The following is a 527,726-nucleotide window of genomic DNA, read 5'->3' as shown; positions in this document are numbered from 1 at the left end:
GATGTAGACCATTTCCAGATGTGGCCCATTAATCCTCCCAAGAGCTCCTCCATACTCTCTTTCCTTCCCCTCTACAGCCCTGAAGCCTGCATGTTGGAAATGACAGACATACAAGGTGGGAAGCACCAATATTTCCAAATGACTAGGTGGAGCAAGGGCTTCCCTGGTAGCTCAGCTGGTAAAGAATCTGCCGGCAATGCAGGAGATCCCAGTTCAATTCCTGGGTCAGGAAGATCCCCTGGAGAAAAGATAGGCTACCCACTCAGTATTCTTGAGCTTCCCTGGTGGCTCAGATGGTAAAATATCTGCCTGTAATGCAGGAGACCTCGGTTCAATCCTGGGGTTGGGAAGATCCTCTGGAGGAGGGCATGGCACCCACTCCAGGATTCTTGCCTGGAGAATCCCCATGGACAGAGGAGCCTGATAGCCTACAGTCCACAGGTCACAAAGAGTAGGACATGACTAAGCACAGAACAGGTGGAGAAACCCCCACCACCCCATATTCTGGCACTAATTGGTTTACATATTCAGTTCAGTCACTCAGTCATGTCCGACTCTGCGACCCCATGGACTGCAGCACACCAGGTTTCCCTGTCCATCATCAATTCCCAGAGCTTGCTCAAACTCATGTCCATTGAGCCCTTGATGCCATCCAACCATTTCGTCCTCTGTTGTTCCCTTCTCCTCCCGCCTTCAATCTTTACCAGCATCAGGGTTTTTTCAAATGAGTCAGCTCTTCACATCAGGTGGCCAAAGTATTGGAGCTTCAGCTCCAACATCAGTCCTTCCAATGAATATTCTGGACTGATTTCCTTTAGGATGGACTGGTTGGATCTGTGCAGGTGAAAAATAAACTGGTATTGTTTGAAGACCCTTATTTTGAGACTAATCTCAAAATAATACTCTAAGCTATCCAGTGCAATACCCACAGCCAAATATGACTATTTAAATTTAAGTTTTAATTATTATGGCTATTGTGCAATTGATATGTGACTAGTGTAACTGAGAAGCTGATTTTAATTTTATTTAACTTTTAATAAATTTAAAGAGCCACATGTGGCTAGTGGCTACCATATTGGACATTGTAGGTACAGAATATGTCCATCAACACAGAAAATTCTGTTGGATAGGGCTGCTCTAGTTAATAGTTATTGAGAAAACTTATTTTTAAAATAAAGTCCCCTCATGATCAAAACAAAAACAAACAGAAAACCTCTCTACCTCTTTAATAGCTAATTTCCCTCTGTCTAAAAGAAGACTCAGGGAATTCCCTAGTGGTCCATATGGTTAGGACTGTGAACTCTTATTGCCAAGGGCCTGGGTTCAATCCCTGGTTGGGGAACTAAAAATCCCAGAAAAAGCAGACTTGAAACACTTCTTTCTTGCATTGTTACCTCTACCTGCCATTGCAGGGACAAGCTTCCCGTCCTGCTCCTTCCTGCCTTTGCCTCACTTGAGTTCAATTAATTAGGATGAACCAGTGAACTTGAACTCCTTGCAGTCTGACTTTCTTCCCCACTACTTGCCTGTAATCATGGTGTGCTTGGCAAGAGGTCCAGCCACATCTCTCTTCCTAGTGTCTACTAAATAGTTCTCTCTGGATCCACCTTTCTCCTGAGCTTGTTTTCACTCTTTAGCAACTCAAGGTTGCCACACGTTTCAGCGACATCTCACCAGACAGACCAGGTCACCTCTGAACTATTTATGCTGAACCTGAGATCAGTCATGTTACCATTGTTGTCCCATCAAAATAACCACAGGCTTTTTCATGTGACAGAAGGCATTCCTATGTAGGCAAATATTGAAGGTAACATGAATCTTTGTGCTCAAGCTCCAAATTAAAGAAAAATAAATTCATTAGGAGGCAGTCCCAGTACTGAGCAGAAGGGCTCTAACCACAAGCTAATTTGTATGCAAGTCAGAGTCCTCTGAGAGAACTCTCTGCCAGCTTGCTAAACTGAGCAGAAGAATTTGGAGACAGTCCAGAGGAGAGCCACAGAAACAGCCAAAGCATGACAAGAATAATTGCAGTCCTATTAGAAAGAGGCCATCTATATCAGGCTTTTACTGAGTACCATGTGGAATGTTACAAGGCAAAGCATGGGGGAAAGCTGCTGTGGATCCTAACAAGAGACGGCAGAAGAAATTAGAACAGGTGGGAGATCAAGAATTAGTTCTGAGTTAGGGGGGAAGTCAGGGAGGTTAAAGATAGGCTTACCTGCATCTCAGCTGAGGAGGGGGCAGCCTCCCCCCACAGGTAGCACAGGGCTCCTGCCTGCCCGCATTCCCAGGGAGCCATCTGACAGGGTTAAACTTGCAGTAAACTATGTAACTTGAAGTTTGCTGCAAGAAGCTTCTAAATATGTGGTGCCAAGTGCAAGTTGCTCAGTCATGTACAACTCTTTCTCACCCCCTGGACTGTACAGTTGCTCAGTCGTGTCTGACTCTGCGAATCCATACAGTCCATGGGATTCTCTAGGCCAGAATGCTGGAGTGGGTAACCTTTCCCTTCTCCAAGGGATCCTCCCAACCCCAGGATCAAACTGCATTGCAGGCGGATTCTTTACCAGCTGAGCCACAAGGGAAGCCCAAAATATGTAGATAGTTCTAAAAACATGGTACGAATGGAAAGTAAAAAACAAAAGTTATAAGCCAGTACAGAAGTCTAGTCATCTGGAACAACCTAGCAATTTAATTTCCTTGAAAAATGCAACCAGAGTTCAGACTGCAGTAACCAAGGCAGATTAACTAGGTTGATGGCAGGTATAATTAAGTAATTGGAAACTGCAGGCATGAATATACATTTGAACATGACTGACAATTTGAAACATAATAAATGTTCAAATGTGACAGAGAGGAGTCCACAGGCTAAGCCATCACACCAACAACTCTGCAAACCAGTGCCTCACAAATTGCACCAGAACCTGGCCTTAGTCCTATTTTGTTTCTGGCATAAGATGAGAAGGGCCTTGGTTCAAGCGTTCTGTGGACAGAGCAGGACAAACTGTCAGAGAGTTGGTGTAATGTTTTAAAACGACCACTGTCACTGACTGCACTTCCTCAAATAAGTTTGTGGATATTAAAAATATTGATATATAAATGCAATGCTTTCCAATTTCTTTTTTTTTAACTTGTTTTTTTTTTTTTTTTTTGCCTTTCTTTCTTTTTCAAGTCCAGTTGCCCTGAATGAATACAAATATATAGATATACATATACCCTTTTCCTAGGTTTGATTCCTCCCCCAAGAATAAAATAGAATATTTACAAAACAAAACCCCGAAAACCTCTTAAAAACCCTAGAGAGTTTGAATTTCACTATTTCTTTTAAAAAAACAACAACAAAGTTCCCGAAAGCAACAATAACAAAAAAATTCAACTGATCTTGGCTCAGGGGTTTCATTCAACACAAGGAGCTGGGTGTGGTGAGTGTGTGACAAATGGACCCCCCCCCAAAAAAAAGGCAAAGAAAAAAACCAGATAAAAATGAAAAAACACAGTGCAGGGATGTATGAGGTAAACAGGACTGGCCTGTTGAAACCAGACACCAGTCCACATGGGTCCACCAGGGCTGCAGGCCCTAGTAGACATTTGCCTCTCTCATTTCTAATTTCCTTTGATATTCTCACAATTCATCTCTGAATGTCCGAAACCTGAGTAATTCAAGTGTTCCTTGGTTTTCCCATTTTATTAAATTTTCTTTATATATGTATACATATTTTTCTTCTCCTTTTGGTGTTAAGCTGTTGCTCCTCTGTGGATACCTCCCCTCCCCACCAGTATCTTCCTCCATCCCAGCCCCTGCTTGGCCCACCTGGACCCCCCTGCCCAGTCTGGTAGGTTCCCAGGATGGAGAGTGTTTGAGGTGGCTGTCGGGAGTGCAGACATCCCTGCTGGCCCTGCCTGGCTGCCTGCACGGCTGCTGCTGCTGTGGGTCCCGCTGTTTCCTCCCCGGCTGCTGCCGCCTCCACCTTTGCTAGGAGCGGAGCGTGGCGTGGAGGCCGGCGGCTGGTCGAACAGCAGTCCTGTGTACATGATTCCGTTAATCTCTCCTGACATGTCAATACTCTTGCTGTCATTGGTGCTGGTCAGGTTCGTAGCTGAGTCCTGGTGGCTCTCGGAGGCTTGGCTGTTGATCTCATGGACGCTCATGGGCAGCTGTGCCGTCATGGCCAGGAAGTTCTGCTGAAGTGCCTGCTGCATCAGCTGCTGCTGCTCCTCTGCCACTAGGGCCATTTTCTTCTCAGGAGGTTCCCCATACTCCAGTTTCTCCTGAAGCTGCTCCAAGGCAGCCACCTGTGCTGCTACGGCCGCTTGGGCTGCTACTGCCTGGGCCACCACCACTGGGTGACCAGGGAGACTGGTAGGCAGCTGGGGACTGTGATGGGGATGGCCACATCCTCCTCTTTCTTGACCTTGGGGGCTGGGGTGATGGAGCTGCCATTGGTGCTGGTGGCCAGGCCCAGGGAGGACACAGGCAGCTTGGGCGAGGACAGCATGCTGTGGGCCCCGGCCGGCAAGTAGGCAAAGAGGGAGCCCCCAAAGCTCTGGTGCCGGCCCTCCCTCCGATTGCTGCCGATGGCTGCCTGGAGCTGGTTGGGGTTGCTGAGGCCACTCTTCTCACACTCCTAGGGGTACAGGTACTTCATATACTGGGTTCGCAGCATGAAGGCAGCACTGGTGATGGATGTGGGCAGGTTCAGTCCTTTGGTAATCTCCCGCCACGGCTTCTTGTTGATGACCTCCACCAGGCTGCCCTTCTCCATCGCCGGCACATACGACACGAACAGGTGGAGCACCTGCTTTGCCACGATGGGATGCGGTTCACAGGTGTCCCTCGCTTCTGCATGAAACTGAACAAGTCATCCAGGAACTCCTTCCTCTTGTGGTCTGCGTCCAGTTTATACAGCTGCTTGAACTGCTCCTCATATGTCCAGTCCCCGTGGTCTGGTGGCTGCAGCTGAGGTGCAGGACGGGCAACCCCTCCGGGGACAGCCGGGCCAGTTCCCGGGTGCTCCTGGCCACCCAGTGCCGGGATCCACTGTCGGGGCGGAAGGCTTGGAGCGGCTGAGCCTTGTGGGGGAACAGGGCTGAGGGGCCCAGGCTGGCGGTGCCCCGGGGCCCAAGCCCCTCCTCATCCTCATAGTCCTCATCCTCCTCGTCCTCTTTGTCATCCCTCAGGTCTTCCTCCAGCTCCTCCTCCTTCCATTTTGGCTTCAGGTCATCGTCGAAGCCTGCATCCTCAAAGCGGCCATTGCCCCTGGGGAGGCTGGCTGCCTCCCTGCCTCGGCTGGGTGGGGTGGGTGAGCCCATTGCCCCCTCCAGGGCCGCATCCTCATCCTTTGAGCTGGGGAGCGGGGGGCGGGGGGGGGTAGCGGGGGGGGCAGGGGGGGTGCGTCCTCCGAGCTGGGACTGGGCGCATGGCAGCCAGGGCGGCCATCTGCACCCGCTGCATCCAGGCGCTTTCAGGCTCCCTGTCCTCTTCCGGAGTGACCCTGGTGCGGGCTGGGGGTTCAGGGGGCGGCGGTGGCTGCCGGGCCTCCAGTTCTTGGTGTGCCTGCTGCTACCACAGCGGTAGCATTTCCATCACAGCCTGCAGCTTCATGGCCCTGCAGGCCGGGCCGCCCTGGGCACCAGGAGGGGGCCATGGGGGCGGCCCCTGTGGGGAGAGGGCCTGGCTGCACTGCAGTGTGGGGGCCGCGGGGGAGCCAAGGCAGTACAGAGTGGCAGGGGACAGGGGCAGGCGCCTCTGGGCTCAGGCTGAGGGCTGGCTGGGCATGCCAGTGGCCGGTGGGCGACACCTCCTTTCTCACACTGGGCACCAGGGAGGCGGGTGGGAAGGCGGGTGGCGGCAGCTGGCAGGTGGCTCAATCACGTGTGTACAGAAACCAACTGCCCCAGCCTCACCGCGCGGGGCCGCTGGGCGGGGCTCAGGGCCTGCTCTGGGGCACATGCCCCACGCCTGGCCTCCAGCCCAGGCCAGGAGCTGCACGCTGCTGGCTCCCGGCCACTGCCGGGTTTGTGCCTGCTTTCCAATTTCAATAAAATGCTGTTATTTCCATAAGATGTTTCTTTTCAGTTTGTAATACTTTCTTAATACAACAAAAATTCTCATAGCTCCCATCTATGAGCTGTTAAATGTTCTGCGAAGTATTTGTGGACATATGAAAAAATCATTTTCGTGGTTGCTTATTGAAATGTATACCAAGTTTCAAAAGTTGGATCAATATCCTAGAAACAAAGTATTATGTAATTCATATAAAATTATCCAGTAAAAGTTTAACATTTCTATAGAAATAAAGAGTAGTGCATAAAAATAAAAGCAGAAGGAACATATCTTTTCAGTATTATGAGGTTAAAAATACCTTAACATAGGAAACTAGTGTAATTTGGGGGTCAATATTTGGCAGATATGGAAGGGCTATTGTTTTTTCTCTTTTTTTGTTTCTTTGAAAAAAGACTATAATAGTTTTTATTCTCTGTTCATCTGATGTTAGGTTTAAATTGCCCAAGGAAGTTGAATAATATTGATTATTACTGCTTAGGCTCTATATTTCATATGAGAATTATCCTTGCATAAGAAAGATAGTTTAAGGGAAAGACCTTGGCAAACCACTTCATCCATAAGAGAAATTATGTTTTGTTCACTTGTATTTTGTTTGCTGAATAACATATTGTTTATAGAGACTCACAGCATAGTTAACACAAATGAGGATTAAATCATTTCCATGACTTTCTAATTTTTGACCCATTTCCAGTTCAGTTCAGTGACTCAGTCACATCCAATACTTTGCAACCCCATGGACTGCAGCACGCCAGGCCTCCTGTTCATCACCAACTCCCAGAGATTGCTCAAATTCATGTCCATTGAGTCGGTGATGTCATCCAACTATCTCATCCTCTGTCATCCCCTTCTCCTCCTGCCTTCAATCTTTTCAAGCATCAGGGTCTTTTCTATTGAGTCAGTTCTTCACATCAGGTGACCAAAATGTTGGCGTTTCAGCTTCAGCATCAGTCTTCCAATGACTATTCAGGACTGGTCTCCTTTAGGATGGACTGGTTGGATCTCCTTGCAGTCCAAAGGACTCTCAAGAGTCTTCTCCAACACAATAGTTCAAAAGCATCAGTTCTTCAGTGCTCAGTTTTCTTTATAGTCCAACTCTCACATCTATACATGACTGCTGGAAAAACCATAGCTTTAACTAGATGGACCTTTGTTGGCAAAGTAATGTCTCTGGTTTTTAATATGCTATCTAGGTTGGTCCTAGCTTTTCTTCCATGGAGCAAGCATCTTTTAATTTCATGGCTGCAGTTACCATCTACAATGATTTTGGAGCCCCAGAAATAAAGTCTCTCACTGTTTCCATAATAAATTATTTTCACATAATATTTTCTTGTGTCTCCACTATTGATTGACTTAGGGAAATGATGTGTTTGTGTTTGTATGTGTATATCTATCAAAAATGACAGCCAGCACAAAAATCCAAAGTCACAAGTACATTTTAAGTATGTGCATGTGTGCTCAGTCCCTAAGTCATGTCCAACCCTTCACAACCCTATGGACTCAGACCTCGAGGCTTCTCTATCCATGGAATTCTCCAGGCAAGAATACTGGTGTGCGTTGCCATTTCCTCCTCCAGGGGATCTTCCCAACCCGGGGACTGAACCGCATCACCTGTGTCTCCTGGATTGGCAGGCCAGTTCTTTACAACTAAGCCACCTACATTTTAAGTACATTCCTGGTTAAATACATTAACTTTTTATTATAAAACACATATTTAATAATAGGAGGAAAAGGGAATAATTAAAATTTTTAATGAAATTTTAATAAAATTTTAATAAAATTTTAATTAAAATTTTTAATTTTAATTTTTAACCTCATTATTAATGATTGCAACTCTGTAGAGTCATGTGGCAGAAGTCATGTGAGACTGACCGGAATCTAGGAGCTCAAGCTCCAGAGGAGAGACGTTTGGTGCCTGATAAATTTCCTACCATCTCCTCAGGAAATAGCTCTGTTTTGTTAAACAAAGTGAAATGAGTTAGCATGTAGTTATAACTTTCTAATATAGGTATCAAAATGTGGAGAAGAGATGACTCCTTAATATTTGGCAAGTATGTGATCTGTTATCTAGGACTTTGTGTACACATATACACACACATTCACCCAGCCTTTTTTAACCTGGAACATTTCCACATTAAAGAATACCAGTGTTGGACTTCCTTGGTGGTCCAGAAGTTAAGACTTCATGCGTCCAACGTAGGAGGCATGGGTTTGATCCTTGGGCAGGGAAGTTCCATATTCCATGTGGTGCAGCCAAAAAAAAAATTTTATATATATATATATATATATATATATATATATATATATCAGTATTTTTGAAAGTTCTAGAGCTGAACAAAAAGCTTTAAAAGTATTCTTGTTTGTCTTTCAAATATTTGAAGTGCAATTATAGAGTCTTCAAATTCTATCTTTGTAAGACAGAATACTTAGCATTGTAAAATTATTGATCTGATCAATGAGAGCAAGTCTGATATATTTATTTTTCTCAGTCCTCTAGAGTTATATTTTGTTTCTTCTTCAAAGCCCTAAATACTGACAAATTGCTAGTTTACTTGTTTTATTAAAGTCATAAAAAGTGATATAGTCCAAAATCCCTAGATAATATACTTATTTTTTTTCCATTTTTCCCTGTTTCATTATTTTTTCTTGTTCTTATTTGAAAGAATGGGTCACACATGAAATATATGCTTGTATGCTGGTGGTTCAGACGGTAGAGAATCCGCCTGCAATGCAGGAGACCTGATTCGATCCATGGGTTGGGAAGATCCAGAGGAGGGCATGGCAACCCACTCCTTTATTCTTGCCTTGAGAATCCCCATGGACAGAGGATCTTGGAAGGCTACAGTCCATGGGATAAAGAGAGTCAAACACGACTGAGCGACTAAGGACAGCATAGCACATGCTTGGAGAAGGCAATGGCAACCCACTCCAGTACTCTCGCCTGGAAAATCCCATGGAAGGAGGAGCCTGGTAGGCTGCAGTCCATGGGGTCGCACAGAGTCGGACACGACTGAAACGACTTAGCAGCAGCAGCAGCGGCACATGCTTGATATGACTACTTACAGTACTGTAGTCTTGTCAGAATTTGTGGAAAGAAATTTGACTAATGACTGTTAATCCTTTTGTTTTATTACAATTTTTTAAAGGAAAACACTCTAGGTTTCATAAAACCAACTTAAGAAAAACAAGGTAATAGCTATTTTAGTGTTTTATGTTTAAAAACATTATAGTCTTTCTGTAAATTTCTACCTATTTATTAACACAGGTTATGATGGCGTAGAGTGGAAAATAATGGAGCTATGTATCATGAACTATTCTCAGCCCCCTTGTTGCTTTTACATTTATTTGTTCCCCCATCTTCATTTTCACTGCCTTTCAATAGACAAATTAAGCAGTAATTAAAACGTTGTTTTGATGTTATGGGTATCTACCTACCAACACAATTCTGTGTAACTTCCATAAACTTGTCTTTAAAAGGAAGTAGAATAGCCCCATGGTCAAAGTTTAGGGGCCGGATCCATTTGAGTTGGAATTTAGCTCAGCTGTTCTCCAGCTTTGTCTTTGACAAGTCCTTTACTCTCTTTAATCTTGGTTTCTTTGTACATACAATAAGGATGCCTACTCTGATGGCTAATTTATGTTTTAACTTGGCTCAGCCAAAGGATGCCCAGACACTTGTCAAACATTATTCCGGGTATATCTGTGAGGGTGTTTCTGATGATGTTAACATTTGAATCTGTAGACAGAGTAAAGCAGATTGTAATTCTTAGTGTGGTGGACCTCATCTAATCAGGTGAAGAACTGAATTGAACAAAACGTCTGTAACTGTTTCTTTCTTGTAACTAGTATCATGAACATTTCCTCATATTATTAATTACCTTTCTACTTTCTGTTTTTGTTATTTTGACTACTTTAGATACTTCATGGGAGTAGAATGATAGATGATTTGTTCTTTTGTGACTTTGTTTTTTCATTTAGTATCATGTTTTCAAGTTTCATCCATGTTGTAGTATGTGATATTCTGTTGTAGGCATAGACCACGATTTCTTCATCCAGTCATCTGTCAATGGATACTTGGGTTGCTTCTACCTCTGGATATTATGAATAATGCTATGATGAACATGGGGTGTATGAATATCTCTTCATGATCTTGCTTTGAGTTCTTTTGGATGATGCTATATTTTTGAGTTCAGTTCAGACGCTCAGTCATGTCCAACTCTTTGTTACCCCAAGGACTGCAGCACACCAGGCCTCCCTGTCCATCACCAACTCCTGGAACCTACCCAAACTCATGTCCATTGAATCAGAGATGCCATCCGACCATCTCATCCTCTGTCGTTCCCTTCTCCTCCTGCCCTCAATCTTTCCCAGCATCAGGGTCTTTTCAAATGAGTCAGTTCTTTGCATCAGGTGGCCAAAGTATTGGAGTTTCAGCTTCAACATCAGTCCTTCCATTGAACACCCAGGACTGATCTCCTTTAGGATGGACTGGTTGGATCTCCTTGCAGTCCAAGGGACTCTCAAGAGTCTTCTCTAACACCACAGTTCAAAGGCATCAATTCTTCAGTGCTCAGCTTTCTTTAGAGTCCAACTCTCACATCCATACATGACTACTGGAAAAACCATAGCCTTGATTAGACAGACCTTTGTTGGCAAAGTAATGTCTCTGCTTTTTAATATGCTGTCTAGGTTTGTCATAACTTTCCTTCCGAGGAGCTGTATTTTTATTGTGTTTTATTCCCTCTCTCAACTGGCCATCCCACTTGTCCCTCTTCTAGATGGTCTTTTTTCTAAACACAAGCATCACAGTTGAACACAATCAGGGCCATGGATCCTAATGAAACGTATCCCTGAGGGACCTCAGAATGCAAACCTGGGTAACAAGCAGCTGGAAACACACAATGAGAGGAGAGGATAGACCAATGTGTTTAACATTAAAATGAGATACTAACTTTGTGTGAAGAGTGGAGCCATTTAGCTATTAAGCACAGCTCAGTCGTGTCTGACTTTACGACCCCATGGACTGTAACCCACCTAGCTCCTCTGTCCATGGGGATTCTCCAGGCCAGAATCCTGGAGTGGGTTGCCATGCCCTCCTCCAGGGGATCTTCCCAACCCAAGGATTGAACCCAGGTCTCCCACAATGCAGGCAGATCCTTTACCATCTGAGCCACCAAGAATACTGGAGTGGGTAGCCTATCCCTTCTCCAGGGATCTTCGTGACCCAGGAATTGAACTGGGGTCTCCTGTCTTGCAGGTGTATTCTTTACCAGCTAAGCTAGATGAGCTCATTTATCTCCCCTCCACTGTGAAGCTGTCTTCTTAATTTTATCTCAGTTTAGGGTTTCCCTGGTGGTCCACTGGCTAAGACTTCACCTTCCAATGCAGGGGGTGCAGGTTTAATTCCTAGTTGAGAAACTAAGATCCCACATGCTGTGCCACCAAAAACCAAAGCAATGTTATAACAAATTCAATCAAGGCTTTAAAAAAATTGTTTTATCTCAGACTCAGAGGAAAATTCTTTTAAACTTAGACAGTCTTCAGCACTGACATCCACACCCAGCTCTTCCATTGGCTCCACTGTTGGAGGGTGGAAAAAATAACAAACCCTCATTGAAGACTTATTATCTTCAGGCATTGTCCAAGCTCTTTCATCAGAGAAGGCGATGGCACCCCACTCCAGTACTCTTGCCTGGAATATCCCATGGATGGAGGAGCCTGGTAGGCTGCAGTCCATGGGGTCGCTAAGAGTCGGACACGACTGAGCGACTTCCCTTTCACTTTTCACTTTCATGCATTGGAGAAGGAAATGGCAACCCACTCCAGTGTTCTTGCCTGGAGAATCCCAGGGATAGGGAGCCTGGTGGCTGCTGTCTATGCGGTCGCACAGAGTCGGACACAACTGAAGTGACTTAGCAGTAGCAAGCTCTTTCATATCTTAACTCACTTAATCCTCATGAAAACCCATGAGCAGCTCTTATTTTTATCTACATTTTACCAATAAGGAGCTGAGGCACAGGGAGATTAAGTAACTTGTCTGAGCTACATACAGTGGGAATTGGGACATTCAAGTGTATAAAGATATGGTAAACATACACAGGAAATTTAAAAAGTTTAAAAAGTACACTTAACTCCAGAAAACACAGAAAGTACCAAAACAAAGAAATGTAATCATATCTACTATTTAGTTCATCTATGAATAATATTTTCATAATAATAATGATCACTACTGATTTAACAAAAATTATAGTAGAACTAGGAGAGGACAGGAGAAGGGGAACTGTAGGATAATGATGGGTGGTTTAAGACAACAGAATACTCATCTTTGATGGTACAAAGTCAATAGGTGATTCTGAAATTGGTAGATGAATAAATAGCAGAATAAGAATATTTTTGGAAATCTAACAAGACATAGTTACAATACTTGTGTCAGTTTTTCAAATGCAGATAACAAAATTCTCCCAAGCAGATTTAAGGAAGCGATGTTAGTTCACAAAACAACTCCTGGAACTACATTACGGAACTGGCCTGGTGAGGGGGCTGTTGAGGCTGTCCCCAGAACCAGCTTCATCTACTGTGTTCTAGAAACTCTTGCTGCCCAAACTAACTCTTGAATATATTTTCTCTGCTGTACCCACACCAGCAAAAATGGACTCTGGTCACTCAGCCTGTGTCTTCACCTACTTTGCCTCTAAATCAAAGTAGATGATTAGCAAAATCTTAGTCACATCCCTAATCCAGTAGCAAGGGAGATTGGGATATTTCCCCCTAATTCTATCTTGGTAGAGTAAATTCACAATGGGGGGCGGGGGGGGAAGGGTTATCAAGCTATGGAGAGGGTGTTTGGAAGATATGGGCAGCCATGAATGACAGATAGTCACTATACATGCCTTATCTCTTCTTTCTAATCCCTTGTGTGCATGCTTGGTTGCTCAGTCGTGTCTGACTCTTTGCGACCCCATGGACTGTAGTCTGCCAAGCTCCTCTGTCCATGGGATTCTCCAGGCAAGAATATGGAGTGGGTTGCTATGCCACCTCCAGGGGATCTTCCCAACCGAGGGATCAAACCCAGGTTTCCTGTATTGCAGGCAGATTCTTTACAGTCTGAGCCACAAGGGGAGCCCCAGCGTTTCCCTTCACCAGGGGATTTTCCCAACCAGGAATTGAACTGGGGTCTCCTGCATTGCAGGCAGATTCTTTACCAGCTGAGCTACCAGAGAAACCCTTTCGAATCCCTTATTGTCTTCAAATAACCAAAATTGTCTAATCTCCTCATAAATAGCTCATAAATCTGTTCATTTTCCCCACTCTCCCTGCCATTTCTCTAGTGTAGGTCAGTTTAACAACTTCTCAACTTGTCTCACTCCCTGCCCTGTTGCCTCTTGGATCTGCATTATGGAAAATAAGAGGCTAGATAAGAGAAGAGAAACTTTGAAATTTGTGGATTTTCTATAAATACGGTCAAATTAAAATTTAATTGTAGACAGTGCCAAACGCAGAAATAAATCTAAATTGTTTCCAAGGGGACAATTTAGTCTTCTTTTTAATGGAAAAAAAGCTCCTCCCTGAACTTCGGTGTTGACTTATGAATGTATTCAAGGCAGCTGTGTGTGGAATGGTGCCAGCTCTCTGGACAGGGAGATTATAGAGTTTAGGTTCTGTGATCTCCTTTACTGTTTCTGTGATCTTGAGAAACCCCACAACTCTCTGAACTTATTCACTATAGAGGCATTAGAGAATTTCTGTGAAATAATTGGGGCTTCCCAGATGTTGCTAGTGATAAAGAATCTGCCAACCAATGCAGGAGACGCAGGAGATATGTGTTCAATCCCTGGGTCAAGAAGATCCTCTGGAGTAGGAAATGGCAACTCACTCAAGTATTTTTGTCTGGAAAATTCCATGGACAGAGGAGCCTGGTGGGCTACAGTCCATAGGCTCACAAAGAGCCGGACATGACTGAAGCAACTTAGCATGCATGCTGGAGATAGTTTTATAATACCTGCAGCACCGCATTTTGCAGTACACGGAATGCACTCACATGTGTTATCAGTTGGTCCTTTGCACAGAAGCTCCATGTGATTTTTGCTATTCTCAGCTTTGTCCATGAACTAAAATTAGAATTAGGCTGACATTAAATTTCACCCAGCTACAGTCTGAGGATTTTCATCACTGGGAGTCACATTGAAAACAATTCTGCCTTCAGTCCACTCCTAGTTGATACACTAACTTTGGACATGTCAGCTCCTGTATGCACTGACCGCGGTACGTATTTTTCAAAAACATTTTTTTTCCTACTCTTGACTTATAAATAGATAGCTGTTGATGTTTTTACTGCGTCTGTGTTTGCTGGAAGGTACAACTAAAGTTGGAATTGAATTTAAAAGTCTCTTTGGAGGTTCATAGTCATTCATCTAGTTGTCCTCCTCTGGAAAACTGACTTCCCCAGAAATCAAGAAGTGTTTCTTCAGAGATTATAGTTCTTTTGTTTTCTTTTGACTCTGGGGAGTTGACTCCTCAGTCATGTCACAACCATGCTTACTTTACTGCCATGGTTTCTGTTTTTCTGTTGTAATAACCAAGGTAGAGAATACAATCCCACGTGGGAGGCAGAAATACATATATCACTACTGACTTGTTTTCCTCAAAGGGACATTGGTTACTGTTATAGGAAAATTGATGGTTGATCAAAGTTTCATGGGAAATGGGGAAATGAATTGGCACATGAAGTTATACATGTCTAGTAAAATACACATTTACATGTAGGTACTTGAGATTTTAATTCTTTATTATCTGATAAAATGCATGCTTCAAACCTGCTTACATCTGAGACAATAAATTATAACTGGACAGTGATATTAATACCCAGAGGACTGGATTATCAGCATAAATACTCCTAGTTTCTTGATGGGAGAAAGATCTTGCAAGTCTGTTCCCATTTAAATGCTGCATTTATTGCTTTAAGTAAGGACCTCCTCCTAATAATTTCCTGCATATCAGTAATTATATATTCATCCTCAAATGTTAAACTTTTCCCTTTTTTAATACATTTTTCTTCCTCTCTCTGTCTCTGCCTTTCTATCTCTCACACACAAATCACAGTTTTAGTTTAAAGAAATCAGTAATTTAGAGGAGATTAATAGTGAAAAAGCAATATTTTGTACCCTTTTTATCACCCTAAAAGTAACCATTTTAACTATTTCAGTATTTAGTTTTCAGTGGTTACCTCCTTAATACTTTTTTTCTTTTTCAAGGCAGTATGCTGTGTCTTCTCAGCTTTAGACATTATCTATTGTCTCATTATGAAAGATGATGCTTAAATTCACCTGCACTCCCATAGAGTTATATCTCTTTTAATTTCTTTTTTGTTGCCTTATAGTTTCAATACTTAAATCTCTCTCATTCCATAAAGTATAGACTATATCTCTTATCTCCCTCACCCTCTATTATCTCATATCCTTCTACACCCTATTAAAAGGACTTTTATTTTTATATTTTGAAGATGTATTACATTCTGTTTTTTTTAGCCACAAATAATCTTTGCTTTTTCATAGGTCGATTTATTTCAAAAGTTGATTTTCATCACTCAGAAAAGAAACTTTGTACCCTTAGCAAAGCCCTGTGGTTATCATTGATCTACATTCTTTCTTCATGGATTTGCCTATTCTGGACATTTCCTATAAATGGGATAATACAATTTTTGGTGTTTTGTGTCTTCTGTCAACATCATTTTACTCAAAGTTTCCCCATGACGTTGCAGTGCTTAGGTTCCTTTTCATGCCAGAATAACATTCCATTGTATGGATATGTCACATTTTGTTCATTAATAGCCATTTGTTAGTTAACGGCCATTTGTTTACACTTGTCAGCTACTTGTTTTCCACTTTGGGGCCATTGTGAATAATACTATTATCAACATTCATGTACAAGTTTTTGTGTGAACATATATTTTAATTTCTCTTGGGTATAAACCTAGATTGATCTTTTTCTATTTTGTGCCTTCCATTTTTTCTATTTTCATGTTTTAGGTATGACCTTGTAAATAATACACAGGATTTTGTCTTTCATTTAGTCGGGCAATCTTTATTAGCCTGGAGCAGTTAATAATCCAAAAACCATAAATTATGATCATGATATCATTTTATGCAGTAATATGGGGTGAGGATATACATCAATGGGGAAACAATTTCCAATGGAAACTGTTCCTATAATTAAGGTAGAGGCCACTTGTTTTCCATTGGAAATTACTTACTACAACTACAAGGAAAACAATCGGCCTCTATCTTATCAATTTGGAAAACAATTGGCCTCTATCTTATCAATTTGAACATAGTGATCTAACAATTCTAATTCTGGGTATACTCAATAGAAATAATACCACTTGAGCAGCAAGAAGATAAGAACAGGAATTTCAGAAACAGTTTTGCTCATTAGAGCAAAAATTTGGGATCTAAATATCCACATTAATTAGAATGGATAAATTGTGTCATTTTGGATATCATGCTTTGTCAGTTTATAACATGCTTTTCCTTCTTTATGGAGCTATATAATTTCTCATAATATGCATCTACTGTAATTTACTGGTAGAAAGTTATTGTTGTTTCCAACCTTTTGCTGTCATGAAAAACCCTACAGTGAATAATTTTGTATGTGTCATTTTCAAATCGAAAATATTTTCAGTGTAAATTCCTACAAGTGTTGGTGTGACTTTTAAGTTTGATAGACATTACCAAAATTCTCTCCATAGAGACTGTAACAATGTGCGCTGTCACATGTGGTGTATGAGAGCACCTTTTTTTCCATGCTGTTGCAAATTTTACTTCTCCTTTCCAAACTGTATATCTGTCTATTTTATTCACGATATTGCTTTATTGCATTTCAATACAATGTTGAATAGAAGTGGTAGTTGTGGACATCTTTTACTCCTTGAATTTTGAAGACATAATTAAATTAATTGTGAATCAAACTCCTTCATTATTGCTAGTTAATTTGGTGAAAAATCAATACCACTACATGAGAGGCAGAGAACATCTCATCAAATAGATCTACCGTGACTTACATAACCATTCCCCTATTATTGTTTGCCTCTCTTTTCCAAGATTCAGGTCACAATCCTCAATGTTAGATGAGTCCATTTGCAATTTATTTTCCACAAGGGCAAACAATCCCACTATATTACCACTTAACTGAATTCCAGCTTGTGTATATAGGGTCTAGATTAAGTAGCTCTGTCAAGATGCCTGCTCATCTTGTATATCCATTACTCATATTTCCCTATAATTGGACATGTAAAGCGGTTGCAGTGTTTCATTACTGTGAATTAATAGTAGCAAAGGAAGTAGACTTGGCATCAGTTCCACCCTCTGTCACTTATTAGAAACAGGATGTAAACCACTTAGCCACCTTTTCTAGGGCTTGATTTTCTCCTCTTTATACAAAGACAATAAAAGTACCCATGTCATGACATTTTTATGAGAATTATTAAGTGAAATATGGCATGTAAAGTACATTAAATAGTCTTGGAAACAGAATGTGTTCAATAAATATAAGCTATTATGTTCATTATGGCACTCAATAAACATTCTGAAACACATTTCCCCCCACCTTCTCTGGTTCAATCAGGTCCTTTTTGAGATGGCATCTGTGATTCAGTTACTCAAAATTTAATGAAGTTGGTGACCCTGTGACAATGTGGAGAAATCATGTCAGAAAATGTGGTTAGTACTGGGGCTGTCAATGCTGTAAAGGAAGTTTGGGAAAAAAGAATAAAGAAACTCAATGAAGACCTGAAGCGAGAGAAGGAATTCCAACAAAAGTATGCTAAAACATGTTTATTATTTTGAATTAACAAAAATTTATAACATCTTCATTATTAAAGTAGTATTTATTAGTTGCCTTATTATTGAATTTTATAGAAGTTTTTATTTACAGAAAACTGAAAATATAACTAAAGGAAGCACCTGACAATGAAGTGTGGCCATATGATTCTAGCCACAAAAAATACAAATGAATTTAGTAATTATCCTAGGAGTCTGTTCAACATTCATCAAAGTTCGATTAGTATCATTTAGTCTACTTTTCACTGGAGAAGGAAATGGCAACCCACTCCAGTCTTGCCTGGAGAATCCCAGGGATGGGGGAGCCTGGTGGGCTGCCGTCTATGGGGTCGCACAGAGTCGGACACAACTGAAGCGACTTAGCAGCAGCAGCAGCAGCAGTCTACTTTTCAGAGATTGTTTGTTCAACATTATATTCCCTAGGAGTTAAAACAACATCTTGCATTAGAAAGTTCAGTTGATTCTCACCTAACTAAATAGCTGTGAGTTCCAGCCAGGGCCACTGTGGATCACCTGAGTCCTCCCTTTGGATTATAGTTTGACTCTCATTTCCTCTGCCTTATTGATACCTACCTACTTTCCTCACTGGATGTTTCCAAAGTATCGCATTACTTTTACAAGGATAGCCCCTGTCCTCATAGATCCCATATAGCTCCCTACAGTTATCATTCATTAGATCTCTTTCTAAACATTGAATGGCAATGTTTAGTGTTTTGCAACATGTACACATATCAAGCCATTATGTTGTACTAGACTTGAATTGTCGTACCACTGAACATTAGACTTGTTGTACCATTAGACTTGCACCATTATGTTGTATTAGACTTAATATAATGTTATATGCCAATTATATCTCATTTTAAAAAATGGTCTTGTGTCAGCTAATAAAAGAAAACATGACTAAAAATGGCTTAAACAATAGGGAAGTCCTGAGTTTAGGCGATTCCAAAGCTTCCACAATTTTTTGGACTCTGTTTCTTCCACCTTCACAGCTAATTTTGGTATGCCAGTTTGGTCCTCAGGTTAGCTTCTCTCAGTGTTGCAGGGTGGCTGGTACACTTTCAGGCATCGCAGCCAGACATCATTATGTTATTGGAAGAGTGGGAACAATTATATTTATTTCTGTTTCTTATTTAAGAATGAAAATACCTTTCTGAGGTCCCCTAGCTAACCTCTCCTTCACCTCTCATGGGCCAGAATCAGGTCATTTTTATACCCTTAATCCAGTAACCTTTTAGGGGAATGAGATTGTATGACTGGTTTAGACAAATGAAGATTTATACTTGGGTAACTTGGAGGGAGTGTAAAAACTTGGAAATAACTGGTATTCTCCCAGAAAAGAAGAGGACTGGCATAGCACTCCACTGCGTCAGACATTCAGGCTTTTTATCATGTTGCTCAACTGGGCATGGTTTCCATTCCTTTAGGAACAGACTTTAGTTACTTCATGGCCCGAAATACAGATAGACCAATTGTGGCCAACGTACTTGATTCCAGCCAGCCGGAAGTTGCACACATTACTATTTCTGCTAACATCTCACTAGCCAAAGCTTCACATGACCCATTCCTAACTGCAGGGGAGGATGGCTAAATGAAGTCTTGTGCCCAGTTATATTTAGAGGATCTATTATGAGGAAGAAGAGGAATAACATATTGGAGAATGATAAGCAATCTCTGTGACACATGGGTGATGTTATTTTCTCCATTTTAAAGTTGGAAAACCTGAAGGATAGGCCTAGGTAACTTGTCAAAGATCATACTGCTAATAAATGTGGAACTGGTATTTACTAGTATTCATACCTAAGCAATCTGACTCAGTAAGCATTATATTAACCTCAGGTCTTAAATTTCCCTAGATTGACCCTTTACAGTAAAACTACTCTTACAAAACCTATTATGTTTATATTATACAATTATGACAAACTTGAGCACTCTTTTTTAAAAATTTTACTGAAATATAGTTGATTTACAATGTCATATTAATTACTGCTGTATAGCAAAGTGACTCAGTTACACACACACACACACATATATATATATCCTTTTTCATATTCTTTTCCATTATGGTTTATCACAGGCTATTGAATATAGTTCCTTGTTGTTTATCCATCCTATATATACTACTTTATATCTCCTAATCCCAAACTCCCAAGCCTCCCCCCTCCAACACTCCCATCCTTGGCAACCATAAGACTGTTCTCTTTTAACTCAAGTAACGCTTAATAAATAAATCCTATCCAACTTTTTAAAAAACAGTGGTCAGAAATCATGAGTTATTTCTTTACTCCTGACTTTCACCTATTAATATTAAACATGTCTGGCTAAGAATCATTTAATTTCAGCAGCTTCAATTTTCTCTGCACAAAACAGGCAAGGGCCAAAAAAAGATAAGAATGTAATCTAATGCTCTTTTCTCAGCTAAAAGTGGCTAAAGATTTAACTAAAAACCCTTAAGTTTAACTTTTTTTTTTTGGTTGCACCATGGGATCTTAAGTTCCCCCACCAGGAATCTGACCCATGCTTCCTGCAGTGGAAGCATGAAGTCTTAACCATGTACCACCAGGGAAGTCCCCCAAGCCTTACATGTAAACAGAAATTGTTCTGTCTTTTGATACAAGGTGGCCTGGAACAAAATTAAGCACTTGGGTAAGAGTTGATATAACGACATTTGACAAAGGCTTTCAGTTCAGTTCAGTTCAGTCGCTCAGTCGTGTCCAACTCTTTGCCACCCCATGAATCGCAGCCCGCCAGGCCTCCCTGTCCATCACCATCTCCTGGAGTTCACTCAAATTTACGTTCATCGAGTCGGTGATGCCATCCAGCCATCTCATCCTCTGTCATCCCCTTTTCCTCCTGCCTCCAATCCCTCCCAGCATCGGAGTCTTTTCTAATCAGTCAACTCTTCGCATGAGGTGGCTAAAGTACTGGACTTTCAGCTTTAGCATCATTCCTTCCAAAGAACACCCAGGGCTGATCTCCTTCAGAATGGACTGTTTAGATCTCCTTGCAGTCCAAGGGACTCTCAAGAGTCTTCTCCAACACCACAGTTTCAAAAGCATCAAACGCTTTAGAGTATAATAAAAGGGTTTTAGAGGAGGTAGAAAATTTCTATTCAAAACTTGAAAGAGCCTCAAGCTTAAAATAAGCAGTGTAGGAATTACAGAATATTAGAGCTAGAAGAAACACTAGATATTATTTAATCCAAACCCCATATATTATTGGCAAAATCCTTGGAAGTGAGATGTCTTGTCTGTGATCTCTGAATTAAGTGATACATTCTGGATTTAGATCACACAGAGCCAGAAAGAATAAGTGAATCATTAAAGAAATGGAAATAAACTTATCTGGTAATAGTTACCCTCACTATAAACTCATTAAGGACAGAGGTTTTTGTATCCACAAAGTCTAACATAATATTTGGCATATAATAGGTGCTTGATGGAGATCTTTAATTGAAGTTAGAGTATAGGGAGTAAGACACCTCATTGCTCAACATTATATCTTACTCTGGAATGTGTATATCTCAGTGAGTAGTATGGTAATTAATAATCATTATGTCTACCATTTGAATAATTCTATTTTTATAAAACATGGTATAATTGAATATAAGGCATCATATATTTTGTCTCAGTTAATCACATTTATTGGAAGCTTCCCTACTAGGGCTTTCCTCGTAGCTCAGGCGGTAAAGCATCCGCCTGCAATGCAGGAGACCTGGGTTCAGTCCCTGGGTTGGGAAGAGCCCCTGGAGGAGGGCATGGCAACCCACTCCAGTATTCTTGCCTGGAAAATTCCATGGACAGAGGATTCTGGTGGGCTACAGTCCATGGGGCCGCGAAGAGTTGGGCGTGAGTGAGCGACTGTTGAGTCTGGAAGGCCACACACGGTCATGGCCGCAGTGCAATTGTTAGCAAATCAGTTAATTTTCAGAAAAGTAGTGGATGAAAATATGCAGGCTCCATAGAAATATTTTGCAAACACAAACATACAGAGATAGCAAATATTACACTTTTAGAGATGTTTGGTTTTCTGTTCGTTAAAATAAAACCCTCCCTGAAGATCAGTTAGTATGTAAAATTGCTAAGAATATATATTAACTCTCAGATTGTCAAGAGAATTTTGGTAAATAAATATTCAAATTGATTAAACCTTTTTTCTTTGATGATTGCTTATATTTTGTTTATTCTATATCATTCTAATAGGCTAAAAGTGTAAATTTTTCAATTCTAAACTCATTATTTTTCATATGTGAAAAATTTCTAGTATAGGAATAGGTAACCTTCTGCAACCTTTGTTAGTCATTTTTATAGCTTGACATTATGTATTTTTGTTATGAACCAAAATTCAATAGGATGTATTCCAGAATTTTGTGCATTTTTATATCTGGAAAACTAAATCTGGATAAAATGGAATATAGTAATATATAATTTAACTCTGAAGTTGAACTATATCATTTGCAAGCCTTTTAAAAACTTTTAAACTAGATATCTATAGATTAGATATTTAATAAATGCCAATCAAAACAACGAGGTACCACTTCACACCCACTAGGATAGCTATGATCAAGAAGATGGACACTAAGAACTGTTCGCAAAGCTATGGAGCAACTAGAGCCCTCATACATTGCTGGTGGGAAGGGAAAATGATGCAAGCAATTTGGGCACAGTTTGGCTTAAAAAAGTTAAATGTAGATTTATGAAATGATCCAGCAATTCCACTCCTAGGAATATACACACACTCAAGAGAAATGAAAACATAGATCTACCTGAAAGTTTTACATGAATATTCATAGAAGCATTATTTATAATAGTCAAAAATGTCCATCAACTGATGAATGGGTCAACAACTTTGGTATATCCATGCAGTAGAATTTAAGGGACTAGATCTGATAGACAGAGTGTCTGATGAACTATGGACAGAGGTTTGTGACATTGTACAGGAGACAGGGATCAAAACCATCCCCATGGAAATGAAATGCAAAAAAGCAAAATGGCTGTCTGAGGAAGCCTTACAAATAGCTGTGAAAAGAAGAGAAGTGAAAAGCAAAGGAGAAAAGGAAAAATATTCCCATTTGAATGCAGAGTTTCAAAGAATAGCAAGGAGAGATAAGAAAGCCTTCCTCAGCGATCAATGCAAAGAAATAGAGGAAAACAACAGAATGGGAAAGACTAGAGATCTCTTCAAGAAAATTAGAGATACCAAGGGAACATTTCATGCAAAGATGGGCACAATAAAGGACAGAAATGGTATGGACCTAACAGAAGCAGAAGATATTAAGAAGAGGTGGCAAGAATACACAGAAGAACTGTACAAAAAAGATCTTCACAACCCAGATAATCACAATGGTGTGATCACCAACCTAGAGTAGACATCCTGGAATGCGAGGTCAAGTGGGTCTTAGGAAGCATCACTATGAACAAAGCTAGTGGAGGTGATGGAATTCCAGTTGAGCTATTTCAATCCTAAAAGATGATGCTGTGAAAGTGCTGCACTCAATACACCAGCAAATTTGGGAAACTCAGCAGTGGCCACAGGACTGGAAAAGGTCAGTTTTCATTCCAATCCCAAAGAAAGGCAATGCCAAAGAATGCTCAAATTACTGCACAATTGCACTCATCTCACATACTAGTAAAGTAATACTCAAAATTCTCCAAGCCAGGCTTCAGCAATACATGAACTGTGAAATTCCAGATGTTCAAGCTAAATTTAGAAAAGGCAGAGGAACCAGAGATCAAATTGCCAACATCGTTGGATCATTGAAAAAACAAGAGAGTTTCAGTAAAACATCGATTTCTGCTTTATTGACTATGCTAAAGCCTTTGACCGTGTGGATCACAATAAACTGTGGAAAATTCTAAAAGAGATAGGAATACCAGACCACTGATCTGCCTCTTGAGAAATCTGTATGCAGGTCAGGAAGCAACAGTTAGAACTGGACATGAAACATCAGACTGGTTCCAGACTGGGAAAGGAGTACATCAAGGCTGTATATTGTCACTCTGCTTATTTAACTTATTATGCAGAGTACATCATGAGAAACGCTGGGATAGATGAACCACAAGCTGGAATCAAGATTGCTGGAAGAAATACCAATAACCTCAGATATGCAGATGACACCACCCTTATGGCAGAAAGCGAAGAAGAACTAAAGAGTTTCTTGATGAAGGTGAAAGAGGAGAGTGAAAAAGTTGGCTTAAAGCTCAACATTCAGAAAACTAAGATCATAGCATCTGGTCCCGTCACTTAATGGCAAATAGATGGGGAAACAGTGGAAACAGTGTCAGACTTTATTTTTTTGGGCTCCAAAATCACTGCAGATGATGACTGCAGCCATGAAATTAAAAGATGCTCACTCCTTGGAAGGAAAGTTATGACCAACGTAGACAGCATATTAAAAAGCAGAGACATTACTTTGTCAACAAAGGTCCATCTAATCAAGGCTATGGTTTTTCCAGTAGTCATGTATGGATGTGAGAGTTGGACTATAAAGAAAGCTGAGCACCAAAGAATTGATGCTTTTGAACTGTGGTGTTGGAGAAGACTCTTGAGACTCCCTTGGACTTCAAGGAGATCCAACCAGTCCATCCTAAAGGAGATCAGTCCTGAGTGTTCATTGGAAGGACTGATGTTGAACCTGAAACTCTAGTACTGATGTGAAGAGCTGACTCATTTGAAAAGACCCTGATGCTGGGAAAGATTGAAGGCAGGAGGAGAAGGGGACAACAGAGGATGAGATGGTTGGATGGCATCACTGACTCAGTGGACTTGAGTTTGGGTAGGCTCTGGGAGCTGATGATGGACAGGGGGGCCTGGCATGCTGCAGTCCTTGGGGTTGCAAAGAGTTGGAACAACTGAGTGACTGAACTGAACTTAACTGATGCAGTAGAATATTCTTCTTCTATAAAAAGGAAATCCGTACTGATACACACATGCACAAATTTTGGATAAAACTCTGCTACACAAAAGACCACATATTATAGAATACCTTTTATATGAAATATCTAGTATAGGCAAATACATAGATATAGAAAGGAGGTTATTGGCTGCCACGGGCTGAAGGAGGGAGGAATAGGGAGTGACTGCTCAGGCATGGGTTCTTTCTTGAGTGCTAAAAATGTTTGGATCAGACAGTGGTTATGGTTGCACAGCTCTGCAGATATACCAGAAAACACCAAATTGTGTCAGATTTTTACGGTATATGAATTATATCTTAACAAATCTGTACAAAAAATCTAAGGAGAGGTATAATACTTTTCAGAAACTTAAAAAGAGGGCATTTATCATATTAATCAAATTAAATGTCTTACAAAATAATTCTTGTCTGATTTCCAGATACTGTCAATCAAATGTTTGTTTTTAATGGGTTACTTTTTCATACAAAAGTGAATGCTACCTATTTTACTACCTGCGACCTAAAATGATTTCTTGGTCTCCTAGGCTAGTGCGAATCTGGGAAGAACGAGTATGCTTAACCAAGCTAAGAGAAAAGGTCACCAAGGAAGATGGAAGAGTCATTTTAAAGATAGAAAAAGAGGAATGGAAGGTAAGCTTTATAGAAGCAATATTTTTAATATTTTGCATTGTGTGGGAGAGTTGAGAGAATGATTCTTAGACTGTGTGCTTAAGTCTGAAATAGTTAGGAATTCTGATTTTAATAGTGTTTAATACCAAATGAATTTGGGCAACAGGAACTGAAAATGAACATAACTTCCCAACTTTTTTGTGCAAAAATTCAACCAGTGTGCTTTAATGCTGCCTAAATTTCAGTCCTTTGTAATATTTTCTCCACTAATCCTTCTAATAAGCATTTTCTCATTTTTCATAAAGACTGTCTGTTTAATGAAAATCATATTGCTTTCCAAAGCTAATGCTCAGTTAAAAGTTCATAAAATGGAAATGTATATTAATTTTTCTTAGGTCCACAATCGGATTCATATTATCTTCTCTTTCTCTCCTTTCCTCCCTCTCTCTTTCTCTTTCACACATACACATATACAAACAGATATCTGTTTAATTATTGTATGTTAGGCCTAGTATAATTTTAACAAGGGCCAACTTTATCCCTTAACTCAGTGTTTGTCTTCATACACATTGGTATATTTAGCTAGGTGGTTACCACCTTTATTTTGTCTTTTGGCTACTTTAGGCTGATAGAGAAAAGGCAAAAAGTTCAGAACAGTTGAAACTTTAAAACTCTTAATTTAAAAGTAAATCGTCTTTAAAACACTATACTATTTCGAAACAGAAAGGAAAGGGACTTTCCTGGTGGTCCAGTGGTTAAGAATCCACATGCCAATGTAGGGGACATGTGTTCTATCCCTTGTCCTGGAAGATGCCATATGCCATGGGGCACCTGACTCTGTGTGCTGCGACTATTGAAGCTTGCCTGCTTAGAGCCTGTGCTTCTCAACAAGAGAGGCCACAGCAACTAGAGACTAGCCCCCACTCACTGCAACTAGAGAAAGCCTTCATGCAGCAATAAAGACCCAGAGCAGCCAAAAATAAATAAATAATTTTAAAAAAAGAAAGGGAAGAGAAGTTTGAATTACTGATTAAAATGATCTTTTCTTCTATAATTTCAATTAATCACCATATTCTCATTTTCAATAACATATGTACTCTCATTAAGCCTAATGAAGAATCTTTAGAACACAGCTCTATGTGTGAGCAATATTGACTAAAATACCTTATTTTTGTTTATGTTATTCTGACTGGGGTTTGAAGGTTTAGCATCCCCCCTGGAAAGTAAAGTTCTTAAAACTTAGAAGTAGCACAAAGCACTTGGAAATGTAACTCATTAAAGAAAAAATATTCCTAATTTCTTTTACAAATCAAGTAATATCTCTACAATCACATTTCAATGTGGCATGATACTGAAATAATTTAAGTAATATAGTAACCCTGTCATTTCTTTTTCTTGAGTTTAGACTCTCCCTTCTTCTCTACTAAAACTGAATCAGCTACAGGAATGGCAACTTCATAGAATTGGCTTGCTGAAAATTCCTGAATTCATTGGGAGGTTCCAGAACCTTATTGTGTTAGATTTATCTCGAAACACAATTACTGAGATACCTCGAGGAATTGGTAAGGAAGATTGCTTCTATTCCTGTGTTTTTTATTGAGAATTTTTTTTTGATACATGGAATAAAGATCTCATCTTTATATAGCCCTACATCTTGAGAAAACTCTAAACATCTGAGTTGAAGCTTCCAGGGGGTCCAAGCTTCTGGGTTTACTGAGGTGATTCAAGATGAGGTTTTAATGCAAGAAAAGTCTCTTTGGAAATAATATTGTATTGATTCTGGAAACAATATTGTTAGTTCAGTTATTCCTTCTACAAGGGAACTGATTGAAGACAAGAAAGAAAAATTAGATAAAATTCTTTAAAAGAGGGGGAAAAAAATCCCCAAATGGAAAACTGGTCAGGATATAGTACAGATAAACCAGAACAAAAAAAATTTTTTGCATGGACTGATAAATCATCTGCTGCTTTTCTGAAGAAGGGGCAGGACACATACCAGGAAAAGGGAAGAGCCCAAATGTGAATTTCCCAATTTGAACCTGGAAAGTAAGTTATGCTGTAATACTTAATAACTGGAAACAGTATTTTATATCCCTCTGCTATTTATTGTGTATTATTTTTCCATAGGACTGCTCACTAGACTTCAGGAACTGATTCTTAGTTACAATAGAATCAAAACTGTCCCCATGGAACTAAGTTACTGTGCCAGCTTGGAGAAACTTGAACTTGCTGTTAACAGAGACATAAGTGATCTTCCACAAGAGGTCAGAATGATGTAAATGCCTATGATTATATTTTCCATCTAATAGTGATTTATTTCTCCCCTGTATGATCACTAAAAATAACACTAATGAAAAAATGCTATAAATTTTATTTCAGAAAATATGTAGAGAAAACAATTTATTATTTTAAAGCATGTTTTTAATTAGAGAAAGACCTATTTAGCATAAAAGATATTTCTATTATTGGCACAGTACCGACATTATTTGTTGACTAGACTGTGATCTCCTTGAAGGCCAGGGTGAGAATCGTGTTTCTATTCCCAGAATTGAAGGCTCAGCTCAGTATGAAGTCATTACGTAATACTGAATGAATGTCCTTACCATAAAGCACAGGCAGTGTGGTGACAGAAAAACTCTTTTTATCTGTTGGTTTTATAGGTGATCAGCTTTTGAGATACAGGTGAAGTGAAAAGACATGAATTCTTCCGATTAGGAAGTATATTTGCTAGCTTCCCAGGCTCTACCAAGGAAAAGCCAAGGCAATGAGCTTGTGAAGCCTTCAAACTTTCATCGGTATATCTTATTGGTAAACTGATCATAGAGATACAGATTCTTGTATTATTTTCAAGCATATTTAAGGCTCTTATGAATTAGCAAAGGAAATTTCCATGGTGCTTTGCCTAGAAAACAATGATTTTGCAGGATAAGAGTTATATAAAAGAATAAAATTCACTTCATCTTGGTTATCATACTTGATTATGATGAAAATCATGATCATAGGGACAATTTCTTTTTATCTAAGAGAAGGCCAATAAATATTTCATTTCTAATTCCTAATTATTGTGATTTTGTTTTTAGCTTTGGTTCTGTCAGTAAAAAGTGAATTTGGGCATGTCTAATAACCTATCTTAACCTTAATGTCTTTACTTAAAGGTTTTATAGGAACAAATACTGAACTGAGATCATGAGCCTGGAATTATTTTTCTTTTTTTTTTTTAATTTAATTTTATTTTTAAACTTTACAATATTGTATTAGTTTTGCCAAACATCGAAATGAATCTGCCACAGGTATACCCGTGCTCCCCATCCTGAACCCTCCTCCCTCCTCCCTCCCCTTAAGTGTGGCCTTTAAGTAGCTGTGTGGCCTTGAACATGCCATTTTACCTAAGTTAGGTCTAAGTTTTCACATATGCAAAATGAAGATTTAGATTATAATGGTTGTAATATCTTTCTTCATTCTTCTAGAACCAAAGGATCTTAGTACCATTGAGAAATCCTGTTACAGGAAATGTATCTCTAAGCCATTAAGATGCAACACTGTAACACACAAACATAATTATGCTAATGCAAAAGTAATCTTTTTATATGCAATTCTGAACCATCTGAAAAATTTAAAATCTGATGACAGGTTTTGAAAAAGTTTTTTTTTCATCACTTGAATTCTAAAGTTGGAGGAATATCACTACTAAATGGAAAACTGCCTTTTTGCATTACCCATAATCACTGTATCTCTGCATTTTTTGAAGTTTTAGTTAAAGTTGTGGAATGAATCTGAATGTGCCTTGAGACAGAAAGAAAACATAGAGTTGCCTAACTAAATGGAGAATCTTTTATAAAACTTAACTAAATTCTTACATTTTGAAATTTTCACTACAGAAGAAAGAGAAATAAAGAAATTTTGTGACTTTAGGTCCATGAAAACTTGAATGCACATCATAGCTCCATGATTTCTAGTCCCATGGTCTCTCTAAACCATTTTGTCCGTAAAAGGGAAAAAAGGTACTGACTTTGTAAAGTTAATGACTAAACTAGAGCTGTATGCATCAATAGGATTCATATAAAGACTGACACTGAGAGATAAAATCAAGTTAAAGAAAGATTAGTATCATCTTTAAAACATATAAAAAGATAATTTTGTTTCTGAAAAAATACACATAATAGTAATATATATAGAGAAAAACATAGAAAACATACATTTATGTATAGTAATAAAAACATTTGAAAATGCATGGGAATAATAGATACCAGATTCAGGATAGAGTTATCGTTCAAGAGGAAGAAGGGAGATGTATATAGAGGGCAGTGATATCAATATATTTGCTTTCTTAAGCTGAGCACACTGGTGCTGTTAGTCTCAATCAATTTTTTATTAATATTTTAATTTAAAAAACAGAATTTACCAAACAGTAAATTCTATGACTGAGATAACATGTGTAAAGCATCAGGCACAAAAAAGAGGGTTTAACAAAGATAAATATTATTCTGAACTTTGGGTTTTCCCAGGAAAATCTCGACTACTAGATAAAAGGAAAACATATTTACTCACAGAAAGAAAAACAAAAGCTTCTGCCAGGTGGGTGCTCTAAACCCTGGAGCTTGGTGATTTTGGAAGATATTTTCTTTGAATAGATGAACTTTCTGTGAGAACTTTTCATTTATCTGGAGGTTATTTAGCTTTATTGTTCTCTCAAATTTGCTATGGATTTCTATGAGTAAATAAAGCCCAAGCATAACGCAAACACTCCTTGACATGAAATATCTCCTTTACCAATGTGAGTGTTGTAGTAGTTACATTGTGGACAGTTTGAAAAACTTTGCCTTCCTCTTCAGCTCAGCAATTTGTTAAAGCTTACTCACCTTGATTTGAGTATGAACCTCTTTACTACAATCCCTCCTGCTGTGTTGAACATGCCTGCCCTTGAGTGGCTTGATATGGGAAGCAACAGACTTGAACAACTTCCTGACACTATAGAAAGGTAAAAAAACTTTTTTTTTTGCTACCAAGAGATGTGTTGAAGCCATCTATGACAAATAAGAAAAGCAAACAAAACAAAGGAGACCCCAGAGATAATCACTCACAATAGATTTGTTTAGTGCTACTTCGGATTCCATCTCTGGTCCAGGGAACTAAAATCCCACAAGCCATGTGGTGCAGACAAAAAAAAAGGAGGGGGCATGAGGTTTGGAACAGAAAAATGGACTTTCTGACATGAACAAATTGACAAGAATATGCCACAATAACAACATTGCTTAGGGCTTGCTCTGTGCAGTTTAAAAACTGATTGAGGAAAGTGATGTAGAGATGTTAGTGAATTGCTGAAGATCACAGTAAGTGTGACAGCTACGATTTGAACCCAGGCACCCACAACCTCCAGTGGCTCAGCTGTAAAAAATCCACTTGCAATGCAAGTGATGTGGGGATCGATCCCTGGGTCTGGAGGGAAATGGCAACTGACCCCAGGATTCTTGCCTGGGAAATCTCATGGACAGAGGAGCCTGGTGGGCTATAGTCCCCTGGGGTCTCAAAAGCATCAGATATGACTTAGTGACTAATCAACACCTGCACCCTGGCCTGAGCCCACACTGTTAAACAATATGCATACTTGCCTTGCTCTAAATGGGCAAATTAATAATTTCTGAGTTTGCTTTTAAGATTCTAACTAAGGTTAGATAACATTTTAGCAGTTCTTCTGCAAGAAATCCTATGAAATAGTGAAGAATTGTAGAATACCTTGACTTCATTTCTACTACTACATGGGAGTTGTACTGTCGATGGAGATTAGCTCCCTGATGCAGTTTCCCTAAAATCAGGTAATGTTAAGTCGGTTAACTCAGATAGACTGGTTAAACAAGATATTATATAGTATGACATTAAATTTTTTTAAGTTAATAAGAACCAGGGTTTTCATATTATATGTGATTAATCACAGAAACCTCTTAATTCTTTAGAATGCAAAATCTACATACATTATGGCTGCAACGGAATGAAATAACATGCTTGCCAGAAACAATCAGCAGTATGAAAAATCTGAGTACTCTTGTTCTCAGCAACAATAAACTGCAAGATATTCCAGTGTGTATGGAAAAGATGACCAATCTAAGGTAAAACTTATAGACACGGAACTCACATGTTCCTTTCTGGCTGCAGAACAAAGTAATATGAAGAAACTGTTATGAATAGATTTGAGTTCTCATTTACATACATTTAAAAATCTCTTCCAACTTTGAAGTGCTATAATTTATAAATAGGATTCATATAATACTGGCCTAAATTACTCAAGAATCCTTGAAACTAAAACAGTAGTGGGATTTATCAGCTTTAAGGAATGCCATCTGTTAGTGACATCTTCCTAAAAATCGTCTTTATAATTGCTAACTTTATCCATGATATAAACACCAAAACTGTAAGAACAGTGATTATTTTCCTTCTAAATAACTACAAATGGACACAGGTAATGTTAAATATAACTTTTTACTAAGTTAATTACTAACAGATCTTCCTCAAGTATCTTCCAAAACTTAATTTCCTGACAGTGAGCAGAAGACATTAGAATTCACAACAAATCCCGCAACTTTCAACAGAATCATTTATTTAGCAACTATTGCCCTGTACCCGGTGGTGAAAATACGATAGATAAGACATACTTTTAAAAATATGCAGAAAATTTAAGTTCATAGCATTAATTGTACTTTTGAGATGCATTGGGATTGCTCTTGCAAGTTAACTTATACCACATTAAACATATGCTATGGACTAATAATTGCTTTTACAAGCTTGAAAAATTTGTCTAAAGCTAATATTTTTTTCTTCTAGGAAAGAAACTTAAAGATTCTTGGGATATATCACATCTCACCAAGATGTTCAGTTATTGAAACCAGTTAAAAAAGAGTAATTTAGTATATTATCATTTGATCTTTCTCCAGGAAAATAAATGTACACTTCTATGGCACCTATAAAAATACTGTTTTTTGGTGAACTGCTAGGTTTGTCAACTTCCGAGACAACCCATTGAAACTGGAAGTAACACTTCCTCCCAGTGAAAACATAGAAGAGGAAGAGGAACGGGAATTATTCGGCCTTCAGTTTATGCACACATATATACAGGAGTCACGGAGAGCAGGTATGAGATCTGTATATAACACAGGTTAAAAATTCTTTTTAGTAATGTGTGTATGTGTGTGTGTATATATATATATATATATATATATATATGAATTCCTTTATAGACTTTTCATTCCATCTTACCTTTTCTGTCAAATCCTAGTCTCTTAGTAAATATTGTTGAAGGAAAAAAAAAGTGAAATTCAAATGTGTTCACAATTTTGATAAAGCCTTGGAGAGAAAGGTTGTAAAAATGTTAAGAAGTCTTTCAAGTAGAGTCAGGAAATAAATTTCTTTGGTCAAGAACTTGAAGCACAACCAAGTGAATGAAGATGTAATTCTTAAAGCTTCACTGCCTCATTCTGTTTGTTATGTCAGTTTACTCATTAAACACTACTTTCCCTACTGTTTCCCTTTTCTGCAATAATCCACAAATAGAAAAAATTGACTAAAGAAAAAACATTTTGCTACTGTCCCTAGGAGTGAAATGTATCAAAAGAACATAGATTTTAGCCAAGAGTTACAATGTGAGTTTTTGATGTACAGATTTTGATCACTGATAATTTAGAATTAAAACCTTTTTGTTGCTTTTTTTAACTATGAATAGAATGACTTAACCCAAGGGGAAGAGGACAAAGGGCATAATTATCTATTAATAAAAAATAAGCGATAGTAATAGAAAACATTGTTTTATAATTCACTAAAATGTGAAGAATTTTTTAGTTAAAAGACAGAATTTAGTTACATCTTCAGTTACTTTGAAGAGCAGGTATAATCCAAGCAAAAGGTAAAGAGTATTTTCAGCTGGAAAAAATATTTTTACCAACATCCAAGGAAGGTCATTAGATCTGTTGTAGCAAGGTTGCATAAACAGTAACATGGAGGACAGACTGGAGGAAGATATGTAAAAAATTTGTAATACTTTGGGGCCTAGGTTTGGATAGCAGAGTATAAATATATAAAAGACAGGTAGGAGACAGAATTGATGACTGAATGAAAATGAGAAAAAGGAGGAGTCCAGGATGAATCTGGTTTTGGCTGGAACTAGATGACTGGTGATGCTGAGATGGGGAAATGAAGCTGGTTTGGTGGTAGAAGTGGAACATGAACTTAAGTTTCAACACAGTGTATGTGATGTACCTGTGGGACATGCAGGAAGAGGTAGTTGTGTAGATCAATCTAAAGTTTAAGGAGTTTACTGAACCTGCAAATTTTGCCGGTCAAGAAATAGCTCCTTTGTATATCCCACATATTCACTGTCTCATGTTATCTTAAGGGAAATAAGCAAGGTTGGGGAAAACAATAATCTTTACCTACAGCTGGCATGTTGATCTACAGCAAGTACTCTATGGCTTATCTTCCCACAGAGTACCTGGTATTATTGTCAGAAACATTCATTAAGCTAAATGGTCCACAGGACTTCATCAGTGTAATTCTTGTGTGCGTATGTATGTTTTATGAAATATAACAGAGATAATGTCTGTTGTAGAATATCTTTTTATTTCCAGGCATAAATTGTTGAATAAAGTAAAACAGACTGTATGACACAAATTAGCATTGCCTAACTCAGCAAAATTGGGGTTAATTATTACGATGTATTATCATCTTCCTTTATGGTCTCAATTTGCAGGCATGAATAGCTAATTTTAAAAATAATCCAACTACTTTAATATTTGACATAGAACTTACAACAAGAGAAAAAAGGTTACAACTTAAACAGAGATAATAAAACCAAGTCTGTCATTAAAAATATTTCTATGAATTAGTACTATTAAAAACATAATATTTATTAAGTACTTACTCTGTACTTAGAACTGTTCTAAGCATTTTAATATGCTATATCACTTAATGCTCATATGACAACCCTGTGAGGTATTATTATCTTCGTCATCCCCATTTCAAGAGGGGAATTGAGGCACAAAGAGATCAAGTAGTAAGGATCTGAACCTAGGCAGTCTCATGAGATATATGTAAGACCTAAGTAGAAAGGTCAGAAAGTAAAAATGTGCTAGACTTTATAATTAACATACTCACAGACCTACAAATACTAGTTATTTAAGAATATCATTATAATATCTAAATTAGTAATTCTGGATCTTTATCTTGGCAAATGTACAATGATTAAGACAATTTTTACAAATAAAGCAGAAAAAAACCAAGGATGAGATGAGGAAAAGACTAACAGTCCTACCATATGTTTGGTTTAATGTTTACTTGTGCATAGAAACTGCTTATGAGCTGAGGCCCAAAAGTGAGGTTTTTGGTATCACTATCTAATTTCTACTTTATTCCAAATTATCTTCCCAAACAGGAGAGAATATACATGCAATTGTCCTTATATATGTAAAAATGATCCATTAAAAGATACTGATGCCTAATTAACTTCAGAAGTTATTTACAAATTTCAATTTAATTTGTGAATTAGGCTTATAAGTATCCTTTTTGAAGTTTTAACTAGATAATTATCCAATTAGTTATTATCCAAGAGGTAATTATCCAATTACCTCTTTAGTTTTAGTGTCTGTCATGGATAAATTTTGATAATATATAAATACAGGTATGGCTCTTGCAATCTGAAGATAAATTCATTAATTGATTGAGAACATTTCTGTATTTATTTGTAATAGAAACAAATAATCACAATTAATTATTCTTTCCAGATCTGCCTGGACAAAAAATCCATACATAAACCAAATTCTCAGATTGGTCCTTGTTGTAAACTGATAATTGATCATTACATCTTGAACTTGAAAAATAAAAAGTATTAAATAAAACCAAAGGAAAATAAGTTTCTAAAATTAATGCAAATAGAAAGTGAATGTACTAGTTACATGTTGGCATGGTATGTGTTTCAGGTAACCAAGTCAACTGCTCGACTACTTCCCCAAACTCCACAGATGCTGATGGATAGTATAATTCAAGATGCCCTGTTGAAGAGGATTGCTTTGGGAATTTGGTGAATTCTCTACTGTTTGGATTTCTAAAGTAAAAAACAAAGCCATTACCTAGGTTCAACGAGGCCAAAACATTTTTAAAGTTCACATTATCTGCTATTTAAATGGTATTTCCATGAATATAAAAATACAATTAAAAAAATTTTTTTTTGGTGGAAGACAGATGTTGTTCAAAATTTCTTTCCTGTTAAGCACTTGTTTCTGGTGATGAAGAATGATTTGGTAAAGCAGTTAACAATACATTTTCCAAAGACACCAGAGGGTCTGTATAGTACTGTAAAGTAGGACTGAAGCCTTTCTGCTGTAAATACTTGATTCGGCCTTGGTCAATCAGCAGTTTACAAAGATGCCCTATTTTCTTCTTTTCTTCAACAGTAAGAAACCTAAATTGAATAAACACATATAACACATTATTAAAATTCTGTAAAACCTTATAAAATTATTTTAGCTATTCCTATTTATTTACAAACTGCTAAATAACCCACAGTATGTTCTAAGTATGCTTCAAAGATACGTTTTGTTAATGCCATAATAAAAGTGTGTGTGTTTTAACTTATTCTAAAATTACATGGTAAAATATATTTTCATGAATGAATTTTTGGCAGTATTCATCTAAAAATAAAGTACAGTAATAATAAAGTATTTCTGCCTTAGTGCTGTGCGCTTCAAAGTAGTCACTCACCCAGGCAAACTCTCAGGGCTGTCATCAGTGATTCTGCATCCTCCATCATCATGCTCTTCACTGCCATCATTCTGTTTATCTCTTCTTTTTGTGGAACTATTTGAAGCTTCCAAAGTCGTTTTTCGCATCCCACAAGTCGCCCAACTACTCATTCGCTGGAAATAGTGGAAATCCACTGCTCCAAGGCCCAGAGCCCTGAAATATTCTTTGCCCACATAATGTCTCCAATCACACCTGTGGTGACAACAGAGTGCAATAACAATGCCAGCCACAGGGGTCCACTTCTCTGGGATATTTTTTTCATTTCCTTCCTTGGCCAAAGTGTTAATTTCTTTTTCTGTTTTATCATTCTTTATGCGTTTGGCTAAAGGTTCTTCATTCCTTTCCTCACAACTGGCAGCATAGGTTTCAACCAAACATCGTAATGCAAGATCTGCAAACACAATTATGTGGCCCCCCCAAACCACATCATCTTTAAAAATAAGTAATTTTTACATTTATTAGGCAGTATGGTTTTTAAAAGCCCAACAACAAAAACTTACTTAGCTTTATACTTGTGCTAATATCAACTTTGTTCATATTTGCTCTTTTCTCATTACTGAATAATTTTCTCTAATGATTTATTCTGCAACAAGTCAACTCCCCCCACCCCCAAAAAACTATGTGAAGCTTAAGATCTAAAATTTGAAAAACTGTAGTCCAGCTACTCAAACTGGCTCTCATGTTTCCTACCCTTTTGAGGAAATGACTTGCAAAGAAAAAAATTATGTTTTCTACATATATATTCCAGGGAAGTTTTGAGCTTAAAAACCCAAAAAAAGAAAGAAGAAAGGCATCAGCTAAGCATCTGCTGAAGGTGACATTCAGAGTCAGTCTTGAAATGTAAGATATTCACAGAAACAGTGAAGAGTTAAGAAGAAGAGGGTCAGAATGTGGAAAGTAGGCCTCACGGAGGCTCAAAGTTTAATCTGCCAGAGTTACACAACAAAGCTGAACCCTGTACTGTTTGATTTCAAAGCCCATGTTCTGTCTACTTTATCATACTACATCTGATGGATCCAAGTTTAAGACAACACATCTTAACATTTCTTTTTTTGTTTCCCCTAGAATTTTGATAAATAATCATCTTCTAGTGGGAGAGTCCTTCCTAAGCAATTCTAAAAAAATGAGTAGCTTCAGGAAAAGAACCATAATAGCTTCTGTAAATGACTGATTTCCTTTTTGGATGAAATATAACCCAAAGAACTTTAAGGTTCCCCCCACCCCCACCCTTTTTTAACATCACTCAGTTGTGTCTGACTCTTAGCGACCCCATGGTCTGAAGCCTACCAGGCTCCTCTGTCCATGGGATTTTCCAGGCAAGAGTACTTGAGTGGGTTGCCATTTCCTTCCCCAGGGCATCTTTCCGACCCAGGGATCAAAGCCAGGTCTCCTGCATTTCAGACAGACACTTCACCGTCTGAGCCACCAGGGAAGCCCTTATGATACAGCATTTACAAAAACTCCTAATTTATCCTGCAAAGTGGCCAAAATGAGCAACTAAATAGGAAAGCTCTAAAACTGGATATAATACAGGGCGAATGCTACTAACAAGATAATGAGTTACAAACAAGGGATTAAAGCTACTGAAAAGAGACGCTTTCATGCTAAAACTTAATGTGTTCATCTCAACATTACTCATATGTTTACATACCTGTTGCCACACCACACAGATGCTTTCCAATTCCTACAACAGGTAGTTTTTCTTTGCTTAGCAAAGGAATCTTGTCTGAAATGAAATAAGAACTGTTAGTTCTCTTGTGAGATAAGGCATTAAGTGGGCTTCCAAAGAGAACTAACTAGAATCTTTGAATTTTAGGGCCAAAAGAGGCACAAACAAAAAAATTCTCACTTTATAGCTTAGAAATAAGGGGCTCAAAGATGTAGTGACTTGATAAGTAACAGATGACTACTGATATGGAGAGAAGTAGTTAAAAAGTTCTTTGTTTTCCTTTTCTTCCCACCTTATCCCCAGCAGGTCCTTTACTCCTAATTTAAAGCTTCTTGATTTTTTAGGCCAGTGCTATTCCATACTGACTCAGAACTTTACCCTGTTGAAGCCTTATTTAGCTAAATATTACTACCGAGTGATAAAAGGACTAAACAATTTCCCTACAAGGTTTATTTTTCATAACTAATATATGTGACAAATACACATGAATAATACAACCAACATTTTACATTACACAATATTATATACTCAAAATTATCAAACTAAAAATATAGCCTTTATTGTATCTTGAATAAGATATAATCTTATATAAGAATAAGACATTATTTTAGTTTTTCACACTGTTCTGAATAAAAGAGTCATAATATTAGTATATATATAAAAAAAAGACATCTACAAGGTAATGTAGCAAAATGCAGAACATCACACACAGTTATGGCTTCCGTTCCCAACACCCCCACCCCCCACCATCCAATTCATTTTCCTTTTTCTAAGTTTCTGAAATGAAAAGTATGTTTCCCCCTACAAATTCAGCTATAGCACCCAGCACAGTTATTTGTCCAATGGAGGTCCTTAGTAAATATTTCAAATTTTCTGTTGCTTGCTTTCAGATGGTATCACATGCTAGAAGAAATTGCTAACAAGTGGAACAGTTTGCCCATGTAAAGTGACTTAAGAAACTTATATATCAGAGTGAAGAAAAAGGTTGTCTAAGCAAGCTCTTATGGAATTGGGGGCATCAGGAATTTTGGAAGAAGAGCTGAGACCGTTATGTTATGAATAACAGTGCACTGGCAGAAAGTCTGTTTAAGAAGTAGTCAGATCCACATCTCATAGCCACTTGATGATTACCTCTTTACCAACTGGTGGACAACTAGATAATCCTCTGAAGCAATTAAGACAGGAGGTCACTGGACTGATGGACGCTAAGAAGTGGAAAGTCGTGTGTGTGTGTGTGTGTGTGTGTGTTAGTCGCTCAGTCGTGTCTGACTCTGTGACCCTGTGGATTGTAGCCTGACAAGCTCATCTGTCCATGGAATTCTCCAGGCAAGAATACTGGAGTGAGTTGCCATTCCCGTTTCCAGGGGATCTTCCCAACCCAGGGATCGAACCTGGGCCTCCCACATTGCAGGCAGATTCTTTACTGTCTGAGCCATGAGGGAAGCCCGAAGCAGAAAGTTGATGTGTGGTAAAATAGCAGGATTGAGTGAGTATGCATATGGATGAAGCTTTTACTTCTCACTGGGTCCCACAACATTAGTAACTAGACTCTGACCCTCTAGGCAGGTGATCAAAAAGTGTTATTTGGGGAACCCGATCAGCCCAAGAGGAAAGGTCATGTTTTAAACAAGTTACTTCAAACTGGAAATTGAAGTCAACAATTCCACTTAAAGACTCAAGAGTTCATAGTCCCTCGATCCTTACTATGAACACACCATCAAAAAGCACAGATGTTTGAGCAGAGCCTCTAAGTTGAAAAAGACAGACCAAAACAAATGGAAAAGAGCAACCGAGTGCAAACAGACTCTAAAGGGAGAATACTTCTTAAAAAACGTACTGTTAATATCCTCACAAAGATACTGCATTATGAAAAAAAGAACAGTTAAAATAACAAAGATAAATTCAGAGAAAAAGATCTTAGAAATTAAAACTATCATAGAAGAAATTAAGTTGAAGAAATCTGTGAAAGTATAAAAAAAAAAAAGATAAAAGATATAGAACAGAGAAGTAAAGTCAAGAAAAGTAGAGAACTATTCCAGAAGGTCTAATAACTAAATCATAAAAGTTCTCCCATTAAGGGAGAAAATAAAAATTGAAGTAGAGAAAATTAAGAAAGAAAGAACGCAAAGAAATTACTCAGAATGCAAGAAAATTTCCCAGAAAGCTGAGAATACTGGAATCTCTAAATCAGGATTTCTCACCCTTGGCATTATTAACTGTTGGCTCCAATAATTCATTGTTGTGGAGAACTGTACTGTACCTTATAGGATATTTAGCAGGGCTCGGGCCTGTATCCATCTAGCCAGCAACATGTCTAATCTTTTGACAACAAAAAATATCTCAGACATTGTCAATTTTCCCTGAGGGCCAAAACTGTCTTTAGTTGAGAACCACTGGTATAAACAGAACAGCATACCAAGTGCCCAACACAATAGGTAAAAATATGACTACAAGACACATTACTGTGAAAATTTAAAACTCTGAGGACAAAGAAAAGAGCCTATAAATTTCTAGAAAGAAAAAAGGAGATGATATACAAGGGGTCAGGACTCAGAACAGCACTGAACTTTTGAACAACAATACTAATGGAGTAATAGTTTCAAAATTCTTAGAAATAGAAAGTCACTCAGTCGTGTCCAACTCTGTGAACCCATGGACTATACAGTCCATGGAATTCTCCAGGCCAGAATAATGGAGTAGGTAACCTTTCCGTTCTCCGGGGGATGTTTCCAACCCAGAGATCAAACCCAGGTTTCTTGCATTGCAGGCAGATTCTTTACCAGATGAGCCACAAAGGAAGCCCCAGAAACAGAAAAGACCCAGCCAAATCAAGTGTAAGGGTAAAGTTAAAGATATTTTCAGACAATGCAAGGCATCACATTTCTCTCTAATTCAAGTGTTTCTCAGGAAGCTACAGAGGAGGTCTTTGCCCAAGAAGAGTAAATCAACAGAGGAAGATGTGGGATAAGATGTAGATAAATAGGGAATTCCCTGAAGGTCCAGTGGTTAGGACTTCGCACTTTCACTGCTGAGGGTTCGATCCCTGGTTGGGCAACTAAGATCCCAAAAGCCGCCCAGGATGGCCAAAAGAGAAAAAGAAAATGTGGAAAAATAAATTTCAACCTACAAGAGTGAAGGGAATCCCCAGTATGAGAATGATGAGTTTTAAGGTTGACAGTTGTGCCCCAGGAACAGAAGACAGCATGCCCAGTCTAGACTGGAACAGGTCTGAAGGATCCAGGAGAGAATTTTTCAGGAAGATGGCAACTAACAGAATACTTGATAAATGTATTAGAACAATTTAAGATAATTAAAGTGCAATTTTTAAAGTTATACCTCTTTTAAAAAATTGAAGTATAATCCATTTACAATGATGTGTTAATTTCTACTGTACAGCAAAGTGATCAGTTATATAAACATATATATATATATATATTCTTCTTCATATTCTTTTCCAATATGGTTTGTCAGGGGACATTGAATATAGTTCCCTGTGCTATACATAGGACCTTAAATACATTTTTAAAAGACCAAGTAAAAAAAATTATGAATTATCTACTAACTCAATGAACAAATTTTATTTACTATATGGGCCAATGGTGGGTTGCATTACAGGGTTGAATTAAAATTAGCAGAAGAGGTTGCTGGCATATGTTTGTATTATTTTCATTGTAAATAATGTGAAAAACTAAAAAAGGTACAAAAAGGGCATTAAAAAGTATGATTCATGGGTATGTGTGTGTGTATGAAATAAGTTCCATAGAGATGGGTTATTTTCTTTGGTACAATTTAAAATTGTGGGAGTATCTTTCACAAGTTAGTTAGGCAGAGAACTAGCTCATTTCCATAACAGTTTTGGTAAAGTCATGTTAACAATGGGCAGAAGGCTAATGTACGGCATGAACAAACTCAGTAATAACAGCACAAATAAGCAAGATAAGGGCATATTATCAAAATTTTTAAACTATTCTCTAGTATGACATTTCATGTCTAGCTGATCCTGAAAAACAATTTCTTAGAGTGTCAACCCTCATCCCATTTATATGTATCTAAATGTTAGATATAAAATTCTACATTAAAAATGGATTAATCTTTGTTTTTCCTGAAGCACTGTTCTGCCTGATTGGATTTCTAAGCAACCCTCAAGAGTTTGAAAGTTCTTTGATTTATGGAAGAGCAACTGAAAGTTATGCAACTTACTCAAACACAAATGTTGAATATCGATTTGAAGTCTTTCAAACACTGAATTTTTCTTTCTGTGTTTGCCATCTACCTGTACAAATAGAACATTATTATAACAATGGGTTTCACGTAAGGGAAAAAAAAGCTTTATGAAAATAAAAAGATTTCTATTTATTTTCAAAAGTCAGAGCTAATAATTTTCCATCTTATTTTTTAGTATTTAAAAAGTAGAATTGTTAATTGTATATTCTGTGACAGAAAATAACAAGTCCATTGGATTCTCCAGGCCAGAATACTATAGTGGGTAGCCTTTCCCTTTTCCAAGGGATCCTCCCAACCCAGGGATCGAACCCAGGTCTCCTGCATTGCAGGTTATTCTTCACCAACAGAGCCACCAAGGAAGCCAAAGAATACTGGAGTGGGTATGCTATCCCTTCTCCAGCGGATCTTCCCAACCCAGGAATTGAACCGGGGTCTCCTGCATTGCAGGTGAATTCTTTACCAGCTGAGCTACCAGGGAAGCCCTCACATTTTTATAAGCCTTGAACATTTCACAAATTATAATGTACACATTATTTCCTTTAATTCTAAAAACTCCCAATTCACTGATGAAGGCATTAATGTTCATAGATGTTAACTGACTTACCTAAGATTATTTGCCAGTTCCTTTATCTTTATCAGGCCCTAATACACTATTTGTGGCTTGCTTCTCTTCTTACCCTCCCTGAAAGATCACAACCATTCTCACCTATATCCATATACCTATGATTGATAAATCTACATGGTGGCCCGGACCGTTTCGATGAGCACACACAAACCCAATTGTCAAACAGAAAGTTCTACTTCAACAGCAAACTCACCTAAAACTGAACTCATTATTTCTCCCTCTGAACTATTCTTCCCCTTCATCCTGGCACATTCCCTGTCTGAGGGAAGAACACCACTTAAGTCATTTAAGGCACAAAAGGTCACCAGAATTAACTCCTCCGTCTTACTTAACCAAGTCTCATGGCTCCCACTATCATTACATTTCTCATACTCTTTCCCTCCTCTCTGTCTCACTGCAACATCCTTAGCTCTGGCCCATTTCTTACCTGGATCATAGGATGCTGCTGCTGCTGCTGCTAAGTCACTTCAGTTGTGTCCGACTCTGTGCGATCCCATAGACGGCAGCCCACCAGGCTCCACCGTCCCTGGGATTCTCCAGGTAAGAACACTGGAGTGGGTTGCCATTTCCTTCTCCAATGCATGAAAGTGAAAAGTGAAAGCGAAGTCGCTCAGTCGTATCCCACTCCCAGCGATCCCATGGACTGCAGCCTACCAGGCTCCTCCGTCCATGGGATTTTCCAGGCAAGAGTACTGGAGTGGGGTGCCAGGGCCTTCTCCAGGATCATAGGATAGTATCTTATTATTAATCTCCCTAGTTCAAGTTTCATACTCTTCTGATACAGCTTTAATGGTACTGCTAAGAGGAACTTTTAAAACCCTATTTACTTTACCAATCCTTATATACTCCTTAAATCTCTTCTTTGCTGCTTCCTTCTCCTCAGGAAACCTGAGGCTGGTGTTTTATCTTCTGGTAGAACTCTTACATATCTGGTACTTATCACTTAGCGTACTAAACCAATACTGTCCCATTAGATGTAAGCTTCTTGAAGACAAGAATTAAATCTTGTTTCCACTGTATCCCCAGCATGTAACAGGATAAAGTCAAACTCCTTCCATAGCATAAAATATGACCCCTTCCAGAATCTGTCCCACCTCTCCCATCTCACTGTTGAACTCTACTTCACATCATTACTTCCATCACACAGAAATGTTTCTGTGTTCCCCTGTCTTTTCAGGCATTTGGTTACACTGTTCTTGCTTCCTAGAATGCTTCTCAAACCCTGTACCTAGCAAATACTCACTTTTCAAGACAGACCTCAAACATCACTTTTTCTATGTAGCCATTTATCATCCCTTCCCTGCAGTAAAACTTGTCACTCCCTCCTTTGAACCCACACTGTATTCTGTGCAGCATCTTTTTTTTTCCTTCATATTTTAACACCATTAAAAAAATAATCATTTATCTATTTGTCTCTTCTTTCTAAATATAAGTGGGCTTCCCTTATGGCTCAGCTGGTAGACTCTGCCTGCAATGCTGGAGACTTGGGTTTGATTCTCGGGTTGAGAAGATCCCCTAGAGAAGGGAAAGGCTACTCACTCCAGTATTCTGGCCCAGAGAATTCCATGGACTGTATAGTCCATGGGGTCGCAAAGAGTCGGACACGACTGACTTTCACTTTCACTCTGAACATAATAGAACATAGGGACTCTTGTATTATTTGACTTTATCTACTTAGTATCTGTCATGGTTCTGGTGGTATGCTCAATAAATGTTTACTGAACAAACAGTAAGTTTCAGAGGTAGTAAGGACTCAAGACTTTTAACTGCTAGCTTGAGCTTGGCTCTTTTCACATATCTCCTTGTTTTTGTTATTATTTTAAGAACTCAGAAATTTAGATTAAAAAATTACCTTTAAGTCATCAATATAATTAGAATAAAAAACTATAATCAAATAAACACAAAAAACTCATTTTCTTTTAGAGGCTTTTTAAGTGCAAACAAAATCTGGCTACAAATACACCACAGTGTGGATTTCACTTACCTTGAATCTTGTGGTCACCTTTTCTACTAGGATGAAGTGAACTTTTTCAGCATCTTTTAAGGCAATATCAACCCAATGAGATAATTTTCCCTTTCCTGCTCCAAATTCAACAAAGCATCTTCTTGGACCAAGTAACTTTAAATTTTCAATGTTACCTAAAATAGAAGCCTGCAAACTTCACGAGATTATTTTATAAACTAGAACAAAAAACATGTGGCTCAAATGGAAAAACAGCAAGACAATTTCTGTATAGGGCACCATGTTCACAATGGTAATTTTTGTTTGGCTTTAAAGTTTTTCTCCTGCTTTTAAATAGTTAACATGCAGTACTCAGAACCCTATCTATGCCAAAGACTTTCTATATATGTTTGAACAACCTTATTTGAAATGGAGATTCTGTACCATGAAAGATAATCTAAACAAAATTTCATTAATACTATTTTAGAAAAAATAGAATGTTAGCTTCTGACAAACGAACAAAAAGGCCATTTTTAGTAGAGTTACTATGGCTTAAACATACCTGCTGTTTCAGATGTTTGGCTGCAGAATCACCATTTTTAGGGTCATTAAGGGCATCATGCAATGCTGGATGGGACATAATTTGATCTTTAAGTGTGCAGTTCAAACCTGTGCCAAATAAAAGCACACAAGCCTAAACAACCAAGTGTGAAACTGTAGTGTTCTAAGCAATGGTAGTAATATTAAACCACAGAGAAATTTCCCTTCTCCAGGGGATCTTCCCAACCCAGGGATCGAATCTGGGTCTCTTGCATTGCAGGCAGACTCTTGACTGACTGAGCTACCACGCAAGTTCAACTCATACACTACCTCATTGTTCTAATAAAATTTAACTTGTAAATTTAGGCAGACTTACCTTCACTTGCTTTTCTCAATTTCTTAATTAAGTTTTCCAGCTGCTCTTCAGAGAGAGACGAAATTGGAACCTATATACAAAAATGGGAAATGAGCTGGTCTGGGAACTGATAACATTGATTCTATAAGAAAATGCACTTTACGTCAAAATAGTTAATTTATTTCAAAAATTGGAACAATAATTGTAAGCTTATTTACAGTGTGGAGATACTCTAGAACACCTCATAAAATTAAAAAGTCAAGTACTTACCAATTGATCTGGTATTTCGGTTTCATCTTTTAAACCTGCGTTAATATCTTGAATAAAGAAGTCCTTAACAAAAACAAAATGATAACAAAAGTTATTAATGTGAAGAGTTCACAAAAATTAAGGTGAAAAACTGATTCATTCCTTCTAATACTCTGCATCGGCCATCTTCTCTTTCTTCCATTCATTTATTCATGAAAAAATTATTCATAAATAATTACTGAGTGACTAGTCTGGTCCTTAACTTGCTTTAGTTGCTGAGGATTCACCAGAGTGAACAGAACAGACAAAAACCTCTGTGTTGCTGGATCTTACATTCTAGTGAGGTGGCTATCTGAATAGACATTTACAGTCTAAAGAAATTCATTCGTAATTTCTATTAACATTTTTACCTATCTCTAGCATAGACTGAGGATGTTACTTTTGCTAACTGTTAAAGCAAAAACAAAGGCCCAACTACAAATGGCTGTTTATCAGATAGGTAGCATGGCCACAAACACATATGAAAAAATATTACAATGGTTTAGGTCTGATTCCTTCTATTTTAAAATACTAATTAAAACAGAATATAGAAATGTCCTGTGATACTATGTTGTGTAAATTAACATAGTGAGATATTTCTAGTCCATTTTCAGAGACAGAAAGACTCTAAGTAAGGATCTAATTCAACATGTTCAATAATGAAAATGTTCTATATCTGCCCTAGCTAACATGGTAGCTACAGCCTTGAAATATGGCTAGTGTGACTGAGGAACCGGACTTTCATTTTGCTTAATTTTAATTAACTCAAATTTAAATAGTTACACATGGCTAGTGGCTACATTGGAGAAGCCAATGGCAACCCACTCCAGTACTCTTGCCTGGAAAATCCCATGGATGGAGGAGCCTGGTAGGCTACAATCCATGGAATCGTGAAGAGTTGGACACGACTGAGTGACTTCACTTTCACTTTTCACTTTCATGCATTGGAGAAGGAAATGGCAACCCACTCCAGTGTTCTTGCCTGGAGAATCCCAGAGATGGTGGAGCCTGGTGGGCTGCTGTCTATGGGGTTGCACAGAGTCGGACACAACTGACACGACTTAGCAGCAGCAACAGCAGTGGCTACATATTAGACCATGTAGACATAAATGAATCAAATAGTGTAATTTTTTACAAATTCTCTTTTGAAGGTGAAAACAACTCCTGAGACATTATGTAAAGTAATTTAGTTATGCATTAGACATTAGACATTAATGCACAGGCTTTAGTTATACAAATGGCAGAAAAGTAATGTACGAATTGTGGGTTGCTACTTTTACTTATATGGGTAATAAGAGAAACTACTGATTAAGTGGAACAGGTTAGAAAGTGAGTATTAGAGTGTTTTGTTGGATAACTGACAAAACTATAACAGAAAATTATTAACGGCTACAACTATTAGTAAAGCAAAACCTGGGTTTCATGTTATACATAGTGTACTAGACAAAAACTGTTCTATATTTCTTTTCTCTATCTCGTCACCCCACTGCTTTTCTCCCTTTCCTTTTCACTGTGTCCCTAGCATGCAATGAAATCTGTGCATGGGTATTCCATTTTTTGGGGGGCCCAGTGCCACTCAGCCTGTGGGATCTTAGTTCCCCAACCAGGAACTGAACCTGGTTCTTCAGCAGTGAAATCATGGAGTCCCAATCACTGGATCACCAGGAAATTCACAGGGGTATTCCAGTTTTAATAAATTCACTTTTTCTCTCAAACTGTTCTCAGAACACATATTCAATCTGCTTGCTTTAACTAAAGCCTAACAGTTAGGTAAGGAAGAGAACCTCCATGCCTGTGAAAGTGAAAATGTTAGTTGCTCAGTTGTGTCCGACTCTTTGCAACCCCATGGAATGTAGCCTGCCAGGCTCTGTCCATTGAATTCTCTAGGATAGAATGCTGGAGTGGGTAGCCATTCCCTTCTCCAGGTGATCTTCCCAATCCAGGGACTGAACCCAGGTTCTTTTGTGGCTCAGATGGTAAAGAATCTGCCTGTAAGGCAGGAGACCCAGGTTCAATCCCTGGGTTGGGAAGATCCCTTGGAGAAGGAAATGGCAACCCATTCAAGTATGCTTGCCTGGAGAATTCCATGGACAGAGGAGCCTGATGGCTACATGTAGTCCATAGGGTTGCAAAGAGTCAGACACTACTGAGTGACTAACACTAACACTCCTGCATTGCAGGCAGGTTCTAAAGAACGCGTCTGAGCCACCAGGGAAGCCAGATAATCTCCATGCATATTGAAAATAAAGGCAACATTCTTTTTACTAAGAGACTAACTAGGGATAGTCATCACTTTTCTACTACACATCTTAATGTAAAATTTTTTCCTTTTTAAACTTACGCCATTTGGCTTACTGGTTTTCAATTAGGAGGCATTTGGAAATGTATGGGGATAATTTGTTGTCAAATGACAGTGCTGTTGGGACTTCCCTGGTCGTCCAGTGGTTGAGAATCTGTCTGCTAATGCAGGAGACAGATTTGATCCCTGATCCAGGAAGATTATTATCTAGGTGCACTTATGCCCATAACTACTGGACCTGTGCTCTAGAGCCTAGGAGCAGCAACTACTAAGCCTATGTGCCACAACTACCGAAGCCTGCGCACCCTAAAGCCCGTGCTCTGCAACGAGAAGCCACCGGAATGAGAAGCTGGCATATTGCAACTGGAGAGTAGACCCTGCTCTCCACAATTAGAAAAAACCCCACACAGCAACGAAGACCCAGCAGAGCCAGAAAAGAAAAAAAAAAGAAGTATATATTTAAAAAAAGGACTCAGTTCAACTGTTACTCTCTCTGGAAAGTCTTTCTTGATCCCTTAGATTTAATTTTAATGCAAGTATGTGCTCTTATCACATGTACACTTACTTCATTGAACTTAAGAGTTCACTGAAGACTGGGATCATATTTTATTGAAATAAACTTGTATGCTAATGTGCTAAGTTGCTTCAGTTGTGTCTGAGTCTTTTTTACCCTATGGACTATAGCCCCTAGACTCCTCTGTCCATGGGATTCTCCAGGCAAGAATGCTGGAGTGGGTTGCCGTGCCCTCCTCCAGGGGATCTTCCTGACCCAGGGAATGAACCTGTGTCTCTTAGGTCTCCTGCACTGGCAGGTGGTTTCTTTACCACTAGCGTTGGCACTAAGTAAGTATTTTTGAATAAGTAAACTGTGGAATTACTCTCTGAATACTATTTTTGTTGCAAAATCATCTGTTACCTAAATTAGGACTCTTAGTGGATTCACAGTCTAATGTCCTATATACACTCAGATGTATTTACCGTATTTCAGTCTCTTGAAGCAAGAGCTTTGTTAAAAGCTCATATTTGTAATCTACTAAGTACATATAAATATTACATAGCACCTATTTTACTATTCCATTTTACTGACCAAACACTTACAGGTTTCGGCTTCTCTCTTGAGTTACACTTTTTCAGATGCTTTGCTAGTCGATCTTCATATACTGTGCTAAATTTAAAGAGAAAATTATTTAAAATAAGACTGTGATAATCACTGTTTCTAGCACAGAAAAACCCTTCTCCAACCCATACTTACTGTTTTGGATCTAAAGGACACAGAATTCTTTTCCGAGCATTTTCTTCCTAAAAACAACAACGAAAAAAGAACATATTTATTCTAACAATATATCAAGTTTATTGCTTACAGATACTAGATACAGCTTCAGTATAATCATAAGCTTATGCTATCCTAAAACAAGATTAAGGAAACCTTAAAGGCACATTAACAAAACACTCCCAAAATCAGATCATCGAGTTTAAAACACAAATCTCTAGTGTAATGAGATATCACCTCATACCTGTCAGAATGGCTATCATTAAAAAGAACATAAATAACAAATACTGACAGTCATGTGGAAAAAAGGAAATCCTCATTCACTGTTGGTAGGAATGTAAATTGGTACAGTCACTGTGGAAAACAGTAAGGAAGGTTTTCAAAAAACAAAAAATACAACTACTGTATGACCCAGCAATTCCACCTCTGGGTACATATCCATAAAAACACTAATTCAAAAAGATGTGTACCCCAATGTTCACAATAGCATTATTTATAATTGCCAAGATATAGAAGCAACGTAAATATTCATCAACAGATGAATGGATTAAGATGATGTGGTAAACACACACACATACCCCCTATGGAATAGTATTCAGCCTTTAAAAAGACTGGAATTCTGCCATTTGCAACAAAATGGATAGACTTGGAGGACATGGTCAGAGAAATAAGTCAGACAGGGAAAGACAAATACTATATGATATCACTTATATGTGGACTCTAAAAAAACAATACTCCTAGCGAAAATAAGGAAAAAAAGCAACAGACTCACAAATATACAGAACAAACTAGTGAAGAGAGGAAAGGGGAGAGGAGCATTATAGGGGCAGAGGATTAAGAGGTACAAACCATTATGTATAAAATAAACTACAAAGATATATTGTACAACACATGGAATATAGCCAGTATTTTGTAACCATTGTAAATGGAGTATAACCTTTAAAATTGTGAATCACTGTATTGTACATCTGTACCCTGGTGGCTCAGATGGTAAAACGTCTGCCTACAATGTGGGACACCCAGGTTTGATCCATGTGTCGGGAAGTTCCTCTGGAGAAGGAAATGGCAACCCACTCCAGTACTCTTGCCTGGAAAATCCCATGGACGGAGAAGCCTGGTAGGCTACAGTCCATGGGGTTGCAAAAAGTCAGACATGACTGAGCGACTAAATTTTCACTTCATCTATACTTCAATTAAAAAAAAAACCTTTAGTGTAGCTCGTTTAGGTATATATGAGCAAATATTGCTTTGGATAACATTGATCTACAGCTTCAAACAGGTTATAGAGAAAGCCTACATATGTAATTTTCAATCTATGACAGCACTGACTAGATATACGCTCTTATTCTAGGGACACCAAGGAAAAAAATGCTGCCGGTTTAAATTACGACATATCGATTATATTACGTAATCATAATATCATTGATATTAAAAAATATTCTGATTTTAGAGATGTTAAAATGTGTGGGAAAATTGTGTCTCAGACACAACTAAAGATAGATCTTCCTCAACTTATGATGGAATTACATTCTGATAAACCCATTGTATGGAGAAGGCAATGGCACCCCACTCCAGTACTCTTGCCTGGAAAATCCCATGGACGGAGGAACCTGGTAGGCTGCAGTCCATGGGGTGGCTAAGAGTTGGACACGACTGAGCGACTTCACTTTCACTTTTCACTGTCATGCATTGGAGAAGGAAATGGAAACCCGCTCCAGTGTTCTTCCCTGGAGAATCCCAGGGATGGTGGAGCTTGCTGGGCTGCCATCTATGGGGTCTCACAGAGTTGGACACGACTGACGTGACTTAGCAGCAGCAGCAGCAAACCCATCCTAAGCTGACATATTCTCAAAAATGCATTTAATACATCTAACCTACCGAGCATTATAGCATAACCTAGTCTATCTCAAATGTGATCAGAACATTTATCAAAAGTCTACAGTTGGGCAAAATCATCTAAAAGCCTATTTCATAATAAAGTGTTGAATATCTTATGTATTTTATTGACTACTGTACTGAAAGTGAAAAACAGATGGTTGTGTGGGTACAGAATGACAGTTAGCATATTAGTTGTTTACCCTTGTGATATTGTGGCTGACTTGGAGCCCTTACTCCTGACACTGCCCAGTACTGCATATCACTAGCCCCAGAAAAGATGAAAAATTCAAAATTCAAAGTATGCTCTCTACTGAACACTCACTGCTTTTGCAGTATCATAAAGCCAAAGAATCATAAGTTGAACCACAGTCAGTTAGGGACGTCTATACGGTCTTTTAACCACTTGGTACGTGATCATACTCTGTTGGCTTTGCAGCTTTTGGTACAGAATAATAACATCCTATTCATTTCTAAGTTACATTGATTTAACTACAAGTACTCAGAAAAAATAAAGGAGTTAATAGTTAATAGTGTTGGCAAGTCTGTATAGTGTAACAGTCAAAACCAAAGGTCAGACTGCTTAGATTCCTAATTTTTCTATTAGTTCCTAGCTATCGGCTCCTAACTTTATGATCTGAAGTCTTACTGCCTCATATGAAAGACAAGAATAAGGTATCTTCTCAAGGGTTGTAAAAATTGAGCTAATAGGTTTCAAAAGAAATGTTAGCACAGTGCTGTTCATACAGCAAATGCTGTGTTCATTACTAGTGTTAACAATTTCTTTTTCAGTCTATTTCAGTTCTGTTCTGCCTCCTAGTGTATCCACAAAACGATGTTCACTGAACTTCTTGAACAAGTTAAGAGACTTTTCAATATCTTTTGAAGATATAGCACATATTCTTCCCTATTTGCTGACTTTAAAGTCTAAACTCCATGAAGGAGAAGACTCTATGTTAACGTCCCAAAGTATAATGAATGATGAGTACAGGAAGAAAGTACTTTTAGGATTTGTTATTTGTTAGAAACAAGGCTTCTCAACCTTGGCAGTACTGATATTTGGGGCTGGATAATTCTTTTTTGTGGGGGCTGTCCTGCCCACTGTAGGATGTTTAGCAGCATCTCTGGCCTCTAGCCACTAGATGCAAGAAACAGTCTTCAGCTGCGACGACCAAAATGTCTTCAAACATTGTTTGGGGGTGCTAAATCATCCCCACATTAGAAACACTGGGTAAAAATAAGTACAAGTTATACTTGTACTTATAACTCAGCCATATATGACACTTCAAAAAAGAGATGGGAACAATATACTCAATCATAACAAAAATTAAAGATTCAGTGAAAGTGTTAGTTGCTCAGTGTGTCCCACTGTGTAACCCACCAAGCTCCTCTGTCCATGGAATTTTTCAGGCAAGAATACTGGAGTCGGTGACCATGCCTTTCTCCAAGGGAACTTTCCAACCCATGGATTGAACCTGGGTCTCCAGCATTGCAAGCAAACTCTTTACTGTCTCAGCAACCAGGCAAGCCCAGGATACCCCAAACTGAAAACCAAACTAGTCATTGAAAGTGTTTCCACTTGGAGCTTTTCAGTCTTTTTTCAAGAGATTAATAACATGATGTCATTCCTCTCCAGGAATATGGATTACCCTGTAAGGATCTAGTCATACTCTACTACTGTTTCCATCTGCTGTCATCTTCTGGACGTCTGGTTAAGGTGAAATACCAGGCCTTATAACAGGGAGAACAAAATCCTTCTGCAATCATAAAATTCATTTTTCAGTCAGGGGATGTTTGCTGGTCCTCTCAAAATACAACATAAAGTGTACTTCAGAGTTCCTGTAAGTCACAGGTCAAAAAAAGAATAAGCTTGTTTCAGTACACTTCATTCCAGCCAAGTATCAGTTAAATCAAAATATGAGTTAGAGCTATAGCTATGAGGCATCAGTAGCAGATGAAAGGGTTCTACAGCGGTATTGGTACTGGATATTGCCTAGGAGGATAAACCATCTAACAAAGAAAAATAATGTAAATAATACTGGATATTCAGAAGGCAGGAAATCAAATGGTTTTCTCTATGGCTTAACCTTCCTAAAACCTATGAAACATGATCTTTTTCTATAAGCATTATGCTGATCTTGTTTTTAAATGCCCTGTCATATATACCCTAAAGAAATACACATACATAAAAATATAGGCTGCTTGACAATACAATCATATGTACAACCGAGCAAAACTGTACACTTTCTGTTCTCAATTTTAAAAGAATTCATTCTTACGTGTTTTTTAAATCTTTCCTTCCCCTTTTCAGCAAAGTAGTTACTAGTTGCTTTCAAAAGATTGTACGTCTAAATAAAAAATTTTTGGAAGTTTCTCTCAACCGCATTCACAAGACGTGATTATCGTTCACGAAACAATGAAAACACAATTAGTGAAACCTTGGATTCTTTCATTGATCACTCTTCTTTCTAAACCACCATTTCCCATCAGGAAGGCGGAGAGTGAGCCGAGCGCAAGAAGCGGTAGTCTGCAGTAAAACTAAAATCTAGCATTACCATGAGCTGGTATCAAGATAAACGGGTCACTGCTGGCGCTTTACTTAAATAAAACAATGCACTTCACTACGGCTCATCATCTCTCCCTAGGGAGGCCAGTATTTCGTTTATCACAGGAAAAGCTGCAAAATCCAGGGGGCTGAAGCAGAAATCTGTCAGAGGGGAGGTGCCGGACCAGGAAACTTATTTCCGACCCTCGAGAGGGTAAGGCGATACCAGACCTCCGAGGCTCCAGCGTGTTCACCACAGAACCTTTTTCCGGCTGCCACCACCATCCTGCAGAACCGCTTCTTCTTTTCCACAAAATAACCGCATCGCCCCTCTTCTGGAAAGACAGTTCCATGCGGCGTCAGCGCAGCGGCCGCCATAATTCAGGGCTCACTCCGGGTGGCAAGCATTGATCAGCTGAAGAGACGAAAAGTTCTCAGATTCACTCCTGTCCCGTTCCCGTAACAAATATGGCTGCGTCAAGTCCTTCCACGCAGGAGAATGCCATACCCGGAACTTTACCATCCCAGCTTCGTAAAACCGGAAGAAGTTGATGGTGGCCGGCGAGGTCCAAACCTCTTTTGTATTTCCTCTGTTTCTCTTTCTCCGCTTTCTCCGCCTCCTCCGCGGAAGCAGAGCGGCAAACTCAAACTTTACAGGACCCGGAAGTCTTTCAGCCTAATATCGCGGGCCGGGCCTGTTGTGTTTTATTTTTTCGCACACCGGCCAGGGCAGCCGTTCAGCATGAGCCAGATTTTGTTCCAGCAACTCGTCCCGTTGCAGGTGAAATGCAGAGACTGCGAGGAGAGGTGAGGTTCGCGTTACCCCGTGCCCGTGGGTGGCGGTTGGGGTTGGGCCAAGGGGAAAGATGGCGGCCCCCGCCAGTGCGCAGCGGCCTGCGGGAGGGTATCCAGCCGGAGTCCCCGGGAAGACACCTATCTGGGACCTGGCTCTCTCTCACTAAGTAAGTTTTCCGTCGCCGAGAAGGGAAGTGTGTGAGGAATGGGACGCTGACCTGCATCAAATTAATTTAAAGAAAAACTTATCTCTGAACGTTATCGTGGACATTATAGCCCTTTGCTCTTTGACAGATAAGAACTCCTGCTGAGAAAATTAATTTACTCGAGGGCTTACGAGTTCAACGCAGGGCGGGCACTAGAACTCAGGCCTTGGTTCCCAGCCATTTTTCCACTCTTTTTTGCGTTATATTGGAAGTAAGTTAAGCTTCGATTTAATGAACTATGTGGTATATTGCTTCTTTTTCACATTAGTTACTAGAGATAAGATAAATTACTTTTAATAGACTAAAGACGATTGGGGAACACCGTAAATTCATTTATCCTTTAAACAAATATTGCATATTTGCAAAACACCTGCTAGGCACTGGGGATGCAATGGTCAGGAAAAAGTCCTTGCGTTCGCGGAGTTCACATTCTATTGGGGTAGGAAATAGTCGCACAGAAAAATGCAGAATTACAACTTTGACAAATGAGGTGGTGCTGTTGAGGCTTAAGTAGAGAGATCTTGGCGAGAAGTCAGATCAGACCAGATCAGTCGCTCAGTCGTGTCCGACTCTTTGCGACCCCGTGAATCGCAGCACGCCAGGCCTCCCTGTCCATCACCAACTCCTGGAGTTCACTCAGACTCATGTCCAGCGAGTCAGTGATGCCATCCAGCCATCTCAAGCTCTGTCGTCCCCTTCTCCTCTTCTTCTGGCGAGAAGTCAGGAGACTTCAATTTTGTCTCAATTCCACCAGAGTGGCAGCTGTCTCATTTGTAAAACTGATATAACATGCCTACCTACATGGTTGTTTGTTAGGAGGATCAGGTGTGGAAATGTGACTAAAAATGAAGACATTGGTATATTGAGCTACCAATAATGTGAAACTGGTTGTATAGTTCAGAATTAGGTTCAAAATCAACTGGCAGGCCAGGCAAGTAGATGGTACCAAGAACAGCAGCTGGTAAGTGGAGATTTATAGGTTAGTTGGTGGTTCTTTTGTGTTGCCCAATATGGGAGCAACTATAGTTGACATTTGAAATGGATGTAAAGTGAGCTAAGGTACATAAGAGTAAAATGCACACTAGACTGAAGACTTACTATGAGAAACAAAGGAATGGAAAACCTTTCAATTTTTATATTGATTATGTGTTAAGATGACAATATTTTGATATGTAGGGTTAATTAAATATATAACAAATTTATCTGTTTCTTTTATGTTTTTTTAATGTGACTTCCAGAAAATTAAAAATTATATATGTGCCTTATATTTGTGGCTCCATTGTATCTCTATTGGATAGCCCTGTTCTAGAATGATTATAGAAAGAAGAAAGAAAGGTGGGGGGCATAATTTCTAATTCCAGTATCGAGGCTCCTTAGCCCATTGCCTTTTTTTGTAGACAAAGTTTTATTAAAGTCAGCCATTCTCATTCGTTTAAGAATTGTCTATTGCTGCTTCTGTGGTATAGGAGGAGAAATGAATAAATGTGACAGAGACCTTATGGCTGGCAAAGCCGAAAATATTTACTATCTGACCCTTTACAGATAAAGTTTGCCAACCTCTTATGGGAAAAATAGTCCAGACTTAAGTAGTCAAGGCCAGTTCAGCTCAAGTATTTCTGAAAGCCTGCTGTGTACCAGGCACTGTCCTAGGTGCTGAGAATATAAAGCTCTTCTCCTTAGCATCTTCCTCCAATGACAGCAACAGCAACAAAACTATTTTCATTCTAGCTCTCAAGGAACTCACTTTAATAGAGGAAACAAAAAGTTCTTCCATTTAGAGGTAGTATAGCATAGGTTAGGAGTTCAGGCTCTGATAAACAACAAGGTCTGGGACTATATTTAATATCCTGTGATAAACCATAATGGAAAAATATGCAAAAGAAAATGTATGTATGACTGAGTCACTTTGCTGTAGAGTAGAAATTAATACAACATTGTAAATCAACTGTACTTAAAAAAAAAAGGGGTTTATAATCCCTCTGTTTTCTACATTAAAAAAAATAGGCTATGGAGCTACACTGTTGAGGTTCTACTTTACCAGTTACTGCTTGATTCTGTACAGTTTTTCTTACTTCTCTGTGCCTCATCCTTATAATTGATAAAAATAAAGTACCTGTTTGTGGGATTATTATAAGCATAAAATAATACATATGAAGTACTTAGAACAGTGCCTGGAACTTAAGAGCATTCACTAACCATTAGCTATTATTGAAGAGTGATTAATGCATGAAGTAAAGTAAAGGAACTAAAGTCATAGAGAAAAAGGAACTTCAGTTGAAGACAGTGGTAGGGCTCAGAGAACTATGTCTGGAGAAAAGTGGTACAAAATTTTGAAGCCCATGGTTTGACACCAGCCTACTTTTTCATTTTATTTTTCCCCTAAGCTCCTCTTCCCAATATAGCAGTCATGCAGGGCTACGTGCTCTCCTCTGAGTGCACCTGATACTCTCTTAATACTCTACCTTTACTCCAGCTCTCCCTTCTACCTCAGATGCTTTTTTTTCCACGACTTCTATGTCTGTCTTAAATTCTTTCTTTATAAGGACGTTTTCAAAGTTGCCTAAGTTGAAATTAATTGTCCTTATTTGTTTGTTAGATAGCATGGTAAAAGAGAAAGATTTGAGTTCAGATTTGGGCTCTGTAGTGTGACCTTACCCAAATTTGCAACTCTGTGCATCTCAGGTTCTTTCTTTGAATGATGGAGATAATATTTACTTAACAACATTGTTGTTAAATAAGTTGATATAAGCAGGGTGCCTGGCAGACACTTAATAGTGTATGTATTAAAGCCTTAGAATACCATCAGAAGCAAATCTAGGATAAAGTCATTTAATATCATCTCAATATGAGGTCATGAACCATGTTTATTTCTGTTTGTATCCCTGGCACCCAGCATAGTACCTGGCGTAGAGCAGCTTTTGTTTGAATTGAGAGTTTAAGGTCAGAACTATTAGGTGGCAGAGGTGGCTAGGATCCAGTTCTGCTAATGCCAAATCTAACTGACAGGAAGGATGTTAAGCAGATTTATGACATTTATTTTGAGAAACAGCACTTTAAAAATTGTTTTTTAAACTTGTTTTATACTGTTCCTATGATGTTCACCATTACAGTGGAGAAAGATTTCTGATTTCAGATCCTCTGAAAGCTCACATTTTCCTATAAGTTATTGCTCTGGAGGTTTTTGAACTGAATATGGGAAATAGTTTTAACTTATGGGGTTCTCCTTTTTTTCTTCCCGTCATCTAATGCATATAGGCTTTTGAAATGTGTGTGTTACTCGCTCAGTCATATCCTACTTTTTGTGACCCCATGGACTGTAGCCTGCCAGGCTCCTCTGTCCATGGAATTCTGTAGGCAAGAATACTGGAGTGGGTTGCCATTTCCTACTCCAGGGGATCTTCCTGCATCTCTTGCATTGGCAGGCGGATTCTTTACCACCGAGCTACCTGAGAAACCCACACATTTTAAAAAGTGTAAAGTTATCAACCACAGTGTCATATCATTATGGCAGTATGTACTAGGAAAAACTTCAGAAGATGAAAACCAAACATAATGACATTGTAGAGCTGAATGGCCCTCACAAACCTGACTCGATTCACTTTTCTTATAAGTTAGGAAATTGAAAGTTGTTGTGTTCCTCCCCTCCGCCCCCCTGCCCACCACTGCCTAAGAATACGTAAATGGAATTGGAGTAGGAATTCAATATTTTCACATATATTGCTTTAGATACTAGAAAAATAGAAATGAAACATTTTCTTACTTAAAGATAATTCTTCCTGTCTTTGTGCTGTTTACCGGTACTGTTCTTTTTTAGATATTAATATACAAATTATGGTAATTGCATCATGTGAACTAAAATTTAACATCCAGTCATATGTTCAATAAGAAATTTAACTAAAATGACATGGATTGAACCAATGTAAACTGCAAGTCAGAGCATAAAAGACTAAACTATTGAATCTAGCCTGAGTCAGCTATTACCAGGTTTTTCCATCAACACTCAGTTGTTATGTCTGTACTTCTGTGGTAGAATGTGAAAAAAGTTTAAAATACATCTTTAAAAAAATAACTTAATATTGAACAAATTCAGTTTATTTTCCCTGCACATCAGGAAAAGACCATTATTATTTAATTCTAGCAGAATAGTTTGAGAACCACTTGTGCAGAGATGTATTTTCACCATTACCCCTTTATTTCCTGAGGTTTTTTTTTTAACATTTTTGCTCAGTTTGATTAATGTTTATGAACACCTTTATTTATATGCCTCTGTTTGATACTGAATTTTCTAAGATGCAGTATAGAATGAGCAAAAAGCTGTGTTTTTTCTTTTTTTTCTTTTAGGGTTTAGAGTTACTCTAGGATTAGATAGATAATTGTTGATAGTACTTATATTGTATGGAGAGTCCGTTGAGCAATGTAGTTTGTGGATCTGAAAAATGTGTGTGTGTGTGTACATAAGGAAAGTGAATATGTTATCTTATTTCCTTGGTTGTAGACATTCAGAGTATTCTAATTCTCAAATTAATTTGGTCATTTCAGTTTTTTATTTTTTATTTATTTTCAGTTCATATTTTTATGTGAAAAATCATTGTAAACCTGATGGTTTGCTTTTCAGTAGATGCTATTTGAAAATCAGTACAGTGAGGTTGTATACCAAGCTAATAATAGGCATTCCACATCATTTATCTCATTTAATCCGCACAACATCCTCTTTTTACAGGAGAGAAAAAATTTAGCATCAGGTTAAAAACCTGATTACTTGTGGAAAAACAGGAAGTTAAATTTCAAATCCATCGAGTTTTCCAAACATGTATTCATAAGTTAGGGACAACCTGTGGAGGATCTTGTGGCTTAAAATGGAAAATGTTAGCTATACAAATGGTGGTAATAATTTACTGCATGTGAATGTTTCTGATAGTTGGGCATATCTTTTCATACAGGAGAGTGAGTATTAGACTGAGCATTGAACTACAATCAGTTTCTAACCCCGTTCACAGAAAGGTTGGTATTATATATTTTGAAATAAATATTTTTCTTCTTCTGAAAAATGGTAATTTAGTACATTATAGTTGTTTTAATTCTTTAAGAATGTGAGATCTTTTGTTAATATCATCTTGCTTTTTAATTTTGGGCCATTTAATAACTTGCAGATCTGGGATGGTAAAATCTAAGACAACAACTGAGAGATGATATACCATATATTTCTAAAGCATGCGAGAGTTGGAGATTGGGACAACAGTCTCCTTAGGTTTTGCCCGTTGCAGTTTTTTGGCTGCATCACATAGCTTGAGGGATCTTAGTTCCCAGTCCAGGGATCACACCCATATCCCTTCCGTGGAAGCTTGGAGTCCCTAACTGCTTGGGAATTCCCTCATTGCACTTTTTAAAGTTACTCAAATATATATTGCTATCCTGTAGAACTGGTATTTCATATAAATGTGAGTATAGAATGAATTGAAGCACTGCAGGGAGATATTCTTGAATCTTTTTGCCTTTTGACAATAGTTGTTAAGAGCATCAGTCTTATCTGATTTGAAAGTGTGAGTCATTAACAGAGATGTGATATAGAAAGGAGGGTGAAGAAATACATCTGTTTTCTCTGTGTTATAGCTTTCCCTTAACATATTCAAGGATCTAATAGTAACAGCTTCAGTTTTTTTTTATAGCATCTTGGGGTGGGTTTAAAAAAATATTTAAATAAAGCTGCTTTAAGAACAGGGCCTTCTGAGACAGAGCAGATACCTAGATTGCTAATCTTCCAGGGTGAAAAAGAGAGAGTGAAAGTCGATCAGTCGTGTCCGACTCTTTGAGACCCCATGGACTGACCCCCGTGGATTATACAGTCCATGGAATTCTCCAGGCCAGAATACTGAAATGGGTAGCCTTTCCCTTTTCCAGGGGCTCTTCCCAACCCAGGGATCGAACCCAGGTCTCCTGCATTGCAGATGGATTCTTTACCAGCTGAGCCACAAATTTTCTGGGAAAGAGAGTATATATTCTTACATTTTTCCTTATGCCTGCTGTACCTCTTTATTTTCTAGCTCTACTCATAAGTGGTTTAGATTTTTCTAGGACCTTAGCAATTCCTCAGTAGCCACAAGTAGATTTTATTTCAAGGCAGAAACTTATTCTTAACCTGAATGCTTATGCTTTATTAGTGCTCTGACATCTTGCTAGTCCTGTTTTCCTTCTGCCAGTGTTTTCTGAAGTATAGGACTTTCCTGTTGGCTTTAGATGCTGTGATGATCTGCCATACAGTAAATTTAACTACTTGAAAAGTGGTCTTTGTGAAAGGTATTCACTTCGTTTGAAACTTGAAAACAGATGGGGGTTCCACATCAGTGGCCACCTGGAGTGGTAGAGAATATGCTTCTGGGAAGAAACCCTGGCAACCTGTCACGTGATACCCCTGTCCTCTGCCTGAGAAACAAACGCTCCTTTCTTACCTGGGTAGATGACTATCATTTCTGCTGATGTATTTGCCATTTTGGAAATACCAGACAATTAACTTGAGGGAAACTGAAAATATACTTGAATGTGACATCAGTGGTAAAAAATATTTTTGTCATATTATCTTAGTAGAGCAAGAGGTAGGTCTGAACTTTCCTAAGCCTCTGATAGAATGATACTCGTCAGCTTTCAACTCCTAGCATTTAATTAACTACTATAGACCCCGTCACTTCTCACCTTGCACCCCATGTGGCTCTCAAGGAGCAGAGTATCCATTGCTGTTTAAGATGCTAAAATCCCCAAAGACATTAAAACCCAGCAGCACCAGAAAGCAGAGCCCTCTGAGCTATAACAGAGATACATTGATGCTATTATGATTTCACTTCCATGGAGGAAGAAACTACTCTGAAAGCCAGATCTACTGAAAACATCAAAAATAACAGTCTTTTCTTTTAGGATTTAGTTATCCGTCTGACTGATGATGCGGATCCATTTTTTCTGTATAACCTTGTTATTTCAGAGGAAGATTTTCAGAGGTAACTAAATTTATTTTTCTGATCTTATATTTAATCTAAGAATAAGTAAGTTTTTAAGTTTTATGTATGTATCAGTGCTATTCCTTTGAAACACGTACTCATTAGGAACAATTAAGTATTTGGGGATCACTGGACTATTTATACTGTAATGTTTCAGGCTGTTTTTGAAAATACGTATTTCATAGATTATTAGCATTCTGTTTAAAACAGCTCAGAAATTTGGAGCTTTATCTAGATTTATTGACCTTTTCCCTCCCACTGAATAAGCTCTATAAAAATCAAAGTTTCCTAGCTTAGTTCTTGACTATGATGGGTGTTCAGTAAATAAAAAAATAACCTTTCAGGATGTTATTTATAACTACATACAGTAATTAAAATTCTAAAAAAAAAAATTTCTTTTCCTGTCTTCTGTGTAGTTTAAAATTCCAGCAAGGTCTTCTGGTAGACTTCTTAGCTTTCCCACAAAAATTCATAGATCTCCTCCAGCAGTGTACTCAAGAATATGCGAAAGAAATTCCAAGGTAAGTCTCAGGAGAGCACTATTATCATTAAACTTTTCTCAAGAAAGACTCTTCTTTGTAAGAAGAGTCTTTGTAAGAAGACGGCAAAATATTTATGTATTTTGAGTATCTGTGTCTCTTTTCAAAGCTGTGCAAAGAGCTTCATAAATCTCAAATTTATAAAACCAGAAATATTTACCCCCTAATTTTCATATCTTGACAGAGCCATTAAAGTTACCTGAAGTATTTAATAGCATCAAGTATGTGTTTTTTCCCAAGGTTATATTCTATTTATAGTTATTATAAAATATTGGCCATGTTCCCTGTGTTTTACAATATATCCTAATAGCTTATTTATTTTATACATTGCAGTTTATACCTCTTAATTCTCAATCCCTGAATTGCCTCCTCATTCCCTCTGCCTGCTAGTAACCACTAGTTCTCTATCTCTGTTTCTTTTTGTTATATTTACTAGTTTATTGTATTTTTTAGATTTCTCATATAAGCGATATGTAGTATTTGTCTTTCCTGACTTATTTCACTTTAGCATAATATCCTCTAGGTCTATTCATGTTGTTGTAAATGGCAAAATTTCATTCTTTTTTAATAGCTGAGTAGTATTCTACTGTGTGTATCTATATATATACGCATACATATCAAGAATATGTGTATTCCACATCTTCTTGATTCATTCATCTGTTGATGGACACTTGGGTTGCCTTCATATCTTCAGTTCAGTTCAGTCGCTCAGTTGTGTCCTACTTTTGCGACCTCATGGACTGCAGCACGCCAGGCCTCCCTGTCCATCACCAACTCCTGGAGTTTACCCAAAGTCATGTCCATTGAGTCGGCAATGCCATCCAACCATCTCATCCTCTGTTGTCCCCTTCTCCTCCTGCCTTCAATCTTTCCCAGCATCAGGGTCTTTTCCAATGAGTCAGCTCTTTGCATCAGGTGGCCAAAGTATTAGAGTTTCAGCTTCAGCATCAGTCCTTCCAATGAATATTCAGGACTGCTTTGCTTTAAGATGGACTGGTTGGATCTCCTTGCAGTCCAAGGGACTCTCAGGAGTCTTCTTCAACACCACAGTTCAAAAGCATCAATTCTTCAGCTCTCAGCTTTCTTTATAGTCCAACTCTCACATCCATACATGACTACTGGAAAAACCATCGCTTTGACTAGACGGACCTTTGTTGGCAAAGTATCTCTGCTTTTTAATTTGCTGTCTTGGTTGGTCATAATTTTTCTTCCAAGGAGTAAGCATCTTTTAATTTCATGGCTGCAGTCACCATCTGCAGTGATTTTGGAACCCCCCAAAATAAAGTCTGTCTTTGTTTCCTTTGTTTCCCCATGAATTTGCCATGAAGTGATGGGACTGGATGCCATGATCTTAGTTTTCTGATTGTTGAGTTTTAAGCCAAGCTTCGTAATACTGCTATGAATATTGGGGTTCATGTATCTTTTTGAATTAGTGTTTTTATTTCAAATATGAACCCAGGAATGGAATTGCTAGGTCATATGACAGTTCTATTTTTAGTTTTTTGAGAAACCTCCCTACTGTTTTTCACAGTCCATCGGTGTTGGAAAGTTCCCTTTTTTCCACATGCTTGTCAGCATTCATTATTTGTGTTCTTTTTGATGATAGCCATTCTGACAGATGTAATATCTCATTGTGGTTTTGATTTGCATTTCCTTGATGATTAGCCATGTTGAGTATCTTTTCATGTACCTGTTGGCTATCTGTATGTCTTTGAAAAATGTCTTTTCAGGTCTTCTGACCATTTTTTAGTCAGTTTGTTTATTTTTTTCACATTGAGTTGTGTAAGCTGTTTATATAGTTTGGATATTAACCCCTTATTGGTCATATCATTTGCAAGTATCTTCTCCTGTTCAGTAGATTGTCTCTTTTGTTGGTGTTTTCCTTTGCTGTGCAGAAGCTTTTTAAGTTTGATTAGGTCCCATTTGTTTATTTTTACTTTTATTTACTTCTGTTTTAGGAGACAAATTTAAAAAAATGCTACAATTTATGTTAGAGAGTGTTCCACCTATGTTCTCTTCTAGGAGTTTTATGATTTCTGGTCTTTTGGTCTTTAATCCATTTTGAGTTTATTTTTAAAAGCTCTATTTATTTATTTATATTTGGCTGCGCTGGGTCTTCGTTGCTGCACTTCCTCTGGTTGTGTGGGCTTCTCATTGAGGTGCCTTCTCTTACTGAGCATGGCTCTAGGGCGCAGTCTTCGTAGTTGCAGTGTGTGAGCTCTAGAGCAGAATCAGTGGTTGTGGTGCAGGGCCTTAGTCGCCCACAGCATGTGCAGTCTTCCCAGAGCAGAGATTGAACCCATGTCCGCATTGGCAAGGAGATTCTTAATCATTGGTGGGTGTGTGTTAGTTGCTCAGTTGTGTCCAACTTTTTGCAACCCCACGTACTGTAGCCCCCCAGGCTTCTCTGTCCATGGTGTTCTCCAGGCAAGAATACTGGAGTGGATTGCCATTCACTTCTCCAGAGGAAGTTCCCAACCCAGGGATTAAACCCTGGTCTCCTGCATCGCAGGCAAATTCTTTACTGTTTGAGCTCCAGGGACCACTGGGGAAATCCGAGTTTTATTTTTATGTATGATGTTAGAGAATGTTCTATATTGTTCTTTTACATGTAGCTGTCCAGTTTTCCAGCACTACTTACTGAAGAGACTGTCTTTCCCCATTGTGTATTCTTGCCTTCTCTGTGGTATGTTAGTTAATAATAAGTGTGTGGGTTTATTTCTGGGCTCTGTTCTGTTCTATTGATCAGTGACTGTTTATGTGCCAGTATGCCAAACCAGACTGTTCTGACTTCAAAGCTTTTAGTAAGGTCTGAAGATAGGAAGCATGATTCGTCTAAGTAGTCTGTTCTTCTTTCTCAAGATTGTTTTGCCTATTCGAGGTCTTTTGTGTTTCCATGCCACTGCTGCTGCTAAGTCGCTTCAGTCGTGTCTGACTCTGTGCGACCCCATAGACTGCAGCCCACCAGGCTCCTCCGTCCCTGGGATTCTCTAGGCAAGAACACTGGAGTGGGTTGCCATTTCCTTCTCCAAAGCATGCATGCATGCTAAGGAGCTTCAGTCGTGTCTGACTCTGTGTGACCCCATAGATGGCAGCCCACCAGGCTCCTCTGTCCACAGGATTCTCTAGGCAAGAATACTGGAGTGGGTTGCTATTTCCTTCTCCATACAAATTAAAAAATTTTTTGGTCTAGTTTTATGAAAAATGCCCTTGGAGAATGGATGGGGATTGCCCTGAATCTGTCAGTTGCCTTGGGTAGTGTGGTCATTTTAACAATATTCTTTCAATCCATTTCACTATTTACACTAATTAATCCATGGTATATCTTTCCATCTCTATTGTCTTTGATTTCTTTCATCAGTGTCTTGTGTTACAGTTCGCAGATTACAGGTCTGCCTTCTCCTTTAGGTAGGTTTATTCCTAGACATTTTATCCTTTTTGCTGCAGTTGTAAGTGGAATTGTTCCCGTAGTTTCTCTTTTTGATAGTTTGTTGTTAGTGTTCAAGTATATGTTTTTCTGATGAACTTGGACAAAGAAGATTTTGGGTCCAAGTGTATCCATATTTGTTTAGTGCTAACACCTGATCCTTTCTTTGTAAAGCTTTCCAACCTTTTATCTATAAGTTTCATCAGTTGGTGATTCTTGTTTGAATGAATTATTTCATTAGTAAGTACAAAATTATGTTTTTCCAGTTCCATCTTTCTGTATTTATTAGGTATAATTCTTCTATGAAAAATAACTTCCTTCATCAGTAAGAGCTATTTGATTACTATGAAAACTCTTAGAGAAAGGGATAAATGCTCAGTTCTTATTTTTAAATTGTCAGTTTTCAGAGTGAGGATTGTTACTCTAGTTAGTTTTCTGGTTTCAGTGGGTTTTGATTTGTTTTTGTGTTTAGTCTTTTGCTTTCTCTCCTTATCTGTTTCTCATTATGAACTCATGGAGATTTATATATTCACTGTTTTCAATCAGTAGATAAGTATCCATTTTGCTATTTATACTAATCCAGTTTTACTGTTGGGAGTCCTTTCATGTTGGCCCCTATGATTCCAGCATGCTCCCTTTGCTGATCCTTTTAATCACTGATAATCCAGTGGGGCTCATTATTCAATGGGAGAGTTGTCACTGTCTCATAAATGTGTTATGTGATACTTTCTCTTCAAAGGTTTTTGCTGCAGTTAGTTTCTACAGAAGCTATTTTGGATAACTCACCTGCTCTTTTAAATGTGGTAGAGACAAATCCTTTTAAGCATCTGACACACCTCTCACTAAAACTTTTACCTGGAAATGATGTGGAAATAAAGAAGTTTCTAGCAGACTGTTTGAAATGTAGTAAGGTAAGATTTAAATTTAAATTGTTTTCTTAAAATAAGTCCCAAAGCTCTCTGGTAATCCACTGAAAAGCTATATTGCTACTAAATTTTATTTTCTGAATAAAGTCTTTTTAAAGGTATCCAAGAAATTTTTATAACACACAGTGACTTTATTTTATTGTTTTAGTTAGGCACAGTACTAGAAGATAAAACAGATCAGGAATTAAGAAACTTAGGTCCCAGGGTTTTTACTAATTTTCTGTGACCTTGAGCAGGTCACTTAAGCTCATGGTGTCTTGGTTTCATTAGCTTGTGGATATGTATGGAAATATTTACCCTCTGAGCTATCTTAAATGAGATAAAATATATGAAAGTATCTTGAAGATTACAAAGTGCTCTATAACTATATAAAATACACGCTCAAGAAAACAACATTGGGATGCCTCTTGAGAATTTTTAGAAAGTCAAATACTAGGAATCAGGACATCTCTGGATTTAAGGTTAGGCAAATCCAGAGGTCTTGCCAGTGCAGATTCTAACTCAGAAGGTCTGAGGTGGAGCCTGAGATTCTGTCTTTCTAACAAACGCCCAGGCTGGTGCTGATGCTGTATACTTCATTGTACTTTGTGTAGCCTAGCTACAGATGATTAAATTGTAAGCTGCATAATTTTATTATTTTTATAAATAGGAAGAAAAATTATCATTAACACAATCGCTGGATGATGTTACCAGGCAACTGAATTTCACCCAAAAGGTAATTCAAGTTTGATTTTTTCTTTGTAAGTCATCCAAACATGGGCTCTGAATTGCTTCTTAAATCAAGTCTAGGCTTTTATGTATTTTTATTTTCAAAGCATGCTACTGTTGAATTCATCCTTTTTGTCACCCTTCGCCTACCAGTTAATTGTCTTAATCTGTGCTTTTTCTTATTCTCTCCAAACATTTCTGTTATCCCCAGTATATGACACATTCTCTCCAAGTCTTCATTAAATAATGTATAGTATTTGTCACATGTTCTGCTCCTCTTTTTTTCACCTCATTCTTCTTGTCTAAATGGCATTTTAGTTCCTGTCTTCTAAATCTTTCCTTCCTTCTGTTTAGAATTAATTCTGATAGATTAATCATCATTTCAATAATAGCTTCTCCTTGAAATTGAGGATAAAAGTATCTGATAAGCTGCATGGCTTCAGGTAGAAAATTTTTCTGCACCATATGGACCATCTTGGGAACCTGTGTTACTGGTTTTTAGGTGTATAAGTAAACTACAGTTGACCTTTGAACAACGCAGGGGTTAGGGACATCAGCCCTTTGCACAGTTGAAAGTCCTTGTAAAAGTCTGTAGTCACTTCTCCATACCTGTGTTTCCACGTCCTCAGGTTCAGCCAACCATGGATTGTGTAGTACTGTAGTACGTATTTATTGGAAAAAAAACTGAGTATAAATGTATCTATACATTTCAAACCTGTGTGTTGTTTAAGGGTCATCTGTACTACTTATGACTGACTTGCTCTACCCTGGGTTGCTTTATTTCTTAATGCCAGAGGAGAGGATTGAGTGGTGAAGAGCCAGATTTAACTAAAAGGTTAGTGATAGTATGCTGTGGGCTGTGTTAACTCTAAAATTGCTTTTATTCTAATCTTAATTTCTTTAAATACAGAGAAATCTATGTAAGAAAAGACTTTGAATGTAAGAAAAGGTGTGATTTCATTTTCTTTTATATGCTTTGCAAATATGATCATGTTCCAATCTAATAACATATTCAAGAATTTTAATATTTTGTACTGAACTCTACTATAGACATTATCAGAAAAGATCCAAGAATTAGATAAGTTACGGAATGAATGGGCGTCGCACACAGCAACATTGTCAAATAAGCATTCTCAGGAACTAACGAATGAGAAGGAAAAAGCTTTGCAGGTATGAATATTAAAAAATGGAAAAATATTTTGTTATTGTTGTTAGTCATTTTGTTAATAATTTTCAAACAGTACAAAAGTATGTAAAAATTGTCTCTCCTTAAAAATCTTAACTACCCAGAGATAACTTCTAAACATTCTGATGTTTGTTTTCCCAAATTTTTATCTCTATATGTGAATAGTATATAATTTATAAATACTTGTTTATATTTATAAATTTAGAAATATATAAATTGGGAGATTTGTCCCTGGTGGCTCAGATGGTAAAGTGTCTGTCTACAATGTGGGAGACCCGGGTTCGATCCCTGGGTTGGGAAGATCCCCTGGAGAAGGAAATGGCAATCCACTCCAGGACTATTGCCTGGAAAATCCCATGGACAGAGGAGCCTGGTAGGCTACAGTCCATGGGGTCGCAAAGAGTCAGACATGACTGAGCGACTTCACTCACTAAGCTAACGAGGTTCCCATCACTTCATGGCAAATAGATGGGGGAAAAGTGGAAACAGTGTCAGATATCATTTTCTTGGGCTCCAAAATAACTGCAGACAGTGACTGCAGCCACGAAATTAAAAGATGCTTGCTCCTTGGAAGAAAAGCTATGACAAACCTAGATAGTGTATTAAAAAGCAGAGACATCACTTTACAGACAAAGGTCCATATAGTCGAAAGTGAAAGCCACTCAGTCATGTCCAACTCTTTGCAATGCCATGGACTACATATAATACAGTCTATGAAATTCTCCAGGCCAGAATACTGGAGTGGGTTCCCTTTTCCAGGGGATCTTCCCAACCCAGGTCTCCCACATTGCAGGCAGATTCTTTACCAGCTGAGCCAAGAGAGAAGCCCAAGAATACTGGAGTGGGGTAGCCTATCCCTTCTCCAGGGGATCTTCCTGACCCAAGAATTGAAACAGGGTCTCCTGCATTGCAGGCAGATTCTTTACCAGCTGAGCTACCAGGGAAGCCCATGTATGTGAGAGTTTAACCATAAAGAAGGCTAAGCACTGAAGAATTTTCGCTTTTGTACTGTGGTGCTGGAGAAGACTCTTGAGAGTCCCTTGGACAGCAGGGAGAGCAAACCAGTCAATCCTAAAGGAAATCAACCCTGAATATTCATTGGAAGGACTGGTGCTGAAGCTGAAGCTCCAATACTTTGGCCACCTGAAGTGAAGAGCCAACTCATTGAAAAAGACCCTGAACCTGGGAAAGATTGAGGGCAAGAGGAGAAGGGGGGAACAGAGGATGAGATGGTTGGATGGCATCCCTTACTCAATGGAGATGAGTTTGAGCAAACTCAGGGAGATGGTGAAGGATGGGAAAACCTGGCTTGCTGCAGTTCATGGGGTCGCAGGGTCAGGTAGACTTAGCGACTGAACAGCAACAATGAGGTCAACTGGATACAGTGATTGTAATTTTTTTTATCCTTACAATATCATAGATACCATTTTTTATCAGTTTGGAAATGGCTCAAGAAGAGGAAATTATTTAAGAACTTATCTAACTGGTGGAGATTGAAATGCTTTAAATTTTGGTTATTGCAAATAGTACTGCAGTGAACATTTTTATTACTAGAAGTGAGTACAATATATCCATATAAAATATTAATGGATATTGCAAATTTGCCACCCAAAAAGGCTGTACCAAATAGAACCCCAAAGATAGCGTATGGCCATACTTTCATGTATTCCTGATGCTGTCAGCCTTCTCAGTATCTGCTACATGATAGGTATTGTAGTAGTGTTAGTTTTAATTTACATTTCTTAGATTTTTTTAGTGAAGATAAGTATCTTTTAATATGACTTTAGCCCCTTGTATTTCTTCTGTGGATTATATTTTAAATCTTTTGCTTTTTCTGTGTGACTTTTTTTTTTACTGCTTTGTAGTGTGGATTTATTTTATACCTTTTATATCATTAATTTCTTTAATGTTAAATTGTTATTTAACATTAAATTTTATTTTTATTTTTACGCACTTTACTTAAGGTTTGCTTTTAAGGGTACAACTTGGTAACAGTTTATGTCTACTTTTCACCTAAATTAAGATTCAGAAAATTGTATCACCCCTCTCTGGTCCCTTGTGCCTTCCCAATCCATTTTACTCTCACAGAAGGCGTATCACTTTGGTTATCATTGATTAGTTTTGCTTGTTCTTTAACTTTAGATAAATGGACACATGCTGTATATTCTAATTTGTGTGTGGCTTACTTTACTCAGTAACATAGTGTCTCTGAGATTATGTTCTTGTGTTCTTTTTGTTGTTGTGTAGGATTCTATTCTATGAATATCCCATAATTTATCTGTTTTCCTCTTGGTAGACATTTGAATTGTTTCTGACATTCTGCTATTATTAATTAAACTGTTACGAACTTTCTTGTAGTGTCTTTGTGAACATATGTACTCATTTTACTTGGGTATATACAATATTTAGGACTAGAATGGCTAGGTTCTAGCGTAGGCGTATGTTTAGCTTTAGTAGAAACTGTCACAGTTTTCCAAAGTGGATATTCAGGTCACACTGCCATTCAGTGGGTGTATAGTGGTACCTCATAATAATGAACATTTTTTTTTGTATGCATATTGATCTTTTGGCTCTTTTCTTGAGAAGTGCCCATTCGTGTCTTTAGCCCATTTTTTTAAAGTTTTATTTATTTATTTTTAGCTGTGCTGGGTTATTGCTCTGTGCCGGCTTTCTTTAGTTGTGGCGAGCAGGGGCTACCCTGGTTGCAGTGCTGGTCTTCTCACTGTGGTTGACGGCATCTCTTGTTGCGGAGCACGGGCTCTAGGGTGTGTGGGCTTCAGTGGTTGGAGCCCGTGGGCTGAGTGGAGACTCAGTAGCTGTGGTTCATGTGCTCAGTTGCCCTGTGGCGTGTGCAGTCTTCCTGTCCTAGTGATCGTACCCGTGTCCTCTGCATTGGCAGATGGATTAACCACTGGACCACCAGGGAAGTCCTTCAGCCCATTTTTAATTGGGCAGTTAATGGTTTTCCTTATTGATTTATAAGAGTTCTTTGTATATTCTGAACATGAATCCTTTGTCAGATATATGCATTGTGAATATTTTTTGTCTATGGCTTGCCTTTTCATTTCTGGTGCAAAGTAAGGATATTATGTGCTTAGTTGCTCAGTCATGTCCAATTCTTTGTGACCCTGTGGACTGTAGACCACTAGGCTCCTCCGTCCATGGGGATTCTCCAGGCAAGAATACTGGAGTGGGTTGCCATGCCCTCATTCAGGCTCCACTTGAAATTTATAGCAATCAAATCAAGATCAAGACATTATTTGAGATCAGTCAGCACTATACCACGAGGAGACAGCTGACATATTCAAAATATTCAAATCAAGTGTTGAAAATCATTTGCATCAGCTTGGTTATGTTAATCACTTTGTTTGGGTTAAGTGAAAAAAAAACCTTTTTGACCATATTTCCACATGCAATTCCCTACTTAAGCATGAGAAAGTTCTTTTTAAAGCCAGTTGTGACAGGCAGTGAAAAGTGGATATTGTGCAATAATGTGGAATGGAAGAGATCGCGGGGCAATGTAAAGGAACCACCACCAACCACATGAAGGCTGATCTTCATCCAAAGAAGGTGATGTTATGAATATGATGGAATTGGAAGGGAATTATCTATTATGAGCTCCTTCCCGGAAACCACACTTGTTGGATTAATTCCAACAAGTACTGTTCTCAGTTAGACCAACTGAAAGCAGCACTCGACAAAACTGTCCAGAATCAGTCAATGGAAAACACACAATCTACCATCAGGATACCACAAGACTGCATGTTTCTTTGATTACCAGGCAAAAACTTGCAGTTTGGCTGGAAAATTCTGACTCATTTGCTGTATTCACCAGACATTGTAACTTCAGATTTCTGTTTATTTGGTCTTTATTTATGTTTAATTGGAGGATAATTGCTTTACAGTATTGCATTAGTTTCTACCAAACATCAACATGATATTTTGGTCTTTATAAAATTATCTTAATGGAAGAAATTTTCCATTCCCTGGGAGATTGTAAAAGATACCTTGATCAGTTCTTTACTCAAAAAGATAAAAGGTTTTGGGAAGATGGAATTACGAAGTTGCTTGAAAAATGGCAGAAGATAGTGCAACAAAATGGTGAATACATTGTTCTATAACATTCTTGGTGAAAACAAAAAATGTGTCTTTTATTGTTACTTAAAAATCAAAGGAACTTTTTGGCCAACCTAGTAGTTTTGGAGTTAATTGGCTTAGATTTTTCAAATAGATAAACTATAAAAAATGGTAATTTGTTTCTTCTGAAGGTTTGCCTTTTTCCCTTATACAGAAAGTGGTAATGGTGGAATCCTTATCTTGATCTAGTCTTTTAAAAAATTTTTTATTTTGTATTGGAGTATAGTCGATTTAATGTTAGTGTTAGTTTCAGGTGTATAGCAAGGTGATTTCAGTTATGAAAAAAATGAAAGTGTTAGTTGCTCAGTCATGTCCATCTCTTTGCGACCCCTAGGACTGCAGCCCACCAGGCTCCTCTGTCCATGGATTTCCCAGGCAAGAATATTGGAGTGGGTTGCCATTCCCTTCTCCAGGGAATCCTCCCAACCCAGGGATAGAACCCCGGTCTCCTGTGTTGCAGGCAGATTCTTTACCATCTGAGCCACTAAGGATTTCAGCTAAACATTTGTGTATATCCATTATTTTTCAGAGTCTTTTCCCACATAGGTTATTACACAACATTAAGTACAGGTCTCTGAGCTATACAGTAGATCCTTGTTTATTATCTGTTTATATGTAATAGTGTATATTTGTTAATCCCAAACTCCTAATTTATCTCTCCTCCAGCTTTCCTCTTTAGTAACCATAAGTTTGTTTTCAGAATCGTTTCTGTTTCTGTTTTGTAAGTTCATTTGTATCATTTTTTTAGATTCTACATATAGGTGATATATGCTATTTGTCTTTGACTTATTTCATTTAGTATGATAATTTCTAGATCCATCCATGTTGTTGCAAATGACATTCATTCTTTTTAATGGTTAACTAAGATTCCGTTAAAGTTCAACATTCAGAAAACGAAGATCATGGTATCTGGTCCCATCACTTCATGGGAAATAGATGGGGAAACAGTGGAAACAGTGTCAGACTTTATTTTTTGGGGCTCCAAAATCACTGCAGATGGTGACTGCAGCCGTGAAATTAAAAGACGCTTACTCCTTGGAAGGAAAATTATGACCAACCTAGATAGCATTATTGAAAAGCAGAGACATTACTTTGCCAACAAAGGTCCGTCTAGTCAAGGCTGTGGTTTTTCCTGTGGTCACGTATAGATGTGAGAGTTGGACTGTGAAGAAGGCTGAGCACTGAAGAGTTGATTCTTTTGAACTGTGGTGTTGGAGAAGACTCTTGAGAGTCCCTTAGACTGCAAGGAGATCCAACCAGTCCATTCTGAAGGAGATCAGCCCTGGGATTTCTTTGGAAGGAATGATGCTAAAGCTGAAACTCCAGTACTTTGGCCACTTCATGCGAAGAGTTGACTCATTGGAAAAGACTCTGATGCTGGGAGGGATTGGGGGCAAGAGGAGAAGGGGACGACAGAGGATGAGATGGCTGGATGGCATCACTGACTCGATGGACGTGAGTCTGAGTGAACTCTGGGAGTTGGTGATGGACAAGGAGGCCTGGCCTGCTCCTTCATGGGGTCGCGAAGAGTTGGACACGACTGAGCAACTGAACTGAACTGAAGAATCCGTTGTATATGTGTAACACATCTTCTTTATCCATTTCTCTGTGATGGACATTTAGGTTGCTTCCATGTCCTGGCTATTGTAAATAGTGTTACAGTGAATATTGGGGTACATGTATGTTTTCAAATTATGGTTTTCCTTGGATATACGTCTAGGAGGGGGATTGCTGAGTCATATGGTAGTTCTGTATTTTTAGTTTTTTAAAGAAACTCATACTGTTCTCTGTAGCAGTTATACCAGTTTACATTCTTAGCAACAGTGTTCCCTTTTCTCCATACCTCTCCAGCATTTATTGTTTGTAGACTTTTTGATGATGGCCATTCTTACTGGTGTAAGTGATACCTCATTATAGTTTTGATTTGCATTTCTCTAATAATTAGCAATGTTGAACATCTTTTTATGTGCTTTTTGGCCATTTGTGTGTCTTCTTTGAAGAAATATCTACTTAGATCTTCTGTCATTTTTTGATTTTTTTTGTTTTTAATATGTTGAGCTGTATAAACTGTTCGTGTCATTTGGAGATAAATTCCGTAACAGTCTGCTTCATTTGCAAATATTTTCTCTCACTTGGGTTATTTTTTAATTTTGTTTATGGTTTTCTTTGCTATGCAGAATCTTTAATTAGGTCCCATTTGTTTACCTTGCATTTTGCTTTCATTAATTTGGGAGGTGGATCCAAAAAGATATTGCTTCAATTTATGTCAGTGAGTGCTCTGCTTATGTTTACCGCTAAGAGCTTTATAGTATCTGGTCTTACATTTAGGTCTAATCCATTGTAAGTTCATTTTTGTGTATGGTGTTAGAGAATGTTCTGGTTTCATTCTATTTGTATATTCTTGCCTCCTTTGCTGTAGTTTAATTGACCATAGGTGCATGGGTGTATTTTGGGGCTTTCTATCTTGTTCCATCGATAGATATTTCTGTTTTTGTGCCAGTACCATATGGTTTTGATGACTGTAGCTTTGCTGTATTGTCTGAAGTTAGAAAGCCTGATTCCTCCATCTCTGTTTTTCTTTTTTAGGATTGCTTAGGCTACTCAGGGTCTTTTGTGTTTCCATACAAACTAAAAAAAATTTTGTTCTAGTTCTGTGAAAGATGATATTTGTGATTTTATAGGTATTGTATTGAAACTGTAGATTGCCTTGGCTAGTCATTTTTGCCAGTACTGATTCTTCAAATCCAAGAACATGGTATATCTTTTCATCTGTTTGTGTCATCTTTGATTCTTTCATCAGCATCTTATAGTTTTCAGAGTATAGATCTTTTTCCTCCTTGTGTAGAATAATTATTTTTCTTGATGAGATAGTAAATGAGATTGTTTCTTTAATTTCTCTTTCTGATCTTTCATTGTTACTGTATAGAAATGCAAGAGATTTATGTATATTAACTTTGGTAATTAATGTTTTTTGATAAATAACTAAATTATCTTTCCATTATATGTGATATTTACTCTGTGTTTGAGAAAATTTTCTTCTGTCTGGCATCCAAAGAATGCTAGCTAGGTCAGACGGAGTGACTTTTGTAGACTGAACCAAATAATATCATTTTTTTCACTTTTCTAATATATTAATGATAATGATAGATTTCTAAAAGTGGAACCATCTTTGAATTCATTGAATAATATGTATTCAGAGATTTTTAATATCCTGTTGAATGAATTTGCTAATATCTAATTTAGAACATTTGTGTATATATTCATAGGTGAGATTGGTTTGAGATTACTCTTTTCCTATCTTAGTCTGCTAATTACAGTGATAGGTTTTGCACTGTGGTATTAGAATTATGCTAGTGTCATGAAAGGTATGAAAACATTTTCTGGTTTTCTTTATGCTTTGAAACAGTCAAATGAAGAATTATCTGTTCCTTGAAGGCCTGATAGAATTAGCCTTTTACCATTTGGGTATGATGCCTTCTTAAGGCATTTTTCTTTAGATTCTTTCCCGTTTCCTTCATGATTTTTTATTCTTTTTTGTTTTGTTTTTTTTGTGTGTGTATTTTTGGGGGCTTTGGCGGGTTTTTGTTGTAGGTGCAGGTCTCTGCTTACAGCACGTTGGCTCTGGAACGTGTGGGCTCAGTAGTTTTGACATGAGGGATCATAGTTCTCCAGTCAGGCATTGAACTCGAGCTTGCTGCTTTGGGAGCTTGGAGTCTTATAACAGCTGGATCACCAGGGAAGTCCCTATCGGTCCTGTTGGATTTTCTGTTTTTCCTTGAGTTATGTTAGTTTATATTTCATTAAAAATCCATTTATTTCATGTTTGTATTTAATTAGTAAAATATCTTATAAGCAGTCTTACAGTTTTTAAAATCTCCATACCATTTCTCCTATGTTCTTAATTGTCTTTTTTTAATGAGAGTTGATAGTTTGTTTTCTTTAGTATTTTTAAAGAAGCAGTTCTTTGTTTCATTAATTAGTTCTGCACTGTCTCTACGCTCCCATCTGATTTCATTAATTTCTATTGTTTGCTAAGTATTTTTTGCCTCTATTTTCAAACAGGTTAGGTTCTGAAAGTCTCATCATTAAGTATATTTGTGTATAACACAAAAACGACTGAAGGATTTGTTTGCATTCCTTACTGCATTTTTCTAATAGGCTTGTGAATCAGTGCTTTGAGACTTTAAAACCAAGCAAGCTGCTCCTCTCTTCCTGCTTATAGATACTCTATAGGGCAGTGATTGTAAGGCTTTAGTGTGCATCAGAATCACCTGAAATAAACAGAGCAGAAAATGTAAATGTTGAAATTCTATCCATTACACTTTTTTTTTTAAACAAAAGTTCTGAAATTCTGATCATCACAGGGATAAAGCCAGTTCTTTATTTTTGCAGCCTTTGGCCTCTTGTTGCCTTCAGTGTGTTTGGTTACCCTCTTAGACAGTTACAGTTAGCATCATAAACCAGTTTGTTCATTGTTGCTTTTCTCCCTTGATTGCTCCTTCAGTGTTTTCTTCCATGGTTGCATTTTCAGTTTTATATGGACTCTTTCCTATTTTATTTCTTGTGCTTCTTTCTTCTCTCCATTTCAGTTTTCCAAAAATGAGGAAAGTCCTAAAATAATCATGGAAAATATCCTAAGTATTTTATGAGAGACACTCCCCTGCTTTTGTGTTAGGAATTTTTGAATGAATACAACTTTTCTGGAATGTGGTATTTGTAACTAGTACCAAGCTTTATACTTATTTACATATAATCTGAATTTGGATTTATGCTTATGAAGAAAAATTTTAACCATGGTTTTATTTGTAATAGTGAAAAATTGGAAACTCAGTATCCATAGTAGGGCAGGGGTTAATTGCATTATGGTATAGCCATGGATTGGGGTACTGTGTGGATATTGAAAGTATTTACAAAGAGTTTTTATCGATATGAGGAAGTGCAAGTGCTGAAGGATTAAAAAGCATAATTGTGTAAAGTGCTTGGTCTCAATTTGTTAAATTTAGCTATGTGTTATGTGTATTTGTATGATGTCAGTTTTAAGTATATGAATAGCTGGAAAGGAATATTCCTAAATATTTATAATGACTCCCTGGATGGAGGTTATCAGTTATTTGTGATTCTTTCTTTATGCCTTTTAAAAGAATGTATAGCTTGCATAATTAGAAAAATATTTTTTATTTTTAAAATGTATTTAGGTTTGTTAGTGTTCATCATGGAGAAGGCAATGGCACCCCACTCCAGTACTCTTGCCTGGAAAATCCCATGGACGGAGGAGCCTGGTGGGCTGCAGTCCATGGGGTCGCTAAGAGTCGGACACGACTGAGCAACTTCACTTTGACTTTTCACTTTCATGCATTGGAGAAGGAAATGGCAACCCACTCCAGTGTTCTTGCCTGGGGACGGGGGAGCCTGGTGGGCTGCCGTCTAAGGGGTCGCACAGAGTCGGACACGACTGAGGTAGCTTAGCAGCAGCAGCAGTGTTCATCAACAGAAATTATTTAAAATTTTTTTTATTGAATGAAAGTCTTTAAATTCTATTGCGCTTTATAATTTTGAAACGTTTCACACACACAATTTTATATAATCCCATAATAATCCTGTTTTTAATCCTCTAATGCTGTGTAGCCCCTAGACTTTCCCTCTCTCCGAACTGATAGCCACTAGTTTGTTCTGTTTGTGAGTCTGCTTCTTTTTTGTTTTATTCGCTAGTTCTTTGTAGTTTTTTAGATTACACGTATAAGTGATATCATACAGTATTTGTCTTACTGTAACTTATTTCACTTAACATAATGCCGTCTATGTCTCATGACAGAAATTATTAAGATAGATTTTTGGTATGATACAAACAGGTAAACAAAGATTTCAGAGTTACAACCATGTTCTTGTTGTATTGTTTTTATTTTTGATAGTGAAATTTATTGTTGATAGTGAAATTTAACAACTAAATGTAAGACTGAGCAGTACCTTGTCAATTTTACTGTAAGTTTAGATTTTTTTTTAATTAGAAAACATTTATACTAGTTGTAAAAAACGGAAACAGAATAGTGTGGTTTAAAGCAAATACTGAAAGTTCCTTATGTACCTGCTCATTTTTTCTTTTCATGGGGGTAGTTTGACACTATACATAGTGTTTTGCAATTTGCTTTTTTCCCCCCTTAACACATACCATTCTTCCCTTAAATTGAAGGCCATTACTTCTAAACAGGTGGGTTTAGGAGAAGAAGAAATTATGAACAAGATCACAGTGGTAAATTTGCCTTTGTTTTGTTAACCTTTCTTTTTCATAAAATCCATAATTGAAAATAGAATCTCTTAAAAGCAGGGAAATCTTACAAAGAAGAATAATTAAGATTTTTTTTACTCAAATCTTCTCATATTTGTATTTTTTTCTTTGAATTTTGGTACTGTATTTTATTATGTAATAGGCCCAGGTTCAATACCAACAGCAACATGAACAACAGAAGAAAGATTTAGAAATCCTTCATCAACGGAACATCCAGCAGCTACAGAACAGATTGTCTGAGTTAGAAACGGCTAATAAAGACCTCACTGAAAGGAAATACAAAGGAGACTCCACCATCAGAGAACTTAAAGCAAAGCTGTCTGGTGTTGAAGAGGTATCAAATCTTGGAGTTGGTTCCCCTCCCTGCCCAGTTTAAAAGCAAGGTCTAATTTGGTAACTTGATTTGAATTTGGTTACTTTATTACTTCTATGGGTAGTATTCTTCTGGATGCTTTGCAAGGATCTCTTTAGATAATCAGCTCAGAGAATACCCAAAATAATTGAGAAACCAAAATCTAATAAAATGGGCTGATTCAAAACAGAGCTAAAGTAAACTTGGTTACTTTTAGTTAGGGTCTTGAGTAGCCCTTTGGCATAGCCCTCAGATTTGCCAGTGTACTTTTAATATCAGCCCAGTGTTGTGGCTCAGGGTATTGGCAGGCTGATCTTCCAGTCTACTCAACATGGCAAACAACTGTGTGAAGTTTCGTGTCTAGTAATAATAATAAAAGTAATGATGATAACTATAACACTGTTTTAAGTGCTTTGCCTATATTAACTCATTTAATTCTTATAGCAGTTATTTTAAAGAAGGTATTATTATTACCCCATTTAAAGATGATGAAACTAAGGCACTGAGAGCTTAAGTAATTTACCCAAGTAAGCCTGGCCATTGAAATTCTCTATTATTGGCCTGTCTCTAATACTGTCTTGTTCTTTCAGGCAACAGAGACATTTAAAAAATATTGCTGTAGTAGTACTTTTGTTGATACTTTGGCAGTGATGATAAACTCCTTCCTATGATAACTATTATACATTATTGTCATATGAGTTATTAGAAAACGTATGTAGATTTTGTTAAACCTATCATGTTCAAATAAACAGTGTTATTCTAGCTCACAAGACCTCCAATTCTGAATAAAGCCTGACTGATTTTATGTTCAGATCCTCATCGCATTCTGCCCTATTAGATGCTTCAGTCCTTCTCGATACCCTCTTCACCTTTCACACCAGTTGGTGAAACATTTCACCCTGCACATTGGATGAGTACTTCATTATAATCCTATGTGGTTTCTTCTGTTTTAGCCCTGACACTGGCCAGTGTATAAACTGTGCTTTGTTATGTTGATTTTCATGTGTGTGTGTATGATCAGTCACTCAGTTGTGTCCAACTCTTTGTGACTAAATAGCCTCCTTTGTCCCTAGGATTTCTCAGGCGAGACTACTGCAGTGGGGTGCTATATAATGTAATCAAAATATTTCTTGCAAGGTTTGCATAGGACTTGGAAATTTTGAGTCCTGAAAACTTTTTTTAAACTTCAGTATTGTTACGTAATTATGTTAAATTATACCTTTTAGAGATTAGTATCCTAAAATTAATAGTTACTACCATTTATTAAGCATTTGAACTTCCCTGGTGGTTCAGACAGTAAAGAATTTGCCTGCACTGCAGGAGACCTGGGTTCCATCCCTGGGTCAGGAAGGACCCCTGGAGAAGGGAATGACAACCTGCTCTAGTATTCTTGCTTGGAGAATCCCATGGACAGAGGAGCCTGGCAGGCTACAGTCCATGGGGTCACAGAGAGAGATGACTGAGCATCTAACACGTAAAACAGAGTTTGTATAAGGGTTTTTGCAGAGGTGAAATAGTTTATGGTATGGTTTCTCTTTTACAAATGAGAGAACTGAAATTACTGAGGTTAAGTAATACTCGAGGTGGCACAGTAGACTTCCCAGGTGGCTGTGGTGGTAAAGAACCTGCCTGCCAATGCAGGAGACATAAGAGACAGCAGGTTTGAGCCCTGGGTTGGGAAGATACCCTGGAGGAGGGTCTGGCAAGGCATTCCAGTATTCTTGCCTGGAGACTCCCATGGACAGAAGAGTCTGGCTGGCTAAAGTCCGTAGGGTCGTAAAAAGTCAGACATGACTGAAGCAAGTTAGCATGCACTCATGCAGTGCTTGATAGCAGAGTCTGTGCTTCTAAAACCACTAGGGTATATACTAGAAAATTATTTTATATAGTTATTGTTAAAATTGAAAACTAGGAATACTATTACGTACTGTACTTTAGTGTACTGGCAACATTTGGACTGATACTAGATGATTGAGGTGTTATTTAGTATGTGTGTGTGCTCAGTCATGTCTGACTCTCTGCGACCCCCGTGGACTGTAGTCCACAAGACTCCTCTGTTGATGGGATTTCCCAGCCAAGAATACTGGAGTGATTGCCATTTCCTACTCCAGAAGATTTTCCTGACCAGGGATCAAACCTGTATCTCTTGGTGTCTCCTGCATTGGAAGGCAGATCTATTAAAAAAATTATTTAAAATATTTTTTCGTGTTTTCACTGTGGTTTGTATTATTGAATATAGTTCTCTGTACTCTGCAGTAGGACCTTGTTATTTATTTTATATAGTGGTTTGTATCTGCTAATCTCAAACTCCTCATTTATATCCCCCTTCTTCCCCTTTGGTAGCTATAAGTTTGTTTTCTATATGAGTCTGTTTCTGTTTTGTAAATATGTTCATTTTTGTCATATTTTGGATTTCACATCTAAGTGATATTATGTAGTATTTGTCTTTCTGACTTATTATTAATTAACAATATCTCATGATTTCTTGGCTACCCTGAGAAACAGGTTGAAGAGCTCAGGTCATACCTCATATGAATGAAATAAAAATCTCTTGGGCAGGATACCAGGCATCAGTAGTAGTTAAAGCTTTCCAGGTGATTTCATTATGCAGACTAGATAGAGGATCACTGCTTTAGTGGTAGAATGATAGGACTTTCTTTTTATTTATGTATTGTATATATTTTGAAATTCTGTTATACCTGAGCGTTTATTACCTAAGTAATTTTTTGAATTTGTAAATTTGAAGACAGCAGAAAATTCTTGTTACTAGGTTTTAAAAGTTTCAGTAATTCATAAGGATTGTTTAATTTTCCCTTACTGTGATTGAATTAGATATTAGTGTATTTTACAGTTATGTTTCAAATCTGAGTTACATATACCTTTAGAGAGACCGTCATTTCTTTAAAAGAGCATTGGTACTGGAACTTCAAAGTTATGAAAGACTTTTTCCTGTTTTAAATATCTTAATTATAAATTATCAGACCAGCCAACTTTCCTTTTTTTTCCCCCTTGTCTAGGAGCTCCAGCGGGCTAAGCAAGAAGTCCTCTCTTTGAGAAGAGAAAATTCTACACTCGATGCTGAATGCCATGAAAAAGAAAAGCATATTAATCAGCTACAAACAAAAGTGGCTGTTTTAGAACAGGAAATCAAGGATAAGGACCAGCTTGTTTTAAGAACAAAAGAAGCGTTTGATACAATCCAGGAACAAAAGGTCTATTTTAAAATTTTCTAAACAAATTGATGATCACATACATATATGATGTTTTTCCTAAATAAACACAGACTTCCTAATTGTTCACATTTTTAAAAATATATATCAGGTGGCTCTGGAAGAAAATGGTGAGAAAAATCAGGTACAACTAGGAAAACTTGAAGCTACAATAAAATCATTATCAGCTGAACTTCTTAAGGTTTGTTTTTTTAAAACAATAGAATATTTCATTGGATTATGTAGAGATGTTTCATTGGACTATGTAGAGACATTCATGTGAAACTCTTCTATAGGCAAATGAAATTATCAAAAAACTGCAAGGGGATCTGAAGACTTTAATGGGTAAGTTGAAATTGAAGAATACAGTAACTATTCAGCAAGAGAAACTCTTGGCTGAAAAGGAAGAAAAATTACAAAAGGAACAAAAAGAATTACAAGATGTTGGACAGTCTCTCCGAATTAAAGAACAAGAGGTAGTTAATATTTTATATTTAGTATGTGTTGACTATTTGCAAAGCTTAATGTATTTCCTCATTTATTTTAAACATTTCTACTTTGTTACATTAGAGAAAGTTTTGGCTTTTTCCCCCAAGAAAACATGACTACAATCAACAGAACTTAATAAACTATTTCAGTTTGAAAAATTAGTTATTATGACTCAAATACGTTGAGTGTTCATATATGTGTGTGTATATATAATTATGTGCACATATATTTTATTACACAGCTGAGCTAATTCCTTTCATATTTAATAGTAATTATTTAATGAATAGTAATATATCTCTTCAGTTTTTATTTTAGCCTTTATTATACTTACTTTAAGGATTAATGTATTTTAGGTATGCAAATTACAAGAACAATTAGAAGCTACAGTTCAAAAACTTGAAGAAAGCAAACAACTTCTAAAAAATAATGAAAAGTGTAAGTATTTTACCTTTTCATTTAAATGAGGTTTTTAGTTTTATTCTTAACCTGCAATTTTTACTGAATTTATAAGTCTAGCTAAATCAAGGTATTGCTGTATACATATAATCTGCTTTAAACATACCATCTTAATGTCTTTGCTGTAGTAAATTAAAATCAACTATCCTGTAAAACAGTTACCATCATTAAAAGAAACCCTATCACATGTGTCAGTACCCAGAAGTAAATGTTGAAAATATTGACTGTAATTTACATTCTTTCCTACTACTTGCTATAATTGCTGTATTTACCTACTGATAATAATACAAATATTTAAAACAAAAATATGAGATTAAGTCTTCTACATTTTTCTCAGTTTGTAATACTGATTTTGAGAACTAAGAGTTTGAATTTAAATAAACTGGAAGATATTCTAGAAATGAAATCAAAGAGATTTCAAAGAGATCCTTGACTTGCAGAAATACGTGCTTCTGATAGACAGTAAAAGGATAAAGAGTCCTTGTGGCAGTTGTAAAATAAAAATATTTAGTGACAAATATTTAGATGAACTTATGTTGTTTTCCTATGATATAACAGTTTTAAAAATGTAAAATTTTAAAAATTAATATAATTTTAAAATACTTAAAATTAGTAGAAAAATTGAAGTATTAAGTTTCTTCTTGTTCTTTTATTTAAGTAATCACATGGTTAAATAAAGAATTAAATGAAAATCAGCTAGTGAGAAAGCAAGATGTATTGGGACCTTCTACCACTCCACCTGTACATTCCAGTAGCAACACCATCAGAAGTGGAATTTCTCCTACCTCAAATGTGGTAAGATTTAAATTAAGATGTTGTGAATGGTCTTGGTAAATTTTCTAAAACAAAAATATTCTCAGATTGTTAGGTGCTGGTACCTAATATGACTAGAGTCCTGTTACAATTTTTAGCACTGAAGTAGTTTTACCTTTGGAAGAGGGACATAAAGGTATACTTACTCTTAACAAAGAGGCTCTATTTTAAGGGTGCACTACTTTGTAACATTTTAATGGATACAGAAATCACTCAGTATTGACTGAAGTAAGGCCAAATATGCTGAAAACTGTTAACAAACACAGAAAGTATTTAGGAGGCCTCAGTAAGGGCGAGCAGGATATGGGCTCAGCTCTGGCACTATACTGGAGGAGCCTAATCTGAATTCTATTGGGAAAAAAAGAGAGAAAGAGAAACCCTATTACCAAGCTTGTCAGCTCTAGATTCTGGAAGAAACGATTTACAAGTGTTAAGCTTTTTAGCTTTGAGTACCTGGATCTGGCTTGGTACTATCAGCTAGGCCTGGGCCTGGCTAGGAATTGGCCTTGCACTCACAGCTAGGTTTTGAGGCTCTCCTGTTGAACATAATCAAATTCACAGAATATCAATACCAGGTAAGGCCATTCTCTGACTGTGATGGATCAAGACAAAAACAAGACCACTTCATAGTCATGTTTGAACACAGACAAAAATAGGACATTGCCAAACCATAAAAATGGGCAAGTATCCTCCGATCCGGCTAAAGTGAGTGACTGCTGCTCATTACCAGTTATAACTTTGGTCTTAGTGCATTCATCCTACCTTACTGGATAAAATCTATTCATATACCTAGTCATATAGTTATCCCCATTTCTTGATAGCATCCAGTCCACAGTATAGCCCCACATTCTTAAACTGTTCCTTGATTCATCTAACACATGACAAAGTCCAATAAATAGTCCTTTTTAACATTATCTTACAGAGACACGTCTCTTTCTAGGTTCCACCTGGTCTTCAGTCTTCCTTGTTGCAAAGAGTGTGTACACCTATAGATGTATTTCTGGTCCAAGTCTTTGACTGGAGGGCATTGGCAGAGGATTTAAAGTGCAAATCCATAGTAGAATTTTTAATCTACTCTAGTAAATGAGATAGTACTTGATGTTTAAAGAAGGGTAAGGATTTCTGCTAACTTGGGAAAAAGTACAGAGTTAAGTGGTACTTACATTTTTAAGTGGTCCTTACTGGTACTGAATTAAAAACATGAAAAGACGACAGGCTTAATCTTACCGACTAATGATAAATAGCTGTGTAAAAGGTATTGCTCGATTATTTTTATTTTATCCCTTATTGGCTTTTTGGTCTAGGACTACCCCCGAACTCCATTTTCAGGAATTCAGGGCCTAGAGGGAACCAAGATGATTCAGAGGTCTTTGTTTTACTTCAGTTCAAAATCAGGTCCAGTGGGTTTTTGTTTTGTTTTGTTTGTTTTGGTCTAAGCTTACACAGCCACTCTGAAAAGCCGTCTGGGCCAAAGATATTCCAGTTTCATAACATGTAATGAAACAGAGTTTGGTGTCATGGTAGACAAGTTTGGCCTCTGAGAGAGTGTTCTTAACTCTTAGTTATTATGGCAGATGCTAATGCCTCCTGCATCGCCAAATACTATTGAGAACAAATTTCTCATCCTCAGCCTTTTTTATGCTTTTATTTTTAGGTTGAGGGTAGACTGACTTACCCAGCTTGTGGGATTGGTTATCCTGTCTCCTCTGCGTTTGCATTCCAGAATACCTTTTCTCATCCTATATCTGCCAAAAATAGCATCCACACAGTTTCAGGACCAAAGGTAGGCAAAATAACTAACACTTTAAAAAAAAAAAAAGAAAATAGCAATTTATTTACTTTATTTAAAACATCTATTTTTTGATCAGTTGCTTAGTATTAAATGAATATAATTCTGAATATATTTATGAATGTCTAGTGTGTTATGCTTACAGGAAATATTAAATGCGCTATATGATTTTTTTGAGTCACTATAATTTATAATAACCTAGATACCAGTATGTTTAAACTTATTTTTATTCCTCTTTATCTCTCCATTTTTTAATTCATTCTTCTACCTGTATCTCCTACAACTCTCAAACCTAACCTAGGATTACCAGTTTCATGCTGCTGGTATATTCGTGGTAGTGAAATTTTTAGATTCCATTGTTAGGATTTAACGGTCTGATTGGCAGGATTATAATAAATTATAAAATGTAGTTCTGACAACATTATCTCGAATAGCATATACTTAGCAATCTCTCAAAACCTTGATTCATTTGCTTTTTTCTGCCTGCTTGAGTTTTTCATCATCATCATTATTACTAATATTTTAGATTTATACATTGTTTTCACATGTATTATAATTGTTTTCACAGTAATTTTCCACCCAGATGAGCCACTGATTCTGTTTTCATTTTTGAGAAGACTGTTTTATGAAAGGTAGAATTCAGGACTTTGAAACTGCTATTATAAACTCTTTATCAAATTAGTTTGGGGCTGACCTAAAAATAAGTTGGCTATGTTGTTTAGGCATATACTTCTTTTTTTACAATCAGATCAGATCAGTCGCTCAGTCGTGTCCGACTCTTTGCGACCCCATGAATTGCAGCACGCCAGGCCTCCCTGTCCATCACCAACTCCCGGAGTTCACTCAGACTCACATCCATCGAGTCAGTGATGCCATCCAGCCATCTCATCCTCTGTCGTCCCCTTCTCCTCTTGCCCCCAATCCCTCCCAGCATCAGAGTCTTTTCCAATCAGTCAACTCTTCACATGAGGTGGCCAAAGTACTGGAGTTTCAGCTTTAGCATCATTCCTTCCAAAGAAATCCCAGGGCTGATCTCCTTCAGAATGGACTGGTTGGATCTCCTTGCAGTCCAAGGGACTCTCAAGAGTCTTCTCCAACACCACAGTTCAGAAGCATCAATTCTTCGGCGCTCAGCCTTCTTGACAGTCCAGTTCTCACATCCATACACGACCACAGGAAAAACCATAGCCTTGACTAGACGAACCTTTGTTGGCAAAGTGATGTCTCTGCTTTTGATTGTACTGTCTAGGTTGGTCATAACTTTTCTTCCAAGGAGTAAGCCTCTTTTAATTTCATGGCTGCAGTCACCATCTGCAGTGATTTTGGAGCCCCCCAAAATAAAGTCTGACACTGTTTGCACTGTTTCCCCATCTATTTTCCATGAAGTGATGGGACTGGATGCCATGATCTTCGTTTTCTGAATGTTGAGCTTTAAGCCAACTTTTTCACTCTCCACTTTTACTTTCATCAAGAGGCTTTTGAGTTCCTCTTCACTCTCTGCCATAAGGGTGGTGTCATCTGCATATCTGAGGTTATTGATATTTTTTTACAATAGTCTTATTAAATAGCCTTATTATTATTTGGAACTATTGAGAATTCTCAGTGAATCGAGAATTAAGCCTGAGTTTTTATATGTAGAATATTATTATGTAAAGAGTATTTAGATGCATTTAATTGGCTTTTCTTGTATTGCTTATTGAAAATTAGATACATGTAATCAAATGAATACTGTTGTTTTTTCATAAATATCAGTATGCTCAAGTGCGCTTACATATTGGTATCAGTTTTTTCTTGAGGATTATAATTAAATTCAAAATTGCTTTTAAACAGCTTTCCAGCAATATATATATAATGTTCAAAATGAAGACGAGAACTACTGCAGATAATTGTTTAGTTGGTAGGACTAAATATGACTTATAATAAGATTACCTTTCTTATAGCTCTTCTGGAATCGGAGGAATTATGATAACAATCCTGTTCTTAAATATCAAAGCCAGACTTCTAGTGTTTCCTGTATTATTGGCCTCCATAGTCTTTTGGTATGCATCCCTCACGAAAGCAACCAAACAGCCCTAATACTAACAGTACACTTTGAACTTGAATCTCTAATTGAATATTTATTTGTAAATTGAATGCATATACTGCTCAATTATAATGGTTAAAATATGGAATCAGATTTTGGAGTTTAAATCCTGCCTTTTATCAGTATGAAGTTGGGCAAGCCAGTAACAAACAAAAATATCTAGTTGTCCTGCTTCAGTTTCTCCATTTGTAAAGTGGAGCAATAATTTTATCTTACTGAATTTCTGTGAACCTTGAGTTGATGCATTTGCTTAGAATTGTGCCTCGGATGCATTTGCAGTAGCTTTTACTCAAGGGATAGTTCAGCCCTCTTACAAATGCTCCCTACTGAATGTCCTAAATGATCACCAAGAGTGTCCACTTTACCTTCATGATTTTGAATCTTGGAAGATGTTCAGCTAAAAGCTCTGCTGTGTTTATTTGCGCAGCATTGTGGAGTTTTACTCTATCATGTACCTGTGCTGTGCGTATGTGCTCAGTCATGTTCGACTCCTTGTGACCCCCATGGACTGTAGCCCACTAGGCTCCTCTGTCCATGGGATTTTCCACACAAGAATCCTGGAGTGAGTTGCCATTTACTCCTCCAGGGGATCTTCCTGACCCAGGGATTGAACCCGGGGCTCTTCCATTTCCCACATTGGCAGGCAAACCGCCTTTACCACTTCACTGTCTTTACCACTGAACCACATGGGCAGCCCCATGCATGTGCCTAGTATTCAGAAAAGACTCAAGGGGATTCACGTGTTGATTTCTGGCGCTTGTTCTCTTTATACCTCACTTTTCATCGGAATTCTGCCTTGCAGCTTCCAGGTACCTACCTCATCCTCCCTAAACTGATGATCTTCTCCATTTAGCAGTACCTTCTTTGTCTGTACTGTAGTGAGGCAGGAAGTGCCTCTGATTAGAAAGCTGGGTCAGTCGTATGGATCACAGCTTCTCTCAGAGATCACAGTCCTGTACTACCTGTTGGCTAGTTTTGGGGACCATTCTTTTGTTTATTTTGTCCAGTTTTCTAATTATTTATCATTGGTGTCTGGAAACTGTATTATGTATAAAGATGTTAGGCTCTTTTAAAATTTTCTTCCCTCTTGCATGTTTTCTATAAGGACTATGCGAATCACCTTACTTCACTTTTTAAAAGTCCTGTACTTGTATTTTTTGTGATCTTGTTAAATGTGTAGATTAATATAGGGAGAATTGTTATCTTTAGAATGTTAAGCCTTGATAGCTGAGGAAAGCAGCATATACCTTTCTGATTTATAATTTTTTCCTATTAAGCTAGTATCTATATTTTATTATGATTTTTAACAAAAAATAGGTGTTTATCTCCTTATGCCTTTTTTTTGGATTCAAGTCATCATAACTTTTTTTTTTGATTTATTAGTATGGTGACTTACGTTTATGGATTTCCATAACATAAAGCCCATATGTATATTTTTGGTATGAAACCCCCTCAGTCATAGTCATTATTATTTTAAATAAGCTACTACATCCCATATGCTTGATATTTTATTTTGGACTTTTGTATAGATTCTTGGATTGTTTTTGATTATTTCAAAGTTTAGATTCCTAGCACTCATTTAGAATTCTTCAATATGATAAGAGTTTAAATTCTTGAAAGGGAATTTTCAGAATGCATGTGGTAAATAAATGCATCATTGTGGTTCTTGGTTACTTTTAACATTAAAGCAGTGTATAATGTATTATACTTAAATGTATAATGTTCATGTTTTCATTTCAAAATAAATAATTTGTGCTATTACTCTTGCTTATATGATGGGAACTTTTGGGTAAGGAGAAATAGGATTTTAAAATTAAACCTTCTCAATAAAATGTGCTTGTGTTATAAAATATAGGTTGAACTTCTGTGGTCTAGATTTATTAGAGAAAAAATTTAGCCACCTATCTGTATATAGAACTGTCTCGGTTACTCCTGTTTAGTCTCAGTTCTTACTAATCAGTTATATGATGTTTTCCCTCTTCACAGGTTCAGTTTAACTTGCAGTTTACAAAACCAAATCCATCACTAGGAGATGTTCAGTCAGGAACAACTATTAGTATGCCCTGCTCAACTGATAAGGAAAAGTAAGTTCTTGACATAAAATTTAATGTTTGTAATTCTGAGAGTCATCTTAAGGAGTTTTTAACAGTGTTTGAAAGCTGTGATGACCACTTATTTATGTGATGTGTTAAGTTGCTGAGCAGTGGGATTAAGTTAGTCACTTTAATCTGTAAGAAAGTGGTTTCTCATTTTTTTAAAACTATGGACGGAGGAGCCTGGTAGGCTGCAGTCCATGGGGTCGCTAAGAGTCGGACACGACTGAGCGACTTCACTTTCACTTTTCACTTTCATGCATTGGAGAAGGAAATGGCAACCCACTCCAGTGTTCTTGCCTGGAGAATCCCAGGGACAGGGGAGCCTGATGGGCTACCGTCTGTGGGGTCGCAAAGAGTCGGACACGACTGAAGCGACTTAGCAGCAGCAGCAGTAAAATTTAATTTTTTAAAAGGGATTTCCCTACATAACTGAAGAATACCCTTTCAGATATTCTTGGGCAATTAGATAGAAATCTTTAATTCATCAGAGTTGGCGGGGTTTTTTTTATTTTCCGATATGGCTATGTCTACCTTTGGAAGCTCTTTGTCCAAGTAATTGCTTCCAGTGTACTCTGAGAATTAAAATTCTGTGGTAAATAAGAGTGAAAAGGCTTTTGAGGTTGCGCCCTAGCCAAGCTAACATAAATAAGCTTTAATGCCAATTTTGCCTACTCAGATTCCTTGCCTATTTTTTAGTTAAGGTGGTTTTGCATAGTGAAGTTTGTTGAATCAGTGAGTTGTGGCTAAAGTAAACAATTTATAGATGCAAATTTGTCTGTCTGATTAGTGTTTATGTTTGTAATACTGTTTTCTTACCATTATGTTTATTTACTTAAAATTTAATTGCTTTAAGGTTTGTCTGCTGGTACTCATTATCTTGAGCCATCACCATCCCCAGTATGTTGCAAACTAAATTACTGACATGGCTCCAAGAGGCTTATTCTTCCAGGTCTCTGGCCTTTATTCATTGGCTCCTCTAAAATTAGCACCAAGATGAGTATTATAATAGTTAATGTTTGTGAGCCTCCATTTTTTAAAAAGGTGAGAATTCTTTCAGGTCCTGAAATGTTCATGTTTGCTGTACTGAAGCTCATAGTTGTTAAAGTGCCAGAACACCTGGAATTAATAGAACACCATGATGTTTATGTTTAACTTTATCATGTACACCAAGAACAATTTTACTTAACAGAAAAAAATGATATTTGTGGTACAAAGTCAATATAATCACGTGTCTATAAAATTAGGACTGTTGTGCTGTTTTGAGTTGTTTAGAATTTATTTGTAGTCTGCTAGTAATAAGTGGCAAAGGTTAAAGAAAAATATTAAAATTGAAAAAACACCTATTCACCCATTTTTTTCTGAAAATTGAGAAAAGACCATCATTTAATTTTAAAGATAAAATGTCGTTGCTTTACAAGATCTTTTAACTTCTTACAAGTGTACTATTAGAGAAAATGTTAACAGTGGACAGATTTAAAAGGAAGGAATATAGTGGTTGAAAGAGGGAAAGTACAACTACAGAATACCCCCTCCTTTGTTTTTTTCAAGATTTCATGTTTTTATTCATCTGACCAGAATTTATTAGTGTAGTGAGTATTAACAGTTAATAATGACCACTTTGAAGCACCACAAAATTTTGAGGGGCTTTTGGTCAAAGGAAAATCTTAATTTTTTTACTGAGAAGATGTATACTTTGGCTTATGGATAAATTATTTGCTTAAGAAACCACTGAAAAGCATGATTTGGTTTGAACAAAGCTATAAATGTTAGTTATATTGTGATATATTTATTTGTATATAAACATTCAGACCTTACTGTAGAGAAAATAAGACTTTGTTAAATTAAGTTCATAATTACTGTTTTCCTTTCAAGTGGTGAAAATTTAGGACTGGAATCCATATATCTGAAGAAAAGGGAAGATAGCATTCCTTTGCGTGGACTCAGCCAAAATCTATTTAATAATCCAGGTGAGAAGACATTTCTGAAGTAGTGTGGATTGTATACTGTGGTTTAATTAAGTGTATTATATAAGGACTAACATAAATACAAATAATTTTTTTGTCCTCATTTGCAGACCATCAGAAAGATGGCACTTTAGGAGCATTACAGACATCTTCAAAACCCACAGTGCTCCCTTCTGCATCTTCAGCTTACTTTCCCGGGCAGCTACAGAACAGTTAATCCTAGTGTCGTCTGTTTTTTTTTTTTGAAATTTTAGAAATTGACATGGCTTAAAAATATGGTAACAGCATATAGCTCAAATTCTGAACACGCAGGTTTCAGGGTTTACTTGAGTTACTGCTGTATTAGATTGGATCCTTTACTGCCATCATTTATGCAGTTTAGAGGAGCAAATCTGTACTTGGAAATTGGTGAAGATTCTGAACAAATGACACTTTTTAGTTTGGAATGTGGTGTTTTATAGAATAATATGAATTTTATTAAACTAATCCTTAGAACTTCTGAGAATTTCTAAGGAAAGAATTGATCCTTGTAAGGGAGAGCCTGATCATTGAGTATCTTAGTTCATTAAAACCTGCTCAGACATATTAATATTTTAATGAAGCCAAAGAATGCTATCAGTTCACTTTATCATTTTCATTAGTACAATAAAATTTTAAATTTGCCACCTGAGAATTATGAAGGAAAATTATTATCTCTTGAAATATATTATTGATGATATTTAAAGGGAAAAATCCTGAAATTACCTTAAATGAATGAAATTCTTCATAGCAAGTAAATATTTTCCTTGAACCCTTTAAATTATCTTTTGAGTAAGTCTATAATTTTAATATATTATACAAACAATTTTGGACAGTCTAATTACATGACCAGATTAGGTACAAAGTGCTTTAAGTCATTTGAGCCAGTTAATAGGATTTTAATACTTCCTGGAAGCCTGTAGTCATCCAGTTGTTCTCTTTCATTTGAAGTTTTGTTATTCACTTAAATCTGTATTAGTGGAATATTGTTTTAAAAATTAGTACTTACACAAAATATTTACAAGAGCATAATGAAGATTAATTTTTATAATATCAAAATAGGTTCATTTTCATGTTGGCTTAGTAAAGTAGGCAAGGTGAATAATTTTAGAAGTGACAGCTTTCTTTTCTTCCCTATAATTAAAAGTTTCAAGTAAGAATTTGTTCCTTGGAAAAAATGAGGTGATTTAAAAAAAACTTTTCACAATCACAGGGCTCCATTTTGTTTTCTTAACAGCCATCCAGTAGAGTAGCATTCTCTTAAGAAACCTTTAAAGCATTTTTTGTTTATAGAGTGTTAATGCTCTTGTGATACTTTTTCAAAATATTTTCAAGAATGTTATTACACAGATGAGGCAAAGAGACATTTCAGGATATTGACAACCCACCAATGTTATTAGCCTCCATAGTAAAATAGAGAATCTTTGCTAATTCTTTTGTGAAGCCACAATATTGAGTCTTTTCACACTTTGAAACTGCTGGGAATTGCAAACTGTCTTAAAATAGGGATCTATTGTAAAAAAAAAAAAAAAGCTTAGTAACCATTATTAGTTTTTATACAGTTTTTTGGTGTGTGTCATTTAGATATACTATATTAGTAAGAATACTCAGTTACAGTAACTTGAAAACACTAATTTGGAAAACAACTTCTCGGCAATATTGGACTCTACATTGTAAATACTGTGTAATATAAAACGTTGTGACAAGGGTTTGGATAGGATATATGACATAAGGATACAACAGCTAGGATAGAGATCATTTTGATGTCAACTTCGTAAAGACTTTTTGGTATTAAGTACAGACTTCTGAGTGTGCTAATTATTTTCTCTACCTCTTAAACTTTTATTTGAAATTGTTCTGCTGTGTACAATTGTACATGTGTTAATAATCAAAATACTGCATTTAATGTATTTCTGTAAACTGAGCTTTGTTTTAATAAAGTATTAATATTTTGGGAATATGACATACTTAAATGTGTATAAAAACAGAAATAGGACCGACCTATAACACCTGCACCTGTGCTTAGAAAATTATTTTCAGTTAATTTATGGACTAAGTTTTCATTGCTTTGCTTCCTATAACAACAGTATTGAGGGAAATGAAATGGATTCAAAGGGAGAAGATATTGTTACTGTAAAAGTACAGTAACAAAGCCAAAACAGGCCTTATAAGGGAATCACAGATCAAGACTTTCTTTAAAAAAAAATCATTAAAATATTTAATTTTATTAACAGAATATTTACATTTCTTTTAAGACCTTATTTAACCATAGTGAATGTTCCAAGTTTAAAAAGCATTAAGCAATAACCACACACAAGATGAAAACAGTGTAAACTATACAGTACTTTATGTACAATTTTTACAAAGTAACACTTTTTTAAATAATATAACTGGACACAAAAATATACACTATAGAGAAATTCACATCAGTAATTGTATAAAGCTCTCTTCTAGGGTCCTGAAAATTTAGGACAAACATTAGCTCTGTAAATAAAGTGTTACTGTGACAGTCCTGAAAGGCCACTATATATATTTATCTACATATAGATATCACATTGACATTTTTCAAGGCTACCAGCTTTACTATATAATTTTTAGATTATGTATTCAAGTGTTGAGGTCCTTATGATTATGCAAACATTAAAAGATAGTGGTATAAGTAGCTGGGAAACAAATTCGAGCCAGCATTTAGATTTACAGGCTCCAGACACCCCAATTTAAATTCTAAATGGCTGATCTTTTCTCATTTCAAAAACAGTAGTGAATAATGTTTAAAATAAAATTACTAAAAACAAGCTTGAAACATGATTCAGATTTAGTATAGTTTTCTTAAGAATTTTGTTTTTTAAATGCAAACATTTACCATTTCTTTAGTGCATCTGCATTAAGGCTTTGAATTATTTGACCCAAGATTTTACAATATTAAAATCTGACTCAGGATTTTACCATGGTAAAATGAACAGGTCCACACTATACTACCTACTCTGTCTCACTGTTGAGTCAGCATAAATAGAGTTAAAGCTCAACACCTGAAGGAAATGGTAGCAGAGACATTGCTAGTATCTAAAGAAGTTACATATATAGTTTTAAATTTTAATTAAAGGATGTATAATAAACAGCTTAGTGGCAAGAAACTGGTGCTAATAAACGATTTCTTTTCAAAAGAAATTGTAACATCTTTGGAAAACTGTCCGGTTCTTTTTCTTTTCTTTAGTTCCCACGCAGTTCATGCAGATACATTTCTTAAGACAATCTTATTAAAAGTACATTGTGGATGGAAATGGAATGTACATCCAGAACTACAGGTGAAAACTAAGACCTGGGTACTGATAGAAAAGTCTTCCTGATTTCGGTTGTCACACGTTTGTGTCCTGGAGTAAAGGTTCTTTGGCCTCTCCTGGCGCTTGTGTACTGTGAGGATGGCTGTGACTACCACAGTGCTTTCTCCAACTGCTGGACCGTAAGCTTAAATTGGTATGTTCTGGAATAAACAAGGCAACAAGCAGAGCCAGCAGTACTGAACAGGCTCCAAAGAGGAAGGGGGGGCCAGGGATGATGGAATTCTGAGGAAGAAAAAGATAATTAAGATCTTTGCACAGACTTCTTTGCTCATAAGAAATTGCTTATCTTTTAGAATAACTGATGGCTGTGAATTATAAGGCAATGATTCTTCTTCATTAAAGCCACAGTTAGAAAAAAAAAAAGTTTTCAAAGGGAAAAGAAACACTATTGCTGACCCAAGAAATAGCCCCAATTTTTTTTAAAAACAACACATGCAAAAATATATTGTCACTTAGAGCATAAGATATGAACACAGTCTATGAACTTTCACTTTATTTTTAGTTTAAGAAGAAAACAGGGACATGTCAAAAGTGAAATCAAGTAATATATAATATTAACTGCTGTAGCAGAATGACTGACCATTTTCTTTAAAAGGTGGTTATATTCTTTAGTGACTGAAAGTGAGAAAAACAGATAATGCTGTTACTATGAGAAGAATCAAACAGACTTGTGTTTTAGTCCCAAATTACATTCATCCTAAGCAAAAACCTGCACTGCCAGTTTTACCTACCTGTGGGCTTGTGTAGAGCCCACAAGCAAGCATGCTTTTTTATTTAAAAGCAGTCTTAGCTGGTTAGAAGAGGAATGTAGAACTCTGCTAAATACAAAGAAACTAGTGAGTTGTTTTTATTGGCTAAAATGATAATATGTTTCACAGTTAATATTTCAGTTTTAAGGAGGGAACTTTAGTGAACAAAGATGTTTACCAGCACCTAACTGACTTCTATAGAAAGGCAGGTCTGATACAGGGCACTCAAACATTCCAGAAGCCTTACATGAAAGACAAATAGTTTACACAAATGGCCGTTACCTATGCCACTAGGTACAGTAAGACAAACTAGAAATTAATATATAATAATAAAAAAAATTATCCAGGGAAGAAAGGAATACACAGCCAGTTTTATAAAGAAATGTGTGTATAGAAGGATATGGTCCCTTGGGCTTTGGTTTTAAGTGTTTTTATTCAATCTAAGAATCTCAAATGCTTTTATAAAATGACCACAAAATATCTTTCAGTCCAGCCAAACGAATGGACTTCTTATAATTACCTGTTCAAAGTGGTGCTGTGGGCTTGTGTTTGTTCCCAAGTCTGTTCCTGTCATTGGCAGTTCTTTAAGTTCCACATGGAATATGTAGAAAATAAATCCATAAAGAGCTGGTCCCAGACCATTGCATAATCCTCGAATTCCTGTTATCATTCCTTGAACGACACCTGAATTGTTTAAACAAATTAGTGTACCACTTAGTTCCTACTGTATAAGACCTGGAATCACTTATTCTAAAGGCAAAGCTTTTAACAGACACTGGCAACTTACTGCAGTGGCATCAAGATTACTTTGACGCTATAAGCTCTACAAAGTACAGTGAGCTGTCTTGATACAAATGTAAGCTCAGGTATACTGAGATATAGGTCTAATTTAGAAACAAGTGAGCAGAATTATTTATTTCCCTAAAAAAAAATCTGGCTCAAAATCAGGCATTGGTTCGTAAGCATCATAAGCACAGATACTAAAAAACCTGTCCCCAAGCAGCTCCTTAAGATCTCACTTGGTCAAATATAGCACTCTCCCTCCTTTTAAAAAAAGACTTATTTATTTGGCAACCTTGGGTCTTAGTTGTGGCATGCAGGCTTGGTTGCTCTGTGGCATGTGGGATCTTAGTTCCCTGACCAGGGATTTAACCTGCATCCCCTACACTGCAAGGTTAATTCTTAACCACTGGACCACCAGATAAGTCCCTAAGTCCCCTTTTATAGTCTGATTTTTGTTTTATCTCTGGGATCTCCTAAATTTAAAAAGCAACTTGATTTGGCCAGGGTCCTTTCCTTATTTATCAGCCAAGTGACTTCTGCTACTCTTTTGTAATGCCCCCTTTTTTTCCTTTTGACATAAACAAGCTTTTCAAAGAACTATTCCTCATCTATTAGAATTTTAAGAATTAAAGAGTTCCTGCCACAAAAACATAAGACAATAAAAATAAGTTCTTTATGTTCTTTAGATAACAAACATACAATATTAATGAAAGGGTATGGATAAGGAGATGGCAACCCACTCCAGGATTCTTGCCTGGAGAATCCCATGGATGGAGGAGCCTTGCAGGCTACAGTCCATGGGGTTACAGAGTGACATGACAGAGCGATTTCACTTCACTTCATCAGTGTATGTGCCCCTGAGACATCTAACACATGACAGCAAATGTGTAATAACTGTTAGTGAAATAAGGTTGTCAACCTTCATCACTAAAACAGATAGGGCCACATATTCACATTGAGAGACAAGGATATCCACCTAAGGATAATATCCTAGAATCTGCTTTTCCTCTTTACAATGAAAGCAACTTATTTTTTAAATTTTATTGGACTGCAGTTGATTTACAGTGTTTCAGTTGTATAGCAAAGTGAGTCAGTTATACATATACATATATCCACTCTTTTTTGGATTCTCCCATATAGATCACAATAGAGTACTTAGTACAATGAAGCAATTTAAAACTCTCTACTCTGAAGATATGCATATGCTTCAGTACTTAGGAAAGAGAACAGAGAATTAGAATATCCTGTATTTTAAAGTAATTATCATTGGTTCCTATCAACCCACCTTGTTGATCAGCATCAGCGGTTCGTGAAACCAGTGCACTGACAGCCGGAAAGGTAATACTAGACATGGCGGCCACTGCCCCAGCAGCCCACATCATCCTGCAGTCAACAGCAGCAAGACAAAAATAGCACATTGTTGTTATTCTCCACTGTACCTGTGTGTAAATACATATTTAAAATCAAGTAACTCTTACTGAGAAACAGCTGTGGTACAGGAGAAAGGAGATCTAGCTCTTCTTTCCTCTGACTCTGGGCAAGTCACTTAAAAGTCTAACCCTATTTACGCTTCTAGAAAGCAGAAATACAGTCGCTTATTCACAAGAATGCTGTGGGTATTAATGTAGAGTTGGGATATCACATATCACATCTAAACGGTAAAGTGTGTTGGGTATTATTTCTGCAGGACTGGGGGTGGGTGGAGAATGTTGGAATCCTGTATAGTACACAGAATGAAACATTAAATGTTTCCAAATGTTTGCTTGTAACTTATGGCAAGGTTCCCAGAGATTTGTGATTCAGTGTGAAAAAAAAAAAGCACTAATTTGATCTCAATGTGCTTCTGGCTTGATGTTTAAAAAAGAAATGTTTTCACTAAGTTGTGAGCATCTCTTTTACAAGCTAGACTGAAAACTACAACGTCCATCAGAACACACTCTTGGGTGCTTACTCATATCCACGCCCAAACAGATGATGTGTTCAGTTGAAGGAAACACTACTGCAAACACTATGGAATTCAGTCCTGTCGTATCTGAGCACAGAAGTGTACATGGGCAGCCTGACCGCAGCAGCACCACGACCATCACCTCCCTGCAGGAAACCAAACTGGCAAGAAAAGCAGAGAGCCTTCCAGGCATGAAGCCAGAACCAGAACAACTGGATTTCTGGTTTGCCATCAGTAATGATCAAAAAAGTGGTATTACTCCACTTTTTCTTTCCTAACCTTGCTGCTCTGGGATTACATGTTACTTCCTAACAAATTAAACTGGACTAAATGCTCATTGGGGACTGAAAAACTCAGTAATCTCATTAAAAAAAAACCCAATCTATTGCTTAGATATAAAATGTCACTCCACTGTCCTCAAGCCACTAAAGAATACACAAGTGAGAAATCTGTTTATATACATTTTGAGGGGGGAAAAAAAAGAGCATACCAAAAGACAGATTAAAGTCTAATCCTTATTTGAGAAGCAATTTAAGAAATATAAAAAATTTGTCAGTTATACCCCAAAAAAGGTGAAAAATAAGAACAAGGCAAACACCACAATTAAGAAAATTAAAAGATTTGTACATACCAAGGTTCTGAACCGAAGCCATACCATGCCAGTTGTAATATTTGAAATCCCAGACCCAATAAAATGGTGTTCTTATTTCCAATTGACCTCATAAGTAAACTCAAGACTATGGTCTGGAAAATAAGAAAAATCAAAATGGTTTATTAGAACAGAATAAGCTTTTTAACACTGAAAAGAAAAAAAAAATACATGGTAACTTATTTACTTATTTCAGTATCTAATATAAAAGGACTGTTACCACATTTTGGTTTTAGAAATGTAGACTATTTCTACATTTTGGTTTTTCAGCAACAATTACCCTGAATAGACTTGAAATTATACCAGGTGAAATAAGCAGGTGAAAGGTTCCTCTGCTGACAGATCCAGATTCAGGGGAAAAGTCAGAAAACTGAAAATAGAAAGCTGAACTTTGTGTTCAGTGTATTTCTACTGAGGACTATTTAAAATCAGAAATTGTAAATAGGAGGAATGAAAGGTTCTAACTCATGGTTTGGAGATTTCCTCTTACATAATAGCTTAAAAAAATTTTTTACAGGTCCAAATTAATCCAAAATGCTTACTCTCCTGACTAAAGAAAACTGGAACAGTAACTTATATATCCTTCATTAAGTTAACCTATTGTTGAAACCATGATGCTTTTATGAACAGTAAATCAGTTTAACAAGTATGACTTGGGAGTAGTGTAGGATAATAAATAAGAATATAGCTTTGGGAAAAGCAGCCTTCATAATCTTGGCTCTAATCATGTGACCCTGGGCAAGTCACTTCACTCTGAAACTCAATCTTGTCTCTCACAAGATCACTAAAATAGTATCCACTTCAAAACTTTGTCATATGAGTTAGATGAAATGATAAACTTACCATTGTGCCCAGCACATTTAATAAACAATATTATAGATTTTCTTGCTTTTCTTTCAAAGAAAAATTCAGCAATGATTTGGGTACCTTAGTGTTAATTACACCCCGTTAGATAGCTGGTAAGTCCATAGAGGAAGAAGTGAAAATAATTCAGGAAATCACTATTAGATGACTGGCTGATGCACTCAACTCAAAATTATCAAGTATAAGTTTAAAATTCATTAAATTGAGACAATCATTTAAGAGTTTAATCAGATTCAAATAAGCCAGTGGGTAGTAAATGTATTCTTTTCATGATTCTTGAACCAATAAATACTCACAGCTTTCTTCTCTGAGATTTTCCCTTAAATCAACTGAACATAAAGTTGAATTCCACAAAGCATGAAACCTTGTTGGATTACATTCTTCAAAAACCACAGCCACAAAAGGGAGCAATCAGAGCACTCAGAGCAATCAGTTAGAAAAGAAAAATTTCCTTTGTATATGATACTCTAACATTTTCTCCCAAAGGCAAGGATTTTTTTCTCTGTATCCCCAGTACCTAGTATAAGTTCTTAATAAGTGTTTTAGAAAGCATGCATGATTTTAAATGTTACAATATTCTTAATAATATAAAGGAAGAAATTTCTTATATTATCTAGACTGAGCTAGGTGGGAAAAAAATTGGTATCCCTTAATTCAATAAAAAGCCTATTGATGCAAGTGAAAGAGAGTGAAAAAGTTGGCTTAAAGCTCAACATTCAGAAAACGAAGATCATGGCATCTGGTCCCATCACTTCATGGGAAATAGATGAGGAAACAATGGAAACAGTGTCAGACTTTATTTTTTTGGGCTCCAAAATCAATGCAGATGGTGACTGCAGCCATGAAATTAAAAGATGCTTACTCCTTGGAAGAAAAGTTATGACCAACCTAGATAGCATATTGAAAAGCAGAGACATTACTTTGCCAACAAAGGTTCGTCTAGTCAAGGCTATGGTTTTTCCAGTGGTCATGTATGGATGCGAGAGTTGGACTGTGAAGAAGGCTGAGAACCAAAGAATTGATGCTTTTGAACTGTGGTGTTGGAGAAGACTCTTTAGTCCCTTGGGCTGCAAGAAGATCCAACCAGTCCATTCTGAAGGAGATAAGCCCTGCGATTTCTTTGGAAGGAATGATGCTAAAGCTGAAACTCCAGTACTTTGGCCACCTCATGCGAAGAGTTGACTCATTGGAAAAGACTCTGATGCTGGGAGGGATTGGGGGCAGGAGGAGAAGGGGACGAAAGAGGATGAGATGGCTGGATGGCATCACTGACTCGATGGACGTGAGTCTGAGTGAACTCCGGGAGTTGGTGATGGACAGGGAGGCCTGCTGCGATTCACAGGGTCGCAAAGAATTGGACACGACTGAGTGACTGAACTGAACTGAATTGAATTCAGTGTAATTCTCATTTTCAAGAGAACCAAAAGAAGCAAGTCCCAAAAGTTAAAATGACTTATGACTTAACCAAGATGACACAGCTAATTAACAGTTAACTGACATCAACTTGTCACTCAGTCAACAAATATTTGCCTAGTTCATACAATATGCGATTTTAGGAATGAGGGCACCAACTTGGGAACAGTGAATAGATCAAAGAACTAAGTAATTTGTACTAAGTACTAAGTACAAAGTACAAAGAAAATGTTTGGTTAGTCAAAATACTTGTTCCATAGATGGAAATACTTGTTCCATAAGATGGAAAAACCCAAACGGACTTTTTGGCCAATCCACTAGATCACCTCCAAGTAGAGAGAAAATAGTCAAATTTGAGGTTGTAGCTGCTATGAAAAAAATAAAATAAGGTAGTGTGATAGAGGTGCTGCTCAAACCAGGACGTGCAGGAAAGGCCTTTCTGAGGTGACAGCTGAATGAAGAGGAGGGCGTAGTTATATGAGTACCCAGGGGAAAAGGGCACTCCAATTCAAGTGTATATGGAGAAAAGAGGAAAATGAGGTTTTGTCAAGAGCCTAGATGTTATTCTGATTGTGACAGAAAGAGAATGTTAAACAAGACTCAATTTCAACTTTACAAAAATCCCTCTGTCAAGTGGCAAACAGTAGGGAGACGGGTATGGAAATAGACCAGATGGAGGCTACTGTCATGGTTTAGCCAAGGTTCCTCGTAATGGAGATGGTGATAAACACTTCGATTTAAAATAGGTTTGGGGGAGACAGGTTCAAGATGGTGGAGTAGAAGGACACGCCCTCACCCAGTTCTTGAGAGAGCACTGGAATCACAAATAACTGCTGAACAGTGATTGAACAGGAAGACGCTGGAGCCCACCAATAAAGACACCCCACATCTAAAGACAAAGGAGAAGCCACAACAAGATGTTAAGAGGGATGCAATCATGATGAAATAAAATTCTGTAACTGTTGGGTGGGTGACTCACGACTCACAGACTAGAGAGCAATTATACTACAGAAGTTTTCCCACTGGGCTGAAGATTCTGAGCCACACATCAACCTTCCCAACCTGGCTATCCAGCAACAGAAGGAGGAATCCCCAGAGAAACTGAAGGCCAGCAGGATGATTGCAGGACTTCTGCAGGACTGGGGGAAACAGAGACACCACTCCTGGAGGGCACACACATGGTCTTGTGCACACCAGGACCTAGGGAAAAGGAGCAGTAACCGCATAGGAGCCTGAACCAGACCTACCTGCTAGTGTTGGAAGGCCTCTTGCAGAGGTGGTGGTAAGGGGCAGTGGTGGTGGCTGTGGCTCACCACAGGGACAAGGAGCAGCAGTTCTTGGAAGTACTCAATGGCTTAAGTTCTAAAGAGGCCCCAACGTCAGCCCCAACAAACAGTCTGTAAGCTCCAGTGCTGGCTCACCTCAGGCCAACCAACCAACAGAAGCCCCACCTGTTAGCAAACAAAGTTTTGCTGAGCAAGACCCAGCTACACCCACCATCAATCCCTCCCATCAGGAAGCTTGCACAAGCCTCTTGCATCATCCACCAGAGGGCAGACAGCAGAAGCAAGAAGAGCTACAATCCTGCAGCCTGCAGAATGAAAACCACAATCACAAAAAGTTAGATGAAATGAAAAGGAAGAGGGTTATGTCCTAGATAAAGGGACAAAATAAAACCCTACAAACACAAATGAAGTGGAGGCAGGCAACTTTCCTGAAAAAGAATTCAGAATAATGATATTGAAGATGATCCAGGATCTTGGAAAAAGAATGGAGGGAAGGATCGAAAAGATGCAAGAAATGTTTAACAAAGACCTAGAAGAACTAAACAGAGATAACAATACAATAACTGAAATGAAAAACACACAAGAAGCAATCAATAGCAGAATAACGAAGGCAGAAGAATGGATAAGTGACCTGGAACACAGAGTGATGGAAATCACTCCTGACAAACAGAATAAAGAAAAAAATGAAATGAAGAGAGCCTAAGAGACCTCTGGGACAACATTAAATGCACCAACCGTTGCATTATATGGGTCCCAGAAGAAGAGAGCAAAAGGACCCAAGAAAATATTTGGAGAGATAACAGCTGAAAAATTCCCTAACATGGGAAAGGAAACAGTCAACCAAGTCCAGGAAGCGCAGAGTCCCAGGCTTTTTTTTTTAAAACCCGACGATGAACACACTGAGACACATGGTAATCAAACTGACAAAAATTAAAGACAAAAAAATATTAACAGCAACAAGACAAAAACTACAAATAACATACAAGGGAACTCCCATAAGGTTTTCAGCTGATTTCTCAGCAGAAATTCTGAAAGCCAAAAGGGAATGGCATGATATATTTAAAATGATGAAAGGGAAGAACCTACAACCAAGAATACTCTGTCCAGTGAGGCTCTCATTCGGACTTGACAGAGAAATCAAGTTTTACGGACAAGTAAAAGCTAACAGAATTTAGCACCACCAGACCAGCTTTGCAACAAATGCTAAAGAAACTGCTCTAGGCGAGAAAGAAACAAGCAACTTAAAACAATCTGGTACATATACAAACTGCTATACTGAAACCTCAGGGGAACAGCAAACCCAAAAACTACAATAGATAAACACACAGAAGAGAAAAAGCAACCAAACCCAACACCAAAGTTAGTCATCAAACCACAAAAGAAGAGAATGAAAGAGAAGGGAAGAAAAAATACCTACAAAAACAAACTGAAAACAATTAAAAAAATAGCAATAGGAACACAATACTTATCCTTAAATGTATAAGGATATTTACATCTATTCTTAACCTTAAATGTAAACAAATGGATTAAATGCACTACCAAAAGACATAGAGTGGCTGAATGGATGCAAGAACAAGACCCATATATATGATGTCTAAAAGAAATCCACCTCAGATGGCCAACAGGCCCATGAAAAGATGTTCAGCATCACAAATTACTAGAGAAATGCAAATCAAAACTACAATGAGGTATCATCTTACACCAGTCAAAATGGCTATCATGAAAAAAAATCTACAAACAATAAATGCTGGAGAGGGTGAGGGGAGAAAGGAACCTTCCTACTCTATTGATGAGAATGTAAATTGGTACAGCCTTTACAGAAAACAGTATGGAGGTTCCTCAAAATAAAAACAGCCACTGCATGACCCTGCAATCCCACTCCTGGGCATGGATCTGGAGAAAAACAAGGTCTGAAAGGATACATGCACTTGAACTCACTGTAACACTGTTCACAACAGTCAAGACACGGAAGCAACCTAAAAAGCCCATCAACAGGTGAATGAATGAAGATGATGTGGTACGTATACACAATGGAGTATTACTCTGCCATTGCAAGAATGAAATACCGTCATTTGCAGCAACATGGATGGACCTGGAGATTATCATACGTAGTGAAGTAAGTCAGAGAAAGAGAAATATCGTATGATATTGCTTATATGAAGAATCTAAAAAGAAATTATACAAGGGAACTGTCCTGTACAGCACAGGCTGTGTGGCATCCTGGATGGGAAAGGAGTTTGGGGGAGAATGGATACATGCCTACGTGTGGCGGAGCCACCCTGCTGTGCACCTGCAACCACCACAGCATTGTTAAACAGCTGGACTCCAATACGGAATTAAAAGTTTAAAGCAAAAACAAACACAAGTTAAAAGTCTAAAAACAAAATAAACACACAAACAAAAATACCCAAAATATGTTTTGGAGAGAGAGGTAAAAGGAGATGCCATCTGATGGGCCGGATGTAGGAGAAGGAGAAAGAAAGGAATCAAGAATGGTGCCAAGGTTCCTGGCCTCAACAACTGGGAGAGCGCTGATGGGACTGAGTGAGATGCGCAGCGCGGGGGGAAGGGAGCCAGCCTGCAGTCATGGCCATATCAGGTTTGAGATGTCCAGCAGATGTGTCTGACAGCACTGGCTTGGTAAATTTGGATGTCACCAGAACACAGGTGACCAGATGACAGCACCAAGGAAGAGAAATGTGCAGAACTAACTGTATTCATGCACTCATGTAAATATTTAGTGCAAATGTAATGAACTCCTGCCTACTGGCGCCATGGAAGTGATGGGCCTATGGCAAACCAGAGTAAAGGCCCCCAAGGGGATGGCAACCACGTGGCTTCTATTGAAACGCTGTACCATGTTATTAGATCTCATAATTTTGGGTGAGAAGCTACATTTCTATATTTACTATGGGGAAAAAAGTGACCTCTGATTTAGCACCCGTGGGGCTGCAGGTGCAGTTTAAGGTGCTAGAGTGACAAAAACAAATTACGATATAATTCTGACCTCACATCTTCTAAGAGCTCTACTAGAATCCATGATCCACTGAGGCGAAAATAATCAGAAATAAATAGGTAAAATTCATAATACAGTGCATTTTGTACCATGATAGAGATATAGGCAACTTAATATGAGAACGCAGAGAAGGAACACTCAAGTTGTAAAAGGGGGAGGCAGTAAGCACGGCAGGAACAGAGGGACAAGGGCAAGCAAGAAAATAAACAAAGGGAGGCACCAATGGGGAGCTGCAAGCAGCTCTGTGCTGCTGGAGAGACACAAAGACACTAGTTTTCACTGCCTTGAGAGGTCAACAGGGGAGAAGTCATTCTCAATTGTACACCTGCCAGAAATGAAAACATAACATAATGCTTCTACCTGTAGGGCTATAAACTATACTTGATATTTTAATTCATATAATGACAAACTATAATTATCAATGTTTACATGCAGGCTCAGTTCAGTTCAGTTCAGTCGCTCAATCGTGTCCGACTCTTTGCGACCCCATGAACCGCAGCACACCAGGCCTCCCTGTCCATCACCAACACCTGGAGTCCACCCAAACGCATGTCCATTGAGTCAGTGATGCCATCCAACCATCTCATCCTCTGTCGTCCCCTTCTCCTCCTGCCCTCAGTCTTTCCCAGCATCAGGGTCTTTTCAAATGAGTCAGCTCTTCACATCAGGTGGCCAAAGTATTGGAGTTTCAGCTTCAACATCAGTCCCTCCAATGAACACCCAGGACTGATCTACATACTCCTATTCACCTGTTTTTGAAATTTAACTAATTTTCTCACTTTCAGAAATGTGATTTTACATCTCAAACACTACATCCCTACGTAGGCCCCCAAAGGTGACTGGTCAATTAAGTACTGCATTCTTTGTGGACCATGTTTCTGTATACAGTGTCTGTTGTGCTGTCACCGCCGGCGGGGCCGAGGCGTGCTCCTTCCCAGAGTCCCAGCCCTCATGAACCTGCTACTGCAGGACTCTTTCTAAGGCAAACCCAACCAGGCTGTCTCCTGGGTTCACGTGTCTGCCCACCCTGATTCTGAGCTCTTCGTAGGGCTGTTTTCAATTTTGTATCCTTTGTACCTGATACCATCTACTGAGCAAAGGGAAAACTTCCTCTAAAGCACCTTCAGTTACACATTCAAGCAGTCCACAGTGTGCCCAAATTTACCAGGTGCCCACCTACAGCTTCCATGCTCAGTTAAGTATGAAACAGAACTTACGACCATACAGCTACTAACCTCTTAAGTGTCATTATAGGAACTGTTAGCCTGTTCTCTTTAAGATCCAAATCAAATAAAATAGTAGCAAATCTAATCACAGCAATATATGAAAAAAAAAAGATGTAACTATCAGGCTAGATTTATCTCAGGATTCAAGGTCAGTTAACATTTGATAACTCATCAAGCTTTAGTCTTAGTACACTTTACTTCATGTTCAGAAAGGTGTTTTTTTTAAAGCTATTTGTATATACCAGCAATACTGTATTTTCCTCCAAAGATAAAGAACACATTTCTGGTAGCAAGGAATGCAGTGTTTTTCCAGATCAAGGATTCTTAGGATAAAACTGAGGTTAAAAATAGGACTAATAATTAGTGCCATATGTATGCATGTGTGAGGTCATGGGGGAAGTATATTACACAATTTAAAGTTTTTAACTAAACCTACCAGAAATTCATAAATGATGAGATCTGCAGAAGCAGTCCTACCTAGGAGATGGCGAACTATCCATTAATACTATCAAATAGAGCTCACTTACCATTTTAAGAGTACAGTAAGACAAAGCTGCAACCAGGAGGCTGGATTTCAGATGGGAAAGTGTGTGTGTGTGTGTGTGTGTGTGTGTGTGTGTGTGTGTGTGCGTGTATGTATGTATGTGCGTGCGCTCTCTTACAGAATCTAGAAAATCAAAGCCAAACAGGAAGAAAAGGGAGAATCTTTTCCATCTTGGGGAAAGTATGGAACAGAGATAATGCAAAGGTCAGGATGAACTATCTAAGGAAATCCAGATTCTTGTGTTAATTAATATCTTATTCTTCAAACAACCACTGGCTCCCAACTGGGTTTCCAAGATAAAAATACCTTCATGTCACTTCTCTGTTCACAACGCTCCCATGGCTTCCTATCTTCTTGCCAAGTCTTATGGAGACCTGGAAGATCCCACACAAATCTGGTCCCTCTCTAACTCTTGGATTTAATTTCCTGACACTCTCCCTTGTTCACTCCACCAGAGCCATCCTGTCCCCTAGCTGTTTATCACACATCTAGGAATGGTCTCCAGAGGTGTAGATCTGTGCTGGTGGTTCAGAATCCTCCTCCTCCAGGTATTCTAGTGGGTCGTTCCTCATTCCTTTGGGTCTCGGCTCAAATGTCACATCAGCAAAGCCTTCTCACTCTCCCAGATAAAATAACACGCTATCCTAGCCACGTGCCGTATCCCTTTTATACACTTTTTCTCTAGTTTTCATTACACCAGATATGTTTACACTGACACCTTTATTCATTTTCTTATCCCACAAGAATGCTAAGTTTACAATGGCAGGGATTTAGTTAAGTTCACTGCTATATCACAAGAGCCTGACTCATGACAGATATTCAATAAACATTTACTGAATGAATCATTCAACAGTAGAACAAGACTAACATAAAACTTCTGATTTTATGCAGGTGACTATATTCTAGTGTAAATCAATAAACTGTCTTTCTTGTTTACACATCATATGTTGATTAGTATGTGTCAACCTATACTAACAGAATTGTTATCTGTGAACCTTCAAGTATCTCTCCCTCTAATGAAAAAGAAACTCACCTGTGCAATAATAGAAAGAATGCCAAGGACTGCTATAAATGCTGCAACACTTTCTGGTGAAAATTTCATTATCTAGAGGATTTCCAAAAAAGTAACGTTAATAAATATAAAAGCAGAATAAATACCATACTAACATAACTACCTGTATATTAACATTAAATAGGCCAAGAAAAGAAAATGCAATTCATTCATAATCAAAGAACTCCTCAAAGGAAGAATCTGGCATTCACTGAGAACCAAAATTATAACAAGGTAAGATGATGAAAATAACAGCTACTTAACTCAGATTAAATAAATTTAAATCCTGATCCCTTAATTTTGATTTCCTAAATTGGAGACTGCTGTCAAGCATTTAAAATCTACTTTACAAATAAATATCATACCACTTTGTAATTTTCATGCATATTGATAAAGGCTGAATCTCTGCCAAGTAAGATTAGTGTCAAGAAGAAAAAAACTAATGCTCTCATTCTGGCTAGCTGCTTTATTAGTATATACTCTAAATCACAAAGAGACTGTTGCTGCTGCTGTTGCTGCGTCGCTTCAGTCGTGTCCGACTCTGTGAGACCCAGGCTCACAGAGCAGCCCACCAGGCTCCCCAGTCCCTGGGATTCTCCAGGCAAGAACACTGGAGTGGGTTGCCATTTCCTTCTCCAGAGAGACTGTCTGGGGCAGGTAAATGGATTAAAGCATTCTGTCACCTCTGTAAGGAACACATAAACTCAAACCACACACATTGACAGGAAGATTATCTCTTTTTGCCTAAGCCAAGAGTCTTAATAGAAATGCATCGGTCACACTAACTAGGAAGTTAATTCTAGTGAGCCGTTATTTCTAAAATGATAGTCATTTAAAAAAGTCGCTAATAGCTCTATCAAGATTAAATTTTTTTATTAAGGCACTAAACAATGAAAGAAAAGTCCACTTTAGCAGAAAACAATTTTACCTGTCTGAGGTATAAAAAAAAGCTGGAATATTGGCCTGCCTCTGGTAAGTAGGAGAGAAACACGGTAATGCAGATGAGCAGCACGATGGAGTCTTGGCCCACCTTTTTTAAGGACTAGAACAAGAAAAAGACCGGTATAAGGTTTTATATCAAAACACTGAACTATGCTACTAAGCTTAAGAACAGGCAGAGGTATCTTCTGGCAGTGTACATACAGACACCTAGTTGTCATTTTTTTTCCCCAGTTTATTCTCATCCTCCCCAAAACTATTCTGAAGTTTCCAAAGTAGTTTTAAAAATCCATCACGAAGTTTTCCCCAAAGAAACATCTGCAACAAAACATTAATGCTGCACTGAATCACACATTCATGTTTTTGCCAAAATGTATAAAATTACCGCAAAGGGGTCGGCCTGTTCCCAGGAAATGGGTGCTCCCCACGACGCAGGCCGCATCTTCTCAGGTAATGACTCCGGCACGGCAACCAGGATAAAACAAATATCTAGCAAAGCTATTGCTGTCGCCAGGACCACCACCAAGCTGTCCCCATACACTCGTCCAAGATAAGCGCCAATTGCAGGGCTGGTTACCAAACTTGCAGCGAATGTTGCCGAAACCTGCAGCAAATCGGTATCAACAGAAAGAGATCAGTAAGGACACCCTGGCTCCATTCCTTCCACACCAGGGAGACTCTGACTGACTTCAGTCCTCCTACTGCTCCCTTTCCTCCTCCCTGTGCCGGTTTTCTTACACATTCTTCTTTTGCAGGAGGAGAAAAGAATTAGATTCTTAACTAAAAATATGTAATAACCTCTAAGATAGTGGCTTCAAACTTTCTTTTAAGCCTTGGCACCCTCTGTTTAAATAAATCCTGCTGACAAAGTTATAAGTAAAAATATATTAAAAAACAAACAAGAATTGTTTTAGTTGAAGAAGGGTTGGGGGCCTGGATTACTGTCCAAATACCCGCCCTAACCCCAGCTGCCAGGCATGCTGGTTCCCAGGTGCCTCCACAGTCCCATGGTGCTCTGTGGAAAGAGTCTAAAATGATACTCTATGGAAATTCAATACCACTGGGGCTTCTCCCCCAATACTAAAGTTAGATGAATTTTTACTGGCTGAAATACAGCTGAAAGACTTTAAAGTTTATCTCTTCAGCAGTAACAGTATTAAGCCACAACATAAAACTGAGCTTGGTCTTCATTAGGTGGTAGGGTTAGGAAGAATGAGAGCTTTGATCCTTGACATTGAGCACATCTCTAACCATGTCTCTCTCAAATTCTGAGGAAGTCCATACATGTCTGGTTGAAGATGCAGATTAAAGTAGAGGAGACACAGGTGGAGAAAAACCGCTAATCGCAGACATATCTGCCCTACTGGACAAAGTGTTCTGCAAACCAACAGTAGATGTGACGGCACGTAACACCTGAGAGAGACCACACTCTTCAGAGGGCAGTTAGAAATTAATGCTGAAGGTCCATGAGTTCCTGCTCACTACTCTGCGCTTTATTGTTTCTATGCTCTTTCTGACTTTTGCATGGAGCATTTAACCTGCACAGGAGTGCTTATTTATAGCTGCTTAGTCTTTCTTTAATATTTATGATTTATGTACTTGGTGGCCCTGGTCTTGGCGGCAGCATGCGGGATTTCTAGCTGCAGCACGCACACTTAGCTGTGGCATACAGGATCTAGCTCCCTCCCCAGAGGTCCGATCTGGGCCCTCTGCTTGTAAGTGCAGGGGCTCGGGCACTGGACCACCTGGGCAAGTTCCTATAGCTGTTTATTAATCATACACGTTCAGGATAAGCAATTCGATTGTCAGTGGTCAGCTCTCTGACAAATACATAAAATTCTAATAACTATCAACAATCTAGCTATCAACCCAAACATTCATCAACTAGTAAATGGCTAAACAAAATGTGGTACGTCCCACACAGTGGAATACTACACGACAATAAAAAGGAACTACTGATCTATATATCAGCATAGATAAACCTCCTAAGATTATGCTAAGTGTAGACACAAAAGACTACAGTTTACATTTTTCTTTATATGAAATTTCTATTGAAAGCAAAACTACAGAGACAGAAAGTAGCTGCCTGAGGTCAGGGGTGAAGTGGAGATGGATGCCAGATGTGCCCAAGGGAACTTTTCAGGCTGATAGAAATGTTTTAAAACTGGATTCTGGTAGTACTTTGTTTCAGTAACTCTAGAAATTAATTGTAGTGGGCTGTGGTCTCAGAGGGACCTGGGTATAAGCAGAGCTCTGGCACTGAGCTGGGAAAGGGGCAATGGCTCTCATTGTGAAAGTCAATGAATATTCTCAGGATCACAGTGCAAAGGCAGAGTGAAAAGGCCTAATCAGAGTGTAGGTTATTTCAGGTCACTTCTCTTCTCCTCAGTTCTTCCCACCTGGTGGCCATTTGTTCCTGACCGAACAGAAGGAGGGCCACAAAGACCACATTAACCTCTTTTATCTGCATCCATATAACTTTGAGAGACTGAAGTTGTCGTTTCCTAGTTGTGCCTTTAAAACATAAAGCTTCCAGGCTGAAAATTATTAATTTCAAGGATTTAGCTAAGACAAAATAAATTACTTTAGCAAAAACAGAAACAATCTGGACTATGGCCACAAAACTGATTTATCTATCCACATAAAATGGATAATTTTATAGTACGTATGTGTGCATGCTCAGTCACGTCTGACTCTTTGTGACCCCATGGACTGTAGCCACTAGGCTCCTTTGTCCATGGGATTTTCTAGGCAAGAATACCGGAGTGGGTTGCCATTTCCTCCTCCAGGGGATCTTCCCAACCCAGGGACTAAACTGGCATCTCTTCTGTCTCCTGTATTGAGCAGGCAGATTCTTTACCAACTGCGGCACCCGGGAAGCTGCTTAAAAACATCCTGGCTATCATCAACCTTTTATCATTTACTCTTGAGTTTACAGCAGATTAGTTTTTTCTAAGTTTCTTACTGTATTTCTCTCAAAATCCTCTTAATTCCATGATTTTTTAAATATTCTTTTTGACCTCTGAATCAAAGATAAAACAGTCTCTCATAAAAGTAAGATTCAGCCTGACACGATATTCTAGTGCTTATTTAACAGGAGATGCTTGCCGCGTATCTGCTGAAACTCATCCCATTTCTGGCTATCTAATCATGATCTGTTAACTTGATTTGACAGACAACAGACTCTACCGCCACTAAGTATTTAGTTTACCAAAACAATGTTCAGTGTCTGGCAAACTACCACCTGTGGGCTAAATCTACTTATAAATGGTTCTTTCACATTAAAAGTGATGTAAACACATGCCCACAAGGAAAAACAAAAGAATACGGGAGACAAACGTGCAAGGACTAGTAAATAGGCCAGAGAGCACCAAGGCAAGGTAAAATGAGTACAGACAACAATACTGTACTACAATTACGTAGTATGATAAATATGCAACAGCAATTATATTACAATATATTAATGTATCAAAGCAACACTTTGTGTACTTCAAAGTTAAATAATGTTATGTCAGATTTATTCAATAAAAATTAATTTTAAAAAGTTGAATATGAGAGAGAGACTATATGTGGCCCACAAAGCCACAGAAAAGGTTTGGGATCCTGGAAATGGATATTAACCTATTATCTTTTAGATGAGCCACTAAATATTAGTAATTTTTAGTCTTATTACATATTAAATAGTTCCTTTAGTAGTTTATTAAAAAGAACTTCTATAAGGTAAAAATATTTCACTATAATTTCAAATCTGACATGTCTGACAAATTCTGTATGAAAATAACAGAACTTACATGGTTTTTGTACTGAAAAAAATTTTTAATGTAATCTAATGGATGATTTTTATAAAATGTATTTATGCAAAAAAATCTTATAATGCAAAGGCTGTACTCCTTGTAATAAGAGACAATATGGGGTGTTTTTCAGCAAATAAAGGTATTAGACTAAACATACCAGGCCATACGCCATACTTCTTTCATGTTCTTGGGTTATATCTGCTACATATGCAAATACCACGGAGAAAGTCACTGCAAAAACCCCAGAAACAGAGATAACAGCAAAGTACCACCTAGGATTAAAAGACAATTGACAAGAAAAGGTTAGAACAATTACCATTACCTTGATCTACCTTCATTTTATAAGTGAACTAATGTAAGAACAGCTAATTTCAGTCAACAGCTAGTAGACAATTCATAGATTAATCCTTCTATAAATCATAAGCTCCAGATATTACAAAAACATTGGGCTAGAAGTGGGCCTTCAATAGCAGCTCAGCTACTATGCAGGAATATTTAAAATTAGATAATGTTTTCAGGTCAATTTTTTACCCAGCTGTTGGGTAAGTGGCTTTGTTGTTGTTTCTACTAAAAATAGCAAAAAACTAGAGTTTATTGTAATTCATCTCATTTCCCATCACAGTACTACACAAAAAAACAAAATTTAGTAAATAAAACTGAGGGGGCAAGTTAGTTCCTCAGTTTCTATTACCTTAAGTTTATATATAAAAAACTAGATGTTTTTCCATAAGTTATCTTTAGCTCTTCAAATGTTGCCAAAACAAAGAATTCAGTTTCCATATATATAGAAGAAACCTATATGGCAGTGTCCAATATAAATACTATGAAATGAACAAAAGCCATTTTAAAAAGCAAACTACATTTTGCTATTCATGATTCAAACATCCCTTGCTGAGAATAAGAAGTTTCTGCTGTAATGATGACTTGCAGTTTTTAAAGTCAAGTATAATTACACTTCACTTTCAAAATACCATGCCACAAGTACTTTACTGCTTACTAGATTTTTTTCTAACATGCTGCTTTTCACAGCCAATAATTTGTTCATGTCCTAGATTTGTTCAGTAAGATTTCATTTACATGATTAGCATTCGTCAGGGGTTTGGCCTTTAGGGCAATATCTCACCTATGCGAAAGGAAGATTCTGCCCCATAAATACCCCTGGTTCTAGATACACCATGGAAATACAGCCCATCTATGATGTAGAAGTAACTAACATTAACACTCAAGTGGCAAAGAACATTAGTCAAAGAATTAACACAGTTATCTACAACTAAACTGGGCTCTATTATCTTGGGAAAATCATTCTCATTGTGAGTTTTCCCTCCCTTCTTCCCCAGTGAAAGACTTTTGATTCTAATCAAGGTGGCAAGAAGCCCAGTCTCTCTTAACTAAGACGTGCCTGAAATCTGACCAAAAAGACGCAAGCAGAGGTTGGGTGAAAATTCTAAAGTTTTCCTAAAAGAAGGCGATGTGCTCTTCTTAAGCCACTCCTTCCACCTTGCTGCCTGAAGGTGACAACAAGCTGGAACTCACATAAGCAACCATCCTGGACAGCAAGGTGACAGCAGAGGATGGCAGAGCGTGAAGACAAAAAAAATTTAGTTTCCAGGACCTGCCATATCAGCTCTGAACTGCTCAACTCCAGACTTCTTTCACATGGAGAGAGAAATTAGCAATGAATTTCCCTGATTTTAGGAAAGTACTATTTGGAACTGATATATAACTAGATCTCTTCCTAATTAATACAGATAATAATGATAAACTGTGTTGTTTTTTTTAAAACATTCTAGTTAAGAAAATTAGAAGTTACCAACTCTATCCAATCCCTAAAATACCATTTTGAAATTTGGGCTATGAAATCCAAAAGCAGGTTAGCTAGTTGTCTACATGCTTTCTATAGTGGCAACAAGTTCAAAATATTTTATTACTTATTACTATATTTTTAATTAGCTGTATTATTCAGCTACTGTATTTTATCTGTATCAAAGAATAAATATATTAGAAAAATATATTTAAAACCTACATAAATAAGATGGAAAAAAGTGAAAGAAATGAGGGAATATTCAGAAAACAATTAACAGTTAATATTTAATTGCTATAATCTGAATGTGTACATACCATGGGCTGATTTTCATTAAAGGAATTGGGGCACACGTGAAAAATACTGTTAGCAGCAAGAAGGATTTTCGGCCCCAAACATCAGAAAGAGCACCAATAAGAGGGGCACTGAGGAATGACAACAAACCCTAAAAAAAAGTTAAATGAAGAAAATACATATACTATGTATACTGATGAGCCAAAAATAAATCATTTTAAAGAAGAATTTTAAACAAGTATATTTCTAAAAGAAGTACATCACCAAATTTTAGATAAGAAGCTTATTTCTTGTCTGTATATAACTGAAAATTCCCAAGACTGTCCAGAATCATCTGCAGGGCTTTGGTAGCACATTAAATACTAAATGTTCTAATGAATTTTTGACTACAACTCTACACTAGCAATTCTAGAAGGAATATTAGATGCTTATTTTCTGTTTATAAACCTGTTGATCACAGGGAATCAACAGTAAAGAAAATGTAGAATAATCAATACTTTACCATAACAATATATTTCATATTCGTGTATTTTTTAAATAGTTCTTTTCTCTTCAATATATATGCTTGTTGCTAGTTTACAGAAGTGTTCAGATCTCCATAATGAAAATGCCAACACATAAAACACAGGGGAAGTATGTTATGATGTGGCTTATCATTATTATACATAGTTGTCTATATCTGAGCCAAATCGATTTAAAACAGTTCATTTAAAAAGTGTTAAGCAATCCTCTGAGGTATATACTCCAATTGTAAAAATTAACACTTAGCAGATGATCTAATAGCATAAGGGACTGGCAGAATTACACATATCTAAGTGTACGTGTGCATGTTTGTGTACATGCATATACATATGTATGTACACAGGACTGATCTTACCTTTACTCCTTGAATTAGGCCATTCATCAGAAATGTATGTTTAGGGAAGGTTTCATGTAATACCTAAAAAATAAAAACACAATAAAAAGCTCATGCTACATTTCAGTCCTAGTAAAAGTTAAACTGCCTCTTCATAATACAATCGAATTTTATTTCATATAATTTTTAGGTTTGTATGACACTATGAGTATGAGTAAATACTAATAATACTAAACATTTACATGGCATTTACTATATCACAAGGCATTAAATTGCACATTGTAGCACATTATCTCCTTTAATTCTTCATAACAGCCCTATTGGAAAACTGATACATACAGAGGTTAAATATCTTATCCAACATCACAGTAAGGCAGGAAGTCAAGCTTGAAGGTCCATGCTTTATTCACTATGCTATCCTGCTTCCTACATATAACTGACTTACAACTCCCTTTACAGATAGGTGTATTATCTAAGATAGAAGACTAGGAGAATAAATAGAGAAATTTTAATTGCCAAAAGCAGACCTAGAGATAAAACTGGGCTTCCCAGGTGGCTCAGAAGGTAAATAATCGGCCTGTAATGCAGGAGACCTGGGTTCAATCCCTGGGTCGGGAAGATGCCTTGGAGAAGGAAATGGCAACCCACTCCAGTATTCTTGCCTAGACAATCTCATGGAGAAGAGGAGCCTGGTGGGCTACAGTCCATGGGATCACAAAGAGTCAGACATGACTAAGCAACAAAGCACACAAAAATAAAATTAAGAAATATTACTCAAAATCACTAACATGGAAAAAATCACATTTATGGTATTCATATATTTTGTGATTCTCAACCGAGGGGGATTTTGATCCTCAAAGGACACCTGGCAACGTCAGAGACATTTCTGTCACAACCTGAGGGATGGAGGAGGGTGGCAGTGGAGAGGGAGAGGAAAGGTGTTACCGGCATTTACTGGGTAGAGGTTAGGAAGGCTGCTGAACATCCTACAGTACACAAGTCAGCTCCCCTTGTCCCACCCTCCACGACAAATAATCATGTGGCCCGAAATCTTAGCAGTTTAGAAATACTATTATTTGTTATTTATAGTAAAGACTCATGGATCTAAAGAAGGTGTCTGCAAACTTTTTCTGTGAAGGACCAGAGAGTAAGTATTTTCAGTTTGTTCTAACTCTGCAGGCCACACAGCCTCTGTCATAAACGCTCAACTCAATAAAAGCAGCCACAGACTATATGTAAATGAATAGGCATGGCTGTGTTCCAATCAAACTCTATTTACAAAAAAACAGGCTAGCAGTATTTGCTCTGGCCATAGCTTCCCCAAACCTTTCATAACTCAAATCTGCTTTTCTTCCAGTTACTACTAACAGCCAGTTTTTTTTTAGGGACAAGAAAGGGTTTGGTATTAGAAAGACTGAAAGACATAATGAATACCTACAAGAAACTTTATAATATGCTCAATCCTATTGATAACAATTCACTTTGCCAAGCTATCTTTCATTCTAATCAATCTGGTCTCTTTACTGTTTTTAGAATATTCCTGTGCTTTCCAATATTCATACTTTTATACATGATATGCTGTCCATCTTAAATGGACAGCTCAAACTCATGTTCATTGAGTCACTGATACCATCCAACCATCTCATCTTCTGTCACCCCCTTCTCTTGCCCTCAATTTTTCCCAGCATCAGGGTCTCTTCCAATGAGTCTTCCTCCAAATCTTCCACATTGCTACCGAACTTTCCTATCCAAAACAATCTATTTCTCCTTTAGGACCATATAATAGGCAGTTACAATACTCTCACATACAGCTTTGTAAGGGGTTTCGCCTGTGGCACTAGAGGTAAAGAATCCATCTGCCAACGCAGGAGATACAAGGAGACAAAGGTTGGATTCCTGGGTCAGGAAGATCCCCCGGAGAAGGAAATGGCCACCTACTCCAGTATTCTTGCCTGGAGAATCCCATGGACAGACGAGCCTAGACGAGTCCATGAGGTAGCAAAGAGTTGGACACAACTGATCAACTTACACTTCTGTGTTAGTTCGTTCTTATACTTTTTCTCTCAAGGTATTTAATAAATATTTCAATTATATTTCAAACTTATTAAGGATAGAAAGGCACTATACCTACTATATATGCCTTGCATCTAATATATTTTTATCTCTATTGGTACCTCAGAGATAGTGCCTTTATATAGTAACTGTTCACTAAACATTCATAATTAACAGGTTAAAAATTCTGCCTTCAAAATGACTTAATATAACATGCAAACTGACTTAACCAATTTAAAAAAATAGAAACTCTCAGCAAAGAATACTAAGACATTTATACAGAAGAGACGCAGGAGGTCTGGAGTCCAGGGTCTTGCTCCTTAACAGATTGTGCATCTAGCAGTTTGAAACATCAAATATTTCTAGAGCCATCAATCCACTGAAAAAGTGAAGCCACTTCTTAGCATTATAGATCCTGCTGTCGTTAATTCTTTTAACCTAAATGTATATTATTTAGTCAACCAACAATCACTATTTGAATACCATTATGGACCAACCAAAAGGAGTTCGTCAAGGCTGTATATTGTCACCCTGTTTATTTAACTTATATGCAGAGTACATCATGAGAAACGCTGGACTGGAAGAAACACAAGCTGGAATCAAGATTGCCAGGAGAAATATCAATAACCTCGGATATGCAGATGACACCACCCTTAGGGCAGAAAGGGAAGAGGAACTCAAAAGCCTCTTGATGAAAGTTAAAGTGGAGAGTGAAAAAGTTGGCTTAAAGCTCAACGTTCAGAAAACGAAGATCATGGCATCCGGTCCCATCACTTCATGGGAAATAGATGGGGAAACAGTGGAAACAGTGTCAGACTTTATTTTTGTGGGCTCCAAAATCACTACAGATGGTGACTGCAGCCATGAAATTAAAAGATGCTTACTCCTTGGAAGGAAAGTTATGACCAACCTAGATAGCGTACTCAAAACCAGAGACGTTACTTTGCCAACAAAGGTTCGTCTAGTCAAGGCTATGGTTTTTCCTGTGGTCATGTATGGATGTGAGAGATGGACTGTGAAGAAGGCTGAGCGCCGAAGAATTGATGCTTTTGAACTGTGGTGTTGGAGAAGACTCTTGAGAGTCCCTTGGACTGCAAGGAGATCCAACCAGTCCATTCTGAAGGAGATCAGCCCTGGGATTTCTTTGGAAGGAATGATGCTGAAGCTGAAACTCCAGTACTTTGGCCACCTCATGCGAAGAGTTGACTCACTGGAAAAGACTCTGATGCTGGGAGGGATTGGGGGCAGGAGGGGAAGGGGACGACAGAGGATGAGATGGCTGGATGGCATCACTGACTCGATGGACGTGAGTCTGAGTGAACTCTGGGAGTTGGTGATGGACAGGGAGGCCTGGCGTGCTGTGATTCATGGGGTCGCAAAGAGTCGGACACGACTGAGCGACTGATCTGATCTGATGAATGAACCATATAGTCATAACCTCTCAAAGTGTTAAGATTACAGTTCTTAAAAGTATTTGTCAGTATAAAATTCTCCTATGTAATTAACATAAATCCCCTTCATGGAGACTTCACCATCCTCTCCTGCAGAGGCCCACCACACAGAACACAGCTTTTGTTCTTTGACTGTATTCTGTGTTCTTCGACTGTATTCTAGAACAACACTCTATAAGCTCTATGAGCTTCAAACTCAAAGATAACTGCAAACACATGAAAATATTTTTTTAATTCTTTTAACTTCACCTTACTTTTTAAAACAAAGGCTATTATAAATCCAAAACCAAATATTTATTATAACTAATACATCTTAAGTTTGGTTATTTGTTAAATGAGTTAATTCAAAGAGTATCTTTGAAAACTGAAATACTTAAGCTCTGTAATTTTTGAGAGTTCTGTATGGGAAGAGAGATGAACATAAAATACAAATAAACTCATTTGTATCTTCACTCTCATCTTCCCTTTTTAGATGTACATTAAGAGCTATTCCAGCAGGCACCATGTACGATCAGTTTCAAAACTCAAGAGGCAGAGTAAAATGTTTAAAGGCTAACAGATTTTTGGAAAAAAGAACAAAGTGCTACAGCTTGGTGCCTTCTACCCCAGAACTCACTTCTCCCCACACCCCAACACTGGGGAGTGTAGAAGTCCAGAACAGAGAAAAGAGGACTGCTAATAAAGTCAACAGCAAAAAATTGCAAAGAAAGTCTCAAAATGAGCAAAATCTTTTTTAAAAGCCCACACTGAATTACTATATTGGTTCTTAATTAGTGATGTATACTAGATATATGAGAATCACTTCTAAAAAATACATATGCCTGAGCCTACCCCTGGTCATGAGTAGCAAGCCCAGGAGACGGTGAAGGACAGGGAAGCCTGGCATGCTGCAGTCCATGGGGTCTTGACTGAGCGACTGAACAACAACAACATTGTAAAAGCTGAAATCTTTACCTCCAGTTGGCCAATCTGTCTCACTGGGGCTGGTAAAGCACAACCTGAAGCTAAAATTGCCTAACTGAAGGGTGCCTGGGGGGATAAACAGGACTTCAGGAGAACTTTCCTGTCCTGACATGTTTATATATTGCTTAAGGGTTACAACAGGCACACATTACTGATTATTAAAAAAGTAACATATAGGTAATTCCCTGGCGGTCTATTGGTTGGAATTCTGCGTTTTCCATTGCAGGGAGCACAGGTTCAATCCCTGGTGGGGGAATTAGGATCCCTCAAGCTGCGTGGCACAGCAAAAAAAAAAAAAAAGTACATACATACATTGATATAATATATAGAGGTTTGTGTATATATAGATTTCTTGTGTACAATTTCTTCAGCGATATTTCAAAGATTCTTGCAGTTCCAAGGCCCAAAGGCCAAAACACCAGGAAGAATTCAATACCTGGTGTTTAACAATCTCTGCCAATTTACAAACATCTAATCTCTACAACTCAATCTCTGGTTTGCCTAAATCTCTTCAGCCAAGGTTTACCCCATCAAACAACTAAAAAACAAAGAGCATAAAAACTTCCAATTTAAAAAATGTATGTACGTTAAAGATGAAAGAAGAATTAGAAAGATAAAACTCTGACCTTAACAGTCAATAATATTTGAAACTTATTTTTTCTGAGAGAATGCTTGATTTGAAAAAATAAAGTAAAAAATTGAAAAAGGTAAAGAATTATGACTATGATAATATGGACAACTGTCCCACGTAACCACAACTCATCATTTCACCATCTTAAAAAATTCAAGTACGAAAAACAAATGAGAATTAACAGTAACTATTACAATACTGATGGGGGGGAGAAGAGCAGTAATTCTGAGAAGTATATTTATGCTGGCAAAGGAAAAATAATTCATTAAGTCTCAAAACAGCACTTTTCATTTTCCTGACTAGAATTCAAAAAAGTGAAAGAAAGAGAAAGCAACAGGAAAATCAAAATCAAAGGTACTTTCCATGTTTTAATTAACAAAAACAGTTAAGAATATACTAAGCACAGTTTTCCCACAGCTATGAAAAAACGTGTAAGTTATTTATATTAAATAACTGGACTTCTTCCTTGTTCTTAAAGAAGACAATCTCTTTCTAATTAGAAAAGAAATGATATCAAAATTAGACAAAAAGTTGAGATATTGAAAAAAATATAAACCAGAAATGAATTTAAAAAACAGCTACACAAATTATGGGATCATCACAAAAAACTTTTTCGATGGCTTGCATAGTTTAGTCAATATTTAAATCTCTCTACTTAGTTAGTGGTTGGGCTGCCAATAACCTCAGCTACCTAAAACATGGGTTTTAGGTAGAACACTTACTGCCAGTGTTCTCCAAGACTGAGAACTGGAACACAACAAGCTGCTTAACTCTTGTAATCCTTAATTTCCTCATTTGTACTACTGAAACCAAGCAGGACAGTGTACAGGCTCCTGGACCTGGGGAGCCTTTCTGCTCAGTCTTCATGACCTTTCCTGAGTTCCATGGGGTGAATTCAAACAGTTGCCAATCCAGGAAGGGAAGGGATGCAGAGTTAAGGGACCAAAAACCAGAAAACAATAGTAAGCCTTGGAGCAGGGTTCTGGTTCCAAATCAGTAATAATATCTTTAAGCTCTTTTATAGACACACAAATTAATATCTTTAAGCTCTTTTATAGATTTGAAGTGAAGTGAAGTCACTCAGTGTGTCTGACTCTTTGCAATGGCATGGACTGTAGCCTACCAGGCTCCTCCGTCCATGGGATTTTCCAGGCAAGAATACTGGAGTGGGTTGCCATTTTCTTCTCCAGATCTTCCTGACCCAGGGATTGAACCCAGGTGTCCTTCATTGTAGGCAGATGCTTTACTGTCTGAGCCACCAGGGAAGTCATTTTATAGATTTAAAACCCAACAAATGGAAGATGTCAGCATTCTCCACAGCACAGACCACCTGAGGCCAGACAAAAGGAACCCGATAAACTCATCAAGAAACTTACCCTGGATGAGATTAAAGGAGTACAGGTCCTAATGTTATCAGCAACCCCACCCTTGAGTGAAAGTGAAAGTGAAAGTGAAGTTGCTCAGTCCTGTCCAACTCTTTGCGACCCCATGAACTGTATGTAGCCTACCAGACTCCTCCATCCATGGGATTCTCCAGGCAAGAGTATTGGAGTGGGTTGCCATTTCCTTCTCCAGGGGAATCTTCCCGACCCAACGATTGACCCGGGTCTCCCACCTTCCAGGCAGACGCTTTAACCGCTGAAGAACTGTACCAAAAAGAAGAACTGTACCAAAAATATCTTCACAACCCAGATAATCATGATGATGTGATCACTGACCTAGAACCAGACATCCTGGAATGTGAAGTCAAGTGGGCCTTAGAAAGCATCACTACAAACAAAGCTAGTGGAGGTGATGGAATTCCAGTTGAGCTATTTCAAATCCTGAAAGATGATGCTGTGAAAGTGCTGAACTCAATATGCCAGCAAATTTGGAAAACTCAACAGTGCTGGAAAAGGTCAGTTTTCATTCCAATCCCAAAGAAAGGCAATGCCAAAGAATGCTCAAACTACCACACAATTGTACTCATCTCACATGCTAGTAAAGTAATGCTCAAAATTCTCCAAGCCAGGCATCAGTAATACATGAACCGTGAACTTCCTGATGTTGAAGCTGGTTTTAGAAAAGGCAGAGGAACCAGAGATAAAATTGCCAACATCAGCTGGATCATGGAAAAAGCAAGAGAGTTCCAGAAAAACATCTATTTCTGCTTTATTGACTATGCCAAAGCCTTTGACTGTGTGGATCACAAGAAACTGTGGAAAATTCTGAAAGAGATAGGAATACCAGATCACCTGACCTGCCTCTTGAGAAATCTGTATGCAGGTCAGGAAGCAACAGTTAGAACTGGGCATGGAACAACAGACTGGTTCCAAATAGGACAAGGAGTACGTCAAGGCTGTATATTGTCACCCTGCTTATTTAACTTATATGCAGAGTACATCATGAGAAACGCTGGGCTGGAAGAAGCACAAGCTGGAATCAAGATTGCCGGGAGAAATATCAATAACCTCAGATATGCAGATGACACCACCCTTAGGCCAGAAAGTGAAGAGGAACTCAAAAGCCTCTTGATGAAAGTGAAAGTGGAGAGTGAAAAAGTTGGCTTAAAGCTCAACATTCAGAAAACGAAGATCATGGCATCTGGTTCCATCACTTCATGGCAAATAGATGGGGAAACAGTGCAAACAGTGTCAGACTTTATTTTGGGGGGCTCCAAAATCACTACAGATGGTGACTGCAGCCATGAAATTAAAAGACGCTTACTCCTTGGAAGGAAAGTTATGACCAACCTAGATAGCGTATTCAAAAGCAGAGACATTACTTTGCCAACAAAGGTCCGTCTAGTCAAGGCTATGGTTTTTCCTGTGGTCATGTATGGATGTGAGAGATGGACTGTGAAGAAGACTGAGCGCCGAAGAATTGATGCTTTTGAACTGTGGTGTTGGAGAAGACTCTTGAGAGTCCCTTGGACTGCAAGGAGATCCAACCAGTCCATTCTGAAGGAGATCAGCCCTGGGATTTCTTTGGAAGGAATGATGCTAAAGCTGAAACTCCAGTACTTTGGCCACCTCATGCGAAGAGTTGACTCATTGGAAAAGACTCTGATGCTGGGAGGGATTGGGGGCAAGAGGAGAAGGGGACGACAGAGGATGAGATGGCTGGATGGCATCACTGACTCGATGGACGTGAGTCTGAGTGAACTCTGGGAGCTGGTGAGGGACAGGGAGGCCTGGCGTGCTGCGATTCATGGGGTCGCAAAAAGTCGGAAATGACTGAGAGACTGAACTGAACTGAGGTGAGTGATCACACCATCATGGTTATCTGGGTCATTAAGATCTTTTTTGTATAGTTTTTCTGTGAATTCTTGCCACCTCTTCTTAATACCTTCTGCTTCTGTTAGGTCCATACTGTTTCTGTCCTTTATTGTTCCCATCTCTGCGTGAAATTTCTTCCCTTGGTATCTCTAATTTTCTTGAAGAGATCTCTAGTCTTTCCCATTCTATTGTTTTCCTCTATTTCTTTGCATTGGTCACTGATGAAGGCTTTATCTTTCCTTGCTATTCTTTGGAACTCAGCACTCAGATGGTTATATCCTTCCTTTTCACCTTTGCCTTTCGCTTCTCTTCTTTTGACAGCTATTTGTAAGGCCTCCTTAGACAACCATTTTGCCTTTTTGCATTTCTTTTTCTTGGGGATGGTCTTGATCACTGCCTCTTGTACAATTTCAGAAACCTCCATCCATAGCTCTTCAGGCAGTCTGCCTATCAGATCTAATCCATTGAATCTGTTTCTCACTTACATGGTATAATTGTAAGGGATTTGATTTAGGTCATACCTGAATGGTCTAGTGGTTTTCCCTATTTTCTTCAATCTAAGTCTGAATTTTGCAATAAGAAGGTTCATGATCTGAGCTACAGGCAGCTCCTGGTCTTGTTTTTGCTGACTGTGTAGAGCTTCGCCATCTTCAGCTGCAAAGAAATCCTTTAAGGATTAATAATAAAAATGTATTTATAGTGCTTAAGACTGTGCCTGGACTCATCATAATATAAATATATACAAACTGTTTGCTATTACAAAGCTCAAGTCCTTTAAACTAAACACCAGCCAGAGAGACTGATGTGCTAAATTGGTAGATTATAAATAAGCACACTGTAATATTAGAAAGCTAATATAGTACAGTGGATGAGAATCTAATTGCCAGTGCAGGGGATATGGGTTCGATCTGTAGCCTGGGAAGATTCCACAGTCTGTGGAGCAACCAAGCCTGTGTGCCATAACTACAATCCCTTGCTCTAGAGCCCTCGAACCACAACTACTTAAGTCTGTGTATCTAGAGCCTGCACTCCGCAGCAAGAGAAGCCACCAAAATGGGAAGCCCAGGCACCACAACCAAGAGTAGCCCCTGCTCGCCACAAACAGAGAAAGCCCACACATAGGAACAAAGACCCAGTGCAACCAAACAAACAAACATTTAAACACTGTGAGAGAACAGTTATTATAGCACCCCAGTAGCACTTGACATCAGGTTATTACAGTATAATGTACATACAAATGTCATAATGAACCTGCATCATATGATTAAGCTTCAAATCAGTGCTCATGGATTATGACAGCAGGAAATGTGTAAATTATTTGAAAAATTCCCATCAGAAATTATTAAATTAAAAAAAAGTCAGACATTTAAATGTCACATATCAATGAGTTTGAAAATTCATTTATGTAAAACTGATCGCCCATTACAGGTAAATGAGTTGTTTCCTTTTTAAAAAAGAAAGGATTTCAAAACATAATCAAATCAGAATTCCTAAAATTATATGTCAGGGAACTGTCATTCATTCAGGGAACTGCCATAACTTGCAAAGCATGGTTTATTACAAAAGGAATTATATTTATTTGAGATTTCATTTTCTTTTGAAACTTGTTTTAGCAGTATTTATAAATATGCCTTGTATATTCAAAGTAACTGTTAGACATCAGTGTTTTATGTAGATACAGTAATGATTATATAACCATATAATAAACATGTCAAGAAATATGGAACATAAATTTTCTTAGACTAGTTTAAACTATCCTTATATGATCATTCAATTTATTTATAATAAACTTTTTATAAAAGTCTTTTTTGGTTATCTACACACAAGTTCTTGAAAATATAAGAAAGTATCTCTTTAAAGTTATCTTAAAAATCTGTTCTTCTGGGATTTGGCAAGCTGTGATTACACTTTTCAAGATGTTACAGAGTTCTACTGTAACTACTTCTTCCTTCATTCCATTCCTCTCCTCTATACTGATAGGAGAAAACTAGCTATTACCTAAGATGTTCAATCTTACAGAGAAGTTTTTTCTACGATTCTAAACCTGGGAATATTTGAGCAAAATCAGCTTAGGGATATAGAAAGAATGACCTTCCTAGATGGCCACCTCTAGATACTTGGCCTAAACTAAAAGAAACTTATATTTTGAAAATGTAACTAGAGATATGAATCTCAAAATGATAATGCTGAGTGATTCAGGGCTAAACATCATTTTTCCTAAGCCTGTATAAGAATCATTTCCACTCTACACAGAGTGGGGACTGAGCCCCCGCTTAAATTTGTCCAGTATTCATCAGACGAATCACACCCACCTAAGCCCTATGAAAAAGGGAGAAGTGAAAGCTGGAAAAGACAACTAAAGCAGTAAAATACAGTACACTAAAGGGCTGACGACACTGGGGGGAGAATTAACCTCGGAAAGGTAAAAAAGCCATTCCCCACCCACCAAATTGAAGAAAAAAGATTTTAAAGTCAGTGAAAAATAAGTTAAAGGATTACTTACCACCAAGGTGGGTGCTGTCAATAATCCCCAAGCGAAAAACTCCAAAAAGATGACGATAACTGCATGATAAACACTAGGAGAACCTATTCCTTGAGGCTACAAAAACAAGAGTTTGAAAAGTTAACAGTGTACTCCAGAATTACCAACAGTAGACAAACAGTCGACAAATATCCATGGAGAACATACATGCAATAGGTACTCTGCCAAACATCAGGACGTTCACTATCCCTGTCCTCAAGATGATGGAGGCAGACAAAGAAACAAATAAATACATTATTTAAACACCATGTGCAATGGGAACAGAAGTCCAGGGTGGGGATGGGAATGTCAGAACATTCCAGGAGGAAGGCTGAAAGGATGGAAAGGAGGTAGGTGAGGAGTAGGAGTGGGCAGGAGGAGAGCAGCAGTCAAGGAAGCTTTTTGTGCAATGGTGGTAATGCCTGAGAGCGGGAATCACAGGACTCTACTGTTCAGTACACCCAGAGCATGGGCTGCGTACTCAGAGTACTGAGAGACCAGCTAGAGGCACACAGGGCTAACTTCCAGGCTAAGGAGTCTGCTCAATTCTGAAGGCAATGGGGAGCCACTAAAAGATGTTAAGTAAGGCTCATGATCAGATCAAAGTTTTCAGAAAATATCATCCTGGCAAGGTGTAACAGATAGATTAAAAGGGGGCAAAACTAAGGAAAGTTATGAGACTACTGCACTGATTCCAAAACATAAATGAATTATGTTGCAAGAATCATAACAGATACCAACATGATTCAAAAGCAGAAAAGTTCTGAGCAGTATGTGAGAGATCTTGGGTTTGATACACCCAAGAAAGACAATACAAAATCAGCTTTACACTTCAGTTCAGTTCAGTTGCTCAGTCATGTCCAACTCTTCGACTCCATGGACTGCAGCACACCAGGCTTCCCTGTGCATCACAAACTCCTGGAGCTTGCTCAAACTCATGTCCATCGAGTTCGTGATGCCACCCAACCATCTCATCCTGTCTCCCCTTCTTTTCCTGCCTTCAATCTTTCCCAGCATCACGGTCTTTTCCAATGGGTCAGTTCTTTGCATCAGATGCCTAAAGTATTGGAGCTTCAGCTTTAGCATCAGTCCTTCCAATGAATATTCAGGACTGATTCCCTTTAGGATGGAGTGGTTGCATCTCCTGGCAGTCCAAGGGACTCTTCTCCAACACCATAGTTCAAAAGCATCAATTCTTCAGTGCTCAGCTTTCTTAATGGTCCGACTCTCACATCCATACATGACTACTGGATAAATCAGAGCTCTGACTACATGGACCTTTGTTGGCAAAGTAATGTCTCCACTTTTTAATACGCTATCTAGATGGTCATAGCTTTTCTTCCAAGGAGCAAGTGTCTTTAAGTTCATGGCTGCAGTCATCATCTGCAGTGATTTTGGAGCCCAAGAAAATAAGTCTGTCACTGTTTCCATTCTTTCCGTATCTATTTGCCATGAAGTGATGGGACCATATGCCATGATCTTAGCTTTTTGAATGTTGAGTTTCAGTACAGCTTTTTCATTCTCTTCCTTCACTTTCATCAAGAGGCTCTTTCGTTCCTCTTCACTTTCTGCCATAAGGGTGGTGTCATCTGCGTATCTGAGGTTATTGTTTTTTCTCCCGGCAATCTTGATTCCAGCTTTTGCTTTATCCAGTTCAGCATTTCGCATGATGCACTCTGCATATAAGTTAAACAAGTAGGTTGACAGTATACAGCCTTGATGTGCTCCTTTCCCAATTTGGAACCAGTCCGCTGTTCCATGTCCAGTTCTAACTGTTGCTTCCTGACCTGCATAGATTTCTCAGGAGGCTTGTAAGGTGGTCTGGTACTCCCATCTCTTTCAGAATTTTCCACAGTTTGTTGTGATCCACATAGTCAAAGGCTTTGGCGTAGTCAATAAAGCAGAAGTAGATGTTTTCCTGGAACTCTCTTGCTTTTTCAATGATCCAATGGATGTTGGCAATTTGATCTCTGGTTTCTCTGTCTTTTCTAAATCCAGTTTGAACATCTGAAGTCCTCAGTTCACATACTGTTGAAGCCTGGATTGGAGAATTTTGAGCATTATTTTGCTAGTGTGTGAGATGAGTGCAATTGTGCAGTAGTTTGAACATTCTTTGGCATTGCCTTTCTTTAGGATTGGAATGAAAACTGACCTTTTCCAGTCCTGTGGCCACTGCTGAGTTTTCCAAATTTGCTGGCATATTGAACGCAGCACTTTCACAGCATCATCTTATAGGATTTGAAATAAATCAGTTGGAATTCCAGCACCCCCACTAACTTTCTTCCTAGTGATGCTTCCTAAGGCCCACTTGACTTCGCACTCCAGGATGTCTGGCTCTAGGTGAGTGATCACACCATCATGGTTATCTGGGTTATTAAGATCTTTTTAATATAGTTTTTCTGTGTATTCTTGCCACCTCTTCTTATTATCTTCTGCTTCTGTTATGTCCATACAGTTTCTGTCCTTTATTGTGTCCATCTTTGCATGAAACATTCCCTTGATATCTCTAATTTTCTTGAAGAAATCTCTAGTCTTTCCCATTCTATTGTTTTCCTCTACTTCTTTGCACTGATCACTGATGAAGGCTTTCTTCTCTCTCCTTGTTATTCTTTGGAGTTCTGCATTCAGATGAGTGTATCTTTCCTTTTCTCCTTTGCCTTTTGCTTCTGCTAGCAGTATTTTACACTGCGGCTTAGAGGTATCTTAAGGATTACTTCAGGGCTTCCCTAGGGGCTCAGTGGTAAAGAATCTGCCTGTCAATGCAGAAGAAAACAGTTTGATCCCTGATCTGTGAAGATCCCACATGCTGTGAAGCAGCTAAGCCCATGTATCTCAAATACTGAGTGTGTTCTCTGGAGCCCAGGAGCAACAACTGCTGAAGCCTGCATGCCCTAAAGCCCATGCTCCACAACAAGAAAAGCTACTGCAATGAGAACCTGTCAACTGCAACTAGAGAGTAGCCCCCTCGTGTAGCAACTAGAGAAAAGCCTGCACAGCAACTAAGACTCAGCACAGCCAAAAATAAGTAAATAAAATTATATTAAAAAAATTACTTCAATTGTTGGATTTTGTATTTCTAAAGACAATATTAAATTGATAGAAATGCAAATGACCTGTAACATTAACTCGGTCTCCACTGACAAGTTTGTGTAACAGAAAAACAAGTTTAATCAATACATATAACAATATCATATGTAAGTTTTAAAAATATATTTGTTAGAGGAAACACTGACTGACACCAGCCACCCTGGCCAGGCAAGATAGCAGTCACCTGCATGAGTTGTCTTAACAAAGAGGTCCTGGTAAGGAATGCAAACTAACAAGTTATCACCAATCAAAAGAATTTGCAAGAAGTCAAAAGAAGAACGGAGACACCAGCCCCTGATTCCTACCAACCTGAGAGTCCTTCTCACTAGAATCCACCTTGGCTGAGCGATGCATGACCACCAGGAAGGACCCTGAGTCAGAATGGCTGGCCAGAGATGACCCGAAAACAAACCCCATCACCATAACAACCCAAGACCGAAAGCCAGGTGGCAAAGCAATTTTCTTGGGTTCTCGGACCCTGCTGGTCTCTGCCTAGGCACCCCTTCCCAATAAAATCTCTTACTTTGTCACCACGTGTGTCTCCTCAGACAATTCATTTCCAGTGTTAGACAAGAACATACACTCTTGGACCCTAGAAGGGGTCCCTCTTCCTGCAACATATTCAACATATTCAGTCTTATGTGCAAAATATTAACACTGTTTGGATTTCTCTGTACACTGTACTCTGTACTCTGGTTTGGATTTCTCTGTACTCTGTACTCAAATGGTGCTACATCATTTGAAAAAAGTAGACGTCTCTCCCAACCTGCAGAATTTAGGTACCTGGAAACTCCCTTAGTAGAACCTGCAGCTGAGGAATTAGATTCAACAGAGGTGGGGTGGGAGTTGGGAGACATAAGTGCTGAAGGACCATGACGAGGAATGAGTTTATACAAGACTCATTCAACAAACACAGAGTACCAGAGATGCTAGAAGTAAAACACACTCCTTGATCTCAAGGAGTTCAGTCTAGAGAGGAAGAAGTCTCATTATAATCACCTGCTTATACAAAACTGCAATAAAAGCGATGTTAATTCATACAAGTTAGGAACCAAGAAAAGGTTATTGCAAGACAATGAAGTAGTGTGGACAATTACATTAGAGGAAAAAATGCAGATGAAGTAAACAACAGCCATGGCAGTTAAAGGTAAAGGGAAGACAGAAGAGACCGCTCTATCCTTTGTTAAGGAGGTTCTTGTCTTCACTCTAGAGATACAGGAAAACCACTTAAGGGTATTTAAGCAAGAGAATTGTGTGATGAGACTGGCATTTTTCAACACAACATGGTGATTTTTTTTCTAAAGGATGTAACTGAACAGCAAACCGCATGCAGAAGCAAGCTATTTGAGTCAGTTCACACAAGAGATGATGAAGGCATGAAATAGGGGTGAGGCATGGACGCTGGAGGGGAGGAAATGGATATGAGAATTCAGGATTTGAAACTGAGAGAATCTGACAAATGTGAGAGGGAGAGTCAAGACGACTTGTTTTTAGCTTGGTTGTCTACTAGTGGAGGCTGGTAGCTTCCTAGCTTGTCTTCCCCAGAAGGCTCAAAATTACTTCAGATTCTATATAAGAGATAGCCCTTGTACTTAAAACATTTCTATTGTCCTTTGAGGGCTGATTAAAACAATTAGTCATTAGCAAATATGACGTTTGAAACCACCAGAGTAGGTGAGACAAAGTGTGAAATGACAGGTGGACTAGCTTAGTCAAGAATCACCAAGTACAGTGGTTAGGGGCATTAGGCCTCATACAGTCAGAAACCCATGTGTAAATTTACAGCCAGCCCTCTGTATCCAGGCTCTCCCATCTGCAGATTCAACCAATTGCAGACCATGTAGTATGTATTTATTAAAAAAAGTCCATATATAAGTGAACCCACACAGTTCAAACCCACATTCATGGGTCTACTGTATAGCGCAGAGGAAAAGGAACTCATTAAAATAAAGAAGGAGCCATGAAAGAACTATCAGGAGAATCAAGAGAATTCAGTGTCACAGGTGACAAAGGAGCAGTTTTAGAGAGGAAAGAATAATGCCCAGTACCAAACACAGCAAGGATAGTAAGACAAGGTTAGGAAAAAACTCCGTAGGATTTCATAAGCTCCAAACTAGTTTTGTTCATCACATATATTCAATACCTATTAGAATACATAGAACTTCTGAGGGCCTTTAACACACTAATGCATATTATGAATCTCCAGAAAGCTACAGTATGCACTGTTTTCCAAATGTGACCATGAAATCCTTCTGTCATATAAAAGACGTATCTCAAGAACACCTGAGTTTCTTAGAAAACTGGGAAATGATAATAAAAAGTAAGATGATAATTACATGACAATGTGTATAAATACACACATGGACCCAAAAGCCTAGAAGAAAATAAGTGTGTTAAAAGTGGCTGCTTCAAGTGAAGCATACTTAATCACTCAAGGACAGTGCTGGGAAAACTTATCAGACAAATAAGACAGAGGTAGTGGGGATGGAGTGAACTGTATAGATACAAAAAATATTTGAGAAAGTATAAGGACTCAGTTTGGGGATGACTAGATGTAGCAGAAGAGGGTAGAGAAGATCAAAGATGAAAGATTTCAGTTTCTGCCTGGTCAGCTGGACAGTGAGGAGAGGGGAAAGAATAAAACATTAATTCGTTTTAGGCATATTGATTTCAGAAAAAACATGGACAGAATTCAGTTCAGTTCAGTACAGTCGCTCAGTCATGTCCGACTCTTTGCGACCCCATGAATCGCAGCACACCGGGCCTCCCTGTCCATCACCAACTCCCAGAGTTCACTCAGACTCACGTCCATCGAGTCAGTGATGCCATCCAGCCATCTCATCCTCTGTCATCCCCTTCTCCTCCTGCCCCCAATCCCTCCCAGCATCAGAGTCTTTTCCAATGAGTCAACTCTTCGCATGAGGTGGCCAAAGTACTGGAGTTTCAGCTTCAGCATCATTCCTTCCAAAAAATCCCAGGGCTGATCTCCTTCAGAATGGACTGGTTGGATCTCCTTGCAGTCCAAGGGACTCTCAAGAGTCTTCTCCAACACCACAGTTCAAAAGCATCAATTCTTCGGTGCTCAGCCTTCTTCACAGTCCAACTCTCACATCCATACATGACCACAGGAAAAACCATAGCCTTGACTAGACGGACCTTTGTTGGCAAAGTAATGTCTCTGCTTTTGAATATGCTATCTAGGTTGGTCATAACTTTCCTTCCAAGGAGTAAGCGTCTTTTAATTTCATGGCTGCAGTCACCATCTGCAGTGATTTTGGAGCCCCAAAAAATAAAGTCTGACACTGTTTCCACTGTTTCCCCATCTATTTCCCATGAAGTGATGGGACCAGATGCCATGATCTTCGTTTTCTGAATGTTGAGCTTTAAGACAACTTTTTCACTCTCCGCTTTGACTTTCATCAAGAGGCTTTTTGGGTCCTCTTCACTTTCTGCCATAAAGGTGGTGTCATCTGCATATCTGAGGTTACTGATATTTCTCCCAGCAATCTTGATTCCAGCTTGTGCTTCTTCCAGCCCAGCGTTTCTCATGATGTACTATGCATAGAAGTTAAATAAGCAGGGTGACAATATACAGCCTTGACGTACTCCTTTTCCTATTTGGAACCAGTCTGTTGTTCCATGTCCAGTTCTAACTGTTGCTTCCTGACCTGCATACAGATTTCTCAAGAGGCAGGTCAGGTGGTCTGGTATTCCCATCTCTTTCAGAATTTTCCACAATTTATTGTGATCCACAGAAGCGCGGGCAGCTGCGACCGGTGCACTAAGTACAGCAGAGAGGAGCTACCCCACGTCCTAGATCAGGGGCAGAAGCCGCGAGGACCCCATGCCCGAAGGGCGGCGGCCAAGAGGAGTTACCACACGTCAGAGGTCAGGGGCAGCGGCGAGACTGCCAGGCTGCGACCGCACAGGAACTACCGAGAAGAGCTACCGCGCGTCTGAGGCCAGGGGCGGCGGCCGGGAGGAGCTACCCCACGCCCGAGGCCGGAGCAGCAGCCTAGAGGACCAACCCCATGTCTAAGGAGCGGTGGCTGCGCAGGTGCAGGAGGGCCTAGAGGAGCTATCCCACGTTGAAGGTCAGGAAGGGCGGCAGTGAGGAGATACCCCTCGTCCAAGGTAAGGAGCAGCGGCTGCACTTTGCTGGAGCAGCCACAAAGAGATACCCCATGCCCAAGGTAAGAGAAACCCAAGTAAGACAGTAGGTGTTGCAAGAGGTCATCAGAGGGCAGACACACTGAAACCATACTCACAGAAAACTAGTCAATCTAATCACACTAGGACCACAGCCTTGTCTAACTCAATGAAAGGAAGCCATGACTGTGGGGCAACCCAAGACCGGCGGGTCATGGTGGAGAGATCTGACAGAATGTGGTCTACTGGAGAAGGGAATGGCAAACTACTTCAGTATTCTTGCCTTGAGAACCCCATGAACAGTATGAAAAGGCAAAATGATAGGATACTGAAAGAGGAACTCCCCAGGTCAGTAGGTGCCCAATATGCTACCGGAGATCAGTGGAGAAATAACTCCAGAAAGAATGAAGGGATGGAGCCAAAGCAAAAACAATACCCAGCTGTGGATGTGACTGGTGATAGAAGCAAGGTCCAATGCTATAAAGAGCAATATTGCATAGGAACCTGGAATGTCAGGTCCATGAATCAAGGCAAATTGGAAGTGGTCAAACAAGAGATGGCAAGAGTGAATGTCAACATTCTAGGAATCAGCGAACTCAAATGGACTGGAATGGGTGAATTTAACTCAAATGACCATTGTATCTACTACTGCGGGCAGGAATCCCTCAGAAGAAAAGGAGTAGCCATCATGGTCAACAAGAGTCTGTAATGCAGTACTTGGATGCAGTCTCAAAAACGACAGAATGATCTCTGTTCGTTTCCAAGGCAAACTATTCAATATCACAGTAATCCAAGTCTATGCCCCAACCAGTAACGCTGAAGAAGCTGAAGTTGAACGGTTCTGTGAAGACCTACAAGACCTTTTAGAACTAACCCCAAAAAAGATGTCCTTTTCATTATAGGGGACTGGAATGCAAAAGTAGGAATTCAAGAAATACCTGGAGTAACAGGCAAATTTGGCCTTGGAATATGGAATGAAGCAGGGCAAAGACTAATAGAGTTTTGCCAAGAAAATGCACTGGTCATAGCAAACACCCTCTTCCAACAACACAAGAGAAGACTCTACACACGGACATCACCAGATGGTCAACACCGAAATCAGACTGACTATATTCTTTGCAGCCAAAGATGGAGAAGCTCTATACAGTCAACAAAAACAAGACCGAGAGCTGACTGTGGCTCAGATCATGAACTCCTTATTGCCAAATTCAGACTTAAATTGAACAAAGTGGAGAAAACCACTAGACCATTCAGGTATGACCTAAATCAAATCCCTTACAATTATACAGTAGAAGTGAGAAATAGATTTAAGGGCCTAGATCTGATAGATAGATTGCCTGATTAACTATGGTATGAGGTTTGTGACACTGTACAGGAGACAGGGATCAAGACCATCCCCATGGAAAAGAAATGCAAAAAAGCAAAACGGTTGTCTGGGGAAGCCTTACAAAGGCTATGAAAAGAAGAGAAGCGAAAAGCAAAGGAGAAAAGGAAAGATATAAGCATCTGAATGCAGAGTTCCAAAGAATAGCAAGAAGAGATAAGAAAGCCTTCTTCAGTGATCAATGCAAAGAAATAGAGGAAAACAACAGAATGGGAAAGCCTAGAGATCTCTTCAAGAAAATTAGAGATACCAAGGGAACATTTCACGCAAAGATGGGCTCGATAAAGGACAGAAATGGTACAGACCTAACAGAAGCAGAAGATATTAAGAAGAGGTGGCAGGAATACACAGAAGAACTGTACCAAAAAGATCTTCACGACCCAGATAATCACGATGGTGTGATCACTGATCTAGAGCCAGACATCCTGGAATGTGAAGTCAAGTGGGCCTTAGAAAGCATCACTATGAACAAAGCTAGTGGAGGTGATGGAATTCCAGTTGAGCTATTTCAAATCCTGAAAGATGATGCTGTAAAAGTGCTGCGTTCAATATGCCAGCAAATTTGGAAAACTCAGCAGTGGTCACAGGACTGGAAAAGGTCAGTGTTCATTCCAATCCCAAAGAAAGGTAATGCCAAAGAATGCTCAAACTACCACACAATTGCACTCATCTCACACGCTAGTAAAGTAATACCCAAAATTCTCCAAGCCAGGCTTCAGCAATATGTGAACCGTGAACTTCCAGATGTTCAAGCTGGTTTTAGAAAAGGCAGAGGAACCAGAGATCAAATTACCAACATATGCTGGATCATGGGAAAAGCAAGAGAGTTCCAGAAAAACATCTATTTCTGCTTTATTGACTACGCCCAAGCCTTTGACTATATGGATCACAATAAACTGTGGACAGCATTGCTGCTACTGCTGCTGCTAAGCCGCTTCAGTCGTGTCCGACTCTGTGAGACCCCATGGACTGCAGCCTACCAGGCTCCCCAGTCCCTGGGATTCTCCAGGCAAGAACACTGGAGTGGGTTGCCCTTTCCTTCTCCAAGGCATGAAAGTGGAAAGTGAAAGTGAAGTCGCTCAGTCGTGTCCGACTCTTAGCGACCCCATGGACTGCAGCCTACCAGGCTCCTCCATCCATGGGATTTTCCAGGCAACAGTACTGGAGTGGGGTGCCATTGCCTTCTCCAGTGGACAGCATTAGCTGAATTTAAAGAAAACAAAGTAAGATGCGAGAAACAGCAAAAGATTAATATCTTAACTAGGTAAAGCATTCATGAAAACCAATACAAAAGCACTTAAGACACTATAAAATATATAAACAATTTATAAAACAGCTCATAAAATTCTATCACGGAAATAACCACTCAGAAAAAGTTTCACCATAAAGATGTTCATAGCAGCGTCACTTATAGGAGGAAATATATAAATCTAAATGTTCAACCTAATTATACATCCTATAATCAAATCATGGTATATAAATCATAGAATAATATGTAGCCAAAAACTGTTTATGGATAATCTATAATGACATGTAAACATGTTTATGACAATGTTAAATTAAAAAAAAATCAAAGCAGGATATAAAATTGTGTATGTAGAATAATTTCAACTATGAAAAACAAAATAAAAACCTCAACGTTAATAGTGTTTATATTAGGTAGTGATTTTAAGTGACATAAAATTATTTATTGTTCTGAGTTTTCTAAATCTTTTCTAATAGGCATGATTGTACTTTAAATAAGAGGAAAATGTTTTATTTATCTAAGAGAAAAACTACTGTGTAAAACTAGAATGGAAAAAGATAGGTAGTTGTATATGCTTGGCCCTCCTAAGCCATTCACTCATATGTCCCCAGAGGTGGGAGAAAAAAGTGTGTGTTGGTGTATGTGTAAGATGGTATGGAAAAAACTGGAGAAACTTCTTGATTAATCCAATATTTTAAAGCAGGGCAGGGGGAGAGACAGTTCCTTGCCCCAAGGGACTGGTAATTTTGAGAGCTGTTATTATATACATATATATCTATCCTGTTTTAAATAAATTCAAAAGTAATATAAGATCTTAATAAAATTGACAAATTTTTAAAATATTTTGCTAGTCTGGAATTACATAAAGTTCGAGGTAGGACTTTTGACATAAGGCTGGTAGGTTTAATGGCATGGCAATCCATAATCAAAATTCCAGGACAATTTGGAACGAATACAAAGGTCATGGCCTGAGGAGAAAGACCAGGGCAAGAGGGTTAACAGCCAGGTTAGAGGGAAAATATCTGACTATCTTTATAGCATCAAGAGTACAAGGTTCAGTATAATGAGATCATATCAACAGATATTTGAGGATTCTTGACGGAATTAAAGAGGTACAATGTGAAAAATTCTGGATAAACTAACACATACCCAACCCCAAATGCTAAGATATTCCACCTAAAAACATAATTATTACTGTATCAAAAGTCCATTCAGCTGAGTAACTTCTTTCTTATGGAGGCATGAGACATGGTTCCATGGTAGTCACCTCTAACTTCAACTCAGAAGTCAGGGGACAAACCCCTTTAACCCTGAATCCACTCTCCAATCTAATTCCCATTTCTCAAAGCATACTTTCATATTTCATTTCATCACGTAAGCTTTTGGCTAAGCCTTTTAAAAATCTACTTATTCTTCTATCCTTTAACACTTGATAACTTTTACAGTTGCATTTTGCTTTGTAAAGTATCTGTTTCATTTTATCTAACCTAAACTTTACCTTTCTCGTGCTCAGCTCTCTGAGGCAGGCCCTACGCTTTATTCTTCTACAATCTAGAGCATGCAATACATGTACAGCACAAAAGTGCTTAGTAAGTGTGTGCAGAAATGAATTACTCTGTAAGTCTCCTCTTCCTATTACTTTAGGTATTCAGTATAAGGTTACTGTATTTAAACACTGTTAAAAGGGCAATACATCCATTAATGAAATTTGCAACTTCTCCCCATCCTCTATCCTCTGATGGGGCTTCCAAGTGGCGTAGAGGTAAAGAATCCGCTTGTCAATGCAGGAGATGCCTGAGACGTGGGTTGGATCCCTGGAATAGGAAGATCCCCTGAAGGAGGGCATGGCAACCCACTCCAGTATTCTTGCCTGGAGAATCCCATGAACAAAGGAGCCTGGCGGGCTACAGCCCATGGGGTCACAAAGTCGGACACAACTGAGTGACTGAGCACACGCACACACACATCCTCTGATATCCCACTGTTCAATACTGTATCATCTCTCACATGGGTTTACTGTGCATACACATGAGATTAAAATAATAAAAATCACTGAAGACTTATAATGATTTACATTCATAGTCTTATTTACCCCTCCTATCCTTTCAAGTTACATATTACTGTCTCCACTTTAGAGTCCAATATAGCAAGTAAGAGATGGAGCGGTCAATCCAGGCAACTGCAGAGCTCAAGTCTGGAGCTATACTAGTTTCGGTGGTTATGGACGCATGTATTATCATCACAAACTGTTATTCATCTAGGAGTAGGGATCCAATTTTAACCATTTTAGTATCTCTCTGCATAGCCCAATGCCTAAGATGGAAAGGGTATTTCATGCTCATGGATTAGATAACCCTTATCAAGAGAGTCATTAAGCTATCACATGACTTAAGTAAGTCACTTTACCTCTCTTACCAATTAGGGGGTAAACTATTAATTTCCTACCTAAATCCTCATCTAATTCTCAAATTCCAAGTCCATAATTGCCCAATAAATACGAGTTTATGAATCCAGCAGTTGTTATGGAGAATATTGACTGTAATAACTTATGTTACAGTCCTATCAATGAATCAGGGATTTATACAGGTTTTTGGCCAGGAGAAAGAACTAAGTCCACTAGTAACTGGGCATTATAATCCTACTTGTTAAATGGATATTACCACGTGAGAAAAGCATAAGAATAAGCAAAACTGAGGCTCTTTTTTCAAAATGGTCTATTTAAAAAAAAAATCAATTGATATATTTTAAGCTTAAAAACCAAACAAAAAGCTAATCTAGACAGAAGATACATGGCAACTAAACGTAATAATTCTACATCCAAAAAAAGACTATAAAGTAGTTATTAGGACTATTGGGGAAAGGTGACTATGGACTATATACTACCCAAGAGTATTTTATCAATGTTAAATTTCTGAACGTGGTGATTATATTGTAGTTATGTGGTTCAACTCAGTTCAGTTCAGTCACTCAGTTGTGTCCGACTCTTTGTGACCCCATGGACTATAGCACGCCAGGCCTCCTTGTCCATCACCAACTCCTGGAGTTTACTCAACTCATGTCCATTGAGTCAGTGATGCCATCCAGCCATCTCATCCTGTCATCCCCTTCTCCTCCCACCTTCAATCTTCCCCATCATCAGGCTCTTTTCAAATGAGACAGTTCTTCACATCAGGTGGGCAAAGTATTGGGGTTTCAGCTTCAGCATAAGTCCTTCCAGTGAATACTCAGGATTGGTTTCCTTTAGGATGGACTGGTTGGATCTCCTTGCAGTCCATGGGACTCTCAAGAGTCTTCTCCAACACCACAGTTCAGAGGCATCAATTCTTCGGCACTCAGATTTCTTTAAGTCCAACTCTCACATCCATTCATGACTACTGGAAAAATATCCTTATTCTCAGGTGATCCTTTTAGGGATAAAGTATCATGATGTCTACCACTAATTCAAATGGTTCAGAAAAAAAAGAAAAAAGAAAAAACACGCACAGAGAAAGGAAAAACAAATGCGGCAAAATGTGAACAACTGTTGAATCATGAATCTCTGGGATAGCCAAATAAATATTCATTATGTTATTTTTGCAACTCTTCTGTAGTTTTGAAAATTCTCAAAAGTTGGAAAAAAATGACAAAAAACAAAATAAAGTATGAAGAAGAATAATTTTGAACTTAAAATTTAATACTGAGAAGCTACTAATCAAGAATGAGGAAGATGGGAATTCCCTGGAGGACCAGTAGTTACAACACCGTGTTTCCACTGCAGAGGGCATGGGTTCGATCCCTGGTTGGGGAACTAAGATCCTGCATGCCTCGCAGTGTGGCCACAACAACAAACAAAAACAAACAATAATAAGGATAAAACAAATCTTCAGAAAGAAATCCTGCATTTTCTCTGAGCAAAACATAACTAACTTGACAACAAAACGAAACATAACTAAAATAATGTAAAAATCTTGTGTGTACACATACACACAAAAATGCTTAATCACAGACATCTAAGACCTGGAACTTTTCATGGACGAATACTAAAAAAAACAATTCCTAAAGAGAATACTGTAACTGTAATCCTATGCTCTCATAGGATCCTGGCACATTTGGAATAACCGGAGGAAATAAGACTTTACTGCTAGTATCTGGTATCATGTTGTGTGTGTTTTCTTATTTTCTGTGACTTTAATCAGGCAAGGTAAGTTTCATTACATCTGTCACAAAAAGAAAACTGATCCTTAATTTCCTCAAGGTATAAATCATTGTAAACATGTAAAGACACTATTATACTAATTAAGGGACTTCTCAGGTGGTGCTAATGGTAAAGAACCCTTCTGCCAATGCAGGAGACAGAAAAGATGTGGGTTTGATGGATCCCTGGGTCAGGAAGGTCCCCTGAAGGAGGCCTGGCAACCCACTCCAGTTTTCTTGCCTGGAGAATCCCATGGACAGAGAAGCCTGGCAGGCTACAGTTTATAGGGTTGCAAGGAGTGGGACATGACTGAAGTGACTTGGCAAGCATGCATACTAATTAACTCACTTTGGCTTAATTTGCAGTGAGACTTTAAAATTACTTACTGACATGTTATGATCAATTTTAAAGAGCTATTCAATATTTGTATATTATCAGAGAAGTGAAGAGGTATGGGTTAGACTGCTCCTAAATAGAATGAAATACACTTATAAATATTCGACAAGAATATAGTGAGATCAAGTTTTACTCTTAAAAAAATTTAAAAAGATCTAAAGCTTAAGATTGTTATTGCTACATATGCTTTTTATTTCTTTGGCCACACCACATGGCACACGGAACTTAGTTCTCCAATTAGGGATCCAATCCACAGCCTTTGTACTGGCACGGAATCTTAACAACTGGACCACCAGAGGAAGTCCCATGATTGTACTGTTTTGAGATAAATTTTGAAAAGATAAGTAACATGACAATCCATTGCAGCACTCTCTATTCTTAAGAGGAAAATATGTGGCTGGCTGCTAAATCAAGATAAATAATCATTACATTAAATGCTTATCCTCATGAACACGGAATGGGTTACACAGTTGAAATAACTACAAAGTTCACTAAAAAGGTAAAATAAAATTAAAAACAAACAAAACAAAACACAAAACCATTAACACAAAACTCAAACTGTCACCAATGTCTAGGACAGAGCTCAAGAATGGTCCTAGTGTGAACTCTGATTACTCAATTTATATAGCTAAGTGATGAAATATTGACCACCTCTTGCTAAAGACTCCCTAAGAAGTATTTCCTGTGGTAGAATTCATAACTGTATTTATACACTATTGAGAAAATAGAGCCATTATTAAGAACAAGCTACTGTGATCTGGCACTGAAAGAGATGAACCCATTTTAGGGATCCTGATATATGTACCCTGGCTGAAATGGTCAACTGTTACTTTAACTGACACTTCCAATTCAAAATAATGCTAAAAGACAACTTGAGCTTTTAAATAATTGAAAATTTAAATCATATATACTTGTCAGAATGATTTTGGAGAAAAACTATTCTTTTTCCTAAACTTCAACACTTCAACTATAAGTGAATTTCCACAGATGATAATGGGAAGCAGGTTTTCAAACTATAGTAAGACAAACTGGAAATACAAATGGAGAAAACTGCTTACTCATTTACTACCCTAAAGCAAGTGTTGACTCACAGAGGTAGACAGGTAAATCATCCATGGTTCTGCCTGCCACAAGCTTGCCATGGACATGTGTACAACTTGAAGATTCTAGGCAAAGGCTAGTGATATCAAAGAACAACTGCTTTTTGAAAGGCACCATGGCCCCCTTCCTGGCTTACCTTCACTCTAGAAACCAGTGGCTGCTCTCTGGGGGTTCAGAGAGCTATTCTGCAACTCCTTCAGTCACCCTAGCAGGTAAAGAGTGCAAAGGATCAGAGCTTAGGGCCAGACTTCTGAAATGGTTTTTGACTCCTATTTATTGTGATTAAAATCAGAGAAATCAGGAATAAAAATCTGGTACTCTGCATCTCTGGGCATATTTGAAATGTCAATTCTACTTTTGTCAGGTATTTCTAATAAATCAATTCACATGTGCTTTACTTTCTATCTGATCTTTAAAGTCATTTTACCAATTCACTTGTGAAAAAAATCCACATATTTTCACTTTATCAGAGATGTAGTCTCTGTATTCACAAAACAATAAAAATCAGAATAAAAAACAAGCAAACTTCAAAAATCATAAGGAAAATTTCTATCTTTGCTAATACAAATAACTCACGTAAATAACTCTTAGGCTCTACCAAGAATACTTATAAACAAACTGGAGGCTCTGTGGTAAAGAATCCGCCTGCCAATGTAGGAGACACGGTTCCATCCCTGGGGAATCCCACGGACAAAGGAGCCTGGGGGTGGGGTGGGGTGATGTACAGTCCACGGGGTTGCAAAGAGTCTGACACAACTTAGTGACTAACAACAAAACATAGTAATGATTTAACAACAAAACTGGAAGCATTCTAAAATGTCAGAATGCAGTTTTAATTTAACTCTCCTCAGTGGTCTGCAATGAATAAGAGATGTAGCAAAATGTTACATACATTAAAACATAACTAAACCCAGTAATCCTATGTGTGCCTGCTCAATCGCTTCAGTAGTGTCCGACTCTTTCGACCTCATGGAGCCCACCAGGCTCCTCTTGTCCATGGCATAGTCCAGCAAGAATACTGGAGTGGGTTGCCATGCCCTCCTCCAAGGGATCTTCCCAACCCAGGAAGCGAACCCATGTCTCCTGCATCTCCTGCATAGTAGGCAGATTCCTCGCCCACTGAACCACCTGGGAAGCCCAATTCTACGTGTAAATGCTTCCAAAAGCAAATTCACCAATAACATCACAGTTACTTTCATCAGTAAAATGGTATTCACTAGATACCCGACAGTTAAAGTCGCTCAGTCGTAGCTGACTCTTTGCGACCCCATGGACTGTAGCTCCCCCAGGTTCCTCTGTTCATGGTGAGTCTCCAGGTAAAGATACTGGAGGGGGTTGCCAAGCCCTCATCCAGGGGATCTTCCCAATCCAGGATCAAACCCATGTCTCCTACATTGCTGGAGGATTCTTTACCAATTGAGCCACCAGAGAAGCCCAGTAAATATTTATTTAATTTAACCTGTGAAACTATTCTTTAGTTACTTACGTTGTTTTCATACAAAACAACTGTTCTTAAACTTTCAGGAAGTATGAAACCTTTATGGAATTTCCCTAGAGAGATGTACAAAGAAAATTTTACAAATAACTTCAGGGTAAACAAACCCAGGTTAAGAACTCCTGATACAGAATCACACACTCATATGATGTACCTTAATTGCATACTACTCAAATAGACAACATATTAGTCTTACCTAGGCTTCAGAGCCAACTGAAATACAATTTCAAGAAAAGAAAAACATTTAGTAACTTATGATTAACCTGGCTTGTTTAGAAAGGTTCACTTCTTCAACTGTTAAAAACTACAACAAACATGTGCTAAGTTTTTGATAAATCATTAACAACTCATTACTAATTTTGCTTTACGAACATTACAACTGGCTGATCAAGCTTAAAAAGATGCCATTTGCAGGGGACAAAGCAAAATAATCTTAACATTGTTGAACACTAGGAAGAAAATGGAAGGGGATCAGGTCAGTACCATTGGCCAGGGATGTGAAACACTGTTCAGAGATTGTCATGTATGACCATACAGCCTCAGACACCAAGGTGTTCATAACAGTAATCTGATCAATTTTAAGTAGAGAAGAAAAACAAATGTGATTTAAAAACAATTTTTATGACTATAATAATTATATGCATTTTCACTTATGGCTAGAGTAGGTTAAAACACAAACAGTGTAAAAAAATTACCCTGGCACGTCCAGAAACAGAAATATCCCCTAATTATATATAGGAATGAATAAAATTACACTAAAAAATGATCTTTATAATGTGCTACTCATTTTTAAAAATCACTCTAAATGTGTTTTTATCACTTTAAATTCACACAGTAGGCCCTGTGGCATTAAACGATGCATAAACGAAGTCCCTATTCTAAAGAGGTGTCCAGTGCTCTGAGAATGGAAAGTGCAGCATAAGGGCACAAAAATGACAAATGATGACACCCCCATGCACACATCCCTCAAAAGAAACATTCATTTATTCTCTATGCCCTCTTAAAAACCTACTGCTGGGGTAAAAATTGTGTTTTGTGTCCAAAAGGAAACTATAAATTCACAACTTTAATAAATACCAAGATTAAAAACAAAAACAAAAACCTGTTCCAAAAACCTGTTCTAAATCTCACAAGATTTAATTGCTATAAAGTGAGTTAAAAAAAAACTTGAGAGGTAACAAAATAGAACTTAACAAGGAAAAAGGAGGTATGCTTCCTGAACACAGCTTCTCTTTTAGAAACAATATTAATCTTAAATATTAATTGCTTTTACAAAATACAATTCTTTGCTGCTTCTATTTTGTTGATTGTATGAAGAAATTAAAATATTAAGTCCTTATGACTGGTAAAGGCACCAGTGTTTTTTCAAGCCATTTCTCTCCCATCAATGAAGTTCTAACCAAGTTTGACAATTCATAACTGATGTAATCAAATGTTTTTAATGTTTAATTAAAACATGAGATCTGAGGACTTGAATTTCAAAGGTTCTTTTTTCACCAAATGTCAAAGCTACGACATCTATAGATTTGACAGTTACTAAAAGTATACAGACTTCCCTCGTGGCTCAGCGGTGAAGTGTCTGCCTACAATGCGGGAGACCAGGGCTCGATCCCATGAGTCGGGAAGATCCCCTGGAGTGGCAACCCACTCCAGTACTCTTGCCTGGAAAATCCCATGGACGGAGGAGCCTGGTAGGCTACAGCCCATAGGGGTCACAAAGAGTTGGAGACTACTGAGCAACTTCACTTTCACCTTCAAAGGTATATAATGTAATTGCTACATATGTCCCAGGCTTTCTAAATTTTAGCATACTGACTGGGCCATATTCTGAAATGTCCAAACCAAGTTGTCAATGATTTCAAATTAATTTAGCAAATCCTCAATGGTGGCCTAATTACACATTTAGCACTGTGCTAGCAATGGAGGGCTCCAAACAAACATGGAATAAAAGGAACCATTCCTGCACATTTCTCGAAAAAGTGAAATGACTTTCACTTTTCTATTCTAGTTCAGAACTTGATATTAAAGAATGCAGCAAAGACCAGAGAGGAGCAACGAGGAATTTTCAGCATTAAAAAAAAAAAAAGTGAGTTATTTTCAATTAAAAGGCCTATCTCCCCTGCCGGTTAACAGCAGCATAATGCCTAAAGTTGATTTTGATGACACTATTTCTAAAAAGCAAAAAAAAAATTTTTCTCGTCCTCAATCTGTCTTCCTTTTTAAGGTCTTCTAACGCTCAGGCCATGATCAACTCTATCGAGTATTCTTGTTTTAAAATACACCAGGTGATTTTAAAACAAGAGGGTGGTAACTCTTCTTTTAAAACTACACACTTAAGTCTAGGCCCCGGGTGTCCTCCGGCACAGTCCCGACAGAGGACGGCGAGGAGCAGAGCCCACCTTCGGACAGTGTTTACCGCACCGGACGCAGCCGAGAGCAGAAGCACTGATCCCGAACGGCGTGGAGAAAGGGGGCGAGCGCATTACGGGGCCCCAGTGGGGTCGCAGCGCCAGATGCCACCCCGGGAGCAGCATACGGGAGGGCAGGGTCGCTGCCGGCCGCTTCCAGAGAGCGGCCACCGCCTCGCGGGGCCTGGACGGCGCTGACGAGGCTGCGAAGGCGAGGGGCGCGGCGGGCGGCGGAGCCCGGCGTCGATTCCTGCCCGCGGCGGCGGCGCGCGTAGGCTCGAGGCCGCAGGGCCTCCAGCGGCGGCCGGAGGGCAGGGCGGCAGGTGCGGGAGAGGCGGGAGCCTTCTCCATCCGGGAGGATGTGCCCCGGAGGTCGCAGGCCGGGGCGAGAGAGGAAAGACCCGGGAGCCCGAGATACTGGCCCCCCGGGAGCGGTGGGGCAGTCAGGGGCGACTGTAGACGGCCGCGTCGGGAGCAGAAAAGAGATCCGGCCCGACACTCCCCGGCTCGGTACCCAGCTCACCGTGCCTCCGTCCTTAATGATGATCTTTTTGGCCAGCATAATACTGCGGTTCGCGGCCCTTTTCTTCTTCTTCCCCTGGGTCATTTTACCATCCTCGATTCCTGGTGCTGCTGCAGCCACTCCCGGGGCGGCCGGCCCCAGCGGCGAGTGCCGTCCCGCTACTACTGCCGGGCCGAGCCGCTCGGGGCACCCGCCGCCATCTTGAGGGCCCGGCCTGCCTCCGGCGGCGCGTCACATCGTGCGATCGGCCGACGAGTGCGCCCCGCCCCGCCCACGTGACGCGCCCCGCCTGCTCGGCCGCCGGGCGGTCGGTGCCGGGAGGGAGGCCGGGAGGGAAGCGGGCGGCGCGCGGAAGGGGCCACCTGCGGGCGGGCTGCCTGTGTAGGGAGCCCTCTGCCCTTCACTCGTTCAGGCCTCACCGCAACCCGGGGCGCTGGGGGCCGTGATAGAGCCCTTAACCGAGGAAGAATTTTAAGTTTCTGAATGTTAGATACTCGAGGAAATACTGCTGATATACAGTTATACTGGAATTTCAACCAGGCGTCCTCAGCTATCAGGGCTGACTCCCGCTGTGTTCTGACAAACACTGGAACCGAAGGAGACGTTGAAATCGTTTTCCATAAATTGTGGGTAACTGAAAGAGTGGAGATAAAATGAGTTTTCATTTGGGTGGCACGGGCGGCGGCTGAGGGATACCGGGAGCTCTACTGAAGCAAGCCTATTTCCAGCAGCACCCTGGCCCCAGATGGGACCTTTTCTTTATTCCCTGCCAGTAAAAACTGATAGAACCTAGGGAGGAGAAGGGGACGACAGAGGATGAGATGGTTGGATGGCATCACCGACTCAGTGGACATGAGTTTGAGTAAACTCCGGGAGTTGGTGAACAGGGAAGCCTGGCGTGCTGCAGTCCGTGGGGTCGCAGAGTCAGACACGACTGAACTGAATTGAAGGCACCCTTTGTAGCCCACTACTTGTTTTACCCGGTTGTTTAAAAATCAATTTGACAGAAATTGCGAAAAAGGATAGCTATCACAAGTGGACTATGGACTTCAGATTAAAGTATCACGATGTTAAATTTGACTGTGGTGACTGTACTGTTATATAAAAGAATATTATTTTCCTTAAATATACACTGAAGTCTTAACGAGTGAAGGAATGTGATGCATGCTATGCTGCGTGTGTGCGTGCTAAGTCACTTTAGTCGTCTGGTTCTTTGAGACCAGTATGGACTGTAGTCCCACAGGCTCCTCTGTCCATGAGATTCTCCAGGCAAGAATGAGGTGGGCTGTCATGCCTCCAGGGAATCTTCGGATCCACTGATCGATCCTGGGTCTCATGTCTTCTGCACTGGCAGGTGGGTTCTTTACCACTAGTGCCACCTGGGAAGCCCGGTGATGCATGCTGCTGCTGCTGCCAAGTCACTTCAGTCGTGTCCGATTCTGTGCAACCCCATAGACGGCAGCCCAACAAGCTCCCTCGTCCCTGGGATTCTCCAGGTAAGAACACTGGAGTGGGTTGCCATTTCCTTCTCCAATGCATGAAAGTGAAAAGTGAAAGCGAAGTCGCTCAGTCGTGTCCGACTTTTAGCGACCCCATGGACTGCAGCCTACCAGGCTCCTCCGCCCATGGGATTTTCCAGGCAAGAGTACTGGAGTGGGATGCATGCTACCTACTCTTAAATAGTTAGGAACTAACATGTGTGCACATATAAGGAGGTCTATACCAGCAAATTTGGAAAACTCAGCAGTGGCCACAGGACTGGAAAAAGTCAGTTTTCATTCCAAACCCAAAGAAAGGCAATGCCAAAGAATGCTCAAACTACCACACAATTGCACTCATCTCACATGATAGTAAAGTAATGCTCAAAATTCTCCAAGCCAGGCTTCAGCAATACGTGAACCATGAACTTCCAGATGTTCAAGCAGGTTTTAGAAAAGGCAGAGGAACCAGAGATCAAATTGCCAACATCTGCTGGATCATGGAAAAAGCAAGAGAGTTCCAGAAAAACATCTATTTCTGCTTTATTGACTATGCCAAAGCCTTTGGCTGTGTGGATCACAATAAACTGTGGAAAATTCTGAAAGAGATGGGAATACCAGACCACCTGACCTGCCTCTTGAGAAACCTATATGCAGGTGAGGAAGCAACAGTTAGAACTGGACATGGAACAACAGACTGGTTCCAAATAGGGAAAGGAGTACGTCAAGGCTGTATATTGTCACCCTGCTCATTTAACTTATATGCAGAGTACATTATGAGAAACGCTGGGCTAGAGGAAGCACAAGCTGGAATCAAGACTTCTGGGAGAAACATCAATAACCTCAGATATGCAGATGACACCACCCTTATGGCAGAAAGTGAAGAACTAAAAAGCCTCTTGATGAAAGTCAAAGAGAGTGAAAGAGTTGGCGTAAAGCTCAACGTTCAGAAAACGAAGATCATGGCATCTGGTCCCATCACTTCATGGGAAATAGATGGGGAAACAGTGGAAACAGTGTCAGACTTTATTTTGGGGGGCTCCAAAATCACTGCAGATGGTGACTGCAGCCATGAAATTAAAAGATGCTTACTCCTTGAAGAAAAGTTACGACCAACCTAGATAGCATATTGAAAAGCAGAGACATTACTTTGCCAACAAAGGTCCGTCTAGTCAAGGCTATGGTTTTTCCAGTGGTCATGTATGGATGTGAGAGTTGGACTGTGAAGAAGGCTGAGCACCAAAGAATTGATGCTTTTGAACTGTGGTGTTGGAGAAGACTCTTGAGAGTCCCTTGGACTACAAGGAGATCCAACCAGTCCATTCTGAAGGAGATTATCCCTGGGATTTCTTTGGAAGGAATGATGCTGAAGCTGAAACTCCAGTACTTTGGCCACCTCATGCGAAGAGTTGACTCATTGGAAAAGACTCTGATGCTGGGAGGGATTGGGGGCAGGAGGAGAAGGGGATGACAGAGGATGAGATGGCTGGATGGCATCACTGACTCGATGGACGTGAGTCTGAGTGAACTCTGGGAGTTGGTCATGGACAGGGAGGCCTGGCCTGCTGCCATTCATGGGGTCACAAAGAGTTGGACATGACTGAGGGACTGAACTGAACTGAACTGACTGATTCATAGGAGTTTCTTTTACCATTGACTGGCTTATCTCCTTGCAGTCCAAGGGAATCTTGAGAGTCTTCTCCAACACCACAGTTCCAAAAGCATCAGTTTTTCTGTGCTCAACTTTATGGTCCAATTCTCACATCCATACATTTGACTACTGGAAAAACCATAGCTTTGACTAGATGAACCTTTGTTGGCAAAGTAATACTTAGGTCATAAAAGGCTCTGCATCTTCCTGCTGCTGCTGCTGCTGCGTCGCTTCAGTTGTGTCCAACTCTGTGCAACCCCATGGACGGCAGCCCACCAGGCTCCCCCGTCCCTGGGATTCTCCAGGCAAGAACACTGGAGTGGGTTGCCATTTCCTTCTCCAATGCATGAAAGTGAAAAGTGAAAGTGAAGTCACTCAGCTGTGTCCAACTCTTAGCGACCCCATGGACTGCAGCCTACCAGACTCCTCCATCCATGGGATTTTCCAGGCAAGAGTACTGGAGTGGGGTGCCATTGCCTTCTCCAATCTTCCTGCTAGCTCTTTTTCATTCACTCAGAACACAAGTTTAGTGGAAACCAGCTGCCATGTCATGAAGACACTTAAGCAGCCTGTAGGGACATCTGGTATCCAGGAACTGAGGCCCCCTATCAACAGATACGTGACTGAGTCATCTTGGAGCCATTCCTCCAGTCCTGATCAAGGCTTTGACTGACAGCAGCCCCTGCCAGTCAGTCCTAAAGGAAATCAACCCTTAATATCCATTAAAAGGAATGATGCTGAAGCTGAAGCTGCAGCTGCAATACCTTAGCCACCTGATGTGAAGAGCCGACTCACTGGAAAAGACCCTGATGCTGGGAAAGGTTGAGGACAGGAGAACGTGGTGGCAGAAGATGAGATGGCTGGATGGCATCACTGACTCAATGGACATGAGTCTGAGCAAACTCCAGGAGACTGTGAAGGACAGGGAAGCCTGGCATGCTGCAGTCCATGGGGTCACAAAGAGTCAGACAGGACTGAGTGACAGAACAATAAGAACCCCTGCCAGCATCCTGACTGACTTCAGGAAACCCTGAGCTAGGACCACCCAGCTTAGCCACTCCCAGTTTCCTGACTCTCAGAAACTGTAAGATAAAAAAGTACTTGTTTTAAGCCACTAAACCTTGGGGTGATTTGGTCCACTGCTATAGATAACTAATACACAGGGTAAAGGGAATGTGCGTTGTTGGTACTATTATTGCAACTTTTCTGTAAGCTTAAATTTGATTGAATTTTCCTTTCTATTTTAATAACTGACTAGAAATAGAAAGCAAATCAATTTCCATGGAAGGAAGAAGAAAGGCATTTTAGCTTGATTATTCAAGTTATGTGTTACTACAATAAGTAAACTCAACATTTGTTTTAAAATGTTCTCTTGTGGAAATTGACATGAAACTTTAGAGAAAGTAAGATGAGAAAGATTTCATAATTTAAATACCTAGAAGCTTGTTTTGGATGAATGAAGAAGCCTGGTAAGACCATGATTTGTGTGGTTACTCTTTATTAAAATCATCCTTCATCCAGCTGTACCAGTTTTATCATCCTAAGAACTGATTCAGTCATTCAAAAAATATTTGAGTACCTCTGTTTGTCACTCTTTTACTAGACACTGGAGATACATTGATGAATGACATGGTATTTATCTGCATAGAGCTTAATTATACTGGGGGACAGGCTATAAAACAAACACAAAAGGAAGATAATTTCAAATTGTAGTAAGTGCTGTTGTTAAAAAAAAAAAAGGTAATAAAATTTCACACACACTGAATGTCCAGAATGTCCCAGGCATTGTGCTAGAGGAGCTGCAATAGTCAACATGAGAGATGAGTCTTGTTCTACCAGACTTATTGTGAATATATAATTCTTGGGTCATGGTGATTTGGGTCATGAAGATTCAGACTTTACATTGAGAGGCTGACATGTCAGTTAGGGTTCTCTGGTGATAGTCAACAGTAACTAGCATTAGCTAACATATGCAAAAAGGAACGATTTGAAAGGATATTAAAGTTCCCAAAATTAATTGGAAAGTCAAGAATCAGACTTGAAAACAGGCAAAAACCTATGTTTGAAAGTTCCTTAGAACCTTTCATGAGAGAAATCCCTGGTAAAGAACAGCAACTGGCTGCAGCTAAATATTCCTAAAGAAACAAGACTGTGTTACAGAATCCAACCCCCTAAAGTGAAAGTGAAGTCAAAAAAGTGAAGTTAAGTGAAAGTGAAGTCACTCAGACTCTTTGCAACCCCATGGACTGTACAGTACCAGGCTCCTCTGTCCATGGGATTCTCTACGCAAGAATAGTGGAGTGGGTTGCAATTTCCTTCTCCAACCCTCTAAATGTGCCCTGTATTAAAGAAATTGCATTTTGTCATGTGAAAAGAAGAGGGCCTCCTTAACTATGAAACAGTCACCTTGCTTCTGTAGAATTACCTGTTCTTGCAGACTTAAGAAAATCCTGTTTCATCAAGAACGAAAAAAGCCACCAAAGCCCCACCCCATAAAAGCCTATTCTTAAAAAAAAAAAGAGAGAAAATGACAACTTTTCAGTTAATAGAAAATACTACCCTCTAGAAAATATGAAACAGAGGAAAAGTATGTATATCACTCCAATATGAATTAAATATCATTAAATAATCTTTCACATTGCAGATGTGAAAGAATTGAGTTAAAAATTCAATAGGAAGATGAGACTTGAGCAAACTCAGGCAATATACTGAAAAAATAAAATCATCCAAAGTGTGAAACCTAAATTACAGGGTTTCTAAAAACATGAAAGTAAGAAATATGGAGGAGAGGAATACAGTCAGCTATGAAGAAAAATAGAGAAAAAAAGGATCAGAAAATGACATGGAAAAAATTACTTGGGCCTCCAGGAAAACAACCACAACAAACAAAAGCATTTTTTCCAAAGGCGGAAAAAAATCAAATGGTGCCAGACTTCTTGAAAATAACACCAAGCAACACAACAATGGAACATTTAAAAAAAACTCAAGGAAACATAGTGTAAGCCAAAGATCTTATAGTAGTCTAGGCTCTAGAAAGTTTAAACATGCTAGAACCTGAGGAATATTATACTTACAAGCCCTCCTTGAGTACTTAACTAGAAAAGCTTCATCCAGTTTCAAAGAGTTGATTTGGGAGCCTTAGGCTAAAGTATTGAAGAGTATTAAATGTACTTAAATATGTTTAAGTACATTAAATATATTTATAAAGTATATTAGTATACTATTGAATTTTATAACAAATACATAAACTAGGATGAGAAAATAGTGTGTAAATGTTTTATGTTCTAAAAATTTCAAATAGAAATAAGGCAACTAAGTAAATATGGGAAGATGGGAGAAAGGAGTAGAATAAGTTTGTTGGTTGTCACAAAGGCAATTAGATGGGAGTCAAAGTATATCATCTAAAACAGCAAAGGGTCTGCCCTGGTGGTCTGGTGGCTAAGTCTCCACCTTCCATTGCAGGGGGCTTGAGTTCCATCCCTGGCTGGGGAACTAAGATCTCACATGTTCTGTGGTGTGGCCAAAAAAATAAATACATAGGATGACAAACAATAGTAGAGGCTTGGAAAAGCAAAAAGGGGTCTTTTACAGCATTACATAAAATGTTATCAGTATAAATGTAAACCATTAGAACATAAAAACCTTTTATGTTCTAAAGATAAAAAGAAATTTTAAAAGCAAGGAACACTCCACATAGTGAAAGAAACACAGTAAATACAGAAATATATACATTCATTTATTTTTTAAAAGAAACATAGGAAAGATAAACTAGCAACCAATGAAAATAATTACCTATAAGAGGTGGCTAGGAATGGAGTAGACGCATAGGCATGACAGCTAGGTTACTCTGAGTGTACTTTTTACATAATTTAACTTTGAGCCATGTAAATGCTTCACATTCAAAAACCATAAAAATTTGAAACAAATACAAAACTGAATACAAACAAAAATAAATGAAATTAGTTATATCACATTGATAACATAACTATGTAGAGAAAAGAGTAATTTCCATTAACTTTTGAACACTGTACTCTGACTACACTTTCTTAGTGGGCTATTATTCTAAGGACAGAGAACTGCAGAGATCTTAAATTTTATTTTGTATGTTTACCATTAGTAATACTGATATTGTAGTGCTGAAACATAAGCTATAAGTAAAGCATATAAGCAATTATGGGCTTCCCTGGTAGCTCAGCCGGTAAAGAATCTGTCTGCAATGCAGGGGACCCTGGTTCAATTCCTGGGTTGAAAACTCCCCTGGTGAAGGGAATGGCTACCCATTCCAGTATTCCTGCCTGGAGAATCCCATGAACAGAGGAACCCGAATGTCTATAGTCCATGGGGTCACAAAGAGTCGGACACAACTGAGTAACTAAGCACAGCATACAGCACAAGGAAATACATTTTTACTCAAAACCATTATTTGCACTGCAAGAGAAAAGAGAGGAAAATATAAAATAATAAAAAAGCCTGTAATGCTTAATTGTAAACATCAATTTGAATTTATGAATTCTTAAAAGTGTTATTTCCTAGCTATGCCCACTGAAATATGGCCCAGAAGCAAATGGGAGTTAAAATTTCATTTCCCCCGAAAAGGAATAGATATTCCCTAGGTTGGGAACATGACGAGTATGAGGCACGTCTGGGACATGTTATACCTGAAGAAAGGAAGAATTCAAAGACTAATGCGGTCAAGTCTAAAAGATACAGAAGCTAGTTTACAGTGACTTACACTGGCTACTGGCTCACAATAGGAACATCAAAAAGAACTATGATGTAACTGACTATAATACATTGAAGAACAAAAACATTGATTCTTGAAAAAAAGAGAGAGGACTTTGGGAAAAAGGAAGGAGGGAAAATAGTCTTTTTAAAATAGAGAACAAACTAATAAATGTAAAAGAAAATTAGAGAACTAAAAATTCTAAACCATCATTTTGCACCTCAATGTGATAAATGATTCAATTAAGATCATCAGTTGATGCTAGAGACATTAAATAAAAGGCTGTTAGAAAAAAGAACATTCTCATGGTGCCAAAATATTACCATAAAGAATACTATTACTAAAGGGAGAAAAATGACCTTTACAATGGAAAGATCTGTTAGTCATAATCTTAACTGAACAATTATCATCAATAATGAGACAATCCAGAATTGCTTGTCTTCTGATATGATACAATATAAAACCTATAAGATAATCCATGAAATGCTCTTTCAAAAAACATTTAACCTGAATTTAATCAAACCTATAGACTTCCAGTTCAAAGGAAATGCAAATAAAGAAAACAAATCAAGTATATAGACAGATGAAGGATAATGTCAAGTAATAGATTATTCAAAAAGTCACGACAGGGGAAAAAAAGCTATCAGGGTATGAGGAAGTCTCTTCCAGGCTAAAAGAGACAATCAAATAGAAAGTATGAACCTTAATTGAATAGATCACAAGAAAAACCCTATAAAAGTTCATTTTTGAGACAATTGGAAATATCTGAGTATGAATATAGATGGTACAATCAATTTAATATTTCTTAAGTGTGACAATGGGATTGAATTTAATTAGAAAAAATGTCCTTATTTTAGGAGTAAAGTGTCCTGATAATGCTAGTATGCAAAATGTTAATAATTGTTGAGTTCAGGTGGAAGGCAAATGGGCATACCATGATTTCAACTTTTATATACTCAAACATTATTTTTTAATGAGAAGTGGAGGAAAATTTCAGAGAAGGCAATGGCACCCCATTCCAGTACTCTTGCCTGGCAAATTCCATGGACGGAAGAGCCTGGTAGGCTGCAGTCCATGGGCTCACTAGGAGTGGGCTCACTAGGAGTCGGACACGACTGAGCGACTTCACTTTCACTTTCACGCGTTGGAGAAGGAAATGGCAACCCACTCCAGTGTTCTTGCCTGGAGAATCCCAGGGACAGGGGAGCCTGATGGGCTTCCGTCTATGGGGTCGCATAGAGTCGGCCACTACTGAATCGACTTAGCAGCAGCAGCAGAATGAAAATTTAAATAGGAAAAAAAAAAAGGTCTTTAACAATGCTTAGTTTGTGAGTGCCTAAAGATAACCCAGGGCTTCACTGGTGGCTCAGATGGTAAAGAATTTGCCTGCAATGCAGGATACCGGGGTTCAAAACCTAGTGGAGGTGATGGAATTCCAGTTGAGCTATTTAAAATCCTAAAACATGATGCTGTGAAAGTGCTGCACTCAGTATGTCAGCAAATTTAGAAAATAGCAGTGACCACAGGACTGGAAAAGGTCAGTTTTCATGCCAATCCCAAAGAAACACAATGCCAAAGAATGCTCAACTACCGTACATTTGCACTCATTTCACATGCTAAAAGGTTATACTCAAAATCCTTCAAGTTAGGATTCAGCAGTATGTGAAGTAAGAACTTTCAGATGTACAAGTTAGCTTTAGAAAAGGCAGAGAAACGAGATATCAAATTGCCAACATCCACTGGATCAGAGAAAGCAAGGAAATTCCACAAAAACTTCTGCTTCACTGACTAGTGACAGCCTGAAAGCCTTTGACTGTGGATCACAACAAATTGTGGAAAATTCCTAAAGAGATGGGAATACCAGACCACCTTATCTGCCTCCTGGGAAGCCTGTATGCTAGTTAAGAAGCAACAGTTAGAACCTTATATGGAACAACAGACTGGTTCAAAATTGGGAAAGGAGTAAGACAAGGCTGTATATTGTCACCCTACTTATTTAACTTATATGCAGAGTACATCGTGTGAAATGCTGTGCTGGATGAATCACAAACTGGAATCAAGATTGCCCAGAGAAATATCAACAACCTCAAATACGCAGTTGATACCACTCTAATGACAGAGGGGCTTCCCTGGTTAGAGTCTGCCTGGAACGCGGGAGACCCGGGTTTGATCCTTGGGTCGGGAAGATTCCCCTGGGGAAGGAAATGGCAACCCACTCCAGTACTCTTGCCTGGAGAATCCCATGGACGGAGGAGCCTGGTAGGCTACAGTCCATGGGGTCGCAAAGAGTCGGTCATGACTGAGCAACTTCACTTCACTTTAACGACAGAAAGCAAAGAGAAACTAAAGAGCCTCTTGATGAAAGTGAAAGAGGAGAGTGAAAAAGCTGTATTAAAACTCAACATTCAAAAAACTAAGATCATGGCATCTGGTCCCATCACTTCATGGCAAATAAAAGGTGAAAAGTGGAAGCAGTGACAGATTTTACTTTCTTGGGCTCCAAAATCACTGTGGCTGGTGATGCAGCCATGAAATTAAAATTTGCTTGCTCTTTTGAAGAAAAGCTATGACAAACCTAGACAGCATATTAAAAAGCAGACATCACTTTTCTGACAAAAGCCTGTATAGTCAAAGCTATGGTTTTTCCAGTAGTCATGTATGGATGTGAGAGTTGGACCATAAAGAAGGCTGAGTGCCAAAGAATTGATGCTTTTGAACTGTGGTGCTAGAGAAGACTCTTGAGAGTCCCTTGGACAGAAAGGAGATCAAACTAGTCAATTCTAAAGGAAATCAACCATGAATATTCACTGGAAGGACTGATGCTGAAACTTCTATACTTTGGCCACCTGATGCCAAGAGCCAACTCATTGGAAAAGACCCTGATGCTGGGAAAAGTGAAGTCGCTCAGTCATGTCTGACTCTTTGTGACCCAATACTGGGAAAGACTGAAGGCAAAAGAAGAGAGTGGCAGAGGATGAGATGGTTAGATAGCATCAGCATCACTGACTCAATGGACATGAATTTGAGCAAACTCCAGGAGATGGTGAAGGACAGGGAAGCCTGGTGCACTGTAGTCCACCAGGCTGCAGAGTTGGACATGACTTAGTAGTGACTGATGAACAACAAAAAGGTAATGGATACAAAGTAATGGAAATTTGGGGCATTGTGTGTGTGTGTATATATATATATATATATATATAGAGAGAGAGAGAGAGAGAGAGAGAGAGAGAGAGAGAGAGAGTTGTTGTTTAGTCAGTAAGTTATGTCCAACTCTTTTGCGACCCCATGGACTGCAGCCTACTAGGCTCTTCTGTCCATGGGATTCTTCAGGCAAGTATACTGGAGTGGGTTGCCATTTCTCTCTCCAGGAGATTTTCCCAACCCAGGGATCGGACCTGCTTCTCCTGCATTGACAGGCAGATTCTTAGGGAAGACTATAAAACATCCAAAGCAAGCTTGAGACTTAAAATTTTAGAATTCATAGCAGTATTTTAAAAGTCATAAAATGAAGCATAAACTCACTTGATTTTCTGTAATCCTATCATCACCCAAGAAACATTACTGTTGTTATAATATTTAAAATGTATTGAAGCACCTTGCATATATTAGAAAAAAGCGCTTAGTGTAATTTTTAATGGCTGTATTTACTATCCAAGCAGAATAAAGTAAAATGAAACATAATAAAACTTCAGCCTAAGGAGAAAACTTAAATCCCCAATTATTAGAAATTGTGTTTTTTTATATACAATGTCTTTTAAGAAACAGCAAACACATAAACCCACATCCACAGATTTTGTTTAAAATATATAAGTAAAGTCTGATTTAACACATTTAATTAAACCTTTTAATACTCTATGTTTAAAATATATCTTAACAAGAGTGCATTTTCAGATTACCCCAAAACACTGTAACAGCATTCATTATTCTTTTAAATCCTTAGTGAGTTTAATTTAAAAAAAAAGATGAAAGTGTATATCTCAGGTAAACTATTTTCAAAGGAATATCATTACTGTTCATTTTAAAGAAGTTATTTTAACATATCAGAGACCCTAAATAAGTAAACAGAAATAAATGCAAAAATGAAAAAACCTGGTTAGATCTAATGAGGTTTGATACTTAACACCAGTAAAGGATGACTGGAAATGTGGAGCTATCAGTTAACAGTGAAGGTCTATTATGAGCCATCCTAGCAATTGATACCAATTTTATTCTATGAACTCCTCCTCAGAGTAGTGATGCCTAATGGTAATTTAAAATTAGCTCAGGAAACACCCTTCTAGTTGCTAGATGGGATGCTGTTCAATTCAATTGCCAAAAAAGCCAATTAGATCTTAAAAATAAATATATAAATAAAATTAGCTCAAAACTGTACATAAATATACAGCATAGGTTAAAATTTACAAATTTTTAAATTTGTCTTTTAATTATCCCAACATTTAATAAAATTGTCATTAAACATCAGAACTGAAAACTAAATAAAAAATACAAGTGCTACTTAGTACTGTATCTGATTGTTTTTCTACCCTTTAGTCGTATGTTCAGAAGCATCTGACAAAATTTCTGAAATTAAAAATGACAATGTGTGTAAGTCTTTATGGGCTTCGCTGGTGGAGCTCATGGTAAAGAACCCACCTACCACTGCAGATGTAAGAGACACAGGTTCGATCGCTAGGTTGGGAGGAATGCTTGGAGGAGGGCATGGCAACCCACTCCAGTATTCTTGCCTGGAGAATCTCACGAACAGAGGAGCCTGGTAAGCTACAGTCCACAGGGTTGCAAGAGTCGGACATGACTGAAGAGACTTAGCATGCAGCATGCACAATCTCTATAAACAATTGTCATTGCTTGTGTCATTCTCATCAATTCAGAAAAATGTATATTAGTGATGAATGGTAAGGAATCTGGTCTTACCCCAAAAAAGTTCTGGCCTACATCCTCAGGAGGTCCCAGTAGGAGAAGTGTCTTTATTATTCATGTTGGGCTCCTCAAATTACATAAGCTAATTTATGCTAACATGAGACTCTGGTATCTGAGGTCTGCTAGTTCTCCAGGGAGGATCAGGGCTGGAGAGTGAGTTCAACTATGTGATCAAAGAATCAATCAAGCATGCCAAATAATAAAACTTTGGTAAAAATATGAAAACCAAAGCATGGGTGAATTTTCCCAGTTGGCAGTACTCTGCATGGAGTATCACAGATTTTAGCTTGGAGTATATACACAACATTGTCCAAGGCTTCACCAGGAATGGACAACTGGAAAGGATGACTAGAATTTAGACCCCTCCTTATCCTGTCCAGTGTTCTCTTCCTTTGTCTGGTTCTAATTTGTATCCTTTCTCTGGAATAACTATGATGGTGAATATAATAGCTTTCAGTGAGTTCTGTCTTTCCAGTGAATTATTGGACCTAGGTGAATTTGGGAAACCTCTGAATTTATAGTCACCAAGATGCTCTACAATAGTAGAATTTCAAATCTTCGGGATTTGAGGTCAGTTTATTTCCTCTGATATTTTCTCTTCTAGAATGTGTAGGTAATCAATCCTGCTTTGGAAAAAATTCTCTTTAAGAACAATAAAGACAATTATGATTACTAATACTGGTCACTATCTGAATCTGCCGAATAGCAGTGGTATCTATAAGATTTAGATTATGAAACATATTTGCATAGCATAGGATTCAAGAATTTTGATATACTTTCAATAGAAGTATTCCAATACAAATATAAAGATTTTCAGTTGGTGCTTCTCATGTAGTTAGAACTCCACACTTCCATTGCAGGAGGCATAGGTTTGATCCCTGGTTGGGGAACTAAGATCCTGCAAGCCATGCAACACAGCCAAAAAAATAAATTATGAAGAAAACATATACCAATTACTGTAATCTCTTAATTTTGACGCTATCAAAAGAGATAATTTGTTTAAAGCAAAAAGTTTTAGACTGTTATAATCATACAGGTAGAGAAATTCTAACTAGTTTAAATAAGATCCAGTCTTTCACGCTAGAGCAAAGTAAAAAGGAAGAGCACAGTAAAAAGGAAGGTAACCAGAGAGGTAGGAAAGGCCTCAGGGAGTCATTTTTGATATATGGAAAGACTAATTCATGGTTAAGTCAGACACAGGTGAATAGGAAAACAAGGAAATATAGCAAAAAATTTACATAGTTATGAAAATAATCTACTTTCAGAAATCTAGAGAATAGAAAATAACTGGATACCAAAAAATGACAAAGAGAAATTTATCAATTAAAAAGCCATTTAAACAAAAGACCAATTTATACATTCTTTTGAATTATGTCCATAAAAGATTTAAATATACAAATCACAACCCCAAACCCAAAAGAATCTTTTTAAACAAATGAAATACATATAATGACAAATTCGGAATCCAAGTCATTTAAAAAATATTTTAAAAATCACAGTAAATTATATCTTATAATAAGAAAAAAATCAAAATGAGAGTTATATACAATTGTTAAAGTTTCAAAAGTTCAATGATGGAGCAATGGTACCATAATTTCTTTAAATAAATTCTATTTTCTAATATTTATACAATATACCTATTTCAATATTCTGTTAGATAATGAATTTAAATAGCAAATGTTGAAACAATGAAAACATTGAATTATAGTTATTCTTCAAACATCCTAATTTTGCCTATGTGTCCAAAATTGTGAATTACAGTAATATCCTCAAGAAAAGCCAGGTATTTGGTAAAGCAAGGCACACAGGACCAGATTTTGATAAAGGTGCTTTTCCTTTGGTCCTATAAGTACTTTAAATATGCTACATATCTGGGAGATTCTTAAGATGACTTTCAATATAGCATAAATAACTTTTATAAACTTTTTATCATGTAGAGCATACATTCACATGTAATTAATTATAACAATGAATGCGTAAATACAATGAGTGATGCTAAACCCTGTTTTTAAATACAAAACTCAGATGAGTGACTATACAATGACAATGTTAAAGTTTAATAATCTGATATGTAGGAAAAGTTTATCAGTTCTTACAAATAGTCTTATACTAGGTCTACTAAGCACAAAGTCTATTAGTTTCCACTCAGATTCTGTCTCCTTGGAATATAGATTAAATCTCAAATCACCTTTCCTTCTATGAAACTGTGACATTCAATATAAATAGATGTAAACATTCAAGTTTTGCATGTCTAAACTACATTTTCCACTGTAAAAGTAGTCTACAACCTCTCTAAAAATCACTTATTAAAGAATTGGTAATATTACTGTGTTGATTACATCTATATATTGCATTTCAAGCTTTTCTTCCAAAATACCATAGTTTTAAAGTTTTATAGAACTATCAACTGGCACTCTTCTCCGATGCATTAGCACGTTTCTTTAAAATGAACAAAGTTGTTGACAGATAAATGTAAACTTTAAAAAGTATAAGAATTTAAATAATCAAGGAATCATCATTATAGAAGGTTGACATGATAAGGCTTTTGGAAGTCATCAAAACACACACCACACACAGAAGAAAATGGCATTATGTGTACATATGACGTGATCTAGGAAACGGGTCCACTGTTTCAAATATGGTTATTTCTTTATGAATCAAAAACTATAGACTATACAACCAATTCTCTATTCCAACCTACTAGAAAAGCAAAATATAAATTATGCTTGTCTAATAAAAGTTTGCTTTGAGAATATACTTTAGACTATTTTGCCCATTCTCCAAACTCTTGACTACATTTTATAAACTTTGGAGGGAATCTTGAAAATTGTGTTATTTTGGGGTACCTGAAAATATATTTCCACTATAACTAACATGTCTGATGTCCAATAATTTGCTTGTATCATTTTTTGAAGTGTTAAAATTGGGAGAGACTAAACTTGAATTCACAATTAATGATGAATGCATACCAGATTAATACATAAGTACCCAACACTTCAGTGTAAGCTGAACATAAATCTTTATATTTAGTCTTGAATTCTCTGCATTACAGGTTTTAGATTTCTCTTAGCATTAAGTAGTAAATGTAAATGTGAATGTTGTCAGAGTCTAAAAACACCATTCTCAAATTGTAGTAAAGTTATTTAATAAATACTCTAAAAAGTAGTCACTGAAAAATGTAAGTCAGAGTTCCAGAAAGTTTGCTTGGTACCATTTTGGAATTACCAGCAAATTAATGTAAAAATACTTTGTAATTTTAAGCATTTTAAAAAACTCTATATGGAATATATTAGGCCTGTGTCTTGTTGAGACTAGGTTTGTCTCAGCAAAGTAACACAGCCAGTCCTAATTAGCCGAGACTAGCCAACAGATTGTAACATAGTATTTTCAGCCAAATTTAAACAAAATTCATTAGAATTATATAAAAATATTTATTTTTTACAGTTTTTATACAATTAGAACAAGAGACTTTTTAAAAATACATAATGCATGAAGGAAAAAATAAAGTATAATACTTCTATACACAATAGGTAATTCTGTCTCTAGTCAACAATAAATTAAACCCCTATTTCAATTTTAGAAAGTAATTGTGCCCACCAATTCATTTGATCATTTCTGCTATATTTTCTCTCCCTGAACCATAACTCATGTAATTTGCAATCTCAACTCCAGTGCTAATCAAATGGAAAAGAAATGGAAAATAAACCACTACTATAAAGCAAAGTTGTGGCTCTTTCTTGGCAGCTTTTGTAAGGTCACAAAAAGGGAATTCAGAATTTGGTTGCCTCTCTGACATTTGATCAGAACATTCCTAGGAATGGTGGGTTTATGAGAGGCCTAGAAAGTTCTTCTGAACACTCTGAATTTATAGTTATAGTGCCATTTAAAGTATATCATGGCAATCTGGAATGTCTAAGTCATTCTGGTCTCAATTTATTCATGTCTATACTATTATATATTTGGTTGTTTTGTCATCAATTATAGATCAGTGAATAAAATGGTCATCTAAAAATGCTCTAGTTGTGTAGAGTATATGCTTTGATAGTTTAAAATTCTCCAAATGGAGACATTAGACAATAATTATTATTTTAAATTATTAAATGAGTATTTAACCCCTTTAAATTACATTTTAAAACTTTAATGGAAATTAACACAGAGAGAAATTTATTTTAAAGTAATAGTAAGGATTTATCCAATTTACAGAAAAGAAATACAATTAAGAGATAAAGAACAAAACTCCATTAATGTAAAAGTCACTGGCTACTATCTAGCACAGGAACAAATGGATTGCATTCAGCAGTTTCAAAGCACTAAAAAGATCTTAAAGTTTAGATGGACAAAACAGATGTGTATATTTCTTTATATTAAATTTAAGTATGAATTTTTTTCTCTGACAGATCAGACCCAGAAAGTTACTTTATCAACTTTTATGCATTTGAACATTTGCAACATATAGCAATCCTTTGTTTAGTAATCTTCTGTATAAATATAAAAATCTGAGATATGTGAAAATGGTTTTCAAATCATACTATTTCTTCACAGCTTTATAGATAATTATAATGTTCAAACTTTGAATATCCATGTTATTTGATATATCTGTACAGAAAGAATAAGATAAAAAACATTTAATAAAATTAAATATATATGATTTGCAAAATTGTTGTCTGACACTTGCTGTGTGCTGTTTCAAAGAGTGCATAGGATATTTCTGCAGCAATCAAAAACATAATATCTTTTAAAAAACTCAAATTTTAAATTTCCTCTAGTAATTATTCTAATCCCTGGAAATGTTCAAGTTTTGATTTTTAGATGCAATAGGCATTTTGTTACATATATGTATATTTTATCCTTAAACTTTTATATTTTCAAACCATTTGAACATTATGATCAGATTCAGCATGATGATTTTCTCTTAGAATCTGTAGAAGTCCTCTGTGCAGCATTAATGTTGAGATTCCCAGTGCACCACTGTGAAAAACCAGGTAAGTTACCACTATGCTTTAGTGGGATTTCCTGCAGGTTTGGGATCATAACCATATAGGAAAGTAGCTGTTATTACAAGGATGGCTCCAAGGAAAAAGACACTAAATAGATGAAGAAAAAATGAAGAAGAGAAAATCAGATTAAAAACAACACAAATTATATTTCTTTACTATAAAACACAAATATAATTTGGGAAAAAATGCTCCAGTAACATGGCTAACAAATACTAAGTGGCTACTAGGTTCCAGATATTCAGCTGGGTGTTTTACATGCATTATCTCATTTAGTTCTCAAACAACTTTATGAAGAAGGACTAGCATTGCCCTCATTTGTTAATATAAGAAGAAACAGGTTTAGAGAATTTAAATAATTGTCTTAAAGTCCCACAGCTTGAAGCAGAAAATGGGATTCAAACTTGGGTATGTCTGACTCTAGAGCCAAACCTGCACTTCCATCCACTGTGCTATATATACTGTAGTCTCCCAAAATAAGTATGTATAAAATGTTGTGTTTCATCTTTTTTTAAAACCTTTTTTAAAAACTGTAGTTAATTTATAATGTTTTGTTAGTTTGGGGTATACAGCAGTTATTCCGTTAGACATGTATGTGTATATAAAGTATTTCATTTTAGTATGCTTTTTGCCTATAATACATTGAAGACTAACAGATTTCAATTTTTTAACAAAATTTGAAAATATGCAGGGAAAACTGCACTCTTTTCAAACCAAAGTAAAGTTCAGTTTAAAGTCAAAGGTATTAATAAATAAAACTCAGGACTAATTTTTACAGTAGTAGTGTTAGTTGCTCATTCATGTCTGACCATTTGCAACCCCACAGACTGAAGCCCACCAGGCTCCTCTGTCCATGGTATTCTCCAGGCAAGAATACTGGAGTGGACTGCCATTCCCTTCTCTGGAGGATCTTCCCAACTCAGGGACTGAACCCGGGTCTCCTGCATTGCAAGCAGATTCTTTACTATCTGAGCTACAGGGAAGATCAGTTTTTATAGGATGCTTTAAAAAAGGAAATTAGATTAAGTGCAAGAAGACTTGTTTTTTTCTTCATCTATCCACATATATATAATATACCTTATTATAAACTAGAAATGAATAGAAACTGGTACTGGAACTTAAACTGAATATAAACTAGAATATCAATCTTAACTTTTAACGTGTATATTCTTTGAAGTGCTGTTACAGGGATATGAATTAGTCTTGTTTTTAAAGTTTTATTAACAGTTATGATTTAAAGGCCCTTCATAATACAGTCCTTGCAGTCTTATCTCCCACACTCCACCCAACCCCCTCCAGGGAACACAACATGCCTTTCGGGACACTGTCTTTGTAGATGTTATTCCTCTGCCTGCAATGTCCCTCCCAAGAAAACTGCTTATTGATAACAACTCAGGTCTAAAGTCTCTAAGACTAACTTCCCCAAGCAAAGTTACTCTATGGTGACACTTTATCACACTATAGTAAATAATATGATATTTACATTCTGCTCCTCTGTTCAACCATGTGTTCCTCACTCATCATTATATTCTAAGAACCTAGCTTATATAGGGAGCTTAGTCACTACCTGTTATGATACGTCTAGTGTTGACTTGTTGCAGATGGGCAACTTTTCAAAAGCCTTGAATACAGGTATATGTAGACAATTAAGAGAACATAATACTTCCTACAATGTATCCTAAAGAAAATTACTACCACAGGAATATTTGGTTAACTACTTAGACTCTGACTGAGCACTTTCTTGGTCAATCATAATGAGCTTTTCCTAGCTTTCCAGAAACCTGGAATTGTATAAAATCACATGCTCAGTTGGAAAGTTGTCTGATCCACTTTCTAGGAATCCATTCTATGATATCTCTAACAGGATCTACTAGAATATCTATTACTATCAGGAAACCCCTGCTTTCCCAATCCAGCTATTTTTAGATGGTTCTGAGAGAAAAAAATTTTAAGGAAGAAGCTGCCAGAATTTCATACTTAAAGGATTTGCACCCCCTCTTTCTAATGGATTGTATATGTACTTCCATTGCTGCATTGATCATAGTTATAATTTATTCTGTTTCTCCGATCACTGAGACCTCCTTGAAGATAGAAAATCATATCTTATTCATGCATTCCTATTTCTCTAGGATCTTCTAGTACACTGACAGACACATAGTGGAAACAATAAATTTTTGATAAAAGAATGCTGCTGCTGCTAAGTCGCTTCAGTCGTGTCTGACTCTGTGCTACCTCATAGACCGCAGCCCACCAGGCTTCCCTGTCCCTGGGATTCTCCAGGCAAGAACACTGGAGTGGGTTGCCATTTCCTTCTCCAATGCATGAAAGTGAAAAGTGAAAGTGAAGTCGTTCAATTGTGTTCAACTCTAGCGACCCCATGGACTGCAGCCTACCAGGCTCCTCCGTCCATGGGATTTTCTAGGCAAAAGTACTGGAGTGGGGTGCCATTGCCTTCTCCAAATAAAAGAATAAGCAAGTCTAAATATAAGGATGGTAACACCAATAAGCAAAAAATGAGCACCTAAAAACAGGAAAGGGAATACTGGTGATATGATATCAGTAGAGATGTCCAGCAGCCAGCTGAAAATAGGAATTTAGAGTTAAGGTGAAGTTGGGACTTCTTCATAGAGAGGACAGGTTAAGACATGACAGTTGATAAGATGGATAAGAAAGTGAGTGAGAACTGACAGGTTACCAAAGGAACAATCAGAAAGGCAGGTACAGGGCTCAAGGGTAGTACTGAGAAACCAAAAAACTGTTTCAGTAGGTGAAATGGGGATAACAAAGGAAAATATATTATTACATTCAGAATATAGATCTTTGCATTTATTAGATAATGGAAGTTTTCCACAAAAGTAAAAATACATAAAGATGGAAGGCTTAGCTATCTATTTTAGGAAAAATAACCTGTCTCCTCCATCTAACTTGGTGTCCTATGCATATTCTCAAAACAACAGTATCATTGTCTTTTCTCCTTTTATCTTCATCCCAACATACTCTACATGCTCCCTCAGAAACACGGATTTACACATACAAGTAAGCACCTTACTAAAAAAACTCTTTTGTTCCTCTGCTTGTTTACTTGTTCATTTACTTATTTTATTCCCTGCATGATTCAAAGATTTAAAGTTATCACCTTGGCCTTATATGAGGTTTTAATTTTTTTTAAGGTATGCCTTTTTAAGTTACCCTTAAAATCTACAAGTACTAAACATTCTCAAATAATATTAAAGCATGTAATTTCCCCCATTTAATAGGTAGGGAATTTAATGTTGTATTTAGTCACTAAGTCATGTCTGTCTCTTTTTAGACCCCATGCATGGACTGTAGCCCTTAGGGTCCTCTATCTAAGGGATTTCCCAGGCAAGAATACTGGAGAGAGCTGCCATTTCCTTCTCCATGGGATCTTCCGACCCAGGGACTGAATCCATGTCTCCTACATTGCAGGCAGATTCTTTATCGCTGAGCCACCTGGGAAGCCCTTAGGTAGTTTAGGTAGGGAATAAAACATCGTTAAGATAGAGGTGCTAATTATTAGTCTCACTAGTAATTCATTTCCAAACCAAGCTAAAAACAGCAACACTTTTAAATTCATGCCTCAGAAAAATTACAGATTTCAACACACACGTCCCAGTCCTACTGTTCAAGTTTCTAGAGAAGAACCAAACGATAAATGTTCAACATAAAAATATAACAAGCATATTACATTTTTCTACTACCATATTCCACCCATAATCCTATGTTACTCTTACTAACACAAACGAATTTTACTAACTCTTAAAATTTTAAGATCTTAAACATTCATTCAACAATCAGAGTATCTATTATATGCCAAGTTCTGGCCTTGCTTACTTATCAGATGGTGATAAGACTTTGGAAGACAGAAGGAAAGAATGTTGAAAGACGGGTTGCTCTTTTTTTAGAGACATCTCTTGATAAAGGGATGTTGGAGCTAAGATCTGAAGACATGAGGGAGTATGCCATGTGAATATGTAGGGGATGAGTATTCCAAGAAGAATAAAGGGCAAATCAGAGCCCATAGCAAAAAGGTTAAAAGAAAAAAAAAAAAGGCAAACAAGAGGTAAGTAATGTCAGATGAGGATACAAAGATAGATAAAAGCCAAACCAAAGAGGCCACTGATGGTGACAACTTTTGAGTGACATGGGAAGCAATCAGAAGGTTCCTGAGTACACTGATTTTGAAAATAATCATTCTGGTTACTGAATGGGGAAAATTCAGAGACATAGGTGAAGAAGCAAGGAGGCAAGTCAGGAGCCTATTTCCTTAATCTAGATGATAAATGAGGGTGACTTGGATCATGGTGATAGCATTAGAGGTTGTAAGAAACAGTCAGACTCTGGCAATATAAAAAAGGAAGCGTTAATAGGATTTGTCTCTGTGTTAGAATGACATGTGAGAGGAGAGTAAAGAGAAGGATGACTTCACTGAGAAAATAAAAAATTTTCATACATTTTAACTTTCTCTTATAAAACTATCTATGTCCATATCTATAGACTCTGCCTTCAAAGAAGGATAAATTGTGTTCCTAAGTTAAAAGGCCTAAGCAATTGAAAGAATGAAGGTATGTACAACAAATTGAGAACCCTGACAGAGATGGGGAATGAGTTATCTAGTAGACACCGAAGAGAAAATAGACAAATGGACAATTATATATAAAGGCCTGGAGTTCAAATTTAAATTTGAAGTTATTAGCCTATAAACAGTATTTAAATTCATGAGAATAAAGATCACCAAGGAAGTGAGAGCAGATATAAGCCCAAAGACAAATGAAGACAGTATTCCAAAGTTTAGAAAATAAGAAGATGAAGAGGGAGTGAAATTACAGGAAACTAAGGATGGTATCCTAGAATCCATTAAAATATAATCTCAGTACCCTGGGATTACAAGTTAATAATTGTAGACCAAATATAACTTTATGTTATATGTTATACTTTATTAATCCTCACTCTGTCTTCTCTCTTGGTATCCATGACACTGCACAGTCCTGGGTCTCCTGCTTCACCCATCATTCTTTTTGCAATTCTCTAGACTATTTTTCTCCCTAAAGAACTTTCTCATGAGCCACCTTTTCAAAGGTGACTCAAATTATCTTATAAACAAATTATCTTCTTCAAGAATGTCACCTCCTTTCCTGGCTTAAGCTATATAAATTCTTAAAATGACTTTATATGACTTAATAATTTTTAAAAATATGACTTTTAACTTTGGGGGAAAGACCACCATTCAGATCTACTGGGGAAATTCTGGCCAGCCAAACTGTGTAAAAAACTGTCTAGTGTTAGACTTTCATGCATTTAATTTGAAACCCTTTTAAAAAGGGAGTTAAATGAATCTTACTACATTTCTTTAAAAGCTGTAATAGAACAAAATTTTTCAGATCAGATCATATGAAAGACTCATTTTTCTAAATAAGATCTAAAGAAATAGAAAAGAATACACTACCTGGTTGGTACAAAATCTTGTAGCCAAAAATAAGATATTAGTGTTGATAATATTATGGACAAAGAGGTTGCAAATCCTTTCAAAATGTTATCCGCATACTTAATAACAGCAGCTATTACAAGGCCTCCCAGTGCCTGCAGAAGTTTTAAAAGATTATTTTTAAAAATAGACACATATAAAACTGCTTTTCAAAATACTTTTTTGTCCTATAATCTGATTCCATTAAATAAGTGATTTTTATTAAACATTTTGTAACATATGAGCATCTAGGTTTTGTTCAATAGACTCTCTATTTCAAAAGGTATCGGATAAAATAACTACCAGAAGAATCTGCAGTTTGTTATAATGGAGTTTGACCATATTATGAATAAAATATCTATCCTTATCCAATTTAGTAATTAAACATCAATTCTTCAGACAAATGTGGGAAGATTGAATACTCTGATTAGTGAAATATTATTTTTGATTAAAAATAAAATGTAACTTGATATTTTACTAGCCTTTTAATTGCCTAACTTGGCTTTCTTCCTCAAGTTTCTTCCCATTCTAATCTACCTTTCAAATTGCTGTCAGAGTACTCTTCCTGAAGCACTTTAATCATTCTCTTTAAGAGTATAGAAAGAACTTTCTGCCAAATCCCTCTCAAATTCCAAATTGTAGCTACTTAAATAATGGTTTTACCATATCTCATAGTTTTGTTTTCTACCAAACCCTGGAGAAGGGAATGGCAACCCACTCTAGTACTCTTGCCTGGAGAATTCCATGGACAGAGGAGCCAGGTGGGCTACAGTCCATGGAGTCGCAAAGAGTCAGACATGACTCATTTCATTTCACCAAACTCTACGTATCAACTCCCAAATCTGAGTTACCCACTTTCATTGCACCTCTTCAAATGGTAAAAGCTTTAAGAGAGAAAGTCACAAATTATGCCAATGAGCTCACTATAAATAGATGTTTGAGTCCTGTTATTTCTTGGCAGTGCTCTCATTCTTCTATTTTCTCCCTCATACCAGCTGTACCAAACCTTTTAAATTCTTCTCAAGTCTGTAGTCCCTTCTTAAGGAAAGAGGGCTTTCCTCCTCAACAGGATAAAAGCCATCATAAAATCTTTCTCAAATTTTCTCTGAATTTTCACTTATCCCTATCTCCTTTTCTCTTATCTTAAAAATAGAAGTATCCTTCCTGCTTTCAAAACACACTTATCCTTTGCTACCTTCTCACCCATCTTCCCTAAGGGACTTTCAGCTTCAAATATCTCTAGAGAAAGGCTGTGAAGGCAGAGACTTGTATCTTCATTTTTGTTTCCTCCAGAGTACTTAAGTATTTTTTGAAGATGAAATTACTCAACCCTTGAATAATTTCAAGTTATAAACTGAGGTTATTTGATAGGGATACTCCAATATGTAATGAATATTAAACTTTTAAACTGTTACAGATTTAAATATCTAGATCTGCTTCTTGAGCTTGAATGAACTGACTTTAGACTTCCTGTGAAATGATTAGAACTGTAGAAAAATTAAAAGTTATATTCGTCCTCAGCTTTAACTCTTTTATTATTCTTAATCTTGCATTTTCATTATGTTAAATTTAAATACCATAAAGTTTACATTACGGCATTTAGATCAGTCCTATTTTAACTTCCCTGAATAAACTAGATATAATGAGAGTACTAACAGGAGAAGCCCTTTTTCCTCCTATCAGTACATCATAGCTATTTTGATTTTCTATGTTAAAATAAAATTTATTAGCATAAATACAAGAATTTAAATGCTTTACCTGAAGAACAACAACTATCCAGGTCAGTCGGTTATATCCCTGAAAAAACCCATTCTTTGATACCAGTTCTCCATCATAAACATATACACCCATTAATCCAAATATACTCCCAAAGAAACCTTAAAAAAAAAAAAGTAAAGTCTATGTTATATGTCCTTTGGTTTGTCAGGAGAGAGATTTTTCCATTAACATTACCAATAATTTTAAACTTTTCCATTTTGATAAAATTTGATTAGAAGTTTTTTTAGTGGTATAATTATATAAACTTAGAAAAAATATACTTAGTACTATATTATGACTAAGAAAAAGACATGGGAATGTAAAACAGAACAGATTACCAGCTTTGGGGCACTGAAAAAATAGAGTGTATACATTACAGGACTGTATGGATACCCCATTCAAATATTTGTAAAATGTGCACTTTTGTATATTTCATTGTATCTTCCTATTGCTAGATCTACATTTTCATATATTCACATTCATATATGCAGATATAATAACTCAGGTATGTGGTATGGCATTTTTTTTTAATTAGAAATTTTGGATGTATGATAAGTAATATCCAAAAAGTTAGAAAAGAAACAGTCAGCCACAGGCAACATCAGAAGGTTGTTACTGAAGTCTCACCATTAGGGAAAAGTCAGCTCAGTGAGAGAAGGAAATGTGTCTTGTTCACTGCTGAATCCCTTACTTCTACCACAGAGCTTATGGTAGACTTATCCCTTATGACTACTGGAACTAAGATTTCCTGGAGCAATCCTAAACTATGAATAAAGAAATGGTTATACTACAGGAGTCACCTCTTTAGGGGAAATTCTCTGGTAACATATGCAAAGAGTGCATGGTAAAGCAAATTTCTAAATAAAGTCACAACTAATCAAAGTATTCCATGATGAAAAAGGAACCAAAAGGGATGTGAAATGTTCTTTCTAAAATTTTATTTGCAACAACAAGCAGTTTTTATAAGGTTTATTTAATTAAAGATACATAGAAATCTTTAAATATAACAATATAATCACTTTAAAAGTAATGTTAGAAAACATTTAAAACTTACCAAGTTGAATGTTTCTTATCCACACTGATTGTTTGGTTTCTTTTAAGATTTTCTCAAAGTAAACCCCAGCAAAGCCACTGGAAAAACATGCTGTGAGAACTGCCATGAGGCCTACAAATTGTGAGCCAGCTGAAAGTTCCTTAGAATTAAGCTCTTGAGAATCTGAGGGCCACTGAACAAAAAGAAACAACACAAGTTTAATTCCTATAATATTTTACAAAATACATGTTTAGAGCCCACTCTTAGACCTTAAGGTAAAAATGCAACCATTTCCATTCCTGGGGATTACAGAGGAGAGCTTTTGAAAAAACCTTAGAATCATTTTTTTTTTTCCATAGTGATATTGCCTTTACAATCTATAATTTTAAAAATACCCTAAAAAAAAGAGCTGCTGTTGCTGCAGTTTAGTCAGTAAGTTGTGTTCGACTCTTTGCAACCCCATGGACTGCAGCCCGCCAGGCTGCTCTGTCCATGGGATTTTCCAGGCAAGAATACTGGAATGAGTTGCCATTTTCTTCTCCATAAAAAAGAGAGAATGAATAAATGCACAGATGCACAAAATAGCCTCTACAAGCAGATTGGTTATAGAAATTCAGAGTGTGAAGTATTGGAGCAGCAAAAATAAGTCCAGAGTGGTTGCTATATTATGGAAGGTCCATATCAAGCTAATCATTCTGAGCTTTATTCTGTAGATCAGCATTCCTAAAACTTCACTTATTTCTCTATCCTTCTCATGGTTTTTGCCTACCTGAACTATTAGTTACTTGATTTTTTAAAATACCTCACTTTTAAAAATTGAATACCAACTACTTTACCTTAAGTAGGACTATGAAAATATGGGTTTGATATGCCAATTATATTTCAGTAATACTCAGTTAATATCAGGAATATTTATTGAAAATATACAATACATACCACACTCTAAGGAAACTGACTGTGGGGAGAGGGAAGGAGGACTTTGGATAGCAGGAAATTGACATGATTAGATTTATTTTTAGATAGCCCACAGTGGTGAATAAGTGGAGGCTGAATTTTCGGTGATGGTAAAAAACAAAACAAAACCATCAATTAGGATTTGCTGCAAAAGATTACTTGAGAAACAAAGAAGTCATGAAATGGGGAAATGTTAGTAGAGACAGACAAGGACAGAATCAAGAAGTATTAGAAAACAGTCACAAAGTCTTAGTGATTGGATGTATAGGCTGAAGGAAGACTCTAGGACAACTCTCAGGCTAGGTAAAGAATGCCTGGAAAAAAATAGAAATAAAGAACAGGTTTGGTGGGGGAAAGGTAAAGTTTAGTTTTGGATACACTTGGTTTATAAGGCCTACTGAAGTGAAAAGTGAACCTGTTAGTCGCTCAGTCATGTCCAACTCTTTGAGACTCCATGGACTGTAGCCTGCCAAGCTCCTCTGTCCATGGAATTCTCCAGGCAAGAGTACTGGAGTGGGTAGCCAGTCCCTTCTCCAGGGAATCTTCCTGACCCAGGGATCCAACCCAGGTTTCCTGCATTTCAGGTGGATTCTTTACTGTCTGAGCCACCAGGGAAGCCCACAACCAACCAAAGACGTCCAATGGGCTTTTAGATATACAAATCTGAAACTAGAGGTGATAACCAGAGTTGATGACACAGATCAAGAACCCATCAGCATATGAATTAATAAAAACATCCAGAAAGAATGAAATCTCCAAAAATAAGGACATAATTTAAGAGAAACAATAAGCCTATCAACAACCCCAATCTCTAATGTGTATATGAGGGAAGAGGACCCCCGGAAGGAAACCACTAAGGAACCATTAGAAAGATGTGAAAAGAACCAAGAAGGAGTGTATCAGGGAAGCTGACAGATAATAGGAAGGGAGTGACTGATCTCAAATGATCCGATACTAAGTAAAAATCAGCTTTGTTTTACAAAGTGTCTTACTTCCCTAAATAGACTATTCACTTCTTTGCCTCAGATTATTTGATTTGATTTGATTTCTTTGTATCATTTATAGTCCCAATGTGGTATCTTCCTCATGGGGAAGCCCTCAAAAACAGTTGTGAGAATAAGCATTAATTTGCATCAACAAAGAACAACCATACTCTCCAAAATGAGATTCTGAAACTGTGATAAAAATGAAAGTTATACTTATCTTGAATAGTTACCTGTACAAAAGCAACTCCTGTCATCAAAATTACTAGGGAGAGCCACTGGTACACACTTAATTTTTTACTAAGCATTGACACAGAAAATAGTGCAGTTGTAAGAATTTTCAACTGATATGTGACCTGAAAAAGAAAACAGCTGATATTACTGTTTGTCTGTTTCTTAGAAGGATTACTAGAAATGTATTTTAGATACCTGATAAGTAGCTGCATCGAGATTTGACAGTGCCACATAGAGTAAATTATTCTGAAGAGTATATATCCCTGATGGAATAGCAAGTTTAAGCGTTTCCATAGGTTTATTAAGAATTTCATCATGTAGTATTCGATTCAGTGCTCTTAGACTACATTCTAGGAAAAAACACGAAATGGACAAAATCAGTAATTAAGTAACTCTGAATCCGTTCCATGTTCTCTCTCAAATCCTTGTTTTCTTCACCTGTAAAAAAAATGGAAATTCAGCTACCTATTAAGATACTTCAAGGTCTACAGACATACCTCAGAGAGGTTGCAGGTTCAGTTCTAGACCACAGCCATAAAGTGAGTATCACAATAAAGTACAGAATTTTTTTGGTTTCTCAGTGCAAATAAAAGTTATGTGCACACTGTATGATAATCTGTTAACTGTGCAATAGGATTATGTCTAAGAAAATCTACATATCTTAATTAAAAAATACTTTATTGCTAAAAAATGCTCATTATCATTTGACAATGCTGGGTTGCCACAAATCTTCAATTTGTAAAAAACACAATATCTGCAATAAAATAAGGTATGCTGCTGCTGCTGCTAAGTTGCTTCAGTTGTGTCCAACTCTGTGCGACCCCATAGACGGCAGCCCACCAGGCTTCCCCATCCCTGGGATTCTCCTGGTAAGAACACTGGAGTGGGTTGCCACTTCCTTCTCCAATGCATGAAAGTGAAAAGTGAAAGTGAAGTCACTCAGTCGTGTCCAACACCAGCGATCCCATGGACTACAGCCCACCAGGCTCCTCCATCCATGGGATTTTCCAGGCAAGAGTACTGGAGTGGGGTGCCATTGCCTTCTCCAAAATAAGGTAAATCTATACCTTTAATGATATTAATATTTCAAATGTTAAATCTTAGAAGATAGTGTATTAAGAAGTGCCTTGTCTTTATAATAATATATATCTTTCACTGGGAAATAAATCAAATTGATATGCACACACATATATTTATGATAATAAAAATCTCATAGTATTAATTTGTCAACCAAGTATTCTTACTTTATCATAGCAACATTATAATACCTAGTATTTTATAATACATTCTATCAGTCATTCATGCCAATTAATAATTATGAAGACTTTAATCATAAAATGGTATCGGTTAGGAAGTGGGTTTAGCTCAAACAGCAGAAAACTCAACCAACACTGGCTCAAATCCACAGGGATTTGTCTCACATTACCATGAGTCCAGGTCCAAAGCTGCTACAGCAGCTCAGTAATGACATCAGGGACCTAAGTTTCCTCTCTCTCTCTTTCTCTCTCTCTCTCTCTATATAAGGTTTTTAATTTCATGCTTTTCATCTATTGTCTACGTGATTTTTACAACAGGTTACCAAATGACTGAGCACCTCTGGTTCTTCCTTTTGGCAACCAAAGAAAAAGAGGAGGGAACAGTGGCCTAGCAGGCATCTTCTTCCCTCTCACTGATCAGGGCTGTGTGTTGCATGCCTACCCCATGCTGCAAGGGAGCTGGAAAATCAACCCTTCTCTTTTATATTCTCCACTTTAGAGATAAGAAAGGGGGGAAGGAGTTAACAGTGGACTCTGAGCTAGCCAATCCACAGTATCAATCACAAAAAAAGTCCAAAGAACTTTAAGAGATACATAATCTCCCAAAGAAAGGAGAAAGTCTAAGGAACCCTACCACTCTACCGATAATGACACTTTATAGATGACTCTCTCTCTCAATATAAAATCTGAAAACTTTGATTATGAAAACTGTTTTAAAATGAAAATAACTTTTAAAAATGCTGCTAGATATTCATCCTTTCTTGACTCTAAGATAGTCAAAAAAGTATGTAAGTAGTTAAAAATTACCAAGATTTTTTCTTAGTTTTGGCAGAAAAAAATCTAAAATATTAGCGCATTCTTAAAATTAAATTTTTAAATAATTAATGTTATCACATTTTTCTTATTAGCAGTCTGAGGGTAGTGAAATTGAGTGTTGTGGCTTTAATTTGATTTTTCTCATTGCTAGAGAGGTAGAGCATCTTTTTAAACATTTATTACTTTCTGAATACAAATGCAATCTCTTTTTGTCTCTCCCAGATCGATACACTCCAGTACAATGGCCAACATGACAGTTTCAAAAGTATACAAAATTTACAAACAACCCAATTCAAAAATGGGCAACAGACTTAAGCAGACATTTCTCTAAAGATACACAAATGGCCAATAAGCAAATGAAAAGGTGCTCAACATTATCAGTCATCAGGGAAATGCAAATCAAAACAACAATGGGATACTACTTCACACCTACTAGAATGGCTGTAATTTTTAAAAAATGGAAAATAATAAGTGCTAGTGAGGATATGGAGAAATTGGAATTCTTATACATTGCTGGTAGGGATCTAAAATGGTGCAGCTGTTGTGGAAAAGTCTCACTGTTCCTCAAAATGTTAAACAGAATTACCATATGACTCAGCCATTCTATCCTGAAGTATATATTCAAAAGAAATGAAAGCAGAGACTTGTGTGTCTAATGCAGGATTATTCATTGTTTATCACAGCATTATTTACAATAGCCAACGAGTGGAACAACTCAAGTGTCCATCAATACAAGAATGGATAAAATGTTACACAGATCTTTTTTCAGTTACAATGGGTTATATTCCAATAAACCCACTATAAGCTGAAAATATCTTAAGTAAAAAATGCATTTAATACACTTAACCTACCAAACATCATAGCTTAGCCTAGACTACCTTAAATGTGCTCAGAACACTTAAACGTTATCCTAATATTGGGCAAAATCATCTAACACAAAGCCTATTTCATAGTAAGTGTTGAATATCTCATGTAACTTATTGAATACTGTACTGAAAGGAAACACAGACTGGTTATATGGGTAAGAATGGTTGTAAGTGAACTGGTTGTTTATCCTTGAGATTGCGTGTCTGACTGGGAGCTGCAGGTTGCTGTGGCTGCCCAGCACCCTGAGAGTATCGTATCACTAGCCCAGAACAAGATCAAAATTCAAAGTATGGTTTCTGCTTAATGCATATCACTTTAATGCCATCATAGGAAATGGCAACCCACTCCAGTATTCATGCCTGGAAAATCCCATGGACAGAGGAGCCTGGTGGGCTAGAGTTCATGGGGTCGCAAAGAGTCAGACATCAGTGAGTGACTGAGCACAGCACAAAGTCAAAAAAATCATTAAGTCGAACCATCATTAAGTTGGGGACCTCCAATGTATATATATATACACACATATACATACAATGGAATACTATTTAGCCATAAAAAGAAATAAATTCTAAGACATGTTACAATATGTGTGTGTGTGTGTGTGTGTGTGTGTGTGTATATATAAAATTAGTCATGGCTGAACTAATCATGCAGCAAATAAAATAAAAAAGCTTAGACTTTAGTAAAAAATTATGACTCCTCTAAATTATTCTTATTCTCAAAATTATTGTAAATGTAAGAAACTATGCTTCATATTTATAGCATTAATCAGGACATAAAATCACAATATAGATTAGAATAAGATACTTTTATTACTAGACTAAAACTATCTTAATAAAATGAAAATTGAAATGTTCTTAATGCAATAGTGTTCCAATGTGTAGTCACCTATATATATATATATCATATACATACGCGTACCTATATATATATATGTATGTATGTATGTGTGGACTGTGTGTGTTAAGTCGCTTCAGTCGTGTCCAACTTTTTGTGACCCCATGTACCGTAGCCCGCCAGGCTCTTCTGTCCATGGGATTCTCCAGACAAGAATACTGGAGTGGGTTGCCACTTCCTACTCCAGGGGATCTTCCTGACCCAAGGATCGAACCCGAGTGTTTTGTGGGTCCTGTGTTGCAGGCGGATTCTTTACTGCTGAGCCAATAGGGAAGTCTTATATATATATGTGTGTGTGTGTGTGTGTGTGTGTGTGTCTATGTATGTATGTATGTATGTGTGTGTGTGTGTGTGTGTATATACATACACATATATATATATGAATAACTCCAAAACAATTAAATAAACTTCAGTGACTTAAAAAAAAACCAAAAAACCCTAGATACCTACTGCTATCTTTGTAGACTAATAAAATGCAGGCCATTATCTTCAAAAGTTCAGCAACAACCACAGCTGTAGATGACAGATAACGAGGCCCCTCTTCTTTTAATGTCCTAGAATAACGCATCGTCAGAACCAAACTGGTAGTCTGAAAGACCAAAATTCCTAAAGAAAGGTATTTTAGGTTGGCTGACATTGTTTTATCTTCATTTGCCTGAAAAACAAAATACACAGGGCAAATAAAGTTAGAAAACATAGAAATTAGAAACATTAAAAATCAGTAAGAGATGTCTCATTCCAAAGAAGATAAAGTGCATTCCACCCTATTTTTCCTGCTAGTTACAACTATAAATCTTGGACCAAAGACAAAGCAACTATAAGGAGACTCTGAAAAGGTGAAAAAATAAGACAAACTGGCTAGAGACTGCAGATCTTGAGAAATGTAGCAGTGAATTCCCTGGAGATTTTTGCCACTCATGTATCTCACCCTGGGTGCTATAGCAGTTCACAACCTGGAACCACCAACAGATGTAGGTCAATAAGAAAAACGCCGTAAGAAAAAGCCCACCGTCTCCAACCGAGGACTGGGAAGACAGCAGTCCTACAGGATGCGACCTCCCCAACTGAGTGCTGTGTAATCTGTGAGCAGAGCTTTGATGACCATCCCTAACGTGCACAAATGACAACAGAGTTGGTGGCCCTCCCACCCCCACCAGACACTGTAGCCAAACAGATCATGGGGGCAGAGCTCTGCCAACCACTCCTGCCCTATACAAGGTGAATGGCATTGAAGGTGCAGACCCATCCCTCCCTCTCCAGTGTCTATTTAAGTAGGAACCAAAGTCTCATAACGCTCTAAATGCCCAGGATACAATCCAAAATGAGTGTACTCATCATACTCAAAGACAAAAAAATCTCAACTAGGATAAATAAGGACAATCAACAGGCAACAACACATAGTTAGTACAGATGTTGGAATTATCAGTCAAGAATTTTAAAGCCGTCACTACAAAAACGTACCACCAACAAGCAATTTTAAACATTCTTGAAATAATTTTATATCTACATCATTGAAAAAAATAGTACAGAAGTTCTCATGTACACTTCATCCAGTGTCCCCCAAAAATAAAAGAAGCAAAGCTCCAATATTTTTCCTAAAGTAATTTAATATTAACTCTAAGAGACTCACTTTAAATATGAACATACAAACATGTTAAAAAGTAAAAGGAATGGAAAAAGATAAGCCATGATAAAAATAGCTATGAGAAAGTTGGAGGAGTTAGATTAGTATCAGGCAAAACAGATTACATAAGAATTATTTTTAGAATTAAAGGATACTTCATAATGATAAAAGAGTCAACACATCAAGAAGATATTATAAATGTACATGTGCTAACATAGCTTTAAATACATAAAGCTGACAGAACTAAAAGGAAGAACAGGTAAATCTACAGTCAGAATGTGGGATTTTAACCCACCTTTCTCAGTAATTGATAGAATACACACACACACACACACACACACACACACATACAACCCAGTAAGAATACAGAAGATCTGAATAACACCATCAGTCACTAAAACCCTGTAGACTTGGAGATGACCCACTAAGATCCTCCTTCAAGGAAGGACTTAATGTAGTGTGCATGGTCAGTCAACTGCCTCTCTGCCCCAAGCCACATCTTTGCTTCAAATTCATCTAAAGATTCAATCTCAAAAAAAAAAAAAAAAAAAGAATCCCTGAAGCGTTTTTTTTTTTTGGTAGAAACTAACAAACTGATTTGAAAATTTATAGGAAAATACAAAGGACCTGGACAACCAAAAGGATTTTGAAAAGGAAAAATAAACTGGAAGGGGTTAAACTACTGAAATTCCAGACTCACTATAAAGCTCTAGAAATAGACTGTTATTAACATAAGGACAGAAGAATAGATCAATGGAACAGAATGAATTCCAGAACAAGACCCATACATATTTGGTCAAATAATTTTGACAAAGGTACCAAAAAGAAAGCATAGTCTTTTTAACAAATAATTCTGAAACAATGAGCTATCTGTAATTTTTTAAACGAACCACTATTTATCTGCCTCGTGCCAAATATTAACTAGAAATAGAGCTGTTATAAAAGCTAAAAATATAAATATTCAGGGTAAAAACATAGGAGAAAATCATATCCACATTTCTTACAAAACGCACAAACCACAAAAGAGAAATATGGAAAAAGTGGACATTGTCAAAGTTTAAATCTGCTCTTCTGAAGATACTGTAAAAATAATGAAAGGCAAACCACATCATGGGGGAAAATATTCTCAATACAAAAATCTGACCATGGCCTTGTATCTAGAATGTATATAGAACTCTTATAACACAATGAGTAGAAAAAAATTACCCAAATGAAAATGGACAAAAGATTTGATAAACATTTCACCAACAAAAGAAAAAATGGCTAATATGCCCACGAAAAAATGTTCAATATCACAGTCATTAGAGAAATACAAATTAAATCCACAATGAGATAACATTATATACCTACGAGAACAGATGAAATCTTAAAAACTGATGCTACCAAGTGTTGAAGAGGGTTTAAAGTGAAAAGAACTCTCAATTTTGCTAGTGGGAATGTAAAGTGGTACAACCACTTTATCACCCATCTATCTCATTCTTATAGATCTGTGTGAGCAAAAGAAGCCTAATGTGAAATAAAACTGTAGCATTTTAGAGGTGGAAAATGTTTTAGAAATCATCCAGTACAATATATTCCTCTTACAATAAAGAAAACAGTGAACAGAGAAGTTAGATGACTTCTTCAAGGCCTTATCACTACTAATTGGAAATAGCAGTTATGAAGTCAAATATCAAGTTCTCTAGATCCCATTACATGCTACTGTAAAATTTCAAAAGACTTCCTGGTGGCCTTTTATCTCTGTATAAAAGGAGAATAAGTTGCCAGCAATCTACATTTGGCAAAGGCATTTGATTTTCCTGAAAAATGTTACAAAATTATTTCAAATCTGGTTAAGAAACTCTTTTGTTTATTCTGTACAACTAAAACTCTGCAGGGGCCACAGGACTGGAAAGGGTCAGTTTTCATTCCAATCCTAAAGAAAAGCAATGCCAAAGAATGCTCAAATTACGCACAATTGCACTCATCTCACACGCCAGTACGCAGAAGGCAATGGCACCCCACTCCAGTACTCTTGCCTGGAAAATCCCATGGATGGAGGAGCCTGGTAGGCTGCAGTCCATGGGGTCGCTAAGAGTCGGACATGACTGAGTGACTTCACTTTCACTTTTTACTTTCATGCATTGGAGAAGGAAATGGCAACCCACTCCAGTGTTCTTGCCTGGAGAATCCCAGGGACGGGGGAGCCTGGTGGGCTGCCATCTATGGGGTTGCACAGAGTTGGACACGACTGAAGCGACTTAGCAGCAGCAGCAGCACAGGCTAGTAATGTAATGCTCAAAATTCTCCATGCCAGGCTTCAGCAGTACGTGAACAGTGAACTTCCAGATGTTCAAGCTAGTTTTAGAAAAGGCAGAGGAACCAGAGATCAAATTGCCAACATCCGCTGGATTATCGAAAAACCGAGTTCCAAGAAAACATCTACTTCTGCCTTATTGACTATGCCAAAGCGTTTGACTGTGTGGATCACAATAAACTGTGGAAAATTCTGAAAGAGATGGGAATACCAGACCACCTGACCTGCCTCTTGAGAAACCTATATGCAGGTGAGGAAGCAACAGTTAGAACTGGACATGGAACAACAGACTGGTTCCAAATAGGGAAAGGAGTACGTCAAGGCTGTATATTGTCACCCTGCTTATTTAACTTATATGCAGAGTACATCATGAGAAACGCTGGGCTAGAGGAAGCACAAGCTGGAATCAAGACTTCTGGGAGAAATATCAGTAACCTCAGATATGCAGATGACACCACCCTTATGGCAGAAAGTGAAGAACTAAAAAGCTTCTTGATGAAAGTCAAAGAGAGTGAAAGAGTTGGCGTAAAGCTCAACATTCAGAAAACGAAGATCATGGCATCTGGTCCCATCACTTCATGGGAAATAGATGGGGAAACAGTGGAAACAGTGACAGACTTTGTTTTGGGGGGCTCAAAAATCACTGCAGATGGTGACTGCAGGCATGAAATTAAAAGATGCACACTCCTTAAAAGTAAAGTTATGACCAACCTAGACAGCATATTAAAATGGAGAGACATTACTTTGCCAACAAAGGTCCGTCTGGTCAAGGCTATGGTTTTTCCAGTAGTCATGTATGGATGTGAGAGTTGGACTATAAAGAAAGCTGAGCACCGAAGAATTGATGCTTTTGAACTGTGGTGTTGGAGAAGACTCTTGAGAGTCCCTTGGACTGCAAGGTGGTCCAACCAGTCCATCCTAAAGGAGATCAGTCCTGAGTGTTCATTTGAAGGACTGATGTTGAAGCTGAAACTCCAATACTTTGGCCACCTGATGAGGAGAGCTGAATCATTTGATAAGATCCTGATACTGGGAAAGATTAAGGGCAGGAGGAGAAGGGGACAACAGAAGATGAGATGGTTGGATGGCATCACTGACTCGATGGATATGAGTTTGGGTAAACTCCAGGAGTTGGTGACAGATAGGGAGGCCTGGCGTGCTGTGGTCCATGGGGTCGCAAACAGTTGGACACGACTGAGCAAGTGAACTGAACTGAAGACCATAATGTACATATTATAACGGCAATACTCTGATTTCTTTTCAAATGAAAATATAAAGGTCAGATTCTAAGCCAGGATACATTACTTCTACAATGTGGCTTTTCCACTTCCAAGTATATACAACATCAATATAAACATTCACTGTGATAAAACAGTTCTTAATATTCTTAGTCTCTCACAATGTTATTTTTTGTTTTTCTAAGTCTGTGAGAGAATAGAAAAAAATATACACTGGTTTCTGCCCCTGGCTCCTGAAACCCTGGTAGTTCTCTAACTGATAAGGGCGCTAGGAGCATCTTTTATTCTAATATTTGGTCTTTGACCCCAGTCCTGACACATTACTCCTGAAATCCTTGTAATTTTCTGGGTGATAGACATGTCTTTTGTTATAATAAGGCAAATTTGGGTGGGCTTCTGGATGAGTCCTGAAGGAGAGCTGCTCAGCAGAAAAAACAAGCCATGATTAGAAGCTTGGAATTTTCAGCCCTATCTCTGAGCTCCCCTACTCCCCCATTGTCTGAAGAAGGCAGAAGGGCTGAATATGGAGTTAATGATATATCATGCCTACATGATGAAGCCTCCATAAAATCCCAACAGTATAGGGTGCGGAGGGCCTCCAGGTTGGTGAACACATGTGTACAGGGAAGGTGAAGCACCCCAAGTCCATGCGTACAGAAGTTCCTGTGCTGGGAACCCTCCCAGACTCTGCCCTAATCTTCATCTGATTGTTCATCTGTATTCTTCATCATATCCTTTAATAAACTGGTGAACATAAATGTTTCCCTGAGTTCTACGAGCCACTCTAGCAATTTAATCAAGCCTGAGGACCTCTGATTTGTAGCTAAATCCAAGTCAGTTGGTAACTGGGGACCCAGGTTGTGATCAGCATATGAAGTAGGGTGGGAGCAGTCTTGTGAGACTGAGCCCTTAACATATGGGATCCGACACCATCTCCAGATAGGTAGTATCAGAACTGCAGAAGGACATCCAGCTGGTGTTGCAGAGAATTTGCCTTGGTGTGGGGAAAAACCCCACACAGATTTGATGACCAGAAGTGTCAGAAGTGAAATATTCTGTATGAGGAGTAGAGGAAACATGCAGGAGCAAAGAAGGGTGTTGTTTTTCTAATATGTAGTCAAGAAGTAAAATATATGCAAACACATGATTATTTGCACTACAGCACCTGTAAAGAATTACAGTTGAATTTACAATTCTGCCTAAAGGAAGAAAAAAAACTCAAAATGAAAAAAATGAAGTATTTCCTTTTTTTTTTTTTTCCTATTTCTTTTTCTTCCAGTTTTACTGAGATATGATATCTAGTACTGTGTCAGTTTAAGCAGTACAAGATGACTTTCACGCATTATTAAATGATTATCAAATAAATTAACATCAATCACTCTTTGCAACCCCATGGACTGCAGCACACCAGGCTCCCCTGTTCTTCATTATCTCCCAGAGTTTGCTCAAACTCATGTCCACCGAGTCGGTGATGCCATCCAATCATCTCATCCTCTGTCAAGAAGTGTATTTCTAAGACATACACTTAGTTTGATTTTAGAGTACAATATAAGGTAGAAGTAAGTACTTTCATTTAATAAACCCCTATATGCAAAACAAATATATAAAAACAAAATAGATGAAAACAAAGATTATGTTCCACCTCTATAAGACAGTCTTATATATATTTTATATATATATAATATAATATTAGTACTTTGGCCATCTCATGCGAAGAGTTGACTCATTGGAAAAGACTCTGATGTTGGGAGGGATTGGGAGCAAGAGGAGAAGGGGACGACAGAGGATGAGATGGCTGGATGGCATCACTGACTCGATGGACGTGAGTCTGAGTGAACTCCGGGAGTTGGTGATGGACAGGGAGGCCTGGCGTGCTGCGATTCATGGGGTCACAAAGAGTCGGACACGACTGAGTGACTGAACTGATCTGATCTGATCTGATCTGATTATATCTATAATATTTTCCCATTATAACTGAAAACAAACTTCTAACATTTTCATGTTTAATATTTAATTTCAGTCTCTCCTACATTTTTTTCTCTTATTGTCTAATCCCCCTTCTTTTATCCTTTCAGGTGATACCAATCGTCTAGTTTCCAGATTATTCTTTGTTTCACAAAAACTTCCTATCCAAGAAACTTATATATCAATAATCAACAAGAAACTGTTCTTTCCCAAATGTAGCCATATTCAGTTTACAGTCAAAACCCTCATGTACCAGTCAACAAATTAACACCCATATTCCTTTAAAGACCCCGATTACTAAGCTCCCTGAACCCACCTGGAGTTCAGTGAGGCTCTCAGATTTAGAGCAGTATTAGAAGGGTCAGGATGCTTAGATGCTCCACTTTCACCTTAAAGCTAAGACATGAAAAATGTATTGTTCCTGATCAATAAACAGCACTATTTCATTTTGATGACTTTCTTTGGTTCGGTTTGTTATGGTTTTTCTAAAAAAGCATTTTATTTTATTTACTTTAAAAAGTAGTTACTGTTAGTGAGAAAAATGTAGAAACAAAAATTATATTGAACCCAATCCCACTACTCAAAGACATATGAAGATATTTTGATATAGATTCTGTCAATTTTTCTTAAGTTTTTGGGAAATCTCTAAACCTTGAGGACATTAGCAGCAAAGATAAAAGTACCTAGGCCATTTCATATTCCCACTGAAAGGACTTCAACAACTTTTGGAGATTCTTAGTTACATAGGAAATAAAGTCTTGTAATCAAAAGTTCTAAATTCTCCTAAAAAACAGTAGATCTTTCTTGAGGGAAAAGAATGGATTTTAAAAATATAATAAAATACCAAGAAGGTAACAAATGTCCACAATTCCACCACCTAGAACTAACAATTATCAATCTTGTCACATTTGCTTATCTTTCTTTTTTAAAGGAATAAAACATTATAGTTAAAGTCAAAATTCTCTCTAAGCCACAACTCTAAGTCTTATTCCTCACTGTGCCCCTATTATCATGCGTTTGGAGTATGTATTTCAGTGCACTTTTAAAATTTTATATACCTACACAGAAATATGTGTAATCCTAAATATTTTAATACATGGCATCAAACTTTTAACATAAAATATTCCAATATTTTATATTATTTAACATTAACAGAACTATATCTGTATAGAACATGTAATAACATAATATACAGTATATTAATATAATTATATTAAATATATTTAATGTTTTATATTTAATATACATACCTATACAAACATGGTATACATTATTTAGCATCTTCCTTACTGTATTCAGCATTGTTTTGCTTTCTATGTTGACATACAGACCTAGTTCATTGCTTTTAATAACTCTATAATGCTCCATCAAATAAGCAGGCCTTCTATTTACCCATTCTCCTACTGATCAACATTTAAGGTCCTTTTTTCTCCTTTTAAAGATTTAAATTTAAAAATTTTCTTAACATTTTTCAACAAGTAGCTCCTAAATATTATATAAGCTAATTTGTTTCCAGCTATTTTTCTAAAATTTAATATTTTATATGACTTCTCAGGTCTCTTCTAGTTCTGCTAAGTCACTTCAGTCGTGTCCGACTCTGTGCGACCCCATTGATGGCAGCCCATGAGGCTCCCCCGTCCCTGGGATTCTCCAGGCAAGAACACTGGAGTGGGTTGCCATTTCCTTCTCCAATACATGAAAGTGAAAAGTGAAAGTGAAGTCGCTCAGTCGTGTCCAACTCTTCTCGACCCCATGAACTGCAGCACACCAGGCTCCTCTGTCTATGGGATTTTCCAGGCAAGAGTTCTGGAGTGGGGTGCCATCGCTTCTAGTTCTAACAATACACAATAATTTCAATTTTTTCATCCAGAAGTACTATCTCAATATTTAAATTGTAAACTTTGAGGACTTCCCTGTTGGCACAGTAGATAAGAATCTGCCTGCCAACGCAGGGACACAGGTTTAATCCCTGGTCTGGGAAGATTCCACATGCTGTGGAGCAACTAAGTAGTAGTTCAACAACTTCTGAGCCCACATGCTGAACTACTGAAGCCCACACAGCCCGTGCTCTGCAACAAGAAAAGCCACTGCAACGAGAAGCCCAAAGCACTTCAACGAAGAATAGACTCCGCTCTCTGCAATTAAAGACAGACTGCACAAAAGCAACAAAGACCCAGTGCAGAAAAAAAAATTACATTGTATACCGTGAGTATACATATAGCGATACATAACATATTATCATTAACTATTATAAAGTTATTAGTGTATAATAATAATGTATAGCTGTAATCTTGGTGTGTGTATACCATAATCATACTAATTTGATACAGTCACACTGCAAGTCCTTCTAAAAGTCCTTTGCACAGGAATATTTCAGGATTTGCTTAGTCACTAGAAAAGATCTTGTATTTGCTTTCTGATCACTATTTTTCTTTTGAATTGCCAGAGAAGTTTGATATTTACAAAGTTGAGTTTTATTATTTTTAAATCCCTCTCACTTCTTGAAAGAAAAATGTACAACAAAAACTTCATTCACCTAATAACCTCCATTAATTCGGATTTGATGCGTTTGTATGATGACTTGGTTAGAACTGTGTGTAAAAAATATTAGTGAACTTATTAAGAGTTCAAAAAATTCTCAGTAATTAACAATCTTCGGGGGGAAAAAAGGTTTTTCAAAAATACTAGAAGGTATAATTTAAGCATATTTGATATGCTAATTACATATCCCTTATTTTCATTAAAGTAGCTCCCTAAGATCCTTGCCTTTATAAGGCTTTGTCAACCAATTCTGAGTTACTTAAAGCCTTTAAACATTTAAAAAAAAAATATATTACATAAAGTATATTTATCATTAATGCACACTACTACTACTTTCACCCTTATGTTAATCAGGGTTAGTGAGAAATTATTTGTTTGTTTATACCATTATTATTGCACTACTACTACTACTACTACTACTAAGTCACTTCAGTATTGTCCAACTCTGCGCGACCCCATAGACGGCAGCCCACCAGGCTCCCCCATCCCTGGGATTCTCCAGGCAAGAACACTGGAGTAGGTTGCCATTTCCTTGTCCATTGCACTAGATAGGCACTAACCAAATTCTGAAACATTCAACTCTATACTCATGTTTCTCTTCAAATTGAATCTTTTGCTTTTTACTAAAGATCCTTGTTGGGGGGGAGAAGCATGAGTGTTACTTCAATTGTTTGAGGCCTTGTAAGATAAACAAGACTGGAAAAAAAAAAGAAAAGAAAAACACTATATACTAAAAATTTCTATTTATTTTTTACTTGTAGATAAATCTGAAAATCAGCCTGGCTACAAAGTTATTTCCAATAACTTATATGTATAATCTTTAGGTCTCTGTATGAAGCCCATTATTCCACGGAGACAATATCTGTATTTTGCTGTTATGTCTCCAGCCACTAAAAGTCCTGCAAAACTAAATGTTTAATTAATGTTTTTAAATTGTAGTACAATTTATGTGGATTTTGAAAGACTATTAAGTACCTAAGGAATTCTGAAAATTAATTTTCCTTCCATTATAAAAACAAAAGGCTAAATTTCTAACTTAAGATTTCTTAGAGTGAGCTACTTTTACATTTTCTAAACATTAGTTCTGATATACACTTCCTAAGTATTATATATCACACATTATTGATGCATAATAGAGAACATATAAAAACACATTATAAAGTGGTATGCAAATATAAATTCAGAGTAGTCAGAAACAGCTATTAGTATAAAAACAAACCTTCCAAGTTTTTTCTAAGTAAATGAACAGAAAAAGCAAATACATACAGAAATGCTGACTTCAGCTGCAATTTTTTGTCCATTATCTTCCATGATGCCAAAACTTTAAAACTGCAACCTATAACTGTATGCTAAATAATGATGAATAAAATTCATCACAACTGGCATTTATACGTCTTCTTTCCAAACTATCTCAGTAGACATAATATTCCCCCGAAAGTAGCAACTTTCAAGTTGTACCTGAAGTTCATAATACTCCTGTGGAAAATCCAAAAGTCTTATTTTTTTATAAAAGTGAAAAGAAACATGAGTTAAAGGTACTTTATATTATCAATATAGTCCATTTTGTTTCTACAGTAGAAATAATAACCTCCACTAAACTAGTGAGCTTAAGTTCACTCTAGAGTGCTTAAGAAAAGCAAAATCCTGTTCAGTAACACTTACCAACTGACTCTACAGTCTGTGGTTCCTATTACATTCTAAGTTAAACAACCTTTCATTGTTTCTCCTCCCTTTTCTTCTTCAAGGTGCCAGGTTTTCTGTGTACATAAGACAGTATGACCTGTATGTAAGTTAGAGTACTGTCAATTTTTAACTTGTTTTTTTCTTTACAGACGGCAGATTTTTCACTTCTGCATTCAGATAAAATCAATAGTATTCAAATATTTCTTCAACTTCACAAATATAAAACCTCTTTGCATTCTAGTTTTTAGATTAAAAATTGTCCAGTATTATCGTACTCTTTACACACGTTAATGACTGGGGAAACATAATGACCTAAAAGATATAGCTCTAAGATTCCCTTCTACTGTGAGGTAGGTGCCACGTAAAAGGTACTCCTTTCTCACTCATCCATTTCCCTACCCCTTTGCTATTCTGTTCTATCACTTTCTGCTGTGGTCACATCCTGCCATTGATAGCTAAAGGCTGAAGTTAAAAGGCATTCTACAAAGAACAGAGGCTAGTGTACAATCCAGGTAGGGTCTGTAGGGTGCCAGAAGTTGCCACCCCAAAGTATGTCTTCAACATGCAGATTATTTCAAGCTGAAAACAGCGAAAGCCCTAAAGACTCAGCAAGAAACTTTGACCTTTCCCTTAACTGACCAAAAAAAAAAAAAAAAGGGAATTTAGATAGAGGGCCTGTTCCCAGAATGTCACCAGAGATATCTGCAAGGAATATGGGCTGTGTGTGGCGGAAACTCTAGGCAGAGCCTAGAGATCACAGTCCACTCTGGGTCCCACTGTCACTGCATGGCCCAGCAAATATTTACTTAGCAAACTTTTACTTTTCCATCTTCACGTCAATTGCTTTCCTTCTCTTTGAAGAAACAAACCACTACCTACAACATCCTCTTTTGTCTTTAGCTGCAGAGGGTATTTAAGATGAGGGTTTCAGCCATTTTGACAAGTTACTCAGTTTTCCTGGGTCTCTGTATGTACATGTGTTATTAAACTTTTGTGTGCTTTTTCTTTTCTCAATCTATCTTATGTCAATTCAATTCTGAGACCAGTCAGAAGAACCCAAAAAAATTAAAGGAAAAATTCCTCCTCCATGACAGGGTCACAGGCACTAACCATTAGGATAGTTTCAAGACTCAGGAGATTGGGGTCAGAAGTAGAAAATAAAGGTATCACACAATTCACCATCCATGTTTAAATACATACATACCATGGTCAGGCACTACAATGAGCACTGGATATACGATGATGAACAAAACAAATATAATCTTTTTCTTTGGAGGGCTTATCCTCTAGCTTGGAAGACACAAATTATTCAAATAATTTAAGAAATACTATAAGGATGCAAGGGCTTCCAAGGTGGCTCAGTGGTAAAGAATCTGCCTGCCAATGCAGGAGATAGAGGTTTGATACCTGGGTCAAGAGAAGGAAATGGCAACCCACTCCAGTATTCTTGCCTGGGAAAACCCATGGACAGAGAAGCCTGGCAGGCTACAGGCCATTGGGTCGCAAAAGAGTCAGATACGACTTAAGAGACTAAACAACAACAATATAAAGGTGTAAACTGCTATGACACAGTGTATGATAGGCAAGTATCACAGGCAAATTACAGTCCTTGTATTATTACTGTATACAGTAATGGTTAAACTGAAACACATTTTCCCAAATCCCCTTCTCTATATGGTGCTGGGTCAGAATCAACGAAACACAAAACCTGCACAAGATTTGGAAGGCAGAGTGAACAAAGCAAGAGCCATTACTCCAGAAGATTTTCAAGAGTTAAATGTGATGAAACAGAAACAACGGTGCTAGCAGGTCCCATTCATCCTCTTTTCCCTGCTCTAACTCAACTCCTCCCAACTGCTGACCCTACTGAGCAACAGTTCCTAATCCCTAGAACCTGAAAACGTTACCTTATTTGGAAAAGGGAATTTTGCAGATGAAATGAAGTTAAGGATCTTGAGATGGGAAAATTATTCTGAATTAGCTAAGTAAATCCTAAATGCCAACACAAGGGTCCTCATAAAAGACAAAAGAGGAAAATACAAGTACTTACAAGAAGGCTTTTCCTATGGCTCAGTGGGTAAAGAATCCACCTGCAGTCAGGAAAAATAAGGCACAGGTTTGATCCCTAAGCTAGGAAGATATCCTGGAAGAGGAAATGGCAACTCACTCTGGTATTCTTGCCTAAAAACACCCTGGAGGGCTACAGTCCAAAGGGTTGCAGAGAGTCGGACATGACTGAACATGGATGCACGAAAGAGAAAACAGCACTGTAAAGATGGAGGAAAAAGGAATGTGAAGATGCTGGCCTGGAGCATCTGGAGTGATGTTCCAGACTGGAGTGATGTAGCCACAAACCAAGTGATGCTGGCGCCCACCAGACGCTGGAAGAAAAACTGGAGTGGATTATCCCCTAAAGCCTCCGGAGGGTACAGAGTGCCTCTGACACTTTGATATTAACCCAATGATACTGATTTTGGATTTCTTGCCAGCAAAACTGTGGGAAAATACATTACTCTTATTTTAAGCAATCAAACATGTGGTAATTTGTTACAGCAGCCCCAGCAAACCAAACCAAGCATCTGAGTCTATAATGAAAAAATGTAATTGTTCTCCAGTCCATGTGTAGTCGGGAAGAATGCATTTACTATGCGCTGGAAAAAGACTGGTTAAAATTAAGCTTTCACTACTCAAAAGAGATATTAATAAGTTAACAAGAAAACTGGGTTATACTGAAAAGTGCATAGAACAGTTCCTGGCACACAGTATGTGCTCAATAAATATATTTTTAAAAATAAATGCCAAAATCTGTAACAAATCAAGGATACAAAAAAATGAGATATCAGTCTAGAGATCATCCATCATGGAAAATCTGAAGCCTATCCACTTGGTTGATAAAACTAAATGACTAATAATAACACTTCTACAGGGAAGGTAAAGACTTGACAAACATTACAAAGTAATTCTACTACAGCTAATTTTATAAAACATCAATTTCTTTGCTATTTTAAAGAATATAAAGGCAAAAAAAATTTTTTTAAGAAAATAAAAGGCAAAAAAGATTACATGTTTATTAGTCTGTTTTTATAACCTGAAATATTAATAGTAGATAATCAGAGGTAAATGTACAAGCTAGAAAACAATTTTCCAATTTTAAGTTTTCTGTCGATATTCAATTACCCTCAAATTGACCAATTTCAGGTATACTACATTTGTCAAAACATATCATCTGAAATATATCTATATATATGCAGAAAGTCAAACATAGTCCTATAAAATAGCTTTGATTTTCAAGCACTAACATTAATAATAGGGTTCTAGTATTTTCTAACATTTTAAAAATGTTTAAGTATTAAACTGTACTAGGGTAATCAAGAATAATGTCTAGTTCTTTATTTAATTCAGCCTGAGGATAAATCTTTAAGATAAGGGGCATTAAAATATTTTTCTTTGCAGCCTTCACAAATGGTAAAAGTTTTAGAAAAATATGTTTATCAGTGAAAATAATTTAACAGAAACTTCACATGAATTGTTATAGTTTATGGCCTGACAAACTATCAAAGATTTAAAAATTTTTAAAAATCTTAACCTGTTAATTTGTGCTTGGGTAACTAATGAAAGATTACCACACTACCATAAGGACAAAATTCCAATATTAAAATTCAAATCCATTCTAAATCTGACAACACAACCACTCCCAAGTAAACCTTTAATAGTCTTAGAAGTTTCTATTCACTATGGTTGTATTAACCATATAGGATATAAAAATATTTTGTTTTATGCTTTTTTGTTTCCAAAACGTAAAAAATTTTTATTGAAGTACTGTATAGTTGATTTACAATGTTGTATTAGTTTCTGGTATATAGCAAAGTGATTCAGTTATACATGCATAATTATTTTTCATTATAGGTCATTATAAGATACTGAATATAGGTGCCTGTGCCAAACGGTAGGATCTTGCTTATCTATTTTATACATAGTAGTTTTTATCTGCTAATCTCAAACTCCTAATTTACCCCTCCTCCTGCCTTTCCCCTTTGGTAATCATATGTTTGTTTTCTATGTCTGTGAGTTTCTGTTTCTATTTCTGAATACAATATGAATCTATCTCATGTCCTGCTTCATTTCTGATGGGGACAGCCTTCAGGGTTTCACAGCTCTAAATCTACCGTCCATATAGCAAATGTCTTAATAAAATGTGGATCTAATCACACGCCTTTCCTATTTGTAAAGTTTAACTGAAATACAGGGCCTGTCACATAATAGTCATTTACTCTGTTAGATTTATAAAAGAACAAATAAACTCTGTAATATGTAAATTCTCAGAAGGGAAAAATGACCCTGTGAATTAAGTCTCTCTGTACATACATATGGAGAAGGAAATGGCAACCCACTCCAGTATTCTTGCCTGGAGCATCCCATGGAGAGAGGAGCCTGGTAGGCTACAGTCCATGGGGTTGCAAAGACTTGGACACGACTGAGCGACTTCACTTTCACTTTTAAACAAATGCAACTGGTTTTCATTAAATATTTTCTAATAGTTGCAACTTCACAAGAGAAGTTAATGAAATAATTATTATGAGCACCTGCAACCAATCAGACATTGTGCTAGGTGCTTTATAGGCATCATCTCACTTAAAACTCATTTAATCTGTAAAGGAGATACCACTCATTTTACAGATTAAAAACTGAAGTTCTGAGATATTAAGTCTATAACTTCCTTTGCATAATATGACAGAATTCAGATACGAAGCATGATTTCTCTCAGTCAAAGCTACAATTCATGGCCCATGAATTTTTGCAAGGAGTCTATTGCATGGTCTTTGCAATAATGCCTAAGTGTTGAAACATGTCTAAGTTTTAGAGGGTCAGTCACCATAACATATTAGAGTATGCCTCCACCAGATTGTATAAGTTCACATTCTGTCTCCACATAACCATAACCAGGGCAAAGTACTTAACCTCTGTCCCTCCTTTCTCTTACCTATAAAATGGGAATAAACAATAGTATGTACTTCATAAGATGGTTTAAAGGATATAAATTACAAAACAGGGGTTATAATTCTACATTGCCTCATCTGAGTATTCACTGGATAAAAGAGTCAGCAAAAACAATACCGGGAGCAGACTGTGGCTCAGATCATGAACTCCTTATTGCCAAATTCAGACTTAAATTGAACAAAGTGGAGAAAACCACTAGACCATTCAGGTATGACCTAAATCAAATCCCTTACAATTATACAGTGGAAGTTGAGAAACAGATGTAAGGCACTAGATCTGATAGACAGAATGCCTGATGAACTATGGACGGAGGTCTGTGACACTGTACAGGAGACAGGGATCAAGACCATCCCCAAGAAAAAGAAATGCAAAAAAGCAAAATGGCTGCCTGAGGAGGCTTTACAAATAGCTGTGAAAAGAAGCCAAAAGCAAAGGAGAAAAGGAAAGATATAACCATCTGAATGCAGAGTTCCAAAGAATAGCAAGGAGAGATAAGAAAGCCTTCCTCAGAGATCAATGCAAAGAAATAGAGGAAAACAACAGAATGGGAAAGACTAGAGATCTCTTCAAGAAAATTAGAGATACCAAGGGAACATTTCATGCAAAGATGGGCTCGATAAAGGATAGAAATGGTATGGACCTAACAGAAGCAGAAGATATTAAGAAGAGGTGGCAAGAATACACAGAAGAACTGTACAAAAAAGATCTTCATGACCCAGATAATCATGAAGGTGTGATCACTCCCACTCACCTAGAGCCAGACATCCTGGAATGTGAAGTCAGGTAGGCCTTAGGAAGCATCACTACGAACAAAGCTAGTGGAGGTGATGGAATTCCAGTTGAGCTATTTCAAATCCTGAAAGATGATGCTGTGAAAGTGCTGCACTCAATATGCCAGCAAATTTGGAAAACTCAGCAGTGGTCACAGGACTGGAAAAGGTCAGTTTTCATTCCAATCCCAAAGAAAGGTAATACCAAAGAATGCTCAAACTACCGCACAATTGCACTCATTCACATGCTAGTAAAGTAATGCTCAAAATTCTGCAAGCCAGGCTTCAGCAGTACGTGAACCATGAACTTCCAGATGTTCAAGCTGGTTTTAGAAAAGGCAGAGGAACCAGATATCAAATTGCCAACATCTGCTGGATCATTGAAAAAGCAAGAGAGTTCCAGAAAAACATCTATTTCTGCTTTATTGACTGTGCCAAAGCCTTTGACTGTGTGGATCACAATAAACTGTGGAAAATTCTGAAAGAGATGGGAATACCAGACCACCTAATCCGCCTCTTAAGAAAACTGTATACAGGTCAGGAAGCAACAGTTAGAACTGGACATGAAACAACAGATTGGTTCCAAATAGGAAAAGGAATACGTCAAGGTTGTATATTGTCACCCTGCTTATTTAACTTATATGCAGAGTGCATCATGAGAAACACTGGGCTGGAGGAAGCACAAGCAGGAATCAAGATTGCTGGGAGAAATATCAATAACCTCAGATATGCAGATGACACCACCCTTATGACAGAAAGTGAAGAGGAACTAAAAAGCCTCTTGATGAAAGTGAAAGTGGAGAGTGAAAAATTTGGCTTAAAGCTCAACTTTCAGAAAACTAAGCTCATGGCATCTGGTCCCATCACTTCATGGCAAACAGATGGGGAAACAGTGCAAACTGGCTGACTTTATTTTTCTGGGCTCCAAAATCACTGCAGATGGTGACTGCAGCCATGAAATTAAAAGATGCTTGTTCCTTGGAAGGAAAGTTATGACCAACCTGGACAGCATATTAAAAAGCAGAGACAGTACTTTGCCAACAAAGGTCTGTTAAGGCAAGGCTACGGTTTTTCCAATAATCATGTATAGATGTGAGAGTTGGACTATAAAGAAAGCTGAGCGCTGAAGAATTGATGCTTTTGAACTGTGGTGTTAGAGAAGACTCTTGAGAGTCCCTTAGACTGCAAGGAGATCTAACCAGTCCATCCTAAAGGAGATCAGTCCTGGGTATTCATTGGAGGGACTGATGTTGAAGCTGAAACTCCAGTACTTTGGCCACCTCATGCGAAGAGTTGACTCATTGGAAAAGACTCTGATGCTGGGAAAGATTGAGGGCAGGAGGAGAAGGGGATGACAGAGGATGAGATGGTTGGATGGCATCACTGACACAATGGACATGGGTTTGGGTGGACTCCAGGAATTGGTGATGGACAGGGAGGCCTGGCGTGCTGCAGTTCATGGGGTCACAAAGAGTTGGACATGCCTGAGCAACTGAACTGAACTGAACTAAGACTTACTCATGTTACAAAATGCCACTAATAACATTTAAAATTGGCTTTTTATAGCACATATGAATTTAGAAAAACCTTATCTACCTTTTATAGAAAAACTAGGCAGAGTAGGTATAAAGTCATGTGTGGACATTTCCTTACTGGAATAATTTTCTTTCTTAGCACTTATCTGACATGATCTAAAATTCCAGCTTCATTTTAACTCTGTTTTCTACTATATTACCTGACTTACCAAAGCTTTTCAATTAAAGTGCTTATCTCCAGGCAGCAACTGATTCTTTGGTTCCATTTGGGATGGTATCTCCGACATGGATGATAAACTAGTAAGAGTTTTGGGTAGGTAATCTGGATTGAGCAGCTGAGTTACACTTTAGCTTATAAAATAAACACTCATATTTATATACCAAACACTCTCAAATTTATATAGCAGAAGACATCCAAAAACCAATCATTAAAATACGTATAAAAAAATCATATTAAAAAAAAAAGTAACAAAACAAAACAAAACCCATATATAACCACAGCACTATACTCCTTCATTAAAGGAAACAATTAAGTTTAATGTATTTAGGATACACCTGTTTTTCAGACAGGTGAAATCTAATGTTAAGCTACCAATTCATATTGATCTGAACTTTAATAAATTCATACACGCATTATTATTAACTACTCACGCATTATTATTAACTACTAGTTTGATGATGTTCAAGCTACCTCAGTAACCCAGACAGGTCTACAATTTACTCTTCAGTTTTTTATAATTTCACACACACACACAAATCCACAGCAGACTGTTATCAAATAGAAACTTCCTTCTCTAATAAAGGGAAATAAACTCAAAAGTTATACTTCATAGCTACTGAAGGATGATTAGCCTTTAAGGGAGAGAATATTTCAGTTGATTCCAATTATCTGTCCAATCATTCATCCAACATACTTTCTACTAATATCCATTTCAAATATAACTGAGGCAGCCCAGACCGTGTATGTAGGACACAGGGTTTGATCTGTCTCACCCTGAATATTCTCATTTAAAAGGTGGTGATGGGAAACAAAATATGTCATTCCCAAAATATGCTACTTTGACATATTATTTTGAGTTGTAGGTATTAAAACGCAGGGAAACCTTCTCTGAATTTCCCTTATCTGCTTAAACATAAATCCTCTAAAAGGAAGTCAACTGTCATAAATCCACTCCCCAAAGGAGCTTCATCAACCGAGACTGACTGTTAATCACAGGAGAGGAGACTAAGAGAGGAAGGTAAATTCTGATGTTGTCCTTTACAAATTCAGATTAGCAGGAGAGAACATTTGTAAAAATTCATTCTCTGAATTGCAACTTTGTATATAAAATGGTTTTGGTATATTCATCGTTTTTTATTTTATTTTATTTATTTTTGGCTGTGCTGGGTCTTTGTTGCTTCATGGGCTTTTCTCTGGTTGCAGTGAGCAGAGGCTACTCTCTAGCTGTGGTGCAAGGGTTTCTCATTGCCATAGCTTCCTTACTGCGGAGCACAGGTTCTAGGGCACACGGGCTCAGGAGTTGCAGTTTCTGGGCTGTAGAGCATAGGCTCAGTAGCTGTGGCCCACGGATTTAGCTCTGCGGCGTGTGTGATCCTCCAGGTCCAGGGACCAACCAATCTCCTGCATTGTTGTTGCTGTTCAGTTGCTAAGTCATCTGACTCTTTATGATCCCACAGACTGCAGCATGCCAGGCTTCCCTGTTCTTCACCATCTCCCAGAGTTTGCTCGAATTCGTATCCACGAAGTCAGTGATGCCCTCTTCTCCTTATCTCAGACTTTCCCTTTATCAGGGTCTTTTCCAATGAGTCAGCTCTATGGTACTATGGTAGCCATAGTATTGGAGCTTCAGCTTCAGCATCAGTCCTTCCAATGAATATTCAGGATTGACAGGTTTGATCTCCTTGCTGTCCAAGGGACTCTCAAGAGTTTTCTTCAGCACCACAACTCAAAAGCATCAACTTTTTGGCACTCAGACTTCTTTATGGCCCAACTCTCACATCTGCACACGACTACTGGAAAAACCACAGCTTTGACTATATGGACCTCTGATGGCAAAGTGATGCCTCTGCTTTGTAACATGCTGTCTAGGTTGGTCATAGCTTTTCTTCCAAGGAGCAAGCATCTTTTAATTTCATGACTGCAGTCACTGTCCACAGTGATTTTGGAGCCCAAGAAAATAAAATCTGTCACTGTTTCTACTTTTTCCCTTTCTGTTTGCTATGAAGTGATGGGACTGGGTGCCATGACCTTAGGTTTTTGAATGTTGAGTTTTAGGCCAGCTTTTTCACTCTCCTCTTACTTTCATCAAGAGGCTCTTTAGTTCCTCTTCACTTTCTGCCATTAGGGTGGTATCATCTGCATATCTGAGGTTGTTGATACTTCTTTCTCCCTGCAATCTTGATTCTAGGTTGTGATTCATCCAGCCTGGCATTTTGCATGATGTACTCTGCATATAAGTTACATAAGCAGGGTGACAATATACAGACTTGATATACTCCTTTCCCAGTTTTGAACCAGTCCATTGTTCCATATCTGGTTCTAACTGTTGGTTCCTGACCTGCATACAGGCTTCTCAGGAAACAGGTAAGGTGGTCTGGTATTCCCATCTCTTTAAGAATTGTCCATAGTTTGTTGTGTTCCACACAGCCAAAAGCTTTAGCACAGTCAATAAAGATGTTTTTCTGGAATTTGCTTGCATCTTCCATAATCCAAAGGATGTTAGCAAGTTGATTTCTGGTTCCTCTGTCTTTTCTAAATCCAGCTTGTCATCTGGAAAGTCTCAATTCATGTACTGCTGAAGCCTAGTTCATGAACTGCTGAAGCCTAGCTTGAAGGATTTTGAGCATTACCTTGCTAGCATGTGAAATGAGTGCAACTGTGTGGTAGTCTGAACATTCACTGGCATTGCCCTTCTTAGGAACTGGAATGAAAACTGACCTTTTCCAGTCCTGTGGACACTGCTGAGTTTTCCAAATTTGCTGACAGGCAGATTCTTTACCACTGAGTCACCATGGAAGCCCACTCATTGGTTTGATTCTTGCCTTCCCAGGGACAGCTATTGCTTTCCAGTTTGTCTCATTTTGTGTCCTGAAAAACTGGGGTTGGTTTTCTGCCTGCTCAGGCATGCAGGTTATGATTCTTGTGTATTCAAGCAACTCAACTGTAAGGTTGGGGGCAAAAAAATATGAGGAGACAGAAATGTGGGTTACATCTCATCTGCAGCTACTGTCCTACAGACCACTGCCAGCTTGGGGTGGGGGTGGGATGTTACCATCTTAAAATTTTGTGTATCACAGAAATAATCAAATTTCCTTGTCCACTGCATTAGAATGAACTCTCACTAGATCCTTAACTATGACCATTTTTAAGTCTTCTGTCATTTACAAATAGTTACTGTTTTACTCTTATGCTTTCCTGCTGCTCCTAAGTCACTTCAGTCGTGTCCGACTTTGTGTGATCCCAGAGACGACAGCCCACCAGGCTCCCCCGTCCCTGGGATTCTCCAGGCAAGAACACTGGAGTGGGTTGCCATTTCCTTCCTGAAGTTTGTCCAGAACATTTGTCTTCAAAAAGATTCAAGAAAATGACACTGATAAGTACTCTACATTACAGATTTGTAATAACTTTAAGATCATACCATTGAACTAGGTAATAAATTCCAGAACTCTAATGGAAAAAATTAATGGATTCATGAAACTACTAACTTTAGATCAAGCAAAACAGGAATAATTACATGGGACTGAGAAAATGATGAGAATGATTTTTAATTTTATGACTTTTTGTTAAAAACATTGCTAGCTCTTTAACACTTTAACAGATTGAAGGAAGTCTTTTTTCTTAAACTTTCTATAATTTAAAGCAATTTGGTAAATTATATCTTTGCAAACAGAACGGAAACATTTATTTATCTGTTTCTCCCTACGTGATTCTTCAAAAAATCGGAAACTAATAGGGAGTATTCTTAATTTCATGACAATATAGTTACTTGCATATGTTCAATAAGAATCTATTTTCCTTGTAATAGGATACAGTTGGAAACACTGGCTATACGGCCAAAGTTTTGACTGAGATGTCATATTTGAGGATAATATCAACTTTAAGGAATTAAGGTGGACTTTGTGTAAAGTCCACCATTCTTTTGGTAAAGAATCCACCTGCAATGTGGGAGACCTGGGTTCAATACCTGGGTTGGGAAGACCACCTGGAGAAGGGAAAGGGTTCCCACTCCAGTATTCTGGCCTGGAGAATTCCATGGACTGTATAGTCCACTGGGTCGCAAAGAGTCGGACACGATTCCAGCTTTCACTTTACAAGGTCAATGAAGCCCCTTCCAGAAACACACACACACACACACACACACACACAAAACCCCTGGTATCTTGCTTTCATAGTTCCAAGCCATATCAGTTGAGTAAGGAAGGTCATTTTCTGGTGGGTCCAAGAACTTAAGGATTTCTTAGGGACCTCAAGGAAAAAGGAGAGAGAAATTCACTCAAATCTAAGTATTACAGGAGAAATCTGACGGTCAGTCCTTGGCTTGGCTTTCTGGGCTTGAGATACTTTCAAACGTCTGAGATTCCTTCTGAAAAGTTACAGCAAAGCAGATTTTAAGAGTCTTTATGGTCAATTACTATTCTTACTGCATTTACATAAATAATCAGGCCAAGTTTAATGAGACTAGACTTATTGTGCAAACAAATTAGTCTTACTCTAACTATCTTTGGTAGAAGTAGAGAGGACTAGAGAGAGAACATTTACGTTTCAGTAGCACACTTCTGTGGATATCATATTCTACTGTAGTCCACTGCCTTTGAGGTTTTATAATCTACTTGTACACTGGATTGGATCTCTGAATTATTCTAGTTTCCTCCAATATCTAGTTATGACTCTCTAAACTAACATTTTCAACTTTCTCTACTCTGACTTGGAATCACAAAAACTAAACACTGTCCTTTTCCCAAAGCCCTGCAAGCTGAAGCTAGACAACTTGGGTAACTTATTATTTTTCCAGTTTTATTGAGTTATAATTGACATACAGCACCACATAATTTTATGTTGCACAGCATAATGATTTGACTTACATACATCGTGAAATGATTACCACAGTAAATTTAGTGAATATCAATCTTCTCATGTAAATTAAATAGAAAATATATATTTATGTTTTTTGCCTTATGATGAGAATGTTTACGATTTACTCTCAACAACTTTAATATATAAAGTACAGAAGTAATACTACATTTATCACATTGTACATTATAGCCCTAGTATTTATTCATCTTATAACTGAAAGTTTTTGCCTTTTGACTACCTTCTTCCAATTCTACCCTACCTTCCACCCTGCCACCCTCTGGTAACCACAAAAATGATGTCTTTTTTCTGAGTTTGTTTTTGAAGTACAATTGACATACAACACTATGCTAGTTCCTGGTATGCACCATAGTGATTTGCTACTTCTATACGTTTCTAAAGTAATCACCATGATACATACAGTCATCATCTGCCACCTAAGATTTACACATGTACTGACTATATTCCCCACACTGTACATTTCCTACTTGTGACCGTTTGTTATTGGAAGTTGTACCTTTTAATCTCTTCCACCTATTTCTCCCCTAACCACCTGCTTGTTCTCTGAGTTTATGATTCTATTTCTGTTTAGAATGATCACTCTTGTGTTATAGTATAATCTTATTTCAGCTTTTTATTAATCTTATATTTGAAAATGCTTTTCTATTCTATGTTTTAGTACTTTATTTGATCCTCAAAGTAATAAATCTTTGAGGTAGTATAGATAACTTTCTCAAAAAATGATAGCAAAATGCTAATTTACCAAATATTATAAAATACTTATAAAGTGCAGCACACAAGAGAAGAATGTTTTGGACTGAAGACGGACTTTAGAGAGCTTTATAAGAAGGAAGTAGCAACTTCCAGTTGGAAAAGAAGTCCTGGGAATACTGTACAGCATGGTAACTATAGTTAATAATACCATATTGTATATTTGAAAGTTGCAAAAAGAGTAAACTTAAAATCTTAAAAGCTGTCATTACAAGAAAAATTTGGGGGACTTCTCTCGTGATCCAGTGGCTAAGACTCTGAGCTCCCAATGCAGGGGACCCAAGTTCAATCCCTGGTCAGGGAACAAGATCTCACATGCTGCAACTAAGACCTGGTGCAGCCAAATAAATAAATATAAAAAAAAAAAGAAAAATTTTGTATCTATGTGTGGTGATGAATGTTAACTAGATTTGTGGTGATAATTTTGCAATACATACAAATATCAAATCATTAAGATGTACACTGGAAACTAATACAGAGTTATATGTCAATTACATCTCAATTTTTTTAAAAAATTAAAGGAGGTGGCATTAAAGAATACCTTTTGCAAAGATGGACAGAATGATTTCTACAAAGATGGAAAAAAAGGCCTTCCTTGTAGGAAGAAAGGATGTAAGCAAAGAAGGCGGCACATAGGCATAGAACATGTTCAGAAATTAACTTCAAAGTAACTATTACGATTGAGCTAAAAAACAGAACTCGTGGGATAAAATAATTTTTTAAAAAAGAATGAAAGGGACATGTTGATTTGATTGAAGTCAAGGAGAGCTACACATTTTTGAAGAGCTTTGGTTGGTAACCTAAATAATTTTAAATTTAATCTGGATTCAATAGAAAGTCACTGGAGTATGTCTGAGGAAAGAGAAACCAAGGAATACATAAGACCTCTGGTTTTGAAAAGCAGTTTCAAGGGGAGTTACTGGAAGGGAGATAGGCTGAGGGCAGCAAATCCAGCCACTGCCACAGAGCAAGTAAGAAGAGGAAAGAGAAGTCACGTTTAGCATAGAAATGACAAAGAGAACAAGCAAACTGGGATGCTGAAAAAGTAGAATCAATACTTGGGAGGAAAGTTAGGGCCAGGAATGTAAATTTAGAAGTCATGCCCTTAAAGGAAACAATCTGAGTTTACCAGCGAAAATGAGTAAGGGCACCAAGTGAGAAACTACCAAATTTCATTTTTAACTACCAGAGTTGAACGCTGATCGAAAACAAAAAACTGCGGTTCCATTTTCAAATGCTGCATGTAACAGAACATAATAAAAGATTCAGCCTTCTACCATAAAGTAATGAAAAGTGTTTTACCAAGCATGGCCCAATACTACATTTAATATTACCCTTTAATTCATTTGAACCAGCATCCCCTGTAGTTCAGTTGCTTTAAATAAAAGTTAATTAAAATCTTCCCTTCCTAAACACTCAGAACCCAACAAGCACACCTTTTCTGATAGGAATCCCACCTGGCCTCAGACAGCCTTTGCCTGCGTACTAGCCTTACCAAGGACAACCTTTCCATTTCTTGAAGTCCCTGAGGCTTCTTCAGCGCAGGGTCCCGGTCTCCTGGCTCGGCATCAGCCACAGGGCCGTACACCGAGCGGGAAGCTCCAGGGCAGTTCGCAAATGGAGTGACCGCCAGCCTGGCCCTCCGGCCACTCGGTTCCGCACGCCCGAGACTCTAAAGCACACACTGCCGTTTTCATTTGGTTGACACACCCCTTTCCTGGAGCCCTTTTCCTTCCTACACCTAGCACATTCCTCACGTCGTCCCTCGTACTTACAACGTGTCACTTCATCCACTCCCACCCCGTACTCAGCTAGAACTTAAGGTATTCCATACCGTTCCCTTCACTCAGACAGACTTCGTATCAGCCGCGCGCCCGCTGCATCCTCCCGGAGCTGCCCCGGCCAAAGCAGAGGCCACCGGCCTGCCCGTGCCCGCCGCCACCCAGGAGCGCACCAGGCTCACCTTCCGCGCAGCTCGTCCGGCTGCGCGTACTGGGGGCGGCGGCTCAGCTCGGCCCGGCGCCCCAGGCTGCGGCGCCCGCCGGGTCCCCCGCTTCCCTTGAAGCGCAGCACCACTCGCTACCGCCGCCGTCGGTGCCGCCGGCCCAGTGCGGCTCAGGCGTTTCCGGGTTCCCGCGGTCCCGTCTCCCAATCGCTCCGGCTGCCGCCTCGGCCCGGGTGAACGCCGTTCCCGGCTCGGCTCTGCTGGTCCCATCTTGGCATTTGCCAACTCCATCCCCAAGACGAGGACTTCAGAGGCTCCGCGGGCGACCCCCGGAGCCGGCTTCACTGTCGTGTCCTTGCCTGGGGCAGTACCTTCTGCTAGTTGTTTCCTAAAGGGACGTAGCGAACGGAGTGACTCCAGCGGCGTGCCTCTGCCGGACTGCCTGGTGGCGAAGGTCGCCAGAGTGTGAGACTGCGAAAGTAAAGTCAAAGTCCTTTGGGGGCAAAGGACCCTGAGAGGGAGTGAGGAGGTGGATCCAGGAAGCAAACACACTGGGTTCTAGAAATGTCAGTGACAGTGAAAACTAACGAGATTCGTTCTGGCTCAGGCTGCCATTCATTTTTCTGGAAGGCTTGTTCGGTTGGAAATAACCGCTTCTCCCACTCTGGTTTAGACCCTGAGGCTGAACAGAGCCTAGAGCAGCGCCACCAAATTAGTAGGGTAGGATTATCCCTTTCCTCTTAACACCACGTCGCTATGAATTAAGCCTGTGTCTCTTTATATTGCAAATGATTAAAACTACATCCGAGAAAGACAAACGGAGAAAGAGAGCAGAAAAACAAAATTAAATAACTGTATTAGAGTAGAATGACTGGCTTTAAAATTTTGGCTCAGATGGAAACGAATCTGCCTGCAACGCAGGAGACCCAGGTTGGATCCCTGGGTTGGGAAGATCCCATGGAGAAGGAAATGGCAGTATTCTGGCCTGGGAAATCCCACGGACAGAAGAGCCTGGAGGGCCTCCAGTGCATGGGGCTCGCAAAGAGACACGACTTGAGCGACTAACACTCATGATCTTGAGAAATTCCCAGGATGGTGGAATATATCTTAGATTTTCATGTTTGTTCTAAATATTTTGGAAGTAAAATGTGCCTGATGCATAATAATAATAATAGCCAGGCACTATTCTAAGATTAAGATAGAATATATAATGAATCTTTTCCTCCTTTTGTAAGAGGGAAAAGATTTAAACTATTTTAGAAATACTTCGGCAGGAAAAATATACCTTATGACATAAATAAGGTATATTTTATGTTTGTTTGTTTTTTTAAGAGAAAAAGATTTTTTAGTCTGTTCAAAAAGTTTTAAAATGAAAAGGAGAGAAGTGGAGGCAATTATTCATTAGGAAACAGTAACATGGTGCTTTGGCCTCTTGGAAGAGGACCAAAGCTCTAAACAGACAAAAACAACAATGAAAATAGAGGGTTCAATATATTTATGACACCCACAACTGATGTAAAGATATGGGTTGCCAAACTGATGACCAAAAGAAAGTAATGCTTTCATTGACCTCTCCTAGCTTTACAATTTGTACTTAGATACTAATGTAGTGGAAACTAGTTTAGGCACCCCATTATGTTAGCCCTTATTCTCTCTACCCATTCAACCTACACAGCACACGGTTGCACCTCAGTCCTATCTGACTTACTCTTTGTGACATCATGGACTATAGCCCCATGGACTGTAGCTCGCCAGGCTCTTCTGTCCATGGAATTTCCCAGGCAAGAATACTCGAGTGGGTTGCAGTTCCCCAGAGCTATCTGAGAGTATGTTTTCCAGGCTACAGACCACAATAAGATCTCCAAATAAAACTTAACTTGCAACTTTTTGGTTGTATGTTTTTCTTCATTTGACAGTGCTTAAAAAAATTTGTTTTATCAGAAATTCAAATTTAATGTGATATCCTATATTTTTATTTTCTAAATTTGGCAACGCTATCGAAAGCATGAATATTATAATATTGCACAATAACTGCAGTTTCCAAGGGTGCCCCAGAGAAATTAAGACCAATTAAATTATATTTGGTGCAGATGCCACTGCAAGCCTTAGGCACACAAGCGACTTTCCCCCCATCAGTATCTTCAGGCAGTCAAGGCTGGTACTTTATGAACTTTAATGGCTTAAGACTTCATAGGAAAAAAAGACAAGAAAGAAAATGAGCAGGGACAATCGAGATTTATATATTTAATTTTTTTTAATTTCTTTCTAAAACAGTTAAAATACAAAAAATTTCCTGGGCAATTAAACCTCAGGTTTCCAGGTGTTACTTATACTTTGTTCTTATACTAGTATAGTTCTTAAAACTATGGAATTGAAGATGAAGCTTATCAACAGGAAAAACCAGTCTTTCCTTGATTTGCAAGCTACTGAATCTGGCATGCTTTAGGGCAAAGCATCTGCATAGAAAGAATAGCCAAAGTTTATTTACTTGACCATCATTGACCTCTAAGAGAAATTGAATGAGGTTACTTCCATATCATCAGTAGCTCAGTAGTCATGTGCCTCTTTTGCTTTCTGATAGATCCGTAGATCTCTTTAACACTCTATAGAACAGCTATTTGACAGGTTTGAAAGGAAATAACTTTTTATTTCCAGGTTCTGCCTGGCTTTTCGTATTATAACAGACTTACTTTCGGGGGGGATTAGGAGGTTGTTCAGAGAAGGCAATGGCACCCCACTCCAGTACTCTTGCCTGGAAAATCCCATGGACGGAGGAGCCTGGTAGGCTGCAGCCCATGGGGTTGCCGAGAGTCAGACACGACTGAAGCGACTTGGCAGCAGCAGCAGCAGGAAGTTCTTTGGGCTTCCCAGGTGGTGCTAGTGGTAAAGAACCCGCCTGCCAATGCAGAAGACATAAGAGATGTGGGTTCGATCCCTGGGTTGGGAAGATCTCCTGAAGGAGGGCATGGCAACCCCACTCCAGCATCCTTGCCTGGAGAATCCCATGGACAGAGGAACCTGGTGGGCTGCAGTCCATTTGGTCGCAAAGAGTGGGACATGACCGAAGTGACTTAGCAGCAACAGCAGCAGCAGCGGGAGGTTGTTTAACAGAAGTGATGCCATTTGCTCTGTGTGCTCAGAAACTGGGGAAATTACCCTGGATGATTGCTGCCCCATGGAGTTTGTTGATTCTGGTCAGAGAATCAGTCATCACTTGATATTCTTTTAAGTCTCGGATTGGTAGATGAACTTGGTGGTCTGGATATTAAGGAATTGGTTTTATCTCAGAGTCAAGCGATTCCCTTTTACCTGGCATAGTTTCCTGACAAAATCACCACAAATCTTTTGTGGAGACCTAGGAAAAAGGTACATAGATGAAATTGTGCTGTTAAAGCCAGTCAGGGGCCCCTTAAGTCTGAGAATGGATGAGGGGTTGCAATTTAGTGAAGTTGGTCATCTATACAGTCCCAGAGTTCACTTGATTATATAGTTCACATGTAGTTGGATTATGCTGTTCAGAATACTTCTTGTTCTCTACCTTCAGGACACCTGGTAGCTTGTAATTTCTGACTCTTGTAGCTGAATGGGACCACATGACTAGTTCTAACTGTTCAGCTCAGTTCAGTTCAGTTCAGTCGCTCAGTTGTGTCCGACTCTTTGCAACCCCATGGACTGCAGCATGCCAGGCCTCCCTGTCCATCACCAACTTCTGGAGTTTACTCACTCATGTCCATTGAGTTGGTGTTGCCATCCAACCATCTCATCCTCTGTCGTCCCCTTCTCCTCCTACCTTCAAACCTTCCCAGCATCAGAGTCTTTTCAAATGAGTCAGCTCTCCTTATCAGGTGGCCAAAGTATTGGGGTTTCAGCTTCAGCATCAGTCTTTCCAATGAATATTCAGGACTGATTTCCTGTAGGATGGACTGATTGGGTCTCCTTGCAGTCCAAGGGACTCTCAAGAGTCTTATCCAACACCACAGTTCAAAAGCATCAATTCTTCGGCACTCAGCTTTCTTTATAGTCCAACTCGCACGTCCATACTTGACTATTGGAAAAACCATAGCCTTGATTAGATGGACCTTTGTTGGCAAAGTAATATCTCTGCTTTTTAATATACTGTCTAGGTTGGTCATAACTTTCCTTCCAAGGAGTAAGTGTCTTTTAATTTCATGGCTGCAATCACCATCTGCAGTGATTTTGGAGCCCCCCAAAACAAAGTCTGTCACTGTTTTCATTGTTTCCCCATCTATTTGCCAGGAAGTGTTGGGACCAGATGCCATGATCTTAGTTTTCTGTATGTTGAGCTTTAAGCAAACTTTTTCACTCTCCTCTTTCATTTTCATCAAGAGGCTCTTTAGTTCTTCACTTTCTAACCATAAGGGTGGTGTCATCTGCATACCTGACGTTATTGATATTTCTCCCGGCAATCTTGATTCTAGCTTGTGCTTCATCCAGCCCAGTGTTTCTCATGATGTACTCTGCATACAAGTTAAATAAGCAGGGTGACAATATACAGCCTTGATGTACTCCTTTTCCTATTTGGAACCAGTTTGTTGTTCTATGTCCAGTTCTAACTGTTGCTTCCTGACCTGCATACAGATTTCTCAGGAGGCAGGTCAGGTGGTCTGGTATTCCCATCTCTTTAAGAATTTCCCACAGTTTATTGTGATCCACACAGTCAAAGGCTTTGGCATAGTCAATAAAGCAGAAATAGATGTTTTTCTGGAACTCTCTTGCTTTTTCCATGATTCAGCGGATGTTGGCAATTTGATCTCTGGTTCCTCTGCCTTTTCTAAAACCAGCTTGAACATCTGGAAGTTCACTGTTCACGTACTGTTGGAGCCTGTCTTGGAGAATTTTGAGCATTACTTTGCTAGCATGTGAGATAAATGCAGTTGTGCAGTAGCTTCTGACTGTAGGGAAGGTTCTAACTGTAGGGAAACAAAATTAACCACCCCCAAATTTTTCTTTGGTATGTGGATTATTTCGAGTTGACAACAATCACAGCCCAACAGACTCAGGAAGAAACTTTGACCTATCCACTATCAGCCTAAAGGAATGTAGATAAGAGGCTTTTTCAAGACAGGCGCCGTCTCCAAAGATAACTGTAGTATGAACTAGGTTTGCAGACAAGGAGGAACCTAGCAAAGTTTGTTTGTTAAAATTCCTGTCTGTGTCCCATTGTCTCTGCATGTTGCAGCAACAATTGCTTTCCAAACATTTGCTTCTCTATCTTCCTGGCAGTTAACTTTCCTCCTGTTTGAAGCCCCAGACCACTACTCCTAAGACCCTCTTTTGTTTTTAAATGAAGATGATATTTAATGTGAGAATTTCAGCCATTTTGGTGAGTTATTTAGTTTTCCTGGTTTTCTCCCATGTATACATGTTATTAAATTTTGTTTGATTTTCTTCTTTTAATCTGTCTCATGTCAGTTTTAATTCTTAGACCAGACAGAAGAACTGGAAGAGTACAGGAAAATTTCTCCCTCCCTGACATGGCCAAATCAGTTGTAAGCAGATAAGCAGATTATGTGTGTCATAATCACATAAGGGCCATAGTGTTGAATTGCTGTTTTGTGATCATCTGGAACTCTCCGTTTTGAGTCTGGTAATGTTCGTGATCATGACTAGGTAGACTCATGAGCCTACCTAGAGTGAGGAGCTCTAAAGTGAAGTCTTTAGCAACCAGCAATAGACATTTCGTATGAAAAAGAAATAAATCTTTGTTATTATATATCATTAAAATTTTTACTACACTTGGCATATATTGATTCAGAAATAGGGTGTGTTTTAATAAAAATCTTTCTTTTGCAGAATTGGCTTCAGTTCAGTTCAGTTGCTCAGTTGTGTCCGACTCTGTGACCCCATGGACTGTAGCACGCCAGGCCTCCCTGTCCATCACCAACTCCTGGAGTTTACTCAAACTCATGTCCGTTGAGTCGGTGATGCCATCCAACCATCTCATCCTCTGTCGTCCCCTTCTCCTCCTGCCTTCAATCTTTCCCAGCATCAGGGTCTTTTCATGTAACCTGATTTATAAGCTAAAAGAATGATTATGTAATGCACTGGAATATTTGATAAAAAGTCATCTACAATAAACCAAAAGGTAAATAATAAGCCTTATATACTTGTAGCTCTGGCAGAAGAAGCTAGGAAACAAATGTTAACTGTACATGTTGGTTAGTGTTAGCTACGTTTAACAATATGCTTCATGAAAGAGAAGCACTCCAAAAATAATTGACTTTTTTATTAGCAAAAATGGAAAGGAATGAAGAGAACAGGGAAGTCCAAGAGCTTTTGAAGTTGGGAGTGGCAGATGCTTTTCACCTCAGTTGGTAACTTACAAAATTGCATACGCTTTTTGTCCTCAATTGGTAAACTATAAAACTGGGCAGATTTTTAAAACCAAAAAAAAAAAAGGCTATTAGAACTAGGTAATTAGGCAAGGATCAAGTCAAGCCTATCTTTGTTGTGTGTGCGTGCCTGCTCAGTTGCTCAGTCATGTCCAGATCTTTGGGACTCCATGGAGTATAGCCCGCCAAGCTCTTCTGTCCATGGAATTTTCCAGGCAAGAATATTGGAGTAGGTTGCCATGCCCTCCTCCAGGAAATCTTCCTGACCCAGGGATCAAACCATTGTCTCCTGTGAGTCCTGCATTACAGGTAGATTCTTCACTGCTGAGCCACCTGGGAAGCAACACAGCCTACCTAACATAAAACTTGTGAAAGTATATTTCAATAGGTCAAACCCACATAGCAAAGTTTCTTGAATTATTATTAGAAGTATAGGTTCCAGCTCTAGTTAAATCGTATAAACATACTCTATTCTATTTCTCCCAATGACTATAACACAAATCCTGAACAGAATACATAAAGAAGCTAAAGACGCTGAAAAGTAAATAATAGCAGACAAATTAGGGAGGAAATCAAAACTCAAGACCAACAAATTGTGAATTCTCAGCTTTTACCCTCTATTATTTCCTGGTTTAGTCTCAATGCAACCCAAATCCTGGAACACTGCAATGGGCACAAGACAAGAGAAAATCAGTCTCTCAGGTAAGAGGAATGGGAAAAGGGGCCCCTGAAGAATGGAAAGAATGGGGAAATATCCTGGTTTTGTTTTTCTCCTCTATTGGCTCTGGAGTTCTCCCTGGGCAGTGGCTGAAGGCAGCAAGTGCATCAGCAGATGAGCTTGCTGATCTGCTTTGAAGGTAGATCCAGTTGTGGGAGGTGTTTGCCTGACAGCCCAAGAGACAGAAAGCCAGGCATTCTGGCCAGAGGACCAGGGGAAGAAACTGAGAGCCAGAGAATGTTTGAAGAGTTTTGAAAGGAGAGAGCTCAAAAAGGGAACCTATAGAGATACATTTTAAAGTTTTAGGATCACCCCTAGGAGCTCATGTGTGAAACTAATCTGATACAGAAGACTAAAGGCTTTGCTTTGAACACTGGTCTACAGCATAGGTCACTACTCAGGTCCACTTTGCTGCTGGGGGAGACCCACATAGAATAGATTCATATAATACTGCAAATGTTTGAAAACTGAAATTACACACACAGTGTATGAATGTCTATAGCAACATTATTGATAGTTGCCTAAACCTGCAAATGCCCCAGATGTTTTTGAATGGGTACTTCAATACAATGTACAATTCTATTATATGACATCCAGGGATTATAGGGACCGATGAGGAGGGATTGGTAGTTGTCAGGGATTCGAGCGGGGTCGAACTTTTGACTTCAAAGAAACAGCATAAAGCAGGCTAAGACATTTGGCCTGAACCTAACTGGGACACTAGTGTAGTGTTAGTTGTTCAGTTGCGTCCAACTCTTTGCACGAACTGTATGGACTGTAGCCCGCCAGGCTCCTCCATCCATGGGATTTTCCAGGCAAGAATACTGGAGTGGGTTGCCATTTCCTTCTTCAGGGGATCTTCCCAACCCAGAGATTGAACCCAGGTCTCCCACACTGCAGGCAGGCTCCTTACCATCTGAGCCTCCCGTGAAGTTCTAACTGAGACAACTAGCTGCTAAAACAAAACAAAGAAAAACCCAACATTCTACAGAGGATTTTAACAGATCTTGAAGTCTCATAGAAATTAAAACATCCAGGATATAATACCAAATTACTCAATGTTAAAAAATAAAACAGAAGCAGAACCAAGAAAACTGTAGCAGTGCACAAGAGAAAACACAAATCCCAGTTTAAGATGACTCAGCTCTCAGAATTACCCGAACAAGACTCAATAGCTCAATAGCAGAAGGGAAAAGAGGAAATTGTGGACTTGAAGATCAATAAAAATTATCCAATCTGAACCACAAAGAGAAAATACTGAAAAAAAAAAAAAATTGAACAAAGCCTCAGGAAACTATAGGATGATACCAAATAGTTTTTAACACACGTTTGACAGGCAAGAGGAAAGAAGAATGAAATTAGTGCAGCAAAAAATACTTGAAGAACAAAGTTAGAGGATGCCTACTACCCAATTTTAATGCTATGGTAATCGACACAGTGTAATATTGGTAAACATGTACACGTATGATCAATTCAACAGACCAGAGTCCAGAGATAGACACGAATATAGCCAACTGCTTTTTGACAAAAGTACAAAGTCAATTTAATGGATAAATGATGCTCTTTTTAGCAAATGGTAGGTAAAAACAATTGCATACACAAATGCAAAAAAAAAAAACAAAAAAAAAATCTCTGCATTTACTCTCCTAAACCCCAAAACTATGAAATATGTGGAAAAAAATGTAGGACTTTCCAGGTGGGGCTAGTGGTAAAGAACCTGCCTGCCAATGCAGGAGATATAAGAGACTCCGTTTGATCCCTGGGTGGGGAAGATCCCCAGGAGGTGGAAATGGCAACCCACTCCAGTATTCTTGCCTGGAAAATTCCACGGACAGAGGAGCCTGGTGGGCTACAGTCCATTAGGCCACAAAGAGTTGGAGAAGAATGAGCACACACAGACACAGAAGGACATTTCTGTGATCTTGAGTTAGACAAATTGTTTTTAGTTATGATACTGAAAGTACAATCCATTTTAAAAGAAAAAATTCTAAATTGGACTTCATCAAAACTTCAAAAAAATTTTTTTTTTGCAAAAGACACTGTTAAGAGAATTAAATTCTAGGGACTGTTAGACAATATTTAAAATCTCCTGACAAAGGACTTGTATGCAGAATTTATAAAGAATTCTTAAAATTTAACAGTAAGAAAAAGCCCAATTTTAAAAATGGACAAAAGATCTGAAAGGACAGTTTCTCAGAGAAGATACACAGATGACAAGTAAGCATAGGAATAGATGGTCATCATCATTAGCCATTGTTGTTGTTGAGTCCCTAAGTTGTGTCTGACTCTTTGTGACCCCATAGACTGTAGCCTGCCAGACTCCTTTGTCCTCCACTATCAGGGTTTGGCCAGTTTCATGTCCATTGAGTTGGTGATGCTATCTAACCATCTCATCCTGGAAATGCAAATTAAAATCACAGTAAGATACTATTGTATACCTATTAGAATGGCTAAGGAAGCAAACAAAAAGTTGACAAGGCTGACAAGGATGTGAAGCAAGAAACTATAATACATTTTTGGTGGGAACAAGATGTCATGTAACTATCCTAGAAAACAGTTTTGCAGTTACTTATAAAGTTAGATATAAACTTATATGACTCAGCAATCCTGCTCCTATGTGTTTATTTAATCAAGAGAATTAAAAACCTATGTTCACACAAAATCCTATACATGAATGTCTATAGCAACATTACTGATAGTTGCCCAAACATGCAAATGCCCCAGATGTTTTTGAATGGGTAACTCAATACAGTGTACAATTCTATTACATGACATCCAGGCATTATAGGGACCTATGAGGAGGGATTGGTAGTTATCAGGGACTTGAGGTGGGGAGAATTTTTGACTACAGACAAACAGCATAAGGAAATTTGGAGGGTGATGGAGCTGTTCTGTGTTCTGATTTCAGTGGTGGTTGCATAAATCTATACATGTGTTAAATCTAATAGAACTGGAAACTTTTTTTAAAAAAAAGTAAATTATAATCTCTTTCTCTCTATATATATATGTATACATATATGTAGGTATCTTTACCAACATATAGCAGTATGTTAAAAATTCAACTTTGTCTTGGCAGTAGGTTGTTTTGATGGTATTTTCAGCATTCGACAGAATATAAGTACACTGCTACCTTTTTTTTAATTAGGGAGATATCAGGTAGGGAGGCACCCCACTCCAGTCCTCTTGCCTGGAAAATTCCAAGAATGGAGGAGCCTGGAAGGCTGCAGTCCATGGGGTCACTGAGGGTCGGACACGACTGAGCGACTTCACTTTGGCTTTTCACTTTCCTGCATTGGAGAAGGAAATGGCAACCCACTCCAGTGTTCTTGCCTGGAGAATCCCAGGGACGAGGGAGCCTGGTGGGCTGCCGTCTACAGGGTTGCACAGAGTCGGACACAACTGAAGTGACTTAGCAGTAGCAGGTAGTTGGGAAATATGCAAGTCAACAAGGTATCAACATTCTTCCCCTTTAAATCTTATGCTAGGAAGGCTGCTCACTCAATTACACAGCTTCTCCAGATCTAAAAGATTCTACTGTCATTTTTCTAGCTCCTCACTACTACATTTAGCATTGAAACATGTATATCACCATATGTGAAATAGATCGCCAGTCCAGGTTCGATGCATGAGACAGGGTGCTCAGGGCTGGTGCACTGGGATGACCTTAAGGGATGGGATGGGGAGGGAGCTGGGAGCGGGGTTCAGGATGGGGAACACATGTACACCCATGGCTGATTCATGTCAGTGTATGGCAAAAGCACTACAATATTGTAAAGTACTTAGCCTCCAATTAAAATAAATTCATTAATAAAAAAACATCATTCCCTCACTGACAAAGGAAAAGGATTCTCCTTGTCATTTTTGCTGTCCCATCTTGTGTCCTTTGTCCCTGACATCTGCTAGCCACAAACTTAGGAGGATTACCACATGATTTACAGTCTATTTATTTACTATACTTTAGCCACCTATGCCATGGCTACATATTGGACTTTATCACCATGACTCTCTATCTCTGAAATAATAAACCCCAATAGTCCAGTACTTATCCAGAACTTCCTTTCATTTCAGCTGTGTCACTTCTTTACACCCACTATACCTACTTATTTGAACTGTTTGGGAATTTTAGTCACTTTGCTTCCCTCATTTGCCTTATTCTATCTGTTCTCACTTTCTGTCTTTCTCTGAGCTTTGACTCTCAGTGTCCATAACCTCTTCCTGTTACCATCCATTGCCATGTTCTTTTTTTTTTTTTTTTTTGGCCTTACCACGGCAGCATACAAAACTTCCCCAACCAGGGATCGAACCCGTACTCCCTGCAGTGGAAGGATGGAGTCCTAACCACTGGGCCACCAAGGAAGTCTGGCCATGTCCTTTTGTACTTCTATTCCATTCCCCCAGAATTGCTGGACTTGGATCAGTCCATAGACCTCCTTTTCTATTCATACACTTGGCTGACAAATCTGCTAGAGATTCGGGAGAAAACTACACAACCACATAACTTAATGGATTAGCACCATTACAGATTTTAGACTTTAATGTTAACAAACATGTCTACTCATGTTGATCTTCAGTATTTTCAACTGAGTCACTCTGTTTCACAATAGTCATTTCAAACCTTCACAAATCTCCAGACAGCCTCATCATTATGTCAACCCTCACACATACCTCAAAGAGAAAACTGATGTTATTAGGCAAATTTCTTGACCACTTTCTCAGTTTCTTGAATTAGCCTGGTGGTAAGCAGAATTCTAAAATGGCTCTCATGATCTCCATCCCCGGTGTCACACCCATGATTAGATTGTCGTATATAGTGTCTATGTTAAGCTTCACTTAAGCCTGATGCTGTTTAAGAAATCCCCGTCAACCCTTTGTTTGCCAAAATTACTCCACCCTTTCTTGTGTTGAGAAATAGCTTACTGTAAAGTACCACTTCTCCCAATAAAACTTAAGTAAGATTTGCTATCCAACTTTCTCATAGTTCCCATAAGACTCACAGCTGACTCCACAGTTTACCTGACAAGTTCAGTTTACATGAAACTTCGGATGTGGGGAGACTCAAAACGTCCATGATCAATTAGCTGAGTTTAGAACTGTTTGGTCCACCCCAAACTAGCTATTCACAGGGAAAAACATTTCCTATTCAGCTAACTGAGACTTGCCCTGCTTACAAAACAATTCCAATCGTAAACCACTCCATCTGTAACTTGCTGATCCTTCTCTTTTTAGTTCATATTGCTATGACAAAATATCAGACTGGGTGGCTGATAAACAACAGAAATGTATTTCTCACAGTTTTGGAGGCTGGGAGGTCTAAGATCAAGGTGCTGGCAGATTAGGTGTTTGGTGAGAGCCTGCTTTTTGATTCATAGACAGAACCTTCTAGCTCTATCCTCACATGGCAGAAGGGGCTAAGGAGCTCTGTGGAGTCTCTTCTACAAGAGCACTAACCTCATTCATGAGGGCTCCATAATCATGACTTAGGCACCTCCAATGGCCCCACCTCAAAGCCATCATATTGGACATTAAAATTTCAGCATAAATTTCGGGGACACAAACATTCAGACCATAGCATTTCTCTATGAAACTGTAAGGCAAAACCACATGCTGAGATACTCTAGTCTGCTTTTCCTAACAGCCTGAATAAAATCAGTATCCTGACTTGTCTGGCCTTTGTCTTTGACAGTGTGATGTCATGAATCAGGCAAGGAGAACTCCTTAAGCCCTTTGTGCTCCCCTCAACTGGGAATCCAGAGATTTAACAGCAAATCCAACTTTTGATGCTGTGTTCTAGACTCCTGTTCATCAGTGGCACAGTAAGGACTTTATTTTTATTCTTTGTATGGGCTGAACTTTTAATGACCTCTGTAAATGTCTTAAATGGTTTATAGAAATCTTGCCTCTATAGGTGAAGGATAGTGAAGAGAATTTGGTTTATTACTCTTTGTTTGAAACTCAAAGTCAGTTAAAAGTTTGTACCTAATGAGAACAATCCCCTTATTTCCTACATGGCAGAAATAAAAAATTGACTGAGATTTAAAAATTGAGGCTATTAGCTCTGTTTGGGTCTGTCTGTATTAACATGTTTATGCATCTGTATGTAACATTTTCTTTCCTTCATGGTATTACAGGGTTATAAAATCTCTTAAAAGAGTGCAATTTGGAGTGATTTAGAGATAAATAAGACTTATCTAATTCTAAAATTCCCAGAAATTAAGGACATTAGTATTCTAATAATTTTATTATTATATATATATATATATGTTAATGCAAATGACTTAGGAGTTTGAGTTCACACTATTGAGGTAAACCTTTAGCTCAGTTGGTAAAGAATCTGCCTGCAATGCAGGAGACCCCAGTTCAATTCCTGGGTTGGGAAGATGCCCTGGAGAAGGGAAAAGCTACCCACTCCAGTATTCTTGCCTAGAGAATTCCATGGATTATAGAGTCCATGGGGTCACAAAGAGTCGGATATGACTGAGTGACTTTCACTTGGCAAATGAGACTAGCTATATTTTCTGAGTGTTAGCATTAAGCATAAGACTCATATGCTTGATTTGTATTTATTTTAGTTGGGTATATTTTTACCTAAAGTTTTACATTTCCTGATCAAATAAGCTAGCATGTATCAACTAAATGTTTCAGTTCAGTTCAGTCGCTCAGATGTGTCCGACTCTTTGCGACCCCATGAATCGCAGCACGCCAGGACTCCCTGTCCATCACCAACTCCCGGAGTTTACCCAGACTCACGTCCATCGAGTCAGTGATGCCATCCAGCCATCTCATCCTCTGTCGTCCCCTTCTCCTCCTGCCCCCAACCCCTCCCAGCATCAGAGTCTTTTCCAATGAGTCAACTCTTCGCATGAGGTGGCCAAAGTACTGGAGTTTCAGCTTTAGCATCATTCCTTCCAGAGAAATCCCAGGGCTGATCTCCTTCAGAATGGACTGATTGGATCTCCTTGCAGTCCAAGGGACTCTCAAGAGTCTTCTCCAACACCACAGTTCAAAAGCATCAATTCTTCGGCGCTCAGCCTTCTTCACAGTCCAACTCTCACATCCATACATGACCACAGGAAAACCATAGCCTTGACTAGACGGACCTTTGTTGGCAAAGTAATGTCTCTGCTTTTGAATATGCTATCTAGGTTGGTCATAACTTTCCTTCCAAGGAGTAAGCGTCTTTTAATTTCATGGCTGCAATCACCATCTGCAGTGATTTTGGAGCCCCCAAAAATAAAGTTTGACACTGTTTCCACTATTTCCCCATCTATTTCCCATGAAGGGATGGGACAGGATGCCATGATCTTCATTTTCTGAATGTTGAGCTTTAAGCCAACTTTCTCACTCTCCTCTTTCACTTTCATCAAGAGGCTTTTTAGTGCCACTTTAAGATGGTGAAAAAAGTAAATTTGTGTTTAATCAAAATTGAATTGTTATTCTGGCAAATTTTATTTCAATAGTAATTGTGTTTTGTATTATGTCCTTTTAGAAATAACTTCCAAGGTCTCTAGGTGACTTAAACTCTTAGACAAATGTTAAACTGAGTTAATGGATATTCATAGATACCTAGCTCATTTCTAAGTAGGATACTGAAATATTAATTGCAAAGTATAATTTATAGTTTATATAATTTTTATATACTTTTTCCTCTCATTTTTATTGATACACAGAGGCTATATGTTTGGATCTGTTAATGAATGTGTTCATTTTTGCAGCTTTGGAAAGTGTATGGCTGTAAAAAGTTATGAGATGTATATTCATGAGCTCTGCTGATTTGCTACAAATTCTAAGGTATTACAGACAGTCGTAATTGTTTAACCTCACTTTTCTCTGTGAAATAGAAGTGACTGTGGTTAAAAGTTATAATCAATATCTGTAAATGAGTCTTTACTCAGAGCAATAGTGGGAGGGAGGAACTTTGTATACAAGGTATGCAGAATGTGTTTTTGTTAGGCAAAAGAGTAGTTTTCTGCTAAAGTACACAACTGTTCTAGAATGAGAAGGAGGAAGGTGTAAGAAAAAATTAGAGTGGATATAAAGTTGTAGCAGTTTCTTAGAAAGTAAATTTTAATTTTGGTGGTCCAAGTTGGCTAACATGTAATGGATTTATTTACGAGATTGTCAAAAAGTCTTTCAGTAACAAATATACTGATGAAAACCTAGGCTTTAGTTTTCTCTCTATTCTTGGATTACTTGTCTACTTTACTTAGTAAGAGTTGTAAGAGATTTTTCTTTACCTTCTGAATAATTTGCCTACATAACAAGGATTCTGTCTTATCAGAATTATTTCCTGTGCTTTATGTTGACTTTATCATGTCCTTGATTATTTAAGAGTACAAAGTCTTCCTACTTTTGAAAGTGCTAGGTTCTTTATGATCATATAATTCACTATGTACACTTTAAAAATATTTTATTGTCATTTTGGATATATAGGTGGTCAAGTATTGTTTCATGATCAAGTATTGTTTCATAACCCATGACCCTATTTAAGCAAGTATTCACACCTAACAAATTTTGATATTTTACATTCCACATATCAAATCCCAAATGATACATTTTGCATTTAAAACTGATTTCTCAGAATGTTCTTGAAAAATCACAAAGAATTTGTTTTTTTATCTTATAAAAAGAGAGGTTCTAGAAATAATTAAGTTTATATGATAGGGAGAGTTGTCAAATCAGAAAATATGTTTAACTTCCCCTAGGCTAATTTTGTATAGGTAACATAGTATTAATATAAATATTTTAGAAATTGTATGTTATTTGACAAGTTCCTAAAGACCCATCAGTATTCTGTCTGTGGTATGTTTCTATTTATCAGAATTGGGTGCTGCTTTACCTGATATTAGACAACAAAAGTATAATGAGTATAATAATAATTTCAGTAATTCTTAAAAATGCTGTTTGTCTCAGCTTTCTTTAATTCAAACCTAGCTTCTTCTAGTCCAGTGGTTTTAAACTGGGAGTTCATATTACTTACCTATGGAGTTTTATGAATACACAAATGTTAAGGTCTTACTCCATTCTACTGAATCTCTTTACTTGTTAAATTTGATATATTCTTGAATATTCCAACTATATATTTGGAATATCCAAGGTATATTATATCTCAGGATTATTTTATGTTAAATCTAAAGTTTTTTTCTCTGTGAAGATTATATTAATGCATTTTCATAATGTAAATGTAAATGTAATATACACTGGTCTTGGTCTTTGACTGTTATATTTATAGATATTTTGTCTAAAACTTCATTTGGATTGACTTTGTTTTGCATGCCACAGAAACAATCTTCTTTACCAGTTTCATTATTCTGATAAACTCTCATCAGACTTTTCACTTTTGAAAATTACCAGTAATAAGTTAACTGCAGCCATTTTAAGTCTTTTGTCATTTACAGATAATTTTTTGTTTTACCCTGATGCCTGGAAAATCCCATGGATGGAGGAGCCTGGTAGGCTGCAGTCCATGGGGTCGCTATTAGTCGGACACAACTGAGCGACTTCACTTTGACTTTTCACTTTCATGCACTGGAGAAGGAAATGGCAACCCACTCCAGAGTTCTTGCCTGGAGAATCCCAGGGACGGGGGAGCCTGGTGGGCTGCCGTCTATGGGGTCACAAAGAGTCGGACATGACTGAAGTGATGCAGCAGCAGCAGCAGCAGCAGCAGCAGCAGATGCTTCCCTGAAAGGACCTGCAATTGGCCACAGGCCAAAGTGTGTCAACAAAAATGGATTTTCTCAGAGCCCTGTGCCTGGGTACTCTGGGACACAGGCTTCTGCTGGCATTGCTTCAGCAGCTTTGAGTCCATACCAGTAGACTGAGTCAAGTTTTCCAGAACTCTAGTCTAGAAAAATGACTTAGTGACCAAATAACAACATAGATAGTTTAAGAGCAAAGAGAAAGAGGGATTCCTTATACCTAGGAAATATAGCATTAACATCAAATATATTCCAAATAAAATCTATGATCATCCCTTATTATTCAGTCCTGTGTAATTTATTTATTATTATTTTTTTTTTACAAATAACAAGTGTATTTCTCACAGATCTGGAGGCTATTATTATTGTTCTTTAGTCACTAAGTTATGTCTGACACATTTGCAACCCCAAGGACTGTAGCCTGCCAGGATCCGCTGTCCATGGGATTTCTCAGCCAAGAATACTGGAATGGGTTGCCATTTCCTTCTCCAGGGAATCTTCATGACCCAGGGACTGAATTTGCATCTCCCATATTGGCATGCGGTTCTTTACCACTGAGCCATCAGGGAAGTCCCTAAGCAAGCTATAATTCATAAGAATTTAGTAAACTCTGCTTTTGTAAACAAAAAATGAAACATTTATCTTTTTCTCTCTTCTTGACCCTCTGGAATTTTAAAACTCTTGTTAAGTATTCTTATTTTCATGGCAATGTAATTATTTTCATAATTTCAATGAGAGTCTGTCCTTCTTGTTAACAAAACGTAATTGAAAACATTGGTTATACAACCAAGGCCTTGCCTGAAATGAATAATTGGGAATAATGCTGAATTTAATCAGATATTACTGGACATTTTTAAGGAACTACAGTTAACTTTATGACACTAATGCTTACAAAGCATGCTTAGGAAAACTGGACTGTTATCTGGTTTACAGAGTAACAGAGGTCCTTTTCTGTTAGGCTTATTAATCTTAGGATATTTCATGGAATTTGAGAAGAGAGGAATTTATCCAAATTTATAGATATTATAAGTGAAATCTGACAGTGAGTTCTTGCCTCAAGAGGCTTTTAAAAATCCAACCTGACATTTCTTATTAAACTGCCAGCAAAGCAAACTTAAGTACTGTATGATAAATACCATTTTTGCTGCCTCTATGAAAATATTCAGGATAAATCTGATGAGATGAGCTTTACTTTATGATCAAAAATAATCTTTCTTTGAGATTATCTTGGAGTAACGGGGGAGTGACTATAGAGAAAATTTTTGTTTTTCAGTGGAAAACAATAGCACACCCTTCTGACTCTAGTCCTAAGTTAGTAATAGTTGGAGTTATCAGATTCCAGCCTTGCTCATTCTTTGTGTTCTTTGCACACTTAATAAATTACAGGCAATTGATGGATAAGCAAACTCCATCTTCTCTGGCAGAGATTTAAGTGACTTCCTCCCTTCCTTGTGGAAAAAACAGTTGAGGAAGCTACCTATAATTTGAACTGGACCTTGTTACCTTACACAAATCATTAAAACTTATCAAATGTTCAGTTCTTCCATATTCCTTCAATGTCTGGCTACAACCCTCTAAACTAAGTTTTCCAAATTCTATCCCTTCCATTTTCAGAAACTAAAATATAACCACCCAGATTCTTTTTTGTGCTGCACTGGCCTTCCACCCGGAATTGAAAGAAGCCCTGTGAGCCAGGGCCCAATCACTTCATATAAACCTTGAAGGACTCAAGGACTCATCACCATAGCAGACTATGTATACAGTGGATTTTTCCCTGGACAAACCACCGTCTGGACCTTTAAAGAGTTTGACAAGATACTGAGTCATGCATGCCCTTACATGAGAAGTAACCAAGGCTGTGGACAGTATCACTAAAGGCATCAATATCTTAGCTTCAAGGAACTCAATAAGTGGTGCTCCACCAACTTCTTGGAATTCACTGGACTGGTTACTCTCAGGCTCAGCTCTTGAGGCTATTTACTTTAGCACAAACTTTCATATTGCTGCTTCTTATTTTCACTTCAGGCATTCCTTTTTAAGATATCTGATGTCTAGGACTCTGAAACAACTGACCTTTTTTATCACTTCTCCATAAATGGTTCAACTGATTTTAAAGAAACAGTGCCCAAAAGATCTTAAAGGATTATTTCTTGGACTCCATTCTCTTTGTTTTTTTCCCCCTTATTTCTCTGATTAGTTCTTTGCTCCTTCTCCTTCTCAGTCTTTATGGGGGTCCTCTTTTTCTACCTAATCCATTTATTAATACCTTAATAGCTCAAGTTTCTAGGGGTTTTTCAAGGTTTGCAGACACCTATAAATCTCACAGAGACATGTGTGTGCATGTGTGCACACACAGACACACACATACACACATGCCCCGGGTTTTACTGGGATTCACTTTTGTAAACAAGTTCACTTCACTGGTTGCTGCAGTTTCTCTGCTGTGTGATCTCTTTCCCATCACAGCCTCTCAGCGGTGGCTGCCCTGTTCTACCAAACACCACAGCCACTTATAATGCTGCTACCTCCTTTCAGCAGAAAGAAATAGCATCCAGGAGTTCCAGTCCCTCTGCTCCCTATTCAAACTGGGCAGTTGCCAGGAGCAAACTGAGCATACTGAGGGTCTGCTATGAGGGATGTGACACCCCTTTCCCTTTTTTAAAAAAGATTTTTTTTCTTTGATGTGGACCATTTAAAAAGTCTTTATTAATAATGATTATTGTATTATTAGTAATTATTTATTACAATAATAAATTACAATATATTTTCTGTTTTGGTTTTTTGGCTGCAAAGCATGTGGGATCTTAGTTCCCCAACCAGGAACCGAACCTTTACCCCCTGCTTTGGAAGGCAAAGTCTTAACCACTGGTATGCCAGGGAAGTCCCTCTCTTTCCTTCTTTTTTTATCTGCAGTTGGAGGAAGTCTCTAACTAGTGCTGCTTGGTTTCCTGCTTGAAAACCTTCACGGAAAATTTTTCTGCATTTCTTGCAGTTTTTTCTCCCTCTGGAACTCAGACCTACATCAGATCAGATCAGTCACTCAGTCATGTCTGACTCTTTGCGACCCCATGAATCGCAGCATGCCAGGCCTCCCTGTCCATCACCAACTCCCGGAGTTCACTCAGACTCACGTCCATCGAGTCAGTGATGCCATCCAGCCATCTCATCCTCTGTTGTCCCCTTCTCCTCCTGCCCCCAATCCCTCCCAGCATCAGAGTCTTTTCCAATGAGTCAACTCTTCACATGAGGTGGCCAAAGTACTGGAGTTTCAGCTTTAGCATCATTCCTTCCAAAGAAATCCCAGGGCTGATCTCCTTCAGAATGGACTGGTTGGATCTCCTTGCAGTCCAAGGGACTCTCAAGAGTCTTCTCCAACACCACAGTTCAAAAGCATCAATTCTTTGGTGCTCAGTCTTCTTCACAGTCCAACTCTCACATCCATACATGACCACAGGAAAAACCATAGCCTTGAGTAGACGGACCTTTGTTGGCAAAGTCATGTCTCTGCTTTTCAATATGCTATCTAGGTTGGTCATAACTTTCCTTCCAAGGAGCAAGCGTCTTTTAATTTCACGGCTGCAGTCACCATCTGCAGTGATTTTGGAGCCCAAAAAAATAAAGTCTGACACTGTTTCCACTGTTTCCCCATCTATTTCCCATGAAGTGATGGGACCAGATGCCATGATCTTTGTTTTCTGAATGTTGAGCTTTAAGCCAACTTTTTCACTCTCCACTTTCACTTTCATCAAGAGGCTTTTGAGTTCCTCTTCACTTTCTGCCCTAAGGGTGGTGTCATCTGCATATCTGAGGTTATTGATATTTCTCCCGGCAATCTTGATTCCAGCTTGTGTTTCTTCCAGTCCAGCGTTTCTCATGATGTACTCTGCTTAGAAGTTAAATAAGCAGGGTGATAATATACAGCCTTGATGTACTCCCTTTCCTATCTGGAACCAGTCTGTTGTTCCATGTCTAGTTCTAACTGTTGCTTCCTGACCTGCATACAGATTTCTCAAGAGGCAGGTCAGGTGGTCTGGTATTCCCATCTCTTTCAGAATTTTCCACAGTTTATTGTGATCCACACAGTCAAAGACTTTGGCATAGTCAATAAAGGCCAAGTAAATGTTTTTCTGGAACTCTCTTGCTTTTTATATGATCCAGCAGATGTTGGCAATTTGATCTCTGGTTCCTCTGCCTTTTCTAAAACCAGCTTGAACATCAGGAAGTTCACGGTTCACATATTGCTGAAGCCTGTCTTGGAGAATTTTGAGCATTACTTTACTAGCATATCCATGGGGAAAAATGGAAATAGAGTTGATTGACAACCATTAAATATTCTCAAAAGGCTGTTACCTTCTATGGCTAAGGTATTCTTACTGAGTTGAGTTCATTAACCTAGTCCTTCAATTTTAGGAAGAGTTTGTTCCTATGAAGCTCCTGAGACTATAAAGACAGATAACTGTTGGGCCTCTCCTACTATTATTGATACATCAGATAAGCCTTGACACATTTGAATCTCTTTTCAGTGGTGACTAAGCGAGAGCTGCTCATTTATCCTAGTGAAAGACCAATTCTTTTCCCCTCAACTCATTTTGGATTGATATCTCTGTAAAATTCAATGAAAGGAACTACTGGAAAAATGAAATAAAAACCAAACTGATAAGACAATGTCAGACTGCCATGACTTTTCCAAATGCTTACTCTCAATGTCTGTCTTTCTCTATTTGCAGACCTATAACAAACAGTTCATTGCCCTGCATTGGCCTGCAGAACATTCTGATAGAACTGGTCTATCCTGTGAAGGCAAGCCAAGTCCCGAATGTTCTGCCTGTCATCTTAAACTGTGTCCTAGTTACTATTTTTCGGGATTTATTTTTTCTTCCAGCTTCTGGAGAACTGCATAGATGATGACCATTTTTCCTTCATTTGAACTCTCAGTTCTTAATTTGTTGGTGCCAAATTTTCTACTTTCTGAATATGTTAAATCATAAACATTTCCCTATGTCTCCTCTCTCTTTAGTTTATTGCTCTTTGATAACGTTAACATCTCAGCAGAGAGTATGAGAGCTATTTTGCAGGGAATCAAACTGAATTGTCATGGAGAACAGCCTTCTGGTTGCCAAGAGGGTGGGGGTTGGGGGAGGGTGGGAGAGGGAAGGACTGGGAGTGTGGGACTGGGTGCTGTGTGTGCTGTGCTTGGTTGCTCAGTTGTGTCTGACTCTTTGCAACCCCGTGGGGTGCAACACTCCAGGCTCCTCTGTCCATGGGGGTTCTCCAGGCAAGAATACAGGAGTGGGTTTCCATGCCCTCCTCCAGGGAATCTTCCCAACCCAGGGATTGGAGCCACAACTCTCGCATTCCGGGTGGATTCTTTACTGTCTGAGCCACCAGGGAAGCGTATCAGGATGACCGAATGGTCTAAGGCACCAGACTCAAGGTGGGATTCGCAGATGTAAGCTATTACATATAAAATGGATAAACAACAAGGTCCTTCTATATAGCATAGGAAACTATATTCAATATCCGTGATAAACCATAATGGAAAAGAATATAGACAAGAATATCTAAATGTGTATACTGGAGTCACTCTGCTGCACAGCAGAGATTGGCACAACACTGTAAACGGGTCTTCGTGGCTGTGCGTGGGCTTTCTCTAGTTGCCTCGGGAAGGGGCTACTCTTTGCTGTGGGGAGCAGGCTTCCCATTGCAGTGGCTTTTCCTGTTGTGAGAAGAGCATGGGCTCTGTAGCTGTGGTGCACTGGCTTCGTTGATCTGAGGCATGTGGAATCTTCCTGGGGATTGACCTGTGTCCCCTGCATCGGCAGGCAGGTTCTTTATCACTGGACCACCAGGGAAGTCTTTGGGTAGCATCTCTTGCTACAGCTTAAACAGATGTTTGAATGCTATCTGTGAATTTCATTTTACTTCAGAAAAGTACTCCTCTACACTTGATCTGAAGGATCTTCCTTCTCAGTGAGATTCAGGGTTGAGGAAACACAGAAATATCCATCTACTCAGGTGTTGGATGCAGGGAGGGGATTGAACTGTTACATCATTGTTTTCATCTAACTCTCCAACAGTTCTCTTTCCTTTCCCAGTTTTTTTCTAGCTCTTTATTGTGTAGATCAACTTAACCTCTAAAGCTTCTCTTTTTTCCAGGCTCTGGATTTAGAATCATAATGACCTGAATCAGAAAGCTGGGGACCAGGGTTGTTGTTCAGATGCTAAGCTGTGCCCAGCTCTTTGTGATCTCATGATCTGCAGCTTGCCAGGCTTCCCTGTCCATCACCATCTCCTGGTATTTGCTCAAACTCATGTCCACTGAGTTTATCCTCTGTGGCCCCCTTCTCCTTTTGCCCTCAACCTTTCCCAGCACCCAGGGTCTTTTTCAATGAGTTGGCTCTTTGCATCAGGTGAAAGTATTGGACCAGAGTAGTACATCCTAAAGTGTGCCTTGGTGGCATATTGATTATTTTGAATTAAAGTTACTTAAGAGGTAACCAATGCAAGAGGGATACTCTGGCCCTCCTCTCTGTCTCCCTGATGGCAGGAAGTAAATCTTTTATGTGAATGGTACACTTCTTGCATCTGGAGGTAGAAAGACACCCTTAGCACCAGAGAATTCAGGGCCAAGAAGCTGTAATTGTACTTCTTTGAGAAAAAAAAAAATTTTTTTTTAATATTAGAAATACACTTCATTGTCTAATATTGTAGACCTCATCAACCCACTGACTTTCATTATGTCTACCTGGGAACGGTGCTATGAATATGGAGACCTATGCTGTCTTTGGTCACAAAACTTTGGAACTCCAGTCTAGGCTGGGTGCCTTCTGCTTGGGACACCTATTCATCAATATCCTTTTGCCTTTCCTCTGTGTTGTGTGCTTTTGTTTCCCGTATTGAAATTATTCCTCTCTTGATATGTTTTCTCCTTTTGATATAGCACATCCTCCAATAGCCTCTTGAGAAACTGTGAAAGCAAAACTTTTGCATGTCTGAAAACCTCTTTATTCCCTCCTTTTCTTTGACTGATTGCACTTGTACTTTAACTTACTACCCCAATCCCAAACTCTGTTTGGAGTACTCACTCACAGGGCACTTAAAAACCTAAGTTTTTTTTGTCCTATCAATTCCTTACAAATGTATTGTTTCTTTGTCTAAAAGTATAAAAGCTGCCAACTTCGGCCATTTCTTAGTTCCCATTTCTATGAGACCTCTGTGCTCATGAATTAAATTTGCTTTTTTCTCCTGTTACTCTGTCTTGTCTCAGTGTTATTATTAGCTCAGCTAAAAGAACACAAGATGAGCAGAGGCAGCAAGTTCCCTCTCTGACAGTTGATGTGTCAGGCAGGAGGCTTGCTGGACCTTACTTTTTGCTCTGAAGCTGCTGCAGCTGAAAAATCCTAGGACATTTAACAAAGCCCGGTAGAAGGTAAGATTTCTTACCATGCCAGCCTCCCAGATCTCTGCCTGCAAGGTGTGCTGGAAGGGAAAGTGGTGAGAGTTCCTTTTCTCTAATATTTTTCTCCTGTTCTTTGGACTAGTTCCTTGGACTTAGTGACTCTTGGGGATTCTTTTCCTCCCAGAGATGGTCACTTTTTCTTTGTCTCTGTCTACTGTGCTCCTTTTCATAATGAGGAAGAAACTCAGGGCAGACCGCAGGTATGAGCCCTATAAACCTGCTTTCAAGCCGGCCATACAGACTGGTGAGTTCATGGTTCTCACCAGACTGGTGTCTATTTAGATAGATTTTGCTGTGGGCCCTCTATATAAAATACAGATGAGGTTTTCCCTCTGTCTGTTCTGTGTCTGGAGAGTTGGCTTTGTGTCCAGTAAGAAAATTCTCTCTAGTTTCCACCACCCGGAAGGGTACTTACTGATGTCCCATTGAATAGACAGGGGTTCTCAGACACGAAGTTGCCACTGGCATTCTCTTTGTTCAGCCGGGCCAGGTCTCAGGAAATTTGCTCATAAGGAGCTTTTGTCATCTCAACTTTTATTGCTTGTTAATGCAGAACATTCCAAAGGCACCTGCCTAGTGACATAAATTAGCGGGTCTATGACTATGAGGAACCCCACACTTTTGTGGGGCTCTGTTTTCACTACACCATTCTTACTGCCTAGAGCAACAAAGGGTTTTTACTTTCTTAGACTGAGAATTAACTTTCTGGATCTTTTGAGGGCTACATGCTTTCTTGTGAGATGCCTCTTGCAAATTTGGCTAAATCGTAAAAGAAAAAGGGCTAACTGGTTTGAGTTGCTATTTGAAATTAATATAAGATCCTCCTTGTCAATAGCCAGACAATGGATCCTTTAAATTGGCTATATTCAAAAGGAAACTTTTTTTGTGAGAGCTCTCATCATGAACAGCTGTCATATTGGTACTCACTGGAGGATCACATGGAAAGGAGAAAAAGGAAAGGATAATGACTGGCTGTAAGGAATCCCTTATTAAGATGAAAGAATGAAAATCAGACTTAAAAGTGCAAAATAAGTTCCCCTTCTTAAAAACTTCCCTGTCTCCTTAGCAGTTCCCAGCCCCTTCTACAAATAATCAGAAAACAAATCAGCTGGAGTCCAATATTTAAGGGCAAATAGAAACAACTGTTTTTTCCTGCATATCCTACACAACCAGAAGTATAATACGAGAAACAAGTCAAGGCCCATCTAATTTTACAGTCCCAAGGCCTCACCTATTTCTGTCTAAACAGTAGATATTATAAAAAGATCAAGACACTGGAGCAAAATTGTTCTGTTAAGAAAAAAAAATTTTTATTTAAGACTTATGATAAGAGACAAATAAATATACCACAAAACTACTAAGAGAAACGTACATTTTCTTTCTGTTTCTTAAAGTTATAAATCTTATTTTGTCTTTGCAACGTAAACACAGCCCACATCCTTGAGACTAAGCGCAGATTAGCTTAATTGGTAGAACCTGAAACTAAAGGAAAGAAAATGGAAAGAGGCCTTTTAAAACACAAACTGTTAAAAGAACTCCCCTGCCTCCTTAATGGCACCCCACTCCAGTACTTTGCCTGGAAAATCCCATGGATGGAGGAGCCTGGTAGGCTGCAGTCCATGGGGTCGCTGAGAGTCGGACACGACTGAGCGACTTCACTTTCACTTTTCACTTTCAAGCATTGGAGAAGGAAATGGCAACCCACTCCAGTGTTCTTGCCTGGAGAATCCCAGGGACGGGGGAGCCTGGTGGGCTGCCGTCTACGGGGTCGCACAGAGTCGGACACGACTGAAGCTACTTAGCAGCAGCAGCAGCAGCCTCCTTAAAATTGCTTGTTAACAGCAAAAACAGATCTTAAAAGTCTTCTCCACAAATAATAAAAGACTTTAGCTATCTAAAGGAATAATCCTAGTTATTCCAATTGTTATTTATAAACTAGTGAGTTTTTAATGTACCTGATTTTTGTGCCTAAAGTTTTAAAATGAAAACTATAAGGTCACTTGAGTCTGTCTATGTGTCTATATGTGTATGTTATAAATATGGTATCCCACCTCTATATGGTATTGCCAAAATTAATTTATATGGGTTCTATTTTACTGGCTTAAACAAACAAACATAAAAAAATATTTAAAGTATACTAAAAACTAACAAATATTTTTCAAGTTTATGTAGTCTAGGATGATCTCCAGAGAAGGCAATGGCACCCCACTCCAGTACTCTTGCCTGGAAAATTCCATGGACGGAGGAGCCTGGTGGGCTGCAGTCCATGGGGTTGCTAAGAGTCAGATACAATAGAGCGACTTCACTTTCACTTTTCACTCTCATGCATTGGAGAAGGAAATGGCAACCCACTCCAGAATTCTTGCCTGGAGAATTCCAGGGATGGGGGAGCCTGGTGGGCTGATGTCTATGGGGTCGCACAGAGTCGGACACAACTGAAGCGACTTAGCAGCAGCAGCAGGATGATCTTTAGTTAAATAAAAGCTAATTTTAAGCTTGTTTGCTGAATTAATATAAGCATGTCTCCAGAGTTAGCATAAAATATAATGCATACAAATAACTTTTGTTCTACTTCGGTTTCCTAGTCAGAGTTGGTTTTTTGTTGTTATTGTTCTCTGTTGGTCTGCTCTTGATAACAAGAGATTACAAAAAAAATTGTCTTTAGCTTTAAGTAGTCTGCCTAGGGGGAGAAAAAAAAAGATCTTATGCCTTGTCAAAATAACCACTTATATTCTATTTTGTCTTTATCAGTTCTTTGTAAAGAACAAGTAAACCAAGTCCTCTCAATATTAAAAGAGATAAGCTTTGCTCCAAACTATCTAACTTTCTATATTTGCCTATGAAGTCTTTCTTATTTTGGTTAAATGTATGTATGACTAAGCATTGTATCACAGTGATCTATTTGACTGTTTTAAGATCTTTTTAATACTTTTGACAAAATTTCCAAAAATCAAGTTCTAAATGAGACTTTAAACTTAGAGCTAACGTTGATATATGATATATTTTAGAGTTTCAGAAATATCTCAAAGATTTGTTCTCCTTCTTTTTAAAAAGATATTAAGCTAATTAGGCTTATTTTGATATGTTAAATTAAGTAGGAAACATTATCAAGAAGTAACGTTAAGCCTCTTTATGTTGAATTTGTATAGGTATGTAATATGGGTATTCTGGAAACTGAAATTTCTGGAAGTCTTCTACATCTTGGCATAAAACGTCTGTTGCCAAAATCGAGGTTCCCATTAAAAAGACTGAACTAAGTATGATAGAAATGCTTTGACTTTCACACAAAGGCAGCAACAATAGAATCTTAAAGATTAAGCACATGTAAATGAAGTCTATTCTGCTTCTACAAAAAAAATAAAAAACTGACTCCTTATTGCCAGACTTTTGCCATCCCGATGTCCTTACAGCACGGCAACAGTCTGCTCCTGAATCAGAGAAATTAAGATGGGGAAATAATACCTGTAAATTAAACAACAGTCAGGATATAGGAAACCCAAGATGGCTGCTTGATTCTTCCATCTTCCTGACAAACCTCAGTTTTTGTTTTTGTTTTCCATTCCTTCACCCAACATAGTGCATTTAAGATGGCTCAGGCTATACACAGATATTGGTGGGAAGATTTCTATAAAAATTGCAAAAAGTCTACCAGCAATGTCTGATCTGTCAGGTCCATAACCCTGGAGAAATTGTCACCTGCAACTAGACTTCATTCAACTGACAGTATTGGTTATCAAAAATATTCCTGTTACGGTGTATACATTTTCCACATGTGTTAAAATCTTCCCGTGCTACAAGTCCAATGCCCTCAAAGATGGCAAAGAAAATGGAAAAAACATATTTCCCACTCAGGGTATACCAGCCACAGTCTACAGTGATGAAGACATGTACTTCACTGGGCAAGTCATATGAGCCTTAACAAAAACCTTGCAAGCTTCTTGGAATTATCACTGTCCCCCTCGTCTTTAGTCTTCAGGCAAGGTTGACAGAACTAATGGAAAAACTGAATTCAAGCAGAACAAGGATTAATTACATGGGATTGAATGAACTGATGAATATATTTTATAATTTTATGCTTTTTTGTCTCAAATATTACTGCTAATTTAAATCTTTTGCTTTCCAGATACAAAGACTTTAAAAAAAATACTTAGAGCAACTTGATAAATTATACCTTTATTATCCAAATGGAAGCATTTAGCTTTTTATTTTTACCTGGTCCCTCTGGAATTCAGAAACTCTCAGTGAGTATTCTTATTTTTTGGCACTATAGTTATTTCAAAAGTTCAATAAGAATCTCTTCTCCTTATAACAGGACAGAATTGGAATCCCTGGTTACATTATCAGTGCTTTGACTAGAATGTCATAAATGAAATTCAGATAAACATGTAGACTCAGATATGACCAGACAGTTGGAAGGAACTTTTGACTTTTAGAGCCAATGAAGCCCCTTGGAAAATCAGCCTGGTACCTTACTTATGGTATTCACAGCAGCCTTACAAGGTGAGTAAGGAAGGTCACTTTCTGGCAGGTACAGGAACCTCAGGATATTTTGAGGACCTCAAGAAGAGACAAATTCACCAAATCCATAGGTATTACAGGTGAGCCTGGTGATAAGTTTTCAGTGTGGTTTCCAGGCCTTGAGAGAAGTTCAGTCTGGAGATTTACTATGAAAAATTCCAGCAGAGTAGGTTTAAAAGCGCCTCTATGGCCAACCACTATTCTTGCTGGACTTATATAGATAATCAGGCCAAGCTTATTGAATTTAAACTTACTTTGCAAACAAAGTAGTCTTAATTTGTCTATCTTTGATAGAAATGAGGGTGATTTTAGAGAGAAAAGTTATCTTTCAATAGAAACTGGAATACATACTTGTGGATATTAGCATTCTAGTGCTATTAATATTCCTTAAGGTTTTGTTAATTCCTGAAAACAGGACTGGGTCCTGAATTTTTCAGGTTTCCTCCAAAAACTGTCTATAACTCCCTAACATTTCCAATTTTCTCCCAGCCTTTTGATTTGGAATCATTGGGAAGTAAAACTGCCCTTTTCCTGAAATCCTGCAAGTTGAAGCTAGACAATTTTATATAAACTTCAGAGAAATTATCACAACAGCTCACATTTAAACAGTCCCTGTGTAAGATTGTCGGGGGAAATATCAATAACCTCAGATATGCAGATGACACCACCCTTATGGCAGAAAGTGAAGAGGAACTCAAAAGCCTCTTGATGAAAGTGAAAGTGGAGAGTGAAAAAGTTGGCTTAAAGCTCAACATTCAGAAAACAAAGATCATGGCATCTGGTCCCATCACTTCATGGGAAATAGATGGGGAAACAGTGGAAACAGTGTCAGACTTTATTTTTTTGGGCTCCAAAATCACTGCAGATGGTGACTGCAGCCGTGAAATTAAAAGACACTTACTCCTTGGAAGGAAAGTTATGACCAACCTAGATAGCATATTCAAAAGCAGAGACAGTACTTTGCCAACAAAGGTCCATCTAGTCAAGGCTATGGTTTTTCCTGTGGTCATGTATGGATGTGAGAGTTGGACTGTGAAGAAGGCTGAGTGCTGAAGAATTGATGCTTTTGAACTGTGGTGTTGGAGAAGACTCTTGAGAGTCCCTTGGACTGCAAGGAGATCCAACCAGTCCATTCTGAAGGAGATCAGCCCTGGGATTTCTTTGGAAGGAATGATGCTAAAGCTGAAACTCCAGTACTTTGGCCACCTCATGCAAAGAGTTGACTCATTGGAAAAGACTCTGATGCTGGGAGGGATTGGGGGCAGGAGGAGAAGGGGACGACAGAGGATGAAATGGCTGGATGGCATCACTGACTCAATGGATGTGAGTCTGGGTGAACTCCGGAAGTTGGTGATGGACAGGGAGGCCTGGCGTGCTGCGATTCATGGGGTTGCAAAGAGTCGGACACGACTGAGCGACTGAACTGAACTGAACTGTGCCTGTTTCTGTGTGAGTAACTCAGAAAGTTTATCTGAACAACCAATGACATCATCAAGGACATTTCAAACTGCAAAGATGCTTTGACCCCGACATCTAGAAATCTTTTTGACTGACTGCCCCCGGGCTCAGAAACTGGCTTATAATCTGCTTCATCATTAGCCATTGTTTTTCCTTTTGTTTCCATAGAGATGCCTCTTATTAAAAGCTGACTGTTTATACCATAGGACAGCTTTGGTACTCCCGTCTGGATCACCGCCTCTTGAAATGAGATGTAATTTTTTAACTGAACTGACTATTCTAAGAAATTAGAAACTTAATCAGTGAAATGGAGGACTCTACTAACACTTTCTCCCTCTCTGCAGTCAGCAGCTCAGCTTTAATTTGTGAGACTTCCAGGGACATTTCAGCCGAGGGCATGATGGGAGTTCAGGCTGTGTGTGTGGTCAGTTGTATCCAACTCTTTGTGACCCCATGGACTGTAGCCCACCAGGCTCCTCTGTCTATGGCGTTTTCCAGACAATAATACTGAGTGGGTTGCCATTTCCTCCTCCAAGGGATCTTCCTGACCCAGGGATCAAACTTGCATCTCCTGTGTCTCCTGCATTGGTAAGTGGATTGTTTACCACTGCTCCACCTGGGAAGCCCTTGTGTCTTCCTAAAAGAAGGAAATAAGCTCTCACGCAAAGGTACACTCCCGGCATGAACGCCCTTGTTGCCAGATACAAAATTTTGAGGTCAAGAAGATTGTATAAAGAATACATTTGAATCCATTCTAATGAGGTGGATGAAACTGGAGCCTATTATACAGAGTGAAGTAAGCCAGAAAGAAAAACACCAATACAGTATACTAACACATATATATGGAATTTAGAAAGATGGTAATGATAACCCTGTATGCGAAACAGCAAAAGAGACACAGATGTATAGAACAGTCTTTTGGACTCTGTGGGAGAGGGAGAGGGTGGGATGATTTGGGGGAATGGCATTGAAACACGTATAATATCATATAAGAAACAAATCGTCAGTCCAGGTTCGATATAGGATGCTTGGGGCTGGTGCACTGGGACGACCCGGAGGGATGGTATGGGGAGGGAGGTGGGAGGGGGGTTCAGGATGGGGAGCACGTGTACGCCCGCGGCAGATTCATGTTGATGTGTGGCAGAACCAATACAATATTGTAAAGTAATTAGCCTCCAATTAAAATAAATAAATTTAAATTAAAAAAAAACCAAAGCTGTTCATTGAAAAAAAAATAAAAACCTTGCTACTTCTTTAATTCACTATCTCAACCCAGACTCTATCTAGATTCTTTACTCATTGGGGACCCAAAACCTAAGTTTTTTTTTGTCCTATCAATTCTTCATAAATTTGTTGTTGCTGTTTTTTGTCTAAAAAGTATAAAAGCTGTCTGCTCTGGCCACTTCTTATTTCCCATTTTTATGAGAACTCCATGCTCATGAATTACGATTTTTCTTTTTCTCCTGTTAATTTGTCTTGTGTCAACATTATAGGTCAGCCACAAGAACTCAAGAGGGGGAGAGGGAAACCTCTGCCTCCTATCTTCATGGTAAGTTATATTTACCACTGTTTTCTTTTACATATAAATCTCTGTGTCATACATGGGAAACTCATGCTGGACCTCAAGTCTTTTCACATTTATTATTAAAAACACTAACGTTGACTAGACATGACTTGCAAGAGCAATTTTTGATCATTTTGAGCTGCAAAACAAACAACCAAAATCTCTTCAAACATCCAGGATCTTTTTCTTTTCTCCCAACACCAAAGAGAAATTTATGGTAACCTAATTCACCATTTATACCTTGTTTGATAAGGTTCAAAACGCCGGCCTTAAGACTTCATCCAGGAAGAAAAAGCACCAGGATTATGACTCTATCTTCTTAACAGTAAGCTACCATATTTTAAGAACAATCATGTCTCATGTTTCTAAAAAATTCTCCAGACACATGTGCCCTAAAAGACTCTGAGTAGGAGTCTCTTCCAAAATTGGCTATGAACAAAATATGAAATGATCAAGTTACTTTGTTAAAGTAAAAGATGAAACTGGTAAGGGTCATCAAAATAGTGAGACATTTTAAAGAATCCTGAGTATGCAGAACTTTAAACGTCTTCAGTTTCTGGTATTTTGCAATAAGGAAGTATCTCCAATCTTAATTACCTACCCACCCTTAACTATGGGAAAGTATTTGAGGCAGTGGGAGTATTATGCTCCTGACCCAACTGGATGCATAGTATTAAACAACAAAAATTCAACTAACTTCAAGAATCAAATTGGCTTTACTAAACAATTCATGAATCAGGCAGCATCCCATTTAAAAAATACAAAAGAAAAGGAAAGGTGTTTTAAAGGTGGAAAGGGAGTGAGAAAAGGAAATTATTAGCTAAGCTCACCCTCCTTCAGAAATGCTTGGGGCCTCAACTGCTTGCACCAGGAGCTGTTGACTAGTTTGAGGGGGTGGGGGCGGATGGAGGAGACTCACCCAGCCTATGCAGCCTGAGACTCTCTTTGTGGCCAGATGAGTTTGTATGGACAAGTTTGTCCATTGGTAGCTTCATTAAGGCTTGTAGTCCGTCTTTAGTGCTCCCTCTTGGCAGAGCCTTATAGGAAGGCAGCTGGCAAAGCAAAAATGTGGTTTGCAGAGTTCCAATTCCAGCATCATTAACGCAGATTTGGAAGAAGCAATGTGGGTTTGGAACTGAGGGCCAAACAACTTAATAACTTGTTCCAGCAAACTACTAGGAAATATGGTGCTAAGAATCTTTTCTCAGATATGTTTGGCAGCTAGTGTTTATGTGATTTTTAGTAGGGTACTTGCATGTTGCTATAAAATGCTAATTTTATAAATCCTGTGATATTACATATTATAAAAGATTCACAGGTATTCCTTGCGATCTGAATCTACTGCATAGTCGGAGTCTGGAATGTGAATACTGGGTCATCTACATCTATTTAATTCCTGAGTTTTGATAGCAAGAGTGAGAGTTCAGATAATGATGGATACAGTTTCTGTCAGACAATAGAATCTTAAAAATTTAGCAGAATCTATTTGGTTACTAAGTTTATACAAGATGGATTTGGATCCTGAGGTGTACTTACATTTTATTTCCAGATACAGACTAAGTGATGACAAAAGTTTACTGAAAAAGCAGAAGTTTTCCTGGAACATTTGTTTTATGTAGACAGGTAAATACATATATGCATATAACATAGTTCTTTCTGGGCTTCCTTTGTGGCTCAGCTGTAAAGAATCTGGCTGAAATGTGGGAGACCTGGGTTTGATCCCTGGGTTGGGAAGATCCCCTGGAAAAGGGAAAGGCTACCCACTCCAGTATTCTGGCCGGGAGAATTCCATGGACTATATATAGTCCATGGGGCTGCAAAGAGTAGGACATGACTGAGTGACTTTTGCTTTCACTTTTCACTTTCACATATCTTAACATTCAGTTCAGTTCAGTCGCTCAGTAGTGTCCGACTCTTTGTGACCTCATGGATTGCAGCATGCCAGGCCTCCCTGTCCATCACCAACTCCCATAGTTTACTTAAACTCATTTCCATTGAGTCAGTGATGCCATCCAACCATCTTATCCTCTGTCGTCCTCTTCTCCTCCCGCCTTCAATCTTACCCAGCATCAGGGTCTTTTCAAATAAGTCAGTTCTTCGCATCAGGTGGCCAAAGTATTGGAGTTTCAGCTTCAGCATCAGTCCTTCCAATGAATATTCAGGATTGATTTTCCTTTAGGATTGACTGGTTGGATCTCCTTGCAGTCCAACGGACTCTCAAGAGTCTTCTCCAACACCACAGTTCAAAAGCATCAATTCTTTGGCGCTCAGCTTTCCTTATAGTCCAACTCTCACATCCATACATGACCACTGGAAAAACCATAGCCTTGACCAGAAGGACCTTTGTTGTCAAAGTAACATGTCTGCTTTTTAATATGCTGTCTAGGTTGGTCATAACTTTCCTTCCAAGGAGCAAGCGTCTTTTAACTTTATGGATGCAGTCACCATCTGCAGTGATTGTGGAGCCCCCCTAAATAAAAGTCTGTCACTGTTTCCACTGTTTCCCCATCTATTTGCCATGAAGTGATGGGACCGGATGCCATGATCTCAGTTTTCCGAATGTTGAGTTTTAAGCCAACTTTTTCACTCTCTTCTTTCACTTTCATCAAGAGGCTCTTTAGTTCTTCTTCACTTTCTGCCATAAGGGAGGTGTCACCTGCATATCTGAGGTCATTGATATTTCTCCCAGCAATCTTGATTCCAGCTTTTGCTTCATTCAGCCCAGTGTTTCTCATGATGTACTCTGCATATAAGTTAAATAAGCAGGGTGACAATATACAGCCTTGACATACTCCTTTCCCGATTTGGAACCAGTCTGTTGTTCTATGTCCAGTTCTAACTGTTGCTTCTTGACCTGCATACAGATTTCTCAGGAGGCAGGTCAGGTGGTCTGGTATTCCCATCTCTTTCAGAATTTTCCACAGTTTCTTGTGATCCACACAGTCAAAGACTTTGGCATAGTCAATAAAGGCCAAGTAAATGTTTTTCTGGAACTCTCTTGCTTTTTCGATGATCCAGCGGATGTTGGCAATTTGATCTCTGGTTCCTCTGCCTTTTCTAAATCCAGCTTGAACATCTGGAAGTTCATGTTTCGCGTACTGTCGGAGCTTGGCTTGGAGAATTTTGAGCATTACATTACTAGCGTGTGAGATGAGTACAATTGTGCGGTAGTTTGAGCATTCTTTGGCATTGCCTTTCTTTGGGATTGGAATGAAAACTGACCTTTCCAGTCCTAACACTAGACTATTTTTATAATTTGGTTTGTTTTAAGCAAAATAAAACTTGATATTGCTTTGGACATGTTAAAATGGGGCCCTTTCTGCTCTTATGAATTGCCTAGCATTTATGAGGATTGATTTTAGGGTTCACATGTGTATTCAGTCTTATTTTCCCTTGTGGCTCAGATGGTAAAGAAATGCAATGCAGGAGAGAGAGAAATCACTCAGTCGTGTCCGAGTCTTTGGAACCCCATGGACTGTAGCCTACCAGGCTTCTACGTCCATGGGATTTTCCAGGCAAGAGTACTGGAGTGGGTTGCCATTTCCTTCTCCAGGGGATCTTCCTGACCCAGGGATGGAACCCAGGTCTCCTGCATTGCAGACAGATGCTTTACCATCTGAGCCACCAGGGAAGCAATGCAGGAGACCCAGGTCCAATCCCTGGCTCCGGAAGATCCCCTGGAGAAAGGCATAGCAATCCACTCCAGTACTGTTTCCTAGAGAGTTCCACAGACAGAGAAGCCTGGCAGGCTAGAGTCCATGGACTTGTAAAGAGTGAGTCAGCCTACACTTTCACTTTCATTCAGCCTAGGACATTGGGTTATCAGTAGTACTTTAAGTATCAATAGTTTTGACTATTTCCCTGAGGTCTCTTCCTTTCATTATCTTTTTCTATCTTTATGGTTCACACTTACCTTTTCCTTTTTGTTACACGTCTCCCTTAAAGAGGTCTTTATTTTTGATTCAGTCTATTTGTTTAGGTTCTGTTAGGGATCAAATAGGGATTTTCATCACCAGAGAAGCCACGTGTGTTAGTGTCACAAATGAATTTGCTGTCCATCTGTTTCCTCATTTCCCTCCCTTTGCTATTGATAACCGTGATATTTAGAATGATCAGAGAAGGGTCGATTTATTTTAAGGCTTCTTGCTGTCTGGTTTCTAGTAGCAGACTTGGTACTGTTAGTGCAGCTCTGGTATATAGTCTTAGAATCAGGTAGATACAGGTTTTCAGGTCCTTGCCATGTATTATTCATATAATCTTGGGTAAGTTACTTCACTTTTCCTAAATTCTTTGTAATAGAGTGGTTAATGTTTACCTAACTGGTCTGTTTGGATTCATGGGATATAACATAATAAAGCATCTGGCCTAATTTTTCCTCTTTTGCATTTTTCAGGAGTAGAAAGGGCTTCCCAAGTGGTGCTGTGGTAAAGAATCTACCTGCTGATGCAGGAGATGTGGGTTTGATCCCTGGGTCAAAATGGCCCCCTGGAAAGGAAATGGCAACCCACTCCAGGGTTCTTGCCTAGAAAACTCTATGGACAGGGGAGCCTGACAGGCTACAGTGCACGGGGTCACAAAGAGCTGGACACAACAGAACGACTGAGCGTGCAACCTCCTAGAGGTGAGGGGGCCTACAGAGATGATCTCCCTAGTGCTGGCTAGGGGAGCTTTCATTTCTGGGAAGGTGAGACTGCAATTAGTTTGGGGAATGAATTTGCTTTGGTGACACTGATGTGGGCTTAACACAAATGACTTCATTTCAGGCGTGTTGTTTCTTTTTAATAATAGAAACACCACATCTCTGAATAGTAGGCATTGTTATCCAAAGAGGCTTTATGCAAAAGTGTTTTTTATCCTCTTATACTATCACTAAATTGAAATGAAAAACTCTTTACTGGTTGGAAAAAAAAAAATTTTAATTTTCTCGCTGTTTAAAACTTCAACCTTATCTATTGTTGAAATAATATGTATTTAGAGTTTTGGTCTTAATTCCTTTTCTTTTTTTCCCTATCTTTATTCAGATGTAATTGATACATTTACGTTTAAGGTGAACAATATGATGATATGCTAGACATACCACAATATGGGATTTCTTTTCTACAGAGGAGCCTGGAGGGCTAAAATCCATGGGGTCAAGAAAGAGTCGGGTATGACTTAGTGACTAAATAGCAACAACATATAACTGATTCACTTTGTTGTACGCCTGAAACTAACACAGCATTATAAATCAACTCTATTGCAATAAAAGTAAATAAATGAATACATAAGTCTGCTTCTCTTCCAAAAAAGAGAAAAGTCAACTCATTTCATTTAGAATTGGCTAATTCTACTCAATGGGAAGTAACCAATCCCACCAGGTTATTGGGTAGTTTGGGAATATTTGACAAGGCCACGTAAAGGGTAACAAGGCAGAGTGTATATAATTATGGTCAATATTCATCCAAAAGGAAGGCAAAGTTTCATTTATGAGAGTTTAAAATAAAGCCCCTATCTTATAGTATGATTTATATCAGGATTAAACTTACTCTCAAGTTAAATTTATTATGAAATTTAAAGCAAACATACATGCCGTGATTTCAGCTGGCCAAGTCCCTAGTTAGCTAAAACTTGGTTTCCCCATCTGGAGTCAGCTGTTTAAAAGGGTGAGGTAGAGAGGTGCACTGAGCACACACTGCCCTCTGGTGGCGCTTGCTCGAACTCGGTCAGCCTCCAAAAGGAGCCTGGGCCCGCAGCTCTTGACAGGGTGTACTCCTAACCAGTTCTACCACTGATTTCAGATAGTCTGCAGAATGGCTCTTGGAGGTCCTTCTTTTAAGAATTAAAAAAAAAAAAAAAAAAGCTTAATTGTATCTAAGCTTTCAAAGATGGCTTCTTGTCCCATTCTAGAAAAAATGATTAGATGCTTTTTTAATTGAAGAATTCTCGTTAGAATACAAAAAGAATGACCATGTTCCCTAGAAGTCAAATACTTTAACTAAATGTTGATATCATTTTGAAGTGAATTCTAATTTTCTTGAATTCCCTGATTTCTCTGAAATAGGGTCAACTTTATACCTGGGTTCAAATGGCTGGGGAGCCTGTGTTGTCATAAGCCAGCAATAGTGGTACTGATCAGGGACGTCCCCCAGAGGCCCCCAGGTCTCGTCTTACACCATGGAGACACAGGAGGAAGATTGCTGAGCTGAGCATCAGGATACCTGCATTTAAAAATTTATGTAACACTTAGGCTCTAAATTTTTATGTAAAATGATGTGAGAGAGAGACAGAAAAGAGAGAACTGATTATAGATGAAAAGATTTGAGATATGCTGCTAGTGCTGCTAAGTTGCTTCAGTCGTGTCCGACTCTGTGCGACCCCATAGACAGCAGCCCACCAGGCTCCACTGTCCCTGGGATTCTCCAGGCAAGAACACTGGAGTGAAGCCTATAAAATAATCAAGCACATTATAGATATCTAATTAGGATAGACACAGGTTTACTGAGAAAGCTGAGTAAAAATTCTTTTTTTTACATGCCTATCAATCATTTTATTTTTTTTTTTAATTTTATTTTATTTTTATGAGTAAAAATTCTGAAAGGATCCCTGATGGCTCAGACAGGGATCTGCCTGTCAGAATCTGCCTGCAACATAGGAGATGTGGGCTCTGTCCCTGGGTCGAGACGATCCCATGGAGAAGGAAATGGCAACCCACTCCAGTATTCTTGCCTGGAGAATTCCATGGGGTTGCAAAGAGTTGGACATGGTTGAGTGACTAACATTTCACTTTCATATTTAGCTAACTTTTTAAAAAAATGGACTACTTCACTAGCAGATACTGAACTTTTAAAATCTGAAGTGATAAATCACAAAACCTAGCTTAATTACTATTGAAATAGTACAAGGGCTCTATAACAGATTTTAATGGCAGGACTAGGGGGGGCATTTTATTGTACTTAAACCTACAGACAGAATAGTTCACAGATTGTAAATGTGAAGGCTATGGTTTTTCCAGTGGTCATGTATGGATGTGAGAGTTGGACTGTGAAGAAAGCTGAGCACCGAAGAATTAATGCTTTTGAACTGTGGTGTTGGAGAAGACTCTTGAGAGTCCCTTGGACTGCAAGGAGATCCAACCATTCCATTCTGAAGGAGATCAGCCCTGGGATTTCTTTGGAGGAAATGATGCTGAAGCTGAAACTCCAGTACTTTGGCCATCTCATGCGAGGAGTTGACTCATTGGAAAAGACTCTGATGCTGGGAGGGATTGGGGGCAGGAGGGGAAGGGGATGACAGAGGATGAGATGGCTGGATGGCATCACTGACTCAATGGACATGAGTCTGAGTGAACTCTGGGAGCTGGTGACAGACAGGGAGGCCTGCTGCTGCTGCTGCCGCCAAGTTGCTTCAGTTGTGTCCGACTCTGTGCGACCCCATAGCCAGCAGCCCACCAGGCTCCCCTGTCCCTGGGATTCTCCAGGCAAAAATACTGGAGTGGGTTGCCATTTCCTTCTCCAATGTATGAAAGTGAAAAGTGAAAGTGAAGTCGCTCAGTCGTCTCTTACTTCTAGTGACCCCATGGACTGCAGCCTACAAGCTTCCTCCATCCACAGGATTTTCCAGGCAAGAGTACTGGAGTGGGGTGCCATTGCCTTCTCCGGACAGGGAGCCCTGGCGTGCTGCAATTCAGGGGTCGCAAAAAGTCGGACACGACTGAGCGGCTGAACTGAACTGAACTGAACTGAGCTTAAGGATTTTCTATAAACTTGCCTTCTATATATAAATAGCAACTGATTAGCGGGAATTCCCCCATGGTCCAGTGGTTAGGACTCCATGCTTCTACAGGCCTGGGTTTGATGCCTGGTTGGGGAGCAGAGGTCCCACAAGGCATGCTGTGCAGCCAAAATAAGTAAATAAATACATAAAATGGCAGACATCAGGACACAGTGCCCAGAAGCCTTTCTCATGCCTTTCTTTAAGCTCTGCACATATCCACTATCCTGACTTTCCACAGCAAAGATTATTTTTGTTCATTGGTATTTTTTATGTAAATATAATCATCTAGTATTACTCTACTGCATCTGACTCAACACTACTTGTGAACTTGTGAGATTTATCTCCATAGTTGCTCTAGATGTATTTGATACTTCTCATTGCTGTGTACCCCACTGTGCAAACATACCAGAATTTATCTATTTTTCTGTTGATGAGCATTTGAGAAGTTTCAAGTTTGCTGCTGCTGCTGCTGCTAAGTCGCTTCAGTCGTGTCCGACTCTGTGCGACCCTATAGACGGCAGCCCACCCGGCTCCCCCATCCCTGGGATTCTCCAGGCAAGAACACTGGAGTGGGTTGCCAGTTCCTTCTCCAATGCATGAAAGTGAAAAGTGAAAGTGAAGTCGCTCAGTCGTGTCTGACTCTTCACGACCCCATGGACCGCAGCCCACTAGGCTCCTCCGTCCATGGGATTTTCCAGGCAAGAGTACTGGAGTGGGGTGCCATTGCCTTCTCCAGTTTCAAGTTTGGTCTACCATAAATTATGTTTCTTTGAACATTCTTGTGTATGTATTCTGTTGAACATACGAACATGTTTCTCTTAGATATATACACCCCAAATGGAACTTGGGTATGTTTAGGCTTATTGCAACCTGCATGATAAGTTGCTTCCATTGTGTCTGACTCTGTGCGACCCTATGGACTGTAGCCTGCCAGGCTCCTCTGTCCACGGGATTCTCTAGGAAAGAATACTGGAGTGGGTTGCCATGCCCTTCTCCAGGGAATCTTCCTGACCCAGGGATTGAACTCGAGTCTCATATGCCTCCTGCAATGGCAGGTGGGTTCTTTACCTCTAGCGTTACCTAGGAAGCCCCTTAAGCTTATTCAGTTCAGTTCAGTTCAGTCACTCAGTCGTGTCCGACTCTTTGCGACCCCATGAATTGCAGCACGCCAGGCCTCCCTGTCCATCACCAACTCCCGGAGTTCACTCAGACTCACGTCCATCGAGTCAGTGATGCCATCCAGCCATCTCATCCTCTGTCATCCCCTTGCCCTCCTGCCCCCAATCCCTCCCAGCATCAGAGTCTTTTCCAATGAGTCAACTCTTCTCATGAGGTGGCCAAAGTACTGGAGTTTCAGCTTCAGCATCATTCCCTCCAAAGAAATCCCAGGGCTGATCTCCTTCAGAATGGACTGGTTGGATCTCCTTGTAGTCCAAGGGACTCTCAAGAGTCTTCTCCAACACCACAGTTCAAAAGCATCAATTCTTCGGCGCTCAGCTTTCTTCACAGTCCAACTCTCACATCCATACATGACCACAGGAAAAACCATAGCCTTGACTAGATGGACCTTTGTTGGCAAAGTAATGTCTCTGCTTTTGAATATGCTATCTAGGTTGGTCATAACTTTCCTTCCAAGAAGTAAGCATCTTTTAATTTCATGGCTGCAGTCACCATCTGCAGTGATTTTGGAGCCCAAAAAATAAAGTCTGACACTGTTTCCACTGTTTCCCCATCTATTTCCCATGAAGTGATGGGACGGGATGCCATGATCTTCGTTTTCTGAATGTTGAGCTTTAAGCCAACTTTTTCACTCTCCTCTTTCACCTTCATCAAGAGACTTTTGAGTTCCTCTTCACTTTCTGCCATAAGGGTGGTGTCATCTGCATATCTGAGTGCTGCCAAATAGTTTTCCAAAGTAGTTGTGCCAATTTACACTCCTACAGGCAGTGTATGAGAGTTCTGATCACTCCGTCTTCATGCCAGTACTTAGTGTTTTCTCTTTTTTGTTTTAGCCATTTTTTATGGGTGTAGCTAATTTGTATTTATTCTTGTTTGCTGTTCAAGGCTTTATCCTGTGTCTTATCATAATTTAACTCAATACAAATCATGTTGCTCACATTCCACAGGGACTCCACATTCACTCTTACCTCCCTCCCTCTGCTTGGTATAGAAGCCTTTCTAAGCCTGTCCAGGCCCCACGATTTTCCAAATCTCAATTTTTAGTGCACCTTTTCAATAAAGAACTCCTACAAGGTCAATGTGAGCTAAAAAGCTCACCTGCTTCATACGTATGTATATCAGATTGCGAGGTATACGTCCTAGAAGAGAGAAAAAATTTTGTTTAGCTGTGAAGTCACATTTCAGTTCAGTTGTGGATATTTCTGTTACTGTGCTCCTCATTTGTTAGTCCAGAGTAAATGAAATATAGTCATTAATTTACTGAGCACATGGTGTGTTTAAGGCTGGAATATACAAGGGTGAACAAGGCTCATGGAACTTTCTTCTTGTAGGGGAAACCTCAAAATCCCCACAATATTTCTTGAAAGGTTTTATGAAATAAAGGCTATACATTTAGAAACAAAAAATTAAAAATATCCAATATGTTAAGGTGCCATATTTTGGGGTAGCTTGTCCTGAACCCCATTACAATGTTCTAGGCACTGGACTCCATGCTCCATCCTGTTTTCAGGTAGAAATGTCAATCTAGCAGGGGATCTATTTTAATTAAACAATGACTAATGTAGAATTATAACTATTTAAGAATGCAAAGAAATTTCACAGAGTCCCATGAGAGAGTATAGTAAGGAAATCTGGTCTATAGGATCAAGGAAGGCCCATTTAATACTAAAAAAGAATACAGAATAATTTAAAAAAAATCTAAAGTACATACCTGTTGTATTAAATGAGGCTATGAGTTTTTGAAGCAGAGTCTGAATTTGTAACTAGCATATAAAATGAATTAGTGGTTTTCAAAGCACCTTTCTTTTTATAAATAGCACATAACTTGGTTTCCGCTCCTTTATAGTGGTTAAAATTTTCAAATGAACAGTTAAAATATGCTAATATTTGACACTGACTTGGAAATTTTCAATTTTTACTGAAATAGATGACACGGTCTTTGACAACTGCATGATAAATACTGGTGAGAGAAATGTTGGGTATTCATCAGGACCTGAAAAACAGAACCATGTAGAACAGCTTACCTCAATTTGCTTCACTTAAGTAACCCAAAGGTCACTTAACCCACCTACCCTCTCACTCAATTGTTAAAGCTCATCATTACCTTCTTTCTTAAAAGCTTTTGCGCACAAGAGAATATCTCTTATATTATTTCCCAGATAATCATCATTAGGAGCAACCATTTACTGGAAGATGAATCAACAATAGATCAAGAACTATACTAACTGCTAAAAGAAAGCAAGGGTAGAAAATCGAGATGATTACATCATTTTTTCTCATTGACTCAATGGACATGGGTTTGGGTGAACTCTGGGAGTTGGTAATGGACACGGAGGCCTGGCGTGCTGCGGTTCATGGGGTTGCAAAGAGTCGGACGCGACTGAGTAACTGAACTGAACTGAAGCAAAGTTAGCCTTTGGGCTTCCCTGGTGGCTCAGATGGTAGAGTCTGCCTGCAGTGCGGGAGACCAGGGTTCAATCCCTGGGTTAGGAAGATCCCCCGGAGAAGAAAATGACAACCCTCTCCAATATTCTTGCCTGGAGAATCCCATGGAGAGAGGAGTCTGGCAGTCTACAGTCTATGGAGTTGCAAAGAGACATGACTGAGCAACTTCACAAGCAAAGTCAGGAATGCTAAGAGCTTATTTTTATAATTTCTTAACATACATAACTCTGTGTACTACATTTGTGAATAATTCTGTTTTGTTCATTTTCCCCTTTAACTGCATATTTCATTCTAGATAGAATGAGATTTAAAATAATAAAATCCTTAGGTCCCACTTTTAACTAAATAAAGCTTTTATCTTTTTTTTTTTTTTTAACTTTTAAACATCATGTCTACATTTAGGAACTAGATTTAGGATCTTCCCTGTAGCTCAGATGGTAAGGAATCTGCTTGTAATGCAGGGGACCTGGGTTCCATCCCTGGGTTGGGAAGATCTCCTGGAGAAGGAAATGGCAATCTACTCTAGTATTCTTGCCTGCAGAATCCCTTGGACAGAGGAGCCTGGCAGGCTACAGTCTGTGGATTGCAAAGAGTCAGACACGACTGAGTGACTAACACTACTACTATTTTACTAAAAATTACTAAAGAAAGATAATTTAAACATCCTCAGGTCCTAGTTTTAACTAAATAAAGCTTCATGTATCTTTTAACTTTTAAACATCACATAATTAAATAGGCCAAATATATCTCAAAATGCAACTTGGGAATTTAGGTTTGAAATTTCTGACTCTATTGATTATATTTTAATGCTTTGGTTATTGCCTTCAATATTTTAAATTTTCCATGAGTAGTAAAATTGTTCTATAATCAAATCTGGGTCATGACTGACTTTTCCCATTTTAGAAGGTCAACATTAGTCCTTCTGAGAAGTGTCCTTACCTGTCTCACTCTCCCCACCATTTATTAATAATAATTTTTATTATTGAGAATTTAGAGATACAATTGGTATGACATTAGTTTCAGATGTACGTCATAACGATCTGATATTTGTATATATTGTAAAATGATCACTCCCAGTCTAGTCAACATTTGTTACTATAGTTAACAAATTTTTTTCTTGTGCTGAGCAATTTTAAGATCTATTCTCAGCAACTTTCAAGTATGTAGTACAATATTACTAACTATAGTTGTCATGTTGTACATTACATCCCCATGACTTTATTATTTTATAACTGGAAGTTTGTACCTTTTGATCCCCTTCATCTATTTTACCCACACCAACCCCTCCCCACTGTGGGATTTATTACAACCTGAAGAGAAAATGTGGAGTAAAATAAACTACCAAGGGTAAAACATTTATTATTCCAAATATCTTTACTGGTATAGCCTGACTTTACCTAATAGCAAGAAGATTGCATATAGTACCATGGGATAACTTTCCTATATCTATGGTATGAAAGTTTAGAGAAAACTGTTAAAAGCCCACAATTGTAATAAGCCTTGAAATATATATAACTGGAACACCAAAAATCATTTTGGTTCAACAACCCAGGATCAGAATACACAGACTTTGATGATTTAAATAAACAGTTGAAATATTTACCTGACAGAATTGTAACTGTTTATGCTACTTTAGCAGAGAAGGCAATGGCAACCCACTCCAGTGTTCTTGCCTGGAGAATCCCAGGGACGGGGGAGCCCGGTGGGCTGCCGTCTATGGGGTCGCAGAGAGTCGGACACGACTGAAGTGACTTAGCAGCAGCATGCTATTTTAGCAGAGAAGGCAATGGCACCCCACTCCAGTACTCTTGCCTGGAAAATCCCATGGACAGAGGAGCCTGATAGGCTGCAGTCCATGGGGTTGCTAAGAGTTGGACATGACTGAGCGACTTCACTTTCAATTTTCACTTTGATGCATTGGAGAAGGAAATGGCAACCCACTCCAGTGCTCTTGCCTGGAGAATCCCAGGGACGGGGGAGCCTGGTGGGCTGCCGTCTATGGGGTCGCACAGAGTTGGACATGACTGAAGCGACTTAGCAGCAGCAGCAGTATGCTATTTTAGAATGTTTTGGCTAAAGGGTTGTTTCCTTACAGGAGCAATGGGAATAATAAAAGAATATTAGAAAATGGAGTTGCTTTACACAAATAACATTTCTAATATAAAATCTGAGAATAACAGTAACCACTCAGAATTCTTCTTGCAAAAGCAAAGATATTGAACCAAATAATTTGGTTGTTTTGGCACTGGAACAATTATTTTCAAAGTTTAGTCCAAGGAGTTTTAGATTTTGTAGGTATTGAACTCAAAGCTGTTCAGTTTTTTTTCTTTTTTTTGTGAACACTGCTATGTGGCCACGCAATGTTTATAGTTCCTATGGTAAGAATAAGGTTATTTCAAGGAATAAAATAAGATAGGAGAGGTGGAAGAAAAGGGGGAAAGGGAGTAAGGGAAATTAAAAAAAGGAAAGCGATGTAAAAAGACAATAGGGTTTTAATAAAATCTGCTTAGTTATTCTTAAAAAGGGCAACTTCAAATTTCTAACACACACACACACACACACACACACACAAGTATGAACATTTCAACAGGATTATAAAAGACAAAAAGAGTCAATGATAAAAATAAAACTGGAAGAAAAAAAGGGAAGAGAGAAAAACTTGTCATCCAAGTTTTAAAATAGTGCTGTGCTCAATCATGTCCAACTGTTTGCAACCTCATGGACTGTAGCCCACCATGCTCCTATATCCATGGGATTCTCAAGGTAAGGATACTGGAGTGGGTGGCCTGCCCTTCTCCAGGGGATCTTCCTCACCCAGGGACTGAACCCACATCTCCTGCATTGCAATCAGATTCTTTACCACTGAGTCACCTGGGAAGCCCTTTAAAACAGCAGATTATATAAAATATTCTTGAACTACTTGACTGGATAGAAAGGGAGTTATGACAACCATGTGGTAAATGCATTTTCGAGTTAAATTTCAATAAAGTGTAGCACCTAAGAACAATTTTTGTAATTTCGAAGATCATGTTAAACTGGAGAGCATCCTCTAACACAAAACATGTAGCCTTTCCACCATCCTGCTTATTTCTGTTAAGACAGTAGCTTGAGTAGTCATCTTAAGTTTGATGCTGTGGCTCTCACAGGCCTGTCAGATGATTTGATAGATTTGAAAGGTGTTTGGCTTCCAGTTTTCAGTGTAAAATTTGCCGCATTCCCAAGGACCTATGAAGCAAATTTTGCTGCAATTGTCATCAGAGAAATCCTGATGAGCAAAGCTGTTTTAGTGGTTTGACCATCTTACCTTCCTAGAGCAGAGCTCCTGGAATACACTGCTATTGTCTTTGCTTGGTCTCAGCATTGTTTAAACTGGGGACACAAAATTTGTTTCAGTTTTTAATTTTATGTTGGGTTCAGGGTTGTTCATTTACTTATTCTTCTTTAAAGGTGCACATGTTATATACTCTTTCAGGTGGACAACATATTTCAAAATAATTTTTCTCTAAGAAAGCAATTGTACTTGAACATTCTTTAAGAAGTTACTAGACTGAAAACTGACAAGCTATGGTTTATCAAGTTCAAGAAACCATTATTCATTAATTACATATGTTGGGCACACATGTATATATAATTATATATGTGCCCAACCTTCTTTAGGCTGGGCACAAGCTTAACTAGCCTCTGTACTGGGAGTTGTTTTCCAACCAAAGTGGAACCCCATGATGAAAAGGTTTTAAGAGTGACTTTTTTTAAAGCCCTTTAAACCAAACATCTCGGACTATTTGTCAGCAACCAGAAGCATCCTCCTCTCATTTACCACAAAATGTTGTTTAAATATCTTTTTCTATGTATTCCGCAGTATGTAAAAGACCAGGAATTGCTGGTTTATGAAAACTGTGTTTTGTGGAAAATGGCATCTAGAATCACATTTGATCCAATGGAACAATCACATTATTGGAAACACAAAGAAATTAAGAATGCCTTCATTCAAAGCAACATATTTGCTTATTTCTGAATAAGCAGAGCTGAATTCAGTAAATTTAAGTGACCCTCTAATAGAAAGCTACTCTAGGTCTTGGAGTTAGTGCTTTGAAGTTGCTTTAAAGAAGCTCATATTTCCTGAGAACACTCAGAAACAAGGGAATTCTAAAGCTAATAACAACTGCATTCTAGGTAATTATTCCAAACCATTTTTTATTTTTCTGCTGAAATACATTTTTTTCCTTTTACCCAATGATGAGAAATGACCACATCCAAAACAAGAAAAATGTGTACAAAATTCCATCTTGCTTATTAGCAGAGACTTCAGTAATAGCTTTGTTTCTTTAAAATTTAATGTATTGAATTATGAATTAAAAATGTAAATGTAAAATGATCAATTATGAAATGTGTTCTTATTTTAACAAAGCCATAAAATTTACAGCTGATTTGAAAGATATAAATGTTGAGTTCTTTCTCCCCCAAAGTAAGGCTTTGGGAAGTCAAGAGGAAAAAGAATTTGGAGAAATCACTGATTAAAGTTAAGTGAATAGGCTACTGTACATCTGTCCACAACATCTAAGAGACAATGAACTCACATTGAGAAAATTATATCTAAAAAATTATAGAATATTTTTTGTCATTAGATGCTAGCCTTGGTTTCTGATGATCACAGAACCAGGATACCAGCCATGGATTGCACACTCTGGGCCTCTGTCTCATAGAGACCACTGTTATGGGCAATCAAACTTAATTCTAATGTATTATGAGCTGCCTTCATGAATCCTTTCTATCCTGCAAGGTAGGTATTACCATCATCCTTGTTTTTAACAGCTGAAAATGCAAAGACTCAGAGAAGCAAGTAATCAGCTTTGGAAAGAGCAAAGAAACATTTTAACAAAACTGGGATGAGATTGGAGCCAATTATTAGAGTATCTCAAACATCCTCTGAGCAGTGGTGGGATATACTCAGTGTTCAAGAAAGGTTTTTCTCAGTTCTCTGAGGGATAAAGTATGGTGTGACCAATCAAGAAATTATTACGTTGGTCTAAGGACAAGACAAGAATGCAAATGCAAAGTGGGGAATAGATGAGAGCCTAGGCAGGTAAGTGAAGACTGCAATTTATTGAGTGTGATGTGGCAAAGATGAATTATTTTTGGAGCACTTCTCCTTAGTGTTCTAAGAAAAGACATCTAGTGCTTAGTTTTGTACTTCCAAAACATATCAGTTACAATAAATACATTAACACTAGCACCTGCATCATTAAGAACCACATTTGTTAGTGGACTTCCATAGATATAACTTGCTTCCTTTCACCAAAATTCTCATGTACCAACTTTGACAATTGGCCATCTCTTAAGTTTCCTGTTGCCTTTGAATTTTCTGTCTCACTTTAGTAAGACACTCACATTGAGGGAGGAGGGAGGAGGGTTCAGGATGGGGAACACATGTATACCTGTGGCGGATTCATTTTGATATTTGGCAAAACTAATACAATTATGTAAAGTTTAAAAATAAAATAAAATTAAAAAATAAAAATAAACAAACAAAAAAAAAGACACTCACATTTACAACTTAATCCAAGTTTCGTAAGCTAACTCAGGCACTTTGAGTCTGAATACTGAGCCACTAACATGTAGGGAATCAGCAGCAGCAGCAGCAGCAACAGCAGCATGCTATGCACAGGCCTGTACTATAATTAACAGGGCATCTTTGAAAAATAAGAATGACTTTCTTATCACCCCCAGGCAAAGGGCTGGGAGCAGTAAAAAGTACATCATGGAAAGACATCTTAAAAACAAGATGCTGAAGTACTGATGTGACTGATGGAAAACCATTAGTGAGTGTTCCCGTAACCAGAGCCTTGAGAGAGTTGCTGAAAAATGGGTGTCACTAACTGAAAGGCTATGACCAGTGCATTTTCTTGGCAAAACTCTATTAGTCTTTTCCCTGCTTCATTCCGTATTCCAAGGCCAAATTTGCCTGTTACTCCAGGTGTTTCTTGATTTCCTCCTTTTGCATTCCAGTCCCCTATAATGAAAAGGACATCTTTTTTGGGTGTTAGTTCTAAAAGGTCTTGTAGGTCTTCATAGAACAGTTCAACTTCAGCTTCTTCAGCGTTACTGGTCGGGGCATAGACTTGGATTAATTACTGTGATACTGAATGGTTTGCCTTGGAAACGAACAGAGATCATTCTGTCATTTTTGAGATTGCATCCAAGTTCTGCATTTTGGACTCTTTTGTTGACCATGATGGCTACTCCATTTCTTCTAAGGGATTCCTGCCTGCAGTAGTAGATATAATGGTCATCTGAGTTAAACTCACCCATTCCAGTCCATTTTAGTTCGCTGATTCCTAGAATGTCGATGTTCACTCTTGCCATCTCCTGTTGGACCACTTTCAATTTGCCTTGATTCATGGACCTGACACTCCAGGTTCCTATGCAATATTGCTCTTTACAGCATCAGACCTTGCTTCTATCACCAGTCACATCCACAGCTGGGTACTGTTTTTGCTTTGGCTCCATCCCTTCATTCTTTCTGGAGTTATTTCTCCACTGATCTCCAGTAGCATATTGGGCACCTACTGACCTGGGGAGTTCCTCTTTCAGTATCCTATCATTTTGCCTTTTCATACTGTTCATGGGGTTCTCAAGGCAAGAATACTGAAGTGGTTTGCCATTCCCTTCTCAGTGGACCACACTGTGTCAGACCCTCTTCCAACAACACAATAGAAGACTCTACACATGGACATCACCAGATGGCCAACACTGAAATCAGATTGATTATATTCTTTGCAGCCAAAGATGGAGAAGCTCTATACAGTCAACAAAAACAAGACCAGGAGCTGACTGTGGCTCCAATCATGAACTCCTCATTGCCAAATTCAGACTTAAATTGAAGAAAGTAAGGAAAACCACTAGACCATTCAGGTATGACCTAAATCAAATCCCTTATGATTATACAGTGGAAGTGAGAAATAGATTTAAGGGACTAGATCTGATAGATAGAGTGCCTGATGAACTATGGATGGAGGTTCGTGACATTGTACAGGAGACAGGGATCAAGACCATCCCCATGGAAAAGAAATGCAAAAAAGCAGAATGACTGTCTGGGGAAGTCTTACAAATAGCTATGAAAAGAAGAGAAGTGAAAAGCAAAGGAGAAAAGGAAAGATATAAACATCTGAATGCAGAGTTTCAAAGAATAGCAAGGAGAGATAAGAAAGCCTTCCTCAGCGATCAATGCAAAGAAATAGAGGAAAACAACAGAATGGGAAAGACTAGAGATCTCTTCAAGAAAATTAGAGATACCAAGGGAATATTTCATGCAAAGATGTGCACAATAAAGGACAGAAATGGTATGGACCTAACAGAAGCAGAAAATATTAAGAAGACGTGGCAAGAATACACAGAAGAACTGTACAAAAAAGATCTTCATGACCAAGATAATCATGATGGTGTGATCACTCACCTAGAGCCAGACATCCTGGAATGCGAAGTCAAGTGGGCCTTAGAAAGCATCACTACAAACAAAGCTAGTGGAGGTGATGGAATTCCAGTTGAGCTACTGCAAATCCTGAAAGATGATGCTGTGAAACTGCTGCACTCAATATGCCAGCAAATTTGGAAAACTCAGCAGTGGCCACAGGACTGGAAAAAGTCAGCTTTCATTCCAATCCCAAAGAAAGGCAATGCCAAAGAATGCTCAAACTACCGCACAATTGCACTCATCTCATCTCACACGCTAGTAAAGTAATGCTCAAAATTCTCCAAGCCCGGCTTCAGCAATACGTGATGTTCAAGCTGGTTTTAGAAAAGGCAGAGGAACCAGAGATCAAATTGCCAACATCTGCTGGATCATGGAAAAAGCAAGAGAGTTCCAGAAAAACATCTATTTCTGCTTTATTGACTATGCCAAAGCCTTTGACTGTGTGGATCACAATAAACTGTGGAAAATTCTGAAAGAGATGGGAATACCAGACCACCTGACCTGCCTCTTGACAAACCTATATGCAGGTCAGGAAGCAACAGTTAGAACTGGACATGGAACAACAGACTGGTCCCAAATAGGGAAAGGAGTACATCAAGGCTGTATATTGTCACCCTGCTTATTTAACTTATATGCAGAGTACATCATGAGAAACGCTGGACTGGAAGAAGCACAAGCTGGAATCAAGATTGCCAGGAGAAATATCAATAACCTCAGATATGCAGATGACACCACCCTTAGGGCAGAAAGGGAAGAGGAACTAAAAAGCCTCTTGATGAAAGTGAAAGAGGAGAGTGAAAAAGTTGGCTTAAAGCTCAACATTCAGAAAATGAAGATCATTGCATCTGGTCCCATCACTTCATGGGAAACAGATGGGGAAATAGAGGAAATGGTGTCAGACTTTATTTTGGGGGGCTCCAAAATCACTGCAGATGGTGACTGCAGCCATGAAATTAAGATGCTTACTCCTTGGAAGAAAAGTTATGACCAACCTAGATACCATATTCAAAAGTGGAGACATTACTTTGCCAACAAAGGTCCATCTAGTCAAGGCTATGGTTTTTCCTGTGGTCACGTATGGATGTGAGAGTTAGACTGTGAAGAAAGCTGAGCACTGAAGAATTGATGCTTTTGAACTGTGGTGTTGGAGAAGACTCTTGAGAGTCCCTTGGACTGCAAGGAGATCCAACCAGTCCATTCTGAAGGAGATCAGTCCTGGGATTTCTTTGGAAGGAATGATGTGAAGCTGAAACTCCAGTACTTTGGCCACCTCATGCGAAGAGTTGACTCATTGGAAAAGACTCTGATGCTGGGAGGGATTGGGGGCAGGAGGAGAAGGGGACGACCGAGGATGAGATGGCTGGATGGCTTCGCTGACTCGATGGATGTGAGTCTGAGTGAACTCCAGGAGTTGGTGATGGACAGGGAGGCCTTGTGTGCTGCGATTCATGGGGTTGCAAAGAGTCAGACATGACTGAGTGACTGAACTGAACTGAACTGAACCGAAGGGCTAAACAAAGTCATGAAAGGCCTGAAGGTTTGACATTGAGGACTGTGCATTGTATATCTTTATCCCCAATCTGAGATCGTAAAGAACAGATATCTCTAGAGCACAAATAAGGAAGTAGAGTTTAACAATAAAAGGCATGCAAGGATTAGGATCTGGGCTTTTGCCTGAGAATGGCATCAGCCCCGATCCCCACTTTATTTCTGAGTCTTCTTTTTCTTTATTCTTCTGTGGCACTGCTCCCTCAGATTGGTTCGTTGTTGGGCTGGTCCTGAAAGTAACATATTAGTTATCCTATCAATGCAAACTGTTGCAGACACATTTTGACCAGGGCGTCAAATGTATTACCTGACTAGGATAATAAGGGAGTATATCTGAAAGTGAAAGTTGCTCAGTTATATCTGACTCATTGTGACCCCATGGACTATACACCATGAAATTCTCCAGGCCAGAATACTGGAGTAGGTAGCCTTTTTCTTCTCCGGGGGATCTTCCCAACCCAGGGATCGAACCCAGGTCTCCCGCATTGCAGGTGGATTCTTTATCAGCTGAGCCACAAGGGAAGCCCTGATATTATCCTGACTATGTGGTTTAGTCCCTAAGTCATATCCGACTCTTGAGACTCCATGGACTGTAGCCTGTCAGGCTCCTCTGTCCATGAGATTCTCCAGGCTCAAGAATACTGGAGTGGGTTGCCATTTCCTTCTCCAGGGCATCTTCCCGACCCAGGTATCGAACCTGGGTTTCCTCACGGCAGGCAGATTCTTTACCAACTGAGCTATGAGGGAAGTCCCCTGCCTAGGATAATAAGAGAATATATCTAGATCCAAGCAGAACAAGATCTAATGATTTCCATAATCATGTGGACAACTGATAATAGCTATATCTTGACCTATGGATAGATGGTGGCAAGCATGAAAGTGAGCACACAAAACTTCAGTTTTGAGGATCTTTGAAAAAATGTTTAGAGTAGGAAGATCAAGAGTGAGTTCTGGTCCAGTATCTTACGAGTTGTGTGACTTAGGGCAAGATGCTTTAGTAATATTCTTATATATAAGATGGGTAAAATACTTCTAATATAAAATTGCTATTATATGGTAGAAGCTCATGAGTGTTTAATCTGAGTTTTTTCATTCTAATTGGCAACAACAAAAATTAGGAGGAATTTCAGCAATCTAAAAAAATGGAATAAATGCAGACACTCTATTTCTTAGAAGATTAAATACTGTAAATGTCAGTTCCTATCAAATTAACTTACAGTATGGTTGTAAATTTAGTAAAAATGGTAAGAGAAAACTTTTTGGACATGGAAAAAAACAAACAGGTAAGTATAGAAAACAAGATTCTAAAAAAAAGAGCAGGGGATTAGTGACAAAGATGGTGAGAAAAAGCTCTAATAAATATTAAAACAAAAATTACATTAGTTAAATGAGTGAACACAGAAAACTTTAATCAGATATCCCAGAAAGTACATCCTATTATAAAGTAAAAAATTCAATAATTTAAAAAAGAATCACTACAAATGAAATCCAATTCATGAGCTTGGATATAACAATTTAGAGAAAAAACACCTACAGTTTCACGTCATACTGTATGCTGCTGTAAATACATAAATATAAAATCAGAATATAACACAGAAATATAAGTTTATTATTGAGTTGATTAAAAGTTCAGTTAAATTTTGAAGAGACAGAAGAGTTCACAAAGATAAAAACACTAAAATATCTAATTAAATAAAAATGAAAGTTTCTGTAAGTTAAACAAAAAACCTCTAACCTGTCGACTAAAAAAGATGTACAACTGGAGAGTTGTGAGTTAGGTTTTATTTGGGGCAAAATGAGGACTGCAGCCTGGGAGGCAGCATCTCAGATGGCTCTGAGAGAAGACTGCTCCAAAGCAGCAGTGGGGAAAGTCAATGTATAAGGTTTTGGTGAAGGGGGAGTTCAATACCATGAAGCACTCAATTTACAAAAGGTTTTTTGTTAGTCCTGAGGGTCTGATGTCACCATGAAGGGATTTAGTGCTTCTCTAGATATGCAAGGATTGAGATCATAGAATCTGTTCCTAAAAGCATCCAACTATCTAAAGACCTGTCCCACCAGATTCCCTGGAGCACAGAGTGCCTCACTCCACCCTGAACTCCCTCAGGGGGTGTTGAAGGTCAACAGCTACAGCAGCGTGGGGTTCAGTCTCTGTAGAGGCAGATGGCAGATGCCTTGTCATTGGCAATGCTCTTGCTAAGTGCCAATTTGTAGCTGACAAACCCAATACCAGATATGCTAAGAAATATATATTTGGAAAAAACTGCCCAAATGACAAAGTATCAGTACCATTTAATAGTGCAAGTCTTATACAAATGGAAAAACAACCCCTGAATTGAGCAACTTAAGCATGAGTTTATTATTTTGGTGCATTGAAGATTTCTATAAATAAGTTTGGCAAGTTTGACCAATTCACTCATACTCATGAAAGGTAAAAAATTCACAGTAGTGAAAAAGATTCCAAGAAATACCTGGAGTATGTATAGCTGCTAACATGCTCAACATAGGTCAATTTATACATCAAGAGTTCACTTTGCTCCTAATTTCAACATAGCTAATTAAATAAATTAGCAAACAGCCTAAAATTCTTCCTCCTGTCTTTGTTTCCATACATACTGCAAAAAGATAAAGCACCCAAAATAAGCAAGTCCTGAATAAGTGGTAGTAGTAAGCACCAACAAATTAGTTAACTGCTAAATAATAAATGCAAAATACAGTCCTTTAGAAAAGATTTTTATTTTCTTGGCACAGACATAAAAGTGACATTTGCCTATAGACAGAGCAGGTGAAGACATATCAGAAATGCATTACATACGTTCATGGACAGGATGACAGGTCTCATGTCTCCTCAGTTATCTGTGAAACATATTAAATTATCACAGCATACTGGTTAAACTGGCAAACTTCTCAAGTAAAAGAGTAAGACTGATCGGAATTAATTAAGAATCAGGGCACAGAACCATTCTCAGTATGTGATATAATGGTACCTCATTCAACACCACACAGGAATGAAGTATTCTATTGAAATGTTTTTTAGTCAAACAACATTTATTCCTCTAAAGTCTAAAGCTATTAATATTATTTTAACAATCTTTGATAAAATAATGTGTAACATGCTTCTTAAGCTTTAAAATAGGCCATGCAGATTATAATAACATTCTTTCATTAACATTCCTAATAAAAATATGAATTGCTTAATTTTCTAGTGTAATGTGATATCGTAAAAATGTACTGGTGAGGTGGATATTTGCCCTACCATAGATAACCCAATATGGCTATGTTTTGAAAATTGTAAGTTTGTTATTATTTATTTATTAAGATTAATTTACTCATTTACTTATTTATCACATTTAACCATCAGCCAGCCATTGCTTCTTGCTTTTTTTAAAAACAGATTTAATGTTGGTCTTTAGTTACTTTTCTTACCACTTTTAATATAGAAGTTTAATTACAACAGAACTATGTGAATCTTTGATAACTAATGGTTCTCCCTCTCAAGGAAGGTCATTTTTCTAACTAGAGGTCAGACATTGAACAATGAAGAAGGAAGGAAAACTTGGAAATCAATGAAGAAGTTATGTAGAAGTCAATCTGCTTTAGGTTGGGAAACCAGAAAACCAAGCCAGTTAACACTAACGTAGGGTTGAACATGGGTATTTGGCATCTGAAACATTTTTATATTTTTATTACCCAGAAGTTTTAGCTTACTTGTTTTTCAATATTTTCACTCCTTCCTCATAGTTAAGGGAGTTGGGCATATGACTTCTAGGTGAGAAAAGTGTTATTGTACCACTATTTTAACTATAAATATTACAACTGAATAATGAAATGGATTTTTGCAACTATTTTCCTTCAGCTGAAAGTATAATGATCTAATTGTGCCTTCTTGAGACAAAAAGAGATAATTAAAAAAAATCATCTAGAAAATAAGTAATATTAAAAATGTCAAATCATACAAATGTTAAAAGTCTTTTTTCTTTTATGACTTTTCCAGATTTAAGCTATCTTCAAATCACATGAAAAGCTATTCAAGTGACTTTACTGGAGTCAAGATAACTGCTGAATTCATATCTCTATTTTAAGCTTGTTCTCCATGCTAAACTTGTCAACAGTTTTCAGTTAACAGGAAACCAATATAATACACTTTTATACACAAACTAAAAAGAGTTATTTTTAGAAAATTAATATAGTACCTTTTTCTTTAAAATTCTCATAAATATGTCTGAAGGTTTGCATTATGAAAATGTAAACCATCTCAAAGTAGGAAAGTGGAACTCAAGACTAATTTCATAAAAATTTTCTTAGAAAATAAATTTCTAATACTTTGTGATTTTTTCATATAGCCTATGCATCATTAGCACAATTAAATATATGTTAAATATACTGTTGAAATTCGTTGTATTAAAAACATATTACACTATCAGTGAAAAAAATAAAAGCACATTATAAACATCTGTGCTTCACTTACAAACATATATTGTAGGTGGACATTTCCATGATTCCATATTCATTAATATCTTCTGAATGCAATTTGGAAGGTGCTAGATACACTATTGGAGAAGGCAATGGCAACCCACTCCAGTACTCTCGCCTGGAAAATCCCATGGATGGAGGAGCCTGGTAGGCTGCAATCCATGGGGTCGCGAAGAGTTGGACATGACTGAGCGACTTCACTTTCACTTTTCACTTTCATGCATTGGAGAAGGAATTGGCAACCCACTCCAGCGTTCTTGCCTGGAGAGTCCCGGGGATGGGGGAGCCTGGTGGGCTGCCGTCCATGGGGTCGCACAGAGTCAGACATGACTGAAGCGACTTAGCAGCAGCAGATAAACTATTAATAAAAGGTTGAGAAGATTAATTAACCACAGCTTATTCAGTATATACTGTTACTGAAGAAAATATATACCACCATTTAAAGATACTTCTCCATTTCTTTCATTATTACATTCTCATATTTCATTTCACTTATGCATGAAAGGAATATTACATGATTTTTCTTTTTCAAACTCTGGCTTTCAAATTATTTATTTCTAGACATCTGAGGAATACTTCTTGAATTCAAAAGACAAACATTCCATTGGTAGTGATAATTTTTTTTCTTACTCAAATCAAAAACTACATTAGCAAAACCAATGCTTTATAGTCTTATCTATTAGGGCATCAATATTATATGAATGAGATTAAAAAAATGACTTTAGCATGTGCATATAAAGCATTTACATTACATTATAACTGCATTCAACAATACAACTGGTTGCATACTTAAGATATATGCATGAGTCAACTAACTATAAGTCATAGAGTATTTCAAGAACAGCAGCAATTGACCAGGCTTGTGTTTCACAGCTGAAAGGGCAGTATTGGCCATTCTCGTTGGTCAGCTCTGGAAGTCCTTTCCAAGGGGATCTTAAAGAAAGAAGAGCCATTTTATGAGATATAATCAAACATATATCTTGTTGGGTTAATAAAATAGGCTATATAGCTGGTGATTTTGCCTTCTCTTTTAGAAAACAATCATATGTACCCATTTACTACAAAATAAAACAGGCTATACTAAAGATTATGTATAAAGAATTTAGACTGAAATTATTCTTTGACATTCAATCTTTAGGATTTAAGACTTTCAATTACAAAGGAGTCCCTTTAAGTATCAAAAACAGGACACTACCATTATAAGTAATGTAAGTATAGAGATAAACATCCTCTCAGGCTTAATTTTATTTCTTTTAGAGTAAGTTTATGAGACTCAAATTGTAATTAATGAATGTATTATGTTTGATCTTGACAAAATTATAAAATGAACATGAAATGATGAAGGAAAAAATGATTAGGAAATGATTAGGAAAATGATTAGAAAAAAATGCCAATTAAAAACAATCCAAATTTCTATACAAATTTCTCATTTTCCTGAATAATAGTACAGTTGATATTTATTGTACATTTACTATGTTCTAATACTAGTGCTTTATGTACATTATCTCAGTTAATACTAACAGCAACCCTATGTGTAGGTATCATTGCTATTCTTCTAGAACAGAAACACATAGAACTTCAAGGAGAAATAGGCAAATCCATAACTGTAAAATAAAATGTTACCTTTCTAGGTAACTCACAGAACAAGTAGACAGAAAATCTGTAAGTATTTTGTACAACACTGGCCTGTAATGCAGGAGACTGGGGTTCAATCATTGGGTCAGGAAGATCCCTTGGAGAAGGAAATGGCAACCCACTCCAGTATTCCTGCCTGGAAAATTCCATGGACAGAGGAGCCCCGGAGGCCACAGTCCATGGGATCACAGAGTCAGACACAACTGAGTGACTAACACTCATCAACCTAGTTGACATTTTAAGAACACCCCATCCAGTGTCGTGGCTTCCCTTGTAGCTCAGTTGGTAAAGACTGCCTGCAACACAGGAGACCCGGGTTCTGTCCATGGGTTGGGAAGATCCCCTGGAGAAGGAAATGGAAGTCCACTCCAGTATTCTTGCCTGGAGAATCCCATGGACAGAGGAGCCTGGCGGGGCTACAGTCCATGGGGTTGCAAGAGTTGGACATAACTTAAGCGCCTAAACCATACCACGATCCAATGATAACAGAAGGTACACTTTTCTACTTGCAGTTTAGTGACCTAGTTAGAACATATTTTGAGTTATAAAATAAGTATCAATAAGTTTAGAAAGATTAGTCATATAAAATACATTTTTTGACCACAACAGAATTAACTTTGAAATCAGTTATAGAAACATCTCTGGAAAATTCCTAAATATTTGAAAACTAAATAACACCTTTATAAATAACCTATGAGTCAAAGAAGAAGCTAAAGGGAAAACAGAAAGTATTTTCAACTGAATTAAAAAAACATAACACATCAGAACTTTGGGGTATTGTTAATTTGGTACATAGAAGGAAATTTAGCACTAAGTACCTATACTAGAAAAGAAGAAAAGTCTTTAAATCAATGACCTCAACTTACACCTTGAAAAAAACAGAAAAAGACAAATAAATCTAAAATAAGTAGAAGAGAATAATAAAAATTAGCATAGAAATCAATGAAATAAAAATTGAATAATATGAAAAAAATTTGATGAACTCAAAAGCTGGTTCTTTAAGAAGACCAATAAAATTGATAAGCAGATAAGTCAGGCAGATCAGGAAAAAAAGGAAAATACAACTTATCAACATCAAAAATGAGAATACTGACATTATTACAGATTCTATAGAAAATTTAAAAAGTAATAATATACTTTAGGTGAAACCATTTCTTGATTTGTGACAAATATTTTTGTTCTATCTTTTCATTTAATCTTGACAAGTAATGAGATATTATTATTCCCATTTTATAGATGAAGAAATTTATTTCAGAGACGTTAAGTAACTTGCTGAAAGTCACACATGAAAATTAGCAGCAAGGACAGAATTTTAATCCAAAGCTCATAGTTAAAGCTAATGGACATAAAAGTAGCTATAGGAAACAGCAAGAAATAAAAATGGAAAGGTAGCTGGAGAAAAAATTGTGGAAACTAAGGAATTTGGATTTCATTCTGTAACCGGTGGGGAACTGCTAAATATTTTTAAACATAAGATTAAAATTGTGAGAGTTACATGTCAACAAGATTGAGCTTGCTTGGGGTGATAAGACAAAATGGAGAAGAAGAGTGGAAATATGGAAGCTAATTGCCTAGTCCAGAGAAAAGATTATGAGTTACAGACTAGGCACTGGCCAAAGAAAGGAAGACGGTGGGTTATTAAAAGCAGGAGAGCTAGAATCAAGTCTTGACCACTATCTGGATGTTCTGGAGAGGTAATGAAGTAAAGTTAAAAAGAACCTGGGGTGTCTGAGCTTGCAGACCATGAATAATGGTAATACTGTAACAAAGATGGGAAGCATAGGAAAAAAAACTGAGAGAAAATGAGTGATGGCAGAAGGACATTCAAGCTAAGAAGTTTATTAAGTAGCTGAAAAGTAGAAGAGGAGTTTATGAAAGTTCAAAATTACCTGAAGAGTGAAGATGTGAGACTACGTGAAATATAACAGAAGACAAGTAGACAGAAAAGAAAAGATCAAGGATAGATTTTTTTGGACAATGAATGTGCTTTTAGGTTCCAGAAAGCAAAGCCAGAAAAACAGCAAATAGAGCCAATTGTGTATTGGTTAAGAGCGCAGTCCGTGAAACCACATTGCCTGGAGTTTAACAAGAGCTCTACCAAATTACTTGCCATTTGACTGTGTATAAATTACTTAACTTTCTAAGCTTACATTATAAAATGGAGATAGTAGCTCATATCTGAGTTAGTATCTTGTCCATGTTATACATACTAATAAATCAATCCTCAAAACAACACCAGCACATACCTTAAATAGATGAGGAAACAGAGGCTTAGAGAAATTAAATAACTTGACCATAGCCACGCAGCTACTAAGGGGAGATGTGATGCTCGGAAAACAATTATAGTAGCTATCTTATATAGCTTTTTGGATGAAATGAGTAATGTTATATGAATGCATTTAGAACAATGTCTGAAGATACTAAGTACTCAATAAATATTATTTGCTATTATTATAATTGCTACTGTTATTAGGTTAACAAGGGAAATTTAATGCTATGGCTAGCATAGGTTTTTCATGAATAGAGAAAAGCAACGAGATAGCCAGTCGAAGAAGAGAACTGAGAGGAAGTCATAGGATCTGGGAACCAGAAAGGATCTTCTTGAGTGGCTTCACCAGAGTGGTGAGAGCAAAACAAAAGCCAGCTTGCATGTGGTGATAACTGAACTGGTGTCAGCAAGCAAACAAACAAACAAAAAAAACTAATCATATAGAAAATGTGGATCCTGAAAAGAAAACAGAATGATAAAACAAAGCTTGAAGTAGGAACAGTATGAAGGGACTTTATTTTAGGGTAGGCTGACAGGTATCTTCATAGCTTAGGAAGGAAGGATCAAGTGGAATATCAAGTAAGGATAATCTTTTGACAAGGATGTGGAACAGGGAGGAGGGATGGGATTATAGGCAAAAGTAGATCATCTCTTCAGTACAACATATTCTTACTCATGGAAAAAAGGGAAGAAAGAAAAGTAATGCAAATATTGGGAAATATTGTGGTGCAATAAAGGTCAGAACATAAGAACGTTTACATTACAAAGACTTCAGACTTAATCTCTAGATGAGGTAGAAGTGTGACAGGACTAAAGTTTCTGTGACTGCTGCTGCTGCTGCTAAGTCGCTTCAGTTGTGTCCGACTCTGTGCAACCCCATGGACGGCAGCCCACCACACTCTGCCGTCCCTGGGATTCTCCAGGCAAGAACACTGGAGTGGGTTGCCATTTCCTTCTCCAAGGCATGAAAGTGAAAAGTGAAAGTGAAGTCGCTCAGCTGTGTCTGACTCTTCATGACCCCATGGACCGCAGCCTACCAGGCTCCTCCGTCCATGGGATTTTCCAGGCAAGAGTACTGGAGTGGGGTGCCATTGCCTTCTCCATTTCTGTGACTGTATTTAAGCTAATGAAAATAACTTTGAAAAAACAATTTTGACAACATTCATGGTGATAGATGGAAGCCCCATGTGTTCCTGTAGTAGAGGAGATAAAATCTATGTTGCTCATGCATATTATAAATATGATATATGTACATCATATAAGATGTACATATATCTAGGTTTAATCTAGAATTTGTAAAATTAAGACCGAGTTATATCATCCAAAAAGGCACATAACTCCGATACTATTTATCTGCTAATAGTTCAGACAAAGGACATGACAAATGGCTTTAAAACACTCAAAACACCAACACTGATATTTTAATTGTAATATTATAAAACCATTTATGAAAACATTTATCAATATATGTTTAAATAGGTGAACTCAAAAGGCCAAGCCTAAACCTTTAGTTTTTGTATATATCCTGTGCTAACCATATCAAAAACTATTAGATAAATTTTAAAAACCAAAGGCTTTTCCCCCTCATACTAATCATGCAATATCGTGTTTAAATAACAATCTAAAATAATTAAAATAAGGTGAAAATTACATAGAACTTGTGTTAAAGAGTAAAGCTTTCAAATTTCATTGTGATGTATAGAATATACAGAAATATTATGGAAATGCCATTTACTTAATAGCTAATGAATTGACTAAGCATTCAGTTAAGTTCAGTTGCTTAGTCGCGTCCGACTCTTTGTGACCCCATGGACTGCAGCTCGCCAGACCTCCCTGTCCATTACCAACTCCTGGAGTTTACTCAAAGGCATGTCCATTGAGTCCATGATGCCACCCAACCATCTCATTTGTGTCTCCTTCTCCTCCCGCCTTCAATCTTTCCCAGCATCAGGGACTTTTCAAATGAGTCAGTTCTTTGCATCAGGTGGCCAAAGTATTGGAGTTTCAGCTTCGGCATCAGTTCTTCCAGTGAATAAAAAGGACTGGTTTCCTTTAGGGTGGATTGGTTAGATCTATATGCAGTGCAAGGGACTCTCAAGTCTTCTCTAACACCATAGTTCAAAAGCATCAATTCTTCGGTGCTTAGCTTTCTTTATAGTCCAACTCTCACATCCATACATGACCACTGGAAAAACCATAGTTTTGACTAGACGGATCTTTGTTGGCAAAGTAATGTCTCTGTTTTTTAATATGCTGTCTAGGTTGGTCATAACTTTCCTTCCAAGGAGCAAGTGTGTTTTAATTTCATGGCTGCAGTCACCATCTACAGCGATTTTGGAGCCCCCCAAAATAAAGTCTGTCACTGTTTCCACTGTTTCCCCATCTATTTGCCATGAAGTGTTGGGACCAGATGCCATGATCTCAGTTTTCTGAATGTTGAGCTTTAAGCCAACTTTTTCACTCTCCTCTTTCATTTTCATCAAGAGGTTCTTTAGGTCTTCTTCACTTTCTGCCATAAGCATGGTGTCATCTGCATATCTGAGGTTATTGATATTTCTCCCGGCAATCTTGATTTCAGTGTGTGCTTCATCCAGCCCAGCATTTCTCATGATGTACTCTGCATATAAGTTAAATAAGCAGGGTGATTATATACAGCCTTGATGGACTCCTTTCACAATTTGGAACCGGTCTGTTGCTCCATGTCCAGTCCTAAGTGTTGCTTCCTGACCCGCATACAGATTTTTCAAGAGGCAGGTCAGGTGGTCTGGTATTCCCAACTCTTTAAGAATTTTCCACAGTTTATTGTGATCCACACAGTCAAAGGCTTTGGCACAGTCATTAAAGCAGAAGTAGATGTTTTTCTGGAACTCTCTTGCTTTTTCAATGATCCAACGGATGTTGGCAATTTGATCTCTGGTTCCTCTGCCTTTTCTAAATCCAGCTTGAACATCTGGAATTTCACGGTTCACGTACTGTTGAAGACTGGCTTGGAGAATTTTGATCATTATTTACTAGCATGTGAGAAGAGTGCAATTGTGTGGTAGTTTGAGCATTCTTTGGCATTGCCTTTCTTTGGGATTGGAATGAAAACTGACCTTTCCCGGTCCTGATGCCACTGCTGAGTTTTCCAAATTTGCTGGCATACTGAGTGCAGAACTTTCACAGCATCATCTGTTAGGATTTGAAGTAGCTCAACTGGAATTCCATCACCTTCACTAGCTTTGTTCTTAGTGATGCTTCCTAAGGCCACTTGACTTCACATTCCAGGATGTCTGGCTCTAGGTGAGTGATCACGCCATCATGATTATCTGGGTCATGAAGATCTTTTTTGTACAGTTCTTCTGTATATTCTTGCCACCTCTTCTTAATATCTTCTGCTTCTGTTAGGTCCATACCATTTCTGTCCTTTATTGTGCACATCTTTGCATGAAATGTTCCTTTGGTATCTCTAATTTTCTTGAGGAGATCTCCTCTATTTCTTTGTACTGATCACTGAGGAAGGCTTTCTTATCTCTCCTTGCTATTCTTTGGAACTCTGCATTCAAATGGGTATATCTTTCCTTTTTGCTTCTCTTTTTTTCACAGCTATTTGTAAGGCCTCCTCAAGCAGCCATTTTGCTTTTTTGCATTTCTTTTTCTTGGGATGGTTTTGATCCCTGTCTCCTGTACAATGTCATGAGCCTCTGTCCATAGTTCTTTAGGCACTCTATCAGAGCTAATCCCTTGAATCTATTTGTCACTTCCACTATATAATCGTAAGGGATTTGATTTAGGTCATACCTGAATGGTTTTCCTTACTTTCTTCAATTTAAGTTTAAGCACTAAACACTAGTTTCAGAAATTACATGCTCTGATGACTTACCTCTCAAGATGAACATAATGTCGAGAAAGGACATTTTTAACCAAAAATATAGTTTTTGCAGTAGTCTCTGGACCCATCAATCTGGAAAAGTACAATTTTGCACGAAGAAAATACCCAACAGGCCACAACCACTCCTGAAAAATTTAAAAGTGAAGAGAAAGGAGCTGTGAATATCTAAAATTCTTTGAAAAATAACAAATTGAAAACTCAAAGAAATAAAAAGAAATTCTTACAGGTCCTTGGTGGTAATTGAAACCTTTAGCAAGATTATAGTTGTCATTGTCTAAGGCATTGTCATAAGTTCCACAGTAAACCATATCACTGCAAAATGATTGAAATTTAGGTTAAAAAAAGATCAGACATTATATAAAAAGCATTAGAAAAATTTCCTAATGGAAAAGGTAAGAAATAATAAAATTATTTTATCTTCCAACCTATAGACTAAAGCTCATCATCCACCTAACCCTAAATTAGTATATACTGAGTTCAGAATGTGTTAGGGGACGATTAACAAATGCTTAATACCTAATACAAAAAATATAAAATATTCAGATATCTTGCTTCCAAAGAGACACTAAATATTGGTTAAAGTTAATTATTTCACTTGTGCTTAGTCGCTTAGTTGTAGTCGACTCTTTGCGACCCCATGGACTGTAGCCCGCCAGGCTCCTCTGTCTATGGAATTCTCCAGGCAAGAATACTGGAATGGGTAACCATTCCCTTCTTCAGCATTATCTTCTCGACCCAGGGATCGAATCTGGGTTTCCTGCATTGCAAGCGGATTCCTTACTGTCTGAGCCACAAGGGAAGCCCCTATACTTATAACAATTAAAATATACACATAATAATTTGAATTAGTGAACATTAATGATAAAGTTTTACCAATTATTATATATTGGAAAGGCTGTTTTTTAAACTTCTCCATTAAGTTATTTTAAAATTAAGTAAAATTGGTAGATTACCAGATTATAAATAGCAACTTAAAATAATTTACACATATTTACAAACTAAACAAAGTTACAGACACTGCAATATTTAATACAAGATAGTTATCTATACTTTCTTTAATTAAATTATTCCATTTTTTCTTTTAGTGAGATAGATAGACCTTATCACATAAGTATGTTTTTTCTGTGGGTTTTAGTTCTGATCAGTGGTTCTTACCACCTCTGAAAACATTGAGAATACTTTAGAATGCAGATAAGTTCACACATATAAAATTTTGCATCTCAAGAGTAAAATGAGTAAACAATACGTTAGGAAAAATCTACAAAGGTAAGGCTACAACAAAATGGGGATCTCTCACATATGAAACAGAAAGCAAATGATGATGGGCATCAAATTTTAAAGCAAAACAGTAGAAGGAAAATATAAACATCATTATAAACTCAAGAAAAAAAAAATTGGAAAAGAAAAGAAATGAAAAATGAGATAAACATTTAATCATAGAAACAAAATTATTTGTTGGCTTAAATAAAAACAGTGATGTAATTACTTAGAGAAAATGGAAAGGGTTCAGGGCGAGGTAACGACACAGTTAAATCTGTCATCAAAAGAAGTGATGTGATCTGTCATCACAAGAAGTAAGCAAATAACATCTAATATTTAAAGGAATCAAGAAATAGCTACAAACACATACTATTTAGAATTATAGGAGGAACTACTAGGAGTAACAACTTCTAAAATATTGTCTCTGAGGAAACAATACATCTATGCTTCCAATGTTCATAATAATCATATACGACTTTTATGATCAGAAAAAATAGGCATTAGAAAATATTCATATGACACCTTAGTTTTATAAAGTCAAAATTATTTTATTGATTATTGAATTTAGGACAAGCCCACTTTGAACATTAATGATTATTGAAGATGTTGTTGGTGTTTAGTTGCTAAGTTGTGTCTGACTCTTTGTTTCCCCATGGACTGTAGCCCCCTAGGCTCCTCTGTCCATGGGACTACTGGAGTGGGTTGGTGTCCTTCTCAGGGGATCTTCCTGACCCAGGGATCGGGGCTCACATCTCCTGCACTGGCAGGTGGGTTGTTTACCACTGAGCCAGTAGGGGAGCCCCTTAATGAAGATATAGAAGGTATTTTTCAAAATTCAGTTTGAATGCAACTTTAGAAATTTAATTGATAAGCAAAAATTATGACTTGATGAAATAAAATAGCAACACCATTCTTAACACCCATATTTTGACTTACTCTGAATTCACAGTTTTCATGCCAATATTAATATAATTAAGTATAATTATACATTAAATATAATATGAACTACATTCTTAATACTTATAACTTACTCTGGATCCAAAGTTTTCATGCCAAGAGGACCAAGCAATTTTTTTTCTGCAATCTCCAAGGCCTTCCATGCTTTTTGGGTAGTAAAGAGCTCAGGGGCCTAATGAGTGTTAACAAATATACAAACTTTTTGAGATCACAGAATTAGTGTCTACACACATTAGAAAAAAAAAAAAACTATAAACCTGGAAAATAATGAAAACTTTAAAAATACAGTGCAGGTCCAGAAGATCGAGTGTAGATGTCTAATCAGACCTAATTCTATCAGGCTGACTCAGAAGCACTGATCTTGGCCTTAGAGGTTAGGAAAGCTGTTTGGGGTGATTGTTTTCTTGTGTCACTTTAAGAAAGTTTACTAGTTCCAAAAGGAAGTTGCCATAGCGCCAATGAAGGCAGAACACAAGATTTACATTATCTTCCTTTAAGTTCACCTGGAACTCATTTTTTGCTTTTAGTGTCATAATGAAACACAGAAGGATATGTACTGGAATAGCATGAGCACATTTGCTTGTGATATAGAGGAGGAGAGAAAGATGACTAAGTGACTAAAAATCCACATTAAATTTAAATGTTAAATAAAATCAATGCACACTGAACCAAAGCTACCTTTATGTACTTTTGTATTTTTTATTCTACTGTAATTAATAATACAATATTTAATACTCTTTTTGACAAGGTGGGAACATCCGGACACAGATGTTGAACACATACCTTCTCTGTTTTACTGTACTTTATTTTTAGACTAAAGTATAGATAAAAAAGGAGAGTCAAGCATTCTTGAGTAGACAGAACTAAATAGAGCAATACAACAACAGCAAAAAGCAGAATGTGAATTGAAGCTACTCATATTAGTTCATTAGTCCAGATGTTTCCAACTAGTGAGCCGAGGCGTGGCACAGGTGTGCTGAGAAACAGACGCCCTCAGCTTTCCCCACAGCCGGGTGGGGTCTGGGGCTCACTGAAGCGGGTGGATCTGGCAGCAACCTAATCCATTTCACCCAGTGTGTTGTACAAATATCATCATTTTCCTTTTTTAAAAATCATCATTTTCTATATGTTATGATGTAAAAACACTGAGAACTTCGTTAGTCATCACCCATTATTTTCTATTTTTTTACATCAAATGTTATAGTTAAGGGTGTTATGCTTTATTCATTAGAAAAGACCATATGGTCTATGACCATACCACTCTGAATGCACCTGATCTCCTCTGATCTCGGAAGCTAAGTAGGGTTGGGCCTGGTTAGTACATGGATGTGAGAAAAGACCATATAAAACTAGCTAGTAAATAACTCATTTTTAAACAAATTCAATGAATTTGAGAACAAATGAGAATAAAGAACTAAATAAACCCTATCATAACATTTTTGAAATTTGAAAAGAACAAAGCAAATCACTCACCACAACCATTGCTATGGTAAAATTAGGCCTGAGCTGGTAGTCACACCAAGGGCTTGATGCTCCATAGCTGTCTTTGTATATGCCCCGCTTGTGCACCAGGTTAGGATGCTTTTCATTGACATCTGAAGGGTCTTCTGACACATAAAATAACTTTTCAAAGTTCTCTTGTATTTTTCTGTTCCATTCATCATATGAGACTCTCACCAGCTTTCCTGAAACATTATAAAAGACCTGGCAGTTTTAAGCATTCAGAGAAACTCAAACATTTAATTAAAGCTGAAGAGTAATATTTAGTCAATAAATTATACACTTTTTTGGAAAGTGTCAGGGTCATTTGAAGGACACTAGCCAGAAATTAAAAATTATCTTTCACTGTATTATTGAAAAAGGATTAGACTCCAATAAATGATCCCAGATCATTTGTTTGGGTCACTCTTACTATTGATAAAATTATCTTTATTTAGCACTTGAAAGGAGGCTAGTCTGAATTGAGAGGTGCTAGAAATGTAAAATATATACTATATTTCTAAGACACAGTACCCCTCAAAAGAATGTAAAACAGTCATGAATAATTTCATAGTGATTACATGTTGAAATAATATTTGATATATACTAAGTTAATGAAAATATAATCATTAATTAATTTCACCTGTTTCTTTTAACTTTTTAAAATGTAGGTACTAGAAAATTTTAAATTACATATGTGGCTTAAATTATATTTCTAATTCACAGCACTGTTTCAGAAAAAAAAAAATGTAAAGATTTCATAACTGTTCACCAAAACTTGACCCGATCATAGTCATATCAAGGAAAAAAAATAAGTATGATGCTATTCATATGTCAGTTCAAAGTTGCTATAAAAATATAGTTAGTAATCAGGTTTGTTACAATTTTCATACTAGTAAATTAATGGTTTGTCTTTCCTTTTAATCTTAAGGGTTTTCTAATACTAGTTCATTGAGTCACATGATGATCATGTAGATTAAGCATACAGACAGTCATTGGATTTTCTTTGGAAACAAAAGAAATAGCTTACCATGTCGTTTCACTGTAACATAATGATAAGGAAAAATATTTTTTTGGGATAATTCCAGCAACCAACGAACAGCAGATTTACTCAGGCCCACAATTTCCACAGCAGATCCATCTCTAAAATTAAAAATAAATTTTATTCTGTACAATGAATAATTTAAGCACTATTTAAAGGGCATTCAAAAAATAATTTTCAAGAATTATATAACTAATATAAAAATGACTATAAAAATCCTTACTTTATAGGAAGTGTGTGGCATATATAAGAAATTTCTCCTTTTATTACTTTTGGATTGCTTAGCATCTTATTTTTAAAAAATTCTATGAAGTAGAATACAGATTATGGAGTAAAAGGAGATAGCTTCTGGAAAAAGGCAGAAGTAGGAATCAAAGAATATTGAGACAGAATTCCAGAGAAAAGATAGAAAATATAGGATATAGGACTAAAGAAAGCCAGAGAAGGTAAGCATCATAATTTCAAAGCTCATTTTTAAGGAAAATGAAAGGGAAGTTCAAGATCTAATAATTCGTCAAAATAAATAGGTTTTTAAAAAGAACATGCAAAATAAATAATGACAACTTCTATTCAACAATTTTTTTTGACATTTCTGATTGAAGATAAAATTTGGATAAGAAAATAGTTTCTTAGACTTTATACTGTAGTAAGAGCTTAAAATAATAAAGAGAAATGATGAGATAAAAGATTAAAAAATGAAGGGGAAAATATTTAGACAGTGAAAGGATTTCATAAAAGACAGGACAACTGGTTGTTTTCTGTATTTACAAGAGATAATAATAATGAAAAATTTATAATAGTGAAAATACTTCAGGTTATAAAGAAATGTCTTAACCATGGGGATAATGAATCATAAAACTTTCCTTTGAGGTGCTTGTAGGGAATCAATCCATGAGAACATCCAGAAGAGAACAGATAGCTTTACCTGATTACATATCAAGAGGATTGTGTATGTGTATATTGGGGGAGAGAAAGGAGTACGGGGAAGGGGAAGTGGGAGGAAGGAAGGAAAATGTTGACTGATTTAAGAACACTTCATGGTTAATAGAATAAAAGATTCCACAAGTGTATCACTTTACAAATGATATCATTATATAAACACTATAAACAAACACTACCTTGGAGTGGCTGGGATTCCTTTGTTTCTAGCTCTGTCACTTTCTCCCATTTTATCCATCCAGGTACCGCAATTGAAGCGATTTCCTCCATAAACAAATCCTGTTTCTTCATCAACCCCTGCAGTAATATTAAAACCTAAAAAAAAATAAATCATTTATAAAATTTAAAAGGAATATAATAAATTAGGAAAATCACTCTGGAGATCAATTTGGTAATACCTTAAAAGTTGAAGATGTGCAACTCAAAACTACAATGAAGTATCATGTTATACCTGTCAGAACGGCTATCATCAAAAAGTCTACAAATAACAAATGTTGGAGAGGATGTGGATAAAAGGGTACCCATGTACAAATACTGGTGGGAAAGTAAATTGGTGCAGCCACTATATTTTTAATACACAAGATAGGTCATGTCATTCATGTTCAAAACTGTTCACTGGCTCATTTCAGTATGAAAATTCCTTAAAAAACTAAAAATAGAACTACCATATGATCCAGTAATTTCACTCCTGGATATATATCCAGAAAAGATGAAAACTATAATTCAAGAAGATACATATATTCAATTCAAGAAGATACCCTAATATTCATAGCAGCACTATTTACAATAGCCAAGACATGAAAACAACCTAAATGCCCACCAACAGATGAATGGATAAAGAAGACGTGGTGTATATATATATACAATGATCTACTTTAATATAAATTTGTTTGAGTACTGGTGAGATTGAATGCTTCCCTTATGTTTATTAATGGATGGCTGATGCACCTCCTTGGGCAGGCTCCTTTTACCTCCTGTTCCTATTTCCTCTATCATGAACTAGGAATAGAGGTACTAGTTTTTGGAAAATGTTTGTCAAGTGATACACAAAGGCAAAGAGCTTTTTAATTTACTTGATACTGAATAACTGGACAGTCAATGTTTAGTGACTAAATCTCTGAGATTTGGCCACAAAGTCATAAGAATGCACACAAAAAGGTACACAAGTCAAAATGACTATGAGTGAACAGGCTGTTTCAAATGCATAAAGTGAATAGAAAATCTGTCTTTGCACTTCCTGATGAGCTGCCAAAGTATTCCAGGCTACTGGTGCCCTTTCCATAATCAACCCTGAAGAAACTACAGAGAAGTACGTGTGAGGTACTGATGTGAGGAACTCACATAATGTTTGGGAGAAACTAACGAAAACAGGTGAGACATGACCTGCCTCTTTGGACTTCTATTTTACCTTGGCTCTTAAAGCTGTTGTTTTACAACTTAAGAAGACTGCTACAGAGAACTGATAATCAAGGGAATATGAGCTTATTGGGAAAAGACAAACCTTCAATAGCAGAGGAGTCTAAAGACTAGATGAGAGAGGAGTTGAGTAACATATTTCACACGAAACAGAATTACTGTATCAATAGCACGCAATAAGCAAAACAAATATCCTCAAACATAAGCAAGAGACTATTAACATGAAGTAGGAACAAAAGACATTAAAAATGACTAAGTGGAGATGTTAGGCCTGGAATTTTTAATAGTTGAAATAAGGAAAACAGTAAAGTGATAATAAAGGGACTAAATAGTAGATGGATAGAGCTAAGAGTGAAATTAGTGAGATGGAAGACAAGATGGAAAAATTCTCCAGAGGCAGCAGGAGTGGTTAAAGGCAGACAACAGAAGAAAAGCTGTGGGGATAGAAATAAACAAGAAGATACCCAGACAAAAGTAGCCTCAGAAAGTGAAAAGAAATAGTAAATCTCAGATCAAAAGAGCTCATAGAGGACCACAGGAAGCAGATAAGAAAAGTTAGAGTAAAATCCCAAATTAAGACAAACAGATGGTTCTAAAACTTCAAAAAAGAAAGAGCAATCACTTCTAATAGAATGAAGTATAGGTCCATAAAACTTTCAATAGCTATACTGGAAGTAAGACATCAATAGAATAATATTTTCTAAAGCACTGAAGGAAAAAAGCATTTATGTCTAATCTGTCATTTAAATATGAGGGCATAATAAAAATACTGCCAGTCATTCAAGGTCTTGGTGGGTTTGACATGTAAACTGCTGTTGTTGTTCGGTTGGTAAATTGTGTCTGACATGCAAATTACAACTTTAAAAATACTCATACAGCAACAATAAAAATACTAACATAGCAACAATAAAAATAACTACAGCAAGACGCTGTAGTAGTAGGAATTGTTCTGAGGTTTTCATATACTAACATAAATAAATAAGCTCATTTGACTAATTCTAATAAGGAAAGAAATAAATGTTGGAGGATATAGTAACAGACAGGGGATGAAAACATGATCAAATTATACATCAAAGTTTATTGTTGCCTAAAAATAGCAATAACCAAGGAAAAGAAAAAGAAGAATAGTCACAACAATTCAAACTGAAATTTCACCTAGATAATATCAAACAGGGATTGGGGGAGAGGTGCATACACTAAGTTACTTAATCTGTTAGGGGTCAGTATAGATTTTAACAAGGAAATGAGTACAGACGTGAAAAATTAATACAGCTATAGGTCATAAAAACAAGAATCACAGGAACAAAAATAGAATGGATTAAAGTGGAATAAATAGTTTCTTTAAAAAATATCTGTAGAACGCAAAACCACACACAGTTAATAAAAGTCAATGTGAGAGATTATATTTGTGATATGAAGGTTGGGTAGGATTTCTGAAATAAAATATGGTGAAGGATATGACAGATAAGTTGGGAAAAGGTCTGTATAATTCTAAAATTAATGATGGACAAGTACTTAGAGTAAACAAAAAACTCCTGGTAAACAACATGAAAAATATCAGAATGCTAAAAGAAAGATGAATAAAGGTATAGAATAGGAACAAACAGTTTATAGAAAAGGAAACTTTCCAAAGACGCAATAAACATATGAGAAAATATTCAAATTTAATAACAGGAGAATTACAAGTAAAAACAACTACATATGGTTTTATAACCATATTCAGCATTAGATAATGCCAAATGATGTTGGGCTTGGGGCTACATAAGAAGACACTTTGGTTGGTAATGGGAATAGAGACTGGTGCAGTAATTCTGGAAAAGAATGTGGTAGTGTTTAAACAAAGGGCATAAAAGTACAGTAGATATAGCTCTGATATACCAATGTTGACTGAAATAAGCCAGACATAAAAGGACAAAAATCATGTAATTCCATTTATTTGAGGTACCAAGAATAATCAAATTCACAGAGACAGAAAACAGATTAGCAATTTCCAGGAACTGAGGGGAGGAAAGAATGAGGAATTACTGTTAACTGGGTGGGAGTTTCAGTTTGGGATGACAAAAAGTTCTGGAGATGGATAGCAGTAATGGTTGAAAACAGTGTGAATATATTTAGAGTCACTGCACTATACACTTAAAAAAGGCTAAAATGATGTATTTTATGATAAAAATGGTAAACATGTATTTTACCACATACACTCAATAGTAAAAAAATCCAAGCAATCCAATTAGAAAAGGTATAAAACAGTTTTATCATCAAAAAAGGGGTAGGGATGGAAAATAAGCACATGAACAGATGTTCAATACTATTAATAGGAAAATGCAAATCCAAAACACAATATATAGCGGTCGATTTCTTTGGAAAGAATGATGCTAAAGCTGAAACTCCAGTACTTTGGCCACCTCATGCGAAGAGTTGACTCATTGGAAAAGACTCTGATGCTGGGAGGGATTGGGGGCAGGAGGAGAAGGGGACGACAGAGGATGAGATGGCTGGATGGCATCACCGACTTGATGGATGTGAGTCTGAGTGAACTCCGGGAGTTGGTGATGGACAGGGAGGCCTGGCGTGCTGCAATTCATGGGGTCGCAAAGAGTCGGACACAACTGAGCTACTGAACTGAACTGAACATGTCTACCAGAATAGCTAAAAATAAACAAAAAAACCCCTACCAAATTCTGGCAAGGATGTGGAGAAATGATCTGTCCAGTTTGCTGGTGGGAGTGCAAAATGTTACAACCACTTTAGAAAACAGTCTCAGTTCAGTTTTATCTTTCCTCCAGAAACTAAAACTAAGCTGGCAAGATCAGAAACTCTTAACCTTTTTCATTGTTATATTCTGAAGTATTATACACAAATAAAATACTTGTTGAATAAATGAACAATTTCAAGGTTTACTTTCATCTCATCAGTAAATCTTTATTATGTACCTAAAGTTATGTACCTTAATGGGACATCCCTGGTGGTCCAGCGGTTAAGACTCTGTACTCCCATTGCAGGGGGTGAGGGTTCAATTCCTGGTCAAGGAACTAGGATCCCACAGGCTGCACAGCGCGGCCAAAAAAAAAAAAAAAAGTTATGTACCTTCATCCTTCATGTTCCGATCTATCTGTGGACCAGCATTCCTTTCTCGGAACTGTATGCCCTGCATGTGTCTTTGGATAGCTTCCTGTATTACTTCAAACAATGGTTGATCCTGTTTGAAACATGGATGTTACCTGTTAGAAATTACATTTTTCTTATCTTCTTCCAAATTCTACAACTGAAGTTTTGTGAAAACATGTATTTTCCCTTAAAAGAAGAAATAGGGATCAGGGGTGGGACTGGGGAAAGCAGCAGCCTTTATACATCATATAATACAGCAGACCTTTTGCATGTGAATATTTAACATATTGTAGTTTTAACTATAAATTTCTGTGACATGAAATAATCTGTAATTCTGCTGATACATGAAAAAGAATCTTGTGAGTTGTGATCTGTTAAACAGTTCAACTAATAAACAAATCCAGCTTATTATGTAGAAATCCGAGTTTTAAACTGGCATTGCTCCAATTCATCCACATACATAGCAATGGAGACAAATTATATACTAAAATGGTAATGCGCTTACATTAAAAAATTTGGGGACAAATATTCTTCAAACACTTCACGATATAAACATCATAGAGCTAGCCCTGAGGTAGCCTAGAAGCCCTCCACCCAAGTAAACTGTAACATAAATGCAGATCAGATGTGGCAAAAGTACAATATTCTGTACATTCTTGACTGGGGAAAGAACATACACAAATGTTTATTCATTCTGCACTGCACATAAGAGAAACTCTGAACTCCCTGGATTGGTAGCCAAGGTTCTCCACAATTTGGCCCCCACTTTCCAGAATCCCTTACTACCTGGCAGGTGCCCTACACAAAAAGCCAAACACTGGATGGAGCAGTATGTCCTAAGCTGTGCTTCAATCCACCCTGTGCTTTTATTATTCTTTTCATCTTTAATGCCTTCTCATAATTTCCCTCATCTCTGATGAAATCCTACTCACTTTTTGAGGTTAGTTTAGGTGAAATTTTAATTATTTTCTGTAGTCCTCCCTGATCCCACTAAGAGATCATCTCTCTTTCTTTTATGAGACTAAAAGAGGCACTTCCCATATATTTCTTTTTGCAATGATTATATTATTAATATATACACATGACCTCTTCTACCGTATTGCAAGCTCATCAGGTAAAGAATAAGTCATCTCTGCAGTCTCTCACAGTAGCAGCAGGTGCTAAATAAACACCAATATTTGAAGAATTGTAAGACTCAGATTCTTAATTACATGTACTTTTATATTAGATAGTAAACTTATTCAGGAAAAAATTATTTTAAGAAATGATCTTTACCACTGTGCCGGCAGACAAAGGAACAGAGTCATCTGCAGGATACATTCTGGAAACTGGGCAGTTGAGAATGTCCAGACCATTTGGAACCATTTTACAATAGTCCTGAATACACTGCAGCCACCACCACACAGCATCCCGGCAGTTGTATCTGGCGTGAGTTCCTTCACCCAGGAGATTAGGAATGAGGCCATGTCTCAGGGTACTAGCAAATGCTAAAATGATATTCCTAAAACAACAGAATTAGGTGAATCATTCGACATGAAAATCACTTAAAAAACTAAAGGCAAAAAAGTCACTTTGGGTGATCATTATTTTTTATTATTTTCTCTTATTTCTTTGTATTTTCATGCAGAAAGTGGTCATAATATAGAATAAGCACTGAATTAAAAGTCAGGAACCTTGATCCTTGCCTTGCCTTTTTCTCTAACAATCTGTATGACTTATCCTCTGGGAGAGATTTTTTCCATCTGTGGAGTTTGGGACCAGATGATTTTTAAGGTCCCTCATGACTCAAAAGAACAGGAATTTTATTATCTTGAATGGCAGATACCAAAAATAAAGCAAACACATAAGAAAATTAAAGGTAAACTGACCTTGAAAAACATAATTCATTTTCAAAAACTTGTAGAGAATATTTTATCTTTCAACATATTATTCTACCATCATATACCAAAAGGCAACTTTGTAAGATGGCTTTCTAAGAAGAGCATGAAACTGAGAATTAAGACTGAGATTTAAATCCTAGTGTTGCCATCTGTATAACCTTGGAAAAGTCATTTAAAGTTTTTTTTTTTTTTTGCTAAAACCATTTAGAAATTTAATTAATTCTGTGTATCCGGTAATACCTCTCTCTTAAATAATTGTGTAAAAGGAGCTTTTTTATTTTCTGCAGTACAGAAGTGTTAGTGTGGAGAGTGACACTTCCAATTAATAAAAGGTCAGAATACTAGCGATTTTAATTATCCAGAACATGTCATACACATGGAAGTTGAGTAAAAAGTCCTCTATCCATGAACATCTCTGCAGAGGGTGGAAGCAGAACTATCTGTGGTAGAGACAGCCATATGTCCACCAAAATGGCTTTCCTAAAGGTCCCAGTCAGATGATGGCATTCTCCAGGAAAAAAAAAAAAAACGTAACTGCATGGAACAGGAGTGTTTTCCCCAGGATCTCTTTCCCTTTCTGCCAGCTGACCGGAGAGACCCAGAGGTCCTGGAAGATTGTATATCATGCAGATAAAGGAGGCTATATCCCTTAACCACCATGTGGAAAACTGCCTCCTGAACACCCATATAGGATCAGAAAATCATAAATTTTGTTTATGAAAAGCCCTTGAAATTTAATGGCTTATAATTCATAGTAGTTAGCACTACTCTAACAAACGTATTATCTTCTGGGAAGTCTTCTAGATCGGGGTAGGCAAACTATTTTTCTGTAAAAGGCCAGACGTAAATATTTTAGGCTTTGTTGACCTTACACAGTGCGATCATGCATTCTTCTTCTTTCAATAATTCTTTAAAAAGGTAAAAACCATTCTTAGCTTACAGGTCATACAAAACAGGTGACATCAAAACAAAAATATAAAAACAAAATGCTTTTTTTGCTACAGGTTTTAACTTGTAGAGCAGTGATTTCAAACTTCAGTCTTAGGCCACTGGAAATCACTGAAGCCCCTGCAAAAACACAGATTTCCATCTGTCAACTCTGCCTTTCCACCTCCAGGTTTGGACTCAGGGAGTTCAGCACAGGGGCCAAGAATTTGCATTTCTAACAAGTTGTCAGATGATGGTAATACTGATTTATGGAACACTATACAACACTGCTGTGGAGCCTTTCTTTTCTACCTTTGATAAATTTATTTATAGTATTGTGACATAGAAAACATCGTTTTAAATCTAGAAAACATAAAACTGGAGGTTATGAGGTCTGCACTACAGAGAAGGAAACCTGATATTATAGTTCTCTTTACAGGACTCTGTCATTAGGGAAGAACAAAAAATGGAAGACCTTCCAGTTTTACCTAAAAGTCATTTGCACTCTTATACTTAATTCGGGCACAGACATTTCACTCTTTAGTGTGTGGTGTTTGTAACATGGTTATACAATTATTAGTTTTTCCTGAAATAAAGTAGCAAATGCTGAAGATAATCTGATCTGTAATGTGAAGTATTAGAATTTGGTAACTTCAAAGATTGTCACACCTTTGAAATTCTATGAGCCTATTAAATGAACACACAACAAATAAAATAAAAATCACACCTCAGGAAAATGTGGCTACCTACCAAATGTTGAGAATAGATGAATAAGAAAGGCCTGAAGAGCACTGAAAAACACTAAGACATAAACTTGCATTGCAACTTTTTAAAGATTTCCTACCTGGCCTCCAAATAGCGTCCAGTAATCAGCAGTAGACCTCTAAGGGCAATAAAAGTATCCCTTCCCCAGCAGCGGAAAATACCAGCAGAGAAGTGAGGTAAGCCTAACAGAAAACACAGCAAAGTAATCTATTAACCTCAGTATACACAAGCCTACGAACTCCACGACTATAGGTTGAGCTGCTCTAAACTTTGGGGTTAAGGAGGAGGTGAAAAGAGTCTTCAAACTCTCTTAAAATTATCTGCAGAGTGTATGGTTATTCTTATGTCTACTTTTGTGTGATGAGGTTCCATAATCATATCTGATTCTTAAAGGAACCTGTCACTCAAAATAGACTAAGAACCAGTGCTATAGAGTGATGCTTATTTGAACCGGTTAGAATGTATGAGTTTTTAAAAATAGACTTTCTTTTAGCAAATTAAAGATAAAATCAGAGGTCAGATATTTAACACATGAAGAAACACTCAATATAGTAATAATGATATATTTTAAAAGGTTCTACCTGAAGTTTGAAGGCAACAAATTAATCTAAATATGGGATGATTACCTTAATGACAAATAATTACATGTTTATTGATCTACCACTCTAGGGTTATTACTTCATCACCAAATTTCCCATTAACTTAAAACCACTTAAAAGTGTCACAGTTCGTCAGAAACAACTTTTACAGGTGAAAACAAGGATTTCAGATGTTAAATCCCTTGAAAACTTTAGGTAACTACAGGCTTTATGCAGGAAGTAAAACAGAATGACCATAGATAAAATCTAAAATTTTACTTTTATATTTAGTTTGGTTTCTTATGAAATGTGAAAAGAAATACAATTGTTATATGTAACAATCAGCAGGAAAGTAAAGCAAAGGAAATTAGCATTTCACCATAAAACAAAACTGCGCTAAAGTATACATGTAACAAAAATTTCAGGGAAGAAAAACTCAGGTCATAAATAAAACGTTCACAGCATTCATTTATAACTATTTTCTAAACACTTAACACTATCTGACATTATTTTGTTTGTCTTCTGGTTTGTTGAGTGAATGTCCCTCCCCAGTGGAAAATATGACCCATGATAACAGAAACCTCATTAACCTTATTTGCCAAGTTATATCACTGAAAACTGTAACGTATATATCACTATGAAAATGTATTGGATGAAGGAAATAATTGGATTAATTATAAAATGTAAATTGAGAGGTGAGATAAATTTGACTAAGGAAAAATATTGCCAATACTTTACAATTAAAGTTTCTGTTTGTTAGGTCTTCACCTTGGAGAAAGACATTATTTTCTTCAGTTAGGAAAGGATCAGAACTAAAGATAACATCAGACATTTCTTTCTATATTTTCTCCCAAATAGTGGTATAAAATTTCCCTAAACACTTTTATATTGTTCACACACAGTTGACTTCCCAGGTGGTATAGTGGTAAAAATCTGCCTGCCAACTAGGAGATGCAGGTTTGATCCCTGGGTCAGGAAGATGCCCTGGAGAAGGAAATGGCAACCCATTCCAGTATTCTTGCCGGGAAAATTCCATGGACAGAGGAGCCTAGTGGGCTACAGTCCATGTGGTGGCAAGGAGTCAGACACTACTGAGCAACTGAGCACCAACATACATGGTTGACATACAGTTTATATATATGGTCGATGATGGTACTGATGACAGCAGCGAATACATATATATGTATAGTACTCCATGTTGCACAGATTTCCTGGTACTTTAACCCACTTAACCGGAGAAGGCAATGGCATCCCACTCCAGTACTCTTGCCTGGAAAATCCCATGGAGAGAGGAGCCTGGTAGGCTGCAGTCCATGGGGTTGCTAAGACACTAAGCGACTTCACTTTCCCTTTTCACTTTCATGCACTGGAGAAGGAAATGGCAACCCACTCCAGTGTTCTTGCCTGGAGAATCCCAGGGATGGGGGAGCCTGGTGGGCTGCCGTCTATGGGGTTGCACAGTCAGACATGACTGAAGCGACTTAGCAGCAGCAGCAGCAACCCACTTAACACTTGGCATAAAATATAAGTATAGACAGATCCAAGGGTAAGTTTGAGTTGGTATGCCCTGAATACAGGCACTCTTGTTAAAAAGTCAAAACTAAAACCTCTAGCATCCATGTGTGGAAATATTTGTATTCACTAAAACATTTTTTAAATTAATTAATTAACTTTATTTTTGGCTGTGCCGAGTCTTCAGTTGCTGCACAGGCTTTTCTCTAGTTGCAATGAGCAGGGACTATTCTCTAGTTGCGGTGTATTGGCTTCTCATTGCAGTGGCTTCTCTTGTTGCAGATCATGGGCTACAGGGCACGTGGGCTCCAGTAGTTCTGGCTCATGGGCTCTAGAGCTCAGGCTCAGTTGTGGCATATGGGCTTAGCTTCTTCGTGGCATGTGGGATCTTCGTGGACCAGGGATTCAATCTGTGTCTCCTGCACTGGCAGGCAGATTCCCAGGGAAGCCCTATATTAACTTTTCGACCTTTCGGAATATATGACTTACAGATCACACATCTTCTGAATAATTTCTACCTTGTCAATTAATGTATAAGTTTAAAATTATACACATATTTTGTATCACTGTTAGAAAAGGAAGGTATTCCTGGCCTTTGTATCATTTAAAAATGAAACCAAGAAATCTATCTGCAAATCCATATACAGTCCTATAATATGGAATATACAAAACTCTCCTTTAGCATGCTAGAAAGAAATACCAGAACTTCTATCCATATTTATAAACTATATTTTTAGTTTTTCTTTTTGTTTTATATTGTACATGATATGTAAACATACCAAGTATAATAGCGTATGAGTATATCATTTATGATCTCAATATATTTATTTTGGGAGTGTTTAACAACAGAACTGGATAATCAAAAATGTTGAGATCACTATTTTATATAATAGGCTTCTAAACAATAGGCTTTAAAATCAACTTCTGCATTTTTTCCACAATGTTCTTGTTCAGTTTTATGACCATCTGCCATGAATTCACGGGGGAAAGTACCAGAAGGATATAAAATAGTTGAGTGAAAATCTAAAACACAATTATATAATTAAAATATTCAGAAGGTTCATATAATCCTTCTAAGTGAAATGTTAATTTCTTTTTTAGTTGTTGGGTTCTAGTAGGTCATTTTTATAGGTTTGGCCACCTCATGCAAAGAGTTGACTCACTGGAAAAGACTAATGCTGGGAGGGATTGGGGCCAGGAGGAAAAGGCAACAACAGAGGATGAGATGGCTGGATGGCATCACAGACTTGATGGACATGAATCTGAGTGAACTCCGGGAGTTGGTGATGGGCAGGGAGGCCTGGCGTGCTGCAGTTCATGGGGTCGCAAAGAGTCGGACACAACTGAGTGACTGAACTGAATGCAAATTTAAGGGTAAACTGAGGCAATCACATAGACAATACTGTTCCTTTCATCCTGCAATTGGTATTTCTCAGTTTAGTTTGGAAGTTCTAAACTTCAGTGGACTCAAATATTAAATACTTTTTAGAAATAGCTTGAAATTTATTAAAAAGAAATCATAAGCCTATTTTGCTAAGAATTATACCTGTTACTTGATTTGGGTTTTAAATATACTTTCAGGAAAGATGCTAATGGAGTTGGAAGCATTTAATTACAATTAGACACATAATAAAAATTATTTAGCATTTGTTTTGTGTTTCGTAACTTGTTGAGGATCTTCACATGATCTCTTGGTAATTACAAGGCTATGTAAATTTTTTATATTGGGGAAAAAAAGTATAATGTAATGGGAAAGGTAGTAAAACAGATTTGATTGAAAAATGCAAAATGTTATGAGTTGGAAAAAATACACATGCAGAAGAAAGGGATTAACTGGCCACAATAAAAAGTGCACATAAATAAATGTCTGGTGCACAGTGATACTTAAATAGCACCGTTATTACTTTTATAAATGTATGCCTGTGAAATTTTACCAGTAACATAAAAGCTTGGAGAACATCATGAGTTTTTAAAAATAATCATTTCTTTATAATTTTCCTAATACTGACTTACACATTTTAATCTTGTACATAATTTCTTACCTGCAGCTAGAGACACACAACACTGCTCCTTCTCCCTTGTGATCTCATTCAGCCTGCATGGCACATCCGTAAGCGAAGGTGAAAGAAGTGGCAGAGAAGAGAATCTTCCTACTCCACACATTTGGACTGAACCCAAGGAAAGGTGTTTCACAAAGGTAGAACCATTCTGAACAAAGCTGCAACAAAGTTATAGAGTTCAAAGTGTTACGGGTAGAAATAAAAAATTTTTATTACTTATTCAAAAAAATTTATTAGGGTAAGAACACCTAATTTGAGAATCTACTTTTTTAAAGAGATTTTTAAGGGTACAATACCAATTGTTATTTACAGCCACAACGTTGTACATTAGATCTCAAAACTTACTCATTTTGCATACCTGAAATTTTATGCCTTATTGATTCAAAAAATTTTAGCAGTATTATTTTAGTTCTTTTTTTCTCTTCAAAAAGTTTCTCTATTCAAATGTATAGCAATGCTAAAATCAGTTAAACAGAATTTTAAATTTGGTAAAGGTTTCAGAACTGCCTTCATTTCACCCAGTATTGTATCTACCTAGCTGGCTTTAAAATGTTTACTGTAAAACAAATGGTAGAGTTGAAGTTTTATCCTTTCTGAAGTTATGCCCAAATTGCCTTGGCTGCTCATCACTGGTACATTCCAGCCTGTGGTTTCACCTCAGGGAAATTCACTAATAAAGGCATATTTCACTTATAACAATAGCAGAATATTTTTTCTCTTAATTAATAAAAAATTAGAAAAAAATAGTATGTGTAGATTTAAACAAATTTATCCATTAATTTAACAACTCGAGGTATAGAGATAACACCAAGCAATTAAAATTCCCCATCAACATGTTTTTTAGCTTTATAGAATAGATTTTAATATCTAAGTTTGTTTCTGTATGTTCCAGAATAAAGGATGTTAATACATTTTATGCCCACTTACTAACTTTTTCAGCTGTATGCATGCATGACAATTCCTGATGTTTTGGTCTTTTTAAGAGTGTATACACTGACTGTATGTGGCTTCTACACAAACATGCCTATCCACTCAATCTTTGCTGGGTATACCTTGACATTTGCTTCCATGCTACATCCAGAAGAGTGGTGTATGCACCGATTAATATAGCATCAAAGTAACACGGGATAAGGTAACGTGGGATCTGCTTCAGGTAGAAGAACATAGCCTGCAACCATTTACCAACCTGTTATAAAAATAATTTTAAAAGTTAACTTGGTGTGCTTATAGGCTTGGATTTAAAAGCTAAATCCAAACATTCCACTGTACTATCTAGCAATCTATTAACCAGATTTTCACTTATAAGAACTGAAAGATGATGCAGAAGAAAATGTTTCAGGTTAGAAAACAACATAAACGTATATGTTAATATACATTTCTTACTGTGCTCCTCACCTTTTATTTTTTTGGACAATATAGCTTTACTTACTTCAGCAATAGTTCCTGACCGTGAAATAAGTCGGTTACTGACATAGTCAATCATCCAGTCTCCAGATCTCAAATTATCACAGAAGGGATGCCCCAAGTCATTCTTTGGTCTTATTTCTGCCAATACTGACATTAATCCTGAAAATTCAGAGAAATATCATACCAATTTAATCACTGGCAGAGTAGTTTGCTCTCACAGCCTGGCAACCTGCTGCTAGTCTCCAGTGATTGATGGTGAATATACACACAGCTAGATACAAGAGCAGCATAAACCTCAGTGGCACTTCCCATGACTGGAGGTAAGTGTGGCAACACTGCCTTGAACCAAGATATAAAGGCAGGCTGACGGGGACTGTGGTCAGTCACATGAGCTATGCAGAGCTTTCCAAGATTCCTGTTTTCTGGGTTGGTCCTGCTCTTTTGAATTTTAATATTACAATATTCAAAGGCAATTGGCACAGCTTCCCTATCCTAAGGCATCTAGGGGCAGAAAACTGATAAGTTTGTCTTTTCACAGTTGAAAAGTGGTAGATTCATGAATATTCACGCAAGATTTAAGAAAAATCATAGAACTGGCCTCAGAGACAGCAAGATCACCTATGGTGATACTAAGAATAAAGTCTGTTCTGGAGAGAATCTTTGAAATATAACAGGAGTTTGTGTTGTTTAGTTGCTAAGTTGTCTGACTCTTTTGCAACCTCATGGATTGGATCCTGTTACCAGGTTCTTCTGTCCATGGAATATTCCAGGCAAGAATACTGGAGTGGGTCACCATTTCCTTCTCCAGGGGATCTTCCCAACCCAGAGATAGAACCCTGTCTCCTGCATTGGCAGGCGGGTTCTTTATTGCTGAGCCATCAAGGAAGACCATAACAGAGGTACTTGGAACTAAATGAGGTATCAAAATGAAGTATACAGACATATCCTCAAGTACCACTCAATTAGAAATATTAGAATTTCTATGCACATGTGTGTGTGTGTGTGTGTGTGTGTGCTCAGTCGTGTCCAATTCTTTGTGACTCCATGTACTGTAGCCCATCAGGCTCCTCTGTTCCTGGAATTTTCAAGGCAAGAATACTGGAGTGGGTTGTCATTTCTTACTCCAGGGCATCTTCCTGACCCAGGGATTGAACCTGCATCAGTCATCTATCTGCATTGGCAGGCAGATTCTTTGCCGCTGTGCCATAGAAATTTTTGGGCTTCCCAGGTGGCTCAGTGGTAAGAGGATCCACTTGCCAATGCAGGAGATGTAGTATGTTCAATCCCTGGGTCAGGAAGATCCCCTGGAAGAAATGGCAACCCACTCCAGTATTCTTGCCTGGAGAATCCCATGGACAGAGGAGCCTGGCAGGCTATAATCCATAGGGTTGCAAAGAATTTCTATGTATATATAACATATTGTTATTTCAATGACAGATAGCTAGAACAATACTTCTTTTCATCACTTAATAGGGTAGTAATTTAAAATTATATTGGCTTCACTGACTTCATTCCAAATAAATTTATTTAGTTAGTTAGAATTTAATTAATTTTATTGTGTATACTAAGCATGTTTTGAAAATTTCAAGTTAAATATATAAATTTAAGATATTGTTACAAGAAGTAGGGAAGGGGAATTCGGGTTAGAGAAGAGAAAGGTCAGTGAAATGGTTAAGTGTGATTTGAATAATCTCCTGGGTGTTTATTGGAAGGACTGATGTTGAAGTTGAAACTCCAATACTTTGGCCACCTGATGCGAAGAGCTGACTCATTTGAAAAGACCCTGATGTTGGGAAAGATTGAGGGCAGGAGGAGAAGGGGATGACAGAGGATAAGATGGTTGTATGGTATCACCGAATCGATGGACATGGGTTTGGGTGGACTCCGGGAATTGGTGATGGACAGAGAGGCCTGGAGTGCTGAGGTTCATGGGGTCGCAGAGTTGGACATGACTGAGTGACTGAACTGAACTGAGGTTGTTATTAAAAGCCTATTGGAAATACAACGTGATTGTTGAAATATTAAACAGCCAGAGGGATTACGGATTGGTATAGAGTACAAAAATAAATCAAATAAGGGCAATTATATTTAGAACAAATGAGAAAAATCATTTCATGAAGAAGTAGAAGGAAAGTAGAAAGTTTAGTTATGTCTATGCTGCTACTGCTAAGTTGCTTCAGTCGTGTCCGACTCTGTGCAACCCCAGAGACGGCAGCCCACCAGACTCCCCCGTCCCTGGGATTCTCCAGGCAAGAACACTGGAGTGGGTTGCCATTTCCTTCTCCAAAGCATGAAAGTGAAAAGTGAAAGTGAAGTCGCTAAGTCGTGTCCAACTCTTAGCGACCCCATGAACTGCAGCCTACCAGGCTATAACTATACTTAATTAATTATAAGGAACATAAAGGCGAGAAAAGAAGTTCACAAAAGTACAATCTTTTCAGGCAAGTAGAAAAAGGAGTTTAACATCTCAGAATGAAAATGGAGTAGATAGCTGCTTATGGCTGGTAACACATACATTTCTTTATTACAGCATAAAATAAAAAATGAGAATATTTCAGAAAAAATGTCATAAGCATAAAAAGTCTTAAAATTTTTTATTGAAAGCTTCTTATGTGCTTGATTTAGCAGAAGGTATGAAAGCTAAAAACAAGAACCCTTCAAAAGGCAAACATTATTCTTCTAAGGGTATAGTCCACTTAGTAGAGTTTGATAGCTAGTTATCACTGAATACTTACTATGAACTAACCACTCACTGTCTAAGTACTTTATACATATTAACTCATTTAATCCTAACAGTAAGCCCTTGTGGTAAACACTATTTTTATTTCCATTTTACAGATGAAAAATTGAGCCACAATTTGCCATATAATTAAAGCTAGTCAGTGCAACCCATAAAATTTGGTTCTAAAGCCTATTTCTTGACCATGATAAAACATTCACAAAAAATAGTATATTAATTATTAAAATAAAGCAATAAATTCCAAGGGCTAATAAGAGATACAATAGATAAATACAATGGGTGTCTGGAAGACAAAGAAATTACTGTGAAATCAATAATTAATGAAGGATTTGTGGAAGATGTAAGAATTGAATTGGCCCTTAAAGACGGGAGATGTACAAAGAAATTAGGAGTCGAAAAGGAGGCTTGTTAAGTTGTAAACTTCATGAACCAGGAATATAAGTGCAATAAATCAAATTTCCTAAATAAAAATCTAAGAAAATATGGCTAACCAAATGAATTAAGCTGACAGTTAAATATTTAGTTCCTTTATCTCAGTTTACAACTACTCTAACTACAAAATATTTAACTAAAAGTTCTCTTTGTAGGATAAAGCAAATAGGCAATAAAAAAAATTTCCAATTATATGAAAAAAGATGACTATACTTACAACCTAGTCCCATTTGGGGCCCAAATGAATAATCTCATTTAATCCTCACAAAAGTCTATGAATTAGACTTTTAATTAGTCTATTCACATGTTATGGAGGCAGAAGTTGGGGCACAGAGAATTTAAGTTACTTGTCAGAGGTCAATCAATGAGTAGGTGGCAGAGCCATGATTTGAACCCAAGCAGTTGAACTCTGAGCCCATACTCTTACTTCTATAAGGAAGATACCACATGACCCTAAAAAAATACCCCTGAAAAGCTTCACCATCTTTATACTTGCTTACCTTGAAGACCTGCATATTTAAGAGGTAACCAGTTTGGTATGTTATAACATCCTCCACCATCTTCTTTTTCTTCTGATTCACATCGGTAAAGTACCTGATTTAGCTCAGCCAAAGTTAATCTAGAGGCAATACTAAAAATTGGAAAATAAAACTGGTTAAATATAATGAAATTCCACTTGCTGTCAATAAAAATAAAGAAGAAAATCTGAACCATAACCATAAAATGTCTTGGAAATGTATGTTTTAGGAACTCAGCATTATACTATACATTGTAAGCAGTACGCATTATAAACAACAATTACAGAACAAACATGCTAAAAACTCAGTTAGAAGTAACATTTCTTCCAAGACAAGGAATTAATCAAGTGCTACATTTTATTAGTTAGAAGTACACTGAAAAAATCTTTTGGCTGTTATACCCTTTATCTTTTAAATTTGTGTTTTTATTATTTTTTTTTTTTAATTTGATGGTTATGAACACATATTTTTCTCATTCAAAAGGCTCCTGTTAACTGCAAGCCTAAGGCAGAATGTTCCATTTCCCTGTTTTTCAACTTGTGCTAAATCAAGAGCCTAGGGGAGAAATGGGTAGGTCTGAGAGTGGGGCAGGTCCTTCACCATGCAACAGCCACAAACTCTCCCCCTGGCCTCTTGGAGACAGAATGGCAGTTGACTTAAAAGATCCTATATCTCAGGGACTTCCCTGGTGGCCCAGTGGCTAAGACTCGATGCTCCCAATACAGAGGATCCCACACGCTGCAACTAACAGTTAACATGCCACATCTAAAGATCCCATGTGCTGCAACTAAGATCCGGGGCAGCCAAATAAATAAAAATTTAAAAAAGATCCTATATTTCAAGAGAAGAATTTGTTGGCAAAACGAACAGACACCAGAGAACTTTTGTAAGCAATGTATTTTTTAACCTTAAACTCTTTCTTTCTATTTTAGACTTAGTCTTTCTTCTCCTTTATATTCTCCTATGTGTGACAAGCACTTTTATACTAATTATCTTAAACTCAAAATAATTATCAAAGGACCAGTAAAAGGACAATCAAAAGTCAGTTAACTACCTTACAAATCACATGTTATTCTACTGTTGCCTATCTCTCCTTTTCCTTTCTGTCCTTCCCTAAAGTTGCACTACCTTTCAGATTCGTTGTTCAAAGAACTAAGATTTTCTTAAAGTTGTTTCTTGATAATGATCAGAATGCAGAAACTAACTCTCATGGCCTTAGTTTCAACAAAGGTTCAGTTAGCACTGAAATTGTATAAGGGACCACACCTACCTGAATGCAACTGAAACCCTACTTTCTTGCACTTCTAATTACTCAGGTAAATTCACCTTATATAACTGAAATATCATGAATATTATGTGAACACATATTTTCTTGAAAATATTCTCTTTTTTCTCATTTACTTCTGTCTCAACTTGGAACATGACTTAGTGACTAAACCACCACCATCAACTTAGAAAATTGTCAGCTGTGCTTTGTTCCCTCTGTCTCTGCTAGCTTCCCTCCTCTCTCCTGGGACTGACTGTAACTTGTGAGTCAAGAGTGAGTCAAATCAGCAGCCTCAGTACCAACTCCATTCTACTGTAGTATTTACCAATATGTAGCCAGTGAACTTCTTGCAGAAAGCCCAGAGATATATCCACACACCTATGGACACCTTATCTTTGACGAAGGAGGCAAGAATATACAATGGAAAAAAGACAATCTCTTTAACAAGTGGTGCTGGGAAAACTGGTCAACCACTTGTAAAAGAATGAAACTAGAACACTTTCTAACACCATACACAAAAATAAACTCAAAATGGATTAAAGATCTAAACGTAAGACTAGAAACTATAAAACTCCTAGAGGAGAACACAGGCAAAACACTCTCCGACATAAACCACAGCAGGATCCTCTATGACCCACCTCCCAGAATATTGGAAATAAAAGCAAAAATAAACAAATGGGATCTAATTAAAATTAAAAGCTTCTACACAACAAAGGAAACTATAAGCAAGGTGAAAAGACAGCCTCCAGAATGGGAGAAAATAATAGCAAATGAAGCAACGGACAAAGAATTAATCTCAAATATATACAAGCAACTCCTGCAGCTCAATTCCAGAAAAATAAATGACCCAATCAAGTGGGCCAAAGAACTAAATAGACATTTCTCCAAAGAAGACATACAGATGGCTAACAAACATATGAAAAGATGCTCAACATCACTCATTATCAGACAAATGCAAATCAAAACCACAATGAGGTACCATTTCATGCCAGTCAGAATGGCTGCTATCCAAAAGTCTACAAGCAATAAATGCTGGAGAGGGTGTGGAGAAAAAGAAACCCTCTTACACTGTTGGTGGGAATGCAAACTAGTATAGACACTATGGAGAACAGTGTGGAGATTTCTGAAAAAACTGGAAATAGAACTGCCATATGACCCAGCAACCCTACTGCTGGGCATACACACTGAGGAAACCAGAATTGAAAGAGACACGTGTACCCCAATGTGCATCACAGCACTGTTTATAATAGCCAGGACATGGAAGCAACCTAGATGTCCATCAGCAGACAAATGGAATGGAAAGCTGTGGTACATATACGCAATGGAATGTTACTCAGCCATTAAAAAGAATCAATAGTGGTGATTACAAATATATCAAAAAAGATCTTCATGACCAAGATAATCACAATGCTCTGATCACTCAACTAGAGCCAGACATCCTGGAATGTGAAGTCAAGCGAGCCTTAGAAAGCATCACTACAAACAAAGCTAGTGCAGGTGATGGAATTCCAGTTGAGCTATTTCAAATCTTGAAAGATGATGCTGTGAAAGTGCTGCACTCAATATGCCAGCAAATTTGGAAAACTCATCAGTGGCCACAAGACTGGAAAAGGTCAGTTTTCATTCTAATCCCAAAGAAAGGCAATGCCAAAGAATGCTCAAACTACCACACAATTGCACTCATCTCACACGCTAGTAAAGTAATGCTCAAAATTCTCCAAGCCAGGCTTCAGCAATACATGAACCATGAACTTTGAGATGTTCAAGCTGGTTTTACAAGAGGCAGAGGAACCAGAGATCAAATTGCCAACATCCGCTGGATCATCGAAAAAGCAAGAGAGTTCCAGAAAAACATCTATTTCTGCTTTATTGACTATGCCAAAGCCTTTGACTGTGTGGATCACAATAAACTGTGGAAAATTCTGAAAGAGATGGGAATACCAGACCACCTGACCTGCCTCTTGAGAAACCTATATGCAGGTCAGGAAGCAACAGTTAGAACTGGACATGGAACAACAGACTGGTTCCAAATAGGAAAAGGAGTACGTCAAGGCTGTATATTGTCACCCTGCTTATTTAACTTCTACGCAGAGTACATCATGAGAAATGCTGGGCTGGAAGAAGCACAAGCTGGAATCAAGATTGCCGGGAGAAATATCAATAACCTCAGATATGCATATGACACCACCCTTATGGCAGAAAGTGAAGAGGAACTAAAACGCCTCTTGATGAAAGTGAAAGAGGAGAGTGAGAAAGTTGGATTAAAGCTCAATATTCAGAAAACGAAGATCATGGCATCTGGTCCCATCACTTTATAGGAAATAGATGGGGAAACAGTGGAAACAGTGTCAGACTTTATTTTTCTGGGCTCCAAAATCCCTGCAGATGGTAACTGCAGCCATGAAATGAAAAGACGCTTACTCCTTGGAAGGAAAGTTATGACCAACCTAGACAGCATATTAAAAAGCAGAGACATTACTCTGCCAACAAAGGTCCGTCTAGTCAAGGCTATGGTTTTTCCAGTGGTCATGTATGGATGTGAGAGTTGGACTGTGAAGAAAGCTCAGTGCCGAAGAATTGATGCTTTTGAACTGTGGTGTTGGAGAAGACTCTTGAGAGTCCCTTGGACTGCAAAGAGATCCAACCAGTCCATTCTAAAGGAGATCAGTCCTGGGATTTCTTTGGAAGGAATGATGCTAAAGCTGAAACTCCAGTACTTTGGCCATCTCATGCGAAAAGTTGACTCATTGGAAAAGACCCTGATGCTGGGAGCGATTGTGGGCAGGAGGAGAAGGGGACGACAGAGGAGGAGATGGCTGGATGGCGTCACCGACTCAATGGACATGAGTTTGAGTGAACTCTGGGAGTTGGTGATGGACAGGGAGGCCTGGTGTGCTGCGATTCATGGGGTCGCAAAGAGTCGGACACAACTGAGCGACTGAACTGAACTGAACTGAAAAAGAATGCCTTTGAATCAGTTCTGATGAGGTGGATGAAACTGGAGCCTATTATACAGAGTGAAGTAAGCCAGAAAGAAAAACACAAATACAGTATACTAACATATATATGGAATTTAGAAAGGTGGTAACGATAACCCTTTATGCGAGACAGCAAAAGAGTCAGATGTATAGAACAGTCCTTTGGACTCTGTGGGAGAGGGCAAGGGTGGTATGATATGGGAGAAGGGCATTGAAACATGTAAATTATCACATGTGAAATGAATCAACAGTCCAGGTTCGATGCATGATACAGGGTGCTCGGGGCTGGTGCACTGGGATGACCCAGAGGGATGGGATAGGGAGGGAGGTGGGAGGGGGGTTCAGGATGGGGAACACATGTACACCCATGGCGGATTCATGTCAATGTATGGCAAAACCAATACAATATTGTAAAGTAAAATAAATAAATAAAACAGATTAAAAAAAAAAAAAAGAATCACCTGGAGAGCATATTCAAGTGCAGATTCTTGTCCCTAGATAATCTTAGTAGCTCTGATGAGGAATGTGCTATTTTATAAACATGCCATTAAAAAAAAAAAAAAAAAAAAGCATGCCATAGAAGCACAAAACTGCTTCATCTCAGATTTTTAAAATAATTTATCTACTAAGTATGGCTTGAATTAAGAGTTAATATCCTTACTAATAAAAGCTCTTATAGAACAACAAAACCAACTGAACAGAACATAAAAATGAACTAATATTTAAAAATGACATTTCACTAAATAAATACAAATGACTTATGAACACAGAAATTATCTTAATATTTAAAATAAATTGAGATGTAATTTTAAAGTACTTTATATTTACCAATTTGACTAGTAATAGCTAACACTTATTGATCACTGATACTCTCTGTCAAACACTGTTCTGAGAGTCACTATATCTCCTAAGTAACTTGCCCAAAGTCTTACTTCTTACAGTTAATAAGTCTGAAATTGGATTTAAATCCAGGCAATCTGGTCCCAACCTTTATGCTCTTAAACATTACATTATAATAACATATACTCAGTAAGGATGTGGGATATTAGACTTTTACATTGAGCTGAAAATATTAATATAATCTTTCTGGAAAGGATCTGGCAGTATTAAAAGCCTCAAATATACGATAGTCTAACTCAGAAATTCCATTCCTGGAAATTATCCTAGTACTCATGACATATAACATATATTGAGCATTTGTTATGTGCCATGAATTGTATTAAGTGTTTCATGTGCATTATCCAATTTAATACTTATGAAATCTAAGAGGTAGGAATTATTTTAAGCCTCATTTTCCAAATAAGGAAACTGAGATGAATAAAGTGTAAATAACTGGTCCAAGTTAAAGTGTCCAAAAAATGGAGACTGATGAAATAAACTATGGTATAGCCAGATATAAGAACAATGTATTGGCATTAAAAAAATGAAATGGTAAAGAGTATGATGCATGTAACTTAGTCTCAAATAGCTCAGAAAAATTGTATGTGTGTATATATAAAGATGTGTATATACATATAGATATATATGTGTACATATGTATACATGTGTATCTATCTATCTAGAGAGCATGTATGAGTGAGATAGCATGTGTGCACACAAATGATAAAGTAACAGGATAAAAGGTTAACAATAAATGATCTCAATACTGCTGGTCCTTGGACTATCCTTTGAGCAACAAGGATATAGAGAAGCCTTAAAACTACTTAAATCAGGCTTGTGACAACTTATCATTATTAAAGTGGCAAATCTCCATAAAATAAGGCATACTTACGAAGCAAAAGGAATTGTTAATATAGGATCTGCATTGTCAACAGCAAGACTCCCAGATTTAAAGTGAGGACTGAACTGTGTCAGATGATTTCGAAGAATTCCAACAGCAACTTGCGCATGTGGATCAAGACTAACTCTGAAAACATTAATTAAAATGTGGTTGATTTTTAGGAGTAATTTATTCAAAATTAACAGAATATGTAAAATATTTTAAATATAAAGTCAATAGCTTGAACTCTACCTGAATATAATAACACTTCCTGGAGACAAATTTTCAAATTCTATTTCTTGAATATATTCATTGGGTCCTTTTGTAGTAACTCCAGCTTGCTTAACAATTTTACTTTCATTGAGCTTGAAAAAAATATATAAAACCAGTCGATAAATAAGCCTAATGTCCTTAAAATGTTAAATACAGTAGTGAGATGAGAGTCCGAAGTACCTGAATATGTTCTCTAATTTCTACTGTGATGTTTGGTATTCCATTGATTGAATTAGCATCCTTCCTATAAGGTGCTGTATTTCTCTCAACAGTTCTAGCTTCAAGAACTACTTCTTCAATTTTGCCTAGGAATATATAAAAACTTTAACAAAATTTCACATTAAACTATCTGAAATTAAGAACTGCTAAAGGAGTTTTAAATCATTTAACCTAAAGTTGAATATATTAGCTAACTTAAAAAAAAGCAATCTGAGAGTAGATAATTCTATGTAACATGCAGTTTTCATACATGCTTTTAAAAAATTAACAGAACTATTTAAAAGAGATCTCATCAAGTAATAACAGTTTAGCTCTGGGAAACAATGTGAAACCTTTCTAATATTGACAGGAGAGAAAGTAGATCACTTGAAAGGCTTACATTTTAAAAATGGAATATTTCAAAGACAGAAAAAGTAGGGAAAAGTTAAACACCCAGATCCCACTACCTCGCTTAAGAAAATATTCCAAACCCAACTGATGTCCGTGTGTTCCCTTTCTTTCCCTTCAGAGGTAACCACTACCTGAAGGCTGGTCTGCATTGATCCTGTGCATTTTTACTACATATACCTGTTTCCCTAAGCACCATATACTGTTCTCCATATTTCCAAGTTTATGTGAGTGGATTCAAGTTATAGATACACTTCTGCAACTTCCTTTCTATTGGATAACACTGTAGTTTTTCAAATTTGTTTATACTGCTATGTTAGCTCTACCTCATTCATTTTAGATGCCAAACAGTATTCCACTGTATGAGTGTACCCAAATGTATTCATTTAACCACCACTGTCATTATTTTCCTCTATTATCAATAATGTTACAATAAATATTTTTGTGCATATTTCCTAGTGGAAGTGCAGGAGAGTTTCTCAGATACACACCTGGGAATAGAACTGCTAGATCAAAGGATATATAAAACTGAAACTTTATTATTTAAATAATTTGAACTTTAAACTGTTAATCTGACAATGAAAGACCTTCTGATCCAGAAGTCTACTTCTGAAAATATATACTAAGAAAATTATTCAAAACAAAAAGATTATTCCTAGTGTATACTCAAATCTTAAAGAGCACTGCTAAACACACATAAATGTTAAAAATGGAATGCTAACATAATAAAATATAAAACATTCAATATAATGAAAATCAAAATTATGTGGACTGAGAAAATGGAACATGTTTTAAGAATGATCACTGATCAAAAACAAAACAAAACCCTGAGATATTACTGTATACATTGAGTGCAACCATGTAAAACTATATATGTATATTAGTTACAACCAGATGAGATTACTGTATATAAACTTGTGAACAGTTAAAAAAAAAGCAATAGACATTTAACCCTAAAACTATTCAAGTTGATAACTTCTAAAAATGGGAGTTATGAATATTTTGCAATCAGCAACAAATATAGAGTATGATCATGTTTGTGAGAAGCTTCATTCACTCAGTTAGTCAATGGACTTGGACAGCTGCTATATGCACAGGAGCATGTTATGCCATAATATATTATATATAATAATAAATAAGGAAATTAAATATACATATCTAGAAAACAATCAAGTAATAATAAGTATATACCTCAAGGATGCATTTTATAATGTCTGAGTGATACAGAGACTATAATTGCTATATGTTCAGAGGACAGAGAGTTTACTGAGTACTTAGAGAAGGCTTCTCAAAGGAGGTGAAACTTTAGTCCTTGAAAGATGTAAAGAATTCATAAATAAGTAGGAGTAAGGCTACTTAGGGAGCAGTGAAAATATCTATTTGGTTGAAACAGATGAGGATGGATTATAAAGTGCCTTAAATATTAAACTACTTTCCATTTTGGTTTATATATGTAAATATATGTATACATATACAGAAACACTTGGACACACATATAAATATATATGTATATACATATGTACATGAATATACATATAAATCTAGCTGGGTGTAGAAGAAATACATGTTCATTTATATAAATTAGGAGATAGGAAAATGTATTAGGATGAAAATAAAATCAGAACTCAAAAAATGTTAACATTTAACAGTATTTCCAGGTTTTGCTCCATGTAGTAAAAATACAAGTTATCAAAAATTTGTAATTCTTTTTCTTAACTACATCTATACTCACACTGTGTTACAATATATATGACACGTAACAACAATTTAATAATATTTATTATTATTAACAGTTTAACAATACAACCAAAACAACATTTTTTAGATCACATTACCAGGGATGCACATTTGAGGCACTTCCTTGCTGTAAAATGAAGTCTTGGGATTCCTGAAAGCAGTTCTAGAAACAGATACGACCGACTGATGGATACTGGGTGAATGTCTGGTTACAGCCACTATGTCTGCATCAACTTGATCCACATACACCTGAGAAACAGAGAGAAAACACATTAGTGCTCAAACTGGAAAGACTCTAAAACTGAACCTAAGAAAGGAACCTAGAAAATGTAGCTTCTTGCCTGGATAAAACCCTTGGCTCCAAGCTCTTGGTGAAGTTTATTGATTGCACACCTGGCCGCAATAATGCCACTCTGGGAGTTCACTTCACCAGCGTTGGATGGCGATGCTGCAGGATTCCATTTAGTGTAAAACCGCTCTTCAGAAACTACTGAAATCTGAACAAAACAAAAACTTAGCCATGTGCATGTTTTAATGACAATGAGGAATTCTGGTAAAAATGATCAGTTTTGGGCCTTGTGGGTTTTAAAAAACAACACATAACAAACCTGGTGAGGCACTAATTCGTCATAGCCTTTCGTACTACCACTAGCACAACATGCCATGGAGACAATTGTGGTACTTGGGAGAGCGTCATATGCTGACCTATGCTACAAAAGAGTAAAACAACACAAGTTTATTTTCTTTCAAATGCAAAGTGCCATGCTATAGCCCCATGACGTAAAAGGAGAAGTACAGAATGTACATAAGTACATCCTGAAGATGTATTCATTTGCTTTAAGACAAATGACAAACCACTCAAAAACCTTTAAATCACAATCACTTACAAATCTAAGGCACTATTTTGAGGTACTGTGGATATTACTGCCATTAAACAGCAGAGAACTAAACATCAAAACATTTAGCGAAATAAGGAAATACAAGCAACAGGATAGACGCTTACCACAATAGGACACTCGTTATCATGGGTGATGTCCATAAACAGGGCATGTGCAATAGCTGGCACTAAAGGCCTCAAACAGGGCTGAACAAAGGATCCAACAGGCTCTCCTCCGTATCGGTAAACTAATCTGCCCTCTTCATGGCTATCGTATGCACTCATTGCCTCTGCAAAGCATTACAGAGTATTTTAACAATCTTCATTAGCAATGTCCAAAAAGAGATTAGATTTTGTATTGTGACTGACTTTCAAAAACAGACCACAAAAATATTATCAAAAATAAAACTGATTTAAACATTTAAACAAATGTCCATCAGTTTAAATGACAAAAAGTCTTTTCTGCAACTTAACCAGAGAAATGGCTCATGCAGTAAAAAAGGAATATATGCTGCTTATTAGGATGTTGGTTACATAAAATCTATGGAGAAAAATCTCAAGATTACATCATTTAGGCAGACAGAGATGAAAAACAGATTTATATATTTTCAACAACAAAAAAGTGATTTTGTTCAAGTCATCAATTCGTTCCATTGGTCTTTCAAGTTAAAATGAGACATCTTACCCCAAAGTAGAAATTTTCACTAATGAAAACAGACTCAGTTATATTAAGAAATTTTGAGTAGAATATTTAAAAGAACAATAACTATGTTGAACATTATTAAACACTGTACATAAAGCTATTAAATGCCTTTTAATCTACTTAAACAAAAACTGAAGCTTTAGATGGGAAAAACACTTTCAATGAGCCTACCTCTTATTAAGGAACTAATGCCCAGTCTAGTAACAAAGACATTGTCCAGGTCTTCACTTCCTGTGAACAGTTCAGCTACTACATATAAATTGGGTTGCAATTTCCTAGCAGCATCCAACATATACTGCAAAAAGCACAGTCACAAATATAACAGAAAGAGAAAAGCAAGATGGTGTGGGGGAAGGAGAGGAGGCAAGACTAGGCATGGATTTGACACAGGAAAATACCATGTAGCAAGACAAAATGGAAATCCAAGAGAATTTCCAAAGAAATTTAATTGTGCATAAGTAAGAAAACATAAAATGGACCAAAACATACAGAAAACAAAAGAATGTATAAAGCGAATATAACAGTTAAAAAGGAAGATTAGATTTTGCAGATGGGACACAAAAGGGGGAAAAAAAGGAAGAAGAAAAATGTTAGTGTCACTTAAAAAATGTAAACCATAGTACTGCAATTCTGCTAGGCTTTCCAAACCCTATTTTATGTTTTGTTTTTAATATCCCTAATTAGCCTATTAATTTTCAGGCCCTTGACTAAACTATAAATGATAAATTCCCTGCTGGTGCATCATTTAGCTATTGTAAAGATTAGGTCTGACTAGACTTAAGCCAGTTTTTCCTGAAGATGATAATAAATTCCTTTTTTTTTCCTGGCCACGCTTTGTGGCTTGCTGAATTTTCGTTCACTGACCAGGGACTGAACGCAGGCCACGGCAGTGAAAGCACTGAGTTCTAACCATTGGACTGCCAAGGAATTCCCCAGAACTTCTAATCAGAAATCAGATCAGTTCAAAAAAAATTGTTGAACATTTGCACAAAGGCTAATACTTGAAATTCTAACACATAAGACCCTAGAGGTTTTTTAAACTTAAATTTTAGTATTCTGTATTTTGCTATAATGTTATAACCATCTTACAAATGTATTGCTAAAGGCATACATTTAAAAAAAAACTCTGCCTTTTTTTGAAGCTAAAAATGTTCTACTACCTTAACTAATGTTCATTAAATTCTTCCAAATCAAAGCAATTTTTCATCACAGGACTTGAAACATATGCATTATAATACTGCTTTAAAATGATAGAAATAGATGTTTTTCAGATAAGCACACATTTCCACAGAACACTAACTTGTCACTAGGAAAGTTTCAAAGATCTTACAAATAGAATGAAACTCTAAAGTGTTTACAAAGCTGTAAACATAAAAGATAATGCTATAAATTATATAAAATTTATAGCATTTATAGTATTATATAAAATTTAAAGCATTATCTTTTATGTTTCATAAAAGATAACACTATAAATGTTGGCATTGCTTACGTTACTATAAAAAACCTGAAGAGGAACAGAAAATTTTTATGTTTACATTTACATATAATTATATTTCCATATGATAATGAAAATTGAATCAGTGAGACAAACTATCTTCAATATGCTATAATGCTAGTGTTTATTTATTATTATTTTTTTTAATGCTAGTGTTTAAATAATTATTATAATATGAAATAAGCTATATGACTTCACTGCTGCTAAGTCACTTCAGTCGTGTCCGACTCTGTGCGACCCCATAGATGGCAGCCCACCGGGCTCCCCTGTCCCTGAGATTCTCCAGGCAAGAATACTGGCTTGGGTTGCCATTTCCTTCTCCAGTGCATGAAAGTGAAAAGTGAAAGTGAAGTTGCTCAGTCATGTCTGACCCTCAGCGACCCCATGGACTGCAGCCTTTCAGGCTCCTCCGTCCATGGGATTTTCCAGGCAAGAGTACTGGAGTGGGGTGCCATTGCCTTCTCCAATATGACTTCACAGTGGCTACTAATTTATTGAAACTAACCTAATAATAAGAATAAGACAAATTAATATTTATATATTGTTAAATTATTAACAAGGTTAATTCTTTTAAAATATTAACATTAAAATATTAATAATATTTTAATAATATATATGGCATATTGTTGTATGTGTATTATCGGAGACAATATAATGTCCCTAACTTAAATAAAAATATTAACTCATACGTTTTATGCCCAGTACTCCATAATATCTGCATCAAAAATTCTCGGAATTATGCAAATTATGCAAGTTTTAAAATACTACCACCATATTACTGTTAGCATTCAACAAGCAAAAGGAAACATGTATTTGTACACTCTTATTAAGGAAAGCTAGGAAAGGACACTGATTTCTTTAACATAGATGAATTATTTATCTGTACCTCTGCTACATGAAGAGGTGTTGAGTGACAATTATCAAGACGGACTCCCTGGAAATAAGTTGCGGTGATTTCTGTGTATTTTTTCATGTGTGCCCAGAGATAAGGACAGTCCTCTGGTTTTTTCCCATAGCGTAATTTAACACTGTCTCCCCAGCAAATAAGTTCTCTCCTTAGATAAACATCTGAACCTGTTAAAAAAGGAGCTTGCTTTCAATGGTTCAAGGAATAAAATGAAAATATGTATTTCAAGGAAAAACTGTTGTTTTAAAATCACATTTATTATTTCTAACACAAGCCATATATAGGTTAAAATTATATCTAAAATGGTATGGGATAAAGTTTTAAAAAATTGATAGTAATTTAGATCTCCTATCTATTTTGCTAAAACTGTACCTTACATTCTCTTCTAAAAACGTGTGCTAAATAGTAAAAATTCAAGTTGCTTCTTAAAGGAAAACAGTAATAGTAATATCATGAGCCTTTAAAGCTATACCAAAACCATTTAAAGCTCCATCTCCACCTTGCTACCAATTTTTGGCAATATGTTACATTAAATCCATGGTGTAGAGCAAAGTATCATTTTTCACTTCGAATGGTTGGAAAGGAGATGGCAGAGATACTTAAATGCAAAGCTACATGTTTTTTTTAAAAAATGAGACTTCTGAATTAAATTTAATGTCATAAAAACAGGCTTCTGATTCTAAAATGTTAAAAAATAAATATATCGATAGGTCCCTTGCAAAATTATTCCTGGCAATGAAACAGCTATAAGAAATAAGAAGCTAGCATTAAGTAAGAGGGAATCTAAAAAGAATTGTTTTCTAGTTTAACTGTCATTCAAATATCTTAAATACTCCTCTAGCTAATCAGTGAAAATATCTCTTACAATAAACAGTTGTAACCATACAGGTTCAGATGGCTTTTTAAAGATGCAAATGAGTACATTTGTGTACAAATGAGTTGCCCAAATAAAATCTTCTGTAGAACCATAATATCAAATAGATATATGAGAACTCTTCTGTTTGAGGAGATAGGGGTAGAAAAGGAAAGAAGGAGAAAGAAGCTGAATCTCATTCTGTCAGTTCCTTCTCTTCTCTCAAACTGTATGCACCTCTGGCATGACCAATGAAACAATTTAAAAATCATCAGCCTACTCGGGGAACAAAATCAACAAACAATTTATATTCTGAGCTTGCCATGAACTTTTATTTCCCTGTCCATAGAGAAGTTAACAAAAATGACATACCTGGTTCAGCAAAATTTCGAAGGGGATCATCTCCCATTACCCATCCATTATGTGCCATCAGAAAACAAGCTTTATTTGGGACATGAATCATTGATTCTTCTACAGAGAGGGATATGTCTTCAAAGGGGAAAGTAAAATATCTAGGGAGATACAATGAAGTATGAAATCCATACAGGAAATTCCTTGGAGAAAATCTGAATTAATACCATTAAAATTAAACTTTGTCCCTAATGAATAGAATAGATAAGATTAGTTTGACACCATTTATAAGAAATAAGAAATAAACTTCAATACAGGTGAAAAAATCATCAGACATTTTGAGTAAATCTAGCAGGATTTGAGAAATTGAGTAAGTATTATACTATATCTGATTAACATTCTAAGTATAGAATGTTAGTACAGAACATTCTAATAACTTTAAAAATCTCATAGAATGACTAAGAAAATCACTAAAGTATTGACATTATTTTGCAAAAGTTTTTACTATGCTTCAGTTGCCTAATCTCTGCTGTACACTACTTATAAGGAGCTAAATACTTGCTTAATTTGCTTAACAGTGAAATTATTAGTAAGTATGCAGTCCTCCAGAAACATGAATGTAAATGATTATAAATTGGTTCATACTGATGATAGTTTCTCTAATTAAAGATTTGCCTAACAAAATTAATTAATATTAAGCCTAGTTACCAGATCAAAACTGCTATTTCAATTTAACAAACATACTGGGTCACACATTCAAGGAAATTCAAATTTAGGTTAATTTGAAGAATTTAGTACAATTTCAATTTTTAACCTTTCATGAGAAGAAAACAAAAATGGAATACCTGGTAACCAAAGGATGTTTTCTAGTAACAGGTCCTAGTTTAGGTCCATGGTCAGCCAGTCGTTCATAAAACACATTTCCCAAAAGGCAATTGACTGCCTAGAAAACATGAACTTATGTCAATAACAACAACAAAAAACAGTATTAAAACTCAGAGAAAAACAGCAGTTCAAAAGAAGTAGGTAAAACCTGTTCCTGATGATAGTTAATGAGTTGATGCTTCTCCGAATTTAATTCCTCAATTCTCTTCCTGAACCAATTGCAGCATTCATTAATTGCGGCTGGCCCATTGCTTGAAGTAGATAAAGCAATACGAATATTATTTAATGGTTCTACAAACTCTACATTAAAAATTTTTCTAATACGGGTCATAGAAACTTAGGACCTTAATTAAGACTTAAGAAATTTTCCAGTTGTATACATTTTTACCACAAAAGGGGAAATGTCATGTGTTGGAAGTAGTAATTATAGGGAATTACTTTATTTCATTTTTTATTCAGGCTGTTAACAAATAGCATAAAAATAATACCATAAACGTAATCAGAATAGTCATAAAGGTTTACAAGCAATATTATTCTTTAGTATGTAGTAAAATATAAAACATACTCATGTGGTATGAAAGTTGCTAGAGCAACATTCATATCTACAGTGCAGCCAAGCCGTCTGTATTCAGGATCCTGAATTATCTTAAGGTGGTGATCTGGATCAGGCCTTGTTGTTTTCCTATTTTCTGAAAGAAAGAAAATATTATATCTTAAATGCAGATATATATAAGGAGATTATAACTGTTACTTATTTCATATTTTTAGTTTATTGTTTTTTTCTTAGAAAATAAAAGAACTATTTATTTCATAAGCATTCCTTCCTACCTCCCTACGTATCCTTCTGCAAAAACCTAACACACACACACACACACACACAGAAGGAAAGAGAGAGAGAGGCGGCATTGGGTAAAGAGGAGAGAGAGATCCTGACTGGGGAAAAAAAAACAACACTGTAGAAGAAAAACGCAGCAATTCCCACCAGTTCAACCCCAGTCCCCACCTTACTGCTTTGATTAGTATTCAGGTATTCTATACATTTTTTAGGGCACTAAAGATGTTCCGTTCAGTCACTCAGTCATGTCTGACTCTTTGTGACCCCATGGACTGCAGCACCCCAGGCTTCCCTGTCCATTACCAACTACTGGAGCTTATTCAAACCCATGTCCATTGAGTCAGTGATGCCATCTAACCATCTCATCCTCTGTTGTTCCCTTCTCCTCCCGCCTTCAATCTTCCCCAGCATCAGGGTCTTTTCCAATGAGTCAGTTCTTCGCACCAGGTGGGCAAAGTACTGGAGTTTCAGCTTCAGCATCAGTCCTTCCAATGAATATTCAGGACTGATTTCCTTTAGGATGGACTGGTTGGATCTCCTTGCAGTCCAAGGGACTCTCAAGAGTCTTCTCCAACACCACAGTTCAAAAGCATCAATTCTTTGGCGCTCAGCTTTCTTTATAGTCCAACTCTCACATCCATATATGACCACTGGAAAAACGATAGCCTTGACCAGAAGGACCTTTGTTGGCAAAGGAATGTCTCTACTTTTTAATATGCTATCTAGGTTGGTCATAACTCTCCTTCCAAGGAGTAAGCATCTTTTAATTTCATGGCTGCAATCACCATCTGCAGTGATTTTGGAGCCCCCAAAAATAAAGTCTGCCACTGTTTCCACTGTTTCCCCATCTATTTCTCATAAAGTGATGGGACCGGATGCCACGATCTTAGTTTTCCGAATGTTAAGTTTTAAGCCAACTTTTTCATTCTTCTCTTTCACTTTCATCAAGAGGCTCTTTAGTTCTTTGCTGTCTGCCATAAGGGTGGTGTCATCTGCATATCTGAGGTTACTGATATTTCTCCTGGCAATTTTGATTCCAGCTTGTGTTTCTTCCAACCCAGCGTTTCTCATGATGTACTCTGCATATAAGTTAAATAAGCAGGGTGACATTATACAGCTTTGATGTACTCCTTTCCCGATTTGGAACCAGTCTGTTGTTCCATGCCCAGTTCTAACTGTTGCTTTCTGACTTGCCTCTTGGTTTCTCAAGAGGCAGCTCAGGTGGTCTGGTATTACCATCTCTTGAAGAATTTTTTACAAGTTTGTTGTGATCCACACAGTCAAAAGCTTTGGCATAGTCAATAAAGCAGAAATAGATGTTTTTCTGGAACTCTCTTGCTTTTTTGATGATCCAGCAGCTGTTGGCAATTTGATCTCTGGTTCCTCTGCCTTTTCTAAATCCAGCTTCAACATCTGGAAATTAATGGTTCACATACTGTTGAAGCCTAGCTTGGAGAATTTTGAGCATTACTTTACTAGCGTGTGAGATGAGTGCAACTGTGTGGTAGTTTGAGCATTCTTTGGCATTGCCTTTCTTTGGGATTGGAATGAAAACTGACCTTTTCCAGTCTTGTGGCTGCTGTTGAGTTTTCCAAATTTGTTGGCATATTGAGTGCAGCACTTTCACAGCATCTTTTAAGGTTTGAAAGAGCTCAACTGGAATTTCATCACCTCCACTATCTTTGTTTGTAGTGATGCTTCCTAAGGCCCACTTGACTTCACATTCCAGGATGTCTGGCTCTAGGTGAGTGATCACACCATCGTGGTTATCTGGGTCATTTTTGTGTAGTTTTTCTGTGTATTCTTGCCACCTCTTCTTAATATTTTCTGCTTCTGTTAGGTCCATACCATTCTGTCCTTTATTGTGCCCATCTTTGCATGAAATGCTCCTTTGGTATCTCTGATATTCTTCAAGAGATCTCTAGTCTTTTCCATTCTATTGTTTTCCTCTATTTCTTTGCATTGATTGCTGAGGAAGGCTTTCTTATCTCTTCTTGCTATTCTTTAGAACTCTGCATTCAAATCGGTATATCTTTCCTTTTCTCCTTTGCTTTTTGCTTCTCTTCCTTTCTCAGCTATTTGTAAGGCCTCCTCAGGCAACCATTTTGCCATTTTGTATTTCTTTTTCTTGGGGATGGTCTTTATCCCCGTCTCCTGTCCAATGTCACGAACCTCCAACCATAGTTCTTCAGGTACTCTATCAGATCTAATCCCTTGAATCTATTTGTCACTTCCACTGTGTAATCATAAGGGATTTGATTTAGGTCATACCTGAATGGTCTAGTGTTGCTGGTACACATTTTCTTCCCAGGTGCTACCAAAGACACTAACTTTAGGAGTTCTTTTTCCTCAAAGATTGCTTTCTATTTTAAAAAGTAAGTCTTATTAACAACTTGACTTTCTCTGAACGAAGCAGACAAGTTTGTTTTTATATTTTTTCCGTTTCACCAACTAGCATTCTCCTCTTACATAATAATAAAAAATGAAAAACGTAAATAAATGCTTTGTAGGGAGAGTTTTCATTCTTATTCTGAACTTGTTTCTAGTAAATCAGTGGAGGATTGCCTCCACTGGGTTTGATTTTACTTTAATTAATTAATATCTGGCTTATTCTAAATGAAATGGCTTATAAAGGCACAAAGTAAGATAAAGAATAAATAGATTTAAAGATGTAGTTTCTGAGGTTAATTTGGAAGAGTAACATACATGAAAAAATGCCAAGAAGTGTTTAAAAAAGAGGTAAAACTACACAATGAGTGTATATTATAAAAGTCTTTCATATTGCTAGAGTATAAGACAGATCAGTGGAATAGCACAGATAACAGAGCCATGAATATTCAGTATATGATTATACATTATGAAGTATTATGGTGGTATCCCAAACCAGTTTAAAAGGATGGAATATCAACCCAGTATTACTTTTTAAAATTAAATAAAGTTAATATCTTCTTTATATAAATTCCAGGTCTATTAAATATTTAAAAGTAAACTGTAAATAAGATTATCAGAAGAAAACAGAATGTTGTTTGAAGGTCTATGCACAATGTGAAATTAGAAGCCATAAAAGAAAAGATCAATAAATTTGGTTACAGTGAGGAGAGAAAACCACCGTCAACAAGGATTAAAAGATCAATAGCATAATAGGAGGATATAGCTGAGGCCACTGTAGTAAGGAACCACCAGTAATAATAAGTCAATATGAAAAAGATGAGCAACCCAACAGAAAAATATGGGAAGAACATTAAAAGGCAATTAATGGAAGAATTATAAATGGCTAATTAAAACATGAAAAGATGTTTCATTCATAACCAAAGAAATATAAATAAAAATAATGAATATTTTGCCTATTGACAAAGATTAAATAGTAGCTAATGTTGGTGATGTCACCGTTAGTGATAACATAAACTGGTACAATTTGTATTGAAAAGCAATTTGACAACATCTATTACAAATTTATCATTAAATTTGTATACTCTTTGACCCATGAATTCTGCCTAATAATTTGTCCTACTGATTTAGTCAGAAAGCCAGTAAAGTTAACATGCACAAGGATTTATTTTCTATAGTATCACTTGTAAGAATATAAATTCCTCTAGATCCAGGGTTTGCTACATTCACCTCTGAATTCCCCTACCTGGATCAGTGCCTTGCACATAATAGGTGATTCAATAAAAATGTATTAAATGAATGAATGAGAAATGAACTACAAATAACCTACCAAAATGGTTAAAAGGAATTCAAGTACTTTAACGCAGTATATTGCTATCTAGAAGTTAAAAAGAAATAATTAGCTGTAATAAGATCATGTTGTCAACTAAAAGAACAACTTGTTAAACATTCTGTATACTGCAGTCTTATTTATGTATAAAATAGATATAAATATAAAACTTATGAATGTAATTTATATGTACCTAACTATATAAAATTGGAATTTCTTTCAAAAAAGAGTCTGAAAAGAAACACAAGAGACTATTAAATAATAGTTCCTTCTAGTACGTAGATTTTGGAGGAGAGGAAGTTACACATTCCGTTTATTATATATTTGTATTATTTGGCTTTTTTTCTTTACTGTGAGCATACATAATTGTAAATAAATAATACAGTTTATAAACATCAGAGGAAAGGGAAAATGGAGGCACTTCAGTAAGATAAAACATGAAGGAAAGATAATATAAAAAATTCATGTATTAAGATGTTACACAAATGTGAAAGCTGAAGAGTGAACCTGACCTGAAGCTTCCAGGGCCTCAAATCATAATGACTTTGACTTTGAGGGCAGTATTTCTGGACCTTACTCAAGTTCAACTTTCTGGATAAGGAAGAGGATTTCTTATTTTAAGAGCCTTCAAAGATTCTTGCTCTTAGGTTGTCCTATACTAATTGTAGATATATTCTTTATTATTTCTCTAATTAGCTTCCTAAAAAATCCTAATTTCTCTTTTGGCATGGTTTTTCCTATCCTACTTTATTAGGGACACAGAGATTAACTTCTTAAGGTTAACTATGTCCTTAATTTGGAGATTTGTTTCTCTACCTTTGCTACTGGCTAGTATCTGAGTCAGTCTCACTAGTAATTAGGTGGTCTTAATGGTACATACGGAGAAGGCAATGGCACCCCACTCCAGTAATCTTGCCTGGAAAATCCCATGGACGGAGGAGCCTGGTGGGCTGCAGTCCATGGGGTCGTGAAGAGTCAGACACGACTGAGCGACTTCACTTTCACTTTTCACTTTCATGCATTGGAGAAGGAAATGGCAACCCACTCCAGTGTTACTGCCTGGAGAATCCCAGGGACGGGGGAGCCTGGTGGGCTGCCGTCTATGGGGTTGCACAGAGTGGGACACGACTGAAGCGACTTAGCAGCAGCAGCAGCAGCAATAGTGCATATGTGAATGCTAAGTTGCTTCAGTTGTGTCTGACCTTTTGCGACCCTATGGACTGCAGCCCGCCAAGCTCCTCTGTCCATGGGATTCTCCTGGTAACAATATTGGAGTGGGTTGCCATGCCCTGCTCCGGGAGATCTTCCTGACCCAGGGATGGTTCCCACATCTCTTATATCTCCTGCATTGGCAGGCGGTATCTTTATGAATAATGCCACCTGGGAAGCCCAGTGTTAATGGTAGGTACCATTAACTAGAACTTAGCTAAGTTAACTGAGGTACCATCAACTACCTCAGTTAAGATTCCTACATTAGCCAACAGAAGACAATCACATCCCTCAGTTTTGAAGCCTGTTTTGAGTTTTTGGCAGCTGAAATAATCTCTTCTATTTACCTGCCATGTTAAACATTCATTTAACAAATGTAATATTGAGCTGTATGGTATTCTGAGCATTGTGCTAAGGAATCAATATAAGAAGCAGTCCCCAAGGGAAATAATTGTGTATTATGAAAGAACTGATGCTTTTGAACTGTGGTGTTGGAGAAGACTCTTGAGCATCCCTTGGACTGCAAGGAGATCCAACCAGTCCATCCTAAAGGAAATCAGTCCTGAATATTCATTGGAAGGACTGATGCTGAAGCTGATACTCCAATACTTTGGCCACTTGATGCGAAGAACCGACTCACTGGAAAAGACCCTGATGCTGGGAAAGATTGAAGGTGGGAGGAGAAGGGGACACAGAGGACGAGATGGTTGGATGGCATCACTGACTCAATGGACATGAGTTTGAGTAGGCTCTGGGGATTGGTGATGGACAGGGAGGCTTGGGGTGCTGCAGTCCATGGGGTCGCAAAGAGTCGGACACAACTGAGCAACTGAACTGAATTGAATGACATGACCTTTAAAGATCTCTGCTAACTCACAGATAGCCTCCAGAATCATAGTGTTAGAGCATCAGAAACAACATAAATATCATTTAATAATAACAGATTTAATACTGTGTTAACTAAGAGAAGAGTAATACTAAATTTCTTAAAATTGATGGTAACATTCTAGTGTATAACCTTTACCTTGTGTAAGAAGTCCTCTAAATTGCTCGACTGCTTTGTGAACATCTACTTGGAAAAATTCCCAGAGTTGAGTCTTTGGAAAAATATCCTCCCAAATTACTTTTCGAATGCACTGAAAAATATTAATAGTTAGAACACATATTTAAAATCATCTTACTAAGTATTATTTAAGCACCTTAAAAGACAGGTTCTAAATGATCTTCAAAAAGACATTTAATTTATATTTTAGAAATTGTGTACTAAAAGTGTGGTATTCCTCCATACATACTGACATTCATTTGATGGTCATTTTCGATCAAAGCAGGTACTCCTCTGTCTTTGTATTTCCCTTCTGCAACATCACAGGATAAGTGCCAAAGTGCTCTGTCTAAGACCCAGGCAGGTTTTAAGTGTGGGGAATTCACAAGGTTATATGCACATTCTGGATGTTCCTGGAGCCATCTACTATTAGCAGCTTAAAGAAAAAGGAAACATAAAGGATTATCATGTAATTAGACTGAGGTTAAGATTAAAGCTGAAATACAATATCAACATCTATCACTCATTTTCTTATATGTTAGATATCAATATTTTATAATGATACTGTACTGGTATGAAAACAACTTTTTGGTTGTGGTATCCTACCATCTATTTTACATACATTTTTCTTTTCTGTTGTAGGAGTTTTTAACTGACAGCAAATAGGATCAACACTGATTCATTATATCATCATATAACATATTTATTATTATGGTGGGAGTTAAGAAGGGTCTTGTCTTCTGCTTCTCTTGATGGTCCTTAGGAGAACAATATTTTGGAATGCTCCTAAACCCAAAGGACCTCGTTCCCTTTATGGCAGAAAGTTACCTGCATCTTCAACTCTGGTTTAGGCTTCTCAGTGTCTGGCTGTTCAGTTGTAGGGCAGGAAAAGAGCCCCTGATATGTACTACCTTTTGAAGCTCCTCCTTCTTACTTCTGGTCTCCTAAGTGAGAGACCTTTCTTTGGCCCCATCTAGCTCTAGATTCTGCCTCTTAAGCATCTTTTGGATGTAAAATGTCATTTACATTTTCCCCCCTACATATAATGTCTTATTTTGTTGTCTGAGAGGGGAGGGAGGTGAGATTCTTTCTTCTGGATCTTTAAATATGCTTGTATCTCCCCAAAGCTACAAATACAAACACACATCTTATCTAAATACAGTTATTTTCCTAAGTTCTGCAGCGTCTATTAGTATCAAGACCAAACAACCTGCATCTACTGCTTCTACTTTCTCCCCACACTCTCATTCTTCTTCCCACCGCAGTCTGCTCCTGTATTCACTCAGCCATTCACTCAGTCTGTGTGTTGTGGAAGCTCTACCCGAGTTGCTCTACTCCAGGCAGATGTGGCTAATATGGCAATGCCCTCTCCTCCCAACTCCTTGTCTAGGGTGAGTTTCATTCTGGGAGGCAAAGGCTGCCTGTTTCTCACTCCCTCTAGCTCTAAGCTGTAAAAGCTCTATTCTAGGTTGCAGGCAGAGAAAACCTTGACTCTTTTCCTTCACCAAATTCCAACATGTAGGGTAACTGTCCTACTCGAGCTGTGGGGGGCCCAGAATACTGGGGCTCTACTTGCCCCGCAGACCTGGAGCTTGCTCATAGGGAGGAGGTTCCACATGGGAGGGACAACCAAGAAGATCAGAGACTGACGCCTCCTGCCTAAACACAGTCAGAATGGCTGCCCCAGGAAAAGTGGGCAGTGGCACAGGTGTTCTGCTCAAGAGGCATGACAGGCTATAAGGTTGAAGAGCTTTGCCTGAAAGGACTGAATTTATTAGGCAGGGTGAGTGGAGAATTCTATGCCTAATGCTGTTGAAAATAACAGAGACCTTGATGAGGCGCAGTTAAGAGAATGCTAATAGCTCCATGATACAAGAAGAACATTAGAATGACCAGAAATTTCATAGAGAGAACCAGGGAAAGAGATTGCTGAGAAGAACCCTACTGGGACCACTGGCAACTATGGGGTTTGGGAAGGCTGGACGCGTGTGCTAGGCTGCACCCACTCAGGGGTATCCTAGAAGGACATTAGACTTGAAAGCCTAATGTCAAACCCAATGTGTCTCAAACCACATACACGCCCATCAACACAGGACAGAAAGTCACTGGCAAAGGGACTTAAATACAACCTCTAACCAAACACTGAGTGAACAATGAAGTACACCCTGACCCAGGGTGAGTTCTAGGAAGCCGGCATTAAAAACAAGTCACATTGACCTCTAGCAGTCTGGAAGACCTTGTGCATGTACAGGGCTAAGCCATCTTAGCGGTGGTCAGAGAGGGACTTCCAAGCTAACAGTTCAGGTTTATCTTTTTCCATCCTTTTATGGTCAAACTATTTGTATCTTTGAATTTAAAGTATGTGGCATGTAGACAGCATATATTTGAATTTTTTTTGACTCTGACAATACCTTCCTTCAAGATATTACTTTCAAGATTCCCTAAGTCTTTGTCTTTCAAAATGTTTACTATGATGTGTCTGAGCATGGTTCTCTTTTGTTTATGGTTCTTGGAGATCCCTGAGTCTTAGAATGTGTAAACTGATGCTGAAGATTAAGAGGTTTTCAGTCATTAGTTCTTCAAGTATTTTTTCCATTCTTTCTCTCCTTCTGGTATTTCCATGTCCCACATTCCACTGAAGCTCTGTTCATTTTTATCTTTTTTTCTTTCTGTTCTTTACATTGCATAGTCACTATTCACTAATCCATTCTCCTGTCAACTCAAGTATACTGCTGAACAGCTGTAACTGAATTTTTCAGTTTGGTTATTTACTTTTCAATTTCAGAGTTCTCATTTGGCTCTTAAAAAATTTCTTTATTTATGATATTCTCTCTTTATGGGATATCATTATAAAATCCTCCTTTATAGCTTTAAGTTGGTTTCCTTTAGTTCTCTAAATACATTTATAATATTTGCTTTAAAGTCTGTTTCAAGTAGGACATCTAGGACTTCTCAAAGGTGATTTCTATTGCCTGCTTTTTTCTTGTGTAAGGGTTGCACTTTGCTGTTTCTTTACATGTCTCAATTATTTGCTGGGTATTGGTAATTAGATAATATGACTGCAGAAAATTTGGATACTGATCCCATCCCCCTCCAGGTCTTTTTGGTTGCTTGTCTGGAATATTTTAGGGAAGTCTATTCCCCCACAGTGTGTAGCCTCTGAGGTAGTCTATTAAGCCGTCAAGTCTATTAAGCTGTCTATTAACACGTCCAGGCTGTATATTGTCACCCTGCTTATTTAACTTATATGCAGAGTACATCATGAGAAACGCTGGGTCGGATGAAGCAAAAGCTGGAATCAAGATTGCTGGGAGAAATATCAATAACCTCAGATACGCAGATGACACCACTCTTATGGCAGAAAGTGAAGAAGAAGAAAAGGGCCTCTTGATGAAAGTGAAAGAGGAGAGTGAAAAAGCTGGCTTAAAACTTAACATTCAAAAAACTAAGATCATGGCATCTGGTCCCATCACTTCATGGCAAATAGATGAGGAAACAGTGGAAACAGTGTCAGACTTTATTTTTCTGGGCTCCAAAATCACTGCAGATGGTGACTGCAGCCATGAAATTAAAAGACACTTGCTCTTTGGAAGAAAAGTTATGACCAACCTAAACAGCATATTAAAAAGCAGAGATATTACTTTGCCAACAAAGGTCCATCTAGTCAAAGCTCTGGTTTTTCCAGTGGTCATGTATGGATGTGAGAGTTGGACTATAAAGAAAGTTGAGTGCTGAAGAATTGAAGCTTTTGAACTGTGGTGTTAGAGAAGACTCTTGAGAGTCCCTTGAACTGCAAAGAGATCCAACTAGTCCATCCTAAAGGAAATAAGTCCTGAATATTCATTGGAAGGACTGATGCTGAAGCTGAAACTCCAATACTTTGCCCATCTGATGTGAAAAACTGACTCTTTTGAAAAGACCCTGATGGTGGGAAATACTGAAGGCAGGAGGAGAAGGGGATGACCGAGGATGAGGTGGTCGGATGGCATCACCGACTCAATGGACATGAGTTTGAGTAAACTTCAGGAGTTGGCAATGGACAGGGAGGCCTGGAGTGCTACAGTCCATGGGGTCACAAAGAGTCAGACACAACTGAGTGACTGAACTGAACTGAACTGAATTAAGCTGTATGCTTCTATTGGTATCAGCTATTACACTCAGCTATTACTCTCCTGAGCTGTTACTGAGGCTGACTGTGCTATGATTTTTTTATAATATTCCAGAGCATAAACTGCACCACAATATGACCCAGTTAAATCTGGGTCCTTTGGCAGGGGTAGTCTTTGAAGCTTGTCTCTGAAGTCTGTTCTGACCGTAGGAAGCTCTGCTTTACTGTCTCTTTCCCTGGTTTTCTCTGTTGGACTACTAGCTGGCCTATGGCATAGGCTGTTACTCTCATGAAGATACCAGTATCCTCCTGATTGTTTACCACCGTTTTCAACAGTGCTCACGGGCATGAGCTTCCCCTGCTGTGTGCCAAATAAAGTTATTCCATTCTGGCTCTGTTTCTACTGCACATCTCTTCCCCTGGGCAGAACACGTGTGTCACTGTTTCACCATTGGTAGCAGAGACAGTAGCCTCTGGTTTTCTTGGCTTAGCTCTCCACGTGTGGAACCCCAACCCCACAAGCAGGCTGGGCAAGGGCTCAGTATTCTTGACCTGCTATGCATGGGGTAGAACTTTCTCTCCATAAATGGGGGCTGGGTGGAGGAAGGGAGTCCCAGATTGTTCATCCGCTCTTGCCTAGAATAGTTTCTGTAATATAGTGCTGAAAGTGGAAAATGAGAAATGCTGGGCACCTGCCCTTTTCAAGCACAGGGAGAAAGGGAGCCTGGGGTCCTTGGCAGCATCTGCTAGGAACAGACATATCATCACTCCGATCTGAGGCAGTGGACAGACGGAGTTGTGGTTCAAATGTCATAGGCTGACTACTCTTTTTGAGATTTAATAGATTTTCTTGAATAAATGTCTCTCTATATGCTGAATACCCTTAGGGCAATGTTCAGAGACTAGTTTTTTAAAAATAATTTGCACCAGTTATAGCTGTTTTGCAGGGTAGAGGGTCTGTGAAGCACTCATACTGCCATCCTGGAAATCGACTTCCCCTGGAAAGTAACTTTTTAATGAAAACCTGTTTTGTGGAAAAGACATTATGATATGCAACACTTTCCAAGTAAGGTGGAAGTAATGTTCACTTCTTTTATATTACACAGAATCTCTCAAATGCTTTAGAAATAGTCTCTGACACAGTCTGTGACTGTACCCCAAATTTTATACTCCCTTTGTCCTTAGTAACAGAATTCTCAAGGTTCAGTGATAGACACAGCTGACAAGCAAAAGACTATATACTGCAAGCTCCTTTATAGTTAGGTGTGACAAGAGACAAAATCCCATCTGATGCAATGTGAGCGGAAGTGATATATACACAAGATCAGGCCCTTAAAAGACATTACTTCCCTTTCTTCGTTTCTACTGGGCAGAAGGTGGTACCAGGAACTGGAGTGGCTATGTTTGATGAAAAGACAGAAGCAAAAGTTCTGGACAGCACAGCATCATGAGAGAAAGAACTCAGTTCCCTATCACGGGTGGGCTACCACACGAATCTTAGAATGCCTACTTAATTTTTTAGAGAAATAAGTATAATTTCGGTCTTACGTCACTATATTTTTCTGTCTCTCTGTTACAGATGCCTAAGTCATATCATAATTTGTACAATTCCATTGTGTGGTTTGATAAATTTGATGTGAATAATAGTAAAAGATGTCAAAGTGGTTATCAATAATGTCAAATTTTCAAGTGAAGACTATCGATTTCTTGGATATTAGGAAGTCTTCCCTGTGAACCCTGATGCCTAGTTTTCAGGTGCAGGCAGAAACAACACACTTTAGAATACACCTACTTCGCCTAACTTTGAATTTTTATTATTATACTTAGAGATTATTATTTATATTGATGAACTGAATCTTTGAGTTTTTAAATATCTTCATAGTTGCTACGGTTATTTGGGAAATGATTTTATGACACGGCAGAGATTTTTGTTGTTGTTGTTAAATGTTTTGAACCACCTGGAATCCCTGTTGTTTACATATGTAAATCAGTGGTTTTCTGACTTCTCTATACCATAGCAAATAGAAGAGAGTATTTGCAAGCCGCACTCTGATCAGGACTAGAGGCTCCTCCAGGCCCAGCTGAAATGACAGCTGATGTTCCTGAGGATCAGCATCTGGAAACTTAGAATGTATTTTAAGGAACTGGATATTGGAAAGAAATCTTGGGACCCAAAACAGGTTAACTTTAGTAATATCTGTTAACATGTAAAAGATATAATAAAGTTTTAAGAATTTACCATTAATTTTCTCTTCAAATAACATCATTCAGTTTTTTCCAAATACATGCTAGGGTACGAGAGCTATCGCTATACAGGATTCATTTGTTGTTCTGGAAAGTATTAATGCTGTAAGTTGAAATATGTCGCTTTTTTCCTATGATCATAATCCTGTTTTTATAATCATTACATGTAAAATACTTATGTTTTAATTATATCTTCAATTAATACTGCTTTCTTTGAAAAAAAAAAAAGTGGTACTATCTAAAGGCATTTTTTAAATTGAAGGACACCTAATCATTACTTGTGTTTTCAAAATTTGTTATATAAAAAAGCAAGGAATGAAATAATTAACATATAATATTCTCATTAAAAGTAATAAAAGTAGTTAATGAAGTTCATACCAGTATGATTGTAGACAACATCAGTTATACAAAGCATATTCCATTCCTTTTTCAATTTTTGCACCAGCTGTCCAACATCAGTCCAGGTGTACTTTTTATTAGGTCTCGAAAAGTCAGGATTTAATTCTAACTGATCAGCAAGGGAATAGCACGACCTGGAGAGTCCAAGAGTCTGCAGTGGGGTAAAATGAATCATGTTGTAGCCTGCAACACAAGAAGATAAACAAAGGCCACTATGAGAAAAGACATACCTAAAACGAAGTATATACATTGTAAGGTTAAACTTCCATGCCTGCATGTGTGCTCAGGAGCTTCAGTCGTGTCCGACTCTTTGTGACCACATGGACTGTAGCCCACCAGGCTCCTCTGTCCATGGGATTCTCCAGGCAAGAATACTAGAGTGGGTTGCTATGTCCTCCTCTAGGAGATCTTCCCAACCCAGGGATTGAACCTGTGTCTCCTGCATTGCAGGCAGATTCTTTACCCACTGAGCCACCTGGGAAGCCCTTAAATTTCCATAAGTAATTCTAAATGGCAAGGCAACCATGCCACAAGAGAAGGGGTTAAAGACTTGAGTTCAAATCCTAGCTGTACCAGAAGTGATTTAAGCAAGTCTACTTAAATCTTTCAGGATTATCAGTTTCCTCACATACAAGATAAGGACAATGAGATGATGTATTTGAAAAAAAATCAAAGAGAGTGCCCAGTTACTATTAGGGATTCAATTTATATTTCTGGAATGGATATATTTATATGTAGAAAATATATCCTATGCAAGTACATCAGTACATCTTTCTCCTAGTTTTAATGTTCCATAGTACTTGTATTCTTTTAGTTAAGCCAGGGAACCTCTCATTTCTTTTTTCACTCTACACTCAAATTGAAAGTAGAAAATTAACACTATGCTTTACTTAGTAAAATACAATTTAAGTGATATTTTACTTTGGTATGTATGGCAGCACATGACTTTCACGTTAAATGCTTGTTAAATTAAAATTATATATAATGATAATACATTTTCCAATATTTTAGTAGCTTACTAATTTTACATGTCAAAGTAAAGTCTTAAGAGACAATAATAACCTCATTTTATCATAGAGTTCCTTAATTATTAAGTTGAACCATATAATTTGCCATTTTTTGTAGGTTCAGTTCAGTCAGTCAGTTCAGTCGCTCAGTCGTGTCTGACTCTTTGCAACCCCATGAATTGCAGCATGCCAGGCCTCCCTGTCCAGCACCAACTCCTGGAGTTCACTCAGACTCACATTCATCAAGTCAGTGATGCCATCCAGCCATCTCATCCTCTGTCATCCCCTTCTCCTCCTGCCCCCAATCCCTCCCAGCATCAGAATCTTTTCCAATGAGTCAACTCTTCGCATGAGGTGGCCAAAGTACTGGAGTTTCAGCTTTAGCATCTTTCCTTCCAAAGAAATCCCAGGGCTGTTCTCCTTCAGAATGGACTGGTTGGATCTCCTTGCAGTCCAAGGGACTCTCAAGAGTCTTCTCTATCACCACAATTCAAAAGCATCAATTCTTCAGCACTCAGCTTTCTTCACAGCCCAACTCTCACATCCATTCATGACCACTGGAAAAACCATAGCCTTGACTAGACTGACCTTTGTTGGCAAAGTAATGTTTCTGCTTTTGAATATGCTATCTAGGTTGGTCATAACTTTTCTTCCAAGGAGTAAGCGTCTTTTAATTTCATGGCTGCAGTCACCATCTGCAGTGATTTTGGAGCCCAAAAAAATAAAGTCTGACACTGTTTCCACTGTTTCCCCATCTATTTCCCATGAAATGATGGGACCAGATGCCACGATCTTCGTTTTCTGAATGTTGAGCTTTAAGCCAACTTTTTCACTCTCTACTTTCACTTTCATCAAGAGGCTTTTTAGTTCCTCTTGACTTTCTGCCATAAGGGTGGTGTCATCTGCATATTTGAATAGTGAAATATCAAGTTCAAGGCTATGGTTTTTCCAGTAGTCATGTATGGTTGTGAGAGTTGGACTATAAAGAAAGGTGAGAGCAGAAGAATTGATGCTCTTGAACTGTGGTGTTGGAGAAGATTCTTGAGAGTCCCTTGGACTGCAAGGAGATCCAACCAGTCCATTCTGAAGGAGATCAGTCCTGGGTGTTCATTGGAAGGACTGATGTTGAAGCTGAAACTCCAATATTTTGGCCACCTGATGCGAAGAGCTGACTCATTTGAAAAGACCCTGATGTTGGGAAAGATTGAAGGCAGGAGAAGAAGAGGATGACAAAGGATGAGATGGTAGGATGGCATCACCGACTCAATGGACATGAGTTTGGGTAGAGTCTGGGAGCTGGTGATGGACAGGCAGGCCTGGCGTGCTGCGGTTCATGGGGTTGCAAAGAGTCGGACATGACTGAGTGGCTGAACTGAACTGAACTGAACATAGAGTTCTACCTATTTATATTACTAGATATATTAAGATGTGAAATTAAAAGGATAAAGCCTTTATAATGTGTATCACAGATGATAATTACATTTATTTTAAAGAAGAGAAGAAAAAAGCTGACATTACCTGATTCTTTTGCAACCATAAGTCTGCTTTCCCATTCATCAAAAGGTCCCATACACTTGGCTAAAAATGTCTGGAGCGTAACACAGTCCAAGGGTAACACGTGATTATCAGCACCAACACGTAAAATAGGGTCCACGACTATGTAACCTCCACCACTTTTCTCATTTCTGAGGAAAAAAAACAAACAAAATCTTTTTAATTAGTGACAGGAAAAAAAGTCTCATCTAATCGTGTGACTGGAAAGTAAATTACCCCATTGTAAAACATATTTTGAAGCCCATAAAATCTTTTTAAAAAGTTGCAGTGAAACTAGTACAGCCACTATGGGGAACAGTGCAGAGAATCCTTAAAAAACTGGAAATAGAACTGCCTGTGACCCAGCAATCCCACTGCTGGGCATACACACCGAGGAAACCAGAATTGAAAGAGACACATGTACCCCAATGTTCATCCCAGCACTGTTTACAATAGCCAGGATATGGAAGCAGCCTAGATGTCCATCAGCAGATGAATGGATAAGAAAGCTGTGGTACATATACACAATGGAATATTACTCAGCTATTAAAAAGAATGCATTTGAATCAGTTCTAATGAGGTGGATGAAACTGAAGCCTATTATACAGAGTGAAGTAAGTCAGAAAGAAAAACACCAATACAGTATATTAACGTATATATATGGAATTTAGAAATATGATAACGATGACCCTATATGCGAGACAGCGAAAGAGACACAGATGTAAAGAACAGACTTTTGGACTCTGTGAGAGAAGGCGAAGGTGGAATGATTTGAGAGAATAGCATTGAAACATGTATATTATCATATGTGAAATAGATCACCAGTCCAGGTTCGATGCATGAGACAGGGTGCTCAGGGCTGGTGCACTGGGATGACCCTGAGGGATGGGATGGGGAGGGAGTTGAGAGGGGGGTTCAGGATGGGGGACACATGTATACCCATGGCCGATTCATGTCAATGTATGGCAAAAACCAGTACAATACTGTAAAGTAATTAGCCTCCAATTAAAATAAATTAATTAATTAAAAAAAAGTTGCAGTTCAAAAATAATTGAAGTTGAAATTCAATGGAAAAGCCACATTTTATCCTTTTCCAGTCTCTATATAAGGACATAAACAACGCATGCATATATATCTAACAATATTGCTTTAAGGAAAAATATTGTACTAAAATCTGTCAATAATAATAGAGCACATAACTAAATAAAATGCTATAACCAGGTTGAATGAAAATACTAGAATATTTATGCCATTACTTAAAATAATAATACTTTGAATACGCAATGAGGCTTACAATTTCTTCCTAGAAACTAAAGAATTATATTCTATTGCATCCCAAGAAACTCCTGTAAAAACTGCCATAGCTGATATGATAACTTGTTACAAGTTAGACAACATCAAGTTAGAGAATAAATTAACTTTTTTTCATATACAGAACACCAGACTTACCCTTGAAGGAAGTAATACTGAAATGATCCAGCTTGTTGAAGATTAAGTTTACAGTATTTATCAGAATCATCTTCTCTTTCTGTTGGATTTTCCCATTCCAGGGAACGGAATTTTTCTCGATTAAATGCTTCTCCAGGAAGTGGGTAATTTGTATACACAGTAACTGCCTTTCCCTGTAAAGTTGGGCCCAATCGGAACTGCAGTTCAAACCCTAAACAAAAAGCACATTTCAATAAACTCATTACAGGGCTTAAATTACCACATTAAAAAGATGTTTTACTTAAAGTATTATGAAAATAATGATTTCTCAACTATGTTTAAAAGAACTCTAAATATTTAATGCTGTTTTTGGAAGTACTTTGCATTCTAATTTAGCTTAATTTTGCATTTTAACATACAGTATACACCATAGAACTGTCTGCTCTGTACTGCCCTTCTCTTCTTCTGGAAATTTATACTCCTAGTCGCATGGCTACTTTGGGATATGCAAGTTATTATACGATCTCATTCCCCACCATTTCCACGAGCCCCTCACGCTCTTTCAAACCCCCACCTCCACTTCCTGAACTGACTGCTCAGAAGTGGACATCTAATCAGAGACTCACAGGTATTTTTCAAGCTGAAACAGAGAAAGTGAGTTTCTCTGTGGTATCAGAGTCTGTGATAATATGTAAAAGCTGGGAGATCACAGGACAACTATCTTACCAGATAGAGCAGACCCATCTTCCCCGAGAGAAGTCAACCTCTAGAGAGCAGAATTCAGATTTCTAACAAGAGTCTTAAAGGCATTTGAGCCCCTGATACCAATTATTCTCAATGTCTGCTCAAATTCAGAGATGTGATAATAGAGAGTTAACAAGTGGCTGTGTGGAGCTGAGTGGTGTGGGGTGGTGAGGAATTCTGATTTGCAGTGTTTGTTGACTTCTAGAGGAAACAATCTCACCATGGTCAGTATCAAGCTACCAACATGACATCACAGAACACGGACCTGGGAAGAGATACTCACCATTAGCTCTTGACAGCCAACACAAGCAACTCTAGCATACTACAGCCTCTATCCCTGCTCTTCATGGTTTAGTTACTTAAGCCTTTCTTGGAATTCTGAAAGCCAAAATATTCTCACTTTCGCCTTAGTTTGACTATCTCTATTAAAATATATCTGAGATGTCTGTACTGTATTACAAGTCTTTTGCCATAAGAAGAGAAATACTAACACATTATAGTCATAACTAGTGTAAAAGAAAAATGTTTATTGGCTCAAGGCAAACTTTGATTATAATTATTAGAATGTGAACATTCTGACTATAGTACAGTCTATTAGAACATCAGGCACATAAATTTTAAACATGTGTGTAATATTTAAAAATTGAGGGCAGGAGGAGAAGCAGGTGGTAGAAGATGAAATGGCTGGATGGCATCGCTGACTCAATGGACATGATTTTGAGCAAACTCTGGGAGATACTGAAGGACATGGAAGCCTGGTGTGCTGCAGTCCATGGGGCCACAAAGAGTTGGACATGACTATGCGACTGAAAAACAACAATTAATTAATAATGGGTAATAATAACTGATGAAGGTAGGAAAATTTAGTTTTCTGGTTACAATCTTCAAGTTTAAGAAACTATACCTAAGGGACAAAAATCAGAGCAGAGTCGGGAGGAAAGGAGTGATGGTAAGGAGCTGGTAGCAACCTTAAATAGGATGATTATTGAGAAGTTGAAGGGCTTGGGAGAAGTGAGCAGGTTAGCCTCATGTTTAATCGTGACCATGGCGGGAAAGTGCTGACCAAGCAAAGGAAACAGAAAACACAAAGGACCCAGGCCCGAGCACGCCTGGTGGTTCCAGAAACAGCAAGAAGCTCTATATGGTTAGACTGAAGCAAGCTGGGGGAGGAATAGTATGGTAAGACGAAAGAATGGTAACAAGGGAGTTAGATCATGCAGAGACTTGAAGGCCACGGTAAGTATTTTGGCTTCTTCTCTGACTCAAATGAGTCAGTGAACAGCTTAGAGCAGAGTGACAGGACCTAACTTGTGTATTAAAAATACCATTCTGAAGATATCTGCTTCTGGCCATAATGGAGTAATTGGTACTAGACTTGCCCTCTGCTGATAAACTAAATATGAAACAGCTGTTCTCAAAAATAGGTAGAGAAGAACTGTGATGCTCGAGATTTTCTATAAACTTTTTAGCTTTCAGACTAGAGGACCTTTCTGGGCTGTGACACAGGGAGTAGAAACAGTAATCTCACTGAGCTGAGGAGACAGAGATTAGTGCTTTGGAAGGGGGAAGAGAATACAATTTTCAGGGCAGAGTATGACAAGAAGGGAGTTAAACAAAGAAAGAGCTCCAGAAATTTACCTAGAGTCATGTTGAATCTGCCTGAAAACTAAACTGTACACAAATGGGGTTTGACTGCATGAGGTGAGGTTGGGAAAAGAACTAGTGGAAGCTGTAAACTGAACAATTCCTAGTGCTCACCCAGGTCTGGGATACATTACAATTTTTAAGCAGCCAGAATTAAGGAAACCTTGTTGAACAGCTGTTTTATTCAAGTCATGTCTTAAGTAACAGGGTTAAAGTGGTCCTAGAGTACAAACTAATATAAACCTATCCTATTAAAGCTTAAAAACAAGCCTCAAAAGGATTAAGTTGATCCACAAATAATGTAAATGACTTCTAAAATAAAACTCATCACTCCTTTAAAGCAAGAAAATAATTCAGAGATAAAAACAGAACACTTACAATGTCCAGCATCCAATAAAAACCTGCTAAACAGAAACAGGAGGTAAGGGAGTTGATCTCACAGATATCTGGAATAGGGCATTCCACATGGAGGAAACAGAGTTCTAAATGGCTTGCAACTTCTGCTTCTGGCAAAGACGGAATAACACGGATTGGATTTACCATCTTCCCCAAAACTTAAAGAAACCAACAGTTTAAAAAAAAAATCAGACAAAACATATGAACTGATAATTTTTCAAGTCCCTGACATCATGCAACAAAAGTCAGTGACCCCTGAGAGATGGAAAGTAAACAAGATAAGCCTTATAACTGCCCTATCTTGAAAGAGTTTACAGGTTGGGGCACAGGGAGAAGGAACCCAGGCAGACCTAACTGACTTCCTATGTTGAAGAGATGGAACTAAGAACTTATAGAAATCAAGGTAGCTAGAGTTTTCAGATGAGAGTAGTGGGTGAGGAGGAGAAAGCTGCACAGAGAGAGAATTTCAGAGATCTGGAAAAGGTATTCCTTGAGTATTCAGAACAGTACTAACCAGTGTATGTCTGGGAGGAAAAATACCTGAGACCAGGAACAGAATGTGTTCTTACCAGCTAGACTGAGAAAATTCACAAGGCACTGGGTAGAAAGTTCAGAAGGATCTTGCTTCAGGAGTGGGGAATAATGAGCCCGAGATAGCGCACAGGTCTAGACTGGCTTAACAAAGCATAGAAGTAAAACTCAAAAAGACAGTAATATTTCCAAGTAACTTAACTTCACTCCAGAACAATGACCAAGAATATTTATATGAATCCCAAAATACCTATCATCACTCAACAAGGTAAAATTAATAATGTCTGGCATCCAAACAAAGATTATGAGACATACAAAGAAGGAGGAAAACACAATCCATGAATGACACAGATGTTGAACTAGTAGACAAGCAAGGACTCCAGTTATCAAAACTGTATTCCATATGTTCAAAAAGTTGGGTCCATACATGGAAAATATTAAGAAAAAATAAAAAAGATCCAAATTAAGCTTTTAGAGATTAAAACTACAACACCTGAGAATGAAAAATACAGGCAACAAAATTAAGACATGGTGAGACATGGCAGACAAAAAAGATTAGTGAATTTTAAGACACAGGAATAGAAACTATGTCATTGGTGGGACTGATGTTGAAGCTGAAACTCCAATACTTTGGCCACCTGATGTGAAGAGCTGACTCATTTGAGAAGACCCTGATGCTGGGAAAGATTGTGGACAGGAGGAGAAGGGGACAAGAGAGGATGAGATGGTTGGATGGCATCACCGACTCAATGGACATGGGTTTGGGTGAACTCCGGGAGTTGGTGATGGACAGGGAGGCCTGGTGTGCTTGTTGTTCATGGGGTCGCAAAGAGTCGGACATGACTGAGTGACTGAACTGAACTGAAAAAGAAACAAAGAGAGAAAAAAAGAATCTAAAAAATTGAAAAAGCATCAGACAATTCAAGTGATTTAACATAAACGTAATTAGAGTACTCACAGGAGAGAAGAAAAGAGACAAATTATTTGAAGAAATAACAGGTAAAAATTCCCCAATTTGATGAAAAAAACAAACTTACAGATCTAAGAATTTAATATTCTTAATCCAAGAAATATGAAGAAAATTACACCAAAGAGCATCAGTATCAAATTGCTCAAAACTAGGGACAATGAGAATATTTTATAAGCAGCCAGAGAAAAAAAGACAGAGTATGTACAGAGGAACAAGGAAAAGAATGACAGCAGATTTCTCATGGGCAACAGTGCAAGAAAGAAGACAGTAGAGCAACATCTTTAAAAGTTTTGAAAAATTATAACAGTTGGCCTAGAATTGAAAATATATTTCACAAACAACAGTGATAAGAGCCAGGTTTTTCACTGTCAGAGAAAGGTGTTATAAATAAGCAAGGGAGACAGATACAATGAACCCTGCTATGGTGATATGCTATGCCATGGTGATATGATATGATATGGTGATATGATATGATATGCCAGGCTGGATGAAGCACAATCCAGTAGAAATATCAATAATCTCAGGTACGCAGATGACACCACACTTATGGCAGAAAGCAAAGAAGAATTAAAGAAAGAGTCTCTTGATGAACGTCAAAGAGGAGAGTGAAAAAGTTGGCTTAAACCTCCACATTCAGAAAACGAAGATCACGGCATCTGGTCCCATCACTTCATAGCAAACAGATGGGGAAACAGTGGAAACAGTGACAGACTTTATTTTGCGGGGGCTCCAAAATCACTGCAGATGGTGATTGCAGCCATGAAATTAAAAGACACTTGCTCCTTGGAAGAAAAGTTATGACCAACCTAGACAGCATGTTAAAAAGCAGAGACATTCCTTTGCAACAAAGGTCCATCTAGTCAAAGCTCTGGTTTTTCCAGTAGTCATGTATGGATGTGAGAGTTGGACTATAATGAAAACTGAGAGCCAAAGAATTGATGATTTTGAGTTATGGTGTTGGAAAAGACTCTTGAGAGTCCCTTGAACCACAAGGAGATCCAACCAATCCATTCTATAGGAAATCAGTCCTGAACATTCATTGGAAAGACTGATGCTGAAGCTGAAACTCCAATACTTTGGCCCCCTGGTGTGAAGAACTGACTCACCAGAAAAGATCCTAATGCTGGGAAAGATTGAAGGTGGGAGGAAAGGGGGACGACAGAGGATGAGACGGTTGGATGGTATCACCAACTCAATGGACATGCGTCTGAAGAAGCTCTGGGAGTTGGTGATGGACAGGGAAGCCTGGCATGCTGCAGTCCATGGGGTCGCAAAGAGTCAGACAGGACTGAGCGACTGAACTGAACTGAACTGCCAGTGATATGAATCAGAAATATGAGTTAAGAACTGGTATTTATTTATATATATGAAGAATGTCAGTTTGGTTCAAGGCAAATCCTGAAGTAGAGAACATGTAGATATATTTTAGTCAGTCTAAAATCATTCTTTGGAAGAAATAAGTCTCTCACAGTGCTGTTTGACAGGTGGTAAATTCTACACCACAATATTAAACACTGGGTAAGCTGGGAAAGATTGAGGGCAGGAGGAGAAGGGGACGACAGAGGATGAGATAGTTGGATGGCATCACTGACTCAATGCACATGGATTTGGGTGGACTCCAGGAGTTGGTGATGGACAGGGAGGCCTGGTGTGCTGCAGTTCATGGGGTTGCAAAGAGTCAGACACGACTGAGCGACTGAACTGAAGACATTCTTTGTGAAGAAAAGAAACCAGTGGAAGATGTAAGAGAAAGCTGGACTCTTCCAGTTTATTCTAACCCAATTAAATACTTCTATATTTGCAGAGAGAAACATGAATGTTCTGTTTTAAATCCTGCAATATGAATAATAAGAAGGAAAAGATGTTCTAGGAATTCCTAGAAAAAATTATAATTTATAATTAAGTGATAAGTACTGCTAACTATATTCCTGAATTGGACCAAAATACGGATATAAATTTACTCATAGTAAATGGATTTGGCAAGCAAGAAACAAATTATTCAAAAGGAGTTATCAAGTAACTTGGCCAAAATTAAGGGACTCACTTTTACTTCTCACACTACACAGTGAAACTAATAAATTTTTCCAAGTAGCTACATGCACAAATTTTTCTATAAAGCAATTTGGCACAAATCTAAGAATATTAATAAAGTTTTATATTATTGGCTAATAGTTTCATAAAGACATTTATGTTCTAGGCAATTAATCACTGATGTAAACATAGATCATACATAAAGATGTTCAGCACAGTTTCATTTACTTTAATTAAACTCACAACAAATTAAATATATAATGATTAAATAAATCATGGTACAAATGGTATTCTGTAAGCAGGAATATTATAAAGCCACTGTAAATCATATTATCAAGGGATATTTAATAATATGTTACTTTCAATATTTTGTTACATTTTATGTGTCTATAGAGATCTTCTGAAATTCTTTCTGGGAAAAAGTATGATGACATATGGCAGTAAGCAGGGAGAGGGAATTTACATACCATGATACTACAAGCAGGTATTAAAAGTGTCTAGACAGTATAAAGCGACTGAACTGAACTGAATTGAAGACAATATAAACCCAATTTTGTTTTGAAACAAAAAGCATAGAAAAAAGACTTTTATACCTTTTTATAATTTTGTAATTGGGAAATATCATTTTTCTATTAGAACTATTATTATGAAGAGACAGACTGAGAAGTAAATTGCCCAAAGGATTAAAATATAAAGTTTTAATACTTAAGTGATTTTGAGAACTAAATTTCCAAGAATGATTAAGTTTATTACAGAAGTAATGGTGTCATTCTGAAGTACAAATATCAGAGATCAGCTGTCTGGGCACAGTTAAACAACCTGTCCCCTGTTCGGCTTATACAAATATTGTTTTTATAATTACACAAGGATTCAGAGAACTTGTGGTACAAAGGCTAAAACTCATCCAAAACCACTAAAACAGTATTTGGATCAGTGGTCTACCTTCAGAAGAAAATGACAAGTATTCTCCAATAATGAATATTTACTTATATAATATACATTAAGATAATTTAATAGATTATATAATTTATAAAACACAAAATAAGGACAAGATGTAAATAAAATAACAATATTTTAAATAATTAATTTTATTTATTAATGGAACAAATCTTTTAACTCTCACTAAAAATTAGTAATGTCTCTCATAAAAGGATTGTGATAAAATACATTTCATTAATTTAAAAAGTCTTGGTTTAATATTTTGTGATAAAGTAATTTAAAGTCCTGTTTATTTAGTTTATTTAGTGGTCTCAGATCTGAAAAAAAAAATGTAACACGAAGATACCCAAATCCTAATGGATAAAGTTCTTGGTAGCTATGGTTACTAATCCATGATCTTAATTTTTCAAATCCACTCATTAATTATGCAAGTATTTTTGTTGAAACGTGCTTGTAAATATATATATATATATTTCCCTGACATATATCAATTGTTTTTACAAGCTAAAGAGATGTTCCATTTTATATATTAAAGAGGTGATCTGAAAACCAACTAAGATTCTTTATTGGGTAGGTTTCAAACAGATCAGAAAACTTTGTTATCAGTTTTTAAAGTAAGTAGATATTCATTTATAAGGGTGAAATCATATGATGGAATTGTTACTAAAAATACATATTTAAAATGCTCTCCCTGTAGCAAGGGTTGGTAAACTATATCCCCTATCTTTAAATAAAGTTTTATTAGAACACACCATTCATTTATGTATTATCTATGGCTGCTTTCACAGTACAATGGTTGAGCTGAGTTGCTGCAATTGAAAGCATGTGGCCTGCAAAGCTGAAAATATTTGCCACTTGAACCTTTATAGGAAAGAAATGTGCTTATCTCTACAGCATCAATTTCCAGCAAAAGCAGTTTACTTTCTCATTCATGTTTACCTTAGAGTTAGACTGTGTTTAATTTTTCTGAGACTATTTTCTAAGTACACTATAGAAAGTTACATGTCATTTCTGAAAAGGACAAAAACAGCAAATTTCAAACACTCTCTAACTCATCTTTAAGTTTGACAACCTCTTGAGGTAAGATAGAAATTTATGGTTATACTGCTTCTCATTACAAAGTGTGGTAAAGATTCTACTATTTAATATAACTGGCATATCTACCTAACATGGCTTAGATAAAAGTATAATTCATGGCAACATAATGTAAACAAACCAGTGACACCCTGACTGTCAACCTCTTGTAGACCTATAACCTCCACTTTTTCCTCAGAATATATCTTTTTTATTTATAACTCAACTGACATATGAACCAAGAGCATCTATATCAATTCATATATTAGCAAAATTTAATTATTTTTATATTAAAAAACTTGTTTTGGTTGTGCCACACAGCTTATGGAATGTTAGTTCCCTGACCAGGGATCAAACCTGGGTCCCTGACAGTGATAACACAGAGACCTAACCACTGGACCACCAGGGAATTTCTCTTAACTCATTTTAACTAATCAAAATAGGTAGATGCATAGAGAGACAAAAGGAAAGAGAGAAGAGAAAGAAAATTAAATCCTATTCTTTCTATATCCTGATAGGCAATGCATACCTGAAAGGGTATATATAGCCACTCTATAACCTCTAATCCATATTCTTGAAACTAAAATTTTTATATACAGTAAATGAAACATCAGAATACCTAGAGTATGTCAGTTTCCATAATTAATAGCTCAGTTTGCTAAAATTAGCTTAGCACAGCAGTACATGATGTGGCTATCTTATTCCTCACACACTAGGAATACTTTACTCAGACCAGCCATTTCCCTCTTGCAGACAAGGAAACTAGCAAGGTGAGAAATTACACTATTACTGTAAACTAAGTTTTTCTACCTCATTGCCTCCACTCAATTTATAGAAACTTGACTCCTAATTATGGAACCTTTATAAATGTTTTCTTTCAAAACACGTAAAAATTGAAATTTGACCAACCTACATAAAAAATGGAAGAATCCCAGGTTTGAGAAACAATGACTTTTACTCATTATTCTATCACTAAAGGAGATAGGAAAGACAGGGAAAGGCTAATTACCTGGTCTTGTACTTGTTAAATTAGAAGAGTCTATGGAGATGTTAGCCTTGGAAAATGAGAAGGAATCATTTCTTAGGGAAAAGTGAAAAGGAAAGACAAATGAAGAAGGGCTTGGTGAAAGAACCAAAATTTGCCAGAGCTTTTCTTTACACCTAATTGGTCACCAAGTCCTATGAATTTTAAAATGTCTTATACTCTGTCCCCTCTTTTTTAAAACCCTAATGTAGTTAAACCAGACATGTTTATAAAATAGTTTTCTTCATGATTTCTTGCCTCCAATGTCCCTTCTCTTCATCTTTCACAGTACAATTATTTTCTAAAATAATACAGTGAATCATTACTGCACAAAAAGTTCAACATGCTCCCATTTATATCGTTTGGATGAATTTACTGGCTTTAATCAGAGTTACAGGGTCAACCATATTATTCAGAGCTCTTTCTTCAAACAGCTAGGCTAGCTTTAACTGGCACTTTAATAGTGATCACCCAGCAAGGATTTATTAGCTGTTGTACATTGCACTACATTTGTAATACTGTTTCTATCTTTACAGATCTTAAACTATAGTTGGATACTAAGATTTTAGACACTGCTATACCGTTAAGCACTTGACTGTCCTGTGCCCACTGTGTAATCAGAAATCAAGGAAAGGAGACACCAACAAATGAAGAAAAAGCTTCATGGAGGAAGTGGAATTTTAGCTGAACGTTGAGAGGGAGGCAACACATAAAATGATAGGAAAGGAATTTAACAGACACAGAAGAATCTGACAGGAGTGGAGGGGTAAGAACAGGCATAAGAAAAGCCACTCGGAAGGGAATTAACAAGGGAAGTGTAAAGATGTAGAACACTAATAATGACGAACAATGAGATAAAATCTTGGCTTGGCAAGGTGGATCCCATTATGGAATCCTGGAAGCCAGGCAGAGCTATTTAAACGACATTATAAACATCAATTAATAAAAAGAGAAGAGATGGCATAAGAAGATTATTTCAGCATCCATATTCAGGCATATGGAAGAGACAGGTAGGCAAGAGGAGACATTTGGAAAGAAATCACAGGGTTTAAAGAGAAGCTGTAGTTAAAGAAAAGAAATTTCAAAGAGCACAAAGTTTCTAGCCTTGTAAACTATGAAAATGGAGACATCACTAAAGTAAACAGGAAAGCTGAGAAGCAAAAACATGTGAGAATTGTGAGGAGATGGTTTTGGACATGTTAGATTTAAGCAAAACCAACTGGAGCTATCCTCAGGCTCTTCCATATCATGATACTGGGATGAAGGCAAGAATCCAGGGTAAGAATTGACAGATACGGTGATCTAGCCTTTGTATCTATTTGGGGCTTTAAAACAGTTTATTATTAATTTTAAGCCTCAAAACTCAGCAATGTAGAAAAGGGGAAATTAATATCTTCACATCACAAATAATGTTTAGAATTAATGTGACTTGCCCAAAGTCAAACATGTGACTTTGCTAGCAGCAGAGTCAGGAAAATTCTAGCTCTCTACTCTTGCCATTACGATCACTTCTTCTAAGAAGCAAGCAAAGTTTAAGGCCTTTCTTCCAAAAGGAGTCATCAGTATGGAGGCAACAGCTGAGGCCATGAGAACGTATACTTCTTTGAGGGCAGAAGTGAAAAAAGAAAGGATTCCTTGAAGATACACATAATCAAAATGTGGAAGAAGAGAGCTCAGCAAAGACACCACCAAGTTGACAGGAGTATTCAAGAGGATGGGGAAAAAAAAAAAAATCAAAACCAGAAAACTGCAGAGTCAGGAAAGCCAAAAATGGATTTAGTACTTAGTGATCTTAAGTTCAGCACTGGAGTTGGAAGAAGATGAAGATTTGCCATGGAGGAAACATATGTGACGGCCGAAATTTTTTAAAAAAATTAGCTCTTGAGAAATTCAGAGGAAAATTTTCTTCAAAATGTTTACTATTATCAACATCCATTTGGTAGGATGAGAGAAGGGATAGCATTTTACTTCTCATACATTAAACTTCTACTTCACAAGTTATATTAACATAAATGAGTGTGAAATGTTTTTTTTCAATGTTGTAAAATATAAGTCTAAGAAAATAATGCATCTATTTGATTAGTCTGATAGAAATATAATTTGATCTTTTAAATCAAGGCTAGAATATATTTCAACACAACCTAATCAATTATTTCGCTTTTAATTCGGCAAAAAAATTTTCAAGTTTTACCTTCTCCACAGTTGGGAGGCTTTTAAACTATTATTAAACATAAATAATAGTTTACTTTTTGCTGTGATCTATTTTACTAATGCAAATGTCCAGTAAAGGAAAAGAGTGGGAGCTATAAAACAGCAAAACTACAGACATACCCAAAGTAAAGTTACTTATGAAACAATTTGCCAAGTTTTAATAGTAAATGCTAACAGAAATAATACTGTCAATCTTCTGATTATAAATGTGACGTCTGTCTTAAGTGGAAGTTAGTAAGCTAAGTAAAGTGAATTTTTTATCCTCATTCTAACATGACAAAACTTTTTCACTTTCATTAGTGATATTTTTTAAAACACAGAAATGTCTTCACACAAAGAAAAGTCCTTGGAAATTATATCTAAAAGTTAAAAAAAGTTAATGATAATGAATTAAAAATGTAAAAGACACAGAGCTAATCAAATGACTTGCTACTGACCTTGTTCAAGTCTGAAGAGGGTCCTTTCCAGCTTTTCCATTTCGTTCAGTAGTAAAATCCTAATCTGTTTACTGTGTCCCATTTTGGCTTCTAGAGGATTTGAAATCTTTCAGAAGAATTAACAGAACTCCGAAATCGAATGAGTTGCCCCTATGAGACGAAAATGGAATTAAGTTAAAGAAAATAACTATTATCTTAAATTCTCTAGGGCTGACAGCCACACACTTACATGTTCAAAACGTGTTTTTAACCCTATCAGAGAATGAATCTTATAAATAAGAACAGAAGAAGTAAATTGAAAAGTTGTTTCCTCCCTTCGAGCACAGGACCAAGGTAAAAATTACAATATAAAAAAATGAAGTATTTTCATAGAAAAGCAATACGTTTTGGAAAACCTTGAGGTTGGGTGGGGGGTAAAATTCCCAGCCCCAAGCCAAACGACTCTGAAGGCGTCATATGGCACTTCTGCTTACAAGAGATTAGCCTGCTCAAAGATAACAGGTGGGAGATCTCCCCATTCCCAAATTCGGGTCGGAAGCCACCAATGGGGAGAGGAGAACAGAACAGAGGCAAACAGTTGTTGCCCCTGGAATAGCTACCGTGAACATAGAATGTACAGACAGAGCTATAGATAGAAAGAACGCATTTCCCCGGGAGGCCGGCGGCATTCCTAGCACTTACACCGAGCAAGTTATACGTGCGGCTTCTGGGACACTGCAGGACCCGCGACTCCAATGTTAAGAGTCGGGGGAGGAGACTAGAAGGAAAGCTAGAGGGGAAAGGCAGGCTGCCCAGGCGCAGAAGGAAGCTGCACACAAGGAGGGCCGGGCGCCGTGAAGGGCAAAGGGAGGGGCGGCGGCAGCCGGGGCAGGGCCGACGCCGCCGTGTGAGTGGCAGAGAGCTTCTCCGTGACTCCGCCTCGCGCCGGTCCCCTGGGAGACCCTCGATTCCCACGGGGGCCTCAAGAGCACACAGCCGGGTGGGAGCTGACAGGTCCCCTCGCCCACTTCCGGGAGGCTCGGCACCAGGTCTCCGGGACCGCTAGTCTCGCGAGAGTCCAGTCGTTGGGGGCCCGGGCCTGGGAGACTGCTGTGAGCAGTTTTTCTCTCGCCCCGAGGGAGGTGCGACGGCGGGACGTGCCTCTTTTATAGCCTGGGAGGTAGTGGTTGAGCATTAAAATGCTGCGGTAGAGAGCTAGGTAGAGCTGCACTAGAGGATTATTTTGTGAACCCCCTAAATGGCGGGAGGCAAGCCACCTGGCTTCTTTTGCGTTTTCTACCACGTTATGTTTTGTGTCTTCGTTTTGACCCTTTTCGGAGAAGGCAATGGCATCCCACTCCAGTACTCTTGCCTGGAAAATCCCATGGACGGAGGAGCCTGTTAGACTGCAGTCCATGGGGTCGCTAGGAGTCGGACACGACTGTATAACTTTCAAGTAGACAACCTGAGCGACATCACTTTCACTTTTCACTTTCATGCATTGGAGAAGGAAATGGCAAGCCACTCCAGTGTTCTTGCCTGGAGAATCCCAGGGACGGGGAGCCTGGTGGGCTGCCGTCTCTGGGGTCACACAGAGTCGGACACGACTGAAGCGGCTTAGCAACTTAGCAGTTTGACCCTTTTACGTGGCCTCAGTTTACTTGGCTTAAATTCTCTGTCTTGATTTCCTCATCTTTAAAATGAGGGGCCTGGCTACAGTCTCGGACATTCCATCCTTCACGTGTCCACATCTTCCTGACGGCAGACATGGCAGGACCAGGCAGGTAAAGTGTGGCCAGTCTGCAAACAATCAACAGGGCAAATACACTTGAGTTTACAACATCTGGTTGTACCTAATATACACTGCATAGACTGGAAGATCGTCGAAGATTAGGAATCTATATTGGCTGCAGCTGCATGTGTATCAGGTCAGCCATTCAGGAGATGGTACAGATGCCTAAGGAGATACTCATGGCTGAGGGACAAGGAAAGCCCACCTTCCAGGGAAAATGGAGAAAAGGTTTGAAGTATGGAGAAGAATCTTGATTTCTTTATTGTGGAATTACTCTAGGTCCAGGAAGAATAATGGGTTAAAAACTAAAGATACCGAAATGTTCACTTGTTTCAGGAGTTTCCTGAGAATGCCTAGTTACAAATGGTCCAAAACTGAGTTTGGAAACGCACAACTCATTTATTCATTCAACAGGTAGTTTTTTGAGCACCTACCATTAGCCAGGCTCAAAGGTGCTGGGAATGCAGCAATGAAACAAAGTCACTGCCCTCAGGGCACTCCTACATGTGATTGGTGGGAGACTGATAAACAAATAAATTATGTAAGATAATTAATTAAAGGTTGTAAGACATAAAGCTAAGAAAGGGAAAATGGAAGAATCAGGACAGGGTGGTTTGCAATTTTAAGTACAATTATCAGTAAAGGACTTGCTGGTAAGTTGACATTTGATTTCCAAAACAGAGAAAGAAGATAGAGGATATCCAGGGTAAGAGGGTTATATACAGAGGTACCAAAAGTGCAGGAGCCTGGAGGTAGCAGCATACTTGGTAAATTCAAGGAGGCAACTGTAGCTGAGTCAAGAAGGAAGTGGTAAGGAATTAGGACAGATAGACGGGGTGGGGTGGGTGGTCAGAACTAAAAGGCTTTGTAGGCTGTTGTAAGGACTTAGGCTTTTGCTCTGGCAAAAAGAGCCACTGGAGGATTTTGAACAGAGGAGTGACATCAACTGACCTTTTAAAAGGATCACCTGTCAACTTTATAAGTGTTAGTCGAACAATCGTGTCCAACTCTTTGCAACCCTGTGGACTGTAGCCCACCAGGCTCCTCTGTCTATGAAATTTTCCAGGCAAGAATTCTGGAGTGGGTTGTCATTCCCTTTTCCAGGGCATCTTCGCAACCTAGGGATTGAACCCAGGTCTCCTTCATTGCAGGCAGATTCTTCACTGAGTGTATAAACTGTAAGATGTGGTGAAGAAGGAAGCAAGGAGATCTGTTAAGAATCTATTTCAATTATCCAAGCAAGAGATAGTGGTGTGTGTGTGTGTGTGTGTGTGTGTAGTAGTGAAGGTGGTGAGAAGTTCTTGAGCTATAAATCTTTTAATGGTCAAGCTTACCATTTGCTGGTGGAGAGAAAAGGAGTAAGGGATGATTCATAAGTTTTTAGCTTGAGCAACCAGAACATTACTGCCCAATAGAAATATAATGTGCCACACAGGTAATAAACATTCTCCTTCTAGCCACATCAAAAAAAGTAAAAAGAAACAGCTGAAATCAATTTTAATAATATATTTTATTTAACTCAGTGTAACAAACATCATTTCAACACACAAACAATTGAAGTTATTAATAAAATATTTTAGATTATTTTTTCATACTAAGCCTGTTAAATATCAGGTATATTTTACGCTTACAGCATGTCTCAGTTCTGATAGTGACATTTCAGGTGCTTGCTCGCTTCATTTGTCAAGTGGCTACTGTGTGGAGAGTACAGAAGAAGCTGTCATTTAATGAGAGAGGAAACAAAGGGGAGGAAGGCGGAATTCAGAAGTTCAGTTGTAGACTGTCAACAGGCAAGTGAAGATGACTGTCCATTTGCTTGGATGACTGTCAAACATCCAAGTAGAAATATTTAATTACCATTTGTAGCTCTGGTCTCCAAAGTAGTAGTTTTCAAGTTGTGAGGTGTAACCCACTGAGGGTTGTAAAGTCAATGTATTGGTTGTAACCAACAATTTTTTAAAGTGAAATAAAGATCTAAATGCATTGCATCTAGTAAAAGTATTATTTCACAAAGGTTCTGTTTCTATTACGTGGGTTTTGATATACTGGGTCATATGTTCCTCCTGGGAGTCACAGTTAAAAACAAGTTTGAGAGGCACTGCTCTAGAATGTATGCTGTGTAAAATAATAATTCATGATTTGAAATGGTGCCTGAGTTTGAATTCCAGCTCTGCCACTAACCAGCTGTGAGGCTTTGGAAAATACTCAACTTCTTTGGGCTTTGGTCTTTCCAACTGTAAAGTAAGGATAAAAATAGTTGTAGTTTAGTCGCTAAGTTACATCTGACTCTTTTGCAACCCCATGGAAAGTAGCCTGCTAGGTTCCTCTGTCCATGAGATTTCCAAGGCAAGAATACTGAAGTGAGTTGCCATTTCCTTCCCTAGGGAATCTTCCTGGCCCAGGGATTGAACTCAGTATGCGTCGACACATGAAATTTTCTTTGCCACTGAGCCACCTGGGAAGCCCAAGGATAACTACTGTTAATTAAACAGGGACCTGACAACTGTGCCTAATACATACTGATTACTGTGTAAGTGCAAATATCAGAGCAAAGCGGGTCCTGGCCATATTGTGAAACACAGTCCACGTTCCTGCTTGTGTCTAGTCTCTCCTTTCCATACCCTGTTCTGCTTTTAGATTCTCCTATCACTGTTTTGTCACACTGCCCACCTGTTGATGTTTCTTGTCCAGGGTTCCAAAATTAGCCTTTCCTGCTGTCCTTCCTCCAACAAAACACTCACTTCAGTGTCCAATATTTCAACCAGGTAGAAGAAATAAAACCAATTGATGAAGTGAATTCCTTTAGTAGTGAATTTTTCTTACACAAAGGCTTGAATTTTAAAAGGTCTGTTAATCCAAACAATCTTAGTTTGAGAGATTTCATATAGTGAAGAGTGTTAAGTAATGAAAATATTATGACTGAATATGATGTTTCTGAGATTAAATTTCCAAGCCTCATGGTATCCTTTTTAAAAAGAAAGGTCACACGGCATGCTATTTGTGAAGTTCTTGGAATGCCAATGAATTTGCGTTCCAGGGCGACAGTGGTGCCAATGTGCAGCCTTCATTTTGGTGAACATTTGTCATGTGCTTGTCCTGAGCATAACTGCGATCTATATATACACAATAGCCTCATGTTGGAGTTGTTGGGAGAAGACTCTCCTTGAGGAACAACTGATGGATAATCTCAGTTGTTTGGCAGAGACTTTAGTGTTTTCTAACACACTGATTAATATTAATATACCTGGGGAGTGGGAGAAGGGCTGTGGTCAGAAGGGACTTTCTTCAGGTTTGTGTATGTGTGTATTTGCTGAAAGAAAAGGAGTTGTTTGAAGTGTTATTTATGGTTAGGTACCAACTCTGTGAGGTTCTGAATCTGAAGTGGAGGGGCTGCCTTATTTGGTTTTTATATTCATCAGTATTTTCTGCATACTTTATTTTGTAGCAATAATATATTAATATTATTAATAGTTGTATCTTGTAAAATTGGAACTGTGTTTTCAAAGTCCCTTTTCAGGTAAATAATTTATTCTGCATATTTTGAAATATCCAGATACAGCCAGTAAGGAAAAGAAGGGGAGGTAGCAAAGGAAGTAGAGAGATGTGGAAAAACAGATTTTTCAAAAAGGAAGTAGCACAACATCTTCTTTGGAGACAAACAGGCCTCGAATTAGTTTCAATCTCTCTGAATCATAGTTGATTCATATAGAAAGGAGAAAACAAGACCTTATTCATCGGGTTGGTATGAAGAATAGATGAAATAATGAAAGCATTTAAAGTGGCATTTAGCATTTCGCAAAAATTAGGCTTTTAATTTGGCTTTCCCTGGTGGCTTAGCAGTAAAGAACCTGCGTGTCAATGCAAGAGACATGGGTTCAACCTCTGGGTCGGGAAGATCCCTGGAGAAGGAAATGGCAACCCACTCCATTGTTCTTGCCTGGAGAATCCCAGGACAGAGGAGTCTGGTTGGCTACAGTCCATAGGGTCACAGAGTCAGACATGACTGAGTGAGTGAGCATACATGTGTGTGTAAGCATGAGGCTTTTAATAAGGATAGCCTTAAAAAAGAAGGGGTGATGACTTGTTGTCTTTGCTGGATCAAAGAGACAAATGACATCATCAGAAGGTCTCTTACTCTATGTAGTATAAAGGTGAAATCAAAGAGCAAAGTCAGAGCCAAGTTTTCAGTCTAAATTGTACAAAACAGAGGAAGAGTAGAGCCTAAGAATGAAGTAAGAATCAGTTGGTATATAATAAATATTTGTTGGAAAATTTATGGAGATGTACACATATAGAGGTAAATATAGTCGCATTTCTATTGAAACGAAAAACAAATGTTGGGCTCTTAGAGCTAACATAGGAAAAGTCACTTAAAAATTCCTAAGTATTGAGGAACTTTGTTCCTGAGACTGTGAACAAAGCTAGTGGAGGTGATGGAATTCCAGTTGAGCTATTTCAAATCCTGAAAGATGATGCTGTGAAACTGCTGCACTCAATATGCCAGCAAATTTGGAAAACTCAGCAGTGGCCACAGGACTGGAAAAGGTCAGTTTTCATGCCAATCCCAAAGAAAGGCAAATGCCAAAGAATGCTCACACTACTGCACAATTGCACTCATCTCACACGCTAGTAAAGTAATGCTCAAAATTCTCCAAGCCAGGCTTCAGCAATACGTGAACTGTGAACTTCCAGATGTTCAAGCTGGTTTTAGAAAAGGCAGAGGAACCAGAGATCAAATTGCCAACATCCGCTGGATCATCGAAAAAGCAAGAGAGTTCCAGAAAAACATCTATTTCTGCTTTATCAACTATGCCAAAGCCTTTGACTGTGTGGATCACAATAAACTGTGGAAAATTCTGAAAGAGATGGGAATACCAGACCACCTGACCTGCCTCTTGAGAAACCTATATGCAGGTGAGGAAGCAACAGTTAGAACTGGACATGGAACAACAGACTGGTTCCAAATAGGAAAAGGAGTACATCAAGGCTGTATATTGTCACCCTGCTGATTTAACTTGTATGCAGAGTACATCATGAGAAACACTGGGCTGGAAGAAGCACAAGCTGGAATCAAGATTGCCGGGAGAAATATCAATAACCTCAGATATGCAGATGACACAACCCTTATGGCAGAAAGTGATGAGGAACTAAAAAGCCTCTTGATGAAAGTGAAAGTGGAGAGTGAAAAAGTTGGCTTAAAGCTCAACATTCAGAAAACGAAGATCATGGCATCTGGTCCCATCACTTCATAGGAAATAGATGGGGAAACAGTGGAAACAGTGTCAGACTTTATTTTGGGGGGCTCCAAAATCACTGCAGGTGGTGATTGCAGCCATGAAAGACACTTACTCCTTGGAAGAAAAGTTATGACCAACCTAGATAGCATATTCAAAAGCAGAGACATTACTTTGCCAACAAAGGTCTGTCTAGTCAAGGCTATGGTTTTTCCAGTGGTCATGTATGGATGTGAGAGTTGGACTGTGAAGAAAGCTGAGTGCCGAAGAATTGATGCTTTTAAACTGTGGTGTTGGAGAAGACTCTTGAGAGTCCCTTGGACTGCAAGGAGATCCAACCAGTCCATTCTGAAGGAGAACAGCCCTGAGATTTCTTTGGAAGGAATGATGCTAAAGCTGAAACTCCAGTACTTTGACCACCTCATGCGAAGAGTTGACTCATTGGAAAAGACTCTGATGCTGGGAGGGATTGTGGGCAGGAGGAGAAGGGGTCGACAGAGGATGAGATGGCTGGATGGCATCACTGACTCTATGGCTGTGAGTCTGAGTGAACTCCAGGAGTTGGTGCTGGACAGGGAGGCCTGGTGTGCTGCGATTCATGGGTCGCAAAGAGTTGGACACGACTGAGCGACTGAATTGAACTGAGAAGAACTTAGAACATTTTTCTATCTCAAAAATGCCTATAGTCTTGCTGCAAAATCCTATTTTGAACTTTCCTTTGTATTCATTCTGTAATGGTCCAAGACCTCTATTGAGGCAGATGTCTTAGACTGAATAGAGAAAATCTTGTATGTTGCAAAAACAAATGAGAAAACTGCATTGATACCTTTAAAAATATTATCCCTATTACATTGTGCTCTGCATTGCCTGGTGTAGTGCCTGGCACTTAAAGGCATTCAATAAATGTCTACAGGAATGAAAGAAAGATAGAAGGAATGAATAACTAAATATGCTAGAATATCTATACTTTTATTTCTGGTTTAATGAATAATTCATTTAGGCTAACTTCATCTTAAATCTTCTTTCCGTTATTTCTTTTTTTTTGCTCTTGTGTAGGTAGTTGAATATTTGATTGAACAAGGCTTACAGAACTAACATACTGAGATACATTTATTGGTTTTTTCCCCTCTTTTATTTTTATTATTGTAAAATACACATAGCATACAATTTACCATCTTAATCATTTTAAAGTATACAGTTCAATGGTATTAAGAACATTCATATTATTGTACAATTATCACCACTGTCTCTCCAGAACTCTTCTCATCTTGAAAAGGCTGAAACTCTATATATTCATTGAATGATAAACTCCCCATTTCTCCCCTCCTTCCAACTCCTGGCAAGCATCGTTCTGACTTTCTGATTTTGATTACTCTAGATACCTTATATCGGAGAGGGCAGTGGCACCCCACTCCAGTAGTTTTGCCTGGAAAATCCCATGGACGGAGGAGCCTTGTAGGCTGCAGTCCATGGGGTCGCTGGAGTCACACATGACTGAACGACTTCACTTTCACTTTTCGCTTTCATGCGTTGGAGAAGGAAATTGCAACCCACTCCAGTGTTCTTGCCTGGAGAATCCCAGGGACGGGAAGCCTGGTGGGCTGCTGTCTGTGGGTCGCACAGAGTTGTACACGACTGAGGCGACTTAGCAGCAGCAGATACGTTATATAAGTACAGTCGTATAGTATCTCTCTTTTTGTGTTGGTCTTATTTCATTTAATATAATGTCCTCAGGGCTTATCTATGTTGTAGCTTATGTCAGAATCTCCTTCCTTTTTAAGGCTGAATAATATTCCATTGTATGTATATACAATTTATTTATTCATCTGTCAGTGAACACTTGGGTTGCTTCCTCATTTTAGTGTGAATAATGCTGAGAACATGGCTGTACTAATATCTCTTCAAGACCCTGCTTTTTAATTCTTTTGTGTGTACCAGAAGTGGAATTGTTGGATCATATGGTAAGTCTGTTTTTCAGTTTTTGAGAAACTGTCATACTGTTTTCCATAGCAGCTTTACCATTTTACATTCTCATGAACAGTACACAAGGGTTCTAGTTTGTTTGTATCATTGTTTTTTTTTTTGCACACTTATTGTTATTGATAACAGTGATCCTAAAGGGTTTGAGGTACATCATCATTCTGATTTGGGTTTGCATTTCCTTAATAGTAGTGATGTTGAGCATCTTTGCATGCGCTTACTGACCATTTGTGTGTTGTATTTGGAGAATTGTCTGTTTTTGTCAATCTTTGAATTGAATTGTTTCTCTTGTCATGATCTCTATACTTTCTAGCTAGTAATCCCTTATCACATATAGATATGCAAATATTTTCTCCCATTCATGGGTTGCCTTTTTACTCTATTAATTGTGTTCTTTGATGCACAGGAGTTTTTAATTTTCGTGAGGTGCAATTCATCTATTTTTAAATTTTATCACCTGTGCCTTTTTGTTTTATCCATGAAATCTTGCCAAATCCAATATCATGAACTTTATGCCCTATATTTTCTTCTAAGAGTTTTGTAGTTCTATAGTTATATAAATATTTATGTGACATAGTTTTACATTTAAGTCTTTGGTCCACTTTGAATTAATGCATATTCATTAGTTATCAGTCTAACTTCATTCTTTTGGATAGGAATATCTAGTTTTCCCCCCACCATTAGTTGAAAAGACTGTCCTTTTCCTACTGAATGTTCTTGTCATCCTTGTCAAAAAATATTTTGGCCATATGTATGAATATATGTTTCTGTGCTCCATATTCTAGTCTACTGATCTATATATTTGTCTTTATTTCTTTACCATACTATTTTGATTATTGTAGCTTTGTAGTAAGTTTTAAAGTCAGGAAGTGTGAGTCCTCCAATTCTGTTCTTCTTTTTCAAATTGATTTGACATTTGGGGTCAAATATTTGGGGTCTCTTGACATCCCCATATGAACTTTACGATAAATTTTTGTATTTCTAAAAAAAAAAAAAGTCATTGGGATTTGATAGAGATTGCATTATATCTGTGTATTACTTTGATACGATATTTAACCTCCCAATCCATGAACATGGGATATCTTTCTGTTTACTTATGTCTTCTTTAATTCTTTAGCAATGTATTGTAGTTTTCATTGCACAAATCTTTTATTTCCTTGGTTAAGTTAATTACTAATTATTTATTCTTTTTGATGGTATTGTAAATGGAATTGTTTTTATAATTTTTTCAGATGTTTATTGTTAGTGTATAGAGATGCAACTTATTTTTGTATTGACTTTTATCCTGCTACTTTGCTGAATTTGCTTAGTTGTAATAGTTTTTTTCTTTTTTTTTGTAGAATCTTTAAAGTTTTCTAGTATAAGATTATAACATCTGTGAACAGAGATAATTTTATTTCTTTCTTTTCTATTTGGATACCATTTACTTATTTATTTGTTTATTTATTTAACCTACCTAAGTGCTCTAGTGAGGACTAGTACTATATTGAATGTAAGTGATGAAAGTGGGCATCTTTGCCTTATTCTTGATTTTAGAGGAAAAGCTTCAGTCTTTCATCACTGAGTATGATTTTGCTACAAATTTTTCATACATGACTTTTATTTGTTGAAGCAGTTTTTGTCTATTCCTAGTTTGTTGAATTTTTGAACAAAAGGATGTTGAATTTTGTCAAATGCTTTTTTCCTGCACCAATTGAGATGATCCTTTATTTCTTTTTAAGGATATGCATCTCCTTTTCCCTTTTGGAGTGTCACAGGAAAGGTTGCTGGGCTTGAATTTGCTATATCTCATGGCAGTATAATAAGCCTATGGCTAGTATATATAGTATGGTGCGAACAATGCTGCATTTACTATCTTTTCAAAAGTATTATTATTACTATTATTAATTTTGTTTAAGTTTTAAATCTTTCTCAGTTATGAATTGGAGTTGATTGGACAGCTGATTTCATGGGTCTTTTGCCCAACTCAAATGGTGGAAAACAGACTTCTCAAAACAAAGCTTCCAAAATGGAAGAATGCATAAGATATCCTGACAATAGCAGTCATAGATCCATTTCTCCTACAGAGAGTGAGTTCTTGAGGGGAAAAAATATAAACATACCTAGAACTGGAGGTTGTTGTATAATAAACAACCTTACTATATAATGTTTGTATAATAAATCCTTAATAAAACATCTTGGAGGGTATATACATACTGTTTGTATAATAAACAAAGACTTAATACAACATCTTGGAGAGCATCAAAGAACCACAGTGTTTCCCTTGCTCTTTCTCCCCTCTCCTTTCCCCAAGAGACTGCATGAAACTCAGTAACTTTCATAGTGTTGATTTATTTTGAAATATAAAATGAAAGTATCCAAGTTCTGCAAACAGTGCAAAACTGAGCAATCGTGCATTTTAATTTGACTCAGCATTGTTGAATTGAAATATTTAGACTTTGGGATTAAGAGAAGATTGCAGTTTTCCTAAAAATCCATCTCACTATTCATTACTTTCTCATTTTAAGCTTATAGACACACACATTATTTAATTCTCAAGAGTTAAGTTGATAGGCTGTCTGAGGGTAGATGTACAAACTGTAATATGAAACCAGAACTGGAGAACAGAGGTACTTTGACTAACTTTTCAATGTAGGTTTTATGTTATAGAAAGCATCACATAGTACATTGTATGAAAATAAAATTAGATGAAGAATAATCTATGAGTGATACCTGCTTTATAGATTCTCAATTTGATGACCAATCATCAGTATAAAAATGGCAACCCACTCCAGTATTGCCTGGGAAATCCCATGGACAGAGGAGCCTGGCTGGCTACAGTTGATGGGGTCACAAGAGTCGGACATGACGTAGCGACTAAACCACCACCACCATAACCTAATTTACCAGAACACCTAACCAAAGTATTTCACTGATGATCAAGTAAATTCTGAGGAAAGGTCAGTGGTATAACTACAAAGGCCAATCTATTTTAATTTCCTAAGGTTTAAAAAAAGCCCTCTTCTCAATTTACAGTGACTGAGGGAGTAATTTTCCTGCTTACACAGTGATAAATGGTTTGTACATCGTGAATGCAACGTAGTGGATAATCAGCAAAACTTTAAATTAAATTAATCAACACTTTGTAAAGTTCTTTCCATGAACATAGGTAACATATCCTATCAAGGCAAATGATTCTTTGCCTTGCTATTGCTTCTTTGATTATGGAAAAATACTAATAAGCTTTCACTTTTTTTTTTTTTTAATGTTTTACTGGAAAGAATTTAGGTAGAGATTTAAGCATAGTAAACTTTATAACATATATGTGTATGACTGGGTCCTTTCACTGTTCTCCTGAAACCATTACAACATTGTTAATCAGCTATACCCCAATATAAAAGAAAAAGTTAAAAAATATGAGAATCACTGTTGTGCACCAAGAATTAATATAGCGTTGTAAATCAATTATACTCTGAAAACAGACAAGCAAATTCATAGGGAAAAAGATTGGATTTGTGGTTACCAGAGGAGTGGGGTGGAGGGGGTGTTGGGAGAGGGAAGAAAGTTAAGAGAGTAAATCCTAAGAGATCTCATCATGGCGAAGATTGTTTTTCTTTTGCATCTATATAGAATGACAGATGCACACTAAACTTAATTGGGGTTATTATTTCATGATGCATGCAAATCAAATCATTATGTTGCACAACTTAAACTTATACAGTGCTTTATGTTATATCTCAATAAAACTGGAAGAAAAATGGATAATAAAATGTAACTGCCTTAGGTTTGAAAATAAAGAAATATATAAAAAGTGTGTGTGTGTGTGGGCTTTGTCGCTCAGTCATATCTGACTCTTTGTGACCCCATGAACTTTAGCCTGCCAGCCTCCTTTGTCCATGGGGATTCTCCTGGGAAGAATGCTGGAGTGGTTGCCATGCCCTCCTCCAGGGGATCTTTGCCCTCCTCCAGGGGATCTTCCCAACCCAGGGATTGAACCCAGGTGTCCTGCATTGCATGTGGATTCTTTACTGTCTGAGCCACCAGGGAAGCCCAAGAATACTGGAGTGGGTAGCCTGTCTCTTCTCCAGAGGATCTTCCTGACTCAGAGATCGAACCTGGGTCTCCTGTATTGCAGGCAGTTTCTTGACCAGCTGAGCTAACAGGGAAGACCACAATATTTTTAGATGTTCAAGCTGGACTTAGAAAAGGCAGACGAACCAGCGATCAAATTGCCAACATTCGTTGGATCATCGAAAAAGCAAGAGAGTTCCAGAAAAACATCTACTTCTCCTTTATTGACTACGCCAAAGCCTTCGACTGTGTGGATCACCACAAACTGTAGAAAATTCTTCAAGAGATGGGAATACCAGACAACCTGACCTGCCTCCTGAGAAATCTGTATGCAGGTCAAGAAGCAACAGTTAGAACTGCATGGAACAACAGACTGGTTCCAAATCAGGAAAGGAGTCCATCAAGGCTGTATATTGTCACCCTGCTTATTTAACACATAGGGAGGGTACATCATGAGAAATGCCAGGCTGGATGAAGCACAAGCTGGAATCAAGATTGCTGGGAAAAATATCAATAACCTCAGATATGTAGATGACACCACCCTTATGGCAGGAATCGAAGAAGAACTAATGAGCCTTTTGATGAAAGTGAAAGCCAAAAGTTGGCTTAAAACTCAACATTCAGAAAACTGAGATCATGGCATCTGGTCCCATCACTTCATGGCAAATAGATGGCGAAACAATGGAAACAGTGACAAACTTTATTTTTTGGGGCTCCAAAATCACTGCAGATGGTGATTGCAGCCATGAAATTAAAAGATGCTTGCTCCTTGGAAGAAAAGCTATGACCAACCTAGACAGCATATTAAAAAAGCCGAGACATTACTTTGCCAACAAAGTATGGTTGGCATAGTCAAAGCTATGGTTTTTCCAGTAGTCATGGATGAATGTGAGAGTTGGACTATAAAGAAAGCTGAGTGCTGAGGAATTGATGCTTTTGAACTGTGGTGATAGAGAAGACTCTCAAGAGTCCCTTGGACTGCAAGGAGATCCAAGCAGTCCATCCTAAAGAAAATCAGTCCTGAATATTCATTGGAAGGACTGATGCTGAAGCTCCAATACTGTGGCCACCTGATGCAAAGAACTGACTCATTGGAAAAGACCCTGATGCTGGGAAAGATTGAAGGCGAGAGGAGAAGGGGACGATAGAGGATGAGATGGTTGGATGGCATCACCAACTCAATGGACATGAGTTTGAGTAAACTCCAGGAGTTGGCGATGGACAGGGAGGCCTGGCATGCTGCCATCCATGGGGTTGCAGAGTTGGACGTGACTGAGCGACTGAACTGACTGAACTGAAACATATTCCAGGCATTCTCATTAGCAGGGCTCAATCTACTGTTCAAATGTCTTAGTCCTCCTTGCTGGACAAAACTCAGGTGGGCAGCGACAGCTTAGAAGGCATGTGCTTTACCTGAGAGCTGAGTGAAGTACTGTGCTCACATTTAAGCCTGTGAAGTTTCCATGTAAAATGGGTGCCACTGCCTTTTATAGTAATTCCCATGTGTATTTCCATGGAATGCTGACAGTGAGTACATAGTGCTTTATCAGTAATTCTGGGATTATCTGAAAAATAGCATAGTATTCTTATGACAGGTTTATGTTAATAAGTTTGATTAGCATAAAGCAAAAATAATTCAATAACTCATATAAAGTTAACAGATTCTTGTTTTCTGATGTGACTAATTTTCTGGTCTTGTGAAGGTCTATACATTTCTGTGCCTGAATGACTACATAGAAAGCTTCTATTTGGGTTCCCAGGATGTTAGATTAAGCTGGGTGTCATCAATGTGACACTTTGCTATTTTCAAAGTGTGATCCAGGGACCAATTGCATTGGCATCACTTGGGAGCTTATTAGAAAAGCAGAATCTCAGGCCTAATGCTAGGCCTATTAATTAGAGTTCATTTTGTCAAGATCTCTTGGTGATATGTAAGCACATTCAAGTTTAAGAAGTACTAGTTGTGCTTTTGTGGCTCAAGGTCATGCCTTTCCTAAACTTCTGCTTTTAGGGACCCTCTATTTTCTGCTCTTCTAGAATCTGTAGGCCATCAGCTAGCCATTTCATTCGGATGTTTTAAAAATTCCCAAACCTGTGACTTTGTGTGCCCTAAGCTGTCTTTTCTTTATTTTGTCGGAGAAGGGAAACTTTTCTTTCTTTGCACTCCCCATATTTTTCATCTCTTTTTACTTGATGATTTTTGTTTTTGGAGAAAAACAAAGAGCATCGCTTCTAGCTTCCAGGGGACATGTTCTGTCTCTGATCAACCTGAAAACTTTTTCTCATGGCATCTCTCAGTAACATCAAGGTACTGAGATTTTGTTTACTGCTGAATTCAATCAGAAAGATGAGTTGCCACTAATTTCAATATTGCATAGTTTTATGTAACTTTATTTATTTATTTATTTATTTTTACGTTTTGGGCCATCACTAAGTGGAACTGCAGTCTTAGGCCCTGAGATGCAGTCTTCTTTACATCTGTCCATGATGCCTGTGGACTCCCACCTCCGACCCAAAGAAACCAAGTCCTCCCGAGAGCTCATTTATGTAACTTTAGAGTAAAATAAAATAAAACCACCAAAAGGACTACTTGATAACTTACTGTGCTGTGTTCAACTTTTTAACTTTTCATATTATAGACATACTGGGCCTCAGAAATGTCATATTTATCAACAAAAGCTATACTTTCTGTGTCTTAGTAATAAACATTCTATTATTTTGTTCTAGAACTCTAAACCAATTAAGGGAAAATATTGGACATTTTCTGCTCTTGTTCTCTTAACCTTTGTTTTCTTTTTATCCATCTTTGTTATAAAAGGAAAAAGCCCTCATGCTACATGTCGCCATTATGAAATTTAGGTATTTATGTGTATGTTATTTTTGTATATGTATCAGAAATCACATTTAGAAATATTCTCTCTAAATTACCCTGAAACATTTTTAGTGGTAAAGTGCTGGGAACATTATGGTTTGTTTCATGAGACCTCTCTTCATTTTGAAACCATATCCTCTCTTTCTTCCTTTTCTCTAAAAACCACCCAGGGTGAAGAAATAAAGTAAGAGAAGTCCGCTAAAATATGTGTACAAGCTATTGTAAATGTCATTTGTTGAATAATGTATAGAATTTCATGGCATAAGGGGCAGGATTCTCTGAAAGTAACCGCAAGAACTCATTCTTGGTTACTGAACCCCTGGACTACCTGGATCCAGGAATAACCCTTTACCCAGTGGGAAAAGTCACACTTGAACTCAGCTTCCTGTAAGACTGATGAAATTGTTTTAGTCTCTTGCAGGAACTACAGCTTTCTATGGTTTCTACTGTCCTCAGGTGCTGGGCAGCTGTTTTCACAGTTACTTCCTCTAAGCAGATGACATGCAATCCAGATTGCCTGACATTTAAGTTGTGTGCATATCTCTTCCCATTATGGTTGCTGTCGTGCTTGCCCTGTAAGAAATGAGAGCAACAGGGCAGTGGGGACTCTGCCCTGGAGTACTGGACCGAGTGTCCATGAGATGGCCAAGGGCCCTTTGTACGTCTTCATGGGGAAAATGGGAAAATCAAAGGACTTGTGACTTTTCTTATTGTTGACCCCTTAAGTTTCCTCAATAAAGCTTGTTCTTAAGTATGATCGTGTAAAATTCGCCCAGAGTTCTGGTGAACCTCAGGGGACCTATCTTACATAGCTCATTTACTGGTGATAATCAATCACCAGTTTGTTCTGCATTCTCTGCTTTGGGAGAGTTCCCTGGGACCTATCTTACATAGTTCATTTACTGGTGATAATAAATGACCAGTTGTTCTGCATAGCCTGCTTTGGGAGAGTTCCCTGGTGGCTTAGATGGAAAAGAATCTGCCTGCAATGTGGGAGACCTGGGTTCCATCCCTGGATTGGGAAGATACCCTGGAGAAGGAAATGGTTACCCACTCTAGTATTCTAGCCTGGATAACAGCAACAATAACACAACTAAAATAAAACATCCTTCCCTGGTGGCTCAGTAAAGAATCTGTCTGCAATGCAGGAGACCACCTGCAGTGCAGGAGACCTGGGTTTGATCCCTGGGAAATACCATGGATGGAGGAGCCTGGTGGGCTACAGTCCATTGGGTCATAAAAATTGGACACGACTTAGCGACTAAACCATCACAGAGAAAGCAGAAGCCCTTAAAAGAACTCCATCACCTGTCCCATTTTCTGTCCATACTATTCTAGTTTCCTTCTGTTACAGTATAGGGGCAATTATTTTTCCTAAGGCTAACAACTCCTCTGGTGCTTTTATTTTACCCATTCCCACCTTCTAAGTTACTTGAAGTTATTAATTATCTTTTATCTTAATATTCAAGGCTTCCCTGGTGGCTCAGCTGGTAAAGAATCCACCTGCAATGCGGGAGACCTAGGTTCAATCCCTGGGTTGAGAAGATCCCCTGGAGAAGGGAAAGGCTACCCACTCCAGTATTCTGGCCTGGAGAATCCCATGGACTATACAGTCCATGAGGTCGCAAATAGACACGACTGAGAGACTTTCACTTTCACTTTCTTTAGTTAGAGCTTTTGAAAACAGGATCAAGTTTCTCCCAATGAAGAGAAAAAGAAAGAGGAAAGGAGGGAGAGAGAAGAAATTTTTTGGTTAATTTCTTCACTCCCTTCTAGATTCTGCCCCTATTTCCTCTGTTCAAATTTTTGAAAAATTGTTTCTACGTACTGTTTCTATTTCTTTCCCCCTGGCCATTTCTAAATCTTTTCCAATCCAACTTCTGCCTACATTGCTCTATCTTCAGTACTTATTAACCATGGCACCATTGGCATGTTAGGCCAATATTTTGTTTGCAATACCGTCCTACACATTTTAGGATGTTTAGCAGCATCTCTGGTCTTTATTCACTAGATGCCAGTAACAGCCCTCTCTGCAGCTGTAACAGCCAAAAATGTCCTCAGACATTACCAAATGACCCCTGTGAAGCAAAATTGAGAATCATTGCTCTATTCCCATGGCTCCTGTTGAGTTACCAATGACTTTCATGATATTAAATCTCGTTTTTTATCTGACTGATAGCTCAGTAGAATCTGACATTGTTAGCCTCTCCTGTCATATTTTTCTCTTGCCTCTATTGACAAAAGTCTCTTGATTTTCCTTTTACCTCTCAGATTGTTCTTTTTTTTCTTTCTTATTTCCTTTTGTTCTCTCTTTCACTCTTTCTTTCCTTCTCTCTCCCTCTCATTTCTCTTCCAAAGCTCTTCTTTTTCTCTTTAAAATATTTTAGGTTCATCCCCTGTCAATTGACAATTAAATGTTGATGAAAGTGAAAGTGGAGAGTGAAAAAGTTGGCTTAAAGCTCAACATTCAGAAAACGAAGATCATGGCATCTGGTCCCATCACTTTATGGGAAATAGATGGGGAAACAGTGTCAGAATTTATTTTTTTGGGCTCCAAAATCACTGCAGATGGTGACTGCAGCCATGAAACTAAAAGACACTTACTCCTTGGAAGAAAAGTTATGACCAACCTAGATAGCATATTGAAAAGCAGAGACATTCCTTTGCCAACAAAGGTCTGTCTAGTCAAGGCTATGGTTTTTCTAGTGGTCATGTATGGATGTGAGAGTTGGACTGTGAAGAAAGCTGAGCACCAAAGAATTGATGCTTTTGAGCTGTGGTTTTGGAGAAGACTCTTGAGAGTCCCATGGACTGCAAGGAGATCCAACCAGTCCATCCTAAAGAAAATCAGCCCTGGGATTTCTTTGGAAGGAATGATGCTAAAGCAGAAACTCCAATACTTTGGCCACCTCATGCGAAGAGTTGACTCATTGGAAAAGATTCTGATGCTGGGAGCGATTGAGGGCAGGAGGAGAAGGGGGAGGCAGAGGATGAGATGGCTGGATGGCATCACCGACTCGATGGGCGTGGGTTTGGTTGAATTCCGGGAGTTGGTGATAGACAGGGAAGCCTGGCGTGCTGCGATTCACGGGGTCGCAAAGAGTCAGACACGACTGAGTGACTGAACTGAATTGAACTTGTCTTCTTACTCTGCTGTTTTTCTGGGGACTCTCATCCCCATCCAGAGTTTTAATTTTCTCCTTTAGACTTCTGCTTCAAGTTATGATGAATAGGCTTCAGTGTGGTTAACACATCAATCCTCCCACCACCAGAAATAACAAAAATCTGGACATAATAGTTTACCCATAGCTTGTGAGTCTTTATCTGTACATGATACCCTTCTCTTTTAGGGGAAAAAAATCTGCTTCTGGCTCTATCGTTTGAAGTAGAAAATTAGTTCTTAGAATAATACAAAGCAGACTTCTTCAGGGAGCCTTCCTTGATTTTCCTGGCCATCTCCAACTCCCCATTATGGAGGCCCTTATTAGCCTCTGTATATCTCTTTATTAATGCATAATATAGCAGCAATTTTACATTTACTTGTGTGATTAGTGAGGCCATTGAGTAGAGTATTTAAAATCAAGGATTTAAAAATAAATACAAAGAAAGTGTTTTCGAGCCAAGACTGCCTGGCTTGGAATCTTGGGTCTTAAATTCTTGGTGCCTCAATTTCCTTAACATGGGAATAGTAATACAACCTATTTTCAGAGTTGTTATGGGCCTTAAATGATTTATATAGTGCTTAGAACATGGCTTGGAGCATAGTAAGCACTGTCACCTGTAATTTTTGGAATTTAGTTTTCATCTGTCTCTCCTACATTTTGCTCATGATTTTGTCCTCAGTGTCAACACAGTTCATGAGACATTGCAGGCATGCAGTAACTGTCAGAGTCACGTATAAATAAAAGTGTTTGGACAAAAGAAATGCTATATACATGGGAAGCAGATTTGTATAAGTGAAAAAGTAGAGAGTCTGCACTGTGTTTTTAAAAATGATTCTATTTAAATAGTCATTCACTGTTTCTATTTGTACAACCTATGCAAGAAGGGAAATAGGTAATTATTTTTAATTCTAGGAGAATTCAAACAATATTTTATGCTGGATGAGTTCATTATAACAGAATCAGTCAAGTCAGAGACTTTCAGTTAAAATATTACTCAAATATTTCGTAAGTGAAGAATATAGTCAAATTCAAATTTCTGTGTTAAATACATAAGAAGTAGACATAATTCTTCATAACAAACCATGAAAATAAACATTTTAGTCTCAGAGCTTAAGGATTATACAGCAAAGAATCATTTTAGGTTTTAAAATAGCACACATATCTTGTAAACAACATGTTAAGGACTCGAGTTTTTGATGACAAGGTACCAAATAAATATAAATCTGACAAGCAAACATGGCTGGCAAGCATGCATATGAAATTATTTCTTTGGTTTAGAGGTTGCTGGATTCTTTGACTCATTATGAATTATTGGACATTAATAGTTGAGAAGTACCTGTGCCACATGAGCAGCAATAATTCAATGCAAACAAATCTAAACTTGAGATATTCCTAAAGTAGTATATTGTCATTTGTATTAGCTCAGGCTGTTATAACAAATTACTACAGATTGTGTGGCTTACACAACAGAAATGTATTTCTCACAGTTCTGGAGGCCGGGAAGTCTAAGATCAAGGTGCCGACTGGTTTTATTCCTGGTGAGGGCTCTTTCCTTTGTTTGCAGACAGTTATCTTCTCACTGTGTCATCACATGGTGGAGGCAGAGAGCTCTGGGGTCTCTTCCTCTTCTTATAAGAGCACCAGCCCTATCAGATTAGAGCTCTACCCTTATGCCCTCATTTAACCTTTATCACTCCTCACAGGGTCTGTCTCTAAATACAGTCACACTGGGTGCTGAGCCTTCAACATATGAATTTTTGGGAGAACACCAACATCCAATTCATAACACCATTAAAAAGGAGGAGAAAATATTTTTATTGGGGTGAGTATACCAAAAACTTTCAGAAGAGGCTTTTAAGATTGGTTTTAAAATGATCTGGACTTGCAGAGACGGGGAGGAAAATTATGCCATGATCTGAATAGTGTATGTGGAAAGCAGACGGGATGTAGGATCTATGTAGGGCTAATGAGGATTTCAGAATATAGTCAAATTCTGATTGGTTTCATAGTATGTGAGGAGAAAATGAGTGAATTTCAGGTCATTGAGAAATTTGAATGATGAGTTATGGAGTTTGTACTGTATTGCGTGAGCAGCAGGAACCCACAGTTTTAAAAAAGGACTGTTAAGATCCGATTCTTAGATTAATCAAAGAAGATTAATCTAATAGAAATGTCAAGGGGCTGAAATTGGCAGTTTAGTACTTGTTAGGAAGTTATATTAATAGTCAGGAAAGAGGTAATGAGAGCCTGAGCTATAATAGTGGTAGCAGGTATTTACTCATGAGTCAAACACTGACCTTTCTCATAATACTCTAATGGAAAACATACAAATAAACTAGTAATTACAATATAATAGGATAAAAGCTGGAATAAGATTCAACTGACTAAAAATATATAACAGTAACATTAAACTTGTATATGCCTATAATATATACTCAATATTTACAAAGCAAAAGTGGATAAAACTATAGGGAAAAACTGATAAATCTACAATCACAATGGAATATTTCAACATGTATCACAAAATTGATGATAGGTTAAGCAGATAAAATATTAGAAAAGATACAGAAGATTTGAATAATGGAAGTAATTATATCGATGTTGGCTCAAATCAGAGAACAATATATTCAGCAATTAGAGAATTTATATAAATGCTGTTTCTCCTTTTCCCTTTCTCAAATTCTCTTTTATAGTCACTATTTCCCAACTTTTCAAAAGAAATACCTCTTATTCATCCCAAATCTTCCAGGATGCATCACTCGGGATAAACAATCTTGAGAGGAACAGTCAGAGTATTGGTATTAGAGAAGGCTCTTAGAAACCTCTCATAGGCCATTGCCTTTTCCTGTCTTGTATGAATGTCTAGTAAGGGTGAGGCATGGCATTAGTAAAGGAGTAGTTTCACCCTTTAGGGGATGTTCCAAATTCAGTAGCATGGGACAGTTGCAGTGATGAACTGTGGTTGTTTGACTACCTTACTCTTTCATACTCTCATTATTACCAAATAATGAGTTACTCATGAGGGAGTCATAGCAGAGCAACACACTCACTGGGGTAGGGGAGAAAGCGGGGCAGGGAGGACCTGGTGGAGCTGGCCCTGGTGCTGAGCCCCCACGCCATAGCTATAGCCTGGCCAGTCAAAGGAGTGGAGACTCTTAAGTCTTGCCCTGGTAAGAAGCACCTCCTAAGAAAGAAACTGGGAGAAAATGATAGATGTGGCTTAACCAATAACTGCCAATAATGATGAAACAAAAAGTAGCTCTTCTAAACTATCAGTAATAAAATGTATCAACTATATTGAGGAAAACACACTTGATTATCTATTTTCCCATGGAAAATGATATCAAAATGAATTGTCATTTGAAGAGATGATTAAAAGTATTGAGCCAATAAGTGTAGAAAAATTGTTAAAGAGATATGAATTAATATTGTTATTCTTATATTTTCTAAGTTACATGATGTTTATGGAATTTATCCTTTTAAAATGTATAATTTGTCATAATTTTATTCTAATATTATTTAAGTATTTACTTTTCCACCTAATTTTTTAAATTTATAATGTATTCTTTTCACAAAGAGGTCTGGATCTCATATAAGCTTTAGACCAACAAAACCTGAATCCATCCCTAGACTTGATACATTTTCTATTTCTCTTCCTATTTGTCTTTCTGTTTTTCCCACCATTCTTTTTCATGCTCTTAAAAAAGTAGGACCTAAACTAATATATAAGGAATGTAAAATAAAATATTTTAAAAAATCACCTGTGATACCGTACCCTAAACTTCAGAAAACCAGTTTTATTAAATCAAGTTCTCCTTCTCTGATGTTAAGTTATTCTAATTATCAGATATAAAATATATTAATATATCATAAATTTTACTAACAAAACTCATTCTCATCTACTTGAGTTTAAAAATAAGATTTTTTTTTTAGTGCTATAAATAAAAGTGAAAAACCAGAATAGCTAAATACTGACTCATTCTAGTCATGAAGGTAATATTAATCCAAGGATAAATTAACTTTTAAACATATTAAAAAATATTAGTCAACTTAAAAAATTCATGAATGATACATTCTTTTTCAAATTTCTTTTACATGTATACAGGCAAAATGTTTGGAGACAACTGAGCTAGACAAATAACTGTGGAAGACTGTATAAATCAATCATGCAACTCTTTTAAGGGAGCTGCCATCTATTTTTAACTGTCCTGTTGGCAGATTTCAGCAGACAGCTGCATTAGATGGATGGAGGCTGCCTGAGGGTGTGAAGAATATTGCGTTGGCCCACTTATCTCCAGTTGTAAAACCTTTAAAAACCCTAATATTTAAAAATAAGTAATTGAGGCTAAACATTTTTAAAGTTTGGGGTGGAAATAGCTCCCATTAGTGCCATAGAACAGAACGTGGGAACCTACAGGCCTATAATAGCAGGAGTTCTGGCCCATTTCCCTCAAGGCCCTCCTTTTATTTGTCCAGAAATCCTTGTGTTCTTCTTATCAGTACTTAGGAACAGGTGAGAGTGAGGCTGGAATTGATCCAGACCACCTTTTTGGCTCTCTTGTTGATGGATGACTCTAATGGAGGTGCTTGTTTTTAGTTCAGAATTTTTTCCTGCATAACAGGCTTTGCTTTAGGGCTGCCTAGGACCTGGAGCACCAGCAGTAGCTGATTTATGAGGGTATTCTTATAGAAAAGGAGTCTATTCAAACTGATCATAACTCCAGAATCTTTGTTCTTTTCATTTCTTCCCGCAGTCATTTTCCCTGGGGCTGAATCTATTAGATCTACACAGGAGAGCATTGAGAGAGCTAATTGGAAAGATTGCTAAGCTTGCTGCAAGAAGCCAGAGAGGGGCATTTTATTTCTCACTTGGATGCTTGCTGAGCCGCAGAACATGTAGGTCTCCCCTGGAGCTGTCATGGAAGTATGGTGATGAAATTACTAGGAGAACTTGGCTTGTACCCTCTGGGACTTGGAGGTAAACATGAATATAGAGACTGGTGCCTATTTCTAGTCTAGAGATTTCTGAGGGAGTCTCTATGGATTAGCCCATGTTTGTGGGGCTTGAGGAGACTGTAGTAGAGTATACATAAATAAAGAAGGAGACAATCCCTTATCATATCCATTTGAAGAGGACCTGGAAGTTCTTGAGACTTCTAAGAAAAACGTTATGAGACAAAAAGGAAAACAAGAGTTGCCATGTAGGAAGATAAATTTGTCCTAGTCTACCTCAGTGGGGGATAATACCAAGAATTTCCTGGTGTCTACTGCCACCATGTGGGTACTTACATTTACTGAATTCAAATGTGAGTATTTCCCTCTTTAGGCTAATCCTAAACCAAAGTACAAATAACTCTAAGTGTGTTTTAGTGCTCTTCAGCCTTAGATTGGCTCCTAAGTCCCCTCAAGCTCCTCTGCGCTCTCAGACTCACAAGGAGGTTCCATCACTAAGTACTCTTCTCTTCTGTAGCACTCTGTTAAAATAGTACTAAAACCATGTTGCTGAGACCTCAGTGACTTTGAGCTCTGAAATCAGTTTGAGGCAGAGAAACTCCAAAATGGTCCCCACTTACCTGTTTCCTTTTATTCATGCCCCATGTCACCATTTTACCGTTATCGTGGGTGGGACCTGTGTCTAGCTTCTAACTGACAGATTATGGCGGAGGCGATTGGGTGTCACTTTCATAATTAAATTACATAACGCTGTAATTTCCGTATTGCTAGCAGAGTACCCTGACTGCCTCTGGACTTGAGTGCATGAAGCAAGCATCCGTGTCTGGGAGACCCAGTGAAAATGAACTTTAGGGCAACTACTGGCTGTCAGCAGGCAAGAAACGGAGGGCCCCAGCAGGACAGAGATCGCTGACTCCTGCTAGCAAGCATATGAAGCTGGGAGCAGATCCCTCTCCAGTTGAGCTTTCAGATGAGATGCTGGAAACCTTGATTGAAGCTTCATGAGAGACCCCGAAGCAGAGGACCTGGTGAGCTATACCCAGGTTGTGCGAGATGGTACATGTGTGTTGTTGTTAGCCACTAAATGTGTGCTAATTTGTTATACACAATAGGTAACGAATATGCAGTTTTGTGGTTTTGCTTACATCACTCCCCTCTTCACAGGACTGCAGTGTAAGTCCCTGGAGATTGTTCTCGGAAATAAATATAACTGACAATCACCACTCTGTGCTCAGAATTGTCCTTCTCCTTCCACCAAAGGTCTGTTACCTGATCAGCTTTGTTGTGCTTGATTTCTCTGGGAAAAGTTCTCTCTCAGGTGACCTTAGCTCCTCACACAAAGGGAGCTTTGTGGGGCCTGCCTATGTGGTTCCCCAGATAAGCCTGAATACTCTTAAATCCAGCAATGGTGCAGCTTGGCCTAAAGCTAAGAGCTCACAATATGTCAGATAATTTGTCAATTTCCAGATGCATTATACCAAGGGTCCCCAACTCCCCCAGGGCCACAGATCAGTACTTCAGAGCAGTGAGCAGTGGATGAGCAAGAGAAGTTTCATCTGTATCTACAGCTACTCTAGTTGCAGGAAAACAAGCTCAGGACTCCCACTGATTCTCCATTATGGTGAGTTGTATAATTATTTCATTATATATCACAAAGTAATAGTAAAAGAAGTAAAGTGCAAAATAAATGTAATGCGCTTGGGATTGTCCTAAAACCATCCCACCCCACCAACTCGTCAGTGGAAAAATTGCCTTCCATAAATCCAGTCCCTGGTGCCAAAAGTTTAGGGACTGCTGCACTGACACTACTGTAGCTATAGTTATTAGATTGACATTAAACTTTATTCTTCATTTAAAAAATGTTGCATGCCCTGTGAAATACTTGACTATGAGTAGAAATATAATTCAAAAAAAGACACATGTACTCCAGTGGTCATTTCAGTACTATTTACAATAGCCAGGACATGGAAACAACCTAAATGACCATCAACAGAGGAATGGATAAAGAGGAGGTGGTGCATAGTAAATATGATGGAATATTACTTAGCCATAAAAAAGAATGAAATAATGCCACTTGTAGCAACATAGATGGACCTGGAGATGATCATACTAAGAGAGGTAAGTCAGACAGAGAAAGACAGGTATCATATGACATCACTTTTATGTGGAACCTGGAAAGATGAGACAAATGAAATTATTTACAAACCAGAAACAGACTCACAGACTTTGAAAGGAAACTAATGGTTACCAAAGCAAAATGGTTGGGGAGAGGGATAAATTCAGAGTTTGAGATTAACATATATACATAACTAAATATAAAATAAATAATCAAGAAGGACCTAGTGTATAGCACAGGGAACTCTCCTCAATATTCTGTAATAACCTATATGAGAAAAGAATCTGAAAAAGAATGAAAATATGTATATGTATAATTGAATAACTTTGCTGTACGTCTGAAACTAACAAAATTGTAAATCAATTATACACCAACATAAAATAAAAATTAAATTTAAAAAAGGAAGACTATTGGATTTCTTGGATTTGACCAGACAGGAAGATAGAACTGTTTCCTGTGAATGTGTGCCACTCTCCAAGAAGAGGGACAAATGATTTAGAGATTCTCAGGGCCTCTACCTCAGTCTCAACAAGGCAGATAGCCTCTGGCCTCCAAATGCAGCCTGAGGATTAGGAGTGCCCTCTGGAGCTATGAGACTGGGACCACCCTGCAGAGTCTTGGAGGCATGACTCACCCTCTCAAATCTCCCCCTTCCCTTTCTTCCCCCAACTACCCTCACCAGCAGAGCTACAAAAGGAAGTGGGTAAGGCAGAGCATTGAACCAAAAAGGATTATTCCTGAACTTTAAGATCTGAGGGAAATTCACCTTGCTAGATTTTGAATTTGCTTGGGATTTACCATCTTTTCCTTTTTTCCTGTTTCTCCCTTTTGGAATGCTAGTATCTATCCTATGCCTGGCCTGGCATATTTTGGAAGCTTGCCTGATTTGGAAACTTGCCTGGTTCCACAGGTTCACAGCTGGAGAGGAGTTATGCCTCAGGATACTTGGAGACTCATACTTACTTGATTTAGATGTTATTTAGATGGCACTTTGGACTTTAAAGTTCTTGCTGGAATGAGTTAGACTTTGGGGCTGTTAGGATGGAATGAATGTATATTGCCTATGAGAAGGATATGAATTTTGAAGAGCCAGGAGTGGAATCTTTGTGTCCCATCAAATTCATATGTTGACGCCCTAACCCTCAGTGTGATGGTATTTGGAAATAGAGACTTTGGGAGATAATTAGGGTTAGATTAAGTCATAAGGGTGGGGCCCTAAGAATGAGATTAGTGGCTTTACAAGAAGAGGAAGTGAGAGACTTGCTCTTTCACAGCAAGGGAAGGCCAGGTGAGGACATAGAAACAAAATGGTAGTCTGCAAGTCAGGAAGAAGGCTGTAATCAGGAGCCAAATTAGCTGGTACCTTCATCTTAGACTTCTCAGTCTCCAGAACTGTGAGAAATACATGTCTATGTATTATTTAAGCCATAGAGTTGACTCATTGGAAAAGACTCTGATGCTGGGAGGGATTGGGGGCAGGAGGAGAAGGGAACGACAGAGAATGAGATGTCTGGATGGTATCACTGACTCAGTGGAAGTGAGTTTGAGTGAACTCTGGGAGATGGTGATGGACAGGGAGGCCTGGCGTGCTGCAATTCATGGGGTCGCAAAGAGTCAGACACAACTGAGCGAATGAACTGAACTGAACTGAGTCTATGGTATTAATGTTTTTATGCAGAGCAGACTAATATAAAGAGTACAGGGAACACTTACATTATATTGCAATAGGGAGCATAAAAAATTAGAATAGACAGGAGAAATGAAACCAAGGAAAATTTTGTCAAAATGGGAGAAATACATGTTTGTGTGCCAGTGGAAATGAACTCGAGAGTGAATCAAGCCCCTCTCTGAGTAGATGTACTAATTCTAGGCACAGTGGAAAATAAGACTGATGATCTCTGCTGTCTTGACATTTACATTTTAATTGAAACATGATGTGTATGTGTGTGTGTGTGTGTGTGTAAGGAAGACAATGAACAATTAAACAAACAAAAAAACACCAAATGAGTTCGTATCTGAGTAATGTGAATAATACTCACAAATCAGGCTATGTGATTCCAATAAATGGAATGAGTAAGAGACTGGATGATACTAAGGATACTGTGTGGAGTGCATTTACTTCTTTATACTATAAGAAACAAAGAAGATTCTAAGAAACCCCAAGGCAAAACAGTGAAACATTAAACACTATGGAAAAGTCAATGCTCCAAATGTGAAGCAACACAGAATTGTCTGATTTATAACAATGGGTAGAGCAGTAAGAAAAGAGAGTCTGTATTGTACATTGTCATGCTGAGTGGCACTTGGATCAAGACTTTGGAGACATAAATTAGGAAATCTACCCTGAATCTTCAATGAAAAATGTTAAAATAATAATTGTAATATAGATGTTGGTGATGGACAGGGAAGCCTGACATGCTGTAGCCCATGGGGTTGCAAATAGTCAGACACAATTGAGTGACTGAACTGAACTGAGATGTCTTTATTGTTTTCAATTTTGAAATAAATTTACAGGCAAAGCAGGCAAGACTTAATTATGGTTACAGAATAGAATGTAAATGTTATTCACCTTGACCAAGTTATTAACAGAAGACAGGAGGGGATGGGGAAAAGAATGAATATAGCATGCTAGAGGTCCTATTATCCCCATCTACTATAGGAGAAATTCAAAGGATGATGTCTGTATTTGAGACTATTAGAATTTTATGTATTAAGTCACACAAGCAGCCAGTGAAAGTGAAAAGTGAAAGCAAAAGTGATAGTTGCTGAGTTCTGTCCAATTCTTTGCAACTTCATGTAGCCCGCCGGGCTCTTCTGTCCATGGAATTCTCCAGGCAAGTATACTGCAGTGGGTTCACAGGCTCTTCCCCATAGAACTAAAAATAGTAATATGAACTTATAGGGGGAAGAAATGAGCAGAGTGGCAGGAAATTAATTAAAAATGTCTTAAGATATATCAAGAAATAGTAGGAAGAGTATATCACTAAGAAAAATGATATTAACCACCAGAAGAACCAAAGCAGATACATATAAAAAAGATTTTGCCCCTAGGTTTGGGAACTGATGGTACCAGACAGAAGAACACAGAATGATTGCTTTTCATTATTGTTGTTGCTGTTGTTCAGTTGTAAATCATGTCCAACTCTTATGTGACACCATGGAGTTTGCCCTCCAGGGTCCTCTGTCCATGGGATTTTCCAGACAAGAATATTGGAGTGGGTTGCCATTTCCTTCTCCAGGGGATCTTCCTGACCCAGGAATTCAATCTGCATCTCCTGTTTGGTAGATGGATTCTTTACCACTGAGCCACCTGGGAAGCCCATTGCTTTTCATTCTAAGGCTTCTATACTACTTGGATTTTAAAAACCATGTTTTATTTTGATAAAATTTTAAGAACTAAATATGTATAAACAACTTGGTGCAATGAGAAGAATGTCTCCTTCTCTCTGAGTAAGCTGTTTACAAAGAACTTTTCTTGGGGTGGAGTGGTGTAGGCAGAAAACCTCTGAGTTAAAACTATACCCACCATGCGTCCATCATTTCTGTAATGCTGAATTAATATCCTTATATATTACCAAATGATGTCACAAAATGAAATTTCCTTCATTGTTTAAATCCTCACATATTGTTGGTTAGAATGAAAAAAAAAATGGTACAGTCACTTTGGAAAACCGTTTGGCGGTTTCTTGTTAAGTTAAACATACAGATGTAAATATTTATAGTGGCTTTATTTCTAATTGCTGCAAATTGGAAACAGCTCAAATGTCTTTCAGGTGGTGAATGGATAAACAAACTAGTATATACATACACTGGAAAATTATTCAGCAATAACAAGGAACGAACTTCTGATGCGTGTAACATGGATGAATCTCAAATAACTATGCTAAGTGAAAGATGCCAGATGCAAAAGGCCATAGAGGCTATGATTTCATTTATGTATGATATATATGATATTCTGGAAAAAGCAAATCTATAAGGAGAGAAAGCGGATTAATGATATTATGTGTTGCCCCAAAATTCACATGTTGAAGTCCTAGCTCTGGGATCTCAGAATGTGACCTTATTGGAATAGTGTCTGTACCAGGGAAATCAAGTTAAAAAGAAGCCTTTAGGTAGACCCTCATTCAGTATCACTGCTATTCTTGTAAAAAAGAAAAATATGGACACAGAGACATAGCGGGAAGATGATGTAAAGAGACATAGGAAGAAATCAGTCATTTATAAACAAAGGAGAGAGGGCTGCAGCTGATTCTTCCCTCTCAGCCCTTGGAAAAAACCAAACTGGCTGACTACTTGATGTTGGATTTTGAGATGTAGATTTTCTATTCTTTAAGAAATTCAGTTTGTGGTAGTTTCTTACAGAAATCCTCACAAACTAATACAAATGGTTTTTAGGGTGGGAGTGTTGACTAAAGGGTCATAGAGGGACTTTCTGAGGTGATGAGAACGCTCTATTTCTTGATTGTGGTGGCTATATAATTGCATATGTTTCATGCATATGTCAGAAATCACAGAACTAAAAAGGGAAAATTACACTCTTTTTAGAATTATACTTCTATAAGACAACTTGAAAAAATTAATAAAAATGACATTAAAAAAGATTACTTTAAAAAATTAAATATTGGAAAAGTGACCCAGAATGTATGTATATACAAAGATGTTTATATTAATGTTGGTCATAATAATGAAACAGCAGAATGAAACACAATGTCCAAAATAGGAGATTATTTGAACAAATGGTTAAAATCAGAGACGAAAGATAAATTCTTTCCCTGACAGATCTTACATTCTAGAAAATAAGATCGCCAATACACGAATAGAGAAATAAATATATAGACATAATGTCAGGTAGTGATAAGTTCTGTGAAGAAGTTAAAGCAGAGTAAGGAAGGAGAGTTAAATGGAGCTGTGTTTTAGATACAGTAGTATGGTGTTGCGGAGAAGGTGATGGCACCCCACTCCAGTACTCTTGCCTGGAAAATCCCATGGGTGGAGGAGCCTGGTGGGCTGCAGTCCATGGGGTCGCTAAGAGTCGGACACGACTGAGTGACTTCACTTTCACTTTTCACTTTCATGCATTGGAGAGGGAAATGGCAACCCACTCCAGTGTTCTTGCCTGGAGAATCCCAGGGACCGGGGAGCCTGGTGGGCTGCCCTCTATGGGATCGCACAGAGTTGGACACGACTGAAGCAACTTAGCAGCAGCAGCAGCAGCAGTATTGTGTTGACTGTGCTAGGTTATAATCCCCAGTTATTCCATCAAATACTAAGCCAGACATTGCTATGAAGGTGTTTTGTAGATGTGGTTCAAGTTCATAATCAGTTGACTTTCAGTGAGAGAGATTATCCTAGATATCTGGGTGAGCATGATGTAATGAGGAGCATGCGAAAAGAGCTTAATAGCTCTTCTTCTTCTTCGCCTTGAAGAAGGCGATATTCCAGCTATGGTGAGAGAGAAAACTTGAGAAATATTTATTATCTCTAAGACCGTGTTATTCTTGAGTTTTATTAATTAAGGAAGGGACTACAATTTTTTCTTTGTCATGGTTGCTGCTGCTAAGTCACTTCAGTCGTGTCCGACTCTGTGCAACCCCATAGACGGCTGCCCACCAGGCTCCCCCGTCCCTGGGATTCTCCAGGCAAGAACACTGGAGTGGGTTGCCATTTCCTCCTCCAATGCATCAAAGTGAAAAGTGAAAGTGAAGTCGCTCAGTTGTGTCTGACTCTTAGCGACCCCATGGACTTCAGCCTACCAGGCTCCTCCGTCCATGGGATTTTCCAGGCAAGAGTACTGGAGTGGGGTACCTAAGTGTTTTTAATTGGAGAATAATTTAATTGGAAGGTTTATGTGTATATGTGCCTGTTCTTCCCAACCTCTAAACGTTAGTGAACTCCAAAGCTCATTTTGTCAGATCTCTTCTTTTTTCCATCCATGCTCACTTTGTAGTACCAATGACTCAAATGTTTATTTTCATACATGTCTATCAACAGATAGCTTCACTTGGCTATTTTAATGACATTTAAAACTTAAAATGTCCATCACTCAGCTCTTGCTTCCCACCCTTCAAATCTGCTCTTTCCTTTTCCCACTAATCTTCCCATACTAATAGATGCTACCACTTCCAATTCTTCCTCTACCCCTCAAATTTCCTGTCTTGGGTTCATCAGTTTTTCTCTGTTGATCAGAATTGACTCAAGAGATACAGTTCTGGTTATTGCTTCCTTTGCTCTCAGAGAAGTAAAGTTATTAGCAATTCAAGTTAGGAATTTATTCGGTGTTCGGAATTTAGAGTCTTATTGTCAGCATCTTAAAAGCAAATATCTCATTTTTAGGCTACAGAAGAACAAACTTGGCCTACTGGGGGCAGCAGAGAACAGTGTGTTAAATATTTAGACCCAGAGAAGACTATGGAAGCATTTAGTTACAAGCAACTCTCCCAAGCACTCAGATCACTGTGATCAGTAGTCAGCTCTTTTGTCGGATGATGGGAGGTAAGAGACCGGAGGGGAGTATTGGTGCACGTGTGCCTATCAGAGCTGGAAACCAATGGACAGACGTGGCAGCAGTTTGCTCCATGGGGATTATCAAATTTCCTGGAGAATCCATAACCTACTGAGATTTTTATCTTTGTTGACTCCCTCCAGTTGTTCAATGGCACACTGTCCAGCCTAGCACACTGATAGTTAGCTACGAAAAGATTCACTATTTTTAGACTGCTTGGTGGTGTTTTTTTTTTTTTCCTTTTTTCCATATTTGCTTTCTTTTACACGTTCTGTTTTTGCGTTTGGTCCTCGATAGTCTAAAGTCTGTGGAAAGAAGGCCTACATGTTAAGTATTATAGGGGTGAAAAATTTGCCACCCCGAAATCCTCTTTGGCATGAGGATTAATTTAGGCTGATCATTTTTAAGTAAGAGAAGGCTCAGGAAGTCTCTCTTCTACAACCTGTTGGCTGTCTAAATAATTTAACGGGCCTGTTCCCAGAATAGAGCTATCGCCAGAGATATGGGGGGTGTTGAGGGGGAAGTCAGCTGGGCCCAGGGGTCAGAGTCCACTCTGCGTCCCACAGCTTCTACATGGCCCATTTACCAAACGTTTACTATTCTATCTCTATGTCAGTTACCTTCTTCCTCTTTAAAGTCTCCAACCTACTACTCCCAACATCCTCATTTGTCTTTAGCTGAAGACAGAATTCAAGGTGAGCATTTAGGTCATTTTGGCAAGTAACTCAGTTTTCCTGCATCTCTCCCAGGGGCACACTTTATTAAACTTTTCTTGTTTTTCTGTCTCATGTCAGTTTAATTCTTAGACCATTGTGAAGAATTTAGAAGGACAGAAGAAAGTTTTTTCATCCCCAAAAATATTGAGAAAGAAGGAACTGATAATTGGCTTGGGGAGATGAAAAGCAGTTGGTTTCAACATTTGGGGCTGTTACCCACAGTGAGAAATACATCTTATCTCACAAACCAGGACATATCTACTCATAATCAGAAAAGCTCATGAAACACCACTTACTTACCCTTTTTGTATAAAGGTATCTTCTCTGATATTTTCTATTTTATTTCCCTAACATTTTTTTTCTGATTGTGACCACTAAGATTATATAATCCACTAACAATTTGGTTGTGGCACTGAGATGAAAAATTCTGAGCTATAAAATATGAAAAAGACAAAAAGTTGAAAGTCATCTCCAGGTTTAGCTTGTGTGGTGAGGAAAATAGGTACTGCTAATTGAAAAAACAAAGAAGAAATTGGAAAGAGAAATTGATCAAGTTTCCTGTGGCTACTGAAACAGATGTGAAAGGAAAATAAAAGAACGGAGTTGGTTTTGCTAAGAAAACTCTCTAAAGTGGACCAGGAGGCCACTGAGCAGGTGTGAATTGTGTGCGTCTTGGCCTGGATGAGATCTGGCCTTTTGATTCTTGTCCTACTCAGCATCCTTGTCGGACCATTGTTACTCTACAGGACTCTTGGCAGCCTATCTGCCTGCTTGCCCTAGAGCAGCTCGTGATTCCTCGAGGACAGACGTTTCCTGCCTTGTGTCAGGGGCAGTCATGGTTCTTTGGCAGGCTGTGTGGCTTTTATGTTTGTGGGCCCCTGACTCTTTCTCTTCTCCAGAACACTCTTTTGGTTTTCTCCCAATCTGTGTCTCCCAAATTGAAGTTCCTTAGACCCCCAGTAAAACTCTTTGTTCTTTGCAACCTCAATATTTATTACTATTCAACACAAATTACCATAAACGTGGTAGCTAAAACAACAGAAATTTATTCTCTCATGGTTCTGGAGACCAAAAGCCCAAAACCAATACCAGCAGGCCAAAGTCAGGAGGTTAGCACACACCCTGCACAGGCTCCAGGTGAAAATCTGTTCCCTGCTTCTCCAGTTTCTGTGAGGCTGCTGTCATTCTTGAGTGTTTACTTCCAGGGTCACACTGTCTTCTCTCCTTTTGTGTGTGCCCTCCTGCCTCTCTTTCCAGGACATTTGTGATTGCAGTTAGGGTACACCTGGATAATCCAAGATAACAACTCAGTGACATCTGTAACACTCCCACCCCCCGCACTATTTTTGGCCTTGTAACATTCATAGGTTCTGGAGATTTGCATGTAGATAACTTTTTGGAGACTTATTATTCAGCCGACTAGGAGAAAAATAGAGTGAGTTCAGTTTTTGAATGGAGAGATGCTCAATTAGCTTGAAAGCAAGAAAACAAGACTGGAATTGATTATTATATAAAAGATGAGGGCTATAATTATATTTTGGGTGTTTGGGTGTTTATTAACATCAAGGGAAGTTGAAAATCTAAGAATGCAGGTGTTTGTGGAAGCCTGAACCAAATTTATCTTCATAAAATATACAGTGTTGTTCAGTTCAGTCGCTCAGTCGTGTCTGACTCTTTGCGACCCCATGAATTGCAGCACGCCAGGCCTCCCTGTCCATCACCAACTCCCAGAGTTCACTCAAACCCATGTCCATTGAGTCGGTGATGCCATCCAACCATCTTATCCTCTGTTCTCCCCTTCTCCTCCTGCCCTCAATCTTTCCCAGCATCAGGGTCTTTTCCACTAAGTCAACTCTTTGCATGAGGTGGCCAAAGTATTGGAGTTTCAGCTTCAACATCAGTCTTTCCAATGAACACCCAGGTCTGATCTCCTTTAGGATGGACTGGTTGGATCTCCTTGCAGTCCAAGGGACTCTCAAGAGTCTTATGGGACAAATTACATGCTCAGATGTCTGGAAAACTACAAGACTGCATGTCTACAGGCACATGCAGTTTTACCAGGTAATTGTGCCCTTCCCTTATTCCCTTTCTCCTCCTTTCCCTTCCTCTTTCCTTCCTTCCTTCTTTCTTTCTCACCCACCTAGGAAGACACAATATATTATAGTAGATTTAGAACCTCCTTATACAAATATAGGTTAGTGCCTAGTACAATCTTTGAGATACAGTAGGTTAGTTGACAAAATATTTGTTGGATGTGATAATTTTTTTTAAACTGACCACCTAAAAATCTAATATTTTTCTAGTCCGTTATGTGCCTCTTCTTGGCCACCAGAAACTGCATTCAGAATTTAACATGACACCTTAAAGAATATATGATTCTGGTTGTAACCCCTCACTTTTACTTTTGAGGTAACAAGAGCAGAGAGGATAAGTGATTTGTCTAAAATGATCTAGTGCTCTTTTCACCACACTCCTTTGCCTTTTCACCTTCATTTTAAGCCAAGCTTCTCTAGTTTACCTGCCAATCTGAAGAAGCAGTGCATGCATGCGTGCTAAGTCTCTTCTGTCATGTCCGATTCTTTGTTATATTATGGACTGTAGCTCACCAGGCTCCTCTGTCCATGGGATTCTCCAGGCAAGATTACTGGAGTGAGTTGCCATGCCCTCCTCCAGGGGATCTTCCCGACCCAGGGTTCACACCTGCATCTCTTATGTCTCCTGCATCGGCAGGCAGGTTCTTTACCACTAGTGCCACCCGGGAAGCCCGAAGAAGGAGAACTATTACTAAAATGGGGTAATACTCTGAGTCTTTCCCCTGTTGGCATTTATTTTCTTCAAAGGCAAAATGCTTCATTCCATTGGGATCGGGAGTGACTCATCTAATCACAGCCTTACACAGTGGAGTCACTCTCATACCTTATATCTTCTTCCTGCTGCAACTTTGGAAGTGTGCAGTGGCATTTTTTTGATTATCATTAGTAATAGGTAGAACAGGGCTTCTATATTAATAGCTGGAGAATGGAAGGCTTAGACCTTCTACAAAGAGCAGTACAGTATAGCACAACAAGGAAATATCTCACTGGAAAAGAATTATTATCAGAAAGCAAAGTCCTATGCCACAAAGAGTTATCCTCTATGTATATACATTGGAGTAGACTTTTTTGACTTCAGATCATCTCCAAGTTTTTTTATAGTGAAAAGAAATTATGGTGAAATAAAGATTTTTTTCAAGAGATTAATTTTACCTAAGTAAGTCAAGACTGGGTCTCAGTAACAATGTTAGTTACCTTTTGAAGACACAGATAATTCTAGCCAGGGGTTGGGTGAAGTGGCAGATACTGTTCAGGATCATTCATCATAGAGAAGTCAAATTATGTTGAGTAATTTAAGGAATAGGCTGTGTTTAGAGGAGCATACTGTGAAGTGACCTGGAACTGGTGGGAAGAAAAGTATGAAGAAGAATATTGCTACTACTAATCTAATGCTGAGAATGGCTTTGTGTTGTCAGAGAACACGTGAAATGTGGATTTAATGAGCAGAGTTTGGTCAGAAGTTTATGGGTAATTTTGGAACAATTTCTTATTGTGAGGCATGGGAAGATGGGATGTTTCATTTACAAATACTTTTGTGGCAGGCACTGTGATTTACAGATATTATTTCATTTGACCGTCAGTCTATGCAATATGGACATTCATTCATTCAGTAGTAAGTGAAGGTTTTTTGAGAATTACATGGTATGAGTTATACTTTAGGAAGATTAATATGATAGCATGTGGGATGGCTTGTTAAGTTAATGAGAAACTGGAGGTGCTTAGTAGATAATGACCATAGTCCTGCTGAGAAGTAATGAGGATGTAAGCCAGAATGAAGGCACTGGAGATAGAGAAGAGGGGATGAATTTGGATGAAATTTGATGAGATATAATTAAAGACTGAGTGAAAATAAGTTTATTTTAGACAGTGGATTTGGTTTTATGGAGTTGTACAGTCCATGGAATTCTCCAGGCCAGAATACTGGAGTGGGTAGCCTTTCCCTTCTCCAGGGGATCTTCCCAACCCAGGGATCGAACCCAGGTTTCCTGCATTGCAGGCAGATTCTTTACCAACTGACCTGTCAGGGAAACCCTTTATGGAATTGAGGCAGGGTCTAATCAATTGGAGATATTGTACCTGAATGTAATTTTTAATGACATGCTGACTGCAATAGGAAGATTTATATGTTTGGCCCATCCACCCTCATTCATACTTGGCAGTGGGACTCAGTATATGGAGAGTCAGTAGCTCTGGCTTAGATCCCTGTCGGCCACTTTTATCTGCCTGACTTTGGGCTATTTACTTAACCAGGCACAGCCTTAGCCTTCTCAGCTGCAGTATGTCCATGACAAATACCTTTTGCCTAGAGTCCTTGTGAGACTTAGATATAATTCATGTGCTTGTTCAAAATGGAAGCCTAATAGATGGTTATTATTGCTCATGCTATACTTTATTTGCCTTATTCATTCTCATATGAGTGTGCAGTGGGTTTTTCCAGTGATTGCACGATGTGTTGTATTGGGTTGCAACAGACTGAATGGAGAAGCAGGTATGAGAATCCAGCTGTCTTTTATTAACCCAGGCACAGAAGAAGTTTGTAAAAATTTAAACAATACTACTCTTCTCACTGAATTCTTATATTTGAAAAACACTTATAACAGCAAGAGGAAAAAATATTAAGAGTAAAAAAAAAATTGTATGTTATGAGTTCATTATTGTCATTTGTCCATAAATAAATATGTGGAATTTGTGAATAAGTATTTAAATATATCTCATTAAATTTTTTTAATACAATAGATATTGACAGATATCACCCCCATAACCAAACATCTCTTAGGGGCTGTAATGATTTTTAGGAGTTGCAAAAGGGTCCTGAAACCCCAAAATTTGAGAACTGCTAATTTAGAGACCTGAGAGTGGGATCCAATGGGCTGGTATCTACTTCTCAGAGTCCAGTGTCCATTGAAGACTCTAATAAATAGCGTTTCTTTTCTGGCAGCTGACAAGTAGCTCAAGAGGTGAGCTTCTGGGAGGGAATGATAAAGGGAATTAGGACTGGGGACTTTAAGGGAAATGATAAGCCTGGAAAGGGTGGTTTTAGATAGTGCTAAACCTCTCCATTCAGTTTTTTCTGCCATATCATACTGCTTTCTAAGATTGCTTTAGGATGAAAGATTGATAGCATATTCTAAGAATTATTTGTTTTATAGACTTTTTATCATGCTTTTGGCATGTAAAGTGTTCACTGGGGACTATTCCTGGAAAGAGTCTAATTATAACTAGAGAAAGTTACATCACCTCTTGACCCTTAATATGGGAGTACTGAAGTTCAACTGACTCCATTTATGTTCATTCACGTTCCAAGCAGCTTTAGGATAGAAAATCAGAGTCTTCTTTATTTAAAGCTTCTCTCTAAAATCCTGTAGAGGGGGCTTTTGTTAATTTGTGGCAAGTTCCTAAAGATTAAAGTGATGGTGTTCTTTCCCTACTCTTTTCCCTTTTGAAAAAGTTTTAGAAAATTTACTAATGTGATTGCCAACTAGTGATCACAAGTCAAGGCATGTGTGACAGTCTGTTTTTCAGTCTGCACATACTAGTCATCGTCTGAAGTATTTACTATTGTCTTTTCCTAGCCCCGTTTTGTTTTTTTTTTTTTTTTTGACAAAAAAATCTTGGCAAAACAAAGCCTAAAGTCTTTAAAAAGAAACAAAAACAAACAAAACTCCTGAATTCCAAGGTGTGCATGCTCAGCCTGAGTCTGTCCAACTCTTTGTGACCCCCATGGACTGTAGCCCACTAGGCAAGTCTGTCCGTGGGATTATCCTGGCAAGAATACAGGAGTGGTTTGTCATTTCCACCTCCAGGCGATCTTCCCCCCCACCCAGGGATCCAACCTAGGACTCTTAAGTCTCATGCATTGACAGGTGGATTCTTTACCACTGAGCCTCATGGGAAGCCCCAAAGTAAAATTTGCGTAATAAAAGAATTATTTTGCATTATGTCACTTGCACTTTCAAAGGTGTCATTTTAATGCAGTCTGATTCTATTACACCTTTTGTAGTTAATTGCAATAGTCTGCTAATTATTGTTATTCCCTAGATAAGGTTGCCAGATAAACTAAGCTAAACTAAGCTAAGCTAAGTGAAAGTCGCTCAGTCATGTCCAACCATTTGTGACCCCATGGACTATACAGTCCATGGAATTCTCCAGGCTAGAATAGTGGCCTTCTCCAGGCAGTCTTCCCAACCCAGGGATGGAACCCAGGTCTCCCGCATTGCGCAGGTCGATTCTTTACCAGCTGAGCCACAAAGGAAGCCCAAGAATACTGGGGTGGGTAACCTATCCCTTCACCAGCGGATCTTCCCGACCCAGGAATCAAACCGGGGTCTCCTGCATTGCAGGCGGATTCTTTATCAACTGAGCAATTAGGGAAACTCTGTCAGATAAAATAGAAGGTAAATTTGAATTTTAGGGAAACAATGAATCATTTTTTAATATAAATGTGTCATCAATATTGCATAGGATAATGCTTATATTAATGAATGATTGGTTGTTTATATGAAATTTGAATTTAACATCCTATGCTTTATTTTGCTAAATTTGGCAACCCTTACCTAAGCACAAACAGGTTCTCTGTCTTTACTTAGCATTATACAGAGCAGGTTGTATTTCAAATGGTTTTATAGTTAAAGACAAAAATTTAATTTTCTCAGTGAAACAGTGATTAGTTGGTAATGGTAAAATTGTTTCTTTGTGTAGAACAGAGGGTTAATTCTCAGAAGCAGAGTCCTGAGACTAGTGCCGGTCTTGCAAATCCTGTTTTGCTGCTTAGTTTGGGAAACTCTCTTCTTATGGGTAAGCTGGCTCCACCCAGCTGCTGAGAAAGAGATACGAGTTGTTAACAAAACCGGAAGTTGGATAGGCTGCCTTTGCTTCTCAAGGTAAGTGTCTCCTGTTTTCTTTCTGCCAGAGCTTTTTGCAAGGCGCTTAAGAATTAATTCCAGCTCAGTGACTGTACTGAGAGAGCAGTTGCTTGTGCTGACCGAGGCTGTCGGATAGGCAGGATGGATGTCTTATTAACGAACTGTGTTCTGGAGCTTGTGAGCTTGTGTTGAGCTAATGAGTGTTCACTAGCGAGTTAGGTTAATAATATGTTCCATGACTTTGACTACAGAGCTTTAATCCCATGAGACATGTTTGGGATCATGAAAAGCACTGACTTTATTCATGCATCAGTGTTTTGCCCTTAATTTTTAGCAATGGAAGCTCCCTTTTTACTTAACCTAATGGCATCCTTTATTTGATTTTTAAAGTGTCTTTTAATTTAGCAATCTTAGCTCCCCCACCCCCAGCTCTGGTGTGCCTTTAGAATTTTAGAGAGGCTCTGGGGTGACTAGGTGTTACCTCTGCCTTTAATTTTTTTTTAATATCTTGTCGTGCTGTCCTAGGGGTAAAGGGGGGAGTTTTCAGTTTGTAAATGTATTATCAGAAATAATTCTTTATAAAGCTAAACTTTTACTTCAGATATTTTCTTCTTTCTCTGAATTAGAGAAAAGGTGGGAGAAAGCTTTGAATGTTTACTTGGATAGTGCAGAGGTGGGAGGCTAAAACTTGATCTGTTGATTTACTGAAGACAATGAGCTTGACTTTTTGAAGGACTTTTTTTTTTTTATTTTTTATTAAGGGGAAGAGTTCTACTAAGTCTTTTAATAAGCCAATATGTTGATTCTTTTTGCTGACCGTACCTTCTGTTTCACACCTGTCCGCTTAGGTAATGTCAGATTCTCTGGAAATCACACTGTTGCATTGCGTTGAATGCTGTTTTCAAGGTTGTCTGCTTAGTCATTGTGAAAGGAAATCAGGGAGTAGGATGCCTTTGCTTCCTTAAGACAAGTCAATCAGTTGTGGCAAAAAAAAAAAAATGCATTAACGTTTTTTATTAGCAAAAAACTACAGCTTATGGAGCCTCCCAGAAGAGACAAGTTATTAAAAGTTGGTGGAATTAGGCAGTATTCCAAGGAAGAAAGGATTTTATGGAAGATCTGGTTTGTGGTAGACACTGTGCTAAATGTTTCACAGATGTTATTATATTTAATCTTCACCAAGGCCCATGATGTTGGTATCATAGTCTAACAAAATAAGAAATTTTGCCCAGTGAGATTAAATAATTTGCCTAAGGTCAGTCACTAAGGAGGTGCCTGCTGGATTCAAACCTAGGTCTATGCGATTTCAGAGTCCTTACTACACACTGTCTCATAGGACAGAGTGGTTGATAGCATTTTAAATGGACCTTGAAAGAGGCGTGGAGGTTTTATGAAAACAAAACAAACAAAAAACAGTAAAAGTAATATAGAATATTTGAAAATTGAAAAAAAATTCTAAACATCTTACAGTTTATTTAATGTTTCTTTACAGTCTTCACATATGCATGTTTGTAGTCTATTTTAAAATTACAAAGCACTGCATGCTTAAAAAAATATACACAATTTAAAAAGGATTAAAAAGAAGTCCACTCCTCTTCCCATATTGAAAACACTTTCCTAGGGGGTAACCGCTATTGAGACTGGTTAAACGATGGTGTTTTTTCTTTTGTATGTAACTTAAGTATCCTTTTGTAGTATGTTTTTCATTCATCACTATGGCATGAGCATGTCTCCACCCAAGTGCATGTAGATTCATGTCTTAGGATTTTGTGAAAAAAGTTTATATTTGCAAAGCATTTAAAAGAATTCCTGCCTCCTAGAAAGCAGTCAGTAATTATTAGCTGTTATTCCTGTAATTATTTACTCTATTTCATTCTTTTAAATGGATACACAGTATTTTATTTTATATTTTATTAAAGTATAGTTGATTTACAATGATATGTTAATTTAAGTGTACAGGAAAGTGATTCAGTTATATTTATACACATATATATGTTTATATGTATCTATTCTTTTTCCTTATAGGTTATTACAAAAAATTGAGTATAGTTCTCTATGCTATATAGATATCCTTGTTGATTACTTAAGTTATACATAGTCGTAGGTACACATTATTTTAGAGTTTGGGGATAGCATAGAATAAGGGGCATCCCAGGTGACTCAGTGGTAAAGAATTCACCTGCCAATGCAGGAGACACAGAAGACACAGTTTCAATCCCTGGGTTGGGAAGATTCCCTGGAGAAGGAAATGGCAACCCACTCCAGTATTCTTGCCTGGGAAATCCTGTAGACAGAGGATGGGCCACAGTCCATGGGGTGGCAAATAGTTGGACACGACTGAGAGACCGAGCATGAGCATGCATAGCATAGAATATTTTTGTAAACACCTAAATTGTCTTAAATTTTTGTTATTACAAATAATCCTTGCATAACTGTGTGGACTTTTCTTTTTTAAAAATTGAAGTATAGTTGGCCTACAATATTATATTAGTTTCAAGTATACAACAGAGTAATTAGAATTTATATAAACTATACTCCATACAAAGTTTTAAAAAAAATATTGACTGTATTTCCTGTGCTGTTTGTTGTGTGGGGTTTTTTTGGTAGGATAAATTCCTAGAAGTGAAATTCCTCAAAGGTTAAACATATTCTAGTTCAGTAGGAGATTGTTACATTTCCTCCAAAACTATTGCAGTGATGTACACTCTTCACTGTATGAGAGCACTTACTTCTCCACATCCTTGCTTATATTGGATATTACTAGTCTTTTGCATTTTACATGAAATGATAGGCAACTTACTTTTTTTTTTTTTTTAACAGTGTTCAGATATTTCTGTATCTTTTTTTTTTTTTTTTCCATTTAACGTATTTCTGTTTTTACATGGGTAGGAATTGGATGTGTAGCATAATGGAGGTCCCAGTTAGAAGACAGAACAAGTGTAGAAAGAAAGCGAAGTACTTGCTCCAGAATGGTACATTGTTGCTGGAGCATGGATTGGGTTAAATACACATTAAATGCATAGTGCTTTTGTCCTTAATTGAATAAGTCCTGAGAAGCTGTAGAAGGTTTTTGGAGAGAGGAGTGATGTAATGAGAATTGTGCCTTGGGGAAATGATCTTGTGGTGTTTTGTAGGACAGATTAGAATGGAGATGCAAAAACAAGGAGGCAATGGAAAGGATTTCACTAATCTGGGTGACAGGTAATGAAAGCTTTATGCTTGAAGGTGTTGTTGGAATGGAAAGCAGCAGACAGATATAATAGAATGAAAGGTAGAAGAGAGAAGCTGAAGGGATAAGTAGGTGAATGGAAGAGCAGAGGTGGAATCTGCTGAGCTTGTTTGGAAATTGGGGTCTCAAAGAGTGCTTGGAGTCAGATCTTGAGAATTTGGGGTTTCAAATCTGTTGACTAGAAATGTTTATAGGCCATCATCAAAATAGGAAAGTCAGATGCAAAAGCTAGTTTGGAGGAAAAAATAATGAATTTCATTTCAGAAAAAAATGAGCTTATGGTCATCCAAACAGAAATCTATAGATACTAGGAAATCTGAGTTGAAGCATTATGGAAATGTGGGATGGGGGCAATTGAAAGATTTGGGAATTATTCAGGGGTAATAACTGAGGCTATGGAAGGGATAGCCTGTAGAGAAATGCAGGGGTCAAGGGAAAAAGTCTTGGGGGTGGATATCTTCCCAAGTGGCTTAGTGGTAAAGAATCTGCGTGCCAATGCAGGAACTACAGAGGACGTGGGTTCAATCCCTGGGTCAGGAAGATCCCCTGGAGAAGGAAATGGCAACCACTCCAGTATTTTTGCCTGAAAAATTCTAGGGACAGAGGAGCCTGGTGGGCTACAGTCCATGGGGTCGCAAAGAGTCGGACACGACTGAGCAGTCACACACTGTGTGTCCAATGACGATGACATCTTCATGTAAGAGAAAAAGCCTTCTGATGATGCTGTGATTAGGGGAATCAGAATTAGACTGGAGAGCTTCCGGTTCTTTTTCTTCAGTGGTTTTCCTTTGCCTTTTCTTTTACTTAAACTCTAAATTCTTTTTGACCATTTTAGGTTGTCATCACACCTGACAAATCTCAAATTGGCTGTTAATGTGTCATTTTTTTAAATGCTCTTTGTTTTTTAGAACCTTTACTGAAAATGTCATAACTCCAATTGTTAATTTTAAAAAATTGTTTTTCTCTGTACTTCCTGCTGTGAAAATGGAGTCTGAAACATTTTTATCTGGGGAATTGGAAATACTTGACCTGGTTTTCAATTTCTCTAAAATTTGAGATTCAGTTATCAAAGTCAGTTTAACTCTTGATATGGAAGCTTTCTATGAAGGTGAAGTTAAATTACTAGCAAGAAGGGGAACACATTTTCTGAAATATTTCAAAAGGCTTGAACAAATTAAATGCAGATGAAAGAAACACATGGAAATCTCAATTGTTTAACCACAATGGTGTTCATCAGAAACTTAGCACATAATGGCAATATGGAAAGTGACTAGTGATAATAAATGATGACAATTATCATTTATTGATGGTGTTTTTAAGCATTAAACTAGTTGTTTTTATATCCATTGTTTCAGGGGCTTTTGTTTTATGAGAGACATCTCTACATTGCTTCTTAGACTCATATAGTAGACCCAACATTCTGAATAAAGTAGGCTAATTTCGATTTCTCATTTGTCATAATATGCCCCCACTCACATTGTTTGTTGTGAAATTTGGATTCTCACTGCACCTTCCAGATCCTCTCTCTCCAAGGAGGGAGCAAAGATTTGAAGTGAAGAGAATGCAAATGTTGGAGTTAGATTTGGATTCTAATCTTTAAAGTGTACAGGATTTTGTGTACATTTCCTGGTCTCAGTTTCTTCATCTCTAAACTGATGCTTGTTGTAAGGATTATATTAGATGTAGTCTCTACTAGTTTATCACCAAATATATGTTTCTTTGTCTTCTTTTTCACACTATGTCCCCTTTCTTCCCCCCTCTATAGTAAAACTAATCCTTTCCTTTCTTATTGCTATAGAAATTTCATTGCTTTCTGTGTATCTCTTGCGCTTAGTCTTATCTGATTTTGTCAGTCTCCTTATCCTTCTCTGGTTCTACCTACTTTTCTAAAACTCTTCATGCCTAGCTCTGCCACTGTAAGGTGAACACCTATGGGTATCTTTAACCCCGGTCCCTCTAGCTTTTGGTCATAGGCTTAACAGTTTTGCCCTAGCTCCTAGATGAAATCCTGAAATTACACATACTGTGTCCCAAAATTAATTTATCATTCACCTTGGAATTTCAATTTCATTTTTTAATGGAAGCATTATTAAAAAATGGTGCTTCTGTTTCTAGGCTAAAACATAAACAAAAACATGTTTAACTTATAAGCAAATTGAAAAATTTTATACTTATAACAAAGTAAAAGAAAATGATGCCATTGTAATTTTAATTAGTAAAATAAAAGCAATTTTGAATAAAAAGTAGTTATTAATTTTAAACATTATGGAATGTGCTTGATGGAAATTCTGAAAGGAGCATTCAAGTGCTTTAGGGATTGCAATGTCTTTATATTATGGTTACGATGAAATAAATATTCATATTTTATGCCAGAGAAGTGAAAGTGAAAATGTTAGTCACTCAGTCATGTCTAACTCTTTGTGACCCTATGGACAGTAGCCTGCCAGGCCCCTCTGTCCATGGAATTCTCCAGGCAAGAATACTGGAGTGAGTTGCCAGACAAGGAACATTTAAACATAAACTTTTTCTCTGCCCCTTTTGGCCACCTATCTCACCTCTAGTGTGCACTGTGCATTTGTATTATGGGTTAACCAGACAAATACCTCCTCAACAATAAAGATTGATTTTTCTTCTGGCACCAGTCATGCTACTCTTTTAAAGATAACATTCCTTTCTCAATCCAGTCAGGAGTTGATTACCCAAGGTTGATTACCTTGTACATGCAGACATCTTTAGTGAACTCAGACGATGAAGAATTCACCTGCAATGTAGGAGACCCAGGTTTGACCCCTGGGTTGGGAAAATCACCTGGAGAAGGGAATGGCTATCCACTCCAGTATTGCCTGGAGAATTCCATGGACAGAGGAGCCTGGTGGGCTATGGTCCATGGGGTCGCAAAGACACAACTGAGTGACTAACACTTTCACTTTTGTGTATGAAGCCAGTATATTATTTCTCCTAAAGACAGCGATTGATGTAAAACAAACTGGTCAGATGACCTGGGGAAATACTGGGTTGCACCTGATGAAAGTCTTTAGCTTAAATACTCACTGATGTCCTTATTTATGTTACTAGCTATATTATTTGTATTCTGCCTATTTTACATGATTATTGTTTTTTGCACTACCAAATGTGTCACTGACCTCAGGTAAATTCAGTGATGATTAGGAAACCTGAAATGATTGACCAACTATGTAGTACTATAAGCTCAACGATTATAACTAGTAGTGGGAAGAAGCAATGAAAAGGAACCATTTCTTGGACCATAACAGACTAGTAAGACAGGTGGTCTGGAGACTTTTGGCTACTGTTAACTGGGCTTAGTTCAGTAATAGCACATTGAGAGCCTATCAGTGAAATCTTTGCTGATCTGGGAATGAGCCTTCCTACTACTGGGGGGCAAATTTGTCACAAAATGCTTACTAAACCCTGGTTGAAGTTAAGATAGAAAGGGAAGGGATTGTAAAGAATGTTGCTCAACCTCGGAATCAAGTCATCAGCTGCTTCAGTCGCTGACCCATGGTATACCCTGAAAGAAGTTCACAGTGAAGATCAGCAGGAGGCACTCTGTGCTCTGGGGAAACTGGCAGGACAGGCCTGCAGACAGATTTTTCTAGGGGAGAATTTTATGAACCCAGTTTCTTTCATCTTCCCATACTTAGAGGAACACTAAAACCATTCACTAAGATATCTCCTCCTTGAGAAAAACAGTACATTTTACCAAGATGTGTACTTGATTGCACATACCCTCCTCTCTAAAAATCATGTAATACTGATCTCTCCCTTTACCTCTTTGGAACAGTTTTCAGATATCTAAGGAAAGCTAATTTACTAGCCATATTTATAGTTTTTGTTCAGGTTTACAAATGATATAATACAGAATCAGACTTTTTTTTCCATTGAATAAGTCCATCTCTATCTCCAAAATCCTCCTTGTGGCTTGGCTTATATACTTATATACTCTTCTATAGTTCTGAGAACTCTTTTTTTTTTTTTTTTTAACTGAAATCCCTGATCCTCCTAAATTAGAACTTTCAAGACTGAACTTTAATGGTCTGGTCTTTATGTGCCGTGAAATAATGTTTTCAAATTGCAGGTTAGAGTCATTGGTAGATTATGAAATAACAATTCAGTTGGATGTAACCAGGGCTTCCCTGGTGGCTCAGTGGTAAAGAGCCTGCCTGCCAATGAGGAAACATGGATTCAATCCCTGGGTCAGGAAGATCCTCTGGAGAAAGAAATGGCAACCCACTCCAATATTCTTGCCTGGGAAATCTCATGGGCAGAGGAGCATGCAGGGCTATAGTCCATGGGGTTGCAAAAGAGTCGGACATGACTTAATGACTAAACAACAACAACAACAACAAGGATGTAACAGGACAAAAAAAAGGAAGGAATAGAAAATATATGAGTTTATCATGTGTGATACAAGTAAATGATGGCTCTTGAAATGTTTGTAAGGTCATAAAGATATTAACCTTGGGTGTGGTAAAAATATTAAAAATACCCACAAGATATAGCAAAAAATATATTTCCCCAAATTTTTATATTTTTTATAGTAAACTCTTCTGGTTCGGTTTTTACTTTTTTGTGACTTTTCATAATTGAGAAAACCTTTTTACTTCACACCTATGCTTTAATTAAGACTCTCAGTGCCTGCACTTATTTCCTATTTGATGTGGAGTAGGTGTTACTGGCGACTTCCCACAGTTTTTTGTGTCTGGGTTAACTTTTGAACTCCTTTGATGCTTTCATTGAAAATAAATGACTGGTAATAAAAGCTAGAGCTTTAATGAAATATAACTAGGCTTGATTAGTTATTTGCTAGCTTACTCATCTCACATGGTTTTCAAAGACGTGCTTTCCTCCGTATTTATTTTTCTCACATGTTCTTAGAGTAACACAATTAAAAGATGTTTAATGACTGCTTTATTTAAAAGTATCCTTAATTAACACATAATAATTCTTCTTACATGTATTTTCAATTGATTTCTTCTCATTTTACCTGAATTTTACTTTGTTGTAATAAATATGTTGTCTTGATTAATCTCTGTAGTTCACAGTCACAATAATAATAATTACATATTCATCAGGTACAAGAGCTTAGTATTTAAATAATAAAGTTTATTTTCACGTGAGACGTATGTAGAGTGTGGTAAGTGTTAGCCGCTCTTTGCAACCCCATGAACTGTAGCCTGCTGGGCTCCTCTGTTCATGGAATTCTCCAGGCAGAAATGCTAGAGTGGGTAGCCAGTCCCTTCTCCAGGGGATCTTCCCGACCCAGGGATCAAACCCAGGTTTCCTGCACTCTAGACAGATTCTTTACTGCTGAGCCAACTGAGAAGCCCAGAGTATGTAAAGGCAGTCATTATACCTTTTTACTAAGTACCTGTCTTCCAGGCAAGAAAGAAAATTGTGTAAATCTCATCAGGTTTGGTAATTTTTCAGTTAGAGAATCAGGATAATCTCTCTTTTAAAGGAAGAGGTCTGTCGTCCTGGGATGACAAAATCCAAGCTCTGGTATCTTTTCTTTTGTTCTCTATATCATACTCATGGTAGAATGTGAATATTAAAAACCTGAAAAAATCATACAAAATTGGTGGGAGTTTTTCCAGTGCTTGAAGGGTGGTCTTGTAATATAATAGCTCATTATCCGCCTTCCACACTTTTAGCTTAAATGTTTCCATGTATAACTCTTTATTCTCTTTCATAACTATGCAGTCTTGTTAGCGTAGATTGGTTAATGAATTAACATTATTTTTAAAAAGTTGTTACTTAAATCATTAATTGGAAAATTGTCATCGCCCATTGGAATGAAAATAGACTTTACCTTGAATGGTCAGTATCTGACCAAGGACAAAGAAATTGCTGTTTTCTATTTCTCTGTCTGACCTTGTTGTATTTTCCTAATGAATGACAGTAGTGAATGGTGTCTTAGTCACTTCCCTTTCTCATCTTGTACAGTGAGCTCTGATAATTCCCAGTATGCTTTTCCACTTTGCTTTCCTAAAATTGTAATGTTAGGATTGGACCTGGATTTATTCCAGTTCACTTATTGTGTTTTGCAAATGAAGAAACTGGAACAGAGATTAAATGAACTGATTGATGTTACTCAGCTACTAAATGCACGTGTGCTGTTGCTCAGTCATGTCTGACTCTTTGCGACCCTAGGGACTGTAGCCTGCCAGACTCCTCTGTCCATGGAATTTTCCAGGCCAGAATACTGGAGTGGGTTGCCATTTCCTCTTCCAGGAGATCTTCTCCACCAAGGGATCAAACCTGAGTCTCTTGGGTCTCCTGCACTGACAGGTGGATTCATAGCAGAGACTAAAAAATCTTGTTTCCACTTTCATCTGACACAAAATCAGTGACAAATAAGTATTAGTTAAATCAAACTAACTATTCACTATAGTGAATATATTCACAATATTCACTGTATTCACAAACTTTTCATTGTACTATTCTTTAGGTGAGGCACATTTGTGCATTTAATTTTCATAATAACTTGGCCAAGATCACATGGTTAATATAATGACCTTGATCCTCTCCAGGAAATCTTGTATGGCCTTAAAAGCTGGTCTGTCCTAAAAAAGGATCTGGAAGCCATGTTTGAACATAAAATTTTTCTACTGCTCTAGCAGTTGTTTTCTTAAATATTGTTTCCTATAGTAATTAACTATTTTCAGAGTTACTGCAGAAGATGACCGTAGCCATGAAATTAACAGACTCTTGCTCCTTGGAAGGAAAGCTATGACCGACCTAGAGAGCATATTAAAAAGCAGAGACATTACTTTGCCAAAAAAGGTCCGTCTAGTCAAAGCTGTGGTTTTTCCAGTAGTCATGTATGGATGTGAGAGTTGGACCATAAAGAAAGCTGAGTGCCAAAGAATTGATGCTTTTGAACTGTGGTGTTGGAGAAGACTCTTGAGCATCCCTTGGACTGCAAGGAGATCAAACCAGTCAATTCTAAAGGAAATCAATCCTGAATATTCATTGGAAGGCCTGACGCTAAAGCTGAAACTCCAATACTTTGGCTACCTGATATGAAAAACTGACTCATAAGAAAAGACCCTGATGCTGGGAAAGATTGAAGACAGGAGGAGAAGGGGATGAGAGAAGATGAGGTGGCTCGATGGCATCACTGACTTGATGGACGTGAGTTTGAACAAGCTCTGGGAGTTGGTGATGGACAGAAAAGCCTGGTGTGCTGCAGTCCATGGGGTCGCAGAGTCGAACATGACTGAGCGACTGAACTGAACTGATTTTCAGAGTTATGCTTTTCCTCTGAGTCTACAGAGAAATCTTTGCTGTTGTTGTTTAGGTGCTAAGTCGTGTCTGACTCTTTGCAACCCCATGGACTGCAGCGCTTCAGGCTTCTCTGTCCTTCATTATCTCCCAGAGTTTGCTCAAATTCATATCCATTGAGTCAGTGATGCTACCTAACCATCTCATACTTTGCTGTCCCCTTCCCCTTTTGGCTTCAATCCTTCCCAGCGTCAGTGTCTTTTCCAGTGAGTCAGCTTGTCACTTCAGGTGGCCAAAGTATTGGAGCTTCAGCATCAGTCCTTCCAATGAATATTCAGGGATGATTTTCTTTAAGATTGACTGGGTTGCTCTCCTTGTGGTCCAAGAAGCTCTCAAGTGTCTTCTCCAGTGCCACAATTCCCCAAAGCGTAGATTCTTCAGCACTCAGGCTTCTTTATGGTCCAGCTCTCACATCTGTGCATGCCTATGGGAAAAACCATAGCTTTGTCTATTCGGACCTTTGTGGGCAAAGTGGTGTCTCTGCTTTTTAATATGCGGTCTAGGTATATGCTTCTCTTATGATACAGAATTTTTCAGAAGCTTTTGATTGGTTCATTTGTCCTTTTAGCTTATCTTCAAGTGAGAATAATTCTATCTAGCTTCAATGTGTGTAAAGGATAGGGGTATAGAATTGGTTGCCAGGCTACCTAGTTGGTTACCACTGGTGTAACATGTAGGGCCAGTTAAAGAGTGTAGCTCCACCACAATTTCTTGTGTCTAGTAGGAATTTCTGTAGCTTAGCTCTGGTCCAGTGTGTGGTTATAATTTACATGATTATAAAAGGATAATTTGTTCTAGTGATTGTAAGGGTGCTTTTATTTTATGACCAAAGTTACAGTATAGAAAGCTCCCATTTCTATGGAGAATGCACTGCCTCTTGAGCTCTTTTCATCTGTAGCCTGTCTACTCTGTGAACTTTGCTGCCCTATAACATTTCCTACCCATTTACCTCTGCTGTGCTGTGCTGTGCTTAGTCACTGAGTCATGTCTGACTCATTGGGATCCCATGGACTGCAGTCTGCCAGGCTCCTTTGTCCATGGGGATTCTGCAAGTAAGAATACTAGAGTGGGTTGCCATGCCCTCCTCTAGGGGATTTTCCCAATCCAGGGATTGACACAGGACTCCCACATTACAGGCGGTTTCTTTTACTGACTGAGCCATCCAGGGAAGCCTAAGAATACTGGAGTGGGTAGCCTATCCCTTCTCCAGAGGATCTTCCTGACCCAGGAATCGAACAGGGTCTCCTGCATTGCAGGTGGATTCTTTACCAGCTGGGCTACCAGAGAAGCCCGCCTGTCTACCTCTAGTCTTATTAAATACTGTGATTTGCAGGTTCTGAATATATGCACAAAGTGACTGGTTGATGTGGACTAGACAAGGGTGGGACTAGTTTTCTGTTAAGCAGGTGGTAAGAGGCAGATAAATTGGATGAGAAAAGAAAATTTCGTTGGCTAAGGATTCAGAAGTACCTGGACTATTGTTTAGTTGCTAAGCTGTTTACTGCTCTTTTGCGACCCCATGGACTGTAGCCTGCCAGGCTCCTCTGTCCGTGGAATTTCCAAGGCAAGAATACTGGAGTGGGTTGCCATTTCCTTCTCCAGGAGATCTTCCCAACCCAGGGATTAGACCTGAGTCTCCTGCATTGGCAGGTGGATTCTTTCCCACTGAGTCACCAGGGAAGCCCATTTGAGCGATAGGTAATGGAAATACTGTCTCTTACAATTGTTGTTATCCTCAGTTTTCAGTGCTACAAATAAAACTGTCATTATGAGTAGCTTAATGGGAAGCTAGGAGAATTCATATCAAAGATTTATTCAGATTATGATATTTAAATTCAGAAGAAACAGTTCTTATTTGTTTAAATTTTCTAGTATGAAATGGAGCAAAACCTTTTGCTTTTACTGGATTATTTTATTATTTCCCGATCATGCTAACGAAAGCTTAACATTATCTTCCTTTTCAGACTTTTGGTTGTAGCTATTGTAGATTTTATTTAAATAGTTTTGAAAGGAGAGTTTTCGTTTCCTTATTTTTCAGGTAAGAAAGGAGGCTTAAGTGATTTACCTAAAGTTTCACAGTTAGTAATAAGAAAAGCTGAGATTCAAATCCAGGTCAAGCTTCATACATCACATTCTTTATATTATATACTTTTGAGAATGTGGTTAAATGATTATTGAAAGCAAATAGTTGTCTAGAACTTACTGTCCTGTGATATGAAAGCTCTTATATTTTAGTTACCTTTGAAAATAGTGTACTTTTAATCTTCTTTTTAAGATGACAACTCCTGGATTTACCGTCAGTGCCTTCATCCTTCTGTTGCATGTTAGTTTTGTGGCTAATTATCCCAGTGGAAAAGTAACAAAGTCATGCGGTGGAATGATTCCTGAGCATGGTCATACCCCACAGTCTCATCCCGCTCACAACATTTCAGTGAGTCAGAAGACATTCAGGCCAGGAGATCGAATCAAAGGTATTGTGCTGCTATTAACAGTTTGCGTTTTTCATTTTGCTTTTTTTTACTATACACTGAATCTTTATTACTGTTGGATTGATATAGTTTCATTTAATTTGTTCATCTGTTTCATAAGATACCATAATCTTACACTTCTCATTTTTGTGTTTAACTACTACTGAGGACTATATTATGTAAGCAGTATATTTACCATCCATTCAGACCGGGTTTTTTTTTTTTTGACCACACTATGAAACTTGCAGGGTCTTAGTTCCCCAACCAGCAATTGAACCCAGCCCTGCAGTGAAAGTGCTAGATGCTAACCACTGGACCTCTGGGGAATTCTGCAGAATAGGTTTTAAAATATTTTTGTCATTATTTAATATCTCTTCATTAACAGTACTATTTACTCAGTAGAAGAGGAAAATAACGCTGAAACTCCAGTACTTTGGCCACCTCATGCGAAGAGTTGACTCATTGGAAAAGACTCTGATGCTGGGAGGGATTGGGGGCAGGAGGAGAAGGGGATGACAGAGGATGAGATAGCTGGATGGCATCACTGACTCGACAGACATGAGTCTCAGTGAACTCCAGGAGTTGGTGATGGACAGCGAGGCCTGGCGTGCTGCGATTCATGGGGTCGCAAAGAGTTGGACACAACTGAGCGACTGATCTGATCTGATCTGATTAAACCCTTATCCTACTTAATATTGTATAGTTTCATATGTTTCCCTAATTCTTCTGGCACAAAGTAGGCTGAAACTTAAGGATGTATCTATAAGAGCATTTTACAAACTCCATTTTCTGCAATATTAGAAATGCAAAATATTAATAGATATTTTCTAACAAAAAGAGTTTATGGAAAAAATAAATTTAGAACACTTTATGGGTTACATGGATTCTATTTCTTAGAGCTTTATAGGATATAGTAGGTTGTTAAAACCCTGAGGGATCTGCAGTCAAGACACAAGTGTACTTTAAACCAGCATTTTTCAAGCTACTTTGGCCCCGTGAACCACACTCTGACCATAACCAACCTTTTCTTCCCTGTGGAATAGCTATTACACCTCATGGAATAATGTCCTGTGGAACATGGTTTAGAATTTCTTTGACTATGAGATGATTTCTACTGTTTTCTCTCCTAGAGTAGTTTTGTATATGTACACCTGATTTTGTGACATGTTTCCTCTAACAGTCTTTTTGGGGGATGTTGCTAAACTCCTAACTTACCTTTTTATTTGTTTCTCAGTTACTTTGTCAGGGCCACCATTTAAAGGCTTTCTCTTAGAAGCGCGTGACGCTGAGAATTTGAGTGGCCCTCCTGTTGGCTCCTTCACACTGATTGACAGTCATGTGTCACAGCTTCTGACCTGTGAAGACGTACAGGTTTGTGTTTAGTTTGAAACTGATTTCTATCAGTTTCCATGGGTCTTTTCACTGGAGTGGTGTTTGCAAGATAAACGATGACATTACCTATGTATTGCAGACATCTGAATAGAGTCACAATGAGCAAAGTTTCCACTTAATTTTTCTACTGGCAATATATTTTTATACATCAATATCCTAGAAAAGGTAGGCTCATAGTTTTGTTTATAGCTTTTGCTATTTTATCAAAATATTGTTTCTTACTGTACTGAATTTTGAAGGATGTTGATATTGAAGATAGAGTTCTAGAGTGAAACAGAGGTCTGGCTTTTGTAATTAATTAATTAATTAAATGAACATTTACTATACCAGGAACTTTCCTGCAAGGGATATGGTGATGAACAAGATTTGTTATTTGATGAGTTCAGAGCCTTACACATAAGCAAAGCATATGGACATATGCTATGTGACACATAAGCAGAACATATGGATATAGGACAGACACATTAGTAGAATAGTATGATGACTCAGATTAGAACCATACACAGGGTGGGTGAGAAGCATGGCAGAAGTGCCACACTGACTGTAGGGAATTGAGTGAGTGCATTTCAGAAGAGCTTATCTAAGCTAGACCTCAAAGGATGAGTATCCAGATAAATGAAAGTGGGAAATAAGATTGTTCAAGGGAAAGGAATTACTAGAAGATAATGCTACATATTTAGAGGCAGGAATTTTCTCTTTTGGTGAATATTCTGCATTCTATTTGTATATATTAATAGAAAACCAGAAGCTTACAGTATAAATGAAATAATGCTTCTGCTGCTGCTTAGTCGCTTCAGTCATGTCCTACTCTGTGCAACCCTATGGGCTGCAGCCTGCCAGGCTCCTCTGTCCATGGGATTCTCTAGGCATGAGCACTGGAGTGGGTTGCCATGTCCTCCTTCAGGGAATCTTCCCGATCCAGAGATTGAACCCAGGTCTCCTGTATTGCAGGCAGATTCTTTACCACTAAGCCACCAGAAAAGCCCCAAATAAATGAAATAACCAGCAGACTCTATACAGCATCAACACACCCAATGTTTGTAACTCTCTTCAGTTCTTACATTTCAGCTGACTCTACAGCCAGCTACTAATTTGGTGTCAACCAATCAACATGTTTTTATTGAGCACCTGAGTCCTTGTGTTTAACAGAATACCAGAGTTGTCCAGTGATAAATGGTTGTAGTTCCAGCTATATTGAGCTATTGAGTAACTGAATGGTAGTTCTTTTCCATTTTCTTTCAGGGATCAGCTGTAAGTCATAGAAGTCCATCAAAGAAAACAGAAATCAAGGTCTTTTGGGATGCTCCAAGCGGTGCCCCAAATCACATAACCTTCCTGTGAGTAGAAGAATTTGCAACTCTATAACTAGTATAATTGAAATAATGAGAGTCTGCATCATTTTTTATAACTACTGAACATTCACCAGTATGTCAGAGGTTTAGTATAGTAATGACACCAGTTTACTGATATAAGTAGTTGTTTTGTTTATTTTTTTCCAGCAGTATATACTGAGTACCTAGCACAGGACCCAGGACCTAATAGACACTTAATGGACATTTGTTGAGTGAAGTGTGGTAGTGCCTTCAAACTAGTAAGAGCCATCAGTTAATAACTTGAGTCTGTATGGTGTATGGATGAATACTTTTAAAAGTTTTGTTCCTGTATTAGTACGAGAATATGAAAAAAAGCAGTCCTGAAATTTGAATGACTTTTTTCTCATTGTTACTACTTGCAGATTAGATTGTCAGAAAAGTAAGATTCTGTGTGTTCCTCAGAATTATGAAATTCAGTAGAATTAGAACAATACTTCTCTCTTAATCTTACATGCAAAGAGGAAATGGACTGTCATAAAGGGGGATGTCATGAATGTCATTTAAGGGAAGAATTGCTCTCCTACCCTGTCTCTATTTTCTGCTTCACTTTGTACACAGAGTACACTTTGTACACTGATCTGTGTACACCTGTGTGTTGAGTGGAATGTGAAAAAGGAGATTTGACCCCAGTAAGAGCTGATGGTTGCTTGTGCAGCCTCTGTATAGCTTCTTTCTTAAGCTGCTTATTGCCGTTGCTAAGTCACTTCAGTTGTGTCCGACATTGTGTGACCCCATAGACGGCAGGCCACCAGGCTCTCCCGTCCCTGGGATTCTCCAGGCAAGAACACTGGAGTGGGTTGCCATTTCCTTCTCCAATGCATGAAAGTGAAAAGTGAAAGTGAAGTCGCTCAGTCGTGTCCGATTCTTAGCGACCCCATGGACTGCAGCCTACCAGGCTCCTCTGTCCATGGAATTTTCCAGGCAAGAATACTGGAGTGGGTTGCCATTGCCTTCTCCATAAGCTGCTTATTACACATGCCTTTTGGAATAATTTGAATGACCACTGTGAAAAGTGTAATAGTAGTATGTCATGTATATGTCAGGAGTAGAAGTCTGTGCACTTCAGTCCCTGGGTCTGGCATTCATAGCTGCTGTGAATATGCCCAAAGAACAGATAAGACAAGAGAGAGAGAACAATCAAAGTTGAAGAGAGGTTGAAGAGAGTCATTAGAGATTTGCCTCCTACAAAACTCTGTCAGGTAGTATAGGCATTGTTGTTTTATTGCGCTTTGCTTTATTTAACTTTACAGATAGTTTGTTTTGTACAAATTGGTTTGTGGCAGCCCTGCATTAAATGAGTCTTTGGGAGCCATTTTTCAAACACATTTGCTCAATTTGTTTCTCTGTGCCTCATTTTGTTAATTGTTATAACATTTCAAGCTGTTCCATCAATATTATGTTTGTTATGGTGATCATTCATCAGTGGTCAGTGATCATTGATGTTACTACCATAATTTGCTGACGTCTTCGATGATGGTTAGTGTTTTTTAGCCAGAAGGTATTTTAAAATTGGGCTTCCCTGGTGGTTCAGTGGTAAAGAATCTGCCTGCCAATGCAGGAGACAGGAGTTTGGTCCCTGGGTCAGGAAGATCCCCTGGAGAAGGAAATGGCAACCCATTCCAGTATTCTTGTCTAGGAAATCCCATGGACAGAGGAGCCTGGTGGGTTAGAATCCATTGGGTCGCAAAAGAGTGAGACACAACTTAGCAAATAAAACAATTTTAAAATTAAGGTATAGATATTGTTTTTTAGATATAGTGCTATTGCACACTTAATAGACTACAGTGTAGTATAAACACAACTTTTATATGCATTTGGAAAGCCCATAATTCTGTGACTCACTGTATCATATTATGTGCTTTGTTGTGGTGGTCTGGAACTGAACCCTCAATATATCCAGGAAATACCTGTATTAGGTTGTATGTTCCTAGTTAGTTACCTTTTTTTGGTTCGCTTTATGATGAGCCACAATCATGGTTCTTTCTAATCTCTCTGGAACTGCATTTCAGAGCCACAGTCGTTGAGAAGTACAAAATCTACTGGGTGAAGATTCCTGGTCCTGTAATTTCACAACCAAATGTACCTCCTTTTACAACACCTGAAGCTACAATAGCACCAATGCCAACGGTACCGTCAGTCTCCCATTTAACAAGATCAGTAAGTAGAGTTTTTATAGTTTCATGAAATACAGTCTAAAGGAACAGCTTCCTTAGAAATTGTGGTTCTGTGCTTGTGGATGTTTGTAAAGGAGTGGCTGTCCTGGGTTATGGAAGCAGGTTTTTGAGTGCCTGTCAGGAAATCAGGAGGGAGTCTTCACTGCAACTTTACAACTTATAGGTTAGAATAAGAGGAGTGCAGGACCCTAGATGTTCAAGGTGTGGTTGTGACGTTCACGTGTAGTCTATACTAGCAGTGCATATGTTTTCATTTGAAAATAAATCTGAAGCAGCAGGGTTTATTTTCTTTTTTAAAATACAGCCAAACAGCAAACCTGAAGAGGGAACTTAAAGCTGAAGCTAAATTTAGGTTTCAGCTAAACTGGGAGGGGGTGTGGGGGTAGAATCCTGAAATGGTGATATAGTTCTTCACTCTTATTTCAGCTAAGGCCAGTGAGTACTGCAGGATTCTACAGGTTGAACTCTTGCAAGCTAATCAGCTAGAATTCTATTTAGGCCCTCTGATTCAAAAGAAGTACAGTTAAAAAAACACATCTTGCAAAGGGTTATTCATGTTACAAACATTGGAAAGGCTTTACTGAAAGCAATTCGGATGAATTAGACTTCTCGATTCAGAAGTGACGATAACAAAAAATGTCTTAAGGAAGGTTATTACAGTTAGAAGAACAAATTTGGGCCTGAATTCTGATTCGTCTAATTTCTGTTTGAGTTTGGACAAATTACTTAAATCTTAAAGTCTCAGTTTCTTCACCTATAAATGAGAAATAATAATATCTAATTCTTATAGAACCATATATATTACTGTGAGAACCAAATAGAATGAATATAAGATTTCTGATTAATTTGTACTTAATAGGTATTTAGTAAACATTCGTTCATTTTTTCTCTTCCTTCCATTTTCTTGTCTCTTTATAGCTCTTTTTTCTCGTAGGGAAGGCTAAATCTCCTATGCCCCTATACAGTGTCATGTTTTGTTTACCTTCTTTTCTACATTATGCAATATGTGATGAGCCATTTGATTACATTATTATGAACTTTTGTTTGACCAAACAATTCGATTTGTTGTTTGCAGTAATTCTCAGGTTGTTTAGTCTCAATGTTTATGTATTTTAAAGTTGCTTTGGGGGATTCCCAGTCATTTTGGATCTGAGCTTCCCAGGAGGACTCTATTAACAATCTAAGAAAAGATTGTTATCTTTTCTTATATTCGTATAAAAGGCATTAGCTCTTGTTGGAGATTTTTTATTGTATCTCTGTACCAAGTTTATAATCTCCAATTATGGAGAGATTCATTCAGAGTCACAGGATGTTGGCACTTGTAGAGAGCTAGAGGAGGCCTCAGGGTCCCTGTTGCATAGTTAAAGATAAACAGACCCTGAGAGAGAAATTCTGCAGCAAACACGATGCAACGGTGGAGTAAAGGGGAGAACAGAGACAGACCAGACCCATGTTTCCAGGCTTCTAGTGGCTTATTCTCTCCGTTCAACTATACTTTCTCTTTAAGTTCCTGTGAAATAATAAACAAAAATTTATATATATATATATATATATATATATATATATATATATATTGGTCTCTGCTTGGTTTCTGTCAATAGTTGGCCTTTTGACCCCAGTTCCTAATACAGAGTTGCTAAATCCCTTGGAATTTCCTGAATGATGGGGTATCTTTTGTTCTAATGAGGTGACTCTTGGTGGACTCCTGTATGGGGGCTGGTCCCCCAAAACACTGAGCCATGATTAGAAGCTTGCAGCTTTCAGCCCACTGACCCCATTCTCCAGAGAAGGGAGAGAGGCTGAAAACTGAGCTAATAATCCTTCATCTCACATGATAGTGGTGGTGGTTTAGTCGCTAACTTGTGTTCGACTCTTGCAACCCCATGGACTGTAGCCTGTCAGGCTCCTCTGTCCATGAGATTCTCCAGGCAAGAATACTGGAGTGGGTTGCCATTTCCTTCTCCATCCCACATGATGGAGCCTCCATAAAAGTTCCAAAAGTATAGGTTTCGGAGAGCTCCTGGGTTGCTGACCACATGGAGGTGTGGGGAGGCTGGTGCCTCAGAGGGGTCATGGGAGCTCTGCACCTGCCCCTTCCTGCATACTTTACGCAGCTCTTCCATCTGGCCGTTTGTGGGTTGTTATCCTTTTATAATATCCTGGTAATCTAGTAAGTTCTGTGAGCCATCTTTATAAATCACCTAACTCAAGGAGAAGGTGCTGAGAACCTCCAGTTTATGGCCAACGATTCAGAAGTACAGGTGGCAACCTGGGGCTTGTGATTGGCATCTGTGATGGGCATCTGAAGTGCGTGCAGTTTTGTGGGACTGAGCCCTTAGCCTGTGGGATCTGACACCAATTTCAGGTAGATAGTGTCAGAGAAGAGTTGACTTGTAGCACACTCAGTTATGTCTGCAGAGAATTTCAGAATTGCTTATTGTGGAACATGCCCACACCTGTTTGGTGCCCAGAAATATTGGTAGAGTAGGAGAAGAAATGAGAGTTTTTCTGTACAGTTCCCATTAAATCCTGTTACTTAAACTCATGTTTAGCTCTCTTCTGAAATGTGGTGTCACACCTCATTCTAACTCAGTATGACTGCTTGTTTGCTCTGTCAAATTGTAGAGCTGACATTTTTCAATAGTCTTTCTTATTTGCAATACCAAGAAGCTCTGAATTAAATAATCATAGATTGTTTTTGCTTCTTCTCCACTAAATTGTTATTACTATTATTTGGAGCAGTGGTATATATGGGAGTAACCATTTTTTTCTTACATTATTTTAATGTCAAACTTGAATTCTAGAGGCAGAGTCCAGGATCTAAATATAAAAACTTGCTAAAGGTTTGTTTGTTTGGTTTTAAAAATTCCGTCTCTGAAAACTAGAGGATATCCTTTAGGCAAGAATGTCAATGTGGACTTAAATATTCCCTAAGAAATTTCTCAAAGTTTACTCGAAACTTTGCTCCAGAACATAATTAATGTGAAGTATTCTGTGTATTAAAGGGATCTTAATACTCGTGTGTAATTATAGTTCAAGTAATGTTGTGTCTTCCAAATTTTAATTAATATTAATTAAATTTAAAAGTTTACAACCTAACTACTGCTTTGATAATTTTTAATTTGGGATGTGGTCTTTTTCCTGTCGTTTGAATCCTTATTATGAAAATGTATTCTTGTTAAAACCCATACTTCAAGGTAGAAGCTCTTCTGTTATTGGAGATGAATTGCCTGTTTGATAATTAAGTCTTTCCCCCCTGTCATTTTTCTAGTTCAATGCTTCAGACTGTGGGAACAAGAAGTTCTGTATCAGGAGTCCTTTGAACTGTGACCCAGAGAAGGAGCGTGCCTGTGTCTTCTTGTCCTTCACACGAGATGACCAATCAGTGATGGTTGAAATGAGCGGTCCCAGTAAAGGCTATTTATCCGTGGCATTTTCTCATGACCGATGGATGGTTTGTACCTCTCACTTACATCAGTGGTGATGAAAGGAGAGTCACTGGAGTGAGTGATAATCAACAGCAATTTAGCGTTTGTTCCAGAGTCAGATTCTCATACTTAGGGAGGAATGGGAAGGGAGAGCAGAGAAACTAACTTGGATTCTCAGTTAAGCAGCATTGAGTTGAGCCATTCCATATTAATATCTCTAAGGACAAGGCTGTCCTGAGGAAAGTTAGGAAAAGCATTTTGTTTCCAGTGGATTTGCTACTTTATCTGTCTACCTCTGTCTCTGTGATAAAGCAGGGAGTGCAGTTAAGAAAAAGTTGCTCTTCATAAAATCTCATGTTGTTTTTGATGCTCTTCAACTCCTGGTTTTCTCAAGTGACCACAGCCTGGATTGCTGCTCTTGTTGTCCCCATTTTGATGGTCATGGCACATTTCCCCAACAGGGAATTAAACCTAGTGTCTCCAGGCATAAGTGGCTTCTTTACAGGGTCTACAAAATGTCTCACTCTCCTTGGGTAGTGCTGAATGGATTAAGAGATTCTGTAGGTGGCAGCCTTGTGCTGTGGTGCGGAAGAACAGAGTCCTGCATTAGCATTCTGATTTCCCAGGAGAGGAAGAAGGCTATTAAGGCCAGGACATGTGTCTATCCTGTTCCAGCGGAGCTGACTGTGGAGGGGGTTGGCTACAAATGGAGAAAGCCTCTCATTTCCACATTAACAAATGCAAGAAGTCTTTTCTTGAGAGTTTTCTTCCTGTTAGGCTTTAAACATCACTTTTTAAGGAAATCATTATTTTTTTAAAAAGAAAAGGAACTCTGAGATTCTGTGATAGAAGAACAAATATTTTCCTTCAAAGTGCATGCTAATTGCAGTAATCCTTGTTATGCTGGCTGCAAATATTTCAGGGAGCCAGGTGTGACTTTTTTGGGGGTGGATGACATTGCAATATGTGATATGACCTGTATATTTTAAAATGTAGTTTCACAATGCACTCATTATCTTTTTTCATTCAACACAGGGTATACCTTAAACCTATGAGATAGAAGATATTTAATAGGCTTCTAAAAATACCATAAAAGAAATTGTGACTCTTTCCCTTTTAAAGTTGCTTTTATGGGAAATTTTATACTTGATCAAATGATGTTGCAATTCTTCAAAACATTTTCCCCATTTTTCCTTTTGTGATTACCATTATACTTACAGCATATCCTTTTGTTCTCAATTTTGGCAAAAATGAACCTTATTCATACGGTGCATGAGGAAGCTGGGTTAAAAATAAGTGTGACTGTAAAGCCATAAGGAAAGATGGTGGTAGTGCCTGTTATATGAGTGGAACTGGCTATGAAGGAAACTGATGAGTCCAGCAGGGGTTAACAATGATAGCCTTATTGGAATAAGTGTAGGTTTATTAAGGTGCATGTGTAAGGTAGAGTACACATTTAGATATGTACTCTAGTCACTTAAATAAAAGAATTCTAGCCAAACTCCCTGCAGTAGTACACTAACATGTTTCCTTTCCTGGTCACATAAAATCTGTCAGCCAAAGGAAAAGACTATTGTTACACAGAGTGTTGTGATGAGGAGCCTGCAAGTACCACAATTAATTCTGTTCTAAGTTGTAGGCATAGATGACACAAAAATGTTTACCTCTAATTCAAGATATATTTATCTTACTTAGAAATCTTATGTTTCTAGTATAGTACTCATCAAACATGTTTATAAAAAGACTTAATTATACAGGTGCAGTTAATTTATGGAGCAAGCCTATTTGATGATTAAAATCATCTGTACACCTGTTTGCCTAAATTGAGGGAAATAAATCATCACCAAAAATATTTGTAAAGTGGTTGTTTCTATTTGTGATTATTTTTAAATTCTTAGGATATTTTTATGACCTGTAATTTCTTATTAGTATGTCATGTAAGTTCAAATACCAAAGGTATCTGATGTTATGAATACTGATTAGATAAGCTAAATTATACCTTTTTTCAATTTGGTTTGTACATGAATGATAGCAGTTCTGTTTTGCTATTAGACTTCATTACTAAAATTGAAAGTACAACTTTCCATATTTTTCCTAACAGTATTTGCTAATATCTGAATTTTAACTGAAACTCAGAATATGCACGTCTCCCTCATCTTAGATATTTTTTTGTTCTCTGAGATAAAGTATTCAAGTATACACACTGTATTAGCTGCTGTTCTCTGTTTCCCCGCCCAGTGTTGTCTTATTCTGTACATAATTTCTTAACACTCAAATTCCAGAGTGCTCCCAGTGCTGGCCTCTCTTGTATGTCCAGTGTGAAATTTCCAGCTTCTGGGTGGTTACTTCCAGATGAGTGTTCTGGACAACACAGGCCATCATCTATCAACTGAATTTATTATCTACCCTTCTAACATCCTTTTGTGTTTCCCATTCTTGGTGATCAGCAACAATAGGAAAAAAGTAACTACTGTTATTGATCTCTTGCTTCTTTTCAGATACTGTCTGGGAAGCCTATGGACTGATTATCTCATTCATTGCTGCCACCATCTTCTCTGGTGTTCAAGAAAACTTTGTGACTTAGATTCCTCTCTTTTAGTCACCTCTCAGGTTCTTCTTTTACCCACCCTAACTTTTTGTTTTGAAAAGTTTTAAACCTATGTGAAAGTTGAGAGACTAGTATAATGAACACCAGTAAACCCTTCACCTGCATTTGTCACTGTCTCTCTCTCTTTCCTTGTGTGCATATGTGTAGATTAACTTTTTCACTGTATATTAACACACATTTTTTTCCCTGCACTATTTGAAAATTAAGTTACAGCTATCATGACCTTTTATGTTTCCTTTTCAGCATGTTATTTCCTAAGAAGGATATTCTCCTACAATTATCATAATATCACCATCAAATATATAATACAATAATTTTATTCAGTGTAGTGTATATTCAAATTTCCCTAATTGTCCCAATAAAGTCATGTATAAAATCTCTGATCCAGACTAATCAGTTATCACTCAGTGCATTTAATTGTTATATCTCTTTAATCTCCTTTTCTTTAGAATGCTTACTCTTACCTTTTTTCTTGATTTTTTTTCTGGCTGGTTGTTTTGTAGAATGCCCTGAAATTTTTACAATAGATTCAGGTTATGATTTTAGACCACATTTGAGATAACCTCAATGCTAGCCCCCAAAGCATTGGTGAACCTTTAGTAGTTACAGGGAAATATTTTTTTCTTTAACATATTTTTGAAACTTTTCAAAGTCCTTGTTGGTATTTCTGGCCTTGTCCTGTATATGTTTTAGCTTTGTGCCACCCGTTTCCTAAAGTTTCCATATACTTTTTATGTTTCTATATCTTTGGCCCTAGAAGTTCCTCAGTTTGAAAAACCTTTCCCTTTATTGCAGCTCTACCTTATCCACATGTATTTTTTATTCTCTGAGGCACAGTTAATGCTATCTTTTCTGATAAGCCTTTTTCAATCCTTTGACCCTACCTAATTTGTCTTTCTATAGCACTTTGTTTAAATCTCTATTTTATACATACTATTTTAATTGTCTCCTCTATTAAAACATAGTCTTTGATCACAAGAACTATGTTGTCATCTTTGTTTCTCCCTCTTGATATTTTCTTATAGAGTGCGTTCTAAATGCTGGAACTGAGAGGAGCAAACAGGGGCAGGAGGTTCTGTCAAATTCTGGGGTTTGGTTGGAACTTCTCATGTGTGTTCTACCATGCTCAAAACTTGGGGTGTCTACAGCTGCCTGAAGCATAAGGTCGTCATAGCACCTTCTCTTTCCCTCACTGTAGAGCCATGAAAACTGAGTGTTACCTCTCCTTCATCCTCATCACCTCACCAGTATTTGAGAGGTTTGCCTTAATGACTTAGTTGACTTACCATCAGTTTGCCTCAAATCAACCATTTTGCTATATTAAATTTTGTTTGAAATAACAAGAAAATTCTATCGTTTCATTGATGATAAACATTCTAGAAGATACACATTGTTTGTTTAAATCAGAGATCAGCCAACTTTTTCTGCAGAAGGTTAGATAGCAATGACTTCAGAATCTGTGGGCCGCCTGGTCTCTTTGCAGCTACTCAGCTCTTTTATAGTGCTAAAGCAGGCACAGACTGCTGTAAATTAGTATGTGTGGCCGTGTTCCAGTCAAACTTTATTTATAGGCACTGAAATTTGGATTTAATGTATTTTCACTATCATGAATTATCATTCTTAAAAAACCATTTAGATATGTAAACACCATCCTCAGCTTGTAGCCTGTATAAGAACAGGCATCAGACTAAAGTTGGTCTGTGTGCCACAGTGTGTGGTGATTTAAATTATGATAACTCCAAGTTTCTTGAGTTGCACTAATTCTGATTTGAGCACAAGATGTGTAACAGGGAACTTCTTTGCTAATGTTATGTACTTGAGAGTTAAAACTGGAACTTTTTACAAGAAATTTAAAATTTTTTGCAAATTTTACAAATGTTAGAAAATCATATTGGTATTTTTAACAAGACTTTAATTATAGCTTGTTAGTCTTGGGTCTTGTTTAAGGAATTTAGTGACAAGAGCTGGTTAAAGACCTTGTTAGATAGTTTATGGAAAACAGTTTAGAATAGATGAAAGAACCAAAACTGTACACAATAACTTAAAATCCATATTATTTATTTGGTGGTGGTAGTGTTGTTTCGGAGAAGGCAATAGCACCCCACTCCAGTACTCTTGCCTGGAAAATCCATGGATGGAGGAGCCTGGTGGGCTGCAGTCCATGGGGTCTCTAAGAGTCGGATATGACTGAGCAACTTCACTTTCACTTTTCACTTTCATGCATTGGAGAAGGAAATGGCAACCCACTCCAGTGTTCTTGCCTGGAGAATCCCAGGGACAGGGAAGCCTGGTGGGCTGCCATCTCTGGGGTCGCACAGAGTCGGACATGACTGAAGCGACTTAGCAGCAGCAGCAGTGTTGTTTATCGCTAAGTCATGTCCAACTCTTTGTGACCCCATGGACTGTAGCCCACCAGTCTCCTCGTCCATGGGATTCTCCAGGCAAGAATACTGGAGTGGGTTGCTATTTCATTCTCCAGGGGATCTTCCCGACCCAGGGATTGAACCCACGTCTCCTGCATTGGGAGGTGGATTCCTTAACCGCTGAATCACCAGGGAAGCCCTGTCATTCATTTGTACCATAACTTAAATGTGCTTTAAGGATACAGTCTGCTGTCTGATAATCACTGTAAATAAGATTTAATTTTTAGAGCTAAGGAATATTGGAGATTAAAGGAGAGATAAGAATTAGACTGACAAACAATGCTCCCTTGTTGAAATTCCCTTGACCTTTTTTCATTTGTCATTGTTTTTCAGGGTGATGATGATGCTTATGTGTGTATTCTTGAAGATCAGATTGTTCACATACAACCTTCCCATTTGACAGGGCAAAGTCATCCTATAATGGATTTTGGGGTAGGTGTGAAGATTCTGGAATTGCCACCTGGCTGGTCCATCTTCTGGCTATACGACCAACAGTGCCATGGCTGTGGTGCAAAATAGCTTCCAAACCTGCAGCTAGCAGCAAAGACCAAACAGGGTCCTGGGAGCAGAGTTCCTATCTTACAGTCTGGGAGAAACCTTTCTGCATTTTATTATATATGTGTGTAAATTGTATGTACTTAAGTTGTATAGCATGATGTTTTTATATCCCTCTCCATAGTGAAATGATTGCTAAAATCAGGCTAATCAATATATCCATTGCCTCAGTTACTTTTTTCTTTTTTTGTGATGAGAACAGCTGAAATCTACTCTCTTAGCAAATTTCCAGTATACAGTCCAGTAATATAAACTACAGTTACCATGCCCCTTTTCTATGCTTTAGCAAGCACAGGAAAGTTTTCTTTTTTAGTAAAAGATGAATTCTTGTTTGTTTCACTTAAATTCTTTTTTATTGCATCTGTTAAAAATATTTTATAATTTGTTAAGATGGTCAAAAAAGCTTGCAGACAGATTTTTAAGAGGTTTGTTAGTGACACAGAATTTCTTGATTGATGGGAAAGAGGTGGATATATGGTAGGTGCTGGTTCAGTGCCTTGGGCAATTGTCTTAAGTGCCCGATGTTGACATCTGTGCCAAATGTGGCCTATTTCTGGTAGAGAAGTGTCATTTTCACATGGCAATTGACATGAAAATGAATTCCGAAGGGGCAGTAGCTACCACCTCGTGACATGTTCTCTGCATAGCTTTCTTGTGAGGTTAGAGCTTCTCACAAGTTGCATTTTGGCTACTAGTGTATTACTTGCTAAGTATTTCTTTAGTGTTGTTGATTGTATATTAGGGGCCAGATGGAGTTAGTGCATCTGCCAAAGTTTCTAGCCTAGGTAGTAAAAATACTATTTTTGCCAAGTGGGATAAACACAAATAAACTGGGAGAATGTGTTTCTTGTCCTCTTCAAAGAGGAAGTGGAAAAACAATGACACTGCAGACAAAACATGCACAGAGGATCTTAGAGAAAGGAAATTGAACAGGTCCAGGATTTTGATCACATCTTATTTTTAGCAAATATTTGGAATGTGCTGAGAAGACCCATTGTGTGTGTTTGCAGGATCCTCTTGAGGACATGGCTTGGAGGTTGGTGGATGGTGTTATGCAGTGTTCTTTCAGAAGAAACATTACCCTTCCTGGGGTTAAGAATAGATTTGATCTAAATGCAAGCTACTACATATTTGTAGCAGATGGTGCAGCTGTTGATGGTAAGTATATTGAAAGAAAACTATCTTTTTAAGGTTTGTCTCTTATTTTTTTCCTTTCCCTCATTTTTTTGGAGAGACTATGGTAATTGCTCTTTTTTTGAGATATGCATTTGTGAATAAAGAGTTATCAAATTCTTTTCCATCTTTGCCTGACAGTTTGACCTCGGTTGACCTTCTAGCTTTGTTTCCCTGGAAACTAGGTAAAGGTAGTGTCAACTATGTTATCAGGCAGCACAATAAATGTGATTTCTGGCTGGCAAACTGCATTTGGACCAGGAAAAACTGTAAATACCTGATTGGATATAGTGACTTTGGCAGTTTCCTTGCAGGGACCCTAAAGGCAGGACTGTGTGGGGTTTTTGCAGGACATATCGGCTCTTGTGGATGACCTGTCCAATATGAATCTCATCTCGTTGGACCTGAGCTTTCTCCAGGGTGGAAGAGAGGGGTAAAGGGAATAACCCTTAACAGCTGAGTAAGCTTCTACAGGACCTCCCTTTGAAAAAGGATACCTCGTGGTGCCCTGCAGGTGAACTGTGTTTCCTGTCTCACAGCCTTCTAAGTCAGTCGGATGCTAGGTATAGCTCAAGGAAGTTTTATGAGTTTGAATGTTTAGTTTATCTTTAATACAGCCCTGGTAGGTACTGAAACACATTAAAAAGAATAAAGAGATTTTGTTTAAGGTCTTAGCTAATGATATTCCGAAGAATTGCAGGAAATGCCAAGGTAATGTTGTAGTTAGTGACTCATCTCCCAAACTTAATATCCTCAAACTTGGAGCATATGGCCTACTCTGAAAGTCGTGAGGCACTGGGCACACAGAATGGAAGAATGGGGGTAAGAGAGGAGGAGGAGAAATGTGGTGTGGGCAAAATTGTGAAAGCCTTGCATAGTCTATCATGTGGTTTATTTATTTTTAATTGAAGTACAGTTGATTTACAATGTTGTGTTAGTTTCTAGTGTACAGCAAAGTGATTCAGATATAGATTTGAAACTATACATGTATTTCTGAAAAAAAAATTCTTTTTTAGATTCTTTCCACTATAGTTTATTTTTTATTTTTTTTAGTGTTTTTATTTTTTAAATTTTTTAAAATTTAAATTTATTTATTTTAACTGGAGGCTAATTACTTTACAATATTCTATTGGTTTTTCCATACATTAACATGAATCCGCCATGGGTGTACACATGTTCCCAATCCTGAACCTATTATAAGATATTAAATATAGTTCCCTGTGCTATACAGTTGGATCTTGTTAATTATCTGTTTTGTATATAGTAGTTTATATTCTATTATGTTGTTTAGATTTTATCCTATAGGTAAAGTAGAGGTTCAAAAGGTTTTAAAGAGGATGAAATATCTACTCAGTGTTAGAGAAAATTTAGGAATATTTACAGGTTTAGTTGTGGGTGATATGTTTGGTTATCTTAGGCAAATCGTGTATTCTTACTTGCACCAACAACAGCAAATGTAGCTTGAAAATAACTTTGGTTAAGTGATAATAATGGGTAAAATTACTTAGTACATAATGAGGCCAATTGTTGGCTCAGCACTATCATTAAGGTTTTCATTTTATCTTCATAGAAACCTACACAAAATATGCATTATTATTATCCCTATTTTACCTGGAAGGAGACAGGCTTCGAGAGGTTAGGTCATTTGCCCAGATAAGTAAACAGTGGAGTTGGAATATGAACCTAAACTCTTTGAGCTCACAGCCTCAGTGTTTAATACCTTCTAACATGGGAAATGTAGGAAATGAATTTTTAATGAGGAAAAACTCAAACATTTGCATTTTAAAACATATTACTAAAGTGCAGGTAATTGTATTATTGTTATCTGCAGCTGTCACTTACAATAAATTGTATGTATCTCATTATTTCTTACAGAAGTTTTTTTTTTAAACTATACAGTTTAAGAAATACAATTTATTAAACTTTCTTTTAAGGTTTCTCTATATATGTTTTTAAATTTTTATTTATTTATTTACTGACTGTGCTGGTCTTCCTTGCTGCGTGGGCTTTTCTCTAGCTGTGATGAGCAGCGGCTACTTTCCAGTTGTGGTGTGCAGAGTTCTCACTGGGGTGCCTTCTTGTGTTGCAGAGCTTGGGCTCAAGGGTGTGAAGGCTTCAGTAGTTGCAGCACAAGGGCTCAGTAGTTGTGGTTCCTGGGCTCTAGAGCACAGGCTCAACAGTTGTGGTGCACAGGCTTAACTGCCGTGCAGCATGTGAAATCTGGGATTGAAGCCTGCATTGGCAGGTGGATTCTTTACTACTGAGCCACCAGGGAAGCCCTCATAGAGATCTTATGAATAGATATTATATTGCCCGTTTGTAGAGATAAGAGAACTAGAGCCTAGAAAGGTGAAGCAACTTGTTCAAAATCACACAAGTAGCAGACTCAGGAGTTAAACTCAAGTTGATTCCAGTTACAAATGCTGTGCCCTTTTCATCATATCCAGCTACTTCCTTTGGTGCCCAGAATGTCATAGGTACTCCAAAAATGATTATCAACTTGAATGGATGACTTAAATTGCTAGAATATTTAACAGTTTGCATTTATACTTTTAAAAGTTCATACTTTAAAAGAAAAAGTGTCATTTATTTTTAAAAATTTCTTTATTTTTAATTGAATAATTGCTTTACAATACTGTGTTGGTTTCTGCCATACATCAGCATGAATCAGTCATAGGTATACATATTTCCCCTTCCTCTTGAATTTTCCTCCCACCTCCCACCCCTTTAGGTTGTCACAGAGCACCATTTTGAACTTCTTGAGTCATACAACTAAGTCTCACTGGCTATTTTACATCCATGGCACCCCACTCCAGTACTCTTGCCTGGAAACTTCCATGGGTAGAGGAGCCTGGTAGGCTGCAGTCCATGGGGATCGCGAAGAGTCAGACATGACTGAGCGACTTCACTTTCACTTTTCACTCTCCTGCATTGGAGAAGGCAATGGCAACCCACTCCAGTGTTCTTGCCTGGAGAATCCCAGGGACGGGGGAGCCTGGTGGGCTGCCGTCTATGGGGTCGTGCAGAGTCAGACATGACTGAAGCGACTTAGCAGCAGCGGCAGCAGTGTATATGTTTCCCTGCTACTCTCTCCATTTGTCCCATCCTCTCTTTCCTCCCTGCATCCCCTGTGTCCATAAATCTGTTCTCTATGTCTGCATCTCCATTGTTGCCCTGAAAATAGATTCATCAGTACAATATTTCTAGATTTCATGTATATGCATTAATATATGATATATGTTTTTCTCTTTCTGACTTACTTCACTCTGTATAATAGGCTCTAAGTTCATCACCTCATTAGAACTGACTCAAATGCATTCCTTTTTATGGCTGAGTAATATTCCATTGTGCACATGTACCACAGTGTCATTTAAATAGGTGAATTCCATTGTACTATAAGTTATGTGTGTTTTTGGGTGTATGGTGATGACATCTGTTTCTTCTTAGTCCAGCATTGTAGTAATTAGAATGCATTTTCTGATAGAAACAATATTTTAATTAATTAGTATTTTCCTGGAAAAACCGAGTTTGTGGATGATACATGTGCAGAACAGAGCATTGTTTTATCTCCCTCTTCTGCTGGTGTTGCTATGCTCATGGCATGGTAGGGAGAGTCTCTATCATGTTTTATGGTATTTTCCAAAGTGTGGGGATCAAATAACTTGCTTCAGAACCACCTGGAATGACTGCTGAAATGCACGTTCCTGAGCTCCATCCCAGACTCACTGAATCTCTGTTGTTTATGCTTGGAATCTGCATTTTAACAAGCATTTCAGGGGATTGTTCTGTATACTGTGGTTTGATAACTTAGTGCTCTAGGACAGTGTTCTTCCAACGAAGGTGTACATATTGTAAGACAGTCCAGGGGATACAGAAAACAAGCTAGAACTTTCTATTTAGATTTATTTTATCTCACTAAAAGTTTCTATTTTAATAGTGTTAAACAGATTAAAATAATAGTACATGAATATGTTTATTAACAAACATATACATAAATCATAGACTTTTTTTTTTAACTGGTGGAGTGCAAAGCAACAAAACCAAACTGCAAAACAAAACAAGCCAACCTGGACATTATCAGTTCAGGGAATTTATTTTTTAGTTCCTTTGTTCAGTTCAGTTCAGTCGCTCAGTGGTGTCTGACTCTTTGTGACCCCATGAATCGCAGCACGCCAGGCCTCCCTGTCCATCACCAACTCCCGGAGTTCACCCAAACTCATGTCCATTGAGTCGGTGATGCCATCCAGCCATCTCATCCTCTGTCATCCCCTTCTCCTCCTGCCCCTAATCCCTCCCAACATCAGATTCTTTTGCAATGAGTCAACACTTTGCATGAGGTGGCCAAGATATTGGAGTTTCAGCTTTAGCATCATTCCTTCCAAAGAAATCCCAGGGCTGATCTCCTTCAGAATGGACTGGTTGGATCTCCTTGCAGTCCAAAGGACTCTCAAGAGTCTTCTCCAATACCACAGTTCAAAAGCATCAATTCTTCATCATTCAGCTTTCTTCACAGTCTCTCACATCCATACATGACCACTGGAAAAACCATAGCCTTGACTAGACGGACCTTTGTTGGCAAAGTAATGTCTTTGATTTTGAATATGTTATCTAGGTTGGTCATAACTTCCCTTCCAAGGAGTAAGCGTCTTTTCATTTCCTGGCTGCAGTTACCATCTGCAGTGATTTTGGAGCCCAGAAAAATAAAATCTGACACTGTTTCCACTGTTTCCCCATCTATTTCCCATGAAGTGATGGGACCAGATGCCATGATCTTTGTTTTCTGAATGTTGAGCTTTAAGCCAACTTTTTCACTCTCCTCTTTCATTTTCATCAAGAATCTTTCTAGTTCCTCTTCACTTTCTGCCATAAGGGTGGTGTCATCTGTATATCTGAGGTTATTGATATTTCTCCCAGCAATCTTGATTCCAGCTTGTGCTTCTTCCAGCCCAGTGTTTCTCATGATGTACTCTGCATATAAGTTAAATAAGCAGGGTGACAATATACAGCCTTGACATATTCCTTTTCCTATTTGGAACCAGTCTGTTGTTCCATGTCCAGTTCTAACTGTTGCTTCCTGATCTGCATATAGGTTTCTCAAGAAGCAGGTCAGGTGGTCTGGTATTCCCATCTCTTCCAGAATTTTCCACAGTTTATTGTGATCCACACAGTCAAAGGCTTTGGCATAGTGAATAAAGCAGAAATAGATGTTTTTCTGGAACTCTCTTCCTTTTCCATGATCCAGCGGATGTTGGCAATTTGATCTGTGGTTCCTCTGCCTTTTCTAAAACCAGCTTGAACATCTGGAAGTTCACAGTTCACGTATTGCTGAAGCCTGGCTTGGAGAATTTTGAGCATTACTTTACTAGCGTGTGAGATGAGTGCAATTGTGTGGTAGTTTGAGCATTCTTTGGCATTGCCTTTCTTTGGGATTGGAATGAAAACTGACCTTTTCCAGTCCTGTGGCCACTGCTGAGTTTTCCAAATTTGCTGGCATATTGAGTGCAGCACTTTCACAGCATCATCTTTCAGGATTTGCAATAGCTCAACTGGAATTCCATCATCTCCACTGGCTTTGTTCGTAGTGATGCTTCTTAAGGCCCACTGGACTTCACATTCCATGATGTCTGGCTCTAGATGAGTGATCACACCATCGTGGTTATCTTGGTCATGAAGATCTTTTTTGCACAGTTCTTCTGTGTCTTCTTGCCACCTCTTCTTAATATCTTCTGCTTCTGTTAGGTCATACCATTTCTGTCCTTTATCGAGTCCATCTTTGCATGAAATATTCCCTTGGTATCTATAATCTTCTTGAAGAGATCTCTAGTCTTTCCCATTCTGTTGTTTTCCTCTATTTCTTTGCATTGATCGCTGAGGGAGGCTTTCTTATCTCTCCTTGCTATTCTTTGGAACCCTGCATTCAGATGCTTATATCTTTCCTTTTCTCCTTTGCTTTTCGCTTCTCTTCTTTTCGCAGCTATTTGTAAGGCCTCCCCAGACAGCCATTTTGCTTTTTTGCATTTCTTTTCCATGGGGATGGTCTTGATCCCTATCTCCTGTACAATGTCACGAACCTCTGTCCATAGTTGATCAGGCACTCTGTCTATCAGATCTAGGCCCTTAAATCTATTTCTCACTTCCCCTGAACAAAATACAGTTCCCCCACAGATCACTGTTGCTTTCGTTGTTTTTGTTGTTGTTTAGTAGCTCAGTTGTGTCCGACTCCGTGACCCCATGGACTGCAGCACTCCAGACTTCCCGGTCCTTCACCATCTCCTGGAATTTGCTCAAACTCATGTCCATTGAGTCAGTGATGCTATCCAACCATCTCATCCTCCGCCTCCCCCTTCTCCTGCCCTTAATCTTTCCCAGCATCAGGGTCTTTTTCATGAATCAGCTCTTTGCATTAGGTGGCCAAAGTATTGGAGCTTCAGCTTCAGCATCAGTCCTTCCAATCAATATTCAGGGTTGGTTTTCTTCGGAACTGACTGGTTTGATCTCCATGCTGTCAGGGGACTCTCAGGAGTTTTCTCCAATACCACAATTCGAAAGCATCGGTTCTTCAATGCTCAGCTTTCTTTATGGTCCATCTCTCACCTCCATACATGACTACTGAAAAAACCATAGCTTTGACTATGTGGACCTTTGTTGGCTAAGTTTCTGCTTTTTAATATGCTGTCTAGCTTTATCATAGCTTTCCTCCAACAAACAAGCGTCTTTTAATTTCATGGCTGCAGTCACCGTCCTCAGTGATTCTGGAGCCCAAGAAAGTAAAGTCTATCTCTGTTTCCACTTTTTCTCTATCTGCTTGCCATGAAGTGATGGGAGCAGATGCCATAATCTTAGTTTTTTGAATGTTAAGTTTTAAGCCAGCTTTTTCACTCTCCTCTTTCACCCTTATCAAGAGGCTCTTTAGTTCCTCTTTACTTTCTGCCATTGGAGTGGTATCATCTGCATATCGGAGGCCATTGATATGTCTGATGGCAATCTTGATTCCAGCTGGTGATTCATCCAGCCTGGCATTTCACATAATGTACTCTGTATATAAGTTAAATAATAACCAGGGTGACAACATACAGCCTTGATGTTCTCCTTTCCTAATTTTGAACCAGTCCATTGTTTCAGTCCATTTGTTGTCTGGTCATATATGTGTGGATCACTTATATGCTGCACTCTGCTTAAAAACAGTGAGACTTTATGAGGCTGAAACCCTTTTTCAGAGCAATAATATCTCTGTAACCCATGTAAACATAAATAGAACAAAGGTCATCCTGGGCAAATTTGACAAGCTCAGGAGACATTGTTTAGTAATGCAGACTGAAGGTCAGAGGGACTGTGATGCTGAATCAGAAGCTTCTGATGATTCTTACAGACTATGCTAAGCTCCAAAGGACACTACATTATTAGCAAAAACAAAAATTAACCAGTTTCTTCATCCAAATATATCACTTCATCCAAAAGTGATTCAGCAAAAGTGATCAATATTAATATACAGATGAAATTGCTTAATGTTTTCAGATTTCAGATAACTTTTCAGATTTTCATTTTCTACTAATTTTTCTTGTTATTCTCATATTTGGTGTTAAGCTGGCATATAGCTATCTTTCTGTTCTTTTTCTAACTGCTGAGGTGTTTTATTTTTCTTACCTTTTCACAGGAAATTTAATTCTCTTCTCTGGGTATCAACAGTGATTGTAGATTACAATTTGAAACATTCAGAAAGCAGATACCTAAATATTGTCACATTTCTTTACATCATGATGTTCAGTAACTAAGTCAAACCATAGCTTCGACTATACGGACTTTTGTCGGCCAAGTGATGTCTTTGCTTTTTAATACCTTGTCTAGGTTTGTCATAGCTATTCTTCCAAGTTACTAAATCATGATGATTACATGACTATTAAACATTCATGTCTACTAAATGCAGTGAATAAAATGGTATAAATGTTTACCCAATTCCCTTGTAAACAAGGTTGTTTTGCATAGTATTAACAAATGGAGTTAATGTATAACACAATGTCAGTGAGGAAAAAAACCTTCTCTGTAAATAAATTATTCTATTTATATAAATATATTCTGATTTTTTTCAGCACACATTTACAAACTGGATCAATGAAAAGAAACAAGATATATATTTTACTATAAGAAGAAAAACTTGAGAAATGACCCACAATGGGAGAAATCACCTAGGAAAAGGGGTCAGAAGCAAACAAAAGATAATTGAGAGTTAAAAGTATTGTCATATTTAGTAAAACCCATTTAAAACCTTGTTCTAACTGCTATTTTACCCTCAGAAAGCTTTGTCTTATCGTGAAATAAGCCATCATGTGAAATGCTGAGTCTGAACTGAAAGACAGAACTCATCTGTGTGAATACATTATTCACAATGAGAAAATCTACCAATTTAAATAATTAATGTAGAGACCCCATTATCACATGACCTGGTATTTTGGCAATTTAGGAATAATACTGCAGGAAGTGAAGAGAAAGCATTGTATGCATATGCTAGGTTCTGTCTGCCTCTTTGTGACCCTATGGACTGTAGACTGCCAGGCTCCTCTGTCCATGGGATTATCCAGGCAAGAATTCTGAAGTGAGTTGCCATTTCCTTCTCCAGGGGATCTTCCTGACCCAGGGATTGAACTTGCATCCTCTGCATTGCAGGCAGATTCTTAACCGTTGAGCCATCAGGATGCTAAACATGAACTCAATGTCCCTTAAGGCAAAACACCAAATTTATAATGGAGCCATGCAATGGAACACCAAAATTATATGGATTTCTGCTTTAATGAAGGTTACGTTCATGTTAGTCCATGGCTCCATGGTACTTCAGTTTTAAAACACTTTTCTTCCAACTTGATTCTCACGCTGTTAAGAATGTGGTCTGGTTTTTAATACTACCACTGTACTAATCCAATATTTTTAGGTTCTTCAAAGCCTTCCTTGTCATTTTCAATAGGTTTTTTTTTTCATTATCTTCTATTTGACATTTTTGTAGCTTCTGATAGCTATTGTCTCCTTTTTCTTGACACTAGTCTATAGGTATTCATTATAAAAACGTCTCATTTTTTGTTTTATCTCTGATCTTCTCTGGTATAACAAGACATGATATAATTGTATTCACCAAATGAATAACCAGGTGTCCAAACACTAGTTTTTGAACAGTCCATTTTTCCTCTGTTTCTAAAGGCTCTTTATCATACACTAAAAACCTGTCAGTAAATCACATTATTTCTAATTTATTCTTCCACCGATCTATTTGTCTATTACTGTACTGTTTGAATAATAGGTTGTAAGTTTTGATAAAGCATGATTCCCCTCCTAGCTTTCTTTTTTCAGGAATTCTTGCCTCCTCTTTGTGTATCTGCTCTTCTAGATAGAGTTTAGAAATGATTTGTCAAGTTTCATTAAAAATCTTATTGGGTTTATGATTGGAATTGAAATTTTAGATTAATTTGTGGGATAATCAACATCTTTGAGTCTTCCTATCCAGGAATATATTGGGAAATTGCATTGATTCAGATCCTGAAGTATTCTTCATGTCTTCCTATAGGGCTTATTTATTTTTGTTACCTTGTTCCTAGGTATTTTATAAGTTTCTAATACATACTATTGTGAATGGAATTTTTTTTCTGACATTTTCTCAATTTGTTGATGTTTAGGAAAGTTATTGATTTTTGAATGCTTATCTTGAAAGTAGCCAGCTAGTTTTCCAAATTAATATCTTGGATTTTCTAGATAAAACATTGTGTTTTGTGCAAATAATGATATTAGCAGCCCTCGTTTTCTTTCTTTTCTTGTTTCACTGCATTTCTTACTTCTCCCAGAGTAGTGTGGAATGATAGTGTAATATGGCAAATATTCTTGTCTTATTCCTGATTTTTATGGGATTGCTTCTAATATTCAGTGTTGTCTCATGTTTATTGTATTTTTCTGGGGGATATATTTTATTGTGTTTAGGATGTATTCTGTTCCTACCTTTACAAAGAGTTCTTGTCATGGGTGTGTGCTGAATTTCATCTACTGTCTTTCAGGCAGCAACTGACATGACAGTTTATCATTACTTATGTATATTTCTGAACAGTGAACAATTCTCACTTTCCTGGGATGAAAGTGCTCGGTCATGTCTTGTTATTCCCTTAATGCAGATTAATATAATTCACTAATATTTTATTTAAGCTTTTTGCATCTATATTCATAAGTGTTTTTGGTGTATGGTTATGGGATTGTGTGTGTTTTTGTGTGTGTGCATGCCTGCCTCATGTTGGTTTCAGTGTTATGCTAATCTTATAGAAAGAACTCAAGAAGAGTTTAAATAAACATGAATTTTTGAAGTTAAAAAAATTTTAAAGTTGTATGATAGAACTCATTCACATAACAGCCTGACTTAGGGATGGAAATATTTGACTAATTATATAAAATTTTATTGTTATTATTCTCCAGATTTGCTACTACTTTGATCAATTTTTGTAATTCTAGATTTTCTCAGAAAGTCATCTACTTCAGTTAGATTTTGAAATATTTTTGGCTGACTTAAATTTGTATATACCATTTTTATATAATTTTAAGGAATATCTTCATATCAGCAGCTATGTCATTGTTTTCATTTCTAATATTGTTTGTGATTTTTTTTTAATCTTGTGGTCAGATTTATCAAAAACAATTTTATTGGCTTTTACAGAATTAATTTTTCTCATTTTTAGACTTATTAGTTTGTTAATTTCATTCATTTATTTTTAATCCACCTTCTTTTCTGGTTTCCTAGGTTATGTTTTGTAATTTTAAATGCATCTTTAATTAAATTATTTACTTCAAAGTCTTCTTAAATTTTTTTAAGAGAATGCTTTAGAATGATTAAAAACTTTTGAATAGTACCTTGATTATATCACCTGTGTTTTGATATAAAGTGCCTTCATTGTTATTTGTTTAAAAAGGTTTTTAATTTTAGTTTTGACTCCTATGTATCCTAAGGATTATTTAGAAGAGCTTTATAAGTATCTAGCTGGACCACTTTTTCCTAGCTTTCTTTTGTTAATTTTTATTTTGCTTAATTTTAGTTAGATAAATAACTTGTAAACATATTTCTTTTTGGAAGTCATTGAAGTGTAGTCTGTGGTCTAATACTTACTTGAGACAAAGATTCATACCATATCAAATTTCTTAATTATTTTAATTCTTTTTGACACTTGTATTCTAAAAATTATGTATGTTCCATAATTTGTATACTCATTCTTCTAATGATGGACATTTAGCTTGATTGAATTTGTATGGCCAGTGTAAAGAAATGTTTCTATGAACATTCTTGTGTATATATCTTTGGTTAAAAAGGGAATATTTCTGAAGGATTGATTCCCAGAATGGACACACATCCATTCATAGCAACATAAACAAACTAGCTGGAATAATTCTATACATTACAGATTTTATTTTATAAATAATGAATATTATTATAATATATTAAGGCTATATATATTAATATTATATTAATACACATTGCATATTAATATAATATCAGTATATAATAGTATATATCATCTCTACTGAAATTTATTTTTTATTACCTTAAGAAATTTTGTTTTCAAGCCATGTCATTGTCTCTCCATTCCTTCTCTCCTGAGAAAGTAATTCATCTTCATTTTCTTAAAAAATTTCAGGTCGAATTCATAAGCATTCTCAGCAACCTTTGATTACATATGAAAAATACAATGTGACAGGTGATCCAAAGAACATAGGAGGATCCCATTCTTTACTCCTTCTGAAGGTTCATGGTAAGTTACATGTATATTATTACTACTTTGTGGAATAAACTTAACTTTGTGGGATAAATTTAATGCTGGCTAGATTGAGAAGGATAACAGGCACAATTTAGCAAATATCCATAAATCTTCTAAGTTTAGGCAACAACATTTGCAGGTAGCATTATCTATCTTAATGTTTACTATTTTTTCACAAAAAGAGAGTAGGGCTATTTCAGTGGTTTTAACCCTGACTTATATTAAAATCACCAGTGGAGCTTTTAAGGCATTTATCAATAGAATTTTTAAAAAGTACACTAGTTTCTAATTGCAGCCAGGATTGAGTATTATTGGGTGAATTAACTTTTATGAGACTTTAATTATGCCATTTATTAAAATAAATGGTAATAAATTAGTAGTTTGCGATTGTGATTGTTTAATTATAATAGTAGTTTGGTTTCAAAGCTTCCCTGGTGGCTTATATGGTAAATAATCTGCCTGCAATACTGGAGACCTGAGTTTGATTCCTGAGTTGGCAAGATCCCCTGGAGAAGGGAATGGCAACCCACTCCAGTATTCTTGCCTGGAGAATCCCATGGACGGAGGAGCCTGGTAGGTTATAGACCATGGGGTCGCAAAGAGTCAGACACAACTGAGCAACTAACACTTTCACTTGGTTTCAAAGATGTAATTTTTGTTGTTGTTGTTGAAGAACTGGTCAATGTACAAGAATTTGAGGGTATACAAAGTAACTCAGTGCTATCATTATGTATCACATACTTAAAATGAAGGGAATCAAGTTGGAAGAGCAGTAGCCTAGAAATAAGGCTCTGATGTACTCTGGTTGTACAAGTAAAAATTGATTTCATTTGAAAAGCAGTCCAGTTATTGTTGAAAAATGAGGTTAAAAATAGGAGAATAGTGTAAGTGTATACTGTACTATACTCTACTTTTATAAAATATTAATACTGGCAGGGGACTTTCCTTAATTGGTATATTACCTTTATATACTCAGAATTATCCATTCTAGTGGGAGTTTCAGTAAAACTTGAAAATATCTTTATTGTTGTTATTTCACTTCTACTAGTAGCTCTAGTTGAGCAGTAATTGGATTCAGAAATAATGTGCCTATTTGTTTTCCATTATTTTTAGGAGTAAAATGTGAGACGATTCTGAGAAAACTATAGATAGGTTGTATTAGTGTAATGATTAAGAGCACAATTAATTAAAAAAAGACTGGATTCAAATTCTGACTTATAACCTTGGGCAAGTTACTTAACTTCTCTATGCTTTCCTTCCCCATATAGCAGAACTGGAATAATAATTGTAAATATTTTATAGGAATTGTTGTTAGGATCAGTTAGATTAATATGCATAAAGTACTTGGAGACAGTGCCTGGCATGATATAAGAGCTTTGAAAGTGTTGGCTATTAGAAGTAGTAGTGGTGGTAAAAGCATTGATCTTTAGGTTGTATTTATTATGTCAGCTGAATGTCTTGTTGATTGTTTACATTTTCTAAGCATTTGGATTGGTCATTTAAGAAATAGCTTGATTAGACTGTGTTGTCAACCATTGCATTTTCTCACCTATAGGTGCCTTAATGTTTGTGGCATGGATGACCACTGTTAGTGTAGGTGTACTGATTGCCCGGTTCTTCAAACCTGTTTGGTCAAAGGCTTTATTTGGTGATGCAGCTTGGTTTCAGGTAGGTGGAGAAATAGTTTAATGCAATTTCCATATTACTTGAATGTTGCAACATGAAAACACATGAATTAAGTGGATTTTTGGATGGTTATAGTTGTAATTTTGGAATCCTTATAATCTCTCTTTGCCCTTTGGTTTCCTAACCAACTGAGAATAGACATAAGATACTTGATGGAGATAAAAATAAAGACAGCTTTATGAAGGATCAGGCTGAGTTGGAGAATGTATCATTACCATGTGTGTTTTTTTGGAACACAGACCTTGAGTGCATGTAACGTGATCTTGAGTTACATGTCTAGTTGCAAAAGAAGATTAGAAGAGCATTCACCCACTGCACTGAGTACAGATGGGTCCAAGAAGGCAGTGCATGCATGCTCAGTTGTGTCTGACTTTCTGCGACCCCATAGACTGGTATCCCACCAGGCTCTTCTGTCCATGGGGATTCTCCAGGCAAGAAAATTGGAGCGGGTTATCATTTCCTTCTCCAGGGGATCTTCCTGACCCAGGGATCAAACCTGCATCTCTTGCATCTCCTGCATTGACAGGTGGGTTCTTTACCAGCTGAACAATCAGGAAAGCCCAGGAAGGCAGCAAAGCAGAAGAAAGAAACTGGTTGCTCACTATGCTGCAAAGCAGCGGTCCGTCCTCTGGTTGATGGGCTAGTGAAGGTTAGGCAATCCCTCACTCATCAGTCAGTTCAGCTCAGTCACTTAGTCTGTCCGACTCTTTGTGACCTCATGGACTGCAGCACGCCAGGCCTCCCTGTCCGTCACCAACTCCCGGAGTTTACTCAAACTCATGTCCATCAAGTCGGTGATGCCATCCAACCATCTCATCCTCTGTCATCCCCTTCTCCTCCCGCCTTCAATCTTTCCCAGCATCAGGGTCTTTTCCAATGAGTCAGCTCTTAGCATCAGGTGGGCAAAGTACTGGAGTTTCAGCTTCAATGTCAGTCCTTCCAATGAACACCCAGAACGGATCTTTAGGATGGACTGGTTGAATCTCCTTGAAGTCCAAGGGACTCTCAAGAGTCTTCTCCAACACCACAGTTCAAAAGCATCAATTCTTCAGCGCTCAGCTTTCTTTATAGTCCAACACTCACATCCATACCTGACTATTGGAAAAACCATAGCTTTGACTAGATGGGCCTTTGTTGGCAAAGTAATACCTCTGCTTTTTAATATGCTATCTAGGTTGGTCATAACTTTTCTTCCAAGGAGCAAGCGTCTTTTAATTTCATGGCTGCAGTCACCATCTGCAGTGATTTTGGAGCCCCCAAAAATAAAGTCTGACACTGTTTCTACTGTTTCCCCATCTATTTCCCATGAAGTGATGGGACCAGATGCCATGATCTTAGTTTTCTGAATGTTGAGTTTTAAGCCAACTTTCTCGCTCTTCTCTTTCACTTTCATCAAGAGGCTCTTTAGTTCATCTTCACTTTCTGCCATAAGGGTGGTGTCATCTGCATGTCTGAGGTTATTGATACTTCTCTCAGCAATCTTGATGCCAGCTTGTGCTTCATCTGGCCCAGCATTTCTCATGATGTACTCTGCATGTTAAATAAGCAGGGTGACAATATACAGCCTTGACTCATCAGTCAAGATTATGTATTTCCTGTGTAGGTGGGAAAAGAAATTGAAAGTGTCCTTTTTCATGCTGTCCCTTCCCTGGGGGATGAGGAAGCAGTCTTTTAATAGAAACATGGGCAAGGGTCAATAACTGACCCTCAAAACAAAATAAAACAAACCTTACCTTTCATTTGTCATGTAGGACGGATATTTGCGTATACAGTGAAAGATCAACAGATATGTGTTGAGATAGAATGTGCATGTCTGCTTGTAGAAAAAAAATATTGCTTATTGTAACAGTTTTGACTTTAGAAGAAGGTATTATTGAAACTTCATATAAATTTGTAGCTTTTAAGATTTACCTTGTCTAATATCATTTCTCAGTTTTGGCTGGCAGTGTTAATCTGTTTTATTTGTTCTCACTACTGATTGTCGTATGTCTTGCTCCTGTCTGTCTCTGCCTTTGATTGTTCGCTCTCTCTTTTTCCTCTTCTCACGTGGATATTCCCAACTGGAAAACTCTTTGTCTCCCTTTCAACCAGTTCAAGTCCTCCACTGTCTTCAAAGCTATAATATCTGCGCACATTGCCTGACTATAGGTCCTACTTTCTGGTGACTATATATGTGTGTATATTTACACTATATTTAGTGACCATAGGTCCTGCATTCTCTGGGGTAGTTTTGGTTTGCACCAGTTATCCTGGAATAATCCAGTATCAGTGCCCATTTTCACTCTCAGTATTCTCCTTGTTTGAATGATGAATTATACATTTCAAATATGTTTCTCTTATCTGCGGAATTAAATCCCAACCTCCCCAGGAAACAGTACTTTCTGTTTCCTTGGAGTTTCATTGTATGTAACCATTTTGCTTGGTGGTGGAACTTAATAAATGTGTTTGGAAGGAAATGAGTTTGGCAGGTAGGTGCTCTCTGTGTGTGAAAATATCCATTCCTGCTGTTCTGTGCAGGTGAAGTCTTGGCAGATGCTTTTGAGTGATGAGGTTGGCAGCTTAGACTTTTCTTTAAAGTTCAATGGTATAGTAAGATTTTTTTTTTAAACTGACAATGAACTGTGGTTAGATGTCAACTGAATGGGTACCTTCTGTGGATCTCAGCCCGTGATCTTCATGGTTACACCAGCTTCTTTCTCTTTTGTGTTCGCTCTCTTCTCATTTGTCATTTCACTCTTGCAGGTGCATCGAACTCTCATGCTCACTACTTCTGCCCTCACCTTTATTGCTTTCCTTCTGCCTTTTATTTACAGAGGAGGCTGGAACTGGGTAAGTAGATCTTACACAGAATGTTTTTTATTATATTCATGTGTTTAAAATTCATTTTGATGCCAAAGGAGATTGCTGCTTTTTTTCTCAAATGATGCATGAAAAGATATATCTTCATGTCCCTCTTTCTCTCCTTTTTGAATCATCTGATGAGTGTTTCACATGGCTGGTGTCAGGGATGGAGTTAGAATATTAGTGCAGATTACTTGGTAGTGGAATGTGTTTTTAGACAGTCTCAAATTTTAACTATATACTATGTAGCTTTAATGAGTTTTCTCACTATAGAACGGTGAAAGTTGAAAGCATGATATCTAAGGAACACGAACACTTTAAGTGGTTTTCTCTAATACTGTGACTATCACTGTTAACATTAGTTGTATTCCTACTATGTGAGCAGCTGTGCTAAGTGCTTTACATGTGCTATCAAAGTTAAACTTCAAATAAAGTCGTTACTGATGATAATCCCATGTCATTAAAGAAGAAATGGAGGCTTATTCTCAAATGTGGATCTCAAGTTTAGACCTTTACCCTGACTTGGAGACTCACACATCCAGCTGGCTACTCAGAAACTCAACTTGTGTGTCCAAGACATCTCAAGCAGTTCCCTTCTTGGGCCAAAACCTTGGAATTATTCTTAACTCTGCTCTCTTGCACACCCTGTGTCAATTCCATCAGGGAATCCCATTGGCAATACATGTCAAATAAAAGCACTTTTAACCATCACTGGCTACTCTGTGGATTTGAGCCAACATCATCTTTTTGCCTGAATTGTTACAACAGGTACCTAATTGGTCTCTTTACTTCAACCCTTGCCCATGTGCAATCTGTTTTCAATCAAGAAGCAGAGTGATTTTTTAAAAATGTAAATCAGATTATATCATTCCTATGTCCCAGACTGGTTTCTCTAATGTCTCAGTTTTACCCCAAGTTAAAGCTAAAGTCCTCTATCACTGGTTCCCAGTTACTCTCTGGATTGGTCTCCTCTTCCTTTGCTCAACCTTAGCTCATTTAATTTCATATTTGGCTAATTCTCAGCATGTTACTGATTTGTAGTCTTTACAAAGATTCTTTCTTTTTCCTAGGTCATGTGTCCTCTACTCCCTTACCTTCTGCAAGTCTTTGCTTAAATCATAGTTTCTCAAAGAGCCCTGCTCAGCTCTATTTTTTTTTTCTAAAGAAATGTTTACCTTATGTAATTTAATATAATTTACTTAAATAATGTATTTTTTCTTTTGTCTTCTCACACTAGTATGTGAACTCTGTGAGAGATGGGATATTTATGGGTATGTTTGTTAGTGTATCTATAACACTCAGATCAGATTCTGGTATGTGACATGTCAGTAAATATTTATCAAATGAATGAATGAGGCTTACTGAGAATCAGAGATGTACCTAAGGTCAGAGTCTGAGTTTCCAGTATACTCTTCTAGTTTAACAGCCAGTTAAATTTTGATATCAAAATTTGATATTTCAATTTGGGCTGTTGCCAAAAGGGTAAATATGGATGAATCTTGGGTCATAGATATTACTAGGAAACCTCCTTTCTGCTTTTTAAGTATTTTTAGACTGGTCAACCTATTTTTTAAAGGAAATTATGAAGATTTTCTGATATGACTTGAGACATTGGGACTTTATTTTCTCCAGGTACTTGTGACAAGTGTAATGCTTACTTTATAAACTTCGTAGCTTGTAGTCTTCATAGTTGTGACAAGGGTGGTAAAAAGGTAAAAAGCATAATTCTATAGCTGGACCCTTGGATTTGAATCCTCGTGTCATCACTGATCGGAGAAGGCAATGGCACCCCACTCCAGTACTCTTGCCTGGAATGTCCCATGGGTGGAGGAGCCTGGTGGGCTGCAGTCCAAGGAGTTGCTAAGAGTCTGATACGACTGAGCGACTTCACTTTCACTTTTCCCTTTCATGCATTGGAGAAGGAAACGGCAACCCACTCCAGTGTTCTTGCCTGGAGAATCCCAGGGATGGGGGAGCCTGGTGGGCTGCCCTCTATGGGGTCGCACAGAGTCGGACACGACTGAAGTGACTTAGCAGCAGTCATCACTGATTACCTGAGACATCTTGGGCAAGTTGCTTAACTTCTCTGTCCCTCAGTTTACTCAAATGAAGATAATAGAGTATCTATCTCATAGGCTTTCTGAGGGTTGATATTTAATTAACTGAATGCACTTAAAAGAGTTCCGGGCACGTTCTAAACAAAATAATTTTGTCACTGCTATTACTATTTTTTATTCAGTTGAGTTCAGTTGCTCAGTCGTGTCCGACTCTTTCCGACCCCATGAATCACAGCATGCCAGGCCTCCCTGTCCATCACCAACTCCCAGAGTTCACTCAGACTCATGTCCATTGAGTCGGTGATGCCAGCCAGCCATCTCATCCTCTGTCATCCCCTTCTCCTCTTACCCCCAGTCCCTCCCAGCATCAGAGTCTTTTCCAATGAGTCAACTCTTCGCATGAGGTGGCCTAAGTACTGGAGGTTCAGCTTTAGCATCATTCCTTCCAAAGGAATCCCAGGGCTGATCTCCTTCAGAATGGACTGGTTGGATCTCCTTGCAGTCCAAGGGACTCTCAAGAGTCTTCTCCAACACCACAGTTCAAAAGTATCAATACTTCAGCACTCAGCTTTCTTCACAGTCCAACTTTTACATCCATACATGACCACTGGAAAAACCAAAGCCTTGACTAGACAGACCTTTGTTGGCAAAATAGTGTCTCTGCTTTTGAATATGCTATCTAGGTTGGTCATAACTTTCCTTCCAAGGAGTAAGCGTCTTTTAATTTCATGGCTACACTCACCATCTGCAGTGATTTTGGAGCCCCCAAAAATAAAGTCTGACACTGTTTCCACTGTTTCCCCATCTATTTCCCATGAAGTGATGGGACCAGATGCCATGATCTTCGTTTTCTGAATGTGGAGGTTTAAGCCAACTTTTTCACTCTCCACTTTCACTTTCATCAAGAGGCTTTTGAGTTCTTCTTCACTTTCTGCCTTAAGGGTGGTGTCATCTGCATATCTGAGGTTATTGATATTCCTCCTGGAAATCTTGATTCCAGTTTGTGTTTCTTCCAGTCCAGCGTTTCTCATGATGTACTCTGCATAGAAGTTAAATAAACAGGGTGACAATATATAGCCTTGACGTACTCCTTTTCCTATTTGGAACCAGTCTGTTGTTCCATGTCCAGTTCTAACTGTTGCTTCCTGACCTGCATACAAATTTCTCAAGGGGCAGATCAGGTGGTCTGGTATTCCCATCTCTTCCAGAATTTTCCACAGTTTATTGTGATCCACACAGTAAAAGGCTTTGGCATAGTCAATAAAGTCTGCCATAAGGGTGGTGTTATCTGCATATCTGAGGTTATTGATATTTCTCCCGGCAATCTTGATTCCAGCTTGTGCTTCTTCCAGCCCAGCATTTCTCATGATGTACTCTGCATAGAAGTTAAATAAACAGGGTGACAATATACAGCCTTGACGTACTCCTTTCCCGATTTGGAACCAGTCTGTTGTTCCATGTACAATTCTAATTGTTGCTTCCTGACCTGCATATAGGTTTCTCAAGAGGCAGGTCAGGTGGTCTGGTATTCCCATCTCTTCCAGAATTTTCCACAGTTTCTTATGATCCACACAGTCAAAGGCTTTGGTATAGTCAATAAAGCAGAAATAGATGTTTTTCGGGAACTCTCTTGCTTTTTCGATGATCCAGCAGATGTTGGCAATTTGATCTCTGGTTCCTCTGCCTTTTCTAAAACCAGCTTGAACATCTGGAAGTTCACGGTTCACATATTGCTGAAGCCTGGCTTGGAGAATTTTGAGCATTACTTTACTAATGTGTGAGATGAGTGCAATTGTGCAGTAGTTTGAGCACTCTTTGGCATTGCCTTTCTTTGGTATTAAAATGAAAACTAGTCTTTGGTGGGCTTCAAATGGCTGTGCTGGTGTTGCTGCTACTGCTGCTGCTTTTGCTGCTGCTAAGTCGCTTCAGTTGTGTCTGACTCTGTGCAATCCCATAGACGGCAGCCCACCAGGCTCCCCCGTCCGTGGGACTCTCCAGGCAAGAGTACTGGAGTCGGGTGCCATTGCCTTCTCCGGTGCTGGTGTTAGCGGTCATCTAAGGTACTGGTGGAAGGGTGCAGCATTCCGTGATTGGATTCCATCACAACCATTTATGCACTATGTGGACCTGGGTACATTACTCACCATCTTAAGCCTCAGTTCCCTTGTTTGTGGAAGTGGGATATTGATAACTAACCATTAGGCATCAGAGTGAGCGTTAGTGATAATGTACATAAAGTATGTGCCTGACATAGACACTCAGTGAACAGTGTTTATTATTATTATTAAATGTTTATGGCTAGAGAAAAGCCCTAAGAAACTGCTTCTGTGTGTATTATTTTTAATTTGCAGATTTGATGGGCAGGATTAATACCATTAAAATGATGTATCTTTGTTCAGCATGCAGGTTATCACCCATACCTTGGTTTTATAGTGATGGTTTTAGCAGTTCTTCAGCTTCTTTTGGCAGCTTTCAGACCACCTTTACATGACCCAAGGTACTTGTAGTCTTTATTTATTAATGCCCTTAAGGTAGATATCCTTAATTGGCAAGCCAATTCTTTTTTTTTTTTTTTTTGCATTTTATAAAATTCAGTGATAAATTATATTTACTTAAAAAGGTTTTAAAATGTATTTCAGATAGCTGATGCCTAAGCAATAAGGGAAATTACATGCTTTTTATTCTCTTGGGAATTTATTGTAGTTCCATCACTTTAAAGAATACTGACTGGTTCTTTATTTGGTAGAAGGCAAATGTTTAACTGGACTCATTGGAGTATGGGAACAGCTGCTAGAATAATAGCAGGTAAGTAATTGTAATGCCACTTATTCATATATAATTGAAAATTGTTTATACTGCAAGTTGTAATTTGGCTTAAATGATTTTTAGATACATTAGTAACTGGAGTAATTGGTTGTTGAGGAGAAATCAGTCTTAAGCATTGAAATCCAGAAAGCAATTTCTAGAGGTAACTATTTAAGCTATTATTTCAGTTTCAAGGTTTTAAAAATGACTTTAAAACCCTCCTTTTAAGACTTCTTTTTAGTGTTTGCCTTTGCCAGCAGGATAAGTTATGCTGATGACCAAATATATAAGCAGCTCAGCTTGAGAGTCTGTCATGGATTGGGCTGAATCAGGCTTGGGGACCCAGCCCTCTGTCGCCAGGTTTTCTCCTTGGGAATGGTACCTTCCAGGGCAAGGTGTTTTTTAAACGTCAAGTATGATTTTGTAGTATTTTTTAAATGAATTAATTAATTTTAATGGAGGATAATTATTTTACAATATTATGATGGTTTTTACCATACATCAACATGAATTGGCCACTGGTGTATATGTGTTCCCCTCCCCCCATCCTGAACCCCTCTCCCAGGTCCCTCCTCACTCTATTCTTCTGGATTGTCTCAGAGCACTGGCTTTGGGTGCCCTGCTTCAGCCATCAAACTTGCTTGCACTGGCCATCTATTTTACATATGACAATGTATATATTTTAATGCTATTCTCTCAAATCATCCCACCCTCCCCTTCTCCCACTGAGTCCAAAAGTCTGTTCTTTACATCTATGTCTCCTTGTGATGCTTTATGTGATAAATACCTAAGCTGATCTCCTGCCCTCACATTTCTATGTTCTGTAGAAATCGTGGAAGAGGAGGTATAGTCAGAAGTGGCTTCCATACTTCTCCCCTCTCCTTCATTGTAGACTTAAAACTTTGGGCACCTCTTTCTTAACATTTGGTGGATTGTAATTATAATTTCCCATCTTAGCCTTTCTAGTCTTACAATAAAGACTAAATTAACTACTTGGTCTTAATTATTAATCTAATTCATCTCATAAACTCTTTTAGTATATTTCACTTGATATAATTCACACATGTATGCACACACATACATAGTTACCTCTTGAATTGTATTTTAACATGTGTATTTTCTTATAAATGTAGTGGCAGCAATGTTCCTGGGAATGGATTTGCCAGGACTGAATCTTCCTGGCCCATGGAAAACCTATGCAATGATTGGATTTGTAGCCTGGCATGTTGGGACAGAGATTATTCTGGAGATACATGCTTACCGACTCTCTAGGAAAGGTAACCTGCTCAAAGAGCAGTGTTGTAGAAACACTTTTATACAAACTGTTGGAATATAATTAGTTTCTCAACACTAATGGTTGACTCTTACATAGTATCTTACTAAAAATGTATTTCCATCACTCAGTCTATGATAAAAATAGTGGAAATTTTCTGCCTTTGTTTTTTATATTCATTAGTATTAGAATTTGTGAGTAAACTGCAAGGAAAAGATGGAAGCTTTTAGGGAAGATGCCTTCTTTGTAAGTACTTTTTTACTTTGCATGCTGCTCTGACGTGGGGCTAGAATGAACTGAGAGCCCTAAATAACTGGAGCTGAGAGACCCCTGAGATGGAGGAAGATGAGATGCTCATCCATAGTCAACACAGGGCAAAGCTGCAGATGAATTTTACCTATTCAACAGACTTCCTGAGTGCTATCACTTAAGTTGCCATCTGCATTATATATAGCTAGCTAACCAGCGTGCTACGTAAGAATGACTTAATACTTTGCCAGTGCTCTCTAGTGGCAAGGTCCATTTTGGCCCCAGTGCCAGGCAGGGTAAGATACCTGTAGCCATTAGTAGTGGAGAGATTAGCAGAGAATCAGTGACATGTTAGCCTGGTTTCTAGGCTAACTTCCTTTGTGTCCTAAGGTGGCCTCCTAAAAACAAAACCTCTTTGTTGTCTAGTGTGTGTGCTCAGCAGCTTTCTTGGAACTGAGTAGTAAAAACTGTCCTACTGTTTTCTGGGTCTTGATAGGGTAACATACATAGGATTTGAGTCCTTTTTTTTTTTTTTTTTGATTGGTATAGTTGATTTACAATGTTGTGTAGGGTTTGACCCCTAAAGGGACTTTTGATAACCACTAGATTATGGCTTGCTATTTAAAAAATATATATGTATTTAACACTTGGATTGTTAGAACTCTGACTAGAAAAAAGTCCTTTCACATGTATGCTGTAGCCAGCTTGACCTGATTTGTAAGAGCCTTAAATATGCAAGAAGTTTGCAACATTTGGTCACTTGAAATGCAAGAATGTACATCTTGGAAAATTGCCAATGCTCCAAATCAGAGCTTTCTTTGAGAATGAGTTTACCTGCATACCCACTGGCCTTACAAACTTTTGTTCTCGTTCTTGACAGTTGAAATACTGGATGATGATAGAATTCAGATCCTCCAGTCGTTTACCGCAGCTGAAGCAGAAGTAAGTTCTTTCTTCTTGTTTATTGGCACAAACCTTAGTGATCGGAGTTTCCTTTTTTCATATCTCATTTTTTTTTCTTTTAGGGTTATGTTTTTAAAAAGGTGGTGTTAGCAATTTATGTTTGTGGGAATTTGACTTTTCTCACTATGTTCTTATCTGCAATCAACCGTCTATGAGTGAGTGAAGACCTTGGCTTTTGCAGACCAGGCGATAATCACCATCAAGCCAAAAAACGTGATGCCTGTCCTGACTGCCTGGAATGTATTCATGAATTCTAATTAGGGAAGATCAGATCATGTCTATAGAGAAATTCTGAAATCTGGTCTTTAGAGATCAACATTCAGTAGGGTCCCATGGACTATAAACTGATGTCAAGGTTTATATATTATTCTGAGTCTTAATGGGAAGGTTGTGTTTGAGGAGAAGTAACTCAAATATTTTTTATGCTGAAATTTTAAGAATGTTAGCATTTAAGGAAAGAACTGTTTTAGAAAAACAAAAGGATGTCATTAGGACAAAATGGAGACTGTATTAAGGTAAATATATTTTGGACTTAATGGTGCTGTTGTACTTTAAAGAAAACATTTATTTTTTACTAGTTTCTATGAATGGTCTTTCTTAGGACTTTTTCCCTTTCCCCTTTCCTTAAGAATTTTTGAGAAACATATTTTTCAGTCCAGTTTTTTAGACATGTCCTTTGTTTCATGTATTTTGTTACTTCCCTGATAAAGGTAAAAGTGGGGTTAACACCATTTCATTAACATTTGAATATATTATTAATATTATAATTTCTTTCTTAGCAGTGAAATGCACATGTGCATCTTTTTTTTTTTTTCCCTAGGTCAAAAGTTTTATTCAGGTACAGAGATTCAGGTCAATTGGGTACCAGCCAGTATTTAATTCAAGAATAACAACAGCATTCCAAAGCTATTTATTCTAACTACTGTAGGTAATGACATCAGTTGGTATAGTTATGAAATGAAGTAGTTTTCCCCCTGACATTTAAAACTAATGAATGTAATTAACTGGCATTGTAAAATTATTCTCATGTGTAAGATCAACAATTAACTATACATGGCCAGTATTCAATGTAATACTTTATTTTCTATTGTGTGTCTTCATATATTTAGCTACATAGCTAAAATGACATTTTATATGTTAATTGTTTTGACTATGAGATAAAGTCTTAGTATTTGGAGATTGTAGACTGGCATTTCAAAATTAATAAAATTCTTGTTAGCATTTTAAGAGTTACTCTCTTTCTTTGTGCTACTAAAATAATACGGATGATTCTGTTTTGTTAGAAGTTTCTGATACTAACCATGAATTAGAATCATCAATATTATTTTCCTTCCTATTTCAATAATTTCTCTTTTATGATTGGCTCTCATATTTGCTATGGGGATTTCTAGCCAGTGGGTGGCACCGTAACACTACTGCTTTGTTCCTGTTTCCTTGTGCTGATTCATTTTCAGTACTTAATATCTCGGGGTGGCATACCCCTTAAAATTCACCAGCTTTTAATATTTATTTGAAAAATTTCTTCCTTTGAGGGAATGATCACAGTTATAGGTTAGAATTGAAATTAGGGACCAATGTTGTTATTTTCTGGTTCTAATTTGTTTTCTAACCATGTTATTTAATAAACCATTGTTTGATACTTCTGTTTACATTTCTGTGACCTGGTAACAAATGAACACAACTATGTTAGACAGATAAAACAAGCAAAACTCTATATTCTTAAAATAAAAAGTTTAGGGAAGCATAGTTTAAACTTTTTTATGTTAAAAAAAAAATACGATTGGTCCAAGGACCTAAATTCTATCTGGTATAAATAATAGCCTCAGTGATGTATCTTACACCTTTTTCTGGGTAAAATGATATGTTTTTGTCCTTTATGTAGGTGTTTATCATAAGTAGCTTAGGGTTTGAGATGTGATGTTTATGTGTTCATGTTCTATAAGTGCCAGGCTACTTACAGTCTACGCTTTCTTTTTGAATGTCTTTATATAAAAGCATAGGGCTTCCCAGGTGGCTCAGTGGTAAAGAATCTGCATGCAGTGCAGGAGATGCAAGAGACTTGCATCTGATCCCTGGGTTGGAAGATCCCCTGGAGTTAAAAAAAAATGGCAATCCACTCCAGTATTCTTGCCTAGAGAATTCCGTGGTCAGAAGAGCCTGGTGGACTACAGTCCATGGAACCGCAAAGAGTTGGACACGAGTGAGTGAGCATCCCTTTTTATTGGCTCAGTGGTAAAGAATTCGCCTGTAATGCAGGAGACTTAGGTTTGATTCCTGGGTCAGGAAGATCCTCAGGAGGAGGTATGGCAACCCACTCCAATATTCTTGTCTGGGAAATCCCATGGACAGAAGAGCCTGGTGGGCTACTGTCCCTATGGTTGCAGAATTGGACATGACTAAAGTGACTGAACACGCATGCATACACATTTAAAGCATTTAAAAAAATATATAGATCACAGAGTTGGACACGACTGAGCAACTGAGCATACACACATAGAAATTTAAATGTATACTAAAATGTTTTTCTCTAATTTTCAATTATGAGGGGCTTAAAGGTTAATAAATTACATTTGACAAGGAAAGATTTAAGGAAAAGATGAACCTTGGTGTGTTTGGTTTTCAACTACATAATCTTACTGGATTTCCATTGCTGAGGCTAACCTGTTTTACTTTTCTTTTTACTAATTTTGTCTGTTGACGCTGGAGATATCAATTGACAAACAGAGTTGTCCAAAGAAGTCTTTACCATTTAATTTTAGTAGACCAACAAACCTTTTCATTAATATCAAATTTATGATTCTTCTGCTTATGAATGGTTGATCTCTACAAATCGAAAATGCCTATTCTTTTTTTTTTTTAAAGTAAGTATGGCATCTCTGTGCTCCAATAGTCTAATACATATTATTTTTTATTTATTTATTTATTTGGCTGCACAGGGTCTTTGTTGTAGCACACAGGATTTTCGATCTTCATTTGTGGAATGAGGGACTTTTTTTTTTTTTTAGTTGTGGCATGAGGGATATAGCTCCCTGACCAGGGATTGAACCTGGGGCCCCTGCTTCAGGAGCATAAAGTCTTAGCCACCAAGGAAGTCTCCAAAATGCCTAATCTTTACTCCTCTCAATTTTCCTTCATGTTTTTGTAATAAACAACCTATTTTTTGAAAAAAGGTAGCTTTTAATAGGAGTGATTATTAAACTAAATGCCTTTATATTTTAAACCATGTTGCCCCTAATAGCAAAGCCATGGATTTTGTTCTTCAAGATGGATTCTTCTATAAGATAAAAATAAGTTTTTTTCTGGAATTGAGCTGTAGGAGTTGCTTGTATATTTTTGAGATTAGTTGTTTGTCAGTTGCTTCATTTGCTATTATTTTCTCCCATTCTGAAGCCTGTCTTTTCACCTTGCTTATAGTTTCCTTTGTTGTGCAGAAGCTTTTAAGTTTAATTAGGTCCCACTTGTTTATTTTTGCTTTTATTTCCAATATTCTGGGAGGTGGGTCATAGAGGATCCTGCTGTGATGTATGTCGGAGAGTGTTTTGCCTATGTTCTCCTCTAGGAGTTTTATAGTTTCTGGTCTTACATTGAGATGTTTAATCCATTTTGAGTTTATTTTTGTGTATGGTGTTAGAAAGTGTTCTAGTTTCATTCTTTTACAAGTGGTTGACCAGTTTTCCCAGCACCACTTGTTAAAGAGATTGTCTTTTCTCCATTGTATATTCTTGCCTCCTTTGTCAAAGATAAGGTGTCCATAGGTGCGTGGATTTATCTCTGGGCTTTCTATTTTGTTCCATTGATCAATATTTCTGTCTTTGTGCCAGTACCATACTGTCTTGATGACTGTGGCTTTGTAGTAGAGCCTGAAGTCAGGCAGGTTGATTCCTCCAAAATGACCCAATCAAAAAATGAGCCAAAGAACTAAATAGACATTTCTCCAAAGAAGACATACAAATGGCTAACAAACCCATGAAAAGATGCTCAACATCACTCATTATCAGAGAAATGCAAATCAAAACCACTATGAGGTACCATTTCACGCCAGTCAGAATGGCTGCGATCCAAAAGTCTACAAGCAATGAATGCTGGGGAGGGTGTGGAGAAAAGGGAACCCTCTTACACTGTTGGTGGGAATGCAAACTAGTACAGCCACTATGGAGAACAGTGTGGAGATTCCTTAAAAAACTGGAAATAGAACTGCCTTATGACCCAGCAATCCCACTGCTGGGCATACACACTGAGGAAACCAGAAGGGAAAGAGACACGTGTACCCCAATGTTCATCGCAGCACTGTTTATAATAGCCAGGCCATGGAAGCAACCTAGATGTCCATTAGCAGATGAATGGATAAGAAAGCTGTGGTACATATACACAATGGAGTATTACTCAGCCATTAAAAAGAATACATTTGAATCAGTCCTAATGAGGTGGATGAAACTGGAGCCTATTATACAGAGTGAAGTAAGCCAGAAAGAAAAACACCAATACAGTATACTAACGCATATATATGGAATTTAGAAAGATGGTAACAATAACCCTGTATATGAGACAGCGAAAGAGACACTGATGTATAGAACAGTCTTTTGGACTCTGTGGGAGAGGGAGAAGGTGGGTTGATTTGGGAGAATGGCATTGAAACATGTATAATATCATATATGAAACGAGTCGCCAGTCCAGGTTCGATGCACGATACTGGATGCTTGGGGCTGGTGCATTGGGATGACCCAGTGGGATGGTATGGGGAGGGAGGAGGGAGGAGGGTTCAGGATAGGGAACACATGTATACCTGTGGCGGATTCATTTTGATATAAGGCAAAACCAATACAATATTGTAAAGTTAAAAAATAAAATAAAAATAAAAAAAATAAGTTTTTTTTTTAAGAAACAAATTCTGGAATGTTGTCGTTGGGATAACATTCATAACTGATGCTATTTTTGTTTTATTGTTTTACTATCTTTGGAAATTATTCTTGGGGACATAGGTACCTATGGCATAAGGTATTGAATAAATGACTCAAACTCACTTTAATTCCTACTTGGTTATCCAGATTTTGGCTCAAACATGTGTTAAGTGATATTCATCCCACCCACCTCCTGCCCCAGTACAGGCTGCAATGGGAGAAGACAGATGCAGCAGATGCCAACTAGGAAGCCCTAGGGGCACATGTAAATTTTGACTAAAGTTCTATTTATCTGTATATTCTGGTAAAGCAAGAAAAAACAAAACAAAACAAAGGTCCTTGTTTAAGATAATCCATTGTAGATGGGAATGAAAGAAAGATTTCTTCTAAACTCTTTTCAAATCAGATTAGGCTACATCCTGTCACTCTGTATATCCTGTTTCTCTCCTTGCCCAATACCCACCAGGCTAATCTCTGCACCCAGGTCAGATGGTCACCTGCCTGAAATGCCCCTTCTGTTCCCCTCTTCCTAGAAAAAACGAATTTATTAAGTTCTGGCTCAAAATGTTTCTTGTTTTTGGAGCGTTCTTGACTGTTTATTCTACATAGGTCTCTGCTGACCATCCTTATAAAGGGTGGGTTGGAAGGCAGCTAATCCTGTAACTACAAAGGACTGGGAGTTCGGGAGTGGAATTGGAAGACCTGAATATATACGTTTGGTTTATGAGATTCATGTTGTTGAGCAAGTCACTCATCTCTGAGCCCCAGGCCTTCATCTGTAAGGCCCATCTCACAGGGAAGTTGTGAGGAAGAAATGAAGTGGTGCCAGCAAAAGATACTTTGAACAGGTTGTTGATGATGTCATTGCTTTTGATTACAGTGTTAAACTTTGGTAGCTTTTAAGCTATGAAATGTGTAGTTGTTATTTGGTAAAAGATTTGATGTTTACCTTGAAAGCATGATGCTAAGTGAAATAGCCAGACAAGAAAGGACAGCTATTATGTAATATTTACTTGGAATATCCAGAATAATCATATTCATAGAGATATAAAGTAGAATGGTGACTGCCAGGGGCTGGGTTGTGGGGAGGGAGGAAAGGGGACTTATTGTTTAATGGATACAGATTTTCTGTTGATGATGAAGTTGTTTTGGAGATTTACGGTGGTGGTGCTTACTTGTGATGATGACGTTGTGAATTGTATCCATGCAAGTAGTTAAAATGGAAAATTTTGTGTTACATATATATTTTATCACAATAAAAAATTGATGTTTATAGGAATACTATTCATAATTGTCAATTGATAGAAACAGCCCCTCTGCAGATAAATGAATAAGAAAGTTGTGATACATACATTCGATGAAATAGTATTTGGCCATAAAAAATGTATGAAATACTGATATGTGCTGTCACATGGATGAACCTTCAAAACATATGCTTCTCCATGGCTACCAGAGACATTGAAGGACTAGAATGAGAGGAACAACAAACAAACAACAAAAAACTATTATGCTAAGTGAATCAGACACAAAATGTCACATATTATGATTATGAAATATCCAAAATAGGTAAATGCATGGAGACAGCAGAGTAGTGATTGCCAGGGCCTTGAGGGGAGGGAATAGAGGAGGGAGTGGGAGTAAATGCCTAGTGGATATAAGGTTTTATTTTGGGGTGAGGAAAATGTTTTGGAGATAGATAGAGGTGGTGGTCATACAACATTGTGAATATAAGAAATGCTACTTTAAAATGTTTACTCTATCTTTTGTGAATTTCTCCCCAGTAAAACAAATAATTTATCTAATTACAACTTTTGGATTATACCTTTTGCTGGCCTTAAATTTGTTATCAGCTTAATTTCTTATTTCATTATCAAATAAGTTAATGTAATTTTATATTGTGCCTGGTTATATAACTTTAGTTTAAAGGAAAGGTAGTTCCTAGAACATATCTTTAGAAGTATATTGTCTTCATATGATATTCTTCTTATTCACGTGTAAAAGAAATTCATATTACATTCACATGTAAAAGAATTCACATTAATATGTCTTCTTATTCACATATAAAAGAAATTGTACTGTACTCTGGGTTTCTGAGTTGGTGATGGACAGGGAGGCCTGGTGGGTTGCAGTCCATGGGGTTGCAAAGAGTCGGACATGACTGAGCAACTGAACTGAACTGAACTGAACTGGATTTCTTGCAAGAACCTAAAGAAACTTTTTGATTCCCAGTCAGATGCTAAGACATAGTAATCAAGTTCTGGGAATAAGAATTTCCTGAACCCACACATTCTAAATATGTGATTTCTACTGCCAGTAATGGCTAAGATCCTGCAAAATAGACTTTCCTTCAGAAAACTAGGATAAACTTCAAAAAGCAGCTATCTAAAAGAATAAGGAAAAATTTCGGAAAGAGAAATGACCAGAATCCCAAGGCCTGTTAATGATAGATCTTCAGTATTATCTCAGGAGAGGAGGAACCAAGTTAATAATGACTGGAAAATCCCCAAATTTACTAAAGGCCTAACTTTACTGATTCATGATGCAGGAAAACAACACAAGCAGGAGAATGTCGACAGTCATGTTTATACAAATCACCGTCAAACTCTTGAAAGCAAAAATTACAGAGCAAGTCTTGAAAGCAGAAAGAGAAAAATTAAGCATTCCAGACAGGGGAACAATGATTTGGTTAACATTTGACTTCCCTGGTGCTCAGATGGTAAACAATCTTCCTGCAGTGCAGGAGACTGGGGCTCAATCCCTGGGTTGGGAAGATCCCCTGGAGGAGAGCCTGGCAACCCACTCCAGTATTCTTGCCTGGAGAATCCATGGACAGAAATGCCTGGTGGGTTACAGTCCGTGGGGTCACACAGAGCTGGACACAACTGAGCAACTGAGCAACTGAGCACAAGCACAGCACAGGGATCTTATGGAGCCCAGACAGAGTGGAATCACATCCAAAAGAGAAAAAAAGTCAATAAGAATTCTAGTTGCAGAAGAAATATCCTTCAAGAACAAAACAGAAATGAGAGGACATTTAAGAGAATTTGTTAGCACGTATGCACTACAAAATGCAAAAGGTTCTTCAGACTGAAGAGAAATGACAGCTGGATCCTGGGAAAGACATGAAGAAAACTCAAAATGATAAACAATTAGTAAATAAAAAATCCCTTTTGGACTTTTACGACCTAAGTTCTTTATAATAAATATGCCTGATTAAAGCAAAAAACAGTCTACATATTTTTGTGGGGTTTATAATGTATGCAGATATAATGCATATAACAAGTTAGCATAAGGGATGGCAAGAGATAATGGACTCATACAGTTGAAAGGTGTCTGCATTTTATATGAAGTTATACAATGTTAGTTCTAAGTGAAAAAGTTCAAGATGTATATTGTAATTCTTACAGAAATAAAAAATAAGACATATATAAGAAGCCAGCGGAAAAAATGATATAAAATCTCAAAATTATTTGCTGCTGCTAAGTCACTTCAGTCTTGTCTGACTATGTGCAACCCCAGAGACGGTAGCCTACCAGGCTCCTCCGTCCCTGGGATTCTCCAGCAAGAACACTGGAGTGGGTTGCCATTTCCTTCTCCAATGCATGAGAGTGAAAAGTGAACGTGAAGTCGCTCAATCATGTCCGACTCTTCGTGACCCCATGGACTGCAGCCCACCAGGCCCCTCCGTCCATGGGCTTTTCCAGGCAAGAGTACTGGAGTGGATTGCCATTTCCTTCTCCATACGATAATTTAATTTAAAGGCTAGAAAAGAAAAATACAGGAGCAAAAAAGCAAAAACAAAACAAAACAACACAGTGGGGATAAAGAGAGAACAAATAATAATACTGTAGGCCAAAATTCAACCACATTAATAATTACATTAAATGTTAATGGGCTAAAAACTCCAATTAAAAGCAGAGAAGGTCAGATGGATAAAAAAGTAAAACCCATGATATGATTTATTAAAATATAAAGGGATGGATAGGTTGAAAGTAAATAAATGAAAAAAAGCATAGCATGAAATAATAAGCTTGAGAAGGAAAAATGTCTGTTTCCAGCCAAAGAGTATCATCAGAGATAGACTCTACTTTTCCTTTTTTGAGATAGACTCTACTTTTCCTTTTTTGAGATAGACTCTTCTTAATTGATTATAGCATTAATATATTGAGAACTCAGTAAGTAACTCAAGAGTAGTGTAAACATCCATGAGCCCATACTGATTTAAATTAATGATTGAATAAATCAACAAATGAAGGAGAATAGACAAATCTGTATAGAAGAATTTGAAATAATTGATACAGATACTCTGTCCTCAAGGAAAGTGAGCCTAACTTCCTATTACTTAGGTGTGGGCTGTGCATAGTGACTTCCTGCCAATGTAGACAGCAAAAAAGAATGATTTTACAGTGAAGTAATCTGACTAAATTATATCAGCCAGTTTATCAAGGTCAACATTAACAGTGATAAATCATGTTGAAAGTATGTATCATTGACATGAACTGATAAAAATGGCACTTTACCTCTTTAGTCTTCCTTTCACAAACTTATGACCTCAGTTTAATCAGGAAAGTAACATCAGACAATTTGCAGTAGAGAGACATCTTACACAATACATGGATGGTAATTTTCAAAATTGTCAAACTTATCAAAAAAAGGAAAGTCTGAAAAACAGTCATAGCCAAGTGGAGCCTAAGGAGACATGACAGCTAAAAGTAATGTGGTTTTCCTTATATGATCTTGGAATTGAGAAAGTACATTAGGTAAAAACTATGGAAATCTGAATAAACTATGCTGCTGCTGCTCCTGCTAAGTCGCTTCAGTCGTGTCCGACTCTGTGCGACTCCATAGATGGCAGCCCACCAGGCTCCCCCATCCCTGGGATTCTCCAGGTCCTGGAGTGGGTTGCCATTTCCTTCTCCAATGCAGCAAAGTGAAAAGTGAAAGGGAAGTCGCTCAGTCGTGTCTGACTCTTAGCGACCCCATGGACTGCAGTCTACCAGGCTCCTCCGTCCATGCGATTTTCCAGGCAAGAGTACTGGAGTGGGGTGCCATTGCCTCCTCCGGAATAAACTATGAGACCTTAATTAATAATAATGTATCATTTTTGATTCATTAATTATAACAAATGTACCATACGAATGTAGGATGTTAATAATAGGGGAAACTGGGTGAGGAGTATATGGGAACTTTATATTATCCTCTGAATTTTTCTCTTAATCTAAAGCTGTTCTTTGAAATAATGTTGAATATAGTTGACTGTAGATAAAACAACTCTGGAGCATGTGTCTCCTCATCTCCGGGAAAAGGTGAGTTCTTTGTATAAAGGATAACTGTCTCTTATTAGATGAAAACAGTTGTCTTTTTAGTTGCTTGAATGGTTGAATATATGTAGAAGGATAAATATGGAAGCTGAGTAGAAAAATGGCTGGACGGTGCCAGTTTAATGCCTCATCTTTATCTTTATCATTTAATGCCTCATCTCCATATCCACCTTCTTTGTCCTGTTTTGTTATGTAAGCATTTCTCCTTTGCCAGCTGAAGCAATTGTAGAAGGTGTGAAAGTGTTAGTTGCTCAGTCGTGTCTGACGCATTGCTACCCTAGGGACTATAGCCCTCCAGGCCCTTCTGTCCAAGGGATTCTCTAGGCAAGAGCACTGGAGTAGGTTGCCGTTCCCTTCCCCAGGGGATCTTCCCAACCCAGGGATTGAACTTGAGTCTCCTGCATTGCAGGCAGATTCTTTGTTGTCTGAGCCACCAGGGCAGCCCATGTTACACTTTGTCAATAGAGAGTACTGGAGGGATGCTGCAAGGGCAAGAAAGCACCTCACTTCCATTTTCCAGTTTTCCCTCCTTTTCACTGAGTACAGGGACCAGTGGATGGGTGTGTGGATGGCCCAGTCTCACCTCAGCAGCTCTGACTGACCAGCTCCAGCTTTGCACTCAAGCCCCATCCTGCCTACCTGAAAGCCAGTTTCACAGCAACTCCAGCTTCATCCCCAGGCAAAAGGCAGCTCCTGCCTCCCACACCTTCTGGCTATGCTGGGCCACTTCTACATACAAGCCCTGGTCCATGACTCATGGTTAGTGGCTAGATGATCTGCCAGTCAGATTCTGGCTCATGTTGCCTAAGACCAACTGGTGTTACAAAGCCTCCCCTTGTAGATTACATCTTCCCCCTTCTGAACTGTTTACTGTATTCATTTGTTTGTTGACCACTTCCTTGGTGCTAAGCAGTGTTCTAGTAAATTTTTGTATACAAAAGCAAAACCCAGTGATTTATTCACAAGCATGACAGAGCTACAAAAGAATGTGCAGATTTGACACGTCATTTATGCTAAAGCCAAAGGCATGAAGGGAAGGAATGGTACCCTTGGACCTGGGATAGGGGTGTTTCTGTGAAAGTGCTTCTGAAATTTGACCCTTCAGGTTTCCCAGAACATTTCAGGCCAGCTGAGGAGCTCTTTCCTCTTAGAGAAAAACTGCCCTTTGCAAACAAATCATCTGAGGTTGATGCTCCCCAGGTAAATTCTTGTCCTCATCAGGATCTGCTTCTTTTACTGCTCATTACCTCCACATCAGTAGCTAAGATAATTTCATCATGGACTTACCAGGGAAATTCAGTGTTTTCCCTGAGAGAGAAAAACAGACTATTCACTCAAAGACTTGGCAGGGCCTAGGTAATTTGCACTGGGGATCCAAGGAAAGATGTGTTTGAGTGGATTTTGGAGGCTTGTTGGATAGAAGACAGAATAAGAAGGTAGAGTAGGAGAGAACTGTTATGGGAGTATCCTTCAAATCATGATTTAACATCTTGGCAAAAAATACTTAGGAATTAAGTGTGGTACACTTTATTAGTAAGTTTTAGCATTAGGATTCTGACTTATTTGTAAGAACTGGTCGAACATTAGACCAGATTTGTGTTGAGAATTTGAGAAGTCCTCCATCCAACAGCCTTGGGCCATAATCAGTCTCTGTACCCTGGAATTCACATTGAAATGAATGAAAGAAGATATTTCAAGAAGAACGAACATATTGGTTATCAACTTTAAAGTCATGTACACTAATAATCTAAATCCAGTCCCCAAATAAGAGGATAATTATTGCATGCACCTTTGAAATGTATGCAAAGAGCTTTAAGTCTCAATTGAATTGTTCCTTGACAGGGGATGTAGTTGCCTGAGTCCTTGTTGCCTTGGGATGGCACATTTACTCGTCAGAGTTGAAGATGAATATTTCTGTGATAAGGCACAGTGACTTCCTATAATCTCTCAGTCTTTGTGTTAGCAAAATTACAATGTCAGTTAATAAAATATAGTTGGGCTATTTTAAATACCTTTATTTGTAAATTTAACAAGCTCTTATTAGAAATGCTTTGGTATCAATACAATAAAAATATGTTGGTTTCCCCTCCACTGAATTATATCAAGTAACTGGAAAAGTTAAGCATTTGTTCTCCCCAGCATTTTTTGGAATTTTTTCAAATAATGACTACTGCTTATCCACATGGCATAATATGGCTATAATTATAATTTTTTTGTATCTTAGGGAAAAGAAACAAAATATCCAGAAGAGAAATCTGCAAATATTTCTGAGTTTCTTCTTCAATGGATGTTTGTGTAGATGGTACACCTCTCAGATAACCTTTTTTCCCAGCTTTGCCATTCTCATCCTTAATGCTGTAAAATAAAGAAAAAAATAAAGAGTTATAAAAAGCTTTAATTTTCACTCTAAATGACCATTTCATAGATTGCAGGAAAGTTTGAAACATACCTCAGATGATTTTATCCAACAATGTGAGCATTGTTTTAGTAGCATAAAAAGATAGTAGAAATAATAAGCTATGGTTAACTTAGGGAAGAAGCAGGTTCAGAACTAGAAGGAACCTATTTCTACAAATATTAATAAAGCAAACACAGCATAAGTTGAGTAAATACAGGACTAGTGCACATTAACAGTATTAGCCATAGATAAATAGCTATGGGTCAACAACTGTGTTTTGTGCATATTTCTGAGCTATGTTCTACAAAAAGAAAAAGGCATTGATATAAGCCCTAATTCATAATGGTTGGGTTATTTTTTAACTCATCAAATCTAGTTGTCGAAAGGGGCTTCATCCTTAGGTATAGAATGGCAAGAACACATTTTTTAAATAATGAAACAATGTGAACTAGTAATTAGGAGTTGGAGTCATTATGAAATGTCTTTGTCAAGATAGAAGTACTTTCAAATGGCAAATTTATCTTTTTGAGAATATTTCACTCTTAATGATGTATTAGGTATAGAAACCATTTTTAAAATTTGATTTAAAATTCATAACACTGGTATCATGCTCTTAATAGTTAAGACCTGATTATAGCTGCCTCAGTCATGTTCCAAAAGTCGAGAGATGCTTTCAAGGCACCAATCATTGCATTTACGTGTAATATTGCCCAAGCACCAGCTATTTAGCTGTTTGAAAAATTTTGCTTAATAAAAAAAAAGCAAAAAGGAAATCATATTCTCTCATTTCACAGTTATATATTAGTTATGTATTGAAAAATGAAGTGACCCTATTTCTAAGAAGCTGTTTTTCACAAATACGGGAAAGTTTGGGATCCAACACTATAACAAGACCATGGTCAATTATGTTGTCACTATACTTATATGAAATGTTGTCATTTAAATGAAACCAAAGAGCTTTATTTGCCTGGAAACTTTAAGGGAAATGATTATTTTCAGTGGCAAGATCAAGAATATTTCCTTGAATTTAGGACCAGCTGAGATAATTTTCCTTTGCTCTGTAGCCAGGAAGAGGGTCCCAATTGCTGGGAGATGTTAGATGGTGAAACCTAATGACGGGAGTGTACCTCCACATCAAGAAGCCAACTGAAGGCAGAAAGCAAGTCTTTATAGTTTTTACTCTGAGTCTTTGGACCATTACCTTTCCCGTACCAAAATAAGAGCAGGGGCAAAGTCCATTTTAAGGGACTTTTTGAAGGTCTTTTTTAAGGCAAGGGCAAAGTCTCCTCCCTACAACTACTCCTCAACTTAGATTCAGTGAAGCAGGCCTACCCAGTTGCTATAGACCGTCAATGAGTTGTTACAGGACATCCTGGATGTCTGCATCCTCAGCAGTGAGGCAATCCAGTAGCTCACGGTCCCATTTCTTAAGGTAAAGAAAAAAGAATTCTAGATTGTTAGACTCTGCTATTTCTTTCTTTAGGCTTATGGTAAGTGAGTTCCAAGTAGCTGTGTGGGGACAGGCAATGAGAAAGCCCCTTGGTATAGCAGCTAAAAAAACCTGACTTGTCACCTCTCTTTTTCCTTTTCCTTTCTATTCTTCTCTGATCTCTATTTCCTCTCCCTATGGCAATCCAGACACAGTTTTGATTGTTTTTAACTTGACAGAAGAGAGCTTGCTTCCTTACTTTCAGTATCCCTTGGCTTCTAATGGTTGCCACAGGTTGGCAATTCTGGCACCAGTAGCTTGTGAATCCCCTGGAGCTGAGGTTCCCTACCTATTTATTCTGAAATACCACTGACATCTATAAGAGGGGAGAACAGAGCTAGAAGTACAGAAGTAGGTAGGTGAGGATTACCAAAGGGAGCCAATTGTTCAGTTGGTGGGGATAGTAATAAAGTCCCAGTAAAACATTACATGGCCACTCATTGGTGGATGTATTTGGCATTGAACCAGATATTTTAAACATGACCCTGTTATACTTACTTTAGCAAATGGATGTAACTTTGCCTAAATTTTCTTGTCATATCTCATCCTGTTCAAAGTTTTAACTAAATCTGGTCTTTAGGATCCCCAGGTTCCACTTTTCTCCATCTTTCTTTCTCCTTCATGCTCTTTTCCAAGTTAAAAATTGCTCTTAGATAAGACTTTGATAATAACATTTGCACAAATGAAAAGAGACTTATAGTTCTTAACTATTACTGTGCCTACTAGGAATGTTTATATTTAGTAGGGTATCTATACCATAAATGAAGGAATTGAATTAAATGGTAGATTTCCAAGTGTCAATATGCATTTTGGGGGAAGGGGGATAGAGAGAAGCTTAACCTACTTGGTGCTTGTGAAATTAAAATGCATGGGTGGCTATAAATTCTATGTATATGGATGACCCTGAGGTCAATATGATATGCTTATTTTTAACACACATTTAAAAATATCAGTTCTGTAATCCACATGCTGAATTGGAAAACAAGAATGTAAAACAGTATTATGATAGAAAGCAAGGAATTTGGAGGATTCTGTTTATAAGATGCTTTGATTGATAGAACATAACTTTGTATTGTTACTTTGTCTGGAAAAGTCTTCCTGTTTTCATTATTTTAGCTCAATGGCATGATTAGTGTTGTCTGGAAACATTAGTCACTTCCTATATTTTTCTCTGTGGTAAATGTGTTGATACGAGTAGGGCAGAAGGAATAAGGGTGTTCAGGAGGAGTTGGCTAACATCCAAGTTAAAAAATAGGAGGTTTTATAGTGGGTAATGTCACTGCTCTTGACCATAAAGGGTGTGTTCCTCTTTTCTAAGTTTTCTATGTTGTTCTTTAAAAAATGGATTTAAGATGCAAAATGAGATCAATAAACAAAGCTCATTCTCAAAACAGAGGAACTTTTAGTAAGTTTCTTTTGTGGGGACACACCATTAAACTCTGATTTAGGTAGATAATGTAAGTGTACAGTTACTAATAGGTTAGAAATTCTTCAGATAATCAAATTTACAGTTGGTATGCCTAATTGAACTACTTAATAAAAAGGGAAGAGGTCCATTTTATTGTATCACTGGCAACCTAAGACTAGGTTGCTGGGTTACAGAGGAAAAATCCTTCCTGAATTGTGCTGCCAATTAGTTCCTACCACAGTTCTACAAGATTATCAGGTTCTTTGATTGCTGGATAAGCTGGGACTTAATAGTTACTGCTTTTTAATGAGAATTCTCTCATTAGAACATTTAAAATTACTATCCCTTTCACAGATCCAGTACTTATGTCTGGATAATTTATGTCTTTAGGAATTGTAAGTACAGCTATTATAATTAGTTTGATCATATTTTTATTTATTGTTCATAAATAAGTAGAATACAATATTCAAGTGATAATAAAGAATCTAAAATTGATGAGCTATCACTTTTGTAGAAAAAGTGTTATTTTCTATTCAATACTAAAAAAGCTAGATAGCTATAAAACTTTAAGGGAAGGAGAATGTATGGAATGCAAATATTTAGAAAATAAAAAAATAAAATGTCTAAGTTAGGGAAGATTATGTGACATAAATATTATAATGTAGAATAAACTGATACCTTTTGTAAAATGTAGAAAAATGAAGGACATAAAGTTAATAAAATTATAAAAGTGTAGAGAAACAAGATATAGCAAAGTAATAAAATATCACACTAAAAATAAAATTTGTTTTGTGTTTTTTTCTTGCAAAATTAAGGCAATTTGTTAACTTAAGTAGGAAATCTAAACCACAAAGAGGCACAAAAAAAGGGCTGGCTTCATTTCTTCTGGGAAAAGATCTAATATTGATGACAATGTGATAGTGATTCAAACACATCCATACACAGTACCATACCATGGCAGAAGATGAATTTCAAGTTACTAAGGTCAATCAATGCAATGCCTAAATAAGGCAACAAATTTTTGTTTCACTTTCTCTTTTGAAGTGACTTAATCACTTCGCTTATGATAATAATAACTCGTATCAACATTGATAAAAAAATCTTAGCATTAGTTAGTCTATGAAGCGTCAGAAAAAGCTGAGAGCAAAAAGGCTTGGTAACAACGCAAAGAGAAGATTGTCACATGACTAAACAGCAGTGACAAGCCTTGTCATGTCTGTTACCTGTTAAGGATGGATCCTCAGTCCCATCGCCTGCTATCTGAACGTCCAGTGGAGAATGGTGGATGGGGCTCCCTAAGCTTTCTTCTTGTTCCTTCAGGGATATGGAGTTTTTATGGGGAGATTTATGGTTTGTGTTTTCATGGGGATTGACTTCTGCTCTCTTTCTTGGGAGCGGTGTTGGCTTGGCAGGCTGGAAAACCTGACTGTGGGGAGCTATGGGATGGTAGGCTGGTTTCTCAGCTTCCCCTTCACCCTCCTCCTCGTCGTCAATCACAACCAGCTCAGCATGGATGATCCCATCATACCCAGTCAGAAGCTTCTTTTCTTCCTCATTGTCTTCTGCCTGCTGATACCCCATGAATATCATTGTCACGGGCTCTTTCTCATCCAGGTTAGAAGGCAGGGAATGAACAATATTATATCTAATGTCTTTCTCATCCTCCTGGCAAGGGGGTGAAGAACTCTGGCGTTCTGACTTCTCAACTAGTGCTCTGCTGGGACTCAGTCCTGACTTTGGAGAGGGAGTATATTTGTCCTGCATTACATTTGGTTCTTCCCAAGGAGTCATCAGCCTCTTTTGTTGGATGTGGGGCATCTCCTCTGCTTGCTGAATCATTGATCGGGGATGAGGTATCGGCCGAGCTGGGCTGATGTGATTGACATTGTTACCTCTCTCCTCTGCAAGTCCATTGTCCATGTTGTGTATGGATCCATTCACATCGTTACCCAGTCCATTAGCTTTAATTTTTACCCTTTCTTGAAAGTTTGGTCCAGGAGTTACCTTCTCTCTCTGTGGAGTTGTAGGTCTGCAAAATGGATTGGCATATACAGGTTCGTGGTACTCTGTTGGGGATTTAGAATTTCTCTCTGAAGCCTGTCTTAAAAGTTCCTCCACTTCAACTGGTGCCAGGCCATCGGTGCCATTGTATGCTGCACTGTGATTAGAGCTTACTGCATAGACTGACTTTTGCCCATCATCATAAACTTTTATCCCTGTACCTTTAAAGTCATCTGATGGGAGAGGTATTGAAGACAGGACTGTACTTTCTCCGGTCTTCAAGTCTTTTTCAACTTTGATTTCCATGGCATACAAAGCTGTTGAGAGACAAATTTGATCTCCGATTTAGTCAGTTTTTCCTGTTGTAAAGTAACTTGCTTTCATAGTGTTTATGTCCAGTATACCTGTTGACATTCTTTTATGAGAAATCTTTTTAAAATTTCTGATTTATTCATTAAATATATAAAGACTAAAACTTTAATGACATGGGATTTTGTGCAAGGATGTATGAAATTACTAAAAAATGGGAAAGACTGAAGAAGGGAAGCTGATTGTTTCAAATGGTAAGGATTTTCACTAGGAGACCAAAAGATGTTCCCTTTCTAATGAGAAAATCTGACACAACAGATTTACATTCTTTTATATTGCTCAGTAGGAAGAATCAGAGTTTTCTTTTTAATAAGGAAGAATATGTTACTCTGTGCATTACTGTTGGTAAAGGCTGAGCAAGGTATATTTTATGCTACACCCTTGCTGCACAGCCCTGCAATGTGTTGAAATTAGAGAGGTGTGTTCTAAAGTTTTCATAGCTAAGAGGTGGTTAAATATTGAACTGGTGTTGAAGAGGGAGGAAGAAGGCTAGAATCACATGCTTCTCATTTTGCCTTATGTTTCTTTTCATTTTCACTCCCACTTTTAAGAAGAAGGGCTAAAAATAGAGCAGTATCAGCTGTATTAAAACAACGGAACGGAAATGGTTGATTTGGGGGAAGCTGAAATCTGTTTCATGGCCCTGGCATGATCTCGATGCATGTATGCATGCTCAGTCACTCAGTTGTGCTGACTTTCAGTGACTCCATGGACCGTAGCCCACCAGGCTCCTTTTCCATGGGATTATCCAGGCAAGATTACTAGAGCGGGTTGCCATTTCCTCCTTCAGGGAAGATCCTAATGGCCAGGATCATGACTGGCAGAGTAAAGCTAACGGGATCCTGGGCAGCATAACAATGTGGCACTGACTGTTTTTGTGTCCCCCATCTTCCTCTTTGGAGACATCTTGCATTTCATCTTTCCCTCACAGCCTGGTGGTTCTTGGCCTTCCCTGGCTACCCAACTAAAATTGTAATACACTCACCCACATGTGCCCTTTCCACCTTCTCTGCATTAGTCTTCCCTTTAGCATTTTTGCTTCCTAATATATTTCATTTATTTACCTAATTTTTAATCTATTGTCTCCCTTAGAATGTCAGCTTTTATTCTCCCTTAGAATGAGGGCAGAGATTTTTGCTGTTTTATTCACTACTGTGTTCCTAGTGTGAAAACTGAGCTTGGCATTGAGCTTGGCATTGAGTATTTGTTGAATGAATGAATGATTGCTCCCTGAAGGTAAAGCATCACTTCTCTTTCACTCTAAAATTCAAAGGTTCCCTCTCTGCCCCTATACAAGCCTTAATTTTCCCTAGGCCATTGACATTAGTTTCATGCAACCATTCCCACATAGGGGCAAATGCCTGACCTCAGGGAGAATACTTTTGTTCATTCATTTAATCTTATTCTAATGTCTACTACACAGAATATGTTGGGAGAGATATTTTTGAGCAAGGGAGCTTTGTTTCAAGAGCTTCTGTCTCCTTTAGGTCTTTATCTTCCCTGTCCTTACCTAGTTTGCTGAGGAATAAAATGCATGAAAGAAATACTGTAACCCCATTGTTGCTACTTATACAAGTGACTTACCTCATGGAACTTTGTAAAATGGACCATTACTTAACCTGGAAGGATAGGATGTTACAGCAAGTTGCTAATATATGATATTGTAAAATATGAATTTGAGAACCTACCATTGAAGACAAAGTTTTCATATACCTTTTCTATTTTGTTCGTCATCTTCTATTCCTTCATTTCTTTCCTTCCTTAACCTGGAAGGTATGTAGGATTTTGGAAGGTCGGGGATATTAGCATAGATGTCTTCAACTGACTCTGTAAAATTCATATTAATTCAAAATACATTTAGAATATACTTACAATAGAGAAAAATTTCAGCAGGCTAATCAAAAAATATCTTAGCTCGACATAACATAGACTGCTCAAGACATACCTCCTGATGTTTCTTCCTTTTCCACCTTCACAGACTATAAGAGAAAAGAATTCTCCATGATTAATACAGTTTAAAAATAAATTCTAAATGTGAATATACTTTGAAGAATTATATACTATTTGTGGAATCATTTTGGGAGGGAGTCATAATTTTCAAATCGGCTAATGCTCACCCTTATTATGTCTTCTGTTGTCCTCTCAACTGATTTCAGTTTCTTTAAAATTGCTTCTTCATTGGTTGAGATTTGCAGTTCAGCCTTTTCAAGATCTTGGATCTCTTTCTCAAGTCTGAACAAAGATATATGTTATATTGTTTAAAACAATACAAATACAGAGCCCTCAACGATACAGTTCCCATATACCAGCTTTACTTGGAATACTGCATGTAAGTATCCAGATACCATATAAGAACTTAGCATCACACCAAACATTAAAGTAAGTACATAGAAGATACCCAATACCTGACTTTGACTTACTTTTCAAGTTGTGTGTTTTTGACAAGGGGGATTCTCAGGTAAAATATTTGACCCTTGGTCCCATTTTCTTCATTACAACTACTAATGTTACTTCCAAATGAAATTGAGAGATTTCTCTTACAAAGAGGCATAAGTTTAAAGTTGGACCAAAAGAAATGGTCCATCTGTCATTAATACTGTAGATTGCCAATTTTTCTTACCCAAGTTTTCATAGAAATTACTTGGAGAAATATTGTAATTTTATTTTCTAGCCAAGCAATACTTTATAATATAATTATTATATTTGACTTAAAAATCATAACTATTTAACTCTTAAAACCCCTGCATATCCCAACACTGAAAATGACACTTCATTTTCATTTTAGTTTTCTAAAAGTTGCTATATTATAGTGAGTAGTGTTCTATTACAGTGAGTGAAGAGGTGAGAAATGGACAAAATCTAGTACAGTGGCCTCAGTTGCTGTTGTTTATAGAGGCTACGTTTCCTAGATTAAAAAAAAAAATTATCACATGGTCTAACAAAGTGTAAGGGAACTCATAGGAACAGAAACAGACATTTGAAATTGGATTGTCACATCCTGAGCTGGTATCTTGACTAGTTTAGAGCTGCGTGTCAGATTCAAGTTAATTCCAGGGTGTGGCATCATGACCTCTATCCTGAACAAAAGCACACTACCACTGGCATTCACAAAGTTAGAAAAGCTGACCCTTGGCATCCATGAAACACACATAATTTCTCAGGCAAATACTCTGAGCTCTGAAATCAGCTGCCTCAATGGATGGCTGCTTAGACATAGTAGCTAGTTCAGGAGATGACAGCTGTGGGTATTAGTGTCAGCTGAGATAACTGTCAGTTTTCTTGACTTCTTTCTTTAAGATGATCATGCATCTGGCAGCTCAAAATCCCTGTGCTATTGTCACACCAATAAAAGTCCAAGATATGGTCAAGCAGATCATTCTACTTATTGCTTTCATTTCAAAGTTCTGACTTGCCTGCTGCCTATAACTGTTGGTAGTTGGCTGTTTATAGCTGAGGTGCTCTTGCACATCATAAAACTCCAAGTAAAATGCAGTACTTCTGGTTTCTTAGAAGTTAGTAATGTGTGATGTCAATCTCTTAAAATCCCTCCATATCCACAGTACTACAGTTGCCCTTCGGTAGAGTTGTGGGGCTATATGTTGGTTGGTAGAATGGAAAGTTGAATACTAAAAGGGGTAGATCTGGACTGTTCTGTTTCTGCTACTCACTACTTGTAAAAGCCAATTCTTTAAACTTTCCTGAAACTCAGTTTTGTAATAGATAAAATGAGGATGTAGTATACACCTTACCTGATGCAGAAACTTGGTAAAGCTAAGAAGAGGTGATGTCTTTGAAAGCACATTAAACATAGTTGAGGGACTTCCCTGATGGTCCAGTGGCTAAGACTCTGTGCTCCAGTCTGGAGTTCAATCCCTGCTCAGGGAACTAGATCCTGCATGCCGCAACTAAAGCTCTGGCATGCCATAATAAAGATGGAAGATCCCGCATGTCGCAGTGAAGTCCCACAGGCAAATAAATATTCAAAAGTAAATGTAATTGATATCAGATGTAAATGTTATTTTGGTGTAATTATCAAAGGTTTTCTGCAATACATCATGTCTCTCTTCCATTGTGTTATTCTGCAGGTTCCTTTACCTGATAGCATGTTCAGTTCAGTTCAGTTCAGTCGCTCAGATAGCATGTTAGAGATAATCTAAGGGGGAGCCTTTGGGTAGAAAACAAGAAGGCTCAAGTCATTGCTGCATAAAGCTCTCAGGATCCAGCTGTGGAATCAAGTGGACCTGGGCTTGAATCCTGGTTCATCTATCAAGTTCCTGGGTGACCCTGGACAAATCACAAGACCTCACTAAGGCTCATTGTTTTCATTCATTTAAAAATGTTTGTTTAGCATTTACTTTGTACCAGGCACTATCCTGCATGCTGAGATGTAATGGTGAACACAGCAGTTCCTGCCCTCCAGGACTACATTCTAGTGGATAGTGTATGAATACAGGAGCTGGCAACCTTTTCCTATAAAGGCCAGATAGTAAATACTTTAGGTTTTGCAGGCCACATATGGTTTATGTTGCTTATTCATCTTTATTTTTTTAATTTTTACAATATTTCAATAGTGTAAAAACCATTTCTAGCTCATGGCTATACAAAAAGTTGGCCATGGCTAAATTTGCCAACTCATTAAAATATATATATGTATGGTCCAGGATCACATCTAGCCCTGAACTTTATACACACACACACCCCCCTCATATATTTACTTATAAATACACATATACACATATATATACATAATAAACAAATGTGTATATATACATACATACATTTATTTATAAATACAAATATTTCCTTGAAAAAAGAAGCTAAGGGAAGAAGAATAGAGGAGACAGAGGGTGCCTAGGAAGGGTGTTCTATTTTAGATAGTGTGGTGATGGAGAATCTCTGACAAGGTGTCATTTGAGCAGAGACATAAAGGAAATGAGGGAGAGACACACAGGAGTGTTAAGGGGAGTGTACTTCACAGGGAGGAAAAATAACTTCAAAACTTGAAATAATAGCTGAGGGATTAAGGAGGCAAATGATGAGAAATGAAATCAGAAATGGGGTGGCCGCCAGATCATACAGGGCCTTCTGCATGGTAATGCCTTTGGGAATTCTGAGAAGAGGAAAAACCTGCCAGGACTTGAAATTTAAACAATTACATTGGCTGCTGTGTGGAGAATAAACGGGAACAAGCAAACACGGAGGTCTCAGTTGTAATAATTCAGATAAAGATGGCTTAATTCGGGGTCCTTGCTGGTTGACGAGTGAAAAGTAATTGGATTCTGGAAATATTTCAAAGAAAGAAACGCCAGGGTATGTTGATAGATTACATGTGAGATGTGAAAAAAGAGAAATGTCCAGAGTGATTTGAATGTTTGTGATCTAAACAATTAGAAAACTGTGAATACAAGTAGTCAAATAGTAATCTGGGAAGGAGAAGGAAGGAGATTTGTGGGGGATGTGTTAAATTTGAGACAGTCAAATGGTGACATGGAGAAGACAGATTTAAAAGTTGGGAGCTTAACTAAGCCTGGGTTTGAAGATATAAATTTAGGAGTTGGTATTTATAGCCATAGGAGTGGATAAAATTTTCTAGAAAGTCAGGGATTCTAAAGACTGAATCCTGGGGCAATTAAACATTTAGCAATCTGGGCAAAGTACTTCGTAGGGTTTGTGTGTGTGTGTGTTAGTCACTAAGTCGTGTCCGACTCTTTGTGACCCCATGGACTGTAGCCTACCAGACTGTTCTGTCCATGGGATTCTTTGGGCAAGAATATTAGAGTGGGTTGCCATGTCTTTTTCTAGGGGATCTTCCCAACCCAGGGATTGAACCTGGATCTCCTGCAGTGCAGGCAGATCTGTAGGGTTTAATAAGGAATAAAAGAAATAGTGAACACTTGGCTAATGCTGGTTTTCTCCTGTCTCTGTTCCTTTCTATTCCTGGGGTACAGAGATAGAGCTCTTGGTCTGCCTGTGCAGTTCCATCTCAGGGAAGTATGGAATGCACTGGTGTTTGTAGTTGCTTTCCTCTGTCAAGAGGCCCATGGATAATGTAATGTCAGGTAGTACTCATGAATATCTTTAGATTAATACGGTAAGAATATGAGGTTGAAAGCCTGTCAGCATCATCAGAATAGCTGCTAATGAATGTTTCTGGAGGTTTTCAAGTCTTTGGTAAAAACTGCTTTAATATGAGGCTGCTGTCAAATGACACATCATGATGCATGCGTGAAAACAAAGTAGATGCAAACACACACACTTTTCTCTCCTTTATCACTTAGTTACAACCAACTCTCTGTAAAATAGAATAATAAGGAAGCACCTTGGTGCTAATTACTTGGAATTGCAAAATTCTGTAGATGCTTACTTTTACAGAAAATTTCTTAAAATTCTCACTTTAATATTTTATTTTGATATGTTGATGTGATACTTCTGTATATTATTTGTGGACAACATAAATATAATTAAGGGATAAATGTTAGAGTTTTTTTTTTTTTTCTTTTGAAAAAGCTTTCTAGAAGATTAGAATGTCAGTGGGAGTAATGGGAGGCCCAGGGTAGGGAATTGGTGTCTCTCCCATGGTTCTTCTCACAAGAGCAGAGCTCTGAGGGGCAGGTGCTACAGTAGCCCAGCAGTAGAAGAGGAGGTCTCACAAGCGCTATAGCAGATAATGGATCAAGCTCTTGAGGAATGAGGATTTTAAAGGAATATATAAATTACAACTGGTAGGTAGGTGCTATTTTGTATAGCCAGTACAGTGGGTCTCAACTGAGGGCGATTTCTTCCCTGAGGTCATTTGGCAATGTCTGGAGATATTTTTGGTTCTAACAACTTAAGAAGTGCTACTGGCATCCAGTGAGTAGAGGCTGGGGATGCTGCTGAACATCCTATAATGCAGGGCACAGGCCCCACAACAGGACTTATCTCATTCCGATTGTCAGTAGTGTTGAGGTAGACAAGCCTGCGACACCTAATACACTGCCTAGTCTAGTATAGGCACTTGACACATGCTTTATAACGGATGTTTAAGTATTTGTCTTTGGGATATTTTTACTTTTTCCTCATTATTTTTCTCTTCCACTTAGCCATAACATAGGATCCAAATTTATTACTTGTTGAAAAGAATTTGATCATCCTATTTTTATTTAAAATTATTAATTGGGTTAACTTGCTTTTCAAGTCTCTTTCTGTCTATATATATAAATCAGTCTGTGTGTGTGCTCAGTCGTGTCTGACTTTTTGCAGCCCCACAGACTGTAGCCTGCCAGGCTCCTCTGCCCTCTAGGCTGCTCTGTCCATGGAATTTTCCAGGCAAGAATACTGGAGTGGGTTGGCATTTCCTACTCCATATATATATATAAAAATTTATGTACATGTAAATATATATTTATTTATTTCCTGACTCAGTGACTATTCATAATTAAGTGGATACTTAACTCTGATTTGAAGCTCCAAAAATGCAGGGCTTACATTAGGGCCTCATATCTAATACTTTTCCAAAGATTTTGGTGGAGAGAAAATTTAACAAGTATAAGTGAAGAAGTGGAGTAATATATATGTCTATATCTGTATGTGTGTATAGTACATTTGTATATGCACATTTATGTGTACATCTATTTTTTATGTGTGCATAACATTTTAGTTTTACATGTAAATATAAATCTATGGTGTATACACATGTATATGTAAAACTAATTTTTTTTAACTTGGAAAGCTTTGGGTAGATCACAGGGGATAATTCTCTAACCTTCACTTGCTTTTCTTTCAGCTGATGGGCTAGAATTTCCATAAGTGCCTGCCATTCCCATGTTTAGAAGGTATCACTTTTCTCAATGGGAACTGAGTTCCTAGAAATGCTGATTCAGTTTGGTGAGAAACAGGCAGCAGAAAAAGAGAAATGTCCTTCCTGGTGCCTCCTGGGCTGTTAGGTGGGGCCTGATGGATGAGTTAGTACCTTTCTCCCTCAGTTTCTGAGAGATGTTAAGCAGGTATCACATGCCAGTTTAGATAAGCAAACTACCCGAAGAAGGATTTGTAATGCTTTCCATTACTGGAATTTTTCCTCTCCTTATTTGTTGGAGAAAAATAGGGTTATTTTCAAGAGCTCCCTAGGTGAAAGCAGGTAGCTTTCATTTCATGCACTGTTCTAGTAGTAACTTCCCTTAATCATCGTGAGATAATGTCCCCAATCCAATTCCAATGTGCAATTTTTTTGTCTTAGAAAAAGGACAGCACAGAAATGCTAGATGCGCCAAGAAAGGGTTATTTCAGAGGGCAATTTTTTCTGCTGCTGAGGAGTCCATTTATCTCTTTCAGTTTTTGGTGGCGTTAGCAAGGACTAACAACCACTCCAGTACTCTTGCCTGGAAAATCCCATGGATGGAGGAGTCTGGTAGGCTGCAGTACATGGGGTTGCTAAGAGTTGGACACGACTGAGCGACTTCACTTTCACTTTTCACTTTGATGCATTGGAGAAGGAAATGCAACCCACTTCAGTGTTCTTGCCTGGAGAATCCCAGGGACGGGGGAGCCTGGTAGGCTGCTGTCTATGGGGTCACACAGAGTCGGACACGACTGAAGCGACTTAGCAGCAGCAGCAACAACCTGATAGAGTTTGCTATTAGGGGCCAAAGGAGAATTCAGAGAAAAAAAAATTTTAAGAATCTATGCCCTACCTTACAGCACTTCACTTGTTAGCAATTATAATAACATTTAATATGTATTGAGTATTTACACTTTACTAGGCACTGGCCTACTTAGTCCTCATAACAGCCCCCATGAGTCCTGTTATTAGTTCCATTTGACAGATGAGCAAGCTGAGCCTCTAGAAAGGCAACTGATTTTTTTAGACAGCCTGTGGCAGGATGGAATTTGAAATCAAGTCTCTGCCAATAGAGCCTGAGCTCTTAACTCCTTGCTAATTAGCCACTGTGGGAACAAAACTTTTTAAAAAATGGATTCTTACGAACTTACAAACAACATTCATTTGCTAATCAGTATGAAAGGATTTTTTACTTTCCATAATAATAAAGTGAGGATTGAAATGCTAGCTGGAGTCTACCAACATGTAACAATGTTGACTCATTAACTCTAAAGGTAATATTTCTTTCCTGATCTTCATTAGAATGATTTTGCTGTGCTGAGAATGTCTCTGCTTAGTGGTCCAGTCAGTATGACCAGGATTAAAGTCCAGGCTTCATCATTTTTCTCTTTGGTTGCTTGAGTTTGGTTTTTGGTAGGAGTGCTTAGAATATACTTTTTCAAAGAGTCTGAGGTTTCATAAACTAGTGCTACTTTATAGAGACACTTCATTTGCTTGGTCATAAGATTATTGTTCAAAGTAATGGAAGCTTTAGCTCTTAAATATAAAACTGGTCATGCAATTTGATTACAATACCACAGTTTGAATGTGATCACCAATGCTACGTTTGAAATTAAATTTATGACTGGTTTTAGCTATTTACTTTGAAAGGACTGAGGAATTACCTGTGTCTTGGTATCACAAGCTCTAGTATTAAAGGTAGGACTATGCCCAAAGAGAGGTCCCAACTGACACTTCTCTGGGACGGCCTGAGCCAGCAGGTCTTAGATCCAGGCCAGGCCGCTACTGATTTACCTCTGAGAATAGTTGGTAGAGGTGCTAGGACCACCTCTCCAACCCCACCCCAAGCTGGATAAGGAAGAATCCAGTTTCTTTTGGGGCTCACAGGCTCTCAGAGAAGTTTGCCTCCAACAAGGTATTGAATTCAATGAGGAATGGTGAGCAATTTTACCCATTGACTCTTCCCCCATAGGTTCTTTCCTTTCCTCCGCACGGAATCTTGGGAGAATAGGAGGTGGCTGCTGGTTTATCTATGCTTTGGAGTTTTTTGTGTGTGAAAGTCCATTTTTTCTCTTCCAGCCCTACTCATGGAAATAGAAAGTGAGCTCTTATCAAAACCAACACACTTGGCTTAAATATTAAACCCCTTCAAGCTTCAGTTTCTTCATTTGGGGAATAATGATAGTGGTCATGTATGGACTATGAAGAAGGCTGAGCGCCGAAGAATTGATGCTTTCAAACTGTGGTGTTGGAGAAGACTCTTGAAAGTCCCTTGGACTGCAAGGAGATCCAACCAGTCCATTCTGAAGGAGATCAGCCCTGGGATTTCTTTGGAAGGAATGATGCTAAAGCTGAAACTCCAGTACTTTGGCCACCTCATGCAAAGAGGTGACTCATTGGAAAAGACTCTGATGCTGGGAGGGATTGGGGGCAGGAGGAGAAAGGGATGACAGAGTATGAGATGGCTGGATGGCATCACTGACTCGATGGATGTGAGTCTGAGTGAACTCCGGGAGTTGGTGATGGACAGGGAGGCCTGGCGAGCCGTTGTTCATGGGGTTGCAAAGAGTCAGACATGACTGAGTGACTGAACTGAACTGAATAGTATTCACAAAGGGTTGTCTTGAGGAGGTAAATGAGATAATGTTTGTAAGTTTTTAGCACAGGGCTTGGCATAGAGAAATTCGTCCATAGGGCCTCCCAGATGGTGCTTGTGGTAAAGAACCTGCCTGCCAATGCAGGAGATGCAAAAGATGCAGGATTGATCCCTGGGTGGGGAAGATCCCCTGGAAGAAGGCATGGCAACCTACTTCAGAATTCTTGTCTGGAGGATCCCACAGACAGAAGAGCCAGGCGGGAAATGGTCCATAGGTTCTCGAAGAGTCAGACATGACTGAAGTGACTTAGCAACAGCAGCAGCAGCAGCATAGGTTTGACATAGAGGAATTCCTCAATAAGGGTTAGTTACCCCTCTCTCCTCCTCAGTTTTCTAAGAAGAGGAGGGCCATCTCTGACAAATCTAGTGAAGAAGAAAATCTACAAGGTCCATTTTTAGATTTGATCTTCAACCTTAATATCAATGATTTTAGAGCAAGCATTGTGCTACTAGAGCTTCAGGGACATATCCATTCTTGAAAATACGGTTCTAGTCAGAAAACAATAACAGTGCTCCAGCATTATTAGAATATTCATGATATTTATGGGAATAGTGTCTGTTTAATAAATGATGTCTAATTTATGAAAGAATGTGCTAGTCTGCCTTGACAACCTGCTGATTCCGTACCCTCACCCCAAGTCCATTCCTTCTGTTCTTTTTAGTAATAGAACTCCCTGAGTTTTATTTGTCTTTCTGCTGCCCTGCTGCAGATTGTATTTCCCATTCTTTGCATTTAAATGATATCATGTGACTAAATTCTGGCCAATAAGATACTAGCAGGAGTGACCTCTGCAATTTTCAGGTCATATCCTTAAAATAGAGCTGTTTGCCCTCCATTTATCTTCCCCTTCCTAAGCTGAAATGCAGACGTGGTGAGGTCAGCGTCCTTTGATCTTGACCAAGGGCATCTCTTAGAGGGTAGCAAAGCAACAAGACAGAAAGAAACAGGGTTTCTTGATCATGTTACATAACGTTGCTGCTCCCTTCCCTTGAATTTCTCCCAGCTAGGATAGGTATGTGTAGGAGGAAAATGAACCTTTCTAATATTGTTTAAGCCACTGTTCTTCTAGAGTCTTTTAAGGCAATAAAACCAGTATGCAAATTATTACATAACCTTATGGAGGATGAATCTTGATGTGACAAATTTTATGAATTTTTTTCATAACTTTTTTGTTGATTTGCAGAATTAGTCATTAGTATATTACACTTTAGGTAGTTCACCAGTGAAAATAGAAAATAAATCAGTTTTTGCTCCTAGTAGTAAAGAATTTACGTGTTTCTAAATGACACATCAAATCTGACGTGGTTTGTGTTGGCAATAACTAGTTAATACTGAAAGGCTAAGGTTTGCAATGAAAAAAGGAAATCTTATTTTATTGTATCTTTTAGTCATAACTGATCTAAAAATAGCTCAAATTGCAATGGATATGGTTGAGTATATACAGCTGATGACTTCAGTCAGATATTCTTGACTATAGTATGTTGATCACATGTCATGGGCAGCTACATTGTTATAATGGGTCAGAGATTATAGATATTTTATCTTTATAGATAATGTGGCCAATGAGAATGTCAAGCTGTATTTTCTCAATAAAATTAAACGTATGTAATCCAGATGAATATAGGCTGTTTAATTTTTAAAGTTGAGGTCCAATAAATTTCGTCAAATATTTAACAAACTTTTAAATGTCAGGCACATTTTATTCACCAAGCTGAAACAAAAATAAATCGAAAAAGGTGGAGATTATCCCTCTGCATGGACATAGGAGAAGAATTGCCTTACAATTAGCCCCTGCTGAAGAGCATGGGTATAATAAGAAAGCTCTAACCCACCAGTGCAAATAATCACATGCCATGGGTAAGTCTGCCAGAGAATTAAAGGGCATTTGGCATACAGCAAACACTGTTTTCCCCAAGCCAGATCTACTGCCTCTAATCCTGAGCACTGAAGAACAGGACGAGCAAATACAGCACAGTAGCTTCAAGATAACTCCAAGCGGAGAGCGGGCCTGACAGTGACATTGAAACAAGTGTCAGTTTGCTCTGATAATTGGGAACAGAGTAGATATTTAGAAAAACTGAATAATTCATACTTACATGGGGGCAGCTTTTGCATGGGTGAATATCATCTCCTAATATAGCTCTATAAATGTTAACAATTATCTTATGGGCAGACAATACTCCCATGATTTGAAACTGCCTGCTGGGCAGGTAATGTCAAAAGAGAATGACTTAGCAGAAAAGCAAACCCTCTTACTCAGAATATATTGTAAATTAAGGGTTGCATGTGCCATGAAAAATAAGACACCAAACTGGTTTTCAGAGAATCAGGTGCTTTTATGTCCAAGTTACAAATGTAATTTTCAAATGAACGCGAATAAACCCACACCCTGGAGGTTGGTGTGATACAGCAAATTGGTTACTTTTGAGCTTCTCAAATGTTCTGCCAGACAGAAGCAGGGTGTGTGGTTTTAATTAGAGCCTGGAGAGAACCTTGCAGGACATGCCAAACACTTATTAAGAGCTGAATAACTGTAATAATAATTCAAATTGACCTCTACATAGGTGGCATGAATTTCCTGAGTGACCTTCAAATACTGTTGTAGCTAGGTCATGGGAAGTTAACTGCAGATACACTTATCCATGATTTTGGAAAGTTTTTTTCCTTAAAAAAAATAAGTCATAAGGGAAAAATATTTTAGTAAATATGCTACTTGTTTATTATAAAATAACAAAACATATTCAATGATATATACAGCCAGTGACTGTCTCCATTCAGAAATAATTACTGGCTTTGTGTCTTGTAGCCCTTAACATTTATCTCTAAAAGTATTATAGAGAAGGCACTGTATTTTTCACTTCTACTCACTTCATTTTTACTTTGCTCCTAGTGTTAATTTTTCATATTTGATGCCAAGAACAGGACTCTTATTATTGGAACACCAAAAATATAAATCCCAACCTCAATATAACACAGAATAACCAACAAAGAGCAGTTAGCCTTGGGTGGTCTAAATGAACTAAGTGACATTTGCTTTATGTCAGACAAAAGAGGAATTGCAAGGGGGTGGTGTGGAAGTTTTCCGAGCTGTAAATTGTCTCTGGGGACTCTCCTGGGGAATGGGGAGGCCTAGGCCCCATGATAACATAGAGCCGCCTTTTTCTCACATGAGCCTCTGCTTCTGAACCTTCTTTCCTCATGCCCACTACCTGGAAGATGGAGAACTGAAACAAATGCCCTTCCCACTTGCTGGATTGTTCAGTTGTTTCTTTGTTCTTTCTTTACTCACAGTCATACTTCTATGACATCCCTGATAATAGCCTTAAATTTGTGTCTCAAGTTACTGAATATTATTTTGAATGGGATAATTAATGTCAAAGTTCTTTGAAAAGTTAAAGAATGTAAAGAGAGGTAAACACAAATAAAAATTTGCTTTGAGGAGTTTATGATTCTTGAATTGCTTCTGAAAGAATAAAGACATATGTGGCAGGTTTTTAATAAATGCTCGTTATTTGTTAAATAAGAAATAAACAGCGTGAAACATGATGGACAAGGTCTGGAGTCAGAAAGATCTGTGTGTGACTTCTAGGTCATCTGATAAAAGGTTCATGGCTTTCTGTGCTTTAGTGAGCTTATGTGTAAAACAAGCCTAATTAGATTTCCCTCAAAGAATTGTCATTCTCAAAATAATGCTTATTATGTAATATGTACTCCATAAAGGATAGTTGTTATTGAATTGCAATCGGGTGATGGGAGCACTCTCAGAGGTGACTCTAATCTGCCTTTCAGCCTACCATTGTTGTGGGGGAGTGTTTATTTTAGGTGAACATTTAAATTCTTATTTCTACTAACATATAAATGAGATTGGCAGGTATGAGCAAAAGAGAATGCTGGGAAGTGAATATAAGAAAATAAAAAGGCACATTAAAAAGGGGGAAAGGTAAGAAGGTGAAATGATGACAAGATGGTAAAACATGCCATCAACAAGGGTCTCAAATCCAAGGACACTACAGCCACATAACTTTGCCCTTAACTCGAGATATGGATTTTTTTTAAATTCAAAGCTTTCCTTTTTAGTTTACTGATGTACAAGTTATTGTCTAATCTTGAGATGGCCTTCTCATATATGTAGTATTTTCAAGTCCATCCATCCATCCGTCATCCATCATTCATTCATTAAGCTATGTATTCATAGATATTCTTACTATGTGCTAGGAGTTGTACTTTTCTGTGGGGGAGATAGATTTTTTACCTCTTTTTTTTTTTTTTTTGCTGAAAATTTGGTTAATCGCTCCTTTTGTTAAATTTAAAAAGCTTCTGAGTTAAAAATAATCAGAATATCTGGGAAATTAAAAACAACAACAGATGAACTATTACAAATCTGTAAACCAGTTAGTCAAATATGCGGAATGAAAAACATGCTTGGAATGATTTCAACTGAAATATTTGCCTCAGAATAATTTCTTGAGTGTTTCCAGCCTACAGCAAATTTGAGAAGAAACAAATGGTGGGGAATTTTTTCCTCCCTTTTTGCCATTTTTTTCTCTTTATCTTTGCTCTTATGTTGTCACAGAAGAGCGGCTTGTCTGTCTCCCTGCAATGTGATGTTAGATGTGGCTGGCTGGGTCAGAGCAGGAAGGCAGAGATATTTAGCAGGCAATATATTCCATGTAGCATGTATCACTGTGTTGATGAGACATTCATTTCATTAAGGGGTAACTGGTTTGCAGAGGGAGACAAGAGCATTAGGTAGGGGTTAAATTTGGATAGAAATAATAATGAGCTGCTGCTGCTGCTGCTGCTAAATCACTTCATTGTGTCCGACTCTGTGTGATCCCATAGACGGCAGCCCACCAGGCTCCGCCATCCCTGGGATTCTCCAGGCAATAACACTGGAGTGGGTTGCCATTTCCTTCTCCAATGCAGGAAAGTGAAAAGTAAAAAGTGAAAGTGAAATTGCTCAGTCGTGTCCAACCCTCAGTGACCCCCTTGGACAGCAGCCTTCCAGGCTCCTCCGTCCATGGGATTTTCCAGGCAAGAGTACTGGAGTGGGAATAATGAGCTAAGCTTTGATAAACCATAACCAGCAACATTTGCACTCATCTCACACACTAGTAAAGTAATGCTCAAAATTCTCCAAGCCAGGCTTCAACAGTACGTGAACTATGAACTCCCAGATGTTCAAGCTGGTTTTAGAAAAGGCAGAGGAACCAGAGATCAAATTGCCAACATCTGCTGGATCATTGAAAAAGCAAGAGTTCCAGAAAAACATCTATTTCTGCTTTATTGACTATGTCAAAGCCTCTGACTGTGTGGACCACAACAAACTGTGGAAAATTCTGAAAGAGACGGAAATACCAGACCACCTGACCTGCCTCTTGAGAAATCTGTATACGGGTCAGGAAGCAACAGTTAGAACTGGACATGGAACAATAGACTGGTTCTAAATCGGGAAAGAAGTATGTCAAGGCTATATATTGTCACCCTGCTTATTTAACTTCTATGCAGAGTACATCATGAGAAACGCTGGGCTGGAAGAAGCACAAGCTGGAATCAAGATCGCCGGGAGAAATATCAATAACCTCAGATGTGCAGATGATACCAGCCTTATGGCAGAAAGTGAAGAAGAACTAACAAGCTTCTTGATGAAAGTGAAAGAGGAGAGTGAAAAAGTTGGCTTAAAGCTCAACATTCAGAAAACTAAGATCATGGCATCTGGTCCCATCACTTCATGGTAAATAGATGGGGAAACAATGGAAACAGTGACAGACTTTATTTTTGGGGGCTCCCAAATCACTGCAAATGGTGACTGCAGCCATGAAATGAAAAGACGCTTGTTCCTTGGAAGAAAAGTTATGACCAACCTAGACAGCATATTCAAAAGCAGAGACATTACTTTGCCATCAAAGGTCCATCTAGTCAAAGTTATGGTTTTTCCAGTAGTCATGTATGGATGTGAGAATTGGACCATAAAGAAAGCAGAGCGCCGAAGAATTGATGCTTTTGAACTGTAGTGTTGGAGAAGACTCTCAAGAGTTCCTTGGACTCCAAGGCGATCCAACCAGTCCATCCTAAAGGGAATCAGTCCTGAATATTCATTGGAAAGACTGATGCTGAGGCTGAAACTCCAATACTTTGGCCACTCCAATACTTTGAGTCAGATGTGAAGAACTGACTCTTTGGAAAAGACCCCAATGCTGGGAGAGGTTGAAGGCAGGAGGAGAAGGGGACGGCAGAGGATGAGATGGTTGGATGGCATCACCGACTCAGTGAACATGAGTTTGAGTAAACTTGGTGAGTTGGTGATGGACAAGGAGGCCTGGCGAGCTGCAATCCATGGGATCGCAAAAAGTCGGACACAACTGAGTGACTGAACTGAACTGAACTGAACCAGTAACAAAGCCATTTAACTTACATACTGCATTAATGCTGGGGTTCCTTTCTGAAACTGAATCTCGCCTGCTATCTTTTGAGTTAACTGAGTAGATTATTGCTTTATATACTGTTGAGCAGAATGCATTTTCTACTATTGTGTCTCCACTTGTGGAAGAATTTTCCTTAAGTGATGTGGGATGCCTATAGCTACTGTAACAGCCTGCTTTCCAGGTTTTCTCATGATATACAATCCCATAGAAATCCAGTGCTTCACATGCACCTTCCTATCAGTACTATACATGGAAGGCAGTTTCTACCTCTTTGGAGACAAATGAAAGTGCATTAAGGAAAAGCAGAAGGTCAGAAGAGTACTTTGCAATATCAAAACAAAAATTCTTACTCGGGAACATTTAATCACAAGTAGATAATATTTCTCAAAGGGAATGCAATGTATTTGTATCATTTTCCTTGACAGTTAACCTTTTGCATTTTATGCTTATGACATTTCTGTCAGGCACTCTGTGTGCTCCAGTTGAAGTCAGGAGTCTTTGGACACAGTTCAGAAAATAGCTAGTGTCTGGTAGGGAGCTTGGTGCAAGGCAGTTTGGCAGAGGGAGTCATGGAGAACCTCAGGGTAGCTGGATAGCAAAGAAGAACCTGGCAAGTGAATGACATAGTTCCTTTGGACTCTTTTTTAGTGCTTGTGGTGTCTTTTGGCTGTAAGTATTTTATGGAGGAAAGCAACAGAAGCGACAGAACAGGATTTCTAAGCCACCAATAGTCTGTGCACACAGATGTTTGGATGAGAAGTCAGTGCCGGACTTGCACCTGTGCCTACAATCAGGAAGTAAATGGTTCAGTGGTCACCCAAGGGCTCATTTGGGAGGCAAATTGAAACCCTAATTTGAACAAAGTGATTCAGAAGATGTTCAATATAGTTTTTCTCCTGGGAACATTTCCTCCTGAGGTATTAATCAGGGCACCAGGCAGAATGCTCATGAATATTGTTCCAGAGCTGAAGTGTGACTCAGAAACAAAAACCATGGAAACCCACTTAGTTTCTGAAATGTTGCCTCTCTCTGAAAGGAAAAACAAGAGGATAAATGTGAAGACATACTTTACTTAAAGGTTATGTGTGAGTCAGGGAACCTATGAGTGTTTTTAATATGATAAAGAGTCAAAAAATCTCTCTATAAAATGATGCATATACAAGTGAAGTCATAGCATGGACTGGAAATTAAAAATTCTGTGCATGCGTACTAAATTGCTTCAGTCATGTCTTATTCTTTGCAACCTTGTGGACTGCAGCCTGCCAGGCTCCTTGTCCATGGGATTCTCCAGGCAGTAATACTGGAGTGGGTTGCTGTGCCCTTCTCCAGGGGATCTTCCTGACCCAGGGATTGAACCCGTGTCTCATTAGGTTTCCTGCATTGGCAGGCGGGCTCTTTACTACTACTAGCGTCACCTGAGAAGCCCAAAAATACTATAGAGAATAGCTTTTACAGGATTTAACTTTTGGAAAATTTCGCTGTTCATCCTGAACACAATTTGTTTTTATGATTAGGACTCTTAATTTGATTTTATATTCTGGCTCTTAAATTTTTAGCTGTATGACATGGGGCAAGCTAGCCTCTATAAATCTCATCTGTTAAATGTTATCTATCTCATAAGATGGTTGGGAGAATTCATGAAATAATATAAATGAAGTGCATAGTCCAGTGCCTAGTCTACAACAAATGTTCTGTAAAAATTATCTGATATTATTAACGTTTTAGTCTTCAAACCATAAAGAAAACCAATCATTTTCCAAATGGAAAGAATCATAGTTGGGGGATAACCTTAGACTACTCAAAGAGAAAGATTCTTTGTCTTAGCATAAAGAAAGGCGTGGGTTGCCATTTCCTTCTCCAGGGGATCTTCCTGACCCAGGGATTGAACCCAAGTCTCCTGCATTGCACTGGACCACCAGTGAAGTGCAAAGAAATAAGTCTTGGCTGTAAGATGAAAATCTCCAAAGCTCCAGGCACTGTCCTTATTTAAACTATTTTTGATTCCTAGTAAGAAATAGTATCTAATGTTTTTTGCACGCCTACCATGTATCAGGCACTCTTGAAGTTGCTTCACTCATCCCAGCCCTGTGAAGTGGCTTATGATGGTCTGCTATTACAGACAAGGAAAGTGAGGCCCGGAAGGATGAAAGAACATGGCCAGGCTTATGAACTATGGTTGGTAGAACAGGGATTTGAATGTCAAAGACCATGCTCTTTCAGTTGATCTCATGAAACCACGAAGTAAAAGAAATGCACACTTCATGGGTAGTTTGGCTTGGCTACAGACTCTGAGGTAATAGCAACATTTCTATTTTGATGTTCCTATTAAAATCTTATCCTGTAGCCGAGAGACCTGGCAGATGGCAAATGTTACCCTTAAGCAGGCACCTAAGTTAGTGATAAATCACATCCAGGGATGGAGATACCTCCTCTGCTTAGGGAAAGAAGACGGCTCTGCCTAGTTCAGCCTCATCAGTTGGTTGCCATTCAGAGCTTACAGGAAAATGTACTGTATTTAGCAGTAATAAAAGCTCCTTAAGTACTGTGGGTGGTTGTTTCTGAAAAAGAATGAATTTTAAAACATGCACCTAATTATTTAGCAGCTTTAGAAATATCTGTGAAGAAACTGTTCAGTTACCAGGTAAAGCTGCTTTGGAACGTGGTTTCTATAATGCTGGGCAGTAGCGAGGCTGCTTAATACTGTCAAAGCACAGATAGGTATTTTTTGTCTCTGTATGTTGCCTTAGAACGTTCTGTTCCCTGAAGATTTTAAATAAGATAGACATGCCTTTATGGGTCACAACGATGTAAATTCTTTACTAGATCTTTGCAAATACATCTTTTAAAGCCTATTCCTTAAACAATGCAGTCTGCTGTGAGGTGTTGTACTGCTTTCCGAGCATTTATTCTTACAGCTCCCTATTAATTTTGCAGCTGGAGAGCATTGAACCCGACTTGTTTTGAGACCCAAATCTATCCTCTACTGGTTCTGTGATCTTAAAGAAGTCCCTTATCCTCTCTGAGCCTATTTCCTCATCTATGATATGGAGGTGTTGATGCTTTCATTCTAGGATTGCTGTGGATATTAAATGACTTAATGGAAGTCCAAGTGCTTTATAAATTGCACAAGGCTATTTAAGAACCAACAATTACTGCTATTATTATTTATACTTGAGGATTAAAATCATCTGGTGATGGGTTAATGACATTCTAAAGATCTAAAATAAAGGCTCGATGAGATGCCAGAAATTGGATAATAAACAGACATTTAATTGGTAATTTAACAAAAGCATTAACTGGGTGCAGAAGAAGGTCCTGAGTGTTGTAAAGGCTTTGTAGAGAAAGGAGAACCAAGGGACATTACGTGCTGCAAAAACTTCCAATAAGATCACGCCTTTTCAGTTCATAGAGGTTGCTGTGTGCCATTATCTTATAGGCAGCACTGGATGGTTTCTTATTTTGCCACTTCCTAACAGTGTGAGTTCTTTATTCTCTCTTTAAAAAGTGAAGATTATAACACCTGCCTTACAGGGTTATGAGAATTAAATGGGATGATATATGCAAAGGGCCTGGTGCATAATACGACTCGGCAAATACATTTTCCTTCTCATGCCTCTCACTTCTCTCCTTCTTCCTTCTTTTTCTTATTCTTTCCTTCCTCCCTCCCTCTTCTTTCTCTCCACTTCCTTCCTTCCTTATTTGTTCACATAGGAGCTGTAACTAGGCAAGTCACTACCAAAACTACTAGAAGCTTATGTGCTTCTCAGAGCATTCAGGCAAGGCCTGAAAGCAATCAGGAGAGTCCTAGTAAATTCTCTGGGATTACTCAGAAGCAGCCAAACTTGTTAATGGAGTTGGAGTATATGTAACCACTTCAACTATCATCAGATGCAGAGAAAGTTGGAGGTGTTCAGTATGTGGAAAGACTTCAAAGAAGGGGCTCTGAGGGAAAGCAAGGAACTATCTGTGCAGGATGAGGGTTTACAGGGATTAAATTCAGGGTTCCTTCAGAGATAAGGATTGTGTATGGAGGAATGAGGAAAGCAATCATCAGCGAAACCAGACTATGTTAGAAAGCTTTTGCTAAGAGATGCTTTACGAATAATCAAGTTTTCCAAACTGTAGAATTCATTTATTGAATTACTTTTTGAAGTATAGTCTATCTGTCATTCAGAAGCAGATGTATCTTTGAACAAACAGCTAAGAGGTTTATAAACATTTCAGTGACAAAATATAACTTTAAAAGAATTTGTAATTTAAAAAACATCTGAACAAGAATGAACAGTAAATGATTTTAGCTATTAAATACACAAGTGTATGAAATTAAGCTAGTAAAATAAAACTCCGTTGAGAAAAAAAAGTTTTTTTCCATGTTTTCAATTTTAGGCCTAATGCAGTCTGATTGCACAGTGTGGTATGTTTGGACAAAAATTGGTTATAGCACAACAACTGGATATTTTTATTTTCTAGATCTTTCCTATGGTCCTCACTAAAGATAACAAATTTGTAGTGAGTAAGGTTTTGAAAGACGTCTAGGCTTTAAATTATTGTCATTATTATACCACAAAAAATTCCATCTTTTTTCTATGTGTGGGTTAAAAAATGATTTTTGACATTTCTCACATCTTTCTTCTATCTTATTTATATTTTGTAATAATATTAATAATCCCATCTTATATTTGAGCTCTCTAGTTTTTTTCATGTCCAACACCTCATTTTAAACCATGCCAATTTTATTTGCTATATCAGAAGTTGCTGATGCTTTACTACTGATAATTATAAATTATGGGCAGGGAAGGACATTGAGAAGTGAAGTCAACCCCCATGACCAACCAGGGAAGTAGAAGAGGGAAAACGGTAGTGAAGTAGTCCTGTAGTCTCTTCTCTTCCAAAGTAGCATGGTTGTGACTGGGGAGGGCCTGGGAAGAGGTGATAAGGGGAAGCGTGTGTGCACACACCCTTATAACCATCACCTATCCTAAGGTGAGAGAGAAGGTTGAGGCTGTGAAGAATTGTTTTTTGATCTCCTGCCAAGTTCAGGTAGCTGCTAATAGTTTAGCATATGCATTTTTCATCTGTTCAATAATTCTGAAAGATGGATGTCATTAACACCATTTTGTAGATGACAAAACGGGCTGAGAGCTATGAGTAAGTCACCCATATGTATTTTAAAAATAAGTTTCGTGGTGCTATGTGTTGGGGACATTTACAGCAAAATATATGCTGTTTCTTTGTGGTGTGTTTTCATAGTCTTTATCAGAATTTCAAATGGAAGATATGATTATGAGCCTAAAAAAGAAAATGGCTTTTATGCATTCAATCTGGGACAAAGTCAAGATAAATGTATTTGTGGAGAATCTCAGAGAGGGCCATACCTGAGGATACTTTGTTCTAGAACCTGGATCTGGTGCTGGTCTTGTTGATTTTGCTTCTTCATCTCTTCCTGCTCTTTTCCACTGCTGATTCCATCTAGAAGCCATTTCTCCCTCAAAGCCTTTTTCTGTTATCAGGAAACATAAAGAAATGTTCTTATATCAATCAAACATTCCAAAATCTCCAAAAGGAAATTCTAAATGCTTTCAAACTTATTATTTTTAAGAGTGGAAATATTAAAGAGAATTTTTTTCTCTCACTGCCTTGCCTGAATAAATCTGATAGTTTCCTACCTTGCACCCTTCTTGACCCTCTTATAAAGCCAGTGTTTATGTATCTAAGTCCTATGTATATTCTAAGGTCTAGCTCAGGTCCTATTTCTTTATGGAGATCTCTTTCCTACCCCTGCATCCCTCTCCCTCTGACAAACCCACTTCACCCTCAGAGAAATCTTTCTTCAGAGTCACACGCTGCTGCTGCTGCTGCTAAGTCGCTTCAGTCGTGTCCGACTCTGTGCTACCCCATAGACGGCAACCCACCAGGCTCCCCCATCCCTAGGATTCTCCAGGCAAGAACACTGGAGTGGGTTGCCATTTCCTTCTCCAATGCAGGAAAGTGAAAAGTGAAAGTGAAGTTGCTCAGTCGTGTCCAACTCTTAGTGACCCCATGGACTGCAGCCCACCAGGCTCCTCCGTCCATGGGATTTTCCAGGCAAGAGTACTGGAGTGGGGTGCCATTGCCTTCTCCAATATTTACATCTACTATATGCTTACTATGTGTTTAACATTATATAGGAAACTTATCATGGTAGTGCCTTAATATTATTTGTTGGGTTGATAGATGCATATCTGATGTCAAAGTAACAAGTTCCTAGAAGCCATTTGCTATGTATCCCAGTGACAATACACAGTGACTGCTCAAAAAAAAAAAAAAAAAAAAAAAAAAACTTTTGTGGAATTAATTGAATTGGTGGGCAAAACAAGAGATGGCTTTGTGTCTTAAAAGGGCTCCCCTAGTGGCTCAAATGGTAAAGCATCTGCCTGCAATGCAGGAGACCTGGGTTCAATCCCTGGGTTGGGAAGATCTCCTGGAGAAGGAAATGGCAACCCACTCCAGTACTCTTGCCTGGAAAATTCCATGGATTGAGGAGCCTGGTAGGCTACAGTCCACGGGGTGGCAAACAGTCAGACACGACTGAGTGATTTCACTTTCCTTTCCTTTATTGTATCTTAAACTAATTCAGTGATAGAGTCTGTGGTTGACATTTATTGTTTTACCTACCCAGCACCCCCCCTACTTGTCCCAATAATATAATCCACAAAATTCATCAATCTGTTTAAATATTAGTGAGTTGAACTCCTGTCAACTTGAACAAAACAAAAAAGATTTATGTTTCATCAGATGGCAAAAAGTCTCCTTGAATTTACATGGAAGAATTACATTCCTTGACTTGAGCTTCAGAAGACAAAGCAAATGAAGAAGACCTATACATTTCAGAGAAGTTTTAGTTAGCTTCTTGTCCATGTGTCAAGCAAAAACTGTTAAATATTATTTTCAAAGAGTTTCAATTTCTCTTTTTCTCCCTGAAGAAAAGTGCTGTCACTATATATCTAATCCACTTTAAAATTATTTGTTCAATGATTGTTCCCTGGGAACATACTGTGTCTAAAATGGTGAGGAGAGAAGAATGAGAATTTTCCTTATTATTTTGAGACTTCTTTATCTAACACCACTATTAGAATGAAAGCAAGTAAGAAGAATTTTTGTCTTCTTTTAAAAAAATGCTAGAATTAATACAACTGGATTACAAATATCTCTGAATTTAAAAGAAATTTAAACAAGTCGATTGGGTTAGATAGTTACCAAAGGACATTAAGAAATTACACTGATTACAAATACATATTATTTGGAATTACAACTTATAGAGTAGATGAAATGTGGTCTGTTCTAGTTGAAACAGTGAGAGGGCCTGGAAACCTATAGAGGTTATAATAGCCTATAGAGCCTATTATTAAGTCAATAATAACCTCACCCCAGATCATCATATTTGTGTTGGCTTTTTCAAAGTTTCAAGCAATTGCATGTGGACAACACACCCTGTAAGAGCAGTTTGTATTATTGCAATTTGTAGCCAGATTCTTTCTCCCAATGTTATCTTTTCCCTTAATTATAGTTGTTTAGTTGTTTATAAAAATATGTTCCCACAGACACAGTAAATATTATTAATAAAGTCAAGATTTATCACTTGATAATATGTGAAGAAAATCTGAGTATATAAGCACTTAAGAATTTACCTTGATTTTAGTTTATTTTTATTTGATGAAATATGATGATAGCTAATGCACAGCAAAGAAGATAGATGACAACCATCAAAGCAAATTACAGTTCTTACAAACTACCTACAAGGATAGTTTCAGTCAATTACCTCCACATCACTATAAGAAATACTCAGATGGGATGGTCTCATGATGCCAAGTTACAGAGGGTGGTGAATGGTTCCTGTGACATAATTAGGTTATCTTGGGCTACATTCATGGTTCTCAGTCTGGTTAGGACTAAAAGTAATTTTAATTTTACCCTTAAAAACTTCATTCATAATTCAGGAATTATCATTTAACTCTGGCAGAGAATTTTTTGCATCTAAATATAAAATATGTAATTTGGATGGGCAATCAACATGATATGGTACAAACTGTAGAAATCACAACAGTTATTTTGCTTTTATGTCACAATTTAGACTTACATTTCAGTCTGTGAGGATGATGAATAGAATAAAATCTATTTCACAGCAACGACATTCAGGATCAAAATCTATAGTAACTAAATGAAAATATAAGTGACATGCATGTAGTAGATCTTTTGGCAACTTTTCCCCAGCACTTCTATATTCTACATAGCAGTTACAGAGACTTTAGGAATAAATTAGTTTTTTATACCATGATTTAAATAGACTTCCAGATAAGAAAAGTTTTCTAGGTTAAGTATGCTTAGGTTAGTGTGTTTCTAGGTGGCATGAGATTGTGATCATGATACTAAGCAAGATGATACACAGTGGACAAGCCTCAGGAGTGTTTGAATGTGAGAATGCTGATAATGGCCCTGGAAAGTCCTTTCCAAGAATGTCATTGGTATGAATGTCAAGTTCCGGACCTATAGGATATTAGAGTGAATTTCCGCAACTATTTTGAAGTGTGTGTGTGCTGTTGATACAGAAGGAGCACTTTGAAAATATTTACATTTGTGTTTTTTAAAATGGGTTGCTGAACTCTAATGAAATAATTTGCAACCAGGAAAGTGCTGAGGATGGTCACGGGAATGGAGACAAGTAGATGAAGAAGAAAATGAAAGACTGGTAATTGCTGAAGCCAACAGAACTTTTTTGACTTGGTGAACATATTTTAGAATCGATTTTTTAAATACTTCTGCACATTTTTGAATCCTGTTGTGGAATTATGCCTAGTTGCTGTTTGGAATAGCCAACCATTTTCTGCAGAACTTGGAAGAATATGATTACTGGAACAGCCACTCTATGTTCCTTTTGCAGTTGATGCCTCAAATATAGTGTTCATCACAGTATAAGTTATAAATGTCATTATCAGTTCAGGTGTCTGTTACCATTTTAAGGGTACAGATCAAACATATTTTATATTCTTAATGCTCATCTTAGTGCTTTGCATGTAATAATAAGTGCTTATTTAATAAATGCTTATTGACCAAAAGACTTTCTATTTATCTGTTAAGACTCAGGTTAAATCCCACACCTTTAACAGAACATTTTTTGACCACCCCAGATTAAAAAATTGTTGTTTATACTTATGTTTAAATTAAAAAAAAAAACATAATTTAACTTGTCCTAATTATTTATTTAACCTTGAATTTCCCACTAAGTTGCAAGCAGAAGGGCTGAAACTCTCAGGGCCACTAATATTCTCTAAGGCATTAATATGCAAATTAGGAAATTAATATGCAAACCAGGAGAGCTCCCCGCTCCTACCCGGCCAGGTCAGTGCACAGCTTGGGAAGGTGGACTGCACTTTTGTGCAAAGAGAAACTTCGTCCAGACAGAAGCAGCCCTATGCTAGGGTGCACAGTTCCAATGAAGTATGGGCAGGATTTCAGCACCCCTCTCTCTCAAGTATCTTTACACAGTATACAATCTGCACAGCTGTGTACTGCAGTCCAAAGCATAAAACATGCTTTGATGACTGAATTATATTAGAGGAGATCTCCTGGGTTCCAGAAGGCAAACCTATAGAGAAGATTATATATTACTTTTCAGACTTTTTTTTTTTTGGTTAAGTATTGAGATGAAGCATCAGCTAAGAAATGGACTTCTCAGTATGTTAGAGTTTTCCTGTGTGAAATTTACTTCCTACAAGAACAGAGGAGATATATTAACCTTTTCTCCTAATGTGAACTCTTCTGATGTTTGGCTACCCATTCTGCAAGGATAGAAATTACTCAGAAACAGTAATTAGTTCACTGTGAGATCCAAAATATGTGTGTCTGTGTGCGTGTGTGTGTGTGTGTGTGTGTGAGAGAGATAGAGAGAGAGAGAGAGAAAGAAAGAGGGAGAGAGAGAGAGGAAAAAAGATTTTGCAATTAGAAATTGCCTATCTAAAAATTTTTTGTATATATATTTTTGACTTCATTTGACTTGTACCAAGATAACTTGGTAAAATCTGTTACTTCATTGATTTTTCTGAGAGTACACATTGCATTTCTTGACTATATTTCCTACTCAGGTAAATTCAGTGTGATATACTGTAAGGATAGCAGGCTGACTATACTTTGAAATTATTCATCAAACATTGGAAATGTCAATTGTATAGGACTGACGAAGCAAATAGAATCCAGAGAAACGAAGCTAACTGGAATCTTAAATTGTATCTCTTCTCTCAAGAGGTGATTACTTGATCCATCAGAAAGATGGATTTAGCAGAATTCAACAAGTTTAGCAAAAGACTGTAGACCCCATGAATATGTGGCACTGTTTCACTGAGGGACTTATTATGTCCACTGATAGAAGTCCTGCCAGATAAATAGTTTCCTGCTTAGGCCTGTTCACAAGGAGCTCCTGTTTGTTATTGGGTTGCATCCTGTGACTAAGCTACATAATAAAATGTTGAGACTCAATGTGCTTTTATTACAAAATGACCACACCCATGAAAGATGTAAGGTCTGATTTTAAAAATGGAGGTTTATTTTTGGTTATGATCTCATGTTTTGTCAAAACAAAATAAATATTACCTTGAACCACACTCAGACAACACTGAGTCCTCTGCACTGAACTCTTAAATGTGAACATCCTTGAGCAGGCCAGACAGTTGTTCTTTACACCCCCTGGGTAAAGGCTGGCATTTCATTGATTTCAAAAGGAACTTCCCAGCTGGATCCACTCCCAATGGATAATAAGCAAGACTGTACTTAGGGCCAAAGTGTTAAGACTGAATTCTTAAGGTTACCAAGAAAATGAGGAAATGCAGTAATAAAGGATAAAAGTAATAAAACCATATTTTCAATTTTCCATGTTTGCCAGAGGTATTAGTCTCCTATGCAAATAATACTAGCTTGTTGTTTTCCCCTATGGTTTTTATGGTGTTAGTATAAGTCTGTTGGGATTTTTTTTTCCTTCCTTAAAGCATCTTTACTATTGAAATTTGAGCACAATTAAAATATTTGAATCAGAATCACTGAAATGAAGTTAAAGTCATAAGTTACCTTCAAATGCTGGTGCTTTAATTTTTCTTCCTCTATTTTCAGACGCTTCTGTGAGATTTCTTCTTGTATTTTTCTTTTATCCTGAAATAAAAAATATTCCAGCATGATCAGTTTTTTTAATTTGCTTAAGTATGTTTCCTGGGGATGTTGTCATTATTGAATGGCTGGCTAGTGGTATGCTCTTGGCATTGGTATGAAGCTGCTTTGGAAACCCTTATTTCAAAGCAAAAGAGAGTGAAGTGGGATATGCAAAGCATCTTACTGACGGAAAATGATATAAAGAGCTTATTCAAAGAGAATTTAAAAATATTTTAATGACTTTCCTTACCCCCTCATCTTTTCTATCTTCCCCATTGAGTCTAGCAAGATTGAGCTACTGAATGATGCAATGGAAACTGTGAATTTTAAGGTGGGAGTTTTGAAATAAGCATGAGGAAATATTGTGAGGAGAGAGATTGTTCTTGGCGCAAGACTGAAGAAGCTGCTGGGTAAAAGGGCTGCTTATGTGTGAAAACAGGATAGCCTACAGAGCATTAGAACACTAGGGAGCTAGAAAATGTGACCGTTTCCTCCTGTAAATGTTGCTATGGGAAGAGAGAGAGAAAAAAAGATCAGATAATGCATGTTAACACTAAGAGGACTTCTAGCAGAGGTTAAAAAAATTCATGAAGAGATATAGTATCTTTCACCACATTTATTATTTTTAATTTTATTGGGTATAATTGATTTGCAGTGTTGTGTTAGTTTCATGTGTACAGCAAAGTGAATCTGTTTTATATATATATATATACCCACTCTTTTGATTTTTAGATTCTTTTCCTATGTAGACCATTACAGAGTATTCAACAGTTTCCTGTGCTACACAGTAGGTCCTTAGTAGGTATCTGTTTTATATATAGTTGTGTGTATGTGTCAATCCCAATCCCAAAGGAGAGTGTGTCCCTACTCCCTTATACCTGGTAACCATAAGATTATTTTCTACATTTGTACCTCTATTTGTGTTTTGTAGATAAGTTCATCTGTAGGCTCATTTTAGACTCCACATACAAGCACTATTGTATTTTTATTTCTCTTACTTCACTCAGCATAACAATTTCTAGATCCACCCATGTTGCAGCAAATGGCATTATAATGTTCCTTTTACTAGCTGAGTAATATTCCTTTGTATGTATGTACCACATCTTCTTTATCCATTTCTCTGTTGATGGACATTTAGGTTGCTTCTGTATCCTTGCTATTGTAAACGGTGCTGCAATGAACATTGGGTGCATGTATCTTTTTAAATTATGATTTTCTCCAGACACATGCCCAGGAATGACATTGCTGGGTCATATGGTAGCTCTATTTTTAGTTTTTTAAGGAACCTCCATACTGTTTTGGTGTATGGTGGCTGTACCAGTTTAGAACATACCCTAACATCATACACAAAATAAACTCAAAATGGATTAAAGACCTAAAGGTAAAACCATAAAAACTATTAGAGGAAAGCATAGGTAGAACTCTGTATAAATTGCAGCATGGTCTTTTTTGATCCACCTCCTAAAGTAATACAAATAAAACCAAACAACAGGACCTAATTAAACTTAAAAGCTTTTGCACAGCAAAGGAAATAAATAAAACAAATAGACAACCCTCAGAACTGGAGAAACTATTTGTAAACAAAGCAACCAACAAAGAATTAATCTCCAAAATATACAAAACAGCTCATGCAATATCAAAAAAACAAATAACCCAGCTGAAAAATGGGCAGATCTAAATAGATATTTCTCCAAAGAAGCCACACAGATGGTTAAAAAGCACATGAAAAGATACTCAACATCTCTAATTATTAGAGAAATGCAAATCACGTTTAAACTACAATACCTTAAAATCCCAGAGAGCAAAACTGTTGATACACAGAAGTTGTACTTTTTAAGAGCTATAGACTGCATACTAAGTAGAAAGCCTGGTTTCAGTTTCCGGCTCTGCTGTTTACTAGCTATGCATCCTGGGACAAAATCCTTAACTTAGTGTCTCATTACCTTTATCTGTAAAATGGAGGTGGTGAGGATACCTACGTCATAAGATATGAGCCTTAATGGAGCGAATATATGCAAAAGCTCGAGAACAATGCTTGACACATAGTGTTCTATAAGTATGTGTTTAATGAAATTAAGTAAATAAACACATAACCTATTAATCACACAGAAAGCAACACATTAACTCTGATAATGGTTCCACTGGTTTGAAATGCTTTAGAACTTTCCTGTCTGGAATTGTTTGAGACATTTTACAAGCCATGCAAAAAGGCCCTTATTTCCTTATTTTTTGACCAGAGGTGATATTATTCTCCATCTTACTTATAAAAATTGGTGCTAAATCTGCTTTCAAAATGGAAAACTCCCAAAGGTAAACATTTGTTGCCAATAAAGACCTCTAAAAGAATTTGAAACAGGCAGAGAAGGTAATTTAGAAAGAAGAGCTCCAAAAATATTTGGCAGCAATATGGAAACAAGTGCATGGCTTCCTGGTGTAACTCCTTTGAAGATAAAAACTCATTTTTGATGTATAAATTCAGGTACATTTATTGAATGTAACAGAAATCATTTGAACATTGCTGTTCAAATATATGCCATGTTTCTCTTTGTGTGTAAGAAGTGTATATGACCTTATCGGTGTTTTTTTTTTTTTTAGCTTCATGAGCAGTTCTTTTGGAGGAAAAAAAGAACTTGGCAACAAGCCTGGGTTTTCAGATTCACTTGTTTATTTGGATGAAATCTGGTTGTTTAGGAGTAAAAACTGTGAAGATCTCTTTGAGTCAATTCTTCACTATATCTTGAAACTGTTATTGAGCAAATCTTAGTAATATTTTAAACTTATTGTGCCAAACATTTGGGTAAGTATTTTTCAGGCACTATTTCACTTAATAGTCATAATAACAGAGATATAATAATATTACACTTAATAGTTATGATAACAAAGACATAGTGTAATAATTTTCATTTTATAGAAGAGGAAATGGAAGTTTCCAGAGATTAATTAACCAATCCAAGTTCTCACAGCTGGTGCCTGGTGGCTCAGTGGTAAAGAATCCGTCTGCCAATGCAGGAGATGCAGGTTTGATCCCTGGGTGGGGAAGATCCCCTGGAGAAGGAAATGGCAACCTACTACAGTATTTTTGCTGGGAAATCCCTTCCACAGAGGAAACTGGCAAGCTACAGTCCGTGCCATCACAAAGAGCTGGACATGACTTAATGACTAAAAACACCACCGTGGCAGAGCCAGGATTTGAACCCAGGCAAACAGAGTTCAGCCTCTTAGCTAATTCACTATATTATTTCCCTGAGTGGGAAATTAGTCAGCTTCCCCAGTTGTCCTGTCTACTGTGAACCACTGAGGTGTGTTGGCAGTGCCACGACAGCCAGTCCTGGAGGGGCTTCTCATTTGAAAGGCATACATACACTTTCAGTTCCCTGTGTGCTGGTGTGGAGCTGTCCACCTCTCTCCATGGACAGCCCTAGAGGAGAGCACACTATGTATGTGTGACCATGATTGCTGAACCCAGCAATGATTGCCCACCCCTGCTGGTAGCCAGTTTGTGCTGGTCGTTTCATCCTGGGTTAGTAATAACATAATGAAAGCTGTGTGTAGAGGCAGGGCATCTGAAGTGTTTTGGCAACAGGATGCTTATAGAAGGGTTGCACAGGATGCTTATAGAAGGGTTACTACTGCTGCTAAGTCGCTTCAGTCGTGTCAGACTCTGTGCGACCCCATAGACGGCAGCCCGCTAGGCTCCTCTGTTCCTGGGATTCTCCAGGCAAGAGTACTGGAGTGGGGTGCCATTTCCTTCTCCAATGCATGAAAGTGAAAAGTGAAAGTGAAGTCGCTCAGTCGTGTCCAACTCTTAGTGACCCCACGGACTGCAGCCTACCAGGCTCCTCTGTCCATGGGATTTTCCAGGCAAGAGTACTGGAGTGGGTTGCCATTTTCTTCTCTGAGAAGGGTTGCTAAGGAATCCCAATGTTTTGTGTTACTCAATGTTACTCAATGTTACTCAAAGGTAATGTAGTGCCTTTCTCATGTCAGTGTAGGTAGTTAAGAAGGTAATTTTCTAATATTATAGGCATGACTCTTTTAAGATATGAGTACATTTTCTTCATAAGATATTCATCAACTGCAAATTGTTGCCCTTTTGCCAAATTTCATGAAGATCTATAAGCATTACTGAAAACTAATATGGCAACAGTTTAGTTTCATTATGGCAGGGTGAACTATAATACCAGACCATCCGACCTGCCTCTTGAGAAACCTGTATGCAGGTCAGGAAGCAACAGTTAGAACTGGACATGGAACAACTGATTGGTTTCAAATAGGAAAAGGAGTACATTAAAGCTGTATATTGTCAATCTGTTATTTAACTTATATGCAGAGTACATCATGAAATGCTGGGCTGGATGAAGCACAGCTGGAATCAAGATTGCCAGAAGAAATATCAATAACCTCAGATATGCAGATGACACCACCCTTATGGCAGAAAGTGAAGAGGAACTCAAAAGCCTCTTGATGAAAGTGAAAGAGGAGAGTGAAAAAGTTGGCTTAAAAGTCAACATTCAGAAAACAAAGGTCATGGCATCTGGTCCCATCACTTCATGGGAAATAGAAGGGGAAACAGTGGAAACAGTGGCTGACTTTATTTTTTGGGGCTCGCAAATCACTGCAGATGGTGACTGCAGCCATGAAATTAAAAGATGCATACTCCTTGGAAGGAAAGTTATAACCAACCTAGACAGCATATTAAAAAGCAGAGACATTACTTTACCAACAAAGGTCCGTCTAGTCAAGGCTATGGTTTTTCCAGTAGTCATGTATAGATGTGAGAGTTGGACTATGAAGAAAGCTGAGTGCAGAAGAATTGATGCTTTTGAACTGTGGTGTTGGAGAAGACTCTTGAGAGTTCCTTGGACTGCAAGGAGATCCAACCAGTCCATCCTAAAGGAGATCAGTCCTGGGTGTTCATTGGAAGGACTGATGCTAAAGCTGAAACCCCAGTACTTTGGCCACCTCATGTGAAGAGGTGACTCATTTGGAAAGACCCTGATGCTGGGAAAGATTGAGGGCAGGAAGAGAAGGGGACGATAGAGGATGAGATGGCTGGATGGCATCACCGACTTGATGGACATGAGTTTGAGTGAACTCCGGGAGATGATGGACAGGGAGGCCTGGCGTGCTGCGATTCATGGGGTCGTACAGAGTTGAACACGACTGAGTTCAGTGAACTGAACTGAAACTATAAGTTAAGCTTAAGATGTCATGTAGTTTTATTGTTAGTATACCAAAAGTTATTACAGTCAACTAATTGCTTCTCAGATTATCATGGAACAAATATTAATAGATGTGAAATGCCACTTGCTTCCAAGAATTTCCTCAGAAACTTAAGCATCTCTATATACACCTATCATAATCCAACACATCAGATATTTATTGATGTTAACCAATATGAATAACTTAATTACTGTTTTCTTCTCCAGTGTTCAACTAATAAAGACATTTGTTCAATGAATTGCCTAGATGTTCAGCTGTCTAAATTGGAGTATTTTAGCAGCTGACACCCACAATTTCAATTCTGTAAAAACCTACATCTTAACTGTTTTGAAAATTTATTTAGCTTGTACAGCTACACAGCTGTTGCAACCATTTATGATGCATTGACATTATTGCAATCACATACTTGATAAAAGTATCCTGATACATAAGAGTATGAGTATTTTAGATGTGTTACTGATTAACAATTAGCTAATATTCTAAAATGCTTGAATCTGTCAAGATGGCAGGATTAGTCCTGAGTTATTTAATTTTTAATTTATTCAATAGTTAGTGACTTCCGTACAAATGCTTTTGTCAAGACAACGCTGAGTTGTTCGATGTTTGAAGATTACTCAGAAGTAAGTACTTTCACCAAGGAAGTTACATGTCTTAAAGAAGGAAAATCACTTGTGCAGGGACCTATAAGAAATAAAGTGATAAATGTCATCACTAAGGCACAAGTGAGGTATGGTGAGAGTTGAGGTGAGACAAGAAGCGATGATATCTTGATCATGATATGGTTAGAAGAGGCTTTGAAGAAGCATCCAAGTAAAATAATACTTTGGGTAGTTGCTAGGGACTGGAGGGTGGGGAGAAAAGGCATTCAAGCTCATTGTGAGCAAAGGCCTGATGTAGAAAATTGGGACATTATTCGGAATAAAAAGTCTGGAATCTAAATTGCTGAAAAGAGAGTAGTGGGAAATGAAATAAGAAAATGAAATGAGGCTAAATCCTCAATAGAAAATGCTGAAAGGCAGGGCATGAAGTTTAGAATTAATTTACATGTTGAGATAGAGAGTAATGAAAGGTTTTCAGAGGGAGAGGAATAATAGAGTTTAAATCACATTTTAAGAAGTTTAAAATAGCTTGATTGTGTAGATATTGAAGGAGGACCACTTGAACGGGATGATCATTTACAACTCATACATAAAATCGAGAGAGCTGGAACAAGAGGTAACAGGAGGTGTGGATTTCAGAAATACCAAGGAGTTAAAATTAGCAGGACTTGGCAACTGACAATGTATGGATGCAGGAGAGGAAGAGGTCAAATTGGAGTACAAGTCTTTGATGTCCAGGTAACTGAGAGGAGAGCAGAATCATTAATTGAAATAGGTACTTCAGGAAAAGAGAGTTTGGGAGGAAAGATGGTGATTCACACCAAGTTTGAGGTGTCTTTGGGAAAACCAGATGGAGTAATCTGGCTGGTAGCTGAAATACTAGATGAAGAGAGATCAGAAGTGAGAAATAGAGATAAATATGCCAGAGTTTTGGAAGGGATAGCTGAGACCAGGAGACTATGTCAAAGCATGACAAGAGATGTATTTATGAAAAGTAAGGGACAGCTAAAGACAGAACCTTATGAAGCATCTACATTTAGGGGTATTGGAGGAATGGAATCCGTATGGAAGTTTATTTGGGGACCAATGAGATATTATTGATAATAGAACTTGGTAAATTGGGCTAATTCAGTTAGGCAAATGGTTTCAGATTCATTCTGGTAGCAGTATCTTATAATCATGACTATCTTTGCTGATATTTTCATTATTTAAGGTCTCAAAAGAACAATAATAGAAGCTAATTGTTTGGATTTGAATACTATCAACAATGCAGAACTTACTGGTGAAGTGCAGATAATAGTAACCTTGAAGGAAAGGGATGCCCTAACCCAATATTCACAGAAAAGAATACTGAGCATAGTTACAGGTTTACTACACTTCAGTGAAAGTAGATTTTTTAAATTCTTGAAAAAAATTCTTGAAAAATTGTTGTAAAGATTTGTTGAAAAAGAGTCAAACATTTCAGGCGGGACCATAGATCATGAAGCATAGGCAATTTACAAATGGAAATATTGATACACAATTAAAAATGATCTCAAGTAAAAAGAAAACTAAACAAAACCAAACTAAATACTTTTTTTTACTGGGAGCTTCCCCAAAGTTCATGAAACCAAGAATACAGATGAACCGGTGGTTACCCATTTGTAACAGTGTAAATAAGATACAGATGCAGGGTGATGAGAAGATGTGAAGCATGTGGGAAACACTAAGGGTACAAAAAGCATGTGTGTAAAAATGAATTATATAAAAAGTTATGTTGAGAGCAAAAAGACTACTGCTGAGATACACAGTGTAATATTAGCAAGATGGAGATAAACTAGAACAACTTTACTCCTGTTGCTGCTGCTAAGTTGCTTCAGTCGTGTCCAACTCTGTGCAACCCCATAGACAGCAGCCCACCAGGCTCCGCCGTCCCTGGGATTCTCCAGGCAAGAACACTGGAGTGGGTTGCCATTGCCTTCTCCAATGCATCAAAGTGAAAAGTGAAAGTGAAGTCGCTCAGTCGTGTCCGACTCTTTGCGACCCCGTGGACTGCAGCCTACCAGGCTCCTCTGTCCATGGGATTTTCCAGGCAAGAGTACTGGAGTGGGGTGCCATTGCCTTCACTCCTATTTTACTACAATTTTTTTTTTTGACTAAGGAGAATAACTTTAATCCTGGAAATCGTAGAATAAATATGCTTAAAGGAAACTCAAAGCCCAAGAGGAAATAAACCACTGAAGACACAGCTGCTCAGACTCTGATGGGTTTCAATTCAGGGAGCAGAAACATTTCTAGACACAACAGGAAAATGTCAAATAGTCTTGGAATCTTAGGTGAAGTGAAGAGACATCAGAAGGCTGAAGGTGGCGTATGACCTATTTTTTTCCCCAAACTTACTTACTTTTAATTGAAGGAAAATTGCATCACAATATTATGCTGGCTTCTGCCATACATCAACATGAGTTAGTCATAGGTATACATAACTCAGTTTTTTGAACAGAGACAAAGGTGAATTAGGAATATTTAAAGACTGTTAAATGTATTGATTAATCCTTTTTCAAAGTTGTAGAATGAATTATTAAACAGTCTTGTTTTTAGACAAGGAACATCTAAAAGATAATATTTGATTATGAAAAAAATTTAAAAGTATTTCTTTAGCTTAAATTTTTAAGATCTGCAGATGATGATTAGCTGTTTATTGAGCTTTAAGCCAGCTTTTTCACTCTCCTCTTTCACTTTCATCAGGAGACTCTTTAGTTCTTCCTCATTTTCTGCCATAAGGGTGGTGTCATCTGCATATCAGAGGTTATTGATATTTCTCCCAGCAATCTTGATTCCAGCTTGTGCTTCCTTCAGCTCAGCGTTTGTCATGATGTACTGTGCATATAAGTTAAATAAGCAGGGTGACAGAAAGTGAAGAAGAACTAAAGAGCTTCTTGATGAAAGTGAAAGAGGAGAGTGAAAAAGTTGTCTTAAAGTTCAACATTCAGAAAGCTAAGATCATGGCATCCAGTCCCATCACTTCATGCCAATACATGGGGAAACAGTGGAAACAGTGGCTGACTTTATTTTGGTGGACTCCAAAATCACTGAAGATGGTGATTGCAGCCATGAAATTAAAAGACGCTTACTCCTTGGAAGGAAAGTTATGACCAACCTAGACAATACATTGAAAAGCAGAGAGATTACTTTGTCAACAAAGGTCTACCTAGTTAAGGCTATGGTTTTTCCAGTGGTCACGTATGGATGTGAGAGTTGGACTGTGAAGAAAGCTGAGTGCTGAAGAATTGATGCTTTTGAACTGTGGTGTTGGAGAAGATTCTTGAGAGTCCCTTGGACTGCAAGGAGATCCAACCAGTCCATCCTAAAGGAGATCAGTCTTGGGTGTTCATTGAAAGGACTGATGTTGAAGCTGAAACTCCAATACTTTGCCCACTTGATGCGAAGAGGTGACTCATTTGAAAAGACTCTGATGCTGAGAAAGATTGAGGGCAGGAGGAAAAGGGGACGACAGAGGACGAGATGGCTGGATGGCATCACCGACTCGATGGACATAGGTTTGGGTAAACTCCAGGAGTTGGTGATGCACAGGGAGGCCTGGTGTCCTGCAGTTCATGGGGTTGCAAAGAGTCGGACACAACTGAGTGACTGAACTGAACTGAACTGATTGAGTGCTTTATGCGTTGGGAATACTTAATGAACTTAAATATATCAATTACTTAATTTTCCCCAAGTTGCCAGGAAGTAGGGATCATGTTTATTCCTGTTATGCAGGTAAAGCAACTGAGGAGCATAGGTATCTAGATCATGAGAATTTATAAGTATATCTTGGTTTCAGCATGATTTTTGACAAAATTTCTTATTTTTTTCTTTGCTAAAATTGCGTAAATGTGAACAGAGAGGAATACTTATTTGAAAGTAATTGTCCTAACATTTTTTTTAAACTATAGAGATAGAAAAACAAAACCAAGCCCAATAAGCAAGTAAACATAAACGTGTTGAGCTAATTCTTTGAGCCAGAGATTTCAAGGGTGAAGTCGGGGTGCACTGGATGACTTGTTGCTAAAAACTGCTCCAGATGACTTTAATGAACAGACAGGTTTGGGAAGCAATGAAATAAAAGATGACCAAGGCAAGATTTCAAACATCTTGTCTGTTAGGAACGAGGAATCCAAATTAATGATTAATTTTATTATTAATAAGGGTGAACTATGAAACTTATAGGATGTTAATTGCATGTTTGAATGTTTGAAAAATCTAGACAACTTTAAAGAAAAATATAAAAATCTCCCATAATCCCACTACTTTAGAAATAACTATTATCTACGTTTTCATACATTTTATTCCAATATTTTTTCAAAATGTTTAAAACAGATAATTATGTTTATAAAAACACATGCACAAACCACACAAGAGGCCCCTATGCAGTTTTTTTTTTTTACCTTTTGCACCTAATTCTGTGTCATGAACATTTGTCATGTAATTGAATTTTATCAATAAAATAACTCAACTTTATTCAGAAGAGCATAACTTGCTTAATCAGTTTCCCTTTTTCTGCCCATTAGGTTGTTTTTAATCTTTTGCTGTTATAAGTAGCTGTATGATGAAATCCCTTGTTTATAAAATTTCAACAAGTTTTGTCTAGGTATTTCCTCAGAATAGGTCCCTAGAATGTAGTTACCTAGTCAAGGGGCATGGATGTTTCCAGATTGGTAAAAAGCTTCAGTGACAAGTTATTTTAACTTACATTTCTGTAAAGCAGTGTATATTACCTCACTCTTTTTAAGTAGGAATATTATATGTGAAAGATCCTTAAGCAGTATAAATAGAGCAAAATTAGTCTAATTTTGATCTCTTAATGAGATTTATAGGATTACTGTGGTCAAATATTATATTGTGTATAATTTTCTTGGCTATTTGTATTAATTATGTAAAAACTTTTTGTGATGACTATCTGACGGTGATGGTTTAGTTGCTAAGTCATGTCTGACTCTTTTGCAACCCCAGGGACTATAGCCCACGAGGTTCCTCTGTCTGAGGGATATCCTAAGGAAGAATACTGGAGTGGATTGCCGTTTCCTTCTCCAGGGGATCATTTTGACCCAGGGATCAAACCCACATTTCTCACATTGCAGGCTGATTCTTTCCACCAGGGAAGCAGTGATGTCCACCTTTTTTGGTAAAGGTGATGTCCACTTTTTTGGTAAAGTGAAAGTGAAAGTCACTCAGTTGTGTCGGACTCTTTGCAACCCCATGGATAGTCCATGGAATTCTCCAAGCCAGAGTACTGGAGTGGATAGCCATTCCCTTCTCCAGGAGATCTTCCCAACCCAGGGATCGAACCTAGGTGTCCCACATTGCAGGCGGATTCTTTACCAACTAAGCCACCAGGGAAGCCCAAGAATACTTCTCCAGGGATCTTCCTGACCCAGGAATCTAACTGGAGTCTCCTACATTGGAAGCGGGTTCTCTACCAGCTGAGCTACTAGGAAAGTCCTTTTTTTTTTTTGTAAAGCCTATTAATTTTTTAATTAACAATTTGAAAGAGTTCTTTGGAAGAAGGAAAAGGCAACCCAACCCAATATTCTTGCCTGGAGAATCCTATGGACAGAGGAGCTTAGCAGGCTACAGTCCATAGCATCACAAAGAGTCTGAAGTGACTGAACACACACATATACACACACAAGCACACATACATGGGTTCTTTGAATTAAGAATAGCAGCCTTTTGTTTGCCATCTCTTGGCTCTCCTGCATTGGCAAGCAGATTCTTTACCACTGGTACCACCTGGGAAGCCTCCTTTGTTTGCCATACTTGGTTGTAAATAATGTCACCTAGTTTCCTTTAATTTTTAAAAAATCTATGTTGTTTCTAGAAGCACTGAAAGTTATTTTTCCTATGTGCTGTGCTGTGCTAAGTCATTTCAGTCCTGTCCGACTCTTTGTGACCCTATGCACCGTAGCCTGCCAGGCTCCTCTGTCCATGCGGATTCTCCAGGCAAGAATACTGGAGTGTGTTGCCATGCCCCTCTCCAAGGGATCTTCCTGAGCCAGGGATGAACCCTTGTCCCTATGTGTCCTTCATTGGCAGGCGGGTACTTTATCAGTAGTGCCACCTGGGAAGCTCCCCCCCTTTTTTTTTGCTTTTATATTTTTAGTATCTTTTACTTTTTGAGATACAGTAATTATTCATCTATATTTTCTTCTAGTTTTCTAAAGAGTTTTTTAAACACTCTTAAATCCAGCTGAATTAATTTTGACTTATGGTAAATGCTGAGGGTCTTAATTTTGACTTATGGTAAATGCTGAGGGTCTAATTATTTCCCCCCAAATTTTAACTACATTTGAAACTTGATCAAACAATTCTTTCTTATTGGTTTACTTTTTTTATTTACTAATTTTATCATTTACGTTTAAAAATTGTACACTAGGGTCTGGCTCCAGTTTATCTGTGTGTGTCTTTAGTTATAGATTTTTGTACTAATACTATGTACCACCAATGAGATAAATTGACATTTTATTGGGCAAGTTTTCCTTCGTTGCTTTCCTCTAAAATATCTTGATTAGCAGCAGTACTTTATTTTTCCCATTGAATTTTGCAATCATTTTATTTAATTCCGATAGAAACTAAATGGAAAATTCAGCCTGTTCCTTATGCTTCATCACTGTCTACTAAACCAAAATTACCAACCAACAAACCAGCCAACCAAACAAACAGCCAAAGAAGCAGATAAAAACTCACGTACACTGGTAGAATTTTAAAAGTTACTCCTAATAATAATTATCACTATCCAGAGATAATCAGAGATTGATACTGTTATATATGATTTAAATCTGCATGATATGTTATACCTCATATAAAGCTGGAATTGTTTGTTACACATTTTGTAATCTTATTTCTCTTAATATATCATGAAATGATGATATACCACGTCGTTAGTCTTCTAAATTATTTTTAATGGAAACTTATTATTCCATTATATATATATATATGTACATATTTGCAAGTATATTTACAAACCTGTATATGTGCACTGTATTTATTCAGCTAATCCCTACTTTTGGACATTGAATTGGATTCTGCTTTTTACTAAAAACTCTGAGGAATGATTTTGCTATCTTATGAACGTCTTAAGAATACATCTTGTATGCATCTCTTATTTTTGTTTAGTATTTGTTTACTTGTTAATAACATTCTTGGTCAAATGGTAAAACAGTTTCTGAGTTTTCTTGTACTGATTGCAGAATTATCCTGTTTTAACAATTTCATTGTGCCACCAGAAGTGAATAAGAATGCTTCCTTAGAGATTTTGATTGGAATTGCATTTGAAAATATGTAAGAACATTTTTTGTCTTCAGACTTTACCTCAAGAAACAGTGTGTCTCTCTAGACATATATGTCACTTAGTAAAATTTCATTATATATATCCTGTGCAGTTCCTTAGTAGGTATAAAACATAAAGATTTCTTCATATAAATTCTTCACATTTCCTAAATAAAATTATTTTTAGGCTTTAACTGTTTTTTTTTTTTTTTCCTAAATGTAGCTATCAGGAATGGATTACTTTCACATTACATCATGCATGGTTGGTCATGTCTCACTTTTTTACATTACAATTTCTGACTGTTGTTTTTCAGGAAGCTTTTGATTTTTGTATATTCACTGTATATTTGAATATTGAGTTTTCAATTTAATTGTTATTAGTTTTAGAGACACTGATGTGAGGACCAGAGAGTTTATCAGCATCCCCAAATCATAAGGTTGGTCTAGTGTTGGAATTGGTATCGAGCCTAATTTTCTATAAATTCCAAAGATAATGCTTTTTATACCACCCCGTATCACTTCCCAAATATATCTGTAGAAATTCAATTCGCCAAACAAGGGAGATTATATACAGCATTAAACACTTTGTACAGGTCAGTGTTCTATTCAACTCTCAGCACCAAATTTTAAGAGTGACATGGACATTAAAAGCTGGTAAAGAATCTGCCTGCAATGTGGGGGAATTGGGTTTGATCCCTGGGTTGGGAAGATCCCCTGGAGAAGGGAAAAGCTCTCCCACTCCAGTATTCTGGCCTGGAGAATTCCATGGACTATACAGACCATGGGGTCGCAAAGAGCTGGACACGACTGAGCAACATTCACTTTCACTTTCTAGAATGAGCCTGTAATATGAGGAATGATTGAAATCAAGAAAATGAAGGTATACAGCTTCAGTGACTAGAGTCAAGATGACTGGGAAGAAGTTAAAGGAAACTGGATTCTGGTACATTATGTCAGAACACAGCACAGAGAGTTTTTCTTAAATGGAATAGGGTATTTTGAGAGATATTAATCCACCTGATTTTGGAAGTGCTCAAGGAGAAGCTGGATGAGCATCTCTTGAGCCTGTTGTAATGGGGATGGGAATGTGGACCAAGAAATCCCCAAGTCTTCTCCTGGTCCTGTGATTATTTCTGAATTTACCTTTGAAAAACCCTAATTCTTATGTTAGCCATGGGATTTGGATGTAGTTATCATTACTACTTATGTGGTGAGTTAAAAAGCACAAAATTTCTAAACCTCATTTTATTTAGTAATCTTATTCTTGTTTCCTGGCTTTACAACAAATTTTGACAGATCTCTAAATAGAATCCAGTTAAAGTTCTACTCTTTTATTCCTTTGTCTATCTTTTCCTGTTTATTCTAATGAATAGTGACAAAATAAAATAAGAATACACAACAAACACAAAATAAGCCCCTGAATAATCAAAGGGTGATGCTAAGCTGTGACCATGTCTTCAATAAAAAAAATGTGTTAGCTGGGCAAGCAATCATTAGGTTTCTCCCCCGCTTTCAGCTTGACAATCTTTATTCACTCACTTATGCATTCATGATGGTTTTTTGTGATTCAACTAGTGTTGAGGGGCTATGAGAGATGCAACAGTGTCTTTGCCTTAAGAAATCCTGGTTGGAAGGGAAGAGACTATGTCACAACAGTGGGGTGGGGAGAAAGTAACAGAGGCTTAGAATATGAGGTACTCTGAAAAGTGGTTCTTCAAGTGATAACAAATGCTTCTGAAATGGCATTACATTCTTTCCTTTCCCACTTCTACTTCTAACAGTTTGGGGATGAGGATAAGAGACTGTAGGATTGGGTTAAAAAATGTGATTAAGTGAAGAAAGTTTGGGTTAGAAAATGTGATTGAATGAAGAAGAACCTCCAAAGATTCTTCTCTTTGCTCCATTTTAAACTTTTATTAAGAGTGAAAAACAGAGGAAGTTCTGAACAAGGGTGAAGATTGTAGTTTTAGTGTTTTTTAGAATTTATTGTGATGTTATGAGCAGAGACTGCTATCTTCCACTATTTAACTAATTCCTTTCCTCAATCTTAGATTCTTCAACTATAAAATGGAAATGGTAACATCTACTTTTGAAAACACTCATAGGACTGTTTGGACAAATAAGATAATGAATACGAATGTTTTATTTTTATTTTTTAAGCCTAAATGGTATGCCAAGAATAGGTGCTGCTATTGTTATTTTATCTTTTTAAAATTTAAGTATACTTAATTAACAATGTTGTGTTAGTTTCAAGTATACAGCAAAGTGATTCAATTATATACATATATATGTTATGCATATAAAGTTATATATATACATATACATGTATATGTATATATATATATTTTCATATTCTTTCCCATTATAGGTTATTACAAGGTATGGAGTATAGTTCTTTGTGCTATACAGTAGGTCTTTGTTGTTTATCTATTTTATATATAGTAGTTCAGTTCAGTTGCTCAGTCGTGTCTGACTCTTTGAGACCCCATGAGTTGCAGCACGCCAGGCCTCCCTGTCCATCACCAACTCCTGGAGTTCATTCAAACTCATGTCCATTGCATTGGTAATGCCATCCAGCCATCTCATCCTCTGTCGTCCCCTTTTCCTCCTGCCCCCAATCCCTCCCAGCATCAGAGTCTTTTCCAATGAGTCAACTCTTCGCATGAGGTGGCCAAAGTACTGGAGTTTCAGCTTTAGCATCATTCCTTCCAAAGAACACCCAGGGCTGATCTCCTTTAGAATGGACTGGTTGGACCTCCTTGCAGTCCAAGGGACTCTCAAGAGTCTTCTCCAACATCACAGTTCAAAAGCATCAATTCTTCGGTGCTCAGTTTTCTTCACAGTCCAACTCTCACATCCATACATGACCACTGGAAAAACCATAGCCTTGACTAGATGGACCTTTGTTGGTAAAAATATGCTATCTAGGTTGATCATAACTTTCCTTCCAAGGAGTAAGTGTCTTTTAATTTCATGGCTGCAGTCACCATCTGCAGTGATTTTGGAGCCCTAAAAAATAAAGTCTGACACTGTTTCCACTGTCTCCCCATCTATTTGCCATGAAGTGATATAGTAGTATGCATATATTAATCCCCAAAGTTATTATTTTTTCTATTTTTTTAAAAAATTGAAGTATAGTTGATTTGCAAAGTTGTGTTAATTTCTTTTTTTTTTTTTTTTCTGATGGGACATAATCTTCTTTGGTTCTACTTTAATCTAGGGCTTTCTCCTACCTTGTATGGATGCACTTGCTCTATCTTTTTACTTCTTTTTGTATCAGAATTCTTTTTTTTTCTTTTGGTGAATTTTATTTTATTTATTTATTTTTAAATTTTATTTTATTTTTAAACTTTACAATATTGTATTGGTTTTGCCAAATATCGAAAGAATATTTTTAAAATGTATAATGTACATATAACTGAATCTCTTTGCTGTGCAGTTGTGTTAATTTCTGATGTACAGCAAAGAGATTCAGTTATACATACATGTATACATTTTATAAATATTCTTTTCTATCTCAGGATATTGAATATCCTGAGAATATCAATATCAATATCTCAGGATATTGAATATCAATATCTCAATATCAATATCTCAGGAATTGAATATCAATATCTCAGGATATTGAATATCCTGAGAATATCAATATCTCAGGATATTGAATACAATACTCTGTGCTATACAGTAAGACCTTGTTGCTTATCCACTCTATATGCAATTGTTTTCATCTACTAACCCCAAACTCCCCAAACTATATAATCCAGAAGATAAAAAAATAAAAAGATACATGCACCCCATGTTCATTGTTGTTTAGTCAATGTCATTCTGACTCTCTTTTATGACCCATTATGGATTGTAGCCTTCCAGGCACCTCTGTCCATGAGATTTCCCCAGGCAAGAATACTGGAGTGGGTTGCCATTTCCTTCTCCAGGGGATCTTCCTGACCCAGGAATTGAACCAGCGTCTCCTGCATTGGCAGGTGGATTATTTACCACTGAGCCACCAGAAAAGCCCATGTTCAGAGCACCACTATTCACAATAGCCAAGACATGGAAGCAACCTAAACGGCCATTGACAGATGAAAGGATAAAGAAATGTGGTATATACAGATACTTAGCTGTAAAAAGAATGAAATAATGCCCTTTGCAGCAACATGGATATACCTAGAGATTATCATACTAAGTGAAGTAAGTCAGAAAGAGAAAGACAAATACCATATGGTACCACTTATTTGCAGAATCTAAAATATGACAGAAGTGAACCCATCTACAAAACAGAAATAGGCTCACAGAGATAGAAAACAGACTTGTGGTTGCCAAGAGGGGTGGGGTAGAGAAGAGATGGACTCGGAGTTTGGTGTTATTATTTTTAATTGCAGAATTCTTGTCCTTGAGATGTCTTTATATCTAGATTTGGTAGTATAGATCGATTTTGAGTAGCCGTTATGTCTCCTTTTAACATGTTGTATCACTCCATGTCAATTATTGATGCAGTTACACATTGAAAACTTCATGCTTAAGACAGAAGCTAGAGGTTCAGAAAATTGCCTGGCTGTATGTCTAAAATGGTTTGAGTGAATCTCACTCAGTCACTGGGGTTTTACATAAAAACTGTAAGTATGGATCTCACTCAAATTATTCCTATGGTGTTTTAGGAAAGTTGACATGTCACAGGGCTCCTGGTGAGGAAGCTTCTTGAGTTTCTCAGAATGACACCACTGCCATTTAAATAAGTTGAATAAATTAAAATATTCTGATTGTGTTTTTAGAGAAGCTAGGTAGTTTCAGTCTGTAGATTAGGAAGTGGAAACTCTGCTTTGGTTCTAGCCTGAACTACACTGTATTGTTTAGACTCTTGTTAGATTTAGTCACTTAGTCTGTGGCTTGTTTTAATCACAGTTTTCTAAAGAAGCAGCTTTTCCTTTTCACCATCTAGTAATGTTGAGGAAGTTCATGGGGATCCTTGTCAGTAGAGGGCTTGGCAGAGTAGCATTATCACTCCATAGCACACTGGAAAAACCATCCCTGATTATCAAAAAGTAGTTTCCTTAACAAGGCATCAAAATTATTGTACCTCATCACATGGTCTCCTTTGTGGGTGGGCTATTATGTTTGGCAAAGAAATGTGGCATAGCACTTTTGTTTTAAGAAACCTTTCCCTCTCTGGAAGAAACATGTAATCTTAGCATAGCATTGTGGAAAATTGTGCAGAGGCTTTATTGTTTGAGTATACTGGCACAGGACATCTTTGCTTAGGAGATTCCTACATCTCCACGTACCATCTTTCTGTGGATGTCTTGGGACGGTCATGACAAATTGGGAGTTCTTTCCATAACTGTCTTAACCATGAGGTGCAGTGAAACAATGGTTCACTATGCTTCCTTTTAGTCATTATTATTTTAAGGTGTCCTTAGAATTCTAAACAACACAATGATCCAAATACATGTTAGGGTCTAACTTCTGTTGACATACAGCCTGGTTTGCACTTGTTTTCATGCTCTCATTTGTACAGAAGGAATGAATAGGAAAGAGATGGACTGGGCTTCTTGGACATATGACCTGGGAAGTCATACATGGCAGCACCACTTTCAGAGGGGCCCAGAGCTTCATTTGAATGTTTTTAAACTTTTGCTGTTACCACCTTGAAATTCTGAATACTTTTTGAACAAGGGTCCCCACATGTTCATTTTGTATTGGGCCTCACATATTATGTAGCAGATCCTGCTTTGAGGTCATTAACTGTCATATGAACTGTTAGAAAATACCGGGTATTGGGAAAAAGGTGAATGAGATGAGGTGGAGTGTCCAGTGAGAGGAGGCATGTGCTAAAGAAGTAACTAGAGGGACTTCCCTGGTGGTCCAGTGGTTAAGAATCTGCCTGCCATGCAGGGGACACAGGCTTGATCCCTGAGCTGGAAGGATCCCACATGCCAAGGACTAACTAAGCCCGTGTGCCACAACTACTGAGCCTAAGCTCTATAGTCAAGAGCCTGAACACTAAGCCCACGTGCTGCAACTAGAGAAAGTCCGAAGGTAGCAACGAAGACCCAGCACAGCCAGAAACAGAATTAATGAATTAAAAAAGAGAAGTAACTAGGATCTATGTGTATTTATCTTACTGTTTTAATAGTGGTCTTTGTATTGACTCTTGGAGAAGGAAATGGCAACCCACTCCAGTACTCTTGCCTAGAAAATCCCATGGACGGAGGAGTCTGGTGTCCATGGGGTCACAAAGAGTCGGACATGACTGAGCGACTTCACTTTCACTTGTATTGACTAGATTTCTGTTTTATTCAAAGAACTTTCTGCCTCCTACATTCCTATGTTTACAAGTCTAGAAAAAATTCCTTGGGAGTGGAACCAAATAGGGAGTGGATCTGGGGAAATGTAGAGCTCTTGATTATTTTGCGTCATGAGCAGCTTTGGCTGGCAAATCTGGCTCTGTTGCTCAAATTCCAGTGTCAGGGCTTTATATGGCTCATTACCAAATGGAGTCAGTCCTAGGCAGGTGCTTGTTCTTGTGATTACTGCCATTGTCTAACTTTTGACAAGCTCACCTCCTTCATCCATGTTCAAATGTCACCCTTTCCTTGAGGCCCTTCCTGACCATTTTACTACAAATTGCAACCTATCCCATCCCACTTCTTACACTCCTGAAAGTGAAAGTGCAAATTGCTCATTCGTGTCCAACTTTTTGTGACCCCATGGACTATACACTCCATGGAATTCTCCAGGCCAGAATACTGGAGTGCGTAGCCTTTCCCTTCTACAGGGGATCTTCCTGACCCAGGAATCGAACCGGGGTCTCCTGCATTGCAGGGGGATTCTTTACCAACTCAGCTATCAGGGAAGCCCCTCTGACACTCCTAATTCCTCTTATTTCACTTCTTTTCATTTAAAAACATGAGATGTAAATAAATATTGTGTGTTGTTGACGGTTTTCCAGGTGGCTCAGTGGTAAAGAATCCCGCCTGCCAATGCAAGAGCCACAAGAGATGTAGGTTTGATAAATGGGTTGGGAAGATCCCCCGGAAGATGAAATATTCATGCTGAGATAATCCCACAGATGGAGGAGTCTGGCGGGCTCCAGTTCATGGGGTTGCAAAGAGTCAGACATGGCTAAGAGACTGAGTACATATATTGTTGAAGTGAAAAATGAATGAGGTTTGGCACTTAGTAAATGCTCAATAACCTTTAATTGAAAGACGGAATGAGAGAATGAGTGGATAATGTGCATTTCTAACAGCTAAAAGTTAAACCTGAATGAAGTAAAAATGTCAGCTTTATTCTTACCCATTTTCTCCTCAGCTGGGTTTGTTCTCTATACATTGATTCTAGTTCTCAGGATTTTTTTGAGCTCACTAACTGTCCCCTAACCCCGGCCCCAAAGTACTACTTTTGTGCACTTCTATGATCTCTTGCAGTTTAAGATCTATGAGTTTTCCAGCCTGAGTATCCCCTGTTATTTAGTAACAATATTTTCCTAATGCCACCATGGGAATGGAAATAAGAAAATGTGTTGCTTGGGAAGGAGGGTAGGAACGGTATATAGGATATTACTGATTATCAGAAGATATTTCTGTTTTTGTGGGAAATTCCACTTGGGCCATTTCATCATTCTTCGAGGTGTACCATGTCTACTTCCAGAGAGGAACTCTGAAGAGATAACTCAGTCCTTCATGTCATTCTTTCAGAGAACACTGGAGACATTGGTAGCCTCAGTTCTGATAATATTTAAAGTGCATGTCTACTTTCTAGCCTTCTTTAATAGTTCTCCTTTAGTATAAAAATCAGCTATTTGTTAAAATACTGTCTTCTAACTTAAGCCTCAAGAGACTTTTTAATCAATATAATATTTACTTAGTTTGAAGTATTCTGTTTTACATTTATAATTGAAAACTTAAACTCTTTGGCTAAGAGATACTTAGAGATTAATTAATTTATTAATTTAGTAAGTTAAAAGTTGGCACAGATGTACCCCGTTTTATTGTGCTTCACTTTTATTTCGCTAGATATATAGTATTTATTTCCATAGATACTGCTTTTTAAAAACAGTTTGAAAGTTTGTGACAACTCTGTAGAGAGTGTCTATTGGCACCATTTTTTTTTAACAGCTTTTGATCACTTTTACATTTTGGTAATTCTTGCCATATTTCAAACTTTTTCATTATTATATTTGTTATGGTGATGTATGATAAGTGATCTTTGTTCTTGTTTTTTTCCCTTTGTGAGCAGTCTTTTTTTTTTTTAATTGAGGAAAGGCAATGGCACCCCACTCTAGTACTCTTGCCTGGAAAATTCCATGGATGGAGGAGCCTGGTGGGCTGCAGTCCATGGGGTTGCTAGGAGTCAGACACAGCTGAGGGACTTCACTTTCACTTTTCATTTCCCTGCATTGGAGAAGGAAATGGCAACCCACTCCAGTGTTCTTGCCTGGAGAATCCCAGGGACGGGGGAGCCTTGTGGGCTGCCGTCTATGGGGTCACACAGAGTTGGACATGACTGAAGAGACTTAGCAGCAGCAGCAGGAGCAGCATAGTGACTTGAGGGCTGTCCTGGTCGCTCAGTGATAAAGAATTCTGCCTGATAATGCAGGAGACGCATTTTCAATCCCTGATCTGGGAAGATATCCTGGAGAAGGAAATGGCAATCCACTCCAGTGTTCTTGCCTGGGAAATCCCATGGATAGAGAAGCCTGGTGGGCTAGGTCAATGGGTCACAAAAGAGTTGGATATGGATTAATGACTAAACAACAACAACATAGTTAGCCTACAATATTATATTAGTTTCAGGTGTACAACCTAGCAATTCAATATTTTTATAGATTGTACTCATACAAAGGTATATAAAATATTGACTAATTCCTTGTGTTGTACATTATGTCCTTATAACATTATTTTTTAGCTAATAGTTTGTACCTTTAATCCCCGTTACCCACTTTGCCCCTACCCAACCCCTTTCCCTATTCTGGTAACCACTAGTTTTTTCTCTGTATCTGTGAATCCGCTTCTGCTTTGTTATAATTGTTCATTTGCTTTATTTTTTTAGGTTTCACATACAAGTGAAAACATACACTGTTTGTCTTTGTAATCAGTGATCTTTGATGCTACTACTGCAAAAAGATTACAACTCTCAGAAGACTCAGATGATGGTTAGCATTTTTTAGCAGTATTTTTTAAATTGAGGACTTCCCAGCTGGCGCTAGTGGTAAGGAACCTGCCTCCCAATGCAGGAAGCTTAAGAGATGTGGATTCTATCCCTGGGTCAGGAAGATCTCCTAGAGGAGGGGATGGCAATCCACTCCAGTATTCTTGCCTGGAGAATCCTGTGGACAGAGGAGCCTGGAGTTAAGCGTCGTAGAGGAGAGTCGGACACGACGGAAGAAACTTAGCACTCACGCATGTGTGTTAGTTTTTAGACATAGTAATATTGCATTATGTTACATAGTTGAAACATAACTTTTGTCTGCACTGGGAACTGAAAAATTCATGTGACTCACTTTATTGTGATATTTGCTTTATCAAAGTGATCTAGAACCAAATCTGCAGTATCTCCGAGGTATGCCTGTACCTGGATAAGGTAATGAAGGAGAAACATGAGAGTGAGTATACAAAATAGAATCCATACTTGGTATACCCAAATGAAATGCATGTTCAGTTGCTCAGTTGTGTCTGATTTTTTGTGACCTCCCCGGACTTTAGCTCTCCAAGCTTCTCTGTCCATGAAATTTTCTAGAAAAAATACTGGACTGGGTTGCTCTTTCCTTCTCCAACCAAATAAAGTACCCTGTGTAAGCAATTGTTTCTGTGTACTTTCATAATTTTTTCTTTTATTCCCTTTAAGCCTTGGGAAGCCTTCTAAACAATCTAAAATTCAACTTACTGGTATGAGAAATAAAGGCACCATCACAGTGATTTAGTTTTCAATTTGAAAGCCTGATGTCACATTCCACATACTTGCTGTGTTCAATCTGTTTCTTTTCAAAAGAGGAACAAGAAGACTGGCACTTGATTCTATCAAGTTTCAGGCATATACATTTATTTTTCAAATTTCTTACAGCAGAAATAATGACTTTTTGGACCCTCAAAATCACGTGGAATAAATATTGCAGTGAAAATTATTTCATTTCTCAGCTAAGAATTAGAGGACTAAATTTTAGTATGAAAATCAAATAGATCTTAGAATGTTGAAAATTTTGTTTTCTAATAAAGTGAAGTCTGAATTGCTGTGTTTGGTTCCATTGGGCAGCTGTCTTTTGATTTTGTTCTTAAAGTACAAAATTCTGTTCTTAAAATATAAAATATATTTCAGTGTAGGGAAATAGAATTAAAACAGTTAAGATGAGATTATTGTCTCTGAATTTTAGTCTAGGTCTGAGAGTCTGAAGATTTTAAGTGCTTCTAAAAGCGAGACAATCCCTGAAAACTCTCTGGACACTGTGTTTTCATTTCCCTAGGGGGAAGGGGAATAGCTGAGGTGGCTTCCTGGGTAAGGCAAGGGTGGAGAGAGCTGGCATTTCCCAGGGTGTCCGGGAGGGAGATGAGTGGATGTGTTGTTTCCATGGACACACCAGTGCTCCATTTGTTCATCTTCAGTGCTGACCTATGTGACTGGACTTGGTCCAGTGAGGTATAGACTAGGGGAAATTTGTCCCCATAAACTTTTCTCAATTTTTTCTCTACAATTTTATACAAGTGTTTTACTTCCAAAATATAATTATTTTGTAATTTTGCTTTCTAGATATGCTTATTCTTTCTAATGGGATATGGTTAAGCTAACGAAATAATCCAAAAACTAGTTGTTATTATTATTGTTTTTTAATCATCATAAAAGTACACACCAGTATATTCAGGAATCTATTTACTCTCTGGTCTGCTTGTAAGATATTTAAAGCATTATGACTTTTGTCCTAGTTTTATTTGAAGTTGGAACCCTCCGTGAAAATTCCTAGTTTTCCTGAGTGTGGTCTTAACCTTAGAACATGCGCTGCTTCAGTAGGAGTTGTAAAGTGCAGCGGGCGTAATAAGGGCTGAAGTAAGGGTAGGCTGCGATTCAAAAAGGAAAATGTGGAAGAAGGAGCTACGGGTGGATTTCATCGGATATATGATTTAATTTAGTTAATTAGAAGATAGAAGGGTCAGGAAAAGCAGAGCTTGTGCCCACACAACTCACACAGTCTGATAAAGTAACCTTTAGACAACAGCTGTAATGTAAAAGGCCCACGCCAAAAACAACAGAGCAGGGCCCAGTTCCTGTCCCTTAAAGCAAGACAGCTGAAACAGTGGCTGAGTTTAACAACAAAAAGAACAAAGCAAAACAAACAATAATCCAAACCAAGGTTTTCTGAAGAAAGGAAAATGAACTAATTAGGAGTTGGACATTTCGAGAGCACTGCCTTATGGAAAAGTGCCAACTTTATCTGTGGACTTTTGGTTCCTAAACCATTGGCTGAGAAAATATTTCAAGTTACTGAATGCTTTCTGAGGGGAACTGAAACTTTGTATCTGTTTAATAAAAATTCTAAATTGGGCTTAGCATAATAATAATTTATGCTATGAGAATTTGAAGAGCAAAGAATAATACCTTTCTATTCACTCTAATTTTGCATCAGTTTTCTTTTCACAAGACAGGAAAGAGTTATTTTTATAGATAGTAATGTCCAATATACATTTAAATTAATAAACCCACATCTGTGATATTATGCATCAGTTTTTGAACAGTACTCTGACAGCTAATTTCAGTGTCAGAAAATGCTGAAAAAATGGAATGTTGATTTCTAAAGTGTTTTTTCTTTAAAAAAATTATATAATAAATTGTAGCCAATGATAAATGATTGTGCCAGAGATTTGCAGGTGACTGCCAAATAGAAGACTTTGTAAAATTGAAAAAAAGCTGGATCACTTAAGGAAAGTAATTCATTTCATACTTTGACTCTTTCCCAGAACAAACATAAAAAATGCACTCACTATTCTCCTTCCCGGTATTAACAAAATATTTTCCAAATCCATTGCATTGCATGCATTACATTCCTTTATCAGGATTTTATTCAGTTTGTGACTCTGCTGGAAACTGATATCTTAGAATTAATCTGATACATGCTTTTACCTACTTTTCTCTTGTTTAATCCTTAGCTAAAGTACAACTACATTCGTTTGAATTCTGTGAGGCTTTGTGGAACACACCACCACAACTACAAATAAAAAGCATCAAGTTGTTTTCTTAATTTCTTTTTTCTTCTCCTTTTAAAAGATTTTCACTTTTTGGTGAATTAATTGTTCTAAAAAGTTTCCAAGTTGAAGATCAGTTTCTTGATCTAGTATTTGTCAAATATAAATGTAAGGAAAATCTGTTTTTCAGGTACACGATAGTGTAGCCAAAGTGCCTTAAAAGCTTCTGACTGCTATTTAAAACATAGGTACGGTTTTTGTGAAAATCAAGAACATTTGCTCTCTACTTAGGTTCGGAAGCCCAAGAGTTACAGAGGGTCATCAGGGTTAAGAGAGCGGCAGAGACTTGCCCGTGAAAGGTGACAGTTCTGTTTTTTCACTAATGGGGCTCAGCAGCAGGGGCAGCAAGCAACGTGTCTGTCGTCCCTGTAAGCAAGCGCCTCTGTGAGTTATAACTAGGCAGACTTACTGTGATGGCCTGGAGTCTCTCCTTCACCAGCTCGGCTTCTTCCATTCTAGAAGTCGGGGACAGGCAGCCAGTGAGGGAAGTCCAAAGCTACCATAAAGCAGGAGCCTCCTTGGGGAGAGGAGTGGAGGTGACAGAAGAGAAGCCAGGAGAGACCCACTCCTGCACCAGTGGAGAAAAGCAGAAATCCCCGACTCGGCAGGAGCGCCTCTGAGCAGATGTACAGATCAGCCCAGACAGACACATGTAATGAGGGTGTGCCGGGGAGGCAGACGCTGAGGCTGCTGGCACAGGCTGACTGACAAGTTTGAACGGCAGCGGCACAAGCCCTTTTCCTTCAGGAGCTGCCAGCTCTTTGTTGCAACGTGCACAGTGAGCAAGGCACAGTTTCTTATTAACTGTTCCTTTCCCAATTCATTCTTCTCTAGGAGTAGCACCAGGAGCCCACGCTCTGTGTTTCATCAGCCTCTGCTCTAGCCACACACAACCAGACCTCTGCATGTGTGGGTTTGTACAAAGTTGGTGACCCCTACTCTCTCTCTACCAGACGGAGCCTTACCTTGACTGGGCCAAGTCACTTGCTTGCTTTTCTTCCTTTGATTGCTTTCAGATACTAATACAAAATTCTGGAGCAACTTTAGAATTTAATCTAGTGGTAAATTTACATCAGGCTGTCCTCACCTCTTCCTTCTCCTCCTATTCCAGCAGTGTGTTTCAAAGTTTGGAATCTTTAGGTCATGGAGAAATTAAAGACAGTGACGTGACTCTGTTAAGAACTTGGTCCATCAGCCGTGTTCAGTGCGGTTTAAATGTCAAGACCACTCTCTGTTATTTCTGTCTTGGACTTCTGTGGGATGGATTTCTTTCTTGCACCTTGTTCAGCAATGACACTCAGGAAGGTGGCCATTTTGACCTCACCAGTTACACAGGAGAAAGGAGTGTGGAGACTTTGAAAGTGTGATGAGACATTCTGTAACTCATGTAGTCTGACACCATGTGAGAATTCCTTGGCCCTTTGGCAAAAAGAAGTCAAGCCCAGTGAAACTCTTAGCTCGAAGCAGTCTTGGAAGCTTTATGATTGGCTTTGTCTGTTTTCTTTCCCCTACCCTTTCTTTAATTAAATTTTGATGCAATAAATCCTAATTACCATCTACCTCATTGTTATATGTGTAGATGCTGTCAAGCACTTTTATATCAACATTCAGCTACAGAAGTTAAAAGGATAACCCAAACATCGAACAAATGGTTTACTTTCCTTTGCATTATCAATATCAGTAATAATAATGGCTAATATTTCTTGAGTACCCTCTAAAGGCAAATTCTTTACGTTAGATTTATCTTACAAGAGGCTGGAAGATTTTAGCCCTATTTTAAAAATGAGGGAGCTGAGGATCAGAGAGGTCATTTGCCATACAGATAATAAACAGCAAAGCCAGGACTGGAACCTGGATTTTCTAACAGTCATTCATCAGGTCTGCCCAAGATAGGCTGAAGATTACATCCACCTTTGTGAGAAAGAGTTGGGCCCCCAGCTTCCTCCTCCATCTAGCTTCCAGAACACTTAGAGCTGGGCTTAAACCCCTTAGTTGGAACCCTGTAGGAATCTCCTTAAGTAAGCTTAGTGGCCCCAGTGAGAAAAGACTTCCCCATACTGTCATTTAAAGCCATCCCACCACAGAACCCTGTTTCCAGAATCTGGAGTTATATTTGAGAATAGTTTGTCCTTACTCGTCCATCCTCAAGAGACATTTAGGGAGACTAGAGAATGGGAGAATTGATCAGGTATGCACCAAGTTTGATTGCTATTGGATGAATATTTAACCATCAAAAATTTCAGTTTTGTTTATCTGCAGATCCTGGCTGACATTAAAGACAAGAGAATGATAGTGATAAATATCTCAGTCAAAATTGCATATTGGCTGCCCAGAACAGATGGCAGTCATCCAATTATTAACCTGGATCTTTTCCTAAAAAAATTTACCTCTCAAATCTCATTTCTGTAATGGGGAAACCCAAGTATTTTCTAGTGTAAGGGAAGGGCTAGATTAGATAAGAGAATCAGGGAACTGAGGAGGGAGCAAAGCTGTGATAACTGATTGGGATCATCATGTGTTTATTCAGTTATTTCATTGATAATATGAATTTGCTAATTTGCTAATTGTAAGCCTTTGCTGTCCATTTATTCTGCACAAATTTGTTGAGCACCAACAATGTACTAGGCATTCTACTAGATGTTTGACATACATGGATAAACAAAATTCCTGCTCTGCTGGAACTTACATTCTAATGGGCAGTAAAACATAAAATATAATAAACAAGCAAAACACAGGACGTGAGAAGATGACTATGTTGGTCTGAGTCCAAGATGGATTAAATATGTTTGATTTTATTAGGAGACTGACAGTGTGAGAGAGAATGGAGAGGTAGACAGCAAAGGCTGGAGATGGGGAGGTCTGGGAGAGTGGTCAGAACATGGTGCAAATCTGACTAGAGTGAAGGAAAATCGGGTGGAAACAGCCCAATTTATTGTGCAGTTCAAGGAAGATTGGCAAGTCTATCAGAGAGCACTGGAGCCAAAGTCAGCCACCAAGATGTCCTGTGTCTCCCAGGAATAAGCCTACTTTAGCATTCTTGCTAGATTCAATCAATGGCTGGGAGTAACTCTTAAGAGGCATGACGTGATGTCGTTCAGTCGTGTCCAACTCTTTGCGACCCCATGGACTGTAGCCCACTAGGCTCCTCCATCCATGGAATTTTCCAGGCAAGAGTACTGGAGTGGGTTGCCATTTCCTTCTCCATAAGAGGCATGGTCTTAGAGCAAATACAGGCATGGATTTCAGAGTACAACAGCTGGGACCCTGTGGTCAATTATTTTCCAATAGTTGGATGTCTGAGAGGCACATTCTCATGATAGCCACTGTGATAAATGCTGTGGAAAGCAAATAGAGCAAAAGAGGAGAATAAAGATCTCTAAAGGCTGACACCAAATCCTTTGACTGTGTGGATCACAACAAACAGTGGAAAATTCTGAAAGAGATGGGAATACCAGACCACCTGACCTGTCCCCTGAGAAATCTGTATGCAGATCAAGAAGCAAGAGTTAGAACTGGACATGGAACAACAGACTGGTTCCAAATAGGGAAAGGAGTACGTCAAGGCTGTATATTGTCACCCTGCTTATTTAACTTATATGCAGAGTATATCATGTGAAATGCCAGGCTGGATGAAGGACAAGCTGGAATCAAGATTGCTGGGAGAAATATCAATAACCTCAGATATGCAGATGACACCATCCTTATGGAAGAAAGTGAAGGAGAACTAAAGAGGCTTTTGATGAAAGTGAAAGAGGAGAGTGAAAAAGTTGACATAAAACTCAGCATTCAGAAAACTAAGGTCATGGCATCCGGTCCCATCACTTCATGGCAAATAGATGAGAAACAATGGAAACAGTGTCAGACTTTATTTTTGGGGGCTCCAAAATCACTGCAGATGGTGACTGCAGCCTTGAAATTAGAAGACACTTTCTCCTTGGAAGAAAATCTAAGACCAACCTAGACAGCGTATTAAAAAGCAGTGACATTACTTTGCCAGCAAGAGTCTGTCTAGTCAAAGCTCTGGTTTTTCCAGTAGTCATGTATGGATGTGAGAGTTGGACTATAAAGAAAGCTGAGCACCAAAGAATTGATGCTTTTGAACTGTGGTGTTGGAGAAGACTCTTGAGAGTCCCTTGGACTGCAAGGAGATCCAACCAGTCCATCCTAAAGGAAATCAGTCCTGAAGGAAGGACTGATGTTGAAGCTGAAACTCCAATACTTTGACCACCTGATGCAAAGAACTGACTCATTGGAAAAGACCCCGACATGGACAAAGATTGAAGGTGGGAGGAGAAGGGGACGACAGAAGATGAGATCATTGGATGGAATCACTGACTTGATTCCATGCATTTGAGTACACTCTGGGAGTTGGTGATGGACAGGAAAGCCTGGCCTGCTGCAGTCCATGGGGTCGCAAAGAGTTGGACACAACTGATCAACTGAACTGGACTGATCTCCAAACTGCTGTTTGAAAACTCTTTATTTCTGATAGAATCATTAAGAGCATCTCGGCCCTCAGATTTATTATGTGATCAGTTCAGTTCAGTTCAGTTACTCAGTTGTGTCCGACTCTTTGTGACCCCATGGACCAGTCCATTTCTATTCTTCTTGCTCTTGACTCTTACTCTCCCGTATCTCTGGACCATGTGAGTATTTTCACATCCTTTTGGTCTCTAGTATGGGGTGGGATTTAACTGCTATACACAAGTAAGAAGCAGGTATGTATTAATAAAGGCTTCCCAAGTGGTGCTAGTGGTAAAGAACCTGCCTGCCAATGCAGAAGATGTGAGAGATGTGATTTGATCCCTGGGTCAGGAAGATCTCCTGGAGGAGGGAATGGCAACCCACTCCAGTATTCTTGCCTGGAGAATCCCATGTTCAGAGAAGCCTAGTGGGCCACAGTCCATGGGACCACAAAGAGTCGGACACTACAGAAATGACTTAGCACACACATGTGTTAATAAATGGGGTGATCACATAAATTCCAAGAGATTCCGGATACTGCTTTATAGTCATGCTAGGATTTTCTATATAGTTGACTTGACAATATGCCTATTTCTTTGTTAGGTAATTTGAGCTTTATGATTTAGAGGCTGAGTGAGGGAAATACAATAGGCTTTAAGACCATCTAAAGGGTAGATGTTCATCTTACCTGAACTATTCACTGCATTGGGCAGAGTTGATTCCTCTTTCTGTCTTTCTTCACTGGGGCTCCAGGATATGCACTCTCTTGATTTTACTCCTACCTTACTAGTCTCTCCTTCCTAGCCTTCTTTGCTGATTCCTTCTCTTTTCCCCAACCTGAACACCAGGGTTCTGTTGTTGGTGCTTTTTCCTTTTCTATTATTCTCTACTCACTCCCTAGGGATCTCATTTCATCTCATTCTAATGCCATTTATACGCCAAGACTGCATTTATTTATTGGGCTTCCCAGGTGGCTCAGTGGGTAAAGAATCTGCCTGCCAATGCAGGAGACACAGGAGATGCAAGTTCCATCCCTGGGTTGGAAAGAGCCCCTGGAGGAGGGCATGGCCATCTACTCCAGTGTTCCGGCCTGGAGAATCCCATGGACACCTAGAGGAGCCTAATGGGCTACAGTCCATAGGGTCACAAAGAGTCAGACATGACTAAAGTGACTGAGCATGCATGCATGCATTTATTTGTATCTACAGCTTAGACTCTCCCCTTCTGCCCTAGGCTCTTAGGAACTCACTTACTCCAAATACCTGTATGGCTCATTCTCTCACCTTCTTTTAAGTCTTTGCCAAGATATCACCTTCTCCATGAGGTCTCCCCTGACCACACTATAGAAAACCACAAACCTCTCTCTCTCTCATTCTAGCAGTCCCCCTCACCTTGCTCTATTTTTTGCCATGTATTTGTTGCTCAGTCGTGTTCAACTCTTTGTGACTCCATGGACTGTTGTCCTCTAGGCCTCTCTGTCCATGGGATCTAGGCATGAATACTGGAATGGATTGCCATTTCCTTCTCTAGGATTTTTTGCCATAACCCTTATCATTTTTACAATACTATATAATGCACACTTTTTGACTGTTGCTTGGTTGGATTATTGTCTTCTTTCACAAGAGGTGCAACTCCTACATAGTGAAGGGTTTTGTCTGTATTTGGACATCAACACTTGAAAAGATTCAGTAACCTATCAGGGAATCACATATTCAGTGCACAGTGAGACCAGGATTTAAATTTGGGCTTGTCTAGACCCAAAGTTCCACCCCAGCCCATTACATCATCCTACCTCTATTTTCCCTCAGTTGTAATGAGACACCACGACACCACGTTTAACTACATATATTAATACATGCCTAGAATAGCATACTATGCATCACAAGCCAAGTCAATCATTTTGGTAATTTGTGGAACTGAGTTTTTAAAACTGCTCACAATCTATAACTATTTTTCCTTAGGAATTTGTTTAAAGATTACAACTTTTCTGTAAGTGAAGTATTCAGAGGTATCAGTTCAGTTCAGTCGCTCAGTCATGTCCGACTCTTTGTGACCCCATGAATCGAAGCACGCCAGAAGTATACTAGTCCCAAAATTCTACTAGTGGATATTCGAAGAGTGTGTGTAGTTAAGCATTCTGTTTTATCTTTGAACAACTTAAAGTTCTTTCACACTGAGTTTCTTAGAATTAACATAGCTACTTAATTTAGTGAGAAAGAATATTTAGAATAATTGTTGGACTTTTTGGAGATGAAGAAAACATCCATTTTCTGAGCTCAGCTTCAGTTATCTAATAGCCTGTCCAAAATAGCCACAGGAAAACAAACAAATCTATTAACAAATGAAACATACATAGCACAATAATTCCCCAAGCACCCATCAAACAAAATTCGAGTGTTCCATAATTTCTTTTCTCATGTGCACATAAAATGAGAAGTTAATATTTAACACATTTATAATCTTATATTTTAGTTTCCTTTGACTCAGTTTACAAATAGACATGAATATAATTAGCATGGTAAAAAAGTGTTAGCAGTGATTTAAATCATAGAAAAGCAAAAGTCTAGAGTCTACAATTACTGTTCCACCATGATCACGGGCTATCGGTGTCTCAACAAAGTAAATTCAATTCGCCACTCGCACATCCAGACCTTGTGGCTTTCATAATCGTGTACACTGTGCACCATAGAGAGGATAAAAGGACCATCTGAGTTGAACTCGAAGTGTATTGTTTTGAGTCAGAGCTTTTGGTGAGGACGTTCACCTTATTCATTTTCCTGCCTTTGTTAGCAGTGTAAGGAAGCTGCCCTTCCCTTGGCATTGTTTTCGGGTTTGGGTGTTTTCAAAAGTGCTGTTCCACTGTGATACCTTCGCTTGAGGCTTTCATTTTCAGTCAGTCAATGCAAGACAATATTTAAAATATTTGGATCAAGAATGTTCTTGAAGTCATAAGTATTTTGAATGGTGTTCACAATACGTGATACTACACAGACTGAACTGGGTACTGAAACTGTCTGGTTTGCCTCTGTGTGGACTTAGCTGCTCTTTTAATTTGAAAAGTTTGAACTTTTTTTGTGTTGAAAAATTATTTTGTATTTTTTCCTCAAATTTGTGATTTTAGTTTAGAGAGTGATTGCAAGTTTTAACATTTGTGTAGTTAGAAGTTTTTGTTCTAGATTTGCACAAAGAAATATTGAGTGGGGACCCTTAAGGAGTGGGTAGCCATTTTCTTCTCCAAGGGATCTTCCTGATCCAAGTACTAAACCCTGGTCTCCTGCACTGCAGGCAGATTCTTCACCATCTGAGCCACCAGGGAAGCTATCATCTGGCCCCAGAATTTTTGTATTATCTTCTTACTTTCTCTTTAAGTTTGAATCTCAGGTTTTGTTGGTATAGCAAAATGAATAGCCTTATATCTATATTAGGGTCATAATGACAAATGGAGAAATTGAAATTGATCATTGAGGAACTATCTTCCCCATAAAGTAGTCACTGATTCCATCATTCTGCTAGACTGTTGAATTCAGACACTGGAATTCCTGGTTTTCATATTTAAATCTTAAATACCTGTATTCCCTAAAAGTTTCAAAGATCAGTTTGGCTTTCACAGGAATCGGTTATGGAACTGGATATGAAATTGTAAAGGGGTGTCACTGCTACATGGAAGCCCAAGTACCCTGAGTTCTGATCATTTGTTCATTCTCCTCTCCATACATCACACATTGGTTAAACATCTACTGACTATGTAACTAACTTCATGCTATTTGCTAGAGTCAGAGATGAATAAGACAATGAACTCTTTTCAGTGGAGAAGACAGGAGGTAAACAAAAGACAAGAAAACACTGTGTGAAAAGTGCTAGGTCACCAAAGTCAGACACTGGACAGAGGGGAGACCAGAGTTCAGCCAAGTCGTCCTAGCAAAAGTGAGAGCTGAGCTAAATGTTTGAATCTTTTAGATTTGGACAATTAGGAATTAATTAATCAAGAGAATGTGTCAGGTTGGAGGGTGGGAAGGCAAAAGGGAAGTTGTACAGTAAACAGTCCTTGATTTTCTAGATCATCATAGACAAACTGAATATTCTCCCCAGATATAGATTCCTTAGCAGATGATGGAATGACTTACTTCCCAAATTGTCCACATACAGGCTTATAAGACCCCAGTTTATTATGTAAGGTATGTGGTATTCAAAGGCTATGCATATTTATACACATATTATAAATATGTTTGTTTACATAGATACACACATATTATAAATATTAGGGCTTCCCTGGTAGGTCAGATGGTAAAGAATTTGCCAGCAATGCAGGAGACCTGGATTCAGTCCCTGGGTTGGGAAGATCCCCTGGAGAAGGGAATGGCTACCCACTCCCAATATTCTTGCCTGGAGAATTCCATGGACAGAGGAGCCTGGGCGGGCTACAGTCCATGGGGTCACAAAGAGTCAGACTCAACGGTTTGACTAACACTTTCACTTTCATTATAAATATTAATGATCCTTAACTAATTCATATACATCAAACTCTTGATATCCTCATTAGAAAGTTAATGTAGGTGGTTTAGGAATCAGAGAGACTTGGGCTTATTTTCCAACTTTTCTACTTACTAGATGAGTGAACCTGGAAAAATCACTATCTCAGAGAGTCTATTCCTTCAGGTGTAAACTGATGGTAATAATAGTTCTCATAAATTTTTTTATCAAGGTTAAATGAATATTTAGTTAATCATGGAGCATAATAGTTGTTTAACAAATGGCAACTGTTAGTCTTAATTTCTTATTGTTCAAGTCAGTTTCTTAGAAAGGTTTTTAAATCTTACAGGCACCGTATTATTTCTTTCAGTGCTTTCACATAACTGCATCTTTCTCAACACATAACCTAACACTGTGATTGACTTGCTCAGGAGAAAGACCAGAGACTCATCCTTCTCTGTGAGCCAAGAAGTTATCAGATGGGTTCATTTCTAACATGGGGAAACTGAGGCTTAGATGGACTGACTAATTTGAGCAGGGAGCCAGTTCACTAAATGGTAGCACTATCTGTCCAATAGTCTTTCCATTAGACTGTCTATGGAAATCTTGGAGGTCTTGGTCTGATTCTTTGTTATAATGGAAATATGCTATAAGCTTATCCAATTAGATTGGCTACTAGGCAGAGCCATCACTTTGAAAGCTAGGGTGCAAGCCAGTTATGTTAAAGAGGATTTGCATGGCAAAGCAAGAAAGGAGCCGCTGTCAATGTGTTTACCCATCAGCCCATTTTGCTATTAAGAGTGAAGGCTCTGAGGTTTTTACTGACATATTGGATTCCAGACAATGGTAATTCTAGCCTGAAGATTTTTGGAAATAAATGTTTTGAAAGATGCCAACTGAAAGTTTACTTCTAAAATATTTAATGGGTCTCTCTTTGGAGAGATGGATGTTATGTAAGGGCCAGTGATTACTGCATGCTTTAGACAGGCCTTTAAAAAAGAACCTGAACAAAACCAAACCAAAAAATCCCCAAACCTTTTCATTTAGGAGGTTTACTCTATTTTAGCACAGTATGAAGAATCGCTGTTTTGTGATTAGACCTGTTATCATTAGATTTTCTCCTCTCATCTCCCTTCTCCTCTTTCCCTCTCTCGACTTCTCTCTGGTGAGATTCTAACTGTAGGAGTTAGATTGCTTAATGCCTGCCCAGGGCAAAGACTGAAAGAATTGCGGTATGCAGTCATGCAGTGGTGTGGGTGGGGTGAGAATTTAAGAGAACATTAGGTTCCAAGAAATATAGTTGCCACAAACAGATTTGTAAGACCTCCCTTAGAGCTGGTTAATTAGAATCCTTATTTCCTATGAAATTTGAAGTTCTAAGAATCTAGTCCAAATAGTGACAGAGATAGCTGCCACGTTATACCTATACCAGTTGTCCAACAGCCACTTTTTTTTTTAAAAGATCTAAGCAACAAAAATATCCCTCTGTATATATCTGATTTTATTTTAAAATGTATTTGATTGAAGTGTAGTTGACAACAATATATATCATTTAGTTTTAATCTTATTCTATAAAAATTATTTTCAGAAGAGAAATTTAAAAACAAATTACATAAAAATTTTCCTTCAAAGTGAAGTCCCAAAGAGCAGTTCACTCTGTTCCTGAGACTGGAATTCTTAAAAATGAAACTCTAAGCCATTATGGTACCACAATAGCAACCAGCCCTCTGAAGGCAGCCCCTGAATAGAGGAAGAATAGTAATTCAGTTGGGAAAGAAAGGTCAAGCCAGATGACTATCTCTAGTTAACTTTGTCCAAGGCTTTATTAACTTACTATGGTTTGCCCATTTGACATTTGATTTTTTATCAAGTTATATTCTTATCTGCCTCTTTTATTTCCATATCTTTTTTTGGAAATGGATATAAATGAAATAAAAATCGCATCCTTTTGGGGTATGGGGCAGAGCCATTTTCCTTTGTTTGAATTTACCAAATCTCCCTGTGTGAAGAAGACAGAAATGCATTTTATGATGGTTTAATGAAATAAGTATTATGTTTCCTGGAGCTAGTAGTCAGCTCACTTCCAACTGTGAGATGTAAACACTTTCAATTTTGTGTCAGGCTTTGGGTGATTGCTGGTCTTCTCTCTCTTCCCACAAATCTCCCAAGTGCAAATGCACATGCTGATGAATGGAATGCAGAGAAATGGTATGCCATGGGTACACAGTGGGTGAGAGGTACAGAGAAGCACTAAGGGAGTTACAAATAGTAGCCCCCAGTGGCAAGTTATTGACTTCCTAACATAGGGCTCAAAATAAAGACGGGCTTGTCCACAAAAAAGAATGTGGTGATTCAGTTCTGTGCATTTGTTTACTGATGATCACTTTTTCCCCTTACGTCTTGACATTCCACCAAAGCAAATTGCATGATCTTCCCTTTGGGAACTAATCCAGAGCTTAGCTTTATTTAAAAGTTTCATTATACTAAAAAGCAAAATGTTCTCGCTGATTGAATAGATATCACGTCGCAGCCCACTAATTTCTCTATTTGGGAGAAATATTTGACTCCTATAGAGAAGTCCTGAATGTTTAGCTGATTCACAGTTAGTTTTGTTTTTATACTTACCGCAGCCCAGATCAGATCAGATCAGATCAGTTGCTAAGTCGTGTCCGACTCTTTGCGACCCCATGAATCGCAGCACACCAGGCCTCCCTGTCCATCACCAACTCCCGGAGTTCACTGAGACTCACGTCCATCGAGTCAGTGATGCCATCCAGCCATCTCATCCTCTGTTGTCCCCTTCTCCTCCTGCCCCCAATCCTCCCCAGCAGCAGAGTCTTTTCCAATGAGTCAACTCTTCGCATGAGGTGGCCAAAGTACTGGAGTTTCAGCTTTAGTATCATTCCTTCCAAAGAAATCCCAGGGCTGATCTCCTTCAGAATGGACTGCAGCCCAAACCACTACATTTCCTTCCTTTCTTCCTCTCTCTCTCCTTCCATCCCTTCCTCCCTCCCTTCTTTCCTTCCCTTCTTCTTTTTCTTTTCTTTCTCTCTCTCTCCCTTCCTTCCTTCTTTTCTTTCTTTTCAGTTTTGTGTTTCATACTTCAGGGATCCAAGAGGATGAGAAGGATTTTGACTTTAGGGAGTGGAGTGACATCACAGGCTGGAAGTTCCAGTGTCAAAAATCATTGCAATGCATACTATATCCTTGATAGTCGCCCTGGCTCTCTAGGACAGATGTGGCCTGGGGAAGATCTTTTAGCACACAATGGTTACTCCAGTATTAAAATGTAAATTCAACACTCTACAGAAAAAACATTTTTGAAAAGAGGCTAGGATTTTTCCAAAGTCACTTTGATAAGGTATTACAATACTAGTTGAGAATCCTTGCTTCTCACAACACTTTTACTGCAGCTTTTATTCCTGCTTCTGTCAATAGCCCTTGGTTCATTCCACCAAACCAGTGCTAGCTCATTTGAAGCTTATAGCCAACATTGTGATTCAAGCAGCATGTGGAATTAATCTCACAGCATGGCCAGAATTACTTTCTCTCTCTCATCCAAGTGTGCACAGAACTCTTGATTACTACCTGTATCCTCACTACTCAAAGTCCATCTGTCCCTCTCTCTTTCTCCTTTCTCCCTTTTAACCATAGCATTGTTATTCATAGGTAAAACATAACTAAATGGGCCTAGGTAGTGTTTAGGTCAATCTGAATGATGTATTTAGGGATGAAAACACTTCCCATAGTCTAAAAGGAATGAGAGCTTAAGCATTCATGTTTTACTGAGTGCTCAACTCATGTACAGAAAGAAGTAATCCTTCCCCTAAGAAACTCGCTGGACATCAGTAGGACCTTTGTGTGAATTACAGCCTGCATATCACCTGTGTGTGTCAGCTGGTGTTGTATCAGTGCCTCTGTGGTGAGCTGGAAAGATGAATCACTTGGAATGACAAATAAAATCTTGGTTCAAACATGTTGATGGAAATCAAATGATGACTAAAAACCTTTTGAGTTTTAAAAGTCTGTTCGAGTGTGAACCTTTTCAATGCTATGCACCTTGGGGAAACGACTGTTGTGGCATGGTTAAATTCATGTGCTCAGCCAGTATTTGTTGTGTATTTGCCATGACTTGGGCACTGTACATGTGGCTGGCAAGAGGGTTCTAAGTAGCACTGACGCCGTCTCTGCTCTCTTGAGCCTTACATTTCAGTGGTGAAAACAGACATGAGAAAAGTCAACGCACTTTACTTTTATCTAAAAGCACAGTTTTAGATTGTGGCAAGTGCTATAGAGAAAACAGCGCAGGGCTTTTGGTGAAGTTCCTGGTTGGGGTTAGCAGCAATGGTAGGTGTATCTGACTTCGCGGTCCCACGGCCTGTAGCCCCCAAGGTTCCTCTGTCCATGAGCTTTCCCAGGTAAGAATACTGGAGTGGGTTGCCAGTTCCTTCTCCAGGGGATCTTCCCAACCCAAGGATCGAACCCCTCTCTTGTGCCTCCTGCATTGGCAAGCAGGTTCTTAAGGCGAAGTCATAGGGTATTTATCTAATTTAGACCGAGCTGTCAAGCAAGGCCTCTCTGAGAAGATAATATTTAAATTGTCTTAAGTTGAAAACTCAGGGATCTTTTTGAATTAGATCCCTCTCCTCATAGTTCTGGATCAATGATGCCTTACCTTGTTGGCAGGTCAACTGCTATTCTCAAGGTCCTTCCTATGATGTTTCAGAAGACATCCATTAGGGATAAGCTATGAGTTTATTTCCACTAGAGGCTTGCTCTGGAGGTCACCCAGTTCTGATCCTTCTCCTTAATGAATTAAATAAAAATATAGGTCTAAAACACAATTTTAGAAACACTTTCAAAAGTTTATAAAAGATAGTATTTGAATGAGACACAGGTGTATAATTGTATGGCTCAATTATGACTCATTCTTTCCCAGATATTTATAGAGAGGGAGCCTGAGTAGGCAGGGGGAACAGATTGTGATACAGGTCTGCCACCTGTGAAAGGAGATGGGCAAGGAAAGGATTGTGTAGAAAGACTTCAGAGCTCACTGCAATTTTGAAAGAGTCTTGCATAGGCTGATGGGGAGTTCCTGGGTCAAGGGAGTCCCATGTCAAAATAGCCTGCATTTGATTATTCAGTCCATGTCTCTGCTGGGGGGCCCCAAGGTGGAGACAGAGCTGATTTAAGAGAGCTCCATGGTGTATGACAGAGAAGGCAATGGCACGCCACTCCAGCACTCTTGCCTGGAAAATCCCATGGATGGAGGAGCCTGGTGGGCTGCAGTCCATGGGATCGCTACGAGTCGGACACGACCGGGCGACTTCACTTTCACTTTACACTTTCATGCATTGGAGAAGGACATGGCAACCCACTCCAGTGTTATTGCCTGGAGAGTCCCAGGGACGGGGAGCCTGGTGGGCTGCCGTCTCTGGGGTCGCACAGAGTCGGACATGACTGAAGCGACTTAGCAGCAGCAGCAGCCTTGTGTATGACAGGCTTCCCAGGTGGTGCAGTGCTAAAGAATCTGCCTGCAAATGCAGGAGGCCCAGAAACTCGGGTTCCATTCCTGGATTGGAAAGATCCCCTGGAGAATGAAATGGCAACCTACTTTAGTATTCTTGCCTGGAAAATTTCATGGATAGAGAAGCCTGGCAGGCTACATGTAGTCCAGGGGGTTGCAAAGCCCACCAAAACTTATTTTAAATTTCTTTTTTTCTAAAATGACTTTATGGAGATATGTCACATATCATATAATTTACCCATTAAAGAGAATTTTTAGTATATTCACCTTTGTTTATCCATCACCACAATCAATTTTAGAACATATTTATTACTTCAAAAAGAAACCCATGCCCTTTATCCATCACCCTCAGTCTTCTTGTATGTGTAGCACTGATACAATTTCTGTCTCTATAGATTTGCCTGTTCTGGACATTTCCTATAAATGGAAGTATGAAATATATGGCCTTTTGTTTCTGACTTTTATTTAGAAAAATGTTTTTAAGTTTATTCATGTTGTAGCATCTATCAGGACTTCATATATTTTTGTGGCCAAATAATATTCCATTGTGTGAACACATCATATTTTATTTATTCATCAGTTGATGGATATTTCAGTTGTTTCCACTTTTGGTTATTAAAAATAATGCTGGTGTGAATATCTCTCAAAATTTCTACTCCATCTTTCCATTTTTCTACCCAGAGCTGCTTCTTCCTCATATCTAAGTCCAGAGATAGGAAAGCATGAGAATAGTCTAACAATTACAATGCATACTCAGGGGTAGATAACTGAGGCACTAGATGCATTTTAAAAGAGGAGCATTTATGACTCAAGTAAATTTTGAATTAAAGAGGTAGGTGCAGATAGTTCTTTTTGAGAAATGAAACCTTCCTAGTGCCCCTTTCTCACAGTGTCTGCCACCTGTCACTGTTCTCTCCTCACCCACAAAATTTCCAAAGCAGTTTAGCAGTCATTTCTGAAAAGCTGCAGATTCTTTCAACAGTTCTGTTTAATCCTTTCTTATTTTCTTCTCGTCACATCCTAATTTTCTTCTCTATAGTAATTTTTTCTGGGTGAATAAAAAGATTATTATTCTGAATCTGATCATTACCCATAATTGTAATGTTTTCATCATCTCTTCCCCCTCTATGACCATTACTTCCTATCGTCTACCTCCCTTCTTCTGGAACTGTGATTCCAGCAATTTGATTTTACCTAGACCTGCAATCCATGGATGTCACTTACCTTTTCACTGTCACCCTCTCTATGATCTCTCTTCACTCTTGATCAAGCTTGAATTCCATTTGCAAACAGGATATCACACCTGTGTATATTTCCCTGCCTGTTTTGACTTCAGTGTTCTTCCTCATAAAAGCCTCTAAATCCATTTGTCTCCTACATACTTACACCAATGAATCAACAGGACAAGAGGAGAAAAAAATACCTTGTCTCCCTATATAATTTGCACTGATTTGTCCCACTGCAAATTGACTACTTCACGTGGGCCTCTGATGCTTGATATTTCCTGGAAATGGAATGATTCCTGGAAATGGTTTTCCTAGTCTACTGGCTTTCCCAGTTTTCTAGCTAATTATTTTTCATATCTCTCCTCAAACCTCAAATACCTCCCCCATCATCCTCAGTCACATCCGAAGGAAAGTTCTCCAGCCTCTAACCCCCAGTATATCTGTCTGCAGCATCTGCATCCTTTAGCTTGACCTATACATGTGTTTCTATTGTTTCTCCTTAGACAGAAAGCTAGTCTTCCCACTTGTGTGATGGATCCCGCAATGTGATGGATCTTTTTTTCCGGCCAAAGATCATTTTGTTATTGTTGTTCAGTCACCAATTCATGTCTGACTCTTTGAGACCCCATGGACTGCAGCACGCCAAAGATCATAGTCCCAACAATTCTTCCCTCTCTCTGCTTCCTCAGTTTTCCACTTTCTTAGAACATTGTTACCAATATACAAATACACTATTTATTATATTTTGTATCTTAAAACAAATAATGAAAACCAAAGCTTTCTACTCAGTCCACTCTTCTTGCTAGTTACCACTCCATTTCTTTGGTTTCTTTTGCAGCAAAACTCTTTGAAATAGTTGCCTCTATTTGCTGCCTTCTTGAAATCTCCACTCAAAGAGCTAATCAATATCACAAAGAGTATATCCAAAATTGAGTATCTGGTCTTCACTCCTGCAATACTTCTTTTCCATTTGTCTCCTTCTCAGTCGATGGAAACATCACTGTTTTAACTGCTCAGAACTTGGTTAAAAGGGATACCCTTGATCTTTTTCTCTCTTGCCCTATATCCAGTCAGTTGGAAAATCTCGTTTGCCCTACGTTTAATCTTTATGCTTTATCTGATTAATTATCATCATCTCTATCATTGGCACCCCAGTACAAGCCCTCTGTTGTCTCTCTCCCCGCATTGGTCTCCCCATTTCCATCCTTGCTTCTTACCATTTGTTCCAACAAGGATTGATCCTTGTAAAGCATAAGGCAAATCGTCACTTTTCTGCATATAACCTTCAGTGTAAAAGCCAAAATACTAACAACAGCCTACACAGCCCTACATGAATTGAGCCTCTAATAATCTCTGACCTCATCTTCTCCTTTTTCCCTCCCACTTACACAGCTGATGTGCTCTACTTCAGGGCCTTTATACAGGCCTCTGCCTGGAATTCTCTTTCTCTAGAAATCCACATGGCCAGCTCTTTCACTTCTGGGAGCCTTTCAAACATCACTTTCTCAATTATGTACACCTAAGTTCCTCTATTTAAAATTGTAAAGCATCTCCACCCGGACTGTCTCACCCTGTTCTATTTTTACATAGTGTTTGCCACCTTCTAATATACTATATACTTCTATATATTATATCATTTCACTGTTTTTAATTTAATTACTTGATTTAAAACACTTTTAATTATTATTTTTGTCTGTGTTGTGTGTAGCACTCAGGATCTTAGTTTCCCACCTAGGGATTGAGACTGTGCCCCCTGCATTGGGAGCATGGAGTCTTAACAGTGGATTGGCAGGGAAGTCCTCAAATGGTTGTTTTTTAATGTTGTTGTCGTTGTTTTTTTTTTAATTGTCTGTCTTTTTCTACTAGCATGTAAACTCCATGAAGTCTGGAATTTTTGACTGCTTTATTCATAAGCATTTAGATGCTCAATTACTATTGGATCAATATTTGATCATAAATTACTCTGGGAAGTTGAGAAATTTAGTATAGCCTATTAAATTTAATGATCAAATTGCTCTATTATGTGAAATATCAATTTTTCCTTGAAAGTTTGGTGCAAGAATTACATATTAAATCTGAAGCTTATTTTTAAAAGATATATATAAATATACATATTATATTTATCACCTACATTGTCATAAGCTTTCATTGAAATGTTTGCTGTTTTCAGTTTGCTATAGAAAAATATTTGTTTTAACTTACATTATATTTAAAAGCAGCATTCGTTTGATAACTAAGACCTAAAATCATGCATTTGTTTTAAAAAGAGAAGTTTAAAACAGTGGTATTAGCTTTGTGTCCTGGAATTTGGCATTGAGGACTCCCTGGAATTCTCCAACTGCTGAGACCTAGCTGAGAGCTAAGAATAGTGCAGAGCATAAACTTCTATAGAGGCAACTGTGAAAGGAATTTTTAGAAGCAGTGTGAGACTGTAGCCTTGTCAAAGAGTTTGGAAAATGGCAGACTTTGATTGTCAAATAGAACATATTTTTAGTTTTATATTTTACAGTCCTAAATTTGTAAGGAAATTTGTGAAAAGCTTGTAGAACCCTGCCTCCCAGTTTTATTAATTCTCTATTCATTCACATTTTATTGAACATTATTATGAGGGAACATAGGGCCAAATCTATATTTGGCAAAAGGCATATACTTATTGCCACATTTTACGGAGTACCTTCGAGGTTCCCCAGAAATGCATGTGGCAATTTTGTTTGACATTGGATTATAGCTTGTTGAATTCACTTTAGACCTGGGATCCTCATTTTTGTTTGTTACCTTCCAGGCTAGATTCAAGGAATGTCTGGCAGAATCTGGGAAATGAAATGATACTGATTTGGTTTCCTTCCATCTGCCCTTGCACTGTTCTTATTTTCTCTTTCAGCGTCTTGATCCCTGTGGCCAGTTTCATCATGAGAGAATCCCACAAAGCTCTGCTCTCCCTAGAAAATGTTTGTGTCCTGGTCCTACTTGCCTCTTTCCCCTTCAGTGGAAATCTTTTCTTCTTCTTCTTTCTTTTTTTAATAATGTATTTCATTTTTGGTTGCTCTGGGTCTTCGTTGCTGGAGCGGGCTTTCTCTAGTTACCATGAGCAGGGGCTGCTCTTCGCTGTGGTTCATGGGTGTCTCATTGCAGTGGCTGCTCTGTTGCAGAGCACAGGCTCTAGGCACACACGCTCAATCGTTACAAGCATGGGCTTTACTTGCTCTGGGACGTAGAATCTTCCCAGACCAGGGATCAAACCTGTTTTTGCTGCATTGGCAGGAGGATTTCTATCTACTGTATACCACCAGGGAAGTCCAGAAATGTGTTCTTAATGGGCTGATAGTTGGTGGGGGGCGGGGAATGGGGAGTTAGTCTACATTTTTATTTTGGTAAAATAAGGAAATTGGTCTAGATGCTAACCAAAACCCCTTCCTGCTCTAAAACCCTGTGACTCTGTGATCCTTTCTTTTCCGTTCACAGTGAAAACTACTGATAATAAACTTTCCTGAGAAAACTGCCATTTTCACCATGTTTGTGAAATTATCCTTTTTGTTTTGTTGATCTCTCTCTCTCAGGAATATTATTTGGATCTAAAAGAGTATTCTGCTGATAGCACATTTCATAGAAGACTGGTCAGTCGCAGGCCTGGTTTCTAGGTGTTTGGATTTCAAGCTCATAATGGGACTGCTGGGCAGTTTGGTGCATTTCTCACTCTTGGTAAAGGTTCTGATTTAAAGCCACTCTGCATATGCTTCTCCATTTTTAGACTTAGCATGGACGACTGAGTGATCTATAGAATCTTTTATTAGAAGGTGCAATATTGCTGCTACTATCATGGCTTACTCCTTGGAAGGAAAGTTATGAACAATCTAGATAGCATATTGAAAAGCAGAGACATTACTTTGCCAACAAAGGTCCGTCTAGTCAAGGCTATGGTTTTTCCAGTGGTCATGTATGGATGTGAGTGTTGGACTGTGAAGAAAGCTGAGCACCAAAGACTTGATGTTTTTGAACTGTGGTGTTGGAGAAGACTCTTGAGAGTCCCTTGGACTGCAAGGAGATCCAACCAGTCCATTCTGAAGGAGATCAGCCCTGGGATTTCTTTGGAAGGAATGATGCTAAAGCTGAAACTCCAGTACTTTGGCCACCTCATGCAAAGAGTTGACTCATTGGAAAAGACTCTGATGCTGGGAGGGATTGGGGGCAGGAGGAGAAGGGGACGACAGAGGATGAGATGGCTGGATGGCGTCTCTGACTCGATGGACATGAGTCTCAGTGAACTCCGGGAGTTGGTGATGGACAGGGAGGCCTGGCGTGCTGTGGTTCATGGGATCACAAAGAGGAGGACACGACTGAGCAACAGAACTGAACTAATGATGGTTTTCTAGGCTTGGTTCCTGCAAGCAGTTCACGTGAGTGCACACCGTAGACTGCTGCTGCTGCTAAGTCACTTCAGTCGTGTCCGACTCTGTGTGACCCCATAGACGGCAGCCCACCAGGCTCCCCCGCCCCTGAGATTCTCCAGACAAGAGTACTGGAGTAGGGTGTCATTGCCTTCTCCCCACATATGCTGCTGCTACTGCTGCTAAGTCGCTTCAGTCGTGTCCGACTCTGTGCGACCCCATAGACGGCAGCCCACCAGGCTCCCCCATCCCTTTGATTCTCCAGGCAAGAACACTGGAGTGGGTTGCCATTTCCTTCTCCAATGCAGGAAAGTGAAAAGTGAAAGCGAAGTCTCCCAGTAGTGTCCAACTCTTCGCCACCCCATGGACTACAGCCTACCAGGCTCCTCCGTCCATGGGATTTTTCCAGGCAGGAGTACTGGAGTAGAAAGAAGTAAATGAGAAGCATTCTCCGTGCTGAAACTCATAGGCCTCTGCTGAGATTAATTGTCGGCAAACTCCCCTTAAGATCTGTGAATATAAAGTACTCTAGGGAGTGCAAAAGATTATAGTCATTACACCGATGAAAAGTTGAGCTAATTTTGCCTGGTTCTGCTCCTCCGGTTTCAGGGAGTCTAGCTATTCCAAACCTGTTACTTAGATGACACACCATGATGACGACATCCAGAGTGTGATCAGCTGCTCATCAGATGCTGGGCCCCCCAGCATTTCCTTTCCAGCTCACAGATATTCCTATGGAATTTAAAACACCTTCTGAAACAGGGACCTTCCATCTCTTGTCAGTCATCCCTGCTTTGTAGCTGGTCAGTCGCTGTCCCCAGAGGGTGAAAAGACATACAGTCTCAGACACATGAATCCACAGTGAGCCCTGTGGAGCCTCAGGGGGAGAGGAAAGAGCAACAGGTGCTGGGACCCAGGGCACAGGCAGAAATGTGCTGTCACAGTGAGGGATTGGGGGTATGCAGGCAAACTACCTGCCGAGCAAACTCATTAAGTTTCATGTTCTTTTCCAGAGCTTTCTTCTTTTGTTTCTGTATGACTGGCAGACACCCACAGTCTCGCTTGATTGTAGTATTACTTTCTTCGTTACCAAGGCAGCTTTATTACCGAAACCCAGTGAAATATTATAAAGAAAATAAAGAGCCCCAATGAAGGAAAATAAATTCTTAATAAAAGAGAGGTGATGATTTAGATAAAGGTTTCTTAACACTGGATAATGCTGTCTTTGGGATACAGCATGAAATTGGAAGGCAGTGGGGAAAGGATTTGGAATACAATGTTTTAGTTAAACTATTGTTTCAGTGCAAGGATAAAAGTGGGGAGTTGAGGTTATCCAGAACTTAAATGACTGGCAGTATTCACTTAGGTAATACCTGTTAAAGGGACTGGCATTTCCTGAAGAGGAGGAGGAGAAAAAGGGCTAATAGTTCCTAAAATCCTCCCCGCCTCCGAATGGTTAATCCTCAGGAAGCAGCTTCCTTGGGTCATCACTGCTGTGAGTGAGAGGGTAATTTACAAATAATGAAGGTCCGGTTCAAAGGCAGAGTGTATAGCACTGCACGGTATCCCTGAGTGCCCACCCATCAAGATTTCTTTGAGGAAACTTGCCCTATCCGAGTCCTGTTCATGGTTCTTAATGGCAGGATACTTGGTGTATTCTTTGAGGAGTTTAGTTTCACTGGTGTACACTAATGTGCAGAACTTGAGTGAAGTTTGGAAGACGAGATAAGAAAAGGGACTTATATGTTCAAGTATCAGCACAGAAAATCCATATAGTATATTAATTGTGTTTTATTCTTTATAAAGTGATTCCATCCTTCACTCTACAACTTTTTTTTTTTTTAAACACAATTCTTTTTCTTAACTAAAATTGCCTTGCTGTGACTTGCTCACTCCATTAGAGAAAGCCTATTTATAACACATATTGCTTAGTGTGGATTGGAAATTCTGACTCATCCATTCTCATTTTTAATGATTACCTAGACTGAATATTTGCCTACTGGCAGCGCTCAGTCTTTGCTATGGAAAAGGGACAGTGACCAAATTTTGGTTCTAAGGCGCTAATAAGAGCTAGAAATCATTTTGAAAACAATATTATGCTTAGCCTGTATCTCTAAGATGTTTTCCACCCTCTTGAGATGTAGTCTTGAATGTAATAATAGTGATAATAACATTCAGTGAGAACTTGCTTTGTACCAGATGGTGTAAATTCTTTACATATGTTGACACACTTAATTTTCAGAACAACCCAGTGAGCTAAGTCTTATTAGAAAGACCTCAAGGGAAGGGCTGAATGGCTATTGCTCTGGGTTTAATAGATGGATCAAGTGTTAAAGGAGGGCAGATTGATGCTGAATGTCAGGTGGTGGATGCCTTTTCAGATCTAGTTGCCCTGGCACAAGGTTCTGTTCTTGGGACAATGGCTAAGCATGTGAGGATTAAAGAGGTATAATACTGAGATGCAAGTGTGGGGAAACACTGTGACCATGACTGAAATTTGGTCCAGTGTGGATGTCACTGATCCCACATTAATTAATTAATAAAATAAAATAAATAAAATGCTCATCGCACTGGTATTTGTCTTTTATTTTATTTGTTTTAATTTTCTTGGCTGCCCCACACAGCATGTGGGAACTTGGTTCCCAGACCAGGGATCAAACCCAAACCCCTTCCATTGGAAGGTCAGAATCTTCACCACTGGCCTGCCAGGGAAGTCCCTGATACTCATCTTTTAGAGAGTTCAGGGATTCTGTGACAGTGAACCCAGTTATAGGCCCAGTAGATTGATGGGTCTTTCCATTCTCTCCTTCTGCTAGCATTTAGGAGAACAAATGACCCCCTGAACTGAACTGTGAAAGCCCTTAGAATTCTTGGATAATTCAGGGTTAGGATAGGATGCCGTTTTTAGGAGAGAGATGCTAGACTTCCTGCTAAGGCAGATATAGTTTCTATCAACAAACTGGAAAGGTAAAATAAGTCTGACTATATTTATGCCAGAGGCTGGATGTTCCTCTATGAATATCCATTTCTATGGGTCAATGCCTTGGCTAGAAATCTCCAATGATTTTCCATTACATATGGTACCAGATTAAATTCCTTCCACCAGCCCCCAGAGTACTTTGCCTCTAGTCGCTCTTTTGGGATGCAGTGTGGACATTCTGTTGAATCCAAGCACAGATCTTCTTATGATAAACTCATGGTCAAAAGAAAATATTGTAAATTGAAAATGGATTTAATACCCTAACCTACCAAACATCATAGCTTAACCGAGCCTACCTTAAATGTACTCAGAATATTTTTATTAGTCTACTTTTCACTAAGATCATCTAACAGAAAGCCAATTTTTAGTAAAATGTGACTGTCTCATGAAATTTGTTGAATTACTCTACTGAAAGTGAGAAACAGAATGGTTGTCTGGGTGCAGAATGGTGGTAACTGTGTTGGTTATTTATTCGCATGATCGTGGGGCTGACTGACAGCTGTGTCTCACTGACGCTGCCTAGTAACAGGAGGGGGCATCTACTGTATATCACTAGTGTGGAAAAAGAGCAAATTTCACAATTTGAAATGTTGTTTCTACTGAATGCGTATAACTTTTGCACCATCACAAAGTTGAAAAGTTGTCAAGTAGAACCACCGTTAGGTCCTACAGTCTCACTTCTGTTTCCAAAATATGCTGTGCTTCCTGACTTGAAACTTTGCTCATGATTTTTCTGTATCTTCAAAAGGAACAGTTCCTCCTCTCTCATAATCCAGATTAAACTCCTCCACTAAAACCCCCTGTCCTTGGGGAAGTTTTTCTCTACTGCAAGCAAATCTCTTCCATCTCTAAATTTCTACGGCCTTTACTATCCACACTGCTCCTTTGTTTCCATGAGAATAAAGTGCTAGCTACCATTAATGACCTACTTTGTTTATTTATATATTTTCTTTTAAAATTGTTATTTACTTATTTATTTAATTTTTGGCTGTGCTGGGTCTTTTCTTGTGCTTTGCTCTGGTTGCAGAGAGCAGGGTGGGGTGGAGTTGGATGAGGGGGTAGGGGTGGGTGTGAGGGGACTATTCTCCAGTTGCGCTACCAGGGTTTCTCATCTTGGGAGCTTCACTTGTTACAGAGCATGGGCTCTAGGGCACTCAGGCTTCAGCAGTTGTGCCTCCTGGGCTCTGGAGCACAGGATCAGTAGTTGTGGCTTAGTGGCTCGGAGTCCTGTGGGATCTTCCCAGATCCAGGATTGAACCCTTGTTTCCTGCATTGGCAGGCAGATTCTTTTACTACTGAGCCATCAGGGGAGCCCTTTATCTTTTCTTTTTTTAACAAAGCTTTAAATTCTGAGAGGACAAGACTACAGAACTAACATTTCTTTTATATTCTCCAAGTGGCAACTTGATCAGAGGGAGGAAAACTATGCATTGAACCAGAAGATCTGGATTTCAGCGATGCCTCTGCCAGTTTCCTATTGTGAGCTTAGGTGACTTTTTCAAGCCTCAGCTTCTTCATCTATAAAATGGACTTAATAGTCACTCTTTGACAGGGTTACTCTGAAGATGAAACATAATAGGGTATCTGAAAGTAACTGTGCGAGAACCAGGCACTTGTAAATTATTAAGAATGTGTGATCATAAAATCTTTTGAAAATGAATGACTATTATGCATTTTTTTTTTCTATTTAGTTAAATAATTTGGCTGCTCCAAGTCTTAGTGGCAACATGTGGGATCTAGTTCCTGGACCAGGGATCAAACCTGGGCCCCCTGCACTGGGGTCATGTAGTCTTAACTACTGGACCACCAGGGGAGTCCCCAACCATACTTTTCTAACTGCAAGAATTTATGCCATTTCAATATCTTTATTAGGGACAGCAGAATATCTTAGAATACTTTGTCTTCATTTTAAACTTCCCAGTGAAAACCATGACCTTCCTTTGAGCATCATTTGTTTTCTTAAGCAGCCTGGCCCCTGTAGTTAGTCACACCAGAGGTGTCCTATCTATCATCTTCAAGTTCTTTCCCCTGCTGTTCTCCTACATTTTCAGTTTTGCTGTGTTTGTTCTCTATTGCTGCATAATAAATCACTCCAAAATGTGGTGCCTTAAGAATCACTTATTATCCCTCATTGTTTTGTGGAATTTAGGAGGAGCATATCATGACACTGCAAATCAGATGTCAGTGTGGCTCCTGTCATCTGACGGTTTAGCAGGGGCTGAAGATCCACTTCTAAGATGGTTTAGTTACATAACTGCTGCCTGGGCACCTCTCCACATGGGCCTCTCCACAGGACCAGAGTTTCCTCATGGCACTGTACAGGAGGAAAATCTTTTTTTTCCCTTCTAAATTCTAAGCCATATCAGAGATGTGCTATCTATCAGCTTCTAAATTCTAGTCTGGGGCACCTGTAACAGAAGACAGATTAACAAGAAAAAAATAGAAGTTTATTAACATGTATATTGTTGGGGAGAAAGAAAAATTCTTCCTCTACCTGTCTAGGTTTTTTGGCTGTTCTAAAAATAAAATTGACATAAGACAGATTAATAAGACAAAAATAAATTATTTACATATGTGCAGGGACCCAGAAAGACATTGACACCTAAGGGCAGGTCTGGCCATTGTGGTTAATATATCCTCTTGAGCTAAGGAGTGGGATAGGAGCCTGGGGCTTCAAAGGGAGGAGGGTGATTCATAGGACAGTAAGAAAAGCACATTTGGTAATTGGGTATTTGTCTGGCCACCCAGATAGGTCACTCGGATAAGACGTTCTCTCTGGTGATACTGTCCCCTGGAGAAGGAAATGCCAACCTGCTTCAGTATTCTTGCCTGGGAAACCCCATGGACAGAGGAGCCTGGTGGACTACAGCAAAAGAGTTGGACTCAACTTAGTGACTGAACAACAGCAACTGGTAATACTGCAGCTCTCTTTCTGGGCTAGGTCCTTATCTAAATTGTCTACCTGTCAAAGTGGCATATTTTGGGGAGGCTGATTCTGAACCCCTTCAATATCTCACACTGTTCCTCTATATCTGAAAACCTATGAACAAGTCTTCTGTCCCCTACAATGCCCAGTACCCAACAGACATTAGACAGCCACAGGATAATAGCAATTCAAACTCTTCAAAAAGGGCAAAAACACGAAACACACAGAGTCAGTGGTCTATAGCAATTTCACATCCAGGTAGGCACACACTGACAATTCTTTGATGAGTGCTCAGCTCTACTGCCTTGGAAGGATACTCCAAGACTCTTGCCTCTGCTACCTGGGCTTTGGATTCTGTCTTCTGAGCCTTCCTTCCTCTTCCATAAGAAATGCCTGGTATTTGCACTTGAGTGGTTTTCTCAACCTGCTTCTTGACCATAGTAGTTCAGGGATCCAAAGGTCTCTCATTTACCATCTCAGTCCCTTAAATTCAAGAAGACATAATTCTTTATAAATTTTGTGAGTTTTTAGTGACTCAACTATAATCCA

The 527,726-nt window shown here is 38.0% G+C and overlaps 8 protein-coding genes, 1 non-coding gene and 1 pseudogene across 61 annotated transcripts; 4 read left to right on the top strand and 6 right to left on the bottom strand.

The window, feature by feature from the left end:
- Positions 1–3,666: 3,666 nt before the first annotated feature.
- Positions 3,667–5,851, bottom strand: LOC147375891 (AT-rich interactive domain-containing protein 3A pseudogene; annotated as a pseudogene). The gene has a single exon (XR_015161604.1). The product of XR_015161604.1 is annotated as an AT-rich interactive domain-containing protein 3A pseudogene (transcript).
- Positions 5,852–14,209: 8,358 nt separating this feature from the next.
- LRRC39 (leucine rich repeat containing 39) lies at positions 14,210–36,117 on the top strand. Of its 4 annotated transcripts, none has more exons than XM_086391439.1 (9): positions 14,210–14,323; positions 17,681–17,775; positions 25,333–25,438; positions 26,823–26,979; positions 27,545–27,681; positions 30,250–30,395; positions 31,369–31,521; positions 32,404–32,540; positions 35,377–36,117. In XM_086391439.1, the coding sequence occupies exons 2-9, from the start codon at positions 17,771–17,773 to the stop codon at positions 35,430–35,432; spliced, it is 897 nt and encodes a 298-aa protein (XP_086247565.1). In that variant the 5' UTR covers positions 14,210–14,323; positions 17,681–17,770; the 3' UTR covers positions 35,433–36,117. The 4 variants fall into 4 exon arrangements, 3 of the variants coding, with proteins under 3 accessions (XP_086247565.1, XP_086247564.1, XP_086247566.1); XM_086391438.1 differs by having other exon boundaries at positions 17,681–17,873; XR_015160570.1 differs by lacking the exon at positions 30,250–30,395 and having other exon boundaries at positions 17,681–17,873.
- Positions 34,001–54,229, bottom strand: TRMT13 (tRNA methyltransferase 13). Of its 19 annotated transcripts, none has more exons than XR_015160568.1 (12): positions 54,063–54,209; positions 49,394–49,440; positions 49,240–49,306; positions 45,825–45,887; positions 45,576–45,645; positions 45,222–45,328; positions 44,702–44,869; positions 42,911–42,976; positions 42,069–42,141; positions 37,851–37,925; positions 36,158–36,590; positions 34,001–35,858 (listed from the first exon to the last, which is right to left on the bottom strand). XR_015160568.1 is itself a non-coding variant. In XM_086391417.1 (12 exons), exons 2-12 carry the CDS (start codon positions 52,981–52,983, stop codon positions 35,663–35,665), a joined length of 1,326 nt encoding a protein of 441 aa, XP_086247543.1. In that variant the 5' UTR covers positions 52,984–53,043; positions 54,063–54,189; the 3' UTR covers positions 34,001–35,662. The 19 variants fall into 19 exon arrangements, 13 of the variants coding, with proteins under 13 accessions (XP_086247543.1, XP_086247542.1, XP_086247541.1 ...); XR_015160569.1 differs by having other exon boundaries at positions 36,158–36,391; XM_086391417.1 differs by lacking the exon at positions 42,911–42,976 and adding an exon at positions 52,957–53,043 and having other exon boundaries at positions 54,063–54,189.
- Positions 54,230–54,330: 101 nt separating this feature from the next.
- SASS6 (SAS-6 centriolar assembly protein) lies at positions 54,331–94,251 on the top strand. 3 transcript variants are annotated; one of them, XM_086391405.1, is made up of 17 exons: positions 54,331–54,638; positions 59,773–59,833; positions 61,739–61,818; positions 62,235–62,339; positions 66,524–66,695; positions 67,360–67,425; positions 68,469–68,588; positions 79,167–79,358; positions 82,394–82,588; positions 82,698–82,787; positions 82,882–83,061; positions 83,428–83,509; positions 84,189–84,325; positions 85,998–86,126; positions 90,202–90,299; positions 92,184–92,278; positions 92,386–94,251. In XM_086391405.1, the coding sequence occupies exons 1-17, from the start codon at positions 54,331–54,333 to the stop codon at positions 92,490–92,492; spliced, it is 2,217 nt and encodes a 738-aa protein (XP_086247531.1). In that variant the 3' UTR covers positions 92,493–94,251. The 3 variants fall into 3 exon arrangements, with proteins under 3 accessions (XP_086247531.1, XP_086247533.1, XP_086247532.1); XM_086391406.1 differs by having other exon boundaries at positions 54,618–54,793; XM_086391407.1 differs by lacking the exon at positions 79,167–79,358.
- Positions 94,252–94,483: 232 nt separating this feature from the next.
- On the bottom strand, positions 94,484–147,902 carry SLC71A1 (solute carrier family 71 member 1). Of its 6 annotated transcripts, none has more exons than XM_086391412.1 (14): positions 147,683–147,902; positions 144,743–144,807; positions 143,393–143,461; positions 127,702–127,797; positions 116,866–116,928; positions 116,012–116,139; positions 114,051–114,165; positions 110,485–110,703; positions 110,089–110,202; positions 109,143–109,214; positions 99,743–99,855; positions 98,452–98,549; positions 96,904–97,067; positions 94,484–95,856 (listed from the first exon to the last, which is right to left on the bottom strand). In XM_086391412.1, the coding sequence occupies exons 5-14, from the start codon at positions 116,890–116,892 to the stop codon at positions 95,650–95,652; spliced, it is 1,257 nt and encodes a 418-aa protein (XP_086247538.1). In that variant the 5' UTR covers positions 116,893–116,928; positions 127,702–127,797; positions 143,393–143,461; positions 144,743–144,807; positions 147,683–147,902; the 3' UTR covers positions 94,484–95,649. The 6 variants fall into 6 exon arrangements, with proteins under 6 accessions (XP_086247538.1, XP_086247540.1, XP_086247536.1 ...); XM_086391414.1 differs by lacking the exon at positions 143,393–143,461 and adding an exon at positions 125,720–125,865; XM_086391410.1 differs by lacking the exon at positions 143,393–143,461.
- A 13,851-nt stretch (positions 147,903–161,753) lies between these two features.
- SLC35A3 (solute carrier family 35 member A3) lies at positions 161,754–208,194 on the bottom strand. 8 transcript variants are annotated; one of them, XM_086391429.1, is made up of 8 exons: positions 206,178–208,194; positions 180,173–180,377; positions 176,085–176,239; positions 175,889–176,011; positions 173,740–173,911; positions 172,686–172,804; positions 170,910–171,043; positions 161,754–165,535 (listed from the first exon to the last, which is right to left on the bottom strand). In XM_086391429.1, exons 1-8 carry the CDS (start codon positions 206,448–206,450, stop codon positions 165,445–165,447), a joined length of 1,272 nt encoding a protein of 423 aa, XP_086247555.1. In that variant the 5' UTR covers positions 206,451–208,194; the 3' UTR covers positions 161,754–165,444. The 8 variants fall into 8 exon arrangements, with proteins under 8 accessions (XP_086247555.1, XP_086247561.1, XP_086247559.1 ...); XM_086391435.1 differs by having other exon boundaries at positions 206,049–206,326; XM_086391433.1 differs by lacking the exon at positions 206,178–208,194 and adding an exon at positions 205,710–206,078.
- LOC147375886 (U5 spliceosomal RNA) lies at positions 189,970–190,084 on the top strand. Its single transcript, XR_015161711.1, has one exon. It is a non-coding gene; the product is annotated as a U5 spliceosomal RNA (small nuclear RNA).
- A 52,845-nt stretch (positions 208,195–261,039) lies between the features above and the next one.
- AGL (amylo-alpha-1,6-glucosidase and 4-alpha-glucanotransferase) lies at positions 261,040–358,543 on the bottom strand. 8 transcript variants are annotated; one of them, XM_086391385.1, is made up of 34 exons: positions 358,359–358,543; positions 337,803–337,952; positions 325,823–326,033; positions 324,359–324,525; positions 321,813–322,016; positions 315,337–315,518; positions 315,065–315,176; positions 308,844–308,967; positions 308,427–308,529; positions 308,239–308,336; positions 307,415–307,554; positions 306,169–306,356; positions 303,959–304,082; positions 303,211–303,374; positions 302,816–302,917; positions 302,549–302,704; positions 302,306–302,456; positions 300,045–300,169; positions 299,844–299,956; positions 299,604–299,738; positions 293,570–293,700; positions 289,920–290,056; positions 289,543–289,676; positions 288,473–288,648; positions 284,420–284,522; positions 282,044–282,269; positions 280,748–280,859; positions 276,427–276,562; positions 275,297–275,409; positions 274,261–274,472; positions 272,862–272,959; positions 270,795–270,882; positions 270,562–270,695; positions 261,040–263,728 (listed from the first exon to the last, which is right to left on the bottom strand). In XM_086391385.1, exons 2-34 carry the CDS (start codon positions 337,882–337,884, stop codon positions 263,611–263,613), a joined length of 4,599 nt encoding a protein of 1,532 aa, XP_086247511.1. In that variant the 5' UTR covers positions 337,885–337,952; positions 358,359–358,543; the 3' UTR covers positions 261,040–263,610. The 8 variants fall into 8 exon arrangements, with proteins under 8 accessions (XP_086247511.1, XP_086247514.1, XP_086247519.1 ...); XM_086391388.1 differs by having other exon boundaries at positions 358,337–358,506; XM_086391393.1 differs by having other exon boundaries at positions 303,959–304,156; positions 358,359–358,479.
- Positions 358,484–431,115, top strand: FRRS1 (ferric chelate reductase 1). Of its 10 annotated transcripts, none has more exons than XM_086391396.1 (18): positions 358,484–358,695; positions 361,628–361,851; positions 362,601–362,854; positions 390,925–391,120; positions 392,352–392,488; positions 393,752–393,846; positions 395,892–396,039; positions 399,328–399,510; positions 404,849–404,947; positions 406,081–406,228; positions 417,895–418,008; positions 419,570–419,682; positions 422,443–422,529; positions 426,998–427,095; positions 427,345–427,403; positions 428,537–428,680; positions 429,806–429,867; positions 429,951–431,115. In XM_086391396.1, exons 3-18 carry the CDS (start codon positions 362,828–362,830, stop codon positions 430,041–430,043), a joined length of 1,803 nt encoding a protein of 600 aa, XP_086247522.1. In that variant the 5' UTR covers positions 358,484–358,695; positions 361,628–361,851; positions 362,601–362,827; the 3' UTR covers positions 430,044–431,115. The 10 variants fall into 10 exon arrangements, 8 of the variants coding, with proteins under 8 accessions (XP_086247522.1, XP_086247521.1, XP_086247526.1 ...); XM_086391395.1 differs by having other exon boundaries at positions 362,598–362,854; XR_015160562.1 differs by lacking the exon at positions 419,570–419,682 and having other exon boundaries at positions 362,598–362,854.
- A 10,986-nt stretch (positions 431,116–442,101) lies between these two features.
- Positions 442,102–501,802, bottom strand: PALMD (palmdelphin). Its single transcript, XM_086391404.1, has 8 exons — positions 501,609–501,802; positions 475,768–475,848; positions 470,049–470,173; positions 449,890–450,004; positions 449,718–449,751; positions 449,486–449,599; positions 446,626–447,720; positions 442,102–442,462 (listed from the first exon to the last, which is right to left on the bottom strand). The coding sequence occupies exons 1-8, from the start codon at positions 501,651–501,653 to the stop codon at positions 442,419–442,421; spliced, it is 1,653 nt and encodes a 550-aa protein (XP_086247530.1). The 5' UTR covers positions 501,654–501,802; the 3' UTR covers positions 442,102–442,418.
- Between the last annotated feature and the right edge of the window lie 25,924 nt (positions 501,803–527,726).

This window comes from Bos grunniens, chromosome 3, assembly GCF_055505025.1.
Source record: "Bos grunniens cultivar Pamir isolate PY7600 chromosome 3, Bosgru_T2T1.0, whole genome shotgun sequence".
Taxonomy (NCBI): Eukaryota; Metazoa; Chordata; class Mammalia; order Artiodactyla; family Bovidae; genus Bos; species Bos grunniens.
The sequence above is the reverse complement of the archived record's forward strand: the minus strand, read 5'-3'. Positions and strand labels throughout refer to the sequence as shown.

What these genes read in the sequence shown, in the direction of transcription:
- SLC71A1 (XM_086391408.1), bottom strand. Translation starts at nt 147,766, where the DNA reads ATGACCCAGGGGAAGAAGAAGAAAAGGGCCGCGAACCGCAGTATTATG. An exon ending in TGACAGCACCCACCTTGGTG is followed by an intron (nt 116,929 to 127,701) that starts GTAAGTAATCCT and finishes TTTATTTTTTAG; the next exon opens with GTATTACATGAAACCTTCCC. An exon ending in TTAATGAAAATCAGCCCATG is followed by an intron (nt 114,166 to 116,011) that starts GTATGTACACAT and finishes TTTTAATCCTAG; the next exon opens with GTGGTACTTTGCTGTTATCT.
- PALMD (XM_086391404.1), bottom strand. Translation starts at nt 501,653, where the DNA reads ATGGAAGAAGCCGAGCTGGTGAAGGAGAGACTCCAGGCCATCACA. An exon ending in TAAAGCACCAGCATTTGAAG is followed by an intron (nt 470,174 to 475,767) that starts GTAACTTATGAC and finishes TCCTGATAACAG; the next exon opens with AAAAAGGCTTTGAGGGAGAA. An exon ending in TGAGGATCCATCCTTAACAG is followed by an intron (nt 442,463 to 446,625) that starts GTAACAGACATG and finishes TTTATTTTACAG; the next exon opens with CATTAAGGATGAGAATGGCA.
- FRRS1 (XM_086391396.1), top strand. Translation starts at nt 362,828, where the DNA reads ATGAGAGACCCCGAAGCAGAGGACCTG. An exon ending in GCCAGGAGATCGAATCAAAG is followed by an intron (nt 391,121 to 392,351) that starts GTATTGTGCTGC and finishes TTTGTTTCTCAG; the next exon opens with TTACTTTGTCAGGGCCACCA. An exon ending in TCTCCCATTTAACAAGATCA is followed by an intron (nt 396,040 to 399,327) that starts GTAAGTAGAGTT and finishes TCATTTTTCTAG; the next exon opens with TTCAATGCTTCAGACTGTGG.
- SLC35A3 (XM_086391429.1), bottom strand. Translation starts at nt 206,450, where the DNA reads ATGGAGTTGGCAAATGCCAAGATGGGACCAGCAGAGCCGAGCCGGGAA. An exon ending in CCGGACGAGCTGCGCGGAAG is followed by an intron (nt 180,378 to 206,177) that starts GTGAGCCTGGTG and finishes TTTGTTTTTCAG; the next exon opens with GCAAATGAAGATAAAACAAT. An exon ending in ATTAGTCTACAAAGATAGCA is followed by an intron (nt 176,240 to 180,172) that starts GTAGGTATCTAG and finishes GTTTTTTCCTAG; the next exon opens with AATGTAGTCTAAGAGCACTG.
- SASS6 (XM_086391405.1), top strand. Translation starts at nt 54,331, where the DNA reads ATGCCATACCCGGAACTTTACCATCCCAGCTTCGTAAAACCGGAAGAA. An exon ending in AGAAGGAAAAAGCTTTGCAG is followed by an intron (nt 68,589 to 79,166) that starts GTATGAATATTA and finishes ATTATGTAATAG; the next exon opens with GCCCAGGTTCAATACCAACA. An exon ending in TCTAAAAAATAATGAAAAGT is followed by an intron (nt 83,510 to 84,188) that starts GTAAGTATTTTA and finishes CTTTTATTTAAG; the next exon opens with TAATCACATGGTTAAATAAA.
- AGL (XM_086391385.1), bottom strand. Translation starts at nt 337,884, where the DNA reads ATGGGACACAGTAAACAGATTAGGATTTTACTACTGAACGAAATGGAA. An exon ending in AAACATCCTTTGGTTACCAG is followed by an intron (nt 307,555 to 308,238) that starts GTATTCCATTTT and finishes GTATCTCCCTAG; the next exon opens with ATATTTTACTTTCCCCTTTG. An exon ending in CTTTGTCTGCCGGCACAGTG is followed by an intron (nt 280,860 to 282,043) that starts GTAAAGATCATT and finishes TGTTTCAAACAG; the next exon opens with GATCAACCATTGTTTGAAGT.
- LRRC39 (XM_086391438.1), top strand. Translation starts at nt 17,761, where the DNA reads ATGTCAGAAAATGTGGTTAGTACTGGGGCTGTCAATGCTGTAAAGGAA. An exon ending in GAGAAGGAATTCCAACAAAA is followed by an intron (nt 17,874 to 25,332) that starts GTATGCTAAAAC and finishes TTGGTCTCCTAG; the next exon opens with GCTAGTGCGAATCTGGGAAG. An exon ending in TAAGTGATCTTCCACAAGAG is followed by an intron (nt 27,682 to 30,249) that starts GTCAGAATGATG and finishes CTTCCTCTTCAG; the next exon opens with CTCAGCAATTTGTTAAAGCT.
- TRMT13 (XM_086391428.1), bottom strand. Translation starts at nt 54,209, where the DNA reads ATGGCGGCCGCTGCGCTGACGCCGCATGGAACTGTCTTTCCAGAAGAG. An exon ending in TGTCCTTTAGATCCAAAACA is followed by an intron (nt 49,307 to 49,393) that starts GTAAGTATGGGT and finishes CTTTAAATTTAG; the next exon opens with CACAGTATATGAAGATCGAC. An exon ending in AGGTGACCACAAGATTCAAG is followed by an intron (nt 42,142 to 44,701) that starts GTAAGTGAAATC and finishes CTATTTGTACAG; the next exon opens with GTAGATGGCAAACACAGAAA.